The sequence below is a fragment of the Nothobranchius furzeri genome, chromosome 12 (genome assembly GCF_043380555.1).
Source record: "Nothobranchius furzeri strain GRZ-AD chromosome 12, NfurGRZ-RIMD1, whole genome shotgun sequence".
NCBI lineage: Eukaryota > Metazoa > Chordata > Actinopteri > Cyprinodontiformes > Nothobranchiidae > Nothobranchius > Nothobranchius furzeri.
Window position 1 is genome coordinate 45,008,770 of NC_091752.1, and position 422,896 is coordinate 45,431,665.

General features: G+C 43.0%; 5 protein-coding genes and 2 long non-coding RNA genes across 9 annotated transcripts; 2 read left to right on the forward strand and 5 right to left on the reverse strand.

Moving 5' to 3' along the window:
• Positions 1-9,199: 9,199 nt before the first annotated feature.
• Positions 9,200-9,847, reverse strand: LOC139061999 (uncharacterized). The gene is made up of 3 exons (XR_011515613.1): positions 9,695-9,847; positions 9,375-9,599; positions 9,200-9,297 (listed from the first exon to the last, which is right to left on the reverse strand). It is a non-coding gene; the product is annotated as an uncharacterized lncRNA (long non-coding RNA).
• Positions 9,848-30,428: 20,581 nt separating this feature from the next.
• Positions 30,429-171,579, forward strand: LOC107396444 (spectrin beta chain, non-erythrocytic 1). Of its 2 annotated transcripts, XM_054738516.2 has the most exons (44): positions 30,429-30,563; positions 100,126-100,392; positions 130,169-130,320; positions 132,123-132,296; positions 133,354-133,445; positions 133,600-133,680; positions 136,074-136,189; positions 136,522-136,634; positions 139,877-140,064; positions 140,259-140,376; positions 140,505-140,663; positions 140,748-140,843; positions 140,949-141,155; positions 141,342-141,495; positions 141,573-141,724; positions 141,874-142,092; positions 142,168-142,248; positions 142,335-142,541; positions 142,627-142,838; positions 143,272-143,409; positions 143,477-143,597; positions 144,182-144,397; positions 144,474-144,893; positions 146,163-146,365; positions 146,479-146,569; positions 146,649-146,795; positions 148,444-148,707; positions 150,003-150,227; positions 151,084-151,173; positions 152,836-153,114; positions 154,416-154,546; positions 154,626-154,830; positions 154,918-155,292; positions 155,471-155,557; positions 159,746-159,903; positions 162,385-162,523; positions 162,626-162,710; positions 162,794-162,990; positions 163,059-163,153; positions 163,237-163,291; positions 166,304-166,506; positions 169,570-169,743; positions 171,008-171,050; positions 171,140-171,579. In XM_054738516.2, the coding sequence occupies exons 2-44, from the start codon at positions 100,245-100,247 to the stop codon at positions 171,353-171,355; spliced, it is 7,026 nt and encodes a 2,341-aa protein (XP_054594491.2). In that variant the 5' UTR covers positions 30,429-30,563; positions 100,126-100,244; the 3' UTR covers positions 171,356-171,579. The 2 variants fall into 2 exon arrangements, with proteins under 2 accessions (XP_054594491.2, XP_054594490.2); XM_054738515.2 differs by lacking the exons at positions 30,429-30,563; positions 100,126-100,392 and adding an exon at positions 110,279-110,736.
• Positions 171,580-177,639: 6,060 nt separating this feature from the next.
• Positions 177,640-181,439, reverse strand: LOC139062144 (uncharacterized). The gene is made up of 4 exons (XR_011515732.1): positions 179,797-181,439; positions 179,445-179,519; positions 179,150-179,214; positions 177,640-178,958 (listed from the first exon to the last, which is right to left on the reverse strand). It is a non-coding gene; the product is annotated as an uncharacterized lncRNA (long non-coding RNA).
• Positions 181,440-185,192: 3,753 nt separating this feature from the next.
• On the reverse strand, positions 185,193-209,951 carry sult6b1 (sulfotransferase family, cytosolic, 6b, member 1). Its single transcript, XM_054738520.2, has 7 exons — positions 209,609-209,951; positions 199,500-199,612; positions 198,036-198,125; positions 197,800-197,926; positions 196,399-196,493; positions 190,256-190,418; positions 185,193-186,463 (listed from the first exon to the last, which is right to left on the reverse strand). Exons 1-7 carry the CDS (start codon positions 209,802-209,804, stop codon positions 186,336-186,338), a joined length of 912 nt encoding a protein of 303 aa, XP_054594495.2. The 5' UTR covers positions 209,805-209,951; the 3' UTR covers positions 185,193-186,335.
• A 4,852-nt stretch (positions 209,952-214,803) lies between these two features.
• Positions 214,804-373,160, forward strand: slc30a6 (solute carrier family 30 member 6). Its single transcript, XM_054738519.2, has 15 exons — positions 214,804-215,018; positions 218,994-219,040; positions 224,242-224,328; positions 246,586-246,670; positions 296,406-296,448; positions 296,705-296,770; positions 324,946-325,026; positions 332,893-332,928; positions 344,795-344,889; positions 355,632-355,680; positions 367,475-367,594; positions 368,014-368,116; positions 368,195-368,242; positions 368,311-368,379; positions 371,954-373,160. The coding sequence occupies exons 1-15, from the start codon at positions 214,835-214,837 to the stop codon at positions 372,557-372,559; spliced, it is 1,719 nt and encodes a 572-aa protein (XP_054594494.2). The 5' UTR covers positions 214,804-214,834; the 3' UTR covers positions 372,560-373,160.
• LOC129162011 (zinc finger BED domain-containing protein 4-like) lies at positions 267,501-269,057 on the reverse strand. The gene is made up of 3 exons (XM_054738518.2): positions 268,710-269,057; positions 268,447-268,603; positions 267,501-268,223 (listed from the first exon to the last, which is right to left on the reverse strand). The coding sequence occupies exons 1-3, from the start codon at positions 268,807-268,809 to the stop codon at positions 267,734-267,736; spliced, it is 747 nt and encodes a 248-aa protein (XP_054594493.2). The 5' UTR covers positions 268,810-269,057; the 3' UTR covers positions 267,501-267,733.
• On the reverse strand, positions 311,228-318,341 carry LOC139062145 (uncharacterized). Of its 2 annotated transcripts, XM_070542634.1 has the most exons (5): positions 318,204-318,341; positions 314,287-315,326; positions 313,909-314,064; positions 312,577-312,669; positions 311,228-311,685 (listed from the first exon to the last, which is right to left on the reverse strand). In XM_070542634.1, the coding sequence occupies exons 2-5, from the start codon at positions 315,316-315,318 to the stop codon at positions 311,407-311,409; spliced, it is 1,560 nt and encodes a 519-aa protein (XP_070398735.1). In that variant the 5' UTR covers positions 315,319-315,326; positions 318,204-318,341; the 3' UTR covers positions 311,228-311,406. The 2 variants fall into 2 exon arrangements, with proteins under 2 accessions (XP_070398735.1, XP_070398736.1); XM_070542635.1 differs by lacking the exon at positions 318,204-318,341 and having other exon boundaries at positions 314,287-315,546.
• Positions 373,161-422,896: the final 49,736 nt, after the last annotated feature.

Consider the following 422,896-nt stretch of genomic DNA (forward strand, 5'->3'; position numbering starts at 1 on the left):
CTGCCCCCAGAAGTAATTATAAAACCTCAAAACTTTCTTGTCCTGCAGAGACATAGACCAGGAGTCGGCAACCTGTTCCCATCAAAGAGCCATTATTACCCGTTTCCCACAGTAAAGAAAACACCGCAGCAGCCGCGGCGTTGTGGGTGGGGCCTACCCTCAGACAGCAGCGCTGCTCACAACACGTGACAGCAGCCAGTACCGGTCGCTCGTGTACGTCAAAGTTGTCTTTCATAAGACGATAATCAATAAAATGATTTATATAAAGTGGATCCAGAAGTTGTAGCCCGTCTCTGCCTACAATATTTAGATATTTTTCACCCTGTTGGTGGTTTTACTGAGCAGGTGCCACTTTTGTCATACGTTTCTTTTTAAAACATGTTTAGACTGTTCAGCATACAAATCCAGGCTCTGTCACGTTTGATTGTTGTAATTAAACTTTGTAGGTGGGGAAGGTCAGAAAAGGATCCGATCATTTTGTTTTTCCCTCATTTACAGTGACAGAGACAATGGCACAGTGCGCCTGGCTCTGGTGTTAATCAAGTTTAATTTTATCTCTTTGCAACAATTTTCACAAGAAAACAGAACAGTTAAAAGCAGGGTCATTTGAGAACCTCCGTCCTTTCTGCCGGGTGGCAACTGTTGACGGGGGTTGGTGTCAGGATTGTAGCCTGGCCTGCCAGACTCCTCCTCTGTTTAATTCTGCACAGAGGAAGAGCCTGGGAACTCTCCTATTCAAATAACCCCACCCCGTGAGAATTCCAACCGAGCCAATCAGCACTGAGTAGCGTACGTCACACACCACAACGCCGAGTTTGTCAAACATGGTGACTGAAGTGGAGTTCGCTGCAGCTCTTTCCTTTGTTCTAAATGATTTGAACATGTCTTTAAAACCACAACAAGTAGAAGAGCTAAAAGCATTTCTTCTAAACAAAGATATTTGCGCTGTCGCCAGACTCCATTTTTACTACAGCTAAAAAAACTACAGCGTCGCGGACGTCACACACGGTGGCGCTCAGTTTCTCATAAACAACGAAGACAGCGGCGGAGTTTGTTGCGACTCTTTCCTCTGTTCTAAATGACTCAAATGTCTTTCAAACCACAAGTAGAAGCTTTAAAAGCATTTCTTCTAAAAAAAAAAAGATGTTTGTGCCGTTGCCAGACGGTATTTTTTTACTACAACTAGAAATCTACCGTGTTGTGCGGTACAGTCGGGATTTCCGTCTTTTTTCTGATTGGTCATTTTTGAGCTGCCTAGTCCCGCCCCTCAAGTGCCTCTGCCTGTGAGTTACCAGACTCTTTCTCTGTGCAGAATTAAACAGAGGACGAGGCTGGCAGGCCAGGCTATCAGGATTGTGCTGTTGAGGTGTGCTTGTGTTTTTTTGTATTTTTTCTTTGTTCTTCTTTAGCTGGATTATTCCAAGACAGTTTCCCAACCCTGGTCCTCTGGGACCACTGTCCTACATGTTTTCCATGCCTCTGCTTCAGCACACCTGATTTAAATGGGCTCCCCAGGAGGACATTAATTGCTGCAGCTGCCTGTTAATCGCTCATTCATTTAAGTCAGGTGTGTGGCAGCAGAAACACACTGGTGTTTGAAAGGGCAATATGGAAAATGTCAGTCTCGCTGGTTCAGTGAGGTGGTGGTGGGGGGGGGGGGGTGTTTACTGGTGATTCACACGCAGAGAGTGGCAGGCTTGAGCTGAGAGGATCCAGGAATGTGTGAGGAGGCTGAGGCATGAAGACGGGGATCTGGTAGAATGCCCGCTTGGCCTTTGGGGGAAAGGCAAACAGGCGAGGTCGGTCAGTGGATCTGGTCAGATCTATGGTGCTGCAGTTACGAATGAAACTGCATTAGAAGTTGGCAAAGCCGAGGAAGGACTGTAGTTGTTTGAGCAAAGTTGGTAAAGGCCACTCAGTGACAGGAGAAACCTTCTGGGGAACCATTGATATCCCACCAGCTGAGATGGCATAACCCAGGGAGGTTGTAGAAGGTTGGTGGAATGAACACGTCTCCAGTTTACAGTAAAGATGGTTCTGGAGCAGACGCTGGAGAACAGCCCAGACATGGCTAGATGTGGTCCACTTCTAATTTGGAGTAGATAAGGATGTCGTCCAGATAGACAAATACCCAGCGTCCTGGCATGTCTCGGAGTATATCATTGAGGAATCGTTGGAACTCCGCCGGACTGTTACAGAGCCTAAAGGGCATCAAGAGATACTCTCAGTGTCTGGTTGGGGGCTGAAGGCCTTTTTCCGCTTGTCAGCCTCGCAGATGCGGACCAGGTTGTAAGCATTCCACAGATCCAGCCAGGTGAAAATGGTAGCCTGGGAGAGTGAGTCCAGCACAGTGTTCAGTAAGGGGAGCGGGTGTCAGTCTTTGATAGTGACCTGGTTCAGACCCCTGTAATCGATGCAAGGGTGAAGGGTCTCCTCCTTCTTCTTTGCAAAGAAGAATCCAGCTGAGGTAGATGGCCTGATGAAACCCTGATCCAAGGCCTCGGTGATGTAGCGGCCCATCTGTTTGGTCTCAGTGGGGGAAAGAGAGAATATGCACCCACGTGGTGGGACTGCACCTGGGAGAACATTGATAGCCGTATCATACGGCCGGTGGGGAGGCAATGTGGCGGCCTTGGACCTGCTGAAAACCTTGGCCAAGTCCCGGTAGGTGGGCTTTATTTCGATGATGGGAATGGAAAGAGGGGTTGAGTTCTGATCGGTGTTCAGGGATCTGGGAAGGAGGCCCTTGGTTGGGCAGTTGGGTCCTCACTGGAGGATGCAACAGGTTGACCAGGAGATATGTGGATCGTGAGACTGGAACCAGGGGAAACCCAGGATGAGGGGTGTTGCCATGGAGGCAATGACTAGGAAATGAAGGGATTCGACATGCTCTCCAATGGCAGTAGTGCAGTGGTGGATGGAATAGGGTTGAAGTGGGTGACTGTCTACAGAGGCAACAGAGACGAGAAGGTCCAGAGTCTCTACTGGAATGCGTAGATTGTAAACCGGTTGTTGAGAGATAAAGTTCTCGGCTGTACCGGTGTCGGTAAGGGCCTCATAGTCTTGTTGGGTGTGGTGGAGAATGAGCTTGACCAGAAGTAGGAAACAAGCTAGTTTTGAAGGGCCAGGTGAGACCCCGCCACGGTTCACCTGGCTCGGTTGTTTCCCGGCCGAAGAGGACACTGAGGGCGTCAATGACCGAGTGATCCACAGTAAATGCAGAGCCCCTCTCAGTACCAGCGGTCCCGCTCTGCCTGTGGGAGGTGACCCAGCTGCATGGGTTTGTCTTGAGAGGTGGGCCCATCCTGGGTGTGGGTTGAGTTGGGGGTTGGCATGAGGCTAAGGAGGCGTGGACCGAGTGGATGGTTTAGGCCTGTCTATCACTCTGCGGTCAATCTCCATGGCCAGACGGATGGTGTCAGCCAGTGTTTGGGGCGTCTTTCTGCCCACCATCTCATCCTTAATATAGGATGAAAGTCCATAAAAAAACTGATTTAAGGACTGCATCACCCCAGGTCAGCTTTGCGGCCAGGGTTTGGAACTCTGCAGAAAAACAATGAACGTTGGTTACGTATTGTAATCCCAGATTCTATGAGTCTAGTCGCAGCCCTTAAGCTAGCTGCTATTGGAAGGGTGATCTCAGCATCAGCCAATCATGAAGAGCTTAAAAGTACGCCCACCAATGGTGGGCACCCCGTGGGTATATAAGTGGAGAGACTCCACTGTTCGCCTCCGATGGCTCTTGGTCCTATCAGAACCATCCAACTGGGGAAATAGTGGGCGGGACACAGATCTGTACCTTCTGACACCTTTTAGAAAACGTTTTGTGAGGGGATGATTGAAAACAGATATATCTCCAAAACCTTGGTGATAGGATGAGATAGATGCAGCTTATGTTTTAATAGTGCTGAATGCGAGGCCTCTGTCCATCAGTATCTGCAGAAACGATAGGACATCCGCCAGCTGGCAGGAGAGCGCTTGAACATTTCGCTCTGTGCACCATTTTTGGAAAGCTGCCCATTTAGCAGCATAAGATGCAACGGTAGAGGGCACGCGCGCACTCTGAATCGTGTTGACCAAATCACGCGGCAGCCCAGAAGCTTCTAAGCGTGACTGCTCAGCAGCCAGACCCACAGCCATTGGACTATTTCTGGAGGATGTTTCATTATTCCTCCCACCTGGCGGAGGGCGTCCTCCCTCCACGGGAGCATCCACGGGGAGCCAGACACCAGCGCTTGTAGGTCTGGAAACCATGACGCGGACAAGCGTCTGGGAGCTACCAGAATCACAGAGAGCTGTTCCAACCGAGCTCAGTCCAGGAGTCGGAGAATCAGGCAGAAACACATACAGGAGTGTCTGAGGCCAGGGCTGGTGTGAGAAGGTGTCTGCTCCGAGCGGGGGGTGGTCCCGTGGTCTCAGGGAAAACCACAGACGACACTGTGCATTTTTGCGAGCCGCAATTAGGTCCACAGATGGTTCCCCAAACCTGATCCAGATCTGCGATATCAGTGCAGGATGCAGACGTCAGTCAGTTGGCAGGATGTCTGCTGCCACATTCAGGACACCTGCAATGTAGGTGGCTTTGATGGACAGCAGGTGGACATGTGCCCAACACAGTAAATCTGTGGCTACGCGCAATAGTGGGAGCGATCGAACTCCCCCTTGGCGATTTATGTAGGCTGCCGCCACATGGTTGTCTGTGTGAACTACGACATGACGGCCTTCGAGAAGGGCAGCGAAGTGTCTGATCACATTCCTCACTGTCATAAGCTCCAGCACATTTATGTGCTCGTGCGTGTGGGAGGGCCAGCGATCTGCCACCGTATGGGATAAGCACGTGCCTCCCCATCTCGACAGTGACGCATCCGTAAATACAGACGTGTGACGTAGGATGTCCAACGGGGACCCCGTGTGAGAGGATGCAGGGATTCCCCCAGTGTGAGAGATCCCCACCCACTGAAGGGGGAATCCTCAACATATATCTCTTCTGACATATCAGGTGCACCCGGAGGTGGATGAACCAACGCTGCAGGAATCTTGTGTGTAGTAATCCTAATGGCACCACAGCGTGGGCTGCAGCCATCATGCCCAGAAGTTTCATAACTAACAGGGCTCTCACGATTTTGCGGGGTTGCACGCGGGAGATCGCAGTGGTGAGATCTGCCGCTCTCGCCTGGGATAGACGTGCTCTCATTAGGGAGACGTTCAGCTCCACCCTGAGAAACACAATCGACTGGGATGGAAAGATGGAGCTTTTTTCCCAGTTTATGGAAAACCCCAGGGTTGACAGGTGCTCTATTAACTTCCTGGTTTGCTCTGACGCCTTGTCCTTGGACCGGGCGAAAAGGAGCAGATTGTCCAGGTAAAATAGAACCCTCATTTCTGCCATACGTAATGGCTGGAGAGCTGTCTCCAGACATTTGGAGAAGGTGCATGGGGCTAGCGAGTAGCCGAAAGGGAGATGACTGAACTGGTATTGAACCCCCTTGAATGAAAAGCGCAGGAACTGCCGGTGTTTGGCAATTACTGGGATGTGGAAGTATGCATCTTTCAGGTCTGTTGACGTGAACCAGTACCTGGAGCGCACTTATTCTAGGACTTGCCTCATTGTTAACATGCAGAAATGCATCACTGCTATGGAGCAGTTGAATAGGGAAAGGTCGAGTATTGGTCTCATTCCTCCTGACTTTTTTTGGTACTACAAAGTAGCGGGAGTAGAAGCCTGAGTGTTCTTGCCAGCGAGGAATTTGGGAAATGGCTTCTTTGGACAGAAGTTCCCGTAGCTCCAGCTTTAGGGCCTGAGATTGTTCCTGTGATGTGAGTTCCGTCTCCACTATTCCGTTGAAGGGAGAAGGAGCAGACTGAAAATGGAGTGTGTGACCGCAATGAATGGTGGCCGATATCCATTTGCTCATGTGACAAAGGCAGCGCCATTCTTGTGCACGTTCCAACAACGGACGTTTGGACGTAAGAGGTGGACCGTGGGCGGACCAGGTCTTGCACCGTGGCTGACAGTTCAGCTGTCTTTTGAGCTCTCTCGATGGCGCTCCTAAGATGAGGAACAAACAAAACGTCAGAGCTGATGGGGCCTTCCAGCATTTCTCTGTGCAGGTGTTCAGGAATGGGGGGCAGGGCTTTGAGCAACAAGGATAAGGGTTTGCCAGGCAGCAATGTGAGCAGAACCAGTGAGAACAGCAGCGCAGATTGAGAATGGCATCAGCAGTCTTGCTAATGATGTTTTTTGACTCGTAAGGAGCGTCAAGCTCTTCCACCATTTTGGAGATGCCAAAGGCAAGACGGGTGATGTTATTTCCTGCAGCGCCGGTCTGGAAGGCGCACTGGTGTGCGCGATCGGTGAGCCGTGCCATGAGCTGGTCATGTTTGGAAGCAGGAACTGCTCGCTGGCCAGCGAGGTAGTTCTTGGCGCCAAACAGCGAGGCCAGGTCTGGCTCCAGTGGAGGAATGGATGGACAGCCCTGGTCGGAGAAGCCCTCGACTTTGGTTATGGGCGCATATGTGGAGACTTGTGCTTTGAGCTTAGCAGGCTCGGAGAAGGCGGCGGACCAGCAGCTCATGGCAGCGGGGAGGCGCGGCCAGATGGGGTCTGGACAGAGTGTTTGTGTAGCCCCAAAACTTCCTGCCAATTCGTCTGCTTCAGGTGGAGCCGGTTCTGGGCCAGCTAGCCCCTTGCGGACCGCAACTGCAGAAATGATGGCAGGTAGGTCCTGGAGCAGTGCTCTGACTGCTGGCAGAGAGGAGCGTGAAGGTACTGGAGCAGAGGAACCTGCTGAGGGAGGCTCGTCGACCTCCGTGTTTTCCAGGAGGGAAGAAGGGCTATGGTAGCCAGCCTTGTCGTATTCCTCAAGGTCGTTGTCATCTTCCATTCGGTTGGAGCCAGCCAGCCCCTGACCGACACTGAAGAACTGTAAGGCTTTGTCCAGCGAGTACGTGTCAGCCACCGGAAATTCGTCATCGGCGGCGGAGGTGAAGTACTCAACCCAGCGGATTTTTTCAGTTACGTGCAGAGCGGCACAAAACGGGCACGAGGCCTGAGGGGTCAAGGCCAGGCCAGCGTGATGAACCCCGAGACAGACCTCTCATTTGGCATGAAGGTCACCGCTGGAGATGAAGCCCGTCTGGCAGGCTGGGCAGGTCCTGACATCGCTGGGCATGGTTGTTGAGTAGAATAATTTGCTCTTTGATAATGCTCTTTAATGATAGCTCTTAAGCTTGGCTTGAAGAGATAGCCGAGGCGAACAGTGGAGTCGCTCCACTTATATACCCACGGGGGTGCCCACCATTGGTGGACATACATTTAAGCTCTTCATGATTGGCTGATGCTGAGATCACCCTTCCAATAGCAGCTATCTTAAGGGCTAAGACTAGACGAAATAGAACAGGCTGATTCTTTTGGCAAAGGTGGAGGAATTGGGTCTCCACCTCCGCATCATAGCAAGGAGGTACAAAGATTTGGCGGAATTCGGCTACAAATTGGGCATAGTCATTGCAGAGGGTTGATTTTTTTATTATAGAGGGCTGCAGCCCACTCCTGGGCCTGTCTGGTCAGGAAGGAGGTCAGAAGTTCCACCTGAAAGGCTGCTGAGCGGCAAGCAGAGGGCTGACATTTGAATATCAGATCTAGGGTTGCCAATAGGCCATCCGGTTTCCCATATTGACCATTCCGTTTTTCTGGAAGACAGATCTTGGGTTCAGGGGCAGGAGGAGGGCATTGTTGAAAGGTATGGACCAGGCTAGACAGTCTGATATGGGCCTCTGAGAGGGCTTCAACTTTTGGGCCAATCTGGTTGAGCAGACTTCAAAGATGGACCACTTCCGTTCAAAGTGACATCACTTCCACTCGAAGCGCTTCCACCTCCACTGGAACACCATTATGTGGCTCAGTCATCATATCAATCTTCCTGGTTCAGCGAGGTGGAGGGTCGGTATTTTTCTTGCGATCCACATGCAGAGTGGTAGGCTTGAGCTGAGAGGATCCAGGAATGTGCGAGGAGGCTGAGGAGTGAAGACGGGAATCTGTGACGATGATGAATACATGAGTCGGACTGGAGAGAGGACTGGAGGTTAATACAGTGGTTTACTGGAATCTGAATCATGGAGTTCGGGTCTGGAGCTCTGGTCATGACAAGATGATGACTGAGCATTGGAATGGTGAGTGAGGCCGTTACTTGACTGGTTGGTGGTGTCATGGTGATAATTGTCTAATGATGGAGCAGTAAGTTAATTAGGTCCAGGTGGAGCATGTTAGTGTGGTAGGAGCCTGACAGAAAACATGCAGGACAGTGGTCCCTGAGGACCAGGGTTGGGAAGCATTGCTCTAAAGCTGCTTTCTGACTGCTTAGTTCTTTAGTTCCCAGAACTAATTAGTTCCTAGAACTATTTGTATAGGAACCTTTTCAGATTGCGTTTGCACAGGGATCAGGAACCTTGTAGAGGCGGGCTTGACAAAACCGACTGCGACAGTGTGACATGAAGCGCCCGAAACCAGGAAGTGAAACAACAACACCATGGAGCACTGCTATGCTCATGACCTGCTTGACGAGAATACTTTTGATAAGCGATCAAATGAGAAATATGATGTCGAGGCTGTTAGAGAATGAAGAGAGATTGAGGAGAAGAAGAATGCAATGGCAAGCGATACTGCAGCGTTTCGTGGAGGAAGAAAGGAAAGCTGCGCGCGGCAGACAAAGGAGACGGTGTGCAAGTTTGACACTTGAAACAAGAGCTGATTATATACAAAATGCATTAGTATATAATTTTAAATGGTTACTACTGTTGTGAACAGATTGACTACATTTCAGATTATATTTTAAATTGCGTTCTTTTTGCGTTTAAGATGTTGTTGCAACTTGTTGCGCAACTATCTTCAAAATCCGTCTGGATCCAGGAACAAGCAAGTGACTTTTGGGAAAAGGTTGCTCCAAGTTTCACCGATGATCAGTGAATGAAGAATTTTTGCATGCCCAGACAGACCTTTCAGTACGTCTGTCACCGTCTAAAGCCTGCCCTGCAGAGGATGAACACAACTTATCGTCGTGCTGTACAGCTTGAAAAGAGAGTTGCTGTTGCCATATGGAAACTCACCACTAACTCTGAATACAGGAGTGTTGCACTTCTGTTTGGAGTTGGTCTTGACATGATCTGGGGAAGGAGTTTAACCCAGGACATGCAGAATCAACACACTCACAAATAAAGATCAAAAAAAAGGTATTTATTAGTAGACAGGAACCAAAAGCGCACTGGAGCTTCCAGTGGATGAGTAAAGTCCGTACTCAGCGTCTGAGGAGGGGGAGAGCAAAATAAGGTGAGTCCTGAGAAGTAAGTCTTAACTGAGGAGGTGCAGAGATAAGACTTACTGGGCGAAGGAGATGAGGAAAAATCGGGAGGGGCCGGTCGAGAGTTGGGTGAGTCAAGGTGAGTAAATCCAGGAGAGGGAGCTTGTGGGAAGCAGAGGAGTGGGGCGACTGGAGAGATGGAGAACACGGGAAGCTGAGTCCAGACTGTTATGTGGCAAAGGTGAGTTTCCTGATGAGTCACTGAATCCTGAGAAGGCTCTACTCCAGAGATGTTCCAAAAAAATCCTGAAGAAGATGTATACACAAAAATCCACAGCGAATAATAAGCCAAAAACACAAGAGGTACAAAGTCACTGCAACACTAGACGGCTGGAATATACCGAGTAGTAGTAATCATCCCGCGTTGAGGTGTGTTCTCCAACTCCTTAAGAAGCCAGTGCCGTTGATTGCTAACCAGAAGCAGCTGGGCGCCTCCCTCTCCTGAAAAACAACTCAAAGGTGGAATGTGCGACGGGAGTACTCACCCCGACTCATGACAGGTCTTTCTACTGCGTGCGACTGTCTGAAAGAGTTTTGCTCCTCTGTGGAGGAGATCTTGCTTCCAGAAGTCATAAAAATGCCAAATGCAGAAAAACTACTAGAAATATCTCAACACTTTGAGCAGAGATGGGGTGTGCCACAATGTGTGGGGGCTGTTGATGGCTCACAGATTCCTATTCTAGCACTCCAAGAGTACCACACAGAGTTTTTTAACTGAAAGGGATGGTACTCTACGTATTATTTTACAGGCAGTTGTTGATAGAAGAGGTTTGTTTTGCAATGTGAACACTAGGCAACCTGGCAGCTTACATGATGCTAGAGTTTTACGTTTGTCAGGACTGCGGGAAGAGGCAGAGAGAGGGAAGGTGTTTTCACAGCAGTGCAGGAGCATCACCTTTCTCAGTGGCCTAGTGGAAGACTGTCCGCCCTGAGACTGGGAGATCAGGGGTTCGATTTCTGGTCGGGTCATACCAAAGACTTTGAAAAAATGGGACCCAATGCCTCCCTGCTTGACACTCAGCATTAAGGGGTTGGATTGGGGGGTTAAACCACCAAATAGTTCCCGAGCGCGGCTGTGTCTGCAGCTCACCGCTCCCCCAGGGAATGGGTCAAATGCGGAGAACAAATTTCGCACACACACCTGTGTGTGTGACAACTTATGGGACTATCAAAGGACAAGATGTTGGCTACTACATCATTGGAGACGCTGCCTATCCACTGACAAACTGGCTCATGAAGCCCTTTCCAGAGAACGGTGCCCTCACAAACCAACAGGTGACGTTCAACTTCTAAATAAGCAAAGCAAGGATTGTGGTGGAAAATGCTTTTGGCAGACTTAAAGGACGATGGCAATGCCTACAGAAGCGCAACAACTGCAGCCTTGAGAGAGTTAAGTCCATAGTGCTCACGTGCTGTGTGCTTCATAACCTCTGTGAGAGCCATGGAGAGGATTACAGAGAAGAGTGGTGTGAAAATGACCAATATCTACAGCCAGATATGCAGATTATGATGGCTTCTGTGAAGGACAGCACAAAGGCACTCATCATGGCTGCACAGGAACAGGCCTTGAACACCAGAGCAACAGAGGCCAAGATCTACCACACCAGACAAGACCCAAGGTGTAGGCCGGTGTTTCCCAACCCTGGTCCTCAGGGCACACTGAGCTGCATGTTTTCCATGTCTCTGCTTCAGCACACCTGATATACGTTGCCTCCTCAGGAGGACATCAAGTGCTGCAGATGCCTGTTAATCCCTCATTCATTTAAGTCAGGTGTGTGGTAGCAGGGAAACACTGGTGTTTGAAAGGGCAACATGAAAAACATGTGCCTTGAGGACCAGAGTTGGGAAACGCTGGTCCTTGAGACAATCCTCCACACAACTGCAGGGTGTAAGATGCTGGCAGGGAAGACACACATGGAACACCACAACCAAGTGGCTGGCATCATCTGTGCAGACAGGGGTGCAGATGGGATTTTCAAACTGGGGGGACAAAGTTCCAATGTACCCTCCTCCAAACACACACACACACACACACACACACACACACACACACACACACACACACACACACACACACACACACACGCACGCACGCACGCACACACACACGCACGCACGTACACATACACAAAGAATTGCAAGAGCCTTAACTAGAGCTCAGTCAGTTTGTGTAATTTCATCTAATGGTTTACGAAAAAACTAACACTTTTATATACATGTTTGAAGCCATTATGCAATGGAATGCTGGCAACAAAGCACTGCCTGATCAACACTATCCAATTCAGTCATTTGTTATTCTCCCAATAGACTACTAACCAAAACCTCATGCTTTATGCAAAACATTAAATGATTTTCAGCATACCAATCTTTACAGAAAACATAAAAGCCCTAAAAAAACTGCACATAAAATATATTTTAAAACGATATTCACTTATCACTAAAGCTGGGTGGACACTGTGCGACTTTTTCACTTGTAGCACTCAGCTTCAGCTCAAACTCGCAACCCCCTGTACACTACACGATGCTCGGCGCAAAACTCGCCCCCATCTCGTGGATTCTCGCACAAGTGCACAGTCGGCTCAAAAATGTGAAAAAGTCGCACAGTGTACACCCGGCTTTAGAGCAGTGGTTCCCAGACTTTTCAGCCTGACCAACAAATATTCCTTCGTATTTTTATGTTATTTGGAAAATGTCATTATATTTGGAAAGTTTTAATTTATATATAAATAAATAAAGCTCTTTTTAAATTTTATTTTTTACTTTTTTTATGATTATGTGGCACACTTTGACTTCCATACTTCACGCATCTGATCTGCCCCTTTTTTACGGCTTTTTTTTACATTGTCGCTATGTCTGTCACGTTAGCGGTGTTTTTACCATCATTTCTACATCCATCACGTCCCAAAGAAAGTCAATCAAACATCAAACCCAACGTTTGGAGCTTGTAAACTCCACACACCTCTCGTGCAGCACCAGCTGTCTGATGCTGCAGCAGCGTCAATCGTCCCGGCTGGATGAGTGAATTTCTTCATCAGAGTCAATATTTTGCTTCATAATCAGAGTCAGTCATTAGCAGACAAAGTGATCAGTCAACAAAGACCAGACCTGCCGGCAATTATACGTTTTATCTAATATTTGCGCTCTTCATGTTGCACACATCTCCTCCTCTCCCCGACTGGGAGCCTCTCGGCGGGAGACGTTTTTCAAACTCAAAATTTCCAAACTTTGCTCAGCCTGAAGGTTCCACATCTCCACTATCTTCTGGTGTAAAGTAGTAACTTCATGAGGGATCATATTTGTAGATGAGACTTGTTAAAGTCAGCAATGAGGCTTTGGCACTTATAACGAGTAAGTCCCAACACTGACAACAACGTACTGAAACTGTAACCTACATACATAAACAAACAGATCGGTCCCCCCTACTTACACTGATGGTCTTTTTAAAATACGCAGTAATCGTTGCTTGCCATTTTCGCTTCATCCTGCGTCCTAGCAGCAACCACTTTGGCGCCTCTGGAGTCGGTGTTTGTTTACGTCATGCTGCATTCAATGTAATTGGAAAAAGGACCTTCAAGCACTTAACCTCCGATTTTGTTTTCTTTCTGGCCTTAGTGCGGGGGATGAAATGCTTTCGTAGTACGAGGATTGCTGTAAAGTCACCGACACCAGTCAGTGACTCAATGCAATTTGCTGGGTTCCTTCTATAGGAAACCTTTTACTGATTGGCTTAATGAACTGACCTGTATTGGAATGTTTACTATGTAAAGTGCCTTGAGACGACTCTTGTCGTGATTTGGTGCTATATTAATAAACTTGAATTGAACAATCAATCAATCAATCAATCAAAGCTTTATTTATAAATGAACAAGTGATGACAACATCAGGAAAAAGGATCACAAGAAACTAGAGAAGTACAAGGGCCTCAAAGAAGAACTTGAGAAAGCCTGGTGAGTAAAGACATTGGTGGTGACCGTGGTCATCCGGGTACTCGGGGCAGTAACCCCCAGACTGGAGGAGTGGCTAAAGCAGATCCCAGGAAAAACATCAGACATCTCAGTCCAGAAAAGAGCAGTTCTAGGAACAGCTAAGATACTGCAGAACCTCAAACTCCCAGGCCTCTGATAGAGGAGCACCTGAGCTTGGAAGGATGAGAAAGGCAACCTGCAGAGGGTGAGATAGGAATGTATACAGTACCCAGCCTAAATGAGTACACCCCCTTTAAAATGTACAAATTTAATCAGTAGCTCAATGAACAAAAGAACAAATTCTAGAATTTTCACAAGGCTGGGTTTTATTGATCAAGTGTTTAACTCCATAACATGAAATTAAGGTTAATAATATCACTTAGATCACAAAATCTTCAGTTTTACTAAAATTAGTTGAAGCAAAAATGAAAACACCCCACAACAAAAACTACTGCATCTGGTGTTTTTTATGGCCACCATGATTTTCAAGGACAGCACAAAGTCTTCTAGGCATGGAATGAACAAGTTGGTGACATATTGCAACATCTATCTGTTTCCACTCTTCAAGAAGAACCTCTTTTAGAGCCTGGATGCTGGATGGAGAGTGATGCTAAACTTGCTGCTTCAGAATTCCCCACAGGTGTTGGATTGGGTTCAGATCAGGAGACATACTCGGCCATTCAATTACCTTTACCCTGTTGATCTTCAGAAATGCAATGGTAGCTTTAGATGTGTGTTTGTGGATCTTTGTCGAGTTGGAAATCTGCACAACGGCCAAGTGCACGGAGTGATGGCTAACGACTCATCTAGGGGTAGGGAGAAAGGGTATTCCAGTGACGTGCAGTCAGAGGGGACTTGTCATTGTGACAAGTAAAACTCTAATAATGGTTTAATATAAAGTTAGTGTGTCGAGTGACTGCTCTGTACATTAGTTTTCTGTAAGATATAATCAAGTTTATGGTCAAAATAGCTGAATTTACCTGTTTCCTGATTCAATATACACGCAGAAGCAAGAAGAGAGTCAGAGACGAGCCTGCCTCTGCTCTCATGGAGCCGTGACACACACACTAAGTGATTCAGGCAGAGTGCAAGTGCCAACTCTCTATATCAATCATGTGTGACGCTGTGCCCTCTGGAGGCAGCGATGAGAGCTATCTCCGTTCTCCGCAGCACAGCAAAAACTCACTGAAACGGGGGTGCCTCCCCTGCTTCCTCTGACCCCACAGCACTGGGGTGTTCATAGGTAGTTTCTACTTGTTAAATAACAATAGACAGCTACAGCTTATGAGCTTGGCACTCCCATATTCCAGGCAGAATTGACAAAGCTCCTCAAATGAGAAGCAAAACATCTTCAAGAAACCCAAAAAGTCCAGTTGCCTTCATTTGAAGCCTTTTGGATCACCATGACCTTGATGACTGAGAACCTTCACCAGCACAGTTTTACAGAAACACCGCATGTCTGAACACAGAACCCTGAGGAGCTCCTTGACTGTGGGTAAGAAAGATTCCTTATAAACATGAACTATCTGTCAGATAGATTGTTTAAGATGCCTGGTATTACCCTTCCACCACCCTAGTCTCTCCCTGCCCTGCCTACACTTCCACCAGGAGCCAAGGCTCAGCTGCCTGATTCCTCCCCCAGGCTGTGCTCCTGGAGGAGAGCTGCAACTCCTCCTCCACATGAACCTGATTGGGAGTTTTTATTTTTTTTAAAGTCTGAACTTGGAGTAAAGCAGGTGAGTAAAACAGTGGTACGTAAACAGAGTGGGATGATTTTGCCTCTTCAGTGGTAAACTTGAATTTAACTTTTCCAGTAAAGTCATTTGTTTTACTGAATCTTATAGCAGATTTAGGGGAGATAGAAGGTCTGTAGAGCTTACCATGGAGAAAGGAGGAGAAGATGGAGAGCAGGTGAGTAGAGCTTCCAGAGGAGCAACAACTCAGGGTTGCTCTGTGGTGCATTAAGAAACAAAGTCTTTAATCAAGTTCTTTTCAGATTAATGCAACATTAAATGCATGGCTGATAATCTGATGTGGATCAGTTTCTAGCTCCAGCAGGAGCTGCAGCAGAAGCCGAGTCTGTCACTGCATGATGAAAACAAACACAAAGCAGCAGAGAGGCTGTTACATAACAACAAGTCACCTGATTGAATCAACCTGATCCTGTTAGAGATTTCCTGATCCCACCCAGGAATGAGTCAGCGCCTGAAATTTAAGGACTAATCTGAACAACCAGAAGGTGTGTGTGTGTGTATACCCATCTATACATCAAAGCGGACCAATGATAAGTTTTTACCTGCAAACTGAGGACGTTAGTACCAAAGTGAGGACATTTTGCTGGTCCTCACTTTGGTACTAATGTTACAGAACTCTACTAGTTATTTTTAGAGGTTTGGTGTAAATTAAGTTTTAGTTAAGATCAGGGTTAGGCACAATCCAGTCACTAAAATGAATGAAAGTCAATGACAGTCCTCACAACGAATGCTACACGAGAATGTGTGTGTGTGTGTGTGTGTGTGAGTGCGTGCGTGTGTGTGTGCGTGTGTGTGTGTGGGAGAGCTCAGAGACCAACTCATCCTGGAATACGTATCTGGAGGCTGTCGCCATGCCAACCAGTCTAGAGATATTACTCACAGAGACACACAATGAAAAAGTAGGAGGTGTTAGCTGCTCCAGGGGACGTTTGAAGAGGATCTGTGTGTGATGACAAACTCCTTCATCACCATTGCTCCAAAACTGATACATTTCTGCACTAAACAGTCAACCTTGAATGGACGTGCAGATCATGTCTACATTAAGTCCATCGGTCCAGACCATGTCTGTAGGTTGTCCAAACTAGGTCTTTGCACAGTGGGAAGGAACACAAATGCTAATTTTTATAAGAACAGTTTTGTGCAAGGTGAAAAAACTACATACAGGGGACTGCAACTAGAACCAGAACTACAAATTTGAAAATTAATAATAAGCTTATTAAAGATCCAATCTAATCACTGAAGGCTTTAGTCCAAGTGTTGAAGGTCTTATTTGCTGATATTTGGAAATCTCACCCCAGATTAGATGACAGCAACACGACTCCAGCACTAACTTGTAATGTGGATGTTTCATCTCCACAAATAACACAAGCCTGGAGCAGTTCTGCTGTTGGTTTTCAGAGACCACCTTCCATGTAACTCTGGACGCCTCTCTCCATAGCAGCTTCAGACCCATCTCTAAACTTCCGTTCATCTCCAAGATCTTGGAAAAGGTTGTGGCTAAACAACTCACAGCTGCTCTTGATGAACATAACATCTATGATAGCTTCCAGTCAGGTTTTCGTAGATCTCATTCTACTGAAACAGCTCTTCTTAGGGTCTCTAATGAACTTCTGACTCACAGTGATGCAGGGGACTGTTCTGTTCTGGTCCTGCTGGACCTGACTGCAGCCTTTGACACTGTTGACCATCACTGAGAGAATGGGCTGAGAGACTGGGTAGGCCTATCAGGATCTGCTCTGGAGTGGTTCTCCTCTTATCTCTCTGAGCGCTCCTTTTCTGTGGCCGTCTCCAAGTTTAGGTCCTCCACCACCTCTCTTACCCATGGTGTCCCACAAGGTTCTGTGCTGGGGCCCCTGCTCTTCCTCCTATATCTGCTTCCTCTTCAGCACATCCTGAGCTCCTTCAAAGGAATCTCCTACCATCTTTATGCAGATGACATCCAACTGTACATCTCCTTTAAGCCCCATGAGATGTCTAAGCTGCAGCTGTTACACACCTGCTTAGACTCTATCAAAACCTGGATGGCTGGGAGCTTTCTTCAGCTGAATGAAGATAAGACTGAGATCCTCATCTGTGCCCCAGACAAGCTGGTTCCCAAAGTCAGACTCTCTTGGTCAGCTTGCTTCTCACACCAAACCTTCTGTCAGGAATCTTGCGTGACCTTTGACCCAGCTCTCACCCTGGATTCTCATGTCAGTTCTCTTGTTCGCTCTTCCTTCTTTCATCTCAGGAACTTTGCTAAGCTGAGTCCCATTCTGTCCCGCTCTGAACTTGAGGCAGTTATCCACACCTTCATCTCCTCACGCTTAGACTACTGTAACTCTCTTTTCACGTGTCTGAGCAGAACCTCCCTGAACCATCTACAGGTGGTTCAGAATGCCTGTGCTCGGCTTCTGACCAAGTCCTCCAAACGCACCCACATCACCCCGCTTCTCCTCCAGCTTCACTGGCTGCCAGTCAATGTCAGGGTTCATTTCAAGATCCTGGTTCTGGTCTACTGGGCCTTACATGGACAAGCACCATCTTACATTGGTGATCTTCTTAGTCCCTACACCCCCAGCAGGTCCCTGAGGTCCAGTGATCAAAGCCTACTGGTTGTGCAGCGCCAGGCTAAAGACCAAAGGTGACAGATCATTTGCTGCTGTGGCCCCCAGACTCTGGAACTCTCTCCCCCTGAGCCTGAGATCAGTGGACTCAGTGGTCTCCTTTAAAAAGCAGCTGAAAACTCACCTGTTCAAAGTGGCTTTTGTATGACCTTCTTCACCACTCTCTCTTTATTCTGCTCTTCCCACCTATTCCACCTTCCTCAGGATCCACTGATTTCCCTCTTTCCTATTCACTCTCTCTCTTTCTTTACATTTTTTCTCTTAAATTGCAATTGCTTATTCTTGCTCATTTTAAATATATTTTTAAACATTTTCTAAATGCTTTTTATAATTTTACAATTTTTATATTTTTTGTTTTTTTGAAGCGCCTCGTGATTTTTATCTTGAGAGGCGCTATAGAAATGATATTTTCTTCTTCTTCTTCAGATATCCTCGCCATCACCACCTCGTCAGCCATAACCACGGATTATCTCATTGGCAGTAAATGAGTTAAGGATTCTACAAACTGAATTACTAGAGTGTCTATCAGCTATCACCAGCTGGCTAGAAGATAACTTCCTTCAGTTAAACTCTGAAAAGACTGAATGTCTTATCATTGCCCCCGAGAGCATGGTTCCCCTGATTTGTCTAAAACGTGGTCATTTATCCTCTGCCGTCAAGACAAACTTAAGGAATTTGGGTGTTATTTTTCACCAATCAATGTCTCTTGAAGGTCACTCAAAAACATAGGTCCGAAACTGTTTTTATCATTTAAGAAATATCTCCAAACTGCGAAGGTTGGTGTCAAAACATGAACTTGAAATGGTTCTCCATGCCTTTATCTCCTCCCGTCTAGATTACTGTAACACACTTTTCACATGTTTTAACAAAAAAGCCCTTGACCGCCTTCAGTTGGTCCAGAACTCTGCAGTGAGGCTCCTAACTGGAGCAAACAGAAGAGCACACATCACTCCTATTCTAATGTCTCTACACTGGTTACCCATTAACGAGTCCATTTTAGAATCCTGACTATAACTTTCAGGGCTCTACATGGTCAAGCTCCTCCCTATATTACTGAACTGTTAAAGCCGTATGCTCCAACCCGAGCCCTCAGGTCCACACACCAGAACCTTCTCGAAGTTCCAAAGACCAGATATAAAAGTCAAGGTGATCGCTTTTTCCAGTCTGTTGCACCCTAACTCTGGAATGATCTTCCTTTATCCTTACGCAGCACTGACAGTCTGGAGACTTTTAAAAAACAGCTAAAGACCCTTTTATTTAAAGCTGCTTTTACCTAAACCTTTTATTTTCTTATTTTTAACTGAAATTTTTAATCTTTTATCTGTTTATGAAATTGTATGACTTTATTTTTTCTGATGTTCATCTATTTCTGCTTTGAGATCATTCTGATTTATAACTTTGTTTTATTTTGTTTTGATCTATGTGAAGCACATTGTGATAAGTGCTATATAAATAAAATTTACTTACTTACTTACATACATACTCTCTTCTGGGACATCTTTTGGTGCTATAACATCTTCACCTACCCTCCCCCTGCCAGTTTTTCTGACGGTGGGCAGTGCTTTGGTCTGCCTGCATATCTGCAGCTCCCGTGTCGTGGGTGAGAAGTTTTATGGGATCTATGGGGTCATTTCCGGTGGCTGCCTGGTGGGGTCTGGATTAAGGGCTCTGTCGGGTGCCCATGAAGGTTGGTTGCCCTTGGGTCTACTTTTATATATCCTCATGTTGTTGGCGCAGTGATATTTTGGTCTTGCTGCATTTTGTGTCCCCCCCCCCCCCCCCTATTTCTGCAGGTCTAAAAGCAGATTCTTGCTCATAATTTATTTTTTTTTTGTGAACCCCCCTCCCCCACTTCTTCCTTCTCTCTCCCCTTTCTCTTATACTTCTGTCTCAGTGTACGTTGGTATTTTAAACAACCAAAACTTTGTTTTGGTATCGGGAGTGGCATTACTGCAGAAGCTATAATGCTCCACCTGTGAGAATAAAACTGCAAGGCTTGTCTTCGGCATTCAGACATTAATTCTAATTGCCTCACAGCCGAACAGGACAGAGTTTAAAAAAGAAGTGGATGTGAAGATGTGTAGCAGCAAAAGAAGTCCCAGGAGAGGGGAGGAGTCAAAGGCCCCACCTGACATATACAGTCAATCAATCAAATCAAATCAAATCAAAGATACTTTATTAATCCCAGAGGGAAATTAGAGTTTCAGTACACACAATTCAGAGATCAGACATACATGGGCAAGACACATAACAAGAATTGGTGACTGTGGTCATTCGCAACCCTGAGTCGCGCCAGCTTAATAGAGATAAGAGGGTTACATGAGGATTGGTTCAGGTGGAGGGAAAAAAAGGCACTTCAGAGTTACCCTCCACCAGGAGGGCAGCTTTGCTCTGCAAAAAACAAAACAAAAACAAAAAACACCTCAGGCAGATATGCAACAGACTTCAGACATTACACAACATAAGTGTCCACTAGGTGGGGTGGTGGGTTGGGACTATCCCTATTTCAGTTCCTGTGGCCACAATAGAAGCAGCGCATGTCACCTCAGTGTGGATAGGGGGAGGAGCATTGAGGGTTGGAGGGTTGCAGTGACCCTGGAACGTTTCAGCGGCCTTCCCGCAGTCCCGCCCAGGCTGGGATAGGAGACAGAGTTGAGTTGCCATAGCGATGGCACATTCCACATATCTTCTGAGGGGGGAGTTTTGGTTGTAGCCTTGTAGGCTCAAGGGCACCAGATTCCGATTAGAAATTGTTTTGGGGCCAGACAGAGATAATTTCCTCTCTGTCTTACAGTTTGTTGGTCCTCAACCTCTCAAACTCCCAATAACATTAAACTATCCCAATCCATGCTGATTCGTCCACTCTCTCCTTGATGGCATCCAACTTCTGTGCCAATGAATGAATCTTGGCCAAAGGCCCAAGCTTAAGATTCATCTAGGCAATTATGTGAGTCTGTGAATTCACAGCGCGGTGCAATCCATCTCTGAGCTCGGGGATCAGGCCAATATTCCTCGACAGCTCATTAATTTTCCAGTAAGCCAGGTTGCCTCCAATGCTGATCAGCAGGAAACCCGAAACCAACACCACGAATATCCACACATCTTCAGAGTCCTCCACAGACAGCTGGTCTGTCCTGGATGGGCATCCGGGAGCCCCTTCTACTGTTCTCATCGTTGAAAAATGTTTACCAACCGCGTTGAGTGACCAACTGACAAGATCCATTTTAGTGAATTTCAGTTTCCAGTTTCCAGGAAAAATGCAGAAGCAGCCGTGCACCCAGCACACACAGACAGACAAAGGCCTTGAGGATAAGATATGGAGGATAGGAGAAGAAAAGCGTCTGCACCCTTCAAGAGCCGGAAGAAGAACAAATACAGTCACACACTCCCTGCCCCACAACCTAAGACATACAAAAATGCATGCCAGACACACACTCATGATCCTCATACACACCATAATCACTCTGGTACCGGTACTGCTTCACAAAGGAGTACAACCATCACCGGTTCCCAGAGTGTGACCCATCCTGCTGGGGCGCTGATGAGCAGGCTCCTCCACCCAATGCCGAGCAAAGCGACCCACCACCCCAGACCCCAGCCAGATGGCCAGATCTCCCTTCTAGCCTCCAGCCCCGGGAAGCCAAGCAACAACAGAGGTGTGCTAAGACCCCTAGTCTCCCTCCCCCTGCTCCAATACAGTCTTGATGCGTGTTGATGAGGTGTATTTGTGGCGGTGGTGAGCGGGCAGTGTAGGCATCGTCTGACCTACGCCAGCTGATGCCACCAGACCACCCCTCATCCCTCCCCACAGTCCTCTGTGTCTGAGTGCAGTTTAAAATTGGAAGTGGGCACCTGCACTTGGGATGAGGCTGAAAGATCCCCTTGCCAAATGCCGTTGAACATGCTCATTCCCAAGGCCCTAAGTGTGTGTTTGCGTGGAATGTCGTTGGTGGAAGTGTTTAATGTGCAAATAAAATTGGGGGGCAGTCTGCCACAGGAATGTGGAAATGGGGTCCATACCCGCACCCCCTGACTTGTCCACCCCCCAAGGTCCTATGTGCATGTTTGTGTGATGATGTGAGGGAGCAGGAGGAGAAAAATGTGTGTGGGGATGGGGAGGAATGGCTGGTTGGCCTAAGCCATCCAGGGAGCCAGCTCTCCCACTGGCCCCAATAGGCACCTCCATTGCCAAAATGCCACCCAGGGCATGGAGACCCCAGCCCATCTTGCCAGGACCATTATTTGCTTCTAGATAAATTGTATACTGTTGGTCTATCAAAGTTGTCATTACCATGGTTTAATTTCTTCACCATTGTTTGCAAAGCGTCTCATTGAATGGGTATGAATCACACACGAGGGGTCGTCAGAGGTGTCCCTCAAGGCTCTCCTGTGGCACCTTTATTATTTTTTATCAATGATTTGCCTTTGTGCTGTACTTCCTGTTCTGTTCTTTAGTTTGCTGATGATGCAGTATTATACTGCACTAAGGCAAGTAAACTGGAATTAAAAGCAACCCTTCAATTTAATTTTAATAAAGTGCAGCATTGATTAAATAAGCTCGTCCTTGTTACATCTAAAAAATAATCCATGCTGTTTAGAAGAAAACCCACTAGCTTTGGGGCTAGCGGGGATCTTAAGTTGCATTTTATGGACCTCTCTCCCTTACATTCTACTGACAAATTAAAATACTTAGTAAGGATGGAGCTGGCCTTGTCCTTCCAAAATCATATCCAGTAAATTTCTCATAGGATTACATGGTTTTTACAAATGCTATATCGATCTAACGCTATTGTTTCAACCTAACTATGGATGCATCTTGCAACTCAGCTTTTTCTGATTTTAGACTAAGCAAACATACGTAATTTATCAGAACTCTTCACTTACATGACTTCATTCGTCTAATGTTATTTATTTATTTGTGTTTGTCATTTTCATTTACATTGTCCTTTCAAAATCCATCACGTGTATGAACGCCTTGCATGATACACCTTGAAAGCTAGACTTGAATTCCATTGGATGCTATATATTTTTAAATGTATTCACGTTGAATTTCCATTTTATTTGAAAGTATCACAGTACCGAGTATCATACGTGATTAATGATCAGCTGTCATTTGTTATTCCTCGGTTTTGAAAAGTAGTGCCTCTAGTGTAAAAGCTCCTTATGACTGGAAGAAGTTACCCTCTGACTGCAGGTCTATTTCTACATTCTGATGATTTCATAACCATCTATTGCTGCCGATCTGTGATTGTTTTGCTTTTGTTGCTTAATTTGTACTTAACTTAACAACAAGGTTGTTTTTCATTGTCCTGTTATTTTTTGTATACGGACATGTCTGTCTGTGTGTACTGGGTCTGTTTATGTTGCTATATATTTAAAAGTCTTCACGGGTGAAACGCAGCATAGCAGGAATGTTTTATGTCTTTGTTTTGGGTTTTTGTTACCTGTTATTGTGAGTTTGTTATTATGTAATGACTCTGCTATCTCAAAAACGAGATGATACATCTGAAGCGGTTTGTATCCTCAAAAAACACAAGTCAAATAAATAAACAAACATGCTGTAGACCTGCTGAAAAGGTTAAATTATGTTTCATCTTCATGCAGCTGCAAAAATGTTGATTTATTTCTGGAAAAATGTGGAAGTTAATCTATTTAAATTATTTCCTGTTTCTTTACTTTTGTAACTGCTTTAAAACTTAAAACCGTTCTCATTCTGTTTGCTTGATTTATTTTAGATATTTTCTGTATTTTTGCTCTATGGAGTTTAAAATTTTGAGATGAGGTTTTAGGAATCTGAACTTCCAGAGGTCGGACCTGAGCTCCCTGGAAGTCTTCCTGTTCCTCCCACACCTGTAAAAAGGTTTTGTTTGGGCCCTCTGTGGACCTGTGGTGTGTGCCATGACAGAACCACTACACCATCTGCAAGCTTTTATTTGTTTGTGTGAAATCTGAACATTAATAACACCAGAGCCACCTCCAGCCTCCAAGCTCTCTCTCTCTCTCTCTCTCTCTCTCTCTCTCTTTTCTCTCTCTCTCTCTCTCTCGCTCACACACACACACACACACACACACACACACACACACACACGCACGCACGCAGGCACGCACGCACGCACGCACACACACACACACACACACACACACACACACACACACACACACACACACACACACACAGGGCCCAACCCACGCACATTCCTTATTCCCTCTGGAAAACCATCCAGCACCTCCTCTTCTTCCTCTCCCGGCAACCAGTTTGGCATCTGATGGTGGTCACCGTGGAAACAGAGCTCGGTCTGGGAGCATTTGTTAGAGTAAAAAATCGGTCCATTTTCCCTGAGAATATCTGCCCGGCACACTTAACGGCCCACACAGTCACTCCTTTTCATCCAAAACACACCTGAGTGGGTGAAGATGGCCAGCTGTTGCCATGGAAACGCGTTGGAGTTGAGTCCAAGTTTGCAGTGAAAAGAAAGGCTGACATTTAGCTGGAGCAACACGTATAGCTCTGCTCACTTCTGGTTTCATTAACCCAGCAGGTTTATTTCTGTTATTTATCTACAAACAGATTAGGTTTATTTCTGAACAAATGTGCCCAACATGTCCCATAATCCTTTGTAATTCTCTTCTGGTGGCGTTATTCTGAGCTTCAGGTTGTACCTGATACCAAACTCTAACCCATGCCATTTACTGTAAGTCAGATCATCTTTTAAAAGTCCTGCTGCTATTCTAGATCATCAGACTAGTCTGATTTGAAATTTATATTGTTCCTAATCCATCATGAAATCTGATTACTTTTGTCTTTAGTCTGATTTGTTGCACAAATTTTATTAAAGGCTCAAAAAAACAAATGAAAGTCACAAAGTTTTTATCCTGTAGATGAAAAAACTGGATTTGATTGATTTTAATAAATCATTTGTGACTAAAAATTATTAAGCTCATGTAACAAAGATTCTTCAGAACTTCTCCTGAGGCCGCAGCTCTTCACACTGGTCTCACACCGACCAGAGGGCCTCTGAGTCCTGATGGCGGGGCTTCATCAAACCTCTGCAAACCCTCCGCCCTGCCGCCTCCTCTTCTTTCAATCTGCAGTCTAAGCCCCGCCCCCGCCCCCCCTCTCAGGCTTGCAGGGACAGTGGCGCTTCATTTATACCCCACAGCAATGCAGAGGGGGCGGAGACATCCTTTGAGAAGGACATGTCCATTCAGATTTTTCAGTATCGAAAAAGAAACATTTGTGTTTATAATCTTGATTTAAATACAAATTAAAAACGATTCATAAAAATGGAAAGATCGGATGTCTGACAGATGATATATATAAAACCAGTCTTTCAACACCAAAGCTGTTGGATGAATCCAGAAGGGAGAAAAAAAAATCCTTAAAATTCATCCGAGCCCAATCACATTTATGGGATGATGAATTTTGCCTCTCCAGCAGGATGTTGATGTAGGTACACACTTTCCAACATCTTCGTGTTCAGATTTTGCCTAATGTGCTATTTTTGGAACTGTTTTGATGAGTGCAAATGAAACATAATTACCACAGAATACCTTTTAAAAGTAAACACATTTTAATGGTAAATTACTTCACACATTTTTACTTTATGACAGTTTTTGCCCTTCCCTTGAAAAGTTGGGACACTGCCACTGATCTTCAGATTCGCAGGTACAGCTACAGATCTGAATATTCTGAAAAGGCTCAATATTTTTGTCACTGATGGAGAGTGAGACTCATAAATTGTAAAGATTCATTACACAGATTAAAACATTTCAAGCGTTTATTTCTGGTAATGTTTTTGATTATGGCTCAACAATAATGAAAGCACCCAATTCTGACCCAAAGTCTGGGCTGGGACTAACCCACATGACCTTCTCAGAACCAGACTGAAACCCAGAGCAGGTCTGAAAACTCGCCTGTTCTCCCTCACTTTTAATTCTGACCGTTTGCATTTATTGTGTATAGGAACCTGATCTGGTCCAATGAATACAAGATGGCCGCTGGACAGGTGTGCCTGTGAGAGGCTCTCCAAACAATTTAAGAAGATTCTATTTAAAAGTGCTTGGAATGATGAAAATTTGTGTGGAAATCCTCTGAAACCAAGACCTTTAACTGCAAGTTGATAAATTTATGACTGGAGCTGTGGAATATGCCAAAACCAAGGCAAAAGCAATCCTCCAAACAAATGGAAAAAGGTGCTCACAAACTAATGGAGACCAATCAACTGGAATCAGCTGAGGACATGACACCAACAAAATCTTCAGGTATGGCTGAAATACTCAAAGAACTGAGAGAATTTCGAAATGAAACATCAGCCAGCTTTGGAGCATTAAAAACAATTGAATGAGCTACGAGCAGAGTTCACGAGCATCAAAAAAAGAATGGAGGAAGCTGAACAGAGAATTGTTGAGCGTGAAGACTATGCAATGAAAACCTCCAATGTGTTAATACAAGTGGTTCAGATGCAAAAACAACTAGAAATGAAATGTGAGGCACTTGAGAGCCAAGCTCGCAAAAATAATATAAGAATCTACTCTGTACCTGAGGGTTGTGAAGAAAATAACATCATTGAGTTTGTGAACAAACTGGCCCGTGAAAAACTGGATGTGATTGATGATTTGAATATTGAGAGAGCACATCGTGTTGGGCCAAAGATGGGACAAAGGGAGCGCCCCAGAGCAATCTTGGTTCGATTCCAGTCATACGCCATGAAACAGAAAGTATTGGAGGCTGCTTGGAGAAAAAGGAATGTTCAAGTGACAGACCAAAGGATTTATTTCGATGAGGATTTTACAAGCGCTGTGTTCAAGGAGCGGGCTAAATACAAGGAGGTGTGGAAAATACTCAACGAAAGAAAAGTGAAGTCACGGATCTTGTTTCCAGCGAGACTGAAACTCTTTTGTGAAGATGGAAAAGTGAAGGTGTATAGTGACCCCCATGCTGCTGCTATTGGACTACGTGAGTTTGGAGTAAACATGAATATTCCAGAAGAGGTTCCCGATCTGGAATCAACGCTGAGGAGCGCAGGATGGGAGTCAGTTCATGCTCAACAGAGAACAAGCCCTGGTCATGAATTGATTAAAGGAGTCAACACTCTTCTGAAAAGTCACAAGAGTTGAGGTACTTTTGTGAAAAATAGTTGATGGCAAATTCTGCTGTGAAAACTCTGAAAAGATTTGAAGTTACTGAATACAACACACTTGACTATGAAAACAATATTGATCCAGATGGTAATCTGTTAAATACAATCAATGATAACTGTAAATATTACACAAATGATCAGTTTAATAGTTCTGTAGATTTAGGTCATTTCTCACTTATCCACATTAATTGTAGAAGTCTTTACGTTAGTTTTGACCAAATTAATGCATATATGAAAACATTTAAGCACCAATTTGAAGTGATTGCTTTATCTGAAACATGGTTAAATGAAGAAAAGGGTACAGATTTTGATATGGTAGGGTACCATTTGTTTTATACAAACAGAGGAAAGAAAAAAGGTGGAGGGGTTGCACTGTACGTCAAAAGTGCCTTGAAGTGTAAATTACTGGACTCCATGGCAGTAGCTGTGGAAGATGTGATGGAATGTGTAGCTGTTGAAATAGAAATGGAAAAAACTAGAAACATTATAGTAGCCTGTATATATAGAACACCTGGCTCCAATTTACAATGTTTTAAAGAAAGATGTGAAACTCTCATAGATGGATTAAATGACAACAAATCCTGGTTAATATGTGGAGATTTCAATATTGATTTACTTAACCAGAGAAACAAAATGACTAGAGACTTTATGGATGTGATGTCCAGCAGGAGTTTATATCCTGTGATCACTCAGTCTACTAGAATCACCAGTACCTGTGCTACATTAATAGACAATATTTATACAAATGAAATTGAGAAGACAGCTAACAATGGTCTCCTAATTAGTGATATAAGTGATCATCTACCAATTTTTATAATACATAAAAATGCATTCAAAAAACCTAAGGAGTTAGATCAGATAAAACATGTTAGAATAAGGACAGAGGATGCTATAACAGCATTTTGTAATGACTTGTTGAAGGAGAACTGGAGTGGGGTTTATGTGAAGGATGTGAACGTGGCATATGATACGTTCTTAAAAACATATAAATCTTTATATAATAAGAACTGCCCTGTAGTTGTCTGTAGAAAAAAGATAAATATGAATGTAGAACCGTGGTTAACTAAGGGACTACTAAAATCTTGTAAAAGGAAAAACAAATTATACAGAGATTTTGTCAGATACCGAACCAAAGCCACAGAAATGAAGTACAAAATATACAAAAATAAATAGACATCATTAGTAAGACAAGCAAAAAAAGATCATTATAATTTAAGGCTGAAGGAAAGCATAGGTGACATGAAAAGAACATGGAGAATTCTGAATAGTGTCATAAGATCCAGGTCTCAGCATGCCCGTTATCCAGATTTCTTTTCTAACGGAGATGAGATCTTGAGGGATAAAGCTGAGGTGGTAAATGAACTTAATTCATTTTTTGTAAACATAGGACCAAGTTTGGCCAAATCTCTGGAAACACAAACTAATGAAGCTGGAAAAATACAAGGAGGGAGCAAAATTTTACAGTCTATGTTTTTAGGGGATGTAAGTGAAAATGAAGTTTTGACGATAGTTAGGAAAAGTAAACATAAAACATCCACAGACTGTGACGGGATTGACATGATGATTGTAAAGAAAACTATTGATTATGTTGTCAAACCATTCACTTATATCTGTAATTTGTCTGTTCAGAGTGGTACATTTCCAGAAAAAATGAAAACTGCAAAAGTAATTCCAATATTTAAAAATGGTGATAGACATAAGTTTGATAATTATAGACCAATCTCAGTGCTTTCTCAGTTTTCTAAAGTGCTTGAGAAATGGTTTGTTCAGAAACTAGATAACTTTATTGAGAAGGAAAACCTCCTGAGTGAGAGTCAGTATGGGTTTCGATCACATAAATCTACATCCCTGGCTTTTTTGGAATTAAATGAAGAACTTTCATCAGCAATAGAAAAAAAAACAATATACAGTGGGGTTGTTTATTGATTTAAAAAAGGCATTTGACACAATAGATCATAGTATTTTACTCTCCAAGCTGAGGGATTATGGGATACGTGGAATCGCCCATGACTGGTTAAGTAGTTATTTGACCAATAGAAATCAATTTGTACAGTTAGATCATGAAATTTCAGATTCACTAGAGATTAGACACGGTGTCCCACAGGGGTCAGTGTTGGGCCCTAAGCTTTTTATTCTATATACAAATGACATTTGTGATGTGTCCAAAGTATTACAGTTCATATTGTTTGCTGATGACACGAATATATTTTGTTCTGGAAATGATTTAGAAATTATTATTCAAAATATGGTTTGTGAAATGTCTAAACTTAAGAAGTAGTTTAATGACAATAAATTATTTCTCAATTGGAATAAAACAAAATTCATGTTTTTTGGTAACAGAAAAACTAATGATTTAGTTATGTTGTCTATTGATGGTTTTTTAATTGATAGAGTAAATGAAGTCAGATTCTTAGGGGTTCTCTTGGACCATAAACTTACTTGGAAATCCCATATAAAATATATAAAACAAACAATATCCAAAAGTATTGGAATTTTAAACTAAGTCAAAGGTTTTCTAGAAATTTCAACGCTTCAGACGTATTACTCATTTATCTTACCATACTTAACTTATTGTATTGAGGTTTGGGGCAATACATATAAAACAAACACTAATCCTTTGTTTCTGTTACAGAAGAAAGTTTTGCGAATTCTATATAAAGCAAATCCAAGAGAACATACTAACAAATATTTTGTTCTATCTAAAATTATGAAATTCAAAGACTTAGTTAACTTGAAAATTTTACTAATTATGTTTAAGGCTAGAAATAATTTGCTGCCAACTAATCTACAAAGGTTCTTTGTTTTAATCCCAAAAAATGATAAGAGTAGAAATAAACCAGAGTTTAAAAGGATGTTTGTTCGTACTACATTAAAGCAAATGTGTATTTCAATATATGGTGTGAAATTATGGAATAACCTGGATGATGAATTAAAAAAATGTACAACTACTGATCAATTCAAAAAAATGTATAAAGATAAAATGCTAAAATCGTATGATTTGGTAAGTTGAGGATGGAGGATTAATGTTTTAGTAGTGATATTATTTGTGGAAGTAAGAGAGCGGTTTATTTTTTGTGTATAAGGCTATTTTGTACTTTTTGTTATTTATCTTGTCTTAGTTAAAGGGGGTAGGTCATAGAAGATTTTTTCTTCTTCCTCCCCCTATTTCACTCGAATGCGTATATTCTGATTTGAAGTTTGTATATTTAAACTTTGAGTGAAATAAAGTATTGAATTGAATTGACATAATAATAAAAATGATTGTGATAAAAAAACAGCCTTACATACTTTAGAGAAAGATTGGAGCGATTTTCAGTAATTGGAGATTATATTTGGAACTTTCATGTTTTTCGTAATGGTGTGCTCTGATTGGCTAGCTCCAGCAGGCTGTGTCATTGGAAATTGTTTAGTTTCCATGTTTATCATCAGCATTAAAATATATTGTTGCTGCTCATCTGCAGACCAGGTTCTGGTGTTTATGTTTTACCCGGATGTAAAATGATTAATCCTGTAAAGTGAGTCTAATAATGTCAGGAGGAGTCTCCATCTTAAGCTCCGCCCGGTGCGTACCGGTGAGCAGACCGAGCGCTCCTGCCGCTGCAGTCCGATTCAAACTGAGGTCCAGTTAGGAGGGGGGAGGAGGAGTAGGATTTGAGGATTCTGGTTGTTTTTGCTCCGAGCTCCCATTCTGGCCGTCCGTCCTTTACTTCGAACGGGACTTCAGCGCTCGTTTACCGTCCTCCAGGTGAGCTCCGCCCTCTGTTCGGTACCGGTTTGTTTCACCAGCCTCTCTGTCCGGTGTTGGTGTGGTAGTGTCCGCTCTAGGAGCGTCTACATGCTGCAGGGCGGCTGGTCCTGGATTTGCGGCGGGATGCGTCTCTGTTAATTGTTGCAGCGTCATTAAACCAGCTGGTGGTGATGATGAGGAGGAATCAGGCGCATCATGATGAAGCTCTGTGGAGCTCTGTGAAGGTCTGTGACCCGGTTCTGTAGAATTTGTGCTGCAGCTCCAGTGCGACACAAAGCTGCTGCTCATTGGTTAATCTGTCCTCTGGTGGAAGTTTGATTGCGACCTCTGATGATGATGATGATGATGATGATGACGACGACGCAGGCGTGGTCGCCTTGCGCTGACCTCAGAACAATAACACCAGATCATCCCTGGTCATTCCTGCAGGGACCTCCTTTAGCTCGAAGTGTCCTGAAGCCCCTGTTGTTATTTTCAACCATCTCAGGTGTTTGGACCCATGTGGATCTGGGTCATGTGGTTCTGGTTCTGATAAGTCTCCTGTTCTAGTGACTGCAGCTGTGTGTCTGTGGGAACCTTCAGTAGAACGATTACGTAACCAGACCGGACTGCTGATCTCCTCATCCACTGCTTCTCCTCAACCTTACTCCTTTTTACCCCCCCCCCCCCCCCCAACACCACCACCGCCACACACACACACACACACACACACACACACACACACACACACACACACACACTTGTGAACCTGTTGACTGAAGCCTTTAAACTGAGGCAGGGAGGTGTCGGTTTGTGCTCCTGCTGCTTTAACAAGGAGCAGCTGGAACCCCCCCCCCCCCCCCCCCCTTCATTTGTCCCCTGGATTCAAACCTTCAGCCCCGTTAAAAACTTTCATACACAATCATAAAACAGTGAGCCACCTCTTCCCCACTGATCGTTGCTGATTTCGTCCTTCAGCAGTCCTCTTCCACATCAGGAGACCTGCAGGTGACATGCTCCAGTCAGAGGGTTTATTTAACATTTCCAGCTGCTTTGGTCTGAACAGGCTCCGCCCATCCTTTTATTTTAGCAAAGGTGCTTTGTGTCAGTTCTGCTGACATTTAAAAACGTTTTATGGGATTCAGGTTCCACGGTGCAGCACGCGTCATCCGATTTTCATAGCTTTTTAAGTAATAATTAACTTTAAAAACAGTTGGAAGAGATTTAGATGACTTTTTAAAGGTTCGTTAAATATCAACTCTTGGAAATTAGAGCCGTTTGAAATCTGTTGCTCTGAATTACAAGTGTTTAGTTTCATCAGATGAAACAGGAAGCGACATGCTGATGGAATTTATGATGGAGGTGTGCAAAAGCCTAACCAGGGGTTGGCTAGCTGTGTTTTTCATTACGTCGGATGTTTTACTCCAATGAGCGTTCTCCAGTTAGCTTCAGGAGCTGCCATGTGTGTCTCAGCTGCATTAATAAACAATCCAAACACACACAAAAAAAACTGTTAATCTGTTTTCTTCAGTGCTTGGTTTAGGAATTATGCACCTAAAATGAGCTGTTTTAAAATGTCCCCGTGTGTGATGTCATAAACAGGGAAATTAGCATAGAACCACTTCTCACATGGTCGAGAGAGTTGCCCCAGGAGGAGCAGCGACTCTGCTCTGAGCTCCTCCCACTTTCGGAACTTCTCAGCCTATAGAAGCCTGAGCAGGTAATGGGTGGGCGTGGCCAGCTCTGGTTTATTTCCTTGAAGTGACAGACGCTGAAATGGCTCATTCTGGAAGGTGCCGAAACTGTCAGGACTGAAACAGCTGATACCAGTTCATGTGAAAGGCATTTGGTGTAAAGAACGTCAAACACCTGTCTGACACCTGTAGGACTATTATAACTCCAATCCAATCATCTGATTTTAAATTGGGTCAGATCACTAGATTTTCAACAAATTGGAATTGGGTGGGAAAAATCCATTTTAACAATTTAAAACAACAAACATTACTTTTTAAATTCATCCTGAAAAATTGATTTTCAAATAAATAATAGTGGCTTAGTTTTAAATTCAAGTACGCTCAGGTCAGCAGCACAATCAAGTCCCGTTTCTACCACCTTAGGCGAATTTCTAAATGAAAGCCCATCCTGAGTGTCCGTCTTCTAGTCAATGATCCATGCCTTCATCACATCCCGGCAAGACTACTCCCAACTCCTGTTTATACGGCATCAGCAAAGCTGCTCTGTCCAGACTTAAGCTCGTCCAGAATTCGGCAGCACGGTTTCTGGAGCTGACAGAAGACAGCGCATCACACCCATTCTGAAAACACTGCATTGGTTGCCCGCTCGGTTCAGGATCACCTTCTAAATCCTACTACTTGCATTCAAATGTTAGAACAGTCAGGCCCCTCCTTATCTGAGCAAACTCCTCCACTTCTACCACCCTTCTCATGCTCTTAGGTCCGCAGATAAACTCCTCCTCACCGTCCCTAAGGTGCGTTTGAGGACTCGCGGGGAAAGGGCTTTTTGCATCTGTGCCCCAAAACTTTGAAACTCACTACCCCTCCCGGTTAGACGGGCACCCTCACTTGCCATCTTTAAATCGAGGCTGCAATCGCGTTACTTCTCCATGTCCTTCGATTCTTAGCATCAACTATTTGTCATACCTTTTTCCAGTGTGGTTTTCCCATCTTAAATCTGTCTGACCACTTGTATTGTTTTTGTTTGTAACCATACTTTGTTGTATTATTTTTAAAATTGTTTTTATGATGCAGCTATTTAATGCTTTTGCTGTTTTATTCTGTACAGCACTTTGGTTGGTTGTGATGCCACGTTGAAAGCGCTTTTATAAATAAAAAGGTATGGTAAGTTCCTCTACATCGGTATTCTTTGTTTCACAGACAACGCCTTAAACTCCCAAAATTTAGGCTAGCCTGGGAGTTCACGCACCATAACATGTAGCTGCTAGCTAACACAGAGCATAGTTGTGCATCTAGAGAGAAAATGTCTGTAATTTGGATGTATTTTTAGACAAACAGCAAAGAGTGATAGACACATGTAATGTGTGCAAACTGGGCATTTAACGTGATGAAAAGGTAGTGCTGCGTTCAACACTATGAATCTGATGCACCACCGTATTAAAACCAACCCTGCTCAGTGACACCAAAAGTTATGTTTAGAATAAATAGTCTACAGACAGCAAAAATGCCCAGATGGCAGTACCACACTGGATGAGCGTTTGTGGTTGCAAGGGTTGGGTTTTGCATTCACCTTGAGTTGAGCTGCTTTCTCTTCCTACCTTTACAGATGCAGCAGTTCTACAGGTGTTTTGTAGAAAAGAGTGACCCTGCATCATGTGCATCATCCCTGTTGCTGAAAACAGAAGCACACCGAGTAATTGATTTAAAATATGAGCGACAAAGCTACTTTTATGTATATTCCTAATATTAACACATTTCTTATTAATGCACTTGTTAAACAAGTGATGTTTTATAGCAGATAAACCAAGGCAATGACATAAATACAGAAAGAAAAAAAACACAATAATGATTAAAAATTTTAAAAGACAATTCTAGTTTGTTCTCCTTTTTTCTTAAAGAGCAAGTAACCCCCAAATCAACTTTTTTGATGATAAACTATAAATGAGTGTCTAGTCATGCTGTAGACACACGTATTCAACAATTTGGTGCTTTAGTGCATCTTAGTTAAAACTTAAATATTCTGCCTAAAACTGTCAGTGTTGTGAAGTTGTCAGGTAAAAACTCTGCATTGCATTTGAATTTAAATCTGCCACCACTATTGGGTAAGAGGTGCACTATGACGTTAGCCGGTACATTATGATGTTGTTGTTGTGAGCCTGTGTGTGTGTGTGTGTGTTAGCGGCTCCGCCCTCTCGGTCTTCCTGGCAACAGCATTTGTTGCATTTTTCAAACAGGAAGTGGGAGTGGAGTAAGACTCTGAAAGGGGATGACTTGCTCTTTAATGCATTCCTAAAGTGTCGGACCGGGACTCGGTACCAGCAGATTCTTCATATCAAATGACTCGAAATTGGATCAGGAGCAAAAAAAAAAAAAAAAGAACTTGATTGGGACATTCCCAGTTATGACTTAAGAAAAAGTCCTACGTCTCCTTTAAACCGTTTTTGACTGAGTTTTGAAAATTTTAAACCTAGTTTTTATTCTTTTTTTATCCCTTTACTGTACTCTTTACTTGTACTCTGATTTTAGTTTTTTTTTTTTTTACCACCTTTACTGCATTTTGACCCTGTTTTATTCGGTTTCTTCTGTACTTTTATTTAGTTTTACTCTGCATGTCTGTTTCTGCTAGTTTTGGTCCCTCCCTCCCAGCTCGTTCCGCCTGTCTGGTAAACAGATCTGTGCGTGTCGCAGAGTTAATTAGTGCACAGCGTTGCTGGCACAGTGTGTGTCCCAGATGTCTGGTTGTCTGCTGGGGGGGTCTAGCTTGGTAAGGGAGGGGGAGGAGCTGTGGTCCTGTGATCAGGGAGAAACTAAAACTCACCTGTTGAAGCATCTTTCCTCCTCTAGTCCAAATGAAATCTGCAGCTAAGTGGAGTTTGGTTTTAATAAAAACTCAACACCAGAAGGAGTTTTCTGAACCGAAGACTTTAGATTAAACTGTGCAGCTGAGAATTGTCTGAGGTGCAGGAACAGCAGCTTAAGCAGGATGTGATGAAACAGTCCCTGAGGAGTGGGAGTGGGAGAGGAGAGGTATGTGTAGGAGAGGACAGGGTCAAGGAACAAACCAGACTGAGGAGGAGGAGGAGGGGTGTGAGGAAAAACGGCAAAGAGGAGGAATGGTCTTGTTTCAGATGATGTTTGTGAAAAAGTTTTAAAATGTTTGAGAGGAAATGTTTTTGCATCAGAACATGAAGTTAGAATAATCACGTTAAAGTTCGTGAACGGAGACGGTTTGTTTAATCCCTCTGATCCATCTGAAGGCTGAAACACTTGTGTGAAATGTGAACTTTTTTAAAAATCAGAGATGGTGTCAAAAGCAGAAATCAGCTGAGATAAACTGGGTGGAGGAGAGGGCCATGATGGGAGGAGTGGTGGAGGGAGGACAGGGGGGGAAACAAACAGCTGTAAAAACCTCCCTGGATGGAGGAATGTTCTGGAAAACATCCAGTAGATAGGAGGAGAAGGAGGTTAAAGTGAAACCAACAGGTCACCTGGAAGCTAAACCCCGTTAAAGATGCACCAGCTTAAGGCTTTGTGGCTGGTGTGTGCTGTAGATACAGTAAGAGCTAGACTGGTCTTGATGTAGTACCAGTACCGGGTTCTGGCTCAGCTCTGATGACTTCTGAGCAACATCACACATCACTGTGCACCGTGTTTTCATTAAATTGTCACATGGTGTCAGAAATTTCATGAAATCTGCTGACATTCGGTGAGTTTTTGTTTGTGTTGGGTTGTAGTTCTGAGAGGCCAAAGTGAGAAAAAGTGTCATTCATAATAGAAGAAGAAATATCACGACTGATATCGTATCACAATATTCTGTTTCATTTGTCAACCGCTGACTGGACAAATGTAGTTGGTAGAAATCCAAATCAGGTGAGAGAGACCAGTTAGTCTCTCCTACCTTCTGAATTCACTCACCATGTTAAAGAAGAAGCTAACCCTTTAGCTTAGTGCTAGACTATAAATTGCACCTTCATCATCTGATCATCTGGGTGTGATGGACATCAACAGTGAATTGTGGGAGTACTGCATGGAGAGGAAACGTGGCGACTGAGCCAGTTCAGCCTGGTTTCTACTGGTTCAAGCCCAGTTCACTTGTGGGACGGTCTAGCACACCTTGGTGGTGATCGGTGTGTACAAAAGTTAAGTGTTAGCTAGCTTACGAACGTTAGCTTACATCCTCCCCTGCTGCTGTTCACTGATGTAAACAAGTTGCCGACTTTGTCAGAATTCACCCCGCTGGATTTATAACATTATGTGATAACAGAGTTCACCTAACACTGGAGCTGATTAACAAATAAAAAATGGTTCTTACCCCCACCAGTTTTTGTCACTGGCAGTGCCGTTTCTGACCTAATGAGATGTTACAACAGTTTTGCATGCCGCCAATATAATAAAAACATTAGGGATGCACCGAAATAAAAATTCTTGGCCAAAATCGAAAATGAGGAAACCAAGGCCCAAAACTGAAACACCTAAAGACATTATCATGTCAATAGTTAGAACCATTTCATTAGGACTGATGAAGTAACCTTTTAAAGAGAATCTCTGATGTTCTTTAAAGCCCCAGTGTGTAATATTTACTATCAAATGAGTTACACTCCAGCGCTCAATATTGCCTCTACCAATGTCATTTTCATTGAATTTCGTTTTTACCTCTTGTGGCCACGAGCTGTTTGTTTCATAAAAATAGTAGGCTACATTGGTACTGACTTCAGAAGTAAACTTTCTTCTTCTGAAGCAGACACCCTTTTTATTCTGATCACTGTTTGAATGTGGATCTACTTTCTTTTGAGTGTAATGAGAAAGTAGTGAAGTGGCTCTCGCGTGACCGTTTTAGACCAATGTCGTGCTCACATTTAGTAAACAGCAAGCTAGCATAGCAGTGTACTCGGAGTTTGAAAATAAAAGCAATTATGTAATTTCCTTAGAAACTCAAATTAGAGAACACAAATTATTTTTATGGACACATGTTTGATGTAACGTGTCAGGGGTCGCGTTTCTGGCCAGCTCGTCGTTGTAAATGAGAATGATCTCAATCCAATCATCTGGTTAAATAAAGGTTAAATAAAATAAGAAAAAATAAATTTTGTTTAAATATATTTTAATTGAAAAATGCTCTTACCCGTTAGCATTTTCAAGTCTGTGTGCATTTTGAAGTTCCCACGCTTCAGCAGCTCTTCTTTCACCATTTAAATTATCCATGTTTTGTCTCCTCCCATCAACTGTTGCTGCTGGCTCAAAACTGTGGCTGCGCACCGTCAGCATTTAACATAAATCTAAATTTGTATTAAGAAACCGGAGCTTCTTGCTGCTGCTACTAATCCATTATTTTTCTGATTAGTCAGGAATGTTTTCCTTCAGTGAAGTTGAGGGAGCGAGTGACAGGACGTTGTGTAATTTAGAGATTATACTTGGATGTTTTTTCATCAATTAGTTAATAATGAAATATTATGAGGGGCATTTTTTGTAGAAAGGGAATACCACTGTGACAAAAAGAAACCCCGTTAGGACTGTTTCAGACCTCTACATAACAGCTGCAACTGCACCAGCGGCCACCCTAACCCATGATCAACAACTAAAAAAATTATTTATTAGTTTAGTTTTATGTGTGAATAAAATTAATAACATTAAATGCTGATTATTTACATGAAAAACATCCTCCCCTCTGCAGGAAGACATCATGATGGAAGACTTGACGATCAGCTTCTCTGAAAAAGCCATCTTCAAAATGGAACTGAAATAATCCCTGAGACCAAATCAATTTCTTCTTCTGTTAGCCGCCTAGTTTGCTATCTGTTCACAAGAGATGATGGTGGTGGACGGCTGATGACGAGTTTTACCCATAATACTCTTGGAGACGATTTCGGAGAACCACTTGTAAACGAGCACATCATAAATCTACATGTGAGAGTAAAAATAAAGCCAGTCATGCAGCACACATTTTTATTTAATATTTGACAGCTACTGCATCACTAAAGTCAGTCGGTCTTGTAATGTTTTTAGCAACCATGACTCAGTCCTGACTGGGGCAGCCCTAAATAAATCTGCATGAGAGGAATTATTAAGAATGGAGCTCATTCTCCTCTGAACACAAGCTATGGAAGTGCTTGTCTTCTCCAGCATCTATCGTTTGTTTAGAGGCGCCATTCCCTCTCATCCGCCTCACTGCAGGGGCGGGCTCCCCCCAAGCCCCCACTGAAGCTTCGCCCCTGGCTATTTTATCACCTTTATCACACGTATGTCGCATATTTGCAAACACTGCTGATGTATTGCACCCTGCTTACATTACAGTACTAAAAAGCACTCCTCTTCAATGGACGAGTTTGTTGCAAAGCCAGCAGAAATGATTAAACGTAGGGCTGCTCGATTATGGCAAAAATAATAATCACGATCATGGTGACTGAAATTGAGATCACGATTATTTAGGACGATTTTTCAATTTATGTTGATGTTATTTGTTTTTATTCAGTCATAAAATTGCTCAGGGCACAATCAGGACAAAAATAAATAAGAAACAAGATGATCACTAAAATAACTCCTGATTCCCAGTATAAAAAGACCAATATACTTATAGCTCATAGTCTATGACCCAAGGGCTATAGACCTTGGTTTAACTCATGTAAGTCTAACCAGTACAGACCCAAATACCAATATCTTGCAAATACTGACAGCAAGAATTATACAGTGGCATTTATAACAAATAAATGCTAATAAATTGATGTTCACAAAATGTTGCATAACATTTATTGAGTCGTGTCAAGGTGCTGTAGGAGCGTGCACTAGCGCCGTGTCCTCAGAGAGATTAGTTATTATTTATCAGCGCGAGGAACTTATTTCTACCTTTTTTATAAACTATTTATTTACAAGTCCATCAGTTAATGTAATAAATGTCCCAACCACAGCTGCACCCCCCACCCCCCAACCTGGTCTCACAGCAATCGGGGCAAGCTGCGCGTGTGTTTAGCACGCCGCACTCGCACATTTAGCTGTTTTTAGCTGCTCAGGAGTCCGCAGGTGCGGTGTGTGTGTCACTCACTCTGGTTAATCCAACAGGAAGCCGGCTCCGAGAGCTGTCTTTAGCGACCGACACATAGCTACATCATTCCCTTTCCTAATGTCCTGAAGAACGGTCCGGAGCGCAGGCGGAGTGTTTAGCTAACCTGCAGGAAATGTCGACGACAGTTATCCAGAAAGTAGCTAACCAGAGATGTTTCTGAGATGTTCGCTAGGTACTTTTAGGATTAAAAAGTCAAGAAGGGGGTCTGAAAAGCTGCTGAAATAGCGTCAAAGTCGCTAAGTTGGCAACACTGTGGAGGAGCGCTTCATTTGCAACTCAGGGCAGCGCAAGCGGGAGGAGCAAATAATCGGCTTGTTTTGTTTTTTATAATCGTTCAAAACTCAGATAGTAATTGTGATTAAAATTCAATTAATTGAGCAGCCCTAATTAAACGTGTTTCGTTTCCTCCCTGATGCTCTCCTTGATCTGCGATGTTACCACAGAATCGATCTGCAGCGACTCGCCCGTGTATTATCATGTATAAAAAAGAGTGTTTATGAGGTTTTTAATGTGCAACAGGAAGTTCTATTTCTATTTACTTTTTCCAAGTAAAAGTTGTGTTCATGTTTGGTGGTTAAATTCCTGATGGGATCAGAACAAACACCCAGGAGGAAATGAGCGAGTGTGACTTTAACACGCCGGCGTTGGTCTTGGATGAGCTGGTCCTCTGATGACTGACATCCCATTACCTGCTGAAGATGCGGCAGTTTGAGATAATTAGTTTGACAGACGAGCGATGAGGCAGCAGAGGAGGAGGAGATGAAAACATCAGGTTAAAGAGCTGATGACGGGGGAAATTTCATCAGTCTGAAGAACTCTAAAGGGAGGAAGATTAAAACGGCTGCAGCTGATCGCTGAAGGAGTGAGACGGTGAGGAGTCTGTATTTCAATGCACCATGCAGACACAAATCTTATCAGTTGTTAAAAATGGTCAAATATTGAGACTCGATTTTCCATCAATTTACTTGACCGCTTGTCCACGCAGGGTCGCAGGAGAATAGATTTTGTTGTTGATTAATAATAAAGCATGCAAACTTAAACGGTGGAACTCTAAAGTGAATGGACCGATTGATGGACACACACTTAATGGAATGAACACACTTAGCAGTTTCAGCTTGCCTTTAGCACCCTCTAGTGTCAATTTAGCAGAACAGAAAGTGAAACTTATCTCCTCGCTTTGCGTTTGTCTTTTTAACACCTTAATCTAACAGCTGAAATGTCTTCTCAGCCCACCACTCTGAAGTTGCAAGTGCAATATTTTGGCCACAGGGGGCGGTGGGGTCTGAGTGACTCTTCATTAACCCTGTAAAGCAGGGGTGCCCAACTCTTTTGTACGTTCTTCCTGTGTTTATCTTCATTGTCCCTTTTTTGTTCTTTTCTTACACAGTTTTAGTAAAACTTTGTTTTTTTACCTGACATGTTTCAGCGTGTATCTCTAGCCATCATCAGAGATCGTCGGTGTTGGTTTCATAGACAGGAAAAAGGAAAGAACAGGATGACCCCACACAAAACTCCTGGGTATGTAACCTTTCACAACACAAGCTAATAGAAGCAGGGAAACGTATATTAAAGAACAGATTAAACTTTGCCATGACTCCACAAAAAATACTACTGTATATGAAGAATTCATCGCAGCAACAGAACTGGCATGCCAACAAATCACAGATGAAAGTAAAACAGCAGGGTAAAGAAATAATGTTGTTGGGACATTAAAGCAACATCACAATAGAAGAAAGAGCAGCTGTAACATCACTAACCAAAAACGAACACATCATCATTTTACCAGCAGATAAAGGAAGAACCACAGTAGTAATGGACAAAAAAGTACAAATGGATGAAACAGATGCTAGAAGACAGCAACACATGCAAAACTTTAAAAAATGACAGAGGATATTATCTCATTCACTACCCTTGACGACTAAAGTCATAATTTTAAATCCAACCGTTCAATACAAATGACAACTAAAGTCGTCATTTGTATTTTTTTACTGCGTGGGTGTTGGAACGAGCCCCCGCACCATGAGAACAAACATCTCAGCTCTAAAGCCGATCTTCATCCGCATACATCACACGCCGCATGATCAGGAAGCAGAAAATCCATGTGTTAGGAGATCGTTTTGGGCCGCTGCTGTAAAAAAAGTGAGGCGCGAACCAGAAAAGCTTCTGCTGATCACATTTTGACAACGGATTATGAAAGAACGGATAAAGCTCGAAACGCACGGATTCTTCCTGATGTAAAAGCATAGGCGTCATTTTAACCGGGGACGCCGGGGACATGTCCCCGTCAAAATTTGTGATTGGCAGCTGTGTCCCCCCCACTTTAACAAAAGCCTGCTGATGAGGATTTTGTTTTACCAGCTCAGATCTTATACCAGGGGTCGGCAACCTGTTCCCATCAAAGAGCCATTATTACCCGTTTCCCACAGTAAAGAAAACACCGCAGCAGCCGCGGCGTTGTGGGCGGGGCCTACCCTCAGACAGCAGAGAGCTGCTCACAACCAGGTGACAGCAGCAGGTACCGGTCGCTCGCATGGGCATCGCACCCGTGGGGGATTCAACACCCACACTTTTCCAGCTGTTTTGCTCACCTCCACACCAGTCTGGTTTCTTTATGTCACACTCTGTTTGCCTCATCTCCTTCTTCACCTCCCGCTTCTGACAACCGATGTCGGGTTTCCAGGAGAGCAGGAGAGGGAGGGACGGAAGAGCTCGACTGAATTCATAATTTTACATCTTGACATTAGCTGTACAAAGTCTGAGTTTGATAAAGTGAAGAACAACAATTTGCAGAGGTTTATAACTGGCACAGCACCAGGTTTTACTTTTGGGTGGGCCACGGTAATTTTGGACGGACCTTAATAAGCAGTGACTTAAGTGAAGCAGGCAGGTCGCGCTAGAAAATGTCGTTTAAAAATAGGTCATAAATGTTTTACCCCGTCATTTTTATTTCTAAAATATGAAGTAAAAACTACAAATTTAATTTTCATTCATTTGTCATTAATATGTAGTCTACACCCGTCCGTTAAGTGGACCATCTTCCAGTAAAAGCAAAGCATCCAGCCCACCTCTCCAAATGCATAAAATGTGCACCACAGCCGTTAGGCGCGCCGCGCGCACCGCCAGCTACATCAGTCCAGACAAGAGCAGAGCAAATAGAATAGAGGATCATTCTGTCTGGATGTGGATGGAGATTACATTTTACAGCAGCCTGATCATCATTTAAATAAAACCATCACCTGCTAGTCCACGCTATCAGCATTATTTTAATTGGTGTGTGTGTGTGTGTGTGTGTGTGTGTGTGTGTGTGTGTGTGTGTTTTCCACTTCCAACACTGGTCTAACCAACCAGACCAGCGTGTCCAGTAACATTAATGTTACAATTAAACAGTTTCACTTCATGTAGGCTAGGAACATTTCACCTGCCGTGGCCCGACCGCTTCTGCTCCACATAAACTTTGTGCGTAATCAAATGTCTCTACAGGTGCTTTATGAGCTGCTATTCTGCCTCAGACTGGATGCGTCATGCGTCTCCATATTAGAGACGGGAAAAAGCGCTGTTCAGCCAAAGTTTCATAATTTCATAAAAAGAACATTTTTCCAAGCTCATCCATGCGCATCTTTGTGCGTCGGGGTAATTCTTTCAAAACAGCCAGCATCCTTGAGTTTATCCATCAAAATACAGTCAAATGGAAATATCTGTAACCTGCCATTTAACTGTTTTGCCTTCTTGTGAAGATCGTTGCAAAGAGAAACAATTAAACTTGATTAACCCCAGAGCCACGCGCACTGCGCTGTACGTCGTGACTGTAAATGAGGGGAAACGATTTAATCGGATCCTTTTCTCTTCAACATGGTTTAATGTAAAGTTTCATTCAGTACAAACTTTAGTTACACCAATATAACGAGACAGAGCCTGGATTTGTATTCTGAACAGTTTAAACATGTTAAAAACGGAGACGTGCGTGACGCGTCTTAAATTCGCACCTGCTCCGCTATTATGGAAATTAAACTAACAAGGTGAATACCATCAAATTATTTTAGGCACAGACAACATCTCCCACACTTTTGAAAATCTTGCAACGCGCCTGGTCGCTCGTGTACGTCAAAGTTATCTTTCATAAGAAGATAATCAATAAAACGATTTATATAAAGATGATCCAGAAGTTGTAGCCCGTCTCTGCCTACAATATTTTGGTATTTTTCACCCTGTTGGTGGTTTTACTGAGCAGGTGCCACTTTTGTCATACGTTTCTTTTAAAAACATGTTTAGACTGTTCAGAATACAAATCCAGGCTCTCAGAACCAGAGCGCATGTGAGAAGGTTCCTCCCACTGAAGCAAGTGTTTTCCAAACCCTGTCTCTCAGAGACTTGTCACTTAGAAAATGTTCCCTGATTATGAAACTTTGGCTGAATAGTGCTTGTTCCTGTCTCCAATGTGGCGACACATCCAGGAGCCGTCTGAGGAGAATCCCAGAATCTGACATCCTCCAGCTCAGGAAGCGCCTATGATTACGCACAAGCGTGACGCGTCAACCCGGTCTCACAGTAAGACCGGGTTGGACCTGTTCAGGTTTACGCAGACAATCTTTAAATTTAGAATTAGCATACAGATGTAAAATTAATGCAGTAAAATATAAAGCTTTATATTTAAATATCAATTCATTATTTTAAGAGCACAGAGAGCCGCATCAGATGGATGAAAGAGCCGCATGCGGCTACAGAGCCGCCGACCCCTGTGCTAGCCTATATTGTCCCCAGCAATTTTTAAACCCCACTCAAGTGTATGGTTATTGTCCCCAGCAATTCTGAAAACAAACTGACGCCCTTGTGTAAAAGAGGTGAGTCTCCGCTTTGTTTTGGTAGTTTTGGCATCGACATCATCCTAGCGTGCAACGTTCTGTGACTCTTAAAAAAACAGTAAAAACGGTGAGAAACGCTGGCAGTGAAGGGCTTAACCAATCAGGAAATGGCTGTTAGTGAATGAGTTAAGAAAAACATGAAACAATTATTGAAACCACTGCAGGAAAAAGACCAAATAACAGAAAAATGTATAAACAATGGATTCCAACAGCAAACATAATTCCAAGAATTTATGGAACCCCAAAAATACATAAACAGAAAACTTCACTGAGACCAATAGTTGACAGTATGGGGACACCGACAAATAACATAGCAAAAGAGATGAGCAGAATTATCAGCCCACTATTAGGTAACACAGATCAACTCTGTAAAAGCAGCACAGAACTTCCACTGATCTCACATGATGTTTCATCTCCGTTCACAAAAACACCAACCCTAAAAACATCAATATAGTAGTTAACAGGATCAGACACAACTTTACATAACAGGACAAACCTCAATTCAATTAAAGTTTATTTATATAGTGCCAAATCATGACAAGCATCATCTCAAGGCACTTCACATAATAAACATTCCAATACAGGTAAGTTCATTAAGCCAATCAAAAAAAAGTTTCCTATATAAGGAACCCAGCAAATTGCATCGAGTCACTGACTAGTGTCAGTGACAAACCTCACAGCAGATGACATAGCACAATTGATAGAACTGGTAGCTAACTCCACTTAACTTACAACAAAACCATATACAAACAACTAGATGGCTTCGCCATGGGAAAAACCATGACAGTCAGAAAAAGACTAGTACACCCAAAGGATGACATGATCAGATAAAAAATGTGGAGTCATATCAAAAATACCACGGAAACTGCAATAAAACATACATAGAGGAAACCAGACACCAACTCAACACACGAAAAATAGAACATCAAAGCGAGTGTGAAACAAGCCGAAGACACACAAGAGCAGCAATACAAGAAGCAGAAAGTAAAATAAAGAAATCAGCTGTAACAGACCACTGCACTAGGGAAAACCACATAATGGACTGGGACAGTACACGGGTCATAAACACAGAACAACAAAAATACAAAAGATGGATCAAACAAGCTATAGAAATAAATAGACATGGGCACAGGACCATGAACAAAGACGATGGTGTCATGTTCTGCGTCCTGTGTCCCCCTCGTGTGTCTTTGTGTTTTCCAACCCTCTCCAGGTTCCCCTCATGTGTCCCCTTAGGTTCTGTGCTCCTGTGGTCCCCAGCTCCCTCCAGGTTCTCTCCAGGTTTCCCTCATGTTTCCCTTAGTCATTATTCTCATCATTAGTTTTCTGTTGTTGTAGATTGTCTAGTTCGTTTCTCCCTTATGGTATCATCCTCCCCTGTCTTCCAGTGTTTTGGGTCCTATTACTCCTAGGTCATTAGTTTTATTATCTTTAGTTCTCCAGTGTCTTATTTCTACAGGGTTTTAAGTTATTTATTTCAGTAGCTTTGTTTAACAGGTTTTAGTTGGGTCTTTCCTCACCTGCCCCGTTCTGCTCCTCCTCTTGGTTATTAATATCACCTGTGCCCAATCCTCCGAATCACCCAGCCCCTGAGTATAAAACCCTGTTCTGTCTTTCTGTGTTTGTCGGTCCATTGTTTGTGTCAGCGTTGTCTCGTTCCCTCTCTTGGCCTCTTGGTTTTTGGAAATCTCTTGGTCTCTTGGTTTTGGATATCTCCAGGTCTGCTCTTGGTCTCTAGGTCTCTAGAATTTTACGCATTAGGATTTTGGATTTATGTTTTTGGCTTCCTGCCATTTTTTGAGTTTTTACTTTGGACAATTAACCCTAATAAAGGACTTTACTTTTTTTCTACAACTCCTGCCTCTTGTCATCCTGGTTACTGCATCTTGGGTCCTAACCTCCTCCTGGCTCACATCGTGACAGATGGAGTATTCACATTGGATCGCGCATGGGACTGTGTCATCAGCAAGGAGAACGCGGGCAGTAGAGGGCAACACTGTCCTCTGCTGCCCGCGGATAAAAGGAAGTGATGCCACCAGGGCTTAATTTGAGCCGGATCTTGCCAAAAAGATCCGGGAACTATTTAATTTTGAAAGGACTGTTCCAGCAGCTGTCTGCTAGGATCCGGCAACTGAACTCATGCGACCAATTTGTACTGTACGCAGGGTTCAAATTACAGGTGAGCTAAAGGGAGCTACTGGAAGCCCTCAGCTTACACACCCAGTGGGAGCCCGACAAAGATCCTGGTTCTACTTATATTACATTTTCTATGTGAACTCTCCGGGGATTATTTTGAGCTGAGGTGCAGAGCTCTGATCGTTGATGTGCTCCAGACAGATGCGTGCTTAGCACGGCCACAGTAACATTCTCAAAATGTCGCCATCTCAAAAACAAAGTTAACACGCAATCATGGGCGTCGCACCGGTGGGGGATGTGGGGGTTTCAACACCCACACTATTATTCATGGGCCAAAATCTCCGACATAAAAAAAAAATCAATTTTAGTAAAAGCAAAGCATCCAGCCCACCTCTCCAAATGCGTAAAATGTGCATCACAGCTGCTAGGCGCACCGCGCGCATCGTCAGCTACGTCAGCCCAGACAAGAGTAGAGAAAACAGAGAACGAATAGAGGATAATTCTGTCTGGATGTGGATGGAGATTACATTTTACAGCAGCCTGATCATCATTTAAATATGTAAACCATCACCTGTCTTCTAGTCCACGCTATCAGCATTATTTTAATTTGTGTGTGTGTGTGTGTGTGTGTGTGTGTGTGTGAGTGTGTGTGTGTGTGTGTTTGTGTTTTACGCTTCAAACACTCGTCGAACCAACCAGACCAGTGTGTCCAGTAACATATTAATGTTACAATTATGACTTCATGTAGGCTAGGAACATTTCACCTGCCATGGCCCGACCGCTTCTGCTCCACATAAACTTTGTGCGTAATCAAATGTCTCTACAGGAGCTTTCTGAGCTGAAGAGGCTCTGCCTCAGACAGACTGGATGCGTCATGCGTGTCCATATTAGAGACGGGAACAAGCTCTATTCAGCCAAAGTTTCATAATCGGAGAACATTTTTCGAGGTGAGACATCCCTCAGAGCAGGGGTCGGCAACCTGTTCCCATCAAGAGCCATTATTACCTGTTTCCCACAGTAAAGAAAACACTGGGAGCCACAGCAGCTGCGGCGTTGTGGGCGGGGCCTACCCTCAGACAGCAGAGAGCTGCTTTAACCAATCACAACAGGTGACAGCAGCCAGTACCGGTCGCTCGTGTACGTCAAAGTTATCTTTCATAAGACGATAATCAATAAAACGATTTATATAAAGTGGATCCAGAAGTAGCCCGTCTCTGCCTACAATATTTTGGTATTTTTCACCCTGTTGATGGTTTTACTGAGCAGGTTCCACTTTTGTCATACGTTTCTTTTTAAAACATGTTTAGACTGTTCAGCATACAAATCCAGGCTCTGTCACGTTTGATTGTTGTAATTAAACTTTGTAGGTGGGGGAGGTCAGAAAAGGATCCGATCATTTTGTTTTTCCCTCATTTACAGCGACGGAGATAACGGTGCAGTGCTCCTGGCTCTGGTGTTAATCAAGTTAAATTATATCTCTTTGTGACAATTTTCACAAGAAAACAGAACAGTTAAAAGCAGGGCTTGTGTTGACCGGATAGTTCAAGTATTTGACCGTTTATTTTGACGGAGAAAGAATAGAAAGAATTACCCCGACGCATGCAGACGAACTGACATTTTATTCGTTACGCACATCGCAGATGTAGCTAAATCACTCAAGAAAAGATTCCCATCTGAACATCTGAGCTGGACACTGCTTAGCGCAGCTCACTGTCAGCGTGTACTACATAAGGTCCACAGTGAGCTGAAGATTAGGGGCTTGGAGCGCGTCGCAGAACCAGAGCGCATGCAGGAAGATTCCTCCGACTGAAGGGAGACTTGTCACTTAGAAAATGTTCCCTGATTATGAAACTTTGGCTGAATAGCGCTTGTTACAGTCTCCAATGTGGCGACACATCCAGGAGCCGTCTGAGGAGAAGCCCAGAATCTCACATCCTCTCCAGCTCAGAAAGCGCCTATGATTACGCACAAGTGTGACGCGTCAACCCGGTCTCACAGTAAGACCGGGTTGGAACTGTTCAGATTTACGCAGACAATCTTTACATTTAGAATTGACATACAGATGTAAAATTAATGCAGGAAAATATAAAGCATTTTATTTAAATATCCATTCATTATTTTACAAGCACAGAGAGCAGCATCAGATGGATGGAAGAGCCGCATGCAGCTCCAGAGCCGTGGGTTACCGACCCCCTCCTCAGAGAGACAGGGTTTCCAGACCGCTTCAGTGGGAGGAAATATTACCGAATCTCTGTGGTTCTGCGCTGCGCTCCGAACCCACCTACAGATCTTCAGCTCACTGTCCACCGTGTGCGCTGCAAGCTGCTCTGAGCACAGTGTCCAGTATAAAGCTCTGATGTTCTGATGGGTATCTTTTCTGGATTGATTTAGTTACCTCCGCGATGTGCGTTAACGATTAAAATGTCAGCTCATCTGTGGGTGCATCAGTGTGCGTCGGGGTAATTCTTTCAAAACAACCAACATCCTTGAGTTTATCCATCAAAATAAACAGTTAAATGGAAATATCTGTAACCTGCCATTTAACTGTTTTGCCTTCTTGTGAAGATCGTTGCAAAGAGAAACAACTACACTTGATTAACCCCAGAGCCACGCGCACTGCGCTGTACTCCGTGACTGTAAATGACAGGGAAACGATTTAATCGGATCCTTTTCTTTTCAACATGGTTTAATGATAAGTTTCATTCAGTACAAACTTTAGTTACGCCAATCTAACAAGACAGAGCCTGGATTTGTATTCTGAACAGTTTAAACATGTTTAAAACGGAGACATGCGTGATGCGTCTAAAATCCGCTCCTGCTCAGCTATTATGGAAATTAAACTAACAAGATGAATAACATCAAATTATTTTAGGCACAGACCACATCCCCCACACCTTTGAAAAGCTTGCAACGCGCCTGACTATGCAATCGTTTATGTCAGCTCATATCCTTTTATGCTTTCTCTCTTTTATTTGTGTCTGATGCGGTTCGCTTCTGCGGAGCGGAGCGCATCACCTGTTTCGTCTTCCGGTGACTTCACGGCACCGGTGCGGTCAGCACGCGGCGCGCACTCTGCTTTATTTGCGGTTGGTAGATCTTTTAGAACTGCAGTTCAAAGGTAACTCATAAGGTGAATATATATGAACCCAGGTAGCAGTTTTTCTTTAGGATTGAGAGGAGATGCAGGAAGAAAATAGAGACAGGACAGAAAAATAGTCAAATAAAAACAAGTTAGTTTTTGTACCTGCTGGTTGCAACAAACAGACACCATTGAAGGTAATCAGAGGTGAGGAACAGAAAATGAAATTATTCTTTCAATGTTTAGAGCAGCAGGAACTCTGAGAGGCTGCAGGCGCATCAGTGAGTTTGCGGCTGCTGCGCAGAGGGCAAGGGGAGAGGGCTGAAGCAGGGGAACAGTAAAGATGCAGAAACTACCGTTGTTAAAATACGTGTGTTAACAATTTTAATTACTTGTCAACTCTTGTTGACAAGCCAACTTGTTTTGCCTTTAGCGAACTTTGGTTTAACATCAGTATTTGCGTTCCGGGAACGTTTGATTTACAAATGTTCATGTTAACCTAAAACTGGCGTTTAATCCTAGATCTGTAAGCTGATCTGGGCTTGGGCGATGTCCAAATTTTAATACTGTCCAACTTCCTCCACATTTTACCGATGTACGGTATTAACGGGGCTAATTTAAAAATGATGACATACGCCTCAAGTGGAATTACCAAACTGTTGGTTTGGACCTTCACCATTCAGAAACTGCAAAACAAACTATTACTAAATCAATAACAACGTAACACGGATAATTTTAACAACTTAAAAAAAATATGCAGCTTATAAAGAGAAAACCAGCATGTTTACTAGAGCTGCACGATATTAGGAATCCTGCGATATTCGATAACAGTGCTTAATATTGCAATATCGATATTACTCACGATAAATGAACAAATACTAAAGTATGCAGTGTTGATGTCGTCTGGCGTGTGACGTCTGCTCTGGGTTCAAAGCAAACAAAAACTAATACATGAATTCCATTACAACATAACATTTTTATTGCTCAAATATGCAGCTGCACCTGCTACTGTATTAGCAGCAAAACAACAAACTGCATGCATGCAGTTTCTCAGTGACTTTAAAACATCACCTCCACCATAAAACTTTTTCTTATGCTCCAAATACAGAAAAACATCCCTCACCAGGGTTTTTAGAATAAATACAAATATCTGAAAATAAGTTTAAATGTTAAATAATAGTTAACATCACTTACATGCAACAGCAAATTCTCTCATTGCTACTGAACATTTTATCCACTTATGTGGTTATGATAGAAGGCTGTTGCTGTAATTGGGAAGTGATCTGTGCTGGGCCAAACTAGGAGAACATTAAGATTTTTTGAGGGAAAGAGAAAAACAATTGTCTACCTTTCAGAAGAGGAACTGGCAAAAAACTACATGGAAAATATGTGAAAACGTTTGTTTTTAACCCCAAATTGAAGCTAACAAGCTAACAAATTCAACTAAGATAACCGGCTAGCAGAGCTTCTGACTGACAGTTTATGTGCAGCAGCAGCAAATCAACGATCCTGATTAACAAGGTTATAAAAGCTCATAAAGGAAAAATCACTTTGATGTGTGGGGGAACTTTTCCAGGCCCTCTACAAAAAGTGGATGTATGACACGGATGGAAATGTTGAACTAAACATTTATCACCATTTTTAACGTGCTTTTTGATGGGCCTGTCGCACGTCCTGTTATCCCGATGACGATCATTTTTCGATGTATTGTGCAGCCCTAATGTTTACCTTTCTGACTTAGTAAACCTGCTTCGATGAGCTTGTGGCACAGACACCTGGGAACTTTGGGTCTCTGCTAGGGCTGCAACAACGAATCGATAAATTCGATGAAAATCGATTACTAAAAGCGTTGGCAACGAATTGCGTCATCGATTCGTTGTGTCGCACAACTCTTCCAAAAGCGCCCCCCCTTCCCGCCCGCCGTTGCGCGCAGACCAGAGCAAGTCAGATCAGCGCGAGGGAGAGCCGCAGATCAGCGCGAGGGAGAGCCGCAGATCAGGGCGAGGGAGAGCCGCAGATCAGCGTGAGGGAGAGCCCGTACCGGCAGATCAGCGCGAGGGAAAGCCGGCAGACTTGCGCTGCTGCGAACCGGTTCCGCATTGTTGCACAGCGATCCAGGCAGCTGCTTCCAGCGCACGGTCCATTCTCAAAGTGGCGCAACCAAAAAACTATAATTAGCACACGATCGTTCATGTCCGCACATGTTCTCTATTTTCTGTCTTATTTGTGCCTGAAGCTCGCTACTGCGGAGCTCATCACCTGTGCTGTGGTGATGTCACCTCACGCAGCATCGAAAACGCGCTCTGAGCTTTTCGGTCAGGAGATCCCTTTGATCTGCTCAAAAGTAACTGATGAGGTGAAAAGGTAAGAATCCAGGCAACAGATTTTCTGGAGAATTAAGAGGAGATGCAGGAAGATGAGAGACAGACAGGACAGGAAAATAGTTCAATAAAAACAAGAAAACAAAACAAAGTGTTGAAAAGTAAAATGTAGGTAGATTTATCTCCACGACACGTTTCTACCAGTAAAAAACAATAAGTTATACACATGTAATATTTATACATCTGATACAATTCAGATCACCTTCAAAACTCAGTCACACACCCAGGGTTTCAAGACATTTTGGGGGCCAAGGCAAAATGCGACCCCCCCCCCCCCCCCCCCCCCCCCAATAACTGGGCTCCCCAGAAGCCTCTGTGTAATTCATACCCTCTCCAGTAGTGTTAGTTATATGGTGTTTATAAAATCCCCTCAGACATTACTGACATGTTCTAATATTATCAGATGAAAAACTAAATTATCAGACATGCTGTCTCCTCTGCTTCTTTTATAAACTTGCAAAAAGTAACAAAACCATTTGAAAGCCACTATTTGTGGATTCTCTGAAAGTTTCCATGGAGTGTGTGACAACTTATTTTTTCATTGATCCTATCGTCTAATCTCACAGCTGAAACAAGCATCCTTAATAATCTGTGCACAGGAAGCTTACCGATGCTGTAGTAAAACAAAAGGTATAATAATTTATTATTAATAAAACCTTGTTGCAGCACTAAAGCAGAAAAATTTGATTTTGCATTAAATATGCAACATATTTACATATGAATTGTTTTAGAGCCCTTTAATTGGCAGAATCTGATATTAATTTAGTTCTTACAAAAAATGGGTCCCAACATTGTTTGTGTGGCGTTGCCATAGTGTGACGTCATAGGCACAGATCACCTGTCCTCTTGTTTGGAAATGGAAATATGGTCACCCTACATTACACAAACTGTCCACCCGGGCTTTTGCGCTGCACAGAGACGCTTCGCTGCCTACGACTTTGAACGTCAGTTGAGAGTCAGTCTCATGCAGACTGACCAATGAAGAGAGGGCCTCAAGTTAAGACCCTCTCCTCATTGGTCAGTCCACACGAGGTGGGTCAAAGGTTACTCTGGGCGGGTTACGTGTTGTCAGGCATTCAAGTATTGAGTATATTTACTGCATATTACAGTAAAATATTCTGTATGTGACCACATTATGGTGATCCTTGGGTCGTGATGATGGAGCCCTTGAATATTGTTGCCCAGGGTACAACAAAGTGTTAATCTGGCCCTGGTTCCGCCGTCACATTCCCGCAGAAACTGGTTGATCACACCGGGGCCAGACTACTAGCGTGTGGTTTTACAACCACAATGTCCTCAGAAGCAAAAACGCTTTTAAAAGGGAGGGAGGAGTCCTAACTGTTGCTGCAGGCGTGTTGTGTGAGAGTGCAGTTATATACTGGTTAATATATGTTTGGGTTCAGTTGCTTTCATGTGGCCTAATGTGAGTCTATTTGGGATCATTGGAATGATAGCAGCATTTCTTGATGTGACTTTATGGCAGTTGCCCAGGGCATCATCGCAAGGAGGATGGCATTCATTTAGTTTTGTTTTATTTGGTATTTTTTCAGTCATTTTTGGAAATAGTGATCAATTTTGATTAATTCACAGCCTATGTTTAATTACATTTAAAATAAATGTCAACAGATGAGATCAAACAAAACAGATGAGAATTGCCCTTAAGCTGTTTAACTTGGACCAAGCATTTTAGGTCACAGATAGATGTAGCTTAGGGTCTCTGTCTATACACCTTATAAGACAATTTAGGTGATGGCATGTTGTTTTTCTGCTATTGAACTGTTTTCTAATAATGTTGTGTTAAATAAAGTGAAGGAAGGAGAGAAATAATGTTTCCCTAGCAGTTTTTAAAAATTTCCCCATGTAATCCGATTAATCGATTAATCGTGTCGAGACCCCATCCGATTAATCGATTATCCAAATAATCGTTTGTTGCAGCCCTAGTCTCTGCGCTGTCACGTGATGACATCATGTTCATAAACTTTATGGAACGTCTATAAAATTTGGACTAAACATTTTAAAGTATTAAAGTGAAAATTTAACAACACATCTGTTTAATAAATTGAATGACTTTTATTTGTCTTTTTTATTGTTTTTTCATTAAAATGTTTTAATCCTTGTCTCCTTCATGCACTGCTTTTTTTAACACCGGCTGTATACGGTATTACCGTTATACCGTCCAAGCCTACACACACACACACACACACACACACACACACACACATACACACACACACACACACACACACACTCGCTCTCTCCTAACATTCCCAGTGAGTGAAATGAGGCACCATATGTGGTGGGACTCTTCACCAACATCTGGTCCGTGTCTGTGGGTGTTCAGGTCTTCTCCAGATCAGAACCTGGTTTATGACATCCTGACTTTAGATCCTGAGATGACATCATCAGAACAGGACAGAACTGAAAGTCAGAGCAGGAGTTCCAGGTTTAGTTTGTTTTAATAAAAGTGTGTTGTGGTGACACCCCAAGGCATCTCTGGAACAATGAGGGTGGGGTCAGCAGGTCGGCTCGGACAGGAAGTCTGTGATTAGATGAAAGTGGGTCACTGAAAAGCTGCAAACGGGATGTTGGTTCTAGTCCTAGGGTGGAAAATAAAACCAGAACCACATCAACAATCATAATCCTAACTTCATACCAACAGATTATCTGACTTTAATCCCTCTGATCGAGCTGCTACCTTTTAGTAAACTTAATTTTATATTCAGACTTATTTAGAAGTTTAATCCCATAGAAAAGATGTTACGGAGACTTAATACAGTACTACTACCACTACTATTACTACCAATACTACTACTACTACTACTATTACCACCAATCATACCACAATACTACTACTACTGCTATTACAACCAATAATACTACAATACTACTACTATTACTACCAATAATATTACAGTATTACTACCACTACTGTTACTACCAATACTACTACTACTATTACTACCAATCATACCACAATACTACTACAACTACTATTACAACCAATAATACTACAATACTACTACTACTATTACGACCAATAATATTACAGTATTACTACCACTACTATTACTACTAATAATACTACAATACTACTAGTACTACTACTACTACCAGTAATACTACAATTCTACTAGTACTACTATTACTACCAATAATACTACAATTCTACTACTACTATTACTACCAATACTACTACTACTACTACTATTACTACCAATCATACCACAATACTACTACTACTGCTATTACAACCAATAATACTACAATACTACTACTATTACTACCAATAATATTACAGTATTACTACCACTACTGTTACTACCAATACTACTACTACTATTACTACCAATCATACCACAATACTACTACAACTACTATTACAACCAATAATACTACAATACTACTACTACTATTACGACCAATAATATTACAGTATTACTACCACTACTATTACTACTAATAATACTACAATACTACTAGTACTACTACTACTACCAGCAATACTACAATTCTACTAGTACTACTATTACTACCAATAATACTACAATTCTACTACTACTATTACTACCAATAATACTACACTACTACTACCACTGCTATTACTACCAATAATACTACACTACTACCACTACTACCAATAATACTACACTACTACCAATATTGCTACACCACTGCTACTACTACTACTAACTACCAAAAATACTACTGTACTACTACCACAACTATTACTAGCAATAATACTAAAGTACTAATACTACTATTAATACCAATCATACTACAGTAGTACTACAATTACTATTACTACCAATAATACTGCATACTACTACTACTACTATTGCTACCAATAATACTACAGTACTACTACCACCACCACTATTACCACCAATAATACTGCAGTACTACTACCACTACTATTCCCACCAATAATACTGCAGTACTACTACCACTACTATTACTACCTATAATACAACAGTATTACTACCACTAATATTACTGCCAATAATAATAATGCAGTACTACTACCACTACTATTACTACCAATAATACTACAGTACTGGGGCGACGGTGGCATAGGAGTTAAGTGCTCGCCCCGTAATTGGAAGGTTGCAGGTTCGAGCCCCGCTTAGTCTGTCGCTGTCGTTGTGTCCTTGGGCAAGACACTTAACCCACATTGCCTGCTGGTGGTGGTCAGAGGGACCAGTGGCGCCAGTGCTCGGCAGCCTCGCCTCTGTCAGTGCGCCCCAGGGCAGCTGTGGCTACATTGTAGCTCATCCCCACCAGTGTGTGAATGTGTGTGTGAATGGGTGAATGACTGATTATGTTGTAAAGCGCCTTGGGGGGTTCCATGACTCTAGAAGGCGCTATATCAAATACAGGCCATTTTCCATTTACCATTTACTACTACTACTACTACTACTACTATTACTATTAATAATACTAAAGTATTACTGCGTGGAAAAATTTATATTTCTTTACCAGGATGATGACAGCAGTCACCCTGGTAAAAAAAAAGAGTGCTAGGATGTTGTATACTTAATGAATACTCAAAGAAAGTACTGCACAGTTCTATATGGTTGATATATTATCAATTCTGTATTTAGGCCAACCTTGTGGTGACTGTGCATGAATTATGTCGAGCTGCATCAGCTTTGGAGAGGCTGCTGTTGCTGCAGCAGCGTGGATTAGGGAGTACTGATGAAGGGGTAACGTTGGTTATACAGACCAGAGGTTGAACAGGGAAACATCCTCCATTAATAATTTTGATGACAGTAAAGTCGTATCTGTGTTAATAGCTCGTTAACACTCATTTCCTTAAATGCCGTTTGACTTTTTAACTCACGAAAAACACACAGGCGTCCAAACTTTCAGACATCTCCTGGGATTTAGTTTGAACAAATTTCCATCCGCAGCTGTTTCTGTCATTAAAAACACGAGTTTTGTGCAGCTCTCTCCCTCCCTGTCTGTCTCTCCATGAGGTCGGTGCGCACCGCAGGTCTGACCTGTAATAACCCCAGACCTGCTGGTCAGAGTGTTGCTTAACCAGGGCCAGAGACAAGAATTAACCTCCAATCTTATTAATGTTGTTGCCAAAAAACACTGCAAATCATCACTTTACCTTTAGTTATCCACTACTGAAGTTTAACTTCTGTGGTTAAATGAAAAACATGAAACGTGATTAAATTAATCAGCAAAGCAGGAAGAAATGTTGTTTCTGTTTTTACATTTTTCACTTCAGTTCAAACTATTTATGTTTGTGTTTTCATTACATTTAGCTTATATTTTATTTAAATATCTTCATCTTAATTCATTTTATGAGGATTTCTGTGTTGTTGATGGGGAGCTGACGACCAGGGTTAAGAAACACTACACGAAGAAAAACCAGTGCGGGCTGCAGCTGCTACTGAGAGAGGGCCTAAATCCTTGCACAGAATGCGGAATGATTTCTGATCCAGTTTCACATTGATCAGAAATCTTTGACTCCAATTAGAGCATTTACACCAGCTGTGGTCCGGTACAGACCTTGCTGCAGAGCTTCAGAAGTTTCCACATAGAATTAATTTTTTCTGGACCCTGCATGAGTATTGTTAAAGTTAAAGAATTCAGCTGAACCAGACAAGAACTGAGACGTGGTTCAGGACATTTAATGAAATTATTTTATTTTAATAATCAGTTTTGTACGTTCTACTTTTGGGGAATCGTCAACACGTTTGACTGAGGGGAACTAATGGTGTGAAAAAACGGCTCAAGGGGTCCACGAGTCAACAAACGTTGGGAACTACTGCTATTAAATGATGTCACCGTAATCTAAGATGGGGAGGATCTTTTGTTTTACTTGTGTTAAAATGAAGTTGAAGGTTGGAGAAGGCATGTTGAAAATGATTAAAGTTGTGCTGCAATAAGGACAAAGCTGTGTTCAAGGAAGAACTGCATGCATATAAAATGGTGTCGTCTGCATATAAATGTATATGAGAACTGTCAACAGCATGACCAATGTTTTAGTATAGATTTTGAATAAGGTTGGGCCAGTTATCGACCCTTGAGGGACACCCATAGATAGAGGTAGAGGAGCAGATTGGTAACCCTCTGTTCTCATTGGAGCCTAAGATATAACTTCTAAACCAAGCCACAGATGCCAGAGAAAGTCCTAGATGTTCGAGCCTGCTAAGTAAGATGTTATGGTCCACAGAGCCAAAGGCTTTAGCCAAGTCAACAAACACAGCCACACAATATTCTTTATTGTCAATGCATACATGATGTCATTTAGCACTTTAAGTTTTGCAGAGACCCATCCATGGTCGGTTCTGAAGGCGGGGTAAGAATACTGCTGGATTCCAGATGGTGAGTTAGTTGTTTGACTAACTTTTCAATGACTTTAGAGAGGCAAGGCAGGATAGAGACAGGCCTATAACAGCTTAGTTCTGAATGATCTCCCCCTTTAAAAAGTGGAGTAACAGATGCAAATTTCCAGTCCTGCAGAAACGCACCAGTTTGTATGGACAGATTAAACAGATGGGTCATAGGTGCAGCAATAACGTGCTGCTATTTTCTGATAGAAAGGGTCAAGGGTATCCAGTCCAGCTGATTTATGAGAATCTAACCTGAGTAACTCGTCAAGTACCTCATTTACCTGAAACAATTTAATGGAGAAACAGGACTTGGTTGTGGGAAGGGAATGATTGCATATAGCTGAGTCGAGGTCAGAGAATCTAGAGACGTGTGAAGCTGTAGCAAAGACATGACCAGATGTGATAAAGCGATTATTGAAGGAATTTACCATTTTAGTTTAATCTGAGACAACTGTGCCCAACAATAATGCTGTACTACTACCACTACTATTACCACCAATAATAATACACTTTTACTACTACCACTATTACTAAAATAGTAATACTGCTATTACTGCCACTACTACTAAAAATATAGTTTGTAGTTTCTAATTAAACATTACTTTAGCTGTTTGTTCTTATTTGCGGAGTTGATGTTTGATGTTTTTTCATTCATGCATTCATTCAGTCACCAATTTAGCTTAAAGACCTGTAATTAACAGGATAAAAATCTGTATTTCTGATTTCCAGATGAACTAGAAAAAGATGAACCTCCACATAGAAATGCTGGCTGGAAAATGCCAGATTTTTAATTTTCCTTTTTTCTTTTGTTACTTTTTGCTGCTGGGCTTTGGTGCCTTCAGGGTCACCTCCCGTCTTCCTTAATTTGTTGCTTCAGATGAGCTGGTCACCAGTTATCCTCGTTCATTTGGTGCTTTTCCACCATGAGGTTTTGGTGCCTAAATCTGTCATTGGTGAAGAAACTCAAACCTGTGGCTCCAGAGGATTTTCTTAGGACTTTCCTAAACGTTCTCAGGTACATTGGCTGGATTTTTGCGCTTTTTTTTAGTTTTTTTCCCGGAGGTTGTGTCACAGCCTCAGCTGCTTTTATTCCTTCTCTTTTCTCAGACGAGAGAAACGCTGACATCATCAATCCCCACCCATCTCATCCAGTGGTCTGAGCCGTAACAAAAACCCTGATGACTTCATCCTGTGTGTGTGTGTGTGTGTGTGTTAGAGTGTGTGTGTGTGTGTGTGTGTGTGTGTGTGTGTGTGTGTGTGTGTGTGTGTGTGTAAAATCTGATCTCATGCACTGGACATACTTATTGCCTAATTATTCATTTGTCATTTTTAAATGTGAACATACGCCTCTAAAATTCTTTGTTTGGTAACTGTTTTCCTGCAGGATGACACACACACACACACACACACACACACACACACACACACACACACACACACACACACACACACACACACCTATATATATATATATTTTTGTTTATATATATGTATGTATATATATATATATATATATATATATATATATTGTGTATATATATGTATGTGTATATATATGTATGTATATATATATATATATATATATATATATATATATATATATATATATATATATATATATATATATATATATATATATATGTATACAACTTATTTATTGGAACCATAAACAAAATCATTGGTTTAGGTGAGTTTTTGATTTAATACGAGTTTTAATTCAAATATCTTAGTTGTATATTTATGCAGAATTATCTAAACCAAAACAGCACATCATCAGAGTGTGTGTGTGTGTGTGTGTGTGTGTGTGTGTGTGTGTGTGTGTGTGTGTGGTGTGCATGTGTGCACAGATATTTAGGAGCTTTACACCAGTGTTTTCCTTACCCAGAATACCCTCTGACATACTCGGCATCTTGGGAACTATCTGTTCTGACAGTGGCTGCAGAACGTGTATGTGTGTGTGTGTGTGGGGGGGGGGGGGGGGGAGGGGGGTGACCTTGATACAAGTGACGACTGCACATTGGAGGTCATCTGCTTAAGTTCATGATCAGCTGTTATTGTTTGCATGAGAACCAACTTCTGTTCTCAGAAAATAATCCAGATTTTGATTCATTTTCACTCATCAGACAAACTTTGGTCAGTTTTGAGTCTGAAGAGATTCAGGCTCTGATCTGCAGCCCCTGTTCATCCCCGCCCGCTGGTGCTGATTACATGACTGAACTGACCCTGCAGGAACTAGCTCATTTATTATAAATATTCTGGCTGTGGTTACGCAGTAGCTTACCATCCCGGCACAATGTGAGAGCATGAATAATGACAATTGCTACACGGATCTATTGTTATTATTCAGGTTTATATTCCCCAGCTACGTGTGTAAATGATGCATTTGTTCCTTGGATTGCTGCTTGAACGTAGTTTTTCCACAGAAGTTTACAGAAACAACTTCATTAGGTCCAGGAAAACATTCAACATGAAAGATCTTGGATTCAAAACCTTCTGCTTGTTTTTCTGTCCACCTGTGCAGCTGTTTTAGATGAATCCAGGTGTGTCAGGCGGGCCTTCTGATCATTCACACCGGGAAATAAAATTCTGCTTTCTCCACCTCCCGAGTGTTCTGGAAGGCCTTGGACCCTCACCACAAACTTCCATTTCACATCTCTATTTCCTGAAAATTGTCCCACAACACACACACACACACACACACACACACACACACACACACACACACACACACACACACACACACACACACACACACACAGTAGATAAGATTAGATCTTCTAACCCACAATGTACTTCAGCATGAGGTGGGTAGAGCTGGTGAGTTGGAGCGGGGCCAGGATGAGGGGATGGGAGTGATCGCCATGACAACTCCTAACTGATTCCAGTTGTCTCAGGTGTGGTTGAGCTAAATCAGATTTGCTGGATTTTACGTTTGGGTTGAAAATGTAGTTTTGTTACTATGGAAACTAAACCAGGTGTGTGTGTGTGTGTGTGTGTGTGTGTGTGTGTGTGTGTGTGTGTGTGTGTGTGTGTGTGTGTGTAAGAGGGAATAATGGTTCACGATTCCAGCACAACTGATCTGCTGAGACCAGTTTATTCCACAAAACTTTCACATAATAATCTTTAAGAATTTCTGATGAACTTTAAAACTTCAATTCTGGAAGATCTGCTACTGATTTCGGGAGAGCCGAGGTGTGATTGGATGAGAGGAGGTGAAGTGGGCGGACATGATGACTGGATGAGGAGGTGAAGGGGAGCAGCAGAGGGAGGAAAATGGTGACCTGAAGTAGAATGTTGATGAAATCATGGGTGGAGGCTGAGAGAGGGTGGAGCAGAGGAAAATTAGAGGGAAAGGGAAGGAGGGCGTTTATGAGAGGAAAAAGCTGGAGGAGGAAAATAAAAAGCTCCTTATCCCACCAATCTTCAGCTTGATCTCATCTGCTTCTTTTCTTTTCCTCCTTCATGTCTTTCCCTCTTCTTCTTCTCACTTTTCCTGTGATCCGTCCTGCATCTGTCAGACTGGGAATGATGAGTTTTCCACAGATCCACTCCCCAGAGACGGAACCCCCACCTAGCAGATTTTCCTGCCTTTGCCGCAGCTTTTATGTGCACATGTGAAAAGTCTCAGAGGAGAAAACCCAACATGTCTCTGGTCACTGAGCTGGTGCGACCCATGACCTTTCAAGAAGCCGATAGATGGTCTCGAGCAGAGCCACTGCAGAACTCACAGAAGTGACTCGGAATCACCAGGTTGGGAACTTTTTGGGTAAACTAAGAACATTAACTTAGTTGCTGAGTTGACTTACTGTCAGGGGTCTGATTCCAAGCACCACGAGTCAACGTCCGTGCCTCAAAATGCGTAGTTGTGTATGCTTGTGTACTCGCGTCCTTCTGAAACATCATCAGCGATGGCCCAAAGACTGTTCCAGTCCCAAGTATGCATCATGGCAAGTTCCCGGATGTGTTCTTGCTCCGCCCATTGTATCGAGGATGCATCAGTGCACTTGGGACAGCAGTTTCCCATAATGCATTGTGTGACAACCTTTATACTCCGAAAGTCAGAGGAGAAATCTAATAACTGTACAGTTTTATATCAGAAATACTAACCAAGAAATATTTAGTTGCCTGTTATTATAAATAATTGTGTATAACCTGTACATTTAGCTGTGTGTGTTTGGGTTTTATTTTTCATGATCCCTCAAAATGCTAATTAGCAAACCCACTATCAAAATAATAGCAGAGTAGCTCAGTTTTGAACATCTTAAAATGCTGGTTTCAATCAAAGGTGGACCAGAAATCAAACAAATAACATGTAGGAACAAACTAAACTTTTATTTTTATGTCCGGCCATTTAATTGTAGCTAGAAACAAGCAGCATATACGTTCTGGGGTACTGAAAAACGGGCAATGTGAGTTGTGAGGGAAAATGTCCCATCCAGGCCCTTGTAGTTGTTCTGTTTTTCAGTGATTGCAGAAGACCCCCCAGGCTTCTGAAGAGCTCTCTCGACCCTGCTCTTTCTCGCATTCCTTCTCCCGGTCATCCTTCTGGCATTCTCTCATGATCATCTTGTGTTTTCTTCTACTTGTTTTTCTCTTTTTTTTCTTCTTGTTCTTTTTGTTCGACTGGTTTTCTTTTTCACTTTCTTCTTCTACTTCATATTCTTCTACTTTTTCTTCTTCTTCTTGATATTTTAACTGGGGCATTTTTAGTCACTTGAAGACCATGAGAAGGACAAACCCGTCCACCCTCAACCCCCCTGATCGGGCCAGTGTTCCTCCTGATGCTCTGGTGTTCCTGTTTCGTGTCACAGATTTCACTCGTCTGATAAGCAGAGAAAAAGGAGGTCATCTGCTCCCTGCAGAGCCCCAACTCTTCCTCCTCCAGCTCTTCTTCTCTTCTCTGTTGACCTCAAACTCTACAGCAGAATGTTGGGAGCTGATGCTCGCTCTGACTTCTGCTACGTTTCACTATCAAAGCATTAAATAGCTCATTTCCACACTTCGTGGTTCACATCTGTAAGTTTTCTGGTTTAGGAGGTGAATCTGAAACCACTGCTCCATGAACCCAAACTGAAATCAAGTTCTGGATCCTTCTGAGCTATAAATTCTTTATTTTCATCATCATGACTTTTCCATCACCTCTGGGTTAAGCAGCTTGTTAGCTGGATTTTCCTGATTGTTCCAGTTCACCTACAGTTCAGGTTTTCCTGCTGATTTGTCCTGTTTCAGTCTGAAAGGTCACGGATCTGCTCAGGAAAAGCCCCAGAAGCAGCTCCTTTATTCTCTCCTCCGTTTTACTCCAATGCGGACAAATTTGAGCTTAATTTCATTAAACCGATTCCGTCCGACTGCATGAGAGCAGAATTTTGCCCCGTCTCAATGTGCTGTTGTCCCCGTCCAATGTTCCGGACGTCTGGGGCCACAATCAGCCCGTCTGTCTGCTCACAGACACAGTAACCATTCACTCATGGATGAGAGGAATATTTGAACTGTTCATCAGAAAATATCACGTTCTGCCTGAAGCCACTTGGCTGTTGTGTGCAAAATTTTGATTAAAAAAAAGCAAAAGCCCAACAACACTGTTTAGTAGGGCCCGACTGATATGCTTTTTTTGGGACCGATACCGATATAAAACTTTTAACAAAGGCAGATAGCCGATATAATGGCCGATCAATCTCCCTCACAAAAAAAAAAGAAATAAAATAATTTCTTAAGCTTAAACCCTTCATTTTCTGACTTTTTGATGCAAACTTATTTCTCTGTTACACACCAAAGAACTGTATCCATAACTCACTAGGGTTTCCAAGTAATGCAAATAAGATTTATTTTGCAGATCTCAAAAACAACAGAACACACAAACTCAGTCACAGCATAAATCTAACATTCAAGTTTTTTTTTTGTAAACTGTGGTTTCCACAAATACATTTTAACTTAAAGGAATATTCCCCCACTCAGTAAAATTGTGTCTTGTTAAGATTCCCCAGAGTTAGACAAGTCAGAAAAAGCATTTCATAACCAGCCCAATATGATCTGGCAGCAGTTGGTTTTCTTAGTTTAGCATAAAACAATGTAAGTGAATTCACATACATTGTAGTGTTTTTATGTAGGTGAATGCAAGCCTTCCCTTCCATTGCTTTATGCTAAAACAACTGGTTACAAAATGTTTTTTCTGACTTGGCTAACTCGGGGAAATCTAACAACACACACAAGTTTATGGACAGAAGGTCCCTATAAGAATATTAAAATAATAAAAATGCAGCAATAAATAAAACGTAATAATTGTGCTTTGTAACAAAGTAACACTCTGTGGAAGTTAACTTGGTGAACTTATTCACCCTGGACTGGAAATAATTGCACATAAGAAACATAAATAAGAATACATTTAAAAAAGTTCCAAAACAATAATTTGTGTTCAAAGTTCAAAGGAGTGGAGCCACACAACATGAGTTCATAAAGCTGGCACCATCTGCTAGATAGGTAGTGCAATATCGGCCATATTGGCCGTCTTTTTGGCCGATAGCCGTTACTGTTAATGACCCCAATATCGGCCGGCCGATATATCGGTCAGGCCCTACTGTTTAGCTTGTACTTTTGTGCCACCTAGGGCTGCTCAATTAATCGAATTTTAATCCCAATTACGATCTGAGTTTTGAACGATTATAAAAACAAAACAAGCCGATTATTTGCTCCTCCCACTTGCGCTGCCCTGAGTTGCAAATGAAGCGCTCCTCCCACAGTGTTGCCAACTTAGCGACTTTGACGCTATTTCTAGCAGCTTTTCAGACCCCCTTCTTGACTTTTTAAATCCTAAAAGTACCTAGCGAACATCTCAGAAACATCTCTGGGAACCCTTAGCTACTTTCTGGATAACTGCCGTCGACGTTTCCTGCAGGTTAGCTAAACACTCCGCCTGGGCTCCGGACCGTTCTTCAGGACATTAGGAAAGGGAATGATGTAGTGATGTGTCGGTCACAAAAGAAACGGCTCTCAGAGCCGGCTCCCTGTTGGATTAACCAGAGTGAGTGACACACACCGTACCTGCGGGCTCCTGAGCCGTTAAAAACAGCTAAATGTGCGTGTGCGATTATTTAAACACGCGTGCAGCTTGCCCCTGATTGCTGTGAGACCGGGTTGAGGGGTGGGGGGGTGGGGGTGGGGGGGTGCAGCTGTGGTTGGGACAATTATTACATTAACTAATGGACCTGTAAATAAATAGTTTATAAATAAGGTAGAAATAGATAGAAATAAGTTCCTCACGCTGATAAATAATAACTAACCTCTCTGAGGACACGGTGCTAGTGCACTCTCCTACAGCACCTTGACATGACTAAATAAATGTTATGCAAATTTTTGTGAACATCAATTTATTTGCATTTATTTGTTATAAATGCCACTGTATAATTCTTGCTGTCAGTATTTGCAAGATATTGGTATTTGGGTCTGTACTGGTTAGACTTAAATGAGTTAAACCAAGGTCTATAGCCCTTGGGTCATAAACTATGAGCTATAAGTATATTGGTCTTTTTATACTGGGAATCAGGAGTTATTTTAGTGATCATCTTGTTTCTTATTTATTTTTGTCCTGATTGTGCCCTGAGCAACTTTATGACTGAATAAAAACAAATTAAATTAATATTATTTGAAAAATCGTCTTAAATAATAGAGATCTCAATTTCAGTCACAATAATCGTGGTTATTGTTTTTGCCGTAATTGAGCAGCCCTAGTGCCACCAGATCTTGATATACTTATAACCTCTTTCTTTTACTTGTCCTGACCTGGTTGAAGCAGACAGAGTGGTTGATCTGGGTGCCATTACATGCCAGTCTTACTCTACAGCAAAAGAGATGTGTGATATTCCTACTGCTGCACAGTAGTCTTTATTATGTTTGTGGCGTGTTAGATGGACAGGCAGGGAGAAAAGAGACATACAACACAAACAGGGAAAGACAGGGTGGGTGGAATGGAGGGACAACAGTACACAACAACAACCAATACACACACAAGACAAGACAGTGGGGTCAACATAATGTAAAAAAGATTAAAACAATGAATAGAAATCTACAAGAATAATGGAGTGGGAAATGTTAGATGGTATTGACCATATTTATAAAAAGACGGTTATTAACCCACTGTTAAAGAGATCGGGGTTAAATGGTATGCAGCCTTGCAACTACTGGCCGATTGCAAAGCTCCCTTTTCTGAGTAAAATTCTGGAAAAATGTGTCTATACTCAGTTAATGGATTTCCTAGAAGAGTCTAACATTAAGGAAACGTTTCAGTCTGGCTTTAAAGCTTTTCATAGTACGGAAACGGCACTGATAAAGGTATTAAATGACATTATGTTGGAAACTGATAGGGGAAATCCTGTGCTACTTGTTTTGTTGGACCTTACAGCTGCGTTCGACACTGTGGACCACGAGGTGTTGCTCCATCGTTTGGAGTATAATGTCGGAATCTCTGGTCTGGCCTTACACTGGTTCAGATCTTATTTGAAGGATAGGACTGTAAGTGTAAGGATGGGTGGGTTTAGTTCTGGATTCACACACCTGCAGTGGGGGGTCCCACAGGGTTCAATATTAGGACCACTGTTGTTTTTGATTTACATATTGCCACTGGGGACATCATGAGGAAGTATGGAATTCGATTTCATATGTATGCTGATGATTGCCAACTTTACTTACCCTTGGATTATAGAAGCGACTGTCCCATTATTACCTTAATGCACTGTCTAACTGAAGTTAAGTCATGGTTGACAGACAATTTTTTATGTCTGAATGAAAGCAAAACGGAGGCAGTGCTGTTTGGGTTACATTTTGAGTTATAGCGGTCAAAACTAGATTGTAGGGATATGAATGCCTACCTACGTTTTTCGGCAGTCAACTTAGGAGTGACATTAGATAACACTTTCACCTTTGATGCACATGTGGGTGCGGTTGTATCGTCCTCTTTTTACCACTTGCGACGTCTGGCCAAAGTGAAGTAATTTTTAACTAGAAAGGACCTCAAGACTGTTGTGCATGCGTTTATCACCTCTCGTTTAGACTGTAACTCCGTCTTAATTGGGGTGAGACAGAGTACAGTAGCACGTCTGCAGCTTGTGCAAAACACCGTAGCAAGATTCCGAGAAGGGAAAAGGAAATCTGATCATGTGACACCCATCCTGGCAGATCTGCACTGGTTACCAGTTGTTTTTAGAGTGCGTTTTAAAATTCTTTTATTGGTTTTTAAGGCATTGAATGGGATGGCACCAGAATATTTATCTGACTTGTTACAGCCATATATACCTAGTCGTTCGCTCCGCTCAGAGAGTCACCATATGCTTCTAGTCCCCGCAACTAGGCTCAAAACAAGAGGAGACAGGGCATTTTCAGTAGCAGGCCCAAAATTATGGAATGATCTTCCATTATCTGTTAGGGCTGGGGGTAAACGATTATTTTTAAAACGATTATTCTGACGATTATTTTATCGAATAGTCGACTATTCTAATGACTATTTAGAAAACTAATCTAATGATTATTTTTCTATTGCACAATTAACAATGTTGGGGTTATTAGGAGCGAACAATTCGCAAGCGTTAACTTACTTTTGGATTCTTCAATAAATTCTGTAAATATGTAAATATTTACTGATTTATTAATTAATTAAGATATTCTTAGATATACGGGGCACCATTCCCCTTTTTCCGGGGAAAAATTGAATCCAAAACTCTTATCAGTCTTTCTTGAAGTTCGTAGAATCCTTGGAGCAGAGACTTCTCTTCGACACAACAAAGCTACTGGAGACGAAAATCTGAATTTTATAACGTTTAATTAACAATTTGTCAAATGAATAAACAGTGGAATAGATGAATAATAACCGTGTGATATGATTGAAGATGGATGTGTTTGCATGTGATGGAGGATGTATGAATGGGGTCCTTTGTTCTCACAAAGGAGTAGTGTGTATGTGTGTGTGTGTGTGCGTGTGTATGGATTCAAAATGGAGTCTTGAATACAAGATGGCTGACCCCTTTGTCTGGCTAAAGTGTGGGTGGCAACTTGCACTTTAACTTCCAAAGCACTTAGAATCAGTAGTAACTTAACCTTAAATCACTCAAAACATTTAAAAAGATCATGAAACAACACAAAAGATTAATCACAAATTAATATCTTTTAGTTTCAGCCTGGCCATGACAGAAACCATTTTAAGATACCAAACAATGATCAATAAGCAGTTTATTCTTTCAAAATGACCCGACGGACGTGTTTGGGACGAAAGAGGAAAACACGAAGCTACTTTTTAAGCAATAGACGCGGTTTATTGCTTATTTGAGACTATAGAGGAAACGGGAGAAGAAAAGGAGAGAAAAAAAATGAGTTTCCTGATCACCAAAGCAGCAAGGCGTCCCCCGCTGTTATGACTTGACGGTTCTCCGTTTTTCTCCGCAGTTTCCGGCGTCATCCGTCGGTTTGATGCTTTCTCCGTTGTTTGGCGTTCACGAGTGTTTCTCCACGGGCTGGACAGAGACAGCAAAGTTTCTTTCTGTGCTGAGTTATAACTTACAGCGTTTCTGAGAGCTGGATGGAGTTGTTGTTTCCCTCCGCAGTTCTGTGTCCTCAAACATCAGCTGGAGGGGAGCAGAAACGAGCAGATCAGCGGTCCCGTGGGCTCAACTTGGCTCTTAGAGCTTCCGCGTGCTCAAAGAAGTCGGAGCGTTCGACAAGCGTGTCCTCACCGCCAGGTATCCTGGGCAAAAGAACGAGGTTTCTTTGTCTCTGCTGAAGATTTATGGTCTTAGTTTGCGGGAAAACTCCACGGCTTCCCGCACATGCGCAGAACGTGTTTCTGGTACTAGGCGGTGACGTCATCACAATGCTTCCGTGTGCAAAGCATCATGGGAAATGAAGTTTCTTGGCGCTGATGTGATTATTTGCTTTTCAGAGCAATTTAAGCACAGTCATTTTGGAGAAAATCACTGCATAGTAATTTCCTCATGAGGTCAGACCCTCAACATTCCCCCTTTTGGTTTCGGGGATCGCGCCCAAAGCTCGATCGTCGGAAGCACAGATGGGTTTGTTCCTCATGAACGTAGGTCGACTTGATTGTCGGAAGCACAGGTGGGTTTGTCCCTTAGGACGTTGGTCTCCTTGGACGCCTTTGTCTTTGGTCTTTGTCTTGGATCCTGGCGCCTTTGGTCTTTGATCCTGGTCAGGCACAAAGAGGATAGGAAACGGGATAGTCCCCAACGCGCATAACGAGAAGAAGCCACTCACGCAGGTGGTACGCAATGATGATGTCGTCCATGCGAGAGGTAGTAGTGTAGAAGGAGGAAGGTCGGTGGGCGGTTAACTCCACGAGTGGACACAAAGGCATCTCACCGCCGGCCATACAGTTCAGTTTATGGAGCACGCGGTGATGTACGAGGTCCATAGTTCGCAAACGCGCATTGACCTATGTGGTCCCAAGATTCCCCCCTTTTTGGTCCAAAGGGCGGATCAGGACAGTCTTTGGGCTAAAACAAGGACCATTAAACTAAGAGGTACTACAATGTGCTGGTGCGTCAGACAGAGTCATTGACAGACTGAGCTGGGCCGGCACATAACCACTAGTCAATATGTGACCAAGTAAGAAACAAAAATACAGAAACCCAAAAAAAAAAAAAACATGTAACATATAACATCCAAGAAAATTCATAGCAACCTTGAGGTCTCATAAAATACATTCTTAGGTCATACATTCAGTGTGTAGCTTATAAAGAATGTGACATAATGCAACACTCAGATAAAAATGTGAGGTAGACTAAAGTGAGAACTACTCTTAGGGTTACAAAATAATAAAGAAAATGTTGCTCACCCCCTTTAGACAGGTGTGGTACATTCACGCTTGGATTCTCCCCGAACGCGGTCACGAGGCACACCGTAGGTGAGCAAGTGCATCTTATCTTGGAGTTTATTAACACGCCTGTAGGCGGAATAAGCTATCACGGCCGTGATGAGCCATCCCATCCCCAGGGCGACCAATGTGCAGATTAAAGTCGTATAATCTGTGTCAATGTAGCGTCTTGGGTATCTATTCATGGGCGTCAAAGTAAGTTCACGCGGGGTTTGTGTGAACTTAACAAGTTTGGTTCCTTCAATCAGTAATTGTTGGTCAATTTCTAAATCGATGGTAAAGTTATAACCCTGGAAAGCGTCCATGATCTCAATCTCCGAATCATGCTGTTCGAGGTTGAGGTGATGGAGTGCCAGGTTTTTAGTTCAAAGTGGAAATGCCTACCGTCCTTTCAAATACCAATGTTCAGCATCGACCTAAACTTATAGATGTGAGGTGTCACAATTATGGGAACGTTTAACAGGAAACCGAGTTCTAATTTTTTTTCAACGTGAATGGGAATTGCACTGCCTAGGCTGTACGCTAGGTGGATTTGTGAAAGGTGCACAGTAGAGGGGTAGCAGCTGTCAAGCTAACTTTGAGCAGGTCCAGTGGTACCAAGTACGGGGAAATACGACTTTCAACCAAGCTGTCCAGCGTGGAACTTACTTCCCTGAGCAGGTCCTACATCAAATCTCTCACCACTCGTGTGTACACAATATCCTGAGGTATGGTTTCAGACAAAGTCTTGATTGCACGTAGAGATCCATTAATCAGAGCCTAGTGTAGGTACCAGAGTACCCTGTAAGGTTTTAGTAGGTACATCCTGTTAGCGGTCTAGGAAGGAGTTTCTCTTGGTTAGTGAAAATGACGGCGGGGGGGGGGGGGCTTGGTTCTTTGTCGGTTAGTACATGTTAGTGGGTTAAACGTGCACTTCCCCCCCTTTCCATTTCCATGCATAGAACTATGTCGAGACTACGTCTACCTCCTGCGGGGAGTCTGGTCTCTGTACCCGCGGGGATGGTTTGACGTAGGGTTTGATTTGGTTTGCATGCACCCATTTGTAGACAGGCTCCTGTCTCGCTTTGGTGATGCGTAACCTGTATGCAACTGGAGAGAGTTTTGCCACGATCTCAAATGGTCCTGACCAGCAGGGCAGGAACTTCTTAGCTTTGCGTGCCGGTTGGGCGAACCGAAAGTAGAATACTTTGTCACCCACCTCGTATTCGCGGCTGGTTGTCTTTTGGTCGTAGTAGGCTTTAGCGCCTTCTACGTTGGTCTCCAGTTTCTTCTGAGCGTGCGCGAACGTAGCTCTGAGGTGTGTTTTCAAGTCTGCCACATACTGATGAGCGGTATAGGCAGTGGCAACACTGACATCCTCTGGGTGATACAGGAGGTGCAGTGGTAGAGTCATCAGTCTGCCGGTCATCATCTCAAAGGGCGTAACCCCAGTGGATCGCTGTGGAGTGGACCGTATGGCCATCAGGACCAGAGGGAGCTTGACGTCCCAGTCCTTCCCAGTGGAGCAGACGTACTTTTTGAGCATAGAGACGACCGTGCGGTTCATCCGTTCGACCTGTCCGGATGACTGTGGGTGATAGGGAAGGTGGAATCTCACTTCCACTCCCAGAAGTTCAAACAGGGACGTCATTACACTGGATGTGAAATGAGTTCCTCGGTCAGAGTCAATGCAGAGTGGAAGTCCCCATCGACTGAAAACGTGGTTAATCAGCAGTACAGCGGTTGTGACGGCTGTATCGTTTGGCGCTGGAAGGCACTCAACCCACTTTGTGAAACTGCAAGTTACAGTTAGCATATATTTGTTTCCTCTTGCCGATTTGGGAACCGGTCCAACCCAGTCGATCTGCAGGTGGGACCAAGGGAAGGTTATTCCCCTGCGTTGCAGTGGTGCTCTAGCAAGCGGCTGGGAGGGTTGAAACTGGGCACAGATGAGGCAGCCTTGGACATAGCTGTGTACGTCCTTGGACATCGACGGCCAATATGCTACTTCTGTCAGTGACGCGAGGGTAGCTTTTGCTCCGCGGTGACCTCCAACCGGAGTGTCGTGGGCGTAGGCAAGCATCACTCCTCTGTGGTCGAGTGGAACAACCCAGCGCGGCGGGCTGTGATCGTCACGCATGTAAACTAACAAATCGTTTTGTAGTTTCAGGTGCGTGAGTTGACGATGCAGGTTTACCAAATCTTGGCTTGCACCAATAGGTGGTGATGGTTGTTTAGACCTCGGGCCCTTTTGGAGAAGCTCGCGGATGAGCTTCAGGTCAGGATCTTGTTCCTGCATGGTGACTAGGTCCGCATCATGTGGTTGTCTGCCTAGAAACACGGGTACCCCAACGTTCTGAGGTTCGTCTGCCTGTTTAGCATGGCGACGAGTAATCGCGCAGACCTCGTGAACGGCCTTGGGTGGAAGCCACTCGTCTTTGAATTCCCAGCAGGTTCCCTGGTCAGCACCGAGCTTAGCAAGGCGGTCAGCTTCGTCATTACCATCTTTCTCTGGACCTATGGTCCTGGAGTGACCTTTGACCTTTTTCCAGTAGACCATTATGCCTTTCTCAGTGGTGAGCAGATCACACGCTAGGAATAACTCCGAGTGTTTCACGTCTCTGTTCCTGGCGTTTTTCATGTTGTTCTCCTTCCACATGGGGAAGTGAGAGATGAAGCTGTGTCTAGCGTAGTTTGAATCAGAGCAAAGGACGATTTGAGTGATGTCCAAGGCTGCCGCCTGCTGGAGGGTTATCAACACTGCAGCAATTTCGGCGTACTGACTAGACTTTTGGCCCAACCGGTAGTGATTTGGTTGCTTAGTGTCACAGTCCACCCAAACGACTCCAACCCCGGCACGGAGCTGGCCTTCGTGAAGGTAGGCGCATCCGTCAGTGTAAACTTTCGGAAGCCCTTGGCAAACATTCTCATCAAAGTAGCGATGATTGGATGCGGTTGGGTAGACTGCGGCAGGTGTGTCCAGGGGGGCCATGACGGAGTCAGAGTCACAGTGCTGGCAGCCTGCTAGCCCTTGTCCTAGTGCTAGCTTGGTGTTCTGACCATACTTGACCTCAATGTTGTATCCTTGGAGCACCATCATCCACGTCGCAATGCGGCTGTTTGACACTCTTCCTTCGCGCAGACGCTGGCTGTTTAGGAAGGTGACAGGCTGATGACACGTTTCAATGATCACTTTCTGTCCACCGATGTAACTACGAAAGTGTTCGACGGCCCAGACTGTAGAGAGGAGAGCTCTCTCGCAGTCTGAGAACTGGAGTTCCACCTTGCTCAGAGGCTTGCTGGCGTATGCCACAACTCTCATGTCCTGATCGTGTTTCTGCTTCAAAGCAGCGCTCAGGCAGTGAGAGGAGAAAGTAGCCTCTATGTAGAACTCTTTATCCTTGTCTGGGTAAGCCAGACAGGGTGCGGACGCCAACTTCTGTTTTAGGAACTGGAAGGAGAGTTCTTGGGGTCTGTCCCACACGAAAGGTGTGTCGTTCCGAAGCAGCTCAGTGAGGGGCCTCGCTGTTTCAGCGTACTCCTCAATGAACTGTCTGGAGTAGTTGCAGACTCCGAGGAAGCTCCTGAGTTCAGTCAGATTAGCTGGGGCTTTGATGTCCTGAATGGCTCTAATGCGTCCCGCTTGGGGCTCGACTCCATTAGGGCCAACCAGCAGTCCAACATACTCCACTTTGGTTCGACACCACTGTCCCTTGAGAATCGCCAATTTAGCTCCGGCGTCAGCGAGCTGTTGCAGCACGTGACGGAGTTCGGCCAGGTGCTCCTCGAAGGTTCGACTCCTCATCAAGATGTCATCGACATATATGAGGTTCCCTCTGGAAGCAGCATCTGACATGGCTTTGTGGAGGAAGATGTTGAACTCGGCAGGTGAGTTAGAGTAGCCAAAGGGGCAGCGGTTCCAAGTATATTGGCGATTTCCAAAGGAGAAAGCCAGTTTATACTGGTCCGCCGGCTCAACCTTCATGGTCCAGAAGCCGTTGGCTACGTCAACCGTAGAGAAGAAACGAGCATCTCTGACTCTGGCTAGCTCCTGATCTAAATGGATCATAGGCCACCTGGAGAGAGGTACTTGTTTGTTCAGTGCACGATAGTCTATGGTGAGACGCCATTTCCCAGTCGGTTTCAGAACCGGCCAGATGGGAGAGTTGTAAGTGGAGTTACACTCTCTGATGATGTTTTTCTCCTTCAGCTGATCGAGGATCTCCTGGATCGACTCATAAGCAGCGAGGGGAATCTTGTACTGACGTACAAAAGTAGGAGGGGCATTCGGGTTCGTTGGAATGCGAACCGTATGCAGGTTTGTGAGTCCACAGTCCAGGGAGTCCCTGGATAAGACGGACTGAAACTCGTAGAACAGGCTTCTAAGCTCTGCTCTCTGCTCCTCTGACTCCAGCGCATCCGCTTTGTCAAGCTGCTGGCTGACTTCGGCCTCGAAGCCGTCATAAGGTTCAGAGGAGGAGGGTCTCTGATGTTCCGGGCTTTCAACCGGTGACTCAGAGGGTTGAGTATTTATTGCAAAAACCGTTAGACACTGACCGCAGTCAGTATCTAAGGTTGCACTGCAAATAGGTTCCTCAGGAAGGGCTTCATGCCGCTTGATGGTAATCATTTGTGAAGGGAAAGTACTGAATGTGTCTACACCAACCTGTCTGTCGTTCAAGAACAACGGAAGTTGTCCGATCACGGGGACTGAAAGTTCGAAGTCATGGAATGAGCTATCTATCAGCATGCCCAAGGGCTTTCCTGCCGGCAGGTGGATAGGACTCTGGGTCGGATTTTCGACCAACAAGTACGCAGAACGATTGTTCAGCTCCAAGAGTGGCGTGCCACAGACGGCTAAGTTGAGCTCCAAGAAGTGTGGTGATGGCTGGAAGAAGGTCTGTGTGCCTGGCAGCTTCTGATGCTTCATCAGAGTTAGACGGACAGGCACTCCTTTGACCAGTGGGGGCAGAACCGTGCTGGCCTCAACCACTGCACGGCAGGCCTGTGGAATGGTCTGTCCGGACAGCAAGTGTTCACGGCCTTCTGAGCGAGGCTCAGAGGAAGGTGTGGCCCGGGCCCAAAGGACTTGATTGCAAGTGTCCAGCTGGGCACCTAGTCGAACCAGCAGATCTGCTCCAATGAGTGCAGGTGGATCAAGCTGTGGTATGATGCTGAATGTATGTGTGAGCTGTCTTGCTCCAAGTTGGATAGTCAGAGAGCAGACCTCTGGCGCTTTCAGGAGCCTCTGCGGCCAAGTAGGTGACAAGAGCCGATGGCTACGTGTCACACTGACCAGAAGGGGGTCCTTCTGACGCAGGTGTTCAAACGTCTGCTGGCTGATGGCTGACTTTTCAGACCAAAGAGCAAGGCGAGCATCTGAGATGTGGGTGCAGTTGATGGTAAGACCACCAACTATGTGTGGTGCATATGGCTGCAGGCTGACGTTCTTCAGCGAGCAGAGAAAAGATGAATGTGTGCGGAGCGGAGTTCCAGGAGCGGTTTCGTGCCTTTGCAGGCGGTCATCGTCTGTGGGAGCCGTAGGAAGGGGCATGACCTTGGAACAAGGGTTTTGCGGCTCACTTATGCTGACTTCAAGAATGGAGGATGGTCGGCTGCTATCTGGGTTCCAGGGCTTAGGTGTGTCCACCTGGGCCCACAGTTGACCCTTCTGGCAGTCGATGAGGGGAGCTAGACGTTCAAGCAGGTCCTGACCAATGAGAAGTGGTTCAGTGTCTAGCTGGCAGACATAAAACGGGTGAACCAGAGTCATGTCTTGGAAGGTGATATCCAGCCACGCCCGGTGAGTGATACACTCCCGGGTCTGGGTGTAGCTGGTGATTTGCAGGTCACAAGGTTCAACCTGGACTGGTTTCCCGAGCGACCGCATGGTGTCAGACACGCGATGGAACAATGTGGAGCACATCAGGGTGATTTCTGAGCCGGTATCCAGCAGAGCATCAACTTGTATGCATCCACCTAGATTGGTGCTACAGTACAAACGGCGAGCATGATCATGGTTTGTTAAGTCACCAAGGAACTTCAGAAATTTAGTATCTGGTTTCTCTGGGGGGTAGATTTCAGGAGACTCCTGTGGTCTACCAGTAGTGTTTCCCCAACTGATCAGGTAAGTCCTGGCCACGCTGGGGGGTTGAGCCACGCCTAGTCATGCGGACGTTGGCTCTGGGTCTGGCTTCTTAGAAGAAGACTTTGGTGCAGGGGTCTCTTCTGCAGATCTCAGCTGTTCCTTCTGTTTAGCTAGGAACTGCTGAAACATCTCCTGGAGGTCGGCTTTGGTCAAGTACTCACCTGCGGACTTGTGTTCGGGACCTACCTGTGGGCGGCGCTCCTTAAACCTTCCACTGTTCCGACCTGCCTGCCGTTGGTTTTGGTTGGGCCACTTCCTGTCTGATTGTCCAGACCTAGGCGGCCAATCAGCACCCCCCTTCCCCTGTTGAGGAGATTGGGACTGCTTTTGCGGTTTAGCAGGTCTAGGTTTAGCAGATTTTGGCTTAGTGGGTGGAGCTTCTGTGCCTTCGAGCTCCAAACGCGGCTCGGCGTCGGGAGCTAGGTGCATAACGCGGTGATGTGCGTCAGGCTTTTGGGGCTTTCCGCCGGCTTCCCAAGCCTGTTGAGCGTATCTCCTAATCTCCTGAGTTGTCAGTTTTTTCATCCGACAATACATTGAGACTTCGGAGCGAACACACTCGTGCAGGTTGTGAATGAACAGGGATCTGAAGGCAGGGTCTTCCTCGAGCCCAGGGCCGTTTCGACCTTGGAAATAAGCACTTTTGAGTCGGCGATAATACTCTCTGGGGGGTTCGTTCCTCCAGTGTTTGATGGAGAAGGCCCACATTGTAGCTGACGCAGAGTCTGCATACGTGGCGTATTCATCCCTCAACGCTCGGCAGAGCGAGGAGTACCGATCACGAATGTCAGGTGGTAGAGTTTCCATGAAACCATGCACCGTTCTAGATGTGGTTTTCCAAATTAGCTTGAGCTTTTCCCTTGAAGAGGGTGCTGGAAGATCAAGCAGACAACGTTCTATCTCCCTGAGATAATCGTCGACATTGGATTCATTGGTGTTAGGATCAAAGCGTTCTATGTCTTTAGCTAGCGATTCAATTTGACGTACACGGAGCCCTGACTCACGGTACGGCGCGTCATCCTCTGACTCTGACCCACGGTCTGTCTCAGAGGGCGCTGGATATCGCTGGTGTGCTCTGGGCTCCCAATGTTGACTCCTGGGGCCCAAATCGGGGTCCGGCATGTTGTGGCGGGCTGCTGGCACGTCACGTGGGTGTCTTGGGAGGTCCTCCTCCCGGGGCACGTCTGCGAAGTGCAGCCTGCGTCTTTCAACTGGGGCTTCTGCGTAATACGCTCTGTCCGGGTACGGACTGGCGTATGATGCTTGGTCATGCAGCTGGTTATTGGCATGCCGAATACCGGAGTAGCTAGGATGGGTGGATGGTGGAGGTGCAGGTTGGGCTTGTGCATAACCCCAGCCGGCACCTTGCACCCTTCGTGGACTGGGGGAGCGGTCTAAATAGAGGTGCCGCTCAGCTGGTCGACTTCTCACTGATTGAGAAGGCCGTGATGATGAGGGTGGTGGTCCAACCTGGGATTCGAGGGCGAACTGCTCTCGGCCCCTAGGTGGTCCTGAATGCCCTATAGTGTGTGTAGGGAACGGGGCCGAAGGTTGGAACAGATGAGCTTCATCTCTCCCCTGCGGCGTGCGTCCGTCCAGAGAGTCAAGGTGTTTCCCCCCTTCCCACTGTCTGTTGTCATCAGCAGAAGGGGGCGGGGTCTCCTCCCCATCTTCCCCAGAATCGGTGCGGGTGTCGTCTTCCTCGATCAGCCTTCCATTTCGCTGTTTTTCAGCTAGCATACTCTGGAGGTTCATGATCTTCTGACCACGTTGGAGTCCTCTCTGATAGAGGATCAGGGCTAACTTAGCTAAATGAACCTGGATTGGTTTTGTACCATCCAGGTTTTCTATTTGATCAATTACAGCTTCTAGCTCGACGCTACGCTGTTCTTCAGTGAAATCCCTAGAAGGGTAGTCGGGTTCTCGAGCAACCGCGACCAGTTTGGACAATATTTGTCCAGAAAGTAGGCCAGGTTCATAGTCGTGGGCCGCAGCGCCACCTGGTTGCTGGGAGTTGGTCAGGTCACTACTCTGTCCCTCCATTTTAACAACCGAACCAAAAATAGCCTAGTAGAGCTTCTGCAGATAGCTCAAGCTGCACCTTTTGGGCAGCAACTGCTAGCTTTGTAGCAGAAAAACACTAAATTAACCTTTGTGCGCACAGGTTTTAGCGTTTTAAGATTGCACGGAATGCCGTGACTGACGCTTAAAATACTATTCCTTTCAGTATTTTAGCAAAAGCTGGTGCGTTGCCGTAGCAACGTCTTACAACACTTGCAGTGTTAAATATGCTAGTTATTCCTTCAGAATATTAGCAAACAGGGTGTTATCAGTCTTTGAGTGAAGGTTTCAGTTAGTTATAATAGCCACTGTGAGTTAAAGTCGCTAAATTAGCAGTTAATTTTAGCCTAAAAGGGTTAGTCAGAATTACTTACACGCTGCACCTTTAATGAGGAACTGAATTTTAACCTAAAAGGTTAGCCAGAATTAATTACACGTTGCACCTTTAAGGAAAAACTGAATTTTAACCTAAAAGGTTAGCCAGAATTAATTACACGTTGCACCTTTAAGGAAAAGCTGAATTTTAACCTAAAAGGTTAGCCAGAATTAATTACACGTTGCACCTTTAAGGAAAAACTGAATTTTTAACCTAAAAGGTCAACCAGAATTAATTTACACGTTGCACCTTTAAAGAAGCACTGAGTTACTGGTGAGAGTTCGATGCAGCTTCCTGCTCAGCGAAATCAGCACCACTCTGTTGCTGGTTCAAGGCTGAACAACGGATTATTTTTAATTCAAGCTCTTTGGATTTATTTGTTTGTTTGTGCCGGATAGAAATCTCTGTGTATCCAAGCCTCACACGGGCGCACCAATAAAATGTTGGGGTTATTAGGAGCGAACAATTCGCAAGCGTTAACTTACTTTTGGATTCTTCAATAAATTCTGTAAATATGTAAATATTTACTGATTTATTAATTAATTAAGATATTCTTAGATATACGGGGCACCATTCCCCTTTTTCCGGGGAAAAATTGAATCCAAAACTCTTATCAGTCTTTCTTGAAGTTCGTAGAATCCTTGGAGCAGAGACTTCTCTTCGACACAACAAAGCTACTGGAGACGAAAATCTGAATTTTATAACGTTTAATTAACAATTTGTCAAATGAATAAACAGTGGAATAGATGAATAATAACCGTGTGATATGATTGAAGATGGATGTGTTTGCATGTGATGGAGGATGTATGAATGGGGTCCTTTGTTCTCACAAAGGAGTAGTGTGTATGTGTGTGTGTGTGTGCGTGTGTATGGATTCAAAATGGAGTCTTGAATACAAGATGGCTGACCCCTTTGTCTGGCTAAAGTGTGGGTGGCAACTTGCACTTTAACTTCCAAAGCACTTAGAATCAGTAGTAACTTAACCTTAAATCACTCAAAACATTTAAAAAGATCATGAAACAACACAAAAGATTAATCACAAATTAATATCTTTTAGTTTCAGCCTGGCCATGACAGAAACCATTTTAAGATACCAAACAATGATCAATAAGCAGTTTATTCTTTCAAAATGACCCGACGGACGTGTTTGGGACGAAAGAGGAAAACACGAAGCTACTTTTTAAGCAATAGACGCGGTTTATTGCTTATTTGAGACTATAGAGGAAACGGGAGAAGAAAAGGAGAGAAAAAAAATGAGTTTCCTGATCACCAAAGCAGCAAGGCGTCCCCCGCTGTTATGACTTGACGGTTCTCCGTTTTTCTCCGCAGTTTCCGGCGTCATCCGTCGGTTTGATGCTTTCTCCGTTGTTTGGCGTTCACGAGTGTTTCTCCACGGGCTGGACAGAGACAGCAAAGTTTCTTTCTGTGCTGAGTTATAACTTACAGCGTTTCTGAGAGCTGGATGGAGTTGTTGTTTCCCTCCGCAGTTCTGTGTCCTCAAACATCAGCTGGAGGGGAGCAGAAACGAGCAGATCAGCGGTCCCGTGGGCTCAACTTGGCTCTTAGAGCTTCCGCGTGCTCAAAGAAGTCGGAGCGTTCGACAAGCGTGTCCTCACCGCCAGGTATCCTGGGCAAAAGAACGAGGTTTCTTTGTCTCTGCTGAAGATTTATGGTCTTAGTTTGCGGGAAAACTCCACGGCTTCCCGCACATGCGCAGAACGTGTTTCTGGTACTAGGCGGTGACGTCATCACAATGCTTCCGTGTGCAAAGCATCATGGGAAATGAAGTTTCTTGGCGCTGATGTGATTATTTGCTTTTCAGAGCAATTTAAGCACAGTCATTTTGGAGAAAATCACTGCATAGTAATTTCCTCATGAGGTCAGACCCTCAACAACAAAAACCAGAAAATCTCAAATAAATTCCTCAAAAAAATTGATAAATTCTTACTGTAAGAGAATAAACACTACAGGCCTTCCATTTTGTATAACACTGCTTTTATTGTGTTGCGGTTGGTTATGTTCTGATGACGTGTAGAACTTGGGAGTGCAGGCTGCTGCCTGAGAGGTGGTAGAAGATGGAGTGTCTCCATGCTGCTTTGTTTTGGTCACTTATGTGCGTGAGGCGAGTGGTCTTACGGGTTAAACCAAACTCAGGTGATATTTTACACTAAACCGAAAACCCACAACACTCTAAATGTAATAAAAGGGAGATCTACACCACAAAAAAGATGAACTCTAAACCAAAACGTAACAGCTTATCCCAACGCAAGAAGCTGTTAGCGAAGATGCTAACAGTAGCTTTACCAACATTAAGTTCAAGTTACCAAGTTTAAATAAACCAAAAACACCCAGCAGCAAACAGACCAGCACGGAGGAGAGACTGCTACCACCAAAACAGCTCTCCTCATGTCTGAAAGAAGCTCCTTTATGAAGGGAGAAGCGCTCCCGGTGATTTTCTACATCTGCGATAGACACGAAGCAGCGCATCTGACCCCGGAAGTTGTTGTCCGTTGCCGGGAGACGAAGGCGGGCAAAACAGGAAAGGAATCTAGTAGTGGACGGACATTGTTCCGGGTCTTCGGTATTTGGCGGAGATGTTAGTGAAGGCGGAGAAGAGGGCGAACTAGAGGAAAAACGGGCAGATTCCTCCTCTATTTACAAACTCCTGGGGATGCAACAAGTGGGCGCGGTGCGTCGACTTCCGGATCTGACGTCGACAAATTTTTAGAATCGAGCCGTCGACTTCGTCGAGGCTTCGCTACAGCCCTATTATCTGTGCAACTCTCCACGTCAGTAGAGGTTTTTAAGAAGGCGCTGAAGACCCATTATTATAATCTGGCTTTTAAATCTGTGTGTTAACTAATGTTTTGTATTTTGCTATTTTTAATTTTTTTTATTGGGTTCCTATATATTCTTTGTTTTTATCTTTTTAGTTTAGTCTTGTGCAGCACCTTGGTGACATAATATATGTCTGTAAAGTGCCTTTATAAATAAAGGTGATGATGATGATATTTATAGTAGTGTGTGTGTGTGTGTGTGTGTGTGTGTGTGTGTGTGTGTGTGTGTGTGTGTGTGTGTGTGTGTTTGTGTACTTGTCTATATGTTTAAATGGACAAATTTGGACTTGAACCTGTGGCTCATGGACATTTCCACATTGTGGGGACATTTTATTGGTCCACACTGTGCTAAACACCCTAAAAGTTGGTTTTAGAGGTATGGTGTGAATTAACCTTTAGTTTAGGTTAGGTTAGGGTATAGGTTAGGCATAGTGGAGTCACTAAAATGACTGGAGGTCAACAGAAGTCCACACAAGCTTATAAATACAAGTATGTGTGTGTCCATCTTATAAATTATGTTCCAGTGTGTGTGTTTGTGTGGTTATTTATGAGTGCATGTCTAAGTGTTTGTGGGTATCTGAAAGTGGATTTGTCACCAAGAGTGTTTTGTTTTAGTTCTTTTGTTTTTAAATGTTGTTTTTGTGATGAGGGAGGGGTTGCCTGCAGCTGCCCAGGTCCCACCAGTGCCAGAATCCCGGGCCACCCAAGCCCCAGGAGCCACCAGTGGAAGAACACCAGCCCAGAGGACAGACTCAGGCCCAGAGAAGAAGGGGGCCAGCCAGAGGACATCAGAGCACCAGCCCCCAGCCAAAGGGAACCCATTTGCGGACGCCAAGGCTGGAGCCCCCAGCCCAACACACTGTTGCCCCTGCCAGTACAGGCCAGCCCAGAACAAGACAGCCCCATGGGCTCAAGGCACCTGCCCACCCCACCCCAGGTTGGCAGCAACCAGGCAACCGTAGGCCCCTGCAAGCTGAGGTCCTTACCCCAGACCCACCCACACCAGCCAAGAGCTCCAGCACACTGGGTCTGCTGGCCCCAGCCCATCCTGGGATAGGTTGGACCAGTAGGAAACACCAGATCTCATTTTTGGACAGCCCTGTCACTTTGTGTAGTTAACCTTGGAATTATATCCCACCATCTTTTACCAAAAGCCTCTTTTATAAGACAGACCATCGCGCCATCACAGAGTGATAAATCCAAATTTGTGGGTCTCGTAAATGTGCCAAGGAGCAAAGGGGAAAGGTGATAAAACTCTATTCTGATGCACTTAGCCTCGTAGTAATATTGCAGTATGAGCCCAGCGACCTCCCTTTATCCCTTGGTTTGAGAGGTGCCTGATGGCAGTTTATTCTAGCTTCAGCGTTGCTACTATAAATGCCAAAATCCTCCCCCAGGGAGCCGCGGCAAACCCCGTTTTGCAAAAGCCATGGTCCTGTAAAAACAGCTTTAGTTATTTTCCCTTTGCCATTTCTATTCAGGGATAGAGTGAGTGAACTCTGTTCCACCGAGGGATTAAACCTCAGATGGTGAAACACCTTTTGTGGCCTTTGATTTAGTAAAAACTGAGTTTTTCCTAGAAATCTTTTTCTTTCTGAGTCTTTGCTAAAAGAAACCGCTCCTAAAACAGACCTGTTTGTTCACCTGCATCAATAACAACCCAGCAGGCTACAGACGTCCATTCGTCTGTCTCTGGTTGCATAATGTCAGAAAACAGTGTGTGTGTGTGTGTGTGTGTGTGTGTGTGGGGGGGGGGGGGGGGGGGGTCGGATAGGGAAGCACAAGGTGGAGGGAGAGGAGGTCAGTTTGAACTTCAGGTCCATTATGGAGAGAGCTGGAATGTCTGTATGGTTTAGCAGAGACAATCTGCCACCCCTCACGTCAGGAATCTGGACGATAAATCCAGGAAGGTTTAAGAACTCCAATGTTACGGAGTGTGAATGTTGTCTCCTGAACTCTGCTCACATCTTATTATCATTTTAAAGGTTTTAAAGCTGGGAGCCTGTGAGGTTCAGTCAGAGCTCCAAATAAAGATTCAGGTCTTCTTGGAATTCTGCAGGAATTTGTTGTCCCATTGTTGAGTTTTTTTAAGTTTCTGGAGTTTAAAGTCAGAATCTAGAAAACAAGAGGAAAATATAAATGTAGCATATTTATCTAAATAAATAATAAAAAGAGAATGTTCGGTTTTAATTATGAAGTTCATTTTGTAAATAAATAACACTAATCTGATTTTTAGAAAAAGAAAACTATTTTATTAAAGTTTGCAGTGAGAACGTTACTGTTCCCACGACGTAAACGATTTAAATTCCAAACTGATTGTGTGCTTGACTTCCTGTTGCAGCAGCGTGACCTCGTGGCCGCCATCACTGAAACAGGAGAGCAGGACTTTAAAATCTCCAGCACACACACACACACACACACACACACACACACACACACACACACACACACACACACACACACACACACACACACACACACTTAAACAGAATGTCCGTATTTGTTTCCCTGTTTAAACAAAGCTTCGCTACTCTCTGGACGCTCATGAATAATAAATAAATACTCAGATGGTTGGATGTTTAAGACCAGGTGGTGTTTATGGAGCTCCTGAGCTGTAACTGCTGTATGGATCGATCAGAACTCAGCTGTGAACAGAACCAGAGAACGAGTGAACATGCATGACTAAACTAACACGCTCTCATTCATCATTTAAAGGAAAGTTATCAAATATGAATCGGAGGCAGAACAAAGAACCGAAACCCTGAACCAGAATCGGGTCTTTGGCTTTTTCACTCCATCATCTAAGGAGTTAGTTCAGGTTAACATTTACTAAAAACATGAAAGATTTTTGGTCTTGAAAATCATCTCTGGATCTGCTGAAAAGGAAAAGTCCTGTGAGAGTGGGTTGGATTTAGTCCATACTTTTATACGTGGTCCCAAATTTCTGCTGAGAACAAAACAACGTGCCTGAGTGAACAAATGTGACCACGTGATTTATGAATGGGGAGTTGCAGCTTGGTTCTGTTTGGTTCTGCTCACAGATCAGATGTTTCTGGCACCATTCTGCTCGGGTCTGTCTGAGGAACCAAAAATAAAAGTCAGAACAAATCTAGAGAATAAAAGTTACAGAGGAAAGACAACAAATACAGGTTTTTATAGGGATCCTCCGATCCGATCATATGATCAAAATTCGGGACTGATCACGTGATTTTAAAAGGATTGGGAGAAATAAATCTGTTTTAATCTTTAAAAAACAAACAAAGAAAGAAAAACATGACTTTTTACATTCATCCTGAGACAGAAATTTACAAATGGAATAAAAATGGCTTAGTTTCAATTTGAATAATTTCCTCTACATCAATATTATGTGTTTCTTGTACGAAAACAACACATAATGTCACACAATTAATGGCAGGCAGGAATTCAGACACCTAGATGCAGCTGTTAGCAAGCCAGCTAACGCAGAGCTAAAAGAGCTAAAATGTCTTCATCTTGGTGGTTTAAACCAGACAGAGAAGGCAGAGCTACAGACACTTGTAATGTGTACGTCCTGGGTAATATATCGGTGTACCATTGCTAGGACCTAAAAGTTGCCCACATCACAGCTGAAATTCAGGCGGCAGGTTGTGGAATCTAATTTTCTGATATCTGGACGTTGATGTTTTATCTCCATAAATAACATAAGCCTGGAGGAGTTCGGCTGTGTAGTGGAGTTGCTAATGCTAACAGTTAGCTTGCACTAGCCGAGACGTTCTTTGCTGTTTCCTGGACGCCAAACCAACAACAGACTTCCCCATCGTGAGTCGAGATGGATGTCCATGAATGTTAAGTGCCGGTGTGAGGTAGATCTGGGTATCTCTGTCTGTTTTCTATCAAAAGCTAATGCAGGAGCCTAAGGCTCCTCCCCTACCAGTCAGATCATGGGTGCCTGAACGACGCTATAAAAGTGATTTTCTATTTGCCTTATGCCATGAATCACATATGTTGTGCCTCAGTTTAAATGAAAAGACATCGTGTTTCGACTATGTCTGTCTCGTACTTTGAGATTTGCTAGCTGGTAAAAACAAGTAAATAAAATTACTACAAATCAGACGTTGCAGACTGCAGAATCTCACTTACGTGCCACATGGCCAGATTGTTTGCTTTGGTTTTCTCCACGTTTAATGCTCTTTCTGTCATGCTGGAAGAAAGATTTGAAGCTTGCTAAAATAACATTTTCTTCTCCGTGTCTGGTTCAGTGACGTTAATATGGTCAGATGTGGGTCATTTGCATAATTAGTTTAAGTACAACTAGCTTAGTTCAAAATCCGACTGAAATCTGACAACGAACATGTGAATATTTGTCAAACCTTTATTCTGCCAATTGAGTATAGAGTTGAGACAGTTCTAATATAACACTAACACTGATATGGAACAAAGGAGATGTCCTTGAATTAACAATTAAAGACAAAATAACAGTAGATAAAAACTATCCAGCCAGTAGTCCTCTTTCACGATTTAACAGTTTTAGGAATGGGCAAAGTGTCTCTTTAATGGAAGTCATAATGTGGTCACCCTAATCATGACACATCAACAAAGTATAACTTTTTCAGCCAGTAACTGGTTGCTAAGCAGCAGAAAGCAGCTCAATAAGCTGTTGATTGGCTGTTTTTCAGGAAAGCCGTATTTCCTGGATATGCTTTGACTGGATGAAAGAGAGCTGTCTGTGATTGGCTGGTGGAGAAGCTGCTTTGCTTTGTAGGTTGCGAGTTGAGCGAGATCTGCACGCAGAGACAGAGTTGAGCACCAAGAGAGAGGGCTGCAGCCGCTGTACACAAGCGCAGAACTGGTTGTGCTCGTGCAGATTTTTCACTGTGAGCTCAAATTGGTGGCACCAAAATCCCTCCATAAACCAGCTTCATCCTGTCATTTGAAGGGTGTTGTCTGATCATTATGCTGAGCAAAGTAAAGTTATAACTTCAATACATTTCTGTTTATTCACTAGCAGGAACAACAGCACTGTAGAAGTTTGATTATTTTAGGTTTGAAACAATAAATAATCCCAAATGAGTTCCACCAGATTAACGAGGGAGACTCTGCAGACATGATCTCGGGAGTTCATTTATCTAATTAAATGTTTTTATTAATTTAATCTTCATTTCCACCTAACATTAATACAGTCCTGTAACTTTAAGTATTTACAGAGTGCTTTTCAGAGTATTAAATATATTACAAAGCACTGTGCAGCACATTTTACACAAGGAAAATGTGTGACTGGACTCCAGATTTGATCCAAGCTGCTCTGAAGACATGGAGGCTTCCTGCAGATCAGATGTTAGTAACAGATGGAAGTGAGGTCAATATTTTTTTTTTCTCTGTCTCTCTCTACAACACCCATTCAGACCTGTGCTCGCCCGACCTTTTTCTGACTCCCAGCCTGGTCCTGGTGCAGTGATCTCATCCTCTCTGACTGCTGACACATTCCTCTGCTTTCATCCTTCTATTCCTCCACCCCCCGTTATTGTGTGTGTGTGTGTTTTCTCACACGATGGAGCAAAGAGGCCCAGCAATTGAACGGCATGGCTTCAGCTCACCCCGTTTCAGATCAGAGTTAATGCACAATGAAAACATAGCTAGAACTATTAGCAGCTGTTAGCCGCACCTCAGTCCTCAGAGCCCCAATGTGTAAAAATTTTCAGCTCCTTAGCACTTCGCAGGTCAGAGTAGGTATTGCAGCTATAGTAGCCCACACTTATCGAAAAGTTAACGTGAAAATATCACGCACCAGCTTTCAACCATCTTCAAGTATTATTTAGTGTTTCTGTTGCTTCCTGCAGTCTGCATCTCCTTCAGAGATCAGAGAACCCCGTCTTTGTCCAGTCAGTATATATGGAACAGGTCTGATCAGATCAGGTTGTGCGCTTCCTAAAGTCCACAACAACTCTCACTGTCTTCTGTGCATTTAGCACCAGGTTGTTGTGGGTGCACCAGCCGTTCGACCTACATTCTGTAGGCAGACTTATCCCCGTAAGAGATGGGTCTGATGAGGGTGGTGTCATCTGCAAACTTGATTAGCTTGACAGACTCGTGGTTGAAGGTGCAGCATGGAGAAAGAACCTCTCATAACTTTCATGTCAAAGCTGAAAATTTTTTTTGCACGATCGTCTCAAAAATAGTGTGCGATTGCTCAAAAGGGATGGACGGTTGAAATGAGAAAATAAAATTGACTTTTCGTAAATACTGAAGGGGCGGGGCCAGGCCTCGAAGTTCGAGCACTTGCCAAAAAAAATTCAAATGGCTATAATTTAATAAATGAAAGAATTACAGTTTAAAAAGTTTTTTATGGACATTTCTCATTGCCCCCGAAAATTGAGTGGTCGACTGATGATGTCACACAAGCCCCGCCCCCCAGGACTAAAAAGGTCAAGTTTTACTATGAAATTTCCCCAAATTCCCCATTTCGTACAATCACCACAAACTTGTAGCAGGTAACTGAAGACAAGTTGGGGTTGCTTGGCCTCACTTTACGGGAGCTTTCGAATGACAGCACGGCTATGATGGCGCAGCGAAGTCAGGCGTAACGCCATGACCATACGATTGCCTCTCATTTTGTCAATTCTAAAGCTATCGCCACGAAATTTCTCATGAGGTATCCTAGTATGATTCTTAATAAAATTTAACATCAAGAATGGGTAGGCGTGGCCAATTTTTGGAAATAGCGCCCCCTAGCACCCTTAAAAGGGCTAGCCCCAAGCCATGCATTGACTGAGGATTGTGAAATTTTGCACACTTATGTATTGTCTCAGAACCTTCAAAAAACCCTCTTGAAGCCATGCTCAGTGTCCCACAGTACGCCATTTTGTGTTTTTGCACACTTCAAAGGTACGTCAGTCCCCAAGTGCCCTTTATCCCCATCGCCTTTAAACTTATGCTAAATACTCTAAATACTCTTAAGACAAAGCGGGAAAAACTGAACCTACGGATTTTCCAAAAGTCTTAACGGTGTGGGCGTGGCTAAGCCTCAAACATTGACCTGTTACCACACCATGCTTTACTGTCAAAGCTCCCAAATTGACTCTTTTAACCTAATCAATTTGAATCTCTGGCAAATAGCAGTAGACATGTTGGGGTCTCTTGGTGTGCAGTACTGGCAGGTTTAAAAAAAGTGCGAGGCTTTGGGGGCATGGTGAATTTTGACATCACACCATGGAATTACGTTTTCCTCTAATTTCCTCATTTCTGATGTTATCGGTACAACAATTCAGGTGATTAATACAATTCCGTACCTCAGTAAATGTTACCCTGAAATCTGGTGGGCGTGGCTTAGTTTCTTCACTAGCGCCCCCTCGGTCCAATAAAAATGTCAGTCCCAAGTCATGCTTTGACTGGGGATTGTGAAATTTTGTATACTTATATTTTATCTTAGGACCTACAAAAAACTCTCTTGGAGCCATGCTCCATATCCTACAGGACGTTGGCCATTTTGGTCCAAGTACGCCATTTAGTGTTTTTTGTACACTTCAAAGGTATGCCAATCCCCAAGTGCCCTTTACCCCCCATCGCCTTCATACTTCTGCTGAAAACTCTTAAGACAAAGTGGGAAAAACTGAAGCTATGGATTTTCCAAAAGTCTAACAGTGTGGGCGTGGCTAAGCCTCAAACATTGACCTGTCACCACACCATGCTTATACTTCAGAGCTCCTTATTGGACTCCTTTCATATATTCAACAGCAATCTCTGCCAAATAGCAATACACAAATTGGGGTCACTTGGTGTCTAGTACTGGCAGGTTTCAAAAAAGGGCAGGGCCCTGGGAGCATGGCGAAATTCGCCATCACACCACGGAAATAGGTTTGCATCTCATTTCCTCAGTTCTAAAGGTATCACCAAAAGATTTCTGGTGAGTGATCCTAGTCTGACCCCCAATATAAATAGATGTCATAAGCTGGTGGGCGTGGCCTTTTTTGAAATAGCGCCCCCTACGACCATTAAAACTCTCAGCCCCAAGTCATGCTTTGACTGAGGATTGGAAAATTTTGCACACTTATGAAGTGTGCCTGGGCCTACAAAAACCTATCTAGGAGCCATGCTCCTTATCCCACAGGAAGTCGGCCATTTTGGTCCAAGTACACCATTTTGTGATTTTTGCACACTTCAAAGGTACATCAACTTCACAACACCCGTTACGCCCATCATACTTTATACTTCTGCTGAAAACTCTTAAGACAAAGCGGGAAAAACTGAACCTACGGATTTTCCAAAAGTCTAACGGTGTGGGCGTGGCTAAGCCTCAAAATTGACCTGTCACCACACCATGCTTATACTTTCAGAGCTCCCTATTGGACTACTTTCATCTATTCAACAGCAATCTCTGCCAAATAGCAATACACGAGTTGGGGTCACTTGCTGTCTAGTACTGGCAGGTTTCATAAAAGGGCAGGGCCCTGGGAGCATGGGAAATTCACCATAAAGCCATGGAAATCTGTTTGCTTCGCATTTCCTCAGTTCTCATGAAATCCCAAAAAGATTTCTGGTGAGTGATCCTAGTCTGACCCCCAATATAAATAGATGTCATAAGCTAGTGGGCTTGGCCATTTTTTGAAATAGCACCCCCTACGACCATTAAAACTCTCAGCCCCAAGTCATGCTTTGACTGAAGACTATGAAATTTTGCACACTTATGTAGTGTGCCTGGGCCTACAAAGAACTCTCACAGAGCCATGCTCAACATCCCACAGGAAGTCAGCCATTTTGTTCCAATTACGTTACAGAGTCTCTTTTGAAGCTGGAATATTTTGCTAATGTAAAACATTTTTTAGTGGGGACCGTTGGTAGGCTAGGAGGAAAGGTTGAGTCAGATTGAGGTGACAGCTCACAGTGATTGCAGTTAAATGCACGCTGGGGGGTATGGTATGGCACGCATGGGCGCTCGTGCGCCACCGGTTGCAGAGTGATGGGTTGGGAGAGCGTCTGGGATGGAGAGGGTGCGGACGGAGGGCGAGCAGCTTCGCTGCGAGGGCCGAACAACACTGCTTGCAGCTTTAATTAAATTTAATTTTTTCGTAATTTACGTGGAACATTTGACAAGACAGAGCTGAAAACGGCTCGTGCATGCATCGGTCACCGCTCTGGTCGGGTGTTTTAAATATTTTAACTCTCACTCTCTCCCTCTCTCCCTCTCCCTCTCTATCTCACACACACACCTTAATCAACATTGTTTTGTTTAACTGTGTGTGGGAAAATGCCAACAACGTTAGGAAAAAATCAGTTTATTCAAATTAAAATAAAATTAAAAAGTTGTGTCTAGTTCTAGTATTTCATATGTCCTAGTTCATACTGCATGAGTTCAGATATATTAATCCATGCACTTAAATATTAATGTTCAGATTTTAATGAAACACTTGTTCTGTAATAGTTCCTTTACTATTGTGATCAAAAATATTTAATCTCAACTCTGAGGCTGCTCTGTAAATAGTTTTCAAACAAACAACACAGATATCAACTTCTGATCAATCCATATCAATTTCAGACTTAAAATAACATATTCATTTAAACCACACCCACTAATTTCCAGATAATAAATAAGAGGTGCATTCATCTGTGTATGTCCTTTGATCTGCATTAGTGATATTTTCAGCACCAGAACAATGAAGCAAAGAAATAGATTCCTGAGTTTATGGTAGTAATTTTATTTATTAGGTGCATCTGACCTGTTGTATTTTTCTCTGAAATGAGATCAAATCAGTGCTTCTATGGGTTGTCTCCTCTCTGCACTAGAAAATTTACTTTATTATAATGTTCACTGTAATGCATCTTGATGTTCTTAACAAATAAATTAAATCAAAGATATTGGCCAATAATGCCAAATATTAAATTTGTGTTTCAGTCATGTTTATACTGGCTTAAAAATACTTCATTAAGTCTACTAAGCAGGGGTGTAGATCGTGTTTAATAGGGCCAGCCCAGTAATGATCTTGGACCAAAATAAAGGGGGCAGAAAGTCAAATAAAGGGGGGCAAAAGTCCCCCCTGCAAAGTGTGTCACTGAGAGTTTAAAACAAAAATTATTCTTGTGCAAATACTGGTGTATTCACCTTTAATACTAGTTATTAAAATGCAGCAGTTGCTGGACTGGTGCAGTTCAGAGTGGAGTGCATCAAATAAAACAATATTAACATAAAGGTGAGACGTGTCATAACATCAAACATGTACATACAGAGTGATTTCTGACCATCTATCTATTGACTGATCAGTGTAACCCTGGCAACTGCTAAATGCATTAGCGGTTAACCTTATCAGATAGCCTCATTAAAGTGTGCTGACCGTCCTGCAGACTCATCAGAGCTTCATCAGAGCTTGGCTGTGATGTTTTGTTTTTAGCTGTCTGACCTCTGTTTGCTTCATGCTGCATGACAATTAGACAGCAACACCCTCCGATTCATCCAGAACTTCAGCAGAACCATAATAACATGTCTGTTGAACCAGTCAGAGGACAGAAGGTGCTGAAACATGTCTGTAGGAAATGAAGGATTTTGCTCATGTTGTTAGTGATAACGAGGATCTGCTGGGACCAGATGTTACCATCATGACCAGTTGGTTCCATCAGGACCTTCTAGAAAACACTGTCAGCTCACTGTGACTTGTCTAGTCTTGATGTGTCCTGGTTCTCATGTGTAGGGTTGGGCATCGAGCATTGATTGGAACCAGGACCAACTGTTAGGTTTTCCTGGAATTGTTCAAAGATTTTTATTTCGATTACTAGAATGCCGACCAGAAGAGGAATCCGCGGCCGATCTCCATGAAAAATAAACGGGATCTGCAAATTGTGATCAACGCTTTTCAGAGCTGATCACACCAGCTGTCTGTGTGCAGCACTGACTCCCCCCCACCCGGTGCGCTGCGGTCAAATATAAACAAACACGTCTGCCGAACTTTTACTCCGTAATGTAAACTTCAACTCCTGTAGCGTAGAGGAAACGTGTTAAAATACGTCATACGTGAATTTAATAGAAGCTTTAAAGAACAAACTCTGGACGGTGTGAGGTGAGTTTATCTCACTACAGAAATAAAAACACACACGGAGCGTCAGCAGTCAGACGCAGCCACTCGCCAACACGAGCGCGCGCGTGTGTGTGTGTGTGTGTGTGTGTGTGTGTGTGTGTGTGTGTGTGAGAGCGTGAGCGTCAGAAGGCTGAACAATAACCTGTAGAATAATTTAAGTCATCATGCTAGAGATGCTTCTCTGTGGTGGACCACACCAGCTTCTGCCACAATAAATAATTATAATAATAATAACGATATGTTGGAGACATTTAGGTTTTTGTCTAAATGAAGGTGATGTTATTGTTAATAGAATTAAAATTCATGTTGAAGTTAAAATTATTTCATCAAGTAGGACCTGTGGTTAGCTAGCTCATGTATAAAACATGTCATGTCTTGACAGAATCGGAATCGAAACGAGGAATTGGAATCAGAAACATCTCGATCAAAATCAAACGATGCCCAACGCTACTCATGTGTCCTGGTCTCAATGTGTCCAGATCCCTGCTTGTCTTGATACCTATTTTCTATTGTTGTAATGTCCTTCAGTCCTCGTGTGTTTTGGTCTGGTCAGAAAAGTGGGACCAGTTGTGAGCTCTGTATGATCTCTTCTGGTTTCTGTCCTGGATGTTTGGAACCGGCTGGTTCTGATGCTGTCGGGTCAGATCGCTTCTGCTGTCCTACATGACTCAGAGTGGCCTACATAGAGCTACGGAGAGGATGATGGATGATCGTTTTGTCCATGTCCTACTTACACACACACACACACACACACACACACACACACACACACACACACACACACACACACACACACACACATACACACACACACACACACACACACACACACACACCTATGTAATTTAACTGCTATGAAGGTTGAGGAAGTGTTTTACCTGCTGCAGGTGAGAATGTTGTTGAGCTGGAAGTCCTGATGGAGATTAAAACTTTACTTTTAGATTTGCTCTGAATTGTTTTCTGCTTCTGCTCTCACACCCTGTGTGTGTGTGTGTGTGTGTGTGTGTGTGTGTGTGTGTGTGTGTGTGTGTGTGTGTGTGTGTGTGTGTGTGTGTGTGTGTGTGTGTGTGTAGTGCGTGTGTAGTGCGTGTGTGTGCGTGTGTGTTTTAAGGTCAGGGTGATGATTGTGTGGAGCAGCAGGCAGCTCAGCTCCTCTTGTGGGGGAGTCGGAATAAAGCTCTGGATTCTGCTGGGTTTCTGTTGCCATGGTGAACAGTTGATACTTGAAATGCAGAAATTAGTCAGAAGTCCTAAAATACGAAGAGCCGAGATCCATCTGCTGCTATGGCTGCACGAGACGGAACATCTCAGTTGTGGGATTCTGATTTTAAAGTCTTACTTGAGATCACTATAACCTCTGAAAAAAGTTTTAAAAATCTCATGTTGGAGTTCTGGCATTTTTTCTCAGAATTCTAAAAAGAATAAGCAATCAAGTATTTAATTAAATCATAACTGTTGTTGAAATATAACGCTTCAACCAAGCACTGTATGCTTTTACTATTTTACAATAGTGATGTGTCGGTCGCGAACGAACTGGCTCTAAGAGCCGGCTCTTTGAAGTGAACGACGGAAGCCGGCTCGTCATTGGGAGCCCTCCCCTCCCCCCTCCCCTCTTGCTTTGGTGAAAGCTACAGGCGATTGGTCAACATGTGTAACTGCGTGTCCAGACTGTCCACACACAGAGCAGTAGGGGCGGGGAAAAGGGAGGATGAGACTCAGACACACAGCAGAGCACATGCAGGTGGAGGGAGACGAGAAGGAATGAGGAGGAGGAAAAAGGCGAGCGAGAGAGAGGAGAGTGCGACGAAGACGGTGAGAAAATGAGCGCCAGCAGTCGGAAAGTAGAGATTTCTTAAAGTGTTCAGTTATTAAACCCATAGAAATGATAAATATTTAATATATTGCATTTTTTACATTAGTAAATCATTTTACATATAGTTTTGCATTATTTTGGTTATAAATGGACTCCACGCAACAGAAAATCTGAGGAGCAACTTGGGAGCTGAAAGAGCCGGCTCTTTTTGGTGAGTTGAGCCAAAAGAACCGGCTCTCTAAAAACAGCCGGAATTCCCATCACTATTTTACAAGTGTATTTAAAAACTTATAGTAAAAATAAACGTTTTGAATTCTCAAATTTTTGTGGTGCTGGGAGCTTCAGCACCCCCAAAAATGGGCTAAAAACGCCCAGGCTGCATATGTTTTCACCTAAGTTGACCCTTTTCTTCACATTTCCGTTTTTGTTTTGTTCTGGAAAAGAAATGCAGGAATATTTAATTTTGTTATGAAGTGTTTAATAATTAACGAAGCAAATTTCATCCCCAGAATTTTAAAAACAGTCTGACAATAAAAACCCCTTCACAACACTCATCCTCTGGCACACACGCATGCACGCACGCACACACACACACACACACACACAGATACATGCCCCCTTCCCCATAAAAAAAACACGATTGACTGAGATCAGATGAGGCAGACCAGCTAAGATAAGGAAAAGGAAACACCATCAGGGGAGCCATCCGCCCCGGCAGCAGCAGATCCACAGCAGCAGCCGAGACACTGACACAGGGTGCCCAGGGCAGGGAGGGCAAAGACCCCCACCTCCACCTAGGCACACCTGGAAAGCACCCAGGCCACCACAGCTGACCAACGCCGCCGGGGCAGAGGGCTCCCACAGAGGAAGCACTGGAAAAAGGTTTTATATATATATATATATATATATATATATATATATATATATATTTATTTATATTTATATATATATATATATTTATATATATTTATATATATATATACAGTGGGGCAAAAAAGTATTTAGTCAGCCACCGATTGTGCAAGTTCTCCCACTTAAAATAATGACAGAGGTCAGTAATTTTCATCATAGGTACACTTCAACTGTGAGAGACAGAATGTGAAAAAAAATCCATGAATTCACATGGCAGGATTTTTAAAGAATTTATTTGTAAATCAGGGTGGAAAATAAGTATTTGGTCAATAACAAAAATTCAACTCAATACTTTGTAACATAACCTTTGTTGGCAATAACAGAGGTCAAATGATTACAATAGGTCTTTACCAGGTTTGCACACACAGTAGCTGGTATTTTGGCCCATCCCTCCATGCAGATCTTCTCGAGAGCAGTGATGTTTTGGGGCTGTCGCCGAGCAACACGGACTTTCAACTCCCTCCACAGATTTTCTATGGGGTTGAGGTGTGGAGACTGGCTAGGCCACTCCAGGACTTTCAAATGCTTCTTACGGAGCCACTCCTTTGTTGCCCGGGCGGTGTGTTTGGGATCATTGTCGTGTTGGAAGACCCAGCCACGTTTCATCTTCAAAGCTCTCACTGATGGAAGGAGGTTTTGGCTTAGAATCTCACGATACATGGCCCCATTCATTCTTTCCTTAACATGGATCAGTCGTCCTTTCACCTTAGCAGAAAAACAGCCCCAAAGCATGATGTTCCCACCCCCATGCTTCACAGTAGGTATGGTGTTCTTGGGATGCAACTCAGTATTCTTATTCCTCCAAACACGACGAGTTGAGTTTATACCAAAAAGTTCTACTTTGGTTTCATCTGACCACATGACATTCTCCCAATCCTCTGCTGTATCATCCATGTGCTCTCTGGCAATCTTCAGACGGGCCTGGACATGCACTGGCTTCAGCAGCGGAACACGTCTGGCGCTGCAGGATCTGATTCCCTGCCGTTGTATGTCATTCACCAGGTCCCCCCGTGTGGTTCTGGGATTCTTGCTCACTGTTCTCATGATCATTTTGACCCCACGGGATGAGATCTTGCGTGGAGCCCCAGATCGAGGGAGATTATCAGTGGTCTTGTATGTCTTCCATTTTCTGATAATTGCTCCCACAGTTGATTTTTTCACACCAAGCTGCTTGCTTATTGTAGATTCACTCTTCCCAGTCTGGTGCAGGTCTACAATTCTTTTCCTGGTGTCCTTCGAAAGCTCTTTGGTCTTGGCCATAGTGGAGTTTGGAGTCTGACTGTTTGAGGCTGTGGACAGGTGTCTTTTATACAGATAATGAGTTCAAACAGGTGCCATTAATACAGGTAACGAGTGGAGGACAGAAAAGCTTCTTAAAGAAGACGTTACAGGTCTGTGAGAGCCAGAGATTTTCCTTGTTTGAAGTGACCAAATACTTATTTTCCACCCTGATTTACAAATAAATTCTTTAAAAATCCTGCCATGTGAATTAATGGATTTTTTTTCACATTCTGTCTCTCACAGTTGAAGTGTACCTACGATGAAAATTACTGACCACTGTCATCATTTTAAGTGGGAGAACTTGCACAATCGGTGGCTGACTAAATACTTTTTTGCCCCACTGTATATATATATATATATATATATATATATATATATATATATATATATATATATATATATATATATATATATGTATATATATGTATATATATATATATATATATATATATGTATGTATATCTTTAATAATAATAATTAAATCAACAAATAGCGGTGGGGAGGCAGCCAGTAAACTAGTTGTGGCTGAAAAGGTCAGCTTCTGTTTAGATGACTGATTGTTGCTTTTACCTTATTCTGTTAAAAGGAGGTTGTTTGTTTGTGGATTAATTCCAAATATCCAAAATAACTTTTTTCTAGTTTCTGCCTCTTAGCTTCAGATTTGTATCTGGACACTTCTGTTTAGGGCAACTGAACAAAATTCCTGTGATTCGTGGTGAATTATCCGGGTTCCAGTTCTCCGTCTGTATTTAGTTTTCAGCATCAGTAACGTTTTCCTTTCAGTTCGGCGTCTTTGTGTCCCTGTTGTCTTCTTGATGAGTGGGTTTTGACACAATGCATGCTGGGACAGCGGTAACCATGGAGATCTGACATTTTAACTGCATAGTGCTTCTTTATTGTCGACTCAGACAAAAGAAGACGATTAAACTGCTGATGAGTTAACCTGAGTCAGAAGGTGAACCAGTTGAATCTGGATTCATGCAGCAGCTGTTAAATCGGCTCTGATCTTTCATTTCAGCTTATAAAACCGAAGCTGAAAACGAAACCGACGGTTTTTAATCAGAGTGGTGGGAGGAGGACTGTGGGAGAGGTGAAAGGAAAACGTGGGAGGGACAGATGGGAGAAGATTTAGCTAAGGAAGCTGTGCTGCTGCAGTGCATCGTGGGAAATGAATGAAGGATCCAGAATGGGACTGTTGAGTTTCTAGTTCTGATCACTGGTGGAGTTTTTTATTCTGGCAGATTTCCTCCGTCTGTGTCGTCCCTCTCTCGCTTCTATCTTTGAGTCCGGCTATAAATATCCGAGGCTTTGCTTCACGCCGACACACTTTTCTCCCACTCCGGCTCCTTCTTTCCGTCTGCAGATGTCACTGCAGCTTCAGGTCAGGCGTCTGTTGGATCAGAGATGAATTCTGTGGGACTTTCGATTCCAGCGTTCCCATAACATTCCCCCCAGTGAGCTGCTTTTAGGAATGGTAAATGGCCTGTATTTGATAGAGCGCCTTCCAGAGTCCTTGAACCCCCCAAGGCGCTTTACAACACAATCGGTCATTCACCCATTCACACACATTCACACGCTGGTAGTGATCTGCTACGATGTAGCCACAGCTGCCCTGGGGCGCACTGATAGAGGCGAGGCTGCCGAGCTCTGGCGCCACCGGGGCCTCCGACCACCACCAGCAGGCAAGGGGGGTTAAGTGTCTTGCCCAAGGACACAATAACAGCAACAAACTGAGCGGGGCTCGAACCTGCAACCTTCTGGTTCATTTAACTCCTGTGCCACCGTCACCATGTTTTCCTGTTTAAACCTGAAGAGATGTTTCACTCCTACGTCTCTGAGCCCTTTCTCCAGATTCCTGTTATTTTTCTTCTCCAGACAAAGTTTAGGAATGTTTTGGTCCAGAGGTTGTTTATTTGTTTATTTATCTACGTTTAAAGTTTTTGCAGCACCACAACAGTGAGGACCCTCATGCTGCTCTTTCCTCCGTCCTGCAGCTTCTGAAATCTACTGGTTGTCATGGTGACCATGTGTCACTTCTACATGAGTCAACATTGTGTTGGCTTCACTCACACACATGCACACACACACACTCTGACTGTGGGTGTTTCTGCTGCATATTTTCAGCGTAGCAACACCAGCAACTCCATTCTGTAAGTGGGTGGGAACACACACACACACTCACACACACACACACACATTCTGCAGACTCCCCTCAGATGAGGGATTAATCTGCAGACGGAGTCAGCGACCAGAAGATGGGTTTTGGATGTGATGATGGAGGTTTTAGATGATGCTGTTATTTTTTAAATGAACTTTGTTCTTATTTCATTTAAAATATTTGTTTTCATATTTTATTTTTCTCTAATAAAACTTTAGTGTTTAGAAAACATCATCGTGCCCTCTGGAGCTTCTGTTTTGTGTGATCAGGTAGAAACACAAACAGAAACTTATTTAATGTTCTAAACGTCACATCAGGTCAAAAAGCAAAGCAAACAATACTTCAGTATTTAATGTTGAGATTAACAGATTAAACCCACCAATTTAAGATTAGAAGAGGGGTTGAAGTGTCTGTTCTGATGACTTTAGATGTGACGCCCTCATATCCTGTTTAAATGTTTTATTAGAGGAGGATGTTCGGAGATTGTAGGAAAAAAAAGTTAATTTCTGATAACAAATCTTGTTCCCCGAAAGGCAGAAAACAACGTTTTGTTTTGAACGCTCCTCAAATGATCGGGACCGGAGCGCTGTCCCATCAACAGCCACGCCGTCGTCGCGTTGATCAGAATCAGTGTCTGAAATCTGACCCGAGAGCTGCAGCCTTCTATCTGCTGCCGTGTTGAGTCATGCTTCTGTTTGCTGACTGCAGGATCTGACCGATGTGCTGAGTCGTGCTGCTGAGGCTTTGGTTACCTGCCCAGATTGATCAGAGTCAGAGAGACAGAAACCAACATCTGCAGAGTTCAGGATGCAGAAATAAAAATGTTCATTTTACTTTTAACAAAGAAAAACAACTAAAGTATTTTACAAAACAGCATAAAAATGATGATGTTGCTGATTTTCAGAATAGAACAGGAATAATGTTTGAAGTCATTTAGATGTATCTGTATGTTTGCAGCACTGACAGGTGAATCTTTTCTTTTCTGACGATAAATCATAAATATTTGTTTGTGCATCTGAAACCGTTTCACCCATCCTTCCTGGTTTTCATCAGGAACTCTTCCCAGAGCTGATTGTGTTTGGAGTGACTTGTCATGCTTTCCGCGTGTATCAGCGGTAAAAACTGATAGGTGATCAGACTTTCAGCAGAAGGTTTCTCCAGTTGTCTTTTCATGAATACTTGATTTATTTTGGGTTTCCTGGTGTGTCTGAAATGATGTAGTAACTCGTTTCCTCCAGGGGGAGGCAGTGTGTTCTCAGTGTGGAGAGGAACCTTTCTGTGACAGCCTGCAGCCAATCGGCTCCTCTTAAGCTCTGCTGATGTTAACTGCCTGTAATCAGTAAAAAAGGTTTATTCACCTGTAAATATTCAACATTTAAAAATTAATGTTGAATTCAGGTGGAAGTACTTCTGAAAAGTTCATTTAGGATAACCAAAGATTTTATTTTTGAAGTCAAAAATAGTTAGGAATGAATCAAAGGCTACGTCACAACACTGACTTCCAATCCTGCTCCAGGCTCCATCCAACCGCCTCTCTCTGCTTCTCTGCAGGACTTCTACAAACGTCTAGGCCACAGCGTAGGGGCGTTTGGCTGAGTACCGCAGAAGCTAACAGGTGGAAGAGCTAAAAGAGGAAGTGGCACCGTGGGCGGAGTCACGGTGAGGTCATCATGACGTCAGTGGCGGCAGAGTTCGACCACATGGAGATCCAGCAGCAGTACAGCGATGGCGTCAACAACCGCTGGGACGCAGACGACTGGGACAACGAGAACAGCTCGGCACGGCTGTTCGAGCGCTCACGCATCAAAGCTCTCGCAGGTACGGTGGGGGATGTGGGAGTGGCCTGGCTCGTGCCTTAGCCCGAGTGGCCTAGGTGGATCAGGGGCGTGGCCTGAGCTCGTGGAGGGTGTGTCCTGTCTAAAGCATCAGATTTGTGATACACGAATCACAACACAGAAACTCTCCAGTGGTCGGTGTGTTTGTGGGAAATCCCAACATAACACATCTGACTGTGAATTAGTGAAATAAATTAGAAAGTTCCAGAACAAAGTGGAGCAACACCTGACAATGTCAGATGTCTTGTGACCTGTTTAAAGAGGTATACCTCCCATCAATGACACGAGTAAAAGTACTCAAAACTGCTGAAGAAAGCGGTTGTAGCACCGTGGAAGGGTTTTAACAAACTCCAGTGTCTTCAAATAATGCAGAAAAAGACCCAAATTCTCCAGGTGCTACCCAGCTGCTTACGTCACAGCAGGGTTTCACCTGAGCCAGAAACAGGAAACTATGGTAAACGATCAGCGACGTGTAGCATCTGACTCCTTTACTAGTCGGTCACAACTTTCCGTGACTGGTCGGCCCAACAACAGCGACAGACGTTCCAGCGACGCCGCTGTCGCCTTCGCTCCCGTTGTTGTTCCTCGACATCGAGCAGTTCCAGCCCAATGAAAACTCGCTCTGTCAGCCCGCGAGTGGGTTGCTGTTTGCAACCTTTGATTCAAACTTTATTTAGCAAAACAGGAACAAAGACCAATTCCAATATCAACACTTCTTAATTTAGATTTGCACCTACTTCATTTGCATATACAAGCCTATGTAAATAAACTCCTTAAGCAGCGTGATCACTGGGTGGGCGGACCCGCCAGAAAATGTTATCGCCCTCTGCTGTTCAGGTGGTTCGCAACACTGACACTCCCAGCAGTCTGTCAATACCTGTGTGTGAGTGTGTGTGTGTGTGTGTGTATGGCTCATACATGTGGCTCAGGCTTTTTGCAGTCATAAAGAACACATGTACACGTGTGTATGTGACACGGTCACAAAAAGGATTTTTTTATGTAGGATTTGTGACAAAATTCATAACCAAATGAAAAACTGATCAGTGTGTGTTGTTTGTATTTCCAAAGTACTTTGAGCTTTAGGTTTTAGTCTTTTTTTAAGTTATGATAAAAGTTTATTTATTGTAATGCTCTGGCTTCTAGATATTATTATAAAGTCGTTAAAGGAAGATTTTTTGTGTTCAACGTGAATTTAGTTGGTTAAACTACTGAGTGTAAATTTGGATCGCAGGTTTCCTCACGGATCTTATTTCCACTTAGTAAATCATATTTACGTTTGTTGGTATTTCAGCGTTAATCTTTAACAGGACGCCTCCTCATGCTGACTGATGACATCATCAGCAGAAACAGGGAGGTGAAATCAGTTTGTGTTCTCTTCAGCAGCTGCTCGATGCCGATCACGAGGTGCAGCTGGTCGTTGCTCACATGCTTCAGTGATGTTTGTTACGCTGGCTTATTCTCATCCAGCTGCTGGTCTGACACCAGCGGCGCCTCCTTCTGCAACTTCACTGCACTAAATAATTCACCGCAGTTAAATATGCACGAGCAGGCTCACGGTGCCTCTATGTGGGCGGAGCCTGTTCCTGCAGGCCACAACAGAAAGTTGCACCAAACTGTCTATTGTCATTTAAATCAAAACATCAACAGACATGAGGGCCTCTGATGGTTTAAACAGGTTTTAAAGTGGGAAAAACAGAAATGATGCAGAGAAGATGACCCTAAAAACTGACCCCTGATCATCATTAAATCCATTTTTGTGATTCTTTGTCTCGACTGTAAATCCATAAAGTTCTGATGCTCCTGGTGGGATATCTTTGGATCACCTTTATATGGGAGGTGGAGTCTGATAAACAGGTCAAAGGTCGTTCTTTAATTGAGTCATTATGATGCTTTAATGACACAGAGCAAGTCTGACCTGCTTTTGTCACCTCGACTTAATGTGACAGGCCCGTCGAGCTGGAACCAGAACCACAGAACACCGTTACACTCCTGAACGGCATTCACAGTCAAACTCCTGAAAGTTCTTATCCTCCATCTTGAATCAGTTCCTGGCGCTTAGAAACTTTTTAGAACTAATTGTTCTTCCAGAGGCAGAACCACATGACTGGTTCTCCTAAAACCAGAGGCGATGTCAGCTGTGAGCTTTTAGAAGTAGACCTTAGAACCAGCTGGTCTATTACAGTCCCTCAGACCTTCTGTTCACTCAGAAAACTGGTGTGTGTGTGTGTGTGTGTGTGTGTGTGTGTGTGTGTGTGTGTGTGTGTGTGTGTGTGTGTGTGTGCTTCCATATGATATCCTGGGCAATACAAAACCGCCTGTCACCATGGAAACGCAGACGGATCTGCTTACAGTGGAGTGTTAGGTGTGGGTGGTGTTCTCCTGATGAAGCTGCAGCAGGTTGTTTCTGCTGTCTGGGGCCGGCCAGAAGAGGAGGAGAAGCTCTCTCCTGCATTGGTCCAGGTGGATCTGAGCTGAAACGTCTTTAATGCAGAAACAAACTGTCAAAATGCATCTTTTAGTCAAACATCAGTCCTGACGGGGTGAGAGCCTCTGCCGCTGTCCATCGACCTGCCGGGACCTTGAGCCATCAGGTTTTTCTCGTAATTCGATTTGTTTTTCTTTCCTTAAATAACCTCTGAGGGTTGTCGTCTGATTTCTGATTCAGGATGGAGAGGAAACATTTAAGCTGAAGCGTATCTTAAATCTGATCAAACAGCTGCTTTCAGGGGCTCTCCGTGAGCAACATCTCATCACTAATGGGCAAATATGAATCTAACCTCAAAGTAATAATCATCATCATCATCATCATCAGCAGCACTGATCATTTATGGATCCCTCCTGGGCAATGTAAAACCTGACCCATCACTGAGGAGCAGAGGGAGGCCATTTGTACAGACGCCGGGGTGCAGTGCACTGGAAAAACAATAAACCTCAATCAGATTTTAAAAATCATGTCACATTTACACATCCAGAACATTTGACTTCCCAGAAACTAAACAGTCACCTAAAATAACCCGATTCTTTTATATTGGTGTAAATAATTTTACTTCACTTGACCGAACCTTAACACTTAGCCTTGATCCAAATACATTTCTTCACATACAACCGTATCTTAGTTATTTATCCCACCTAATGAATTTACATTCAACCTGATTTACAGAACTTAACTTGCTCACTGCCATTGTCGACTCAAGTCGTCAGTATCGGGGCGGTCTTAGGAACGAGCTTGGGAACGAGCTCGCGCACTTTGAGAATAAACGTTGCGACCTAAAGTGGATTCTCACCCGTGTGTGTCTCATGCCACGTGACCATGAAGCAGACAATCCATGCATTAGGGGATCGTTATGGGACGCCGTTATGCCTGTAGTGAGGCGCTAACCAGAAAAAAGTGAACGAAGGCTAGAAACAAGCTGATTGTTCCTGTTGTAAGACGTGAGTCTACTCTTTCTTTTGGTAGTTTGTTTGGTAGTCCCAGACAGTCCTCTCCCTGGCCACCTCCACCAGCTCCTCGGGCAGGACCCCAGCACGTTCCCAGGCCAGACTGGAGATGTACTTGCTCCAAAGTGTCCTGGGTCAACCCAGGGGCCTCCTGCCGGCAGGACATGCCTGAAACCCCACCCCAAGAAGGCATCCAGGCATCCTGACAAGATGCTCAAACCACATCAAGTGACACCGCTCAATGCAGAGGAGCAGCGCCTCTACTCCAAGGCCCTCCCGAATGTCCGAGCTACTCACCCTATCTCTACGACTGAGCCTGGCCACCCTCCGGAGGAAACTAAATTCAGCCACTTGTATCCGCAGTCCAGTTGTTACCCAGAGCTCTTGACCATAGGTGAGGGTTGGAACGTAGAGCTTTGCCTTCTGGATCAGCTCTCTCTTCACCACGACAGTCCGGTTAAGACGCAGCCCTAATCTGCCTGTAGATGTTTATGTTTATTCATTTAGCAGACGCTTTTATCCAAAGCGACTTACAATTTATAACCCATAGGGCATGTTGTGATCTGTGGGGGAAACCGGAGTACCTGGAGGAAACCCACGCATGCATGGGGAGAACACGCAACTCCATGCAGAAAGGCCGCAGCAGAGTTTCGAACCTGCGACCTTCGCGCTGCGAGGCAACAGTGCTAACAACTGCGCCACCATGCAGCCCGTGATCTCCCGCTCCCTTCTGCCCTCCCTCGTGAACAAGACCTCAAGATAACTGAGCTCCTCCACTTGGGGTAGGACCTCATCCCTGACCTGGAGAAGGCATTCTACCTTTTTCTTACTCAAGACCATGGTCTCAGATTTAGAGGAGCTCATTCTCATCCCTGCCGTTCCAAATGCGATGACGTGATTGTCAAAGCTGCAGCCTTTTGCAGCGGTCCTGACTGACCCAGGATCTGTTTGACAACTGCTTTACACATTCATGGTTTTGCTCAGATGTTGTGTTAGAGCAGCCAGTGCCAGCGGGAGGTCGGGAGAGCCCAATGCCCGAGCCGAAGAAGCGGCACATTTGGACATTTATTGTCATTTTGTGGTACTGCTCCGACCAGTATGGTTCATGGCTGCACTCGTCTGTTGCTTTGCCTCATTTTCTGACCCTCGCTCAGCACCTAAGCGGTGTGCAGTGTAATTAACACGTTTAACCCGTGTAGTGGAATATAGTTGTATATTCTTACACTTTTTATTAGGTCCAGATATTATGATCAGAAGAGGTTGTTTTTACTTCAGGGAGTTTTATTTAAACACTTTGTATTGACTTAGAGACAAGAAAAGAGAGAGTTGGGATCATTTAAGAATCTTTAATTTCTATAATTATAAATTCAAACAATCATCCAGGACTAACTCTCTATGACGGATGCATATGGATTTGAATGTTGAAGTGTTGGTGTGTGTGTGTGTGTGTGTGTGTGTGTTCAGAATCTCCAGGCTGAGGCAGGCGGATCTGGGTGTCAGATGTTTTGACTAGGAACCACGAGGCTTCAGAAGCTCATGACATGAAGCGCCATCCTGCCGAGTCTACGTACCGTGTGGAGTCTCCCGCGGTCAGATCAGGAATGTCAGGTCCTCGGACCTCCTTGGTACTGGACTGATGAAACAGTGTTGCAGCACGACAAAACCCGTCTACGGATAGCTCCGGCAGTAGTGGCAGGTCTCAGCACGTTCAGCTTTTATTTTGAAGGAACCGTCGTCTTGTTGTTCAAACAACAGAATTTCCAGCTTGACAGTTCTCAGCTTAAAGGTAGAAAAATACAGCTGGCCAGTCTGTAATCTCCTTTAGCGATGATGATTTGAGAGCTGGTTGAAACTACGTTGAGTCTATGATGTAACTCCGTTGGAGCCGAGATGGAACTCAGATGGAACTGAAGTTAAAATGGCGTTGCTCTGTTTTATTAACTTAGTTGTTTATAATTCTTAGCCAATCGGAGTGGACAGATTAAATAAACACTCCAGATTCTGCCCTGCAACAGAACGGAAGATCTGATTGGATGAGAACAATGTGTCATGCGTTCTTATGTGGATCAGTACGTCTGGCATAGTTAGTCCTGTTATTCAATAAACACATAAATCATGACATTTTGATTTCACAGATCAGTCACCTGATTATTATTGACTAACATTTGTTTTGATTAGCTTTATTAGAAATAAAGTTCTTTGATTAATTAATGAAAAGCGTTCTTCGTCCTTCTTCTGTCTTCTTTCCTGGAATGTAAGCATTAGAAAGAAGCACCCGACCTTGGCGATTCATGCACACTGTTACTGTGTGAAGGGGCAGCTGTTAAGGGCAGACAATAGTATCTTCATAACGCGTTTAACCCGCGAGCTCTCTTCCAACCAGGATCGCTCCAACAAAAGTGGTCCAGTGAGGTCGCCAAATAACGGGAATTGCAACACCACGCGTGATTTCGTACGTTCACATGATGACAAGCAAGAGGAAAAACAGCAGCTTGTATCCAAAAAGGTCTTTGGTTTATTTCTGTTTACCTCATCTACGAAAGTTTCACAGGAACCTGACATACTTTTGTACTATTTGAGCAACTATAAACTTACACATGGCTTTTATTTTGAAAGTTTGCAGATGTTTTACACTGCTTTCATGTTTGATTTCCTGTCTGTCCCGATCTCAGCTGCTTGATGTCTTCTAGAAGCGTAGCGTGTAAAAATCGACTCGAACAAAAGCAACGCTTCCCTCTACAACGTTCCTCTGTTGCTACACCAACACGTTTCCATAGGAACATCCCCTTAAAGCCGCAAGTCACGTGCGAGGCTTTAGGAGAAACATCCGAAGGAAGAACAAGCTCTGGTCAGAAAACTTCATCATCAGTAGTGAGGCATGCACTGAAAAATTCAGCAGGATCAACTTAATCTGAATCTCTGTTAATCCTGGTCCGTGAATTTGGGCTGGGCATCGTTTGAGTTTGAACGGTTCCAATTCCATGTTTCAGTTCTGAATTCTATATGTTCCTGATTGGATTCTGAGGCAGGGTCCACAAACATTACACGTCATGAACGAGCCAGCCAACCACGGCTCGTACTTGGTGAACTGATCTGAACTTCAACGTGACTTTTAATTCCATGAACTACAACATCACCTTCTTTTAGACAAAAACATGTTTTTTAGAAAGGAAAAAAAGACCTTCAGCGCATTCAGTGTGTTTGTTTCTGACCACAGCTGAAGAAGCTTCTAGAATGAGAGACTAGATGTCTTCAGAAACGTCCAGCTGCTTTCTGCCAATACTCTCAGGGTGATCATGTCCAGGATGACTGAGGGTCACCGCCTACACGCTGCCGCAGCGAGTGCAACGAACAAACCCGAGTGAAGCCAAACGGCACAGGAGTGGAGGCTCAGAACCAGAGTCGGTGCGTCTCTGTCTGTAGCTGATCTCAGACCGTTAAAGTCAGCCTGAGGAGAAAGCTGCTGGCCGTGTGGACCCGTGTAACTCTTCTTCATTAGGCGGTCAAACCGGATCAGCTGATCTATGACATGATCACATGATCTCTTTGTTTTGGACAACGCCATGTCTGTTTGAGGTTTTCAGCACGGTACTACATGTATTGTTCAACAATAGATCAGATAAACTGGTCTGATTCAGTATGATGCAGACCCACTCAGCTGGTCGGGGATCAGAACCAGAACCAGCCCAGACTCCCCACAGGGACGCACGCTCACACACAGGAGAATGCGGGCGTCTCTTCCTGTTCACATGCAGGAATGTTGGTGTGACTGGGTTTGTGAACTTTTGGCTTTTTAAGTGAAAGCCACAGCTTTTCTTTTACTGTTTTTGGAATTTAACCTTTTGTTGTTCACATTTTTCAAATTTTTGATTTCCGCCATGAAAGCCTTTATCTGCGCTGAGATAACTTTATAGCTCAGAGGTTTGTAATCCATATCCCACAGATACGGTTTTATTTACTTGTTAAACTTTGAGATAACTGGTCCACACCAGTCAGCAGATAAAGCACACCAGCATACAACCCAGAACCCAAACAACAAAAATCTGGCTAAAACCTCAGCTGCTTGTTTCTTACGACAAATAGGAAGCACTTTTCATCACCTCTGTGCAGTCGGCCCGTTTTGCCGCTCCGACCCAAACAGGAATGCCATTGTGTGGTCTGGAGGGCGAGGCGAAGTGTTTGTGTGACATTCTCCACAGCAGCGCCACATGTTCCGCACATGAGCGCATCGCCAGCCCCAGATACAGAAAACAGAACCAAGAACACAGAAAAGGCAGCTTTTAACACAGAAACCCAGAATGGTTCTGGCTCTCTGGTCCTGCTCAGGCTTCTTGAATGGTGCGTTTGGTTTGTCAGCGAGGCCGCCCTGAGGGGCTGAACCACGAGGAACCCAGATGACGGCGGGAAACACTGTGAGGCCTGAGCAGCAGAACAGAGCGTGCTCTGATCCTCCGATTCTCCACCGCTCAGAGTTTGGATCAGCTGCAGAAATGTTTGGTCCATCTGTTGTCTGTTTGCTCTGACCTGACCTCTGACCTCAGAAGACTGTGTGGGGGGGCCAGAGTTGTTTTCAGTTTATTTGTTGCTGTTGGATGAAAAACGAATTCCTAAACATTCAGTCGGGTAGAAATTCTGAAAGATGTTCAATCTGGAAGATCAGAAACTGTGAAAAGAAAAAATAATTTCTTCTGCAACATGAAGGATTATGGTTAGAGCTGGGACAGGCAGTCCTGGTCCTCGAGGGTTGCTATCCATTATGTTTTAGTTGTTTTGCTGCTCCGACACTCCTAACTCATCAACAAAACTACTTAGAACATGCTGCTTCCCTATGGCACACCTCGTTCCCTCTGGTACTCCTGGTTCCCTATAATACACCTAGTGCCTGCTGGTACACCTGCTTCCTTTGAATACACTTGGGTCCCTATGGCACACCTGGTTTTCACTGGCACACCCGATTCCTTTTAGCGAACCTGGTTCCCTTTAATGCACTTGGTTTCTTCTGATCTTCACCATTGCTCCTGGTAATCTGCTTCTCCGAATGCACTAGTAGAGGTTAAAGCTTTTCCTGGTGGACCTTACATCTGAGGTCAAAGGTCATGTTCCTGAAGTTGCTATGAGACATGGGAGACACAGTTTCATCCTGAAATGGTGACCTTTCGCCTCAGCAGGAATTTTGCCGAGTGACAACACACACGCGAAAACCATTTTTGTGTGGTTGTTTTTACAGATGTATATTTGTTCCGGGTATTGTCTGAGAGTTGTGACCTTTGACCCTCTGCTTCTCTGTCAGCTCAGCAATGCAGGAAGTGATGCTCTGAGAACAACAAATTAGTTTCCTGCCACACGTTCTTTCCAAAACTTCCAGGTTTGTTAAGCTGCTGTGTGTGTGTGTGTGTGTGTGTGTGTGTGTGTGTGTGTGTGTGTGTGTGTGTGTGTGTGTGATGAGCAATCTGATGAATCAGGAAGTGTTGGTGGGACTCAGACAGGAAGAGGTTCTAATATTAGAGTTTAGAGTTTCTCAGGATGTTTGGATATCTGTGAGTGAGAGATGAGCTCAGAGAGCACTCACACACGCACGCACGCACACACACACACACACACACACACACACTCCACCCTATTTCCTCCATCCCCTCAGCACGCATACCTAGAATCAGAAATAACTTTTACAGGATTTAGTTCTCATTTTTCTGAACTTCTCGTAGTTTTCTGATCAGAATCTGTTATCTTTGGAAATCAGATTTATTCTTGGCTTTCTATAGGATTGGAATGTTTTAGTTTAAACTATTTCATGATGCAGTGGCTTCGTTCTGCCAATCGTGTAGGTGTTTTTAATCCCTCTGAGCCTGCACTGGAGTTAAAGCATCAGATTGCATCAAAGTTCATCTAAAATGTTGGAGCTCACTTGTTTCTGTTGCACTTTGATTTAATTAAAAATGTTTCTGTAGCAAAAGTTCAAATCAAACTTCCTTCTCCAGTGTGAACAGTTTCTCCTCCCTTCCTGCCCTCTTACTGCTCCGCCCCTTATGTTAATGAGCCCATGACATCATGTCTAATTGGAGCTCTGTGATTGGTCACCAGGAGGACTAGCCACTCCTTCCTGCAGCCCCTCCCCCCTTGGGGCTTGCTGCATCTGAAAGATGTTTTCAGTGTCTGAGCTGCTGCTGCTGCTCACCGGAGGACAAACCCACGCTTTCATTCTCCACCTCCCCCCTGCCCTGCACTCTTCCTCTTCTTCCTCCTCCTCAGCCAGGGTGTCTGTGTTTGTGTCTGTTCTATTGGACGATGGCTGTGTGACTGATTGGGGGAAGGTGTGATCTCTCAGGACATTGATGGATGAATGGGTGAAGGAAGACGGAGGCGTGATGGTGAGGTCGGGGTGCGTGTGCTGAGCCAGCAGAAGCAGAAACTTCTCTCTCCTCCATCGTTCAGTCCTGCTGTGGTGCTCAGAGAACATCATTTCATTTACACTCAGGGTTTCATATTTACACCTTTTACAGCCAAGTTCTGTTTTATCCTGGATTTAAGTTTTGGGTGAAACGCTCTGGTGCTACTGAGGATTGGGGAAAATTCTCCTGGAGTTTGTCCTTCATGCCTCTCTGGACCTGTCCCTTGTGAGTTCTCCATCCTCTCTGGAGTTTCATCATGGAGCTTCAGAGTGCTACCAGCTCCCTCCCCGGATCCATCTCACCCCTGTCCCCGAGCTCGGACTATGCCGGTGCCTTATCCCCATCCTCGGGTGGCCCTGGACCTTCTCACTCTGCCAGCCCGGGTCGGGGCCTGAGTCCCAGCCCCAGCCCCATGAGAAGGTCCAGTCCAGACCCCGGGTTCTCCAGTCAGGCTGCCTTCAACTACAACCAGCTGGAGGGCCGATTCAAGCAGCTTCAAGGTAAGAATGTGTAAAAGGAGGGGAGGGATGCTCTCCGTTGGAGGTTCTGATCCTAGAATGAACTCCAGATGTTTACAGCTGGAGTCTGGCTGAAGTTTTCTGGTTATTAAAGCTGACTTCAGGTTCAGATCTGGTCTGATCACTTCACATCAGAGCTTCAGTGTGAGTCAGCAGCTTTTTCTGTGCAGTCTCTGGGTTTGTGAGCCGCGCCTTGCCTCCGTCCCACACCGACAAAGCTGCCGAGTGCTGAGGAAGGAGTTTCACTCTGACCTGCATACCTTCACTCCTCCTCCTCTTCCTCACCACGCAGCACTCGGCAGCTCATTAGGTCTCAGCTTTTTATCGGACGATTGTGTCAAACTTCTGACTCACTTTATGTTTCTGATCTGAAAAGCAAAAAGCAAAGTTTTAAAGTTTTAACTTCCCGCTCCGATCTCCTGGAGCTGATGGAGGGAAAGCACTGAGGCTGACATTCACGGAGACCAGATTCCAGAAGCTCCAACAAACAGGCGATTGTAGCTTATTAACTTGGACAACGGGACGTGGTTTTACAATCGTCTGTTTGTACGAAGAAAGTTTATCTGAGATTTTCTGTAACCATGACGACCGTGCTAATCTGCTGGTCAGTCTGTCAGAGATCAGCATGAGTCTGAAGTTTAACCCGTTACCCCATCACCTCTGCTTGTAAAGCATAGTTACCGGGTCCTGCGTGTTCACCGCTATTCTGACCTTTAGCTTGTTTGGATCAACTTGTCTCATAAAGTAAAACAGTGGAGGTAAAATAAAAGGTGACGAGTTTGATTCAGGAACCAAATCAAACACGATCCAACGTAGAAAATTCCCTTTTTTCTATATTAAATATGTTTGCAGCCGTTCTGGTGTGTTGGGACCAAACGGGGGATCTGGGGCTGCGGTTAGCTGTGTGTGTGTGTGTGTGTGTGTGTGTGTGTGTGTGTGTGTGTGTGTGTGTGTGTGTGTGTGTGTGTGTGTGTGTTGTAGTTTCTGCTAGGCACATCTGTAATGATCAGTTATCAGCCATAATGTAGTGGCCCATACCAGAAGGGACAGTTCCACGTGGTGCCTTTGCTGCATCTGTGCTGTTTGGCTTCACTCAGGCTTTGTTGGTGTTTCTTGTTAAATCGTTTACTAAGTTCCAGTGTGTGTGTTTGTGTTTCTGGTTTATGGAGCGGCGCGCTGCTTCCATCCGTATGTTTGGGTTATTTCTGACGCCGTAGTCCTCGTGCATGAAGATGAGCTCAGCCTGCAGTCGCTGAATCAGCTGTTTTTAGTCCTGTAGAGCACATCAGACCAGAGATGGTTTAAAACTGTAAAATTTACCATCAGGCTGAAATTAGACGAAGGTTAATGCCGGATCGACCCTCAGACCGCTTCAGAACCGTTGGGCTGGGCTCTGAAAGTGACCTGCTGGCTATGGTCCAGCTAGAGGTGGTTTGTGTGTCTCTGAGCTGAAAGCTGCGGAGGTTTTTACTAGAAATGATGAATCAGTGGGGCAGACTTTTCTAAATTCAGGTCCTGACTGTTTGCTTAAGGAATGATGTTTGTTTCTCAGGTTAGAGTTTTTATAAACTTCTCAGACAGCTTGACGCAAATGAGAGATGAATCTGTCAGGATGTACAGATCTTGACGTTCCCGTGAAGCCGATCCTGGGCCTGAAGACCGATGAACGGGTGAGGGGGTTGGTTTTATGAGACGCTGTAAATCCCTCCAGAGCCTCAGAGCAGCACCTTGCCTCTGAAATAGGCTGCTGGTTCCATTCCCAGTGGGATGATGAATATGGAAGCAGTCAGCGAATATTACAGATTTCGGCAGGTCGTCGTCTCACGAGGACCACTGAGCGAAGCGTCCGCTGGGATGGAGCCGCCTCGTGGGAGGTTGTTGCTCTCAGACGGATGCTGGAATAACCCGGGAGGCGTTTGGGCTTCATCATTACTCCGTTATCAATGAGTGAGTCAGGACAACTACATTTCCCAGCATTCACAGCTTGGAGGCCCGTCCAGTCATGAAGGATCAGTAAACATGAGCAGATAGAACACCGGTGGATGGATGAATAAAAGGGATCTGATTATGAACACATTACCCAGATGCTTTATTCATAACTGTATGAATCATTTATTAAAGACTGATAAAAGTAGGTGAAGAGGACTGATAATGGTGTGAGCAGATGGTCGTGAGGACCTGCTGATGCAAAGCTTTGTAATGAAATCCAAAGTGGGCGGAGCTTCAGCTTGTCTGAATTTGTGCAACAACAAAAAGAAATAAACTGTGATGTTGGTATACATCATCATCATCTGCCTCTTTTGTTGCCCCCCCCCCCCCTCCCAGCTCAATGTGGGGGGGTGAGGATTACCGTGTGTGTGTGTGTGTGGGGGGGGGGGGGGGTGGGGGGGGGGGGGTCGGGGGGGCGTGTCCACAACAGCACAGACATATCAGGAGTACATTGCTGTCCCTCCTGGTTTTTGTCTGAGGAGTGAGAAAGAGCTTCGTCCTCTTCATCAATGTTTCATGAGCCTCTGCAGGGCGTCTGTCTCTGCAGCATCGCCTTCCTGCCTCGTCTCCTCCGTCTCCCCCGTCTCCCCCGTCACTCCTCTTAGTGGAATTAAAAGACGCTTCAGCTGCTGCGTGCTGATCAGATTCACACAAAGGAGGGGTGAGAAGCTTCCTGTCCCATCAGAGCAGGAGCTGGTTTTTGCTCCAGCTGCTTTTAAATTTGAAACATCTTAAAATCCTGCTTCAAATAATCCACTAAAATTATATTTTACACTGCAGCTAAAATATTTTTGTTATTTAGAAGGCTCAAAAAACAAAACCGTTTGTGGTGCGTTTATGGTATAAATCTAAAATCTGGAAGCATAAAATCCAGCTGGTGTGTTTGAGTACACCTTACAATCTTAGATATCTGGAATTAATACAGATGAGCCTCAAAACATCAGCTGCTGGGTCGACCATGTTGATGTGATCGGTGAAGGCACGCTGCCGAGCAGCAGTATGAATTCTGACATTTATCCCTGTCCCTGAACTCACCACACCTCACAGTACCAGCCGTCTCGGAGCTTTCATGAACTCGTTTTCCTTCCAGAATCTGAGTTTTCTACTAATGAATGTTACATTTAAATTTGTGTTTGAAATTTTCAGAGTTTGTTTCTGCAAATAAAAATCTTATCTGTTAAACAGACAAACGACAAATGTGCTTCGATAAAATATAAAAATACCAACATTTATTTACACACAGATTGTGTTTGGTTACCATAGTTACAGCTCTGTTAGAATAAATCGTTCATAACTTTTCCCACGTCACACTTCTGTATTTATGTCCACTGAATGAATTATTCTGTTTAATGACCTTTGGTTACTCTCAGATTAACGTTTCTCCTGATGCATTGTGGGGTAGCATAGAGGTCATTTAGGAGTCACGTCTGAAGTGAGCTGTGACCCGGTTTATCTTCTTAAATGTTTCTGTGTTTACTCTTTTTTTATTTTAAAAAGTTCTTTAATATCGACAATAAAAATGAGTCCAATTAAATCAACGTGAGTTCAGGAGATATTTACCTAATTCATAAATCTGGAAGACATTTTATCTATAAATATCAAAACGGCATCAGATTGGAGAAGATTTAAGTTTGTACTACACGTTCTTGTCTTGTCGGGAATCATTATAACTATATATACTATATAACTAAATACCATCTCTAAACACACTTCCATTCTCAAACAAGTTTTCTTATAATTACTGTTACTAATAGTCAAAGCATCCGTCGGTGTGTTCACATGCACATCTAGGTCGATCTAAATTAAGAAACTGGGATCATCCTGGTTTACATGAACGTTAGAAACACGAACCCTCAAAAGAAGTTTGCTCCACTCCGGTACAGTAGGTGGCAACATGCGCCCGTCCGTGTCGACATTGTCCCGGTTATCTTAAAACAACACCAATGGCAAACAAACTTTGGCGGCAGTAAAACAGGTGAAGTTAAACCAGGATATATACGGCCGAAGAAAAGGACTACAGTGCTGCAGAACAGCTGGTCTGGTACGTTCTGGACTCTTTTGGGCCATTCCCATCTGTACCGGGTCGGCCCGGGCCGGGTAGCGTAGGTTGTTTACATATCTGGGTGGCCTGGTATTTTCTCGGGCCAACCAAGGCTCATTCTCAGCCCTCTTCTCGAGGGGGTCTGCTTCAGGGCGACCAGGGCCAACACACCCACTGCTGACAGCAAATTCACACCTTCCATTAGAGCAAGCCTCTGATTGGTGGGTAGAATCAGCCCACATGGGCTTAAGACAAGGATGTGTGGAATCAACCGGGCCAGGCTGGGGCCGACTGGGGCTACCCGGCCCGGGCCGACCCGGTACAGATGGGAATGGCCCATTAGATGGTGTCACACGTGCTACTTTGAGGTGACGATATTATCAGAAGACCACTTCTGCGCTCTTGGGTTAGGGTTAGGCAGTTACGAGTATCAGCTTGACGGAGCCGTTTACATGCAGATGAAGTCCATTTCCGACCGCATTATCTGGGTGCTTTAGAACCTGGTCACCTTCAGACAGACTGAAGTGTTTACATGCATTTATAAACAGACAGTCCATTTAGGGCGACAGTTCGGTTTTCTGATGCACATGTGACAGTGTGAGCGTCCTGTCACTGACCCGAGTGATCATGCACCCTGGCTACTTGGCCAAGAGGATGTCCCTTTGGCTGGCTGGTTGGACGCTCACACTGTCACACACAGGGAAACACTATGAATGTTTTTGTGGTGGGAGAGTTGTTCCAGTGTGTCCAGCCGAAGTCTGTGTGAACCTGGGGGGTATACCAAGCAGCATGCTTAGAACATCGGGGCTATCCTGACAAATCCCTGCTTGACACAGCACACCGGTTCATTGAAGGATTCAATGTTACCACCAATGATGCGCAGCTGATTTCAATCCTCTCTAAGTCAAGCGAGTCTCACGCGTCCATAGGCAGCCCCTCGATGCTAGATAAATGAGGAAGTGAAGGACAGAGCCTCGTTCTTCATCCAGACGGAGCAATAATTATTCATTCATGCCTACGGGGACCACAAAGATATCAGAACTAGAGACCGCTAGCTGCTTGATTAAAACTGTGTGGCTCGAGCTATTTAGTTAAAACGCTCAGAGTTTACATGTTTCCATGGCAACGCAGGAAGTTTGCTTCAGCTCTTTTTTCTCCACATATTATAGTCAACTTTTCATCTTTTCATGCTTGGTTCCAGAGCCTGGATGTTTGGACACTGGAGGACTTTGTTTTTGCTGAGCAGCTATGAGTTTTAAGAATTTACGTTCATGGTGGTCACGTGACCCTAAAGTAAATCGTTTGTCAAAAATATACATTTAACACATATATTACACATCGAGGACAAAACATCACGTATGTCATTTAGAACAAATCCGAATCAGAAAAAGCTTTATTGCCAGCGCTCCAGCGAACCAGAGCATAGGAACTTGACTCCGCAGCACAGCCTGACCAAGGTTACACACACACATGTAGACAGAACAGACACAGGCAGACCATGAGAGCAGCCATAACGGCGCTCATTCAAATTAGATGAAAAGGGGATTACATGAGGATAAATCGGGGGAGGGAAAAAAAGGCATACCAGAGTTACTCCCGGAAGGGCGTAGCTTTTCTATGCAAAAAAACGCCTCAAACATATAAGCACGAACATCAACAGTTCACAACATGAGACACCAAGAGGATGGCCGGGGGGGGGGGGGGGGGGGGGGGGGTCTGGGATCCTGTTTCCCCAGCGAGAGCAGCCCTGTATGGCGCTCATCCACTGTAGCCACAGGTGGGAGGGAGATCTTGGGAGGAGCGCAGAGCACATTGACACCTGCAGTTTGATGACCTCGCCAGGCTGAAGTCCACCAATCCGAAGGCAGGGGGTGGGGGAGTGGTAGGTCGGGTTTTCACAGCATCTGTCTGCATTCCTTCGTGGGGGTTTGTTGTTGGCATTCACAAGGCTGCCATGGCGTCAGATTCGGATAACAAGACTTTGTTTGGATCAGGCAGAGATAATTTTCCTCTCTGCCTTCAAGTCTGTAACTGGTCATCCCAGGCCTCCAGTGAAGCCAATTCAGGTTTTAAACATCTCCACACCGTCCGGTGACCCTCTCCGAGATGACATCCATTTTGCGCACTAATCCTAGCCTAGTGAACTAGACCAAATTCTTGCTTTGCAAAGTTTGGTCTAGGCATGCTCCATTGGAACCTCAGCAGCTCCTACCAGGACTCTGGCTAGCCAATCACAGCTCTCTAGAGGGGTTTCACACACATAAAGAGCTGTGATTGGTCCATTATGGTGGGCCAATCATAGTGCTCTATCTGCTTAGTGAACAAATCACAGAGCTTTATCCGCTTTGTGGGCCAATCAGGGCACTCTATATGCCTGGTGGGTGGGATGATACAACAGAGTGAAACAAGAGTATGTCACATTCATTGTCCAGTGGAATGCAGAGATCATTTGAAAGCAGTGTTGCCAGATGTACGATAATTATCGTATTTGTACCATAATTTTGGGCTCTGTACGATGTACGATCAATAGTTTCAAAAAACCTCAAATGTACGATAATTTCACATTGCATCTAGTAACACCGTCTTTTGCTGTGGCTTTCCCAAGTCAATTACATAATTTTAAACTGTTCTGAAGTCAGATTTCACCTCAGTGCTTACAGGTATATGCTATTGTGTCTATTACAAAAACTGACTCTGGATCTGTACAATAAATAGCCCAATCACATCGATAGGGCCTACTCTCACGAGAAACTGTAAGGTTATATAATGTGGAAGTGTCCCGCCAGTGTTTGCCCGCGAGCGCGCCGAGTTAAGTCTAAGCTAGGAGGACAGAGCGACGAGACAATGGCTTCTAATCTTAAAAGAAAAACCAGAGAAGGGACGGATGAAGATAAAGCAAAGCAACACCGGACACAAGTTTATCGTCCTGCGTGGGAGTTGGATCCTATTTTTAAAGGATAGCTTGCACCTGTTACGGGTTGCTGCAACATCCAGATGGTATCAGAAATCACCGTTCAAGAATCACGCAAAGGGAGGAGTGGTGCCGACACACTCTGCACGTTTATAGGCATTATATTACTGGTTTTAAAGATGTTTATTTAAACAGGGCAATATAAAACACCTTCTTTGTTATATTATATTGGAGTGAGAAGTCATTTATAGAACGTTGTTATCAAATTTATAATGTACGATAATTTGTACTGAAAAACGATAATTTCGGCCTCTCTGTACGATATTGTGGGATTTTGGATCTGGCAACACTGTTTGAAAGACAACGGTGGAACCCGCCCCACAACCGAGAGCCGTCAATGGAGCATGGCCAGACTAAATAATACATTTATTTAGTCTGGCTTGCCAGGCTACACTAATACCGGTATCGCAGCTAGAACACTGTCCAGCTTACGATTCACCTTGAGTAACATCCCAGTCTGTGAGGTCTCTGCCTGTTTGATGCGTGTGACCAGAGTAAATGCGTAGTCACATTAATAAAGTATTTCCTTTTACTTGTGTGTAAAGTTAGCAGCTGTAAGGTAGTTTAAGGCTATTTTAACATATTCATGAAGAGGACAGCATGTTAATTATACGAGCCCATCCCAGACTAAAGCTGACACATAATTATACTTATTTATAATGCTGACATCAGGAGCAACACCAGTGGAAGGAATCGCTCCTGGCTGCAAATGAAGATTAAGTACAAAAAATGTTAAGATGTAAATACAATTAACTCATTCGCTGCCAGCGTTTCTCACAGTTTTTACAGTTTTTTTAAGAGTCACAGAATGTTGCGCGCTGGGATGATGTCGACGCCAAAACAACCAAAACAAAGAGTAGACTCACCTCTTACATCAGGAAGAATCCGCGTGTTTCGAGCGTTATCCGTTCTTTCACAATCCTTTGTTGAATTGTGATCGGCAGACGCTTTTCCGGTTCGTCCCTCACTTTTTTTTTTTTACAAGAACGGCCCAAAACGATCTAACACATGGATGTTCTGTTTCCTGATCACGGGACGTGTGACGTACGCGGATGAAGATCAGCTTTAGAGCTGAGATGTTTGTTCTCACAGTGCGGGGGCTCGTTCTGATGCCCACACAGTAAAAAAAATATACAAATGACGACTTTAGTCGTCATTGGCAGTGAATGAGTTCAAGCTCAATTTTAAAAGTTTAAACTCCACATTTTTTAATAGTTTAGCCATCAAGAACAAAGCTGCAGCTGCTGCTACCGCTGTGGGCCAGAGGTGGTGCTAATTCACCACCTTGTAGCTGCCAGCCGCCGACAAGCAAAAGGGGGGCCGTAACATGCCTCGTCCAATCATATTCTTTAAACTTCAGCAAGCCTAGATGTTAGCCTGCCAAAGAGCAGGTTTGTGCTCCAACATGTGTTACCATGGTGAATGGGAGGGAGTTCAGGCCAGCTACTTTCCTGGAATTGAATTTGGGGAAGGTAAACTGGGATTTTCATAGAGAGCCAAGATTTTGGGATTAGCTTCCTGGGCACTATACCCCCCCTAAAGAGTTCCTTGTGTTTCCCGGTGACTTTCCTGATCACAATTCCCAAGCCGTTGACAGAAGGAGTCGGGACTCAACTGAAGGCATTGGTATCAGTTACTGAAACACAGAATCGTCTTCTTGTTGAAGTGAGAGCAGAAAGTGATGTGAGGAAGTGCTGGGGTGGTGTGGTGTGGGGTGGGGGGTCTGCAGCATGAAAAGGCTCTTTGATGGAAACGCTGCACTGAGCATGCTCACAGCAGCAGTGAAAGGGGGCGGGTCTTATCACAGCCTAGAATGGAATAAACATAACTTAAAAACTCAGATAAAGTTGGTTTGTTTTTGAAAAGGAAAGTCAGCTACGATTAGATCAGGTTTTAAATTATTTAAATCTCTTTTCAGTAAAGACCAGAAAACCACATCAATAAACCATTTCCACCTACATTTATTCATCTGTTGATGAAGATAGATACATTATTAAAGCTTTTATCAGCCAACGGATACTAAAATAAGACTTGCAAAGGAAGAATGTGTGTGTTTAATGTATTAGATAATAATAATAGCATCAATAATAATTATGTTGATAATATAACAAGGTTAATATAATAATAGCAATAATATTGGTAATAATAATACACTAATAGGCCAAAGTTTTAGGTCTGAAAGGCAGAGACAGAAACCAAACTTTCCTTATTCTGTTGGATGAAAAAAAGTCTTTTATACAAATTTCAACTATGATTACATTAAAGGTGTGTTATGTAGAAATGAAATAAAAATGACATCCTGTGGTAAAATGTTGTTTCTGCAACCACTTTAAACAACGCTGGAGCTTTTTGCCAGCCGTCGTCAGATTACACTTGTTGGCGCTGCAGTATTAGCTCGCAGGAGACACAGCAACCCCACACTCACATATGGTACTGTAAAATTCTTACTATTTACTTACATGCTGCTCCTTTAAGTGAGGCAAAAAAAATGCATCCAGACCAATCTGCCTTGTGTGCAAACCCCTGAACCTACTAACTAACCATTACTCCTTGTGTGTTTGTGACTACTACTGATGAGTCCCTCATCACTGTGGAGCTTTGTCCTGCTCTTCTTAACAACCCCGTGTTAGTGTTCAACTGTGTCAGTGATCAGGTGTGGTAGTGATCAGGTGTGTTTGTGATCAGGTGTGTTAGTGATCAAGTATACAATAGTGATCAGGTGAGTTAGTTATCAAGTATACAATAGTGATCAGGTGTGTTAGTGATCAAGTATACAATAGTGATCAGGTGTGTTAGTGATCTGGCATATTAGTCATCAGGTGTGGTAGTGATCAGGTGTGTTAGAGGTCAGTCATATTAGTGATCAGGTGTGTTAGAGGTCAGTCATATTAGTGATCAGGTGTGTTAGTGATCAAGTATACAATAGTGATCAGGTGTGTTAGTGATCAAGTATACAATAGTGATCAGGTGTGTTAGTGATCAAGTATACAATAGTGATCAGGTGTGTTAGTGATCTGGCATATTAGTCATCAGGTGTGGTAGTGATCAGGTGTGTTAGAGGTCAGTCATATTAGTGATCAGGTGTGTTAGAGGTCAGTCATATTAGTGATCAGGTGTGTTAGAGGTCAGTCATATTAGTGATCAGGTGTGTTAGAGGTCAGTCATATTAGTGATCAGGTGTGTTAGGGGTCAGACATATTAGTGATCAGGTGTGTTAGAGGTCAGTCATATTAGTGATCAGGTGTGTTAGGGCTCAGTCATATTAGTGATCAGGTGTGTTAGGGCTCAGACATATTAGTGATCAGGTGTGTTAGTGATCAAGTAAACAATAGTGATCAGGTGTGTTAGTGATCTGGCCTATTAGTGATCAGGTGTGGTAGTGATCAGGTGTGTTAGGGCTCAGTCATATTAGTGATCAGGTGTGTTAGGGGTCAGACATATTAGTGATCAGGTGTGTTAGGGGTCAGACATATTAGTGATCAGGTGTGTTAGAGGTCAGACATATTAGTGATCAGGTGTGTTAGAGATCAGTCATATTAATGATCAGGTGTGTTAGAGGTCAGACATATTAGTGATCAGGTGTGTTAGAGGTCAGTCATATTAGTGATCAGGTGTGTTAGAGGTCAGTCATATTAGAGATCAGGTGTGTTAGAGGTCAGTCATATTAGTGATCAGGTGTGTTAGAGGTCAGACATATTAGTGATCAGGTGTGTTAGGGGTCAGACATATTAGTGATCAGGTGTGTTAGGGGTCAGACATATTAGTGATCAGGTGTGTTAAAGGTCAGTCATATTAGTGATCAGGTGTGTTAGTGATCAGGTGTGTTAAGGCTCAGTCATACTAGTGATCAGGTGTGTTAGTGATCAGGTGTGTTAGGGCTCAGTCATACTAGTGATCATGTGTGTTAGGGGTCAGTCATATTAGTGATCAGGTGTGTTAGAGGTCAGTCATATTAGTGATCAGGTGTGTTAGTGTTCAGGTGTGTTAGGGCTCAGTCATACTAGTGATCAGGTGTGTTAGAGGTCAGTCATATTAGTGATCAGGTGTGTTAGAGGTCAGTCATATTAGTGATCAGGTGTGTTAGGGCTCAGTCATATTAGTGGTCAGGTGTGTTAGAGGTCAGTCATATTAGTGATCAGGTGTGTTAGAGGTCAGTCATATTAGTGATCAGGTGTGTTAGGGCTCAGTCATATTAGTGATCAGGTGTGTTAGAGGTCAGACAAATTAGTGATCAGGTGTGTTAGAGGTCAGTCATATTAGTGATCAGGTGTGTTAGAGGTCAGTCATATTAGTGATCAGGTGTGTTAGTGATCAGGTGTGTTAGGGCTCAGTCATATTAGTGATCAGGTGTGTTAGAGGTCAGTCATATTAGTGATCAGGTGTGTTAGTGATCAGGTGTGTTAGGGCTCCGTCATATTAGTGATCAGGTGTGTTAGGGGTCAGACAAATTGGTGATCAGGTGTGTTAGAGGTCAGTCATATTAGTGATCAGGTGTGTTAGTGATCAGGTGTGGTAGGGGTCAGGTGTGTTAGTCATCAGGTGTGTTAGAGGTCAGTCATATTAGTGATCAGGTGTGTTAGAGGTCAGTCATATTAGTGATCAGGTGTGTTAGGGCTCAGTCATATTAGTGATCAGGTGTGGTAGGGGTCAGGTGTGTTAGTCATCAGTTGTGTTAGAGGTCAGTCATATTAGTGATCAGGTGTGTTAGAGGTCAGTCATATTAGTGATCAGGTGTGTTAGGGCTTAGTCATATTAGTGATCAGGTGTGTTACGGGTCAGACATATTAGTGATCAGGTGTTTTAGTGATCAAGTATACAATAGTGATCAGGTGTGTTAGTGATCTGGCATATTAGTGATTAGGTGTGGTATAGATCAGGTGTGTTAGGGCTCAGTCATATTAGTGATCAGTTGTGTTAGGGCTCAGCCATATTAGTGATCAGGTGTGTTAGGGGTCAGACATATTAGTGATCAGGTGTGTTAGGGGTCAGACATGTTAGTGATCAGGTGTGTTAGGGGTCAGACATATTAGTGATCAGGTGTGTTAGAGGTCAGACATATTAGTGATCAGGTGTGTTAGAGGTCAGTCATATTAGTGATCAGGTGTGTTAGAGGTCAGTCATATTAGAGATCAGGTGTGTTAGAGGTCAGTCATATTAGTGATCAGGTGTGTTAGAGGTCAGTCATATTAGAGATCAGGTGTGTTAGAGGTCAGTCATATTAGTGATCAGGTGTGTTAGAGGTCAGACATATTAGTGATCAGGTGTGTTAGGGGTCAGACATATTAGTGATCAGGTTTGTTAGGGGTCAGACATATTAGTGATCAGGTGTGTTAGAGGTCAGTCATATTAGTGATCAGGTGTGTTAGAGGTAAGTCATATTAGAGATCAGGTGTGTTAGAGGTCAGTCATATTAGTGATCAGGTGTGTTAGAGGTCAGACATATTAGTGATCAGGTGTGTTAGGGGTCAGACACATTAGTGATCAGGTGTGTTAGTGATCAGGTGTGTTAGGGCTCAGTCATATTAGTGATCAGGTGTGTTAGAGGTCAGTCATACTAGTGATCAGGTGTGTTAGAGGTCAGACATATTAGTGATCAGGTGTGTTAGGGGTCAGACACATTAGTGATCAGGTGTGTTAGTGATCAGGTGTGTTAGGGCTCAGTCATTTTAGTGATCAGGTGTGTTAGAGGTCAGGTGTGTTAGTGATCAGGTGTGTTAGGGCTCAGTCATATTAGTGATCAGGTGTGCTAGTGATCAGGTGTGTTAGGGCTCAGTCATATTAGTGATCATGTGTGTTAGGGGTCAGTCATATAAGTGATCAGGTGTGCTAGTGATCAGGTGTGTTAGGGCTCAGTCATATTAGTGATCATGTGTGTTAGGGGTCAGTCATATAAGTGATCAGGTGTGTTAGAGGTCAGTCATATTAGTGATCAGGTGTGTTAGTGATCAGGTGTGTTAGGGCTCAGTCATATTAGTGATCAGATGTGTTAGAGGTCAGTCATATTAGTGATCAGGTGTGTTAGGGCTCAGTCATATTAGTGATCAGGTGTGTTAGGGGTCAGACAAATTAGTGATCAGGTATGTTAGAGGTCAGTCATATTAGTGATCATGTGTGTTAGGGGTCAGTCATATTAGTGATCAGGTGTGTTAGAGGTCATTCATATTAGTGATCAGGTGTTTTAGTGATCAGGTGTGTTAGGGCTCAGTCATATTAGTGATCAGGTGTGTTAGAGGTCAGTCATATTAGTGATCAGGTGTGTTAGGGGTCAGACAAATTAGTGATCAAGTGTGTTAGAGGTCAGTCATATTAGTGATCAGGTGTGTTAGGGCTCAGTCATATTAGTGATCAGGTGTGTTAGAGGTCAGTCATATTAGTGATCAGGTGTGTTAGTGCTCAGTCATATTAGTGATCAGGTGTGTTAGGGGTCAGGCAAATTAGTGATCAGGTGTGTTAGGGGTCAGACAAATTAGTGATCAAGTGTGTTAGAGGTCAGTCATATTAGTGATCAGGTGTGTTAGAGGTCAGTCATATTAGTGATCAGGTGTGTTAGGGCTCAGTCATATTAGTGATCAGGTGTGTTAGGGGTCAGACAAATTAGTGATCAGGTGTGTTAGAGGTCAGTCACATTAGTGATCAGGTGTGTTAGTGATCAGGTGTGTTAGAGGTCAGTCATATTAGTGATCAGGTGTGTTAGTGATCAGGTGTGGTAGGGGTCAGGTGTGTTAGTGATCAGGTGTGTTAGAGGTCAGTCATATTAGTGATCAGGTGTGTTAGAGGTCAGACATATTAGTGATCAGGTGTGTTAGTGATCAGGTGTGGTAGGGGTCAGGTGTGTTAGTGATCAGGTGTGTTAGTGATCAGGTGTGGTAGAGGACAGGTCTGGCTGGTGGAGCTGAACTCAGCTTTATAAATAAGTTGTTTAATCACATAGAACTAGGCTGGTTTGTGTATCATCGTTCAGTTTGTAAATGAAATAATTGGAAACGTTTTGTATTAACTGTATTTGTTTGCTGTTCTGCAACATTTAAGAGAGAAAAAAGCAACAAACTGTAGAAATCTGTAAGAGATTAATTTTTTCATAGCTTCCTGTTTGATGTTGCAGTAATGTTGCTTATGTCATTTCTTAGTGTCACTGCGACGCACCCTGACTCTGTTGGAGGAGGACTTCTAGTCGTGCACCGAGACACTAGTGTGGTCGGGTTAACACTGGCTAATAAGGAGCTGCTGATTCATGAGGACACGTTATATGCTGCAGCTCACACACTGACAGCTCTGGTTCTGTTTGTGTGATGCTCACAACTTCCTGTATCTGTATGGTGAAACGGCAAGTTGGACCAGAACCAACCGGTTCAGAATTAGCTGTGTGTGTGTGTGTGTGTGTGTGTGTGTGTGTGTGTGTGTGTGTGTGTGTGTGTGTGTGTGTGTGTGTGTGTGTGTGTGTGTGTGTGTGTGTGTGTGTGTGTGTGTGATGTTATCTGCCTGAGTTCTGTAGCGACCCGCAGCAGGAATGTAAGAATCCCAACGGCCCAGTGAGTCCATCGTGGTTGTTTTTATTAACAACTTTAATGGAAACTAAGCAGCAACTGCTCACTGAAATTTAGCAGAACTCTGTTGTGAGTTGATTTGTGACGTTTGGGTTAAACTTTAAAGTCCCCTCAGTAAAACTTTATTAGAGGACTTTGGATCAGGATAAACCGGTGCTAAAACGGGTCCAAAGTCTGTGTGTGAGCCAGGTTTATTGGACCTTCTGAGGGGAGTGGACAACTTGTTTCCAGCTGAAGTTTAGTTTTGCTTTTCCAGAACTAAAACCGGCAGACTGAGACTGAAAAGCCTCTAAGTATTTACCGCTGGATGGTAAATGTTCTGGAACCATAAAGAATCATTTCCTGACATTCCTGCAAACACCCACTAATCTGTATTTTATTTATATGGAATAGTTTTTCCTCCTTAAACCTGGTGAAACAGGTTCCTGTGGGATGCTTTCCAGTTAGCATGTGTGCTTCCTGTCACCTGATCTGATGCTTGTCTTTGTGCTTCTGTTGGTTTTCTTTTATCATTCTGAGCTGGTTTTGTTTACTAAGGGTCTCATCTCTTTTTAATCTGATTAGGATTAGATTGATTAGAATGTGAATCTTGTTCTCTGGGCATGGTTGTGTTCTTCAGACTTGTGGAGTCTGAATCTCTGCTGAACAGAGACCAGCTCCGTTCTTCTGCGATCTTGTTCTTGCGTTATCTGAGGATCTGATTGGATGATCCGGTGGGTTCTGGGGAAGTTCTGGCTCCGGGTCAACAGGACATATGGCTCCAGTCGGTTAAGCAGGCCGATGATCAGTCAGTCAGTGTGTGACTCTGATGGGAAAGGCTGCGTCTCACTGTGAGTCCATTATTTCAGACTCCGGTTCTGTTTCAGCAGCAGAACTCCCGTCTGATTGGACGACTGCATCAGCATTGTGTCCTGTGATTGGCTGCCGGCCTCCTGCTGTCTGACAGAGATGTGAAGAGTTATTTTTTATTTTGTAAGAAAGATTAGAGACCCCATGATGTGGTTCCGATTCTGGTTCCTCTGAGCCTGAACCACATGATGTTTTTTTTTAAGAGTTCCTGATCTCCAGCTGCCTCCAGCTTCGTCTGTGGGAGATCAGGAATGCTGGAATCCTGGAATAGTGGAGCTGCTTGTGTATTTTGATAATGTTACATGATCATGTTTGGTTAGAGTTATGTGATCGGGCATGAGTGGCCCAGAAACGGGTCGGACTCCAGCACATGGGAGGAAGAACAGAGCTCCGTGTGTGTAGTGGAAACAGATGTTGCTGTGTAACACTTGAACCCCCCCCCCCCCCCCCCACTCCTCTGTCGGCCGTCTGCGACTGGACTCTGAGCTGGACTTCTGCTGCTGTTACACCTGGGGTTGATTTACATACAGAAAATAACAAATCTGCATCACGAGTGACTTTATCGCTGGGATAAAAGCATCCATGTTGAACGGAGAACACTAGGAGAAGGGCTTTAGGGTTGTCCAGTAATCGGAAGGTTGTAGGTTTGATCCCGGCTTCCGCCAGATCGGCAAATGGGCGATACACTAAACCCACCTAACCTGCTGGTGGCGCCAGAGCTCGGCAGTCTGACTTCCATCAGGGCAGCTGTGGCTACCCTGTAGCTCGTCATCACCAACAACGTGATGCTATTAGAACAAAGCCACCAGCACAAAGTTAGCTAGCTAGTGACTAACTAGCCCTGACCGACCCTAACCCTCACCACCTTTAGCACGGTGGTCGCTGCAGACACGAGCGTTTGCAGGCTCTGCTCCTTCCAACCACAGGTTTCAAACCCTTTTTTCCTACGTTGTTCTGCAACCTTTTTCCGTTTCTCACCACTAATGGTGTTGCAGGTCACACCCACTATGTGTGTTGACACACTCTGACGTTCTGCCGTGGGGGAAAACTCATAAAATAAAAGCTGACTTTGGTAAAAAAAAAAAAAAAAAAAAAAAGGATGTTATGTAAAAAAAACTGAAAGCAATAAATAAAAATGCCTCAATAATGATTATAATTATTATGCAAAAATGACTTTTTAAATAAAACTTTATATTAATAAGCACATTTTAAAAGAAGAATGATACATATTTCATAGCATTGAGGTTAGATTGAACATATTCAGTTTTTTCATTATTTCATTGACAGATTACATGATAGCCTAATTATTTATGTAGATATTTATTTCATAATGGTTTATTTGATTATTGAACACTTTGGCATTCTGAAGAAACAAGAAATGAGTAACTGAAAATGTCTGAAGTTTGTTGTTTAGGTGTTGTTTTTTGAACGTCTTCTTGTTTCTTTGTGAATTTCCTTTCGTCAGCCGCTCTGATTTTCCTCATCCACCCTTAAATGAGGCTGTTTCCTCTCCTTGTTCCTAATCTTTCCATTCTTCTCTTCTTTATTGTTCTTTGGTCCTCCCGGTCTTATTCTGAGACCAAGTCCTTGAACCTGCCCTGATAATCAGACACGTTCAGAACCTGGGAGCAGATTCTGTTTGAGGTGAAACTTTGTAACCTCCAGCATGAATTCCTGTTGTATCACCAGCTCCACTTCCTGTGATTCTGTGCGATTTATGACAACCATTCACTCACACGGTGAACGTCATACACATTTGTGTGTGTGCATGTGTGTGTGTGTGTGTGTTTGTGAGACTGTGCACAAAGACAATTGTTTCCTTTTTTATTTGCAAGAGATAAACAGAACTACACCTTGGTCTACTCCTCAGGCTCAGGTTAAGGTTGACCTCCTATTATAAAAGTGTGTGTGTCTTTCTTCTGTGCATGCATGTGTGTGTGTGTGTGTGTGTGTGTGTGTGTGTGTGTGTGTGTGTGTGTGTGTGTGTATGTGCATATGTTTGTTTGACTTACATACAGGCGCCTAATCCATTCATCATCGTCCTCTCGATGTTTCTCTTGGACTCAGCAGAACCCTGATAGCCAGAGAGGGAAATTGGACCCTTTAGTCCTGAGGTGTGTGTGTGTGGGTGTGCGTGTGGGTGTGCGTGTGTATGTGTGTGTGCGAGTGCGGGTGTGTGTGTGGGGGGGCGTATGTGTGTGTGTGTGTGTGCGTGCGTGTGTGCGTGCGTGTGTGTGTGGGGGGGGGCGTTTGCATGCGTGCGTATGTGTGTGCGTGCGGGTGTGTTTGCATGCGTATGTGTGGGTGTGTGTGCATGTGTGGGGGGGCGTGTGTGTGTGTGTGTGTGCATGTGTGGGGGGGGCGTGTGTGTGTGTGTGTGTGCATGCGGGTGTGTGTGCATGTGTGTGGGGGGGGCATGTGCGTGTGTGTGTGTGTGGGTGGGTGGGTGGGGGTGGGGGGGGGTTAGAAATGCTTGAAAGAGCTCCGTGTGGCCTAATGAATCTCTGACTGGATCTGAAGGAACCTGAGAAACCTGATGGGTCAGTCTGAGTGTGTCATGCAGGCTGAACATGAGAATAGTCTCCTACACCTACCTGCATAGCTTCTGATAGAAATTCCAAAATGGTTCTAATGACAGCCCCTGGGCGTCTTTGCTTTTGCTTCTTATTCAAGCAGCTAAGTCAGTTCAGACTGGAACATGGGGGGGGGGGGGGGGGGTAGTGTTCTTTTGTTGCTTAATGAGCAGAAACTGCCTATGAAGACCCCTCCTCCCCACCTCTGCGGAGTCGTTGAAAACACAGAAGTCCTCCAGCTTCACTGGCTGCTGGTCAACTTCAGGGTTCATTCCAAGGTCTTGGTTCTGGTCTTTAGGGCCTTCCATGGACACGCACCATCATACGTTGGTGATCTTCTGTTGGTTCTTTATCACTAGCTTGTCTTCATGCAGCTGCTTCCACCTATTTTTCCCAGGATCTCGTATTACCTTTTCTTATGTTTCTTTCTTCCTTCTCATTTTAAAATTGTATGTGTTCACGTTTTTTACTACGATGTTTTTTTCTCTTTGTGAAGTGTGTGTGATTTTGATCTGGAGAGGCACTAAATACAAGATCGTTCTCATCTGTGGAGATAAAACATCAACGTTGCAGAAGAAACAGTCAGTGGTAGAGTCGTGTGGCTCTTAGCCAATCAGAGGAGAGATGTCCAAAAATCAGGAAACGAGACTCCTCCACATCCTGTCTCCTCCGGCTGACTCCTGCGTCTGGTGCACCAGTGTATACTTTCCCCAGAGTACAAGTTACAAATAATTCATTCCTACTAGAATGACTACAGATGAACTAAAAACACAAGGAAACTTGACCTTTAAATAAAACAAGCTGTTGCTGGCCACGCCCACCTATCCCCTGATTGGCTGCTATGAGCTGAGGAACTGAATCAGCTGAGATTCACAGGTTAAAGACAATGGGAGCCTGTTAGTAACCTTTGACCTTTGTGATTCTGTGAAACTTAAAGGTGTCGTTCATTTTGGGAAACATCCTGAGCTTCTGCATGAATCTGTTCGACAAAACGGATTCAGAGTCACAGATTTATGTTAGAAACCTGTTCTCTAAGGTACTCTCAGGACGAATTCACCCTGAGGTTATTTTTCCTTTTGTTTGGGAATCAGAGGAAGTGTTTTACTGATACTCCTGCAGGATCAGATTAAGGTCCGATTGTTTAGTTCTGGTTCTGGGAACGTGGTTCTGTTTGATCTGAAATGATAAACAGCAGGCTTGTGTGGAACAAGCAGCAGGTGGAAACTGTCAGGCTGCACCTCAGCTGCTGGATGGGAATATTTCCTGCAGGGATTTGGATTTAGTCTGCTCCGTCCGACGCAGGAAGCTTCTCCCAAACACAAAAGGGTCGATGGATGATGGGATGGACGTAACCAAACCACCCTGCAGAACCCTGCAGGATCAAACTTTGTTTCTCTCATGGTTCCTCTGACCTTCATCTCCTTGTTTCTGTCCGGTTCTGTTCTAGATGAGCGCGAGGCCGTCCAGAAGAAGACCTTCACTAAGTGGGTCAACTCCCACCTGTCCCGGGTTTCCTGCAGAATCACAGACCTGTACATGGACCTGAGGGATGGACGCATGCTCATCAAGCTGCTGGAAGTTCTGTCTGGAGAGAGACTGGTGGGTCGGGTCACTGGCAGGGCTTTTATTCTGAAAAACGAGCATCACTTTAACAACTAAAACATAAAAAATGCACTTCAGCTAAAATGATCTAATCAATAATTTGTGATAAAAATATTGAACATACATTAAAGGTTAACGTTTCATTAGTTCTGAGAGAAATGTTTCAGGTTTTATTTGATTTTTTTGTTGTTTCTGTAAAGCGTTACCATGGAGACGGGAACTAAGTCCTGACGTATTCTCGTACAGTTTAACCCGGTTGGACCCAGAACCCCCCTCTGTCTTGTGACTCTCATCTTGTTCTCCTCCTCTGCACTGCCTTCCGGTCTTTTCTCCGACTGTCAAACACACACTGAGATGAACCCGGCCTCGCCGCCTGCCAGGATTCACATTTATCCCTCTTCTGTCTGTCGGACAGTTCCTGCTCACATTTCCGCTGAAGGCGGAAGAGAACGATGGGAGAAAAGAGGAGTGATTAAAAGAATGAATAGAAACCAGAGGGATGGAGATTGTGGGTTGTGAAAAGAGTCACTGAGTAACTTTGAGGGTTGAGCCAAAGCCTCCAGACGCAGCAGAAGAAGTGGAAACGTTTGTTCTGCTGTGGTGAAATTCAGTCATAACTATGTGGGTCAGAGAGGAACCCAACAGCGCCACCGTGTGGCAGCAGGTGGTTGGTTACAGACGAGGTTCCCAATGCCAGGATCCAGACCCGCTCAGGGTCCTGGGGTCGTGGTCTGGGATATTTAGCCGAGTTCAGTCCAACGTCAGGATGATTTGGTTTTATTTTCTGTTTCTTTCGTTATTTTTCATTAGAGGTATAACAATCGATGTTTCTGAATATCAGGAAAGAACCGCCCTCTCCACGTTGCGCAACACTCTCCCAGCGCCCGTTTACAAGCAGCTGCCGGCTGTAATGAGTAATAAGAGGCTCTAAAACTAGCATGCAGAGCGTTAGCCTACCTCTCGAGCAGAAAACCGGCAACAGCGACGTCTGTGGGGAGCGGACCGGACCGCGTTAGCCTCTTCCTGATTTCCATGAGAGCGCGGGGGTGCACAGGGTACGCATGCGCCGGAAGTGAAAACTAACCCAGGATTGGCTTCACCAGAAAATGACATTTTTGCGGACCAGTGGTTGACGTGATCCACCCGGAAGAAAAACATTGATTGATATACCTTTAAAGTTTGTAAAGTTTTTCTTTATTTATTTTTATTTAGCTTTATTTAGAGTTTTTATTTATCTTTCATTTAATTTATCTGTGTTACATGTTATTAGATATTTTATTTTAATAAATAACATTTATTTAATCTAATTTAATTTATTTTGTCTATTTTTTATTTAATGTTTTAATCTTTGACTTGATTTGATTTTCTTTTCTATATTTAATTTATTTAATTTTACTTCATTTGCACACATTTGATGAGAAACAAAGTATTTTTTTTCCTTTCTAGTATTGAAGTGCAGTTTTAATCTGAGTTGGATTACAGACGAGGATCGGGTGTAGGAGCTTATCTAGAAGTGACCCGGGTCTGGGTCTGGTTCTGGTCAGATTGTCATGACCAAGCAGGGGTCAGGTGGTTCTGCTGGATCTTTATTCATCATGACAATAAAACCTCTCAACGTGTAGTTTTAGTAGATCCACCTGCTGAGACAGGTTCTGGTCAGAACTGGGTCCAGAAGGCTCTCTGACGAAGCAGAAGTTTGGTTAGGGGTCGGGTCTGTAGATGTTTGATTCTAGTGTTTGGACTTTCCTGGTTCTGGGATTCATTAATCTTACTTCCTGTTTGTTTTGTTCTGGTTCCAGCCCAAACCCACGAAGGGTCGGATGAGGATCCACTGTCTGGAGAATGTTGATAAAGCTCTACAGTTCCTGAAGGAGCAGAGGGTCCACCTGGAGAACATGGGTTCTCACGACATTGTGGATGGGAACCACCGACTGACTCTGGGCCTCATCTGGACCATCATCCTTCGCTTCCAGGTAGAGCGGGCTCTCGGTCTGGTTCTGGTCAGGGTTCTGGACAGCCAGCTGGTGTTAGTAGCTAAATCATCCCAGGACAGGTGTTCTTCTGGTTCCCTCGTCTGTTTGGACCTCAGATTTAAGACCAGAACAGGACAGTTCTGTTTCAGGTTCACATAATAACACAGCGGTTCTGCTGGGTTCTGTGGTTCTACTGTACGCTGCAGTGGTTCATTTCTCATGACGTCAGCTTCAGGAACAGTTGGATGAAAGGATTTAGCTTTTTTAAGCTTCTGGGATTAAAAAAGTCTTTTTAAATCCGGCGCTGGAGGAGCAAGGGCGGAATGGAGCCTGTGGTTCTGGCTGGTTCTGGTGGTACTGCTGATGTTGCTGCTGGTTCCATGTCCTGACTCCGGCTGATGGAGGTCCATCCATGAAGGTGAGACGTTTGTGGAGGTTAATCTGATGAGTTTATGGGACCAAATCTGCAGACGGTAGAGATGTTTTTAGTGAAAACCCAACATTTGTATGGAGAGCAGGGACTTCTTCAGCCAGCCAGGCTGGTGGACCAGAGCAGGGTCTGTCTTTAGGAGGTGAAGAACTTTAGAAAAAACCTTAATTTGTTTAGAAGACGTGAACAAGCAGAAAGGAAGGGAGCTCTTTAGACGAAGGACGCTTTTTATAATCTGTGAACATTTTATTTGGAAAGTTTCGGTTTCAGAATTGTGGTAAAACTAGAGATGCACCAGTTCTGGTTTTGAGAGCTGATGCCAGCTCAGACCTGCAGGGACAGGAGTTGCTGGTCCAAGTGGACCTCTGCCTCTCGACCTGACCTGACCCCAGATAAGCGGAGGAGGACGGATGGACCTACAGGGTCACGTTTATCTTAAACACGCAGAACAGAACTTCTCATAAGTTAGGATTCAGGAGGAAACCCTCCTCATGAAACATCTGTTGGTGCTAGTATATAAATATATAAATATCCATCCGTTGTCTGGACCCGCTTTGTCCACGTACCAGACGACGGCACAACACTAACAGCAGAATATTTAAAAGGTTTCTTGTCTTTGTGTCTCAGATTCAGGACATCAGTGTGGAGACGGAGGACAACAAGGAGAAGAAGTCTGCTAAAGATGCTCTGCTGCTCTGGTGTCAGATGAAAACTGCTGGGTCAGTTTTTATCCCCCCACCCCCACCCCACTCGGTTTGATTGACAGTTCTCTGAGCCAATGAGATCTCTCATGTTGTGTGCCAAGGCTTGGACAAGCTGGAAAACCTTCAGTACTCCTGTTCCTAAATTAGTTCTCTTCCTTTTCTGGTCCAGATATCCAAACGTCAACATCCATAACTTCACCACCAGCTGGAGAGACGGGATGGCCTTCAACGCTCTGATCCACAAACACAGGTGGGAGGTTCACCTGCAGACGTTTCAGACCCGACAGGAAGAAGCGATCGGACACTAATGTTAATGTTCTCGATCTGTTCATAACCAGCTGGTTCTGGAGCTTCAGTAGAGTTCTCTTACTGAGAGAGGTGTCTTTTGTTTATTATCCTTCCTTAAACTTAGACAGAATTCTAACACAACTAGATCATTCAGTTTGATGGCTGGTGATCTGGCCGTTAGAACCATCGACATATATACTGGACATTTCATTTCCATATGCTCCAATAACACTTTTTTGAGGCTAAATGGGCGGTGGCCACCGCCATTTTGACCGTGTCACAGGTTCCGTCAAGCCCAGTCAATTCCACAAAAGGGAAGAGAGGTGGAGCTGAGGGTGTGGCTGTAAGGCTGGGATCAACTGACGACACCCGGTCGAACTAGCTACAAGCTAGCCTGAAGCTAACCCAAAGCTAATGCGGAGGTGGGAGCAAAGCTAACGGAGGTAGCAACCTAGCTACAACCGGAGTTAACGGTGCACAACACCAGAGCTTCTGAGTCAGAGATACGCTGGATAAAACCGGGTGGAACGCAGAGATCTCCCAAAAGCTGCTGAAAGCCGGTGTCGGTACAAGATCTGCTCAGATGCAAGATCGGCTCGGGGTCCGTCGACTGCCGATGACGTCTAAGTAGTTGATTGGCTGAACATGAACCTTATGGAATTACGTAATCACGTTACGTTGGTCCAGGCAAATCTTTCTATTGGAAAGATGGACAACTTTTACAAAGAAATCCATCATTACCTCTTTGAAAATTCACTTTTAGCATAGAGCTGCATGTATATTAGGGCTGAACAATTAACTGCATGTGCAATTAAATTGCGATGTGACAAAAGGAGATTTTCTAATCGCAAAGGCTGCAATTTGGCAGCGTGTGGTTAGCGCAATGCTAATATACATGGAAAACCCCATAGGAATGCTAATGCTAATATCACCGATTACATTATTACAAATTATGAATTAGAAACGTGCCAAATGATTACATTTGGAGTCTAATAGAAAGTAAAACCACCATCAATCAAATAAGTACAGACAGGTATTTTAGTAAAGCCAGAAAACTTTTAACTCCAGAGTTTTGGCTAGCAGCTATGAGCGTAACTGAACTACTCATGGACAAGACGTCAAAAACTCTAAACACAAAATACTTCAATAAACGGGACACACTTCTTTCCTGCAAATTCAATTTCACAGGTGTTGCTAATACCTATGATCCTTCAAGGGATGTGCTCAAAGAGGAGTTCAACATCATGAATACAATATAGTGTTTTATTTTACAAATACCATTATAAACACAAACTTATGTCTTAAGAAACATTATTTTAATAACGAAACTGCTAAATTCTTTCCAACAGTATAGATGTGTAGTGTATTTTGTCCGAGTCGGTTTGCCGTACTTTGACGTCATCGGCAGTCGAAGGACCCCGAGCCGATCTTGCACCCGAGCAGATCTTGTACCGACACCAGCAGCCCGCGCAGCAGACAGAAGCCGCGATCAGACAGAGATGCGCCGAGCTGCAGGGGAGGGGATAAGGGTGGAACACAGAGGTCTCCCGAGAGCTCCACAAGTCGATAGTGGGAACCCAGCTCCACCGACATGTTATTTCAACCCATTTTCTAAAGTGCAGCATTATGTTAAATGCTCTGGGTTTTACCCTATTACATTTAAATTTCATGGTTAAACAGTACATGTTAAAATCTAAGATCAGCTCGGCAGTGACCTAAAATACATAAATATTATTTTACTTACCGAAAAAATGAAGTGGAGACTCCTTGGACGCTCTATTAGTGCAATTAATGCCACAGCAAGTCATTTTGTCCAACAATTGCACAAAAAATATCCAAAAAAGAATACACAAACGCAGAGACTCAAAATCCCGGAGCAGTTTCCAGGCCAGACCGAGGCTCTACTGAGGCCTTTCCACGGAGCTAGCTCTGTGGTCAAGTGGGTCTGATGCTCATTAATTATACAGAATTTTAGGCTTTAATACACTTAAACACAAGAGTGAGGAAAAAATGCAGCCCCCTCAGAGTTGTCATGAGTGTAAACTAGATCATTTAAACCAAAAACATGTTTTGGTACCAGGCTGTAAACATGTTTATTTCTGCTGTGAAATTGACATTTTTAACATGGGAGTCAATGAGGATTTGCTCGCTTCTGACACCAGCCCCCAGCGGATGAGTGTGGAACTGCAATTTTTGGTACTTCCGGGTTGGGCTCAATTTTTCACCCGCATTGTGGGGGCTTGGTTAGAACGTGAGGCTGGCGATAATGTAGAGTTAAACGTTCACCCGTGTGGAGAAAAGAAGATGAGTGTTTATAGTCATTATTTATTAATATCGTGCCTGTGTCTGCTCCAGGCCCGACCTGATCGACTTTGATAAACTGAAGAAATCGAACGCTCACTACAACCTGCAGAATGCCTTCAACCTGGCTGAGCATCACCTCGGGCTCACCAAGCTGCTGGACCCCGAAGGTGATGCGCGCGCATACACACACACACGCACATACGCACGCACATGTACGCATACACACATATACACACACGTACACACTCAAGCGCATGCACACACACATACACACACATACGCACATGCATGCACACACACACACATACACACACGTACGCACACACATGCACACACACACATGCACAACCCCTGTTTGTTAAATGCATTTGTCAGTATATTTGTTTCTAATGCGTGTGTGTGTGTGTGTGTGTGTGTGTGTGTGTGTGTGTGTGTGTGTGTGTGTGTGTGTGTGTGTGTGTGTGTGTGTGTGTGTGTGTGTGTGTGTGTGTGTGTGTAGACATCAGCGTGGACCACCCTGATGAGAAATCCATCATCACCTACGTGGTCACCTACTACCACTACTTCTCCAAGATGAAGGCACTGAAGGTGGAGGGGAAGAGAATCGGCAAGGTAACAGAATGACTCACAACACCTCCGGTTTAAACCCGCATCAGAACGGGGCCGAGCCTAGGCTTGGTTTGTTTCTGTTTGTGGTTCAGATGAAAGTCTGATGCGTTAACAATTATGAAATCCATTTAGAGAATCTAATCATAAAACTGTATTTATTACATTCATGAATGAAACTTCTTTTATTGTGATCATTTTCTGCTTATTTTAGTTTTTTATTCCATTATCATTCATCTGCAAAATTAATTTTCCATAATGTTCATTTGTCTTGAGCAGGCCCTCCTAATCCCACATCACACAAAATCTACTTTCAGAGCTTTTCTAGTTATTAATTTATTTATCCTTTTTTTTTTTTTTTTTACGTTTGGACCTTTTTGCCATGTGGTATTGTTATTTCCTCATGAAAAAAATCAGACCCGTTTTTGGCTGCTTTCATGCATTTTCCTGTTTCAGCTGCACATTTTGACTTTTACTTTGAAAATCCTTTAAAGCCTTAAATGGACAATGTACCGTTTTTACCGTTAATCTCTGGAGATGTTGAAATGTTGTTGAAAATGAATACAATGATGCCCAGGCTTTGAAATATATTGGCGCCTTCGTCAGAGCCGTGTCCAGGACTTTTAAAATGGGGTGGCCCATGTGGGGCACTTGTTTATGCATGGGTGGCACCAATGGTTATGCTTATTTATTTATTTACACAAATCGTTTATTTATTTATTTACTTTCTAGTGAATTTCGGAGTTTCACATTGCACAATCACCATTTTTTTCTATTCATCTTCTAGTTTTGTGGTGGTTAGCAAGTCACTTCTTGTTGCATTACTGCCGCCAACTGGAGTTGAGTGGGGCTCAATACTATTTATGTGAATATGATAAAATAATAAGTAATATTAATACTACAGAAATGATCTGTAGGCCTGGGCTAGAAGACGATGTTAAAGGTGCATGCAACCACACACTATTTTGGAGTTTACAACCCAAGCCTTTTGTCGACAATGTAAAGTCAGTTTAAACTGGAACTTAGTGGGGTGGCCAATCAGATTCTAAGGGTGGCATGTGCTACCCCAGGCCACTCCCTGGACACGCCCCTGGCCTTCGTTGCACTTGACAATACAAGTCGGTCTAAGTTTCTGGGTGATGCCATGTTTCCTTCTACAGGAGCCTATATGGACAAAAAGCATTTACTGATGCCCTCGACAGGAAGGTTACATGAAGGCTCTATGAACTCACTTAACACTGGCGGCTACAGGAGGATCTTTGTTGACGTTTTCTTTCATCTTTGTGTGCATGCGCTAGCCTGTGTAGCAAAAACAAATATGGCTTGTACACTTACACAAAAGTTTACGGATGAAATCCCCAATTTATAAACACTGCAACGTCTACAGACATTGAAGTTGTTTAATGGTCGCCTGCAATCATCTCTTTTGTATTTTGCGGTCGTTTACGGAGGAAATTCCAATAAAACCTTTTATGAAGCCTCCCATGGGCTGAACGATCCACCAGCAAGAACGATCCATCCAAATCCTCCTTCAAACGTGCAAAACAACTGTGCTACGACACTCCTCCATCAGCCTGAGTCTGAAGACACTAGGCTGTGACCCCAGTGGCCATCCGTTGGTAACATCTCACTTGAACACAAACATACTGCTAGATTGCAATGATTTAGGTTTGTGCTGCCCGCTGTTGCCAGGTAAAATACACACCGTCACTTTAATGGAAACTAATCTCGCCATCAGGCCATACTCCTGACCCGGAAGCGAGTCTGGTCTGAAACATGCCACCTCTGGCTGGTACAGGATATGTGGCTTAAGCCCGGATTACACTGTGCGATTTGCAGCCTTCTTAGGCAGATCCCTCGTCGGGAGCAGAATCGTGTAAAAAAAAAAAGGTGAATGTGAGAGTGATTTACATATGGTCGTCCAGTCTGACGGTTCTGCGACAGCTTTCTGAGCCATCTCACAACCAAAGACAGCCTCCGACAATCTACAAGCGTGCTTGAAAACCTTGAAAACGACTCCTGTCTGCAACCGACCAATGAAAACACACTTTTGGGATGCCGCAGCAGCAAGACTCCGCCTCTCTGAGCTTTGGTCTCAATTTATGTTTAAAATGCGGATTATAACCTACACACCAGTTTCTATTTCTGTTAATAGTCAAACCGGAGTTATACTAAAACAATTTACATACTTAGACCATCAGATGAAAAGTGAAAACCTTTATTCTGTCATCTGAGAGCTGAGAGGAGATGAGCTCACAAACATAACGATTACCACACAAAAACATGAGATTCCTTTTCTGTTGGTGGAAATTTCACATATTCACCTAATAATGATGGTTCAGTAGTGTTTGGCTGCGGGGGGCAGAGGAAGCTGCGCTCTGTGACAGCGAGTGTGCTGATGGCAAAACTGGGATGGCAGGTGCTTCAACCACTGGACCACCGTAGCAGCACAGCAGTTCAGCCAGAGCGGGCGTGGGCGGAGTCTCTCTGAAACCGGGTTTAAACTCAGGCTGATGAAAAGTCACACTTAGGATAAATGACATCTCAGTAATATTTATGACAGGGGTGGGCAATCGTGGTCCTCGAGGGCCGCTATCCAGCAGGTTTTAGTTGTTTACCTGCCCCAACACACCTGATTCCTGGATGAATCACCTGTTCAGCAGCTCATCAGGCTCTGCAGCAGCCTGTTAATCACTAGTAGATTCAAACCAGGTGCGTTTAAGCAGAGAAACAAGTAAAATCTGCTGGACAGTGGCCCTCGAGGACTGGGATTGCCCACCCCTGATGTATGGCATACTGGGCCTGGCTTTGCTCTGATAGGTTCAAAATAACACGATCTGGAACCTTTAGATTAAAACTGCTGTTTTAAAGGAAATCGATGGTTAAATAAACTAAACAGGAACCTGTTCAGGTTAGATGGATGCTGTTGAATAGAATAAAGAGGTTTTATTTAATGTTCTACTTGTCACATTAAAACATGTGAAGTTCGGTCAGGAAACAAACTCCGATCTTTCTGAAACTAAGAGGGGTCATTTAATCTTGTCCGGTGTTTCTGAATTTCTGGAGTGGGATTTAATCTGGAATTCTAATGATGAGACACGAAGAACTGTCATTCCAGGAAGTACGGCAGGAACTTGACACAGATAACCATGTGGATCTGTTTGTTTAGAAAAACGCCCGTTTGCTTTCTGCTAAACTAAATCCTTGCTTCGGGTTGGTGAGAGTTTTCCCTCCGCTGTGTCTTGCAGGTTCTGGATAATGCCATTGAGACGGAGAAGATGATTGAGAAGTACGAGTCTCTGGCGTCCGACCTGCTGGAGTGGATCGAACAGACCATCATCATCCTCAACAACAGGAAATTCGCCAACTCTCTGGTTGGAGTCCAGCAGCAGCTGCAGGCCTTCAACACCTACCGGACCGTGGAGAAACCACCAAAGTCAGTAGATGATGGTTCGAACCTGCAGCTCCTGGCGCTCATAGGCTGAACGTCTGCGTGAACTTGTTGAACTGAACAACAGAACTCACCTCAGACGGAGCGAGGCTGGTGGGCGTGAGAGGCTCCGAGCTGCAGGTTTATCTCCAGATCTGAGTTTGTTTCCATGTTCCAGAAAACGTTTCATGTTTGTTCAGGTTCACAGAGAAAGGAAACCTGGAGGTTCTTCTGTTCACCATCCAGAGTAAAATGAGAGCCAACAATCAGAAGGTTTACACTCCTCGAGAGGGGAAGCTCATCTCTGACATCAACAAGGTAGGCTCAGCCGAGCCGTGATGGACGGACTCTGCAGCAGCTGCGGGGTTCGGCCTCAGAATGAGCACCTCACCGTGCGCGTCTGGTTACCAGCTCATTTTGGCCCTGTGGGTGTGCGTTTGTTGTAGGCGTGGGAGCGTCTGGAGAAGGCGGAGCATGAGCGTGAGCTGGCGCTGAGGACAGAGCTGATTCGTCAGGAGAAACTAGAGCAGCTCGCCCGGCGATTCGACCGTAAAGCCGCCATGAGGGAGACGTGGCTGAGCGAGAACCAGAGACTGGTCTCACAGGTAAAACTCACCTGGTGCTGCTCACCAGGACCAGTCTCTGGGCTCCCTGTTTTCTCATGTGTCTCCTCTCCTCTGTGTCCGCAGGATAACTTTGGATTTGACCTCCAAGCTGTTGAAGCCGCCACCAAGAAGCACGAAGCCATAGAAACGGACATCGCCGCCTACGAGGAGCGAGTCCAGGTGAGTCCACCACCTGCTACTGTCCTGCTTGTTGGTCAGACGACTCCTCATCGCTCTGCATCGCCGACAGCGTCAGATCTCTGATCTCATCCTACTCTCACACAGGCCGTGGTTGCCGTGGCGAAGGAGCTGGAGGCGGAGAGTTACCATGACATCAAACGCATCACGGCCAGGAAGGACAACGTGATCCGTCTGTGGGAGTACCTGCTGGAGCTGCTGAAAGCCCGCAGACTGAGGCTGGAGCAGAACCTGGGCCTGCAGAGAGTCTTCCAGGAGATGCTCTACATCATGGACTGGATGGACGAGATGAAGGTACCAGCGTTTAGAGAAACGGTGTTTCAGACGAGCCCTCATCCTAAACACGCTCCATCTCAGTGTTTAAATGTTTAACCCTAACCCGATGACCACGTGGTGAGTCGTCAGTTTGGTTTCTGCAGAGGAAAACATCTGATTCATCTTTAATAAATAACTGACCTTTGACCCTCTCCTGGTCTGCAGATGCTGCTGCTCTCCCAGGATTATGGGAAACACCTGCTGGGGGTGGAGGACCTGCTGCAGAAACACGCTCTGGTGGAGGCTGACATCGGCATCCAGGCCGACCGGGTCCGAAACGTCAACAGCAACGCTCAGAAGTTCGCTGCAGACACCGACGGTACCGCAGAGCCGTTGTTGTGATCTCTGTCTTCGGTCCCGAGTTTCTGTCTCACTCCTCCTCCTCCTCCTCTTCAGGTTACAAACCCTGTGATCCTCAGATCATCAGGGACCGGGTCACTCACATGGAGTTCTGCTACCAGGAGCTGACTCAGCTGGCAGCTGAGCGGCGAGCTCGCCTCGAGGAGTCCCGACGCCTGTGGAAGTTCTTCTGGGAGATGGCCGAGGAGGTCTGATCACTGATTACTAACCGTGAATCAGAAACGTCGCTGTTAGGGTTATCAACTCAGTCCAAGTTTGAATTTATTTCAAGCGCATCAGGAATAATTTGGACGTTCCGGGCGAGGTGCTCTCTGACGACAGCGTTTGTGGTTTGTAGGAAGGGTGGATCAGGGAGAAGGAGCAGATCCTGTCCTCTGAGGATTACGGGAAGGATCTCACGGGTGCCGTCAGACTGCTGAGTCAGCACAAAGCCTTCGAAGATGAGATGAGCGGGCGAGCCGCCCACCTGCAGCAGACCATTAGACAGGGCCAGGAGCTGGTGGCCGACAACCACTTTGGAGCCGAGAAGATCAAAGAGCGGATCCAGGACATCCAGGTACGCTGCAGCGGTCCAAAGGACAGAAAACGGTTCATTTGATTGGAGCTAAGCAGTTCCCCTCTTCTCGTGCAGGAGCAGTGGGCGGCTCTGGAACGGCTCTCTGCTGTTCGGAAGGCTCGTCTGCAGGAAGCCTGCAACCAGCACCAGTTCCAGGTCAAGGCTCCTCACTTGCTCCTCTTCTGTAGCAACCAGAACTCCCAGCAGCTGAACCGAGCCCTTGTTTGATCTTCTCCCTGCAGGCTGATGCTGACGACATCGACACATGGATGCTGGACGTTCTCCGGATCGTCTCCAGCGTCGACGTGGGCCACGATGAGTTCTCCACTCAGGCTCTGGTGAAGAAACACAAAGATGTGGCGGAGGAGATCGGCAGCTACCGACCCGTCATCGACGCGCTGCACGAGCAGGCCCGGACGCTGCCGCCGGAGAAGGCCGGCTCAGAGGAGGTAGAGCTACAGGTCTGACGCAGAGCCCACAGACCTGCTCTCTGCAGTCCATGATGGTGTTCTCTTGGTGCTTTTGTGTGTGCAGGTCCAGAACCGGCTGGCGGGTATCGAGGAGCGATACAAGGAGGTGGCGGAGCTGACCCGGCTCAGGAAGCAGGCGCTGCAGGACGCCCTGTCGCTCTACAAGATGCTGAGTGAAGCTCGTGCCTGTGAGCTGTGGATCGATGAGAAGGAGCAGTGGCTCAACAGCACGGAGATCCCAGAGAAGCTGGAGGACCTGGAGGTCGTCCAGCACCGGTAAGCTAGCCTGGCCAGCTGGAACCCTCCAGTTCAAATAACCCCGCCCCCTGAGAATTCTAACTGAGCCATTCAGCACTGAGCAGCGTACATCACACACCGCAACGCTCAAACAACGAAGATGGCGTCTGAAACGGAGTTGGCTGCGGCTCTTTCCTCTGTTCTAAATGACTTGGACCCGTCTTTAAAACCGCAGCGAGTAGAAGTGCTGAAAGCTTTTCCTCTAAAGAAAGATGATTGGTTATGTTTAAGCTGGCTAGCCCCGCCCCTCTTGTGCCTCTCTTCCCGTGAGTTACCAGACTAGTTCTCTGTGTAGAACAGAGGATGAGTCTGGCAGGCCAGGCTACCGGTACGCACCACCGGACCTCCTCTGAGTCGGGCCGGCAGAGGGAACACGACCAAGGAGCTCATCTGATGCTTCCTGCCTCTTCAGGTTTGAGAGTTTGGAGCCAGAGATGAACAGTCAGGCCTCTCGGGTCGCGGTGGTCAACCAGGTGGCCCGGCAGCTGGTCCACAGTGGACATCCCAGTGAGAAGGAGATCAAAGCCCAGCAGGACAAACTCAACACCAGGTACTCGGATCAAACCCGAATCAGGTCAGAACCTGAGTGGTGTTCTGATGGAGTCTGCCTGTTTCAGATGGAGTCAGTTCAGAGACCTGGTGGACCAGAAGAAGGAGAACCTTAACTCAGCTCTGGGAGTCCAGAACTACCACCTGGAGTGTAACGAGACCAAGTCCTGGATCAAGGAGAAAACTAAGGTACCAAACAGAACCAGTCCAGCATAGCAGAACTTTACTACCCCCCCCCCCCCCCCCCCCAATCTGGTAACCTTATTCTGTTGTTGCAACTACAACCTCCACACTCGAGGTCGCTTTGTTGTTTGTGTTCCATAATCCACCTTTAACCCTTTGATGCATGAATTATGAAATCTTCAACCATGATTTTTTTAACAATTTTTTCCATTCATCTTTAGGTGTGAACAAAACAAATTTCAAATAATATTTGTTGTAAAATTTTATAATTTACAAATAATTTATTACATATGCACCTTGGTGGACAGCGTGCATTCTGAGCATGAAATATGTTGGCTTGGCTTACTGAAGTCCAAATGGAGGGGCTCAAATGCAATAAAGTCTTCAACAGCTGTGCTTAATAGCAAAAACAAATAACAATTTTGAGTACCTGTCCACTGTAGTGACCATTATGCATCAAAGGGTTAAAATGTTTTTTTTTGTATTTTTGATTTATTCAGGTGTTTACAAAGTAATCCGATTACTTAAAACCAGGAACTGGGTGGAAGGAGGAGTTTTTGTCACTGTAATCACTCTGGAACCTTGTGCAGGTGATCGAGTCGACCCAGGAGCTCGGGAACGACCTGGCCGGCGTCATGGCGCTGCAGAGAAAACTGACTGGGATGGAGCGGGACCTGGTGGCCATCGAGGACAAGCTGAGCGACCTGGGCAAGGAGGCGGAGCGGTTAGGTTCTGAACATGCAGAGCAGTCCAAGGCCATCAAAGAACGTCTGTCTGAGATCACGGGTGTCTGGGGCGAGATGAAGGTTTGAGTCTGGACCAGATTAACTGTTCAGATGATTCAGGACCTGTCCGGTCTTAATGCTCCTCCCTGGTTAACAGGACTCGTTGAAGAACCGTGAGGAGTCTCTGGGTGAGGCCAGCAAGCTGCAGCAGTTCCTACGAGACTTGGATGACTTCCAGTCCTGGCTTTCCCGGACCCAGACCGCCATCGCCTCTGAGGACATGCCCAACACGCTGGCCGAGGCTGAGAAGCTGCTGGCCCAGCACGAGGGCATCAAGAACGAGGTCCGCAACTACGAGGAGGACTACCAGAAGATGCGGGACATGGGTGAGATGGTGACGCAGGGTCAGACAGACGCTCAGTACATGTTCCTGAGACAGCGGCTGCAGGCGCTGGACACCGGCTGGAACGAGTTGCACAAGATGTGGGAGAACCGACAGAACCTGCTGTCCCAGTCCCATGCCTACCAGCTGTTTCTGAGGGACACCAAGCAGGCCGAGGCCTTCCTCAACAACCAGGTAGCCAGCTCTTCCTCACAGCCAGACTTTAGCGTCGCTGAACTCGTCTAAAAATGTCTGAATATCAGTCTGGAGCACGGATCCTTGAGCTAAATGTCCCGTTTGAAGCTGTTGATCTAGACCAGGGACCTCATTTATCAACCGTACTAATGCGCAGATCTGTGCGTTTGTCGTGTGCAGGAAATAGTGTATGCATTGTGTGGTGTTCGTTGTTTTGCACTTGTGCGTAGAAATGTTCCTAAATTTAAGGAAACCTCTGACCGTGCAAACAAGCAGCATCTAGTGGTTGAACAGTGGAACCGCCAAGGTCTCAGTCATCCACAAGTTCTTCAACCACAAATTATTTTACCCAATAAATAATTATTTTGGGGGAGAAACAGCTGTGTCCAGTGGCGGTTCTACATGGAATTACTCCCTGGGCAAGGCCCCCTGTGACTGATGAGAATCTGACATCGTAGCATGGCTGATCTGGTGTTACTGGAGGATTTGACAGAGCATGACCTCTGGAGGGAACACGACCTCTGTGACCGCTTCGATCTGATTCCTGAAGGAGGTCCGTCTGGAGCTTGGCTGTGATTTGGGACGCTTTGTGGAGCGACAGACTAAAGGCAAAAATCTGATTCCAGTCCATTTGCTATTTAACAGCTACGAGAATCCCCCAGACCCTCCCCTGCTCATACACGCCATGTTGCCAAGGTAACCAGACTGAATGACAGCTCAGAAGAGGCTGCACTCTCAGGCATTTCCAAATTAAACGAACTCCAACCAGAACAGCTCCTTTATTGTAAAATAGAAATGTCAACCCGTTACTCTACGATTTATCAGGTTCAGGTTTGTATTTATTCCTGAGTTATTGTAAAGAGAGGTGAAGGAAAAAAGAAACAGACGATGTCCTTTGTCCATCTGTCCACCTCAGAGACTCTCGTGTGTCTTTATTATTTTTCTGTCCCCTCCTTATTGGCTCTAAGCGTCTCCATCTCATAATGATCGGGGCAAGTTGAGGGTTAGTTGATCCCATGACTGGGGGCTGATCCGGTCGTGGCCCACCAGGACAGAGTGCACCAGTGCATGCTGGGAAATCCCCCCTGACCATATGCTGGCCAAATATGTGGAAACAAACAAACAAACAAATAAACAAAGTAAATATGAGCTGAAAAGTCTTGGTATTTATCTGATGGGACCCCTTATAATATAATATTATCAAACACACACACACACACACACACACACACACACACACACTGATATCTTCCTGTGTTTCCACTCCAGGAGTACGTCCTGGCTCATACTGAGATGCCCACCACTCTGGAGGCAGCTGAGGCCGCCATCAAGAAGCAGGAGGACTTTATGACCACTATGGATGCCAACGAGGAGAAGATCAGCGGGGTGGTCGATACTGGGCGTCGCCTGGTCACTGATGGCAATGTCAACGCTGAGCGAATCCAGGAGAAGGTGGACTCCATCGACCAGAGGTGACGGAGCTGCTGTTTGTAGCAGCGATATAAATATAATTGTGACATTTAAGCTGGTCTGAGATTTTTATTCAGGACCGAAGGAAACTGGTTAAACTGGTTCTGCTCCACAGGCATAAGAAGAACCGACACGCCGCCAATGACCTGCTGACCAGGCTGAAGGACAACAGAGACCTGCAGAAGTTCCTGCAGGACTGTCAGGAGGTAAAGCTCAGACCATTAAACCTTAAAATGTTCAGATTACAGATTATAATCTGACTTGTTTTGGTAATTGTGACCTCAGCTGTCCCTGTGGATCAACGAGAAGATGCTGACGGCTCAAGACATGTCGTACGACGAGGCCAGGAACCTCCACAGCAAGTGGCTCAAACACCAGGCCTTCATGGCCGAGCTGCAGTCCAACAAGGAGTGGCTGGACAAGATCAATAAGGTTGGGAAGGGAACGGGGTCGTCACACAGAACTGATATCAGGAAAGAAGAGGAAGAACAGTTTATATGTTTAAGACGCTTTCCACGAAGATTATTAGTAATTGTTGTTTTGAGAACAGTATCGTTAAGAGAAGCTAACACAAAAGCAAAAACACACAGTTTGACCTCAAAAGACAGTTTACTAAACTAGGGATTAAAAAAGAAAAAAGTCTACAAAAGCATCCTAAATATTTAGCATCCAGGTCTTCTCCCATTTACCTGGGGAGCGGACACCCCCTAGGCCCCTGGCCACGCCCCAACAGTCAATTGTTATTAATAATTACTAATAATCAGCCAGTCTCTCATCAGGAACAACTGGTAACTTTTCTCTGTCATGAAAAAAAAAATCAAGTTCTCCTTCTCTTATGCCGCCTGTTTGCTTGTGGATTCACTTCTATACCTAGTGGCTTTCCATACCATCTCACTCCAGCCGATGTTTCGTATCCTGTTAAGGTGGTTAAAATAGGGAAGGGGGAATGTTTGGATTCTAGATGGAATGAACGAGTCCGAGAGCTCAAACTAATGGAAATGTCCATTCATGTGTTCCATTTCATAACCGAGGACCGTTCAGTAAGTTCTCCATTAGCAGCTTCACTATATAGTTTATTTGGTCAATTTTATTGAACTTTCCCATCTCGCCTCTCTTCCTTGTAGCAGGTCGTTGTAACGTTTAGCAAACTCTGAAAGCCAAGAAACAAAGTCTGAAACTCCCACTCCCGTACAGGAGTTGGTTTAACAAACACTGTGTGAAATCACGGTCACATTCTGGCTCCATTTCTGAGAGCTCCTGAAGGTGTCTGCAGACTGGACAGGGATCCTGTCCCTCTAGAAGAGGAAAATCCATTTTGGGTTCTAGGGTTTGTTTAAAGTGCAGACTAGATGAGAAAGAATTCACTTCTTCACCACTATGGAGATTAAACTCCCTGCTAGCTACACGGAGAGACCGGGCTTTAGTGTTTACAGTCCAGCTGGAGGAGGGACCTGGAGTAGAAACTACCTGGACGGAGAGGAGCGGAGCGTGATCACGCTGCAACAACTGAACCTGCAATAGCTTTAGCAAAATGGGCAGAGCTGAAAGAGCAGCTGAGACAGGAAAATGCATGCGTGAAGACGAAAACCACTTTGGGAGTGAAGAGCAACATAAGGTTGTCAAAAGCTCCAAAATGTGCATTTTGCATGAAATGGGGCTTTTAATGCAAAATGTGTTTCTTTGTATTTCAGCCACAAGGTAGGACTGTTTATTAGGTACAGGTACTTATTGATGAAGTCTTTGTTTTGGCTATAAAGTCTTTCTCTGAGATCCCTGCATAAACTTCACGTTTCTGAGCAGCAACAACTAGGGGTGTAACGGTTCACGGTGGGGTGTTGAACCGTTACAGTTCAGCCTGTTCGGTACGGTCCACTCGTGTCCCATTACACCCCAAGCTACAACAGTTCTTCGCATCGTCATGGAAACTTAAATGCACAATATCAGGAGGCAGTAAAAGGCCTTGCACTAGTTTCCGCTCCAAGTGAACGTAGACCTGACCAGATCCTCTCCAAGCGGTCTCAGTGTGTTTCCTTTTAACAGCCACTGCAGACCAGAGTTTAACCAAACATCTGTGTTGCAGGAAGGCCAGACGCTGATGTCAGAGAAACCTGACACGGAGGCCATGGTGAAGGAGAAGCTGTCGTCCTTGACGACCATGTGGGCTGACCTGGAGTCCACCACCCAGACCAAAGCCAAGTGTCTATTTGACGCCAACAAGGCAGAGCTGTTCACGCAGAGCTGCGCTGACCTGGATAAGTGGATGGCGGCTCTGGACGGACAGCTCCAGTCGGATGACTACGGCAAAGATCTCACCTCAGTCAACATCCTGCTGAAGAAGCAGCAGGTGAGGGGCAGGGAGGTGGAGCTTTGGTTTTCTATCTGGGAACCATCAGGAAGTTCAGGGTGCAGCTTGTCCGCATCTATAAAATGTGTCATTCCAAAAGTTACGTTTGGAATAAATGAGAATAAAATAAAAGTGTTTCAGATTCACTCTGTAAACTTTTATTTTTTTAATTCTTGATGAAACGTTTGTGAGTGGAAGTCTAACCAGCTTTTATATACCACACACACACACACACACACACACACACACACACACACACACACACACACACACACACACACACACACACACACACACACACACACACACACACACACACACACACACACACACACACACACACAGGATTCCATGGCTGCATGGTTATGTAATCTTTAAATTGACGCATTGTCAGGATCTGCTCCGTGTCTTCGGATCTTTAATGAGTCCCGACGTGTTTAGGAGCTGAAGCTGCGGAGCGGGAAGGCAGCACGCTGGTGTTTTTGGTCCCTTAAGGCTGCTTCCGCCTCTTCGTCACATCTGAGCTGTGATTTAGTTTGTGTTTGAGCCTCCCTGTTCCAGTCCAGACTCTCCGTGTTGTTGTTTATTTATTTACCTTCTGCTGCTGCAGATGATCAGGGTTTTATTACATTTTCCTTCTGGGTCTTTCACCGGTTGGACGAGACGAGACGGGGCCCCTGAAGGGTTTATTCCTGTTTTATTGTTGTGGAGACTAACGGTGTCTGGAGGCCCCTCTGCGATTTTTCTACCATGAAAAATGTTTTTGTTTATTAGATGTGATCTTGTTAATGTAACATTTATCTTTTTTAGCTGCTTTATATAATCACATCTTCACATTTTTGCTTTAAAACATTTGCATAAAAACTTGTATTTATTTGTTTAGTTGGTCTATTTCTATATTTTCATGTCCCATTTGTCTAGTGAAGCTTTTTTTTTGGACTCTCAGATGGTTCCCCAGCTGATAGGAATGAGAAAACATTTAAAATTACCCTCAAACTGAACCTTTTTCTATTCGAGCTGCATTTCTGGGCTTCCTAAAGGATGGAGTTTGCTCTGTTGTCATGGAAACAGCTGAGAAGTGGTGAAAAACTGTCGTATAAATACGCATGCTCTCATTCTAGACTTAAGTTCAGATTTTTTTGTTTTAATCACAAATGTAATGAAATTCCTGCTAAAATATTGTTTTCTGTACGTTGAATTACTAAATGTTTGTTCTGTGAGATGACCACTGCTGTTTTCTCATCTCTGGTTGCACTCGGCTGTTCCGTCTCTTGTTTCCTGTGCTCCTCCCTTAGATGCTGGAGAGCCAGGTGGAGGTGCGTCAGAAGGAGGTGGAGGAGCTGCAGAAACAGTCCCAAGCCCTGAGCCAGGAGGGGAAAGGCTCGGAGGAGGTGGACGGTCAAAGGATCAGTGTGGAGAAGAAGTTCCACGCCCTCCAGGCACCTCTGAAGAACAGACGGGACAACCTGATGGCCTCGCGCGAGATCCACCAGTTCAACAGAGATGTGGAGGATGAGATTGTGAGTAAAGTCCGGAGATATTAACGTCTGATTGATCTGATCATCCCTGTGTTTTACTGTGAAAACGGGCTGCTGCTGGTTTAATAGTTGTTGACAGAATGAAATCGATTCCTACCCTAAGTCTTCAACTATTTTACCTACAAGCAGAGCTGAGCGATGCGATGTCTGGGGTTTAGATGAACTCTGTCTGGTTGTGTGGAGAAGACTGGGATCCTTCTTTAGAGCAAAGCAGCATCCAGCTTCACTTTAACGTTTCTCCTGTGTATTTAAAAATAATCAAACTGGTCCCTCCATCTCCTTCTGACTGAGCAGCTTCCCACTGCCTCCTCGCTCTAAAATGAACTCCGCATGCTCGCTACAGTCACGCTCTTTGCATTGGTTGTGCTGTAGCCTGAGGTTTACTAGCGCCCCTCGGAACATTCCCCCCTGGAGGTTTTGCACACAGCCGTGGAAGGATTTTGGCTGAGGTGGTGTGGAAAGGTTCCAGAGACCTTTTTCTCGTTGATAGAGCGCCACGTTTCATATGGGTTGGGCCCATTGGCAAGAACTTTGTACTGGGTCAGATACAGGTCTCAGTATCAGATCGGTGCATCTCTACCTACAAGCAGCAAATATTTAAGCTGGTTCTGGTCAGAGGTCCACTCTCCTTCAAAGTGCTACTGACAGTTTTCAGTCAGACATGGTGCTAGTAGGTTTAAACCACCGTGACTGTTATCGTCAGTAAAACTGTGTGTGTGTGTGTGTGTGTGTGTGTGTGTGTGTGTGTGTGTGTGTGTGTGTGTGTGTGTGTGTGTGTGTGTGTGTGTGTGTGTGTGTGTGTGTGTGTGTGTGTGTGTGTGTGTGTGTGTGTGTGTAGCTCTGGGTGGAGGAGAGGATGGCTCTGGCTACCTCCACAGACCATGGACACAACCTGCAGACTGTTCAGCTGCTCATCAAGAAGAACCAGGTAGGAAACCTGCAGCTTTCATTACGTTAATCACAGTGCAGGACACAAATAGCTCCTTCATCGTCGTTATCTAGGGCTGGGACTTGATTAAAAAATTTAATCTAATTAATTACAGGCTTTGTAATTAATTAATCTCAATTAATCGCATTTTAATCGTTCAGGAAAATGTGCTCTCAAAGTAAAACTTTTAACTAAAATTATGAGACAGAGAATCAAACATTAGACATGGTTATTACTGTAAACTAAAGCTTTTAATAAAAAATGCATTTTAATTATTCAAATGTCACTGTGTGATATGAAACAAAACCCAAATCAACTAAAATTTATAATTACAAATAGAAAACACCTGCAAAGGGTTCCTGAGCCTTTACATAGTCTCTCTGTCTAGTTGAATGACTGAAATAAATTTGACTTTGCACCAGATTCTAATTTTTCCAGTTTCACTTGTTTGTATAATTGGGAGTTTTTATTAGCATTTCTACTCATAATGTAGTAAAAACACATAAATAATAATCGTTCAAAATGACAGTAGAACAGGCACAAATATGATCTAGGACTTAAATGTACTAACTTTTAACATCAGAGCAGGCATGAATATTCTGAGAATGATCAGGAACACTAACTGGTTCCAGTTGGATGACTGGAGGATGATGGGAAGATAAAAGATCATGGCAAGGAAATGATGTGACGAACAAGTGAGCGGACCTTCCTTACATGGGAAGTCCTGATGTCACGTTAAGAAGGGGATGCTGCAGACCCGCAGATTCACGCCTGCAGCAGCGAATCTGGTGTGATCTCCAGCCTGATCACAACTTCCTCGTTCCTCGCTGCCCCTGATACACTTAAGCATCCGCCCCTTAGCTGATGACAGCTTCAACACACCTCGCTGCTTAATGATAGTAATGCATGTGATGTTTAATCAGAGACTCGTCTCAGAAACATAGAATTCCCCGACAGAATTGTTTAGAAAATCATCAGAAAAGTTTCAGAGTGTTTCTGTTTTAACTTAAACTTCTGTTTTCAACTTTAAGACACGTTGTTTGTGATTGTTTACAGAGTAGTGAGAACACGGAGCGTTCTCCCAGCGGCAGCCAGGTGCCTCTCGTTTGTCTGACTACTTTCATAAACTACTGTTAGGGCACAGAATTATTCTGTCTGGTGCTTTCAGCGCTGCACAGATGTTACGTAAATGTTAAAAATATAGCTTACCACTACTTTTGTAAAGTTTCCTGTGCCACCGGGAAGCTGCAGCAGAGATGATCTCTGAAAAATGTCCGCGACATGGACTTCGTTGTTGTCTGGAAGTTTTTTTTTCCAAGTTAAGAAAAGAGGCAGACGTGTTTCCTAAATCCTGCATCAGTCCAAGCAAGGCAACTTCTTTCTGTTTTAATTCCGTTTTAGTAGCCATTAGCACTGTGCATTGTTGTGTGCGTTAGCGATATTCAGTCTACGAGGAAGTCGTGCAATGACAAAGGTTCCGCCGTGCTTGAAATGCAAGCTGCGATTAAATGCGTGGATTTTTTACGCGTTATTTTTTTCTAATTAATTAATCATAATTAACGCGTTAAAGTCCCGGCCCCATTATTATGATAAAATATCTCAATGTGGGAAGCTGGATGCCTTCAACATTTGTTGAAAATTTGTGATGTTTGACATCTGTAGACATTGCAGAAGGAGATCCAGGGTCACCAGCCTCGATATGACGACATCTTTGAGCGCAGCCAGCACATCCTGAGGGAGGGCAGCCCCACAGCTGAGCTGATCCGCCAACGGCTCACCGACCTCCAGTCGCTTTGGGACCAAATGAAGAAGGAGACGGAGAAGCGACATGCCCGCCTCAGCGAGGCCCACGAGGCCCAACAGTACTACTTTGATGCCGCTGAGGCAGAGGCATGGATGAGCGAACAAGAGCTCTACATGATGTCAGAGGAGAAGGCCAAGGTGAGTCGAAACAGCAGGTTGAGGTGTTCGGGTCAAACACAGGTCTGTTTTTAATGTATTTACAACACAGATGTGTTGAAACCTTGGTATGGCTGAGCTTAGTGAGCAGGGAGACCCATAGGCTGGGGCCTGAGCACCTTATGTTAGAGAACAAAAACCCAGGTCAACAAGTCAGAGATCTGCTCTGCTGGGTTTCATCTGTTAAAAATGAAAAGGAACATTATATTTTTGAGTGGACTTAGTAGAATTAAGAAAACAGAAAAGGGACTGAGGACTCATCCTTGTGGTACTCCACAACTCAAAAGAGCCACTGGAGAAGGGAATTTATTCAAAGATGGAAGTAAAAAGTTCTGAAGGTTTTGTTGGAGGATAGTTGTGCATTTAGACCCAGGAAAATGCAGAAATTAACCAGATTCAAATAACCCGAGCGAGTCTGTATGTTGGAAAGCTCTAAAACAAGCCTGGAACACCAAAAAAAGCTACTAGCTACCATAAATAATATAATCTGTGCAAGAATGACTGCCTACAGCTGAAACAAAGGTTTAGGTTTTTAATGACCTAAAGTAATGCTGGTGGTTGGAGGGACCGGTGGCGCCCGTGCCCAGCAGCCACGCCCCCCCGTTGGTGCGCCCCGGGGCAGCTGTGGCTATCTCACCACCGTCAGTGTGTGAATGGATGCATGACTCACTGTAGTGTAAAGGGCTTTGGAGTCCTCTGACTCTGAAAGGTGCGGATCATTTATCGTTAAAGATTACAAATGACAAGATGATGTTCAAATGAAATGTTTAATTTTAATTTCATTAAAAGAGAAAAAGCAGCGATTGTAAAGTGAACATGGTCAGTGACCATGTAAACAAGTTTACCTAGATTTAAATAAGTTAGTTACATGTCAGTTGCAGACTGATTCATAGATATTTACTGTAAGTCTATTGTTTCTGATCAGAGTCTCAGCTCACATCACTTCTGCTGTTCAGGATCCAGCTAATCAGATAACTTCCTGTTCCTTTGTGTCTGATCACCTGTCGGTTCCTCCGTCGGAGTTTAATTGGTCCATGTTGGTGTCAGTTTTCTGTTTCTGCTCACTTCTCTGCAGATTGGCAAGTTTTTAAAATACTTCACAAATCAGATTCTCATAGTTTAGATGCAGGTTAGGAAGAGTCACCCAAACTTTTCTCTGCTGTTACTTTTCTTTTCTTTTCACTTCCATGTTTTTGTTTCATTTCCTTGTTCTTTTTTTAAAGATGAAACTATTATGTCTGTTTTCCGGGCAGCAGAAGCAAAAACGTGTCTGTTTGTTGCAGGACGAGCAGAGTTCAGTGGCCATGCTGAAGAAGCATCAGATCCTAGAGCAGGCAGTGGAGGACTATGCCGACACCGTCCACCAGTTGTCCAGCACCAGCCGTGGCCTGGTGGCCGCCGAACACCCCGACAGGTGAGACCGAAGGCTTCAGGGCATCGCTGTCTTCTTCGAAGCAGAGAGTAACTTCAGATCTCCTGGTTTCCTCCTCCAGCGAACGCATCGGGATGCGCCAGTCTCAGGTGGACAAGCTGTACGCAGGCCTGAAAGATCTGGCCGAAGAGCGTCGAGGAAAACTGGATGAGCGTTTCCGGCTTTTCCAGCTCAATCGGGAAGTGGATGACTTGGAGCAGTGGATCGCTGAAAGGGAAGTGGTGGCTGGATCTCATGAGCTTGGACAGGACTACGAGCACGTCACCGTGAGTCCTGCATACACAAAGAATTCCTTCAGATAGTGTCTGATGATGCCTGAACCCCCAAAAAAATCTTGTGTTTTTTATCATCAGATGCTGCAGGAGCGTTTCAGAGAATTTGCCCGTGACACAGGAAACATTGGCCAGGAGCGCGTGGACGGCGTTAACCGGCTGGCAGACGATTTGATCAACTCAGGCCACGGCGATGCCGCTACCATCGCTGAGTGGAAGGACGGCCTGAACGAGGCCTGGGCTGACCTGCTGGAGCTCATTGACACCCGCACGCAGATCCTTGCTGCCTCCTATGAGCTGCACAAGTTCTACCACGATGCCAAGGAGATCCTCAACCGGATCCTGGACAAACACAAGAAGCTTCCAGAGGAGCTGGGCCGAGACCAGAACACGGTGGAGACCCTGCAGAGGATGCACACCACCTTCGAACACGACATCCAGGCTCTGGGAACGCAGGTACACCTCTGATGTCACACTCCTATTGAGTTCTCCATCAGCTGTCTGCTTATATGACACCTTCTGTTTGAGTCCAGCTTGTCTGAGTCTGGCTTGTTTGAGTCTGGCTTGTTTGAGCCCCTTTTACTTCATTCAGTTGTGATCTGAGCTGCTTCGTGCGCTGCTGTGTCTTTTTCAGGTCCGACAGCTTCAGGAAGACGCCGTCCGTCTGCAGTCGGCCTATGCCGGAGACAAAGCTGATGACATTCAGAAGAGAGAAGGAGAGGTGAGCTTCCTGCTGATGTTTTCACCTCGTTAAAGAGCAGAGATTCGCCCATCTCTCATTAAAAATGAAGCAGAGGTGAGGCTGATCAAACGGCTCACGCTTGCTGCACGGCTGTTGCACTAACCACGTCTGGAAGATGTATCCAGCAACCTGAAGAAACAGAAATATTTACATAAATCAGAGGCAACCCAAAGCGAGCTGCTCTAAAACCATACAGGGCATGGTCAAATACTGGAAACACGTTTTCCTCGAGAATCATAGAAAACTAACAGATTGAGAAATCTGTCTTTTCCCTTCAAGCGAGAGTTGTGTGTGTCACGCCAGATTCGTTAGGAGTTTCAATGTGAGTTTTTTGATCAAGAAGAGCTGATGTTTTATTCCCACAGGCTAGAAATGATAAAGGGAATTTTTCACAATTATTTCAGTTTTAATCTTGACGTTATTTTACAAACTCCACACGTTTTTAAATGATGGAGCAGAAATATTCAACCTTTCTATTTTTGACTCATTAAAACTAAAATAAAACTCATTTTTCTCCATCTGCTGCCAAAGATCTGCGATTTAGAAATCCTGTCTGTGGCCTTTTGTTTTTGAATGCACCACTACCAAGCAGCAATAAAGACGTCCGACATTCTCCTGGAGACATTCCAGAAAGCGAGTTTAGAACATCTGGGATCTCCTGATTGAATCCCAGCTTGACAAAGCGTCAGCAAGCCTAGCTGCTAGCCTGCTGCGGAGCAGGTTGTTAGCCAGCACGTGTTACCATGGTAACAGGGAGGGGCTTCAGGCTTGCCATATTCGTAAAACCAATTTAGGGGCAGTTACACCGGGAATCTCAAAAGAAAGTCTGGTTTTGGGAAAATCTCGCTTTCTGGAATACCCCCCGGTCAGTGAACGCACCATCACAAAATAATAACAGGTCTATAATAAATCTGAGGTTCTTTCAGAGGAATCAGAACCAGTGTTCAGAGCTGTAGGAGAGTTTTTCGTTATTGGCTCTCAAAACCAGGATCGGTGCATCTGTAGAGCTAAACAGGAGATAAACATCTGGTTCTGTGTGTGGCTGTGATCACGGGACCATCTCACGGTGCATTTGATCTGTTTCAAAACCCAAAATTCTGTTTTCTGTCTTCCTGTTGAGAACTCTGAAGGTTGTATCTTTAGCTCTGACCTGCTGAGTGTTTCATGTCTCTTGACCACTCCCTGTATGTCCGTTTCCTCCCTGTCCGTCCAGAGGAGAGAGGGAGAGGTGAGACTCCGGCTTTTGCATCAGGCTTCCTTTTGGCTGCACGTTCAGAATTTCTGTTACACTTTTGACTAAAATGAACATTGGAGACATTTTAGTCCCCCACCCCCTCACCCCCCATGCAGCTTATTGGCAGCGTTGGCTGCAGACCCGCTGACCTGACTGATAGCTTTAGTCAATCCTTCTCAGATTGCTGTGGGATAGATTTTTGTGGCATTGAACTCCACCCGGCTGAGTCACTGGGAAGATGAAACAAACACTCCTTCAGGTCTGCAGTGACAGTGAAGAAGCTGACATAGCTGCTTGTAGAGCAGCTCTAGTTCTTCCATCATAATATGAAAAAAAAAGATCGAAAGTAAATGACATGATGTCACAGATTATTTTTAGCAATGGCTTGTGTCACTATCGAAAGCTTCTTCCTGTCTCTAACCAAACCATCATCAAGGTTACGACCAAGTTCCTCCAAACGTAGTGAGGCTGAGTCCTCCACCGCTGGCTGTCTGCAGTCACTTCTTCACCCAGACCGGAAGAGGGGGGCTTCTGGGTAATGTCTATGACAGAACAGCGTGTAATATGAAATCAGCAGGTTCTGTCATGGTAGTGGGGGAGGGAGGGAGTGATGCCCCACCCTGTTTCTGGAACAGTTTATTGGACAACAGAATAAAAACATCAAAAAGCTGATTGGACCGGTCACTAGGGATGAGTACCGAATTTGGTACTTTTTAAGGCACCGACCGAATTCCATAGTAAACAAAGAGAGGAAGCGTTCTGAAGTTTGGGCCCACTTCACTAAATGCGATGGGCTGTTGGGCGATGATGAAACCAGCGACAACAATCTGAGTGTGAAGCATCTTAATCTGCTCCAGCAGTTAAATAAACTGTGTAAGATAACGTTAGCTTGATAGTTTAGTTTTTGTTTACATAGCTAATGGTGCGTTCACTTTCTCCTTGGAAATTCCAACTTCCGAGTAGGAAAAATGAACAATTTGAAAATGAATGTCAAAAGGAACGAAGATACAAAGTAAATTTAGTTCACAGCAAATATATTTGCTTCAGTGTAATTTGCAGTTTATAAAACTACAAGTACCCGCCATCACACAGTTTGTCCAGAGGGGAAAGGAGGGGAAAAGGGGTACATGAGCTGGGTTTAGTTTGTGGAACAACACAATGGTAAATGGTAAATGGCCTGTATTTGATGTAGCACCTTCTAGAGTCCTGGAGCCCCCCAAGGCGCTTTACAACACAATCAGTCATTCACCCATTCACACACACATTCACACACTGGTGGGGATGAGCTACAATGTAGCCACAGCTTCCCTGGGGCGCACTGATAGAGGCGAGGCTGCCGTACACAGGTGCCTCCGGTCCCTCCGACCACCACCAGCAGGCAACAGGGGTTAAGTGTCTTGCCCAAGGACACAACGACAGTGACAGACTGAGCGGGGCTCGAACCTGCAACCTTCTCATTACGGGGCGAGCACTTAACTCCTGTGCTGTCGTCGTATTAAAATACAAACTGTTGTACAGTATTGACGTTCGCTTTAGTTTCATTTGTAGTTTATAATAAATGGTCTCCTCATCAGAGTTACTCCAGAGGGCATAGAAGAGGATTAGGAGTACGTGGAGCTGGGTTTGTTTTTGCATCATTTAGAAACAGTTGTTAAAGGTTTTCATAATGAAGATTTTTATACAACACCACGATGAAAAAATACAAACAGTTGTATGTTATTATCATGATATCTATCAAATAAGGTTACATATTGGAAAAATAATATATATGTAATTAAAAAAGTGATTTAAATGATTATTAAACACTCAAAAGTATAAAAAATTGGTACTGTTAAGTACCGGTATTGATTCGTAGGTACTGGGAATTGGCACAGTATCGATTCAAATATCAAAGGTAACCATCGCTACTGGTCACCGTCTGGTCGCCACAACAAACCAGGATGTTTATGCTGAATCCTTTCAGACAGCAGCAGTGTGGGTGGTCATTCCTAAACTGTTCAGTAATATTTCTGTAGATTAAAATTGTTTTTACTTCAAAATAAATCCAAGTAGGTCAGAATAAAATTGAAAGTTTTATACTTTTTTATTTTTCACAAAATACATTTTCACACTGTTTCTGATTCCCTGACAAGTTATATGTAAGTATATGTAAATATATAAATAGATATATATATAAATAAATAAAAAATACATATATGTATATATATATATATATATATATATATATATATATATATAGAGAGAGAGAGAGAGAGAGAGAGAAACATATATATATTTATATATATATATATATATAGATAGATAGATAGATAGATATACATGTACATATATATACATATATATATATATAGATATATATGTATGTATATATATATATATATATATATATATATATATATATAGATATAGATATATATGTATATATGTATAAAATGAAGTTCAAACAGAAATGATGCAGTAAAACATCTAGACGTAAGACTTGCTGAGTTCAGCAGGACTGAGGAGATGTCATCATCATAATAATAATAAAGCATCACTTTACAGGTTAGTGTTTCTAGACGCTCAGCAGCAGATTTTCTTGATAAAACCTGATAAAAGAGTAAAGCTGGTTTATTTCTGTGACTTGGTTTTTGTCAGCTGCTGTTTTGAAGCTTCTGCTTTCTGCACGAGTGAATGTGTGTCATTTTATTTCATCCTACTGATTTTTTATCCTGGTGGTTTCTGGTCCCATGGCAGCTCAGTTCTGTTGGTTGTTCTGTAGTTTCTTTATCCTATTGGGTATTTGATCCTGCTCAGTAACGCTCGTGTGTTTAACAACAGAAGAAATCTTCCTCTGATTGTGGGTTTTCCCTGCTTTCTGTCCTGCTGCTGTGTAAAGTGCTCGGTCCTCTTCAGAGGCTCATCTTGTTGGGTTTTATTCTGAACATCTGCAGGTTCTGGAGGCCTGGAGGAACCTGCTGGAGGCGGCGGAGGGCCGGCGGGTGAAGCTGGTGGACACCGGAGACAAGTTCCGCTTCTTCGGCATGGTGAGAGACCTGATGCTGTGGATGGAGGACGTGACCCGGCTCATCGAGGCCCAGGAGAAGCCGAGGTAGGACCTGCAGGATGGATTCATCCCTATGAATCCGCAGCTCTGAAGGCAGGATTAAAGAACAGGAATCAGTTATTCATTCACTGCAGCTGTAACGGTGATCAATAACATACTTGTTGCTCTGGATGAAAAGCAGTACTGTGCTTCACTTTTTATTGATCTGTCAAAGTCCTTTGACACTGTAGACCATGTTGTTTTAAAACATGCAATTTCATGGTTCACAGACTATTTGAAGGACAGAACTGAATGTGTTAAATGTGATGGGTTGTCCTCTGAATTTCTTTAGTGTCCACACAGGACTACCACAGGGTTCAGTCCTGGGACCCCTCTTGTTCAGTACGTATATCCATGACATGGGACAAAATGTGCCAGATGCTAATATGCACTTTTACGCTGATGACACAATTGTTTATTGTTGTGGAACATTCCCCTACCAAAGCTGTTGAATTCTTACAGAAAGCTTTTAATAAGGTCCAACAAACATTTCTGCAGTTAAAATTGGTCCTCAGCGCTGACAAGACTAAGCTAATGTTGTTTTCAAACTCTAAAAAGAGACATAAGTTTGCCCTCAGTGCCCACTCTTGAGGGAAATATCATAGAGGTGGTCCACACATACAAACACCTTAGTGTCTGGCTCGATGATTCCCTCTCCTTCAAACCCCATATAGATAATCTCAATAAACTCAAACTGGGTTTCTTTTTTCGAAGTGAACTGTATTTTTCTTTTTAGGCAAAGAAAAATGACTAGTTACTGTAACATGCCTGACTATTTTGGATTATGGAGACTTTTTATATATATGGCGGCTTCAGCACAGTGTCTTGGTAAGATAGATGTGGTTTACCATACCTCGCTAAGATTTATTACTAACTGTAGACCACTGACCCATCATTGTGAATTGTGTTCTTGAGTAGGATGGCCTTCTTTGTCCACCAGGAGGTTGGGACATTGGTACACTTTCATTCATAAAGCAATGCTTGGATTACTTCCCAAATACATCTGCAACTTAATTTCATGGAGAAGTGTAACTTTTCACAGTCTGCGTACAAACGATCAGCTGTTACTCTGTGTTCCATGCGCTCTCACCGAACTGGGCAACGGTGCTTTCATTCGCTCTGCTCCTTCTGCATGGAACAGGCTGCAGGAAACTGGGAATTAACCGAGTTTATCTCCTTCAATACATTTAAAACCAAACTGAAAGCCCCTGAGACGGATGCCCTGCGTTGTAACTGCCTTCTGTAATTTTCTTCTTTACATATCCGTGGAGCTGAAAAATGTGTAGCTGTAACTTTTGCTCCCTCTTGGCCAGGACTCCCATGAAAGTCCGCTTTTTAATCTCAATGGGACCTTCCTGGTTAAACAAAGAATAAATAAATAATACATTTGGGAATAATTTTAGCTCGTATGTGTGTGGAGCTGGACACGAGTGAGGGACTGCTGAGGGAGCACACCTTGCTAGAAAATACCCTGTGTGTGTTTTATGGGAGGGCCTTTAATGACGTCAGTGTTTACGTTTCTCACAGAGCATCACAGGAGTGTGTGGCAAGAAGCAGCGTATTTTGCCTATGCTTCGGTTGTTTAGCATGACTGGAGGATGATTCAGCGAAGCAGATGGATAATTTTTGTTGTGTGGTTGATAGTTCGGCCCGTGAGAGGCTTGATAAAAGATTTTATTGGAATTTCCTCAGCAAAAGACCATGAGGTACAAAAGAGATAGGAAGTGACCTGGACTATACGAAGAAAGCCTGGATTTTAGTTGAGAGACTTATTTAATCCACGGTAAGTCCTTACGACTAAGTATTTGTGAATTGGAGAAGATGTTTTAAAAAACATTCATCTTTGTGTACTTTTAAATCCACTGAGTCGTGTCGTTTTCCCGTTCTGATTCAGGTGTTTCAACTCGCAGTCGTTAAAATAATAATTAAATAAATAAGGACACTGACTAATGAAGTCTGTGAGGATTTATCTGTTTTCTTTGGCCGTCACCAACAGGTGGCGTAAATAACGCTGCAGTTCTGCTCGTCGGGGCCGACTGCTGCTATTAGCACGACCACGGCTTTGTTTTCAGAAGAGATCGGCTCAACTTTCCTTAAAACTAAATAATCGTAGGCCTCCAGACGTTTGACGGCCACTAATTTTTCATGAGTAAGGGGTCCAAGGCTTTCTGTTGAATAGGAGTAAATGTCTCCCCTGCAGGTTTGTGAAAAAACTCAACGAATCGGACCGATGTTTTCCATCATCCCAGAGCTCGTGTGGGTTTTAATAACTTTCATTTCCTCATCTTCTCTCTGAACCTCCTCCTGCCTTTAGACGTTGAAGTGTTTATAGATCGAGGATTTTGTCCGTAAACTCTCTTAAAAGTGTACGTGGCGTACTGATGGCAGGCCATTGTGTGTTTGTGTTGCCACCCAGCTTCTCGCGCATGCGTACAAAGATCCTCCAATAGCTGACACCAAAAACTGTCTGTTACCTTTACTCCTCAGAGACGTGTCATCAGTGGAGCTGCTGATGAACAACCATCAGGGCATCAAGGCAGAGATCGATGCTCGAAACGACAGCTTCACTTCCTGCATCGAGCTGGGGAAAGCCCTGCTGGCCCGGAAACACTACGCTTCAGAGGAGGTCTGACCCAAACGCATCAGTCTGAGCTCCTGAGAACATCAGGTTGATGTTCCTGACCTGCTGCATCATTATTGGAGAGAATGTTCTCATTTGTCCCCACAGATTAAAGAAAAGTTGTTACAGTTGACGGACAAGAGGAAAGAGATGATTGACAAGTGGGAGGACAGATGGGAGTGGCTCCGCCTGGGTGAGAAGTCCCTCCCACTGGTTTTATTCTTCTGATAATTCTGAGGTGACTTAAGTGTGGTTGGACATCTGAATCTTCCTCAGTCCTGGAGGTGCACCAGTTCTCTCGGGACGCAGGCGTGGCCGAGGCGTGGCTGCTGGGACAGGAGCCCTACCTGTCCAGCAGGGAGATCGGGCAGAACGTGGACGAGGTGGAGAAGCTCATCAAGCGCCATGAGGCCTTCGAGAAGTCGGCCGCCACCTGGGAGGAGCGCTTTTCAGCACTGGAGAGGCTGACCACGGTGAGACGGGCAGGAACGCTCCAGGTCAGACCGAACGTTTGAGGTGCTGACTGTCTCTTTGTGTCCAGATGGAACTGCTGGAGGTCCGCAGAAGGCAGGAGGAAGAGGAGAAGAAGAGACAACCAGATGAGGCTCAGGCTGCTGATGCTGCAGCTCAGAGAAGGTGTTCATGAAGGCAGTGTTGTAAAGCCAGAGTGTGTGTTCAGTAAATGAGACAAAAGCTGAAACTGTTTTGTGTTTGTGTAGGGAGGGTGAACCGGTGTCCCAGAACGGGCTGCAGTCTGAGCAGGAGTCTCCCAGGGTTAGTTACCGCTCACCAGCCTACCAGAAATACAGCAGCACGCTGCTGAGCCGCAGGGCCGCTGCGCCCTGAAACCCCCGTCCACACACACACACACACACACACACACACACACACACACACACACACACACACACACACACACACACACACACACACACACCCTCCATACTGACTCACAACATCCTGACCTTGAAATGCCTCACATCAAAAACACCATCTACCCTCAGAGGCTTTTAATTTGAAATTGAACAGGATGTGATGTAACAACATAGGATGTCTTATTGTGGAGTTCACTGTCAACTCATTCCGTTTCTGCCTTGTAGCTCTTAGATCTGCAGTTATGACTTTAGTTTAAAGCTCCAGACCAGATTAATCGACTACCTATTCACTCGCCCAACATTCCTGTTTGTGATGCCTTCTGTTTGTTGACGTTGGTTAGAAATAGACCTAAGGGAGACGTGAAGACTGCTAAGAGGCGCTGATTGTTCCAGCAGTGTTGTGTTGGTGGAACTGGGACCAAACACAGCAGACACACGGAAACCGTTTACATCTTCTGTCTCTCCTGTCTCCCAGCTCAACCCTCCACTGGTCATCCCCCCTCAGCTCTTAATGTTTCTGCTCGTTTACGTCATCATTTACAAACTCACCCTGTGGAACATGAACACATGAACGCAGCTCCGGGTCGGCTCTCAGAGACATGAGCACTGACTTCAGATCAGCCACAGGTTTCCTTTAGTTTCACTCGTCAGCACCTAAACACCTCCTACTCTTCTCGTCTTAAATAAAAACTAGAAATCTTCTTAAGTCTGATTTTGTTTTACTAGAACAAAAGTCGCTCCGCGTCGTGTTGGTAAACATCCGTTTACGCTTGCACCGTTGCTTTTAGAGCTTATCTGAAAACCCCACCTATCCTAGCTAGGTGTGTCTCCGTCTTCATCTCCACCATCACACATGTCGTGTCTCTAATTCAAAACTAACCCAACAATGTATTTTACAAGATTAAAATGTCTTTTATTTAACATTAGTTTTTACCATTTATTATTTAATACACCAGTTTAAATAATGACAAATGTATGTATTTAAAATGAATTAACTTTATGTGTCTGTAACTATTATATATCTGTCTATTTTACTTTAATGATCACACTTTCCACCTGCAGTAATTAGAACCCCCACTAGAGGACGCAAGACTGCAGAATTTTGTTTATGTAAAAAAAAGTCTGAAACACACACACACACACACACACACACACAATGTAAACACACACACACAATGTAAACACACACACACACACACACACACACACACACACACACACACACACACACAATGTAAACACACACACAATGTAAACACACACTCACACAATGTAAACACATATACAATGTAAACACATATACAATGTAAACACACACAAACACACACAATGTAAACACATACAATGTAAACACACACAATGTAAACACACACAAACACACACATTGTAAACACACACACACAATGTAAACACACACACACAATGTAAACACACACACACACACACACGCACACAATAGAGACTAGACTGCATTGATGGCAGGATATCCCAGAAAAGCCCTCTGCTGATGTACAACACTGACACACCAACAGAAACGTAGTAAAGGAATGTGTGTGTGTGTGTGTGTGTGTGTGTGTGTGTGTGTGTGTGTGTGTGTGTGTGTGTGTGTGTGTGTGTGTGTGCACTCATCCATGTATTATTCACACCAGTTTTTTGTGTTGCTGCAGCTCTTGGTTCATGTTGTTGTCATGTTTACTCCACTCATGCCTCTGTTGTCCTCGTGCACGTTGGTCCCTGACTAACACTCCTAATAAAACCACTTGGACCCATCCTGGTTTGTGTCCGTGTCTCACCTGTCTGTCTCTGTCGTACCACCAGCGGTTCATTCCTTCATCCCAGTTTTTAAAGTTTAGATTAAAGTTTGGAACCGCAGAAGGAACCACCAAGCTCGGGTCAGCAGTGTTACCGAGGAAATAATCTAATCCAGTTCCTGCATAGGTGTTCTGCTTCAGCCAGACTGGAAAAATAAATTAAACAATCTGGCAGGATTTTAAATCTTAAAGCTGCAAAATATAAAGTGATTGGCTTCAAGTGAATCAGTCTTACGCGTAGGAACAGGTCTCTTTAGTCTAACGGGTTTTAAACAAACCCACAGAAGGTCAGAGGCTCCACAGGGAGCCGTCATCAAATTCAGTTCAAGTTTATTTATAAAACGCCAAATCACGACGAGTCGTCTCAAGGCACTTTGCATAAAATCCAGTAAAAGCTCCCCGGACCGGACCGGTCCAGTCCTCCCAGGATCGCTCCAGCGACTGATCGGGTCTGAAACACAACGTCCTCCATTCATCTGCCCCCATCCGAAGAGCTCTGTCACCGGTAATGAGCATCAGCTTGGAGTGGTGTGGAAAATAAATCCAATCGCACTCTTCAATAATGACTTCCAAGCAATCTGATGGCTAATTGTTTGAGATTTTGTGTTTTCTTCATCTTTCCTCATCGTGTGTGGTGTGGAGTGGTGATTTAATTCTGCATGCTGTAAAATGTGTGATCTGTGCATGGCACGCCTCTAATCGCAGCTGGAATCCCAGAGTCCATGCTGACTAATGAAAAGATCACATCTGCTTGACCAGGCTGAAGTCCAGGAGGGGATGCTAGGGGTTAATCAGAAAAAAGTTATTTTGTCAACTAGCCAGTCATGGGCGGTTTGTTCTGAAGACGGGTAATAAACAAGCCAAAGGTCTGTGCCCTGGAGGAGATCTAAATCTGTGTGTTTTATGTTTAAGGGAGATGATGAATTGCACGTTTATTCTAGGAGTGTAGAAAGAGACCGGCCCAGAGACGATTGTGACGTCTCCTCAGCCTGTGACCTGTCCCTGCTCTGCATGCTGCTGCTCTGATTTACAGCTTCTGCGTGTCTGACATGAAAGCCCTGCACCCGTAGTCCTCTGACTCCGCTTCTCTCTGATCACAGGACGCAGTTGATGGGGGCGATGTGGTCAACGGGGTGTCAGAGCCCAGTCCCTCGGGGTCTCCTGGAGCATCTCGCAAGAGCAAACCCAGTCAGGCAGCAACTCTGCCAGCTAAAACCCAACAGGATGCACCGACGTCTCAGCTGGAGGCCTTTCTGCACCGCAAACATGAGTGGGAGGGCCACAACAAGAAGGCCTCAAACAGGTGGGAACCACTCGATTTATCTCTCAATTTACGATAGAAACAAAGTCCTGCAGGTAAGGTTATTGAGGCGCCCAGAAGCAACAGTGTTACAGCATCCAAGGAAGCTTGGTTACTGATCACGTTGTGTCCTGGGTGGTCCTGGTGACCCGGTCCCAAAACAGCAACCTGTCCCTGAATGTGGAGAAAACAAGGAGATAGTGGGTGAATCAATCACAGACCTTTATCAGCATTTCCTAGATAGAGAGCCAGCATCACCGGCTTTCTTGACACGGACATCCCAGATGTCCTCACCTGGACCAGCAACATTTCTTTTTCATGGGGAGGCCGAGACGAGCCAGCCTCCCTCCTCCAGTCCTCACCACCTTCTACAGGGATGCGGTGGAGCATGTCCTGATGGTCTCCATCACTGTGTGGTTTGGTAACTGCAGCGTCGGACACAAAAGACACTAACAAGTGGTGAGAACATGAGAGAAAGTCAAAGGGTGCCCCTTCCATCCACTCAGGACCTTAGTCTCACACACGGTGTGTGAAGTGCTTCTGCTGCAGTCAATGACCCCTCCCACCACTCTCATGGACGACTGCAGGGCGCTCAGACCTGAGCAACTGGGCTCTGTAAAGGCCGTCTGAGCTTTAAAAACCCACTCCAATGAAAACCATGTTTGTTCTGTTTTTAACATATTCTTGAGGCATTTTTTATGCTACAGGACACATTTAAAGAAATGTAAGCATTTCTGAGTATGTCTAAATATCTGAATCAGTAGCAGGTTCACAGCCTAAAACTTGACTGTGACGTCACAAACCCACTGGCTGGAGCACACTCCACTCTGCCGCCTCTGGTTGTGAGGCGTATATTCTGGCGTCAAATGGATAGCTCATCTAGTGTGTTACCCAACTTGGATGCAGAGGGCCAGAAGTAGGCTGGTGCATGAGACATTTTGGCTCAGTTGTCAGTTTTTTTTTTTACAGTGATGCATGAATACAGCAATGAGACGCCCAAATTTTAATTAAGCGTCCAAATGAGACACGCTGAAAGATGTCGGTTAAACTTCAGTTTTCAAACTATTTTCAAACATGACTGTCATCATTTAATGGGCATCAGACGTCTGAATGTTTGCTGGGGTCATTTCTCTACGGGCCAGTAACGCCAGTGCTTCATGCCGTAGTTGCTGTTTGTTAACCTAACCTTATTTCAGCTGTGTTAAAGCGATGCATGCTATAATGTAGTGCAACGGGTTTTACATGGGCAGGTTTAGGCAGTTCTGAAGGCAAAAGGAGGGTCAACCTGTTACTAGCAAGATGTCCCCAATAAAATGGCCAGTGAGTGCTTGAAGTGAAGCAGAGGTCACAGCAGGTTGCTACAGAACCTGGCTTGCCTCCATCCCCTGAACAGAAGGGCACCATGTGTGGTTCAGGACTCGGTCCTGAGGAGAGGGCGAAGCTGGGCTCCGAGTAGGTCGCACAGCCGCTGGATCTCCAAGTTTGCTTTACGCTGCGCAATTCTGGCGCGGCTCCAGGAAGGTTCTGCTACTGTGGAAGAATTAAAATGCCACAAATTGAGCACTTGAATTTTCAATTTGAGAGCAGAATTTCATGTCAAGAGACCAACTTTTTAATTTGAGAATAAGACTTTACATTATTGCTCTCATAAATTGTAATGCTTGCACTCAAAATGTCTGCTCTCTTTCAAACATACTCAGTTCTCCTTCAAATCTTTGTTTCTGCGCTCAGATTTAACCTTCTTACACTGGTTTTGTCTGCTCACGTGACAACTTTTTCTCTGCACGGATCAAAACTGCTCCCACAAGTCTGTCCCCTGCTCTCACGGATTTTTTCTGGTCTCTCTCAGAATTTGGAAGTATAATATCCTAGCAACCGCTCAGCCAATAGGACAACTGTATGGAACTGGGCTGTGACAAACGTCTTGGGGTTCACTCGATTTCACGTCTACATGTGACCACATGGCTTTGTTTACTATCAGTGTCTTTCAAGAAGTGATTTTCAGCATGGACAAGGCTTTAATCCTGGCAGGGGAGAGGCACAGCACACTCCTGCAGCCTGCACACCTGGATGGTTACGGCCCGACTCTCCACATAAACAAGAAAAACAGAAAATGATCAGTCATGTAAAAGGCTCATTGAAACATAAATGTGCCCCAGAAAATAAAAGAACTGTAAAGATGAATATAAATGTAAAGTTTAGGGCAGCAGTAACTCAACAGGTTGAGCGGGTTGTCCAGTAATTGTTCTTTATCTTTTCTTCTTCTGGTCGTTGAACGCCACATCCTTCAGCAGCTCTCCTGGTACGCGACTCGGTTAAATTACACCATAATTCTGCAGAATAAAGTTTTTAATGTTAATGATGTTCGTGGAAACCCTCTGGCACTGATCAGTGACGTAACTCTGCCACATAAACAAGTGGACAAAGTCATCCACCTGCTCTGACTGCCGCTCTGAGCTCCACCTTCACTCCACCTGCTGCACGGCGCTGCTCTGTCCTCTCTGACTGGCCTGTGTGTGAGCGAGCTCGGTCCACATTTATAAACTAAATAGAAGAAATCTGGCCCAGCCTGGATTCGAACCCGGGTCCCCTGCATGTAAATCCTTACCTGAGTGTCCCTGTCCTTCGCTCCGCCCACAACCCAGAGGCAAATGTTTAATCAGCTACTGCCACGGTGTCAAAACTAAGTACTAGAAAATGGCACAGGTTTTGTGATTTTGTCTAAAAACATTGAGAACTATTTAAAACGGCTGCAAAAGATTATTAGAGTGGGTCTTAAAACACCAGCAGCCACATGCTCGACCTTCTGCCCCACCCCCACACAAATGATGGTGCTCTCACGCTTTAGACTGGCTCGTGTGCAACTGTCTGTTTCTGCTGCTGTTTTTATACATTGTTGTTTTTTTAAACACAAATCTGGAAAATAAAAACATTTTGTCACTATAAGCTTCTTGCAGTGCATGAGGAGTCCACACCAAACGTCCTTTTGTTCAACCGCTCTCTATGCAAACAGTGACTATAAAGTTTTTGAATCTTAAATCCTGATGAGTTGTCTTCTTGTTGCAGATCCTGGCACAACGTGTACTGTGTGATCAACAACCAGGAGATGGGTTTCTACAAGGATCAAAAGAGCGCCAGTCAGGGCATTCCTTACCACAGCGAGATCCCCGTCAGCCTGAAGGACGCCGTGTGTGAGGTGGCTGTGGATTACAAGAAGAAACGGCACGTCTTCAAGCTCAAGTAGGTGTCAGGATGAAGGAACGCAGATTTTTGAGCCGATTCTCGCCTTCTGACAACTTTAAGAATGTGTCTCATTACTGTAACGGCTCTAAAGCTTGGTTTATGCTTGACGCATTCACTTTCCGCTTGGTGATGCGGCTCGCGGATGGAACGCGCTTCACAACTCGCAGCGTTTATGGTTCGTGCGGCTCGTCTCTGCGGTGAGCCAATATTCTCCCAAACTGAACGGGGCAGCATGGAGCTCTACAGCATGCATCCAACACTACACCATAGTAGAAGTAGAAATTACTGTTTACAACATGGCATTCCAGCATTTTTAACAGCATCCTCATCTTTTCCGACAGTGCGAGCTATTTCTCTCCAAGAATTATTAACAACATGTTGATCACGGTGATCTCTGAGAGCTGAATCATACAAATGTCTGTATTTACCAACCTCTGCCATACTAGTTCTTGCCGGTCCGCCATGTTTTTCCACGTCCGACCGTCCGCGTGGTTAGAAATTTTCCTAGGTGCACGTTGCGGAAATCTTGGGCTGTGCGGAGACGCAGTGGAGGGGCGTGGTTGTTAAAATTACGCAATTTCGCCGCGTGGAGCCGTGCGGACCTCGCGGACGCGTCAAGCATAAACCAACTTTAAAGATAATCTGATCAGATATTCCTGCCATGTGTGGTGTGTTATAAGTTTTTCTCTGCTCACGTCAGGACCCCTCTGATCATAATTCAGACATATTCATCAAGTTTGACTGTCTTGGTCCGGAGCTGCCTGTAGATTGTGACCTGTAGCCAATCAGAAAGTGAGGTGGCAGAATCACCTTCCTCCTCCGCCTTTTTTGTTTACTCCAAAGTCATGTTTGATCTCAAGAGGTTTTGTGAGATTTCCTATAACATATAATCTTTCTGTGTGAACCTGGCCAAACTCCAGCTTCTCTGAGATAAAATCACTCCGTCTTAGAGGAAGGTTTGATCTGTCTCTACCCACGGAACAGAAAAGCATTTCTGAGATTCCTCGATCGTCTGTTGTGGGGCATTTGTTAACATACAAATGTCGTCTACGTTCAAAGAGACTGGTTTGGACCCAGAATCGACCCCTGAGGAACGCCTCAAATAAAATGATTTGTGTTTGCTTCACACATGCTTTGCTGTCTCTGAAGGAGTCATAACCAGCTCTCTAATCTCATGTCTTTAGTGTATTAACTAGAATATGATGATCAGCAGAGCAGAAACTTCCTGTAACCACTGACTCATGTGATTTGACCTCCACAGGGTCACTGATGGGAATGAGTATCTGTTCCAAGCCAAAGATGATGTGAGTTTTAACAGTTTTTTACGATAACTTACTGGATTACTAACTAAAGCTGAAGTTGGGCTTCGATTAAATCTGAGTTCATTCCTCAGGAGGAGATGAACACCTGGATCTCGACCATCTCTGCCGCTGTTGCAGGGGTTGAGAAGTCAGAGGTCACCCCCAGCAGCCACAGCACGCCCGCCCCCGCTGCTCGCGCCCAGACGCTGCCGGCCTCCGTCGCTACGACGACTGCTGCAGAGTCAAGCCCTGGCAAACGAGAGAAAGACAAGGAGAAGCGCTTCAGTCTGTTCAGCAAGAAGAAATAAATGCTCGTCTTTTCCTCTTTCCTCCAGTGCTGTTTGGGGTCGCTCCTCATGATCGAAGTTTGGTTCGATGTTTGAAGATGTCAGTCGACCAAAGTACCGATTTAATCTGCTCATAGCAACTGATGGTTACAAAGAATTAACAGAGTAACTGCTCAGAATGTAGTCGCATTTATTTAAAATCTGTAGTCCTAACAAACAGAACCCCCCCAATAAAAGCAGTCCTAATCCCGAGTTTTAACAGATGTTTCCTCCAGCTGTCACACGGTTGCTATGTCAGATCAGATCCCAAACAGCCTCCTTTCCTCCTCTTCTGTCCTTCCTCCCTCTCCTCTTCCTCTCAAAGTGTGACTCCAGCATGCAAGCTCCGAGCCAAACTCTCCACTCTGTGCCTATCAACCGTCCGGTCGGCTCAGAGCTTCGGATCAGCTACAACACACCACCTGAGACCTCGGTTCTGTTCCTGTAAGATACGGAGTGGGAAACTTTAAAGGGACGCTTCGTGCAGCTGCAGTCGTACAGATCAAACCTGAACGCCACCGTAGAGGAGCTCCCAGATAATCCCACCTTATTCTGTCCTTGCTCTCGTTGTCTTGGCTTTTCTGCCTTTTTGTGGGTCGTGTTTACGCTCCCCAGCCTTCTGGTTTTGTTTTGGGAAAGTTGTCGGTGATTCCCGTTTGGGTCCATTCTCTGTTCCTTTAATATTTGTATGTTGTTTTTTTGTTTTGTTTTGTTTTTTTTGCGAGGCCTTGTCTTTGCAAGATGCCGTGTATCCCTCTGTAGTGGGAAAACTGAGACCACAGCAGGGTAATCCTCTGAATCTTCTGTAGTCACACACTTGTCTTGTGGAAGTGCGAAAGTGTAAAGTGAGAAGTTTTGTGCACTGATTAATCCTGTTTTTCTCTTGGTTCATTTAGTGCAATAAACCAGTGAAAAGCGAATAATCATGGTAATGTTCGGCTCAGCTCCGGGGCTGTCTAATTCCTGCAGCACAGTGTGAGCAGAAACAGGAAGTAGTTGTGATTTGGAGTGTTACCCTGCTGTGTTTTGAACTGTATGTATAACTTGTGTATAACAAACTGTTTAAAATAAACCTGTGTTTATTTCCTCTGTAACTGCTACTAATAACCAGACGAGTGATAAGCTTCTTTCTTTCTGTGAAAACTCGCAACAAATCTGAATGAAGGAGCCGTGGAGTTTTAACTCCATGGGAGGATTCCAGTGGCGTGTCCAGCTCTTTTAAAGTGGGGTGGCCCAGGTGAGGCACAACTTTGTGCATGGGTGGCACCAATGGTTATGCTTTTTTTGTTTTACCCCCAAGACTTTTGTGGACAATGAAACGCCGATTTAAAGGTAAATTAGTGTGGTGGCACCTGGGGTGGCCAATCAGATTCCAAGGGTGGCATGTGCTACCCCAGGCCACTCCCTGGACACGCCCCTGGAGGATTCTCAGCTGAAACTTTTAGGAATGTTTGATGAATTTTCCAACAATCAGTGAGGTTTCTTTTCTACTTTCTTTGTATTTCTGAAACATTAACCTCAACCCATTAGTTACTTGGAAGGTGTTTAGTTGTGTGCTACACATTTAAGTCGATTCTAAGGTATATTTAGCCCGAGGAGCTTGAAGGCGTAGATGTTCTTTAAAAGCAGACATAACTTTAGGCATTGCTGTTAAGTTTGATTCTAAAAAGCTTTTTCTGGAAGTGTTGCTGAATTATGGTCGCTTGCTTGTTGGCTTCAGCTCTCCGTTGTTGGGATTTCAGAGTTCTGCCGCTGATGAATTTGCAGTGAAATCTGTCGTGTGGATGCTTTTTGTGTACGGAAGTTCATTTATGACAAAATTCACCAAATGATTTAGGTTTTCATAAAAATGATTTGAAAACTACAAAGAACAATAACAGATGCTGGGAAAGATTTTCTTTACCTTTTGGATGATTTTGTTCTTAAGAAGAACAAGCACAGCTATCCTCTCCCAGTGGGGGGGTGCTGGTGAGAAGAAATCATGGTTTGGGATTATTTTGCACTAGTTTGGATACCTGAAGCCATCTGGGTTAGTTTGAGATGCAATAAAGATTAACATCCATGAATCTGGTTTATTTCCACATCATTTTTTCACCTGTAAAGCTGTACCCACTTAGTAATCCATTTAGGTGTTTTTAGGTTTAATAATACCCTCAATAATAAAACAGAACTAACAAATTGGTTTACTTTGACTATAACTAAAAACAAAGCAGCAAATTCTGACTCTTTTCAGTATTTGGTCATTCAGATTTTAATATTTTGTAGCATTCTTTATCTTTTCATGGGCGGAACACCAGAGCTACAAAGTAATGTTAAATGTGGCCATGTTTTCACCACCAGAGGTCTTCAGTAATCATACTGATCAAAGGTAAAGTCTTGAGTTTTGTTCTTGTGATTTTGTCACTTATGAGCTTCCGTAGCTTCTAGAGAAAAGTGGATGTAAAACTGGAATAATGAGCCTGAACATGTGAAAGGTTTAAAAATGGTCCCCGGCCAATTGAATTGGGTGGGTGTGGGGGGCTTACACCTCTGATAAAGTGTTCATGGGGGTGATGGTGTTGACCCTGACTGACTTTTCTTTTTTTGACGCTACAATCTTTGGCCATTTGATAAATACAGTGTTCATTCCTCAGTCACTGTAACCATAGTAACAATATATTTCATCTTATTGCACAAACAATGATGCCACGATGGGGGCGGGTTTGGGTGGGGGTATGTAGGTGGACCGGGGGCCTCTGTTAGTAGGAACTGCACCCGTAGAATTCTCCCCATCTCTGTTAAAACAAAGCCATTAAAATGCTTTTAAAATAGAGACACAACTTTGTTTGATTCATCTGGAGTTTGGTGTTCAGAGAAATAAAAAGAAACCCAAGAGCTTCATGTCCAGCTCCATAGGCATCAAGTCAAGGGTGGAAGGTTTCTGAAGACACCGGTTCTTTCACTATTTGAGCTCAATGAATCCTGGCATTGTCATCTTGGAATATGCCCGTGCCATCAGGGAAGATGGAAAAACCTGGTCATTCAGTGAATTCAGCTGACCTCATTCATGGAGCACATCCTGTTGCTGAACCTAGACCTGACCAACTTCAGCAACCCCAGATCATAGCACTGCCCCCACAGGCGTGTACAGTAGGCACTAGGCATGATGGGTGTGTAGTGGTCACACTTTATAGCGTGACGACTGCAAATTAATTATGACCAACAAGATGTGATGATTCCATATAAATATGAAATATCAATCTGATTGATCTTTAAATGTTTAATCAGAAGAGTCTAGGGTTCTTTGCTTGTTCAAGGACCATAAACACACTTTGTATTAATTCAGACTTAGTCAGGTATATAGTTAAAAGGGAATTTAATTATTTTCTAAACTAACGATACATGACAAGATATGAATGATAAGATGTGATGGAGTGGAGATGTGGTGATGGAATATGATGTGTGAGGTGGTGTGATGCAAGTTAGATGCTTATCAGAACCTTTGTGTCTGAAAGAAATTGTGAAATCTGAGTGTAAAACAATTTGCTGTCTGCTATAAACTAGAGAGTTGATTATTAATAAAACAGCATCAGATGCAATCTGTTGTGTCTACAAACCCTGGCGCAGACCCCCAGCAGATCCGGACTGTCAGAAGTCAGGTGGACTTCATGGCACCTGAAGTCAGTAGATTAACTTCGATACGACCCGTCCAGCCTTGAGATGTCTCCAGGTCACAACAGTAGCTGGAATGCTTGCCTGCGTCCAAAGTAAATATGGCTCTTAAGGAGCCGTCTGGCTGTGTCAGCTTGCAGCGTGCAAACAGGTTGACTGTTTGTCAAAAGAGATGTTTCAAAAGAGGCTTCTTTCCCGATTTGGCCAAATCGGGGTTCCGCTGGAAACTGCATTAATCGGGAAGTAAATCCTGTTTTAATAAACCACAATATTATGATTTCCGGCCATTCTGGCAAATCAGAATGTGCCATGTCTGGAAGGCTTTACCAAAACATCCCTCAGAAAGCCACTCATTCCTTCAGATACAAGCTTCTTAATTCACATCTGAGTAAGAGCATAATCAACATTCACGAAAGAACGCAGTTCGTTCACAGGGGAAGATGTTTTACGCAAAATGTTGCTATGAGTGTTGAGCACTCCCATTTTATGGCGTTCAGATACGCCCAGTTGTGTTAACGCACGCCGTTGTTGCAATACTTGTTTACGTAGGGACGAATATTCTCTGTGAAGCTCATCAATGTGGTGTCGAACTGTGTTGATCACGACCGAGTGATGAGAACCCGAAATTCAAAAAAGAGCCAATTGTATTAGCCAATGGAAGAACTCTTGCAGGAAACGCCTCACTCTAACGTGGGTACCTGAAAGATCATTATTTGAAACCGTGAGTTTAAAAATTCAATTTAAATTCACTCAAGCCATTTCCAGGTCAAATTTAACAAAAATCTTTTGCATGAACAGGCGGTAGTCATTAACAGGCCTGGGCTCTCTCGGAGCATGATACCCGAAGAAGGCCCAGGTTTGTACAGTCGTGTTAGGGGAGGCTGTGGAGGAAGCTTAGCCGCCTTCGATATCAGACAGACACACGCAGCTAGCACAAGACACTTTGTCAGCCTCAGAAACTGAAACCAAGAACACTTTAGATTGTAGACTGGGGCAGGCGCGGCCTTACAAGGGTTCGGTGCAGGTGAGTGCTCTGGAGGGCCCTCGGTTGACGCGCAGGTGCTGTCAGAGAGATCAGGGTCAGCCAGTAGTGGTACAGGGCGACATTCAACCCCCCCTTCGGTAGGTGTGCCACCCATCCCAGGGCTAGAGGTCACCGACACCAACTGTAGTGGTGTAGGATCAGTGATGTCATTAGCCCCCCTTTTGGCAGGTGGCGTCCCCACCGCAGGGCAGGGGTGCAGATAGGATTTTCAAACGGGGGGGGGGGGGGGGGGGGACGACAAAGTTCCAATGTACCCTCCCCAAACACATACACACACACACGTACACATACACAAGCAATTGCAAGCGCCTTAACTAGAGCTCAGTCAGTTTGTGTAATTTCATCCAATGGTTTACAAAAAAACAAACACTTTTATATACGTGTTTGAAGCCATTATGCAATGGAGCGCTGGCAACAAAGCTCTGCCTGATCAACACTATTCAAGCCAGTCATTTGTTATTCTCCCAATCAATTACTAACCAAAACGTCATGCTTTATGCAAAACATGTTTCATTTAAAAGAGCATGGGGCAGGAATTGTCCAAAAACAAGAAGTAAATAGGATACATGTTCATTCTTGTGAAGCTTATGGGTGATGAAGCATTTTAAACTAAAAAGAATGATGAAACCAGTTTATCATTCCATTTTGTTAATCAGGCTGTGTGCTGCAAAATGCAAAACATTCCTGATCCGAATTTCCCGCGCTGTTTTACGGATGTGACGTTAATTGATGCTTCAAGCACGTTCTCGACAAGGTTCAAACCCGGAAAAACATTTGGAAGCTTGCTAGGTGGCGTTAATGCGTCTTTCACTACTAGCCACGTTAAAACCCAAACAGAAGAGGAAGAACACTGGAAATGGATTCTACAACTAGCAAATGACCAAGCGCAACTCAAAGCCTACTAAAGTGGCACAAAGAAGAAGGTTTTGTCAGCGGCATCTCGAGAGTCAAAAAGAAAATATAAAAGTCGTTCAGGGACCTGAATATGTATTGGGTACGCTCTGGAAGAATGAGGCTGGTTCAACTCAATTTGGGCCTGAAAAGGATGCGGACATGGTGCATTTTCTAGTGACCAGGTAAGTGTTGTATTACCTGATCTCCTTATGTCTGCTGTAGGTTTCAGTAACTAGTAGGTAAACATATCAGAGCTGTATCTCCACAATTTAAGAAAAGAAAATAAAACCTATGGATTTAGATAATACTGATTTAGGTAATCTAACAAATCTTTGTGCAGGTGAACAAGAAACTTATCTAAACTGTTTAGCAGGTGGCTTCCTGATCAGTTTGAAAAAGCTAAAAGCAACTAAGGAGTAATCAGATCACTTCTACGTTTTGTGGACGACACACCGCTTGTGTTTCGAGATAAATGGATGTTCCATTTATTCTGACGAGAAAAGTAAACAGAGCTTGATTTTATTATATGACGTCACCGAGTCGGAGAGAGCTAGCGTGCGGTAGCATGTTAGCTGTGATCACGCTTCAGTTTGTATGTACCACAGATGAGAATGGACATTTTCCAAACCAAAGATGAGTCTTTAGAATTATGTCATATTTGATCTACAGTCCAACCTCTAATCAGGACTGTTACTTCAGTAGATAATGTTATTCGTGGGGTTTGTGTTAGTGCTGTGCTACAAAAGGGTAAATAACTAGTCAGCCATTACTACATGTTTTACTAAAAGTAAAGTTGTGCAGAAGTTTGTGTTTATTTTTCTAAATTTGATGTGTCGTGGGAAAGTCTGAGACGAGGGGGTAAAGGAAAGGGCAGAGGAAAAGGTCGCTCCGAGGGTCTGGGAAGGACACGCTCAAGGGGTGAGGGCAGCAGGTCGAGGTCCAGAGCTCCTTCAAGAGGACCAGGGCGCCGGGGTAGGCAGCGAACAGCTTTCAAAGAAGAGGACCGAGACCGGCTTGCACAGCTGAGAGCTGCCAGTATATCTGAGATGCAGGTTGGTTGTAGCCATTTGTGTAAAAAAATAAAATAAAATAATAGAGAGATGCCAAAAACGAAAACATCACTCACTGGAGATATGAATCTAGTCATGTAAACATATGCTCTTTAATTTCTAGACAGCTTTACAACACCTGAGCCAGGAGGAGAGAGATTATATTCTCGAGAGAGTGGTGACCCGTCTTCCAGGGGTGATGCTGGATATCCTGGAGTTTCGGCAAGAGACGCCAGGACACCGTCTTCCTGACTGAGGGCAGCCTAACCCAAAAATCCAAACCGTTTATCTACAACTACAGTAGTTCCAAAACAGCACAATACCTCAAAATAACTTTAGCTGAAGACAGCATTTTCACCCAAAAATAAACAGTTTGTGCAATATATTTATTTTTATTTATGTACAAAAAAGTTCTGTTATTTGCATTTGTACATAGTATTTTTTCTTAATTTCTAATAAATCTGTGTGCATGAAAGAAGTCATTCCTGTCTTTTGATGCTTCACGTACCTGGGGCCTTTATGGAGAGAGAACAGCAGCATTAGATCATACATAGATTACATGAGAATGCAATTCTGGAAACTCTCCAGTTCTGAAGTTGACCTGTAAAAAAACAAAAGCTACAACTTTATAGATTATTAGGAATCACACTTTTGATTGCCTTTTCACCCACAATTGTCATTTCTATATGTAAATTGTCAGCTTTGATATTGACACTTTAGCTTTTTTGCTTATGAAAATTGTATTAATATACCTAAAGGTCAGATTGGTGACATCCTTCAACCAGCGTCTGTTGAACATGATTTGTTGAAGAGCCTCGTGTGGTGGAGATCATGGTACCATGAGCTCTTTATCACTGGTCGTTGTATCAAGTGGTCCATGGTCACATTTGCCACGGGTCCATTCATGCTTCCCTGTGACATGGTGAAGAACACCCACCCACATGTCCTAACAGAAAAATAAGTTTTATTTGAAAACTTTACATGTGACAGAAGCGCTCACCAACAGAAACACGAGAGCTGGGACTATTATGAAAAGAAAGGTAATTAGGTCAATGTGCATTGTTGTCTTGTTGTCCAAAAGATGTCACAATACTTATATTAAACATATCACGATGTTGTGCTTTCTGACAAATGTACCAAAATTGGTTGAAGATGTCCTTCAGCCACACAAGTAGGATGGAAATTCCCTTTAGGATCCCAGCCTGTGAACAAGGATAAAACAACAATTCCATCTTTTAGTTCTTTTTAAAACATAGAAGGGATTTATTTACCTGCAACGTTTTGTTTGCGGCTGCAAACTTTGTCAGCCTGACAAAGTTTTCATAACAGTTCTATTCTGTTATGAAAACAATAAATAAAAGTAGAATTAATATATTGTTTTAAGACTTTGGAGTTTAAAAAAGAGTGTAGATAAGAAGGCATTGCAACTCACACACTGTTGAGTAAGTTGTTTGCTTGGTCCTCATCAATTTGGACTGCATCCGTAGCTAGATCCATGGATTTGAAACTACAGACAACACAATAATATTTGTTGTACGTAAAGATAAATACTGGAACTCATCTGAAATGGTACTGATTCTAAAGAGATAAATGTGGAGCCTAATAAATCTGTCATTAATTATTTCTGCAAATAACAACAATCTGCCGTGAAATGACACTTCACAACATAAATAAATATATATAATGACGTATATTTGCTCATCTATTGTGTTTTTATCTTTTTTGCACATAGTACAGCAGTAATTTCCTGCGTATATGGCAAGACTTCTCATGAACAAATTTACCTTTCTTCAAAAGGATCCAAATCTAGGTCATCAGCGCCTCAACACCAGCCATTAGAAAATCTTCCTTGTAAAGATAATGTCAGAAGTGTTTGGTGGTGTGATGTTAGTTCTGAACCAAGTGTGGATATGCAAGGTGTAATTTAATGTATGAAATATCATAGCACAAAAACGTGAATATTTGTTTTACAGAAAAGATACTAACCCCTCAGACACAGGTTCAATTGGAGATAATTGATGCAACATTTTAGCTGCTGTTCGCTTACTGGGTGTTGAGGTTGAATGCACATAACCTCCCTGAATTGCAGTTTCAGGAGCCTGCTTCTTCTGGTAGCTGGGAAACATATTTTTAAACAAAAATGTCAACAAGTTGGTTGAGACTCTACACCTTCTGTTTACATAGATCAATAATGGCAAAGCACAACTAGTAATATGAAAATGCATGTCAGTCATAAAAAAATGATCATTTTCACAAACATATTTTATTCTGACCCACATTCAACAGGACAAATTTAGAAAAATAAACACAAACTTCTGCACAACTTTACTGTAACTGCTCATGAAGGATATTTTGTTTTTTGTGGAATAAAACGTCATGCTCCAACTGTTGTTCAACTGGTTCTTTATCTTCTTGTTACCAGCAAACACCGTGAAAAACTACGGTGAAATGAACAACAATAAACACAAATATTAATTTTAGAAACATAAACTTATAACTCAGATATTAATGCAATACAGATAAATATACAAACACACCGTGTGCGCCTCTCCACTTAATATTCACAAGCAATTTCAGTCCATGTCCACTTTTCTTTATCCGATGTGAGCTTCTTCTGGTCGCTTCTCCGTGCTTGTGTCAGTTAATCATTCGCTCCGCTCGCGCGCACCTTCCAGTGTCAAATTTCAATCCAGCCAGCAGGTGGCGTCAAATCAACAAAGAAATTAAATTAAATATTTCCACAGTTAAATCAAACAAATGACAATGAATAACCACATTTAACTGCGACAGCTACATTTACTTTTAGTAAAACATGTAGTAATGGCTGACTAGTTATTTACCCTTTTGTAGCACAACAATAACGTTAGGAAAAGATATTCCAATGGGGTTCTGTTACACAAACCCCACGAATAACATTATCTACTGAAGTAACAGTCCTGCTTAGAGGTTGGACTGTAGATCAAATATGACATAATTCTAAAGACTCATCTTTGGATTGGAAAATGTCTGTTCTCTTCTGTGTTACATACAAACCGTTAGCGTGATCACAGCTAACATGCTAACGCACGCTAGCTCTCTCCGGCTGATCGGTGACGTCATATAATCAAATCAAGCTCTGTTTACTTTTCTCGTCAGAATAAACGGAACATCCATTTATCTCCAAACACATGCAGTGTGTCGTCCACAAAACGTAGAAGTGATCCGATTACTCCTTAGTTGCTTTTAGCTTTTTCAAACTGATCAGGAAGCCACCTGCTAAACACCGTTAGTTTAGATAAGTTTCTTGTTCACCTGCACAAAGATTTGTTAGATTACCTAAATCAGTATTATCTAAATCCATAGGTTTTATTTTGTTTTCTTAAATTGTGGAGATACAGCTCTGATATGTTTACCTACTAGTTACTGAAACCTACATCAGACATAAGGAGATCAGGTAATACAACACTTACCTGGTCACTAGAAAATGCACCATGTCCGCATCCTTTTCAGGCCCAAATTGAGTTGAACCAGCCTCATTCTTCCAGAGCGTACCCAATACATATTCGGGTCCCTGAACGACTTTTATATTTTCTTTTTGACTCGAGATGCCGCTGATACAACCTTCTTCTTTGTGCCACTTTAGTAGGCTTTGAGTTGCTTGGTCATTTGCTAGTTGTAGAATCCATTTCCAGGGTTCTTCTTCTTCTGTTTGAGGTTTTAACGTGGCTAGTAATGAAAGACGCATTACCGCCACCTAGCAAGCTTCCAAATGTTTTTCCGGGTTTGAACCTTGTCGAGAACGTGCTTGAAGCATCAATTAACGTCACATCCGTAAAACAGCGCGGGAAATTCGGATCAGGAATGTTTTGCATTTCGCAGCACACAGCCTGATTAACAAAATGGAATGATAAACTGGTTTCATCATTCTTTTTAGTTTAAAATGCTTCATCACCCATAAGCTTCACAAGAATGAACATGTATCCTATTTACTTCTTGTTTTTGGACAATTCCTGCCCCATGCTCCTTTAAAATCCTTGTTTGATTGATTTCATGTGATAGTCTAAATGTCAGAGATGCTGAATTTGTGGTTTTCATCATTTGTAAACCATGATTATCAGAATTATAACAAATAAAGTATGAAACACCAGGTGTTAGAAAGCCCACTGTAACATTAGTAATTTACATTTAATTAAGGACCGTAAGACAAAATTTCATATCATTTCTAACCTGAGGATGGGATAAGATTAACCAGCACCTCACCTGTTGGGTGAATTGCTGGTGAAGGAGGAGACCCCTAGAGACGTAGAACTCGTTTGCATTCCTCGCAGTCGAGAAACAGAAACATCCATAAAAACCAAGAGCTGGTGATAAACACATTTCTCTAGTACCTTACTCAAGAATGGAAATTTAGAAATGGGCCTGTAATTTGCAGGCAGCGAAGTATCCAGTACAGGTTTTTTGAGCCGAGGTTGAACAACAGCCTTTTTTAAAATCGTCAGGGACTATGCCAGATCTTAGGCTCATGTTAATTATGTGCAATATTAGAGGGGCGACTACTGGAAAGACTTCTTTAAAGAGGCACGTAGGCATCACGTCATCTGGCGAGTCGCTCGGCTCAGCCTCCCCAACGATCTCGATCAAGTAATCTAAACTAATTGGTTGAAATGCTACCAGACCTCTGATAGTTGTCACAGAAGGGCTGCATTCCAGTGCCCTAGACATGGTAGCCCGAAGCGCAGCTACTTTGTCAAGGAACTCATCACACATTTTAGCTGAAGCCTGCACCACATGGTGATCATTCACTTTCGAAACTGAGTTAATTGCGGTATAAAGTACTCTGGGGTAATTTGAGTTTAAGGAAATGAGATTGGAATATTATGCAAATTTTGCAGATCTAACTGCATCTTGGTAAGATTTCCAACCATAAATTTACCGTACGCTTTCCCCTCCTGGGTCTTAATGGCGCAACAGTGTTAAGGATAGCCTCACACGTCTCATTAAAGCAAGTAAGCAATCTATCCAGTGAGGACTCGTCTGATAAATCAAAGAAGGCTTGTTCAAACAGCGAAGTGAAATGAGTTGCAGTGTCAGAGTTCACATTAGATTGGTCATTGTGGGCCAGTTGAATGGCCCCCAAGGTCTCCCGATCTTAGACCATTATCTTTGGGGTCATCTGAAGGCAATTGTCTATGGTGTGAAGATATGAGATGTGGAGCACCTGAAACTACAGATACTGGAAGCCTGTGCTGGCATTTCTCCTGCGGTGTTGCTATCAATGTGTGAAGAGTGGGAGAAGAGGGTTGCATTTACAATCCAACACAATGGGCTGAACACATTTGATAAGTGGTCAGAAACTTGTAAATAACTCATGATAGAATAAAGTTACGTTAAAACCAAGCACACCATTGTTTTCTTGTGAAATTATCAATAAGTTTGTTGTCACATGGCCCTTTTCCTATTGAAAAGATAAAAGTTGGATCCAAGGTGGCCAACTTCAAAATGGCCACCATGGTCACCACCCATAGATATGTATATAAACACTAGATGGCGATAGCGGGAGTCGAGGGCGTAGCTAAACGGCGGTCATCTTACCTCAGACAACAGATCCCTCCGCTCTCAATGGTAGCAGCTGAAAGGTGAGTGATCAGCTTAAACAAAAACACCCTTAACTCGATGCAATATTGACGGATTTACAAGCGGTTTGCCTTGTTACAACCCTTAGAACACATGGGCTTGAGACAACATACTTGCACATGTTGAAAGTAATGCTTTTGCTTTTGAAAGTGACTTAATTGTGAACCATGTGTCCCGCCTAGGCTATCTGCATGTTATTCAGGTTGAGACCACAATCGATATTTTATGTGGTTCTACAAAACCAATAACGACTTTACAACAGCTCAATTGTTGTGTAAATGGCTGTGTTTGTGGATGTTTTCATGTTTAGGTGTCTAACTTGGCTTAGAGATGATGAGGCTAGAGTGGGAGCACTGCTTAGCAAAACAAAGTTGACTATTTACCTCAGTGGGAGTCGCTCGTTTTATTTTAAATAAATGAATGCTAAATTGCCCGTGATTTTTAAGCGTCTTGATTTGTTACACAAAACTTCAATTTCAAACAGGACATTTCTGGATTTATGTTAACAAAAATACACTTTTATTAATTGTTAAGCTTGAGGGTCAACATGGCTGACTTTCGTGCAGCCTACGGATGCTCGAATCTCCGCTGTGACAAACTGAGACAATGTGGGATCACCTTTCATCTGTAACTGTTGCAAAGAAAACCTGTACTTGTACATTATTCAGTCTGTTAATTGTTTTTATGTAAATAAAATGATTAGAAACTGTTGTTCCATTGCTGCTGCTACCTTCTTCTATACATTGTTTATCTGGTTTTATAAATGTTGAAAATCTCCTTCACAAGATCAATCCATTATCCATCTATCTTATTTATTACTGTTTTATTTATTAACCTAATCTATCTTTTGATTATTTCCTAACTTTTTCAGAAAGCATTTCCAAAGAGCTTATAATTAATAAATGAAAGTCAATAAGAAAACAAAAGTGAAGAAATACTGAAAATACAAAATAATTTGCTGGGTGAAATTTTGCTGCTGGCGGGCCGGTTCTGGCTGACAGATGTGATTTGGGTGTTGGTTGTCTTATTTGTTGGGGTGCACATTTTGTATCTGTGTTCCGTTTATGTGGGCTTTACCTCAAAAGAACCTTGAAATCTCATCTCTACACAAATCTTATTTCACAAACCAGGAATAAATATGTATATAGATAGATAAACCTATATAATATAATAATAGGCTATGTATAGTTTAAGTTACTGTAGCTTACAATTAAATGTGTTATCTATGAAAGATTAAATGCTTTGTGGAGTGAAAGAACAGGACTTTCTGGGGCAAACCCATCCTATTTCATAGACACATCTCTGGTGTTTATAACAAATCAAACCTTCTGAAAATCGGTTGAAAATTGAGCAAGTTAGAGTTATTTAAATAGTACATGCACCATACACCCCAATGTCAAGAAAGGGGGCAGCTGTTTGAGATAAAATGGCCGCCTCATTCCTACGTCGCATCCCATGGGCGAATAGCAGGGATGAGGCATCTAATGTTTAGATATACATATCTATGGTCACCATCATCTTGAAAAATTTGCCCCCTCAGATATACCAACATGCCACAAACAGGACATTAATATCACCAACCATTCCCATTTTATTAAGGTGTATCCATATAAATGGCCCACCCTGTAGTATAATATGGCCTTGGGTAGCAAAAACACACTGTATTTATCTTTTTACTTCTCCAGTCAAGAGTGAATAAACATTCATATTTTTTAGAGTTTCCACGAGGTATTCTTCAATCTGCTCTGTGTCTGCCCGCTAGATATCTTTGTTTTTGAGGGCGCAATGGCAGTGCTGTTGATAAAAGCGGCATCCTGACCAATCACAAGCTTGCGTTCTCTGTCTCATTAAGCCCAATTTATATGTCTGCATCATGACGTACACACCCAATGCCATTATGGAGATAGGCTGACGGAGATATGCCTCAAATTTGAACTATTGAATCTGAACTTGACATAGAATGGCCTTCAAGGACCAGGTCTGCTCCCCCGTTAATGACCAAAATTACAGGCACTTTCTGCGGGTGCTGTGCGACGTGAGAGGGAGGGGCTTGGATGAAGCAGAGGAACAGCAGAGAGGCAAAAACGACCGATGTTGAGTGATGTGTGTTAACTCTGACAATGTGGGCTCTAATGGTTACTTGTTCCAATTTTATCTCTGCATCACATTTGAAAACAGCATGAGACCAAAGTGCTAAACAGGGAGTACAACAAAACACAAGACTAAAATAAGAGTCACAATCAAATCATCATTCAAGACATGCGGACAAGTACAAAACTCCATTCATCATTAATAAAAAATAAACCTGGAAGAACCTACAAACTGAACGACAGCTGGAAAACGAGACCAAGAAACATTTAAAAATTTCAGACAGATTCCACAGACATGGCAGTAAAGTCCTTTCATTTACATCGTTGTTAAAATTATTCACATGTAGAGGTAAATAATGTCATCTGAAGAAAATATGGAAATGGAACAAATGTGAGACTGAATGTTTTCTTAGCACTGAGGAAGTTTTAATCTCAGTTTTGGACAAGTTTGTGAAAGTATGTTAGAACCAAACTAAATTTTATTAATTATATTAATATTCATTTTATTAATTGATTAAAATACAACTTTGACGGATCTTCTCCCTTTTTGAGCCTCATTCTGTTTTCCACCCTGATCAACATCAGACCTTCTCCTCCCGTCGCTCTTCTTCTTTTCTTGTTTATTTACAGTAACGATCGTAGTTCAGTTTGGCTCCCAGCTTCGTTCCTCCCAAATGTTTGGTGAAAGCCTCGTCCATCTCCTGACTCTGTTCTGGAGTAAAGTGGTTCTTCCAGTCTCCGACTTCACCTGCACAGAAACATAAACCAGCCTTTCACTTTGATTCTGAAATGACTTTCTCTAATTAATAGAAACTAATCTGGTTGAGTTTCTGTTAATCAAAGCTACAAACTGTATATATATTACATATTAACTTAAAATGGTCTGCCTCTCTCTCTCTCTCTCTCTCTCTCTCTCACACACACACACACACACACACACACACACACACACACACACACACACACACACACACACACACACACACACACACACACACACACACATAATGTCCAAGACCAGGGTCATGCCAAGAGCACACAAAGTCCATATTTTAGATTTTATAAACGTGCTAGAGAAAAATATAGCTGTTTAAAGAATAAAATAATTAATGATTCAATAGAATTTCAGTAAATGAAAATAAAATGAAAAATAACAATTAAGCCATGCTAAGAAGGAAAATCTTGAGCCTCTGTAAAACCACCAACACTTTCTGCAGCTTTTGGTTTCCATTCCAGTAATACGCTGTGTAAGGAAGTAATACTTCTTTTATTAATGAACAATCTTGAAAAAGCAAGTTTAACACAACTAAAGGGTCCAACAAGAGCTTTAAAGTAGGGAAGAGCGAGTACACCACTATCTGTATATGTATCTGTATTAGGGTTGTCACAATACTAAAATTTCAAACTCGATTCGATACTTGAAGAAAAAAAACTCGATACTCGATTTCGATACTATTTAAAAACACCCATTTATCGAACAAGTTTATTCAAAAAATAACATTCCTCAATTTATATTGCAAAAATGAAATGTTATGAATTAAGTGTATAAAGTGCTTAAACCTTTCAAGTATCAGCATTTTTTAAACGTGCATACAAAAACTGGCGAAAGTTAACACTTTAAATCATGAATTGTCTCACTATATATACACTATTTGCAGAGTGATGTTTTGCTGCTTAAACTCTGTTTAAGGTGCATTGTTGTCATAAGATGTAATGCCATGTGTTTTGTTCTGTACTTTTGAACAACTCTGTTGGTCAATAAAGGGAGAAAACAAATTTCTCCACAGTAGGACAAAGGTACATCTACCGTAATCTTAATAAAAACAGATTGGCGCACGGCAGTGACGTCATTAAAAGCACCGGTTAGATTAGCCGCGGCTAGTCTGTTCACGCCTAGAAATCCCAGACTCGCTCCAAACGAGCAGGGGAATCACGTTAATGATTCCTAACAAAACCTTTCGACATCGAGATGTTTTGGTGCAGATAATGTCTTATTTCGAGGCTGCACCATGGGTGCCCGTCCGCACCCGTTATATGGATAGACACTGACGGCGATTCGCCGATGGAGCTACATACCCCGGGGAATCCAAGTAGCACCAAAGTTGTCAGCGTAAGTAAACAAAAGTACTGCATGCTAGAAATTAAGTCCGGGTTGCAATAAACGTGAGTTTCCTTTAAGCACATAAGCGTGAATGTACAGCTACGTGTCGGACTTGGTATGCTAATCAAGCTGGGCTGTGAAGCGCCTCCCAAATTAGCTGTTTATGTTTTTGTTTATTTATTTGGCAGACAAAACTTGGATCGGAGACAACTCGCGTGGGAAATTGCAATGTAGCCATGCGGCATCTTCTTCTTCTGTTTGTCTGGGAGGCGGAGGTTGCTTTACGGCATCTGGCTGTTGTGCGTGTCGGTGTACTTGAAGAAGGCTGTGTATAGTAGTCCATAATATCGATACCACAGGGATGGAATATCTAATTTAGATACCACTTTTAGTATCGATTTATATCTAGGTATCGATTTTTTTGACAACACTAATCTGTATCTGTTCAACCAACTAAATTATCTGTATCTGTATCTGTACTCGGAATGGGCGTGGCATAACCCAGAAGTGGGCATGGTTTAACTGGAAGTGGGTGCGGTTTACATCAATATATTATTTTAAGTCTGAAATTGATATGGATTGATCAGAAGTTGCTATGTGTATTGTTTATTTGAAAACTATTTACAGAGCAGCATCAGAATTGAGATTAAATATTTTTGATCACAATAGTAAAGGAACTATTACAGAACAAGTGTTTCAATAAAATCAGAACATTAATATTTAAGTGCATGGATTAATACATCTGAACTCATGCAAGAGGAACTAGGAAATATGAAATGCTAAAACCAGACACAACTTTATATATATATATTTTAATTGTACGTAATTTGATTAAACTGATTTTTTTCTTAACGTTCTTGGCATTTTCCCACACAAAGTTAAACAAAACTATGTTGATTAAGATGTGTGTGTGAGAGAGAGAGAGAGAGAGAGAGAGAGAGAGAGAGAGAGAGAGAGAGAGAGAGAGAGAGAGAGAGAGAGAGAGAGAGAGAGAGAGAGAGAGAGAGAGAGAGAGAGAGAGAGAGAGAGAGAGAGAGAGAGAGTGTTAAAAAAAACAGACAACCTGACCGGAGCGGAGGTAGTGACTGACGCAGCACGTCAGCTGTCTTGTCAAATGCACCATGTAAGTGACGAAAAAAATAACTTTAAATATTCAACCGAAAAAGAGGTGAGCTGAAGAAAACCTAGGGAAAACTGAAGAAACGTGAGCAACAGTGAAGCAATCACAGCGCGATCCGTTACTGTCTGTGTGTGTGCGTGGATGAGCCGGTGTCGGTACAAGATCTGCTCGGGCGCAAAATCGGCTTGGGGTCCTTTGACTGCCGATGATGTCAAAGTACGGCAAACCCACTCGGACAAAATACACTACACAACTATACTGATGGAAAGAATTTAGCAGTTTCGTTGTTAAAATAATGTTTCTTAAGACGAAAGTTTGTGTTTATAATAGTATTTGTAAAATAAAACACTATATTTGATTCATGTTGAACTCCTCTTTGAGCACATCCCTTGAAGGATCATAGGTATTAGCAACACCTGTGAAATTGTATTTGCAGGAAAGAAGTGTGTCCCGTTTATTGAAGTATTTTGTGTTTAGAGTTTTTGACGTCTTGCCCATGCGTAGTTCAGCTACGCTCATAGCTGCTAGCCAAAACTCTGGAGTTAAAAGTTTTCTGGCTTTACTAAAATACCTGTCTGTACTTGTTTGATTGATGGTAGTTTTACTTTCTATTTGACTCCAAATGTAATCATTTGGCACGTTTCTAATTCATAATTTGTAATAATGTAATCGGCGATATTAGCATTAGCATTCCTATGGGTTTTTCCACGTATATTAGCATTGCGCTAACCACTCGCTGCCAAATTGCAGCCTTTGCGATTAGAAAATCTCCTTTTGTCACATCGCAATTTAATTGCACATGCAGTTAATCGTTCAGCCCTAATATACATGCAGCTCTATGCTAAAAGTGTATTTTCAAAGAGGTAATGATGGATTTCTTTGTAAAAGTTGTCCATCTTTCCAACAGAAAGATTTGCCTGGACCAACGTAATGTGATAACAACGTAACGTGATTATGTAATTCCGTAAGGTTCATGTTCAGCCAATCAACTACTTTGACGTCATCGGCAGTCGACGGACCCTGAGCCGATTTTGCACCCGAGCAGATCCTGTACAGACACCGGACGGACTGCACTCCCGGCCGGCTGCAGTTTTGTGTGTAAGGAGGGGCGGGCGCTCTATGTGACTGGCCAATCACAGAGCGTGAAGACAGTCAGTTACCCAATGAGGATTTTCCTTCAGCACGATTACAGATATTTACTAGTTTTACTCGTTTCATGCTCATATTCGTCAAAAATTCTTTATCCGTACCGGATACTAGTCTGAAACGAGTATCCGGCTCATCCCTACTTTAAAGGTTAGGAGCCATATCACGGGTACCTTTCCTGAAGATGACGTCTCCGATGCTTTTGCTGCCGTGGGAGTTGATCGAGTTCTCTTTCATGGCACTGAAGCTACTGGCTGCAGTGATCTTCTGCACCTGATCATCCATTAGGTCGAAGCCGAAGAAGGTGCATATCTGTCGGACTCCTGCGTCCAGATCCTGCAAATCAGAAAATGGGTTCACAAGAGGTCATTAGAGACCATGTAGAAAATTAATAAATGACATCGAGATACAGGTCCTTCTCAAAAAATTAGCATATTATGTTAAAGTTCATTATTTTCTGTAATGTACTGATAAACATTAGACTTTCATACATATTAGATTCATTACACACAACTGAAGTAGTTCAAACCTTTTATTGTTTCTAATATTGATGATTTTGGCATACAGCTCATGAAAACCCATCCATCCATTTTCTGAACCTGACTTGTCCATGCAGGGTCGCGGGGGTGGGGTGGGGGTGGGGGGAGGGGGTGGTTGCTGGTGCCTATCTCCAGCGGTCAACGGGCAATCAGGCGGGGTACACCCTGGACAGAGAGCCAGTCCATCGCAGGGCAACACAGATACACACAGGACAAACAATCATGCACACACACACACACACTCACACCTAAGGACAATTTAGACAGACCAATTAAGCTAACAGTAATGTTTTTGGACTGTGGGAGGATGCTGGAGTACCCAGAGAGAACCAACGCATGCACAGGGAGAACATGCAAACTCCATGCAGAAAGATCCCAGGCCGGGAAGCGAACCCAGGACCTTCTTGCTACATGGCAACAGCTCTAACAACTGCGCCACTGCGCAGCCCTCATGAAAACCCAAAATTCCTATCTAAAAAAATTAGCATATCAATGAAAGGTTCTCTAAACGAGCTATTAACCTAATCATCTGAATCAACTAATTAACTCTAAACATCTACAAAAGATTCCTGAGACTTTTAAAAACTCCCAGCCTGGTTCATTACTCAAAACCGCAATCATGGGTAAGACTGCCAACCTGGCTGCTGTCCAGAAGGCCATCATTGACACCCTCAAGCAAGAGGGTAAGACACAAAAATAATTTACTGAAAAAAAATAGGCTGTTCCCAGAGTGCTTTATCAAGGCACCTCAGTGGGAAGTCTGTGGGAAGGACAAAGCGTGGCAGAAAATGCTGTACGAGAAGAGGTGACCGGACCCTGAGGAAGATTGTGGAGAAGGACTGATTCCAGACCTTGGGTGACCTGCGGAAGCAATGGACTGAGTCTGGAGTAGAAACATCCAGAGCCACCGTGTACAGGCGTGTGCAGGAAATAGGCTACAGGTGTCGCATTCCCCAGGTCAAGCAACTTTTGAACCAGAAACAGTGGCAGAAGCGCCTGACCTGGGCTACAGAGAAGCAGCACTGGATGAGCTGTATGCCAAAATCATCAATATTAGAAACAATAAAAGGTTTGAACTACTTCAGTTGTGTGTAATGAATCTAATATATGTGAAAGTCTAATGTTTATCAGAAGGACCTGTATTTAGTTCGGTTGTATGGAGTATAATCAGACTTGTTAACTCATTCACTGCCAATGACTGTTTGAGCATCTGAACGAGCCCCCGCGCTGAGAGAACAAACATCTCAGCCCTGAAGCCGATCTTCATCCGCATACGTCACACGTCACATGATCAGGAAGCAGACCATCCATGTGTTTGGAGATCGTTTCGGGCCGTTCCTGTAAAAAAAGTGAGGCGCGAACCGGAAAAGCGTCTGCCGATCAATATTCAACAACGGATTATGAAAGAACGGATAACACTCGAAACACACGGATTTTTCCTGATGTAAGAGGTGAGTCTCCGCTTTGTTTTGGTTGTTTTGGTGTCGACATAATCCTAACGCGCAACGTTCTGTGACTCTTAAAAAACAGTAAAAACGGTGAGAAACGCTGGCAGCGAAGGCCGTTAGCGATCAGGAAATGGCTGGCAGTGAATGAGTTAATGTATGGAATTAAGTCTGGATTATGTCTCTCATTATGTGAAATCAATTCTAGGCTCTCCAAGGTGTATCCATGTGTGTGTGTGAAACCAAGCTAAATGCCTGTTACCTTCTCTTATCATGTTTGTGTGTGTGTGTGTGTGTCCAGGCAGCCTTTTCGCCCCCTGAACCGTGATGTCGTAAATTAGTGATATGCCTTCACTCTGCTGATATGCCCTATTGATTCATGTTGAGGATATAACTTTTTTTGACCTTGAAAGGTGTTGGGAGTATAGAGTGTATGTTATATTTTGTCCTCTGTGGAGTTGGTCCAGATGCTATACGCATATACATAAGACATCTTGTCCGGCAACGAGGGGATGCCCATTTGACCCTGGGTAGAAGAAGAGGAAGATCATGTGACCAGACGTGGAGCCCCAGAAGCTGGGGGTGTTGCCATGGAGATGCAACCCCTGAAGAATGCAGAGGGGAGGAGGACAGAGTGAATAAAAGAGAGTTGCTGAGTCTGTGAAGGGGATTGCCTTTGATGCCTTTGCCTATGATAATCTGACCTAGTATCAGAGCTTATTCAGCTCAACTTTGCTTTAACTCGGTTTACTGGCAAAGAGTTGTTTCACTTTTTAACCCACTGTGTCGGGGTTTCGTTTGGATTATTATTCTTTTTTCATCTGTGTGAAATAAAACCTAGTTCCTCGGATTCGAGGAACGAAAAAAGGATTTACGGGTGGGGTCTCCTGCCGGTAACCGAGCGAAGGTGAAATGCTGGTTATAAATTCCATCCCAAGGTGTTACTGATATAAGTTGTTTCCTCCATCCAAGGCCACAGGTAAAGTCAGTTGTCTCCTCGGCAGGGGCGGATTTAGGACTGAAGAAGATCCGGGGCTTAACACACACGCGCGCGCACGCACACACACGTGACACGCACTAGTCAACATCATATATGTCTTGTACCACATAATTTTTAATCTGAAGCTACATATTAAGCATTTTCAGGGCAGAGTATTGTTCCTGTTTGTGTTTAGTATGAGATGATAGTAAATATTCCCGTTCTTTCTCCAACCAATTTACCTGATAAGCTAACTTTAGGTAAACCAGCAGCACAACAAATATTTTCAAATAAGACTCACAAACCTGAGTCAGCACCAGTCTCATCAAAGCTGGGGTTCTGTCGTTGTTCTTTTTTGTATAAAAAACGTCCTTATGTCCATCTTCACTCATGCGTTTCAGGCAGAGAGTGAAGAAGAAGCCGGCTGCTGAAGGGCTTCTTCTTCCGTGGTGGAGGCTCAGGCAGGCTGTATACAGACTACTGCCAGCTGCTCCCTCTCTGTTGGACTTTGGTACTGCATGTTACTTCCGCGATTTAGATCCGGGGCTTTCCATGAAACATCCGGGGCTTCAGCCTAAGTAGCCGGGCCCATAGGCGTCATTTTAACCGGGGACGCCGGGGACATGTCCCCGTCAAAATTTGTGATTGGCAGCTGTGTCCCCCCCCACTTTAACAAAAGCCTGCTGATGAGGATTTTGTTTTACCAGCTCAGATCTTATACCAGGGGTCGGCAACCTGTTCCCATCAAAGAGCCATTATTACCCGTTTCCCACAGTAAAGAAAACACTGGGAGCCACAGCAGCCGCTGCGTTGTGGGCAGGGCCTACCCTCAGACAGCAGAGAGCTGCTCACAACCAGGTGACAGCAGCCGGTACCGGTCGCTCGCATGGGCGTCGCACCCGTGGGGGATTCAACACCCACACTTTTCCTTCTGTTTTGCTCACCTCCACACCAGTCTGGTTTCTTTATGTCGCACTCACTCTGTTTTCCTCATCTCCTTCTTCACCTCCACTTCTGACAGCCGATGTCGGGTTTCCAGGAGAGCAGGAGAGGGAGGGACAGAAGAGCTCGACTGAATTCATAATTTTACATCTTGACATTAGCTGTACAAAGTCTGAGTTTGATAAAGTGAAGAACAACCATTTGCAGAGGTTTATAACAGGCGCGGCGCCAGGTTTTCATTTTTGGGTGGGCCACGGTAATTTTGGACGGGCCTTAATAAGCAGCGACTTAAGTGAAGCAGGCAGGTCGCGCTAGAAAATTTTGTTTAAAAAGACGTCATAAATGTGTTCCCCCGTCATTTTTATTTATAAAATCTGAAGTAAAAACTCCCAGTTTAATTTTCATTCATTTGTCATTAATATGTAGTCTACACCCGTGCGTTAAGTGGACCATCTTCCAGTAAAAGCAAAGCATCCAGCCCATCTCTCCAAATGCGTAAAATGTGCATCAGCCGCTAGTTAGGTGTGTCGCTCGCACCATCAGCTACGTCAGCCCAGACAAGAGCAGAGCAAATAGAGAAAGAATAGAGGATAATTGGGTCTGGATGTGGATGGAGATTACACTTTACAGCAGCCTGATCATCATTTAAATACGTAAACATCACCTGTCTTCTAGTCCACGCTATCAGCATTATTTTAATTGGTGTGTGTGTGTGTTTGTGTGTGTGTGTGTGTGTGTGTGTGTGTGTGTGTGTGTGTGTGTGTGTGTGTGTGTGTGTGTGTGTGTGTGTTTTCCACTTCAAACACTGGTCTAACCAACCAGACCAGCGTGTCCAGTAACATATTAATGTTACAATTAAACAGTTTCACTTCATGTAGGCTAGGAACATTCCACCTGCCGTGGCCCGACCGCTTCTGCTCCACATAAACTTTGTGCGTAATCAAATGTCTCTACAGGTGCTTTATGAGCTGAAGAGCTATTCTGCCTCAGACTGGATGCGTAATGCGTCTCCATATTAGAGATGGGAACAAGTGCTGTTCAGCCAAAGTTTCATAATTTCATAAAAAGAACATTTTTCCAAGTGACACATCCCTCAGAGAGGCCGGGTTTCCAGACCGCTTCAGTGGGAGGAAATCTTATCGCATGCACCGTGGTTCTGCGCTGCGCTGCAAACCCCTCAGATCTTCAGCCCACTGTCCACCGTGGGCGCTCCGAGCTGCGCTGAACACAGTGTCCAGTATAAAGCTCTGATGTTCTGATGGGAATCAAGTTACCTCTGCGATGTGCGTAACGATTAAAATGTCAGCTCATCCATGCGCATCAGTGTGCGTTGGGGTAATTCTTTCAAAACAACCAACATCCCTGAGTTCATCCATCAATATGTGGCAAGGTCCAGAAACGAGGGCCCGGGCAGGATTCGATCCCCAGACTCCCGGGTGAGAGTCATACGCTCTAACCAGTCAGCCAAAGGGACATCCCCTTGGCCAAGTAGCCAGGGCGCATTATCTATCGGGACACTGTGACAGGACACTCACACTGCCACACCTGATTATGAAACTTTGGCTGAATAGTGCTTGTTCCTGTCTCCAATGTGGCGACGCATCCAGGAACCTGTCTGAGGAGAAGCCCAGAATCTGACATCCTCCAGCTCAGGAAGCGCCTATGATTGCGCACAAGCGTGACGCGTCAACCCGGTCTCACAGTAAGACCGGGTTGGACCTGTTCAGGTTTACGCAGACAATCTTTACATTTAGAATTGGCATACAGATGTAAAATTAATGCAGTAAATATAAAGCTTTTTATTTAAATATCCATTCATTATTTTACAAACACAGAGAGCCGCATCAGATGGATGGAAGAGCCGCATGCGGCTCCAGAGCCGCCGACCCCTGTGCTAGCCTACTTTATTGTCCCCAGCAATTTTTAAACCCCACTCAAGTGTATGGTTATTGTCCCGAGCAATTCTGAAAACAAACTGACGCCCTTGGCCGGGCCTAACGCCGCCCCTGCTCCTCGGCATAAAACAAACAGCTGTCGGGTCTTTACCTGAAGTGTACATAAGCTTCATGGACTGAGGGTGTGTGTAGGTGTGTTTGAGCCTCCTAATTTCTACATAAAGGCAACTTTGTCAGAATTAGAAACCCTAGGTATTTTGGTGATTGCTAATCAACTCTTTACAGAGTAAGGGTGTTTGTTGGTAATTAATACCACGCCCACTATACCGATTACAAGCCAAACCCTAAAATTTTAAAACATCTAAACTTAAGAGTGGGAGCTAGCCCGGTAAATTGACTTGTAACAAGTTCCAAGTGTCAAACTAAGAAAACGTGTTAAAAGTAAGAAACTTCTGTCCTGTGGAGAGGAATTGGCAGCTGATTTAGAGGGAAACTGAATCAGCCGAGGAGTCTGACCTGTTTCAAGTCTTCATACATGACCAGCAGAACATCTGGATCATCCATCCTCTTCTCCCAGGCCAAGGCATGATCAAAGTACGACCCCCATGCAACTACACACACACACACACACACACACACACACACACACACACACACACAAACTCAGTAAAACATTCTACGGTGCGGGGTCAAACGGAGCTAAACCAGAGCAGCAGGCCATATCTGAACTCTAGTATGTTTATTACTAAACTGGTGCCATAGAGTGATCCACCATGGTAACCTTGTGGACTCGGCTGCTGCTTGTCAGTCATAAAGACTAAGAAAGCTTTAAAACATTAGCTGTTACAAAAAACAGCTGAAAACCTTCAGGAAAGATTTTCTCTTCAATTCTTAGCAACAAATAAAACACAAAAGCATCTGCAGGAAAACAAATTCCCTTTCAGTTTTAGCTTTATATGTTGGAAAAATAACAGCTACCGATCTCAAGAAAAAAGGCTGAAATAACATTTCACCTAGTAACAGAGATGTTTAAAATGACCCTCTGACCTCTCATTGAGACAGTAATACAGAGCTTAGGCTCCTCCCCTTCTGGATGGCTCAGAAGTCCCTGAACGAGGCTAAAAACGCTATTTTCTAATCCGCTCTGCCTTTCGCAATGAATCACACAGATGTTGTACTTCAATTTAAATGAAAAGTAATGATGGGTGTTTCGACCACGTCAGTCACGTACTTTCAGATTTATCAGCTTGTAAAGTTAATCGGTACGTCATCCCAGAATCTCCTCTCCCCCAGCATAGCTGCTACTTACCACATGACCAGATTCATGGCGGTTCTTTCCACCTGAATGAATGATTCGAAGCCCGCTAAACCTACAGCCATTGTCTCTCTGCTTTTCTCCGTGTCTGGTTCGATGACATCACTTTGGTGATGCGCATTTGTAGTCCTGGACTTTTTTTCACACAAAACCTAAAATAAATGTCCCCTCCATTCAGAAATAAGCATGTTTAGAGCATCTGAATGTTTTATGTCTTTAAAATCACAGACATCGTATGTGAAATCAGGACACAAAAACAGGATAAGTAAACGGCGTTTTAGCTCCGTTGACTTGCACTTATTTTTCGTTATTCCAGGGACCTTTGGTCTGGAAGTAGATGGGCGTGCCTTAGGCTCCCTATGTCTCTGATCAGGGCACCAAACAAACTAATCTATTATTTACTTTGAATAAAAACATTCAGTTATTATAACATGATTATTAAAATATCTATAAACCTGGCGTAAAATAAACACCCACTGCTTCACTGGTGTATTTTATAGCTGTATAACAAATATATTACATGCCTGTTGAAATATTGAATTTTATGGTATTTAATGTTTTGTCTGTTCATTTATGTTTGGTGGAAACACTGATTTTCTCACCATTTCCAGTCATGAAGTCCTTAAAGAAAGAGTCCCAGGACTTCACTGAAGGCAGAACCACGTTGTTGTTGCAGAAATGGTAGTAGGAGACCAGAGTGTCTTTTGGGTTCCTGAAGATCACCATGGTCTGTAAAAATCCCATAATAATAAAATCAATGTGAGCCTGCTTCTGTACAACACAAAAATATTTTTAAAAAGGCAAAAACTGGAATTAGAACAGAAAAACATCCATGAACCTTTGGTTTCTTCTCTTTGAAGGATGCAGGAATGCTGTCAGGATGAAGGTGAGTTCCCATCAACCTCGGAGACGGAGCTTGGTCCACCAGCTGAGAAGATCACATTATCATGATCATCAGGGTAACTTCTGGTTAGAAGAGTCAATGCCAGGTGTAGCCTACAGCCCTATGTAGTGACTCAACTCTACTGCTCTACCTGGTTACCACTAAGGAAAGGTGATTTAGTGGAAACCAGTGATAGAAACAAGTCTGACCATTTCAAATTTGGATTATTATGATTTGATTCCAGTTAACCAGACAGGTAGTCGGAAACATAATAATAATAATAATACATTTTATTTAAAAGCGCCTTTCAGAACACCCAAGGTCACTTGACAGAAAACACGTAATAAAATACAATAAAACAATAATAAAACCCAAACAAGAAAAAAAAACAGAGAGAAACAGTTCAATAAAATCAGAGGTTGTAGGCAGATTTAAACATATGTGTTTTGAGTTTTGTTTTGAAAAGGGTAAAACTGTCGATGTTCCTGATGTCAGGGGGAAGTGAGTTCCAGAGACGAGGAGCAGAGCGGCTGAAAGCTCTGCTTCCCATGGTAGCGAGACGGGCAGAAGGAACCGCAAGATGGATGGAAGAAGAAGATCTGAGTGAACGGGATGGGGTGTGAATACTTATAAGGTCTGAGATATATGGAGGAGAGAGGTTGTGGATTGCTTTGAAGGTATGGAGGAGAATTTTGAAGATGGACCTGAATTTAACTGGGAGCCAGTGAAGCTGTTGGAGAACCGGGGTGATGTGGTGAAAGGAAGGGGTTCTGGTGATAATACGGGCTGCTGAATTCTGGACCAGTTGCAGTTTATGAAGGAGTTTGTTGGGGAGACGATAAAGAAGTGAATTGCAATAGTCGAGACGGGAGGTGACGAGGTTGTGGACGAGAATGGCGGCAGTGTGAGGGGTAAGGGAGGGGCGGAGACGGTTTATGGAGCGTAGATGGAAGTATGCTGACCGAATTATGTTATTAATGTGTGCTTGAAAAGAAAGTGAGCTGTCGAGGATGACACCCAGACTCTTGACGTGAGGGGAGTGGGAGCTATGGCGCTGTCAATAGTTAAAGAAAAGCTGTCAGATTTTGAGAGGGTGGATTTAGTGCCAACTAGAAGTTCAGTTTTATTGCTATTGAGTTTGAGGAAATTAGAGGTGAACCATGATTTGATTTCAGAGAGGCAGAGTGTAAGGATTTATTGAACAGATTTATTCTGTTAATCCATCTTTTCACCTCCTCAGTATCAGCTTCAGCCAACCTGAACAGGAAGCACATCAGCTCGCTCTGCAGCAGGAACACTGATGACCAAACGAGTTAAAGGGGTCACAGAGGTCAAGTCTTACATAAGGACAGACCCAGAGCCAGTGTGGAAACACTCGTGTTTTCCTGTTTTACTGCTTTAAATAAAGGAAGTCTGTACCTGTAAGAGATCTGGTCCTAGAAACTCGATCAGTGGAGGAGCCTTGCCTTCAAGCTTCCTTCCTGTGCCTTCTTCAATGATTTTCCTCAGAACACCAACCATCCAGTTAAAACCTACACACACACACACACACACACACACACACACACACACACACACACACACACACACACACACACACACACTGAGTGAAGGCCTCTACATCAGACGCTGCTCGGCTCAACAGGTACGATGACTTTAATGTTACAATAACTGCAGGTGAACAAATATTCTAGAGTCCTCCAGTGTTTCTATAAAAATAGATCACTAAGTATCCCGCTGTTTGGCCTGAGCGGTTACCTGGCATACCGGAAAATTAATGAGCTTTCAAGGAATATTGGCTTAATCCCGGAGCTCAGGGATAGAATGCATCGTGCTGTAAACTCACAGACTCATATAAATGCCGAGATGAGTCGTAAGCTTGGAACTTTGGCTGAGATTCAGGCTCTGGCCCAGAAGGTTGATTCGATCAAGGAGAGAGTTGACGGATCAGCATGGATTGGGATAGTTTTATAACGTCATTTTTGGGACCTGGAGGGGTTGAAGACCGACAGAACTCTAAGGCAGAGATGAAATGATCTCTGCCTGTACCCAAAACAATTCTTGTTATCTGAATCTGGTGCCCTTGAAGCTCGTGAGGCTGAAGTGAAAACTCCCCCCTCAGAAGAAATGTGGAATGCTGCTGTTGCTATGGAAACTCTTTCTCCCTATACCAGCCTGGGCGGCACGGTGAAGGCCGTGGAACCGTATCTAAGATTCATTGTGCTCTCTAACCCATTATCTCCCTCCCCTGTTCAAATGGAGGTGATGAGCGCTGCTCTTGCAGCTGCATGCTCTGAAGTGAGGAGAGTCCCAACCCTACCTCCCCACCTAGTGGACACTTATGTTGTGTATCGTCTGAAGTCTGTGTGCATATTTGTCTGAGGTGTTTTTTTGCATAGCAAAGCTACCCTCTCTGTCGGGGGTAACTCTGAAGTGCCTTTTTTCCCCTCCCCCTGAGTCCCCGTCTCAAGTGTCCCAGTCTCAAGTGTCTCCAGAGTCCCCAGTGTTCCAGTCTCAAGTGTCTCCAGAGTCCCCAGTGTTCCAGTCTCAAGTGTCTCCAGAGTCCCCGGTGTTCCAGTCTCAAGTGTCTCCAGAGTCCCTGTCTCCAGAGACCCTTCCTCGTCCTCTGAAGTCCCTTCCTCCTCCTCCTCCTCCTCCTCCAAAGCCCCCGATCCCCAGAGTTTCCTGGTCCCACCTCCTGGTTCCCCGTCGCCGGCCCCCCAGACTTCCCTGGTCCCGCCTCCTGGTTCCCCGCCGCCGGCCCCTCAGAGTCTCCTGTTCCCTCCTCCCCCGCCCTTGTGGGTTGTTTTTTGTTTTGGTCCCTCCTCTCCCGCCCTGTGGTTTCTGTGACCTGTTTTTGTCTTGTCTTTTGCTTGTGGTGTGGTTTTGTCTGTCTTGTGAGCGTCTGGTATCCGCCCTTGGGGGGGGGGGGGGGGGGGGGGACTGTCATGGTCTGCGTCTTTCCCCATGTGTCTCCTGATGTCCTCCATCCCTCTCTGGATTCCCCTTTTGTGTCTCATAGCGCCCTCTTGTGTCCTTTGTCTGTGTCTCATTTATATGTCTTCTGTTTGTAGCCCTTCAGGTCATCCCCAGCCCCTCCAGTTGTAGCTTCAGCCTTTTTGTCTCCAGCTCCCTCCTGGTTTTCTTCATGTTCTCTTGGTCTCCCCACCATATTTCTATAGGTCTATTATTTCAGTTTTGTTTATGTCCTTCTCAGCTAGGTGTGTGTGTGTGTGTGTGCGCGCGCGCGCGTGTGTGTGTGTGTGCGCGCGCGTGCGCGCGCGTGTGTGTGTGTGTGTGTGTGTGTGTGTGTGTGTGTGTGTGTGTGCGTGCTGGAGAGGTTCGCAGCCGAGTGTGAAGCAGTTAGAATGAGAATCGGCTCCTCTAAATCCAAGACCTCTTGAATCGGAAAAGGGTAGAATACCTTCTCCAGATCAGGGGCGGGATCCTGCCTCAAGTGGAGGGTTCAAGTATCTCTGGGTCTTGTTCACGAGTGAGAGGAGAGATGGAGCGTGAGATCAATAGGTGGATTGGTGCTGCCTCTGCAGTGATGCAGATGCTGTACTGGTCTGTCGTGATGAAGAGAGAGCTGAGCCAGAAGGTAAAGCTCTCGACTTCTGATGCTTCGGTTTATGTTTGAAAGGTGGATTATAAACAACACACCAGTTTTTATTTTTGTTAATAGCCCAAATGAAACCGGAGTCATACTAAAATAATTAAACTGCATTTTTAGACCATCAGCTGACTTGGGAAAGCCTTGATTCTGTGATCTGAGAGGATATTTATTTATTTATTCTTTATTTAACCAGGAAGGTCCCATTGAGATTAAAAACCTCATTTTCAAGGGAGTCCTGGACAAGAGGCAGCAAAAGTTACAGCTATAAAATTTTTCAGTTACACAGACATGCTATGTAGAAATTTCAGAAGGCAGTTACAACACAGGGTATCCATCTCGAGGGTTCTCAGTCTGGTTTTAAATGTATTCAAGGAGATAAACTTGGTTAATTTCCAGTTTCCTGCAGCCTGTTCCATGCAGAAGGAGCAGAGTGAATGAAAGCCCTTTTGCCCAGTTCGGTGAGAGCAAACGGAACACAAAGTAACGATTGTTTGCACGCAGACTGTGAGAAGTTAAACTTCTCAGTGAGATTAAGTAGCAAATGTAGTTGGGAAGTAATCCAAGCATTGCCTTATAAATGAAAGTATACCAATGTCCCAACTTCCTGGTGGACAAAGAACGCCATGCCACTCGAGAATACAAGTCCCAATGATGGGTCAGTGGTCTACAGTTAGTAATAAACCTCAGTGAGGCACAGTGTTTGGAGTAACGGCGTTTAAGTATAACGGCGTTACTAACATCATTCTTTTTTAGGTAAAGGAATAACCTAATTAATTACTTTTACCACTGTTGCAACGCCGTTACCGTTACTGGGGATGGAAGGTTGTGCGTTACTATGTGCTTGTCGAACGTTGAGCAACATTGTGAGGCTTTCTGATCGCCACACTTCAGCTGCAGCCAGGAAGAGTGTCAGTAACACACTTACAAACATGATGATGATGGGCGGAGAACATTGTTCTCACTGTCTCAGTCACTGTATGCTGTAGACACAACAAAGCAGTGATGGGAACAACGCCATTTAAAATAACCACGTCACTAAAAAATTTTTTTTCAGTAACGAGCAATTGAATTAATTACTATCTTCTTTTATCAAAAGGAAATGCGTGCGTTAAGCAGTGCGGTGTGTTAAAGCTGTCATCAGCTGATCAGGAGCTAAAGAGGCAGATGTTTTCATGCAAGTGCATCACGGCCCGTGAAGAACGAGGAAGATGTGATGAATAGTCTACGGCTGCAGGTGTGGATCTGTAGCCGTGCCCTTCTTAGCGTGACAGCGGGACGTCCCGAAGGTCTGCTCACCTGTTCACCGCTCAGACGTCCTGATCTTCTACCTTCCTAGATCATCCAGCTGTAACCTGTTTCTGATCATGTCTTTAGTCCCGCTGTAACACTGATGCATCAGTCTCAGACGTCATGGAGCTCAGGTGTTATTAGAACTACCTGTGTGTGTTTACCACTAATAGCTCTTCTGTGCTTGGGTCTGACCCAAGTTAGTAAATCCTCCATCAGGCTTGTGCCTCTTCTAGTGTCATTTTAAAGGATTTTTATGAATTAATTTAACCGTTACTAGATTAGCAGCAACAGAAATGCTACTAAAAACACTCAATTATGTGAAGCTGGAAAAATTAGAATACTGTGCAAAATTACATTTATTTCTGTAATTTAACTAGACTGAGAGACCATTTAAAGGCGCGGGAACCTTTACAGGTGTTTCTATTTGCAATTTTAAATTTTAGCTGATTGGCATCTTGTTAAATATCACACAGTGGCCTTTTAATAGTCTAGGTTAGTGTGATGCTCCTGTTAGTAGTTCCTCCTGTTAAGTGCTTATTTATTAAATTATTCAGGTTTATAAAAAACATTTGGACATACATTTTATTATGTTCCAGCCATTAGTCATTTATATTTCACTATTGTAGTAATTTATAGTAAATGAAGTAAGTTTAATTAAGAGGAGAACCCATTTTTCTTGCATTCTTTAATGAAAAAAGTAACTAAGTAGTTATTTTTCTTGGTAATTAGTTACTTTTATAATCTTGTAACTCAGTTGGTAACTGAGTAACTTTTTTGACAAAGTAATCAGTAACTATAACTAATTACTTTTTGTAAGTAATGTTCCCAACACTGGCAAGGCATGATTAACCACATCAATCTTACCAAGAGATGTGCTCACGAACATTAAAAATTAAACACAAAAAACATGAGATCTCTTTTCTGTTGGTGGAAATTTCAGATATTCACCTGATTATGATGGTTCAGTAGCATGTTGCTGCAGGGGGAAAGACGAAGCTGCGCTCCGTGACAGCAAGAGTGAGGAGATGTCACGGAGCTGCAGACTAAATAGTGGGACAGATATTGCAGCGATCTGTGACAGATTGTTACTTCGCTGTAGTTTAGTGGGTGTTTGTGTTAAAGGTGAAGGATGAATGAGCACGGCTCAGCTGTTTAGCTGAAAGACAGGAAAAGGAGGCCTGTAGCTGGAGTCCAAAGTGAGGGTTTTAAAAATGATCCTTCCTCTCTGAGGAAGATGAGCTGGATCACTAACTGATGCTAAAATGAGGTGTTCACAGCAGTGCTTTATTTTATCTTCAGCTTTCTTTTGGTTAGCGGTGTAGAGGGTAAATGTTGTTGCTTTTAAGCTTAATATATTACCTTTACTTATGACCAATAAGCCGTGATATTCTACATAAATAGAGAATATCAACCTGCTTGGTCTTTGGATGTTTAATCAGAAGATTCTAGGATTCTTTGCTTTTTCATGGATCAAACACACTTTGTCTCAATTCAGACAGAGTCAGGTTTATAAAAGATAATAAATTTATTTTCTAAACAAATAAAAACATGACAAGTTAAACAAGGCTACTGTGATGGATGAATCTAAGAGGATGGGATGTGAAGTATGGTTATTTAATGGTGTGTGTTTATCAGAACCTTGTATCTAGAAGAACTAAGTTCTGGGTGTTGAAAGAATTTGGTTTACATTAAACTATGAAGTTGGTTCTTATCAAAACAGCATCAGACGCAATCACGTTGTGTTCTACGTACCCCTGAGGAGACTCCCTTTCGAATCCGAGATGTTGGTGGGGTTGGGTGACCCCAAGGTACCGAAGTTGTAGAAAAGACTGCAGTACGACCAGGTCGGTCCAGAGTCGTGTCCCGGATCACAACAGATAGATGAAATCGTTTGCGTCTAGAACAGCTGGTTCTGAATAGCTGAAGGAACCGTTTTGCTGTGTCAGCTGTAGGCAGCTTTTAGCTTGTCGAAAGCTTTGGGTAAAAGAGGGTTTGGTCCGGATGGCCTGTCTGTAGCTTTCTCTAGAACTGACTCATCGTCAAGTGAGCTCTGTTTTAATATTCTCATATTATGAATTCTTGGCCAACCGGGACGTGCCATGTTAAGGGGTGTTCACAAGCAAACCTCAGAACGTCACGCCTTGCATCAGATACAGGAGTTCTGATTCATGGAACAGAAAGCAATGTTTCAGGATATTGGCTTAACCTTGTCATCGTCATGTGTCTGAGTGTGTGAGCTGTCAGAAAATAGTGATTCACTTGTTAAACCAACATTACTGATCATACTATCAAATTATTTCATTTCAACCACAGTAATTTATGCACAGATTAATCAAAACATTTCAATAGTATTCATATAACATTTGGTCATTCAATTTTATTATTATTTAATGATTATTTAACTTGTGAGTTGTAAAAGTGTTAGTTTTCATGAGAGTGAGCAATCCTGCAGTGTTTTCAAAAGATGGCTTGGTTTGGGAACACAAGCTGATATCTTGTTCCTCCTGAAATGTCAACAAGGTTTGCAGAACCTTGTTGCTTGTTGGAAGGTAGAATGTAAAATCCACCTTAGAGGGTGGAAATAGGTCTGTAGATGACCGATGGCATGCAGGTCAATCTGCAGGTGAAAAGTGACCATTACTGGACGCATACAGCAGACGTACGCTTTCGGGAGGTGTACTCATGACGCTGTGTGTCCTCCTGGAACGAGACGCCATACAGTCTGACTCACGTGCACCGTGCAGTGTGCCACCTTTCTGGAGTTCTCACAGTGTGACATGAACAATCCTGTGGGACAGCCAAAAATCTAAGTGTGACCCGTGCTTTTGAGATAGGGTGAGAAGCTAGGTCATACGGGAGGGGCTTGGAGTAGACCCACTACTCTTCCACATCAAAAGGAGCCAGTTGAGGTGCCTTGGGCGTCTGGTTAGGATGCTTCCTGAATGTCTCCCTGGTGAGGGTTTACGGGCACGTCCAACTGGGAGGAGACCCAAGGGAAGACACAGGACACACTGAAGGGACTGTGTCTCTCAGCTGGCCAATAAACGCCTTAGAATTCCCTCGGAGGAGCTGGCCCAAGTAGCTGGGGAGAGGGAAGTCTGGGCCTCCCTGCTTAGTCTACTGCCCCCGTGACCTGATCCCGGATAAGCGGCTGACAATGATAGATGGATGGATGGATGCACAAAGATGTGTTAGATTCTCTTCTCCTGGCACTCACAGAGCACAATCGCTTCTGCTTTGCTCCCTTATCTTTTTTCCCAAGGCTCTTTTTGTCCCGTCTGCCTACAGAGCGCTTCTCTGCATTTCCTCTGGAAATCAGTATTTTTCAGAAATGGATTTAATTAATTGGTCATTCAACGCGATTGATAAGATTTTTTCTACGATAAGAACGGACGAGGGGGCTCCCACTTGCTCTCATGGGACACACTCAGCGGGATATATGCTCGATTCCTGGAAGGAGTGGAAGGTCATCTGTCTCTCTCAGCTGTCCATTGAGGACGTTGAAGATATGTGGATATTTGGCCTGATGATCACTGGATTTCTTCTGATTGGAGTGGGAGGATATCTGGTTTTCCAAAGAATTGGGAAGACGGGAGCGATTGGAGGGCGACCCGCACCGATGGACAGCACCGTCCGGGCGGAGACCTCACAAAGTGGGACGTTACTCGAGGTGAATCTTAAGCTGGACAATATCTTAGCTGCGTTACTGGTGTTAGTGCGCAAAATGGATGTCATCTCGGAGAGGGTCACCGGACGGTGTGGAGATGTTTAATAACCCAAATTGGCTTCACTGAAGGACTGGAATGACCAGTTACAGACTGAAGGCAGAGGGAAAATTATCTCTGCCTGACCCAAACACAGTCTTGCTATCCTAATCTGATGCCAATGCAGCCTTGAGGCTGCAATCAACATCCCCCACGAAGGAAGGAATGCAGACAGATGCTGTGGAAACCCATCCAACCCCCCCCCCCCCCCCACCCCACCTTCAGATTGTGGACTTCACAGCGAGGCCATCAACCTGCAGGAATGTGCCCTATGCTCCTCCCAAGATCTCTCTCCCTCCTGTGGACACAGCTGGCTGAGCGCCGCACATGGCTGCTGGCCCTGGATAAACAGGATCCCAGCCCCAGCCCCCCCCCCAACGGAGTCTCATGTTGTGAATGTTGAAGTTCGTGCTTATATGTTTGAGGTGTTTTTTTGAATAGTACAGCTACGCCCTGTCGGGAGTAACTCTGGTATGCCTTTTTTCCCTCCCCCAACCTATCCTCATGTAATTCCTTTTCATCTATTAAGGTAGCGCGACTCGGGTTGCGAATGACCGCAGTCACCAATTCTTGTCATGTGTCTTGCCCATGTATGTCTGATCTCTGAATTGTGTACTGAAACTCAATTTCGTTTCTCTGTATGTCTTGCACATGTGGTAGAAATGACAATAAATGACTTTGACTTAGACTTTGACTAGATTACCTAAAAATCTAAATCCTGCAGAGACAGGCCAACAGAATCATAACACTGATGTTTTCAAACCAGGATCAGATAAAAGTGTGGCCAAAGATCTACATTTTTAGGGAGTTTTGTTTGTTCATGTGGCTTTCAAGGACATCTGGATGTCAGGGTTTCAGAGGCTGCTTAACTGTCATGATCCTGCCATGCCCTGAACTCCATGCACTATCATTCACATCATCAGCCTTCGTGCATCACACCTGATCCCCTCATCAAGCTCCAGCCAAGCCCTGTTTCCCCAGCAACCACAGTCAACTCATTATCAAGCTCATGCCACACACCTGTCTCTCATTAACTCCTCATCAGCTCCACCTGCATTGCTCCCAATAAGACTCCTGGTCCAACACTAAGCCAGCACGAGATTATTGAAGGCTTTTGCCAGTAAATCTTCCAGCCTTCCTTCCTACCTGATCACAGTCCTATGACCTCGTTTCCACACATTGACCATTACCAAGAACTTGTCACGTTGAGAGGATGGTTTGGACCCAAAATGCAGTTACCCAGGATGACACGAGGCAGGAGTTGATATAAAGAAAAAGTCCTTTATTGTAGGATGAACAAAAGTAAGTCCAAAAAGGCAGGGAGCCAAAATCCAAAAATCCAGAACATGAGAACAGAGCTCACCTAGAACACAAACTGGGGACAGGACAGGAATCGCACACAGAGCACCAAAACAACACTGACAAACAACAATGGACCGACAAGACAATGAGAAACAGACAGGGCTTTATAGACTGGGGTATAATGGGAGGCAGATGAGCTGCAGGTGTGTGGGGAGAGAACCAGGTGAAGGCAATAACTAATCAGGGAGGAGGAGCAGGAAAGAGCAGGGGAGGACACCAGACCTGACTGGGGAAGGACACACACACACACACACACACACACACACACACACACACACACTTCATTGAGGTCACGTGAAAGCACCAAACAATGTAAAGGTGAGTTTTGCTCCATTTAAAGAGAAAGTGTGTAGTTTTTACCATTAATTTCTGGAAATATTCATCAAAATGTTGAATGAAATGCTGCTCAGTTGTTGAATAATATTGGCAGCTTTGTAAAATATAACCATAAAAATCTGGTCTAAAATACATGGGAGCAGGTCTAAGTCTCTGGGCGACGCCATATTAGATGCCATGTTTCCTTCTACGGGAGCCCATGAGGACAAAACTCATTTACTGATTTGTGACAAAAAAATTACAAAACTTGTCATTCTTAAATGTTGTTTCTCATTTACATATTCACTCATTGCCAGTGATGATTGAGTGTGATGTGCATGTTATTTTGCTAAAGTTTGCACTCCCCATTTTGACCCTAATGGGCATCTGTTGGTAAGGTCTTACTCTAACACAAAATTTCTGCTTGCTTGCAACGATTTAGGAATCTACTGCCCCCTATCTTCAGGGAAAATACACATTGTCATTTTAAAGTGACAAAGTCCTGAAACGGATCATTTTAGAGGGTCAGGAAAAAAGCTGCTTAAGTCACTTTCTGTAAGACAGATATTGTGCAAAGGACTTTGAAACAATAAAGTAAAAATTCATCTTCCTGAACATTATTGGGAAAACTTCTGTACCTACTAAGCCCCAGCTGCGTGCTAAAAAACAACACCTGGTGCTTCAGATCGAATGTCAGCATTATACAAAATGGGAGTGGTTTCATTCATTTAACTCATTCAACCAGTTTCTGTCTCAGCGGAGTCACGATGCATCCAGGTGAGAGGTGACCAAGGTGAGAGTATGAGCAGGTGAAACGATCTGTAGAACACGTGTCAGTGGAGGGATACGTGATGATTTCACACAGCAGATGAAGATAAGCTGCCTGAGATTTAATCATCTAATTGGAATCCTTCCTCATTCCTGTTTCTCTTATACAACTGAACTCAGATGACTCGGCAAGAAAAAGTAAAGACTGAAGGACCTTGTGACACACATGCTGCATTGATCAGGGAATGCTTTCAGAATCCGTTTTTAACTAAGCCAAGCTGCTGTTGTCTAAACATGCAGCAAAGCAGGACATTTACTGGTAATCCAAAGGGAAAAGTGTTTCTAAGAGCTGCAGGAGAAAGAGATCTGGAAAGTTCTGCTCCTGTTCAGGAGTGAACTTTTCTGTTACTCACCACATTTAGGATATGCCACCAGCATGACATCATCCTCTCTAGCCTTCATGTCGACGATACACTTCATATGTTCTTCTGGACACATGAGGGTCGGGTACAGCACTCCCTTATGAGTGTAATACTTCTCCTCGTCACTCATAGTCTTTGCCTTCTCCATCTTGGTTTGCATCTTGTTCTGGAAGGGATTCCCACTCATCCTGATGTCTGGTGAGACGCCACAGGTCAGGAACTAGAGGAGGAAACCCAAAATCAGCTGCTGAACAGACGCAAAGCTGCTTCTGTTCAGTTCCCTAGCGTGCGAGGGGAGAAAAAGAGAGCACAGAGAGTGGGAAACAGGAAGGGCGAAGGTTCAGTGGTGAAAGGAGGAGGAGGAACTCCAAGCACCTCCTCTCCACACACATGCAGGAGAATGAGACCCTGCAGACAAGCTGTAATGCATCCATGTGGAGTAACATGTCCTCTTGGATAGCTTTCTGCATGAATACTCACACTTGTTAGGTTAGCAGTAAAAGTCTCTGTAGCCTTTTGCCATCTATCTAGCTTTCTGCTCCATCTGTGTTCTGTTTTACTCTGTGGCCACCCCTAGAAAACTGCTGCCCCCCCCCCCCCCCCCCCCCCAGGAAAAGCCAGTTGAGAAATCATATTAATGTTCAGTCAAACCATATTTTGATCTTGTTTATTCAAGACGCAATTGTAAAAAAAAATACTACAATTAATGAGTTAAGAAATAATCAGAATAAAAAAAACATGCTTTTGCTGCTCACCATTTTAAATAAGTTTTTATCTCCATAGTTTTTTGTGTGAACACAGCAACAAGTGAATTAACCTAAAAAATACATTTTTAAATCAAATTTGGGATAACATTTTATATAACTGAAATGTATTTTTCTAAAATGTTTGTGCTTGTAAAATTTAAGTAAAATGGTTGTGATACGTACTGTTATTTTAATAAAAACGAATGAAGGCGCAATGCAGCACATCGCCACAGACTAAATTCAACCAGAGTTACCACAAGGACCAATTTGGTGTGCCACCCACAACATTTATTTTGGCCCCATTCTGCCACCCCATCAAAATTTTCTGGAGGCACCCCTGGGTGGGGAAGAACTGCCCCCTGATCTGAATCTGAGCGGTGTTTTGTTATTGGACTTCTGTGCTCGTCGTGGATTGTCCATAATGAACACCATGCTCAGACAAAAAGGTGTCCATATGTGCTATTGGCACCAGGATACCTTAGGCCGCAGGTCGATGACTGATTTTGTTGTCCTTCTGTCTGATCTGCGGCTGCATGTCTTGGAAACTCGGGTGAAGAGAGGGGCGGAGCTGTCAACTGAACAATACCTGGTGGTGAGTTGGCTTCGATGGTGGTGGAGGAAGCTGGTCAGACCTGGCAGGCCCAAACGTATTGTAAGTGTCTGCTGGGAACTTCTGGCAGAATCTCCTGTCAGAAGAAGTATCAGTTCTCACTTACAACAGAACTTCCAAAATGTTCCGGACATTGAGTCCGAGTGGGCCATGTTCCGTGCCACTGTTGTCATGGCGGCCTACTGGAGCTGCGGCCACAGGCTTGTCTGTTCCTGTCGCAGTGGCGGCTCCAGAAATTATTTTCTGCAGGTGCTATGGAGGAGCTAGTCTTTTTGTTGAGGGTGCTATGAAGGAAGTGGTCATGCGTACCTATTGTTCTCTAAAACACCTTCGACACTAGCAGATACTCATGCGTGCACATAACCTCAACAACACCTGAAACAATCATTAATATACATCATAAACATATGAACAATCACTGACTTTTCCATGAAATCATAAACACATACAGCCACACAGAAAACCATCTATAGTGTTGCAAGGTTAGCTAACGTTAGTGTTAGCATTTCCAGCGGCAAAACCCTCGACTGCTGCGGCGGTTGAGGGTTGACCCTCTTCATCCAGATCTGTAGGTTTTTGTGGGTCTGAGATCACTTCCAAAGATTCATTAGTTTCTGACTGAACCTGTGGAAATTTGGGCAACAAACACTGATCCATTTTACCACTACCTCTACCTTTCACTCGTTCACAGGTGGAAAATGAGGTCAAAGGTTAACATCAATTTCCTGTTTTGGTTCAAGTTTTTACTATCTATATGATAATTTACTGATTATTTTTGTTTTGTATGTTAAATATTATCACATCCACATGTTAAATTAAAATTAAATTGTAAAGAAAAAAAAATCTAATATTTACTTGGGGGTGCTATGGGGGTGCAATGACTAATCCACGGGTAGCTATAGTGCCCCCTAGTGCCCCCCGGCGCCGCCACTGGCCTGTCGTGGTGGTAATCCCCATACCCGCTGGTGGACATCAGTGGTAAGGGATGCTGTCAAGCTGAAGAAAGAGTCCTATAGGGTCTTTTTGGCCTGTGGGACTCCAGAGGCAGCTGATGGTTACCCTGCAGTCCAAGTGGAATGCAGCCCGAGTAGTCACAGAAGCAAAAACCTGGGCAAGGGAGAAGTTTGGAGAGACCTTGAAACAAGACTTCCATACACCTTCAAGGAGATTCTGGTCTGCCATCCAATGCCTCAGAAGGGGAAAGCAGTGTGCTACCAACACTGTTTATAGTCTGTTTATTGTGGGGATGGTGTGCTGCGGACTTTGATTCGGGACAATGTTGATCAGTCGGCAGAATACTTCGAAGACCTCCTCAATCCCACGTCTTCCAGTGAGGAAGCAGAGTCTGAGGACTTGAGGTTGGGCTCTCCAATCTCTGGTGCTAAGGTCACTGTGGTGGTCAAAAAGCTCCTCAGCGGCATGGCCCCGGGGGTGGATGAAATCCGCTCAGAATTCCTTAAGGCTCTGGATGTAGTAGGGTTGTGTCTCTGCCATATCGCGTGAACATTGGGGGCAGTCCCACTGGACTGGCAGATCAGGGTGGTGGTTCCCTATTTAAAAAGGGGGACCGCAGAGTGTGTTCCAACTACAGCGGATCACACTTCCGATATATATATATATATATGTATATATTTAACGCCGCAGCAGGACTTTTGGACCATACCAGCAGGGATTCCACAACCTGAGCGTCTTAACAAAAAACGGTGATCTCCATAGCATGTGGAAAGTCACATGTCACGTAGATATTTACTGAAGACTTAGGCTGTGTTCGAGATAAGCCAGTTCTGTGCAGATTAGATCAGCGGTGATCGGCGCGCAGTGCATGCCGGTTAGATTTGTGTCCGACTTGACGCCGACTTGCTCTGATGTCATGCATACGTAGGCAACAATAACCTTGTGAGATCAAGGCGGCCGCAGATTTTGGAGCAAGGCGCTACAGTTGCTCTCCCTCGGCTGCAAAACCTAGAGGATGACGGGAAACGCCTGGCTCTCACCTGATCTAAGATCTGATTGGTTCATATTTGGATCCAAACATCCGGTGGTAGAACATGAAATGTTAGTTGGTCACATGTATTCTGTAAATCATGTTATGTTGATGATGACAACTATATAGGCCATAAAGAGAAATGTGATTTGTGTTCTTTTGTCACGATTCCCATGAGCATACTAAACCTGCAGCTGATAACCTTTACTTATTAATAATTATTACAGTCATGTCTTCATATACAATATATGGTATCCACAAGCACGTGAGGATGTGTTTCAGCTGCTAACAGGCACCAGAATTAAAATTGAAATTAAACAAGTGTGAACGCTAACGCGATATCTTCAGCCATCATCACCCGCAAGCTACACATGCAGGAAATTCTGTCCGACTTGTGTCCAACACGCCGGCTTTCAGCCTCTCCTCCTGCTGCTTCCGTCTGCTCTCGTCTATTTTCCAGGCGAGGCGCAGCTCAACTCGAACACGGCCTTATATACGGATCAGTGATTTGGCGCATGCGCCTTTAAGATAACTCGCTCAGACTATAGACATGAATAGACGTTCCATTAGGCGGTAGAGATCGTAACGTCGCCGCCATATTGGATTGGTCTGCTCACTCTCCAAAGTCCGCCAGTTTTTGTACAACAGGCGAATTACTGAAAACAGAAAACACAGGATTATTATATACTTTTCTATCCTATCTGATGGTATTTAATATTTAAATTTATTTTGTTTAATTATGTTTATATTTTAATTATCACGCCATATATTGTCTGATTTTGCGAAAAAGCTTGATAAAATGTTTTTTTGTTGTTGTTGAGTAAACTGGCTTGGCAAGTCAGACTAAATAGATTTCTTATTTAAACTTTGTAAAGCAAGAATTAGGTCTGGTTAACTAGGCTACGTGACGTGAGCACCTTCCTCAGTAAATAACGAATGCACTGGGGGCGAATGGAGACCCATCTAAGATGGCGGCCGCGGGACAAGTTTTTTTTTCTTTATTGTACAAATTCACAAATACAGCGCATATCTTACAAATCAACAAGATATGAATAAGTATAGTTGGTTAAGAACAAAGCAGCCATTCAAACAAAGAACAACAACAACAACAAAAAAAAGAACATTATAGGTCAGAAATAACAAAACAGCATACCCGTGCATTAAATGACCTTATATGAAGTAAAGAAAACAAAGAAAACAAAACAAAAACAGAAGTACGCACATACATTCTAGCTACATCAGTTGAAAAGCAACATCAAAAAATCAAGTAAGATCTGAGCCTTCTTTAATTTACACTTATCTAATGAAGCCTTCAATAGAAGGACTTCATTTTTAAAACCAGCAAAATTCGGAGTAATTTTTAAGAAGCGACATTTATGAATGAAAATTTTTGCAACTATACATAAGTTGTTAATCCCAAATTCTATTTTCTTATTTTCTGTTTGTAGGCCAAATCTAATTACTTGAAAGGTTAGAGAAGGGCAATCAATATTTTTAGAGGTTAACCAGTACTGAAAATCATTCCAAAAAGATCTGGAACTGTCACATGAATAAAAAAGGTGCTCCGTAGTCTCAATATCAGTTTTGCAAAAAGTGCATGTGTTCGTATCTATATTGAATTTCTTATGAAGATAGTCCTTGGACGGGTATATGGCATTTAAAATTTTAAAGTGATTTTCTTTTGCTTTTGGTGGAATTGTAAAAGAGAGATATTTAATCAAGAACCTAAAATTATAATCTTTAAACAAATATTTTCTTTTTAATTGAGAAGGAAAAAAGGCCGCGGCACAAGTAGTTAGGGTGCGTTCGAGTTTCCTCGGAAGTCGGAACTCGGAATGACGTCACACCCTTAGACTCTTGGGTAAAGGAAGTTCAAAATGGCGAGGGACGGGATGATGTCCACGTCCACGGGTCTGTCCTACCACACCGCCGGGGATTTTTACCCCAGAAAGTTCGGCCCAAAGCCGGACGTGGTTCCGTCCGGCGTCACGGAGAGGAAGGTGGTTCTGCTGGATAAACCTGACATGGTGTCACTGGACGTCATCAACATCAAGGATCCAGGTTTGTTATGCTAGCTGTGCTAACAGCTGTTTGGGAGCCTACGTTATGCTTCCATGTTTGTTTGTTGATTATCGCACTGTAAACATTATTTCTGAGTAACAGCCACTGAGCCTATTTTTGTGTTTGACTGGGGCAGAACCGAAAATAATAGAATAGATTGATGATGGCTTCGGTGTCTGGCTCTCATCAAACCACCGGTTGATGGTTTACTTCCGGTTTTCTGAATGGATCCACAACGTTGGAGCTTGTTTGTTTTTCATTCCTGTTGTCATGTTTCCGGTTTTCTGTTTCGATGCTTTGGTCTACCAGATGATCCTTTTCCCCACCTTAACTTGGAATTTCCCGTCCAGCAGATGGAACCATTGGCATGTTCTGACCCAGTCTGCGATCTTGGCGTTGTGGCGAGCCGTTTTAAATTTATTCAACAGTTGGACCTCTCTAATTCCCATTTTATGTAGCAATAATTTAATTGTTCCTAGTTGTATTCTTGGTCAAAATCGCAGTTGAAGATAGATCAGCAGCTATGTTGTTGTGATATCACTCAAAATCCCAGTTTTACATTTATTAGGCAGACAGGATATGTATTCAGATATGTAAAAATCTATTCAGATATGTAAAAATCTATTTTTCTTAGTAGAAATTAGTATTACAGGTATCCACAATAACACTGCTACTATCCAGAATGAACATCTCAACTATCTGAAATGTAATTCCTCCTGGATGATGTTTTATCAGGGCACCATACCAGTCAGAGGAGCATACATGCAGATAACGCTATGAACACGTGCTGGTCATAAATGTCAGATAAGTTGAAAAAGTTGATTTATTTCAGGAATTCCATTCAACATTGAAGACCCTTGGTGCCAGACTTTAATCGGCTAAATAACTCAAAAGTTCTGCAAAAGACTTTAAATGGTCTCTCAGTCTAGTTCTGTAGGCTACATAATCAGGGGGAAGCCTGCTGACTTGACAGTTGTCCTAAAGATGACCATTGACACCTTGCTCAAGGGGGGAAGATACAAAAGGTCCTTGCTAAAGAGGATGGCTGTTCACAGAGCTCTGTGTCCAAACACACTACAGTTTTTACAATCACTATGACTGTTTTTTTTTCAAACCATTTAAGAAGTTTTCTAAACTCGTAATGCACCATCACACCTAAAACACAATGTTCCATACTCACAGAAGCATGAATCAGGCTTAAGGCCCTATTGATCAGAACCAGGATCTTGAAATGAACCCTGAAGTTGACTGGCAGCCAATGAAGCTGGAGGAGAAGCGGGGTGATGTGGGTGTGTTTGGAAGACTTGGTCAGAAGCCGAGCACAGGCATTCTGAACCACCTGTAGACGGTTCAGGGAGGTTCTGCTCAGACACGTGAAAAGAGAGTTACAGTAGTCTAAGCGTGAGGAGATGAAGGTGTGGAGAACAATCAGAATGGGACTCAGCTTAGCAATGTTCCTGAGATGGAAGAAGGAAGAGCGAACAAGAGAACTGACATGAGAATCCAGGGTGAGAGCTGGGTCAAAGGTCACACCAAGATTCCTGACAGATGGTTTGGTGTGAGAAGCAAGCAGACCAAGAGAGTCTCTGACTTTGGGAACCAGCTTGTCTGGGGCACAGATGAGGATCTCAGTCTTATCTTCATTCAGCTGAAGAGAGCTTCCAGCCATCCAGGTTTTGATAGAGTCTAAGCAGGTGTGTAACAGCTGCAGCTTAGACATCTCATGGGGCTTAAAGGAGATGTACATTTGTCATCTGCATAAAGATGGTAGGAGATTCCCTTGAAGGAGCTCAGGATGTGCTGAAGAGGAAGCAGATTGAGGAGGAAGAGTAGAGGCCCCAACACAGAACCTTGTGGGACACCATGGGTAAGAGAGGTGGTGGAGGATCTAAACTTGGAGACGGCCACAGAAAAGGAGCGCTCAGAGAGATAAGAGGAGAACCACTCCAGAGCAGATCCTGATAGGCCTTCCCAGTCTCTCAGCCTCTCCAGTAGCAGGTGATGGTCAACAGTGTCAAAGGCTACAGTCAGGTCCAGCAGGACCAGAACAGAACATTCTTCTGCATCACTGTGGGTCAGGAGGTCATTAGAGACCCTGTGACACCAAGCTTTCCCAACTGATGGACAATAAAGGGATTTTGTATTCAGTTTCTTTTGTATTCATCTATTTGTAGTCTTCTAGTCCCTGTTTTAAAGTGGGTTAAATCTTTTTTCACAGGCCAACGACATAAATAAAAACTAGTAATTCAGTTCAGCTAGAACATGAGGAGTTTCGTTTCTCTGTATGTCTTGCACATGTGGTAGAAATGACAATAAATGCTTCTCCTTCTTCTTCTTAAATGAAAATGTAATATCTCACCTATTAACTTTCATGCTTTGGAGCAGAAAAGTTTAATAAAACCAAAATAATTCAAGCTCAGTTTTCTCCACTCTGATTTCCTGTGATGCTCACCTGTTCCAGCCAGCCATCTGCATCTGTGGGGTTGTGCTCTGAGCTGAGGAAGGAGCGGTGTTGTTCTGTTCATCTTCATCACAGACAACAGTTGATCACACAGGTTTGTGCTGCTGAACATGGAGAGAATCAGAGCAGCTGGACCACACAGTTGGTCAGTGTGTCGGGAGAAGAGATCAAAGCTGCAGCAGCCACATAGTCATACTGACTTGAGCGTGTCGCTAAACTGGAGTTAAATCATCTTAGTCTGGAAGTTGGTTGGTGTGCTTTCTGTGTCAACAGCAAACAGATTACTGAGCTGTTAAAATCCATTTCTGGGCTTCAAACTCTGCTAATTCCTGAGTGAACTCAGCGCTGAGTAAGAGGAGTGTTTTCAGTTTGTCTCAGACTGCGGAGCTGCTGAGGCCGAAACTAGAAGTGTGCTATATAACTAAACAGAAAGGAGGGGGTGCTTCAACTGACGATCTAATGCCGCAAAGGACTATGGGATTTGTAGTCTTTGCGGTAAAATCGTCCGGCGGGCCAGTTTTATATAATTGATATTTGATCTGGCGAGCCAAATAAAAATAAATTCGGGCCAAATTTGGCCCTAGGGCCTGAGTTGGACAGAAAACCTGTTGGTTTCTCTGAAAATACAGACGACAATGGATGCCTCCGTGCTCCGGCTGAGATTTGGCTGTACTCGTTCACCAGCCTTTGTATGATAGCCCCTGTTTTATGACATGGTCAATGATAGTAGCTCTTATTTGATCAGTTACCCTAGTTCCTGCCTTTGTTTGTTTGTTTGTTTGTGTTGCTCTATATTTTTCCTTTTCCACACATCAGCCCAGCGGGTCCTCTTTTAGAACATATGATCATGTGATTGGATGATCCTCAAACTTGTGTGTGGTTCCTAGACAGGAACAAGCTTCTCCTAATAAAAAGGCATTTCTACTAGCAAGGTGTATTATTGATGGGAGGAATGCAAATGTGGATAGGAGGTGCTGAAATTCCAATACACATTAATGGAAAAAGTGACCTAATTTTTCCTAGGAAGAATTACATTTCAGATATTGGAAGTGTCCATTGTGGATAGTAGGAATGTTATTATGGACATCTATGACCTCAGCTGAGGCGTTTCAGGCAGGTCCTGCCAGCAGAGGGCCTCCAGCCCTGAGTTGACCCTAGACACACTGGAGGGATTACTTCTCCATCTTGGCCAGGGAACACCTGGGGATCCCACTGGTGGAGGTTGCTGGGAAGAGGACGGTTTAGGCCTGTATTAGAGCTCTGACCTCAGGGACCTGGAGCCTGAAAAGCTGGTGGAAACAGAGTGATGGATCAGCTGATCAATGATGCCATTCTTTGGTTATGAGCTGGTCAGCAGCTTTCCTCAGATAAAACACAAGTCTGAATCATCTTCTGGCAGTCACCCTATTTTAATTAGACCTGCTTTTATTCCCTCAGTAAAACAACACGAAGATGACTAGAATGCAGGAATTGACCGTTTGAAATACTGACTGTGATCACGTTTCCTTTTGCAGATATTCCTTTACACAGAAAGAAGCACGAGCACGACTCCTACATCTTGGTGAGTTTCCTCAGGGGTTTCTGTTAATGTATATACAATGTTTAGCTTAGTAGCTCTTTAAGACCCCGGCAGCAGCATGCATGAATGGAGGATGAACACAAGTGCACACTAAAGCCAGAACATGAGGAACACAAAATGCTGAATCACAGATTCTTTGATAGAAATCATCTGATGATTTTTCCACTTCAGACCCTTAAAACATATTTTTGTGACATTTGAAACAAAGCTGATACATTTTTGTACCAAAATTGGCCACATGGTGGCAGTATTGGTCTAAACTTCACTCCTCCTGCTTCGCTATCAACAGTAAAGTTCAGATGCTTCTGGTTGATCTGAGTAAGTAAATTTTATTTATATAGCACTCATCACAGACATAGAATCACAAAGTACTTCACATAGATCAAAATAAAATAAAACAGCCATAAAATCATAAATAGATGAACATCATAAAATCAAAATGCTCTCAAAACAGAATTAGATTAACTTCAGGTAAAATAAAGTCATGAAATTATAAATTTTCATAAACAGATTAAAGATTAAAAATTTGAGTTAATAATAAGAAAATAAAAGTTTTAGTAGTCAGCTGGTTCTGTCACCTTATGCCGTCTCTCCTACCAGCACCGTAGTTTAGTGTTTTTACTGTAGTCTTATTCAGCTGAGACAACACGCTGGAACTTAACATCTGTTTGCAGTTTACCTTTAAATGAAGCTTGTTCCCATCGCATATCTTTGCCCCCACTCTAGAGTCTGATATACTGATATGGAGTCCCGATTCCATGATTCAGCAATGCTTTAAAATAAGAAGAAAAATGAGAACACATCCACGTTGTCCTTTACGTTTTCTTTTAACTATTTATTCATTTCTTTGTTTTTGTATTCACAAACTTTCTTAATCAGCCAAAAAACATCACTCATTTAGGAAGTGCACTGAAAAGAAACATGTTAAAACTGTGCAGGGTATCTGCGGGTCCTTAAAAAGTCTTAAATTAGCTTTTCCAAATTTAAGTCCTTAAAAATCCTTAAAAAGGACAAATAATCCTTAAATACAGTTTCCAAAGGTCTTAAATTACCAAAGACCCAATAAACAAGATTCTTTTATTTCTATAAAATTTTCATGAATTTCTAGTTCGTATTCAGCATTTTTTGTGTATGATGTTGGCGTAAGCGGAACCGTACACATTCAGTTGGTTGTGAAAGGGGGCTATTTTTAGATGAGCACATTAGCTGGTTGAGCTAGTGGGAGCTTGCGCCATGGGGAAGTGCAAGTTTAATGGTAACTGGGTGGCTAATCCCACGTTCGCGACGTGATTAGCACCGGTTCCAGGCAATAGCTGGAAATTATAGCTTAAATTTAATTTAAAAAATAGCTTAAATTTGGTCAAAGTGGCCTTAAAAAGGTCTTATAAAGTCTTGCATTTGGCTCCCTTACACCTGCAGATACCCTGTACAAATATAACTGGACATTATACAGTTTTGTTTACTTTATTAAGTACACACACACACACACACAAACCACAAACCTGCCTCCTGCCACAAACAACTATTATAATAGTCAAGCAATCATGTCATTTATAAAGGTGTAGCTTATTGCACCAGGATGCTCTAATCTACCATCATTAACTTCTAGTCTGAAGTGTGATCAGCTATGTGCCATCTAATAATAAAGACAAGATGATAGCTTATCAACCAACTTTAACTTTGTAACCTGTTAATACAAATGCTACAGTCAGTTCTAAAGATAATGAAATCACCATCACCACTGTTGTTGCTACAGCCATGTCCTATTCTTATGCTTCCAGTGGAAGGGATGGGTGAGGAGATGGCTTAGCTGCTAGAATCAGATGATTAATTACCATCGACATATAAATATTGGACAATGGGTTTCCATATGCTCCAATAATAAGTTTTTGTACTAAAATGGGAGGTGGCCACCACCGCCATTTTGACCGTGTCACAGGTTCCGTCAAGCCCAGACAATTCCATAAAAGGGAAGAGAGGTGGAGCTGAGGGTGGGGCTGTAAGGCTGGGATCAACTGACGACACCCGGTCGAACTAGCTACAAGCTAACCTGAAGCTAACCCAAAGCTAACGCGGAGGTGGGAGCTAAGCTAACGGAGGTAGCAACCTAGCTACAACCGGAGTTAACTGTGCACAACACCAGAGCTTCTGAGTCAGAGATACGCCGGGCTGACCGCTGGGTAAAACCGGGTGGAACACAGAGGTCTCCGAGACCTCCACAAGCCGGCAGCCGCACAGCAGACAAGCGCCGCTGCAATCTGAGATGCGCAGAGCTGCCGCTGGGGAGAACTGGGTGGAAAGGTTTCCATCCCAGAGCTCCACAAGCCGACAGCCCGCGCAGCAGACAGAAGCCGGGATCAGACAGAGATGCGCCGAGCTGCGGGGAGGGGAGAAGAGCTTCACAAGCCGATAGTCGGAACCCAGCTCCACCAACATGTTATATTTCAACTCATTTTCTAAAAGTGCAGCATTATGTTAAATGCACTGGGTTTTACCCTATTACATTTAAATTTCATGGTTAAACAGTACATGTTAAAATCTAAGCTCAGCTCGGCAGTGACCTAAAATACATAAATATAATTTTACTTACCGAAAAAAATGAAGTGGAGACTCCTTGGACGCTCTATTAGTGCAATTAATGCCACAGCAAGTCATTTTGTCCAACAATTGCACAAATAATATCCAAACAAGAATACACAAACACAGACTCAAAATCCCGGAGCGGTTTCCAAGCCAGACCGAGGCTCTACTGAGGCCTTTCCACGGAGCTAGCTCTGTGGTCACGTGGGTCTGATGCTCATTAATTATACAGAATTTTAGGCTTTTAATTAGGGCTGGGGGTAAACGATTATTTTTAAAACGATTATTCTGACGATTATTTTATCGAATAGTCGACTGTTCTAATGACTATTTAGAAAATTAATCTAATGATTATTTTTCTATTGCACAATTAATAAAAACCAAAAAATCTCAAATAAATTCCTCAAAAAAATTGATAAATTCTTACTGTAAGAGAATAAACACTACAGGCCTTCCATTTTGTATAACACTGCGTTTATTGTGTTGCGGTTGGTTATGTTCTGGTGACGTGTAGATCTTGGGAGTGCAGGCTGCTGCCTGAGAGGTGGTAGAAGATGGAGTGTCTCCATGCTGCTTTGTTTTGGTCACTTATGTGCGTGAGGCGAGTGGTGTTACGGGTTAAACCAAACTCAGGTGATATTTTACACTAAACCGAAAACCCACAACACTCTAAATGTAATAAAAGGGAGATCTACACCACAAAAAAGATGAACTCTAAACCAAAACGTAACAGCTTATCCAAACGCAAGAAGCTGTTAGCGAAGATGCTAACAGTAGCTTTACCAACATTAAGTTCAAGTTACAATAAACCAAAAACACCCAGCAGCAAACAGACCAGCACGGAGGAGAGACTGCTACCACCAAAACAGCTCTCCTAATGTCTGAAAGAAGCTCCTTAATGAAGGGAGAAGCGCTCCCGGTGATTTTCTACATCTGCGATAGACACGAAGCAGCGCATCTGACCCCGGAAGTTGTTGTCCGTTGCCGGGAGACAAAGGCGGGCAAAACAGGAAAATAATCTAGTAGTGGACGGACATTGTTCCGGGTCTTCGGTATTTGGCAGAGACGTTAGTGAAGGCGGAGAAGAGGGCGAACTAGAGGGAAAACAGGCCGATTCCTCCTCTATTTACAAACTCCTGGGGATGCAACAAGTGGGCGTGGTGCGTCGACTTCCGGATCTGACGTCGACAAATTTTTAGAATCGAGCCGTCGACTTCGTCGAGGCTTCGCTACAGCCCTACTTTTAATACACTTAAACAGAAGAGTGAGAAAAAAATTCACCCCCCTCAGAGTTGTCATGAGTGTAAACTAGATCATTTAAACCAAAAACATGTTCTGGTACCAGGCTGTAAACATGTTTATTTCTGCTGTGAAATTGGTATTTTTAACATGGGAGTCAATGAGGATTTGCTCACTTCTGACACCAGCCCCCAGTGGATGAGGGTGGAACTGCAATTTTTGGCACTTCCGGGATTGCTTCAATTTTTGAGCCGCATTGTGGGGGCTTGTTAATTACCTGCAATTGTATAGCACCTTTCTGAGTCAGAGGACACCAACACTCATTCACACACTGATGGTGAGGAGCTACGATGCAACCACAGCTGCCCTGGGGTTCACTGACAGAGTTCCTGAATTTCCCCAATCCGATTAAAATCTTGGTTGATCAGAAATCCTGAATCTGTTTACAGGGACACACACTGAAATGATCCGATCATGCTGTGAGTTTATATGCACCAAGTATTCAATCAGATTAAACAGGTTGAGCATGCACAGAGTTTTCTTTCCTGGGGAAAAATAAATTGGAAATAAGCAAAACTAAATGAAAAACGTAAAAACAGAAAAAAACTATTCTTCTTGCTTTCCTGATTCATTTAATCAATTTAATGTTTTTATTTAGCTCATAGAAGTCACATTTTCTTCAGTGAATAACTGCAGGTTTATGCTTTGCTGCGTTTTATTGTTGATGATATTAAAATAAGGGAGGGTTATCCTTGTCGCTGCCTCTTGATCAGCTGGTCGCAGGTCTGACGTGACGGGACCGGGGGGTTTCAGACTCTTGTTTTATTGCTGAGCTCTGTTGTGGCTTATTATTAATAAAGTGTGACAATCAATCCTGCATGTCAATCGGAATGATGAAAATCACCTCTCAATCGGATTGAACTTTCATTCCGATTGGGCCGAATCGGATCAGAACATTCCGATTGACATGTTTACATGCAGAAGTTTTGATCTGATTGGGCATTCAATCTTATTAATAGTGCGCATGTAAACATGGCTACGACATTAAGGTGTTTTTGTCGTCCATGCAACAATGAATATTAAAAAAAATAAGTTCACGTTTTACATTTAAAACTATGTGTCTCAGGATGAATTCTAAAATATAGTGCTTGTTTTTTGTAAAGTTGTTTCTGATCTTTTCCACCCGGTTCTGGGTGATCGGATCAGAGCTTCCCTACTTTGAATGTTAGTTAAATGTGAGAAAACCTATTGAAGCATTTCATAATTACTTGCATCAGTAATAACGACGTTCTTCCCCCAGATGCTCAGTTTTCCATTACTTGGACTCTTGAGGTTTGACTTTTTTTCTTGTTTAAAACTTTCAGGGTACTATCCATCCATTTCGGAAGTCCCACAGATCAGTTTTTGGGAAGCTTCTGCAGGAATTCCGATTGGTTTCTTCAGACAGACGGGTAAGAGAATGATTAACTCTCTTTACACTGTTATGAATCTGGTGTAGGACATTTATTTTATTTTAATCTTCATCCTGCTCTCATCATCCTGGCTTCCTCTAACTCCACATTCAGCAGTAAGCATGTTGGGGGTGGGAGGGGGTGGGGGATCTTTACCTTGTAATCCCGTTATGCTGTAAGCCTGTCAGCTGTTGGACCTGAGACATGCAGTCAAAGTGAAACACCTCCAGTAATCCCATTTCCTCTGAAGTACACAGAGTTCTGGTGAAAACAGAAAGAAGGAAACCTCTAAAGGGAGAAAACATCAGCTGCTGTTTGTGTGATTGAGCTGCTTTCATCCTCATGTCTGAATATTCTGCATTTATTGAAAAATAAAAACTCTTAACGTGATCCTTCAGCATTAACCCGCTCAGCGCACAAGTTTCATTACAAATATTTAACAAAACACACACACACACACACACACACACACACACACACACACACACACACACACACACACACACACACACACACACACACACACACACACACACACACACACACACACACACACACACACCCAACAACAACAAACCCCAGGAGCTCCATCAGGGTTTCCCTTACATAGGCGTAGCCGTGGCGGCCCGCCATGGCTGAAATCCCACTGCCACGCCTACAAGATCCCAATTTTTTTTTGTGCTGTTTCCCGAAGAAGCAGCGGGAACTACTATGTTGTCGCTTGTGATCACAGCCGGCGGGCAGCAAGAAGAAAGGAGCAGGCAGGGCAAGGTGCAGTTACAGCATAAGTTACTGAGTTTAAAATTAGAAAGGTAGCAGTGGATATAATGCCTTTTGGTTTACATGTTTCAATAGCATTAAGATAAATGAGTGTTGGTGATCTTGACAGGGTTTCCTCCAGTGCTTACTAGGCCAGGTTCTCCTCCCCCCACTAGGCTAATCATCACTTATTCATGTAAAATGTATTTATTTTTTCATGTCTGACTTTAACCGCATCTAATACTGTATTACGGCGTGAGCGCAACAGCAACAACTTAAGATCGATGTGTGAGCAGCCTGAGAGGTCGGGTGTTTTCATCTGAACCCTTAAAACCTCCAGCAGGCTATGTTGCACTATTGACGTGTTAGCGCACGGCGCTAACAACTTAGCGATTTGACATGTCTCGGAGAAAGCGTAAAAAACACGTTGGACGCTTCTTCTGAAGCGGAAAAATAACACCTCTTCTTAAGCGGAGCACGACGTTGCCTCGGCTCGTTCACCCTCTGCCGAGCCGGACTGAGCTCGATAACATTGACCCAGCACAGCCACTGGGTCGTTGGAGCTGCCCCGTGACTGCCTGATGGAAAACTAGCGGGTTTCATCTGACTCGTAAAGTTTCTTGTTTTTGCTGGGGACCCCCTGTGTTTTACCGCTCCCTCCTGCAGTCTTCCCCTTTTAAAATTTAAAATGATTCTGTAAATTCCGTGTATCAATAGAAAAAATCTCTGCCTCTGCAGTAAATGTAGACTCCAAATAATAAATAAGAGGTGCATTTATCTGTATCTCCTTTGATCCGCATTTGTGATATTTTCAGCACCAGAACAGTGAAGCAAAGAAACACATTCCTGAGTTTGTTAGTAATTTTATTTATTAGGTGCATCTGACCTGTTCTATTCTTCTCTGAAATGAGATCAAATCAGTGCTTCTATGGGTTGTCTCCACACAGCACTAGAAAATTTTACTTAATTTAGAGACGTGTCGTAATTTCTCCCCATGCTCTTATGCTGAGCTTAAGTACGGTTTTAGTAAGGATTCTATGCAATGTTTGATAAATGGGACCCCAGGCATGTTGATCAAATAATTGCTGAGAACTGCGTAGTAGCCACAGCTCGTTAGCTATTTCAAACGGATCTAGAAGCTTTGGGCTTTAAAAGCTCCATACTGTAAATAACTTCCAAAACATCTGAATTGTCAAAATTGAAAAATTGTGATAATAGTGATCGCGATTTTGCAAAACAATAAAATAAAATAAAATTTGCACACCCCTAGTTGGCAGTCATTTCAACTAAACACAATGACCTCAGTCTTATTGTCAATGAAGCACTAAAGTAGTTAGCTAAGAACATACATCGCGTAAACAGTCTACTATTAGCTGGACCATTCCTGGTTGTCATGAGTCACAGGAAATGGATCTGACAATCATTTTAGATCAATTGATGTATTTGGAACCTAAGCCAGCCATGTGGAAGATCCCTTTTTTGATTCTGATCACATAGCAGTTTTTTTGGGTGGATTTCTCCTCGTCTCTGCTGTTAAACAGAAAACACATTTGGCATGTTTGACACATTTAAACAGAGTTTTGTGCTTATCCTGAAAAGGAACAAAGAGTAAATAAAGAGTGGAGCAGTTTGTTGGAGCAAAACGGGGACATGTGTAGGTTTGCAAGTATACAGCAAATTCGGCATGCTCAAAATAACTCTTTCAGAGTTGATTTAAACACTTTTAAAGTTTATATATATGGGTCCATCCCAGTGTAATGATCTGAAGTTGTATATTTATACACTGTAATTAGATCTAAGTATTATAATCAGAAGTGGTTGCTTTTATCATCAGGTAGTTTACTTAAACACTCTGTATTGACTGAGAGACAAGAAAAGAGAGAGTTGGGATCGTTTAAGAATCTTTAATTTCTATAATTATAAATTCTTACAATCTACCAGGACTATCTCAATGATGGATGTATATGGATTTGGATGTTTCGTGTTGGTGTGTGTGTGTGTGTGTTGTTCAGAATCTCTAGGCTGACGTAGCGAATCTGGTTGTTATGACTAGGCTACCACGAGGCTTCAGAAGCTGATGACATGAGCCGCCATTTTGTGCCGTGACCACGTACCTATGGAGTCTCCCGTGTAGATCAGGAAATGCCAGGTCCTCGGACCTCGGATGTACCGGAGCTGGTGAAACAGCGGTCGCAGCACTACAAAGCCCGTCTGTGGGTCGGCTCCGGTAGCAGTCGGCAGGCGTCAGCAAGTTCACTCTTATTTTGAAGGAACGTCGTCTTGTTGGTTCAAACGACGGAAATCTCCAGCTTGACAGTTCTCAGCTTAAAGTAGAAAGCACAGCTGGCCAGCCTGTAACTTTCTTAATGATGACGATGGAAATCCTTAGGACCTCCAAATGAACGGAACTGAGGTTAACATGGAACTGAATATGAAATGGCGTTGCCTTGTTTTATATCTCCCAGTTGTTTATAAATCTTAGTAAACCTGTTTGGACAAATTAAGTAAACAACCCAGGTTCTCTCTACGACAGACGAAAGTTCTGATTGGTTGAAAACAATGTGTCATGCGTTTCCATGGTAATGTAGATCAGTCTGTCTGGTGCAGTCCTGTTTATTCATTAAACACATAACTCATGACATCTTTATTTCACAGATCATTCACCTGATTATTAATGATCAACATATGCTCTGATTAGCTTTATCACGAATAAAGTACTTTAATTAAAGGAAAGCGTTCTTCTTCTCTTCTTCTGTCTCTTCTCCTGGAATGTAAACATACTGAACCAAGCGTCCGACCTTGGCGATGTTACTGCGTGAAGGGGCAGCTGTTAAGGGCAGACAATTATAATCTTCATAACGCTACACCAGTAAGTTTTGATTTAACACTTTTTGAAGAGTTGGTACTTGAACTCTGATTTAGTGTTAAAAACCAACTCCTCTAGAGTTAAATATTGAACACTAAATCAGAGTTAAAGTACCAACTCTCCAAAAAGTGTTGAATTAACACTTACTGGGGTGGACCCATATAGACACTTTAAAAGTGTTGAAATCAACTCTGATAGTTATGTTGAGCGTGCTGAATTTGCTGTGTACACTACAACCAGTGTTAATTTTCAGAGTCAGCTTACACTCAAGTTATAAATCACCACCATGATTCAATGAATTTTAATACTTTTCAGTGTGCCATGCCAGGAAGCTACCAATTACACTGACAAACACTGGCTAACTCATCCCTTGTACACATCATGACTGCATTCAGTCAGTGGGATAGGATCACAAGGAGAAGAGTCCTGGGCATGTAGTATGAACCATGCACCACATTATTATTGTGATGGTGGAACACACAGCCATCTCATTCTTTTGACCAGCCTCCTCACTTACGGTACAAACATGACATTACAAACAAAACCACATTTGCTAGAGTGAACAAAGTACCAACTAAGGACAACACAACTCCCAAAGATAAATATGCATAAACACTCCAAAATAGAACAAACTAACTAAAAACATGACTACCCACAATGCACCTTGCCCACTGCAGCTCCTGCAACTCTCTGCAGCCAATCGGTTGCTACCAGTCCAACTTTTAGAATAAAAGGGCGGAGTCTACAAATTAACTCTGCAGGTGTTACCCCAAAATTCCACTATCTCCGCTCCACTCCGGCACGAACCCCGCAGCAAAAACGGTCCCGTTGTAGTCAATCAGAGCTGTTCCACTACTGCGGCCGTGCGGCGCAGTGCGCCGCCCGCCTTTCCGCCATCCGGCAAAAATAGGATTGATTCTATTTTTGCAGGACGCCAGAGCACCCCCGCTGTCAATGGACAGACATCACAACTGCCCAACAGGAAAAGGAGCAAGCACAACTTCCGTTATTTCACAATAAATCGATAAACAAAAAGCGTTTTTTGTTTCATATGCACAGGTTTAACAACTTTTAACAACTATCAATGGCGGCTGAACTTTAAATGCACAAAAATAAGCCATAAATACAGTTTCCACTATCAAAGTAGTCACCCTTTGTTGATCCAAACACTACTGATCTCTCAACACAAATGATGGGCAGATTAAACAGTTCATTTCGATGCTTCTCCCACACAACGGGTGTTTGGATCTAACTTCCGCATTTATTGCTCGAACTGTATCGCAAGATCTTGAAAGTCTGCGCATGCCTGTTTGCGCACCTCAGGTCTCCGCACCGGAGCGGAGTCGTTGTAGAGCGGGTATAGTAAAATTTGAGTTCGGAAGCGAGCGGCCGCGGAAAGCGGGGGCGGAGCGGAGATAGTGGAATTTTGGGGTTACAGCTGCTGTGGGAGTTTAAAGTCCAGGCTTGTGTTATTTGTGGACGTAAAACATCAACATTGCAAATCAGTAGTAGAGTAAAAATTTTAAAGATAAATCCCCGAAAAGGAACAACAGATATTTCAGGGGTTCAAAACCTTTATAGAATGTAATCTTGGTATCAATGTTTTTTTTTTAGAATGTGTGTGTGGATGTGTCATATAGAAGTGAAATCAGTTCATGTAAAATAATGGTGGTAATTGTGAAACCGTGATTATTTCTCGGACTATACCAGCATTTCTAATCATTGCAGCCCTGGACAGATGTGGTGCTAAAACAAGACAAAGATAAGACACAAACAATCCAGAACCAGAGCGGATGTTCGTCACCATGTTTGTGTGTGTTTATCTGTCAGTTTTATTGTACAATAATCTGCTTTGAACACACAAGTCAAAGTGGATTTTATTTTGGGGGGTGGGGGGTGGGGTGTAGCTTTTCTTTTCCAGAGAGCCTTAGATTGGATTATTGGATTACATGGCGACAGCCAGAAATGACATTTCATGTCAACAACCAAGTTTATATCCTTGTTAATGTTGCTTTTGTCACTTTTCTGTTTGATGTTTTTTGGTGTTTTGGGTGCACGCACCATATCAAGTACGATGTTGCTCAAAGGTTTGAAGCTACTATGAGCCAACAGTGGTTATGACAACTTTTTAAGAACTTTGTAAGGGAAAGGCATCTAAGGGAAATTTTGAATGTTTTCAGCAATTTGTCATGTTGGATTGTAGACGTGAGACTTGTTGTGGAAACACCTATTGGAAGACATTATTTGGACCTTTGTGGATTCTAAAGGACTGTTTTTGTTTGTGTAAGCGAGCACATAGGACCTCCTGGAGCAGTTAGACTCAGTATGTCAAATAGTTGTGGACTCGATGGCTCCACTAAAAGAGAAGTGTAAGCAGCCTAGTTTTGATGCTTCTCACATGCTGCTAGGAGGGAGTGTCTGAGTGCTGAGCAGGTATGGCAGAAGGATAGGATTCACATCTTGTACGATCTGTGGAAAAAAAGGTGGAATCATTATCAGAGACTAATGAAAGCAGCAATATACCATTACTATCGGGTTTCATTCTAATAATCCCTGCACTCTGTACGCCACCCTGGATGCAGTCATGAACATACAGGAGTCAACAAATCTGGAGCCATCTGTCCATCTCTGCAATGATTTTCCTAATTTCTTCTTGAGGAAATTGGAGGATTTGTTCACTCATCTGCTTTGTCCAGCTATGTTTAATGACTTTGAACCAATAACATTACTGATTTGGAGAAATTGTTCTCCAATATGAAATTGTCAGTCTCTCTGCATGATGTCTTTTCCACTTGTGTTTTAAAAGAGGTGTTTCCAGCTTTAGAGTAGGCTATTCTGTCCATGTAGAATGGCAGTTTAGCCAAAAGTTATGTTCCGGCTATACTTCAGCTCACAGTGATGCAGCCAGTTCTTTAAAAAAACAGGGCTAGATAAATTAAGAATTACCATTCTTAACTAAGAGTCTGGAAATGATCGTCCATGACACCTAAGAGCTTTTTGGGATGAACAGGGAATTAGAGTAGTTTTCCAGTCAGGTTTTAAAGCCCACTCAGTACAGAGTTGGTCCTACTAATAGTCTTAATGGCGATTAAGTTCTCTTAGTGATGCTCAACATAATGCTAGCCTTTGATACTTTTGATTATGGAATCAAGATCTCCAGGCTGGAGCAGTGGGCAGGTGTCTCAGACCTGGCACTGCAATGGTTTTGGTCTTACTTATCCAACACGGCCGTCCAGGTAAACATTGGATACTTCAGTACTGTTTGTGCCCTCCTGCCATGGGGAGTTCCACAAGGCCCAGTACTTGGGCCAGTGCCATTCTCCTTGTAATTTTTGACACTGGGAACTATCATTAGGGAACACAACAGTCACCACTCTTCCCTAGCATTATTTGAGTTAAGATAGACCTGTAGCTACATCTGGAGTGAGGTGATGAAATAATAGTTTTTCCAATTGAGGCGCCTGGCTAAAATTAAATCAGTTCTCTCCCAACAGAACCGCCAGACTGCAGTCCATGCTTTTGTTACATCAAGGTTGGATTACTGTAATGGATTGCTTTATGGTATTTCCTGGGCTGCTGGAGTATGGTTGTAACTGGTGCAGAACGCTGCCGCTCATTTTTTGACAGAAACAAGCGGATCGGACCATATAACAGTGCTGGCATCAGTTCACTGGCTACCAATCTCTTGAAAAGTTGCAAATTCATTTGTTTTTTTAAGCAAATTACTCTGTGGCCTCATCCTACCTCGCCAACCTGTTGCAGCCATACACTCAGGTTTGTTGCTTGAGATCTGCAAAACTGATGTCTCTCAGGATCCTGAATGCCCAGTGTGTTTCTAAGTGGGAGAGGTAGGGCTGTAACGATGCATCAATGACGTCGACGACTCACCTCTAAAAATCGTTGACATCAAATGTCGTAATCGATGCACCACACTCACTTGTGTCCCCAAAAGTTTGGAAATAGAGGAGGATTCTGCCTGCTTTACCACTAGTTTTACTTCTTTTCCACCTCCACCAACATCTCGGCAAAAGTCTTTAAGAACCAGTAATCTTTAGTGGGGCATCTTCTGATTATTGAAATATATATTTTTAAATAAACCTGATCATCATTTCAACTTTTAAATCTTGTGTTGTTGTGCTTTCCTTTTTTGCACACGAGCCAGCATCCCTAGGAATCGTCATAACACTACTCTCCACACGCATGAGTGACTAAAACAAAGCAGCATGGAGAATGAAACTCTCTCCAACCACCGCTCAAGTTCAGCAGCCTGCACTCCCAAGCTCTGCACGCCACCAGAACACAACCTGCTGCAACAAAATTAAAGCCGTGCTATGGGCCTGTAGTGTTTATGTTTTTACAGTACCTATTTATAAAAAAATGTGGGGTATTTATTAGAGATTTTCTGGTATTTATTAACCTTGCAACTAATCGAATAGTTATGCCTTATTTATCTCATAATTGGAAGATTGCTAAGTCATAATTATGAGATAACCTTTTATTTTTTATCTGAGTGGCGGGAATGGGCTTCCATACCAGTGGTAGCAGAGTCCAGTAAAGCTTGGTGCTATTCAAGTCAAATTGCGTCTGCGTGTGTGTGGGGGGTAAATGTGTAGTGCTAACGTGAAAGCACAGTAAACATCACAGGGGTAGAAACAGTAGTAAAAAAAATATTGTTTGTTTGCCACAGGAACAGCCAAGTTAAACATATAACCACGTCGCTTCGTCACATTACACACCACTCACGGGCTGGCTACGGAAAGCCAACATGAAGTTATCTCAACAGTATCCAACATGATTTGGTCTGCTGTATCATTTGGGGGGAGTTTGGCATTTTTTCATTAATATTAATCAGAGCAAACAATTTTAACCTCCGAGAACCCTGTCCACAAATGTGGACATTGGCTCCTTGCTCTATAAAATTTTGTTTTATACCTTTTTGTTATTATTTAGACATTTGATATTGACTTTTAGTTAAAATTTTTTGTTGTCTCTTATATTTTTTCAGAAAATTTTACACCATTTTTATTTAATTTTGTTTTTGTGTTATTTAAAAGTTTGTAATTTTGTTTCTATTAATTACAGTCGACTAATCTGCAATTGCTAGATGTGTTTTTTTTTTCATTTGACACCAAATACAAGTTGAACCTAATTTATACTTCTCCGTCTGCGTTGAGACGGACACACGCAACACGATTATAGGTCTTTGAGAGGGTTCTCCAGCAGGCTCTCAAGGACTCTTCTTTAAACATCTGTCCAACGAGACGAAGAGCGCAAGTTTATGATTGGTCAGGATGCCACTGTTGTCAGCAGCGCCATCATTGCGCCCTCAAAAACAGAAAGAGAGCCGAAGATATCTAGCGGCAGATGCGGAGAAGCTGGAAGAATACCTCGTGGAAAAACTCTAAAAATATGAACGTTTTATTCCCCCATGACTGGAGGAGTGAAAAGATGCACAGAGAGCATTTTATTCGTGGACAGAAATGACTGGATACGTGGGTTTAGAGGTGGGGAACGCATGAAGAGGCGTAGGAGGATGAGGGACAAATTTGTCCATGTTAAAAAGTCTCTTAAATACAAAAAACACAATAAAGACACACTATCTTGGACCGGATACATGCCAGGATACCACAGAACAGCACTACGCCCTCTGTTGTCCTGGCGGGGAATTGCTTTGCAACGCTCCCCAGGGGACGGAGAAGTCTGAGAGCGAAACATCTGCCAGTGCGTGTCTCTCCCTTTGGAGCTGACAGAGAAGCTTAAATTAGACTTTAGGATCCTAGGAGGGTAAATACTGTCGTAACTCGCATTATTAAACTTATCTAACCTAACTAATGTATTACCCCACGTTTTAAAAGTAGTGTGCTGTGTTACTCAGTTACTGAAAACCTATTTGTTCTTTTTGTAATATATTACTCCCAGCCCCGTTCACAATGCTGTTGTTGCCTGGGGAATCTGTCCCGAAGAGACCCGGGCATCTGAGAACTCCTCTGTACTCACGAGCTGCCACTGGGTCATTATGTAAGTGTGTTTATGTTGGGGGTGGGCAGCTTCCCTGGAGACCAACAGCTGCAAAGGTTGTGTTTTAGAAATGAACCTCTGCAGGTTTGTGTCTCTTCATTGCTCTCTTTGTCCTTGTATGAGTCACGCCTCTGCTCATCATCATGACACACTTTTATTCTGCATGGTGTGGCCCTCTCTGATGATGTAACCAGAAGGAGCTTCTGATTTGATGGATCACCTGGTGACTGAGTGGAAGTGTGACCTCAGTATGGTGAAACATCTTTAGGGACGACAGGGCAAATCTACTGATGGACAGACGGGGGCAGCAGTGAGTCGGAACATCACGTCCCCCTCCGGGCCTCGAGCTGATGAATGTTTAGGGCCAAGCGCTGCCTCTGTGTTTGCACACACACACTGTAGGTCTCCCGTTCCTGTCGCTGGCTCTTCTGTCACCAGACGCCACGGTGCTGTCATAACACAGCACACCACAGTAATTGTAGATTTCACAGCACTTGGCGCTGCTCGCCACGGCGTGTGAGTCCAACACGAGGTGACAGGCCTAGACGTGCACGCGCGCTCACACACACACACACACACACACACACACACACACACACACACACACACACACACACACACACACACACACACATACACACATGCACACATGCACACATACACACACACACACACACACACACACACACACACACACACACACACACACACACACACACGCCCCTGTGCCCTTCTTCCATTTCTGGTTTCTTTGACACACAAACACCCGTTTCTCTTGGACCTCCACTCAGGATTTCGGGCACTGATGGACAAAGATGAGGTCATTTAAATCCATTCAGCAGTGTTGTTGCTCCAACGAACTGACTGTCCTCACCCTAAACCGCTACAGCATTGGTCATTTGTCCCAGCTCTGTGTTTTTATTTGGCTGGGAGCTGATTTGATGTGGCTGAGTAATAACGGTGATGTCTCAGCAGCAGGGCAGGAGGAGGGTCACCTTCATGCACCGTCGCACTAAAACCTCGGGAGGGCGATCAGAGCAGACCTCGGTTTACATTATGGCTCCCTCCTACAGTCTATATCAGGGTCTTTTAAAGACAAGCCTCATCTTTCCTCAGACAAAATACGTTCAGCTTCTGGAAAACATCTATTGACATTTAGTCTGAACCTCTGCTTGTAAATACGCAGCCATCTCCCAGAATCTGAGGTAGATTTGGTGTCAGGAGAGCCTGAAAGATAAAACTCACAGAGTCACAGAAATCATGTTTACTGTTCATACTGTAAGCTGCTACAGCTTTAAGTCTTTTCATGGACGCAGCTTAAAGATTTCACCACACCATATTATTTTACCATTTTAGCCATTCTACCACTACTTTTTTATACTTTCAATCATTTTGTTGAGCCAGCATGTGCAAAAATGACTCTTTACGAAGTTAATGAAGTGTCACTCACACCCCCACCACCCACCTGTGACCAGAATACCAGATTTGCACCTTCAGCCTGGTGGGGCATTCTGTTTGGCCTACTTTGTTTCTGCATCAGTGCAGAGACACGCAACGCCATTATTTGTTGGTGCAAGAGCTCTCCGACAGGCTCACAGAGTGTGACAGTCTAGACCACTTCTCTAACCATCCATCAAACGAGACTGAGAGTGCAAGCTTGTGATTGATCAGGACACAGCTTTTGTCAACCATACCACCATTCCGCCTTCAAAAACATAAGGAGAGCTGAAGACATCTAGCGACAGACATGAACTCTAAAATTATGAATGTTTTATTCACCCATGACTGGAAGAGTGAAAAGATGCTCAGCAAGTGTTTTATTTGTGGATGGACTCGAGGGGCCAAAGGGGTTGGGTGCAGTGTGTGACGGGTGGTAGTCGAGGGCGGGGACCTTGGCGGTCTGTTCCTCGGCTACAGAAGCTGGCTCTTGGCACATGGAATGTCACCTCTCTGGTGGTGAAGGAGCCTGAGTTGGTGTGTGAGGTTGAGAGGTTCCGACTAGATATAGTCGGACTCACCTCAACGCATGGCTCTGGCTCTGGAACCAGTTTCCTTGTGAGGGGTTGGACTTTCTATCTCTCTGGAGTTGCTCCCACTGAGAGGTGCCGAGCAGGGGTGGGCATACTAGTTGCCCCCCATCTCGGTGTCTGTACGTTGGGGTTTACCCCAGTGAATGAGAGGGTAGCCTCCCTCCGCCTACGTGTGGGGGAAGGGTTCTGACTGTTGTCTGTGCTTATGCACCAAACTACAGTTCAGACTACCCACCGTTTTTGGAGACCTTGGAGGGGGTGCTGGAGAGCGCTCCTTCTGGTGACTCCGTCGTTCTGCTGGGGGACTTTAACGCTCACGTGGGCAACAACAGTGACGGGAGAAGCAGTGCGCTACCAACACTATAGTGGGGACAGTGTGCTGCGGACCTCTACTCAGGGCGTTGTGGATCGGTGGGCAGAATACTTCGAAGACCTCCTCAATCCCACCGGCACGTCTTCCAGTGAGGAAGCAGAGTCTGGGGACTTTGAGTTGGCCACTCAAATCTCTGGTGCTGAGGTCACTGAGGTGGTTATAAAGCTCCTTTGTGGCAAGGCTCCAGGGGTGGATGAGATCCGCCCGGAGTTCCTTAAGGCTCTGGGTGTTGTGGGGCTGTGTTGGCTGACGTGGCTCTGCAATTTCGCGTGGATATCGGGGGCAGTCCCACTGGACTGGCAGACCAGTGGTTCCTTCTATTTAAAAATGGGGACCACAGGGTGTGTTCCAACTACAAGGGGGGTCACACTCCTGAGCCTTCCTGGTTAGGTCTATTCAGGGGTTCTGGAGAGGAGGGTCCATCGGATTGTTGAACCTCAGATTCAGGAGGAGCAATGCGGTTTTCATCCTGGCCATGGAACACTGGACCAGCTCTATACCCTTAGGGGGATCCTGGAGGGTGCGTGGGAATTTGCCCAACCAGTTTACATGTGTTTTGTGGATTTGGAGAAGGCGTTTGGCCGTGTCCCTCGGGGGGCCCTGTGGGGGGTACTCCCGGAGCATGGGGTACCAGGCCCTCTGATACGGGCTGTTAGGTCCCTGTATGATCGGTAACAGAGCTTGGTTTGCATTGCCGACAGTAAGTCGGGCTCGTTCCCAGTGAGAGTTGGACTCCGCTAAGGCTGCCCTTTGTCACAGATTCTGTTCATAACCTTTATGGACAGGATTTCTAGGCGCAGCCAAGGTGTGGAGGGCATCTGCTTTGGTGGCCTGAGGAACTGGTCTCTGCTGTTTGCAGATGATGTGGTCCTGTTGGCTTCATCAGAACGTGATCTTCAGCTTTCGCTGGAATGGTTCGCAGCCAAGTGTGAAGCAGCTGGGATGAGAATCAGCTCCTCTAAATCTGAGACCATGGTCTTGATTCGGAAAAGGGTAGAATGCCTTATCCGGGTCAGGGGTGAGGTCCTTCCCCAAGTGGAGGAGTTTAAGTATCTCGGGTCTTGTTCACAACTGAGGGAAAACTGGAGTGTGAGATCGATAAGCGGATTGGTGCTGCGTCTGCAGTGATGCGGGTGTTGTACCGGTCTGTCGTGGTGAAGAGAGAGCTGAGTCAGAAGGCGAAGCTCTTGATTTACCGGTCGATCTACGTTCCTACCCTCACCTATGGTCATGAGCTTTGGGTAGTGACCGAAAGAATGAGATTGCGGATACAAGCGGCCGAAATGAGTTTTCTCCAAAGAGTGGCTGCACATTTCCATCGACTTATGTAAGCAGCGGCTGACACGGATGGCGACTAGTGCACATGTGCGTTGAGCAGAGAGGCAGGAAGCAAAGACTATTAAATTAATCACTGACTATTTTTTCTGTTGACGTGATGCGTCGACTAATCGTGGCAGCCCTAGTCAGGAGAAGGGGTGTCGGGTACTGTTTATGAGAGTGAGAACGGGGGGGGGGGGGGGGGGGGGGGGGGGGCGCTTGGCCTGGCGACCCGCCAGGCTTATGACTGGGGAAGCCCCTGATTAATATAGTTATATTTATCCAAAGAGTGAATTTTACTCGTTTCTTTACAGTTTCAAGTAGATGTAGTTTACATTTCCTTTACTCAAGTTGAAAACTATTGCATCAGAAGAAAAATACATGTTTTAATCAACTAAAGTAAGAATAAAACTAAAACAAATTGGAAGACTAAATTGTGACTAAAATAAGAAGACATGTTGTCTAAATCCTGAGACTGAAACTAAATAAATAAATTTTTGCATTGCCTGTCCTACACCAGCTGAAACCACCTCACAACTAGGGCTATTGAAAAAAGTTGATTCTCATAAATATTCAAGAGGACCGATTTGTACATCCAAAGATGGATTTAACCCTTTAAGCACCAAAGTGTCATTGCTGACTTTAATGAGCCACAGCTGCAAATATGATCCCTCATGAAGTTACACCAGAAGATAGTGGAGATGTCTATCTTCAGTAGTCTGAGCAACACTTATGGGTGTGTTTATATTAAAAGTTTCTGAGTTTTTAGAGTTTGAAAACCGGGCTCCCAGTTACGGGAGAGGGTGAGAGGAGGAGACGAATGCAGCACATGTAGGGCCAATATAAGGTCTTCTCACTGTTGACTCTCTTTGTCTGGTAACGACTGACTCAGATTCAGAAGAAGAATATTGTCTCTCTGATGAAGATATTCTTCAGAACTCCAGAACAGGTCCAGAACTCTGTAACAAGGCTTCTAATGGCGCTTACACATTAGCGTCGGCACGGGTCCATACGATACCTAACGGCACCGGAATTTAGTTTCACACACAGCTCCAATTTGTGTTTTTGGTGTCAAGGCAACTCTTTTTCTTAGCCCATCTTCCCAGTGGTCAGACTGTTGTACCCCGACTTTGGAATGATCTTCCTTTATCCTTATGTAGCATTGACAGTATGGACACTTTTAACAAACAGCTAAAGACCCTTTTATTTAAAGCTGCTTTTACTTAGAACTCAAATGTGTAATCAACTTTCATTGGTTTTATGGTATTTTATAATTTCATGACTTTGTTTTTATCATTATGATTTTCGACATTAATATCTATGCTTTGATCTTTGTGAAGCACTTTGTGATTTTCTGTCTGTGATGAGTGCTATATAAATGCAACTTACCTACTTAATTACACACAACATGCCCTATAGGTTAGAAATTGTAAGTCGCTTTGGATAAAAGCGTCTGCTAAGTAAATAAACATAAACATACTTAACCCAACCATAACGCCTATGAAGCTCTGGTGGATCTTTTTAAATAAATTATAACCAGTGTCATTTGTATGTTGTAGTTTCTTTTAATCCTAGAACAAATTTGAGTTCCAAGCTGCAGACTTTTTCTTAATTTGAATTTATTTCTGCGTTGTAAGAAGTCAGATTTAAGATAAATGAGTAAAAATGACTTAGTGGGTCTGCTTTTGTTCAACAGTAATCCTGTTTTTCTACTCTGCACATGCTCTGAGCATGACCTTCCCTTGGGCTGGTGTTCAGCACTGATTCAGAGTGCAGCGGACATGTTCAGGCCTCATTCAGTCACATTTCACCTAAACCCTCTGCAAAGTGGGACGACTGAAGGCCGCGAAGATCAGCCTCTTCCTCTATGTCTTTTTTTTCTGGTTCTTTTTTTTCTTCATTCTTCATTATCAACGGTTTAAAATAATGTTTATAAAATAAACATGTATGAAGTGAATTTATCATTTCAGAGGTCCACATTATGCTATTTTGATTTACCTTTTGTCCATCCATTCATCCATTTTCTTCCGCTTATCCGGAGTTGGGTCACGGGGGCGGCAGCCTAAGTCGAGAGGCCCAGACTTCCCTCTCCCCAGCCACCTGGGCCAGCTCTTCTTGGGGAATCAGGGGTGGACATTAACTTCAAAAACCAACCAGCCAGCCGGGCCGGTAACTCTGAATATTTACCGGCCCCACCAAGAATCTACCGGCCCCACTGGTCAGCTGCCAAAACGAGTCAAAATAATAACAGAACTGTTTTAAATGTAATAAACCTTTATTTTGTACACATTCACAAACATAATAACGTATTCAAGTTTGAATTTGTTTGTTCCCTCAACAAAACACGATTTTGTCGTCGCATACTTCCGGCATACAACACAGTACATCACCAACTCCGCTTTGCTGTATTCGAGCCATCGGCTGTGTTCGAGATGAGCCAGTTCTGCGCAGACTAGACCAGCGGTGATCGGCGAGCAGTGCATGCCGGTTAGATTCGTGTCCGAATTGATGCCGACTTGCTCTGACGTCATGCATACGTAGACAACGATAAACTTGTGAGATCAAGGCGGCCGCAGATTTTGGAGCAAGGCGCTGCAGTTGCTCTCCCTCGGCTGCAAAACCTAGATGATGATGGGAAACGCCTGGCTCTCACCTGATCTAAGATCTGATTGGTTCATATTTTGATCCAAACATTCGGTGGTAGAACATGAAATGTTAGTTGTTCACATGTATTCTATAAATCACATATAGGCCATAAAGAGAAATGTGTTTTGTTTTCTTTTGTCACGTTTCCTATGAGCACACTAAACCTACAGCTGATAACCTTTAATTATTACAGTCAGGTCTTCATATACAATATATGATATCCACAAGCACGTGAGGATGTTTCAGCTGCTAACAGGCACCAGAATTAAAATTGAAAATTAAACAAATGTGAACGCTGACGCGATATCTTCAGCCATCGTCACCCCCGAGCTACACATGCAGGAAAATCCAAGAGATTCAACTGGCAGAAACAACTGGTTCACAGCATAGTCTCTCTCTCTCTCTCTCTCTCTCTCTGTCTCTCTCTCTGTCTCTGTCTCTGTCTCTCTCTCTGTCTCTCTGTCTCTCTCTCTGTCTCTGTCTCTCTCTCTGTCTCTCTGTCTCTCTCTCTGTCTCTCTGTCTCTCTCTCTGTCTCTCTGTCTCTCTCTCTCTCTCTCTCTCTCTGTCTCTCTCTCTCTCTCTCTCTGTCTCTCTCTCTCTCTCTCTCTCTCTCTCTGTCTCTCTGTCTCTCTCTCTCTCTCTCTCTCTCTCTCTCTCTCTCTCTCTCTCTCTCTCTCTCTCTCTCTCTCTCTCTCTCTCTCTCTCTCTCTCTCTCTCTCTCTCTCTCTCTCTCTCTCTCTCTCTCTCTCTCTCACACACACACACACACACACACACACACACACACACACACACACACACACACACACACACACACACACACACGTAGAGGAAAAGAGCTGAGAAAAGAGAGAGGAAATGGAGGACAAGTAGTTAAAAGAAAAACTACAGCTGAGCCGAGGCGCGCCTCAAATGGGGCGCGTCTGATCTGAACTGAGGAGCGGCGAGCAGCGGCCGGATTTCGTGAGCAATTCGCTTCTTGGCGCTTCGGGCGCTTCCGCGGCCGGTGTGTCCCCGGCGAAACGCCGGCTTTCAGCCACTCCCCCCGCTGCTTCCGTCTTCTCTCGCCTGTTTTCCAGGCGATGCGCTGCTCAACTCGAACACGGCCATTCTCTGTGCCTCCCTTCTTCTTTAAACCGCCAAGAATCATTCCACCTACGCACACGCTTCTCTGCTTCATACCGTTTCGAACTGTCTCGCTTCTCCTCACCAGTTTTAAAGCGTTTTGCTGGAGATTTCATCAAGAAATCCCATCCCTGTGGTGGCGCGATCTTTCTGCGTGCTTGTGTGTTTCTAGCGTGGTTCCACTTCGTCTTTAATAGTGAACTTATAGTTCACGTGACTATAACTAGAATGTGCAGTACGTGCACGAATCGTACAAGTGCAGAACGTGGCTAGAGGCGCGCAGGTTCACGCGCGCGAAACGAAAACGGCGGCTTCCTACAGGGCGGGGCCATGATGTAGGTGAAAGCCAGTGTGTAAATGACAAATAAGGCTTGGGCGCCACCCGGGCGGTAAAGCTTGGTTTATGCTTGACGCATTCACTTTCCACGCGGTGATGCGGCTCGCGGCTGGAACGCGCTTCACAACTCGCAGCGTTTATGGTTTGTGCGGCTCGTCTCTGCGGTGAGCCAATATTCTCCCAAACTGTAGGGGCAGCATGGAGCTCTACAGCATGCATCCAACACTACACCACAGTAGAAGTAGAAATCACTGTTTACAACATGGTATTTCAGCATTTTTAACAGCGTCCTCGTCTTTTCCGACGGTGCGAGCTATTTCTCTCCAAGAATTATTAACAACATGTTGATCACGGTGATCTCTGAGAGCTGAATCATACAAATGTCTGTATTTACGAACCTCTGCCGTGCCGGTCCGCCATGTTTTTCCGCGTCCGACCGTCCGCGTGGTTAGAAATTTTCCGAGGTGCGCGTTGCGGAAATCTTGGGCCGTGCGGAGACGCGGTGGAGGGGCGTGGTTGTTAAAATGATGCAAAATGACGCTACTTTTCCGCGCGGAGCCGTGCGGACCTCGCGGACGCGTCAAGCATAAACCAACCTTAAGTCGTCAAGTATTTACCGCCCGACGAGAAAATTTAGCGCCATTGGCGCTCGGGCGCTTTAACGGTCCACCCCTGGGAATCCCAAGGCGTTCCCTTGGTCAGGTGAGAGGCATAGTCCCTCCAACATGTCCTGGGTCTCCCTTCAGGCCTCCTCCGGTCAAAAATTCCCTCACTCTTGATCAAGATCCCAAGATACTTAAACTCCTTCACTTGAGGCAGGACCTCATCCCTGACCCAGAGAAGGCATTCTACCCTTTTCCTACTCAAGACCATGGTCTCAGATTTAGAGGAGCTAATTCTCATCCCAGCTGCTTCACACTCGGCTGAGAACCGCTCCAGCGAAAGCTGTAGATCGTGTTCTGATGAAGCTAACAGGACCACATCATCTGCAAAAAAGCAGACTCGATCCTCAGGCCACCAAACAGATGCCCTCAACACCTTGGCTGCGCCTAGAAATCCTGTCCATGAAGGTTATGAACAGAACTGGTGACAGACGGCAGCCTTGGCGGAGTCCAACTCTCATTGGGAACGAGCTCAACTTACTGCCGGCAATATGGACCAAGCTCTGACATCGGTCATATAGGGACCTAACAGCCTGTATAAAAGGGTCTGGTACCACATACTCCCGGAGAACAACCCCCCCCCCCCCCCCCCCCCCCACACACACACACACACATATACAGGGCCCCCGAGGGATGCAATCAAACGCCTTCTCCACATTCATAAAACTCGTGGAGATTGGTTGGGTGTACTCCCACGCATCCTCCAGGATCCCCCTATGGGTATAGAGTTGGTACAGTGTTCCACGGCCAGGACGAAACCACATTGCTCCTCCTGAATCCAAGGACTCCAGAACCCCTGAATAGACCTTACCAGGGAGGCTCAGGACACCCTGTGGTCCCCCTTTTTAAATAGAGTGACACCCACCCCAGCCTGCCAGTCCAGTGGAACTGACCCCGATGTCTACGCTATATATATATATATATATATATATATATATTTTTTTTTTTTTTAAAGTTTATTTTCATTTATTCACAATTAAAAACAAAACACATAAAAGGTTTGCAAAAAAAAAAAATGAAAAAAAAAAAAATTGCAGAGCCGTGTCAGCCAACAAAGCCCTACAGAGCCTTAAGGAACCCTGGGCGGATCTCATCCACCCCCAGAGCCTTACCACCGAGGAGCTTTTTGACCACCTCAGTGACCTAAGCACCAGAGATTGGAGAGCCCAACTCAGGTCCCTGGACTCTGCTTCCTTCGAAGGAGGTATTTTGCCCGCCGATCCACAACCTCTCAAGTAGAGGTCAGCAGCACACCATCCCCACTATAAACAGTGTTAGTAGCACACTGCTTTCCCCTTCTGAGGTGCCAGATGGTGGACCAGAATCTCCTCAAAGCCGTATGAAATTCTTGCTCAGTGGTCTCACCGAACTCTTCCCATGCCTGGGTTTTTGCCTCCTCTACCACCCAAGCTGCATTCCGCTTGAACTGCCAATACCTATCAGCTGCCTCTTTCTTCAGCTTGACAGCATCCCTAACCGCCAGTGTCCACCAGCAGGTTGGGGGTTGTCGCCACGACAGGCACCGACGACCCTTTGGCCACAGCTCTGGTCGACCATCTCAACAATGGAGGCACGGAACAGGGCCCATTTGGACTCAATGTCCCTTGCCTCTCCCGGAACGTTTTGGAAGTTTTGTTGGAGGTGGGAATTAAAGCTCCTTCTGACACGAGACTCAGACGTTCCCAGCAGACTCTCACAATATATTTGGGCCTGCCAGACTGGCATCCTCCCCCATCATTGTAGTCAACTCACCATCAGGTAGTGGTCATTTGACAGCTCCAATCCTCTCTTCACCCGAGTGTACAAGACATGCGGCCACAGCTCAGATGAAAAGACAACAAAGTCGATCATTGAACTGCAGCCTAAGCACATATGGACACCTTTATGTCTGAACATTTTGTCTCAAAGATGAGTTAAGTTAAACTTAATTGATGCCAATGTAAAATGAATGGCATGTCCTCCAGCACTTGTAGATTTAAAAGAATGTGCTGATATTTCTGTCCTGCATTGGATTGAGGAGCCATGTACTTTCACTGTGTATTGTGTGTATGTAAAGTAACACACCAAAAAGATTTTTCAGTTTGACGGAACAAGACTGGTCAATTCTTTAATAGTTTGGTGTAATGCTTCACCAGTAATGACATCATTTTTATGTTGCTTTTATAAAGTTCTGATATTTCTAAATTCATTTACACATGTAATGTAATTAAAGGCATGTTTTGAATCTACAGTTGCAATTAAACACTCATCCTTTAGAGGGGGCTGCCTCAAAAACAATACAAGTCTGAATCAGCAGTTGGCCTGAATCTGCGGACTCCGGGTCTGCAGCCATACACTATTGTAAAAGTCTTTTACTTTGAAAATTACTGGGGGTTTTACACTGAAACCGTTTGTCATTTCCTGTCTAGCCCTATGTTAAGTGCCGAAATTCACATGTCCCAGAAGCCACATGCGAAAAAATGGAACCCGTGCCTATTTATACCATACCATCGTACCACATTCATTTATAAAGCTCCTTTAACATGGCATTACAGCCAACCAAAGCGCTGCACATAATAAATAAGAACACAAAGCACAAAATAGACACATCGTAAAAACAATCTGGTTTTCTAGTCATAGCATTTATGAATTTTTACAAGTTGATTATTATTATTACAGATGTAGTTGAATTACACATAATTTAAATATATACACAACATGTGTAATTCAGAGCGTAAGTGGATTAGAAAATGGCTCCTTTATCCCCATTCACTTGCATTGGTTTTTTTGTTCTTATGGGCACTCAAGCGGGATCACATAACCCCGGTTCTGGCCTCTCTCCATTGGCTTCCTGTCTCTTACAGGATCCATTTGAAAATTTTACTTTTTGTTTTTAAATCCCTTCATGGCCTGGCCCCAGTTTACATCTCTGAGCTGCTGTCCACTTACGTCCCTGCCAGAACCATGAGGTCCAGCTCTCAAGCTCTTTTAACAGTTCCAAAAACCCGCTACAAGACTCGCGGCGACAGAGCTTTCTCTGTGGTTGGGCCCAAACTGTGGAACAAGCTACCTCTCAACATCAGGACAACACAGAATCTAGAGCATTTTAAATCCCTTCTTAAGACGCAATTTTTTGATTTGGCTTTTAATGCAGGCTGACTTGAGCATCTTAATAGTTTTTAACAGTTTTTATTATAGATTGTGACTGTTGTGTGCTCATCTTATTTTAGGTTTTTATTGTTGATTTGTTTTACCTTGTACAGCGCATTGGGTGTAGCTTTGCTGCTGGAAATGCGCTCTATAAATAAAATTGACCTTGACCTTGACTCATGAGCCGACCGGAAGGGGAGGAGACTTGAGCCTAATTTATACTTCTCCGTCTGTTTCGGTGTGGAGACACACAAAGCCATTATGCACTGGCACTCTGACAGGCTCCCAGAGGGTGATGGAGACGTGCCCAAATTTTTAACTATATGTCAAAAGTGACAGAGACCGCAAGCTTGTGATTGGTCAGGACACTGCTTCCTGTAAATTCATCAACAGCACTGCAATTGCCCCTTCAAAAAGTAAAGACATATTTAGCTGTGGACACGGAGCAGATTAAAGAATGCATAGCGTGAAAAGTCTGAAAATATGAATGTTTATTCACCCGTGACTGAAGGAGTACAAATAAATGCTGCAAGTGTTTTATTTGTGGTCAGAAATGACGAGAAACATGGTTTCAGAGGTGCCGATCGCAAGAAGAGGTGGAGGGGAATGAGGGACTAATTTGCTTTTGTTCAAAATCTCTGAAATACATTAAAACAATGTAAACACAATAGTCTCCCCCCGCAGAGATGGCGGAGAAGTATAAATTAGGCTTTAGGCTCCTTATACCAATGCAGACGTAAAAGTATAAATCAGTCTTCAGTGGTAGAGTCGCGTTGCAGTTAACCAATCAGAGGAGAGATGTTAGAATATCAGGACCAGGCTTCCCCACCCCTGCTGTACAGGGGAGCTGTTTGAACAAACCTTAAGAGGCCATCTGTTGCTGTAATCAGAGTATATTTTTCAGTCTTTTTTAGTTTATTGCTCATTTTTTAGTTTAAAGTTTTTTTTCTTCTTTTGTTGAAGTTTAACATATTTTTGTGTTTGTCTTTTCTAGTCATGGAGGATCCTGCTGTTCGGAGTTCTGAACCTGTTATGTACCGGCTGTCTGCTGATGTGGTGCAGCTCCACCAACAGCATGGGTGACTACACACACACATGCTGTAAAACAACAGTGGCATGCTGATAGACACATCCAGCTTGACAGACGCAGACAGACAGAAACACACTCTTTGAGACTCGGACGTTAACTGGCACAGATTCCTGTCCACACACAGTAAACTCAGATTGACATTTGCACACATTCATACAGCACTCTGGCTGTGTGTGTTCTGTAGCTGTAAACACACACTGTGAACCAATATTAGTCAGTCTGCTTGCTGTGTGGTGTCACATCGGGGGGTCTGGGAATATTCTGCTGCTTCTGTGTTTGAGGTGGGGGCCTCAGTCAAAATGTTGTTATTTAAAAGTCATTTTCAGGCGCCCCTCACAGCAGCTGTTTTTACTCTCCGGTGTGACTGTACTGAGAACACATCTGTCTTATTGACAAAAGCTCTCTCTCTCTCTGTCTGCCTCTCTCTCTGTCTGCCTATCTGTCTGTCTGTCTGTCTGAGTTGGACTGATAGAAAAGAGTGCCCAGGTACAAAGAATAACCTGTTAAATTCCGATGAACACCGCTTAACACTGCAGACTGAACATTAAATGATAAACGGCCTGTATTTGATATAGCACCTTCTAAAGTCCTGGAAACCCCCAAGGTGCGTTACAACACAATCAGTCATTCATCCATTCACACACACATTCACACGCATTTCCCAGTAGATAAGCCTGTCACCATAAAACATTTTTCTGGCTAATACATTGTCCCAGAAATTATTCTGATACACGATAATATTGTGTAAACTTGTGTAAAACCTGTAGAGTCTGTAGTAAAGAGGGTGAATGTCAGGGTTTCCCCCAGTGCTCTATAAGCCTGCTTGGGCCGCCGGGCTTTGCTTGACCTCCATCCAGGCTAAGCATCACTTGTTTATTTTTAATTAATGTACAAAATTAACTTTTTAAATATTTAAATGAAAAGGGGTTAAAGTCCGACTTTAACCACATCTGGTGATATTACCAGTCATCTGTAGAAAGCTTTAGGAAAGCACATCTCCAACACGTTGATGGAGCGGTTGGGGTTCGGGGGCCACAAAGAGGGGGCCTGCGGGCCGAACATGACCCACGGGTCTTCTATTGAGGACCACTGATCCAGAGCTTTCTTCTTTCTTTAAACATAAACATTACGACTTAACCGGAAGTGATACTTTCAAAATGAAAGAATAGAATAGAATAGAAATGTATTGTCAATAAACCAGCATCAGTACAACAAGATGTAGTTTCAGTACAACCATTTTCAAGATCAGACAAACATTACATGGACTACATAGACAGGAAATGGTTAACTGTGGTCACTGCACACACACAGCATCCATCTCCATGGGCGTTTCTCAATGTCAAGGCATCTGGCCTCACAAAACGATGTCTTGCGAGGCCAGATGCCTTGCTTACGAGGACACTGTCCTTCCTTGGTCAAAGAAAATGGTTAAATGGAAAAGACTTGCATCACATGACCGCGGCGGTCACATGCTGTCACATGACACGGGAGATGACGTTGTATTTTATACGTACAAGTTTCAATATGCACATATAACAAGCTTTTATTTTTAAAATTCTGTACATATTTGTCAAATTAAATATGTAAGCGAGTTACTACCTGCAAGCCACCAAAGCTGCAACAACTAGCATCTAACCAACCATATATAACTTCTTTGGATCCAAAAAAAGTTTCAGATATCAGCTAGCTGACTTACATTTAAACTTTAAATCTGCCCCAAAGTTACTGCCGGCTTCTGATCTGCCATTCTTTTGAAAATACTGCGTTGTATTCTGGGAATTTTTTGACCAAGGCCAGGCTACAAGACACCTCCTGTGTATCCTTGCTCAGCTAGCTAAACGGCTAACAAACGGAGAGCAGATGGCCCAGTAGAACATGAACATTGGAACACGTCTTGGCGGTTCCTGAAGACGTATCTCCTAGGCAACCGGGGCAGGGCCAAGACATCAAGGCAAGGTTCCTTGGCATTGAGAGACACCCCAATTTGTTCTGTGGGGCTTTTCTTTTTCACAGCCTCAAGGCTGCAAGCGCACCAGATTCAGATTAGAAGAGTGGTTTCAGGGCCGGCAGAGATAATATACTCTCTGTCTTGAGGTTCTTAGCCGGTATTCAGTCCTTCAGTGAATCAAATAATTGGGGTTTAATTTCTCCATACTGTGAAGTAACTCTGTCCAAGACCATCCATTTTGCACACCGGAATTTCAGCTAGAACCTCTAGTTTGCGAATGTCAGACTCTTAGCACTCCAGTCACCCCCGACTTTCCAAATTTCCGAAATACCAGAAATCCTTCTACTCAAATCATAAGAGATCTAGCAATCATAAATCCAAAAATCCATGTGTCTTCTTCGTTCTCCACAAACAGCTGGGAGAGGCATATACAGGTCCTTCTGAAAAAATTAACATATTGTCATAAAGTTCGTTATTTTCTCTAATGTACTGATAAACATTAGACTTTCATATATATTAGATTCATTACACACAACTGAAGTAGTTCAAGCCTTTTATTCTTTCAGATATTGATGATTTTGGCATACATCTCATGAAAACCCAAAATTCCTATCGCAAAAAATTTGCATATCATGAAAAGGTTCTCTAAACGAGCTATTAACCTAATCATCTGATTCAACTAATTAACTCTAAACACCTGCAAAAGATTTCTGAGGCTTTTAAAAACTCCCTGCCTGGTTCATTACTCAAAACCGCAATCATGGGTAAGACTGCCAACCTGACCCCTGTCCAGAAGGCCGTCGTTGACACCCTCAAGCAAGAAGGTAAGACATAGAAAGAAATTTCTGAAAAAATAGGCTGTTCCCAGAGTGCTGTATCAAGACACCTCAGTGGGAAGTCTGTGGGAAGGAAAAAGTGTGGCAGAAAACGCTGTACGAGAAGAGGTGACCGGACCCTGAGGAAGATTGTGGAGATGGACCGATTCCAGACCTTGGGGGACCTGCGAAAGCAATGGACTGAGCTGGAGTAGAAACATCCAGAGCCACCGTGTACAGGCGTGTGCAGGAAATAGGCTACAGGTGCCGCATTCTCCAGGTCAAGTCACTTTTGAACCAGAAACAGCAGCAGAAGTGCCTGACCTGGGCTACAGAGAAGCAGCACTGGACTGTTGCTCAGTGGTCCAAAGTACTTTTTTCGGTTGAAAGCAAATTTTGCATGTCATTCGGAAATCAAGGTGCCAGAGTCTGGAGGAAGACTGGTCAGAGGGAAATGCCAAAATGCCTGAAGTCCAGTGTCAAGTACCCACAGTCAGTGATGGTCTGGGGTGCCATGTCAGCTGCTGGTGGTTGTCCACTGTGTTTTATCAAGGGTGGGGTCAATGCAGCTAGCTATCAGGATATTTTGGAGCACTTCATGCTTCCATCTGCTGAAAAGCTTTATGGAGATGACGATTTCATTTTTCAGCACGACCTGGCACCTGCTCACAGTGCCAAAACCACTGGTAAATGGTTTACTGACCATGGTATTACTGTGCCCAATTGGCCTGCCTTCTCTCCTGACCTGAACCCTGTAGTGACATGAATGGCCTCATTTGTGACCCAAAGGTCACACTTCCCCAGCTATGTCGAGCTGGGTCAAATTGTACTTCTGTCTACAGATTATCCATCACAGGAGACGTAAAGTCTGCTAAAACCATCTTTAATCTGACTGCCTTTTATCTGTCTGCTTTTCTGTTTCAAGATGAAGGACACTTCAAGATTTAAAATAATAATTTTTAATAATCTCTCCACTGTTTTTTACAAAGTTCATAAATAATCATCATAAATAATTATCATGGTTCATTATAAATGTATTTAATTACTGAAATGACTTCTTATTCTTTGGTGAATTATAATTATTATTTATGATTATCAGTAATGTTTGATCAGTAACCAGAAGGTCATATACACTTCTACACACCATGCAGGGGACTGAATTCAGGGTAAAGGTAACTGCACCTCACATGTCTTTGCTCCATAACCAAAGCTTTCTATCTCTCAGAGGGCATGTCCTGAGTTTTAATAAAACCAAAAACTCCTCAGTTCGAGTTCAGTTCTGAACCAACCAAAAGCTCTCCATGGCACAAGAGTTCCCAGAGGATGCGGTCGGCCGCCCGAAGCCTCCACCTAAGCTGTTCTGTCACGCCGATAGAATTGCTCCAAATTAACGCCACCTGCACCAGCTGATGCAAAACTCCTTCAGAGTTATTGATTTTTTTAGACGCAACCAGTTCCATCAGTTGTTATGACCCGGAGACATCTCAGGACCGATTTGGTCGCACCAAGGTCTCTCTACCCACTTCTTGCTCGGAGGTCATCATCTCAACCTGACATCTCGGATCCAACAGGGGGTCTCCTAACTGGGTGAGGCAGACACTTCCGACAGATAGCTTCCGATAGGGCTGCTCAATTAATCGAATTTTAATCACAATTACGATCTGAGTTTTGAACGATTATACAAACAAAACAAGCCGATAATTTGCTCCTCCCACTTGCACTGCCATGAGTTGCAGATGAAGCGCTCCTCCCACAGTGTTGCCAACTTGGCGACTTTGACGCTATTTCCAACAGCTTTTCAGACCCCCTTTTTAAATCTTAAAAGTACCTAGCGAACACCTCAGAAACATCTCTGCTAACCCTTAGCTACTTTCTGGATAACTTTCGTTGACATTTCTTTCAGGTTAGCTAAACACTCCGCCTGCGCTCCGGACCATTCTTCGGGACATTAGGAAAGGGAATGATGTAGTGATGTGTCAGTCACTAAAGAAACAGCTCTCAGAGCCGGCTCTTTGTTGGAGTAACCAGAGTGAGTGACACACACACCGCACCTGCGGACTCCTGATTCACTAAAAACGGCTAAATGTGCGCGTGCGGCGCGCTAAACACACGTGCAGCTTGCCACTGATTGCTGTGAGACCAGGTTGGGGGGTGGGGGGTGCAGCTGTGGTTGGGACAATTATTACATTAACTAATGGACCTGTAAATAAATAGTTTATAAATAAGGTAGAAATAGATAGAATTAAGTTCCTCACGCTGATAAATAATAACTAATCTCTCTGAGGACACGGTGCTAGTGCACACTCGTACAGCACCTTGACACGACTCAATAAATGTTATTCAACATTTTGTGAACATCAATTTATTTGCGTTTATTTGTTAGAAATACCACTGTATAATTCTTGCTGACCGTATTTGCAAGATATTGGTATTTGGGTCTGTACTGGTTAGACTTAAATGAGTTAAGCCAAGGTCTATAGCCCTTGGGCCATAGACTATGAGCTATAAGTATATTGGTCTTTTTATACTGGGAATCAGGAGTTATTTTAGTGATCATCTTGTTTCTTATTTATTTTTGTCCTGATTGTGCCCTGAGTATTTTTATGACTGAATAAAAACAAATAAAATCAACATAAATTGAAAAATCGTCCTAAATAAACGAGATCTCACTTTCAGTCGTAATAATCGTGATTATTATTTTTGCCATAATCGAGCAGCCCTAGCTTCCGATGCTTTTCCTTTAAGAAGTTACTTAGTTCAGCTGCCAAACAACTCTTTCACCCAGAACACATTTCTCTCTCTGATAGGAACCTTCTGACATTCCATCCATGCATCCAAACACATGCATTTCAATTTAGCTTCCATTCAGACACAGGTTGCTTTTAATACCAAGTTTTAATATCAAAGCTGTTATAAATTGTCATTTTTAAATTGTCATCTTTAAATTGTTAGTAATAAATTCTTAACTTTTTAAACCTGACTCTTTGAAATGAAACACAGAGTGGTGTATATTTGGTTATTGAATAAGCAAAGATTCCATTAAGTCTTCTGTTTAATAAATAAACTTTTGCTATTAATTAAATTTCCTAAATTAAATATTAATCTTTGGATTAAATATAGACCAAGAAAGTTGGTGTATGAATTTCTATCGATTGTATGAATATCCTGGATATTTATACATGATATAAGCTTCATATGCTAATTTGTTGATCTTTCTCAGGATCTAATAAAGCTGATGGCAAACAGCGTTAAATCCTAGTATGTAGATTGTCAACGCTGCAACCCCATAGAGAATCTGTGGGATATTGTGAAGAAAAAATTGAGAGATGCAAGACCCAAGACTCTGGATGAGCCGCTATCGAAGCATCCTGGGCCTCCATAACACCTCAGCAGTGCCACTGTTTGATTGCCTCCATGCCACGCCGCATTGAATTAGTCATTTCTATAAAAGGATTCCCGACCAAGTATTGAGTGCATAACTGAACATAATTATTTGAAGGTTGACTTAAAAAAAATTGAAAACACTTTTCTTTTACTGGTGGAATGAATTATGCTAATTGTTTGAGATAGGAATTTTTTGTTTTCATGAGCTGTATGCCAAAATCATCAATATTAGAAACAATAAAAGGCTTGAACTACTTCAGTTGTGTGTGATGGACCTAATATATATAAAAGTCTAATGTTTACCAGTACATTACAGGAAAATAATGAACTTCATCACAATATGCTAACTTTTTGAGAAAGACCAGTAATATTCCACACCTTCCAGGAGACCAAAGTATACCCCACTGGGTGCAGTCCATCCAGACGAGATGGAGCCCCCTGCTTCATTGCCATTGTTGAAAAAAAAAATCTTGTCAATCGCATTGACAATTTTGCCCTTCTGTCCTTCTGAGTGGCAAAGCTCTCGATTAGCTTTTTATTGAAGTCAGGAATGTTTGTGACAAGCTTTTTTTCCATGGAGAGCATGGCAAGAGCATTCAGCCCATCCTGTGTCATGGTGTTCCTCAGGAAAGTCTTAATCCTCTTTAAAGTAGATAAATAAAAAAACAACAGATAAGTACATAGGAAACACTTTAATAGGAAATAATGTCATCAGTATCCTCTTACAAATGTCATATTTCCCAGTTTTTGGGACAATAAAACATTTCTGATTCTCAATCAGATGTTTTTACATTTGAAGTAAAAACATCTAATTGAGAATCAGAAATGTTTTATTGTCCCAAAAGCTGGGAAATTTGTTTGCTGCAGCAGAAGTGTAACAAGTAAACTGGAATCAGATTGATGAATGTACAAATTTACATGAAATACACATTTACGTGATTAAATATGTATAATAAGTATGTGTGTTGAAATTAGTTTTTACAGTTATTGCACATTAAACATGTTATTAAACAAATGTCCCGGTTTGTGGGACAACCAAGGATTTCTGATTTGTCTTGTTCACAGAAATGTAATGCACAGCTTACCTCTGCACCCAGCTGCTGTTGTTCTCCCTGGCCAAACGTCCTCCGTTTCTTCCGTTTCCCTCGTCAAGCTGCATGGCAATGTTAGCTCTGCCTAGCATGGCTAGCTTCACCGTGTTGTTGTCCATGTGTGCCCAGGATGACTCTGTTTCTTCACCTTCTCAGAAAAATGTTTCGTGTCTGTAACTCCTGACTCATCCATGCCTTATCTGTCCCAGCCGTTTTGAATAACAAACACGGAAAGCAAAATAACTCATTAGCGTGATTGCATCCAGCTAGCGAAGCCTTCCTGGTGTACCAATTTCGGGAGAAGCCTCGTGTGTACAGTTTACCTCTCTCCTTCTCCTGCTGGCTTATCTTTACGTCGGGCTGATCTGGTCCAAGCTCTTTGACATAAAGTTTTTCCACCATAGTTCTCCTCTCGAACGGATACTGGAGAAGAGACCGAACTGAATTCAGTGGCTGCTGAGATCCGGTATCCATGCTGGTTGTAGTCACTGGCGGCGTCCATGTTACATCTGCGTCACGACCAAAAACGACTCTGCCGAGTTCTACCGAACACCAACGAAACCTTTGGCGGTAGCTCTATCACCCATCATGCTTCTGAAACAACGTCGACGCTGATTGGATACATTCCCATTCCTACCCTTTGATTTTCTTGTCAACAATTGGACGGCTGGTCCCATCCTGTTTGGGCGATTGAAACACAGCCCACAGCCTCCACCGCTCGGCAGAGACCGGCAGAGACCAATATAGATATATATATATATATGATTTATTTTTGTTACAAAACACACAATTAACTTAGAATATGTGATTATTGCTAATTTTATTTATTTAATTGTTTTTAAATAAAAATTAAAAACACTGGGGAAAACTGGGAGGGCGGTGCCCTATCGCCCTCTACTGGCCAGCTGCCACTGACAATATCGGTATCGGTTCGATAAATTAAACCGGACCGATATTAACGATATTTTTTCCATCTCATCTCCATTTGTTTGCCAGTTTAAGAGGGTGAGGGGGGTGATGTGTATTTGTTTAGTCATGTTAACAATGTATTAAATCATCTCAGAAGCATAAATGTGTGTGGTGTGTGTACATAATAACGTAAATTCTGCTTTAATCATTTTCATTCTGTACAAAATCTGCTGATTTTAGAAGCATTAATGTCAGTATATCGGTATTGCCAAATATCGGTTATCGACCATAAAAGTGATCTTAATATTGGATATCGGCATCTGCCCCAAATTTACATATCGGTGCATCACTAGTTTTCAGGAGAAATGCAGAGAAGCACTCTAGTAGACAGACAGGACAAGAGCCTTGGGAAATGATGAGGGAGAGGAGAGGAGAGAAAGCATCTTTGAGTGCCAGAAGAATGTGGTAAAAGTCTGTACTTCAAAATAACACTAACCTAAACTCTTATTACCCTTACTTACTAGGCATGACAGCAATCAAATATTAAACAGACTCTCACAAAATATAACCTAAACCAAAATATTAACAGCATTATGACCACTAATTCGTGTTGGTTCAGCAAATCTAGCTTTTCAATTCAGCATTAGATACACTTTGTTTTATAGCTCTGCTTTTTCCAACATTTTTAGACAAGGTGACGGCAAGCAAAAGCAGTCAATACTGTAAATTCAGTACACTGATTACAAGTAAATGAGTGTTATGAAGTAACCAATAAGCTTTCAGGTTGTAGGCTTGTTGGTCACTGAAGCCTTTGAGCCAGTGATTAACATGGAACATGAGGCAATAATTGGTGGGTTTACATGCCTTTACTGGCTGCTAAAACATGAAATGCCCCATCATTCAAATTATAAAGCCTTGCTTGATTTTGCCAAATTACATGGCTGTGACTATTCCTCCAAGCTTCAGGTAAATTATTCGAGTGTGCTTTTTGTTGTGTGGACGATCAAAGCACTTTACATTTTAAGTGTTATATGACTCTTTCAATCTTTTTGTAGCAAAAATAGGGTTAGAGTTAACCCACATCCTGCAGGTTTAGTTGTGCTCACAGAGATCCGTTTGGTCTGTTTGTGTGTGTCGCAGGTTAATTTGATTGTAAACATGTGCATATCAATGCTGCCTGTCTTGTGGACCAAGAGTCGCACATCCAGACGTGAACTGAGACGGCGTGTTTATGGCCTGAGACTCAAACCTGAGATCCTCTTAGGGACTCAGAAAAATGCTATCATGAAAAGAACAATGTGCAACTTGATCCTCAGCCTGCAGAAATGCACACAGAGACTCACACAGACACACAGGGGCAGCGTCAAGTGTCGCACATGCAGGAAGTCGAGATCAGAGGTATTGAACAAACAGAAGAAGGTGACACCGCTGTCGATACTCGGTCCAGATGAGGAGATACAGGGCAGACAGTGGCCTGGTCTCACTTCTGTCAGAGCTTCACCCTGGAAACAACAACCTGTGTTACCTGGGCGCACAAGATAACAACCATGATGTCATACAAAGTACTTTTGTAATGAACACTACTGAAATTCCTGAATAGGGCTCCAGCTATTGAATATTTTAATATTGGAATATTCTATTGAACCCTCCATCGATTAATTGGCGACATTTCAAATTAAACGAGACTGTGGTCTGCTGCTAAAATTATGAAAATAAAACAGCTAAATTATAAAAGGCTCAATAATATATAGTAAATTGGTGTTGTCTCTCTTTCCCAGCTGATATTTATAGTGTAAAGTATTTGATGGAACAAAAATTGACTTACATTTCATTCACATTTTAGGTTTGTATTAACCTCATCCTAGTCAAAATAACATATATAAATATATTCACATATAATCAGTAAAATGTATTTATCTCATTAACACATTCAGTAGTAAGCTACTGGAAATGTTAATAAAGTTTAATTTCTACAGATAATAATAATAATAATAATAATACATTTTATTTCAACAGCGCCTTTCTGAACACTCAAGGACACTTTACAGAGATAAAATACACAACAATAAAAGATAAAACAGCATAAAACAAACAGACAGATTGGAGCAACGAGAGTAATTATTGGAATGCTAGACGGAACAGGTGAGTTTTGAGTCTGATTTTAAAGAGAGTGAGGGAATCAATGTTACGGAGGTCAGGAGGAAGTGAGTTCCAGAGCTGGGGAGCAGAGCGGCTGAAGGCCCTGCTCCCCATAGTGACCAGACGGAAAGGTGGGACTGAGAGGTGGATGGAGGAGGAGGACCTGAGGGAACGGGTGGAGGTTGAAGGATGAAGGAGGTCTGAGAGGTACGGTGGAGCTAGGTTATGGATGGCTTTGAATGTATATAGCAGAATTTTGAATTGGCAGAACAACAATGTAATGGTGCAATATATATTTTATTATGTTACGGGTTGGCATCATAATCCAGTCTAAATTGTTTTTATATGTTAAAACATTTGTGAATTACATGCTACAACGGCTTGTGTCAAGTCTTGCCTTAAATTGTGTAGAATCCCTGCTTGAAAGGGATGGCTGTGTCATTGCAGTGTTATATGACTGGGTTTTACTCAAGGACCACACAATTTTTCCTTGTCGTCTTCATTTTATTTTGTAGTTTTTTTTAGAAGGTTTAGGATTGTGGTTGGTCTCGTGCAGGTAAAAACCTCGAAAACAATTCAAACAAGAAACATGTAAATGCAAATGGTTACGACAAACCCATACTATACATTTTACTAAATTCAAATTGCACAAATACTTAACTGAGAACCAACAAAATAGTACATTTAACAATTAACTTCAAAAGAATTGTTTTTATTTTAACTATTTAAATGTTTTTATAATTTATGCAAAATTGAACAACCTTTTAATTCTCTAATTTATGCAGTGCAAATATCTTAAACATGTTTATTGGTTTTTAAATTAATTAATGATCTGAAACTTTTAGCTCAATCCATCTAAAATTTACAAAAGCAGATGACAAAGTCTATCAAATGTTGCTAACAAAGTCTTAAAACATAGTGCTTTGCAGTGCAAACTATTGATGTCTAACAATATGGCCATGCCACATCACCATGCTAGTAGGCCGGTGGCTAAGCTACAGCCAACCAGAAACAACTCCAGTGATAAAGTTTCTTAAGTTTCTCTCTTACCGGCTGCCTTCCTGCTGCTTGAATCAAGACTCTGCCAGCTCCACACAGGCTTGCCACATAAGCAAAAAGTGCTTCACATGGGCCAAGGTTTGGTACCTGTGATTGTCAGACTACTAAAACTGGGCGTCGGCTGGTGCATCACCTTTTATAGTCCTGATCCTACCACCGCCAAACACAGTTCCACCATAATTGTTTCCAACTAATTTACATTTAAGCAAACGTTCCTTCCCCATTTACCTTCTTTTATTAGACTTCAAAAGAATGTATATATATTATATTTCTTAACAAAACAGCTTGCCATATCTCTGCTGTGGTGTGTGGAGCTGACATATATGCAGATAGACCCACAGGAAAGGCGGTCGCCATTTTAGATCGGTCAAGCTTCCCGCGGACACGAATTATAATGGAAGCAGTGAACGGGATGGCCAAGCTCTGTGTGCATTATTCCTGCTCTAAATGGTGGACTATTGAAACCAGGGCTCGGGAAATTACTTATCACAAGTAAGTTTGAACATTTTTGTTGTTTGTATTTTGTAAATATAACTTTGCTGTGCTGTATTTGTGTCCACCAGCAGCACCTCCTAGTCAGCTAACGTGCGTAACGTTTAAAATGTCTGCATACCTGCATGCGTCGGGGTAATTCCAGTCTGTCAGAATGACCAACAGCCTTGAGATTTTCCCGTCAAAATAAACAATCAAATACACAAAATATCCAGTCTACGTGATTCCTGCCTACATTTAACTTTTTGCCTTATTATGAAGATGGCATGGCAGCCCTTCACGCAACACGAGTGTACTGTTGCTCACAACACACAAAGCGACCGATGCTTCCTCTTTTCATACACCCAGATATCCCATCATGCAATGTGCTACTGCACCCGATACGTCATCTGACAAAGACCGATGGGTTCTAAGCCAACTAGCACTAATCCCCTCCACCAGCTCCATCCCTGTCTTTGCCATTCCTTAACTGACCCCAACCCTCCTGCACACTCTCGTTCCCATGTCTCGTCAGTTCATCATCTCACTTGAACCGGGACAACTAATTAAAGACGCAAGAAAAATAAAAGATTTGCATCAAAAATTTGCAGTCATTGAAAAAGTCAGTAAAATTTTTTTGTATCACAACATCACTTAATGGAAAAATTTCAATCTTTTCCCCTGTTTGGATCTAGAGAACACAGTCGTGAATATGAAATGTGGTTTTCTGTGTTACATATTCATTAATTTCATGAGTAAAAGAAGGAAAAGTTTTAGGTCAATAAACCACATCAATTTTAAGGTAATTTTCCAAATAGGGTTTTTGGGTATGCTTATGAGCATCTTTGCAAAGTTCTGTGGAAATACATCAAACACATTAAGCTGATATAAACTTTTTGGCCCTTTTATAGGTAAATATTAAAGTAAGTTTATATATGTATGGCTAACATCTCAGTCCCTATGAGAACCCAGAGTTTCAACTTTCAAACTTGAAACATGGTGGAGATTAGGTCAAAGAAGTCATGTGCTAGCTAGAACAAGTAATTAGTCATTGTGTCATTCGCACAACTTTAAATGTTTTTGTATGTTCTTTATCACATTTAGTCATTGTTGTCCACAGATTACATGTACAAAGTCTCAAGTTGATTGGGCGAAGAATGGAGTTGTCACTAAAACTAGATTTTGTGTTTATTGCGAGATAGCTGTGGCCTTGATCAAGTCATTCAAATTCAATAAGTGATGCAAATTTAACAATGAAAGAACTGGTTAGATTTGAGTGGATTAGGTCTATGAAGTGATGATTATCAATGTTTTTTCTTTAGCAATAGCGCCCCCTAGATGTTGGGGTTATTAATCTTTCAGTCTAAGAAATGGTGGGATTTTTCTGATAGACTACAATGTTGGTTCTGTTACAGCGTTAGAGATTATTCCATCCAAGCGTTCTTTAGTTGAAAACTTGCATACCCACCTAAAATAAACTTACTTTCATTAATTAATAAATTTATTAAAAAAATAATAAATAGATAAAATAACTGTGACTTCTTGATAAAATACCAAAACAAATGTCAGATAGTGATTTCTACTTCTGGAATAAGATCTCTTAATTTCAACAACCCTAGATGGGATTTTTTTAATACCAAAAATGTTACTATTAATTCAAATATTTCTACATTATTTTTCCTAAAATCATAGAAAATTCATAATTAATCAATCAATTCCATGAATATCTTTTGTTCGTTCTTGCTGTGTTTGTCTTAAAATTCCATTTTTGGTTCATTTTTAAACACAGATAAGAAAAACCTTATCTGTGTTTAAAAATGAACCAAAAATGGAATTCCCTGAATATTCTTAGTCAATCATAGGGGTTTACAATCTTAGTTAGCTCATGATTTCATTCGATTTCGATTCAGGGTCCATCAATTCGATTAAATGATTATCATGATTACCACTATTTTTGGTGCATTTTTTCACAATAACGTTTTTTTTCATGTTATAGCTTTTTGATACTTAAAATTAATTCAGAACACATTATTTCAAATAACCAAATACCTTTTACTGCATAGATTTTCATGAAATCTACAGATAAACAAGAAAAATTAAAGTGAAAGTAGACACATCAGTTTCACTTTTGTGAACAGAATCAGTTGAGAGTCTGCAAACAGGAGCAATGCAGAGCTTCTGGTCTTTAGATTACCTGCATTTCACGTGGGACTGTGAAGAACAAACAATACCTTTTAGGGCGGCTCGTGAAAAAAACTTAAGGAGCGTTGCGTCAATCTGCAATAAAACAAATTATGTTCAAGCACAGAGATGGACCCCTTACACACTTTATTCCACCATTGCATAATCTTAGTGAAAACACATGATCGTGCCACATACTGACCTTATAAAGGACCAACGGCTCCCTTGCAGCAGAGTAACGCCATAGTTTTATGAAAGAGGCTGGAGTTCTGGTTAATCTTTCCTCTATGGTTGACTGGTTAGTAGGAACAACCATCTAGTCTATCATGAGTTCATTTAGAATCAAGTTTTGACATTCTCTTCTTTCTAAATTAACAGATTTTTCAATAAAATAATTCATTTTGATTTCAAATTATAATGACCCAAAGAAATACAATAATAAAAAATTCCATATTTGATTAACAAATTACCAAACTATTTACTTATGGCCATGTTTATACAGTGGGCACAGAAAGTATTTAACTTTTCACTCTTTGTTCTATTGCAGCCATTTGCTGAAATTAATTAAATAATTTTTTTCCTCATTAATGTACACACAGCACCCCATATTGACACAAAAAGAGAGTTTTAGAAATTTCTGCAGATTAATTAAAAAAGACAAACTGAAATATCACATGGTCCTAAGTATTCAGACCCATTGCAGTGACTCATTTATTTAACTCAGGTGCTTTCTATTTCTTCTGATAATTCTTGACATGGCCCTACACCTTCACTGGAGTCCAGCTGTGGACTTGATTAGGAAAGCCACACACCTGTCTATGCAAGACCTTACAGCTCACAATGCATGTCAGAGCAGATGAGAATCATGAGATCAAAGGAACTGCCTGAAGAGCTCAGAGACAGAATTGTGGCAAGACACAGTTAATGGCGCCCCCTATAGATGGATGAAGCTAAAAATTTAAATATACGCTTGAGCAGACACGGAGAAGCTGGAAGATGGAAAAACTCTAAAAATATGAACGTTTTATTCACCCGTGACTGGAGGAGTGAAAAGATGCGCAGCACACGTTTTTATTTTTATTTTTTGTGGAGGCGAAAATATCGGGATGCGCGGGTTTAGAAGTGGCGAGCACATGGAGAGGTGGACGAGAATGAGGGACTAATCTGTCCATGTTACAAAGTCTTAAATACAGAAAAACACAATATAAGCAAACTATCTTGGACCGGATACATGACCACAAAACAGTGCTACACTCTCTATTATCCTGGCGGGGAATCACTTTGCAACACTCCCCAGTAGATAGAGAGCAAACTGTCTCCGTCGGTGGGTGCGTGTCTCTCCCTTGTGAAGCTGACGGAGAAGTATAAATTAGGCTTAAGACCACCAATCCGAAGGCAGGAGGTAGGTCGGGTTTTCACAGCATCTGTCTGCATTCCTTCGTGGAGTTTTTTTCTTCTCACAGCTCAAGGCTACCGCGGCACCAGATTCAGAAAAGAATTGCTTGGGTCAGGCAGAGATAATTTCCTCTCTGTTTTTCAGTTTTTAACTGATCATTCAGTCTGTCAGAAATCCTCCTTCTCCAGACAGAAGAAATCCAGTAATTATCAACCTGAAAATCCACACATCTTCTATGTCCTCCACGGACGGCTGGGGAAGGCATATAATATTCCACTCCTTACAGGAATCCAACATAAACCCCACTGGGTGCGTTCCACATGAACAAGTAGGAGCCCCCTGCTCTGTTCTTATTGTTGAAAAAATCTTGTCAATCGTGATCAATTAACGAATCTGTGATTTAATAAAAATAGATTTTTCAGGAGGAAGACCCAGTTAGGGTATCTGCAGTTTTGGAGAGCTTTTTTTAATGTGTTTTTCTTTCTTTTGCTTTCCTTCAGCCTTTGTGGGAATGTTCTCAGCCTGATGGTGTAAAGGCCTGATGACTGACATTTTGTGCTCCAATGGGTGGGTTTCCTGTAGACTTCAATGCTGAGACTTCCATCTTGTCCAATTTGCATGGCACAGTCCAAGAAGTGCAGTTGTTGTTTTGGGCATCCTCCCTGGTGAACTTGATGTTCGTGTCCACCGCATTAATGTGCCTGGTGAAGCCTTCTACTTCCTTCATGAGAATTTTGACCCATGTGTCGTCCACATACCTGAATCAGTGGCTTGGTGTTGTTCCAGTGTAGGAGTTCAATGCTCTGGTTTCCATTTCCTTCATGTAAATGTTAGCAACGATACTGGGGAGCTCATGGCACATCCACAGAGGTACAATCCATTCATTTTATTTCTACACTAATTTATTTGTTGCACCGGACGAAGAAAAAAAAGGTAAACAAAGATTTTAAATCTCTGTTCTTGGTCTGGAAGCTAAAATGTTAACGATGAGGTGAAATGTGATCCAACGTAAGGATCCATCAGCCTCTCATCCCTTTCCCTCTCTTTAAACCTTACCTTTCATCCAAACTGAAAGCCTTGATACTATTGTTTGATTCCATTTGGGTCTCATTTGTTCTGAAATAATTCACTGGTTAATCGTTTTACCTCTGATTGAAACCTTGCTGCAGTTTCTGATGTTTCCCTTGATGGGGGTCGCTCTGTCGGGTGTTTGAGGAACGCGTCCATCCAGCTCCTCTGGAGCATTTCTGTTTTTAGTTTAAATGAAGCATGAGCCCAGGGAAGTCAGTCCACACACGCACGCGCACGCGCACGCGCACGCGCACACGCACGCGCACGCGCACGCACGCACACACACACACACACACACACACACACACACACACACACACAGACAGACAGATATGTTTTGTCACCAATGTACTCAGACCTGCTTTTGTAAGACTAATGGCGTGTTGTAGAACAACTGACGCACACGTACATTCTGTACAGGCCACCGCTCTGCTTATGCGTTTACACACACAGACACACACAGACACACACACAGACACAGACACACAGCTTGGCCTCGTTAGCTCATGACTAACTGCTTAGTAGACTTTATACAGGCAGTATGGACTTGATGCATGCTTTATACAGGCTGGGAACTTGGCTTGAAGGACCGGTGAGGCTGTCCAAAGGGATTATCGGAGCGCTGCTTATCCGTACTCGCTGTTCCTAATGTCATTTCTCCTCCGTGTTTGTTACTTAAGGAACACAGCAGGAGCAGATCGGATGCTAGTTTTCTCTCTCTGCTCGTTGGCTGTGGGTGGGGCTGCCAATGTTCACATGTTTGATTTTAGTTGGTTTTGTGAAGTGAAGGAAAGACTGACACACTGATTCTGTTCCTCATGAGGGGACACTCCTCTGCTTTTCTCTCACAGAGATGAACCAATGAGGGTCCTAGAGAGCAACGCACTAACGAAACAGACCTAGAGCTCCTGGAGCATCGTGAAGCTGCAGGTTCACCAACATTTCTCAGCTACACGAGAAACTGCTGCCTCAGTAATCTGGTTAAACTGAGCCAAACGTGACTCTGCACACTTAGCATGCTACCTGAGCTCCTAACTGGAGTTACTCTAAATAACCACTTCATGACTGTTTTGCTGCTGCCATCTTCCGCCTTTAAAGGAATTATTACACACATGTCTCACCTTTATGTTAATATTGTTTTATTTGATGCACTCCACTCTGAACTGCACCAATCCAGCAACTGCTGCATTTTAATAACTAGTATTAAAGGTGAATACACCAATATTTGCACAAGAATAATTTTTGTTTTAAACTCTCAGTCACACACTTTGCAGGGGGGACTTTTGCCCCCCTTTATTTGACTTTCTGCCCCCTTTATTTTGGTCCAAGATCATTACTGGGCTGGCTCTATTAAACACGTTCTACACCCCTGCTTAGTAGACTTAATGAAGTATTTTTAAGCCAGTATAAAAATGACTGAAACACAAATTTACATATTTGGCATTATTGGCCAATATCTTTGATTTAATTTATTTGTTAAGAACATCAAGATGCATTACAGTGAACATTATAATAAAGTAAATTTTCTAGTGCAGAGAGGAGACAACCCATAGAAGCACTGATTTGATCTGATTTCAGAGAAAAATAGAACAGGCCAGATGCACCTAATAAATAAAATTACTACCATAAACTCAGGAATCTGTTTCTTTGCTTCATTGTTCTGGTGCTGAAAATATCACTAATGCAGATCTAAGGAGATACACAGATGAATGCACCTCTTATTTATTATTTGGAAATTAGTGGGTGTGGTTTACATCAATACATTATTTTAAATCTGAAATTGATATAGATTGATCAGAAGTTGATATGTGTATGTATATGTATATGTATAGTTTATTTGAAAACTATTTACAGAGCAACCTCAGAATTGAGATTAAATATTTTTGATCACAATAGTAAAGGAACTATTACAGAACAAGTTTTTCAATCAAATCAGAACATTAATATTTAAGTGCATGAATTAATACATCTGAACTCATGCAGTATGAACTAGGACATATGAAATACCATTTTATTTTAATTTGATTAAACTGATTTTTTCCTAACGTTTTGGCTTTTTTCCACACACAGTTAAACAAAACAATGTTGATTGAGGTGTGTGTGTGAGAGAGAGAGAGGGAGAGAGAGTTAAAATAAAAAAATAAAAACAAAAAACCAGACCGGAGCGGAGGCAGTGACCGACACATGCACGAGCCGTTTTCAGCTCTGTCTTGTCAAATGCACCACGTACGTTACGAAAAAAGTAACTTTAAATATTCAAGCGAAAAAGAGGCGAGCTGAAGAAAACCTAGGGAGCACTGAAGAAATGTGAGCAACAGTGAAGCAATCACAGAGAGATCCGTTACTCTGTGTGTGTGTGCGTGTGTGTGTGCGTGAGTGGATGGGCCGGACGGACTGAGCTCCCAGCTGCTTGCAGTTTTATGTGTAGAGAGGGGCGGGTGCTCTATGTGACTGGCCAATCACAGAGCGTGAAGACAGTCTGTTACCCAATGAAGATTTTCCTTGAGCACGATTACAGATATTTACGAGTTTTACTCGTTTCATGCTCGTATTTGTGAAAAATGCTTTATCCGTACCGGATGCTAGTCTGAAATGAGTATCCGGCTCATCCCTAGTTGTAACCACCCTGCCCTGCCTCCTCCTCCTCCTCCTCCTCCTTGCTGCCTGCTGGCTGTGATCACAAGCAACAACAGAGTAGTTCCCGCTGCTTCTTTGGGAAACGGTGCAGACAAAAAAAATCATTAAAGCTTGGGATCTCGTAGGCGTGGCACTGAGATTTCAGCCATGGCAGGCCGCCACGGCTACGCCTATGTAAGGGAAACACTGGAGAGCCCTTGCAGCCAATCAGAGGCGAGAAAGGCGGGACCGTCCTTAGACATTCTACTTTTTGCGTGTGTGTGTTGGATTAATGAACTGATCCCAGCGGACTGTGCTTTTATTAATGTGCCGAGGACCATTAAACGTGGGGGTGGATTGGTGGTTATCTATAAAGCACATTTGAAGATGAAACGTTTGCAGTCCTGGTCTCCTAATACCAGTTTTGAACTGTGCTTATTCGAACTTGGTCATCCGCAACCAATCCTCTGTGCTGTAGTGTATAGACCCCCGAACTACAATAAGGATTTTTTTTTACCGGAGTTTTCAGAAGTCCTAGCAAACTGGGCTGCTAGATACGAGCAGGTTTTGCTACTGGGAGACTTTAATATTCATATCTGCTGTCCTGGAAAACCTTTAGTCTCTGATTTCATCAACCTTGTGAACTCTTTGACTTTTACGCAGTGGGTTAATGGGGCCACACACTGGATCTTGTGTTATCACTGGGGTGTTCAGTAGATAATCTGACTATTAAGGATGCAGTTTTCTCAGACCATAATCCCATATTATTTGAGACTACTCTGCATAGTAATTTGCTGGCACCTGTTGCCCCCAGTAGGTATAGTCGTCATGTGAACTCTGACACTGCAACTCAATTCACCTCACTGTTTGAACAAGCCTTCTTTGATTTATCAGACGAGTCCTCACTGGATGGATTGCTTACTTGCTTTAATGAGAACTGTGAGGCTATCCTTAACACTGTTGCGCCGTTAAGGCCCAGGAGGGGAAAGCGTTCGGTAAATTTATGGTCAACGGACGCTACTCGTGCCGCAAGAAGGACATGTAGAAGATACGAGAGACAGTGGAAGAAGGATAATCTGCACGTTTCCCTAATTGCTCTACGTGACAGTTGGAAATCATACTAAGAGGCAGTTAGATCTGCGAAATTTGCATATTATTCCAATCTCATTTCTTTAAACTCAAACAACCCCAGAGTACTATATACAGCAATTGACTCGGTTCTGAAGCTAAATGATCATCATGTGGTGCAGGCTTCAGCTAAACTTTGTGATGAGTTCCATGACTTTTTCATTGGGAAAGTTTCTGCGCTACGGGCTACCATGTCTAGGGCACCGGTGTGTGGCCGTTCTGTTACTTTCACCAGAGGTTTGGTATTATTTCAACTAGGGATGTTCCGATCACATTTTTTTGCTCCCGATCCGATTCCGAGTCATTTGATTTTGAGTATCTGCCGATACCGAGTCCCGATCCGATACTTCAGCAATACAATAAAATAGCAAGAAAAAAGGGAGACTGCACCCAAATTAACCTGTTAGGTTTTTTTTATTATTATTTATATGACGGCATCCAACATGATACCATAAGTAGAAACATTTTGTTAGTGCAGCAGCACTTCAAACCAAGTAAACAACATTATATCTTTGTAGCTTATCAGTGGTGCAACAATATGTAAACAAATTTGTTTTTATAGAAAAGTAGAAAAGGTTTGTAAAATAACTCAACACAATAATAGAAGTTAAATTAAAGTGCTTACCTCCACCTCTAAGAGGTAGTTGCATAATTCAGTCAGGTAACAAAATAAAATACATCTTAGGCCTTTAGACTGACTTGTTTATTAAAACGAACAAAAGATATGCCTAATCAAAGTGGTGCACGAACTTAACACCATTCAAGAATAAAACATCAACGTCAAATTGCAAAGAACTGGTAAATCACCTCTTCCATGTGCTCTACATGGAGCTCAACTTTTACTCTAAGGCTCCCAAATAAAGTGCATGTTTTTTTTGAGGAAAATCAGCATCTCTAACTTGTCGGGGGAGAGCCGATTCCTATTCTCATCAAGAATGTTTGACACTGCACTAAAGAGTCTCTCACTGTCCACTGAGGTGCAGGGGGCACAAAGAAATTTGGTTGCAACAGCAGCCAGTGAAGGGAACTGTGTAGCATGTGTTTTCCAGTAGTCTAGAGGATTGCTTTTCCTAGGGATGGTTTGTTCCGAAAGGTAGATCCGTACCTGGACATCTGCTGATGTGGTACTCACAGATTGGGCCTCTGGCTGACGCTCTTCTAAGATCTCATCTAAGATGCTGCCAAGGCTGCTTCCTGCTCCTTGACGAGGTGCCTTGCTCACAGGCTCTGCTGCCTCTGGTTCTTCACTGGCAACCCTGTTCTCCTCCATCTTCATCACCTCCTGGATGAGGGAATCTTTAGCAAACCTCAAGTGGTCTGACTTTGTGAAATATCTACAAGATAAATGTAACAATTAAAAAAAATGTTAGGCAAGACACTGTATAACACAACAGTTCAGCTGAGGAAATGTTATATTAATGTAATAGTAAATAATTCTCTAATCATTAACAGAGCTAAATCTAAATTTTAAAAACATAATTAGACATTGGCTGACTTACAATTTTGAAAATTTATTTTCTTAAAATCAAATTAAAAATGTACATTAATTCTACTTGCCTGTCTTTGTATCTTGGATCCACTAAAGTGGCGATGCTGTAGAGTGGTTCCTTTTCTACCTCAGCAAAGCGAGTCTCCACTGCCTCTAGGAGAGTTCTTTTCATGGTTCGAACACCCTGGTCAGTCGTTTGCTCTCGAGACAGGACACGTCTGAGAGCTGTTTAGAGAAAGAATAGATGGATAACAGTTTATTACTTATTTAGAATATTAAAAAAGCATTGTGTGTTCTTTAATTAAAATGTAGAAAATAAAACAAAACCAACCTGAAATGGCAGGGATCACATCTGCTGCAGTTGCAGTTTCCTTGCTCACTTCCCTAGTCAGTTCTTCCAAGGGAACTAACACTTCAGCTGTATTCTCCATCAGGGTCCACTGACTAGCTGTTAGTGTAGCAGGGAGGTTGTGGTCAGCTGTATAGATGCTGAGCGCTCGCTTTTGCTCCAGAATGCTCTGTAGTGCATTCCGGTTGAGTGAACGCTGGCGCGTCTCGCTGCCGCTGCTCGCTGGCAAACAAACTTTTTGTATTTTTTTTTCTTCTTTTTCACCCTGGTCACATCCCTGTGTCGGTGAAAACTCATTTTCACCTACCTGCTCAGCTTGCGTTCTGGTTGCACATCACCACCTCCCTGCTCCACTCCATAATGTGGTCCAGCAGGATTTCTGTGTGCCTCGCACTGGCCTGGATCATCCTGTCGCTCATTCTTCTGTCCGTGGATGGCCTTCTCCAGTACTCGGCGGCGGAGCTCTTCAACCTCCGCTTTCGCTACTCCGGATCTCCACCACCAGCTCTGTGCCTCTTCCCCGACATCACCTTCCAGCCTCGCCGTCGGTATATCCATCGGGGGTCCCGGCGGAACCTCCATCTCGACGGCTCCAAAGGAATACCCTCCTTCTGGTCCACGACTAGCCGGCGGCTACCCAGGAATACCTGCCGAGCTGCCGACTCCAGCGTGTTAGCCCGGCTGGCTAGTCGGACTAATGCTCCTGTCGCCAGGGACTTCCGCACTGCTAATTTTGGTCTTCTCAACATTCGCTCCCTCTCTGGTAAAGGACATCTCCTCCAAGATACCATCAGTGACCATAAGCTAGACTTTCTTTGTCTGAACGAAACATGGCAACAACCCAGCGATTTCTCACAACTCAATGACTGTACTCCTCCCGGATTTGTTTACCTCTCCAAACCCCGTGGGTCGGGCCGCGGCGGTGGTCTCGCGATACTGTATCGCGAGACTTGGAAGGTCCTTCCCGTAAACCTTCCTCCTCTCACCACTCTGGAATGCCTCGCCTGTCAACTCTCCGGCCCGACCCCCACAATAATTGTCACTGTTTATCGTCCCCCCAAGTTCAGCCCTGAGTTTTTAAATGAACTCTCTGCTCTTTTATCCCATCTGTCCGCCCTTTCCCCAAATGTAATTTTACTTGGTGATTTTAATATTCATATGGACAATATGGCCCTCCCCCTCAGCAAAGACTTCTCCTCATCTTTGGACAGCCTCAGTTTTCATCAATATGCCAATTTTCCCACTCACATTAAAGGTCACACCCTGGATTTAATCTGCTGCTCCGGCCTGACCCCCTCCAACTGTACAGCTGACCCGCTCCCTTTCACGGACCACTTCCTCATCTCCTTTTCTGTTCCCCTCCGTCTCTCCATCATCAAGTCACCACGTATCATTTCTTTTCGTAATATTAAGGACATTGATCTAGCCTCCCTGTCCTCCAGTTTTGCCACCTTGACCCCTAATTTGTCCTCTACTCCCGATGATCTTGTCATTCAGTACAATAACGGTCTGGTTTCTATCCTTAATTCATTTGCTCCCATCAAATCCCGCTCTGTATATTTTACTCGGTCTGCTCCATGGTTCACCCCTGCCCTTCGCTCCTTGAAAGCTACCAACCGGAGGCTTGAAAGACTCTACAAGAAAACCGGTCTCACCATCCATAAAGACTTATATTCTGCTCAGATTTCTCTCTACAAGGACTCCATCTCCCATGCCAAATCTCAGTATTACTCCGGTCTCATCTCGTCCAACTCCAGCAACACTAAAACATTATTTTCCATCATGAACAGCATTTTTCAGCCTCCCGACTCCTTACCCATCCATCTTTACTCTTCAGAAACCTGTAACTCTCTCCTTCAGTTTTTTAATGAGAAGGTCAATAGAATCCATCTCTCTTTACCTCATTCCTCCCCTCCCTCTCCTGATTTATTTGAACCCACCATTCCGTTCTCCTCCTTTGAACTTCCCCATCCCTCAGAAATATTAGATTACATCACCAAATCCAAACCTTCCACCTGTCAACTGGACCCTATTCCAACTGTTTTAGTTAAATCCTGCCTTTCTTCTCTGCTCCCTTTTATAACAGCCATTATTCATTCCTCACTATCCTCTGGTACGGTCCCATCCCTATTCAAATCCGCTTCAGTCAGCCCTATTCTAAAAAAACCTGGTTTAGATCCCAATGATTTCAATAACCTCCGTCCCATTTCCCATCTTCCCTTCATTTCCAAAGTCCTTGAGAAAACTGTTGCATCTCAGCTCCATTCACATCTCACCCGCAATAACCTTTATGAACAGTTTCAGTCTGGCTTCCGTCCCCACCACAGCACAGAAACAGCACTTATTAAGATCACTAACGACCTACTCATTGCTGCTGATTCTGGTTTAATCTCTATTCTTATTCTCCTCGATCTGAGTGCGGCCTTTGACACCATTTCTCATCCCATCCTCCTTAATAGACTCTATTCCTTAGGCATCACTCACACCCCCCTCCGCTGGTTTCAATCTTACATTACTGGCCGCACTCAGTTCATCCAGTTAAAATCCTTTACCTCAGAACCCTCCCCAGTCAAGTCAGGTGTGCCCCAGGGCTCTGTCCTGGGGCCCCTCCTCTTCATAGTATATCTCCTCCCTATCGGCAAAATCTTCCGCAAATTCAATATCCAGTTTCACTGCTTTGCAGATGACACCCAGCTCTACATTTCCAGTAAGCCCAACTCAACTCTCCCACCATCCTCCCTTACACTCTGCCTCTCTGAAATCAAATCATGGTTCACCTCTAATTTCCTCAAACTCAACGGCAATAAAACTGAACTTCTTCTAGTTGGCACTAACTCCACCCTCTCAACATCTGACAGCTTTTCTTTAACTATTGACAGTGCCACAGTCTCCCCCTCACCTCATGTCAAGAGTCTGGGTGTCATTCTCGACAGCTCCCTTTCTTTTCAGGCTCACATTAATAACTTAATTCGGTCAGCATACTTCCATCTACGTTCCATAAACCGTCTTCGTCCCTCACTGACCCCTCACACTGCCGCCATTCTCGTCCACAGCCTCGTCACCTCCCGTCTCGACTATTGCAATTCACTTCTTTATGGTCTCCCCAACAAACTCCTTCATAAACTGCAACTGGTCCAGAATTCAGCAGCCCGTATTATCACCAGAACCCCTTCCTTTCACCACATCACGCCGGTTCTCCAGCAGCTCCACTGGCTCCCAGTTAAATTCAGGCCCATCTTCAAAATTCTCCTCCATACCTTCAAAGCAATCCACAACCTCTCTCCTCCATATATCTCAGACCTTATAAGTATTCACACCCCGTCCCGTTCACTCAGATCTTCTTCTTCCATCCATCTTGCGGTTCCTTCTGCCCGTCTCGCTACCATGGGGAGCAGAGCTTTCAGCCGCTCTGCTCCTCGACTCTGGAACTCACTTCCCCCAGACATCAGGAACATCGACAGTTTTACCCTTTTCCAATCAAAACTCAAAACACACATGTTTAAATCTGCCTACAACCTCTGATTTTATTGAAATGTTTCTCTCTGTTTTTTCTTCTTTGGGTTTTATTATTGTTTTATTGTATTTTATTACGTGTGTTGTGTAAAGTGACCTTGGGTGTCCTGAAAGGCGCTTTGAAATAAAATGTATTATTATTATTATTATTATTGTAGCATATAGAGGCTGCTGTTCCATCTAACATGCACATCCTGCTGCAGGCGCTTCACGGTCATCTTCAGAGAAATCTGGATATCTTCCAGGCGTGAATAGGCCAAAGGAGAATGTTTGAAATGGCCTATTATCTTCCTGGCATTAGCCATTGTGTCTGTGACGCTGCGCTGAGAGAGCAGACCCTCGTGCACAACTAGTTGAAGCGTGTGTGCAACACAGCCCAAGCTCGGTACAGCCAAGTCCTCCATGGCTCTCTTCATATTTCGCGCATTGTCACGCACAATTACATGGACACGTTCCTTTTCAATTCCCCAACTGTTCAGCATATCTCCGATAGCCTGTTTCACATGCTCTGCTGTGTGAGATCCGCGAAAATGTTGCGCATTTAACGTAGCACGTTGTAAATTAAAACTCGAGTCGATCCATTGTGCAGTGAAGCTGATCAGTGACATTGGACAAACAGACGAACTCCATATGTCTGTGGTAAACCCAAAAGCAGACACCTTTGATAACATGACTAACAGGTGGTCACGTAGCTTGTTGTGAATGCTGGGCAGAGCTGTGTCTGTAAAGTAGCTTCGAGAAGGTAACTCGTACCGTGGCTCCAGGTGCTCCATGAGACGGCGAAATCCTACGTTTGAAACCACAGACAGCGGCTGGTCATCTAGTGCAATAAATTCAGCTATCTTGGCTGTGATGTTCTTGGCCTTGTCGCTATCCTTAGGAAGTTTTTCTTTGTTTTTCAGCATAGCTTCCAGTGTCGGCTGGCTCCATGTTTTGATCTGCGTTGCTGCGGTGAACTCGGAATATTGAGCTGGATGTTTGTTCTTAAGATGCCGGATCAGGTTCGTGGTGTTAAAAGCAGCTCTGTCTTTTCCGCCACGTGAAACACTCAGTTTGCACACGTTGCAAGTGGCTGTTGGACAGCCTTCGGTCTCCAGTTTAAAATGACTCCAAACCGCTGACATTTTTTGCTCTCCTGGAGCGAGACGGGCATTAGCCTGCTAGCTAACTGCTAACTGAATTCCGCGGTCCACTTTAAAACGTGTGACGTTATGGCTGCCGTATGGTGTTGTCATGTTGTTATTGAGGAAGTGAAACTTGGTACAAAATTAAGCCATTGTTATTCTATTTGAAACTCAAGATTGATTAAAAATGTCATGCTTGTTGTTTTATAAGGCTAAATCCGATCTTTAACACCCGATTCCGATCTTTTAAAAGTCACGTGATCGGGCCCGATTTCCGATCACGTGATCGGATCGGAGCATCCCTAATTTCAACAGATTGGCCTAGATGATCTGATCAAGATCGCTGGGAAGGCTAAGCCAAGTGGCTCGCCGGATGAAGTAATGCCAACGCGCCTCCTTAATGAAGTCTTTCCAGCAGTCGCCCCTTTAATTTTGAACATAATTAACATGAGCCTCAGTTCTGGTATAGTCCCTGACAATTTCAAAAAAGTGGTTATTCAACCTTTGCTCAAAAAGCCTGGACTGGATGCTTCGCTGGCTGCAAACTACAGGCCCATTTCGAAACTTCCTTTCTTGAGTAAGGTGCTAGAGAAATGTGTTTACCACCAGCTCTTGGTTTTTATTGACGAGAATACCATTTTTGAGACTTTCCAGTCTGGCTTCAGAGCTCTACACAGCACGGAGACTGCTCTGGTTAGAATGCTCAGTGACATCTATCTAGCGACTGATAGCGGTAATTCTGTGTTGTTACTTCTGCTGGACCTCACGGCAGCCTTTGACACGATAGATCATGAAGTGCTGCTTCACCGTCTTCATCATTATGTCGGGATTTCAGGGTTAGCCCTGGAATGGTTTAGATCATACCTGACAAATAGAAATATGTGTGTTAGGATGGGAAGTTATTCCTCAGAGTACTCTGATCTACCTTGGGGGGTACCACAGGGCTCGATATTGGGACCTTTGTTGTTTTCTATTTACATTCTGCCCTTAGGTGACATCTGTCGTGAGCTTGGAGTTCAATTCCACCTATATGCTGACGATTGTCAGCTGTACCTGCCTCTGAACACGTCAAGTGTTCTCTCTATTTCTACTCTTACAAACTGTTTGAGGGAGATCAAGACCTGGATGACTGGGAAATTTCTGAGCCTAAATGATCAGAAAACAGAGGCTATATTGTTTGCTCCAAGCATACACTGTGACTCTTCCCTAACTGACTGTGGGTCATTTAATGGCCAGCTGACTACATCGGTGACTAATCTTGGTGTTCAACTGGATAGCGCCCTTAGTTTTGATACCCACATCAATGGAGTGATCTCCTCCTCCTTTTTCCACCTTCGTCGGCTGGCAAAGATCAAACTGTTTTTGACACGTCATGATCTTGAGACGGTAGTCCATGCTGTTATTACGGTGCGATTGGACTACTGCAACTCTGTTCTATTCGGTGTGAGCAAGGGCTCAATAGCCAGGTTGCAAATGGTCCAGAATGCTGCTGCCAGATTTTTAGAAGGCAGGCGCAAGTTTGACCACATTACTCCTGTCCTGGCTGCGCTTCACTGGCTGCCCATTGATGTTAGGATTCATTTTAAAATACTTTTACTAGTTTTTAAAACATTAAATGGTTTGGCCCCTCCTTACTTGGTGTCACTACTTCAACCATACACCCCTTCACGGTCACTCCGCTCGGAGAACCTCATGCTCCTCTCGGTCCCAAGAACACGTCTAAAGACGCGTGGTGATAGGGCCTTTGCTGTGGCAGGTCCTAAGCTTTGGAATAAGCTTCCTCTGAGCATAAGGGCCTCCACCTCTGTTGCGGTTTTTAAGGCAAGGCTAAAAACATATTTTTATGACCTGTCTTTTAACCTTTCTAACTAGTTTTATTGTTGTACTTATAGCGATTTTACTCATTGTATTTTTATCTGTATCGTGTGATACAATGTTTTATTTTCTGAACTTAATGTTTTATGTTTTTATTTGATCAGTGTAGCGCCTTGGTGGCATCTTTTTGCCTGTGAGGCGTGATTTATAAATAAAGTTGAGTTAAGTTGAGTTGAGTTTTCCAGAATTTGCGGTGGGTATAGTCATGTGGCTGGTTATGCTGTTGTGATTGTTGGCAAATTTTGTGAATGTTGGCATATTGTTTTTTTATTTAGCTGTGTGCGTGCATATTGTTTATTTATTTAGCTGTGTGCGCGCGCGCGTGTGTGTGTGTGTGTAAGTTCATTTGAAAGTTGGATTTTGTGTGTTTGTGCTGTTTAAGCAGAGCTGGTGTTGCAAAGTCTCTGAAACATAATCTGATGATGATCCTACAGAAGTGTGTGTGTGTGTGTGTGTGTGCGCGCACGCGTGTGCATGTGTTTGCGTGTGTGTGTTGGATCAAATTGTGCATTGAGCAACCAGATCAGTTTTCAACCTTTTACAAAGTTAAGACATCAGCTCTTTGACCTGAAGCTGTGTCTCCATTGTAAAACCTGCGTTTTCTGTGCATATTCCGACAAACCACTTCTGCATGGAGGACAAAACGCTGCGTGTCCTGTCTACAAAGATGCACATAACTCAGTACATGTGTATTATGCAACAATTGTTTTGTAACAGAATTGGTAGTCCATTGGTTAGAGTGCTGGGCTGGCATGTTTTGGGTTGGTGTTGTACCCGATCGCCGCAGTAACTTTTTTCTTCATTTTTTTTTAGCTACGCTATCATGTTTTCAATCCTTTATTGGTAAATGTTTAAAATAAAACATAAATAAAAAATACCCCCCCCCCCAAAAAAAAAATCATATATATATATATATATATATATATATATATATATATATATATATATATATATATATATATATATATATATATATATATACAAGGACAAATCTGTTTTTGTGCTTTTTTGTTTTTTTAGCCAGCATGATTTCATGTGAGGTGAGTTGAGTAAATTAACTAAAATGATTACTTTGTGAGGTGTGAGCTGAGTAAATTAACTAACATGATTATTTTGCAAAAAATAATCAATTTAATTAAAATATAAAAACATGAAATCTGCTTCAGGTGGCTACATAAATTACTGCCGACAGTCGAACCATGTCAGGACACGGCAAGACAAGATGAAAGGCAGGAGCTTTACCCACTAGACTATCATAGCCAATACGCCAGGCGGCTCATCTAATACGCTTTTGTAAGTGCATTGGGATGGGGTGGGGGTGGGGGGGCGGGGGGGTTAGGGGGAGTTAGTGATGGCAGCTGCAGGATCTGATCTTATTTAGAGACACGGAGAAGTTTACAGGGGAGAGTGAGCTCCTCTGAACCAGAAAACAAAGAGAAAATGCTGCTGTTCCACCCTGTAGAAGTTCTTGTTAAAGCACATCTTTAGTTTCATGAAGATAAACCAATAGCGTTAGACTAACACTTACATGCTTAAAATGTAAGGAAGTTCCTCAACTGATTCAGAGTTGATGAACTTTTCACGACAAGTAAGTCTCTAAAATATAAATCTATGAGAACACAACAGGGCATGAGAATAATAACTGTAAAACAATGTGCTTTAGCTGTTTGTCGGCTACAGAAGTACATGTTTTAGAATTTTCTGTATTAAACAGAACTTGATTCATGCTCCAACTTTTCTGAATTGAGAACATTTTGTTCAAACTAAATAACAAACTAAGCCAAGAATTTCATTCCGGGTGTATTTCTTACACCCTTAAACCATGACATAAATTTGTGATTCAGATCTGTGCAGCCATGATAATTGCCTCCTCATTCAGCTCTTTCTACCAATTCTGCTTCCCGGGATCCACTGTTCACCCTTTTTTAACTCTTTTTTTGTTAAGTTTTTTGTTTTTCATTTCCTCAGAATTTTTTATTAAACATTTATAAGTGTTTAGTGTGTCATGTAATGTCCAGCAATGGTCAGTTTTTAGGTACAGTTTGACCCTTAAACATCTGGTCAAAATGGAGACACGAGACTGCACGTGTTCCCATTAAATCGGCCTGCCTTCATCCCATCAGCTGGATCTCAGAGCCTCTCTGCAGCTCTGAACACATGATAACGTATTGCCAACAATGATGTTCTCTCAAGGTCCAAGCTTCCCTTATGTCCTACAGGATTCTTCATGCCTCTGAATAAGGAACATTCGCAGCTCGGATCAGTTACTAAATCAAAGAATGATTTCTTAAATTAAATATGAACTTATAAAACTTATAAGTTATATAATCATTAAATAAACGTTTATTGCTACTTATAATAATTATAATATAATCAAATGCTTTCATTAATCTGTGCTTGAGTGATTGAAGTTTAAAATAAATGTTATGCTATGATTACATTGATATATGTTTCAGCATGCTGATTTGACAAGGTCATCACATTTGTGCTCACACAAGGACAAAGTAAGTTAAGTCAAACGTGAGACACATAGATAGTCCTTTACCCCAGATCGGGGGCGGGGTGGGGGTCGGGGGTGGGGGAGTACAGAAGTTGTAGAAAAGACCGCAGTACGACCAGGTCGGTCCAGAGTCGTCTACCGGATCACAACAGATAGATGAAATCGTTTGCGTCTAGAACAGCTGTTTCTGAATAGCTGAAGGAACCGTTTTGCTGTGTCAGCTGTAGGCAGCTTTTAGCTCGTCGAAAGCTTTGGGTTAAAGAGGGTTCGCTCCGGATGGCCTGTCCGTAGCTTTCTCTAGAACTGACTCATCGTCTAGTGAGTTCTGTTTTAACATTCTTATATTATGATTTCTTGGCCAACCGGGACGTGCCATGTTAAGGGGTGTTCACAAGCAAACCTCAGAACGTCACGCCTCTTTCAGATACAGGATTTCTGATTTGTTGCTAAGAAAATATATATGTGTCATGACGTTTAACTTAACCGTAATTTATCTCTAATGAACCTTGTGTCTGAGTGTAGATAATGATTCACTTGTTAAATCTACAATTACTGATCATACCATAACAATATTCATTTCAAACTTCAGTAATTCAAGCACAGATTAATCTACTTTATTAATCTAAGCACAGATTAATCAAAACATTATTGATCATTTCATATAACATTTGTTCATCCGATTTCAAGATTGATTAACTCATGTGACCTGAAAATAGTCACTTTATTCAGAGGCATGAGGAATCCTGCGGTGTTATCAGAAGAAGGCTTTTTTTTTGGCACCTGAAATTTTTTTGGTGACCTGAAATGTCAACAAGTTTTGCAGAACCTTGTTGATTGTTGGAAGGTAGAATGCAAAATCCACCTTAGAGAATGGAATTTATGTCTTCCGATGACTGGTGGCATGTAGGTCAGTTTTTAGGTGAAAACTGACCATTGCTGGACATTACACAAGGTATTAGGTATTTATATACAATACATTTAAATATTTAACTAAACACGATTAACTAAATATGATTAACTTAACATTTACAAACACTCTTTTCTACATTTGATAATGGTTTATAGATTATGCAAACATTCTAAAGTCAGTCGTCATTGGTTATATGTAAGGTTATGACGCACCAGTGATTTATAAAGGATTAAATAAATGATCATGAATATATTTATCAATTGATTTTTAACATCAAATCCTTTAAGTATTGAAAAAAATCCACAAAAACATCCACACTATTATAAACTATTTTCAGGTTATTTCATTTTCTTTAAGCATTGTTTAAAATAAAAGGGGGCAGAGCTGAAACTGAAATGAATATTGGACTAATTAAAGAGCAAGTCACCCAATATCAACCTTTTTACTGATAAACTATATAAATGAGTGTCTAATCATGCTGTAAACACGTGTAGTCAATAATTTGTCACTTTAGTGCATCTTAGTTAAAATTTAAATATTCCACTTAAACTGTCAGTGTTGTGCCATCTACAAGTAAAAACTCTTGCTCTTTAGAAAAACAAATTTTTTGACTTTTCATTTAACTCATTCACTGCCATTGACAACTAAAGTCGTCATTTTAAATCCAACCGTTCACTGCCAGTGACGGCTGAAGTCGTCATTTGCATTTTTTTACTGTTTGGGCATCGGAACGAGCCCCCGCACCGAGAGAACAAACATCTCAGCTCTGAAGCCGATCTTCATCCACATACGTCACACGTCACATGATCAGGAAGCAGAAAATCCATGTGTTAGGAGATCTTTTTGGGCTGTTCCTGTAAAACAAAAGTGAGGCGCGAACCAGAAAAGCGTCTGCCGATCACAATTCGACAACAGATTATGAAAGAGCGGATAACGCTCGAAACACATGGATTCTTCCTGATGTAAGAGGTGAGTCTCCGCTTTGTTTTGGTTGTTTTGGCGTCGACATCATCCTAACGCTCAATGTTCTGTGACCCTTAAAAAAACAGTAAAAACGGTAAGAAACGCTGGCAGCGAAGGCCTTTAGCGATCAGGAAATGCCTGGCAGCGAATGAGTTAATGTATCACTTCGGGGTTATACAGTCTCCTCCTGGTGTGACTTCCTGGTTCCTTGACATAGACGAGAAGCTCGCTCATTCTGCCGCTCAAACAGATTAAAGTCAGCGTGAGCAACAGAGCCTCGGGAAGTAAGGATAACAACACCCAGGAAGAAATGCCGAAACATTTCTTAAGTGTTGGAATACTGAAACTCAAGCCAACGGACAAAACTGCTAGCTTAGTGCTACGTTAGCATTGCACTAAGCTTGTTAGCATTGCACTAAACTAGGATTGCGCTAAGCTGACGTTTCTCAACAACAGCGAATCCAGAAGCTTCAGGTGTGAGCTGCAGATCCAAGACATGGTGTGTTAACTGGACTGTAAACGAAGATAAACTTACTATCAGCTATGAAACTGCATCTGAGAATTATCTAGCTACTACCACTAAAAGCCAACAACTGTTATTCTATGAGACCAAAATGTTTGTTTGTTAGCTTATTTAACAACCTCATACAAGTTTTAAGTCACGTTTTTAGTTAGTTTGTTCTATTTTTGGGTTGTTTTTGCATGTTTATTTTGGGGGGCTTGTGTTGTTATAGTCATTACTTTGTTCACTGTTGCAAATGAGGTTTTACTTGTGTCATGTTGGTATCGTAAGTGAGGAGGCTGGTCACAGGAAGAGGACCGTTCAACTGTCACAATAGAAAAGTGGCGCATGGCTCACAGGACTCTGCTCCTTGTGTTCATCTCTCATTGGCTGTCCAGTCACAAGGTGCACAAGGCTTGAGTCAACTGGTGTTCTCCAGTGTCGCTGTTGCACAGCTTACTCGGCTGAAGCAACTTTTTTTCCAAGTACTAATTTCTGGTAGTCGTACTTGCTTGAAAAAACATGAAAACCGATTACACTTAAAATAAAAAGTAAAAATCAAGTACATAGTACTAGGTAATTATGTTCTGAAGCTTCTCCTGTATAAAAAGTAAAACATACTTAAATGCAAGTAACTATTACTAAGACAAAGTAGAATGGTGTACTGAAAATTTTGCTTGCAGTTTACTAAAGCTGAAGTATATATTACTCAGAAGAACTAGTTCAGTAAACAAATGTTCAAGTACTTTGTACTACTTTGACTTGGAGTAACTTAACTCCAACACAAAATTACCTAGTCCCATGTACTTATTATTTTAAGTATCGATTTGCATGCTTTTCTCAGTAAGCTGAACTAATCAGATTTAACAGTGTACTGCTCTGTTACAATTTCACCATATTTTCCAAGAAAAGGAAAGTCTTGTCTGGATACTCGATTTATCAAAGGATTACCGTTGCCCTAAGGTTATACGTTACACCTAAAGATTCTTGGTAATTCTTTCTGTGGAGCTACAAATGATTCCTAAAACATTTACACGTAATGAGTTGTTCACACGTTACATTAGGGGAAGCAGAAAGTGTAATAGATTACTTGTAGATGTACAAATGTCATTTATTCATGTTTTTAAGGCTAAAAATGACTGTTAAACATTTCTAAGTAACGAGGTGTTGCAGAACATTTAACAATGACGTGATCTGGGACAGGTGAGAATCAGGAGGTTTACAGTGAAGAGCTTGTAGATGCTGATCAGTTCTGGTGTCTGATCATCAGATAGAAATCTGACACAGGATGGAACGGGCCTGTTCATCTGTCAGATGTTTCCTGGTAGATCTTCTATGGCTGAAGGGCTCAGATCAGGGATTTCCCACAAAGGGTCCAAACCTTCATACATTCACTTTCTTTGACAAACTGATGGTTTATAAACGAGTTGTAGAGTCCCTCTTGTATTCAAAGAAAGTAAAAAATAAGTAAATAACCTGAAAGAGTTTATAAATGTCTGGACTTTATTTACCTTTCACCAAATTACATTTTAAAAATCAAATGAGTTCATGATCATTTAAAAATGTTTAGTTAATCATTTATAAATGACTGGTGCGTCTTAATCTTTTATATGACTAATGGCACTTCTGTGACTTTAGAAAGTTACAAGTGTTCTATGAACATTACCAAATGTGTTAAAGACTGTATGTAAATGTTTAGTTTATCATTATTTAAGCATTTGTAAATGTCAACTCAAGTCTTCATAAATAAATTATATATATATTACCTAATACCTTGTAAATGATCTGTTAATAACTAAACACTTATAAATGTATTTGTAAATGTCATCACACTATTTTATAAATGATTTGTTCATCATTATCTAAGACCTTGTATGATTAATGACTTACTAATGACTTATATTTAACAACTGAACATTATTATGAAGTATTACTCAACTTTTACTTTCCTTAGTTTCCTATTTTTTAAACCATTTTTTTATTTTTAAGTTATAGTTCTCATGTAGAACCCCATGATTTTTTATCTTGAGAGTCGCTATGTAGAAAGGTTCTTCATCTTCTTCACCGCTGCTCCCCGGCTCACACCAGACCTCCGTGTGTGAATTGCTGGTGGCTACCTCGCTCCTCAAGCGGCCCGGCAGAATTTACTTGCTTCCTTGTGAACTGGTAGGTTAATATTTTCAAAAGCGGGCTTTAAGTGATACATAACTAAGACAACTCCCATACTGCCGTTACATCATATGCCCCACACGGCCTGGCCAGGTAAAGACCTTTTAGAAGTGTTGCACATTTAGATTTCGGATGCTTCCGTCTATCAACTGCAAGCCATTTTGTGCCGTCATCGCTGTCTGACATTGTTCTGGCATTCATCCCATTAAAAAATACAGGAAATAAGTTATTTGAATAATTGAATTTTTTTGGCTTTCAATTTAAAAACATTAGTTTAAATCCCACAAAATGATACAACACTACCACCTGCTGGTGTGATGTGGTATCTGCAGTTGAACCAATACTCCAGTTGTAACAACACGTCCTACTGGGACCACGTGAGCTGGGTCTTTCGTCACCTGGAACAGAAGTGAGCAGATTTGAATTTGGACAGTCTGGCCGTCAGACCTTTTCCTGCTCCGACTTTAATGTATATTTAAATGTGTTTCAGGTCAACGACAGAAACCTAACAGCACAACCATTTAATTTGTGGACTGTCCTCTCCCCCTTTGTCTGTCATCATGAGAAGAAAAGTAAATGCTGAGATGTGGTGGGCCAGTACAGAAACACCAGTCCCATCCTTCAAATGCAAGGAAATTATGTGGACAGCCGTGTTGCTTCACTGTGAAGTAATCAACCTTAAAATTCAATTCTATTTAATTCAAGTTTATTTATATAGCGCCAAATCACGACAAGAGTCGTCTCAAGGCACTTTACATAGTAGACATCCCAATACAGGTCAATTCATTAAGCCAATCAGTAAAAAGTTTCCTATGGAACCCAGCAGATTGCATCAAAATGCAGCCTGGGAGGGATGCAGACCCTGAATTTGACCATAACCACCCCATGAATGTTATATTTTAAATCTACTACATGGCAGCTAGCCAAGTATGGAAGTGTTTCTGCTCTTGAGATGTAAAGTAGAACAGAGGACAGTGTGGACGGGTGGAACTCCCATGTCTTTACAGTTGTGTTATTTTACCTTTTTTGTTCTTTTTATTTGAGATGCAAAAACGCAGAAGTTTATTCTTCACCCCCAAAAAGTTCCTTTTCACCTCTCCAGGTAGACCTTCTCTTAGCGCCCGTCTGCAGTGTGGTTCTTCTTGGCCTCCCGTTTTAAATCTTTTATCTGATTCCTTCCCAGTAGGAGTGTTTCTCAGGCTGTTTTTGTCCCAGAAACCAGGTCAAGTGTCTGTTCCACAGTGGAATGAGCTCCTCCTCCTCCTGCTCACTGCTCCTCTGATTCTCCTCCTTATACTGAACCTGTGTGTGTGTGTGTGCGTGTGTGTGTGTGTGTGTGTGTGTGTGTGTGTGTGTGTGTGTGTGTGTGTGTGTGTGTGCGCATGCACGTGTGCATGCGTGTGTGTGTGTTTAGTCTGTTTATTGGTGACATTTTGCTCACATGGACTCTGGATCAGGAACATCAGACCATCATGTTTAGCGCTGCTGCCGTGTTTGTTTGCATATCCATTAGTTTGTTTGTCATCCAGAGATGGTTCAGTGCACACACATCTCTCTCTCTCTCTCTCTCTCTCTCTCTCTCTCTCTCTCTCTCTCTCTCTCTCACTCTCACTCTCACTCTCACTCTGTGTGTGTGTGTGTGTGTTGTCCCCAGGCCCAGAGTGTTCTTGTGTGTCAGAACACAGCTGGTGAAGCTTTCCATCCCATGGGGGCCTTTAGTACGCACACACACACACTGCGACTATGTGTGTGTGTTCTTCTTTAAACAACCACATCTGCTTTGCACTCGATACCACTCGTTCTCCTGAAGACGTCAGTGATGTCTGATCAGACCATCCCACCTTTATAAAACTACTTTTGTAATTAATAAATAGAATCAGGGTTTGTTTATAACTCTTTAGGTGGAGATGAATCTTCATGTTGGCATTTTCCCAAAACACAAATGAGCTTTATTTAACAACAACAAAGATGCTAAATTCACACATTTAGGAGAAAAATGTGTTAATGTGAGATGAAGTGTAAATTATTATGATTAAATATGTTCATGCTTTTTATAAACAGCTCCTGTCAGATACATAAAGAAGTCTTAAGCTACACGAAACTTTCACTTTTCTTGAATGAAACATTTACCTAAAAATATTTGTGAAGGAAAACATTTGCAGGAACACGATTGGACTGAGTGATGGGAGACATGGTTTCCAGTGGAAGTAGGTCACTGGTGTTGGCTGATCATGTGACTGCACATAGAAGTAGAACATATAGAGCTGTACCTCCCACTGCAGCTTCTCACAGGACAGAAGCATTATAGACCACATTACCACAACCATTCTTCTTTTACCAAAGTAAAATGTTCTGATCAGATTAAAATGTAAAAAGAAAGAAAAAGATCTTTATATAGCCTCTCAAGTTAAAATTCACGAGGTGCTTCACAAGAACAAAACATCTCAATTTTAAAAATGTTTTAAAAAAATTAAATATGGTTAAAATGAGAAAAAAATAAATAAATAAAGAAGGAGCTCAGTGGATCTCGTGAAAGGTGGAGCTGGTAGAATGAGCAGAACCAGGAGAGGGTGATAAAGGTCCCACAAAAACCAGCTTGAACAGGTGAGTTTCAGCTGCTTTTTAAAGGAGACCTCTGAGTCCACTGGTCTCAGGCTCAGGGGGGGGGGGGGGGAGTTCCAGAGTCTGGGGGCCACAGCAGACCTTTGGTCTTTACCCTGGTGTGCTGCCCAACCAGCAGGCTTTGGTCACCTAACAACAGACAACAGCAACATCAGCATCAGACTTTCTGGCATTTTCTACAGAGACTTGATGTTTGCATCAAAACAAACTCAGGAGAGAGAACCTGAGCAGGGTAAAACAACATTAGAGGAGTTTCATGTAAACATTTAAACCAGGGTTGTGGTTCATGTAAATCTGCTCATCATTCATTTGTTCATTTCTTTTTTCAGTTCAACGCCTTTGATAGGAGCGAACGTGATTTTGATATTTTATGTGCTGGGCTCAGGTGGACAGGCGTCGGGCTGATGGACTCCAGCAGACAGACGTTTATGGCGCTGAGCAGCAGCGTTTTTATACAACACTTTTAGAGAACCTGGTTTGGATTACCTCTCGTTAGGGAATCGGTTGGTTATAGAATGGTGTGTGACTCGCTGGAGAACAGTAAACGATCACCCACAAACTCAGGATAAGGTCGTCTCTCGTTTTTCACTTAACACAGTTCTGCATCTGCTTAACTGGAATGGAGGTGCGGTCGACTGGACCTGCATGCCGATGCAGGGACACACATTCTGGTGGTAACTGCAGCATCCATGAAACATTAAAATCTAATTTGGGCCATAACTGGAATAATGAAGAACAAGGACTTCTGTGTTTTTTTTCTCTGATCTCAAAACTAATAAAACCAACATGTTCCCGTTGGTTTCCAGTAGAGAATGGAACAATAAATGAAACTCATATTGATGCAAATCTTTTCAAACTTCTCTACAACACATTTCTTTGGGCCATGTGTGCTGGCTCAGGTATAATGAAGTTAGTATTAGCCTGATGAACTTGATTATAGCATGAACATCATTCTCCAGCATGTTATTTTGTTTTTGTGATTGGCAAACACACCTACACACACCTCCTGGTTTAGCTGCAAGACCGCTCACAGGCAGTTTCTACCCTAAAACGTCTCCAGCCTTCCAGATTTCCTGCTCGGGTCGATACGAGTCTCCCGACCAAACCAGTACTTGGTGTGACGATGGTTGTTGGGTCTGATGTTACATTTGTGGGGAGCTTGGGGGGGGGGGGTGCAGGTCACCCCTCTGAGGAGTGGACGGCAGGCCGATCTGGTCTAACGTGTCACTGCCAGCTGCCTCTTTAATCCCAGATGCAGGTCAGAGTTTCTGTTTCACCACATAAATGAATCCAGCAGAGCTTCGGTCTGGTTTCATATCGACACGTGTGTGTGTGTGTGTGTGTGTGTGTGTGTGTGTGTGTGTGTGTCAGGTGTCAGAACCGTAGGACCAGTTTCATTATTTTTTTTACTAAATTTGTAAGAATAATCAGCTGTTTCAGTGCTGCGCCTCCTCTTCATCGCCCTTCTGCCTCCTCGTCTCCAGGGATCCTCATTCACCGCAGCAGATGAGTCGTTCAATAGAAGCTTTTAGTTTACATCTGCACATCACAAGAGCTGACCCGATAGCACGACCCGGTTTGTGTGTGTGTGTGTGTGTGTGTGTGTGTGTGTGTGTGTGTGTGTGTGTGTGTGTGTGTGTGTGTGTGTGTGTGTGTGTGTGTGTGTGTGGAGGGTCTCAGCTTACTGTTAACCGGAACCAGTGACACAGAGCTTCAGTTTGCTGTGGTTTGCACTTCCACCTCCTGAAGCTCCGTCTGGCTGTTCTGGATTTGTGTCTCAGGTTGTTTAACAGCAGGATGCAACAAAAAACATCTTCAAGATTTTTATTGTGTCTGAAAACTCTAAAGCATCATTTATTTAGCTGCTCAGATGGATCCAGACCTCATCAGCATCATTTTCTCTGATCATGGTGATGATTTAAGCCACTTGATGCGTAAAAGGTTCTGGTTTAAGGTTCTCTGAACTGGGAACCTCTTCCAAGGTCAACAGCTCTGATGCAGCGTAGAGAAAATCCTTAAAGGAGGAGTGACCAAAGTGTGGACCCGGAGCCATTTAGTGGCCCTCTGAGTGATTCGGTGTGGTGCCTAGTGCATTTCTAGAGTCATGAGTGTTGTCTCTCCAACAGGCTGCTGATGCAGTGATACATCTTCATGTTCAGATTATCACATTTTTGAGGGCTGTTTAGTGTTAAAATTATGGGGGGGGGGGGGGGGGGGGTGTCTCCCCCATAAGGGTGATTGACTCCCCCAGAAGCTCTCAGCTGATGCACACAGAGCGGAGACCAAACAAATGGTCCAGCAGTTAAAGGAAAGACCAGAGCAGGACTGCGCGTTGAGTGGGCGTGAAGCCTTGTCCTCACTAGGGATGGAGAGATTCACCTATCTGAACCGGTGGTTCGTTCATAGGGTTGGGCATCGAGCATCGATTGGAACTGGGATCAACCGTTAGTTTTTCCCGGAATCGTTCAAAGTTTTTATTTCGATTCCTAGTTTCGATTCCTAGAATGCCGACCGGAAGAGGAATCCGCGGCCGATCTCCGTAAAAAATAAACGTGATCTGCAAATTGTGATCAACACTTTTCAGAGCTGATCACACCAGCTGTCTGTGTGCAGCACCCCCTCCCCCCACCCAGCGGCCAAATATAAACAAATGCGTCTGCCGAACTTTTACTCCGTAGCGTTTGTGCTATTCCATGGTTAGCTGTGTTTTGTTTAACTTCATTGTCTTAATGGTTACAGATACTTGGGTTTACAGCTGCAGTAAATTGTCAGCATTTCTAACTAACGGAGCAACACTACGTTACATCATGAAAACTATGAGGAGGAGAGTAGCACGGCTAACCGTGTTAGCTCCAGTAAGGAAAGGTCATTTGTGAAAGCTACAACATGCTCAAAGGTTGGCTCTATTATCCAATCTATATCTAATTTGGATTTCGACCGAACCACTCAACCGTCTGCCAACTGCTTCTTTAGTGACAAAATCAAATCATTACTTGATAAAAATAATGTAGCTGAGGCAAGCTTCGATGATCTTAGAAAAGCATTTGATACAGTAAAACATCAGATCTTACTGGCTAAATTACGATCTTTCAATCTACTAGATTGGGCAATAAAATGGATAAAATCATATCTGTCTAACCGTTCACCATCTGTCCGTATTCATGATGAGCAGTCTGAGCCCCTCTGTATGTCAGCGGACCTTCCACAAGGCTCGATACTAGCCCCTGTTCTATTCCTATTCATCCATTCACACACATTCACACACTGATGCTGATGAGCTACAATGTAACCACAGCTGTCCTGGGGCACACTGACAGAGGCGAGGCTGCCGAGCACAGGTGCCACCAGTCCCTCCGACCACCACCTCCCTCCTGCCCTGAGTTTGGTATTGGGCGTGTTTTTAGAGACGGGTTTTGTGGATAAATCACTGAGGAGGACCTCTTTGTTCCTGTTGGATAAAGTTTTCCCAGTTCCTCCTTTAAACTTTCAGGGTCTGATTTTCTTCCTCACACCAGATTCATCAGCAAAGTACTTGAGAAGGTTGTTGAAACCCAACTCAGATCCTGGTTTTCTAAGTCAAAGATCTCTGACCCCTTCCAATCTGGCTTTCTGAAGCAGCACTCAACTGAGACTGCTCTAGTAAGGGTGCATAATGACCTTCTGATGGCTGCTGATGCAGGGAAATGCTCTGTCATGGTCCTGTTTGACCTCAGTGCAGCTTTTGACACTGTAGACCACAACGTTCTACTAAACAGGTCAACGGCCCTGGCTGGGATTTCAGGTTCTGCTCTAGACTGGCTCTCTTCTTATCTCACCAACAGAACATTCACAGTGAAGTCCGAAACCTTCTCTTCAGACACTGCCTCTCTAACATGCGTGGTCCCACAAGGTTCAGTTCTAGGGCCTCTACTATTCGCATTCCATATTCTTCCCCTAGCTGGCATCATTCAGTCTTTCCCAGACATCTCCTACCACATCTACGCTGATGATATACAGCTCTATATGCCCTTTATGCCACACCAGTTGGACAGGCTGGCCACACTTGTACTCTGCCTGACCCAGATCAGTAACTGGCTGTCCAGCAACTTTCTTGTCCTCAATGCTAACAAGACAGAGACCCTGATCTCTGCACCCCCGGAACTTCAGCCAAAAATCGAGCAAGAAATTGCCTCTTTTTGCCCATCAGCCAAGGCCAACATTAGAAACCTAGGAGTTATTTTTGATCCAGCCTTAAGTTTAGACTCACATGTCAAAACCATCTCCCGCTCTTGTTTCTTTCAACTGAGAAACATTTCAAAAGTCCGTAAACTGGTTTCTACTGCAGATCTGGAAAAGATCACCCATGCCTTTGTGTCATCATGCTTCGACTACTGTAACGCTCTTTTTACTGGTCTCAGCAAAACCTCCCTCTCACGCCTTCAAGCCGTCCAAAATGCAGCAGCCAGACTCCTAACCAAATCCAGCAGACGAGCTCACATCACCCCAATTTTACAGTCCCTCCACTGGCTCCCGGTAGAATATAGAATACAGTTTAAAGTTTTAGTCCTGACCTATAGAGCTCTTAACAACCAGGCTCCAAGCTACCTATCTGAGCTTTTATCCCCACACACCACCTCTCTGAACCTTAGATCCACATCTGAAAACCTCCTGGCTGCTCCTAGAACCAGACTGAAAACCAAAGGGGACAGGGCCTTTCAGACTATTGCACCCAGACTTTGGAACAGTCTACCTTCAAATCTCCGTCTCTCTAACACTGTAGAGGTCTTTAAAAATCATCTAAAAACTCACCTTTTCATCCAGGCGTTCCCTCCCTAAATGTTTCAAAAAGATGGCTTTGTTCGGGTTCACACCTTCACTTTGTTTATACTCATGATTTTATTTTCTACGTTTATCACTGCTATTGTTTTTCTGATGTTTTTATTGGTTAGAGGTATTTGCTCTGATCTTTATCATTTTGTACAGCGCTTTGTGATTTATATCTGTGAAAGGCGCTCTATAAATAAACACTTACTTACTTACCTTACTAAGTCTTCATTTGAGGTCTTTGGTTGGGAACCCATTTCTGTGGTTTGTGTTGGTTCTGCTGTGTTCTCCAGCCTGTGTGTGTCCTGACTGTGTTTGGGCTGCTCATGTGCAGACAGCATTAAATATTCATCCTCCTACTTGTGTTTCTCCTCTTGTTTGTCTCTCATCCTCCACGTTCCTTCCTTCCTTCCTTCCTTTCTTCCTTCCTTTCTTCCTTTCTTCCTTCTTTCTTTCTTTCTTTCTTTCTTTCTTTCTTTCTTTCCTTCCTTCCTTCCTTCCTTCCTTCCTTCCTTCCTTCCTTCCTTCCTTCCTTTCTTTCTTTCTTTCTTTCTTTCCTTCCTTCCTTCCTTCCTTCCTTCCTTCCTTTCTTTCTTTCTTTCTTTCCTTCCTTCCTTCCTTCCTTCCTTCCTTCCTTCCTTCCTTCCTTCCTTCCTTCCTTTCTTCCTTTCTTCTTTCTTTCTTTCTTTCTTTCTTTCTTTCTTTCTTTCCTTCCTTCCTTCCTTCCTTCCTTCCTTCCTTCCTTTCTTTCTTTCTTTCTTTCTTTCTTTCTTTCTTTCTTTCTTTCTTTCTTTCTTTCTTTCTTTCTTTCTTTCCTTCCTTCCTTCCTTCCTTCCTTCCTTCCTTCCTTCCTTCCTTCCTTCCTTCCTTCCTTCCTTCCTTCCTTCCTTCCTTCCTTCCTTCCTTCCTTCCTTTCTTTCTTTCTTTCTTTCTTTCTTTCTTTCTTTCTTTCTTTCTTTCTTTCTTTCTTTCTTTCTTTCTTTCTTTCTTTCTTTCTTTCTTTCTTTCTTTCTTTCTTTCTTTCTTTCTTTCTTTCTTTCTTTCTTTCTTTCTTTCTTTCTTTCTTTCTTTCTTTCTTTCTTTTTCTTTCTTTCTTTCTTTCTTTCTTTCTTTCTTTCTTTCTTTCTTTCTTTCTTTCTTTCTTTCTTTCTTTCTTTCTTTCTTTCTTTCTTTCTTTCTTTCTTTCTTTCCTTCCTTCCTTCCTTCCTTGAATCCATCTTTTATTGTTTATTCTCAGGAAGTAAAATTTGGAAGAAATAGTTGGAAAAGGACAAAATGATGCTGATGAAACAGAAAATGGTCCTGATGAAAGGAGCTTCAAAACTTTTCATTTTGGTGATTAGAGTTTTAAATTCTGATTTCTGTTCGGTGTGTTGGGCTCAGGCCATGCATGTGTGCGTCTGTGTGTGTGTGTGCATGTGCGTGTGCGTTAGTGTGTGTGGTAAAGTGTGAGTTTTCTTTCTGGTGTTATTTTTAGGGTGTGAGTTGTAGATGAATGATGTTTTTCCGGTTGTTGCTTCGGTGTCACATCGACTCGTCCTCTGGGTGTCAGTGTTTGTAAGCTGGATACATATGAAGAAACTGAACTGGGTTGTGTGTGTGTGTGTGTGTGTGTGTGTGTGTGTCAGTGTACATGTAAACCTATCCAAGCACAGCGAGGGGAAATTTCAGCTCATCTATTGATTGGCTCGGGCCGGTTTCAGGGTCACTGTGATGTCAGCGTTTGTATTATTATTGCTTTTATTGTCTGCAGCCTTTAATTCAACACAACACAATGACATCAACTCTCATTGATCCCTGTGCAGTAATGAGCCCCAACATATCAAAATAACACGCAGATGCAGCAAAAGGAACAGACTTAGAACAATCAAAAGCTGTAAAACAATCCAGCTGTTGAGGAAAGTTAGAACAATATATTTGCTGGTAAAACCTTGAAAATGTATCCTTCATATTTAAAAATGCACTGATTTTGTTTTGGAGCCTGGTGCTCAAACAAAAATGTTATTATTAATTTTTTTATATCCATCAAGCATCCAGTTAGTATCCTCCAATAAAATTGTCTAACGTCTACAATCCAACATAACAAATGGCTGAACACCTGCTAATGTCCTGTTAGCTTCAGAGTTACCTTATCCAACAGGTGATAGGTGACCACCACCACTCTGCTTGTTGATTCCAGCTGATTTTATGCTACATCTCTAAAAATGTTTTAATTTAAAGACCAAGTTCACTGAGAAATTGTTTTTTGCTTGTTTTTCTTTTTTGTTTCCGCTCACTCTTGCAGTTTTTCATGCAGGCTGAACATGAAAATAGTCTCCTACACCTGTCTTCTGCAGTAGCTTCTGATAGAAAATAGACTGTGAGATTCTAGGATTAGAAAATCCTGACAGATCTATGTCACTGTCACTTAACAATCATGGACTCACCCATCTTTACTCTCGACTGGGAAGGCTGTTGTTGGTTTAGTGTCCAGGAAACAGCAGAGAACATTTCTGCTAGTAGAAGCTAACTGTTAGCATTAGCAACTTCACCACACAGCAGAACTTCTCCAGGCTGGTGTTACTTGTGGAAATGAAACATCAGAGCAAACAGTCAGTGGTGGGTTTACGGCCACACCAGTTAATTGCCCTGCTTCTGATTGGATTTACATGATTGTCTATTTTTTATTTGTCAATTTTATCATCGTTATAGTCTTCAACCAAGATATATATTGTTTACTTTTGTTTAGTTTTCGTCTGCAAACATATATTTATTGTGAAATATTTCACACATTAGCAAATCGTATGGGTGGGTCAGAGGTGCACAGGACCCAGAAATCAGTCTTGGTATCATGTGGATCAGTTCCTTTTTCCGCTTTTTCAAATAAACTTAAACGTGAAATACAGCAAAAACCAGTTTGTCACTGAGGTTTTAATGCACAATACAAACCACGTTCTTTTGGGATTTTTTAAAAGGTCTGCAAACATCAGGCATATGTTTTGGTGTGTGGTGTGCTCTTTTGTTAAATCACTTCTAAACAGTTGAGACCAATGTTGTCTGACAACAATCAGAGTGGTCGCAGGTGTCGGGGACACGTCTCAGTTTAGCGTCTGACATTCTGAATGTGGACAAACGCGGGACAACTTTGGGAGGACTTGGAGACCAAATAAAGTCCTGTTGGAGCTACACGGAAGAGTCAAGTTTGTGACCTCTACGGTCTTCTATCATCCGTGAGTGAGCCTATGGTGCACACCTTTCTCTTCTTGTTGCTACATGCTGGTGAGGAATGGTGGAAAACTAACCATCCAACAGGTTTCTCTTACTGATGTCTGTGAGGGGATTCTTTTTCCTGGATATTTTCCGTTTCAGTCTGCCAACGCTATTCTCACCCTCCTTGTCCCTCTTTCACTTTTCCTCTGTCCTTCTGTCCATCCACATGTCCATCATCCTGCCTCCTGCCTCCTCACCTTTCTCTGCGTACATCTATCTACCTCGATGTTCTATCCATCCATCTGTCCTCCTCCTCATGTCGACCCACTACTCCTGTTTGGTTTGTGGGTCTTTGCTGCGGGCCTCTCTGTCAGGAGCATCACAGGGCGTCAGGTTGGCCAACATGGACTCTGGAAGTGGGGAAACAAAATGTTCCTCTCAGCACAAAGCCGCTCTAATCCTGCCCCCTCTTCCCCCGCAGCACAGCCTGATTACAGAAAGCTGGTTGGCAGGCTTTAGGACCGACAGACAAACAAAAAGACGGACGCTAGTGGAGGGAGACAGACAGATGGACAGGCGGGTTTGCTGTATTTAAGCCAGGTCTTTCTCAGTATTGGGCCAGTTAACGAACTGATTAATTTGTTGTCTTGTTGGCTGGCTGGCTGATTGGTTTACTTACTGAACCTTCAGCTTACCTGCTCTGCTGGCTGTTCTCCAAGTGCTGACTCAGCAAAAGCTTCCTGACTGAATAACTTGATGACAAATTCAATTTCCTGCCAGAAACATCTCTAGGATGCATTCTAGTAAAGTCGGTGACAGCTGTTACTGATTCAAAAAAAGCCTCACCCATTCATCTGTAGCTTTGTGAAGAAAGTATGACAACAGTCACTAGAATAGAATTATTTGTGTCTGGGGGGGGGGGGGGGGGGGGGGGGGGGGAGCTGTTTGTGGGGGTTGCTGCACACAGACACTTTTATGGCACCAACTTGTCAGTTTTAACATCTGAGCTTTTCTAACTTGTGTCATTATTATCTTTATTTCAAGCAACATCATTACCGCATGCACTTCAAAATATATCACAACATTGATTTTAGGCCACATGGCCCGTTCCCAACCAAATGAATAGTAAACCGACTTTTTTTTTTTTGGGCTTGACACTTACCTTACGTAAGTGACGAGACCACTGAAGCGGTCTTTTGATCACATGGTCACCACAAAGTAACACATGTAACACCATCAAACAGTCAGTACATATCTAATCAGCCATGTACCAATGTTGTTGTCCATTCCTTTGGCCATCTGGCAAATCCTATTTCAGTTGCGTCTGCTTCACTCCCGCCAGCATTTGTGTACTATTTGTGTTGCTATTAGCTAACCAGAATAACACCATCATGAGAGCACAGGGTAATTTTCTGGACCAACCAATATTTTCTACATTGATGTCTAGCTCATGATGTGGTCAGGCAGGATAACTTATCAGCTGACATTGGTCATTATTTCAATAACAACAAACAAAGGTTTGATCACTGTTGTTGTTCCTTTCAGATATGATAAAACTGCATCTTTCCAAACAAAGATGACTGAAAACTAAAACTTGTATGAGGTTGTTGGATTTTAGCGATGACAGTGAAATGTTTCCAGAAAACACACCTTGTCTTGGATCTGAAGCCCACGCATGAAGCTCCTGGATGCCTTTTGCTGAGATTATGGGTTGTGGAAGTCATGCTGTTGTGAAACGCTAGCTTAGCACTATGCTAGCCTAGTATAATGCTAGCGTTGTGATACGCTAGCTTTGTGCTAACCTAGCTGTCTCGTCCATCGGCTTGAGTTTATAATATTCCCACAATTAGAAATTGTTTTGGTGTTTTCTCTGGTTTCTCTTTTGTCAAAAGTGAAAACGCACTTATTTAAAAAAAATGAATTGGAACATTTTATTTATAATCAATTAAATAGAATTACATAAATATTTGTTTCAGCTGTGATGAACAGTATTTGTGATACAAGTAGCTTGATCTCAGCAAACATTGGTTACAATCTCATTAACCTGCTTATTGTTCTTCAAATCATTCTTTTAAAGCCTGGGTCACCCCGGAGACAGACACGCCGTGGTTTTCAGAAGTCAAGTGGTCACTCAGGCCACGCCGCAGAGCGCTTCTTGGAAAGTTGTGCGATAGTCACAACATCTTGTGAGACTTGAGAACAGGAAGCGGGAAGTTACTCAATTGTTTATACGTGGTCAGACTTGCCGTCCTGTTTTGAGACTCTAATTCATAAAAAATGAGTAAGCATGCTATTTATTAGAATATTTTAAGATGAATAGTACTCTAAAGTTATCAAAACTGCGGCTGAGTTTGTGTCTTAAAGCTGCTCTGCGTTATAACGTCTGTTGTAAAGTACTCCACAATGTTGTAAGCAGCCGCGGCACTAGAACTGGCGCCTATCTTCAGCACCGCGGCGCTTCTGGGACGCGGGACTATAATTGCTTCTATTTAAAATGACAGTGTGGTGCGTCTGGCCCCAGTGTGCCCTAGGCTTAACCCTCCCACATTGTTAAGCTTGGTTTATGCTTGACACATTCACTTTCCGCTTGGTGATGCGGCTCGCGGATGGAACGCGCCTCACAACTCGCAGCGTTTATGGTTCGTGCGGCTTGTCTCTGCGGTGAGCCAATATTCTCCCAAACTGAACGGGGCAGCATGGAGCTCTACAGCATGCATCCAACACTACACCATAGTAGAAGTAGAAATTACTGTTGTTTACAACATGGCATTCCAGCATTTTTAACAGCGTCCTCGTCTTTTCAGACAGTGCGAGCTATTTCTCTCCAAGAATTATTAACAACATGTTGATCACGGTGATCTCTGAGAGCTGAATCATACAAATGTCTGTATTTACGAACCTCTGCCATACTAGTTCTTGCCGGTCCGCCATGTTTTTCCTCGTCTGACCGTCCGCGTGGTTAGAAAATTTCCTAGGTGCGCGTTGCGGAAAGTTTGGGCCGTGCGGAGGCGCGGTGGAGGGGCGTGGTTGTTAAAATGATGCAATTTCGCTGCGCGGAGCCATGCGGACCTCGCGGACGCGTCAAGCATAAACCAACCTTGGGGTCAGATGGATCTCTGGTGTATATATTTTATTTTATTTTTTGAGAGGTGCATCACTTCACCCCTGCCAAGGAATAAACTTTAAAGGCAGTTTAAGCTCCCCCACTGAACATCATCCCCCCACTGTGGGATCAATAAAGTCTATTCTATTGTAGAAACTGTAGGCTGAATGGCTAGAATCAGTTTTAAACACACAAAATTGAAATGTGTAGACTGGCTTCTGACATGATTCAGATAAGACTCTGCTTAATGAGAAAAACATCATTGACCTTTAAAATAATCACACCTTTTTTTTGCTAAACATTTTTACATTGCTTGTAAATAAAGATGTTCCTCCAGAAAACAACACAAGCTTCTAGCATGTGTTACTTTTCTGTTGACTTTGGTTTGTGTCTGTTTCGTTTCAGCTTTAACTGCCTACACATATCTCACCATCTTCGACCTCTTCAGGTGAGTTTAGTTCCACCCTTGTTCAGTTTTGTTTTCAGATAGCCCAGTGTTTTCCAGTATCATGAACTCTGAACTTTAGTTGACCTCTGTGCTGTTTCCACTCTTTCCTCTGCCACTTGTCGTTCACTGACTCTTCTTATTTGCTCGTCTCTTGCCTGTCTCCTTCCATCCCTCCATCAATCACTCCTCCTCCTCTTTCCCTGCCATCACCCTTCCCTTTGTCCGTCTTTCTTCTATCTTCGTCCTTCACCTGCAGTCTGATCACCTGTCTCATCAGCTCCTGGGTCACCATGAAGAAACCCAGTCAGGTGTACTCGTTTGGGTGAGTTCACTCTCATTTCCTAAGTAAGTTTTTTCCTTACCTGCTACCGCTATGTTGCCTGTAGAGAGGTAGGGTTACCCACTAACTACCAGCATTACGTCAGTCATCAGAACTGTAAATGTCATGCTTTGTAAATGATTATCCCAAAAATACATCCTGGCACACACTTTCTGAGTGTGTTCATTGTCGGTAACAGGGTTGAGCTCTCATTTCAATCTGAGAGGTGACCTCTGACTCTGAGATTTGGATGGCGATCGAGTGGAAATCTGCTTTTCAGCTTTACTTGAGTCTCACATGCATTTGTGTGTGTGTGTGTGTGTGTGTGTGTGTGTGTGTGTGTGTGTGCGCGCGCGCGCGCACTTTTCTTTATGTGTTTGAGTGGACCCATTTTGTCTTTAGCTTTTGCTGTGTGGACATTTCCACATTGTGGGGACATTTTGCTGGTCCACACAATGTGGAGCACCCTAAAATGTGGTTTTAGAGTAGAGACTAACCGATATATATATATATATATATATATATATATATATATATATATATATATATATATATATATATATATATATATATATATATTTTTTTTTTTTTTTCTATATCGACCATCGGCCATAATTATTTTTAAAAGCCGATGGGAAAAAATAAAATATCTGGCACCTATATGGCCAACTGCCACCACTACTACAGGAGTCTGCCTGCTTGGACTACGAAACTTAAAAACAGTTTCTACCACCAAGCCATACGACACCTCAACCATTACACTTAAACACACACTTAAACACACACAACACAGGATACAGATGTTACCCTGCAGCTCCACAAGTAAAATTTAATCTGCACTGGTTACTTCATTTTAATGTTACTACTCACTTTTTTTTAGATATATTTATATTTAGTCATCTATACTTACTTATCTATTTAGTAAGCTTTTACTTTTAACATGACTCTGTTATATTTTGCTTTTACTGTATTATACCTTCTTCTTTTTTCTGTTGTATTATGCTGCTGAGAGACCGCTGCTCGTCAAACACATTTCATTGCAATGTTGACCCTGTGCTAACTTGCATATGACAAATAAAACTAAACTAAACTACTAGGCTGAAGAAAGGACCTGAAGGACCCCAACACACTGTTTATTTATTGTTGACTTTGTTTTATATTTGAAGATCAATAAATATTGAGATTTATTGACTTATTTAATTTCTATTACACACAGTGAGTGTCACAATCAATGTGCTGCTAAAACGTTTATATACCGGCTGACCTGAAAGTGTCATGGCTGCGGCAGCGGCTGGGCTGTGATGCTGGTTAGGGGGCTCATGTGTGAGGGGGAGGGACAAAGAGGCTGATTTGCTGGTTTCCTGCAACAGCAGTAGGGGATTATAATGTAATAACATTTTACTGACTCAGCACGACTTCTTTCCTTTCAAAAACAATAAAAAACTTTCAGAGGTATCAAACCAAAATAAGTTTGTATAGCGTGTCCATGTTTGTAGTTCTAGCTGTGTTTTTGTGATGAAAACACCCCAGAGGTCCCTCCTTGGTAAAACTCTGCATGCTTGTTTCTTGTTCTTTAGAACATTAGAGAGCTTTTACTTTTCATCCTTCTTATTATTGGATTAATGGCTTTAATGTTTCCATGGTATGATGTCATTTCCTGTCATGTTTGTAAATATTGCTGTACATCATGAACAATGTACCTGATTTGAAGAAAATCATGAAGTAAATAACTTCCTAGACTCGTTCAGCTCTACTGTGGATGTGTTAATTCTAAAGGAGGAACAACAACAACATTATGATGCAGGTGAAGTCACCTTCCTCTGCCCATGTGACTCCTGTCTGCTGGAATAATCACTACATTCACAGTGAGTCCAATAGGAGCAGACTGCAGGTTGTTTTATGTGGTGTCTGTATGGATTAACCTCAGGCAGAGCAGATCGCGACCTCTGACCTCGCAGCATGCAGGCAGACTGACTGAACAATGAGCACTTTGTCACAGTCATCTGTGAGTGTGTCCACGCTACACTGTGAGTAAAACCTGTAAACCTGCAGGGTGTCTGCTTGTCAGATCATCGGTTGGTCTCTTTAATCAGTCTGTTTAGCACGGAGACATGCTCCCACTGTAACACTCAACAAAAGACTAGAGGTTTCCTCTCACGACCTGACCTCCTTCGCCCAGATCAGTCAGACTCTGAGGCTCCGTTCACGCCAAACTCATTTCAGGCAAACTTTGAGATGTTTTAGTCATTTTTAAACATTGATTTTCCCTATTTTATCTGATCTAGGTTCCACTAAGTCTTAATTTTTTTTTTTCAAAAGTTTGAGTGTTTTAAATCTGAAATATTCACTGCTTAAGTGTTGGGTGGAAATGAAACGGGTATTCTAACAGAACCAGCAACATCGTTATCACATCTTCAGCACAAAGGCAATGACTTGTGTTTCATTGTCACAGCATCAAAATCAATTTACTTTCACGCTTTGATGGGAATAACAGCGTTACTAACAGAAGTTAGTTTTTTCAGTCACAAGTAATCTAATTAAGTACTGTCTTCTTTTGTCATAACTCCGTTTTTGTTACCGATAGGAAAATGCGTGTTACTATAATTCAGCAGCGCGGTGTGTTGAAGCTGTCATCAGCTGATCGGTAGCTAAAGGAGCGGATGTTTACACCAAGCTCATCATGGCCAGTGAGGAATGAGGAAGATGTGAGGACTGCTTATGGCTTCAGGCCTGGAGACCCGTGAATCTGCAGCTCGACTCTTCTTGGCATGACAGCGGGACTTCCCGAAGATCCGCTCAGCTGTTCACCGCCCCCACGTCAGTTCATTAATTCCTCGTCACCATCTTCTACCTTCCTAGATCGTCCTACCTAGAACCTCCCTCTCACGCCATCAAGCCACCCAAAATGCAGCAGCCAGACTCCTAACCAAATCCAGCAGACAAGCTCACATCACTCCAGTTTTACAGTCCCTCCACTGGCTCCCGGTAGAATATAGAATACAGTTTAAAGTTTTAGTCCTGACCTATAGGGCTCTTAACAACCAGGCTCCAAGCTACCTATCTGAGCTTTTATCCCCACACACCACCTCTCGGAACCTTAGATCCACATCTGAAAACCTCTTGGCTGTTCCTCGAACCAGACTGAAAACCAAAGGGGACAGGGCCTTTCAGACTATTGCACCCAGACTTTGGAACAGTCTACCTTCAAATCTCCGTCTCTCTAACACTGTAGAGGTCTTTAAAAATCATCTAAAAACTCACCTTTTCATCCAGGCGTTCCCTCCATTAATGTTTCTAAAAGATGGTTTTGTTCTTGTTCACACCTTCACTTTGTTTATACTCATGATTTTATTTTCTACTTTATCACTGCTATTGTTTTTCTGATGTTTTTATTGATTAGAGGTATTTGCTCTGATCTTTATCATGTTGTACAGCGCTTTGTGATTTTTATCTGTGAAAGGCGCTCTATAAATAAACTTACTTACTTACTTACTAAAACCTGAGTGAACATTGACGGGAGCTCAAGGCGACTATACAATCACAGACTGATGGCGACCTGGCTTTGTTGCTACTGGACTTGTAAGTAAGAATATTTTCGACCAACAGTGTGGATATTTTTACTGGCTTGTTCAGTACAACCAGGCTCATGTTAGCGTTAGCTTGTTGTTGGCGCTAGCTACAGCAGGTTGCTGCAGGTTTAGGGTTGACGGTTGTAATTCCACTTTCAAACAGCAGGATGGAGCAGCTGGAAATTGTTTAGCTTTAAAATGTGTTCACATAAAATGTTAAAAAATATTTAATTTCTTTCTTTGATCAGCCCAAAATCATGACTTATTTAGGAATCACACAGATAAGAAACATGTTAATATTACAGGGTTTATGCGGGGCATTAAAAAGCATTAAAAGTCATTAAATGAAATTTTCTAAAATTAAGGCCTTAAATGGCATTAAAAAGCATTAAATTAGATTGTCAGTGGCATTAAATTTTTTCAAGAAATATTCTTAAATAATTTTAATTTTTTTGTCTTTATTGTGATTTGTTGTGAAATTGTATGAAACGTATGTTTGAGTCAATACGCTGGCGGAACCATTTCGATTATTACTTCTGTTCCGACCGGTTTCTTGTTGAATTGTCGTAAAACCGGATGTTGGACAAGAAGCTGGATCGTGAGGAGTAAACGTTTGGAAAATGGGGAAATGCAAATTCCAGCAAAAGTGGTTGGAAAACGATAAATTCAAGGTATGGCTGCAGCCCGTTAATGGTCAAGATGGAGAAGGATTTTGTACTGTTTGTAAAAAAAAAAAAAAATTTAAAGTTAAAGTTCCATTAGTTGTCACACACACAGGTGTGTGTGCGAAATTTGTTCTCCGCATTTGACCCATCCCCTGGGGGAGCGGTGAGCTGCAGACAAGCCGCGCTCGGGAACCATTTGGTGGATTAACCCCCCAATCCAACCCCTTAATGCTGAGTGTCAAGCAGGGAGGCATTGGGTCCCATTTTTTCAAAGTCTTTGGTATGACCCGACCAGGAATCGAACCCTGATCTCCCAGTCTCAGGACGAACACTCTACCATTAGGCCACTGAGCTGGTTGTATTAAACTTGGTACAATGGGTGTGAACGCTGTGAAATCGCACATGCAGTCGGACAACCACAAAGCAGCCGTAAAAGGCAGACAGCAGCTAACCGTGACTAGTTACTTTTCTGTAACTAGCAACGCGACATCTTCTGCAACTACCACGACCACAACAAGCAGCACAACTGCAGCTGCGAACCCTGCCGTCGGAACATCAAGCACGCTTCAAAAATTGTTTGGATCACCTGCGGTACTTCAGGCAGAGGTGCTCTGGTGTCTGTACACTGCCGTGCAGCACCACTCCTACGCATCCAATGAAGGTGTTTCGGAGTTGTTCCAGGCAATGTTTTCGGATACTGAAATAGCTAAATCTTTCACCTGTGGAAAGGACAAGACGAGCTACGTTTTAAAGTTTGGACTCGCCCCACATGTCAAAAAAGAACTGATTTCTGCAGCTAACAACGCTGGACCATTTGTGCTGATGTTTGATGAAAGCTTCAACCAGTCCACAAAAAATAAACAACTAGAGGTCCATATTCGATTTTGGGAGGCTGGTGCTGTCCAGTCACGTTATCTTGGATCACAGTTTATGGGCCATTCAAAGGCTAAAGATTTGCTGCACCATTTCAAAGTGAGTATGTTTGTACTTTTTGTTTATGAAGTGGTATTCAGATGAATTAAAGAGACAAGATGTGTTCATTTTGTTGAGTTTTTTTGCTTTTAGATAGTTTTAATAAGCTTATTTTGAAATTACTATAAGCACATTTCAAATCTAACATGTTGGTGTTGGTGTTGGTGTTTTCAGGTTTTCTTTTTCATATCAAATAATAAAATTTATTTTATTGTATTCATAGGATTGTGTGTGTCTGCTAGACATGAAGAACCTCCTATCCATCAGTATGGATGGGCCAAATGTGAACTTGAAGTTTTTAAATGATTTCCAGCAAGAGCATGCTGAACTACATGGAGGCCGCCAATTAATTAATGTTGGAAGCTGTGGACTGCACACTCTGCACAATTCATTCAAGACTGGCTTCTCTACATGGAATATTGAGAAACTGTTAAGAGCAATGCACTTTCTTTTTCACAATGTCCCTGCAAGAAGAGAAGATTTTACAAAACTTACAGGCTCATCTCTTTTTCCACTCCCATTCTGTGGACACAAATGGGTGGAAAATCTTCCTGTTGGAGAGAGAGCTATTGAAGTATGGCCAAAACTTAAAGAGAGTATGTTAAAGAGAGAGGGTGCCATGCGTGGACTTAAGAGAAAAGCATTGGAAGATGAGCTAGAACAGCTGAAAAAGAAAAAGGAGATATTAAGGGTGGTGTGTGTCAGCCTTCAGAAAGATGCTGATCAACTAGCTGAACAGGCAGAAAACAAACCGAGCACGCTCATGGCTCAAATGATAACAAAATCGAATACTCTAAGGAAGAGATACAAGGACAAATGCAGTGAACTGACAAATGTTGAGTCAGAGCTGGAATCAAAAACTAGTGAGCTAAGGCACATGCATTAATCCTGTTGTGTGTGTGAAAGAAATGCTGTAGCATGTTCAATAACATGTAACATTCCATGCAACTATGTATGTGCTATGTTCCAGGCATACGTTTTTTTTTTGTTGTTTATCTCAGGGTACATTATAATACATTGAGTTCTCAGAGGATTTTTTTATGTACATATATATCCGTGGATTCTCACGTGTGTTTGTTTATGGCATTAAAAAGGTTAAAAATGGCATTAAAATGGCATTAAAAAGCATTAAATTTGTTTTGCTGATTTCTGCAGAAACCCTGTATTACAAATACATTCAAAAGTAACCTCATGATCCCTCATATTTCTAACCAGGCGGTGGCTGTGTTGAGTGATGCACATTTCCGCGACTGGGCAGAGCTCTTCTTAATGCATGCTGGGTCCTGCTGACTAGGAGACTGCAGCAGCAGCAGCGTTGTTACTTTGAAGATTTTGTAAAACAGGCTGGCATTTTCATTTTGAGCATAATTTTCATTCGTTCTCATTTACGAAACCCCCTTATGTCTTAAATTTAGTCACTAAAGAGTTATTTTTGGCCCGTCAGTACCTCGTTTTCATTATGTCCATCAAAACGGATCCCCTCAACAGGCTGTGCCTAGAAATCCTGCCCATAAATGTTAGGAACTGAGTTGGTGACAAAGGGCAGTCTTGGCAGAGTCCAACTCTCACTGGGAACAAGCTGATCTTGCTGCAGACTGAACTCTGGCATCGATGCTGTGGACAGGGGCCTGGTACCCCAGCAACAACAGGATTGGTAATGTTGCAGCTCCATCGTCTGGCTGTCCTTTGCTGAGTGACCTGGGGGTGTGATAGGACTGTAGAGCAGTGGGTTTGGTTCTGAAAGAAGGTCCGTGTGGTGGTTTTCTGTTGTTTTATTAGATCACTGACAGTCAGAGGGGAGATTGACCCTGGAACGCTCAGCGGACCACTTATTTAGACAAAGCAGCTCATCTCGAACTGACTGCCTTGATATGATCAGAGATTTACAGCAGAATATTGGATCGCATTCCTGGAATTCTACATTTCAAGTTATAAAGCTGATACTTTTCATTATTTTAATTTCATTTAGTTCCCAGGGTCGGTCTGTTTTTTATTTTTATTTTGTTTGTTTCTGACAGATATGCAGATGATTCAAACAGGTTCTATGTTTTTATGCCATTCCAACCGTCTGCATTTGGAGTACCATGTAGAATTACCTTCAGTATAACATCAGTTATAAATTATGTCATTCCATTCCAATTTTTCATACTTTGTGCACTCATTATAAACACCTAATTATAATGTGTGAACAACAAAAGTAAATGTTCAAGCTCTAGTGCTGTAAGTAGAGGATCTCAGACCCCAATTTATCCTAATCAGCAGCTAAATATGTTCCTCTCCATCTTAAAAAATAGCTGTTAATGCACCATCACACACGCTAATATTTTTTTGTATATGTATTTAATGTTTTTGTAAATGTATTTAATGACTAAACTATAAATTAAGGCTTTGTAGTTTAAACAGAAGAGTTCATTGTGTAGGAAAGTCTACTTTATGGCAGTGAAGTTAAGTGCCCACCCTGTAATCAGAGGGTTGTAGGTTTGTGTCCTATGTGTTGCAGTCGTTGTGTCCTTGGGCAAGACGCTTAAGCCTCCTTGACTGCTGACGGTGGTTGGAGGGACCAGTGGCGCAAGTGCTCAGCAGCCTCACTTCTATCAGTGTGCCCCAGGACAGCTGTGGCTACGTTAAAGCTCATCATCACCAGCGGGTGAATGGATGAATCACTGGTGTGTTGTAAAGCACCTTGGGGGGTTGTACAACCCTAGAAGGCCGTAAGATCAATATTGGTTTACAAACTGCAACACTCAACACTCAAATATGAAAAACGCTTTCAGGAAATTTAGCCAAAGTAAAAAACAAATGCATTTAAAATAAAAATCACATTTACATGAGTATTCACAGCTTTTACTCAATACCTTGTTGATTTACCTTTAGTAACAATTACAGTTACATACTTTTACTATATGATGCCATCAGTTTGGCACACCAGTTAGGCCCATTCCTCTTTACAGCACCTCCCAAGCTCCATCGGGATGGATGGGAAGTCTCAGTGCAACCAATTTAAAATCTCTTAATAGATTTTCTTTTTTTTTTTTTTCAAGTTTGAGCTCTGGCTGAGACACTCAAGGACATTTACAGATTTGTCCTGAGGGTACTTCTTTGATATCTTGGCTGTGTGTTTAGGGTTGTTGTCCTGCTGAAAGATTAAAGGTCTCCCTAGTCTTAACTCAAACCCAGGATGTCTTTGTACATAGTTGCATTTTTCCTTCTATCCTTACTAGTTTCCTAAGTCCTGCTGCTGAAAAACACCCCCACAACATGATGCTGCCACCACCATGCTTCACTGTAGGGATGTTAATAGCCTGGAGACGAGCGGTGACTGATTTACTCCAAATCTAACACTTAGCATTCACACTTCAATCTTTCTCTCATTAGACCAAAAAAATTTGTTTCTCATCAATCACTCAATCGATCGATCAATCAATCAATCAGTCTTTATTTATATAGCGCCTTCCGATGCCTTTGCGAGAGCCCAATGCGCTGAACATAAAATACACTAAAAACATAGAGGGCAATAAAAAAGGAGATTGAAGCAACATACAAAATCTTAAAGAAGTATAAAAGCATAAAACCAAGTCACATATGGCGCTTACACATTAGCGTCGGCACGGTCAGCGTTTGGTCGGGCTGGATGGCGTGAGTTTGGGCTGGTACGGGCGGTGTAGTGTTCACATATAAATCCGAGGGACTTCTCAAAAATGCGGGAATCCCCGAGCCTGTGGGCGCGCTTAAGATGCACGGGAAAGTTCGCTCCATAAGGTAAACAAATGGCGGACATGAGCTGTGTTGCTTTTGGAGACTCTGAACCACATTATTTTATGAATTTGCTGTGAGTGTCCTCATAATCTTGTGTCACATACACTGATTTCTCCCCTGAGCACCTGTCTGCTCACCAGGTCAAGAGCTCCGATGTAGAGAATAGGAGCGTACACACACAAAGCTATTCTTTTCTCCCGTTCCCACACTTAACGGCAGCTCCGTGCTACAGACAGAAGCCTACTTAACAGCATCCAGCATGAAAATGAACCGCACATGCGGGAAACCCCCTGCTGGCTCATTCTTCTTGCAGATCGGAGGCGGTAGGCATAATTTCAGCCAGATAATCAGCCCGTAGTGTCGCCTCGGTCCCGGTCTGACCGGTGAGGAGAAGGTCTGAGAAAAGGAATCGCCTCGGCACCAAAAACGCAAATCAGATCTGTGTGTAAAACCAAATTCTGTGCCGTTCGGTACCGTATGGGCGTGTGCTGACGTTAATGTGTAAGTGCCAATAAAAGCCAAATGAGAAAAATGAGCCTTCAAACAACGTTTAAAGACCTTCAGTGACGGTGACAATTTAATGTCAAGTTGAAGCTCATTCCAGAGAGAAGGAGCTAAGACAAAGGAAGCCTGATTACCTCTAGACCTGTACCTAGTCTCTGGGACAGTTAGTAGCTCCAAGTCAGCAGAGCATAGAGTTCATGATGGGGTATATCTTTTTATTATCGCTGCCAAGTGTGGTGGAGCACCACCACAAAGAGACCGGAAGACATAGCACAGAACTTTAAACTTAGCTCAAAAACCTACAGGGAGCCATTGTAATAAGGCTAGCACAGGAGTGATGTGAGCCGACTTCCTCGTTCATGTCAGAAATCTGGCCACAGAGTTCTGAACCAACTGTAGACGTCTCAGTGCTGCCTAACTTATCGCAACATAGAAAGCAGTACACTAGTCAAGACTGGATAAAACAAATGTGTGGCGCACAGACTCCAAATGCGCTCGAGATGGCATGGGCTTGATTTTGATTAATCGCAGGCTAAGGAAGCAGGTTTGTACAACAGTGTTGATGTGGGCGTCTAATATGAGTTCTGCATCCAGCTCACCCAGCCTCACCCCCAGGCTGGTGACAAGTGACTTCTGGTAGGGAGAGAGAACAACTAAATTGGGAGCAGAACTCACACCCACCTTACTAGAAGCTCAGTTTTTCTCTCATTCACATGGAGACAACTAGCTGTGAGCCAGGACTCTGTACTACAGATGAAACTTAACACCATGATTGTGCAGGAGAGCCCCCAAGGGAAGTAAATGAAAAGCAGAGAGTAGTTACCCCAGGACAGAACCTTGTGGTACCCCCCCCCCCCCCACCACCACCACCACCACCACCACCACAAGCCTTCCCAAGATGACACATCATCGCCCACCATGACACAAAACCTCCTACCCAAGAGGTAAGATTGCAGCTATTCAAGAGCCAACCTTGTGATCCCCACCTATCGCTCCAGGCGATCCAGCAGAATGTCATATTTGACTGTGTCAAAAACTGCTGTTAGGTCCAGTAACAACAGCATCACATCTGTACCTTGATCCATAGCTACATTTAACATTTCTCTTGGTCTGAGAGTACTTCATGGGCCTTTTGTAAACTCTGGTTGGGCTGCCTCGTTTCTTTTACTAAGGAGTGGCTTCCATCTGGCCATCCTACCACACAAGCTTGCCTGATGGATTGCTGCAGAGATGGTTGTCCTTCTTGAAGGTTCTCCTCTCTCCGTACGCTGTCGGTCTGTTAGAGTGATCATCGGGTTCTTGGTCACCTCCCGACTAAAGCCCTTCTTCCACAGATGGCTCAGTTTAAACAGCTTGCCCACCCTAGGAAGAGTCCTGAAATTCTTCCTCGTTCTGATGAGGTCATTTGGACCTTCAAAGCAGCACAGGGTTTCCTGTAACTTTCCCCAGATTTCTGCCTCTATACAATCCTGTTTACATTTCCTTTGACTTCATGCTTGGTTTGTGCTCTGACATGCTCTGTCAGCTGTGGGACCTTACATAGTGTGTTTTTCCAAATCATGTCCAATCAGGTGAATTTACCACAAGTGGACTCCTTTTAAGCTGCAGATGCATCTCAAGCAGGAAACATGAAACAGCAGAACTCAGTTATTAGCTTCATAGCAGAAGGTAGTGTTTGTGTGCGTGTAATTTCTCAGGATTTTCATTTTTGATAAATTAGCAAAATTCTAACAAAATAAATGAATAAATAAATAAATGTTTCTCATGTTTTAATTCAGGGGTGTTGTATGTAAATTTAAGACAAACAATTGTCAACCTTTTTGGAATAAGGCTGTAACATAAAATGAATTGGATGTGAGTTAAATACTTTCCGGATGCACTTCGATGAAGCTTACTGAAACAGCACCACAGCAAATGTCATCTGTGATCAAATATAAAGCTGGTCCAACAAATCACTGGCATGTGTGAACCTTTTTTTTTATTTATTTTTTTTGGCTGGGCAGCTTATTCAAAAGCCCTAAAAGAGTCCAAAATAGCTTTTATTCCCTTTTCCTGGAAATCGAATTATTGAATGTGGCATGCAGCCTCTGATTGCGATTTTAACCACTCTGCGACATTTTTCTTTAATTTCTCACATAACTGTTCTTATTCGCTGCGTGTGCACGATGATCACATTAGCATCAATCCATCTTGTGCTTCATTTAACACAGACACAAGCTCTTAGTTTGGAGTTGTCACGCAGGCTATCAGATCACAGTTTAACCTCATTAGCTCAGCAGAGCTCTCACAGTGACAAAGCTGCTGACTGCATGGTGGGGTCAAAGGTCAGCAACCGCTACAACCGAACACACTAGCAGGTTTGAGTTTTGTTTTTGTTTTTTTTCCAAGATTCAGGGTTGACAAGAGTCTGAAGGCCTTTCATTTTTAATTTTTTTATTTTTTGTGGAAAGAATAAGTGTGTTTGGTCTATCATCATCAACATCTACTTTAGTAAAGACACACCGGTCCATAGTACAGGTGAGAAAGATTAAATGGCTTTAAAACATTTTAAAATTTATAATAAAATCTACAATATCTCGGGGTCTTGTTCATGAGTGGGGGAAAGACGGAGCGTAAGATCGACAGGCAGATATGAGCTGCCTCTGCAGTGACGATGCAGACTGCTGGGTTCCTTCTATAGGAAACTTTTTACTGATTGGCTTAATGACCTGACTTGTATTGGAATGCTTACTATGTGAAGTACCTTGAGACGACTCTTGTCGTGATTTGGCGCTTTATAAATAAACTTTAATTGAATTGAATTGATGCAGGCATTGTACCAATCTGTCGTGGTGAAGAGAGAGAGAAGGCGAAGCTCTCAATTTACTGGTCGATCTACGTTCCTTCCCTCAAACTTTGGGTAGTGACTGCAAGGATGAGATCACAGTTATAAGTGGCTAAAATGAGTTTTCTCCACAGGGTGGCTGGGCTCTCCCTTAGATCATCTGGGAGGGGCTTGGAGTAGACCCGCTGCTCCTCCACATCTTGAGGAGCCAGTTGAGGTGGCTCGGGCATCTAGTTAGGATTAGGATTGCAGCTATTATAAATTTTGGTGGTATGATTATAGTCTGAGAAATAATTACAGTTTCATGATTACTACGATTGTTTTACATAATTTTTTACTCATCTGTATTAACATAGATAAATCATACACATACATTCTATAAAGGTATTGAACCTGAGAAGATATCTATCGCTCCTTTTCAGAGATTGTGCTTAGAAAATTTCACTTGTAAATAATCTCAGTCATTTTTAAACTAAAACTTTTAAAATACCCTTAAAGGTGTTGAGTCCTTGTTTAATCAATGCATTTGCCGTTGTCTCTAGTAAGAATGAATGCCTTGTAAGCCATACTCTTGGGAAATAAAACACCAGTGCACCATATTCAGGACTTAGATGTGTAAGCCACATCAGAGCTGAGCTTCAGACGGAAGGATTGGGAGTCTTATTTCCTTATATTTGGACGTCTCACCTTGGATTAGATAACAGCAACATGACTCCGCCATTAACTTGCAACATTGATGTTTTATCTCCACAAATACACTCTAAAAAATAAAGCATTGGTTCAACAAAAAAATATATGTTAACGTTTTCCACTAGAATTTTTAAGTTAAACCAACTTCTGGCAGAATTACATTAAATCAGCTCAATATTTTTGAGTATGGTGAAGTAGCCTTTTGGTCACAACAAAGCACATTCCTAAATTACATTAACTTAATAATTGTCAACAAGAACGCAAGAATTTCAGTTGGTACAACATAATATTCATGTACGTTGACGTAACTTTTTGGCTATATTAAAACATATTCCTAAGTTACATGAACTTAATAATTGTCAACAAGAACGCAAGAATTTAAGTTGGTACAACATAATATTCATGTATGTTGACGTAACTTTTTGGCTACATTAAAACATATTCCTAAGTTACATGAACTTAATAATTGTCAACAAGAACGCAAGAATTTAAGTTGGTACAACATATTATTCATGTATGTTGACGTAATTTTTTGGCCACATTTAAACACATTCCTAAGTTACATGAACTTAATAATTGTCAACAAGAACGCAAGAATTTAAGTTGGTCCAATATAATATTTCAGGTATACAGTAGTGTAGTAGCTTTTTGGTCATAAAAAATAAACTTCAAATATTAACTGAATTATGTATGATCCCTGCAGGAGATTCTATAAGGGCATTTTTCGGTTTCTCAGGAGGCTAATTTGCTCAAATAGAACCATGATGATTTGGTCGTCTCTTGTAACCATGACTACCTTGTGGGAGGGTTCCAGGGTTTCCAGGTTTCAACACACCGGATTTCAGTCAGCAGTTGATTAACAGGCTTCTGCAGAGTTTGATGATCTGCTGTACAGGTGACTTATCTGTGTTGGAACAGGGAAACCTGTGGACCAGAATTTGACACCCCTGATGTAGAGGCATGAGGGAGATGTCATAACCTGGCACCTGGACATCAGCTAAGGAACTCATACCTGGTGCTCAGAAATAATAGAAATTCAGACAGAATTATTCTAATGAATTAGACCCATTTAATAACAATAACAGCACAATTCTTTAACATGTAAAGTGCAATATTTGAGGGCTTCATTTTCTTAAAGACACAAAACGCCCACTGAAACTTATGAGGAACAGTGTATTAAAATGTAATAAAACACAATACATTAATCATATTTTTTTGACTTGAACAAGGGACAGTGAATCAAAACAAAAGATCAGAGTTCAATACATTTAAATTCACTAATTGAAACATAAAATGAGCAAAGCTTCTCTCATTCAACTTTGTCAGTACTTTAGCAAAGTCATCTTCATTCTCATTTATATTTGACTTTTTAACTACCAGATTAATGCCAGCTCAAGAAGGCATTATGTAAAAACTTCAAAACACACCACTATCCTCAGAACAAAGAGGTAATGGGAGGAATTAACCACAGCTCAAATTCCTTAAAAATGTGCAAACAGCAGCATTTAAGACACAAAAAATTAACTCAGAAGCTTATGAAGAACAGCGCTTTAAAATTGAGTAAAAGCCAATGACTGAAGTAGTGCTGGAAATGCAGAAATAAGAAAAGGTTTTGTGTCTACTTTGAAACTCCCTCATGAACAGTTCATTAAGTCTGCTCTAGAAAATACCAAACTTGAGATTCATTACTTTAGAGCTGGCTTTTTGTCCATCAAGCTCAAGGCATAGCTTTTGAAATACCTCAAAGGTAAATTTCAGCTGCTTTAGGTAGGTAAGGTTCAGAGTGTAGATAACTCCCATCAGCAAAGCACAGGATCTGGCAGCATCAATCCCCTCCAGGATCTTGGATCCCTCAACGATGATCGTTGCAGGCCCATCACCAATGATAGCAATCTTCATGACTTGCATTGCAAGGTCTGCGTTGAGCTCCTCCACATCCTTGTAAGAGAAATTAAAAGAAGTTAGGATGTATAAAATACGTAGCTCAAGCTCTTCAGGATGACGTGAATAAAGGAATAAACTACGACTTCAGGTATTACACAAAAGACAACCTGTTTTAGCTTATGAAAATAAGCTAAAACAGGTTGTCTTTTGTGTTTATCTTTGAGTGCTTTCTCTTTGTCATTCTGCAACCTATAAAAGCAAAATCAAAGCATTTTCAAAATATTTTTTTTAATTTCTATAACGTTTGAAAGTTTTTCTATTGCCATATTCCCCAGAGTTAGAAAAGTGAGAAAACAGCCTTTTGTAACCAGTGCAGTAATTCTACTGATCTGACAGCAGTCCATTTGCTTGAGCATAACATAAATGTTAGAAGTGAATAGCAGGTACTAGCATTGTGTGCAAAAGTGACTAAAATGACTCAATAATGAAACAAACTATTCCTGGGGGTAACATGTCTTTTAGCTTTATGCTAACTTTTTAGGTTCAAGCTAATGTTTTCTACTTTATGCCAACATGGAAGTACTGCCGGTAGCACGCCCTCTCAAAGTTTCTTCAGGAACTTTTCTAGTTGGTATCATTATTGTGTCATTTTAATCACTTTTACACACAAAATTCTACTACCTGCTATTCACTTCCATTGTTTATGCTCAGTTAAAGCAGACATATTACTGCCAGGTCAAAGAATTACTGCGCTGGTAACAAAAGGCGTTTTTCCTCACTTATCAAACTCTGGGGATTATGGCAATAGACAAATTTTCACTTAGGGGTGGAACATCCCTTCATTACTCAACCTTGAACAGAAAATCCAATGAACAAAAACACACAGAACCTACAGAGACACATTTCAAACAAAACAAAAAATTGAAAAAGTAGTCAAGTACTTACGCTGTATTGTTTGAAAAGATCCTCCTCCTTCTCTCCAAGATAGACTATGAGGCAGCGAATGGCAATCTCTCTGCGCTTTTCAACTGTGTTGTCCTGATTGATAGAAAAAATAGATAACGTGTTAAAAAAATCTGATGCAGGTAGGGCTGGGCAATATGGCAACAATTTCATATCCCGATGCAGCTGATTTTCTATGCTAAAAATTATATACACGCGCGCGCACACACACAGATTCAATAAGCGCACACGCTGCTTTAACTCCGGCGCGCCGTCAGACTGAAGGCAGAAATGAACGCTGCCTCCACCACGATAAAAACTTTTAAGAGGTTATTTTTCATTCAAGGTCAAATTAAGATATTAGCTTCTGGGATGAGTCGGGTCCACTACAGCCAGTGACTCCTCATGAACCTGACCACAAGTCCTGTTACTGCAGCATTTGTTATTCCAGTCAGCGTGGCAGCGGATCGCAGATTCAGCCACACCATAAAACAGCAATAAGTCGGTCTGAGGCAAAAGTGAACATCATGGCTATATCTTGTCCCCTATTGACATTTGATTACGCACAAGCAGGTGATCAGCTCAGGTTTACACAGAGCAGAAGGAAGGAGAGCGCTCTGGCCGCACAGGTTAAACGTTCCTACTTTAAGAAAACCATTAAATTGCATTGTTTATGTGCTACCTGGGAACTCTAAATATTTATTTAAAATTAAATCAAAGGAAATTGTAATGGTATCGAATGTTTATTATTTACTATTTAAAAAATGAAAGTGATGGGGAATTTTTTTAACCCTGTCTGTTTAGCTTGACATCAGATATATATATATATATATATATATATATATATATATATATATATATATATATATATATATATATATATATATATATATATATATATATATATAGAGAGAGAGAGAGAGAGAGAGAGAGAGAGAGAGAGAGAGAGAGAGAGACATGCCCCGATGTGTGTGTGTGTGTGTGTGTGGGGGGGGGGGGGGGTGCGTCGACATGGTCGGGACATAGAAGGGGGTGCGTGGCTAAATAAGTTTGGGAAACACTGCTCTAAGGTGTCGACCTAAAACACCACTGTAAAACGGCTTATGGTGGTGTAAACGATTATTTAAAAACGATTAACAGTTTACATCATACAGACGACATATTTTCTTGTATTGCCCAGCCCTAGATGCGAGTGTAACCAGAATATAAACAATTTGGAAAAAAATTAGTGTTAGTATACAATGGACCTTGTTCATAGCAGCCATATCAACATTTGACATGAAAACAGTGAGGCAGATTTTAATAAAGGTCTATTCATAAAGTTAGTCATTATACCTGCAGAAGCATGTCCTTAATCTGCCTCATCTTCAGGCCTGCAGCTCCTCCTTTTGACTGGGTCAAGGCCATCAGTTTTGGGGTGCATTGGTCAAGCCTGGCCAGAAAGGTCGATTCAAGGCTAACTGTTGTTATTCTCTTGAATTCTTCACATATCTGCAGGGCACACCAGAATAAAGTACAAAAAGAGAGATACGTATAAATAAACAATGCAGAAATTAACATCCAAATGTGTATTTGTACACATTTAAATGTTTTGGGTAAAAATACATGTATTTCAACATTTTTTATTTACCCAACTTCAATTTGTGGACATGTATCCACAATTTAATCAATCCACAACACAAAAATATTGGTTTAATAAACATTTTATCTCACCTGTGCCTTGCTAAAAAGCGCAGGCCAGCGCTTCATGAAGTCGCTGATGGCAGGAGCCTCTTTCACTATTTCCTCCCGACGAAGGCTGAACGTCTTGGCCATTTTCTGAGCTACCACTCTGGAGTTGTCCTTTTTCATCACTTCACTCAGTAGCTCGACTCTCTCTTTTTCCAAACTTTCACTACTTTCACCTTGAGCATGAGGGGGTAGGTAGTTCACTTCAGCCTTCTTTGGTTTCTTGACATTCTTTGCTGGGTATTGGTCACGTGTCATTTTCCTCTTAAGAGAGTTTACTTCAACTTCAGGGCAGCCGAGACCTCTAAGCTTGCTTCTGAAATTGTTCATCTTATATTTTAGACGTTGTGCCCATCCATAGGACCCATTGAAGGACCCTGGTTCTTTCAGGCAGGGATGCTTTAGAGTCAGGGCCTCTGCAACCTCACTGATCTGCAGACTTGATGGATAAGCAGTATACTTATAAATAGCTTCTGCTAGTTTTCCAAGGATGTCAGGAAGCAGTGGAATGAAATCTTTTGTAGGGAGAAGAGTCCCATCTTTTTGGAAGCGCTCATTGACTGACTGAATTTTGATCTCTGTGAGGTCAGAAAACCTGGGAATCGGAAACTGAACAGGCCAACGCTGGTAACGGTGCCCTGGACTATCTTCCGATGATGAAAGAATCAGTGTGTCATTACTTGACACAGATGAGGTGTCAAGAAAGTGTTCCTCAGAAGGATGATCAGTCATGTTGGTCACATCAGTTAAGGTCAAGGTTACTGTAGGCTCCTGGTCCTGGAGAAACACAATCTTGATTGTGTCCTTGTCCTTAATGTCCGTTGTAGAAACAAGGGTGAAAAACTCATCACCAAAATCAGCATCTTCATAGTGAAGACGGAAGTCACTTGCAATGGAAAAGGTATCACGAATGGCTGAATGAAGGTCATCTACTGTCTCAGGGATTCCAGATGGTAGTACAACTTTATGAACATCGTGATCTGCAAAGATCACTCGAAGTTGAGCCGGTTGGGACATTATGTAACCTGTAGACAAAACGTTTGACACGTTTTGGTAATTGTTAGTAACAGCTAAATTGTGAATAATAACATAATAAAGTTTTATCCCCCAAGTATGGAAACCAGGAGCCAATTAACCATATGCCATGGTTGAAAATAGCAAGAAGACTGTGAGATGCGGGTTTGTATCATTTCATCTGGAAATCATTCATGGAACATAAATGCTGCGCTTAAGAGTCATAATGGTTGTTCCACCAAAAATGTAAGAAATCAAGGGAACCGTGTCTAATAGCTCAGCTGGCTCTATGACTTTCACTGAACCAGTTTTCTCAAGCACATAGCTCCTCAGATGTTCAGCTGACCAAGCAGTTAAACCTTTCACTATGAATTCAACATTGCCTTTCAAAACCACAATCTGTATCAACTCCCCAAAATCTGGAAGACCACCAGTGGAACCATTAGCCAAGATCATTCCACTGGTGTACTTGGTGTCCCTGTAACACACACTTTTGGCTATCTGGACACATGTCTCACCAGGAAACTTAGCCTGCAGTGCTTCTTGGATATCCACTCTCAGCACATTAACATCCACTGTAGACAGTGTTGTAGCCTGTAGTAACGGTCTGACAGCTCTGGAATCATGTTGGTTATAAGCAAGCAACAACTGATGCTTCATGGCGAGTGACAGCAGAATATTTTTAAAACAACGAGTATGTCTGACAACACGCTTGAAAAAGCTGTGCTTTGCCTCAAACCGCATTGTCCACAGTGACACCAGAGGACCATAAGCCCTGATAAGTTCTGGATAATGTTCTAGGAAATGGTGTTTTGGAATGAGGCGTTGCTCTGGGAAAACCATGATAAACCTGTGTTTATGCTCCAATATCTTACTGTCCAGGAAGCAAATGGTCTCCTCTGTGTGGACTTGGTTAACAACAAGCTCAACAATGTCTCTGAGCACAAGAAGCACTTCCCATGCTGGGTCACCCTCAGGGATTTTTGATCCAACCATGAGTGGCAAGAGTCGCAACAATGCCCAGTTCTCGTGGGCATTGCCCCCTACACTTTTCCGTTGGGCAAAGTTCACAGGGACAGGCTGTGGTGCATCGGTTTTGTCTGACCATTTATAGGGGAACTCTTTGATGCATTTGTTCAGCTCTTCAAGAGTGAAGTATTTGTTGTGAATGAATACTCTTAGGCACAGTGCTATTTCTAGGGGCACTATACCTTCAAAGAGATCATGCAACACATCAGGTGGATATCCAGACAAAACATGAAAATATTTCATTTTAGCCGTCAGTGCACATTGTCTCTTCACTCCATAAACATGCATCAAACTGTCATTTTCCTGTAAAGCCTGCACATGCAGTGTGTGTTGTTCCTTCGTTCTGGGTGGGAATGCCTCATTTCTCACTTCACCATTTTGAAATTGTGACTTTTCACCTAGACAAAACCGACAGACGTATGAACTGGAAAAGCTCTCAACAAATCCCCCCATAGAATGGGCACCAAGATTGTCTGCAACAACACTAAACACTGTGCCTTTGACTCTTCTGCCCAGTGCTGGAACATATAGTCCTTCCTCCTCCAACACTACAAGATCTTTGATCAGTGGCTCTAACACAGCACTGTAACCAAATCTCTTTACATCTTCAGCCTTGCACAGAATTGCTAAGAAGATTGAGTTTAGCTCAGATCTGAGCAATGAGGGGACATCAGCTAACACCCAATACACAGATGTTATTTTGTGTTTTTTCCTCGATGTACCAAGAGGATTGCAAATCTCAAAGTCATCCACATAGAGATTGAGTGCAATTGTAAGGTCACCTTTTGAGAACAGCTCGTTGGTTTTGTAAAAGGTGCCGTCATGAAATGACTTGTACACAGTTCTCTGTGCTTCTGCCTCACTCAAGAGCAGGTCTAGTATATCCTTTCTGCTAAGAACCTGAAGTAAAGACTTTAGAATGGGAACATACTGGAAGCTGCTCTGTCCACTAAGGATATACTCAATCGGCTCCACAACAGGAAAGTGTTCATTAAAATACTTTCTTCTTCTGAAGGCAGAGGAAAGAGGACCACCATCACAAAGGGCAGCGCTAATAGGGTTAGCACCACAGATGTCATTCACCATTTCAGACACAATGGCTTCATCAACATCACAATTGTGTCTCTTCAAGCAGGACTGTAAAATGTCTTTCATGATGGGGGCGGAGGCTGAATGACAAATAAAATGCAACTCCTCTACAAGCTCATCAATGCATTGGTTGGGAACATGAAAATAACACTCTAATTTCAACATCAAATGAGCCAAGCTTCTTTCAATCAACTTTGGTAGTACTTTAACATCATCATCTCTAAACTCCTCAATGTCAGACTGTTCACACTCCTGATTAACTAAATCACTGCACTGATCTGTTTGTGAAGGCTTGTCATACCTCTTTAACACGTCATCTTTAAAGTCATCTAACGAGTGGGGAGTATGCTTGCGATTTTTATGCGACGCAAATGTTCCATAAATGTTAGTTTTGAAACTACAATTTTTGAAAACACAGGACACAGTTTCTTGCTTTTTTAAATGTTGACAAAGGTGTTCAAAATACTCTTTTTCAGTGGAGAATGTGCCCACATTACAGAACTGGCAACAGAAACTGAGTATTTCAGAGGTTTTCACTGTTGTTGAGTGAGTAGAGTGTTTCCTTGATATGTGTGATTTTAGGCTACCCCATGATTTAAATGAACAAAAACAATCTAGGTAAGGGCATGGCAGAGGCTGCACACCAGGGATATGGCGTAACCTATAATGTTTCAACAACTCGTCTTTAGTGGAGGTCGCAAATTTACAGATTTTGCAAGGCCAATCCATACTTGATGTTTCTGTCTTACTCCATGTTCGTTCATGCTTACTTCAGAAGGCTGACGACGTTTTAACTTGAACCCCTTGGCACGTGACACCAGGATACCAGGAGAAGATGAAGGTTTGAGTTTTTGTCCTTGCGAGGCACACAGCAAAGTAACTGAATATTTAGGTGAGATTCCCACGTTCTTTAGAAGGCTGACCACGTCTTAACTGGAACCCCTAGATCCACAACACCAGGACACTGTAGAACACCAGAAAGTCACACCTGCACAAAAACACACAAGCTGGTATTGTCAATTTCACTTGTGAGTCTTCAATACAGTGAATAATTTTCACCTGTGTCTTTGTCAATAATTGTTGATGGACTCACGAGAGCTTCTCACCTTAGGGGACAGAGGACGGGATGTCTAGCTTGTCCTGAGAGGCTGATCTATCTCAACTTGAACTCTTGGTCTACGACACCAGGATACCAGTGTTTTGTCCTTTCAAAGTCACTGAAGACCTGAGTAGGAAAATAAATTAAGTTAAATGATTTTAAACGTGAAAAGCCTGGTGGCTAATCAGTAGCCAATATGTGTTTTTATGATATTTAACTTACTGTTATGAGGCATTTGTTTACACTTTTGAAACAACTTTTCCAATTAGTATCTTTTGCACCATTTTTAAATAGTAATATATAACTCTTAGATACATTTAACATTAGTCTTTTACTATATTTTGCTTTTACAGCATTTAAATGAACTGTTACAACCAGGTGGTGTGTGCGTGTGTGCGCGCGCGTGCGTGTGTGCACGTGCGTGCGATGCTAGTAACATTTCTGATTCATAAAATTATAAAGTTGGGGACCTTTTCGGGGACAGCGTGAGCTGGGACCAGTCATTCAAAACAGAATACCTGAATTTGTTGGGCGCTGGAAAGCCCAACAGCCATAGAAATCATATATGCATAGATGCAACATGTGGCTTTCCATAGAAATCAAATACACGTAGAGGTGACCTTGGACTGGGCCTGTCTGTTGGAGCTGGTGTACCCGCAGACCGCTATATTGGATGGGTCTCCATTTGCCCCCAGTGCATTTTCTTCTACCAGGAATGTGTTCACTAAACTAAAAGCCTTTATCATGTTTTTTTTTAAATAAAATCAAACGTAAGATTCAGCCATTTTCTGACAGTAAATACGGAACAACTTTTTCATACACAAGCTAGAAAAGTCAATACTCCCACATGATCTGTTTTCAACAGTACGCTGGTTGTTGGAAGAGTGCTGGACCCATCCAATATGATGGCAAAGCATGTAGCTCACCAACAACAACTGTTATCTCTATGAATATATGCTCTCTATGGTTGCAGCGTCACTGCCATATTGGTTGGGTTTATCATTCTCCAAAACCCAATTGGAGTCGATGCTGAGTCAGAATCTATGGTCCTTTTTGTGCAGCCAACTGTTGCAAAAACTGGCATATTGCTAAAAACAGTGGGGTTGTTGACTTTTTTTTTTTTTGCTTTTCTGTTTGGAAAACTGTTTTAACAGTTTCATTATTTACCATCAAAATGTGACTCTGGTAGTCCTGTCATGCCACTACTTATATCTCATTTTGTTAAAAAGAAAGACAAAGTGTTTTAACTGGAGGAACACATTCCTTCGTAGAAAAAACCTGCACTGGGGCGAATGAAGACCCATCCAAAATGGCGGTCCGCTACCACGCAGCTCAATTTTTTTTCTTCAAACTTTATTGAGACATATCAATGGTACAAACAGTCCGTGTCGCCTCTCCGTATTTCTCTTCAAAACACCGAAAGTCACCAAAAATCACCCTAAAGCCGGGCGTACACTGTGCGACTTTTTCACTCGCAGCGTTCAGCTTCAGCTCAAACTGTACGACTTCCTCGCAGAGCAGATCTCACGAGTCATGTGCTCACACTGTACGACCCAGTTCTCGCATGCGACCTGACTGCTCACACTGTACGTCTGGTAGCAACACGTCGGCCCTAAAAATATGCTAAAAATGGCAGTTTTTACTCAACACGTCAGACTTTTTTGTCTTGCCTGTTGTCCTTCAGGAGTGCTGCAGGAGGACACACAGGGATTTATGGGGGTTGGATGAGGAAAACGAAATAAAGAAAGTAAATCTGTGTTTTGTGATCAGTTTAATTTGACATGAACACAACAAACACGCTTTCTTGACAATCTTTGTGAGTAAAAAAACGTGTAGGTATGAAAACGGCTTTACCCTACCATAATAATAATTACCCTACCATTGTGCGGCAATGTCAGCCGGGCGTACACTGTGCGACTTTTTCACTTTTTTGAGCCGATTTTCCAGTCGTGCGAGAATCCACGACATCGGGGCGAGTTTTGCGCCGAGCGGTCGTGTAGTGTACAGGGGGTTACAAGAGGCGATTAACACCACGTGACCAGCTGCCGATCAGCAGTCGTGAGCTCGCACGGACTTCTGGCATGTTTAATATTTTGCTCGTCCCTCGTGAGGGTATCGCACTGTTGAAGCAGCACTGCGAGCAGCTGCGACCCGAAATGTATCAGAACCGCTCACGGCACATGCGCAATCATGCATCAACACCGCTCCCCTGCTATTTCCCTAATAACACACGCTGTTCGTTTTTATTTCTACATGTTTTTTTTACTCACAAAGATTGTCAAGAAAGCGTGTTTGTCGTGTTCATGTCAAATTAAACTGATCACAAAACACAAATTTACTTTCTTTATTTCGTTTTCCTCATCCAACCCCCATAAATCCCTGTGTGTCCTCCTGCAGCACTCCTGAAGGACAACAGGCAAGACAAGACAAAAAAGTCTGACGTGTTGAGTAAAAACTGCTATTTTTAGCATATTTTTAGGGCCGACATGTTGCTACCAAACTACAGTGTGAGCAGTCAGGTCGCATGCGAGAACTGGGTCGTACAGTGTGAGCACATGACTCGTGAGATCTGCTCTGCGAGGAAGCGTACAGTTTGAGCTGAAGCTGAACGCTGCGAGTGAAAAAGTCGCACAGTGTACGCCCGGACCCGGGTTTAGTCTGGCATCTTTCATGGCTCGGTACTGGGTTGAACTCCCGCCCTCAACATTAACAAGATGGTGGCGCTGTTGACGTAAATGTAGAAGCGAAAAGCGGCATCTAGCGTTAGCATTTCTTAATGGTTATTAACATAAAATGCTTCTCTTTACAAAAAATAATTCCACATTTAGATAATAAAACGTTTCAATCGCTGCTTAACTAACAGCAAACACATCAGTGATAGCTACTTACCTTGGCTAGCATCAACATTATAGCTCACATCCTACAGAAGCCAGCGTTAGCATAGCAGTTAGCGCCGTGGCTAACAATATCTGTGATCTTTTAAACATTATAAGACAAGTAGAATGGTCTATATAAGAGTAACGTTAGTATTAAATGTTCCAAAAAGAGCCCAACGATTTCTACTATTGCGGAATTTGCGGCTCCGTGTATGTTACAGCCGAACTGCTGTGCACACAGATGTGGGTGAAAGCTAACCAGAGCGTCTCGCTTGCTACCGAGAGAGAGATAATGTTACGTCGTTGTTTTACATTAGGCTATCACTAACAATATCCAGGGTGACTGTAAAATACGTGTAATTCCGCATAAATGCACTTACCGTTCGCCACCAACACAGTGCTTGATATCCTGAACATGTGCTGTTGAAAATGTCCGCTTGAGCAAAAGTGAGGAACTGTGGGAGGTTTACACGTCATCAAGTTTTATTTTACATCGACATAACTTAAAATTATATTGTGTTTTGATGACTGATTATTTTACATTCAGACTAATCATAATTATATATTGAGTAAAAAGGCTAAATTTGTGTGTCACCTGAACTCAATATAATACAATTTTTAATTAAGAAGTCTAACAGTGTTTATGAACTTGATTTTTAATTTCACAACAACATATATATTTAAGTAATGACTAAAGGTCCCATTAATTACTTTTTAGGGTGTAACACAAGCTAGGAGGACCTTCTGCTGTGTGGTGGAGTTGCTAATACTAACGGTTCGCTTCTACTAGCCGAGACATTCTCTGCTGTTTTCTGGATGCTAAACCAACAGCCCTACCTGTCATGAGTCAATATGGGAGAGTCTATGAATGTTAAGTGACAGTGTGATGTAGACTGGTCAAGCTTTTCTCATCCTAGAGTGTCACCGTCTATTGTCCATCAGAAGCTAATGCAGAAGATGGGTGTAGGAGACTATTTTCATGTTCAGCCTGCATGAAACACTCAGAGTGACTCATTATAATCAGAGATAATCACTCAAAAATGATGTTTCAGTGATTCACACTTTTAATTGAATTTGCCTAATAGCGTGTTTAGAGTTTCTGTAAAAAGGCAAAAAGGCTTAACTGTTGACAGCTGGTCAGGGTTAGCACTGAAGGAAGGAGATGCCTAAACGAAATGAGATGCTAAATTCCTACTATTGTATTTGTAATTACGAATATCCTTTATACAAGGCTTGGGCAGTATCCACATTTTAAAACAGTCTTGCTTCTTGCTTCCTCCACATGTTGCCAAGGTGTACGGTATTACCGGGACTAATTTAAAAATGATGACGTAAGTCTGAAGTGGAATTACCAAAAGGTGAGTTTGGACCTCACTGTTCAGAAACTGAAAAGCAAACACTATTACTAAAACAATAACATAACACACACAATAATAAGTTTTAAAAAACACAGCTTATAAAACTATTTTATGTTTATTTAATGTTTACCCTTACCGGCTTCATCCTCTGAATGCTGAAAGCTGCTTCGATGAGCTTGTTGCAGACACCCGGTTACTTTGGGGCTAGTCACGACATCCGGAGAAGGCTGGCAGCTTACTTCTCACCAGAAAAGTTTGTTGTTGTCTCTAAGCTATGCCATTTCAGCTATGGCTCTCTCCTCTGCTGTTCCGATGGGGCGTGTATCTTTCGCGGTTGTCCTTTGTTTGCACAAATGAACAATTATCAGTGTTTACGGACTCTCCTTTTAGGTGTACCTTGAACCGGAAATGCTCCCAAACTGCTGAAGTTGTTCTTTTTAGACACCAAGTCAGCTGGTGCGCGGGCTGCCATTTTTCTCTCAGTGTGTCTCTGCGCTGTTGCGTGACATCACATTCATAGACTTTATGGAAAGTCTCTAAAAGTTGGACAAAACATTTTAAACTAAGTAAAACTGAAAGTTCAACCATGTTTCTGTTTTATACATTAACCCTTTCGCTGCCAGCTGTTTCCTGATCAGTTAAGCCCTTCGCTGCCAGCGTTTCTCACCGTTTTTACTGTTTTTTTAAGAGTCACAGAACGTTGTGCACTAGGATGATGTCGACGCCAAAACAACCAAAACAAAGTGGAGACTCACCTCTTACATCAGCAAGAATCCGCGTGTTTCGAGTGTTATCCGTTCTTTCATAATCCGTTGTTGAATTGTGATCGGCAGACGCTTTTCCGGTTTGCACCTCACTTTTTTTACAGCAGCGGCCCAAAATGACCTCCTACCGCATGGATTTTCTGCTTCTTGATCATGTGACATGTGACTGCATACGAAGATCAGCTTTAGAGCTGAGATGTTTGTTCTCACAGTGCGGGGGCTCGTTCCCACGCCCACACAGTAAAAAAAAATGCAGTTGACGACTTTAGCTGTCATTGGCAGTGAACGGTTGGATTTAAAATGAGGACTTTAGTTGTCATTCGCAGTGAACGGTTGGATTTAAAATGACGACTTTAGCTGTCATTGGCAGTGAACGGTTGGATTTAAAATGACGACTTTAGTTGTCATTGGCAGTGAACAGTTGGATTTAAAATGGCTACTTTAGTCGTCAGTGGCAGTGAATAAGTAAATTGACTTTTATTTGTCTTTTTTTTTATTATCTTTTCTCCTACATATACTGATTTTTCATGACCGCATTGGAACTGTCATCGTTGCTATTTTTAACACTGGCTGTACATGGTAATACTGTAATACCGCCCAAGCCTACTTTCTACTTGTTCTTATCTTTCTTTTCGAATTCCATCAGTGAGAATGTTATTTGGACACTCAGAAATTCATTGCAATGTAGAACACAAATCACCACAACTGTTGTTGATTAAATGTTAAAATGGCTTGTCAAACTGGTTTGTTGTAGACAGGGAATCGTAGAACATCACAACTAAATGAACCCTCGTTCACTGATAGTTCTAATATTACTGTTAAATCCCTTCAATCAATAATTTTGTTGCTAACTGAAAGCACAACTGAATCAAAACTCAGAAATTCAAACACAGATGAGGTTCTACAGTTACCGCTGATGCTGAGGAAGAAGGAATCACTTTAGGGAGGGTGCTAACGATTTTGTTTCTAATAGAAGTATCTGTATTTGTGAAAAATCCAATAATTGCTGCTGAATGCTAAGGGAATAGATGGTTCAGAACTATGATTCTGTGTAAGTTTGGCAACTGTACTGAAAAGAAATTTAGGATTTTTCTTATTCTCCTCAATTAGCAATGAAAACCATGTAGTTCTAGCTTGTCAGAGCTTTTTTTTCTATAAAGCACAAGACTATTTATCCAGGATACATAGAACTCCTGGTGAGCTGAAGTGTGTTTTAGGAACGGTTCTACACAAAGTTTTATTAATGAGGTCCCTGGTCTTTACTGAAGTGATGGTTGACAGAAAATACAAAAATATTTAAGAACGAGCTGCTGCCATTTTTCTTGTTTTTGTTTGTGTCTTTTGATGGATGGACATTTTGGACGTGTCTCCCTGTTGGTGATGATGTGTTTTTTCTTCTATAACTTCCTGTTCAGGTTTGAAAGGCTGGAAGTTTTGGCTGTTTTTGCTTCCACTGTTCTCATCCAGCTGGGTGCGTTGTTCATCCTGAAGGAAAGGTAAAGCATCTTTGATCACATTCTATCAGTGAATTAGTAAAACACACCTGTTAATGGCTTTCTTGGTTGAACAATCTGTATTTACTGTTAAAACTGTCTCTTTGTTGCTGTCTTTGTTTTCTGTCTCCATCTCATTCTTTGTCTCACTCCTGCCTCATTCGATTAAAATTTCAATTATTTTTTTGTCCAGACTTGGCACTTCATAGGAAAAATGTTCCCTTTTGTTATTAATTGTATTACTTAGCTTTGATCCATGCAGGGTTCATGTTTTTATCCAGCGTCAGCTGCACTTTGCTTGAAATAAAAAAATAACTATCTCGGTTTCACCCATTTAGAAGTAACGGGTCTGTTTAGAGGTACTTGTGTTGCTGATCTTTTTTATTTTATTTACACACAGTGATTAACTTGTATGTTAGTCTGTGTCTGATCCAGTTACAGATGTATTATGTGAGTTGGACTATCATGAAAACAGCATTAAGGTGAAAAAGAGGAAGTGACACTTCAATTCTTTGCTTTCAACAAGACGTTTGGATCCATTCAAGATTTCTACCTGTTTACTAAAATGCGGCAGAAATTTATGTAAATTAGGTCTATTGATCATATATTCCAGAAATAAGTGTACAATTTGTGCCCTCCACACACACTAACACACAACTGAAAACGACTTCTTTGCACATTCAGAAAAGCTGCAGCTGAGATTCTAACCTGCAACCTTCTTGCTGCAAGGAAACATTGCTACCAGCTGTGCCACATTGAAGCCTCATTAACTACTAAAACTGTCAGAGATTAATAAATTATTTTACTTCCTCTCACTTGGTCTGAGGGATCAGACAAAGCGCAGCCCAAAGACCTCTTATGATGAGTAACATAAATGGACACAGTGTATGCCCGCACGCAGGTCACTGGGACCGCCCTCTGGAGCCAGGCCAGGAGTTGGGGCACGTTTTCAAGTTCCCGGTGCCCGTGCTTTTACCCATGGAGCTTGGCCAGGCACTGCCCGAAGTGGAGGCATGGGACTCCATTTCTATGAGCTCAACACTCGTGGGAGAGGCCAAAGGGGATGTCTGCATTGTGTGTGGGGTGATAACCAAAGGCAGGGACCTTGGCGTTCTGATCCTCGGCTACAGAAGCTAGCTCTCTGTTTGGGATGGGTACCTTTGATATTTGAATCGATCCAGTACTAATTCCCGGTACCTACGAATCGATACCGGTACTTAACGGGACCAATTTTCAATACTTTTGAGTGTTTATTATTTTAATTCTCTTTTATAATTAAATATATTTTTTTCTCAATATATAACAATATTTGATTAATATCACAATAAATAACATTCAACTGTTTGTATTTTAACATCGTCCTTGTAGTTTTATAAGTTGATAATTAAACTGAAGCAAACATTTTTACTGTGAACTAAATTTACTGTGTATCTTCATTCCTTTTGCCATCTTTTTTCATTTGATTTTTCCTACTGGGAAGTTAGAATTTCCGAGGGGAAAGCGAACGCACCATTAGCTGATAACAACGGTGGCAATGGAAGCTAACATATCAAGCTAATGTTATCTTTAACAGTTTATTTAACTGCTGGAGCAGATTAAAACGATGATGCCTCACACTTAGATCGTTGTCGCTGGTTTCATCTTCACCCAATCACCCGTCGCATTTAGTAAAGTGAAGCCAAACTTTAGAGCGCGTTCATGTTTTTCTAGTCGGAAATTCGGAGTTCCGAGGAGAAAGCGAACGCACCATTAGCGAAACGGAAGCTAACATATCAAGGTAACGTTATCTTAAACATTTTATTTACCTACCGGAGCAGATTAAGATGAGGATGTCTCACTTAGATCGTTGTCGCTGGTTTCATCATCACCCAGTTACCCATCACATTTAGTGAAGTGGACCCAAGCGTTAGCGTTCGTTCTTTCTTCCCATGCTGCTCTATTTACAACTCGCTCGCAGCGACCGGTGACATAACGCTCTTGGGCATGCGCAGCTGTCTTAGCAAGTTCTCGTTATGAAGGACGGGTACCGAAACGAGGCACCGTTTGCAATGACGTGAATCGGTGCTCAGTCGGTACTATGGAATTCGGTCGGTACCTTAAAAAGTACCGAATTCGGTACCCATCCCTACTCTGTATGTGGAATGTTACCTCTCTGGTGGGAAACGAGGCGGAGTTGGTGCGTGAGGTTGAGAGGTTCTGGCTACATGTAGTTGGACTCTCCTCAACGCATGGCTCTGGCTCCAGAACCAGTTTCCTCAAGAGGCGTTGGACTTTCTACCACTCTGGAATGGCTTACACTGAGAGGCGCTGAGCAGGGGTGGGCATCAGTGATAATTTTGACAAGAATTTTTTTATATACTTTAAGTCTTAATCTTTTGACTTTTCACAATTTAATGGTCCTATTAGTTTTAGATTTAGTCCTATTTTAGTTGACCAAAATAAATGTATTCATCATCTGATGCAATCATTTTCAACTTGTGTAAAGGAAAAGTTAACTACAGCTAAGAAACTGTAAAGAAATATGTAAAATTCACTTTTCACTCTATGGATCAATACAACTCTATAATAGGGTTGTCACGGTGTGAAAATTTAACCTCACGGTTATTTTGACCAAAATTACCACGGTTTTCGGTATTATCGCGGTATTTTTTTCAAACGTGCTACATTTTCACACAATTAAATAAACCCTGTTTGTCAGGAAATATTGTCCTCAGTTTGTTTCTAAATTTTGCCTAAAATGTGTTATTTTGTAATTATGTTGTTTATTTGTTTACTTTTTTTCCTCTTTAGTCTTTAAAATACCAATATTTGCCCATAACTTCTTATTTTATGTCTGTTTGATGTCATCATTTTAAAAATATTAGATCAGATGATACTCAGTACTCAAGTAGCCTTCTAATCAGATACTTTTTTACCCTTACTTGAGTAATAAACCCTATATCAGGAAAGTAATGTCCTCGGTTTGTGTCCTTCCAGTGAGATTTGCAGATTTGGGAAAATGTCATCAGGCAGTAATCATTGTTAATTCATAATTATTCTCGGAGAGACCAACTATTATCTGCCCCTGGGAGCCCCATAATGCATAGCGTCATTTCAACATGGGGGTGTCCGCGACACGGTTTATATGCAGGTAGCGGCGCTGCGGCTGCTTTATATAGCGACTCGTTGCATTCTCCCTCAACCCAAATCCTCAGATCACGTATTTTAGCTAAAACGCTAAAGTTAGCTTGCCTTGCATTGACTGTAGAGTTGTGGGTGATGGTCATCAGATGTGTCATGAGATTTGAAGCGTTGCTGCCTTTCACAGACACTTTTTCTGCACGTGCTGCAAACAGGATAGCCGTCTTCTATCAACTGTCCCTCGACATTCTTCAAATATCCAAAAGATGCCCGTACTTCCCACTTTGTCTTCTTTGAGGGATAATAAATGTCCTGAGCGCTGCCGTCTCCTCCTTTGGCCATTATTTCAGCTTTAGGTTCAAGAAAGTTTTGGTTGTAAACAACAAAGTGCGCATGTGCCGCCGGCAACTTCAGCAGATGATACGGTGGCTGGTAAGGGTCACCGCGCCCACACCGCAGCCACGGTAATCCACCGAGATAATATAGTTTTTAAAAACAAGACGGTTATTATTATTGTCAACTTTTTTACCGGGGTTTACCGCTACACCGGTTACCGTGACAACCCTACTCTATAATTGTTTTCATAACAATAATTATTGGAAAATACCAACAGGAACACTGAAAGTTTGAATTAATAAAACAACAAATCTGTATAATGTGCAGTTATATTTGTAAACATGACAGTAAATGACATCACACCATCAAAACTCTACAAGAAAACCGGTCTCACCATCCATAAAGACTTATATTCTGCTCAGATTTCTCTCTACAAGGACTCCATCTCCCATGCCAAATCTCAGTATTACTCCGGTCTCATCTCGTCCAACTCCAGCAACACTAAAACATTATTTTCCATCATGAACAGCATTTTTCAGCCTCCCGACTCCTTACCCATCCATCTTTACTCTTCAGAAACCTGTAACTCTCTCCTTCAGTTTTTTAATGAGAAGGTCAATAGAATCCATCTCTCTTTACCTCATTCCTCCCCTCCCTCTCCTGATTTATTTGAACCCACCATTCCGTTCTCCTCCTTTGAACTTCCCCATCCCTCAGAAATATTAGATTACATCACCAAATCCAAACCTTCCACCTGTCAACTGGACCCTATTCCAACTGTTTTAGTTAAATCCTGCCTTTCTTCTCTGCTCCCTTTTATAACAGCCATTATTCATTCCTCACTATCCTCTGGTACGGTCCCATCCCTATTCAAATCCGCTTCAGTCAGCCCTATTCTAAAAAAACCTGGTTTAGATCCCAATGATTTCAATAACCTCCGTCCCATTTCCCATCTTCCCTTCATTTCCAAAGTCCTTGAGAAAACTGTTGCATCTCAGCTCCATTCACATCTCACCCGCAATAACCTTTATGAACAGTTTCAGTCTGGCTTCCGTCCCCACCACAGCACAGAAACAGCACTTATTAAGATCACTAACGACCTACTCATTGCTGCTGATTCTGGTTTAATCTCTATTCTTATTCTCCTCGATCTGAGTGCGGCCTTTGACACCATTTCTCATCCCATCCTCCTTAATAGACTCTATTCCTTAGGCATCACTCACACCCCCCTCCGCTGGTTTCAATCTTACCTTACTGGCCGCACTCAGTTCATCCAGTTAAAATCCTTTACCTCAGAACCCTCCCCAGTCAAGTCAGGTGTGCCCCAGGGCTCTGTCCTGGGGCCCCTCCTCTTCATAGTATATCTCCTCCCTATCGGCAAAATCTTCCGCAAATTCAATATCCAGTTTCACTGCTTTGCAGATGACACCCAGCTCTACATTTCCAGTAAGCCCAACTCAACTCTCCCACCATCCTCCCTTACACTCTGCCTCTCTGAAATCAAATCATGGTTCACCTCTAATTTCCTCAAACTCAACGGCAATAAAACTGAACTTCTTCTAGTTGGCACTAACTCCACCCTCTCAACATCTGACAGCTTTTCTTTAACTATTGACAGTGCCACAGTCTCCCCCTCACCTCATGTCAAGAGTCTGGGTGTCATTCTCGACAGCTCCCTTTCTTTTCAGGCTCACATTAATAACTTAATTCGGTCAGCATACTTCCATCTACGTTCCATAAACCGTCTTCGTCCCTCACTGACCCCTCACACTGCCGCCATTCTCGTCCACAGCCTCGTCACCTCCCGTCTCGACTATTGCAATTCACTTCTTTATGGTCTCCCCAACAAACTCCTTCATAAACTGCAACTGGTCCAGAATTCAGCAGCCCGTATTATCACCAGAACCCCTTCCTTTCACCACATCACGCCGGTTCTCCAGCAGCTCCACTGGCTCCCAGTTAAATTCAGGCCCATCTTCAAAATTCTCCTCCATACCTTCAAAGCAATCCACAACCTCTCTCCTCCATATATCTCAGACCTTATAAGTATTCACACCCCGTCCCGTTCACTCAGATCTTCTTCTTCCATCCATCTTGCGGTTCCTTCTGCCCGTCTCGCTACCATGGGGAGCAGAGCTTTCAGCCGCTCTGCTCCTCGACTCTGGAACTCACTTCCCCCAGACATCAGGAACATCGACAGTTTTACCCTTTTCCAATCAAAACTCAAAACACATATGTTTAAATCTGCCTACAACCTCTGATTTTATTGAAATGTTTCTCTCTGTTTTTTCTTCTTTGAGTTTTATTATTGTTTTATTGTATTTTATTACGTGTGTTGTGTAAAGTGACCTTGGGTGTCCTGAAAGGCGCTTTGAAATAAAATGTATTATTATTATTATTATTATTAAAACATTAAAATGTGTTACTCTAATAATGCAGAGGTAAACTCAAGCTAAAATTTGTTTTCAGGTGTAATTATTAGCCTAGTGAACTAGACCAAATTCTTGCTTTGCAAAGAATGGTCTAGGCATGCTCCATTGGAACCTCAGCAGCTCCTACCAGGACTCTGGCTAGCCAATCACAGCTCTCTAGAGGGGTTTCAAACACATAAAGAGCTGTGATTGGTCCATAATGGTGGGCCAATCATAGTGCTCTATCTGCTTAGTGAACAAATCACAGAGTTTTATCCGCTTTGTGGGCCAGTCAGGGCACTCTATATGCCTGGTGGGTGGGATGATGCAACAGAGTGAAACAAGAGTATGTCACATAGACCCTTTTACTACCTACGTCATCAAAAGTTGCGCGCGCAGCCTGGCAACGAGAGTGAAGGCTTCCTCATTCACACTCAATACTAAAACAGCGTTTTAAACCCTTTGTTTTGAAGTTCTGAGCACATAAACATGTCGGGTTGTTGCGTGTGTGGATGCCAGAATTGCTTCTCTTCAAGCAGTGGACTGAAACTTTACAGAATTCCGAAGGGAGCACATCCATTTCAACAAAATCGGAGGCGTCTGTGGCTGCAGGCCATCAAAGGGGTTGATGAAAACTGGACTGAAAACACGAACCGAAATGCTCGAGTTTGTAGCGCCCATTTTTTATCAGGTAAGATAATTATGTACTAAGATTACACCAGAAAGCTGGTTAACGTGTGTTCTATTAAATAAAGTAAGTTGCGTTTGCTGGTTTGCTTTTAAGCAGTCTATTTATTTACAGGCGAGGTGTCATTGGACTCCTCGAGTCCTGATTTTGTGCCTTCTGTGTTTACTCAGAGTCTATGTCGTGATATTTTACTTTCTGTACGTGGCCACAGACAACATAGTTGTGTGCATCTAACGATTTGTATGCCCGTAGCTTCTCACGTGTGTACTTACTGGGCCTCTCCACTAAAAACGTATATATATATCGGGCCACTGGATATCTGGCCACGCACCTACATCTTCCACCCATTCCGTAATGCCACAGGGATCCGGGAGTCTGTTGCCATTCGTTAAAGTGAGTTTAATAATATAACATTCAAGATTTGCCGGTGATAACCCCGCAGCGTAGCTTGATAAAGCCTGACACAACGCCATTCTCTGTTGCCAAGCTGCGCGCGCATTCTCGCTGACGTCATATTGTTTACAAACAGTAAAAGGGTCATTGTCCAGTAGCATGCAGAGATCATTTGAAAGACAACGGTAGAACCCGCCCCACAACCGAGAGCCGTCAATGGAGCATGGCCAGACTAAATAATACATTTATTTAGTCTGGCTTGCCAGGCTAGGTGAATCCATGTGATTCTAAGAGCCTGCAAAAAGGCCCAATTCATGATGTGAGCTTAATCAACGCTGGAGCAGCAGCTGCTAGTCCAAAGCTGGCACTGCTTGACAACATACATGCGTAGTCGCAGTTGGCCTAAACTGATATCAAATCATCCTTTGCTACATTTGGGGGTTCATTAGGCATAACGCATCCCAGCCCAATGTTTTATTTTTTTTCTTAGCAAGGCACAGCAAATGCTGTAGAATGACTGAAACCCATCATCTGGGAAAACGATATATTTATGCACCATTAGGGGTATGCATACCCCTGGTGGGGAATCACTGGTCTAGAGAACTGTTGATCCAGAAGAGAGTATGGCTGCTGGGACCAGACTGGTTTGGTTCTTTGTACTGGTTTGTCATTCAGTCTGATAAAGGAGATGGACTCCTGTGTTTGTGCCACTTTTGTATGTGTGTAAATGTATTTCCTGGTTTTCTCTATTCACTCCTTGTCTCCTGTTGTTTGTTTCATGTGTCTCCATCACACACACACACACACACACACACACACACACACACACACACACACACACACACACACACACACACACACATTCAGGATCAGCACAGTCCCACCCGGCCATTAATGTTGACTGTTTGTGTTTTTTGTTAGTGTGGAGCGCTTCATGGAGCAGCCTGAGGTCCATACGTGAGTATTATCTCCTTCCCCCCCCCCCCCCCCCAACACACACACAAACATGGACACACACACACACACACATGAACACACTCCCACATCATGTTGTAAAATAGACAGACATGATTTCCTCCTGTGTATCTCTTGAGGAAAGAATAAACACACACACTGAGCCAGCTGTTGTGAGTACAGAACATCCCAAACACACATGCATCTGAAACTTACAATCCTTGAAAAACCTAATCTGATCCAGTCTCGGTCCTCCTCCTAAATGATTGGATCATGGCCCATCTATCTGTCACCCAGCTGCACACACACGTTCTGTGCATGGAGCTGAGGTCTCAGCTGAGCAGCTGATGAACAGGAAGTGTTATTAATTCTACAGGTGCTGGCCAGTAAATTAGAATATCATCAAAAGGTTGAAAATATTTCAGTAATTCCATTCAAAACGTGAAACTTGTACATTATATTCATGCAATGCACACAGACCAATGTATTTCCAATGTTCATTACATTTAAATTTGATATTCATAAGTGACAACTAATGAAAACTCCAAATTTGGTATCTCAAAAAATTAGAATATTCTGAAAAGGCTGAATATAGAAGACACCTGCTGCCACTCTAATCAGCTGATTTACTCAAAACACCTGCAAAGGCCTTTAAAAGGTCCCTCAGTCTTGTTTTGAAGGCACCACAATCATGGGGAAGACTTCTGACTTAACAGCTGTCCAAAAGACAATCATTGACACCTTGCACAAGGAGGGCAAGACACAAAAGGTGATTGCTAAAGAAGCTGGCTGTTCGCAGAGCTCTGTGTCCAAGCACATTAACAGACAGGCGAAGGGACGGAAAAAATGTGGTAGAAAAAAGTGTACAAGCTCTAGGGATAACCGCACCCTGCAGAGAATTGTGACGACAAACCCATTCAAAAATGTGGGGGAGATCCACAAAGAGTGGACTGCAGCTGGAGTCAGCGCTTCAAGAACCACCACGAGGAGACTCATGAAAGACATGGGATTCAGGTGTCGCATTCCGTGTGTCAAGCCACTCTTGAACAAGAAACAGCGCAAGAAGCGTCTCGCCTGGGCCAAGGACAAAAAGGACTGGACTGATGCTGAGTGGTCCAAAGTTATGTTTTCTGATGAAAGCAAGTTCTGCATTTCCTTTGGAAATCAAGGACCCAGAGTCTGGAGGAAGAGCGGAGAAGCACAGAATCCACGTTGCATGAGGTCCAGTGTAAAGTTTCCACCGTCAGTGATGGTGTGGGGTGCCATGTCATCTGCCGGTGTTGGCCCACTCTGTTTCCTGAGGTCCAGGGTCAATGCAGCCGTCTACCAGGAAGTTTTAGAGCACTTCATGCTTCCTGCTGCTGACCAACTTTATGGGGATGCAGACTTCACCTTTCAACAGGACCTGGCACCTGCACACAGTGCCAAAACCACCAGCACCTGGTTCAAGGACCATGGTATCCCTGTCCTTGATTGGCCAGCAAACTCGCCTGACCTTAACCCCATAGAAAATCTATGGGGTATTGTGAAGCGGAGGATGCAATACGCTAGACCCAACAATGCAGAGGAGCTGAAGACGACTATCAGAGCAACCTGGGCTCTCATAACACCTGAGCAGTGCCACAGACTGATCGAGTCCATGCCACGCCGCATTACTGCAGTTATTGAGGCAAAAGGAGCCCCGACTAAGTATTGAGTGCTATACATGCACATTCTTTTCATGTTCATTCTTTTCAGTTGGCCAACATTAGAGAAACAAACATTTTTTCATTGGCCTTTAGAATATTCTAATTTTCTGAGATACCAGATTTGATGTTTTCATTGCTTGTCACCTATAAATATCAAAATTAAACGTAATAAACATCGGAAATACATTGGTCTGTGTGCATTGCATGAATATAATGTACAAGTTTCACGTTTTGAATGGAATTACTGAAATATTTTCAACCTTTTGATGATATTCTAATTTACTGGCCAGCACCTGTATTATAGTGATTCTCAACCACATGTACTCCTAGTGGTCCGTGAGCGCATTAAAGGGGGTACACAGATAAATGAATACTTAATATCACAGAGATGACAGCACTCGCCCTGGTTACAAAAATCATTGGGCTGTAAATAAAGAAATACTCAAATATAACCTTGCACAATAAGGTATGGTTGATTTCATATTATCAATTATCAATTCAGGCCAACCACGTCTGCGTGCATTTTGTCAGGCTGTGTCAGCTTTGGAGGCCATTGCGGCGCAGAGCCCGTGGATTAGGGAGGCGTGGTAATGTCAGTTCCTGGTGCTGAACAGGGAAACATCCTCGGTAAATAATTCTGGCGACAGTCAAGTCGTAACAATAATTCCTTAAATGTCATTCGTTTTTTTTTTTTAACACATGATGAACACACACACACAGGCTTCTAAAATTTTGGACATCTCCCATGATGTAGTTTGACTTCGTAGCCGTGGCGCTAGAATTTCTGGTGCAGCGCTACGCCTTGGTCAACTGTGTGGCAGCGGGGAAAAACCTGTAGGACAGGGGTCGCTGAGGACCAGGGTTAAGAAACACTGAGAAAAAAACAGAACAGGGCTGCAGCTGCTACTGAGAGAGGGCCTGAAGCTTCACCAAATGCCGAATAGATGCAGTCTTAATATTTTAGTATTTTTGTTTTTGTAACAAATGAATTTTTGTGAACTAAAACGAAACTAAAATACACACACCAATAAAAACTAAATAGTGACGAATATTGATCTTTTCAGTGAAGAATAAAGTCTGATTTATACATCTCTGTTAGCTCCACAATGGAGAGACGCACACGGAATGTCGGAAGTTTTCACATGCGAACTCCTGCCCAGGCAGCGGAGCGTTGCAAATCAATTCCCTACCAGGACAACAGAGGGCGTAGCGCTGTTCTGTGGTATCCTGCCACCATAACGGTCATGTATCTGGTCCCCAATAGTGTATTTACTAATGTGTTTATATATTTCAGAGACTTTATAATACGGACAAATTTGCCTTTCATTTTCCTCCACCTCTTCATGCAGTTGCAACCTCTAAACCCACATTTCCCATCATTTCTGTCGATGTTTGCTCTGTATTTTATACTCCTTCAGTCATGGGTGAATTTACGTTCATATTTTCGGGCTTCTTCCGCGATGCATTCTTCAACCTGTTCTGGGTCTGCCGCTAAATATCTTTTTACTTTTGATTGGGGCAACGGCCATGCTAATGACACATTTAGAGGAAGACCACAAACATCTGGCTAAACTTACCTGCTTCAGGGAGTGTTGGTGTGCATGTTTCATCCGAAGAGCCCGCTTCTACGGTGGCCCAGAAGGGTCGACAAAATATAAAAGCCGCAACACTATGCAACAAAAGGAGCTCCCGATAGTTCCAAACACCATCATTGAACGTCATTGCTCATTTTCCGTATTTCAGAGGGGTTTTTTCTCTGGTAAGTTGACAAAATCAAAACCTTTTGGCATTGTGAAGAGTTAGCTGACTGCCTCGAACCAAAATAAGTCAATAGTGGTTTTTCATGTAGCCAGACTTAGTTAATCATGTTAACCGGCTAACTGCAGCTAGCTTATTATTAGCGGCCGGTCTTTGTGGGTTTACATGAGCCTATTTTTGCCTGATTCAGCTTTTTAACTTATTCAGTGCAGGCTGAATAAGTGGTAGAGGAAAATGTTTTTAACTTCCTGTGTCCATGCAGCTCTGTAACTCGTTCTAACTCCAGTTACTAAACCATCTCAACTAGAGAGAAGCTGTTTTATTCTGAGACAGCCGTGATTAACTTAGTTTGAGTTATAGATCATGTGACAGACAGCAGCATAAATTAGGACATCATCAGTAAAGTGTGATCATGAACGTGAGTAATTAGTTCATATTTTTCAGTTAAACCCCATGACGCTGACTTCAGTGACCTGCTGAAGCATGTTACACACTCAGGATCACCATGGTAACACGATGTGTCCTCCAGAATAACCAGAGCTGAATCAGGATGTCTGAACAACAGAACCTTTACAACGTTGGTATTTACTGCAGGACTGTTCATTTGCATCTGTTTAATATCACTAATTCATCATCTGAGGTCAAGTTGGGATTAGAATCTTTACTTGAAGACAGAACAAGAAATTAAGAATTATTAATGATAAAATATCAGCATAAGTAACTAAATGTAGATCAGTAGCTAAACAGTTACAGGTCACACCTGTCCATCCTCGTGTTTTCAGAGGGACTGATCATGAGTGGTGATGAGTGATGAGCAGGTTGGTGAGAGCTGCAGCTGCGATCAGTGATGGAGTAAAAGCTGGTAGTGGACTGGTGGGGTGATGGGGAGGGGGGCGGCTATCAAAATAAAATTCATATTTAAGTGACCAGGAGTTTATCACGTACCAAAGCTAATGCTAGCACTGTTAACAACTTTCTCTGAGGTTTCCTGCAAATGTCAAGATTCAGTATGAATAAAATAACTTTTATAGAATCACTGATATTAAAATTAAAGTAAGGGACCTAAAAACACTCCAAACACACCACTCACCTGTACTGGTGCTGGAGCATTGGTGGGGTGTGTTTGTTGTGGTGCCGTTTTTATTTGTTTTTCTCTTTTCTTTCCTACAGCATATACATCTCCTCAGCTGTACTTCTTAATCTCAGCCTGATGAAGCTGCTGCTTATTTAACTTTACATATAACATGAAGACTGCAGCTTTCTAAAAGATTTGCTTCTCTCTAGAATATCCACCAAGTTTGGTGGTCCATGTGAGAAGCAGCAGACACCTGGTTTCTGCTGAAGGTGTTGCTGTCTTCTTTGGTGGGTTCTGACAACGCCGTTCCTCCCTACAAGCAGATCACACACAGGGGCGTGGGGGGCCCCATCTTGCACAAGAGGACACATTCTCATCCGTGAAGGGCTCTACTGAGACCTACATACCTACAGAGACAGCCAGCTCAAGTCATCCGACACAGCTTATGCATCAGTTCCAGGGCCGGACTATCACTTCAGGGGCCCCTGGGCAAAACGTGTTTGTCAATCAACCAGTCAATTAAAAACATAATAAAATACAAAAAACAATACATTAAAAATCAGACATAAGAAATGATTAAAAGCAGGACTACCAAGTCAACTAAGAGTTCTAAAAACTGTCAAGTATAAATAAGTCTTCAGTAGCTTTTAAAAAATGGCAACAGATGACGCCTGCCTAATCGAGATGGGCAAAAGCCTCTTCTCTGTATTCTTGCCCTAGGGACATTCAATCTATGTTGGTCAGCCGACCTCAATCCACGAAACGGAACATATGGCACGAGAAGTTCGGATAAATAGCTAAGAGCAAGGCCATTTAAACATTTGTAGGCCAGAACCAAAGTCTTAAAATTGCACACAGAACCTAACTGGGATCTAGTGCAGAGAAGCAGAAACTGGAGTAATACGATCAAATCTACATGTGCCAGTCAAAAGACAGGCTGCAGCATTTTGAACTAGCTGCAGCCTAGCAATACAGCCATGATTAACAGTAAAAACTGTTGCAGTGGTCTAAACGAGATGTTATAAATGCATGTATAAGCTTCTCAAAATCATTCTTAATCAGAAAGGACTTCACCTTATAAAGATTCCTTAGGTGAAAAAGCATACCCGAACCACATTATTGACTTGAACATCAAACTTAAGCTGAGAATCTATCCCAACACCCAAATTAGACATAACATCCTTTGCATCATACGAGAAGCCACTCATCAAAGGCTGAGTAAATACAGGAGCACCACTTGGTGCAAACATAATCAACTCAGTCTTAGAATTGTTAATCTTCAGAAAATTACAGCCATCATTAACCCCACGAAGACACATTAGAACAACTTCCTTAGCTTTAATAGGAGCGTAGACCTGACATTCATCAGTATAGAAATGAAAGTCAAGCTCACATTTCCTAAATATGACCCTAGATGGGAGCAAATATTGAAAAGCAGAGGACCAAGAGCCATGTGGGACCCCAAATCTCAGGGGAACATAACTCGAGTAGAAGTTACCAATCCTAACAGTTACCTACCTGTCAGACAGGTAGGAACTCATCCAGGAGAGCACTGAACCAGAGAGACCAACAAACTTCTCCAGACGATCAAGAAGTATGACATGATCTAGAGTGTCAAAGGCAGCGGTAAGATCTAAGAGTATTAGAAAGTCTGTCATCCGCATCAGTATAATTGTAAATATCGTTGAACACTCTCTCAGGAACAGTTTCACTTCTATACTTTGCTCTAAAACCCAATTGAAAAACTTCTAAAATGTATTGATCATCTAGGTCAGGGGTATTCAATTCTGGGCCTGGAGGTCCGGTATCCAGCACATTTTAGTTTTAACTCAGTTTCAACCCACCTGATTTTAATCAGCAGGTGATTAACAGGCTTTTGCAGAGCCTGATGAGCTGTTGCACAGGTGAATCAAGTGTGTTGAATCAGAGAAACCGCTAAAACGTGCTGGATACTGGACCTCCAGGCCCGGAATTGAATACCCCTAATCTAGATGGTCAGACAATGGCTTAAAAATGACTTTCTCAAGGACCTTAGAAAGAAATGGCAAATAATTGAATAATACCAAGATATCAGGACCAGGTTTCTTGAGAAGGGGTTTGATTACAGCTCATTTCAAACTCTTTGACACTTCCCCAGACTACAAACTAGAGTTGATTACTTTATGAACCATATTTGAAATAGCTGGCCAAATGCCCTTAACAATACAGGATGGAATAATGTTGAGCGCAGAGCTAGATGGTTTCATGCTTCCAACAATCTCATCCAACATATCTGGGGAAACAGACTCAAAAGAATTCAAAGTAGTCGAATGAAAACGGATATCGTCATCCATAAAACTAGATTGCTGGGGAATTTGAGCTTGAATAACTTCAGTTTTGCCTATAAAATATGTCAGAAACCTCTCAGCAGTAGTTGAAGAGGCTTCAAGTCCACCAACACATGAAGGATTTAAAATCCTATCCACGGCATAATTTTATAGTCATGTGGCTCAAGTTAAAAAAATAGGTTTTCTTTAACAACAACCTTTTTTACCTATTTGGTGTCAAACTGTCTTTAGTCTGTTGCTGAAAAGTACATCATGTTTGCTAGTAACGTTAGTGTTCATCAATCACATCGTTGTTTAAACACCCTAACGTTCTAGGAAAAATATACACTCACCTAAAGGATTGTTAGGAACACCTGTTCAACTTGTCCTTAATGCAATTATCTAATCAACCAATCACACTCCAAACTGAGTGTCAGAATGGCAAAGAAAGGCAATTTAAGCTATTTTGAGCGTGGCATGGTTGTTGGTGTCAGACTGGCTGGTCTGAGTATTTCACAATCTGCTCAGTTACTGGGATTTTCACCCACAACCATTTCTAGGGTTTACAAAGAATGGTGTGAAAAGGGAAAAACATCTAGTATGCAGAGAGTCCTGTGGGATAAAAATGCCTTGTTGATGCTAGAGGAGAATGGGCCCGACTGATTCAAAGTCGTCATTTTAGATCCAACCGTTTAGTCGTCATTGGCATTTGTTTTACTGTTTGAGCATCGGAACGAGCCCCCGCGCTGAGAGAACAAACATCTCAGCCCTAAAGCCGCTCTTCATCCGCATACGTCACATGTCACGTGATCAGGAAGCAGAACTTCCATGTGGTAGGAGATTGTTTTGGGCCATTCCTGTAAAAAAAAGTGAGGTGCGAACCGGAAAAGCGTCTGCTGATCACAATTCGACAATGGATTATGAAAGAACGGATAACTCTCGAAACACGCGGATTCTTCCTGATGTAAGAGGCGAGTCTCCTCTTTGTTTTGGTTGTTTTGGCGTCAACATCATCCTAGCGTGCAACGTTCTGTGACTCTTAAAAAAAACAGTAACAATAGTGCGAAACTCTGGCAGCGAAGGCCGTTAGCGATCAGGAAATGGCTGGCAGTGAATGAGTTAAGGTAGCGCGACTCGGGTTGTGAATGACCACAGTCATCAATTCTTGTGCCTATGTATGTATGTCTGATCTCAGAATTGTGTGTACTGAAACTCTAATTTCCCTCTGGGATTAATAAAGTATTTTTGAATTGAATTGAATTGAATTGGGTACCACTCATCTCCACTACGAAGAGGAAAAAGAAGCTACAATTTGCAAAAGCTCACCAAAATTGGACAATTGAAGACTGGGAAAATGTTGCCTGGTCTGACGAGTCTCTATTTCTGTTGAGACATTCAAATGGTAGAGTCAGAATTTGGAGTAAACAGAAGGAGAACATGGATCCATTATGCCTTGTTACCACTGTGCAGGCTGGTGGTGGTGGTGTAATGGTGTGGGGGATATTTTCTTAGCACACTTTAGGCCCCTTAGTGCCAATTGGGCATCGTTTAAATGCCACGGACTACCAGAGCATTGTTTCTGACCATGTCCACCCCTTCATGATGTAACGGAATGAAATGACTGTGTCCCCCTCTCCTCTGACACAGGACTAATCTGTATGAGATATGGCTTCAAGGTCTCATGCATTTGCGTATAAACTGCTTCTTTTCAGCTCAACAGAAGAATGAAGAATGGACTCTCTCCTTTTAATTAATCAAAGAGCTCTATTTTAATAAGCTAATCACGCAAAGTGTTAGTCAATAAATAAGATGTGACCAATCTGTGAAATCAAAATATTAATTACTTTATTATAATCCTATAGAAAATGATGAGTAATATGACTTTAAATGTTCCAATAGTACTGATCTCATGTAGCGTTAAAATACATGACACATTACTTTCACTGATCCAATCAGAATCTGCCAGATCTGACGGAGGCGTGGTTTTGGTGGTGTTCGGTAACTCTGTCAACTTTTCATTCGACCATAAACCAAATTATCCCAAGTACAAAACTATGCCCACGTCATCTCTAACGCCAGTTCAAAGCATTCTAGAAAAGTGTCGGAGTGGCCAATCCGTAACTTTCCTCTTCAGCCAAAAGAACCAACGACAAGCTGGATAAAATCTGTTGCTGTTCCAACTGCTGCAACGGTTCCTTTCAGAATAAAAGCTGAACCATCAAGACCCAGGTTTGGGGCTCACCAGATTCCAACAATATAGTTGTGACCCGGGAGTATCTTAAGACGGGTGGTCGGCTGCCGTGGCTGCTTCTTCAGTCTTCGGCTCCATAAGGTCAAGCTGGACCTTTACACCTCCTGATCTAGATGGAGACTTCCGCTCAGGGTACGTAGACCGGCAAATAGCGTTGAATGTGTTTATGAATCTCCTAATAAAAGCTTAACGCGAAGACATCACCTTCAGTTCCCATCAGAACTAGTAGCTTCTTTGGATTTGCTGGTTCTGAGCAACATTACACCTCACACCATTCTCCTTCTCATCCACCTTAGTTACGCCATACATTTAGTGTTTAAAGTTAGTCTAGTTTAATTTGTTTTTAATAAATCTTTAAACCTTTAAACTTGACACTCTCTCTTCTGTTGTCTCTGAGTTAATACGAAGCTGTTATCTAATCTCTGCATTAAAAAGTTCCAATCTTCTGGTTTAAAATAACCTCACAGATCCATAAGGTTGATTTCATATTTACTATGGAATCCTACGCCTTATGGCTTATTAAATAACATGTAATTTAAATCATTACAATGACCACCATGTACCCATCCTCTGATGGCTACAATGGCCCCCACAGTCACCAGATCTCAACCTGATGGAGCATCTTTGGGATGTGGTGGAACGGGAGCTTCGTGCCCTGGATGTGCATCCCACAACTTCAACTGCAAGATGCTGTCCTATCAATGTGGGCCAACATTTCTAAAGAATGCTTTCAGCACCTTGTAGAGTCAATGCCACGTAGAATTAATGCAGTTCTAAAGGCGAAGAGGGTCAAACGCCATATTCGTATGGTGTTCCTAATAATCCTTTAGGTGAGTGCAATTATCTTCCGGGAGAAAATAATTACCAACTCACATTTCCATTCTTTCTCTGTAAAACTGAGCTGCTGCTGTCTTTCAAACTCCATCTCCTCCTTTCCTGTCTGTGTTGGGACATGCAGCTTTGCTTAGGTTTCACCTTTCCAGTACCTATAGTGCAGCTCTGAATTTAATCCCCAAACAGTTTCTGTCTAGGTCACAACCTCCTGCACCTAATCACCACAAGCCCCCCACAATAGAGGCCAATGACTCATTGGGGTAGGGAGTAGGGGTTTTCAGAGTAGTTTCTGCTCATTAAGCAACAATAGACAGTTGCAGCTTATAAGCATGGCTCTACCATATTCCAATTAGAATTTACAAAGCTCCTCGGATGAGAAGTATGGTGTAGGAGAAGGCCATGTAATGCAAAGGTTAAGACATTTGTCAACGTCCTGCCCTACCAGTGGGCAGAAGGCATCAGACATTAAGTGTCCGGCCAGTTTCATCTGCCTGGATTATTGTGTGCTTCTTCATTCCTAAACAGTCCCCTGTTTTTTCGTTCCTACCCTGGCCATCGGGATACGTCGTCATAACAACCTCTCTCCTGCTTCACAATCTGTACTCACAAGGTCTCCTCCAGGACACGAGACTCAACTCTAATAAAATAATCTTATATTCTGTCTCATAAAATGATTTCTTTCACTTTACATGTGGATTGCAATCATATTCTGTTTTATCTACAATGAATGTTTTATCTAAAGTGATTTAATGTCTTGACTGCTTTACAGTAATGAATGAATCAACATAAATGGATATTTTTGAAATGCCTTATTTCAGATCTTAAATACACCAAACAAGTCTACTTGATGATTTAATAATGATCTATTATTTGTTATGTCACATATTAATTTCAGTATTAACAAATGACTATTTAACAAACTTACTTCACATTAAGTGAAATAAGCTTTTCTAAGTGTCTGAGAATAAAGTGTGACGTCTGAGAATTCTTGGTAAATGCCCCTACACTCTCTAGATCTGGTTGGTCCAAAAATGATAAACAATGAACTCTTAAAAGAGGGAACATGTCCTATATTCAGCAGTTCAGCAAGGTGTCCAGCCTTCATGCTAAATTAACCTCTCGTTGGGAGAGCAAACCAAACCTTTCAACGGAATATAATTTTAGCGGCATAAAGAACTGTGGCTACACATGTCCCAGCCTTGTCCTCTTCTCAGGAGGAGCGGAAACTTGTTAGGAAATGGTAAATCAGGTTTGCCCCCCCCCCCCCCGTTATACAGTACAGAGGGTAGTCTCATTTCTTCTAACGCCTACTCTAAGTATGTTTAGATACTTTACCATATGCTCATATGGGCCTGCAAGGCCTGCTTCTTCCACAAAGTACATCAAGTTGATGCTTTTAAATCTAAAATGTCCAGAATTACTGGTACTTATATCTGCAGCAGGTTCACCTTCTAGGAGTGTGTGTGTGTGTGTGTGTGTGTGGGGGGGGGGGGGGGGGGGGGTCATCTTTTTCACCCTTGTCTGTATATTGGTTTTAGAATTCTGCTGCAGCCTAAACTTTTGAGTATTCTACAAAGTTATTTACTCGTGTACCGTAGCATATTGACACAATGCAGTTTGGGTATCATAGATCACGTGTCCATAAGGATTCAAATTAAATCAACTGGACTTCTTTGGTTTCTTGTCCAGTTGCCTTCATCTGAACCCTTTTGGATTACCGTGATCTGGATGACTAGCATATAGTTCACCTTTGTTTTTCTTATTTTTTCTCTATCCAAGAAGTAATTTTGAACACCTTTCAAAGTGTTTTTGGATCTAATTAGCTGGTAAGACCAAACATGAAAAATCTTTGGTTTATTGTTTTTGCAATTTAAAAAATACAAAAGCTGAGTTAAAACAAATGGAACGCATTTTTACTTAAATGTTTGTGATTATATGTTTTTTTTTTCATCCCCAGTGGTCGGCTGTTGGTGGGGACCTTCATTGCACTCTTTTTCAACCTTCTGACTCTACTGTCCGTCAGGAACAAGCCTTTTGTTTACGTCTCAGAAGGTAATGTTCTGCTCCTTCCATCCTGACACCATGGATTCCTCCCTGGTTCTGATTCCATGTTTAAAGAAACAGAGAGCGAGTTGTTCAGGTTCCAGTTTGGATTCTGAACATTGGAGGTTTGATAATCCTCCTCTCTGGGAATCTGAACAGTTTGTGAGGTTTTAGGAGGGTTATTGGAGATTTTTTTTCTTTTGACAGTGAATCAGAAATGTTTCTGAAGGGTCCTTATAACAAAAATAAGGAAGTTAAATGTGTGGTTCACTCAAAAACCATTTTAATGATTATTTCTGATTATTAGAAGAAACAAAGAAGAAAAAAAGATCTTTTGTATAGCGCCTCTCAAGATAAAAATCAGGAGGCGCTTCACAAAAACAAAAAAAAATGTAAATATAAAAAATAATTTAGAAAATTATTAATATATGTTTCAAATGAGCAAAAATAGACAATTGTGATTAAAAATGTAAAGAAAGAGATTATGAATAGTAAAGAGTGAAATCAGTGGATCCTGAGGAAGGTGGAATAGGTAGGGAGAGCAGAACAAGGAGAGAGTGATGGAGAAGGTCATAGAAAAGCCTGAACAGGAGTCTTCAGCTGCTTTTTAAAGGAGACCACTGAGTCCACTGATCTCAGGCTCAGGGGGAGATAGTTCCATAGTCTGGGGGCCACAGCAGCAAATGATCCGTCACCTTTGGTCTTTAGCCTGGTGCAATGCACAACCAGTAGGCTTTGGTCACAAAAGATTATGTGATAGCAGTATAAAGGGGAAATGAGGGCGGTCTCTGAGCTGCCGTGGACTTCCGTTTATCTTGGACATAACTTGCTTTTTATTGCAGTCGAAGCAACACTCCTTAAGTTTTTTAACAAGCCTGTGGAATGTTGGTCCACTGCTCTTCAATAGCTGTGCAAAGTTGCTGAATATTGTCAGGAACTGGAACACGCTGTTGTATAAACATGGTCAATGGGTGACATGTCTGGTGAGTATGCTGGCCATGCAAGAACTGGGATGTTTTCAGCTTCCAGGAATTGGTATGTGCAGATCCTTGCAATATGGGGCCGTGTGTTATCATGCTGCAACATGAGGTGAGGGTCGTGGATGAATGGCACAACAGTGGTAACCTGGCCTGCGAGACTCGAGCTCTGTTTAATTGTACTCATAGAACTAGCCTGGTTACTCACAGGCAGAGAGGAACATGAGAGGCGGGACTAGCCAGCTCAAAAATAACCTATCAGAAAATAGGCAGAAATGCCGACTGTACCCCGAGACGTTGCCGTTTTCTAGCTGTAGTCAAAAATGGCTTCTGGCGACGGTGCAAACATCCTTCTTTAGAAGAAAAGCTTTTAACGGTTCTACTTTTTGTGGTTTTACAGACATGTTCAAGTCATTTAGAGCAGAAGAAAGAGCCGCAGCGAACTCCGCTTCAGGTGTCATCTTCGTTGTTTATTAGAAACTCAGCATTCCGGTGTGTGTGTGAGACGTACGCTGTGAAGCGCTGACTAGTTCGGTTAGAATTCTCAGGGGATAGGGTTATTTGAATAGAAGAGTTCCCAGTAATCCTGGTACTGAATTCCAAATACTTGGAATACTTCCCCTTAAAAACACCATTTAAGTCTATTAAATGTTGAGGGGGGTGCAGTCTATCACTGCCTCAGTTCCGCTCTCTCGGTCCACCTCTTTCAGAGGCGCTTTCCCAACAGGAAGTGTGGATGAAATACGTCTCCACCTATGCTTTGACTCTCACTTTAAAGGGGATATCCTCGATGGGTACTTTCAGGTGGTCACATCTTTCTTTTTACAGTGTAATTTTCATTTTCTGAATGGATTTTTGTTAATGCCAATTATCATTGTTGCCTTTTATTTATCAAAGAAAAAAATCTGCATAAAATGTGACTTTGTTGTCTAGTAGCATGAGGAGAGCTCTGATCCATGACTGAGAGCCATCAATGGGCGGTGGCGAGACTATTGTAGTGACCCTGCCCACTGTGGAACAGGCAGCAGGCGAGTTGCACACTAGTAGGTGTGGTAATAGGTTTTTATTTATTTTGTTCTGTTTTCCAGTGGTTTGTCAAGATTTTATTGCCAGGGTCGTGTGGATGTTGAGTCTATTGTTCAGTGTTCTGGTTGTGCTTTTAATGTTGTTTTGCAGCATGAGAAGGGGTTCCATGCCGAGGAATGGGACTGTGGTGCTACTCAGCTTTTCCATAGTGTAGGTCACTGTAGCATTTTTCTTCCACTTGTAGAGTTTAGTCATTCACAACCATCGTGTATTTCCTGAACCCATTTAGCACACATTTAGCAAAGCTTCGAATCATTAAAAAATGAGTAGAGAAATTTAATGAATCGAACCATTCGAAGATTTGTTTTAGCTCTTTAACATGCTTGTCTATAATTGTCTTTTGTAGTCTTTGGAGTCACCTCTTTACTTCACTACCTCTGGTCCATGTTGAGTGTGGCGCACACCATGTCACCAAACAACACAGTGACTACCTGGAGCCCCATGTATAGACCCACTGACTGATTACAAGATCGTAGACACCTGTGATGCTAATTAGTGGGCACACTTTGAATTTACGTCTCCGTTTGGTCACATTATTTCCAGACTTTTCTAAGGGTACCATCATTTTTTCCAGGCCTGTTCCATGAGTTTTTATTTTATTTTTTTAAGAATTCCATTCAAGCATGATAGAAAAGCATTTCCTGAATTTTAAATTTCACAGAATTTTTATTTATTATTACTTTTGTCAGATTCAAGTTATTTCGTGACCATTGTGGGTTTTTCTTTCATTGACTAAAGGGTAACAAATTTGTCCACATCTGCATACATCTGTATGTATTTGTGTGTGTATAATTTACTTTAATTTTGTGTTTCTCATTTCTTTAGCTCCTCCTCCTCTTTCTAGTCCCCCACAACCACCGTACCTAACCCTATCTAGCATGCACTTCCAGTTGCTTCGTCTTTTCTCCTCATTTCTCTTCATCCACCCATTTACTCTCCTCCTCTTTCCTACGCCCCCTAGCTCTTTTTCCTCTTATTGACTCCTCGTTTTTCTTTCTCTCACTCTACTGTCCACCTGTTTTCCCCTCTCCATTTCAGTTTGTTTTTCTTCATTGTTCTTCAGTTTCTTCTCTTTGAATGTCCTCTTTCTAGTTTTCTAACAGTGAGACCTTTTAAGCATAAGGTCACTGTGCGTGTGTGTGTGTGCATGCGTGTGTGTGTGTGCGCGTGTGCGTGTGTGTGTGTACAGAACAGTCTCAACATCACTTAACATCTGACATCTGGAAAGAGGAGGGGGCTCAAACCACACACACACACACCAACAGAGAATAAAGTGCATTATGTAACATGTTCCTGACTTGGCTGATGTGTGCTGGGGGGCCGTGCAGGAACAGCGACACACTGAAACGTCCTCCAACACGGATCATAAATAAGTCACTCTATTAAAATGTTTGTTTAGACTGACTCAGCCTGCTGGCAAAACAAACAGAGCACACACACTTTTTCACAGACTGACACACACTCAGCCCTGAGCAGGATGGGATGTGATGGGCCTTTGACCCGACGTGAACCCTCCCTTGTCACCAAACATTAAAGGTGGGACGATGCAGCCGAGCGAGAGCGCTTAACTTTTTGTTCTGGACCATATTTTTTCATCATCATGAAGGAAGGAGAATCTGACTGCTTCTCGCTGGCTTCTGTTCCAGGACTTCAGCCAGGTCTACCAATAAAATGAACCAGAACTAAAGTTAAGTTGTTGCTTTCCTCTGAATGGACCAATGAGAACACTTTGAACGGAGACTGCTGAGTGTCTCTGTGTTTAGCCAGAATCATTATTTTCAGTTCTCATCTCCATTTACAGACACTAGTGCTCACTAGTGAACACTTGTGTCTGTGAGCTGGAAAGCTGAAGTGCCTTTGATTCAAATCAAGAGGCGATCTAAGAAGAGATAATCCTGATCATCAAGGGATGTTCCGATCAAGTGTTTTTTTTGCTCCCGATCCGATTCAAAGTAATTTGACAGAGTCCCAATGCGATATTTTTCAGGAAAGCATTAAAATAAGAAGAAAGCACATTCAAGTTGTACTTCAAGTTTCTCTTTCACTTACTTAGGAAGTACACTGTTAAAAAGCGTGTTTATATTATGAGCATATTTATTAAGTTGTTTACTCCCTCAATAAGTTGCTGTATTGAGCAATGCGTGTTCCCGTGACTAAGCAGGCAGGTGGACCCTCGACTAACTTTTCCCTGCTAATAGGGCTGCAACAAACGATTATTTGGATAATCGTTTAATCGGATGGGGTCTCGACACGATTAATCGATTAATCGGATTACATGGGGACATTTTTAAAAACTGCTAGGGAAACATTATTTCTCTCCTTCCTTCACTTTATTTAACACAACATTATTAGAAAACAGTTCAATAGCAGAAAAACAACATGCCATCACCTAAATTGTCTTATAAGGTGTATAGACAGAGACCCTAAGCTACATCTATCTGTGACCTAAAATGCTTGGTCCAAGTTAAACAGCTTAAGGGCAATTCTCATCTATTTTGTTTGATCTCATCTGTAGACATTTATTATAGCTGGGGTGTCAAACAACTAATTTTTAAATGTAATTAAACATAGGCTGTGAATTAATCAAAATTGATCACTATTTCCAAAAATGACTGAAAAAATAAGTTGTCACACACTCCATGGAAACTTTCAGAGAATCCACAAATAGTGGCTTTCAAATGGTTTTGTTACTTTCTGCAAGTTTAGAAAAGAAGCAGATGAGACAGCATGTCTGATCATTTAGATTTTCATCTGATAATATTAGAACATGTCAGTAATGTCTGAGAGGCTTTTATAAACACTGTATAACTAACACTACTGGAGAGGGTATGAATTACACAGAGGCTTCTGGGGAGCCCAGTTATGGGGGGGGGGGGGGGGGGGGCATTTTGCCTTGGCCCCCAAAATGTCTTGAAACGGCCCTGGGTGTGTGACTGAGTGTTGAAGGTGACCTGAATAGTATCAAATTTATAAATATTACATGTGTGTAACTTATTGTTTTATACAGGTAAAAACGTGTAGTGGAGATAAATCTATCTACATTTTACTTTTCAACACTTTGTTTTGTTTTGTTTTTATTGAACTATTTTCCTGTCCTGTCTGTCTCTCATCTTCCTGCATCTCCTCTTAATTCTCCAGAAAAACTGCTGCCTGGATTCTTACTTTTTCACCTCATCAGTTATTTTTGAGCAGATCAAAGGGATCTCCTGACCGCAAAGAGCAGAGCGCGTTTTCGATGCTGCGTGAGGTGAAATCACCGCAGCACAGGTGATGAGCTCCGCAGTAGTAGAGCGCTGCAGGCACAAATAAGACAGAAAGTAGAGAACATGTGCAGACATGAACGATCGTGTGCTAATTATAGTTTTTTGGTTGCGCCACTTTGAGAATGGACCGTGCGCTGGAAGCAGCTGCCTGGAACGCTGCGCAAAAATGCGCTGTGCCGCTCTCTGCTCAGAAGAGTCCAAAAATGATATAATATAGAAAACTTTTTCCGGCTCCCCTGGATGTGTAGGATATACAGCTCCCCCATAATTCGATCCCTGCTCCTGGATGAAAAGCCGAACATTTTCATCAATACAAGAACCCGCAGTCCGGACGCGCCGGACAGAGAGTGAAAAGTGGACACGTCCGGGGAAAACGGAACGTACGGTCACCATAGTCCTCATAAAGCGGGAAATTATAGATACAGTATTTTTCTCGTGCCCTGGGCCCTTTAGAGTTCGTGGGCCCTGGGCAATTGCCCAGTTAATCCGGCCTTGGAACCGGTTTGCAGCAGCGCGAGTCCCCCCGCTCATCTAGCGTCGCGCTCACGACTTTAGACTCTTTTTTTTTACGAGCTTAGGGCATGTCTAGCCTGTGTAATAATCCGGGACTTGGATGAATCACTTTTGAAAAGTTTTTAATTTACCCGGACACAGAGTTCTCTCCTTCCTCGCTGATGATCCCGACATGCTTGAGTTTAAGACGCTGCATCATCCCGTGCCATGCTAAGTCTGACCTAAACGTTGCAGGTAACGCATGTCTTCGCCTGATTTAACTGAAAATGCTCCCAAACTTAAAAAGCTTTTACTTTTTTGACTCTCGCTGCTTCTGCCATGTTCCTCTTCCAAACAACTGCCGGCTCTCCCTCGCGCTGATCTGTCTGCGCGCAACGGCGGGCGGGAAGGGGGGCGCTTTTGGAAGAGTTGTGCGACACAACGAATTGATGACGCAATTCGTTGCCAACGCTTTTAGTAATCGATTTTCATCGAATTTATCGATTCGTTGTTGCAGCCCTACCTGCTAACACCTGTAGTTCCAGCGTGCAGCTCCAGGCCTGCAGGAGAACTGGAAATGCCAATGTTTTACAGTCTGTTGGCAATTTCTCGTTTTTATTTGCATGTCTGTCTTCGTTGCATTTTTGTCTGAGTTTGCTGTAAACTGGGACTGTTGGTGGCAAACTAGGAGGTAATGGAGACTGGTGATTCATTTTTTTGATGCCTGAAGGGAATAGCCAAAATAATCCAGACTCGTAGAAACAACCCAGACTCCAGGTCGCCGCAGCGGCTCTGCCCCACACAGCTGCAGACGTCCACAAATAAACAGGATAGTGGGGATTTTTCTTCCACTTGTAGAGTTTAGTCATTCACAACCATCATGTTTTTCCTGAACCCCACTTAAATTTGAGCATGCTATGCATTAGCATTAGCCATATTTTCACTCTTGATCCCAAACTGTAGGAGCATTTCTACCTTTTACAATAGTTTGTGCCTTTGCTGGTTTCTCTATTTTCCTCCTCAGCACCTTGATTACCAAAAGTTAAAGTAGTCTTTTTGAAGGCAACGCATCATGGAGCTGTGTCCTTTCCAGCATGTTGAATACCCAGGATGCTCATGTTTCAAGTGTCTGTAGCTCTGCCTTTACAGTCTGGTTTAAAATACCACCAAGGTGAAGATCTTTTAGCACTCCTGAGGAGACATGTTAGCCTCCTTGCTAACAGCTGCACCTTGGTGTCTCAGTCCCTGCCTGCTGTAAATTGTGTGAAGTTATGTGTTATTGCCGTACAAGAAACAAGTAATATTGATGTTGAGGGAGTTATTGAATTTAAACCTAAGCCATTTTTATCTATTAGAAAATCTCTATCTCAATATGAATTTAAAAAGGCACGTTTGCTGTTTTATACGGGTAAATCTGATTTATTTCTCCCAATCTTTTTCGAATCTTGTGACCGGCCCGATTTCTGATTCTGATCACACATTGAGTTCAGAAACAACCTGCACTCATTTCCCTTTGTGGCACAAAAACTCACCTCACTGGTGCAGATCGTCAGAATAAGAGCTCTGGAACCCTTTTTGATGATCAAACCTTCTCACTGCTGTTTGTTATTGTTTTGGTCCATCATGGATCGTGAACTGGAGATGTGATTAGATGCACTGCTGCGTGTGCGATGTTTGTTTTGTATTTCTAGACTGAGTTCTGAAGGTGTGAACAAAATAACGTCCTCTGCAACATGCACAACTCCGATCCTGCGGTTAACAGCTAAAACAGCACTAGTCTCAAGTTAAACATAAAAAAGCAGAATACATTTAATTGATCACCTGAAGTAGAAGCTTAGTTCTGGATGACTCATATGTCATGGTGCCATATCAGCCTGTATTATGGGCCCATTCCCAATGCTGTGCCCTGTGGTCTTCAGCAAAGTACACTTAGAGAGAGTGCGCAGTAAGGCTTTGCCAAATTGAGAAAAGGAGCATTGAGTCATCGATTGCAATGCATGCTGGGATGCTGGTCACTGTGTTACTTTTAAAAAAGAAAACTAACCATTTTCAAACAAACAAGCATACAATTAGTTGAAATAATACTACATTTGTTGCTGTTTTGTCTTAAAGTTTTAGAGCAACAACTAATCGTCCTAAAATTAACTACTTTCATTAGAAAATACATATTTTCAGAAAAGGAACTTGAACCTGTTCTCCAGCAGCAATGGTTTTTGGGTAATACCTTTCACCCAAGTCCTCATTGATGCAGACTTGGGTGAAGTGTGGATCAAGGGCACAATAGGGGCGTGATCAACTTCTGTACTTGAGAATCAGGACACTCTACGCATTCACACCTTGGGATGGGTACCATAATCTGTACTTTTTGGTACCAAGGACCGAAACAGTGCCTTGTTTTGGTACCATAGTCTTTGGTACCTGATTTCCCAAGATAGACAGCAGCGCAAGAGCCTTATGTCATCAGTTGCTGCAGGCCAGCTGTAAACAGAATAAGCAGCAGGGTAGAAAGAATGTGCTCTAAAGTTTGGGTGCACTTCACCAAATGCGATGGGTAACTGGGTGATGAGGACAACATCCTAAGTGAGTTATCATCGTCTTAATCAGCTCCAGTGGGTAAATAATAGCGTTTAAGATCATGTTAGCTTGATATTTGAGCATCCGTTGCTATCAGCTAATGGTGCGTTGGTATCTATGGGGAGAAAAAAGTTTCAAAAGACCTGTGCATGTGTGTCTACATTTGTGCGTGTGTATCTATATTTGTGCGTGTTTATCTATATTTGTGTGTGTATCTATATTTGTTTGTGTTTATCTATATTTGTGCGTGTGTATCTATATTTGTGTGTGTGTGTGTGTGTGTGTGTGTGTGTGTGTGTGTGTGTGTGTGTGTGTGTGTGTGTGTGTGTGTATCTAGATTTGTGTGTGTGTATCTAGATTTGTAAGTTGTGTTTACATTTTCGTATGTAACTTCAGTTCTTACACATACAAATCATTGAGTATGCACACACAAATCACCTGGTAAACACAGACAAAACTACATTACACACAGATCAGTTTACAAGTACAAAAATCCTTTTGAGACTATATTCACCCCTGACGGATTTGTGCGTATATGGTGCGTTTCAATGCTCGGTGGAAGCTGGGAAATTCAAATTTCCTTTGGAATTAGTCTAGACTTGTGTTGACGGGACAAATATGTTTTTCTGTGGAAAAATAGAGTATCTCAGGATCCTGTAGTTATAAAAGTTAGACCTACATTTAATTTTTAATAATCTAAAATTGTTTATTTAGACGTATGTGTGTTTTTGAGCCATGAAAACATAGAGAAAGAGTTATAAGAAATTACTAATAAACGGCACAGTGGTTCTCTGTGTTTACCAGCTGATTTGTGTGTGTGTATTCAAGGATTTGTATGTGTAGGAGCGGAAGTTACACACAAAAATGTAAACACAGGTAACAAATTAAGAGTTACACACACACACGCGCACACAAATCTTTTGTTACACACACACACACACACACACACACACACATTTAGATAGACATGTACTAATCTAGATACACACACAAAGACCTTTTGAGACTTTTTTTCCCCATAGGTGTCAAAGTTTTTTTTGTTTCATTTATAGTTTATTATACATGGTCTCCTCATCAGAGTTATTCCAGAGGGCCCAGAAGAGAAATCTGAGTGCATGGAGCTGGGTTTTAATAGGTATATCATTTAGAAACAGTTGTGTACATTTTTGTACAACACTGCGATGGTGAAATACAGTTTATCTGTCATGATATTTATAAAATATGGTTATATATTGAGAATATACTGTGTATATATATATATATTAATGTGAGTGAGTGAGTGAGTGAGTAAAAAAGAGAGGTAATTAATTGTTAAACACTCAAAAGTATCGAAAATTGGTACCGTTAAGAATCAGTATTGATTCTAAGTACCGGGAATTTGGTCCGAATCAATTGAAGTGTGAAAGGTACCCATCCCTACTTGAACCACTGGTCGGGATTGCAGTTGAAGGGCGCAAGTGTGGAAGTGCGAGTATTGGGATTAGAAGCCGACCGAAATGTTTTTTTAAGTCTACAGATACAGATTCAGAAAGATTTTTGTTGCTGATGGCCGATATCTAAAAGCAATATTTGAATTGCTTTTATTTTCGATTTATTCATCATATTTAACTTTCTCATGTACCATGTTCAGCGCCTTGGGCTTCCCGACAGGGTCACGGAAGGCGCTTTATAAATAAAGCTTTGATTGATTGGTTGATTGATTGATTGATTGATTGATTGATTGCCACACCACCCTTCCTTAAAACGAGGAACAGTTTTGAGCTGTGTGTGGCTTAAATATCCAGACATTCTGCATTTTTCCAATAGGACTACAAAAATCTTAGCGAGAAGAAAAAATGGCGGATTGGCTCTGTGTTTAGCCAGAGGGACATGACCATATTTGATAGTTATCGTGACGACATAAATTTCTGATGTATTAGGTATTTTGAAAAACTGAACGGGTGGACAAATATGCCCAAAACTTAATTATTTAATATCTAAATAGCAACTCTAGTGAATAATATAAGGTTTTATGCTCACTTAGACACTTAAAATGTGAAACACGCTGTGTTAATGGATAAAAAGTGGGGTTTTCATGTTATGTCTGCTTTAATATTTATTGAACTTCAAATATAAAACAAACTCAAAACACTTAAAAAAACTGTGTTGGGGTCCTTCAGGTCCTTTCTTCAGTCTAGTAGTGGCAGCATTAATTTGGGCCGATATAAAAAAAAATTATATATATATTTGGGATTGGGCCATAGTTAGTCATTCATTAGCTGCATTTTCCAATCTTCTGATGACCCAGAGTGATGAAGAACTTCAGGTGTTAATGAGTGATCTGTTGGTTTTAAACATGAGTATGTCTGTGTGTCCACAGCGGCCAGCAGCAGTTGGCTTCAGGAGCACGTGGCTGATCTGAGTCGGAGGTAAGAACATGGTCCCAGTTTTCCTCAGCCGTCCTGTCTTTCTGCCTCCCTCCCTCCTTCATCAGCACATATCAGTTTTCAGGAGGAAAACAGGGAATCTGGTTACACTGACTCAACACATAAACACCCACCACTGGTAAAACTAACCCTCCTCTGCATCTGGACATCAGGGTGTGTGGCCATACGGGCCCAGATGGGCCTCCTCTGAGGTCGGAGGTCACTTAGTGTCTTTGGGGTTAAAGGCCAACAGATCAGCTCATTGATTGAACTTCTCAGAACTGCCTGGAAGATGATTTTCTTCTTTCTACAGTGATACAGAACACTAAGTCCAGAGGACAAAAGCTTTGAATCAAGACTCAAAGAGCTGCATGCTGAGCTAAAGTAGGGAGAAAGAGTTACACTGGTGAAAACTCACCTGATTGGCTAGTAGCATGTGGACAACCTTTATACATGCCATTTATTTTTCTGTGATAATAAAACCATCTGTTAGCCATATTTAACCTCTCTGAACACAACAGACTTGTTTCTAACGAAACAGTAACAATACATTTTATTGTCAGCAGTTGGAAATTTATATTGTTAGAGGAACACTAAGTAACTTTGTCATATTGTTAAATCATTTTCTTGAGCCAGTAGGTGCTTGAATGACCCTTTACAGGGTGAATGAATAGTCTCTCAGCCCCCTCCGCTCCTTGTTGGCAGAGTACAACATTTGCAACTTGAGTCTCTCCACACCTGAAATCTCACAAAGTCCGGTAACTCACCAGAACAGCTTTACGGCAATCCATGTTTACACCTCAGAAAAGATGAGCTAGAGATGGTTAACATGTATTGTAACAGGTTTATCATAGCGGAGATTCTGAACAAAGAAAGAAAACATTTGTCTGATGAAGCTAAAACTACAAGAATGTCTGACCACTGTAGGATTCAAACAAGAGTCAACATCAGGAGTTTTCTGAATCATGAGAGCTCAGATACAAATGACAATTCACATTGGATGCAGGACTTTCGATCATCCTATTGTGCTTGCTAGTATAACTTTTAGGAGTTTTGCACTAGTGTTGGCTTGGTCTGGGATAGGCTGGGTCATTATAGCTGGTTTTCCAATGGCACTACTCAGAGTACCTCAGATTATTGCAGCTCAGCCTGACCACATTTTCCAAGAGCAAGATTTGGTATTTTCCCTCTACTTTTTCACAATTTGTAGTCCCTGCTCCACTGAGGTACCTGGCAAGGCTGAGCCAGGCCAGCATCGTGACTGTGGCCGCTCATTGGCTATGGGGTGGAGTCACTGGTTGCTCTGGAGTTTTCTGCCTACTACTTCACTGCCTGCAGCCATTTATTTCCTGGTTCTGACAAAAGCTATAAAACGGAGCAGAATGTCAGTAATTCAACTAGACAGAGAGACTATATAACGGCTCAGGAAGTCTTTGCAGGTTTTTCTATTTGCAAAGATGCATTTTAGTTGATTTGGGTCTTGTTTCATATCACACAGTGACAAAGCTTTAGTTTACAGTAATAATATCCATGTCTAATGTTTGATTCTCTGCCTCATTATTTTTGATTAGAAAAATTGCTTTGAGGGCACATTTTCCCAAACGATTAAAATGCGATTAATTTAAATTAATTCATTACAAAACCTCTAATTAATTGGATTAATTTTTTAATCAAGTCCCACCCCTAGTTAAAATAAGTTTTTTGTTCCTGTTTAGTCAATAAAATATGATATTATTGATTTTATTTGTCGGTTCTTTTGTTAACAAAGAATCTGAGGATGCTGTAGGTCAGATGGGGATTGGCCAAGGTCTCTGAACCTTGGGTTTTGTCCTGTGACCACCTCACCCTGATTGCCCTTACTTCTTCTGAGCATCTGTGGTGTGGTTATCAGATGTTGAGGTAAAAGTAGGCATTACCTCGGGCAGCCTGAAATCCTGCTCCTCAGTAACTCACTGATCTGTTCAGCTCTGGTTTCTGATTTCAGAGGTGGATTCTGTGAGAAGTAATTGCGCTTTAGCTTATAAACAAAGACATCTTTACAAATATGCTGATGCTTAGAATAGGAGTTTCCTTAATAAGATGGTGTTTAATACAGGTGAGGTCAGATGTCGTTGTATCAGGATGTCTGTGTTGCATCACCGTGGAAGTGAGACCAAATGTCCCTCTGCTGCAAATTTCAGGACACCTGATATTTATGGTTGGCAGCTGATATCTGGTACCAAAATATATCATATTCTAAATTCTGTTGATGCAAAGTCTTTCACACAAAGAACTGCAAACGTTTTCTAGCCTCTACCAAAAATCTCTTCTCTAGTCAGAAAGAAGAAAAGGCTTTGAATAGCAAAATCAGAGTGATGCTGTAACTCGGGAAAACTCAACTGTAAACGATGACAAAGTGACATGAAATTCAGAATTACATCAGTGGGGGTTTTTTTTCAGGCTTTTTCAGTCCTTGTATTTTATATCAAACTGTACGACTTTGTCACAGGGCAACGCCCACGAGGCTTACCGTAGTTGTAGAAGGACACAGGGGTTTTATGGGGGTTGGAGCAGAGACAAGAGTTCGAGGTTTCTGGATCTGTTTTTATTTGACATAAACCCAGTAAACACGCTTTCTCGACAGACCTTTCCCATGTTTTTGGAGAACGATGTAAAACTACAAAGAGGTGACTTTTATGCAGTGTTGGGAGTAACGCGGTACTTAACTAAATACTGTAATGCATAACTTTTTGCTGTAATGTGGTAATGTAAGGCATTACAGGGAAAGGAAATGGCAATATTTACTTGGTACACTTGTCAGTAACGTGGTAATTACAATGCATTTATGAACCAGAATCAAGATGTGGGTTTCTTAAAAATTAAAATTGCGGGAAGCCCGAAAAAAGATCCAGTATCTACAAATATTACATCATTTATGGATTCAGCTTTGCCGTGAGCAGTGAGGACGCAGCGCGCAGTGATAATGACTCAAATACTCCCAACTACATCCGGCGCACGGCCACTGTAACATTCACAAAATTGCTCCACCAAAACAGAACAATTCACTTGCGTTCGTTCATATCAGCCCATATTCTCTGGTAATTTGTGTACTTTTCTGACGTGCTTTGCCTCAGCTGAGTTCATAATCTGTGTTCCAGTGTTTTGAATTCATTGCCGCTGAAGCACAGCGCATGTTAAACTTTTTTTGTGTTCGGTAGATCCCTTTGGCTGATTAGTTAGAAAGTAGGAAATCTAGGAAACAGTTTTTCTGGAAGACTGGGAAAAGATGTAGCATGCAGGAAGGTTAGAGAGAGAAAGGGAAGGAAATTATTCAAATAAAATCAAGAAAAAAGAAATAAGTGCTTGAAAAGAAAAAAGTTGGTAGATTTAACCCTGATACACACTTTTACCAGTGAAAAGCAATAATATATAAGCATTTCATATTTAAACATGTGACAGAATCAGATCACCCTCAAAAGTCAATCCCACGTCCAGGGCTGTATCAAGGCATTTGGGGACCGAGGCAAAATAGGCTTGGAGCCCCCACCACCTCACTCCCTGCTCAGTTAAAATCAGATGGCAGCATGCTGAGAGTACAGTTTGTTGTTGTATTTATTTAATAAACGATTATTTTAAAGAACTGTTATTAAATTGGACAGTTTTTAACAGCAATCCTAGCTCAGAAACCACGTCACTTTCCACTGGATATGTCATGAGTTCACTGAGCGTCAGATTACCAGATTCATGTAGAAGTTGTTTTGGTGAAAGTAAATTAAAGTAATGCAAAAGTAGTGTAATCCCTTACATTTTAAAATCAGTAATATTGCAATGTAATGAATTACTTTCTTTGAGGATAACAAGTAATAAATAATGCATTACAGTTTAGAAGTAACTTACCCAACACTGACTTGTACGGACACTGAAACACAGATGTGTTTGCACGTACGCCCTGTGGCCGATTCTGGTACATTTGGGTCGTAGTGTTGCTTCAATAGTCCCATACCCTCATGAGGGACGAGCAGAATTTCAAACTTTTTAGATTTTGGTATGACTGTACGATTTCTGATCAGGAGTTGTATACCCTATACTACACAATGCAAAACTCACCTTGACCACAAGATCGTCACACACAAGGAGATCCAGCTCAAAACAGGCCAAAAATCACAGTGTACTCAGCTCAGACTAGCCATTAGCTCAGATTAGGTTCAGTTCCAAATGTCGTCCTCATGCTCCTGTATTTGATGGAACAGATTTTCTGCTGTGATTTCCTAAAACACACTTGTCAAGTGTGCAAGAGCGTACTAGTGTTCTTTGGTATTGAGGAGCCATTTGCTCAATCTAGCATCAGATTAGCTGTTATTTCATCAACCCTGAAGGACCTAAACTCTTTCTCTGAACAAAGTCCATTCTGGAGGGTAAAAGGGGAATTATTTAAAACTTTTTTCACAGAAACACACTTCAGCACAGCTGAAATCTCCTTTTAAAGCTTTTAATAAATAATCTATTTTTAAGGTGGAGGTTTGAAACGTCCTCCAACCATTTAAAGGGACTTTACGGAGTTTTGAATTGTTATGCTCGCGATTGCCCCCTCAGGCTAAATGCGTAACGGCAGCTTCAAAAGTAAGCTCGTGCACGAGGTGCGCATGCTGTACGTGCACACTCCTTAACGAAAATAACAGCTGAGACAGTCCCTTGTGTGTGTGTGTGTGTGTGGGGGGGGGGGGGGGGGGGGGAGGACAGAGCACGCAGCTAATTAATTAAATCATTTGGTTCTGTACCTTTTTCTTCAGCACAGCCGACAAAGGTTTATGATGGGTCAGTCTTCCTGCATGCTCAGATTATTCCCTTCCCTTACTTGAAAAATCGTTCCATAATGAAAGTTGAACCCACATCTTTTTTATCTGTGAATTGAATGCCGTTCGGCGAGTCTCAAATAAAAATTTGGGCATCTTACTGTAAAAAAATATATCATTAATGTAAAAAAGAAACTCTAAAACAACTATGTCACATCCAGAATCGAACCCGGGTCTCTGCACGAAAGCCCGCAGTCTTATTAGACGAGCTAAACCACCAGTGACATCGTCTGTATCTGTAACATTTATATTGTTGATGATAGCTGAAACAACGTTCAAAGAACGGTTCAGAGGGCTATGCCTGAACGTGAACGCGCATGAAGCAGCCTGCTCGACCCGAGCAGCTCTCTTTTTCTGTGATTTTACAGAAAAACAGGCAATCACAGTAAAAATGCCAGGGCTCATTCTACAGGACCAGGGCATTGCAGGAGAATGTATGAAGAAGACATTTATTATTTCTATACATGTTTTGGCTGCCAAACTTCCATAATGTCCCTTTAAGGTGGGAGTATGGAAATCATCATGGATTGATACAGTATTACAGATTACTAAAGTTCTACATCAGCACACCTTTGAGAGGTGTTTAGATGTTCTGGGGTTCTGTAGATCAAATCCATCCTGCTAATCTATTGTCCAAATCAGCCCGCAGCTCCGTTCTGGCCACTGTGATGAATTTCGCATCCCACTGCTCATTCCTGCATCTGAAGCTGGTGACGTCTTTAATGTGAACACACACTCGAACACACACTCATGGGTGCAGGTTACTCGAGGCGACAGCCTGAAGAGTTGTGCAATGAGACGTGATTGGCTGAGAGGACAGAAGTGAACAGGACGTCCCAGCCTAGTTTCCACTCTGTGGGGTGTGTGTGTGTTTTTGTGTGTGTGTGTGGGGGGGGGGGGGGGGGGGGGGGGGGGTCTGAATGTGTGTGGGATCACAGGGAAGGGCTTTTCTCCGTATCAGTGATGCTGCCTGTGATGCACCGAGCTGTCCCTGTTTAACCCAAAGTCTCAGGGCCAACTGGGTTACATAAACCCGCTGCTCTGATAGACTCACCATGCTGGTGTGTGTGTGTACGCGCGGACGCGTGCGTGTAAGAGAGAGAGCTGCTTATGGGAAGGACAGGGAGTACTAAAAAGGAGGAAAGCAAAGGCTCAGATGGTTCAGGCTCTAAGGTCCATTTTACTGTATCAGAAGTTTGACACCCTGGTTTGTTTCTGGTCTGAGTGTGGAGCTGACCCAAAGGATTATAAAGTATTTGTTGTGGTTTAATCCTGAGCTCTCTGTTAGCAGTGAGTTTACATCAACACACACACACAGGAGCATCAGCAGATTAAAAGCCTACCGGATCATCCTCCAGTCATGTTTAGTTCCTGTTCATTAGAGTAAATAAACAAAGCCATTACGTTTTGTTTTACCAAAAACATCTTTGTCAGTTTTCTGTTTCATTCCAGCTAACTTCTTGCTCTCCTGTAAAGTCAAACAGGACCAAATCTAATGGAACCAGAAAGTTCTGAATTGTCTCATTAAAAATACATGAAAGAGAACAGCAGGGTGGAAGTGACGCCTCCAGCTGCTGAGTTAAATCAGTTCATGTGTTTGGTCTTTTCCCAGATATAAGCTCCTCCAGTGACATCTTGTTGCTTCTATTAAACTTGTTGTGGAGCTCATTCTGCAGGAAAAGGAGCTAGTGGTGAAAGCTGGTGGATCTGACCCAGGGCTCCGTTGTAATCCAACCCTGGGAACATCTGTAGCATCTCTTTTGTACGTTCGTTCTGTGTTTATTCGTTATCCTTTATTTTTTTTATTCTTTTTCTGAGTCAAGAGGTCCAGACCCCCTCCCGGATGACTGAGCTTCTCACCCTATCTCTAAGGGAGAGCCCAAACACCCAGCGGAGAAAACTGATTTCAGCCGCTTGCATCTGTGATTTCGTTCTTTCGGTCACTACCCAAAGCTCATGACCATAGGTGAGGGTAGGAACGTAGATCGACCGGTAAGTCGAGAGCTTCACTAACTCAATTCAAAGATACTTTATTAATCTCAGAGGGAAATTAAGAGTTTCAGTACACACAATTCTGAGATCAGACATACATACATAGGCATAGACACATGACAACAATTGGTGACTGTGGTCATTCGCAACCCGAGTCGCGCCACTGTAATAGAGATCAGAGGGTTTATATGAGGATTGAGTCAGGTGGAGGGGAAAAAAAAGGCACTTCAGAGTTATCCTCCACAGGGAGGGCAGCTTTGCTATGCAAAAACCACCTCAGACAGAAATGCAACAGACTTCAGACATTACACAACATAAGTGTCCACTAGGTGGGGAGGTAGGGTTGGGGACTCTCCAAACATCAGTGCTTGCAGCCGCAAGAGCAGCGCTCGTCACCTCCGTTTGGACAGGGGTGGGAGGTAGTTGGGTTTTAGAGAGCACAGTGACTCCTGGAAACGATTCAACGGCCTTCACCCGTCGCAGTCCCGCCCAGGGTGGGACAGGGAGACAGAGTTACCATGGCAACGGCAGCATTCCACATTTCTTCTGAGGGGGAGTAATCACTTCAGCCTCACAGGCTCAAGGGCACCAGATTCAGATAAGAACTTGTTTTGGGGCCAGACAGAGATAATTTCCTCTCTCTCTTAAAGAGCAAGTCACCCCTACAAGAAACTTACTTCACTCCCACTTCATGTTTGAAAAATGCAACAAATGCTGTTGCTTGGCAGACCGAGAGGTCGGAGCCGCTAACAAATACACACACACACAGGCTCACAATGGCATTATGACATCATAATGTACCAGATGACATCATAGCATACCTCTTAGCCAATAGCGGTGGCAGATTTAAATTCAAATACAGTGCAGAATTTTTCCCTGACATTGCGCAACACCGACAGTTTTAGGCAGAATATCTAAATTTTAACCAAGATGCACTGAACTGCCAAATGATTGACTACACGTGTCTGTAGCATGATTAGACACTCCTTTATATAGTTTATCAGCAAAAAAAATGTGATTTGGGGGTGACTTGTTGTTGGTCCTCAACCCCTCTAAATCCAATAATGGCGTAATTAATCTATCCCAATCCGTGCTGATCCGTCCACTTTCTCCTTGATCGAATCCACCTTCTGTGCCAGTCTGAATCTCTGTCAAAGTTCCAAGCTTACGACTCATCTCGACAATTATATGAGCTCTGTCTTCACCATGACAGACCGGTACAACACCCGCATCACTGCAGACGCAGCACCAATCTGCCTATCGATCTCACGCTCCATTTTCCCTCATTCATGAACAAGACCCAGAGATACTTAAACTCCTCCACTTGGGGCAGGACCTCATCCCTGACCCGAAGAAGGCATTCTGCCCTTTTCTGACTCAAGACCATGGTTTCAGAAAATAATATATCGTGATAAATATCATTACTGCACATGCTTCAGAATTTATTGTGATTAAGGCTTTCAGGGGCTCGACACACGGGAGGCGACAAATGACCGCGGTCAGCGAAATTTGTCGCCGTCGCTTTTATTACCTGACACACGGGAGGCGATCTGCGGCAGCGGCCAGTGGCAAAGCCGTCTACGTGTTCTGTTCCATGACGAAATCGAAACTTCCGTTGTTTTGTTTGGCTGTGTCAGGTTGGAGGGAATTAAGGTTATTTAAGCGGTTCAGAGTTAATAAAGTGGTAGATATGATGTTTCACAAGGTGCTGCTAGAGGTATGTGAAATCTTACTTCTGATTCTACTATATAAAACTTAATAATAATCAACTTCTCCTCCATGTTTGCTCGGAGATGTACGGAGCATCCTGTCCGCTCAGTGGTCAGTGAATGAAACCTCTGTTGATTGGTCCTCGTCTGAGCGACAGCGATGAAAAGTTGAAAATATTTCAACTTTCTGGGATCGCGTCACTGGGTCGCCTGTGCACGACACGTGCATGAGCGCAAAATTTCACACGCACGTTTTTCGCTTTTCACTTGGTAGGAGGGAGACTCACGATTATCGCTTTGTCGCGCTTGTCTCATTGAAAATGAATGGAGGAGAGGCGATGTCGCCTCCCGTGTGTGGAGCCCATTAGGCTGTATTGTCCATTCCTATTGCCCACTTGTTTCCTAAAGTTAAACTCAATGTATTTTGGTTCTGAATGTGTTGATGTTATTTAAAATGTGTCTTGCATTTCTCAGCTTCAGGACCAGCTGTGGTTAGAAGATCTGAACCTTCTTGATCTCTGATGTCTTTGTTGGCCTGAAACCGCTAAAACCTCTTGGTTTCTTCTGGCCCAGCCCCCGCTTGTGCAACCCGTTTGATTTAATTCAACGTTTTGTTTTTAAACATTGTGTGATCTGGACCCCCCTACAGCTCCTGTCTGAGAGCTTGACTTCGTGTTTGTGACAGTGTTCAACGCCTTCGACTGAGGACGCCCCTCAGCTCCGGCATTTGAGTCATCAGAGATTTAATCTGACACTTGGTGCTTATCGGCCCCTGAGATGCTTTCGCTGACCCTGAGCCGTGTTCCATTCCTGGAGCACCGGGCTGAGTTGGACATCCATACTGCACCTGGAGTTGTCTTGATTGGTTTTCCCTGCACTCTTTTTAGGCAAAGTAATAATAAAAATCTAGATAACCACCTAAATAAAGATAATACAGACAAATTAATATGTTGGTAAAAAGCAGATATACGGCGGGTGTGGTTTTCCTGTATAAATCCTTGGTTGTTATGATAAAGTTCAAACAGGAGACACACGGGGATGTCTGAGGAGTGAAACCACGTTTATGGGATTTACAGAAATAAGCAATAGTTGTTTAAACATTAGCGCTGTTGTCATTTTATTGATTCCAAAACATTTAGAACTAATTGTTGGAACTCGACATTAGTTTGGTAAGCTCAGTGACCTTTGACCTCCACACACAGGTGAATCCAGTTATGAGAAAGAGTGTTTAAGGGGCCAGTTGTAAGTTTCCCTCCTCTTTGAATGTTCTCTGAAGAGCAGCAACATGGGGTCTAAAACGTTTCACATGAGCTGAAAACAAAAGCTGTTCTCCATCATGGTTTAGAGGAAGGATCCAGAAAGCTGTCTCAGAGATTTCAGCTGTCTGGTTCCACAGTTAGGAACATAGTGAGGAAATGGGGGACCACAGGCACAGTTCAAGCTAAGGCTCCAAGTGGCAGACCAAGGAAGATCTCTGATAAACAGAAGTGAAGAATGGTGAGAGTCACCCCACAGGTCAGCACCAACGATCTACAACATAACTCATATTATTATTATTATTATTATTATTATTATATTTAACTCAAGTTTTATCATAACAACCAACCATTTATAAAGGAAAATCATGAAGATTAACCAGGCTGCCCAAACTTTCACATCCCGCTGTAGATAGAAGTCCCTGTGTGTGTGTGTGTGTGTGTGTGTGTGTGTGTGTGTGTGTGTGTGTGTGTGTGTGTGTGTGTGTGTGTGTGTGTGTGTGTGTGTGTGTGTGTGTGTGTGTGTGTGTGTGTGTGTGTGTGTGTGTGTGTGTGTGTGTGTGTGTGTGTGTGTGTGTGCGTGCGTGCGCGCGCAGAACAGCAGGAGATAGGTAATCTGTGTGGGTTTATTTTACTGGTCAGGCCAGTAAAGTCTTCCAGAAGGTGTCTACAGAGCTCTGAGGTTGTTTCTGGACCAGAACCTGTGGATAAAATAATTCTGTTTAATCTAACAGATAAAATCAGGCCGGACTTTCAGATCCAGCTGCTGTCACTAAACCCGTCCTCGTCCTGCTGTCAGATCTCATTCAAACACTGGATTCTGCTGAAGTGCCTTTCAGCAAAACTCCCAACCAGTACTAGTTCCACAGGTTGTCCTCTGGAAACCATTCAGCAGGGACAAAAATGAAGATTTCATCTGAACAGACAGAGCTAAGAGTCTGGAAGAGACATCAGGGACAGACCCTCTTTAGTTTGAGTCACAGCTCTGTTCTCGGAGTCTTTCTTTAGTTCAGTTTCTTAATCGAACAGCTAAAGTAAATCACTTGTTTTTAAGGTTCCAAAGAAGAAAAGGACACGTCCTTATTTTCTCCAGCAATCAGTCACATGTTTTATTTGTTTCAGACAATAAATCACAGAATTTACAAATTAAACAGGAGGGGAAAAGTCCACTTTTTGATTAGAAATGATAAAAAAATACATCAAATATTTGTTCCAAAAACAAATCAAAACAATAACAAAAGCTTTATCATCTGCATGTAATAAATCTGTTTGCATCCATCCACTGCCTGTACCCGCTCATCCTCGCAGGGCTGCGGGGGGCTGGTGGCTATCTCCAGCAGCCTCCGGGCTAACAGGCGGGGTACACCCTGGACAAGTTACCAGTCCATCGCAGGGCTACAGGGAACATGCAGACTCCATGCAGAAAGACCCCTGGCTTGGATTCAAACCCAGGACCTTCTTGCTGCAAGGCAACAGCGCTAACCAACTGCTACTCTGTGCAGCCCCTAAATCAGAGTTTTTGACTTTAACATGACTTTAATTCTGATTTCCAGATTGTTTTTATTGGACTGTTACTGGTTTAATTGATTTGTCCCGGTTTACAAACACAGGAAGTGATTTATTGCTGAGCGGTGAACTGTTTGGATTAACGGGCCGAACCTGGAAGATGGTGTTCAATAATTCACCAATTCAGTCCTGAAGTGCTTTTATTCATCCCTAAATAATCCACTAAAGTTGTAGCTCCTGAGAGGACCAATGCTCGTTTTAAAGCCACTTCTGATATTTTAGTTTTAGTGTTTAAACTGTTGTCCACCATTAGTGTTTCATTATTGTTTTACTGTTAAAGGCTTCTGATAAACATTTATTATCCTTTTTCTACTTGTTTTAAAGCTGGAGGTGTGTGTGTGTGTGTGCGTGTGTGTGTGTGTGTGTGTGTGTGTGTGTGTGTGTGTGTGTGTGTGTGTGTGTGTGTGTGTGTGTGTGTGTGTGTGTGTGTGTGTGTGTGTAGTTTGTGTGGCATCGTTCCAGGCCTCAGCAGCATCCTGCTGCCCCGGATGAACCCGTTCGTCCTGATTAACCTGGCAGGAGCCCTGTCACTCAGCATCACCTACATGCTGATAGAAATCAAGTAAGGATTAGGGCGCAGAGATCCTGCTCCCATGCCGGAGATGCTGATTTGTTGTAATGATGCGGTCTAAACGTCTTAGTTACATCTGTATTTACCTGTAAAGGTGCCCTCTGACATTTAAACCAGCGATGCACCGATAAAGAGCATTCTAGCAGATAGATACATTGTGTGTGTGTGTGTGTGTGTGTGTGTGTGTGTGTGTGTGTGCGTGCGCGTGCGTGTGTGTGTGTGTGTGTGTGTGTGCGTGCGCGCCTGCCACCACACCATTGAAGACAAATGGTAGCCAGACAGGAACAAATATCGGTGGTTATTATCGGCCCAGTTTGACTCACCTAACTGATACATGTTGATGCAAATTAATGACACACTCCCTGTTATCTCTGCTTTACGTGTGTGTGTGTGTGTGTGCCTGCGTGCAGTAACTACAACGCAGTGGACACGGCTTCGGCTGTTGCCATTGCCCTCATGACGTTCGGCACCATGTACCCGATGAGTGTGTACAGCGGTAAAGTTCTGCTGCAGGTGAGCTGAGTGCTGACCTTTGACCCTCATGTTGACATGGTGTGAAGATTGACGTGTCTTTGTGTTTGTCGTGCACAGACCACGCCCTCTCACGTGATTGGACAGCTGGACAAACTCCTCCGAGAGGTGAGGACAAACAGGTGATGTTTGAAGAAGGGGTCAGACCGAGACATTCTGCCTTTGTGTCCTATCAGGTGTCCACCCTGGACGGAGTTCTGGAGGTTCGCAATGAGCACTTCTGGACTGTTGGATTTGGATCTCTGGTACGTCGTCTTCCTGTTTGTTATTGATTGTGTCTTGTGTAGGGTTACAGGGATTAACCGGTTTGACTACTAACCCCAGTGAACACCCCCCAGTACAGACGTCTTTTCTATCTAATATATGATAAAATGACCCACACTTGTATAGCGCCTCTCAGAGTATGACTCTAAAGCGCTTTACACTACAGTGTATCATTCATCCATTCACACACCGATGGTGATGAGCTACGATGTAGCCACAGCTGCCCTGGGACACACTGACAGAGGCAGCATCTAATATACGTAAACTATCTAATTTATATCTAATACATTCCCACACTAGTCTCATGTAAGAAAAATAAACCCTGTTAGAATATTAATAACCTCACGTCCTTCTGGAGACAGTCACAGTGCAAATGTGATTTTCTTCTTCCTCTGTCCTTCATCACATTCCCACCTCTTCATCCTTTATCAGACCAGAGCATCCATCTCCAGGGATCAGACCTCCTATGTGTCAGAGGTCCAGAGACCCTCATGTCTCTGGTCTATAGGGCCTTACATGGACAAGCACCATCATACATTTGTGAACTTCTTAGTCCCTACACCCCCAGCAGGTCCCTGAGGTCCAGTGATCAAAGCCTACTGGTTGTGCAGTAGGGCTGTCGCGGTAACCGCAAAAATGAAATATCGCAATATGAAGAAGCCCACCGCGCTGCATCATGGGCCACCGCGATTACTGAACTTGGTTCAACTCAATGATGCATGTTGAGAAGGATGGCTGCACTGGTATCAAAACGAAACGTTACTTAGCTCCTTTTGGGAGCACTTTGGTTTTCAGTACGTCAGCTGCTGCGCAGCCAGAGTCCTTAGCCGAGACAGAGCTGCCACCAGCGGCAAAAAATAATAATAAACGCTCGGAGACCTGCTGAAGTCCCGGACAAGCACTGCTTCTGCAACCGTCCCGAAGAGAGTTTGAGCCGAGCTGGAGCTCACTCGCTACCTGCAGGAGGAATGCATCCACCCTAAAGAAACCCCCCTGACATGGTGGAGCAACAACCGGGAGAGATTCCCTTTCTCGCCAGAGTCGCACGCAGGTACGTGTGCGTTAGTGCAACGAGCGCTCCATCTGAGAGGGTTTTCAGTGTTGCTGGAAATGTTGCCACCCCTCTCAGGTCCTCTCTCAAACCGTATATGGTTAACATGCTGGTTTTCCTTGTGGGTAACAAGGACGTGACCGAGCTATAAATCACCGTCATTCGTGTGTGTGAAAGTGAAATGATAGTGCGCCCGCCCCCCGGCGCGCGCGCACCCGGTACATGTAATTTTTTATGCTTGATTTTAAACAACTAAACAAAATGGGGACTTGTTTCTTATTTGTTAGATGCTGCAGCCAAATTTGCATTTAAAAGTTTAACCTCCTGAATTTTGTTGTTTTGTTGTTACTGCCCTTTGATCTGCATTCAGTAAAGTGTTATTAAAGAAGGCACGGCAATGTTTAACCTTTTTTAAATGTGTAAACATTATGTTTAGATAGTACTGCAATAAAAAAAAGTGCTGCAATAATATCGCAAACCGCAATATTAAGCCACCCTGAATCACCGCAGGGGGAATTCCTCAACCGCGACAGCCCTATTGTGCAGCACCAGGCTAAAGACCAAAGGTGACAGATCATTTGCTGCTGTGGCCCCCAGACTCTGGACCTCTCTCCCCCTGAGCCTGAGATCAGAGGACTCAGTGGTCTCCTTTTAAAAGCAGCTGAAGACTCACTTGTTCAAGCCTTGGTGTGATTTCCTCTTCATCTTCTTCTTCCTCACTAGCTTCTCTTTATGCTGTCAGTTCTGCCTTTTTCTGAAACCCTTATGACTGTTTTCTTATTCATTTTTCAATTTTTAGATTAGGGATGACCGATACCGGGCCGATACCGATAAATTACCAGTATTGGTATCAGTAAAAGTTAACTGACACCAGGAACGATACCAGTGCAGCTGCCTGGGTGTGGCGCCACTGTAACTTGTCATTTCTGTTGACCTAATGTTTTAGTTTTTTTATCATTTCTATTAACCCGTATATGACCTTAGTGCATTTTCTGTGCTCAAATGAGCAAAACGTTAGAAAATTAAGGGTTCATCTATTTTATTTTTTATCTACCTCACAGTCTTTTCCTGTTGAAAGCAGAGAAGAAAATAAAACCTGAATTCCAACTCATTGCCTTTTTTTTTTGTGTGGTAGAAGTAATCAGTATCGGCGAGTACTCGGATCCATGTATCGGTTAGAAAAAAAAGTGGTATCGTTGCATCAATAGTTTACATTTTTCAATTTCCCCTTTTTATGACGTTGAAATCATTTTATATATTTATTTTATCTGTTTTTGTTCTTGTGAAGCACCTCATGGTTTTTATCTTAAGAGATGCTAAATAAAAATTGTTTCTTCTTCTGCAGACACGGGTTCAATTTCATAGATACAGGAGTTTCTTCTAGTAAACGGTGATAATCGGTGTGACGTTGTATTTGTTTCTGCTCAGTTAAGACTAGAAACCTGCTTTATTGGCCCTCAGTGGGGATGTGTAGGGCTGACAGCAGCGGCCTGTGTAGTAAACTGTAGCCGATTATTATATTTACAGGAAGTGAGAACATGAGTTATAAAATAAAAGAAGATGTATGACCAAGTTACTCATTTCAGAGCATTTAGTTTTATACACACCAACTTGACAAATCTTAGTTGGATACGCATCCAGTCATGATGAAGACCTCCGATCACACAGGAGGAGGAAAGCTTTGTTTTAGCTCCACATGAATCTGCTGGGAGAAGCTGCAGTTCCCCCTGCAGCCTGCGGGGGAGCAGCGCTCTTTGTTTACTTTTGTTTACCCTGCTGCCGTTTTTGTGGTTTGTGTGTGTTATGGATGCCCCGGCCTGTCGCCGTGTGTGATGATGCTGCTGCACTTACCCAGGCGTTGGTTGTTGGCCCACTGCGAGCCGAGCAGCTGTCCAAACCGATTTGACCCTCTGACTGCACTCGGCGCTCCGGGCTTGCTCTGTGCTTCTGTGTGAGGTTCTGCCTCTTCCTCGTCTCCATGGTCCCACCAGGACAGGAAAACCGGGAGCACAGACGTCCCTGGGGTTGTTTAAGGTCAGGTTTAGAAGATAAAGGTTGATTATAATCTGCTCTTCTGGTAGGAAACAGAAACATTTACCAGTGTTGAGCTTTTGACCCACGTTGGTAATCAGATTACAGTTGTTCTTTCTCAGCTTTTATCTGAACGGCTACATTAAGGATTCCTGTTGAGTTAAAGCAGAACTTGGTCGGTCTGTGGGATTAATATCCTGGCTTTAATCAGAAGTGTGTTACGGGCTTGAGAGCATTAATTCATGCTCCTCACTTCTGTTCAGGTGTCTCTTCCTTTTGCTCTGTGTGTGTGTGTGTGTGTGTGTGTGTGTGTGTGTGTGTGTGTGTGTGTGTGTGTGTGTGTGTGTGTGTGTGTGTGTGTGTGTGTGTGTGTGTGTGTAATCAATTATTGTGTTGTAAAGGGCCTTGGGGGGTTGTCGAAAGCCATTTTGGCCTTGTTGTCTCTAAAGGTTCCACGTGTGGCTCTGTTTCAGGCTGGTTCTGCCCACGTTCGGATCCGCCGTGACGCCAACGAGCAGCTGGTTCTGGCTCACGTCACCAACCGGCTGCTGCCACTCGTCTCCACGCTGACGGTTCAGATCTTCAAAGACGACTGGACCAGACCTCTTCTCACCAGCGCCCTGACCTCCCCATCTGCTGCACCTCCTCTGGTTCCTCCTGAAGGCTACACCTCCTTCTCCTCCTCCTCATTCCCTCCAGTTCTGTTCCCCTCAGGAAAAGGAGAGTTTGACCCACTCACCTCCACCCCCTCCAAACCCAGCAGCCCTCCTCCTGAGTTCTCCTTCGACACTCCAGGGAGGAACATTCAGCCGGTGGTGCTGCCCGCTCCGGGTCCCCCTGCCCATCGGCCTTATGGAGGACCGGGTCTGTCCTACGGAGCGGCGCCGTACGCAGGGATGCTGGGGCAGGGTCTGGTGCAGCCTAGGACAGGGATGGGACTGGGTGTCCAGGGTCTGGGAGCTGGGTATGGACTGGGACTTCCTTCCTCTCAGAGCTACAAAACTGCATTTGGAGGCTCAGCGGCCCCGCTCCGGTTTGGAACTGGCAACCCTACAGCACCACAGAACAGGCAGTATTGACCCTAGTGGAGCCAGCCTGCTCCTGGGTCGGGCAGCAGAACTAATACTGGGAGCAACGCCCTCCCTGCAGGAAGACTCGCTTCAGGCAGCAAAATGTATTTTTACCGTAGGAAAGCATCAGGAGCCGAGCGGACTCTGACTCTAAACATTTATTCACAATTAGTCGGATTAGAAGAAGAATTTGTGTAAAACTTTATTTAAACATTTCCCTCATTAATCACAAATGAGACGAGCTTCTTTAGGAGAATTCTGTGCGGCTCGTTTATTTTGTACAGGTGGTTTTAAACAGCACAGTAAATTCATAGGAAAAAATTCTAAGTAAAACAAGTCTGTTGTTGAAAGTGTAAGGTGGGCCATCTTATTCCAGCCTCAGCTCCTGGGTTACGATAAAACTGCTGCTGTTGTTTTCAACCCAAAACACAAACCAGTGGGTTGGATGTGATTTATTATCATTTGTTTCACTCTGATGTTAGTTTTCTGTTGAAAGCCTGTCAAACTCGACTCCTTTATCGGGGGAACCACACCAACGATGGGCATCTTGTGGGCTGAGATGAGGGTTCATGGGATTAAAGCTATGCTGGAATTAAAAGATTTGACTGTAGTCACACGGAGCTGTTTCTTTTTGTAGAATCGTCTGAATTCAGCCACATCGGACTGGTTTTCCATCCGCGAGTTCTTGTGACTAAATTCATCATCCTTGTGAGGACGCGTCCTGCACAGGCAGCTATGGCCAGAGGTTTGTGGCTGTGAATTTGGACAGTCTATTTTTTCCCGCCCTATCCTCAGCATGTAATCTGTCACCTAGCAACCGTGACAGCGTTAAACAGAACTTAGCAGTAATACATACAAGCAGCAAAAATATATAATAAAAAAACATCTAAGCAAAGGAATAAAGCCTAGGAACAGGACCAGGTTTTAACATACCTACGTTTTAACTCGACTCTCTATGTGTCCTGGGATAACCTTCCTGCCTTTGCCAGTGAGGACACACCCGACCCGTCTTTAATCTTTTGGGAAGCTAAGACATTTAGAACATCCTTCCAATGTGCACAACCTTAACGCTTTGCTGAGACGTAATTGGCCCTAACACGTATCGTTGGAAGGATGCAGCCCCTGGATTTGGACACAGCCCAGGGTTGCATTAGTTACAGAAGGTCTTGGAGCAGCAGCAGAGCAGCCCCAGACCATCACACTACCACCACCATGTCTGACTGTTGCAATGGTGATGTTTTGGTGTGAGATTGGACTCCAGGTGGCTCTGCTTCTTTCTCATGAATCAACAAGATGTTTACCCAGAAGTCTTTAGGATGACCAGGAGGAGTTTGGTGGAATGTGAGATGTCGGCAGCACACGATCGTCCTGTAGCGTACCTATTCATATGTTTGCATGTGCTAAACTGAAGGGCTTAGAAACACCAGCGCAGCGTTCCAACGGGTTTGCTGTGTTTTTGATCAGAAAGAGTTTAAATACTGGAAATATGCTAGCAGTTTGTTCCAAAGCTAGCTATTCGTCAGTGTCGCTGTGGTCGGATGGCCACTTCCTGTTTCAAGTCCATTTAAAACAGAAACCATCAAAGGACGAAACAATAAAAATCAAGAAAACAATAACTGACAAATGATTTTTAAAAGTTTTTATAATTCTCTAAAGCTGGTTTAAAAGCTAAGAAGTAAACTTGAAGTTTTTTAAAGAGATTTTAAATCAACAACCAAGTTCTCAGAGACTCCTCCCACTGTGAGGGTTAGGGTTAACCCTAACCCCATCATCTACATGAAGGGTCAAACAGATAACTGATGTAACATCATTTAAAATCTGAGGTAAGACGTGAGGCCTGCAGAGCTTTAGATGTTCAGAACCCAGCATGATGTGTTGCTTGTTGAGATCTTTTAGCCTTCCTCATGTTAGCATACACGTTGGGTCGGTTTGGATGTCTTTGTTCCATTAGTTAAACATTTCTTACTCAGGTTATCACTGATGGTGACACTTGTTTGCTGATCTGAACAAAACGGGAACAGAGGAGAACTTTTTCAGCTCTAAGACAGAGCTTCGGGTTTCTGAAATTCAGTCAGCTCATTGGCTCCAGCATCAGCTTCTGACCCGCTTACATCACAGACATGATGGTTGTGGCAGCGTTGGGTTGTCATTTTGTCCCTCAGAACCACGTAGCTTTTGGGTTAATGGTCCACCACTGTTATGCTCTCACCTGCTTTGCTGTGAGGGTGAGAAGGACAAAGCGAGAGGTCCTGACGTGTGAGGAGGCCAGCGGACCCGTGACTCCGATCACACGGACAAGTCGGGACCACAGAAACAAAATAACAGGCTCAGAGTCAGGGCAGTTCTCATGGATCACTGGGTTTAGCTGATTAAACTCATCTAAGCAGCTGATCAGTTCACGAGTTTCATCCTGAAATGAGAAAAATAATTACAAGTTTTAATAGAATATTTGTTATTGATTTCACAGTGATCCCACTTGTTACAGCAGCACCAGCACTTAAGGGAAGAATTAGAAGAAAAATAATAACAAAGGTACATGTATTTATACACATAGGCAGTAAGCTAGTATTGTAACCTTCGACCGCTATAACCCATGAACAAAATGAAAAACGTGGGTTCCATAACTGTCCTGCATACTGTAAGGGACACACATACTATGCAAATCTAGTATTGCACACATATTGAATATTGTATTGATGTTATTGTGTACCAGGATAATGCCAGTACCAGTTAACTGAGGGGTTATACACTTACTGCAGAGGGGATGAATGTGTTTTACATCTGGAATGTCTCGGTCTGCCTCAGAAGGAGCTGTCCATGGTCTCCATAGTGGAATGCAGTGGGTGGGATGGTTTTTTTAATATGGAGGCTATCTTCCCCACCATCCTCCTTTCTCACATCTCAGCTGAATCCAGTGGACAGCTCAGAACTGAGCTAGCTTTGTTAACTAGCTTGTTCAGTCTCTTCTTGTCTCGGTCAGAGTTGCCTGCACCCCAACAGACTACAGCAGAGTGATAAAAGGATTTTAGCAGATGGGAAATAACACTGAAGGACCTCAGCCTCCTCAGGAGGTTATTCTGAGAAGTTTATAGAAAACTGGTCATCTTTTAGAAAAGAGGATCATAACAAACTTTATTAATAAACCATCTTTATGTTTGAGTTTTATGTTAAGTTTAAAGTTTTTGGACTCCAGATGTATGCAGTTGTCATGGCGACATGAGTGAGATTATTTAAGCCTCATACCGAGCTCTAATTGGTCCACCAGTTGTTCCCAGATATTGATGGATAAATTAGACCATTTTAACTAAAACAAAAAGGTTGTATTGATCGGAACATCAACAAATACAGGTCCTTCTCAAAAAAGTTGCATATTGTGATAAAGTTCATTATTGTCTATAATGATAAACATTAGACTTTCACATATATTAGATTCATTACACACAACTGAAGTAGTTCAAACCTTTTATTGTTTCTAATATTGATGATTTTGGCATACAGCCCATGAAAACCCAAAATTCCTATCTCAACAAATTAGCATATCTTGAAAAGGTTCTCAAAACGAGCTATTAACCCAATCATCTGAATCAACTAAGTAACTCTAAACACCTGCAAAAGATTCCTGAGACTTTTAAAAACTCCCAGCCTGGTTCATTACTCAAAAACCCAATCATGGGTAGGACTGCCGACCTGACTGCTGTCCAGAAGGCCATCATTGACACCTTCAAGCAAGAGGGTAAGACACAGAAAGAAATTTCAGAACGAATAGGCTGTTCCAAGAGTGCTGAGTCAAGACACCTCAGTGGGAAGTCTGTGGGAAGGAAAAAGTGTGGCAGAAAACGGTGCACAATGTGAAGAGGTGACCGGACCCTGAGGAAGATTGTGGAGAAGGACCGATTCCAGACCTTGGGGGACCTGCGGAAGCAGTGGACTGAGTCTGGAGTAGGAACATCCAGAGCCACCGTGTACAGGAAATGGGCTACAGGTGCTGCATGCCCCAGGTCAAGCCACTTTTAAACCAGAAACAGCGGCAGAGGCACCTGACCTGGGCTACAGAGAAGCAGCACTGGACTGTTGCTCAGTGGTCCAAAGTACTTTTTTCAGATGAAAGCAAATTTTGCATGTCATTCGGAAATCAAGGTGCCAGAGTCTGGAGGAAGACTGGGCAGAGGGAAATGCCAAAATGCCTGAAGTCCAGTGTCAAGTACCCACAGTCAGTGATGGTCTGGGGTGCCATGTCAGCTGCTGGTGGTGGTCCACTGTGTTTCATCAAGGGTGGGGTCAATGCAGCTAGCTATCAGGAGATTTTGGAGCACTTCATGCTTCCATCTGCTGAAAAGCTTTATGGAGATGAATATTTCATTTTTCAGCACGACCTGGCACCTGCTCACAGTGCCAAAACCACTGGTAAATGGTTTACTGACCATGGTATTACTGTGCTCAATTGGCCTGCCAACTCTCCTGACCTGAACCCCAGAGAGAATCTGTGGGATATTGTGAAGAGAAAGTTGAGAGACGCAAGACCCAACACTCTGGATGAGCTTAAAGCCGCTATCAGAGCATCCTGGGCCTCAATAACACCTGAGCAGTGCCACAGGCTGATGGTCTCCATGCCACACCGCATTGAAGCAGTCATTTCTGCAAAAGGATTCCCGACCAAGTACTGAGTGCATAACTGAACATAATTATCTGAAGGTTGACTTTTTTTTGTATTTAAAACACTTTTCTTTTATTGGTTGGATGAAATATGCTAATTTTTTTAGATGAGAATTTTGGCTTTTCATGAGCTGTGTGCCAAAATCATCAATATTAGAAACAATTAAAAGCATGAACTACTTCAGTTGTGTGTAATGAATCTAATATATATGAAAGTCTAATGTTTATCAGTACATTACCGAAAATAATGAACTTTATCACAATATGCAATTTTTTTTGAGAAGGACCTGTATTTAAACTTTTATAAAAATGAAACAATTTCATGGTGAGAGGTCAAAGCGCAGCCCAAAGACCCCCTTATGTTGATGAACATAAATGGAAACCGTGTTCCCTCACCTCCTTGTGAGTTTCCGAGGCCCCCCTCTGGAGGTGGGGTGCGCTAGTGTGAGCCTGGTGGCAGGGCTTTTACCTTTTACCCATGGAGCCCAGCAGGACACAGCACTGGATTTCTACACTGTAAAACCCAATAAGTTGATATAAATCAACGTTTTTTTTAGTTAAGTAGATACTTTTTTCTGGGTATATTCTACTTCTTAGTTTATAGTAATGATCTATATTAAGTATAAACCTCTTGAAATTTTTAACTACCCTACACTGTTAACCCAGATAAATTGAATTTACTTTTAAAAAAAGCTATGTGGCAGGTAGGTGAAGGTGGAAGCTAGCACCACCACTGCATGCCCCACACACACCCACAGCTGCTGACAGCCTATGAGGAGTGGTTCACAGCCGAGTGTGAAGCAGCTGGGATGAAAATCAGCTCCTCTTAATCTGAGACCACGGTCTTGAGTCGGAAAAGGGTGGAACGCCTTCTCCCGGTCAGGGATGAGGTCCTTCCCCAAGTGGAGGGATTTAAATATCTCGGGGTCTTGTTCAAGAGTGAGGGAAAACTGGAGCGTGAGACTGACCGGCGGATTGCTGCTGCATCTGCGGTGATGCGGGCGTTGTACCGGTCTGTCTTGGTGAAGAGAGAGCTGAGTCAGAAGGCAAAGCTCTAGATTTACTGGTCAATCTACCTTCCTACCCTCACCTGTGGTCACGAGCTTTGGGTAGTGACCAAAAGAACAAGATCACGGGTACAAGCGGCCGAAAAGAGTTTTCTCCGCAGAGTGGCTGTGCTCTCCCTTAGAGATGGGGTGAGAAGCTTGGTCATCTGGGAGGGGCCTGGAGTAGATTTGCTGCTTCTCCACATCGAGAGGAGCCCTGTTGAGGTGGCTTGGGCATCTGGTCAGGATGCCTCCTGGGTGCCTTCCTGGTGAGCATGGATGGATGGATGGAACAATTTATGTGTTACAACCAGACATCTAAATAAAATGTTTTAATAAAAATAGCATTCAAGTCCCACATGCAGTTATGAAAAATCTTTACTTGTTACAAGGATTTCATTAACAAATGAAATATTTTAACTCCTTTGTTTTTCTTTTGCTTTGGAGGCTAAAGGTTCCATAATGGCGGATAAATAATTTCTTAATGCTTGTGAAAGAAAACTATAGGTTTTCTATGGGTTGTTTAAAATGGAAAAAATGACATTCTGTAACAGATTTCAGTGTGACAGTTTTGTTCAGAAGTGTGACAAATGGAAGCATTACCTTTCATCAAGGCATCCAGAATGTGTTGACTTCATAATCGTTTGTTAACTAGTAGATACACCCCCCCGTATTTTGTTCGTCCCTGTTACATCTTATTTTATGTTCTCTATTAAAAATAAGGTTTGTTGTGGTGAAAACTAAATTAGAAAAAAGAAATAAAATCTAAATAATCTTGAACTAGATTGTCTCCCCCAGCCAACATTAAACATTTACAAGAGTTAGAACTCATTTTTCCCAGGAAGTAAAGTTAAAGTCTGAGATAATTTAACTGTAAAATACTTCTAATCCAAATGTAACTTTTACATTTACAAAAACAAAAGCATAATTTTTTTCTAATGAAGTTGAATTGACACATTTTCTATTTGCAGCTTCAGTTTTAGTCTTTGGTGGGGTTTTGTGTCACTTAAGGTCTGAAGAATTTAATTTCCTCTCCAGGAGGATAATTGTCATGGATTTTATCAATATGTTTATCAATAACCCATTACCTGTAGTGAAGAGAGAAGGAGACAATGAGCAGACAAGTCAAACAGTTATAACTGTGGCAAAATGCTGAAGCAAATGCCTCGAACATCTGTTCACAAGGTTTCTTTACAGGGAGAGATAAGAGGTAGAGAGGGAGTCAGTGTGTGTGTGTGTGTGTGTGTGTGTGTGTGTGTGTGTGTGTGTGTGTGTGTGTGTGTGTGTGTGTGTGTGTGTGTGTGTGTGTGTGTGTGTGTGTGTGTGTGTGTGTGTGTGTGTGTGTGTGTGTGTGTGTGTGTGTGTGTGTGTGTGTGTGTGTGTGTGTGTGTGTGTGTGTGTGCATGAGTAAGTGAGCATGCAGAGAGCAATGCATTACATCCAGTTGATTGAGTCCATGATCAGGAATTAATAAACATTGATTTTTCCATAACATTCCCTCCTGTTTATCCGAATAGGATAATCCAACAGAAGGAAGCATTAAAACAAAACCAGATAAGGAAAAATACGAAGTAAAATAATAAGGAATTGTATCCACTTCCATAACTTGTCACCACTAACTATGAAAGCTACATCAATCACAAAAATCAAATAATAGAAGAGGGGTAAACCAGGAAAGGTGATCATCTCAGTAGTCATAAGGGCCAACAGGTTACAAATCAATTAACACAAGACAAAAGCAAAACACAATTGATAAGCATCAAAAAAAGAAAGATAAGTAAAGTAATAAACACTACGATCAGATATGAAAGGTTCTGAATCAACACTATGAGGTAGGAACACAACATGAGGTGCTGCAAGCATTGATATAGCGGATCGTACTCAATCCTGTTAACTTGTCCAAAGAATCATTCCATACAGAGTGTAATACAAAAATCAGCAAAATAATAAGAACAAAAAAGGTAATAAACACAAATAAGGCAAACACAACTGACAATAATATCTTACAGCAGTTCACAGAGATGTAGAATGGAATCAGCTGATCAACACAATTATATCCTTAAGAAACTATTTCATATTGAAATTAATTTACTGTGATGCACAATTCCACGACTTATGGCAGTTCCTGTAAGGAGATTGGGAAGGGTTAGCAAAACCATGTAATAGACAGAAAACAGTTCGGTGTATTGAAACATCAGGTGAATTTAAATCAAAGCTCCAGGGTGCAGATGAATCTTTCAGTGAAGGAGGAAAAATGAAGGCGTAATACTAATTTATGCAGCTCTAACTATGACAGAGCTGAGGCAAACCAGGCGTTCTCATCAAAGGGCTCGTCCGTGGACTGAGAGTCCCGGTTGGAGAATAGGTTAAAAAGTCTGAGTCCTCTTCCGTTGATCAGGATGGTTTCAGTCTTACGTTGATGAGTATCTTGATGTCCAAGTCCAGAGCGTAATAACGTAGTTCGGAACATGAAGTACAAAGTTCAATTTCTGAGTACGAGGACTTGAGGGTCCTTCTGTGGTGTGTTAAGGCAGTTGTCCAATAGTCAGGGAGCTGATCTTGTCCCAGAAAAGGTCCTACAGGTCCTTGACCGTGAAACCAGTCTAGAGGTTTGGGTGCAGGTGCTTGAAGTAGTTGATCCTTTTCCAGCGTCTCTTCTTCGCTGTCTCCTGTTGTATTGGCGTCCAGGGGGTCTTCAGCCAAGGTGGATGCAGGTTACGTCGTCCTGTAGGTGAGCAGTCAGGGAGGAACCCCAATCCATCATTTCAGTTCCAGTTCTAGTACCCCTCAAATGCTGCTGCCTCAGTTGTTCCATCAGGTGCTGAGAGGCGGCCCAAATGCAGGGCTATGAGTGCGACCACCAACATCAACAATGTGGTGAACCCAGCAAGCTCGAAGCAGATCTTTGTCTTATCTTATCTTCACCGGGTTTGAGAGACGGCGCCCTAGTGGTGGCCCACCCCTTTGAAGCCTGGACTTCGTTGCCGCCCAAGTGGCGGTTGTTTGATAAGCTGGCAATAGGATCAATGAATCCAAGATGGCCTCTCAGCAATCTTCACAGCAGTGGGAATGATGAGGAGTACTTCGAATGGACCTCTGGCTGCCCCATCTGTTTCACTTCAGCACCTTCATCAAAACCCAATTTCCTGGTTTCACAACCTGTGGTGAAAAAGCACAAGAAAATTCTGGGAGATCACTGTTGATTTTGAATTGTTTTCAGCAACAATCATCTAATATTTAAGGTAATTCCATAATAATGTGAGGAATGGTTATCAGCCTTCCCTCCTGTTGAGGCATGAGGCAACTCATGGCTCACCAGAAACAAAACATAAACAAAAGGGTCCGATACTGGCAAACGTTGCGCTTACCCGATGTTAAAAGTGGACCTCACATGCATGCAATGGCGGTTTTAAACAGGGGCCCACAGGGGCCTGGGCCCCTGTAGAACCGGCCCTGTCCCCTGTTATGGCTCCTGTGCTGAAGAGATCAGATTTTTTTTTTTTCCCGCACTGCCTCGGAGACGGGAACTAATGCACTGCAGCGTTTCACACGGAGCCTTTAAAGCGCAGCACACTCTGTGGACAGAACTGTTTACCCGGTGGATTTTTGAATAAAAGATTAAAAATAGTTTAAATGGGACCCGAAGAAATTCTTGAGAACGACTAACGGAAAAGACGCTAAGAGACGAAGGTAAGCAATACAGTTTATTTTCCTGACATCAATGTTTTGATCGTAGTCGCGCGTTTCTGTCATTTACTTTTAAGTTCCTAACTGAGTCTATCCACAGTTAACACTGATTTGTTTTTCCTTTGTAACATTAACTGTAAAATAATAATGAAGTTGCTGCATTTTAAGCCTTAGACACGTTGAGATTGGATTACAGTATTCATTTATCTATGACTTTCTCGCATCACTGACTGGAAGCATCAGCGGCCATGAAAAGAAAAATGGGCATTTTGTCCTTTTTTACCGCGGTTAATAAAGAACAGCATAGACAGAGAGAGGATGAAAGTCACGAGGGAGCTGAGAAGCAGGATGAAAGAGAGAAGGAGTTGGTTGGAGAGGAACCAGAGAGGTCAGAGACTGTCCACCCTGAGAGTGAGGAGGAAGATGTAGGCTGTGAGGGAGAGAGTGAGGAGCAAAAAGAGGGACATCTTCTGTCATGTGCACCTTGTGCACTACCGTCAGGTTTGTGGGTGTTGAACAACCCCTCTGTGATTGCAGCTCATATTGTGTGTAAAATGCATTTGATGCATGCTGACTCTGGACCAACATTTCTGTTGTTTATATTTAATAAATAGATAAAATAAGACTCTGAATTAACTAATTATGTCCTCATGCTAACGTTTATTTTCTTTCAGATATCAGCAAGTGCAAGGATGACCCACCTACTCAGCCTAGTTTGAGGACATTTCCAGTGACAGGATAGGAGACAGAAGACGCAGCTTTCAGCCAAGCTGGTATGAAAGTCATCCTTGGGTTGAATATTCTCTTACTATGGACTCTACTTATTGTCATGCATGCAGACATTTTAGCCCACCAAGTAGCACAGGAAGTGTGTTTGACTCACCGTGTGGATTTAGGAACTGGAAAAAAGCAACTGAGAGAGAAGGGGTTTTCAGTACATGCTAAGTCTGAAAGGCATAAGGATTCAATGATAGCGTGGAGGGACTACCAGAGGGCTGTGAAAGCTAAAACAACATTGGCTAATGTACTCGACAAGGAACACAGTAAAAAGGTTAAAGAAAATTGTGAGTATATCAAAACAATTGGTGAAGTGATTTTGATTACGTGTGTGTGTGTGTGTGTGTGTGTGTGTGTGTGTGTGTGTGTGTGTGTGTGTGTGTGTGTGTGTGTGTGTGTGTGTGTGTGTGTTGACTATGTAACGTGAGGAAGTGTGGGTTTTCTGTCACAAAGCTGGTGTTTGACCCGACTGGGTCGCTCAGAACTTTAACACACAGATTGGGACCTTTGCAGACATGAAGTCTGCGAGAGTCTGGAGGAAGCCATAACATCAGCCACCTGCAGCGTCCAGAAGACGTGTTTCCATGAGTTGTACCCAGAACAATTCAAAACATAAAGTTTAAACTTCCTTTTCTTGTTTTGAATGTTAAAAGTTTAATCATCAATTTGCTCATTATAAATGTGTTTTAATCAAATGAATGACTATTATGCTTTGGGTAATTATAAGAGATTTAATTAATCCATTCTTAATTAAATGTTAATGTTGAGAATGTTTGGTAACGACCTTCACACTCCTGCTTCTTCACACACCCAAACACGCCCACGCCCATCTGCTCACAGTTAACTTCCAAACACATTTGCTGACGTACACGTTTTTGCTTTGAGAAAGAAAGAGTTTCTTGTTAAGCTTTTCCATTATTGATTGAGTTGGTGCTTGACAACGAAAGAGAGAAGACCTGAATAAACGCTAAAGGGGGGACAGAGCCGGTTGGCTCATCCCCCCCCCCCCCCCCCCTTTCACGCTGTTCCTGCCAAGCCAGACAGAATAGCTGAATCGCAACTTCTAACGCAGGCTCATCCCGAGTCTTTTGATTTCTGAGTGAACTAAACTTAACAAACGCATCGACAAAACGCTTTTCCATCGACGTGTACCGAGGGCAACTCTGGACCGGTTCCGTTCGACACCTATGTCTCCCCTGTCAGCCGCTGGTGTCATCTGGATGAACCATCACCATCCTCCACGGCCCGGATCCGAAAGAGGGTCCACAAGAGTTCGGTGAGACAGAACACGGTATTTAGCGTTTGATGCAGTTCTCTGATAAGACCTAAGTTTATCCAAACCATCATTTCACTCAGACACCTGTTTCTTCCTGAAGCAAAATCAGACTCACACCCGCATTCATATCACAACATTCTCAATCTTCATAAATTCACCACAAGGTCTATTTGATCATATCAACTGTTAAAGATTGTCCCACAAGTTGCCAGTGTTGATTGTTATTCCCATGTTTGTCAATTTCAAAATCATTAGTTTAATTTGAAGAATTAAAACGTTTAATTTCCAAACTTGTTTGTTCATTGAACTGAAACACAGAAACACAGATATTATCGTCAGTTTATCGATGAAAACAACCTTTGAGTCTTCTTAACAATATAAAATTTGGTTATTGATTTATTAAAAATTAATATTCCGAATTAATACGTAGTACGGTTCCTCTTTCATAAAAGAGCCTAAAACCACAACGCTACAACTACAAAAAGCAAATTGTATTGTGCAGATATTTTATTTGAATGTTTATTTTTCATATGTACAGTTCATGTAATCTTCAAATAAAGTCACAAACTATAATAATTGACTAGAATTGTTTTTTTACTCAAGTCTCATGTTGCAGTGAAGCATTCAGAATTGTTATCGGAGTACCATAAAAACATGCCAGTTTTACTTTCACAAGTAAACCATTACCGCATTCGCTGTAATAGTTTACTTTTTCATTGTCTTTTATTATGAAATTTTTTTTCTTGCGCCCCCATGAAAAAATAATGGCCCCACTGTGGCCCCCCTGGAAAATTTGGTCTAGAACCGCCCCTGCATGCATGCGAAAAAAAACACCCATTCCCAAGGAACTTGCAATTACTAGATCATGTCAGCAGGGGGCAGAGTTGTGTAACACAGTGTGTATAAAAAAAACAAGCCCAAAAAACTAAACTACTAACAAAAAGCCATAATCCATGTAAAAAAATGAAAATAAACACAAAAAGTGATTTACATCAACCAGGAGTAACAGGAGTAAAAGAGCTGTAGCAAAAATTGAAATCCAGGGAAATCAAAAGAATAACAAAACTAAACATCATAGAGTCTACGTGTTCACTCTCATTACGACAGAAACTTTCACCTCTAGTGACTTCATAGTTTAATCTCTTTGCTTCCATCACTGGAATCAACTAACAACGATACTAGTCCTAATTATAAAAATAATATTTCAAATCCACATAGATTCAGTAAGGTAAAATGTGTCAAATGCTTTTTTCAAAGTCATTTTATTGTCAATTGCTGTTGATATTTCATCCGTTCATTCCATTATCGCCATTGCTGTGGAATGTTTAGTTCTAAACCCATATTGTTCATTGTTTAAATTAGGGCTGCACAAGCGAATTTGGACAGCAGAATTATCCAAACAAAATAAAACTCAGTAAGTTAAATTGAACTATAGATTTTTCTAAGAAAAATAAAACTCATTTGTCACATAGATTCAGCGAATGATCAAAAATAAAATAACTGATGGTGTTATTAGATACACACTACCCTAAAAGTGTTTGAAAAGATGGTAACTGTTTCAGGAAGGGAAAAGATGTTCTAAACAAAAGAAAAGAACAAATAAAGAAATAATTCATAATGTAAAAAAGTGTACTCCGTATAAAAATGGGCATACTACAGGAAACTAGAAACTGCTTGGGGAAGAACCCTAAAGCTTGGTTTATGCTTGACGCATTCACTTTCCGCTTGGTGATGCGGCTCGCGGATGGAACGCGCTTCACAACTCGCAGCGTTTATGGTTCGTGCGGCTCGTCTCTGCACTGAGCCAATATTCTCCCAAACTGAACGGGGCAGCATGGAGCTCTACGGCATGCATCCAACACTACACCATAGTAGAAGTAGAAATTACTGTTTACAACATGGCATTCCAGCATTTTTAACAGCGTCCTCGTCTTTTCCGACAGTGCGAGCTATTTCTCTCCAAGAATTATTAACAACATGTTGATCACGGTGATCTCTTGAGAGCTGAATCATACAAATGTCTGTATTTACGAACCTCTGCCATACTAGTTCTTGCCGGTCCGCCATGTTTTTCCGCGTCCGACCGTCCGCGTGGTTAAAAAATTTCCTAGGTGCGCTTTGCGGAAATTTTGGGCCGTGCGGAGACGCGGTGGAGGGGCGTGGTCGTTAAAATGATGTAATTTTGCCGCGCGGAGCCGTGCGGACCTCGCGGACGCGTCAAGCATAAACCAACCTTAAGTAGCTAAAGGGTCAAGCAGAGGAGTCTAACTAAATGTGATTATGAACAACTAAAAGATTTATACTCAGAAAACAACAAAAAATAAGCAAAAATAAAAGACTGACAAACGTAAAAACTACTAGATTCATATGTAATCAGATCATCAGATCATTCTCATATTAATGTGACCATCAAATAGCAGTTGTCAGGTCGTCATACTACTGAGCAACTCTAAGGGTCATTTAGAGCAAGTGTCATCTTATAAAGCTTCTCTAGCAATAACAAAACAATGATGATGAGTCAAGGGCGAGAGCTGTCTAATGAGCTGCAGCTCTGTCCTTGTTGAATTAAGGAGGAGATAAGAAAGTGGGAGCTAATCTGCTGAAAAGTAGGGGCAAAAATAAAGAAATTGTAAAAACAACAGAAAGCATTCACTAACCTACACAGAAGGAGTTCAATATTATATTACATAAGCATTTAATTTAGAAACAATATAGACAGGCTAACACAAGGTAGAGGTATTTACATACATAACTGCTATACTCTTCATAATTATTAAAGAACTAGGCTCTGATCATAAATCAATGCTACTCAAATCGTGGACACTAAATCAAGGTTTAGGTAACTTCAGTCATAATTGGGGAGATTTGTTTACAAGACTCATTTGGTTAGGAAAGTCCCGAAGTTGTGAATGTATTAAACACATGGTTCTTGTAGGAGTCTGACCTTTAAGAAGTCATATGATAACAGCAACTGGATAACCCATTATATCTAGAAATCTCAAATGGATCATGTTTATAAAGATACTGGATAGTCTCTATTGATATTGGGTTAATGATGGTATTTAAGAATCTGCTCGAGGCAAGCAAACCAGAACTAGGCTCAAGATACGATAATGTTAAAAAACACACACAATCACTACTTTTGCAGGGTCAGGACGTCATACATTAATCTTTAACTTCCTAAGGGTAGGTTATTTGGGTTCAAAACAAAACATTTAACCATCACTCCTATCTGAAACATTCCATGACAGGCTGTATGATCTCCTGTTAGGGGCAACTTGTACATCCTGCTTAAATATTATTTTGTTTTATTATGGTCAAGGTATTATTTGTAGTCCACAGACGCAACAGTCAGACAGTTAGCAGATTGTCAAAAGAAGAAGAAGAAGACGAAAATACCTTTTCTATAGCGCCTCTCAAGATAAAAATCACGAGGCGCTTCACAAAAACAAAACAAATGTAAAAATATAAAGAAGCATTTAGAAAATGTTTAAAAATATATTTAAAATGAGCAAAAATAGGCTATTGGGATTTAAAAGAAAAAATGTTAAGAAAGAGAGAGTGAATAGGAAAGAGGGAAATCAGTGGATCCTGAGGAAGGTCACAGGTGTGTGGATAGGTCAGAGCAACTGGTAGACCGCAGCCATCTCCTTCTGTTTAATTTCAGATAAGGAAACAATGATGTCTTCATTTTAGGGCATGTGGCCAAGAGAAGTGCCACAATTGCACTCAGTCACGTTATACAAAGGAAAAAATAACAATTGAGTCCACTACGAAACAGCCAAATCACTCATCCATCATCTAAATCCTATTTAAAATTAATTTAGAGTTGTAACAAAGATTTTTAAACTTCATCATGTTTCATGAAAACCAAATTATGAAAGTGGGTAATTTCATACCGTCTGCCCTTAAAGAAAAGTAGTATTTAGACATTGACTAATTTTACGTGATTTAAATTTCAACAAATTTATTTGATGTGTTCAGCAATAATTGTGTTTATTAAGTTGTTTAAAATCTACCAACATTTAAATGTTTTAGTCTGAAACTGCATAAGTTTATTTCTCCCAAGTCTAAGTAAGCAAGGCCATGCAGCTGTGTCAACATTAGCTTGATCTCTACCGATTTAGGGAACATGGCCCGATATTTTACATCTCAGAGAGGACAGAGAACCTCAGCTCAACTTTCCAACTGCTCCACACTTATCTTCAAGTGTGTAAACTTTGTTTTTAATTGTGGAGTCAAGTTCCTATGCTCTGGTTCGCTGGAGCGCTGGCAAAAAAATTCTTTCTGATTCTGATTCTGATTTTCTTTGTTTGATATTTTCATTCAGCAATTGTTTCCAAAAACCTTCCAGATATTGTCTGTTACAATATGCATGTCTTTCTGAAACGACCTTGCAGTTTTAACCCAGGCACAGAGGAGATTTCAATCCTATGTCAAAGCATTTAAAAGTTCACATGCAGAGAATACATGAAGAATTAAAGGAACTAAAACTTAATAAATGCAAATTTCCTACAGCAGCTTTAATCTGCTGTCTCATTTAATTTCACTGCCAGACTATTTCTCCCCTTGTTCTGATCACAGTGTCCACTAATCGGAGATCTGAACAAGTTTCTACATTTGACAGACACCAGAAAGATTCAATTGATGACCAACAATATTTTTAAAGTGTTCAAAATACAGTTTTGAATTCGACAGGTACTGCACACCAGTTCATGTCCTCCCGGGTGTGATTGTCATCAGCTGAACTCCCTTGTCTTGGTTTTAAACGTCAGAGACGAAGATTTTAAAACAAAATTCAATTCAAAAATACTTTATTAATCCCAGAGGGAAATTGATTAATAAGGAGATAAAATGCTATTTGACAATAGTCATTAGTTTAAATAGGTCTGGGATTACTGTTTGACCAAACATACACTCTTAGCTTTTCCTTTCTTTTTTTATTTGGGCACTTATTTTACTACCAAGTACTGATAGACAGTTAATGTCTCAAATTGAGGGATTTCACTAAAACCCTTTCCCTTTGAGCCACTAAAAGTGACACAGTTTATAGTTCAGATTATTTTAATCACCAGAAACCAAATATTTGGGTCGTGTCCAACCTTTTGATGCATGAATTATGAAACCTTCAACCTCAATCATTTCACAATTATTCTCATCCATCTTTGTGTGTGAATGAAACAAATTTCAACAAATATTGTTTGTAACACCTAATAATATGCAACTGAAATCCACATAGAGGGTCTCAAATGCAACACGGTACAGCTGTGCTTAATATCAAAAACGAATAAGTAAATTACAATTTTGAGAAGCCGTTCAAATTATATTTCCCATTTTCATCTTCTAGTTATAACCTTCAGGCCTCAATTGATAAGACCTTACTAACTCAGAGCACAGCTGCGGATGTTTTGATTTTCAGGCAGGCCTTGCCTCCTCTGTCTCACATTTTCAACCCTTTTGTTCCCTCTACCGCTCTGTGCTCTTTCGCAGCATAATACATGTGTGACACGTCAGCGGTGATCAAAAACACGTCTTCCATCAATTCTCTGATAATTTTCAGATCCTTTCCACATATGCTCGATCTACACTTCCATCCATATTTACTCAAAAGGTATTTTGTGAGTTATTTTTTCCCCATACATAGATACCACACGCACAAAGCTTTCCATTCTCTCTCTCATTTATCCAAGCGACAATTTAAGCAAACAACATTCAACACAACAAACAACAAGATAACCAGAACAACGTTTCTATTCAAGGCAAATTTCACATCCATGGACCTACTTAACAGTCAAAAACCCAAGCCAAATACAGACAGCGCTCAGAGAATCTGTTAACACCACCTTACAGCATTCAAAGAACCTGTCAAAACCATCCTATTCACGGCGGACGACACCACTTTATTCTCTGGTTGTCCCACGCACCGGTGGACGAAGCGGAGACAAGGTGAGGATCCAACGCGGGTGAGACGAACAGGCAGGCAGGCAGGCAGGTAGGTAGGAAAGATTAACATAGGTTTATGAAGCACGCTGACACTGGAACAATGAAACGGCACAGGACACAGAACAGACGGGGTTTAAATACAGGAGGGCTGGGAGCTAAGGTGATTGGGAGAACGAGAGGCAGGTGGGAGTAATTAACAAGACACAAGGCTGAACCAAACGGGGAGACAGGACAGGGTGTGACACTGGTCACCTAGGATTTTCTCTCGGTACCACAAAGACAAACAACAACAAACTTGTCTCACCGAATCTCTCTCCACTCCGGGCTTGAGTAGTTCGTTGATCCACATTCCTCCCAACTGTCATGGTCCGTGGTGAGCTGCCAGTCTGTAACCCTGTTTTCTCCTGAGTATTGTCTTCACAGGTGGGCGTGTCTGAGAACTCCCAGCTGCAGCTGATTTCACCATCAAGGCCCAGGGGATTTAAGGAGCAGTGTGACACTTCACCACGCTGGATGATTACTCTTCTTGGGTAGCTCTAGCCTCCGACCTGACTTAGACATCTGTATTTTTTGCTCTTGTTAACCTGCTGCCTGAAAATCCCTTGATGCCCTCTCCTGCTCTCCTCCAGGTTCCTCTTCACCTCTCACCTCCTCCAGAACAAACCCGGATCTCAGCCTGCCTGACCGCACTGCTTCATCCCCTGGCCGCCCGCTCTCAGCCGCTCACCTACCAACGTCCATTCCTGCTCCTACACCTCTGGACAAACAAATCCCTTTACCTTGGATCTCTTCAGCTCACCCGGACCTGACAATCCCTCCTGTACAGTTACCACTACCAAGTAGCAGTAAGACCAGTCTTCCAGATAAAGTTTCTATTTGTTTTCGCCTCTTATTCACTCTGTCTCCCTCCTTAGAATCTCCCCCTGGATTCCTGCTGCCAGTCCTGCGTCTCGTCTGTTCCCGTCTCTCCCGCTGCTCCTTATTTAGAAATAAAAACCTTTTTACTTACCTCCCTGCTCTCCGTGTTATGATTCTGCATGTCGTGGGTCAAGAAACTGCCACCCAACATGACACTAACGACGTCAAGGCCTCACCGACCCCCCAGCAAACTCAGCGCTGGAGGAGATTAGGTCGTCGACAGTCCTCCGGCGTCGGCTCTTGGCGCCGCGAGGTGATGGGACCCCAGCTTGAAGAACCAAATAATGTCATGGATTTTATCAATATGTTTATCAATAACCCATTACCTATAGTGAAGAGAGGAGACAATGAGCAGACAAGTCAAACAGTTATAACTGTGGCAAAATGCCAAAGCAAATGCCTCGAACATCTGTTCACAGGCTTTATTTATAGGGAGAGATAAGAGGTAGAGAGAGAATCAGTGTGTGTGTGAGTAAGTGAGCATGCAGAGAGCAATACATTACATCCAGTTTATTGAGTTCATGATCAGGAATTGATAAACATAAATTTTTCCATAACAATAATCTATGTTTTTGTTCCGGAGATTTCCAACAAACCAACGGACCTGCTGCTCTCTGAGCTCTGGTTCTGCTCAGCGGCTCTAAGCTTCTGAAAAGGTCCCAAGACATTTTGAAGTCAGAGTGTTTGTGTTGGTGTCGACTTCTCACACTTGTTCTGGAACAAACTTCTGTAATCTGGGGTGAAATCTATCCCAAAAATAAATCATATCTGAGTGGCAGTGTGGCTTTCTGGGCCGTTCAGAGCCAGACCACTCCCTCTGCTGCAGTACAGAACTACCGGATGGATAACTTACCAAAGGTCACTTTAGGACTCGGAGCATCGTGGGATTAAAGTATCACTTACAGTAAAGCCTGAAAGCAGTCATGGAAGGAACGTCACTCATACATTTACATGATTAACTCCCTTTTAAAGTAGTCTCACATCATAAATGCATTTAAACTGTTTTTAACATAATGTTCGAGTGGCTTGAAATAACTTTTGAAATATCTTTTCTACACAGCCATTAATTATAAAATACCTTTAAACACAACAGGAACAATGATGAGAAACATTGTGATGCTCCTGTGGGCGGAGGCAGCAGGTGATGCTTCAGTGTTAATGTTCATAAAGGGTGTGTGTGTGTGTGTGTGTGTGTGAGAGAGAGAGAGAGATAGGGTTTAATTATGTCAAAGGTGCTCTCAGCTGTGGGAACTGGAGCAGAAAACAGGCAGAGGCTCATGACCTCACAGGAACTATGACATCACTCCTAACACTGCACGAAGGAGGTGTGGGTCCATGAGGTCTGCCACCAGAGAAACTGGCGCAGTGTGTGTGTTAGTTAGTTGATCTGCTGAGTTTGTTGTGTAACACTGCCAGGGAACACTGAGTCCATGGCTGGATCGCTGCTACTGTTTACTGCAACCTGCAGATTAAATTAGACGTCACACTTCAGGAAGAGACTAATCCAGCACACACACACACACACACACACACACACACACACACACACACACACACACACACACACACACACACACGCACGCACACACACACACACACACACACACACACACACACACACTAAGCTTCAAGAGTAATAAATAACATGGTAGCCTGCTAGTATTAGCAAAAATAAGCTAATAGTGCTAATAGCTATCTGACAGAACAACTCCTATGATTTTGTCAGCCAAATATTGTTGTGGCCTCTTGTTTTGTAGTGAAATGGGTTCTTTGTTTTTCCACATCAGAGTTTAGTTTAGAATAGAGTTTATATTATTTTTAGTGTGCAGAACCCATTTCACTGTTTGTGAAAAATAATGTATCACATAGGTAGGATACAAATTCTACTTCACCAACTGTGATTTCACCACAATAATAATCATTTACAGCGTCCATATACCAACATATAACTGTTTTGGGTGGAGTGTTATCATTACTCTTTACATTTTAAGTCATTATTTAAATACAATTAGTAAAATTGCTCAAATGTATTTGCTGAGATCTCTACAGTTTTTCAGACATTCCACATTGGGAAATTTTATGTTCACGTTGTTTTTACCTGATCCGATCTGTCGTGGGGAAGAGGGAGCTGAGCCAGAAAGCCAGGCTCTCGATTTACCGGTCGATCTACGTCCCAATCCTCACCTATGGTCATGAGCTTTGGGTAATGACCGAAAGAACGAGATCGCGGATACAAGCGGCCGAAATGAGTTTCCTTCGTAGGGTGGCCGGGCTCAGCCTTAGAGATAGGGTGAGGAGCTCGGACATTCGGGAGGGACTCGGAGTAGAACCGCTGCTCCTCCGGATCGAAAGGAGCCAGTTGAGGTGGTTTGGGCATCTGGTCAGGATGCCTCCTGGACGCCTCCCTGGGGAGGTGTTTCGGGCATGTCCTGCCGGCAGAAGGCCCCCGGGTCGACCCAGGACACGTTGGAGAAGTTACATCTCCAATCTGGTCCGGGAACGCCTTGGGGTCCTGCCGGAGGAGCTGGTGGACAAGGCCGGGGAGAGGACGGCCTGGAGCTCCCTAGTTGGGATGCTGCCCCCGCGACCCGGACCCGGATAAGCGGAGGAAGACGAGACGAGACGAGACGAGACGTTGTTTTTACCACTCTTCATTAGCATGTAGCAATTATTAACCATCATCTTCTTTTTCTAATCTTTCATCAGATCCCTGAACTTGGAAACATCCCACAGACTGCTGGAGAGTTGTTGAACACCTGACCCAAGTCTCTTGTTTGACATCATGGATGAAATATCACCCAGTGGCTCCTGCTGCATCAGATGAACCTGGTGTATTTGCACAACCTGTAGAGGACAGCAACACCCTCAAACGGAAGCATATGTTTTGCGGGTGGGGGTGGGGGGGGGGTCCTCTGGCTTCCCAGACAACCATCCGTGCAGAGGGACATGGTCACAGGGTTGTAACACCAAGTTATTGTGTCTGCAGAACTGGGGACAGATACTCAGACCCACATGGACAACATAAAGCTTTTATCCCTAACAGAAGCTAACTACATTAGACAAAGACTGTTGCGGATACTCATTTAATTTTATTAATCTTTGCTAAATGACCTTTGTCCGTATGTGATCACTGTGTATATTTGTAGTAGTTTCTATTTATTACTTTTTCATTTTTCAGGGTGTTTCATTTGTTTGTGATTCAAATGTAAAAATTTAATTAAAGCAACAACTCTTGGATTCTTTGTTCCAAACACCAAAGTTAAACACATCCATGAGAAAAAAATGTCCAATCTACGTAGTATTCTGTATCTTTATTTAAAAGCTAAAATGAAAATATTCTACATTTCTAAAAGACCTAAATGCTTCTAATGAAACAGGTTAGTGTGCAGTGAGAAGCCTTTTTGTGTTGGATCCCTTAGAAGCTGACCAGCGTCTCCGTGCTGTGGACAACAACTGTTATTATCAAAAACAGAAAATATTCCATAAAGTTTTAATTAGAATTCTGCATAGACATTCATGACTCACATTTAACAACTGTTGATGACAAACAAACAATATTCACATGTTTTGATGTAATCATCTTTAGAACAGAAGATTGTATCTGAAATACTTTGTGTTTAGGATTTTTTTTGTTCCTTTACTCTAATACTTGTTCAGTTGTGCTTTTTCATTATTAATAAATGAAAGTATGCAGTATGCAGTATGTAGTTTTCAAAGTATCTGTTAAAATTATTTTAATGATGGAGGAATAAAATAATCAAAAAATGCTGTGGATCAGTTATGCTGCCACAGCCACATCTAGTAACTTTTGTTTCTTATTGTCCATTTTTCCTTAGTGGGACAAGTTCGCCCCCGTGACCTGACTCGCTTCTCCATATAGACGCTTTGATACGTGACATCAGCACCACCACCCCCAGCCTCTGGCTAGAGGGCAAGAAGCCAGCACCTCCCCATTGACCATCGTCGTGTTTAGCTGTTAGTTGTCAATGAACAGCTAAATAAAATCCACCAGCAAGGTTAACACACGGAGCTGTAGGCTGCAAAAGTAAAAAGTACAACAAAAGTTACATTTTACAGGTATGCAGCTGACAAAATACACAGAGGACAAAATACACAATAAATAAGTAAAACATCTGCCCCACAAAATAAAAAAAAGAAGAAATAATGACTTATGTGGGTTTTTATATAATTGTGCGTGGCCGCAGGGATGAGGAGCAGAACTGAGCTGCTGATTGGTTCTGAGACATAAACGTGTGAAAATGAAAACACCGGTGTGGCGTGTAGTTCTTTGTGACCTGCAGTAATGGTCTTGTTACAATAATTGTGTTGTAATTGGCAGCCTTCAATGTTGTTTGTTTCATGATTTTGTTTACGTTACTCAACAGAATAAACAAAGTTGTGCATCTTTAAAGACGAGCGGTGTCACGGCAATCCTTCAGCACTGACCCACACCTTCATTGTCCAGGTGGGTGGTTCTGAGGAGGACTGTCCTTGAGGCAGACACCTTGTCTACTTTTAAGACTAGGCTTAAAACATTTTTATTTGATAGGGCCTATGGTTAAAATCTGATGTTAGCCCAGATCTGGACAAGTGGGGGAGTAGAGGGAGGTGGAGTGTACAGTCGGTAAAGACAACTCTGCCTTGCCCTGCCTCCAACATGCCTCCATCTAAATAGGATAGGTTATCCAGAGTTATCTCTGTAGTTATGCTGCTATAGGCTTAAACTGCTGGAGGATACACTGACCACTTTTCACACTCTACTACTTTCTTCTACAATCTGCTCTTTAACTGTATTATTTCCTGCTATTTCAGCTATTAACTTTATTTTTTCTCTAAGTGTTTTTCTCCCCAGAAGAAGCTACAATGATTGCATTGTTGGTTCTTTTTGTAAAACACAGAAAAAAGCCAACATTGCAGTTAGAAAAGCAACACAGCAAGAACATACCAAAGAAGCTACAATTATGTTCTGCTGAGCTGTGGTGGCCTCATGGAGGGGGCATCGGCTTGAACACTGCTGCTAACCACTTAAACATTCTCCCTCTCCTGATAATACCACTTTACTTTCCATGACATTGAATGTGCTACTACTAGTTTACCTGTTTAATTATAGATCCACTAGGATAAATACAAAAAAGTTTATCTCTCACCAAATACAATATTTACTAAGAAATCACAATGTAACCATAGACACATTACTTGGTATATATGTTGTGTGTGTGTTCCTGCGAGCGTGCGTGCGTGTGCTCTGTCTTCTCGATCCCGATTGGAATGTTTATTATGTGAAGTGCCTTGAGACGACTCTTGTCGTGATTTGGCGATATATAAATAAACTTGAATTGAATTGAAGTACTGGAGACCCAGTTTGTCCCAATAAAAATGCAGAGTTATGGGCTCGGCACACGGGAGGCGACACACGACCACGATCAGCGAAATTTTTCGCTGTCGCTTTTATTACCTGACACACGGGAGGCGATCCGCGGCAGCGGCCAGCAGCAAAGCCGTCTACGCGTTCTGTTCCAAGGCAAAATCGAAACTTCTGTTATTTTGATTGGCTGTGTCAGGTTGGAGGGAATTAAGGTTATTTAAGCGGTTCAGAGTTAATAAAGTGGTAGATATGATGTTTCACAAGGTGCTGCTAGAGTTATGTGAAATCTTACTTCTGATTTTACTATATAAAACATAATAATAATCAACTTCTCCTCCATGTTTGCTCGGAGGTGTATGGAGCATCCTGTCCGCTCATTGGTCAGTGAATGAAACCTCCGTTGATTGGTCCTCGTCCGAGCGACAGCGATGAAAAGTTGAAAATGTTTCAACTTTCTGGGATCGCGTCGCTGGGTCGCCTGTGCACGACACGTGCACGAGCGCAAAATTTCACACACACGTTTTTCGCGTTTCACTTGGTAGGAGGGAGACCCGCGATTATCGCTTTGTCGCGCACGTCTCATTGAAAATGAAGGGAGCAGAGGCGATGTCGCCTCCTGTGTGTCGAGCCCATTATTTCGCCCACCTCCACCAGCAGTACCTCAACTGGGGTTGACCGAAACGAACCACCACACACCCTCAAACCTGATGCCTGCAAGACGTCTAACTGTTTTAGGGTAGTAGGGGCAGTCAACCCAAACAGGACACACTCATATTGCAGGGCCCAGTAGCGGTTTTAGGCACGGGCAGACAGGGCAGTTGCCCGGGGCGGCATTTTTTCATGACACAAAAGGGGCGCACAGGCGCTGAGTAAAAAAAAAAAGAAGAAACCTGCGCCGCACCGAGTTTCTATTTCGTCTAGTCTTAGCCCTTAAGCTAGCTGCTATTGGAAAGATGATCTCCGCATCAGCCAATCATGAAGAGCTTAAATGTACGCCCACCATTAGTGGGCCCCCTCCTGGTATATAACCGCAGTGACCCCACTGCTCACCTCCTTTTTCTCTTCATGCCAAGCTTGAGAGCTTTATTAAAGAGCAAATATTATCTCAAAAGAGCGAAATTATCCGAAGACGACTTACCAGCCATGTCCAGCGACGCCAGACCCTGCCTGACCTGCCAGACGGGCTCCATTTCCAGCGGCAACCTGCACGCTAAGTGTGAGGTCTGTCTCGGGGCTCACCACGCTGGCCTGGCCTTGACCCCGCAGGCCTTGTGCCCGTTCTGTGCCGCTCTGCCCGTGGCAGAGAAGATTCGCCGGGTCGAGTACTTTACTCCCGCCGTCGACGAAGAATTTCCGGTGGCTGACTCCTACCCGCTGGACAAGGCTTTGGTTTTCTTCGACGCCGGTCAGGAGCCGGCTGGCTTCAACCGGCTGGTTGACGTCACCGACAGCGAAAACTACGATGAGGCGGCATCCCTCCTAGACATAACGGAGGTCGACGAGCTTCGCTCAGCGGGTCCTTCTGCCCCAGTGGCTTCTCGCTCCTCCCTGCCAGCAGTAAGAGCACTGCTCCAGGAGCTGCCCGCCATCATTTCTGCGGCAGCAGCCCGCAAGGGGCTAGCTGTGCCAGAACCGGCCCTGCCTGAAGCGGATGATTTGGCGGGAATTTTCGGGGCAACTCAGACACGCTGTCCAGACCCTGTCTGGCCGCGCTTCCCCGCTGCTATGAGCTGCTGGTCTGCCGCCTTCTCCGAGCCTGCCAAGCTCAAGGCGCCAGTCTCCACGTATGCGCCCATCACCAAGGTCGAGGGGTTCTCCATCCCAGTCGATTGTGTATCTCGGGGTGGAGTTGGACGCCTCCCTAATGAGAGCACGTTTGTCGCCTGCAAGAGTGGCAGATCTCTCCACGGTGATCTCCCGTGTTCAACCCCGCAAGATCGTGAGAGCCCGGTTAGTCATGAAACTCCTGGGCATGATGTCCGCAGCCCATTCAGTAGTGCCGCTAGGTTTGCTGCGCACGAGGCGCTTGCAACGCTGGTTCGTCCGCCTCCGGGTACACCCGATACGTCAGAAGAGACGTATGTTGAGGATTCCCCCTTCAGTGGGCGGGGACCTCGCTCACTGGGGGAACCCCTGCATCCTCTCACGCAGGGTTCCCATCGGACGTCCTGCGTCACACGTATCTGTGTTTACGGATGCGTCACTGTCGGGGTGGGGGGGCACGTGCTTGTCCCATACGGTGGCAGATCGCTGGCCCACCCACACGCACGAGCACATAAATGTATTGGAGCTTATGACAGTGAGGAATGTGATCAGACACTTCGCTGCCCTTCTAGAGGGCCGTCATGTTGAAGTTCACACAGACAACCGGGTAGCGGCAGCCTACATAAATCGCCAAGGGGGAGTTCGATCCCTCCCACTGTTGCGTGTCGCCACAGATTTACTGTGTTGGACACATGTCCACCTGCTGTCCATCAGAGCCATCTACATTCCGGGGGTACTGAATGTAGCGGCAGACATACTGTCGATAGGGGGACCCTGCGACTCTGACTGGCGTCTACATCCTGCACTGATATCACAGATCTGGATCAGGTTCGGGGAACCATCTGTGGATCTGTTCGCGGCTCGCGAAAACGCTCAGTGTCGCCTGTGGTTTTCCCTGAGTCCCCGGGACGGACCCCCGCTCGGGGCGGACGCCTTCTCACACCAGCCCTGGCCTCGAACGCTCCTTTATGCGTTTCCACCAGTCCCTCTGATTCCCCGTCTCCTGGACCGAATTCGGTCGGAACAGCTCTCGGTGATTCTGGTGGCTCCCAGACGCGTGTCCGCGTCATGGTTTCCGGACCTGCAAGCGCTAGTGTCCGGCTCCCCGTGGAGGCTCCCGTGGAGGGCGGACGCCCTTCTCCAGGCGGATGGGATAATCAAACATCCTCCGGAAATAGGCCAACGGCTGTGGGTCTGGCCGCTGAGCGGTCACACTTAGAGGCTTCTGGGCTGCCGCATGATGTGGTCGCCACGATTCAGAGTGCGCGGGCGCCCTCTACCATTGCGTCTTACGCTGCTAAATGGGCAGCTTTCCAGAACTGGTGCGCAGAACGGAATGTTCAAGCGCTCTCCTGCCAGCTGGCGGATGTCCTATCGTTTCTGCAGATACTGATGGACAGGGGCCTCGCATTCAGCACTGTTAAGACATATGCTGCAGCTATCTCATCATGTCATCAGGGTTTTGGAGATAGATCTGTTTTCAATCATCCCCTCACAAAACGTTTTCTAAAAGGTGTCAGGAGGAACAGACCTGTGTCCCGCCCGCTTTTTCCCCAATGGGATCTAACGGTGGTTCTGCGTGGCTTATCTGAAGCTCCATTTGAACCCTTGGACCAGGTCTCACTCAAGTTCCTGTCGCTTAAAACTGCATTGCTGCTGGCGCTAGCATCAGTTAAGAGAGTGAGTGACCTAACCGCCCTCTCAGTGGCTCCCGCATGCCTCAGGATCCGGGAGGATGGCGGGTCTGCTGTTTTATGCCCCAACCCAGCCTTTTTGCCCAAAAGCATTAATGCTTCCTTAAAATCCAGGTCAATTTCATTGGCTGGACTTTTTCCTCCTCCCCATAATTCTGAGGAGGAGGCGGCTTCTCACCTTCTCTGCCCGGTGCGCGCGCTTGCACGATATGTGTCACGCACTTCAGGGATTCGTCGCTCACAAAACCTGTTTGTGCACTACAGGGAGTCTTCCCTTGGTCAGGCGCTGTCGGCCCAGCGCCTTTCACGCTGGCTGTGTGACGCCATTTCCCCCGCTTACACATCATCAGGGCAGGATCCCCCTGAGGCACTCAGGGCTCACTCAGCCAGAGGGATTTCCTCTTCGATGGCGTTCCTCAGTGGTGTGTCAATGGAAGACATTTGTCAGGCTGCTTCATGGGCTTCACCCTGTTCCTTTACTCGTTATTATTTACGAGATGTGTCTTCAGGATCCATCACTCGTTCAGTGCTTGGACCCCAGCAGGCTAAATGAATGCTTATGGCACCTCATTGGCCTTGCTGAGATGGATTTCATCCTCTTGTGGATGATGTTTTTTAGTGGGGGCCCCTCTCTTATCGTGCCTGCCTCAGTCTTTAAGCCTGGTCTGAGGCTGAACGTCCCCCACTAGAGGAGATTTGATTGGGTGTGTCCATTGGTTGTGTTAACCAGTGGGGCGTAAACCCATCCAGCTGCGCTTTATTCCAATAGCAGCTAGCTTAAGGGCTAAGACTAGACGAAATAGAACGTTGGTTACGTATTGTAACCCCAGATTCTATGAGTCTAGTCGCAGCCCTTAAGCCACTGGCCCCACTGGTTATGATGGGAATAAGAGCCATTGGAGGTGAGCAGTGGGGTCACTGCGGTTATATACCACGAGGGGGCCCACTATTGGTGGGCGTACATTTAAGCTCTTCATGATTGGCTGATGCGGAGATCATCTTTCCAATAGCAGCTAGCTTAAGGGCTGCGACTAGACTCATAGAATCTGGGGTTACAATACGTAACCAACGTTTTCTATTATCTGTCATATGACAGTGTCTGGATTGGAAACAGCAAGTTGGCGCCCCCTGCAGCTGCAGGCGCTCCGTGCACCGTGTGCGTATGAAGAAGAGGAAGGGGAGGGGTGCGGTGGGGGAATTCACCTCTGGGTGGGTCCAAATGAAATGAGCGGGTAGGGGCTGAATCAACTGTATCAACATGGCTAAAGTCAATCACATCTTGATGTTCTTCCATATTTCATTCATAATATCATAAACACAGGCCTATCATTCTTTCAGGTGTTTCTGAATTGTGTGAAATGGCCGAATAAAAAAAGGAAAAACAAAACGATTTTGTGGTCACCCCCCCATCAAGGTCACATTGTTTAGTCCTGACTGAAAGGAAACTTATTGAGTCAAGAGCCAAACAGAAGAGATGAACATAAAAAGGCTAAAACCACCAGGTGCCCGATTCAGGAAAAAAAAAGAAAAAAGAGGAGAAAGATAAAGGTATGTTCGCTCTCATGATGCATGTTTTCAATTTTTTGAACCAGTTAACTGGGATTTTAACGGTTAAATGCGGTCAACTAATTGCTAACAGAGCTAATAGGGCTGAAATATTGAAACGAATATTCAAATTGTTCGAAAAAATTCCTTGAATCGTTTTTTACTGATTCAAACTAGGATTTGTTAAATGTTCGCTGCAGCCTGTGGCCTGCCTGAACAACAACAAACACATGTTGATCATGTTCACATAATAATAAATAAAACAACTCTACAAGCAGAAGAAAACTCCCCAGTCACCACTAACTATCCTGTTTATTTATTGCAGATGGCTGCACTGATTATTTTTACATGATTTGTTCTGTAAAAGTTGGCATTTTTGTTAGTCTACAGTTTTTTTATGTCAGTTTAAATTACAATTTCAGAGGCAATTCTAAAATATTATGGATCATGATAAAGATCTATTGGAGATCTACCCCAACTTTTGGACTGCTCTGCCAGTCACTGTGGCTCAAGCTGAGAGGAGCTTTTCAAAACTTGATCGAGTCATACCTGAGGTCACCTATGTTTCAGGGGCGGCTCACTAACCTGGCTCTGATTCGTATCAATCACTCAGTAGGGGAGCAGATTTCATATGATGACATTATTGATGACTTTGCATCAAGGTTAGGTTTTAATTTTAGTTTGTGTTTTCTGTTCTAAGTGCAGTGCTGTAGTGATTATCTTTAGTTTGTTATGTGAAATATTTTTGCTATTTAGAATATTTATTATATATTATGTGCATATATTCTTAATATATAGTTAGTTTAGTTGTTTTTGTATATTTGATTCTATATGTTTTGATACAGTATATAATGTATATTGCTTTACATTCTGACAACTTCATAGTAATTAATGTAAATATGTGCAACTTAGAAAAATGAATGTTCAATAGTCGTTCTAATAAAACATGCCTGTTTGTAGAAAACGTGTGTGTTCGTGCAGGTGGGGTGGTGTGGTGGTGGGGGCGGTTGGGGGGCACTCAAACGGGGCCTCGCCCGGGGAGTAATTCTATGTAGAACCGCCACTGGCAGGGCCGATCTAATCACACCTCTGTGCACTAGGCGTTGTATGAACTAGTCAACCTCACTGCTCTGTAGTGACTTTTTATGCCTGTCATCGACTAGTCGCTGTCACGTGATAATGACAAGATGCAGTCCTTGGAAAAGACAGCAGGTGACGAGCCCCTGCGCGCCTGGATCGAGGCGGAGGCGACGTGCTGTGCCAGAGCGTCGGTACTGACACCCGCGGTAAAATGGACATTTAACCAAATTGTGACCTTTTCCCTCTTGCAATTTAACCTTCCCCTCACCCCCATCCTAATCTTAACCAGCTTGCGCATGCAAAGCTCTGATTGTTGACGCGCTTCAGACATCTGCATCCTGAGCACGGCCACAGTAACATTATCAAATCAGGTGTCGCCACCTCAAAAACTAATGTAACGCGATCATTCATGTCAACTCATTTCCTTTTATGTTTTTTGTCTTTTATTTTTGCCTGATGCACCCCGCTGCTGTGGGGCGGGGCGCATCATCTGTTTTGTCCTCCGGTGATGCACTGCGGCCGGCGAGCAGCGAGCACTCCGCTGTTTTTGAGGTCGGTGGATCTTTTAGAACTGCAGTTCAAAGGTAACTCATAAGGTGAATATATATGAACCCAGGTAGCAGTTGCTCTTTAGGATTGAGAGGAGATGCAGGAAGATAATAAACAGACAGGACAGAAAAATAGTCAAATAAAAACAAGTTAGTTTTTGTACCTGGTGGTTGCAACAAACAGACACCATTGAAGGTAATCAGAAGTGAGGAACAGAAAATGAAACAATTATTTTAATGTTTAGAGCAGCAGGAACTCTGAGAGGCTGCAGGCGCATCAGTGAGTTTGCGGCCGCTGCACAGGGGGAGGGGGGAGAGGGCTTAAGCAGGGCAACAGTAAAGATGCAGAAACTACCGTTGTTAAAAGAGATGTGTTTAACTTAGAAAATGTGGGCGCAATTTTAATTGTCAAAAACTCCAGCGAACCAACCGACCCCACAACTTCTGCACATTAGTCCAGGGGCCCAACCCGCTGCAGAAGTCCCTCCATCCAGCCCGCTTTGCAGCTCTCACCACCCTGCATGCTTGAGCCCTCAGCTTCTTTTAAGCTAGGAGGTGGAAAGAGTACAGAAATTTCCTACTTAAGTACGAGTACCAATACTTTGATAATTTTTTACTCAAGTACAAATAAAAGGACTTGCCTAAATTTTTACTCAAGTAAAAGTAAAAGGTATTGTAAATAAAATGTACTTAAAGTAAAAGTTACTTAGTTATATTTTTGTCAGCGTAAGGATGGCTACATCTAAGCAGGGCAAAATCGCAACGCAGGTTCACAAGACTTTAACATGTTGTAAAAGGCTTGTATCATGATAAGTTACACCTCCCAGACCAAAGACACATCCAGTATAAGATAAAACATTATTGTAGACACTATTGAGATGTCATTATTTATGAAATAGAAGTTATTTTTGTTCAACATTACTTCAACCAAGAAATAAGATGCATGGATTTTATTTATGGAACCACGGTGTCTCATGCAGTCCTACACACACACACACACACACACACACACACACACACACACACACACACACACACACGCACGCACACACACGCACACACACACACACTGAACTGCTTTAGTAATAATTTAATCTCTTATTCTGGAGTAAAATAAAGAAACAAGCTAAATCATCACATATCTGTGGCATCAAGAAGCAACTTCTGAGTTCAAACACAGGGACGGAGCACAATGTTTACACCTGAACAGTATCAGGATTAACTCACAGAGGCCTGCAGGTCTTCTGTTTTATGAGCAAAGGGCTGATAATCCGCTTGTTATGAGCGCTAAATGTTATTTTGACGCTGCCGTGCGCGGTAGAGAAACAGAATTCAAACACGGAACCGAGTCTGGTTACCGAACCGCGCAGAATTCTGATGACGTCACAACGGTGCGCGAAGGTGCGGGTTCCAACCCACAGGAGAGGAGGGAGAGAGGAGGTAAACAGCGAGTGGATCACAGGGACTGAACTGATGTTTTTGAGCAAATCTGCAGTAAAAATAGCTGTTTGTCCTCATTATCAACTGTACACCCCACTGTTAGACTCGGCGCTCATGCAGGTGTCTGTTTCTGTTCCGACGCTGCAACATGCAATATTTTTAATTTATTAAGCCTACAATTTATTTTACTCAGTAACGGATATGATTTAAAATGTAGAGAATTACAATTATTTTTTTAAATCTTACTCAAGTAAAAGTACAGATTTTAAAAACGACTTAAAAAGACACAAATAAGCTACTCAAATACAGTAACGTGAGTAAATTTAATTTGTTACTTTCCACCTCGTTAACCTCCAAGGGGTGCACCCTGAGTTTCTGAAACGCCCTATTCCTTGCCCGAATAGATGCAGCACGGGCCTCAGACCACCATGGGACCAAAGACCTCCCAGTAGGAGCACACTTCTTAGGAATGTGGGCCTCTTCAGTCTTCACTAATACCATGCAGACGCACACCTATCTGGAATAATCCTGATATTTTGCAAAATAACCAAATGTTGAATCTTCCGGACTGGAAAAATAAAGGGATCCTATACCTGGAACACATATATGAAGGATTGGACTTCATCCCATTTAACAGAATAGTGTCCCAATTTGGAATAGATAAGAATAGCTTTTTAGAATACCACCAAATTAAATCTGTAGTTAAAAAAAAAAATTAAGCTCAATAAAATAGAATTACAAACACCACCAAAGGTATTAGACTTCTATAATCTCAAACCCCCCAAACTACTGTCTAAAGCAGGGATTCCCAAAGTGTGGTGTGCGCACCGCCGCTAGGGGGTGCGCGAGGTGAAAAGTGTAATGGCTGCAGAGCTCAGAGAATTCTGTCATATGTCACCATTAGCGTAGCCAGAAACTCATTTGTGGGTGGGCCAAAGAAAAAGTAAGTGGGCCCAATAAATGTAATTGAAAACAAGTATATTTTTACGCGCGTGTCCTCCACATGTGCCCTAGCTTCATAATAACAATGCGCCGAGCTTCAGCACTCTGGCCTGCGCACGCCAATGTGTTCCATATTTGATCATTTTTAACGGTGTTGGAGAAATCTGAAGGTGGTGAGTCATTCTGGCAGATTGTAATTAACACCCTGTCTCATGCAGGTGTTCTGACATTGTAAACCTCACACACAGAACATTGTGGATGTAACTAAATAAATCAAGAAATTATTCCCATTCAGGCTATTAACAGCACGCTGAAGATCTGAAGTTCAGAGTGTGTCTGTCAGAGGTCAGACGCGTTCCAGCAGAACCACGGCTCACGGGTGCACAAGTGAGCACATCTGGGCTGGGCAGAAGTAATTTTACAACGTTGGTTTAAATAGCGCCGATAACGAGACGCAGTGACTGGAGCGGCTCATGGAGCTGTGCTGCGCGCGCGCGCACACACACACACACACACACACAGATTCAATAAGCGCGCACGCTGCGCAAACGCTGGCGCGCCGTTAGACTGAAAGCAGAAATGAGCGCTGCCTCCTCTGTGATAAAAACTTTTAAGAGGTTTTATAACATTTTTCATTCCAGGTCAAATTAAGATATTAGCTTCTATTTTGGGATGACGTATTAAAGTCGAGTCCGCTCCAGCCAGTGACTCCGAACCTGACCACATCTCATGTTACTGCAGCACTTGTTATTCCAGTCCACGTGGCAGCGGATCGCAGATTCAGCCACACCATAAAACAGCAATAAGTCGGTCTGAGGCAAAAGTGAACCTCATGGCTTTTCCATCTTTTCCTCTACAGACATTTGATTACGCACAAGTAGGTGATCAGCTCAGGTTTACGCAGAGCAGAAGGAAGGAGAGAGCTCTGGCCGCACAGGTTAAACGTTCCTACTTTAAGAAAACCATTAAATTGCATTGGTTATGTGATACCTGGGCACTCTAAATATTTATTTAAAATTAAATAAAGGAAATTGTAATGGTATAGAATGCTTATTAATTACTATTTAAAAAATGAAAGTGATGGGGAAAAAGGTCGATCAAATTTTTTTTACCCTGTCTGTTTAGCTTGACGTCTGATATATTCCGGACTGGACTATATATATATATATATATATACATATATATATATATATATATATATATATATATATATATATATATATATGTATATATATGTATATATATATATATATATATATGTATATATATATATATATATATATATATATATATATACATCTATCTATATATATATATATATCTATATATATATATATAGATGTATATATATATATATATATATATATATATATATATATATATATATATATATATATATATATATATATATATATCCATGCCCTGATGTGGGGGCTGGGGGGTGCGTCGACATGGTCGGGACATAGAAGGGGGTGCGCGGCTAAATAAGTTTGGGAACCACTGGTCTAAAGTATATAAGACACTGTCCAAAATAGACGATAGAATAGCAGTCCCTACTGAAAAATGGGAGGTGGATCTATCAGTCAGCTTTGACCAGAACTTCTCGTCCCAAATTTGTTTAAAAACTTTTAAAATGATCAGACACTCCAATTTACAATTAATTCAGTACAAAATTCTACACAAAGTACACTATACAGGTCATCGGATGTTCAAGGTGGGGTTTGTGTCATCTGACACCTGTACACACTGCACAAACATTCCTGACAATTACATTCACGCACTGTGGTCCTGTCCACCTGTCCAGGAATTTTGGGGTAGAGTATGTGAAGACCTGTCAAAGGTTCTGAAATGTCATATCCCAACCGCCCCCCTCTCTTTGTTTACTGGGAAACCTGGACGATGTGCCGACTGAAACATCTTTGGTTCACGTGGTTCTAACTGCCATATGCATCGCTAAGAAAACTATCCTCTTGAATTGGAAAAATAGAGAAACTCTCTGCATTAGCCAGTATAGAAATCTTTTATTAGATCATATCACACTTTATTTAGCCTCTGCTTCCACTTCAAATCAATCTCTATGGGCTCCTTTGATCGGTTACATCGCATAGCGATGATGGGGGACCATTGATATTGTCCTGCGAGATGATGTGGGTGAGGGGGTGGAGGATCTGAGTGTGGAGTATCCGGATGTTCCCTGGAGGTGGGTTCACTCGGGGTGTCTGTGACTGGGGGGCTGTTGCCCTCCTCTGGAGTTGCTTGGGTTGCCTCGGGGGGTGGACTACTGGCGGTTGTGAGAGGGGCCCCTTGGAGGTCTTGGCGGCGGCCATGGGTCGCTGCCTGGCAGCTGCATTGCCCCTGGGCGGGTCTGGGTGGGGGCCTGGGGGCTCGGAGTGTAGGGGTGGCCGGCCCCGTGTGGGGATCTGGGCGGGACCTTGGGGGTAGGGTCCTGACATGTATGCTGCCGGGAAGAAGGCAGGAACATGCAGCAGTGCCTGGCCTGGGTTCAGGGGCCTCGGGTAGACCTTGGCTCCTCTGCTGTCCCATCACAGGGGAGAGAGAGAGGTCCAGGAGGGGGAGGACCCTACCTTACCTGGATGTCCTATGTCTTATATATTCTGGAAGTTGTGCAAATGAAGGGATGGGCGTAGATATTCCGCTGGGGTGGGGCTGGGTTGGTGTCCTCGGACTCCGTGAGGCTCTGCAATGCTGCTGCTTTGGGCCCTGGCAAGATGGGCTGGGGTCTCCATGCCCTGGGTGGCATTTTGACAACAGAGGTGCCTATTGGGGCCAGTGGGGGAGCTGGCTCCCTGGAGGACTAAGCTCAACCAGCCATTCCTCCCCATCCCCGCATATTTTTCTCCTTCTGCTCCCTCACATCATCACACAAACATGCACATAGGACCTTGGGGGGTGGAGAAGTCAGGGAGTGCGGGTATGGACCCCATTTACGCATTCCTGTGGCAACCTGCCCCCCAATTTTATTTGCACCTTAAACACTTCCACCAATGACATTTCACGCAAACACACAGGGCCTTGGGAGTGAGCACATTCAACGGCATTTGGCAGGGGAATTTCTCAGCCTCTTCCTGAGTGTCGGTGCCCACTTCCAATTTTAAACTGCACTTAGACACCGAGGGCTGTGGGTGCAAGTGGGGTGGGGTGGGTGGCATCAGCAGGCATAGGCCAGACAATGGCCGCACTGCCTGCTCACCACAGCCATGGAATACATCTCATCAACACACGCTAACACTATATTGGAGCAGGCGGAGGGAGACTAGGGATCTTAGCACACCTCTGTTGTTGCTTGGCATCCTGGGGCTGGAGGGTAGGAGGGAGATCTGGCCATCTGGTTGGGGTCTGGGGTGGTGGGTTGCTGTGCTCAGCGTTGGGCGGGGGAGCCTGCTCATCAGCACCCCAGCAGAAAGGGTCAAACTCTGGTAACCTTAATGGTTGTTCCTCATGTGCAGCAGTACCGGGACCAGAGTGAATAGAGCTCCGGATCCCACGTGACTCTCAATTAGTAGACGCCATTTTGGCAGGAAAAAAAGGTAAACAAACACGGATGTAACCATGAACGTGAACGGGATCCGCTTGGATTTTACTTCGTCGGAGTTTACTTCACACTTTAAAACCGAAGAAATCGTTTTATATAGTCAGAAATTAAATAGACTAAACATCTCCGACCCTTACCGTGCCCCTGGGATACTTTTTAAAAACGCCAGAAGCTGTCGGAGCGGACTTCTTACTGGACCTGGCCGGGGAACCCCTTGGGATTTACCCGGAGGAGCTGGCTCCGGCGGCTGGGGAGAGGGAAGTCAGGACCTCTCGACGCTACAGCCCCCGCAACCTGACTCCGGATAAGCGGATGAAAATGGATGGATGGATGGACAAATAACAGATTTACACGTAAGTAGTTTAAATAGAGTGCTGTGCTGTTTGAATGTATAAACTGAACACCAAGAGAAATCACTAGTTTGATTTTTTTCCGTGAATAAAATAAATATGCCAGGCAGGAGCGTCTCAGGATCTGTCTGAGATCTGTCTCGGTGAGACAGATAATAGCAATCCAAAGTGCTTTTTATGTGTGATCTGACAATTGATCAACCATTGCTTAAAAATGAAATACAGCTTAGCCGGTTAATTGCTGTGATCATAAAACACGTAAACGGCAGCACGCAGAACTCACGAGGCAACGTTTTATGTGATGTTTACTTGTTGTTATGAGTAATAAGACAGAAAAAGCCACGCCAAAATAAGTTTAGGAAGCCCACTAAGAATCGTAATAAAAGCATTTAAAATAAATACCATACACAGTTGAGGAAACGTTGGTTTAAGTACCTGATATGAAGTGGTCGCTGCTTGAGCAAAAACCTTTACTCTCAGGATCCCACAGCTTCATTTTAGCCCGGTCACTAGCACGTTTTATTGCACTGATCCGACGTTTGCGGCGCTCCGGATCTTGGGGAATCCTGTAGATGGCTCATTCCTTATGTCGTCCGCGTCTGTTCTGGCATCCTGGTGCACAACAGGAATCTACCATATTTCCTGTCTGATTGAGTTTTCTGACAATAACAAACAGTCCAGCTGCCGGCTTCTGCCTGCCTAATGGCGCCGTTTCGATTTGAACTGTTGCATGCCGGGAAACATGACGTCAACTCCCGGAGCTCTATAGGGTGTGTATGGGGAGCATGAGTGGGTGTCCGGCGTGCATTTTTGTAAGTCTTTGGTTGTATGTGCATGTGTGAGCATGAGGGAGGGAGTGTATGACTGTGTTTCTGTATGACTGAATATGTCAGGTGGGGCCTTTGACTCCTCCCTTTTCCTGGGACTTCTTTTGATGATATAGATCTTCGTCTCCCCTCCCCCTGCCACACCTGGTGTGGAGTGTGGTGCCTTGGTCTGTCTGAATGTTTGTGACTCCCGGGTCAGGGGGTTTAATATTTTTGGCGTCTGCCTGATCAACCCGGTGGCTGTCTGGTGGGACCTGTGTCCCTGGGCTCTGCTGGGTCCTCGGCGGGGATGGTCGCCCCTGGGTCCCGGGCTCGGCCGGCTGGGGGTGGGAGGCTGCGGGCGGGCCTGTGGGCTTGCTGATATCTCCCGGGACTCTACCGGCTGCTGGTTGTGGCCCCCCGGGGCGATCCTTTGTGCCTCTTGAGGGGGGCGGGGCCTTTCTGATTGCAGTCTCCTTGGGGTTCCTGTGTTCTGGGGCATCGCCTGGATCTCTGGGACTTGTAGCTCCCTCCGTCTCCTACACATCTTTGGGGGGCAGATCTGTGGTCCCTCACACTCTCTATTGGACGCTTTTATAGAGAAACCTTACATAAACAAGCGCGTGTACACACACAGGTGCTCACATGGTGCTCTCAAAAGTATGGGCTTGGGCACGTTCAACACATGTCTTAAGGCTGTCGTTGCCACTAAATGCACTATGATTTATTACGATGTGATTGTTCAGTTAAACAATGTTGATTTTATATTTCTTCAAGTTGACACAGTGATAGCTTGCTCCTGTTGTATTGTGTGTCCCATTTTTTTCTCTTCTTTCTCTTTCTGCAGGTCTAGAAGCAGTCTCTTGTTCATTATTGTTTATTTTTGTGGAACCCCCCCCCCCCCTCCCCCGCGCTCCCCTCCCCCTCTCTGCCCACCTTTTGTCTTTTCCTTTCTCTTTCACCTCTGACCGTGTCTGGTCGGAATTACAAAGCATTCAAAAACAATAACAATAAAGTTTTAAGTATCAGGCGTGACATTATCATCTCATAAGTATCTTTATTGATTTAAAAAAAAAGCATTCGATACAGTGGATCATAAAATTCTTATTAAAAAACGTTGTAAATATGGCATCACAGGGATGGCCCTAAAATGGATAACTAGTTATCTTACCAATAGGCAGCAGTATGTTCAAATAAACAACACAAAATCACATATAAATAACATTACTTGTGGTGTACCACAAGGGTCGGTATTGGGCCCTAAACTATTTATCATTTATATAAATGACATTGTTGAGGCATCCAAAATATTAAAATGCACCTTATTTGCAGATGATACAACTTTTTACTATTCAGGAGATAATGTTGAGCAGATGATAGAAGTGATACAAACAGAGATGAAAAAAATTAAACTATGGTTTGATGGGAACAAACTATCATTAAACAGTGATAAATCCTGTTTTATGATATTTAGTAATACAAATTCAAATGATGAAATTTTATTAAATATAGATGAGATTAATATTAAAAGAGTTAAAGAAGTCAAGTATCTGGGAGTCATCATTGATGAAAAAATGTCTTGGAAACTGCATAAAACAGTGTCAAAACTAAAATATCTAAAACTATTGCACTGTTACATAGAGCAAAAGGGTTGCTTGATAATAATTCATTATATTTGTTATATAACTCACTGATCATACCATACCTGAACTACTGCATTGAAATCTGGGGAACAACATATAAAACTTACACAAATTCGATCTACATCTTACAGAAAAAAGTAATAAGAATAATCACAAGGAGCAACTACAGAGATCCATCCAATCCATTATTTATTAAATTAAAAACACTAAAATTCTATGATCTGGTGGACTACAATATTTTAAAATTTATGTATAATGCAAACAAAAGGAACATACCTGCAGGATTAATTAAACGATTTACAAAAAGACATAGCAAATATGATTTAAAGGGACATGAATTATTTAACATACCTAGACATCGGATACTCGTAAAGGAACATTGTGTCTCCATATATGGAGTTAAACTGTGGAATAAATTGAATACTGAACTCAAGAATGCAAAAACAATATTGACTTTCAAAAAAGAGATAAAAAAATAAAACGATTAACTTATATAGATCTGTTACATAAATGTGTGAGGGGAGGGGGGTGGGGGGGATGAAAGGAAAAAAAACCTAGTATGTATTCGTATGTGTACATATGTATGTATATAGATCTATAACTTAATGCTTCTTTCTGTGTAAATTGTTTTCTTTTTCTATTTTTTTCTCAAATTCATGGGTTGAGATTTTGTCGGCCGACAGGTCCAGGAACTATATTGTTCAATTTCTTTAAGAATCATATGATTATTTCATTTGTATTAATGCTATTTTAGTTAAAAGGGGCAGATAACATAAATTTTTCTTCTTTCTGTCCCCTTTTTCATTTTGGCTTGCAGCAATTTAGTTCTGACTGTATTTTTATTTTAATGTCAATAAATGAAAATAAAAGATTAAAAAAAAAAAAAGCAGACGCTTTGATGCTCCACCTGAAAGTAAATCTGTAAGGCTTGTCACCAGCATTCAGACATCAATTATGTTTGCTTCACAGCCAGACAGGACACGGGGGAAGAATAAAAAAAAAAAAAAAAGATAAAAATAAAAAAAAGGAATGTGGGCTTCTGGCACCGACCAACTAGAAACAGCGGAGAACCAGGTGTACATATGCTCACTTCACTTCAGCTGGCAAACTGCATCTTCCAAGCTCTGCAAATAGAAGGTCCCTAACCCTAACTCTAACCCCATACCCTCAAGTTCAAAGCTCTCCTGGGGTTTTTCGTTGTACTGGAACACATGAGATGCTACAGGTGTGGTAGGACTTGGCTTCGGTCGGGTTCCTGCTGTCCCCTTGCTGGCCCTAGAACACAGGGAGCTGTAACGACCTGGGAGATCCAGGATCACGGCAGGGTTATGCTGTTGGGGCTGTTCTCTCCCTCGGGGAGCTCCTTAGCTTCTATGGGTTACTGCATGGGGGATGGCTGGGCCTGAATTTGCCTGGATCCTGGCTGTTCCATTTCTGGAACCGGTTCGTGTTGGGCTCCCATGTCTTCAGCCATACCTGGGCAGGCCGGGGTAATCGTACGGTGTCAACAACTGGCCTGTTTGCCAAAGGGTTCTAGGTAGGGGGTAAGTACGTGGCCCCCCTTGAGTTCCACCTCTGGGAACAAAGCACACAGGGTGTGGTGGTCCAGGGCATCAGGACCTTAAACGTTGCCCAGTCTTCTTTGAGGAATAACCTCCCCACTGCACAGCACATTTTGCACAACACACGTTTGACTCTGATCCGGTCCTCATTTCTTGCTGATAGCGGGCTGAACGAGTGTCTGGGAGGGCTGGTAGGCAACAACTTGTTGGGGCTGATCCAGTTTCTCCTTTCTGCCAGTACTCGGGGAGGGAAGCAGCTTGCTGCGACTGTCCTCCATGGACTGGTGGGGATGCTTTGGGCACAGGGAGCTGTAACGACCTGGAGGATGAGGGGGACAGCAATTCATGACAGCTGACTCTTGGTTCTTCTGGGGGAGCTCCTTAAATCCCACTGTGGGCTCTGCTTGAGGCACTTATTGGACTCCTTCAAATTGTCATCACCCCTAAATTCTTGTCCCCCAGCCCTGTTTTAGGTGGCTGGGCCGTGGATGTGTGTTTCTCTCTTTGGACTGGTACTCCAACATAGCTTTTCCAGTTTAGGTATTGAGTTATTCCATATGGTGTAATTTACTGGGTGGCGTATCCTTCTCCTCCTACGTGGTACAGGACAACTAACTTAGTGGGCTAACTGTTTACCTTAATGATAGTAAAATTTTGAAGTGTAAGTTCACTTATGAACCCACACTGACTGGGTGGACTAACTGTTTACTTTGAAAAGAGTAAAATCTTACAGTGTAAGTTCACTTTTACTTTTAATGAAACTAAGTTCACTGAAAATGAATTCTTGTTGATTAAATTGCAAATGACTATAGAGTGTAAATCCATAGAGTTAGGGTTGCTTCACACAAGCTTCAGCTTGGTTATCAGGATGATGTGATCAGAGCAGGAATGTCCAAAAACCACATTCTGTCCAGATTACCAAGAGGGAATGGGTTCTGAAGGCTTTGAACACCTGATATAGTTTAATCTGTGTTGATCTGACCCACAACACCTTGCTGCCCCCGCCATGCTTTCCTGTAAGGCTAGTTCTGGTGATTTTATTTTTCTTCCTGTAATTCAGATGCAGAATTCCCGGTTTTATTTGCTCATAAAGGGATCAAAAGAGTTGAGGGTTAAAGCCTTCAACACCAACATCAAATTAAATTAGAACCTCTGGCTTTCTGTGTCTACAGCACCAAAGCTTTTGGAGTTTGTTGTTCAGGATATATGAACTGGAAGCAGATCAACTGGGAGCAGAACACAATGGAGGCATTGATTAGTGTAAACAGAGGGTTCAGCTCAGGAACATAGGAACCTGTCAGAATCCTATAAATGCATTTCAGATGATTTCCAAACAGGGTGCTGGGTGATTCCAGCTAGTCCAGCTGCTCCAGCCCCAAAACGCTTCACAAGTTCTCCAAGATTGCTGTTTTTGGTCTCTGTGGAGAAATCAGATGTTACCTTTTGACTCTAAACTTCTCAGTTAACGTTGGACCAAATGTAACGGTCAGTTTGGACCCAGGGACTCAGCCTACACAAAGAACAGAGCTTATAAGAAATGATGGTTGCTACTGAAAAACAGATGGGTTAGTGTGGAGTGGCTCAACTTCAGACTGACCTGACTCAGCTTGACTAGACATGACTTAAGCCCAGTTCAGATGGCAGGACTTTCAAATGGTCACACAATTTATAAAACATGAGAACACACAATTTATGAAACATGAGACCACACATGTGGCAATGACAGAATCATAGATCTACCAGTGATGGTCCTATGTGTGGTGAGAGCAAGGGTGTCTGGTTTTATTGTTGCTGTGAGACAATAACCAGAAACTTGGCCAGGGATATATATATATATATATATATATATATATATATATATATATATATATATATATATATATATATATATATATGTGTGTGTGTGTGTGTGTATATATATATATATATATATGTATAAATATATGTATATGTTGAAGGGGTAAATATTGTTGCTTTTAATCCAATCCAATTTTATTTATAAAGCGCATTCACAAGGCATTACAACCAAACAAGGCGCTGTACACTAAAAATGTTAGTTAATTAAACAGGCGTTATACAAACATGTCGAACACAGATAAAATATAAAAAGGAAATACAATAAAATTCCCAAAAATAACAGCTAAAAATCAATAAGACACAGAGAGAATAAAAAATTAGAAAAACATTTTAAAAAGAACCTCAATAGTACGGAAGTCGATAATTGTGGAGTCCATTTTTAAACAATGCAGATGTAAGTGAGGTTCATAATTATGTGGTATACACTAGGTTGAAGTAGTGAGTTTTCAAGCGTGATTTAAAAATGCTAGCTGTTGGTGCTTGCCTCACTAGCAGCGGTAATGTGTTCCACAGCTTCGGTGCACAGACAGAGAAAGCCCTTTCTCCACGGCTTTTTAAACGTGCATTCGGAACAGCTAGGAGGAGCTTATCTTCAGACCTGAGAGCACGCGGCGGGTTGTAGTAATGGACAAGTTCACACAGATATGGAGGAGCTTGATGGTTCAAGGATTTGTAAGTGAGAAGCATAATTTTGAAGTTTATCCTGAACTGCACGGGCAACCAGTGGAGAGATTTCAGAATTGGAGAAATGTGTTGTCTTCTGTCAGCTCCAGTCAGCAACCTAGCTGCTGAATTCTGGACTGGACAGAATTTTAAGCTTAATATATTACCTTTACTTATGACCAATGAGATGTGATATTCTAAATAAATATAGGATATCAACCTTATTGGTCTTTGAATGTTTAATCAGAAGATTCTAGGAATCTTTGCTTTATCAGTGATCAAACACACTTTGTATTAATTAAATCAAAGTCAGGTTTATAAAAAGTAAGCAATTTCTTTTCTAAACAAATTAAAAACAAGACAAGTTATAAATAAGAGAAATGTGATGGATGGATATAAGTGGATGGAATGTGATGTTTGATGATGGAATGGTATGAGATATTTATCAGAACCTTGCATCTAGAAGAAACTCAGTTCTGGGTGTGAAAAGAATTTGGTCTGCATTAAACTAACAGTTGGTTCTTATCAAAACCACATCAGACGCAATCATGTCGTGCCTACGTACCCGTTCCTGGAGACCCTGTTTGGATCCGAGATGTCAAGGAGTCGGTGACTCAAAAGGCACGTGGCTCGTAGGAAAACCTCGATGCGACCAAGTCAGTCCTAGGATGTCTCCCGAGTCACAACAGATAGATGAAATCGTTTGCATCTAGAACAGCTGTTTCTGAATAGCCGAAGGAACCATTTTGCTGTGTCAGCTGTAGCGTGCAATAGGTTTTTGACAACTTGTCAAGAGATGCGGTGGTTAGAGAGTTTTCCCCGGTGGCCAGTCCGGAGTTCTGCTCAAAAACTAACTGGATCACTCCGCAAGTGATTCTGTTTTAATATTCCCATATTATGATTATATGGTCAATCAGGACAAAAGAGGTTAAGAGGTGTTTAACAAACAAACCTCAGAACACACGTCTTTTCCAGATACAAGAATGTTCCAGTTCTGTGGACAAAGAATCTTTATGTGCAGTGACATTAACTTTAAATTATATATGTATATATATTACAACCCATTTGGTGAATGCACAGGTCACGGTCAAGAAGTGTTTGTTACCTCTGCTGGACTTGGTCAGGGGCCCTACCCAATCGAATTGCAGGTCTGACCACGGTGTGGACAGTCTCCTGCTCTATAGAGGAGCTCTGTGGATGGGGTTAGATGGCTGAAATTGACAGCAAACCAAACAGCTCTGGATGTAGGCTGAGATGTCTCGACACATCCCCGGCCAACATGCAACCTGGCTCAGAGCACCGAACGTGGCCTTGACACCTTTGTGTCCAGCGGAAAGAGAGTCATGAGCTTGCATGATCATACCCCCCTTAGGGACTGTGGCGCCACAAGAACAGGCGAGAACGGAGGCTTGGAGACGTGCATCAGCAACCCCTCAACCATTCTCAGTGTGACACGAACACAAAAGAGAGCACGGAGCTCAGGAACGGAGTCAAGCTCGACAGAAGAAGGCAGATGAGCTGTCAGATCTGAAAGGTACAGGATGATCCTGCTGATAGCAGGGTCCGGGGACAGAAGACTAACAAGGTTGTTCTCAGAAAAGACAGGTTGGACAGACACAAAACCATCAGATGGTCGAGAGGTGGATGCGTTAGTGGCCTGAGCTCGAGTCACGACACACGCGGGGTGGGTCTGACCGAGAAGACACATCATCAGGGAGCCACAAGGGGTTAAAGAACCATGGGGTACCAACAGCTGTACCTTGTTTGGCAAGAGAGGCTGCAAGGTCGTTCAGTTCCATATCAGTTCCGGGTGCACAGAATGTCCTTTGACTTTACGCCAATAGATCTGCATGTCATGTGAAGTCGCTAGGGCATCACAAGCCACGAAAAGGTCTTGATGTTTAACGGGCTTCCGGTTAGAGGTTAAGAACCCATTACTTTTCTAAGAGGGTAGATGACAAGTGAAACGGAGACGCATGTAGCATATTTCAATGTCAAAGCTCTGAAGAGCAAGCAGCCATGATGCGATGCGTGCGTTGGTCACCACACCATCTCTGATTCATTGACTGTTAAGGAAGGTCACTGGCTGGTGTTGAGTTTCAATGATGATTTTCTGTCCACTGATGTTGCTGGAAAAGTGTTTAACTGCCCACTTGGTGGAAAGCAAAGCTTTTTCACAGTCAGAGTATTTTAACTCAGGACCGGACAAGAGCTTACTAGCATATGCTACGACACGCCTGTCACAGTCAAATACTTCATAGAGACCGGCACTCAAGCAGTTAGATGAGAATCCGAGCTCAAGGTGGAATTCTTTGTCACAATCAGGAAGCGCCAGGCACGGAGCTGAGCATAACGCTGCCTTCAGGTCATCCATAGCCTGTTGCTGCTACTCAGTCCACTCAAAAGGCACATCCTTTTTCAGCAGGGCAGTCAGAGGTCTTGCCATCTCAGCGTGTTCTACAAACTGGCTAGAGTAGTTGCACACACCTAGAATACTCAGAAGTTCAGAGACATTCGTAGGAGGTTTGATGGTGGCAACTCCTTGAATTCTGCCACGTTGAGGCTGCACTCCCTGTGGTCCCACAAGGAGGCCAACAAACTGAACCTTTGACCTGCACCACTGACCTTTGGCGAGAGAAATCTTTGCACCAGCAGCTGAGAACTGACCAATGACGTGGTCCAGCTCGGACAGGTCGTCATCCAAGGTACGCTTACGAACAAGAATGTCATCGACATAGATGAGGGTACCTCGCTCTTGAGCATCAGGGCAGGCTTTGTCCAAGAAGATGTTGAACTCAGCTGGAGAGTTGGAATAGCCAAAAGGACACCGAGTGAAAGTGTACTGGTGGTTGGCGAAGGTGAAGGCTAATTTATGTTGGTCAGATTTATGGACGAGGATTGTCCAGAATCCAGACGCAATGTCAAGAGTGGAGAATAATTTAGCGTCTTTCACCTTCGGAAGTTCTTGTTCCAGGTGCGCCATCGGCCACCTAGAAAAAAGGAACTTTTTGGTAGAGATTCCTGCAGTCATTGGTCAATCGCCACTTACCACGACCTGTTCAATGTGAGAGAAAACATCAGAGGGTGGCTCTGATGGAAGCTGTGGTTGTGGTGGTGGAGGTTCTGAGCTCCGCGGGGAGCATGTGGTTTCCCCATGCTCAGAGTCACCAACCGCAAGGCAGTGAAGGTCAAGGTCAGGAGGCAAAACAATGGGCTGGGAGTCTTCAACGCCCGCCCAAAGGTTCCCCCTTTCCAGATCGATGAAAGCTTCAAGGGGCTTCAAAAGGTCAACGCCAAGGATCAAAGGCATGGCACCGCACTCACAGACGTACACGGGGTGTGCCAACGTCATAGAACTGATCGTGAAGTGGAAAAGAGACCTGGATGAAAAGATCATGTTAAAAGGAGAGGAAACGCGGACAGTTACTGCACATTATGTGAGCTCTGGAGGTCGAACTCCTCCTCCAGCAGCAAGGCAGAGGTGGTTTAAAATAGGATGGCACATTAGAGTGTAGTCTGAACCTGTGTCCAGATGAGCGTTGCAGGGGAGTACCTGTTCCAGTGTCACCAGCACCAGGGGCTTACCTGCTCTCCCATGCCTCACGAGGCGTTCCAAGAACAGTTTAGCGGACTCGACTCAGGGGGCGCCAGACAATTGTCTGAATTGAATTAATCACCAGTGCAGCAGGAGCAGATTTTTGGTCTACTTCTTGGAGATCAGAGTCAAAGAGCTTGTTATCTGGTTGCAGGTTTTGTTTCAAATCTGGAGATGGATCAGCAGATGAGAGTGGTAACACCTGCCCAGGGCAGGAATCTTTCTCAACAGCATCAATTCTTTTATCCAAAGATAGGACCCTTTCATCCAAATTTTGGAAATTCAGATTTAAATTGGAAAGCTGCTGTTGAATGTCCAGTCTCATTTCAGTGAAAAAATCCATTAATAATTTATCCCGGTCTGCAGCCATCTTGAGGATGCCTGAAAAACTGTACTTTTGTGATAAAATGAATGGAAAACTGGATAAAAAGCTTTTGTTGGAAGTGCCGGATTAAAACACGCCAGCAGGTGGCGGGACCGGATGGAGGAAGGAACCTGGTCAGAGAGGAAGAGACACAAGTGTGTCTCTTCCTGTTTCACCGAGCTCTTCAAAATAAAAGAACTAGCGATAATATCTGTTCTTTTTAAGTATATTGGCACAAACGCGACAGTTTATTAAGCCAAAATGTGTACCCTGGAGGGATTTAGAGTGGAGACGCAGACAGTTGCTGTGGCGGTTTGTCGATAAAACCCCTGAAGAAGCTTCAGTGGTGTTATCTTTCTTGCTCGACGTTAGCAATGCTATTTAGCCACGCAACATCAGCAGGTCTGGATCTGAACAGAAGCAGGATGTTAAGTTTTATAACCATAATGAAATGTTTATTTTTAAGCACAAAAGGCCTGCATCAAGAGGGCTGAAGAAGATTGAACTCATGACTAACATTCTTCTGAACTCATGTCTAACAGCATCTGAACTGCCTAACAACATCTGATTGTCTAACAGCATCTGACTTCATGGATGTGACAGGAAAAGGAAGAACTTGTCCCAGTTGTAACGGAATCAAAGTGATGTAACTAACCAAAGTTGTATTTTAATACAGTGTTAGTAGTTCACTTTTTATAAACAGAAGAATAGGCTGTTTTTATCATCAGGGAGTTTAATTAAACACTCTGTATTGACTTTGAGACAATAAAAGAGAGAGAGATGGGATCGTTTGAGAATCTTTAATTTCTGAATTATAAATTCTAAACAATCTACCAGGACTACTCTGTGATGGATGAGAATGGATTCGGATGTTGTGTTGGTGCGTGTGTGTGAGTGCGTGTGTCTGGTTCAGATTCTCTAGGATGACGTAATCGAATCTGGTCGTCTTTGTTATGACTAGGTATCACGAGGCTTATAAAGTGATGACATGAGCCGCTATTTTGCCGTGTACGTACCCAGTGGGGTCTCCCAAGTAGATCAGGAATTGCCAGGTCTGGAAACCTCGGATGTACGGTGGAACTGTCGGTGCAGCGATCACAACGTTTCAAAGCCCGTCTGGAGGGTTAACCCCGGTACCGTTCAGCGGCGTCAGCAGGTGCTCTTATTTTGAAAGGACGTCGTCTGGTTGTTAAACGACGAAAATCTCCCGTTTCACAGTTCTTAGTTTAAAGAAAACGCATCCGGCCAGGCTGCGCTTGTCTTTAGGATGATGGTGAACAGAACTGAAGTCAAGATGGAACTGACTTAAAATGGCGTTGCCTTGTTTTATATCTCTGACTTGTTGATAAGTTTCAGTAAAGTAGATTGGACACTTGAAGTCAACACCAGATTCTCCTGCGGCAGCCGAAAGCTCTGATTGGTTGGAACAATGTGTCATGCGTTTCTATGGAGATGAGGATCAGTATGTCTGCACCGTAGTCCTGGTTTCATTAAACATAATTCATGACATATTTATTTCACAGATCATTCACTTGATTATTGTTGATCAACATCTGTTTTGCTTAATAATTTTAATCACAAATAAAGTACTTTGATTAAGTAAAGCTTCTTCTTCTCCTTCGGACTCTTCTCCTGGAATGTAAACAGTCTGAGGAACAACTCGACCTTGGTTTTTCTACACGGGTGTTACTGTGCCCAGGGGCCAGCTGTATGGAGTTGAAAACCATGAACTTCATAACCTTACACAGTCATGAGACAGGCCCTGCCAAAGGAAGATCACTGCCCATAGACAGTAACAGTTGTTATTGGTCAGAATAGGATATGCTGTGTCTAGTGATTGGTTCAGCATTGTTACCTCTTTGAGTGCTTCAATAATAAATAGTGTCAGCGGGGCAGATTCAGACTCGAGGAGAATATGGTGGAATTTTTGCATCACACACGTCAATTCTCATTGACTCGTATCTCCTCCACTGCAGCCAAAAGATCTTACTCTCAATCCTGTCTCCTGGTGTGATTCATTTCAGGCTGTGGTGTTTTCCACCCTAACACAGGAGTTTGGTTAAAATTCACTAGGAATCAACCCTTCGACCACGGTATTCCTTTTACAGGCTCTCGTCATTAAATTGTCAGAATAGTGGCAATTACGGTATGTTACGTTGTGATGTCGCCCTTCCGCATGGGCTAAGCTGTAGCTGTTGTGCTAAGCTAGCTCCGTGTCGCGGGAAAAATGCGCGCTATGAGTTGGTAAAACGACTGCTTCAGACTAAATGTGTGGATAATCTGGCATAAACTTCAGAAAATGTCTGGTATTTGGCGTCGGGCTGTAATAAACCGCAGGTGATCAGTCTGGGTTAGAGTTTTGCTCTGTGCTGCGTCGGAGTTTTCTGATCCGAGTAGCACAACAAGCATAAACAGAGTGACAAAAATCATACAAGCATTTCATATGAGTAAAATAAAGAGCTAGAATGAACACACATTCACTTACTTTTAGGAGATTAAATGTGGTGAAAGCAAATGCTTATGATGATACAGACTTGGTAACCAAAGAGTCATTCACTGCAAGATAAACCTCCCTTTCGGAGAGGAAAGTACAAAGAGTCAATGCTCTTCAAGATAAGCCGCTCATCTGGCTGTCCGCCAGGGGAGAGGAAAAAGAGAGTGATGGAAACTCCTGTTCAGAGCAGAAACTGTGTGATATAACGAGTCAGAAATGACATGAAGTGTTTATTGATTTGATAAAGATGGGCTGGCTATGCCATTATGTTGAAGGGGTAAATATTGTTGCTATTAAGCTTAATATAATACCTTTACTTATGACCAATAACGTGATATTCTATATAAATATAGGATATCAACCTTATTGGTCTTTGAATCAGAATATTCAAGGATTCTTTGCTTTTTCAGTGATCACAATGTTTCATTGTAATATTAAAATTGATTTCAACTTCATTGAATTAGGCACAGATTATTCAAACATTAATATTATTATTCATATAACATTTGTTCATTGAACCATATGTTTATTTAATGATTATTTAACTTAAGAGTTGTAAAAGTTCTTTCATGAGAGTGTGCAATCCTGCAGTCTTATCAAAAGTAAGCTTTGTTTGGGAGCATAGGCTGATATCTTGTTCGCCTGAAATGTCAACAAGGACTGCAGAATGTGTGGGCTTGTTGGAAGATAGAATGTAAAATCCACTTTAGAGAATGGAATTATGTCTACAGATGACCGGTGGCATGTAGGTCAATGTGTAGGTGAAAAATGACCCGTTCTG

What these genes read in the sequence shown, in the direction of transcription:
- sult6b1 (XM_054738520.2), bottom strand. Translation starts at nt 209,804, where the DNA reads ATGAGTGGGAATCCCTTCCAGAACAAGATGCAAACCAAGATGGAGAAG. An exon ending in TAGGACCAGATCTCTTACAG is followed by an intron (nt 198,126 to 199,499) that starts GTACAGACTTCC and finishes TGATCTTCTCAG; the next exon opens with CTGGTGGACCAAGCTCCGTC. An exon ending in GGACTTCATGACTGGAAATG is followed by an intron (nt 196,494 to 197,799) that starts GTGAGAAAATCA and finishes GTGTGTGTGTAG; the next exon opens with TTGCATGGGGGTCGTACTTT.
- LOC139062145 (XM_070542634.1), bottom strand. Translation starts at nt 315,318, where the DNA reads ATGTCCCAACCGGCTCAACTTCGAGTGATCTTTGCAGATCACGATGTT. An exon ending in TTAAGGACATGCTTCTGCAG is followed by an intron (nt 312,670 to 313,908) that starts GTATAATGACTA and finishes TCTATCAATCAG; the next exon opens with GACAACACAGTTGAAAAGCG. An exon ending in ATCTTTTCAAACAATACAGC is followed by an intron (nt 311,686 to 312,576) that starts GTAAGTACTTGA and finishes TTCTCTTACAAG; the next exon opens with GATGTGGAGGAGCTCAACGC.
- LOC129162011 (XM_054738518.2), bottom strand. Translation starts at nt 268,809, where the DNA reads ATGGAGAATACAGCTGAAGTGTTAGTTCCCTTGGAAGAACTGACTAGG. An exon ending in TGTGATCCCTGCCATTTCAG is followed by an intron (nt 268,604 to 268,709) that starts GTTGGTTTTGTT and finishes TTCTCTAAACAG; the next exon opens with CTCTCAGACGTGTCCTGTCT. An exon ending in GATCCAAGATACAAAGACAG is followed by an intron (nt 268,224 to 268,446) that starts GCAAGTAGAATT and finishes TTTATCTTGTAG; the next exon opens with ATATTTCACAAAGTCAGACC.
- LOC107396444 (XM_054738515.2), top strand. Translation starts at nt 110,493, where the DNA reads ATGGAGCTTCAGAGTGCTACCAGCTCCCTCCCCGGATCCATCTCACCC. An exon ending in TCTGGGAGATGGCCGAGGAG is followed by an intron (nt 141,725 to 141,873) that starts GTCTGATCACTG and finishes TGTGGTTTGTAG; the next exon opens with GAAGGGTGGATCAGGGAGAA. An exon ending in AGCGGATCCAGGACATCCAG is followed by an intron (nt 142,093 to 142,167) that starts GTACGCTGCAGC and finishes CTTCTCGTGCAG; the next exon opens with GAGCAGTGGGCGGCTCTGGA.
- slc30a6 (XM_054738519.2), top strand. Translation starts at nt 214,835, where the DNA reads ATGGCGAGGGACGGGATGATGTCCACGTCCACGGGTCTGTCCTACCAC. An exon ending in AGCACGACTCCTACATCTTG is followed by an intron (nt 219,041 to 224,241) that starts GTGAGTTTCCTC and finishes TAAAACTTTCAG; the next exon opens with GGTACTATCCATCCATTTCG. An exon ending in CTGTTGGATTTGGATCTCTG is followed by an intron (nt 368,380 to 371,953) that starts GTACGTCGTCTT and finishes GCTCTGTTTCAG; the next exon opens with GCTGGTTCTGCCCACGTTCG.